The sequence below is a fragment of the Opisthocomus hoazin genome, chromosome 5, assembly GCF_030867145.1.
Source record: "Opisthocomus hoazin isolate bOpiHoa1 chromosome 5, bOpiHoa1.hap1, whole genome shotgun sequence".
NCBI classification, from domain to species: domain Eukaryota; kingdom Metazoa; phylum Chordata; class Aves; order Opisthocomiformes; family Opisthocomidae; genus Opisthocomus; species Opisthocomus hoazin.
This window is the reverse complement of record NC_134418.1, coordinates 83,398,843-83,937,131: the sequence shown is the minus strand read 5'-3', so window position 1 is coordinate 83,937,131 and position 538,289 is coordinate 83,398,843. Positions and strand designations below refer to the sequence as shown.

General features: G+C 42.8%; 11 protein-coding genes across 42 annotated transcripts; 7 read left to right on the top strand and 4 right to left on the bottom strand.

Moving 5' to 3' along the window:
• Positions 1-1,992: 1,992 nt before the first annotated feature.
• NMU (neuromedin U) lies at positions 1,993-22,208 on the bottom strand. Of its 3 annotated transcripts, XM_075421973.1 has the most exons (10): positions 22,037-22,208; positions 17,772-17,830; positions 13,250-13,297; positions 13,092-13,151; positions 12,526-12,555; positions 12,369-12,419; positions 9,984-10,058; positions 4,297-4,350; positions 2,885-2,924; positions 1,993-2,311 (listed from the first exon to the last, which is right to left on the bottom strand). In XM_075421973.1, exons 1-9 carry the CDS (start codon positions 22,188-22,190, stop codon positions 2,889-2,891), a joined length of 567 nt encoding a protein of 188 aa, XP_075278088.1. In that variant the 5' UTR covers positions 22,191-22,208; the 3' UTR covers positions 1,993-2,311; positions 2,885-2,888. The 3 variants fall into 3 exon arrangements, with proteins under 3 accessions (XP_075278088.1, XP_075278087.1, XP_075278085.1); XM_075421972.1 differs by lacking the exon at positions 9,984-10,058; XM_075421970.1 differs by lacking the exon at positions 12,369-12,419.
• A 66,950-nt stretch (positions 22,209-89,158) lies between these two features.
• On the top strand, positions 89,159-97,945 carry EXOC1L (exocyst complex component 1 like). The gene is made up of 3 exons (XM_075421968.1): positions 89,159-89,374; positions 93,386-93,516; positions 95,362-97,945. The coding sequence occupies exons 1-3, from the start codon at positions 89,254-89,256 to the stop codon at positions 95,623-95,625; spliced, it is 516 nt and encodes a 171-aa protein (XP_075278083.1). The 5' UTR covers positions 89,159-89,253; the 3' UTR covers positions 95,626-97,945.
• A 4,476-nt stretch (positions 97,946-102,421) lies between these two features.
• Positions 102,422-134,500, top strand: EXOC1 (exocyst complex component 1). Of its 9 annotated transcripts, none has more exons than XM_075421958.1 (21): positions 102,422-102,478; positions 106,750-106,883; positions 107,720-107,850; positions 109,837-109,996; positions 110,866-110,886; positions 111,659-111,846; positions 112,803-113,030; positions 113,442-113,574; positions 113,781-113,890; positions 114,436-114,480; positions 117,473-117,622; positions 119,075-119,180; positions 122,911-122,955; positions 124,130-124,293; positions 126,008-126,118; positions 126,593-126,669; positions 127,219-127,447; positions 128,582-128,765; positions 130,959-131,158; positions 132,830-133,024; positions 133,818-134,500. In XM_075421958.1, exons 2-21 carry the CDS (start codon positions 106,760-106,762, stop codon positions 133,968-133,970), a joined length of 2,754 nt encoding a protein of 917 aa, XP_075278073.1. In that variant the 5' UTR covers positions 102,422-102,478; positions 106,750-106,759; the 3' UTR covers positions 133,971-134,500. The 9 variants fall into 9 exon arrangements, with proteins under 9 accessions (XP_075278073.1, XP_075278076.1, XP_075278078.1 ...); XM_075421959.1 differs by having other exon boundaries at positions 102,450-102,488; XM_075421960.1 differs by lacking the exon at positions 102,422-102,478 and adding an exon at positions 102,584-102,787.
• Positions 134,501-135,551: 1,051 nt separating this feature from the next.
• On the top strand, positions 135,552-175,498 carry CEP135 (centrosomal protein 135). 3 transcript variants are annotated; one of them, XM_075421955.1, is made up of 26 exons: positions 135,552-135,749; positions 140,143-140,306; positions 141,076-141,266; positions 141,766-141,933; positions 143,355-143,496; positions 145,200-145,284; positions 146,258-146,386; positions 148,023-148,238; positions 148,813-148,878; positions 149,850-150,000; positions 150,986-151,179; positions 151,665-151,808; positions 152,384-152,521; positions 153,998-154,075; positions 154,237-154,388; positions 156,556-156,671; positions 156,751-156,905; positions 157,405-157,460; positions 158,505-158,673; positions 161,826-161,936; positions 163,778-163,963; positions 164,917-165,126; positions 165,826-166,028; positions 171,942-172,046; positions 172,474-172,620; positions 174,872-175,498. In XM_075421955.1, the coding sequence occupies exons 2-26, from the start codon at positions 140,194-140,196 to the stop codon at positions 174,891-174,893; spliced, it is 3,447 nt and encodes a 1,148-aa protein (XP_075278070.1). In that variant the 5' UTR covers positions 135,552-135,749; positions 140,143-140,193; the 3' UTR covers positions 174,894-175,498. The 3 variants fall into 3 exon arrangements, with proteins under 3 accessions (XP_075278070.1, XP_075278069.1, XP_075278072.1); XM_075421954.1 differs by having other exon boundaries at positions 152,378-152,521; XM_075421957.1 differs by lacking the exon at positions 148,023-148,238 and having other exon boundaries at positions 152,378-152,521.
• Positions 175,499-180,095: 4,597 nt separating this feature from the next.
• CRACD (capping protein inhibiting regulator of actin dynamics) lies at positions 180,096-315,223 on the top strand. Of its 7 annotated transcripts, none has more exons than XM_075421948.1 (13): positions 180,096-180,185; positions 203,253-203,347; positions 240,646-240,785; positions 252,255-252,326; positions 269,657-269,825; positions 285,725-285,860; positions 295,815-295,979; positions 298,767-298,835; positions 300,141-300,323; positions 301,998-305,208; positions 307,148-307,338; positions 308,249-308,411; positions 311,994-315,223. In XM_075421948.1, exons 4-13 carry the CDS (start codon positions 252,302-252,304, stop codon positions 312,152-312,154), a joined length of 4,473 nt encoding a protein of 1,490 aa, XP_075278063.1. In that variant the 5' UTR covers positions 180,096-180,185; positions 203,253-203,347; positions 240,646-240,785; positions 252,255-252,301; the 3' UTR covers positions 312,155-315,223. The 7 variants fall into 7 exon arrangements, with proteins under 7 accessions (XP_075278063.1, XP_075278060.1, XP_075278062.1 ...); XM_075421945.1 differs by having other exon boundaries at positions 240,642-240,785; XM_075421947.1 differs by lacking the exon at positions 203,253-203,347 and having other exon boundaries at positions 180,100-180,185.
• A 2-nt stretch (positions 315,224-315,225) lies between these two features.
• AASDH (aminoadipate-semialdehyde dehydrogenase) lies at positions 315,226-335,609 on the bottom strand. 5 transcript variants are annotated; one of them, XM_075421949.1, is made up of 15 exons: positions 335,257-335,609; positions 334,121-334,374; positions 331,867-331,987; positions 330,848-331,173; positions 329,593-329,785; positions 326,932-327,173; positions 325,072-325,178; positions 324,446-324,618; positions 323,714-323,906; positions 323,079-323,197; positions 320,939-321,773; positions 319,663-319,826; positions 318,918-319,043; positions 317,434-317,565; positions 315,231-316,563 (listed from the first exon to the last, which is right to left on the bottom strand). In XM_075421949.1, exons 1-15 carry the CDS (start codon positions 335,407-335,409, stop codon positions 316,162-316,164), a joined length of 3,540 nt encoding a protein of 1,179 aa, XP_075278064.1. In that variant the 5' UTR covers positions 335,410-335,609; the 3' UTR covers positions 315,231-316,161. The 5 variants fall into 5 exon arrangements, with proteins under 5 accessions (XP_075278067.1, XP_075278068.1, XP_075278064.1 ...); XM_075421950.1 differs by lacking the exon at positions 335,257-335,609 and adding an exon at positions 335,030-335,250; XM_075421952.1 differs by lacking the exon at positions 335,257-335,609 and having other exon boundaries at positions 315,226-316,563; positions 331,867-331,977; positions 334,121-334,141.
• A 716-nt stretch (positions 335,610-336,325) lies between these two features.
• On the bottom strand, positions 336,326-386,109 carry PPAT (phosphoribosyl pyrophosphate amidotransferase). The gene is made up of 11 exons (XM_075421930.1): positions 385,906-386,109; positions 352,681-352,747; positions 348,713-348,919; positions 347,246-347,358; positions 346,981-347,126; positions 345,868-345,940; positions 343,885-344,036; positions 342,224-342,351; positions 341,710-341,931; positions 340,827-340,947; positions 336,326-338,976 (listed from the first exon to the last, which is right to left on the bottom strand). The coding sequence occupies exons 1-11, from the start codon at positions 386,031-386,033 to the stop codon at positions 338,801-338,803; spliced, it is 1,533 nt and encodes a 510-aa protein (XP_075278045.1). The 5' UTR covers positions 386,034-386,109; the 3' UTR covers positions 336,326-338,800.
• LOC104334930 (uncharacterized) lies at positions 355,260-379,863 on the top strand. Of its 2 annotated transcripts, none has more exons than XM_075421928.1 (10): positions 355,260-355,719; positions 359,947-360,033; positions 363,696-364,127; positions 365,161-365,250; positions 370,082-370,168; positions 372,962-373,033; positions 373,751-374,152; positions 376,216-376,275; positions 377,370-377,560; positions 379,352-379,863. In XM_075421928.1, the coding sequence occupies exons 1-10, from the start codon at positions 355,332-355,334 to the stop codon at positions 379,424-379,426; spliced, it is 1,884 nt and encodes a 627-aa protein (XP_075278043.1). In that variant the 5' UTR covers positions 355,260-355,331; the 3' UTR covers positions 379,427-379,863. The 2 variants fall into 2 exon arrangements, with proteins under 2 accessions (XP_075278043.1, XP_075278044.1); XM_075421929.1 differs by having other exon boundaries at positions 376,192-376,275.
• Positions 386,110-386,244: 135 nt separating the features above from the next.
• Positions 386,245-407,595, top strand: LOC104334899 (multifunctional protein ADE2). Of its 4 annotated transcripts, none has more exons than XM_075421934.1 (10): positions 386,245-386,349; positions 386,836-387,033; positions 390,028-390,206; positions 390,899-391,078; positions 391,165-391,278; positions 392,568-392,651; positions 392,755-392,935; positions 394,510-394,668; positions 395,359-395,521; positions 407,577-407,595. In XM_075421934.1, exons 1-10 carry the CDS (start codon positions 386,331-386,333, stop codon positions 407,578-407,580), a joined length of 1,281 nt encoding a protein of 426 aa, XP_075278049.1. In that variant the 5' UTR covers positions 386,245-386,330; the 3' UTR covers positions 407,581-407,595. The 4 variants fall into 4 exon arrangements, with proteins under 4 accessions (XP_075278049.1, XP_075278046.1, XP_075278048.1 ...); XM_075421931.1 differs by lacking the exon at positions 407,577-407,595 and adding an exon at positions 399,283-399,397; XM_075421933.1 differs by lacking the exon at positions 407,577-407,595 and adding an exon at positions 396,168-396,524.
• LONRF1 (LON peptidase N-terminal domain and ring finger 1) lies at positions 402,725-419,331 on the bottom strand. Its single transcript, XM_075421926.1, has 12 exons — positions 418,661-419,331; positions 413,263-413,381; positions 410,851-410,973; positions 410,113-410,259; positions 409,424-409,661; positions 409,248-409,338; positions 408,299-408,413; positions 407,597-407,718; positions 406,267-406,425; positions 405,988-406,150; positions 405,445-405,594; positions 402,725-403,999 (listed from the first exon to the last, which is right to left on the bottom strand). The coding sequence occupies exons 1-12, from the start codon at positions 419,262-419,264 to the stop codon at positions 403,841-403,843; spliced, it is 2,190 nt and encodes a 729-aa protein (XP_075278041.1). The 5' UTR covers positions 419,265-419,331; the 3' UTR covers positions 402,725-403,840.
• Positions 419,332-419,784: 453 nt separating this feature from the next.
• TRMT9B (tRNA methyltransferase 9B (putative)) lies at positions 419,785-538,077 on the top strand. 6 transcript variants are annotated; one of them, XM_075421935.1, is made up of 10 exons: positions 419,977-420,044; positions 420,926-421,005; positions 424,365-424,453; positions 425,330-425,380; positions 506,906-507,041; positions 510,059-510,219; positions 512,838-513,035; positions 529,408-529,562; positions 532,528-532,701; positions 535,263-538,077. In XM_075421935.1, exons 8-10 carry the CDS (start codon positions 529,409-529,411, stop codon positions 536,303-536,305), a joined length of 1,371 nt encoding a protein of 456 aa, XP_075278050.1. In that variant the 5' UTR covers positions 419,977-420,044; positions 420,926-421,005; positions 424,365-424,453; positions 425,330-425,380; positions 506,906-507,041; positions 510,059-510,219; positions 512,838-513,035; position 529,408; the 3' UTR covers positions 536,306-538,077. The 6 variants fall into 6 exon arrangements, with proteins under 6 accessions (XP_075278051.1, XP_075278050.1, XP_075278052.1 ...); XM_075421936.1 differs by lacking the exons at positions 419,977-420,044; positions 420,926-421,005 and adding an exon at positions 419,785-419,844; XM_075421937.1 differs by lacking the exon at positions 506,906-507,041.
• The last annotated feature ends 212 nt before the right edge of the window (positions 538,078-538,289 follow it).

Sequence of the window (538,289 nt, the reverse complement as noted above, 5' to 3'; positions counted from 1 at the left end):
GAAAAGACCTCGAAGACCATCAAGTCCAACCATCAACCCACCACCACCATGCCTGCTAAACCATGTCCTGGAGTGCAACATCCACACATTTTTTGAGACATAGTTGGTCCAATTAATGGAAGATCTAATAATACAGATCTACGAGTGTAATGTTAGAAACCTTGTCCCTCAGCCGCGGACTGCTCGTCCCACTGCCTGCTCGGGGGAAGCCGTCAGCCGTGTGGTGTGGGAAAAACTTAAAGAACCTAATTTAGTACGATACAATCTAATAAGCATTTTGTGGCAGGCCACACATTAGTTCTGGCCAGGGGTCATATGTACTGAGATCCTCAGTTCACAAATAATTACACCGGTTTGACTGGAGACACAGCAAACTGCAGAGTGAAAATGAGTGAGGAAGAGAAAAAGGACTTCTTAAGCTGGTTTCCACCTCCAAGGCCATCCGTTTTCCTAGCTACCTCCTGAAGTTCAGCTGCTCATCCAGGCTTGCAGAAGCAGAGGCAGTCATGCTGAGGTCAGTTCAAACTGTAACTAGCCAACACGGTGCTAAAAACAATAATCTTCTTCTGCACCGAATGGTAAGTTACTTTCAACACAATTACAACCTCAACATCATGTTTTAACATAACCATGGTGTGAAAATGAACTCAGAGTGAGAAGCAAGGGAGATTGTGAGGTTAACTTGTGATTCTGAGTAGAGTTGCTTTAAGTCTACGTCAAAACCTGTTGAGTTTTCAAGTGAATCCTAATTCTGGAAGAACATAAGTAATACATTTAAGTCTTCTTCTGCATGAGTACCATACTTCATCTGTGTTCTTAATAACTAAAAAAAAATTATGCCATTATTTCAGTTCAATTGAAGTCAAGATGTTTCTTCGAAATTTGCAACTTGGAGGCGTGAGACCAGTGGAGACCAGTGAACATGGAGAGCAGTGAGGAGTGGCTTTCCCAGGGGTTGGTACTGGGACTGGCACTGTTTAACGTCTTTGTTGGCGACGTGGACAGTGAGATCTGGTGCACCGTCAGCAAGTTTGCTGATGACACCACACTGTGTGGTGCGGTCGACATGTTGGAGGAAAGGGATGTCGTCCAGAGGGACCTGGACAGACTTGAGAGGTGGGCCCGTATGAAGTCCAGCTCTGGAGCCCTCAGCACAGGACAGACATGGAGGTGTTGGAGAGGGGCCAGAGGAGACCACAGCAAGGATCCAAGGGCTGTAACCCCTCTGCTGTGAGGAAAGGCTGGGAGAGCTGGGGCTGTTCAGCCTGGAGAAGAGAAGGCTGAGGGGATACCTTAGAGCAGCCTTCCAGTATCCGAAGGGGCTTAAAAGAAAGCTGGAGAGGGACTTTTTTAAAGGGCATGGAGTGATAGGACAAGGAATAATGGCTGAAAACTGAAAGAGGGGAGATAAAGGTTAGATTAGAAGAAAGAAATTCTTTACTCTGAGGGTAGTGAGGCCCTGGCCCAGGTTGCCCAGAGACTCTGTGGCTGCCCCCTCCTTGGAAGTGTTCAAGGCCAGGTTGGATGGAGCTCTGAGCAACCTGGTCTGGTGGAAGGTGTCCCTGCCCATCGCAGGGGGGTTGGAACAGGATGGGCTGTAAGGTCCCTTCCAACCCAAACCAGTCTATGATTCTATGAACTTGTACAATTTCCTTTTGTTAAGGGAATAGAGATTCTCATTTTGTTTCAGCCAATGAAGTGCTGTTAACCTTTAGGCTTTTTGAAGACTGCCAAACTCCATTCTCATCAACACAGTTCTGTAGATCACCTGCAGAGCACTTATCTTGACCTTGCAGACTACCAGAAGTCCACAGGCTACAGCGAAGGAAGTCCAGAGGTAGAGACAACCATCTTGAAAATCAAACCCCGCGTTCTGTTTGACTTGCTTGATAAGCTGTGATTCTAAAGACTGAACAAATCACAGTATGTTCTGAAAAAAATCCAGCAGTCTACCTTACAAACATTAAAACAACTTTGTAACTGAATGCCTTTATTTATAAGGGAGAATAAATGTACGTAACAATGCTGTTGGAGGCAACATCCGTTGCATGCACACGCTTACTCTTTTACGGTTGCGTTACACACAGTCGTAAACATCGTCACACTAGGAAAGAGATAATTTTAAGATGCTTTTAATATAATCAAGAAAGTAAAGAGACTTTGGAATCCATAACAGAATCCAGTTTAAGAGCATTTACATTCTAGTGATTTTTTATTGTACATTAGTAACGAATAATTTTTGTAAGGAAAACAGTATATCCATGTGCTCCACATTCCTGCAGCGTTAATTCTAGGTCAGGAATCTAAAATCCTGAAAAATAAGGAAAAGCATTAGCTGTTGGTATGATAGACTGAATACTTAAAATATGCTAGAAGTATAAAATAGATTAGAAACCAGAACATTACAATATTGGCACACTTTCTTTATATCTCTCTGAATAGTTGAATGCTTTAAAATTAAATCCCGAAGTCCGTACTTAGTTTCAGTGTGAGGGTTTTTTTCTGCTTAAGATCAGGGGATGACCCCTAAGATGTCAGTTTACTTCTCAGTGTGTATTTGGCAGGTGGCTGGATCAGTTCTTCCTGATGTATACTTATCCTAACTGTTGGCTTTCCAAACTGTTTACAAATCTGGGATATTGTCCATTTCTTGCTGCTCAAAACACCTCTATGTTCTCTGTTCTAGGAGCTGAACATGTTCAGCTTCTGTTCATCTGAAGACACGTGAATTTAATGCATCAGGGGGAAGTTTCTGTGGAAATCTAAGCTGACTACACAGTTAAAGGCTTTCTGAGACTACTTCTCAACATAAATATTATGGCCTATTTGTATAAAAATAATCTAATTTTAATGCAGATCATGATTAAAAGCGTTAAATAAATACCTCCTCAGCGAAAATCCACTGATCTCCTTCCATTGCGTGGCTGAAAGACAAATATTCCATAAGCACTCTGTAAAACTGCCTGGGTTCAGTAACAAAGCCCCACACAACTTGGTATGTCTAGAAATCAGTCAGCTTCTCAGATCTGTCAATGTCATCATCACTAAAGATAAACCTGAGACCAGTTATTGTTTAATGTATATCCACCCCTGGAGGAGAATTGTAGAGTAAAACCTGCTGCATCAAGATTGAAGAAGGAATTATGCCCATCTTGTATGGTTTTATAAGGGGAAGAAAGCCATGAGAAGTCACTCTAAGAGACCATTATCCATCAGGCTTTTTGCATTTTCTTAAAACATGCTTTCAGGTTGTCGTTATTCTTGCATTATAAGTGTTTGTTGCAACGAACAAACACACATATCTCACTCTCGATTTTATTTTTAGATTGTGTTCTGTAAGACAGGTGAAGTGTTTCTCCCTTTTCGCCATGGTCATCTTCAGAAATATTTTGCACTGCTGAGGGACTTGACACAATTTCTACTACAGCTGATAAAAAAGATAAATTTCTTACTGAGCTTAATAAGAATTTGCCTTTTACTCTGGCATTGTGAATGCATTGGTGTTAATATTACCCATAACTTTGGCCTGGCGTAAGAACTCTAAAGATCTAAGCCTGATCCATAAGAAATGTAACCACACAAACTTGGGATCTTTTCATTAGAATCATAGAATCGTTTAGGCTGGAAAAGATCTTTAAGTTTATTGAGTCCAGCCGTAGCCACTTTCTTATTTAAAGCCATTAGCCACTTTCTTATATAAGTAGAAAAAAATAATAACCAAAATCAAGAGAGTTATGATGAAGTCTGAGTCGCCATCTTTAACTTGCTCAATTTTGCTAGAACAGAGTGAAAAGGCTCTGTCACATAAAAGATGAACAGGGAAGTTTCAGTCTCATGAGAATTTCTGTGTCTAGTTTCTAACCTCACTGCTCAAAATACAAGGAAAATGGGAAGGTGAGGCCCGGTAGCTGTTTGGATACAGTGTGTAAGCACGGCACTGGATTTATATCACACGCAAACATACCATGTTGGGCAATGCTTTAGAGGGATTGTCCAAGATGCCGCATTTTCTAGAACTTTCTCTGAGAATTATATACAGAATAACCAATGACTTCTTAAGGCGTAGCATGGTATTCTGTACACACAAACATTAAGATACGTACAAAAAATTCCTGCTATGCCTTTATTTTAATCCAAGAAAATGTCTGGAGCAGATCTGGAGTAGTACTATGCAGTAGGGTGCTCATACTGAAAAAAGTTTCCTCAGTCACAGTAATTCTTACTCACTGGTCTCTCTGCTTTTGTTTTGGAACACTCATCATGAAATGAAAAGAAAAAAGGTCAAACAAACCATACCCTGTAGAAGAAGTAGCCTCTGCTTTGAATCGCTCCAGGTCCTGGAAGTTCTTCCTGAAAAAAGTATTTTGAATCATATCTAGTCTTGTAAATGAATATATATATAGAGTTTGCTTTTGTACATATTAAAAGTATTTCTTTGGTACTAGTATACAGTCTTGCCCCTGAAGACATGCTTTATCTATATTTCTCCATGTCAGTAACAAAAAGTTCATGTTGTCATGTAGAAATAGCAGAAAACATATGAATAAAGGCCAAATTCCACCTCAAGTTTTGGCTGGGTTCAGACTCCTTGAGACTGGTGCTAGCCATGATGATGAGCCCTTGCCTTCGGCTTTCCAGGTTTCATTGCCCAGACACAACCAGGGTGTCTTCATGGCAGCAGAGTCTCTACGGACAAAGTCAGGTTGGTCTATGTGCCTCACAGAAGCACAAACAATGCAAAGCTGAAATATCAGAAATGCTTAGGCTTCTCGCAGGAATGAGATCCCAGGCTGTTCCCAGAGGTGTACCATCAGCACCGCTCTTAGATGAAGTCCCAAAGACAAGACAGGTTCTTATGCTATTCTATCCTGTCCATGCTGCACAGATTGAGAAACAACTGTCTGCTCATTGTACAGCAAGGCGGGGGGAATGAATGATGAAGAAAATAAATAGAAATTAGATTTAAATGTAACAAATATAAAGCATGAAGTATCCAGTTGCCTTAATGAGACCTTCATGGTTAGAGAACACATAAGCTTAATCACAGTATTTTCATTGCTTGTGTTAATATCAGATCTATGAGCCAGGCATCTGTCCTGCAGCTGGGGACCCAGGCTGATGGAGAAACAAAATAATTCAAATCTTGTGCTTGCCAGAACATAAAATTTAGATGGAATTTATTTAGCAATGATGGCAGTTGTCAATTGAAAACTGGGGCCATGTCACCTCTTGGGTAATGATCATAACCTGACTCGTCAAAGAAAGACATCACTTCATGCTCTGGTCTAATGCTGTTTGAACTGTGTAAAGCAAGGTGGCTCCCACCATTTCCAAACCCAGGACTAACTTCAAGGCTGGGAAGCTTTCAAAGGAAGCAAGGTTTAAACTGCATATCATTTTTGAGTCTTGCTTTTAATTTGGACTCCAGTTCATCAGGTGTACCATGATATCCAGTTTCTTTGCTGTACGTAAAACATCTGGATTAATTTTATTTATATTGTTCACCTCATTCTAGCATTACCTGGGTTTGAAATACCCGTATTAGGTCTATAATCCATTCAATACTACAATGTTTATATTTAAAAAGGCTGAAAATTTGTCTGTTGATGGAGTCTTGTACATTGCCATTTGAGTGTCCTATGATACTTATATTTCCTTATTTTTCTACTTTTTCTATTTAATATGTCAACAAAAATAAAAACAGAAACAAATGAGGCAGTTGTTGCAAGTTAGGGAAATTTATCTAGAACACAAAAGGAATCAAGAGCACAATTATTAATGTGGTGATAGTAATAATAGTGTAATAATAATTCAGCCTTTCAGTACCTGAAGGGGGCCTATAGGAAAGATGGGGAAAGTGTTTTCAGCAGGGCTTGTTGGGATAGGACAAGGAGTAGCGGCTTTAAACTAAGGGAAGGTAGATTTAGACTAGATATAACGAAGAAATTTTTTACCATGAGGATGGTGAAACCCTGGCACAGGTTGCCCAGAGAGGTGGTCGATGCCCCATCCCTGAAAACATTCAAGGCCAGGTTGGATGGAGCTCTGAGCAACCTGGTCTGGGTGGAGATGTCCCTGCTCACTGCAGGGGACCTGGGCTAGAGGACCTCTGAGGGTCCCTTTCAGCCCAAAGAATTCGATGGTTCTATGATAATATGGAATTGTGATTTATGTTAATATGTCATTCTCTGTTTACAGCCAGACACCTCTTAACGATTACGTAGTTTTCTTGTTTGATTTCGTGTCAGAAGGTTGACATTGGAAAACAACTGAAGCTGAAGTCTGTCTTCATCGTAACACCTACCTTCTAAACTTCCAGGGGTTGGGAGACATTGACAAATGATTAATACATGCTGTAATGTATGTGCACATATGTTCACAAACCTGCATGTATATGTGTATATAGAAACATATGTATTCATGAAGATGTATGGTTATCTAGAGGGTTTCTTTAATGCCTGCCCTCTAGAAGTTATCTTGTTCAGTCTTAGACTGGCTTGCCAACAAAGCGCTCTTGCGTCGTCTTTCTTGGATCATATTATACCAGCCAAGATGTAGCTCAAGAGGAACGAAATACATGACAAAATCTGGTGTCAGTCCAAACTGGGAAGAAAGAATAAATTGAATCGAGCATGTTTCCTCCTTCACCCATCCACCTTTTCAACTCCTTATCTGGTTGGGGAGAGGGGTGCCTGTGTTTATGTACAGCAGATTCTGGTTTCCTTCCCAGTGCAAGGGAAAAAAAACCCAGCTGCAAGCTAACCCTTCCTGAAGCCCATTCCGTGACACCAGAGTCAGATAGTCCAGCTGAAGGTGGGCAGCCCGCAGGGACACGGGGGCTTCCTGCTCCATGGGGGCTCGGAGTTCCTCTGCACAGCTGGGGCACCCACCGGCTTCAGGGCTTATCCATGCCGTTTCCCTGTCAGCCCTCCTGGCAGAGTCTCTCGGAAGGATAGGTTTACAACTTTCTCACATCCAGGGAATATTCGCACTACTTTTATTATTGGTGGCAGATTATTTCAGTGTTTTCTTAATTTTTTTATAAACTGTTACGGCCCTGAGGAATAACATTTAGAGAGGATTTTAAATTCATATCCTAAAATATGCTGAAATCTGCCCTATAAACCAACATGAGAAGTACATTATGGATGAATTTCAGAGACTTATTATGACATTAAAATAAATAAGGTGCGTGCAAAAATACCCAGACCAAAAGAGTCTACACAAGAAATCGATTCCAGAAGGTGCGAGCGCTTTGTGAACGCCTGGTGTTTATGCGCTGTGCAGGAGTAAAGAACACCTCTAGCAAGGTGACTGGTGTTCACAGCAGGAACTGAGAACAGGGAATCAAAAAAGTTGCTTTCTAGAAAATGCAATTCAATTTAGAGCCGATTTCGTTGCTTCCTTAGGTTTATATGACTATTTTAACATGGCTATATTCTGTAAGCGTTGGCCATGTCATTACCTCGTAATGCATAACATCACGATAGCAAATTAAAGACTCCTACCTATCACACTGCAGAATGGTTGGAATTCTGTTTCCTTGTGCCGCTAGTTAAGAGTACAGTAATACAAATTACAGGAGACAGATCTTTTAAAAATTAGCCACTTGAAAAGACAGCTAAGGAAACACATAATACTTATCATCATTCGTTCATTTCTACTTTAATTATCCAATGAAAATAAGGTGCCTTGCAAAAAGAAGCTGGATAAAATGTTTGCCTTTTGCCACAAAGTTATATCTGCCTGCTCTGGGCTCACTCCCAAACACTATAGCAATTTTTGTCTGTTTTTTTTAATTTCCCTCGGAAGAAATATTCCCGAGCACTACCCTAAAAAAAGGACTTTTTATATCAGTGAATGTTTACACTTTATATCTGACAGCTAGTATACTTTTTAATTTTTTTCTAAGGATTTGCAGAGTATGATGTAAAAAAACGTCTAAATTGTATGTCACATGATGGCTTGACAGCTCGTAAACAGAAGCAATTTATTAAATTTCATTTATGAATTGTTATACATATTGTGACTCACTAAATATATATAAAGACACACGATCTGACTGATATATTCTGTAATGTTTGATATCATTATTACTTGGGAAAATATCCTTATAGTTTCTTTTTTGAGCCCACTAAAAACAAAGCTGCCATGAAGAGACTGAGATATGCTGGAATATGCCAAATATGTTATGCATTTTAGGTTATTGTCTGTTAATTAATGTGTTCTCTTTCCATTAATTATGCCATCAACCTCAATGGAAGTAAATTCAGGATGTTAAAGTACTCTAGCGAAGGACTTCACTGGGTTTAAAAGGCAGTTTGTTTTTACCTATGGCAATTTTGTGTTCTTGCATTTATGCTCTTCTTCCCATTCTTTGTCTGCTTTGACACGTATGTTCAGTTAAAAGCACAAAGAGCAATTCCAAGGCTATTCTTTGCCAGAATATAGGTCCAATGGCATAAATACACTTCACGCCAATGTCATCACAGTAGGTAAATTTTACCCTGTATTTTCCTTTCAGATATGTAACGGATTAAAATTTTCACAACGATTTTAGTCCATGAGTAGAAGTACCAACTCTTTCAGTTCTTATCTGTGGCCAGGTTCTGTCACTGGATAAGAAAAAAGTGCCATTGGTTTTTATGCAGTTCCTCCACATTTACAATGCGGTGGAAGTGTAGGAAGAGTAGTACACAGTTAAAAACAGTCTCCTCATTGCTCGGGAAGCAAACGTTCCCTTTTTCCCTTAGCCATGCAGCTCACGGCTGTGTAGGCTTCTGCGATATCCTTCTCTTAGTTGGTACCTCTGCCTAGACTTTAATACGTGTGTAGAATATTGAGATGGGACTGAAATAGTGACGCGATCGTGTTTTGTGCTGTGCTGACCATCCTGTTCCTGGCGATTCGGGGCGTACAGCTGGGGGTATGCAGCAATCCGAAGATAGGGGTAGGCAGTATTGCCAGCCCCAGCCCCAACTAGATGAAAGCTGGCGTACGGAATCAGAGGATGAAGAGTTCATCAGAAATGTGGGAGTTAAAAACGCAGCCTTTGTCTGGATTAATAAAGGAAAAGTCCTGCTTACAGGGATGCCACTATCTGAGTTCTAAATACTGTCTTTGTACACCTAATTTAACTCATGTATCAGTGAATATAAGGACTCATATCAATTAATCTAAGGAATAACCAAGCTGAAGTCATTGTAAAACAGGAAGAAGCTGGGTCTTAGGTTTTGCTATACTTCATTATACAGAAAGCTTCAGTATTCTGACAGAGAAAGATTCTTATGTATCAGCCTGCATTTTTGTCTCCTCTTCACAGCTCCATTAAAGAGATGGACATTAATATCCATCTGCTTTTTGATATGAACTTGCATTTGCAGCAAGCATACCAAAATTCTATGATATTTTGGAAACAAGGGGGCTAGTTCTCTCTATGTGAAATTTTTGTTCCGAAACACACGAAGTTTCTATGGAAAATTGAATTCCACAGAAAACTTTCTTGTCTGCATCTTAAGTTAAACCGTAAAATTGCCTATAAATTCCTTGGAAATTCTTAGTGCTAGAAGTCATAAATAATATATGTTTAAGGAATTGATATGGTTTGAATTCCAAATGGGGAAAAAAAAGGACCCCCTAGAAAATATATCTCAACTGCAATATAATGGTACAGATACATTTGAAAGTATTTTTCTTTTTATAAAAGAACTAACAGATCCATTTTGATACACAGGCTCTGTGCTCTACCACTCTCCTTTGTTAAGATTATTACTTAAGGGTTTTTTGGTTTTAAGTGTTAAATATCAGCAGGATTACTGTAAGTATACAATCCCTCTCACATTTCTAGTGAAAATACACTAGTGTGATATCAAATTCTGAAAATAAAAAAGTTACGAGCAGAAAGGTCTACGCGGACATTTTCAGAAGCGCGAATGAATCACAAAGCGTGAGAATGCAAGCATGCAGAGCTGAGGGTTACATACATCCACCTTGTATCTCTTCGGTCTTCTCTCGTTAAGCTGGGGAACGAGTTGCAGCAAAGGATGCAGGACAGACGACTGAGAGGACACGAATACAGACACATGAGCAACAGTGAAATCCGGACCTCATGACGCAAAAAAAGTCTCTCCCCACGGTACTGGCTTATGGACCGAACATGCACCGAAAAAGGACCGAAGATGTTAGTTGAGACACTTCTTTTTGGAGCATCCTGACAACAAACAGGTACCAACGTTTATATTCGCACTACGTATGTGACTGGGACAGCGATGCGGGGGAAAGCTGTGCGTCCTCACCTTTGCTCATTGAAAGTTCAGAGCCGTTCACAGACTCCGTGCCCAGGCAATTGCGATTCCTCAGACTTTGATCAGCCTCTGTGAGCAGTGCAGAGCATGTTTCCATACACTTTTCCTACTAACATTTCGATGTTTATCTGCTATGGAAGTTGGCAGCTGCAATCTCCGTTACACTGAAAGTTCATTTTACTTAAAAATAACTTAAATTGCAGCAAGAAAAAATCTTTCTTTTTACTGGAAAACAGTGTGCAGGAGGGATCCATTCTCAAGCAAAATTTGTAACCGTGGCACTGGTCACTTTGCCTAAAAAACAAGCTGCAGTCATGAAATTCCTTGTGTTCAACAAGACTTTGTGCGTGCAGAGAGCCTGGCTCAGCGCAGCGGCATTGTGTGCAGTTTAAATCCCCCCCTGGCAAAACCCAGCCATGTGGGCTTGCGGAGAGAGGTCCACAGGGAGCAGCAAAGCAGAAAAACCTGTGCTCCATCAGCTGATTTAAACCTTCAACTCACATAAGCGTAATTTAAAAAATGATGCATTTTTGCTACAATGCTTCTGGAAAATTAATACAAATAAAGATAATTGTAGTATATGGAATAACTAAAGTTCTGAAAGTGTTAATGTACTTAGTAGGTGAAATGAACTTGCCTACTTGGAACCAATTATGCACTGTCTGCCTAAGTTAGGCAATGTGTCATCGTAATAGCAGAAAAAACTAGAAGCCTGATGTGGAAGAGGTAAAGGGCATCCCGGCTGTTCCTTTGGATTCTATCTTGCAGTTAATAAAGCCAAGGAATGATGGATCTCACCTAAGTTAGTATCTTGGAGAACTGGGCTAGACAATAGTCAACCGAACAGCTAAACCAGGAGAAGTGAGCAAGCAGTGACCTCGGGGGGCAGGCAGGGGCAAAGGACACCAGCAATACCACTTTCTAGAAAATATACCACATATTTCTGAAGAAATGTGAAGAACAAGGCAAAACTGGACATTAACATATAAGAATGCTCGTTAAGAAACAAGAAAACACGGATATGTTTCACTTTCTCAAAATCCTGTGGTGCACGGAAAAACCACATACATGCACAGAAGTAACAGATGATGTTTGCACTCCAAAAGCAAGAGTGGATCACACACAATTTAATTGCTGGTTTATGAGAATACATTTATAGCAACAATACTAGGCTATTTTTTAAAACATCTTTTTCCTTTAAAATACAATCCAAAGTCTCAGACTTAAATACTGTTTTGCCTGATACGTAGTAATGACATGCACAAATAAATAAAAAAAAATTTAATTACTAATTTTTAAAAATTCATTAAGAATTCCTAATATTTATGGTCATGTTCTCAGCTTCTATAAATCCGCATTATTTCACTGCATATGTTGTGTTCCAGTACCAGAAAAAAGCATTTAATCTTATTCCTGAACTTTGAAACGACAAGATTAGCTGGGCTTGTTCAGCCTGAAGAAGAGAAGGCTGCGAGGGGACCTAATATGTACTTACAAATATCTGCAGGGTGGGTGTCAGGAGGATGGGGCCAAGCTCTTTTCAGTGGTGCCCAGCGACAGGACAAGGGGCAATGGGCACAAACTGAGGCACAGGAAGTTCCAGCTGAACCTGAGGAAGAACTTCTTCCCTCTGAGGGTGACGGAGCCCTGGCCCAGGCTGCCCAGGGAGGTTGTGGAGTCTCCTTCTCTGGAGATATTCAAGACCCGCCTGGACAAGATCCTGTGCAGCCTGCTGTAGGTGACCCTGCTTTGGCAGAGGGGTTGGACTAGATGACCCACAGAGGTCCCTTCCAACCCCGACCATTCTGTGATTCTGTGATTCTGTGATTCTGTGATTAAGATGCGGTTGGGATTCCGTGAAAGTTCGGCTGGGTCTTTTTCACATCTGTGCGGTACTGATGATCCTCTCCCATGTTATTAAAACACATCCTATATCTTAAACATGAATCTCCCTGTTCTGAGTTCGCTACACAGTTGGAGAGACGACTTTGTGCAGAAAGGAACATTACCTTGCTTTTCAGTACAAACACACGTGTACTCACAAGGAGGTGCTACGCCACTTACCACGATGGCTGAGTTGCCTGAGTCATGAGCCTTAGAATAATGAAATAAGAACTGTTCAAAAAAATTAAAAGTGGGGTTTTACTACAAAACAGGGCAAAGGTGTTACGACTTTCTTGACAATTTTAGTGCGATCGTAAAATATACATGGAAATCTTACCCTTTTGCTGTTGTCTTTTTCACTTAAACCCTGTGGGAATAATAATTGGTAGAGAGGCTTTTATTTGTTAAAGAAAAAGAGCAACGGACAATTTTGATTACATTGTAAACTTTTCAGAACTGGCTTGGAATATCATCCTTCCTTGGCAGATATATTACTTGTCTTTGCTCATCAGTGTAACTACTCTCTTCAAACTCAGGAGAGAGCATTGGTTACTCTTCACTAGGAGAGTAGATGGGTTTAGTGGATGCTCCTTTGTATAATTCTAGAGTCTCCTAAGTAGAATCCTTTCTCCATTGAAAGCTCATCATTTTTCTAGGCTGGAGCAACAAAAACACCTAAAACCTTGCATCCAACTTGGAGATTAATTTCCAAACATTGGAGTCTCTCTGTTATGTTTAATAGGTGTTGGATTAGGACACACAACACTTCAGAGTAAGAACCGATAGTACTACTTCCAGCACTGAGGGACACTTCAGATACTGGGTCTTCAGAATTCTTTGGAGAGACTGGGACTCTAACAGGTCAGGCTTCAGAAAGGCTAAGTGGTCTTTCCCGTGTGTTACCTGTGGCTTCTGGAGAAATCCCATGACCAAAAAACAAAGTTCTTCCAGCCCACTGGATGCCTAATGTGAAGAAGATATGAACACAGGTATTACACTTCCAATCCTATTGCATATAACCAATAATATCAAAATAATTAAGTAACCTCTGTCTGACTCACCTGAGGCTGAGAATCTGTGGACAGGTAGGCAGAACATGCGTCAGCTATCTGTAAAAGTTCACACAGTCCTTTTTTAAGAAGTCAGATTAATAAGAGCAAGTGAAATATGTATATTTTCAGAAACAGTTCAGTGCAGCTAAAGGCATGGCAGTCTTGTCCACCATAAGGAATCCTTATAGGTACATTCATGAAATATTTTGCATTCAAGGAGAAAAAAAGCCCTTAACCATATAAAAAATGTATACTTGCTTGATCTGAATAAAGACCTGCACATCTGTGTACTTTCTTCTCTTACCTGCCTCACTGCCCTCTTATTTGTAACCTCTCAGACTGAGTTCTATATTAAATTATGATTTTAAGCATCTGCAGTATGGACTATGAACTTCAATCGCTTCTGTGATATCTGTGGATTATACAAAGCTGTGAAGAATATGACAAAACTAAAGCAAGTGATTCAGCGAGCAGTCCTCAAACACGACTCTTCCAGCTGGATTCCAGCGTCCCTGCAGGTGTATGACACACGCGTCCCTGGAGTGATTATGATATGTGCCAGCACATCTTATGCATGCCAGTCAATTTGGGTGAGTCACCAGGCAGCCAATATCCGAGGTTTGCACTGATTTCTTCAGCAAATGAGAAGCCTTACAAGATTTTGTTCAAAGGAGGTGGTTTCCAAATCACAGTGCTAGTAAGATATACATTCAATATATTTTAAGGGATCTAAACTTGAAGATCACTGTGGAAGAAGTCATTGCTGATGAACTTAGACACGTCAGCACAGAATGGAATGTGACACACAGAGACACAAAACCAAAACAAATGAATCCACAAACCAAACCAAGTCTCAATTCCCATTTCACCTGGATCAAAACAAATGTCCGTTCAGCCCTACATCTTATTTCCCAAAATGGCCAAATGCCGACATCCAGGGAAGAGCCTAAGACAAGACCAGTGGCTGAGTAAAACCCATACTCTCCAACCACCAGCAATCTGTAGTGCAAGCGCTTCGAGTTGGAAGTAGGTCCTTTGTCATAAAACTCAGTGGATTTCTGTGCTGGGAATTTGACCCATCTCTCTCTGAACCACTGTAAACTTTCAGCATTCACAACGTCCTGTGGCAAGGGTTTCCTAAACACTGCGTGAAATACCATTTCTGTTTGTCTTGATCAGTCTTTTCAAAGCTATCTTCCTTCAGTGCTATCGTGATCTTGTCCTGGAACAAGTAATGAGTAAGGGATTCCTGTCCACCCTCTCCCTGCTGTTCATGACCTTGTGTAGACAATTGGTCACATCCTCTTTCTGTTGTCTCTTTTCCAGGGTGAAAGAATCCCATACTACCAAATCATTTTTAGCAGAGTTATTCATCATGGAGGAAGAAGAAATAGAACAAAGGACATTTGAATTCATGGAAATATTACCAGTGCTGAAAGCTCAAAGTATTCTGTAAGGAAAAGAAGAAATCTCCAGTCCTCCAACTGAAGCTGCACAGTTCAATAACAATGAAAAGAAGAGGCTTACCTTTTCCTTATATAGCTTTGAAATTGTATCAATAGCAACCTGCATTCATATGCACCATTTCTTCCACTGAATATTTAATGCTGTTTATCTAGATGCCAAAAAGCTTTGCCAAACATCTAGTTCATAGACTGCATTAAAAATGTTGTTTTTTTTTAAATAAAGAGCAGGCAATATAATGGGTCTTATGATTTTGTTATAGGTAAAAAGCCCTAGACAGCACTCTTTAGCAACGAAAACATTAAATGAAAAAAGCAGTAAACAAATAATGCATATCTGAGTACTTTGAGACAAGACATGATTCATTTCTCTAGAGACAATCTATGAGAAAGCATTAGCAGACATAGTGGGAACGCTAATAACTCACAGAATTCCCCTTTCAAAGAGTTTTTGTTGGTAACACATCCTCCCTGTTCTTTTTTGCCTTCATCTTGTATTTATTTGTCTCTGGATGTATTAGTTCAGCTTCACTACTTTCAGAGTAAGGCAACGTAGAGGGAGAAATCAGCAGGGAAGGAGTTAAACTAAGCTGAAGGTGTTTTGGAAGCCCACGTTAAAAATCTGCTGTTTCTTCTTGTTGAGGGATTTTTTTTGATGGTTTTTATTGGTTTATTTGCTTGTTTCGTAGCTGGAGGTGACTGTTAGACAACTACTGTAGCTCAGTAGCAGGACACGCCAGAGACTGCTTTGTGCTGGACACAGTGCAAGGCAAGGTACCTCTCAGCTAAAACCTCCACGGAAAAAGCAAGGGCTGAGGAAAAGCCACAGTTTCTGTTAATTCCTTTTTAAAAAATACAAATAAAAATTAAAAAGTTAATAGTTTCAATCATCCCATATGCTTCTTCTCAGTAATTTTCTCTCCTATCTCAGCAATGTGGCCTGAGGGTGGCAGCTTGCGTGTTGTTTGGGGTTGGTTAAAGAACGTAAAGAAACAAAAGAATGCGAGGGACAAGTAAAGGAAAGCAATGCTTAGTTACAAAGTTCCCTCATTTATAAGCTCAGAGTCATTCCTGGAAAATGCTAGGATGATTTCGAGTCAGGGCTTCTCCTGAACGATCTACTAGTCAAGTAACAAGCAGGGAAGAACTGATTCTTTTCACTCCAAGAAACTCTGGTGAACTGTTCTGATTCTGTCACCAGGCTGACGGAGGGAGCACACCTATGCATCGATTCTCTTTCCTTAGACCCTCTCCGGTCCTGCATTAGTCTTGTCATAACAGTCAGTTTTGTATCGCTTATGTTACATAATTTTGCATGCAGTTTAGTATCTTATTCATATGTTTTTGTTCACTGACATGAGTGGAAACTTTGCTTTTGCCTACAGTTGCCATAGGGACAAATCCTGTGCTACAACTAGCAAATTTTCAGAATAAATGCAGAAATGTATCAAATCGCATTTTTGACCCAGAATTTTCATGATCTCCTTCAAGCTGTCAGGACCTCACTTCCTAAAAGGCCACTTTTCCCAGGAGATAAATATCACCAGGACTGGTTCAAGTGCCCTCTAGAAATATGTTAGTGACTGAGCCAACGCTTCCGAACCGAGCCAGCGGGAGCTGCCAGTAAGGGAAGTATCTCCTCTACTGGCCTCAATAGCAAGAAATTTACTCTCTGCATCTGCACACCTTGTGAGTGACTTGCTTTCTAAGGTTGTCAGAAGCTATGAAATTAAATGTCAACAGAGTACTTGAAGGTTGCAGCAACGCCAGAGCATGCCCTGCCGCTCCATCTGCTCCAAAAGGGCAGGGAAGAGCCTGGGTTACCACGTGTCACATCCTGGAGTCAAAACAAATGTTCATTTCAAAGAGGAGAGTAGAAATTATGATAGCAATCAGCAGCACAACATTAGAGGGGCTGATTGATGCAGTACAGCCGGCTGAACATGAGCCAGCAGTGTGGCTGGGTGGCCAAGCAGGCCAACAGCATCCTGGCTTGTCTCAGGAATGGTGTGGCCAGCAGGAGCAGGGAGGGGATCGTGCCCCTGTATTGGCACTGGTGAGGCCACACCTCCAGTGCTGTGTTCAGTTTTGGGCCCCTCACTACAAGAAGGACATTGAGGGGCTGGAGCGTGTCCAGAGAAGGGCAGCGAGGCTGGGGAGGGGTCTGGAGAACAAGTCTGATGTGGAGCGGCTGAGGGAGCTGGGGCTGTTCAGTCTGGAGAAGAGGGGCTGAGGGGGGACCTTCTCACTCTCTACAACTACCTGACAGGAGGGTGTAGTGAGGTGGGTGTTGCTCTCTTCTCCCAATAAACTAGTGATAAGACAAGAGGCAATGGCCTCAAGTTGCATCCGGGGAGGTTTAGATTGGATATTAGGAAAAATTTCTTTCCTGAAAGAGTGGTCAGGCACTGGACCAGGCTGCCCAGGGAGGTGGTGGAGTCCCCATCCCTGGAGGGGTTCAAAAACCGTGTGGATGTGGCACATCAGGACATGGTTTAGCAGGCATGGGGGTGTTGGGTTGATGGTTGGACTTGATGATCTTAGAGGTCTTTTCCAACCTTAATGATTCTGTGATTCTATGATTCTATGATAAATTGAGAGGCTAGGGTAAGATTAAATGCACACATCCCTGTGTGCAGAGTGGAAGGAGCAAGAGGCAAGATTGGATGAATTGAGACTATTCCTGCGTATCTTGTACAGACTATAAAAATATCAGACAGGACACTGTGTTTCTTCCAGGGACAGTGACTGCCTGGTCATCGACAGGTAAATGACAACTGTTATCAAACATAGTTCTCCATTGAGCCAAGACAGTTTTTTTACCCGAACGACATCTCAACACCCAGCCTCATCATCCTCTTGGAGCAACTGTTCAGAAAATCTGGAAAATAAGATGTTTCACCTCTCCACTGATGTCAGGATAGGAGACATACGGTACAAGCAGGACTGGAAGGAGAAGCACCTGAACTCCATCCAAAAGACATGCTGGAGAGTGAGATGTGACCGAGAGAGAGATGGGCACAGAAGAACTGGAGTACACCATGCGGCAGCATGCGGGTGGTGCTTACCTCCTTCCACAGCCGCAAATCTTGATGTGCCTCGAGCGCTTGGGATGGCATCGGTGCACCTGGAAGCACAAACCATGCTTAGCAACGCTGTACAGCAAAGGTCGTTGTCCTAAGTAACCCAGGTGAGTGATTTAAATAGAATCTCTGAACACATTGTGACACCTGGCACACTTCTTGTTGTCCCGTAGTTTCTGCCTGCTATGTGTCAGCAACACAGTGGGAAGCTGAGGCTTATGGCCTCGGGTTGCATCAGGGGACGTTTAGATTGGATGTTAGGAAAAATTTCTTTACTGAAAGAGTGGTCAGGCATTGGACCAGGCTTCCCAGGGCAGTGGTGGTGTCCCCATCCCTGGAGGGATTCAAAAAACGGGTAGATCTGGCACTTTGGGACATGGCTTAACAGGCATGGGGGTGTTGGGGTGACGGTTGGACTTCATGATCTTAGACATCCTTTCCAACCTTCATGATTCTATTATTCAAAAGTTCACAGCAGATATGGAACCTCACATCTCTTAGCAATAAGCAGAAAGTTTCTCAGCTTTCACCAAGGGTCAGACCAGCATTACTGCATTGTCAGCAAGAAATAGCAGGCAAGAAAATTTGTGGGGCAGCTCTCGAATGTTCAGCCTGCTCAGGAGAACACATTCCAGCGCCTACAACCTTGAGCTTTCTGAGAACTCTGCTCGCCTCCAGCGCCCACACTGCGAGCTGAGAACCTGGATCCTACCTCTTGCTTTGCTGGATTGTACAGTTAAATAATTAAACATGTGCTGTGTGACGTACGATGGCGCGTGGGTAATACCTGCGATATGAACATGGCATTTTTGAGGAGATAGAATCATAGAATCATAGACTGGTTGGGGTTGGAAGGGACCTTAAAGACCATCTGGTTCCAACCCCCCTGCCATGAGCAGGGACATCTTCCACCAGCCCAGGGTGCTCAGAGCTCCATCCAACCTGGCCTTGAGCCCTGCCAGGGAGGGGGCAGCCACAACTTCTCTGGGCAACCTGGGCCAGGGTTTCACCACCCTCATGGGGAAGAATTTCTTCCTAATATCTAACCTAAATCTGCCCTCTTTTAGTTTAGAGCCGTTCCCCCTTGTCCTATCACTGCACACCCTTGTGAAAAGCCCCTCTCCATCCTTCCTGTAGGCCCCTTCAGGTACAGGAATGACAGGCAGTACATGTATAACTGGCTTTGTTTCCTCTGCCTGGCTTATGTGACGTGGAAAAGCTCGGTCCCTTAGACAACTGAATGTGTCATTAATCGCACACTGCTGCAGCGATGCCGTGCTTGGCTTGGGGGCAGCTCCTTTCTCCATCTCTGCCCACGCAGGCTGCAGACCTGGGAGTCGCTGTCTCTGTGCCCCTCCCAACCCAGCACCCGGAATATCCCCCTTTCCACATTGGTTTTTTTTGCCTGGCAGTACATTTCTAGTAATAATGTATTATCAGAGTCCTTGTGGATAATGGAAACGAGCATCACGGAATTGTGAGCACAGGAGACACCACGCAGGCACATCGATGTGGGGACGCTTTGTAGCTCACCTGGGAGGGAGCTTGGTGCTGGAGAGGGTGGTGCTCTGCCTGTGCAGTCCTGGGGCTGCAGGAAACCCAGGAGTCATCGAATTTATCCCCCTGCCCAAAGCTGCTGCCTGTGAGCCACGACTCACTAGTTCATACACTGTTCTTAAAGACCTCAGGTTAACTGAGATTTTACAGCCACCCAGACAGTCTATAATTACCTGTGGTCCCATTTTTTTCAAAGAATTGAACCAAATTAAACAAAGAAAAGAGGTGAAGATAGTCTTAGGTAGAATGGCCAGGTAGGCAGGGTATGAATGCCCGTCGTCTCCCCTTGTTTTACAAGTGCCACTAATAAGAATAATTACAACAGGAGTTAGCTCCAGGTGTTAAGGGGTGGATTTCAAAACAAAATTTTGGCACTGATAGGGACCTAAGGTGATGAATTATTCTGGATTCTGGTTTTCCCTCAAAAAGAATTAAAGGGGCTCATAATTTCACCCTATGTAGAAGTGGAATATTTTTGAAAACTGAGATGTTCACATAACAAAAAAACCCCTGCTTTCCAATGAAAAGTTTGCCTTTCTGGATGTTTGTTTTAGTTCAAGGAAAAAACTCCACATAAGTTAAAAGTGCAAATAAATGAAAAGTATAAGAAAAACATTCTCTTACTTTGGTTTCTATTGTTAAATCAGTATATTCAAATAGGAGTATTGCCTGGGACTGGTATCCTGGTTGCGAAGGGTGGAACTGGGCAACACTTCGAATCAACACACTTTCCCCATTGAATCTTTGCCTGCCGGTCTCTGAACACCGCTTCTGCCATCGCCTGCTTCGTGAGGCTTTCCGGGAGGACCAGAAGAAATCCAACAACCTGCAAAGCTTAGAGCAGCAGGCAGGAAAGCCTGAATATTATAGCGTTGTTTGTTTTTTTTTTTTAATTTCTTTGCCTGGAGCATAATCTTTTGGACAGAGGAGATGCAATTATTCCACCGGCTCATAAGCTTCCTCAACCCTTCTCCACTTCTTCCCAAAGCACTTATTTCACTTATGGCCCCGTCTGTTTTGTGCTCATGCGTTCACACACAACGGCACACAGAGGGAAATGGTAAAGTGCCTTATAACGGACACAAAATACCCACAGCGGGGAAAAAAGAGGGCTACTGAGGAAAGCAATCCGATTCACAAGGAACACATAGGAGAAAATCCTCCTACAAAATTGACACTGCCCATGATACGTTTGTCCTCTTATCCTTCAATTTTGCCAGCTTCTAAAATCTCAGCTTATTCCAAGGCAGCAGCACGCCAGGTGCACGATCTCAGTCACTTTTCAACCCGGGATTCACTCCTCGTCTTCTCTTCCCTCCCTCTGCGAGCTCCTGGCAGTCATTTCTGTCAGAACCACGATGAAATGCTGTGTGCCGTCGCCCTTCCTCGCCCCCCTTTCCTTCCCTCCCCACTTCCACATCTCCAGAATTCGTTTCTAACAGAATATTCCGTATACTGCACTTAGATTTCTTTGATTCTTGATACTAAAAATTCACAACAAATCAGAACAAAAATCCTGATGAAAGCAACTCACACAATCACACACATATAATACAAACAAAACATTCTTTGCCCAGCAGATTATTTTATAAAGTTATTTCACAAGGTATAACTAGTTAATCCATCTGGAGTGGGAAAATAGACTAGAAAACAGAGTACGCTTTGTAAAAAAGCCCTTTAGCTGTGCTTGCTTCCCAAGCACGCCTTGCTATGAAAGTAGCAGCTTTCAGGTGTAAGACAACATTTCAATTTAAATCAAGATAATCTACGCCTAAAGCGACTCAGCAGCCCTATCCTCCCCCACTTCACCATGTCCTCAGGAATTCCTCATGCAAGAAATATTGCTTCAGGTTGGACTGAGTGAGATCCAGAGGGTCCTAAATATTCCTACAGTTCTGTGATACACCTTATTTCCCTTTTCTAAGCTTTGAAACCAGAGGAAATTGTATTTAAAATGAAATCGCTTTTAACAAAAGCCACTTTTCCAAGTCGCTGGAATGTTGTTTTGCCAGGTTGGGATGATCCTGCCGGGATACACGAGGAAGCCCCCTCAAAACCACCCCCCAAAACCCTGGCCAGCAGCTGCAGCCTTCCGCGCATCTCTCCCTGTCCCGCATCTCTCCAGCCCCGCATCTCTCCCTGTCCCACATCTCTCCCCATCCCACATCTCTCCCACCCCTGCATCTCTCCAGCCCCGCATCTCTCCAGCCCTGCATCTCTCCAGCACCGCATCTTTCTCCATCCTGCATCTCTCCAGCCCCACATCTCTCCCTGTCCCGCATCTCTCCAGCCCTGCACCTCTCCCCATCCCACATTTCTCCCCATCCCACGTCTCTCCCCGTCCTGCATCTCTCCAGCCCCGCATCTCTCCCCGTCCCGCACCTCTCCCCATCCCACATCTTTCCAGCCCCGCATCTTTCTCCATCCCGCATTTCTCCAGCCCCACATCTCTCCCTGTCCTGTACCTCTCCCCATCCCGCACCTCTCCAGCCCCGCATCTCTCCCCATCCTGCATCTCTCCCCACCCTACATCTCTCCAGCCCCGCATCTCTCCCAGCCCCGCATCTCTCCCGCCCCGCATCTCTCCCAGCCCAGCTCTGCGGTGCCAGCTCGCTTTGCAGCGAGTCACCCCCCCCCCCCCCGCAAAAGAAAACACCGCAAGGATGGCAGCGCGGGGAAGGGATGCTCCTCACCTTCGCAAGCGGCCCTCGAGGAGGCGAGGAAGAGGAGGAGGAGGAGGAGCAGCGGGTTCCCCGGCACCGCCGCGCCGTCCCCCGCCTTCCCCGGGCTGCGCTGGGGTGGGGGGACCGCGCCGGGGGGGGGCTGCTGGTGGCAGAGGGTCCCCATGCCCGCCGTCGTCCCCTGCCCGCCTCTCCTCTGCCCATGCCCTCGCTCCCTCCCCAAACTTTTTAATATCTCTCGCTGAGGCGTGGACGAGCATCAGCCCGGCTCGGGGAGGGGTCGTCGGCCGCCCTGCCCACCCCCACCGCCCGCTCCCCTCGGAGGGGAGAAGAGGGGGGATTTTATATGGGATTTATATGGGATTTATCCCCACCGAGCCAGATCTGGGGGTTCACGGAGCTCGCATGTGGGAGAGGCCATCGGTGGCTGGGATGAGGGGCTCTGGGGGACATGGGGCTCGGAGGACGTGTACCCCTCTGCCCCGAGACCCCGAGGTCTCGGGGCAGAGGGGTACACGTCCTCCGAGCCCCACGTCCCTGCTGATTACTGGAGTGTCTGGAGTTGCAGGGGTGCAACTGATTCCTGACTGTCCCCATGCCTTAAATGCACACGGAATGCCGCGCCGTGGAAGAGGACTCGGTCACACGGTGATGCTTGGGGGTTAAAATCCAGTGTGAAGAGCTACTGGAGGGAGTCCATCGGAGGGCTACAAGGATGGTGAGGGGACTGGAGCATCTCTCCTACGAGGAGAGGCTGAGGGAGCTGGGCTTGTTCAGCCTGGAGAAGAGAAGGCTGAGAGGGGACCTTATCAATGCCTCTAAATATCTGCAGGGTGGGTGTCAGGAGGACGGGGCCAGACTCTTTCCAGTGGTGCCCAGCGACAGGACAAGGGGCAACGGGCACAAACTGAAGCAGAGGAAGTTCCAGCTGAACACGAGGAAGAACTTCTTCCCTCTGAGGGTGACGGAGCCCTGGCCCAGGCTGCCCAGGGAGGCTGTGGAGTCTCCTTCTCTGGAGATATTCAAGACCTGCCTGGACGCGGTGCTGTGCAGCCTGCTCTGGGTGACCCTGCTTCGGCAGGGGGTTGGGCTGGGTGACCCACAGAGGTCCCTTCCAACCCCGACCATTCTGTGATTCTGTGATTCTGCTTGCCCAAGGCTGCTGGTGCCCAAGCCACCCGGTCCTTCCCGCTCCCAGCACGGTGCTGGGGCTGGTGCTGAGCCGCACACCCTCACACCCAGCCCAGCAGCAGGGTCTGGCTGTCTCCGAGGCTGCCTGCCCGTCTCCAACCCCTCACCGCGTCCTGCGGGAAGATCCCACCCAGCCAAGGTGCTGCTCCAACACCGAGATGCCGTGGAGAGCGTTTCAGGGCAGCAGCTCCCAGTTTACTGTCTATCTTGATGATTTATTTCTCCTTCTTTTTCCATTCACTCCTGTTTTTGGAGCTTGGTTGCTTTTTTCTGCCTTTCAGAGGGAATATTAACATCACAGCCCAGCAGTGAGACAGGGGCACAATATTAGACATCATTCTTTTCCAAACCAGCGTGCAGTTCTTTCTTTTGGACCGTTTCAGTGCGTTTTTGGCTGGGGGGTGAGTGGCGGGTGGTGGAGTAAAGCTGACCCGAGCGGTGGCTGTTGCTGTGAAACAGGAGATAATTCTGATTTATAACCCGAGCGTTGCCTCCTGCTCTTCACCCTTTTAACCTTATCGGTCGCGTGTGCTACGCATTGTGCGCTGCCACCGTGAACACTTTGGCAGGCCAGCAAAATTTGGAAAGCTCTGCCGAGCAGCGTGCTAAGATGGTATAAAATTCTCGTTGTAACAGAGCTATCTATCTCCTCCACCAGATTCAGTAGAAGAACTTCCCTTCGTATGGCAGAGTTAATCCCTGTGTCAATGGGAGGCCAGTTATCAGACCAGTACATAAATTAAAGAAGCCTGTATTTTGCATGTATTATCATATTTATATCTACCTAATTAAAAGGGGTTTTTTAAAAACAGTCCAAATTGAGGAATGGCCTTCGGTTCTGGTTTCTGTTAATAAAGCAGAAGATATTTATTGAGAAGATATTATCATAAATGGGGAGCCGTCAGCGCTGAAAGGTATCAGCTCCCTAATCTGCCTTGATTCAGATACCTCAGTCAGCGTCCTGAGCCTTGGCCTGAGGAGGGATTTAATCTGTCATGCATTTTAATTAATACCTTCTTCTTAAATATTTAACAGATTGTTAAATAAAACGCAGTCTTTTAGAAGTAAGAGTTAAACACCTGTAGGCATTGTGCAGAGTGTTTCAGGAACGGTGAAAAAAAGTGTACACCCTGAAATCAACTTTATTGTCAGTTGAAAGAGCTCTGATTAGTGCAGACACTGCATTTTTGTGATGTCTGTTTTAAGGCTGCAGACTGAAAAATTTTGCCGAGTCCACTTGCACAAAAACATATTACAAGAAATTTTGAAGGTGTTGAAAAAAATTTCCAGGTAGAAAAATTCGGGTCATCCATTTACCAGGAAAAGAAAACATTTAATACTTCTCCCTACGCTTGGATTTGTATTGCTCCGTAGTCTTTCATCCGAATCCTGAATTTTGTTTTCAGTAGATTCCTGTGAACGATCCAAAGCAGTGACCGCGCTACACACGCAGTCTTCTTGGTGCCCGGAGTGACTTTATCTGCCTCGCAGTAAGCTACAGTCTTCCAGTACCTCCAACCCAGTATGGACTGCGTTTCGTTTCAGACTGTGCCTTTTTACTAAGAGCATCAGTGCAGTTTTTTATTTCCTGATATATCACAGAATCACAGCATGGTCGGGGTTGGAAGGGCCCTCTGTGGGTCACCCAGCCCAACCCCCTGCTGAAGCAGGGTCACCTACAGCAGGCTGCACAGGACCTTGTCCAGGCGGGTCTTGAATATCTCCAGAGAAGGAGTCTCCACAGCCTCCCTGGGCAGCCTGGGCCAGGGCTCCGTCACCCTCAGAGGGAAGAAGTTCTTCCTCATGTTCAGCTGGAGCTTCCTCTGCTTCAGTTTGTGCCCGTTGCCCCTTGTCCTGTCGCTGGGCACCACTGGAAAGAGTCTGGCCCCATCCTCCTGACACCCACCCTGCAGATATTTATAAGCATTGATAAGGTCCCCTCGCAGCCTTCTCTTCTCCAGGCTGAACAAGCCCAGCTCCCTCAGCCTCTCCTCATAGGAGAGATGCTCCAGTCCCCTCACCATCCTCGTAGCCCTCCGCTGGACTGTCCCCAGTAGCTCCAGTCGCTTAGCATGTGGGTAAGGTAAACTGATTTGGGTGTGACTGTAAGCCTCCTAAGCATGTGCTAGAAATAACAATATAACTTTTAACAAAAATGTGTGTTTGCATTAAGCCTCAAGCCTGTACCAAGAAAATATTTTGGCTGAAATCTGTGCAAATTTTGACAGAGCAAGTTATCCGAGCGTGAATCGCGGTTTGTGGGAGGTTTACGTAGCTGATGATGGCCACCTTCACGCAAGGGACTCACTGAAATGAGAGCAAGCATCCTTGTAAACAGGAGAAAAAAAAAGCATCTTTCTCTGTTGCGTCTGGTTTTGTTTTGGTTAATTGCTTGATGAAATTAATGTTACGCTACTGCAGGAACAAAGCACATCCTCATTAAACGAATAGCTTGGAGGATGTTTTGGATGCTGTAATTAGCTGCTTTGAAATATTTATGTTCTTCATACTGTTGCTTGAGTAAATGTTAATAATGGCTAGTGGAAAGGAAATCAAGCAGCTGAGTACGTGAAGCCGTCATCTTCTCCGTCTACAGCGAAGGCGAGGGCGGGAGGTAAGTCACCGAACCCACCCACTCGCTGCGTACACGCACGCACAGCCTGAGAAGACGTCAACGCATGCTGCTTTTCCCATGGCTTTCATTTGATAAAAACATTGAGAAATGATTCCACCTACATCTGAACTTCAGCACTAAGAGAGTTTTTATCTGTACCGCACTTTCTTCACCAAAATCTTCCAAACATGCTGGAGAGTGCTTGGGATGGGTCAGTGTGCGCAAGCGTGCTGGCGTCTCTCACAGCTTTGGATGGGTCCATCAGTAACTTTCCTCCCTCTGGGCAATGAATAAGTTGCACACATGGATTTTCTTCTTACTGGTTTGTGCTCGAGAGAACTAACCTTTGGGAAGGCAAGTCTCACTAACCAATTAACGCCTGCTCAGATACTGCCCTCCTTCAAGGTATTCCCTCCATGTATTACTGACTATAAATGCATAGAAAGCTCGTATCAGAGCAGAAAAAGATCCTTGAAGAACAGCCACTGGAAACTCAATTCAAGAATCAGCATCTCTGAATGGGCTTTTATTACAGTGTTAACCCAAAAAGACACTCGCTTAGCAGAAGTCTTTGGGGATATCTCCCTACAAATAGGAAATCAACAACGATGGCAAAACCCAAGCCATGCAAGCCATGATAGGCCCTGTATTTTCCCAGAATATTCTATTCTTATTTTATCTAAGATAATGCCTCAGCTCTTCCTTTATGAATAAGTAAAAGTTAAATGACCTGAGGAGCCTCTAACGAACTAGAGAGGGGAATGCGTCTGGACTACTGGAAATGAGCATGGAAACCCCAGCTCCTGGGCTGAGAGGGGACTGTGCTAGGGAACCGCAATGGGACTGACTGCAGCAAACGCTCAGGGCTCGCCTCCGAAGTCCCAGAACATTTTGTTTAACAAGTCATTGCATACAAGAGAGATGGTTGAGCCCTTTAATGGCTAAAGAAAATTCTCTCAGCAGACAACAGTGACTAAATTCAGCAAAAACATAATAATCTCTCCAAAATGGTGGGTGACTGTTTAAATTAGGGATGAATTTGGCTCACTGCTTAACAGCGAGACTGAAGCCTCCTGTTCACAGACACACAGCATGGGCACAAACCATGTAATTCTTCATTCCTCTACTTTGGAAGGAATCCTTAGAAGTAGAGTAAATGATCTCTGCATTTCACCTCTGCATTATCTGTAGTCTCAATGATGATGATGTACAAAAAAATGTAAATTTCTGTTCAAAGAAAAGCAATAGTCATCTACTGTCATTACTATGTAAGAGGTAAGGTCACATAAATTGTTTGAAAAAAGGCTAATTTTCAAGACACTTCCATCTCACTTTAACTCTCTTAACACACACCAAAACACAGTGATGGCTGTGATGATTAGATTTATGTGGGGCAAGAAGATTTTGAGCATCCCGTCAATTATTCACACATAATTAACAAAACAATAAATCCTCAATATCGCTTTCAGAATCTACAGGTTTTATAACTACGAAGACCTTAAGCAAGAAAGAAAAGAAGTGAAGGTGGATGACTACTGACACCTGGAAAATGTCATCCCGTCTTCTATATGGCTGTGAGCTGTGTTGGTTTGATAATGGGATCATTTCTCTTTTCAAGAGAGGGAAACTAATGGTGAGACCTAGCAGTGGTTTAGTCTAATTTATTCACAACACGGACCTAAATCCAGTGGGAAGGAAGGCATGCTGGAACTCCAATACATTTTAGCAAAAGTTGTGAACTCCCATTGGCTTCAGAAAAAAATTACAATCCAAGGCTGGATTTGATCTACTCTAATATTTCTTCGAAAAAAAATAGACGATGAGGGGATGTAAACACTTTTGAACATTTCCCTTTATATTTTAACCTTAGCTGAGAACATTCTGAAAATCGCCGTAGGTTTCCTCCCAGCTTGCTAGTGAGGTACAGCTAATGCTGACCACCGGAGATTTCTTTGCGTGGATGCAACGTGTAAACATTCGGTTGGTTGCCTGAAGGGACAGGCCGTAAGGAAATAATTTGGAAAAATGGACTGAAACCCCCTGAGTCTCTTGCAGCCTGAATCGTTCAGAGATTCTCTGTCTGAAGTGTTAAGCGGTGGGATCCCAGCGGTCTGCTGCTTGGCCGGTTTGTCTGTTCGCTGCCCTCCCAAGAGCAGAGCACTCAGTGCACGTCAATTTTACTCAGAAATCGTATTTATTAATAAAGAAGGCAACGGATGAATAATTAACAGATTTTGTCTTGTCAAAAGAATGGCAAACAAAAATCAATTCTAGCAATCCCTTCATTTTTCTCCCAATGCCACAAAGATGCTCTTACTGCGGGTTAATCAGCGAGGCAGCTTACGGGAGAGGGTCTTACTCCTGGATGCAGCCTACTACTATTTTTTTATTATACCAACCACCAAATGCAGGAGAATGTCAAACCCCATCAGTAGGGTCTTTAGTCCTGCCCTCCAAATCTCAAAACTCAAGAAATTTCTCTTTGCTTCGTTTTAAGTTTTTGGAGTCTATGAGATTCCTAGCGCTAACTCTGAAGTTTATTGGGTAACGCATTTTTCTGTGCGAAGTTGGACTTTGGAAACCAAATCCTTCTGTTCGCTTCTCTTCAGATCAACTGCACTCCAGTCATAAGCCTACATGGCGATATCTTGATAATTAAGTATCATATGGAGTGTTCTGTAATGTGTCTTACCTACTCAGTCCCAGACATCATCATCAGCCGCATGAACTTTTCAATGGCTTTACAGCAATAACCTGCAACTTCGAAATGACAATAACCTTTATACACACCTTATTTTTTGCTTAAAAACGGAGTAGTTTTCTGTACAGACTTCTCGAATACATCACTGATGATCAGCTCAGCATCCCTTGCTCACCCCTTTCCAGATTTTGACCTTCAGGTTGTCACCAACTTCAGATCCACTTAAATTCTGCTAAATCCTGCATGTTCGTGATCGCCTGTAAGTTGAACATGCTGGTCCCCGCAATTCCTTCCAGCCCCCTCTGCTTCTGGCATCCACCCACCAGGAACACACGCTTGTTTTTAAAGACTCAAGACTCGTGAACCTAATCCCGTGTCAAATGCCTTGTGAGCTTCGTGCTTAGACCCCAGCGTTATCCAGAGCTGTGGTGCACTGGGGAGCCATGAATAGACAAGGAGACCAAAATTCACAAATATATGAATAGAAAGAGAAACTACATGGAGTAAAGCAAGACTGGCTCGGGAGAGTTTGAGGCAGCCCTCTGAGCTGATCTGTTCACTAACAGTGTGCCCTGGACTTGGTATTTGAGGTAAAACTACTTTATTTGAGTACAAAACTGCTTTAATGTGTGAGAAGATTCTTGGGTCAGGTACCATTCTTTCATTATATGTATATTTATGTCTGTCAAGTACAACATAGCAGCAACCTCATTCTTAGTTGTTGCTTTCTTTGCTGTACGACACTATTAATTTTTAATATTTCTTTAGGTTATATATTACACGTGGCACAGATTGGGAAGACGTAATAAACTTTGAATCAATTCATTCTTCTTCCATTCAGCAGAACAAAACCCCAACCAACTCAAGAGAGCTGGAACTTGTTGACGTGGAGAAGCTGTAGCCACTTTTCTAGCCCAACTCGATGGCACCTGCCCACTGCGACCGGCTGGACTATCAGAGCTGTGAGATCAACTCCTTACGGGAGTCCTCTCATTTTGGAAGATACCAGCAACACTTTCTCTGTATAATTACCTGACCTTTCGGCATCTACATGAATATGCACACGGGCAGATACGTAATTACTCACAGTGTGTCAGTAGTGAGAATGACTCTGCAGAGCGAATGTCCCAATGGAAGCTACATGAACCGCGTGTTAGAAATCCTCTCGTTAAACACCCACAGAATGTTCACAGAATGTTAGGGGTTGGAAGGGACCTCTGTGGGTCATCCAGTCCAACCCCCCTGACGAAGCAGGGTCACCCACAGCAGGCTGCACAGGACCGCGTCCAGGCGGGTCTGGAATATCTCCAGAGAAGGAGACTCCACAGCCTCCCTGAGCAGCCTGTGCCAGGGCTCCGTCACCCTCAGAGGGAAGAAGTTCTTCCTCATGTTCAGCTGGAGCTTCCTCTGCTTCAGTTTGTGCCCGTTGCCCCTTGTCCTGTCACTGGGCACCACTGAAAAGAGCTTGGCCCCATCCTCCTGACACCCACCCTTCAGATATTTATAAGCATTTATAAGGTCCCCTCGCAACCTTCTCTTCTTCAGGCTGAACAAGCCCAGCTCCCTCAGCCTCTCCTCGTAGGGGAGATGTTCCAGTCCCCTCATCATCCTCGTAGCCCTCTGCTGGACTCTCTCCAATATCTCCTCATCCGTCTGCTCATAGCGTGTGGTGGGTCACGCGGGTTCCTCCTAGAAAACCAGAAGGTGACCTTCCATATGAAAACCGCTGCATAGTGGGAAGAAACATTTACAAATGCTGAATAATACAGGCTATTACTACAACTACAAGTGACAGTTCTCCCCGTAATAGCAAATAAAACCAAACTGCACCACTGTTGCACTCTGCATCTCAAGTGACAGCCCTGGACTATTATTTGTTATTCTTATTACGGAATTGAGCCCGTAAGGGCTCTAAAAGGACACAAACTTAAAGGTATCAGTTTTCATACAAGTACTCAGTTTAAAAAAATTAGTTCTCACCTAGGAGATTTTACAAGTAATTTGAGTTAGAAGCACAGAACAGAACTATGTTTTTGCAGGAATGTGTAGTCGGATGACTAGTGTTCTTTTAAATAAAGAGCTTTATTGAGATCATTACTTTCAGTAAGTGATGTGTTAGTGGAACATGCTTGCACTGAAGGCTGTTGGCTGGATTTGGAATAATAGTTGAAACTTTCTATTCTTAAAGCTATGGCAAAATCGATTATTCTGGTACAGAAACAAATCTATTTTGACACGAGTGCTAACAAAAATCAAAGAGAAGCAGGTATTGTTAGCTTCATACCTTGACAAAAAAAAAGAAAACAAAACCAATAACAAACAGAAGAAAAAAAGACAAAATTGTTTGGAGAGAATTTTTATTTTCAGACTTGTAGAGACATTTTAAATAACGAGTAAAAGTACAAAAAAAGTCTTACTGGTTTGTTTTATGTGAATAGAATACAGCTGCATGTATGTGTATATAATAAACAGACACACACAGAGAGAAAGGAATCCTGTAGTAGACTTTTCATAGTCATATCTTCCACTATTTTCTTCTAATTTAAGAAGGTTAGCAGAAGCCTACCCAGTTTAAATACATTCGATAAACACAGTAGAAAAAATTTATAATTATTTCATCGTTTCCTTGTCAGAACATGAAGTAAAATGAGAGTTGTGTGTGCGTTTCTGGTAGCAAACGTCCGCGTGCTCTAGGAGAGGAACAGCCTCGGCCACGCACCATCCAGCTCGCATTTGTGCAGGTGGGTCACGGTGAAACAACTGCCATCCGAAAGCGTATGTCCAGGAGAGTGAGAGCGATGTAACGCGTCGGGTTCCAGCTTTCCCAGTCCCCTCTGCCAGTCTGCCAGGCCAAGATGCTGCCTGCCGCCGGCTTCACCTCGCCGACGCGGAGCCAGCTCACGAAAACCGCATCCGTCTGCGCCCCGCTGAGGGATGCTGCCCGTGTTCCGTGCTGAAGTCACCCACGTCGCTACGTCAGTAAGTGGCAGAAGGTGCTGCTGGTTGGTTTATTGATGGTGGAAGCAGCAGGAGCGACTCGTGGCGGGTTAATCGGGGCTGCGGGCGGTGGTCTTCCAGCTGCAAGCTCTGCCCAAGCACAGGACGGGATCTGAGGTTTTCACCATGCTGTCGCCTGAAAATCAAGACCTGCTCTCTGGCACAGATAAGGAATGAAGCAGAATAAAGCAGATATACATATTTTAATAGGCTAAAAATCACAAAAATGACAGCCAGGAGAAAGGCATGATTTTTTGTGTTTTCTTTAGAAATCTTAGCAATTTAGGACAAAAAGGTTTTATCTGTCAGGAAGAGCATGACGGTGTCATATCTTTCAGGGAGGAAATCAATCCAATCTACATTAATGAGATTTTTCTTCCTAAGTTCTTTGACTTTAGATTTTATATTGCTGTCTTCTCACGCAAAAGAACTCCTCGAATACACAGACAATCTATGTAAAAAAAAAGCAGTTTTACTGATGACATGAGATTTGTAAAAAGTTACTTGTTTGTGTTGGTGAATGTCAGAAATGAAGACAGCAGAAAGCAAGGATGTCTCCCATCAAGCTATGATATTGGGAGCTCCAAGACATAACAGCAAATTAATTCAAGCAGTACAGGCTTAAAAATGTGTTATGGGTTTGCGTGGCAAGGTTTTGGTAGCGGGGGGCTGTAGGGTTGGCTTCTGTGAGAAGCTGCGAGAAGCTTCCCCCAGGTCTGGTAAAGCCAGTGCCAGCCGGCTCTGAGATGGACCCGCCGCTGGTCAAGGCCAAGACAATCAGCGACGGTGGTAGCACCTCCGGGATAACGTATTTAAGAAAGGGAAGAAAAAACTGCAGTGATACAGCAGGGAGGAGAGAGGAGTGAGACCATGTGAGAGAAACAAGTCTGGAGACCCCAAGGTCAGTGAAGAAGGAGGGGGAGGAGGTGCTCGAGATGCCGGAGCAGAGAGTCTTCCCTTGCAGCTCATCATGAAGACCATGGTGAGGCAGGTTGTCCCCCTGCAGTCCATGGAGGTCCATGGTGGAGCAAATCTCCACCTGCAGCCCGTGGAAGGGACCCCACACAGGAGCAGGGGGATGCCTGAAGGAAGCTGTGACCCTGTGGGGAGCCCCGCGTTGGAGCAGGCTCCTGCCAGGACCTGCGGACCCATGGAGAGAGGAGCCCACGCTGGAGCAGGTTTGCTGGCAGGGCTTGTGACCCCGTGGGGACCCACTCTGGAGCAGCCTGTTCCTGAAGGACTGCACCCCATGGGAAGGACACGCGCTGGGGCAGTTCGTGAAGAGCTGCAGCCCGTGGGAAGGACTCACGTTGGAGAAGTTCGTGGAGAACGGTCTGCCATGAGAGGGACCTCACATTGGAGCAGGGGCAGAGTGTGAGGAGTCCTCCCCTGAGGAGGAAGGAGCAGCAGAGACAATGTGTGATGAACTGACCACAGCCCCCATTCCCTGTCCCCCTGCGCTGCCTTGGGGGGGAGGAGGGAGAGAAACGGGAGTGAAGCTGAGCCCGGGAGGAAGGGAGGGGTGGGGGGAAGGTGTTTTAAGATCTGGTTTTATTTCTCACTATCCTACTCTGATGTGATCGGTGATAAATTAAACTTTCCTTTTCTCCCCCAGTTCAGTCTGTTTTGCCTGTGACAGTAACTGGTGAGTGATCTCTCCCTGCCCTTGTCTCGACCCTGGAGCCTTTCACCATATCTCCTCTCCCCTGCCCAGCTGAGGAGGGGCAGTGCCAGAGCGGTTTTGGTGGGCACCTGGCATTAATCCAGGCCAAACCAAACCAAAATACGAACATTTATTTTTAAATGGGCTGCAAACTGACAAGAATTTATCAAAAGAAAGACTAACAGGCTAAAGTGCAGCAGAAAAAAGGGAAGCAGGCTACAATACCTTATAAAATACTATATAATAGGCTATAATATATATTAGGTCAAATTGTGTCTTCTCTCGAGAGGACACAATGAAATTCTCAGCAAGGATTGTTTAACTAAAATTACCAGATAGTGAGCTGTGCGGGGGTTAGAGGGCTAGAGCTCACTTCTCTCTCCAGGAGATGGTTTACCACTTCTGCGTGCATTGGCACAAAGAGGGGACGTAAAGGTTGGTTTCAAACTTGAAACTTGCCCCGGGCTGGGCACAGTTCTGCAGAATAACCTGATGCAGCCTTTCCCAGGTAAAAAGCGAATGCAAAGCACTGCTAAAGTAAAAGTGGAAGCTCTGTAATTCTTTTTCAGTAAGACAACTGGGACAGAAAACAACTGACTTTTTGAATCAGGCTCAAATCTACTTTAAAATTGCTGTGCTGTGGTTTTTGCATTCTGCAGATACCAGCATTAAAAAGTATCTACCTTTGAGATGAAAGTCCTCAGTGTTGCTCTCCTGAGCAAGAACCACCCATAAAAAGGCCTAAAGATTTCACTCAGGAAAGTTCAACCTAAGATAGCAGTCTGAAATCTATTTACACTCGCTCAGGAACCGAAGAGCTCTTTACAACAACTTTGATGCAACGTTTCTCAAGATTAGAACAAAGCAAAGCTTGTCGGAGTTTCAATCTCTATGTGAGTTAACAGGATGCTTGACAACAGAGGTTGAAGTAATAACGGCACTCTGTGACGTATAATAATCATGTTTCTTTTGTCCTTTCTGGGCGGTCTTGGAAGAACATGAAGAACGTGGGCAGCCATCAGCCCCAGCAGGAGTGACCACGAGTCGATGCTTCCAAGCTTTGTGTTTGCGGCGCTTGTTTTCACTCCTGGCAGGTTTTTACCGACAGATCAGCTGAATCTCATTGCTTCGAGGAGTCATGCTTTGGGAAGTGAGCACCTCGAAATGTCATGACCTTTCCACGACAAGACAAAATGTCACCAGAGAAAAGGGAACAGCAGTGAAAGAGAGGGACTGAGGGCGGCAATTAATGAAAATATGTTTATTTCACTATAATACTGTAGCAGGCTTATTAATGGAAATGTGATTTCCACCTGAATACTTACATTTCCAAGAAGACAGACATAGAATAGGTGCACCAGTTTATCAGTCGGTCAGTCCCTGGTGAAAGAGCATCAGCCGCTGTTACTCTGGTTTGACGCGCGTGAAGCAACGAAATAACAGAGCTACACTAACTTTAAACTGATAGAACAGATGAGGAGGCCCAATCAGGCGTGAACATATTCTGTTCTGGAAATTTTTATTTTAAAGCTAGGGCTTCAGTGCATGTTGAGGTCGGAGAGCTAACACTTCACTAGACATTTCATTAGACGTAGGTGACCTGACAGCTCCTGACGTTAGTGCCTTGACGCTCCGAATCTAGAGAAGGCTTCTGACTTTTGAAAATGTTTAAATGAGAAAAATTGTTCAGGTGCTCTGTTGGCATAAACCACATGGCTACGCTGAAGAGAGATGTCAGTGCAATTGACCTGAATTTATACCAGAAGTTTTGCTCCTGACAATCTTCATGCCCAGCGGCTCAGGGCTGAGCTCTACAAACAATAACCTATGTAGAGATTTTCTCTATATGCATAATCAATATTAGAGTTTTTCTCTATATGTATATACAATATTTTATGCTGCATATAGAGGTTTTGTACAAATCTTTTTGTACATTAGAGGTTTTGTAGAATTTTGTACACAGAGTATTCCACGTACAATATTCTATGCTGCGTATAGAGTTTTTCTCCATCTTCCTCCCAAATAGCTGCAGAAATCTTTGAGGTTAATCCCCTTTTGCTCTGATTACCAAACAGAACCATTATAGTGGTTTCCATGCTCAGTACCATGCCCTGCTTGTCTTTTAAAGCTTTACGCTCCGCGACAGGGATGGCTCAGGTTCTCAAGGACTGGTGGGTTGGGCAGCTGGGTACAGCCCGGTGCCGCAAAGCAAAGGAGCACCAACGCTGACTTTCCTGAGTGGCCAGCACCAGCTCTAACCTCTCAGGCTAGAATTTGCAGCAGGTGACTCAAAGCTGACCAAGACGTTGGGCAGATAGTCGGGGGCGAGGACAGCTGCCCTGTGCTATGAAACCAGCCTGTAGTTACGCAAGCATCACCCTGTGAGGAATGATGTAACATGATAATAACCCAAACTTGTGAAGATGGAATTAAAATTGTTATTTTTCACCTGCAAAAGAATCAGTGAGATGCGACAGAAGCTGTATGGAAATATTCCCTAGCCTAATGGCCGAGACAACTATCTGTTGTCATTAAATTCTTGTGTGTTTGTAAATCTAATCTTTTAATTCAAAGATTACAAATATAGTTAAGACTCAAATAATACTAACGAGCTGGCTGAGGCAGCTCCAGGGATAGGCTGGTGTTCAGGCCCCAAAGGAGGGCACACAGCAGAAAGCCCACCGGTCTCCCATCTCCTGCGTGCTCATCCCATCGCTGGTGCCGTACGCCGCAAACATTTGCAAGCTTCCACCCACTCATCCGTAACGCAGTGGCAAGGCTCTGCTTTTGCTCCACCTGAGCAGTCCTTGCAGGAAGTTCCAGGTTAATTCCTTCTCTCTTTCCGACAGAGACGTAATTCCTTAAACTCCACCTGAAATGGAAAGGAGTTGGGATCAGCCTACAAAGAGCAGCCAAGCGCGGGAAACAGGCTTTGGGTGAAGATGATGATGGTGTGCATATGAGGGAAGACCAAGAGCAGCCCTTCATGAAGGAATCATGGTTACGCATTTGGTGGGTGTAGAAGCTTTATTAGCATTACATTATTTAAATAGCAGTGCTGTTTTAACCCATTCACACTCAAGGAAAGAGTAAGGACACACTGCCATGCCCTGCTTCCTTTCCTGGATTATGGTTTTCTGAAACTTTGTGTGTGTTTTCCAGTCCTATAGACAAACACATTTGTACAGAATAGTACATTTACAGCAACAGATACTCAAAAACTTGATTATTGCTAACCTTCCCCGAGAGGGAAGGTAAACAGAGTGCATATTACCTATTTTTCTCAAATACGGCAATGAAAACTAGAAAGTATTCATCAAAGGCCAACAAGAACACCCATGTCAGGTTTTAATTCCTTGGCTCTTGTCTCAAAACGTGCAAGCATATACCCGTTCCCCAGCTGAACACAAGAGAAGACACAAAGCACAACACACACACAAAGTTGGTTAGCTACACCTAACAGGCAGGCGAAAAAGAGACAAGGGATCATAGAATCATAGAATCATTAAGGTTGGAAAAGACCTCAAAGATCATCAAGTCCAACTGTCAACCCAACACCCCCATGCCTGCTAAACCATGTCCCGAAGTGCCATATCCACATGTTTTTTGAACCCCTCCAGGGATGGGGACTCCACCACTGCCCTGGGCAGCCTTTTCCAGTGCCTGACCACTCTTTCAGTAAAGAAATTTTTCCTAATATCCGATCTAAACCTCCACTGACGCAACAACTTGAGGCCATTATGCAACATGAAGCCATTATACAACTTGAGACCATTAATGAAAAGCTCCTTCCTTCCCCCGGGACAAGGCTCCGTACGCGGTCAGGAGGCTGCTACATGGGAAAGCAGAGTGGACCTTTCTCTTTGTTGCTTCCAAGAGGGTTTGAAGGGCAGGCAGCACTCCTGGTAACACCAAGGCATTAACATGCCCTGGTTGCTTTTGCAGAACGACTGATCACTGTCGTTTGCAATTTTCCCCTTTTGAAGGGCAGGATTTCATGATTGCCAGCCTTAATCTGTTGGTCTGTTTTGGGACTGAAGTGCTACTTTTCCTGCATTTTTAAAGGTTGATTCAGAAGTGGTGGTTGGGAGATTATCTTCTGCAAAAACTGACACACTCCAGTCATTTTGAATTGATTTATATCACATTGCACATTTCCAGATTAAAGTTCTGAAGGATTCTAAGTGCTTCTGTACATTAGACAGACTTACAACCATTCCTAGCTGACAGACACTTAGAAAGTCTTAATGCTCAAACGGGCTTAATTCCATATACTGTGGATGACTCAAACTCTTTTTTCTTTTTTAAAATCTATGTATTAATGACTATCATAAAGCAGCTGCAATATTTGTGTTATACCTGTGCTGCAGGTAGAGTACCTACAACTAGGAATATGATTTTACATGACATTCATTCTTTGAGAGTAAAGGTTATTTTCTTAGGGGTTTTTTTATTTATTCCCCCCCTTTTCCTCTGTTTTGATAGCATCACTTCTGCAGTCCCAGGCATATGAGCCTTCTCTTTGGGATTCCTTGATATGTCCCCAGCTACAGTCTTCTGTAGCTGCAAACCATTTCCCATACATTATAGGCAGTAGTTTTAAGAGATTTGTGCAGCCTCTTTATCTGTTGCTGTTTACTAATTCATTCCAAATTGTAATACATCCCACACTAGGCATTGCGTAAAGATTTTCACTATCTGAAGGCAAGTTTTGTTTAGAAAAACAACAGTCTTAGAAATAATTGTATCCAGGAATCTGAAAAATTAGGTCAGGTTTTCTAACAAGTCCATTGTTTTCTCACCATTTCTAATCACTCGTGAGCATTTTTTGATCTTGGTTCAAAAGCACGTCTTTGCTGTTTGGGCACTGCAAATGTGTGGGGCCATCAGGTTACTTGCGCATCATCTCCATCCCACCACAAAAAAAGAAAGCTTTTTGAAAAAAATGCCCATGAATTCAGCTGATCCTAAAAGTCAAGCATGAGTTGCTGTCACTTCTCTGGGCAGATCTAAGCCTTTGAAATGCCTTTTAGAAGGGCGACAGCCTCTGGCACTGAGGCTCTCCTTTCTGAACGCAGGACTCTGCTTGATGTTCCCTGTGTGACCAGGGAGACAGTGGGATGTAAACGGTCCAAACCCAAGCAAGCCGAGCATAACGTTGTGTTAAAGCATTTAAAAAGCGAGGTCCATAGGCTTGTAGGACTCTAAATTGAGCCTTTCCACTTCAGTTGTATTTTCAGATACATGAGTAATACTTGTGGGGAGAAAAAGTTGCAGATTTGCGTTATGATGATGCGCACCGATACTTCTTGTTAAAGAAGTGTGATCTCTTTATTTCAGTCTAGACAATCACCCCACATGCTTATTACAAACACAAAGCTGTTTTCTTTCATATTCTCAGTATAGTCCTAAGGAAACAGTTCAATGAGCTTTCAAAAAATAACGTGCCTGGTGAGTTCTTTTATTGCTAGTATCTTAAAACCAAGATTTTGTTTGGTTTTTTTGCCTAAAAAGAAAATTAATTTTAAGAAATGTGAATCACTTTTGGGGAGGAAGAACATGAGGGAAAACATTCTCGTCTTTTGCAAATATTTGCGCACTTGAAGTAGTTTTTCAGGCTTCCCTGCTGCTCCCTCCAAAATCAGGTGGATGTTGGAAAACTTCAGCACTTTGCCCATGTTTACTGAAGTACAGATGTCAAAATAACTGATAGATGCTGAAGACATCAAGAAAATATGTTCTTAGGTAACAATGTTTACAACAGAAGAGTGTGAAATCTCTGACTTCAAGGAAGCTGCATTATTATTATTATCGAAAAGAAAAATATTATTGAAAAGAAAAAGATTATCATAGGAAAAACTTGAGCCATTGGTCTAAATTTATGCATGGACTAAGTGCGGATACCCCAATATTTGGTTTTGCACCTTTATACCAGATCCGAATGTAGTTTATTGTCAAAGCAAAAACTTTTTCGTTAATACTGTCCCGTCATCTTGCACTTTTGCAGCAGATTTTTTCCAAGGACACCAGCCGGTGTGATGCCAGCGACAGGGACCAGTGCTCTGGACTGCAGAAGGTCAAATAAAACAAACTGGACTGGCACAGGTACACGATATCTGTTTTTTTATGCTGGCAGTAGAAATTAGACGTAGTGAGAGATGCAGCATCTCTGCAATTAGAGGAGTAAATCTGTTGTTAAATAACCATGTGAGTTCAAAATCATGCATTTGGGAGCTGCTGTTGGACTAACGAAATATGAGGTTGCAAGGTGAGCCCCTCTCCCTCTCTCTGCTAAGAAATGAGATGCTTGTACTGGTCACCAGTACGAGACCAGCACGCACCAGCTCTGACTGTGCAGCAGAGACTAGACTACCGCACTGTTTTGCCGGTACCTTGGCACTGCAGTAGGTACTACACGTTGATGTAAACGGAGGACATGAAAGAGGATCAACCTACACCACTTACCTTGTGCTGACCAAAGACACTTTAGAGGTGAGTACCTCCGTGTGGCTAGGACAGCATTCCTTGGTCTCCAGCAGACCTCGCTTTCCCTCTCTTTTCTAACCCTGTGTCACAAAACGCTAAGCTGCAAGCAAGAATTATCAGTTGCAAGGCCTGGTGCTGGGTTGTGGTTCACTTCCTAGGCAAGAGAAGGTGCACGTGCCTTACCTTGCTTAGCGAGGAGATGTACAAAGCGAGTACGGTAGCACAAACACCGAAGTGACCGCCACTACGGCTGTTCGTAGGATTTAGTAGTACTAATAATGGATCTAAATAGAAGCAATAACCATTTTCAGCCTGCTTTGAACTCCTTTTCCTTTATCAACAACACGTTTGAATTTTAACAATATCCCATTTACATTTTTAACAATTTAAGTTATTGGAGCTGGAACCACAGGACGCTAAAGAACGGCTCAAAACTATGGTTATGCTTCCCTAGACTGATGTCCTCCCCATTTACGACACCTAACCAAACTGCTAAATATTTAACGGCGTAATGACTAGGAGTATAGAATGGGTCGGTTTAATTTCTCTTTGCTTAGCTAAGATGGCTTTTTTCTGCCCTGTGTATGTGGTGATAGCAGCTGCGTATCGTTAATGAGAACAGCAGCTAACGATTTTATCTGCGCGTTAACTCCTACAGCTGGTTTTCATACAGCTCTACAGGCCAAGTTTCTTTCAGGCAGTTTTCTCAAATGGAGGGCAGCAGACATCAGGTTGGCTGAAGAACTGTGATTTTCCACGTTTTCGCTGTGGTGGGTTGTTTTCCAGCCAGTGAAGCACATTCTGACTTCAAAGATAACCAGACCATTGTAAAACCCCTTCCAGAAATTCACTGTGCCGCGAGTATCTCACACCCAGGCTTTTAAGATTAGCCAATACTTCAGCTCTTTTCCTCTTAAACTGACTGGTGCAAGTGATTGAGTTTAATAATAAATAACTTCAAGCAGTGCAATTACACATACGAAGTAGTGACATTACAAGTGATGCCTAACACCTTAAATATCCTCCAAATCCTTCTAGAAAAAGTAGCCTTTTTGGTCCAACTCTGACGTATCACAGAATCACAGAATCACAGAATGGTAGGGGTTGGAAGGGACCTCTGTGGGTCACCCAGCCCAACCCCCTGCCCAAGCAGGGTCACCTACAGCAGGCTGCACAGCACCGCGTCCAGGCAGGTCTGGAATATCTCCAGAGAAGGAGACTCCACAGCTTCCCTGGGCAGCCTGTGCCAGGGCTCCGTCACCCTCAGAGGGAAGAAGTTCTTCCTCGTGTTCAGCTGGAACTTCCTCTGCTTCCGTTTGTGCCTGTTGCCCCTTGTCCTGTCGCTGGGCACCACTGGAAAGAGTCTGGCCCCGTCCTCCTGACACCCACCCTGCAGATATTTATAAGCATTGATAAGGTCCCCTCTCAGCCTTCTCTTCTTCAGGCTGAACAAGCCCAGCTTCCTCAGCCTTTCCTCATAGGAGAGATGTTCCAGTCACCTCATCATCCTTGTAGCCCTCCGCTGGACTCTCTCCAGTAGCTCTTCATCTTTCTTGAACTGGGGAGCCCAGAACTGGACACAGGACTCCAGATGGGGCCTCACCAGGGCAGTGTAGAGGGGCAGGAGAACCTCCCTCATCCTGCTGGCCACACTCTTCTTGATGCACCCCAGGATTCCATTGGCCTTCTTGGCAGCCAGGGCACACTGCTGGCTCATGGTCACCCTGTCGTCCACCAGGACACCCAGGTCCCTCTTCACAGAGCTGCTCTCCAGCAGGTCCACCCCAAGCCTGTACTGATGCATGGGGTTGTTCCTCCCCAGGTACAGGACCCTGCATTTGCCTTTGCTGAACCTCATCAGGTTCCTCTCTGCCCAACTCTCCAGCCTATCCAGGTCACGCTGAATGGCAGCACATCATCTAGCTCATCATCTAGCATGTATAATTTGACCTTGTACTCCAAGAAGACATTAAATGCACCCACCTACAAATCACACACGGTGACTGTAGGCTCAGTATGGGAAGGAAAAGGACAGCTCTGCAGAGTGGTGCATAAACTCCTTGGTCAGCTGTCATACCTTTCAGTGTGAATTTCCTGGTGCTTAATACAACCAAGGTGCACAAACAAAATGAATCAAAGCGTATTTCCACCTAGAGCAAGAAAAGTCAGTGTCTCTATGCGAGGAAAAAAGATAGCTAGAGCACGCACCTCAAAGGCCAGCTCTCCACTGGGTCTGGCAACCATTTACTACAAGACCTGAACATGTCCCACTTGGTCTCTCCACGACGGCCCAGTGTGCAGACACCAGTGGCTACGCTCCTGTTCTGGCTTTGCTCCCAGGCTCGAGCGCAGAAAGATTTGGATCATCTATTGCAAGGTCTCCCGCAGGATGCAGGATGGCTTGGTGGAGCTCATCGACTCTCAAAATGTTTCCTCACAGATGGCCACCTTCGTGTGCATTTTGTTACGATCACCATTTTCATTGTAGTATTATTGGGACTGCTAGTATTAGTAACATCAAACCCCTAGCCTCTTCAGTTTTCTTGGTGTTCTCCCAGAAAACCACACAAGTCTTTTTTTTTTAGAAATATTTACATTAGAAGAAATTGCTTCTGTTTCCAGTTACTGATATTTCATGAGCATTTTTACTGTAGCACAGATATTCTAGGACAAAATCCACTATCTCACCTGTAGTTCATGCATACACATCACCAGTTTACAACTTCTGTGCTTCCATGGGTTCACAGAATCACAGAATCACAGAATGTTCAGGGTTGGAAGGGACCTCTGTGGATCACCCAGTCCAACCCCCTGCCGAAGCAGGGTCACCCAGAGCAGGCTGCACAGCACCGCGTCCAGGCGGGGCTGGAATATCTCCAGAGAAGGAGACTCCACAGCCTCCCTGGGCAGCCTGGGCCAGTGCTCCGTCACCCTCAGAGGGAAGAAGTTCTTCCTCATGTTCAGCTGGAGCTTCCTCTGCTTCAGTTTGTGCCCGTTGCCCCTTGTCCTGTCGCTGGGCACCACTGGAAAGAGTCTGGCCCCGTCCTCCTGACACCCACCCTGCAGATATTTGTAGGCATTGATAAGGTCCCCTCTCAGCCTTCTCTTCTTCAGGCTGAACAACACCAGTTCATTTACAGTAACTTCAGCAAACTACTTGTAGTCAGATTCCGATCCACCTCAGACGTTGCTGACCTCAGCAAGTCAGATTCACCCCGATTTCGGTGACACTTTGCTCTGGCAGCACAGCCGAGCCGTCGCCTGAAGCAGACTCCCACAGCACTGCTCTCAAAGAAGCCAGAACAGACAGAGTCCGAACCTCACGCTGCAGCCCGAGGATGCCAGAGTCAGTGAACACAGAGGCTACAACACACATAAATGATGTTTTATGTCTGATAATATAAAATAGTAAGCAGAATATAACTGCAAAATAATTTTTACCTGCCAACTAGCAAATAATTCAGAAATCCCGTACACAGCATTGCAGAAGTCTCAAGCTGCACGTGGAACATCTGAGATGTTAAAGCAGCACAGCAAGGTGCCTTAAGCAAGCGTTGTGGTTCGGAAGGCGTTACGGCTCCCTGCAGGGGTAGGCTAAGCTAATGCTAGATGGAGCTGAAACAAAGAAAGTGGCTTTTTTGAAGCAGGGTGGTTCCTAATTTCCCTTCCCACATGAACTGGAAGAGCAGTTATTTATCCACAGTGCAGAGGAGGAAAAAGGAGCCTCGAAGGTAGGTGAAGATGTGTAGGCTGGTACAGCAGGAGTCCAGAAGTCACGATTCACCCCTGCTGTGCGGCTGCTGGGCTGTGCAAGCCCCCAGACAGACTCACTTGGACACTATGGGAGCAAGAGGTCGGGCTAACCAGCCAGCAACCTCTCAGTCCACTCTGCAACCTCTTTCAGCTGCCAGGGTGAGAGGGTTAAAACCGTGGTATCGTGCTGGGAATCGCTGCTTTCAGACATCAGCTCCCTACTTGTCCTTCCTCTTGTTCCAGCTGCGGAACCTAGGAACCACCGGCACACGCCGACCCGCTGCGTCTCGGAGAATGACAGCCGCCAGATCGTTGACTCCTTTGCCCTCTGCTCTTCAGTCTGCATCTGACGCTACATTAATTAGTTACATTCCATATAATAACTATGCAGATGTCACCACTGCTCACCATACGCATCACATTTCACAACTTCCCTGGAGGGCACAAGCACAGGGGCCTGAACTCATAGGTGAGCTGGACAACCTTCCAACCCAGGTCAACTGCTGAGGCGAGTACATGGAATCATTCTTCATGGGAAAAAAGAACTGCAGTGACTTTTCAAGAAAAAGAAACGTGCTATTCAAGTTGTACCTTACACTTCTGCCATCCTGCAAGTTCAGAGAAATGGAGGATCTGACACATAGAAACGCGGAATCATTTAGGTTGGAAAAGACCTTCAACATCACAGAATCACAGAATCACAGAATCACAGAATAGTAGGGGTTGGAAGGGACCTCTGTGGGTCATCTAGTCCAACCTAATCCAACCATCCAATCCAACCATAAACCTAACACTGCCAAGTCCCACTGAACACATTTTTTGAACACCTCCAGGGATGGGGACTCTACAACTGCCCTGGGCAGCCTGGTCCAGTGCTTGACAACCCTTTCAGTGAAGAAATTTTTCCCAATATCCAATCTAAACCTCCCCTTATGCAACTTGAGGCCATTGCTTCTCATCCTATCGCTGGTTACTTGGGAGAAGAGACCAACACCTGCATCACCACAACCTCCCTTCAGGCAGTTGTAGAGAGCGATAAGGTCCCCCCTCAGCCTTCTCTTCTCCAGACTGAACAGCCCCAGCTCCCTCAGTTGCTCCTCACAGGACTTGTTCTGGTCTGCTCTTGCCTTGTCACGTGTATGCACAGCTACCAGCTGTCACCAGTAAGAAGCACTTTTATGGCCGATTGTCTTTCTCCTTTGTTTTATTGCCCATAAAGCCTTTATAATATTAACATGAAGTAATTCAGTAATAATTTCATTTATAAATAATTTTTATTAACAGCTAACTCTCTAGAAAAATATCTCCATTTAAACTTCTATTAAACTTGTGTTTTAAAATTGTCACATGCAAATTTGCTAATGCCTACCTTGTTTTGAATTGTGGGAATGCTGAAAATATTGCAACTATTGTATTTTCCAGGAAGTTATACTGCTCGCACTTGTTAGCTAGAATCGCAAACAAAAGACATGAAGTTTTTGTTAGATTGAGCACTTGAATTGTTTGCAAAACTTGTTTTTGGTAATTTCATACAAGTTGTTATAGTGATACGTTGACCTGAGACATGTAGCAGTGCAAGTCTGATGTCGGTCAGTAAGAATCAGACTCACAAAAGTATTATTCAGCAGAGTCAATAAATGTATAGAAAATGTGTAAAGCAGATAAATCACTTTTAAAGGTACATGAACAGTTGGGAGCATTTCCCCAAGAGGCATTTCTGAGCACCATACCTTCTTCACTTTGCTGGTGCTCTGCTAGGATGAATGAAGTTAAAACAACTTTGATTTTAGAAATAACAAATATTACACACAAAAAAATTAAGATGAAGAATGTAAGCCCTTATAAAATCATCTGTGGGATTTCAGCATTAAATCTAGTAACAGTAGCAAGCACTAATTCAGATTTATTTGGTCTTACCTGAGCAGGCAGGCTCTGATGTTGGAAGGTCAGCCGTCTGTAACTGCCCCACGGTATGTGGTGGAGTGGGACCATAATCTGCAGAACCAGCTGCCTTCACGTGCTCGTCGTACATCTCCATGGTCCTGTACATCTACAAGTAAACGACTTCCCATGAGCGTGCACCAGAGCATCATCACCCCTTCACCCACTGGAAGTGAAAACATCTGTTTGCCAAGTAAGTAATCACCATCCAGGGCTTCGAAAGAGAAAATTGAGGTGGAAAAGGCCTCTTTCTAGCTGTTCAGTGATGAGTTTGGTCTTTAAGGTGCTGCCAGCCTTCAGACTAGCATGACTATTCACTAATCATCGTCTCTGTTGGGTGGCTGTTTACCACGGCAAGAGCCACTCGTCTGGGTTGGATGGTGCTTTTCTAGGGATTCTGTTTTTAAGAAGAAAAGTGCACTCAGCTGCCTCACTAATGTGTGGAAGACTTAGAAATTAAAAACAAAACAAAACAAAACAAAACAAGAGAAGTTTCTAAGCAATACAAAAATCTTTTCCTAGATGTTCCCATGCACTATCGATGTCAAACACTGCTGAAATTTGCATGTGTGCTTACCACCACGTGATCTGTATTTACCACAAATATCAGTTCCAGAATTATAACTAAATCAAATCAGAGAATTGACAAGGTGCAAGAACTAATAATTTTGCATTACATATCTATAGACAAGAGCTAATAAAGGCGAAGGACACTGTCATTCAGAATAATATTTTCTTCTGTCTGGATTCATTTCGACGTTAATGCAATCTGCAAGGAACAGGTATGCATTTAGAGACAGGTTAAAGTAAAATCAAATGAGATTATCATCCATATTCTGCACAGACTTTTTGCTGACGTGGTTAGGGCAATTGCTGCGGTTTGAAATGATAGAAAAATTAAATATGTTTTCCTGAGCTGTCAGATTTTAGGCCACATCAATTTTGCTAGCTAAACTTACACAGGGTTTAAAAACAAGCTTCTGTAGCTTCAGCCACACAGAAACGCTGCGCTTGGGAGGAGTAAGCGCAGTGCCTGTGGAAGGGTGCCAGTGCTCGCTGCACTGCTGGCTACCGCATGGTTATCCTCACATTTCAAATTTTAGGAGCATGGCTTTGTAGGGTAGAAGCATAGGGAAATCTCCTCTTTAAGGGAGACAAAAAGGCTAGCATTGCTGAATTTTGTGTGGCCCCAAGCAAGCTGCCTGTGGGGTTTGCCAGCCCAGGGCCAGAGACTGTGACTACTCTACTCCCATCATGGACATCACAGCACAAAGCATCAGCTACTGATGAAAAAGTCGTGGTGGATACCTGAAGGAGCTCCACAGCCTTCCCAGGAGGACCTAGGAAAGCGTCTCCATGCGCTGTTTTTATTTTCAAGCCTGCAGCCATTTTTGTTGGTGAAGGATCAATTGTCCAAGACCTGGTACAAGCATCAAACAGGCAAGGTCCGTAGTTGAAATATTTATAATCAGAAATCAAAAATATTTATTTTGGTTGGAAAGTTATGGTTCGTTGCAAGGGAAATGCATCTACTTTGAAAGTGAAAAATCGCAAAAAGCAATCCAAAAAGAGATGCAGGGAGAACAAGAAATCTAAGGTGTACTGGTCGACATGGCAATCATAAGAATGTAAGCCTGGCACCAAGTTGTTTACTAGACTTCTATTCATGCAGTTAATCATTTAATGAATATTTATTTGCTTACAATTTTTGCTCTAGTTAAAGTGGTTGTTCTCCACTATCTTCTTAAAAGAAGGAATATAATATCAGCTTTTATTTCACTCTTTTTGAAGTGAATTTTTTTGAGCATATTTGGGTGTGTGTGCTTATGTGCGTGTACAAAAGCTACGAAGAGCCCACAGGTTTTCACTAGCAAATAGTAAGAGTAAGAGCCCAGTTTCTTTTCTTTGCCCTCCCACAGAAGTATTAGTCTCTGAAGCAGGACGAAGTGGCCAGTCTCAGCTACACCAAGCAGCCAGATTTCCATTTAAAGCCACCGGGGACTGCACATAGACAACATCTCTAAAAATCCTATCCACCAAGCCTGCATTTGTTTGCGTGAAAGCAGCCATGATGACATGAAAACAAAACATTCCCTAGATTAATGAAAAGCTGGGCACTTAAAAACAATGTTTTCCATTCCATTAATGAGCAAAGAAGTTTCCAAACTCGCTTGCCTAAATGCATGTTTACAAGCTTCATAGGGAAAAAGCATTTTATTATTTTACTCCTCAGCAAAACAAAATTGTTTTCAACCTAAAAATCCCCAAAATTCTGGCTTACGGCAATCTTGATAACATTCTAGAGGCTTATAAAATGCTGCACAGTGGAATATAGAAAGTTAGTGGGGTCGAAACCACTGCTTTTAGAAACCAATGGCTAAGTGCAGAGACAGCCTGTGATCTGCTTTGAAGTTCAACCTGCAGCAGCAGCAGACCTCGAAGGCTCCTACAGTTCCAGCCCTAATTCTGCAAGGCAAAGCATGAGCTGTCTCTGCCTCCACGAGTGGGCAAAGCGATGGGAGGCTCTCTGGAGAGCACAGAACGAGTGTGATCACTCTCTGATCAAAGTCTGGCGGAGCATTACTCTTGGCTTTTCAGCCATTATCTTGACTCCTCCATTTCGAGCACAAGGAGACCAGCTACATCTCTGACTGTCACTTCTAGGTTTATCTGGTGAGATACGTCAAAAAGGGTGAAGCTACTTTAATTTGCCAGGCATTTCTATGCCCCGGTCCTATGGCACAACCAACCAAGTAGCTTCAGATCCCATTCACTATTGCCTTTTATTGACGTCATGAGGATATTCTCCATGTTGTACCATTCACCTTCTTCCTCCAAGATTTTCTTTCTAAGGAAATGGCCAAATTTTCTGGTTTTCTTTGTGTAACAGATGTACTAATTCATTATTATTGTCTTGATAATCAACAGCCTATACTGCTCTTGTTTCGTATTAGGTTGTTCTTTTAAACCTCTTCTTCTCAATACATTCAAACATATGCACAAAATTTTCTGGTGAGATCTCTACCAGCTAAAAAGCATTACAGCCAGTGTCGATGAAGACATTTGGACTAAAAGCCTGAAGATGTCAGTAACCTGGAAGGCATATGGTACAGTGGTAATCTCTCAGCTGTTCTAGGTATGTAAAATAGTGTGAAGAACATCTACAATTTGACCATCAAGCTCAAAATAATATCCAATCTTTTACAAAATGATTCAGGAATCAAGAGGTAATACTTGCAAGAGTGAGGAGAGAGGGGTTACATGACTATTTTTTTTCAATTTTGGGGATAAAGAGTAAGGAAAGAAGGATAAGAATAGTGGATCATAGAAGTGTGATAAAAGAGAAGTCTGTTTGCTTTAATAGTTGCGTTATTTCTACATTACGGCTACACTACAAAATTGGACATGTGATCTTGTTAGTCACATACATTTTTGCTTTTAAAAAAGTTTAAAATCTTGTGACAATAACCACATAGAGAGATTGTTGGAGTAAAATCTCCACCTACAATGCTGACAAAACACCCCAGAAGAGACTGGACCCTTTGACAGGAGACAAGCCTGCTTCCCATGTGAAAACATGCCTGTCGGAAGTGTTCCTGGCAACAGAGCAAATCCTCTACCAACAACATTTTACATGGGTGAGCTGGGAGACAAGACTTTCACCATTTCCATCGTTTCATAATTGCATTTAAGTCCACAGACTTATTACTAGTATCCGGCTTCAGCCACGTGTGGGTAATGAGGAAGATCTACCCTCGCTCAGAAGCTCTGCCTTCGCCCTCCGGCTTTCTGGCAGAGCTGTGGATTCCAAGGAGGGCTGCCCACCATGAGACTTGCCGCCGTGCCACATCACCATTCCGCGCCGGGTCACCGAAGGCTCCTCTGGCCAGCTGAGAATGACACCACGCTGCCGCTGTCTGTTAAACCAATTGAGGAAGATGTTAAAGGAACAAAGTGCGTAAAATATTCATTAGGTCTTAGAAGCACATATATCTTCTCAATTAGCTTTGTCACTGGATCAAATTAACAAGAGTTTAATGACAGTTAGTAAGTGATACATTAATTAATTTAGGAAATGATTCATTTTCTCTGACTTTTTAAATTCCCTTCTAATAAAATAAATTCTGGCATGAGTTTTTCAATTAGGCATGATGTCCTTATTACACATGGTGGAATATTGCAGCTTGAACACCAGGATAGGAAGAGTACATTCAAACAAAATAATTAGCATGATTAATTCCAAAGAATGGTGTGACTTCTGAAGTCAAGTTTTTCTTTGCCAAAAATCTCTGTTTGTTCAATTTTGGCTAAAGATTTATTAGCAACTTCAGCATACTTTCAATTCTTCTATAAAAACTAAAATATGCTTCAGTACCCTTTCATCAGTATTATTTGTTAGACTTTTCCACTATCTGGCTCTATATACACAACATCAGTTCTGCATGAATAAAGAAACAAATAAAAAGCAATCATCATAATAAAGAGCCATTATTTCAGTAATGCCTGACTGGACCAGCTTCCTGTCCAAATCAATCAAACCGCTCATATTGGTACCAAGCTCAGTAAAACATGTTTATTATAATAATGCATTTTATCAGTATTTATGCAGCAACATGCAAGAAGATCAAGCTAGCACTCTACCAGCAATTTTAAAATCACGGAATTTTCTGATTTGTGTTTGAGTTTCCAGCCTAAAAATCTCATGAGACAGTCTGCTCTGTGAGGTGTAGGAATTCACCTGATAATTGCAGGTGTCCATACAGCTCTGCTTTAAGGAATATAGATTTTTTTTTCAACCAGTTAAATGAAGAAGAAAATAAAGGTACAGTATTAGCTATATTATTAGCGTGCAAATACCAGCAATACAGTCTGAGGTTGCTCTGATTACCCAGAACATTTATATTTGCAGAAGATGCTCTCCCTTTCATGTCCTTTTGGGCTCTTTAATCAGCCTTTAATCAAAATGTGAAATCTTAGCCATGAATCTTGGCTCTAGGAATCTATAGCGCTTCCCAGATGGCTCTTGAGGTAACATCAATCATCTTTCCATCCCTGAAGGACTCTTCATAGTTAACAAACCTCTGATGACTGATTACTGAGATGTTAAGTCTACTTCCATTGTTCAGTGAGTGCTTCAAGTCCAAGTAGCAAGATGTAGCCTCGTGCTGACACTTCTCCTAAGTACCTGTGGTTCTGCTTTTGGACAGAGGAGTAAAAACTCGCATCCTGGCTGCGCAGAGTTATGCCGAGGCTGCTTTATGTGCAGGCACTAACATGGAAATGGGGGAGATCCTTTCAGCCTAAGATGCTTCAAACCTGTATCGCCTACTGCCTAGGACAGCATCCACATCACAGTTCGTAGGGCAGTCTACGCCATATGGCTGGAGGACTCATCTAGATTTTGGTTCCCCACAATAACAACAACGCAACAGTTAATTGTGCAGGGGAGGAAGAAGAGACAGAGGGAAGGGGAATACCCCATCACCGTGGATACATGCACCATGGACCATAAATATCGCTCATACATGCAGGAGCTTTAGGTCTATTGTAAAATAAAAACCATAACTTAAGAAGTTCACCCAGGAACAGAACAGGCAAGCATAGGATGTTCTCAGTCTGTGGTGCCTTAAAATAGTGGGCAATTCATCATCAGGCCTGATAGGTGAGTAGCGAACTCACCACACTGGTCCTCTCCCCATTCACTCCTGCCCAGTTCTCAGTCCGGAGCCCTCGAGTCATGTTTAGGTACTTAAGTCACGTGGTGGTTTCTGGAAGGGGTTAGGATCCTACCTTGGGGCTGCGCTTGGCAGAAGGCACCAAAGCGTTAAGTAAGCGGGTGCTTAGCGTCACTCTGATACCGAGATAAAAGGTCCTGAAAATCCTCACCTCGTATTCAGAACACGAAAAGCTCCAACTCGCAGCCCCAGTTCCGAGCCCAGACTCCAGAACCCAAGCTTTCCGGGATAATTCTCACTCCTGTCCTGAAGAAAGCAGGAAAAGCACAAATGCTTGGAAGCAAAGCAACCTCCAAAATTTCTTAGGACATTCTCGTGCCATAGAAGTGGAAGAAATTTGTGCTTTGCAAACTGCAAGAAGCTGGCTTGGAAACAATATTTTTTTATGCATTTTTTAGTTCGTGGAGAAATCCGCAGCCTTGTGAGTAGAAAGACACCGTTGCTCGCTTGAGCAGCAGCGTTAGAAGCCGTGAGTAACAGGTTTTGGTTACAGGTGGAGTTTTTAAGAGTCTGTTCTCCAGTCGCTCGGAGCGATGTACATCAGGAGCAGCTTCACGGCACTGGCAAAGCCAGGACTTGCGGTATAAAGCCAGGAAAATGCTGGCAACATATTAGTGGCATCTCAAGGCAGATAAATATAGCAATAATGCTAAAAGCAATGATTTTCTGAGCTATTAGAGCGGGCTACTTTTGCACCTAGTTATTAACAAATTCTCCCTACTGTTTCAAGAAGAAGTGTTCTTTTTTAATATTTGGTTGTGTTACATTTTGCTAGCAAGGGTCTGTAATGTCTCCAGAGGGAGCAGTGAGGGAGAAAGCCTCTTTTTTTCCGAAAAGGGCACAGCAAATCTCCCCTTGAAAAACAAAATGGGGCTTTATGCTTGTTAATAAACCTCCTACTCTGTTCTGAAGGATCAGGATGAAATTGTATTTTTACTGAAATAGGAGTGAATTACTCTTCTTAATTTGGATCTTTAGGTCTTTCCATAATACGTAAAGCAAGTAACAATGAAAACCGAGGTTGAAATTCTGAGGCATTACCATGCTTCCCGCCACACCTCCGCTTAGCTTTTACTCAGAGACGGGAGAGGCGTTTGCACAGACCTCCAGACCCTCCCGGCTTTGTCCGGGCTTGTCTCGGCCCGCCTGGGGCTCTGTTTTAACTTGTCCAGCTGCAGCGGCAATTATCTAATGACCAGGTAAACATAATCTGCTTTGTTTTAGCTTTTATAGAATCACAGAATCATAGAATGGTTTGGGTTGGAAGGGACCGTAAAGACCATCTGGTTCCAACCCCCTGCCATGAGCAGGGACCCCTTCCACCAGCCCAGGGTGCTCAGAGCTCCATCCAACCTGGCCTTGAACACTGCCAGGGAGGGGGCAGCCACAGCTTCTCTGGGCAACCTGGGCCAGTGCTTCACCACCCTCATGGGGAAGATTTTCTTCCTAATATCTCATCTAAATCTGCCCTCTTTTAGTTTAGAGCAGTTCCCCCTTGTCCTATCACTTCACACCCTTGTGAAAAGCCCCTCTCCATCCTTCCTGTCAGCCCCTTCGGGCACTGGCAGCTGCTCTAAGGTCCCCCCGGAGCCTTCTCTTCTCCAGGCTGAACAGCCCCAACTCCCTCAGCCTGTCCTCGTAGAGGTGCTCCAGCCCTCGGATCATCTTCGTGGCCCTCCTCTGGCCCCGCTCCAGCACACCCATGTCCTTCTTATGCTTTGTCCTAGCGTGTGGTTCAACGCATCCATATTTCTGCAACTAACAGCAACAGCAAGAGGTTGCTCTGTGCAGTGACTGCAGAACAAAAATGCAGCCAGGAGGAGCTCAGCCACAGGAGTTCAAGCATCCAACACATAAGACACATGTATATATATCTGTATATAGCTCATATATATATGTATATAGCTCATTCAGATGCAAACTGGACTGGTGACTCAATGAAGAAAGAGCAAGGTGTACAGCACGTACAGAAACGATGCCAAGCAGATCCTAAAGTGAGAAGGAAGAAACCCCCACCGACGTGGTCCCCGGGATGCTGATGTCTCCCTGCAGCCGCCCCAGCTCCTGAAATCAGCCACGTCGGGATGAAGGGGGGCCGTGGGATGACGAGGCCGAGAAAGGGGGAGATAGCACAAAATTTGTGTGCGTGACATAATACATTCCACTGCCTGCATGTGCTAAACCTGTGCATCCTAATGTAACTAACATTTTATGATGGTGTCACAATAATATTCTCTATGTTAAGAACTATATCTGTATCAGTTTTCCGTGTGATCTCCTCTTTTCCAACCAAGCAGCAGTATCTGGAAATTATACTGTCATATGGCAAATTTCAGGAGATCTGCAGAGGAAGGACCAATGTACTCATCAGGTGCCTGATTCAATTTTTTTTCATATCCAGAAGCCCTAAAAAATTTAATTTTGGGGGGCTTCTGTCCTGCAAAATCCAGACGATTTTTTGTTCTAAATTAAATTGGACCCAAGGAAAGGAAGAAAATCTCCCTGTAAAGATTAGACAAATATGGAATAACATTAGAAATGACCTGCTAAATGCTTTATGAAGTCTAATTTCATGATACATCTACGGCTTAACTAAACAAAACTATATTACACTGCAGAGATGACAACTCCATCTGATCATTTCCCTGGTGTCATTCCTCACAAGCGACCTCATCCTCGTGGCAGTATGCAAGGGGGTAACAGTGGCAACTGGAGGGAAAGAGGAGTGAGCCTGTGACTTTTTTAAAGGTGTCACTATCAGAAGCTCGGAAATACTGGGTAGGAAAAGCTCCCATCCCTTCCAGCCAATCCATTTTCTTCCAAAAGCAAGACAAAATAGAGAGGAGAGTGGAAAAGGGCAGCAGGGAAGCTTCTTGCTTTGGCATGAAGAATGGAGAATGATCTTCCCATAGCATGCAGGGAGCGGGGGATGCACGGCACCCTTCATAGGCTGTGGAAATGGGATGCAGAGCCAGCCCTGGAGGAGGCCATTATGTCTGCAAGATTTCTGAATTGAAGTAATTTCGTGTATTTCGTGTTTTGACTTTCATGGCCAGTTTGGTAGTAAGTGGACCAGGGGAATTTGAAGTTCCTGCTGTGAAAGAATAGCTTGAGGCATACCTTTGCTGCAAAATTCATTTTCTTTCTGGCACACATACGCACACACACACCCTCAGTTTATTCTGTAATAAAGAAACAAAATTACATCCATTTTATTTGATTAGGTGCATAACTACATTTATTTGGAGGTTTGCACATCCTTGATAAGCTGATGCGAGGTTCCCCTGAAAGAGCTTCCTAACTTCCAGTAAGACAACGACATCCTGGCTTGGATCAGGAAAGGTGTGGCCAGCAGGAGGAGGGAGGGGATCGTGCCCCTGTACTGGGCACTGGTGAGGGCGCACCTCGAGTGCTGGGCTCATTGTTGGGCCCCTCACTCCAAGAAGGACATTGAGGGGCTGGAGCGTGTCCAGAGAAGGGCAGCGAGGCTGGGGAGGGGTCTGGAGAACAAGTCTGATGGGGAGCGGCTGAGGGAGCTGGGGCTGTTTAGTCAGGAGAAGAGGAGGCTGAGGGGAGACCTTCTCACTCTCTACAACTGCCTGACAGGAGGGTGTAGTGAGGTGGGTGTTGGTCTCTTCTCTCAAGTAACTAGCGATAGGACGAGAGACAATGACCTCAAGTTGCATCAGGGAAGGTTTAGATTGGATATTAGGAAAAATTTCTTTCCTGAAAGGGTTGTCAGGCATTGGACCAGGCTGCCCAGGGCAGTGGTGGAGTCCCCATCCCTGGAGGGGTTCAAAAACCGTGTAGATGTGGCACTTCAGGACATGGTTTAGCAGGCATGGTGGTGATGGGCTGACGGTTGGACTTGATGATCTTAGAGGTCTTTTCTAACTTTAATAATTCTACAATTTCTGTTCAAAGCTGTCTTTGATCATGCAGCAAGGAGTCAGTGACATACATTGGTGCCATCCAATATACCAAGGCTTTCTTCTCACTCTTTTTGAACCCACTGACTTTGGCTAAGTCATAGGAACAAATTTTGTAAGACAAAAGACAGGGGATGTCTTCCATCGCCAAGATCAGGAAGCGATCTCGTATAATTCCAACCATCAGCACAACAAGTTTCATATGAATCAGAGCAAAGTCACATGTTTGGCGAGACTTGGCTGTACCTGCTGCTGGAAGGAAGGCTGTGCTGGTGCCTCTCTTCTCAGCACCACAGGGCAGATCTATCCAGATGGATGCAACCGTGTGTTTGCTCTGCCCACGCTTCGAGCCAGTTGCGTCCAGACTGCGGTCCAGAAGCCACCGTAACCTCATTAGCTCCGACTGCGCCTGCAAGGGAGATGTGCACCCAAGGCCAGGGCTGTGCTATCGCAGACAGCTACCATCCTTCAGAGGAAAAACACGTTAGAGCAACGCGGAGGGTCTGTTGGGTTGAAAGCACATGTTCCTACGTCGGTTCCTCTAGACAAGCTCATTATTCACTAGGGCTAAGTGTGCCACAGGTCATAATTTTGTCATAAATGTGGTTATCATGAATACTTCAAAGTGATCCGCAGTGCATTCAAGCACTGAGATTCTTTCCAGACAGAATTTACGCGATTGCTGCATCCTTAGTAGGGAATCATGCTTGGTCTTGGCCAGTTTTAATGCACAGGTAGACTTCTGCCTATGCATACTGTCAATGATATTAAGCATTTCTACACTTTAAGTTATCCCATCTCTTTAAATGATAAATTGTCTTGTCCAAATTGCTAAAAATCAATTGACGTGATGGAATATAGCAATCATATGAGCGACTTGTTCCTTAGCAAAATATCTCCTAAAGTTGTTAAGTATGCCATTACATGAAGCCTCACACTTTAATATATATAAATAATGCAGAGAAATGAATATAAAAATCTTTGCATGAACACAGTAGAATAAATTTAATGATAAACAGATATTATGTTGAGAATATAACTGATTTATGTACTATTTTTTTATACCTAGTGAAACAATAATCATACCAAATTTTTGAAAGCTAAGCCTTTTTAGTTTAGAAATTAATTACAGAGCAAATATTTTAAAATTTTAAACAGTTGCCTAAAGTGTTTATATTGCTTTTCAAAATGAGCAAAAGCTGCAATAGAAAACCACCCCCACAGAGAAACCAGGAGACACTAATTCCTGCCTCAGTTCATGCTTATCTTTAAGAAGAGAAAAAAAAGTCTACCTCTGCTACAGATATTTCACTGACAGAGAAGCAAGGTCAGGGAGGTAGTTTCAACAGCTAGTAGCACTCAGTTTTCAGAAACACACTGTATTTTTACTTGAATTTGTCCAGTTTCGGTGTGGGGTCACTGGGATATTTCATGAGGCAACTGCTGGTCACTGGTTTGCTGAGGATGAGCCGTGCCATGGATGCTGAGGGACCAAACCCAGCTCTGCAGGAAGCCATCCAGAGCCAGAGTGCTGGCTCCGGCCACTGCTTCGAGGGCTCACCTCATTTCTCCACATCTCTGGGGAATCCTGCTCTGCCGTTATTTCAGACAACAGCAGGCAGACTCGATTTTCCTATTCATTAACCATTTCCGAAGCTTTTCTTTCAATCACCTTCACAAATTCACAATGCTATTCTTTAGTTCAGGTCTTACTTGATATTCCTCTTTTTTATATCTTCACAGATGAATATTAGCCCTTGTGGCTACCTGCCCAGTAGGTTGCACTGGCATCTCATGGTCAGTTGGCCATCCACCACAAAGCTGCGGCACTTCCAGGTTTGCTACATCCTGGGATGCTATGCAATGACCTCTGAAACTGCCCTGCCTGCTCTCCACAGCTGTACATGTTCTAGAACAAAATTACAGAGAATAGTATCCAAATGACAAAGTAATTCAGCCACTGCCTGCTTTCTCCCAACATCTTCAGACTTGGTTGGTACCGTAGCATTTGCTCAGTCAACATCAGTTTTAAAATTCCTCCTAATCACTCCGTGAATGAAAAATATTTCTGTGTCATCACAGAAGTTCTGATCTCTGCTGGCTGAACTCTTCCACAAAAGAAGACAGAAATATATAATAAATAATTCTGTCATTTCCAAACTAAAATTAAGTATTCAACCAATTACACCTGAAGTGGTCCAGTACCACTGTAAAACAGTTCAGATAACGAGAACTCCTTCTGGCCTTTCCAAATTTGGTCCCTTTGCCTTCTGCCTTTCTGGAAATTTTTCCGATTTTTTTCAGATTGTTTTTAATTCTTACTTTATTATCTTCCACTATACTCCCAGAAAAACTTTTTTTTTTCTTTTTTTTCGTCACTGGATTGCAGGTTTGGCATCTTGTAAAATGTACTTGAATGGCTCCTAATTATTATTTTTCTGGTTTTGTTCAAATCACCTCTTCATCTTAATTTGCTTATATTTGAATTTTGAGCTTTTGGAAACTGTTCCTTGTAAACTACCAAGTACGACTGTTCTTTGGCGTGTTCATCACACAGACCATGTGGATATAATACCCAGTTGTAGCAGACACCAGCTAATTATGCATTTTGAATTTTCTTTAAAACTTTGCTCTGAGAGTCTCATTTGCTACAGAAAAGCAGACTGAAGCCTTAGACTCCACTAGTGAACGATTTCCTTACTGGGGCTGAAGTTAATCAGCCACATTTCTTAGCCAGGAAATATTCTAAGAATAGTAAGAGCAATGCTGATGCCAAGTGGCAGAGAAGGAAATAGTCACAGAACGACGAAAAGGAAGGTAAAGAGGTGTTGTGAATAAGAAAGTGGAGGGAATGTAAGAGCACTAAAAGCAGAAAGCTACAGCTAACACTGTCAATAATTATGTTTCTGTGGTGACTGGCCAAGCAGGACAACATCTCCAAGAAACAAACTGTAACTAAACTGAATCTTTGATTTCAACTTACTTAAAGCCAACAGATGTCCTTCAAAAAGAAATTTGGCTCTGGGAGATTTTCTCCTTAATTCTTTATTTTACAATGTTTTAAAAACGAACAACTTCACAAAATTTCAGAGTTGGGCTGGAGAAAGGACAGATACAGTGATATGTCTCAGGATATAAATGAAACAAATGCTTAATTTATTACAGTCTTTTCTGACATTGATTATTAAGTGAAGATCAAGTTTTGAACAAGAGAAAATTAAGCCTCAGGAGGCAGCAGTGCTCTAATACAGATATACTAGATGAAGGGTAAACTTGGAAGCCTTTTTGTTCGGTAGGGTAGGAAAGAGGTGACTGGTGAATTAATCAGGACAAAGGCTCTTACTGTCAAAATCTTCTAGTGTGTGTGTTGAAAAAAAATGGAAAATCTCAATTTTATTGGTGAAAGTAGACAAGGATACAAAGAAAGTCTGATTGTGTAGCAATAGGACTTGAGAAAAGGCCAAAGAGTGTCACCAGGCAATGAAAATGTCTCTCCTCATGAGAAAAATTAGTGACAAGCAGATGAAAAATCAATGACAAACAGACATGCAAATATATATGATTTTCAGCAAGAGAAACTATTTGGGAATCAAAAAAAAAAAAAAAAGAGTTCATCACGGAATGGGGGATTTCTACTGGAAAAAGGAGGAAATTTTGCATAATCAATTTTAAAATGTTCAGGTCTAAGATGCACAAGGTTACTCCCACCTTCTTAGGAATAACAACAAAAAAGTATCCATGAGCCTACAAATTCCTAGCCTTGTTACTGCCAAGAGATTGAAAAACCTTCAAGGTCTGACTATCACTTCATGAGATCTTTATGTACAAAGAATGAAACGGTGAACAATTCAATGACTTACTTTAAGTGGGATGTATAAGGCTACCTAAGCCTGATTTTCCAAATTGAAGCTTTCCAAAATCATTAAATCACTGTCTATTGGAAGCACCAGGACATGGATAAGTGTGAACGGAAATCTGAAAGGGACAAATGTATAGAAAAATCCCTTCAGATGACTTTCTTCTTACTTCCTTCAGGAAAAAAATGACCATATTTTTAACCAGAGGCTTTCCAAAGTTTATGATAAAACATTAAATAGGATTCCTCAGAGACAGGTCACCCTGGGAAGGGGCTTCCTGCCCCCTCCAGCACTGCCATGGGCGAAGCCTGGGTGGCAGCTGCCCTCCAAAGGGCTCTCACCTCTTGGGCAGGTGAAACAGCACTGGATGAACTGGAAGAGGCCTTGGTCTCCCACAGGGTGGTAAGAGTGCCTCAGCTAAAGTCCTTCAAAATCCACAACAAAATCTGCCCAACAGAAGGAAGCTTGGTGAACTAGGAAGTACAATCAGAAGATCACATTGGACATGTGTCTTAACGAGCTTTTGAGGTTATCTGCATTTAACACTCTGGAGACAGGTTGTATTTACAGCTGTTGACTTACCACCGAGTGGTTTCTTCCCAATAACAGCCTGGACAGCATCCTTGCATTTTCATCAAGCTACAAAGCCACAAGCTTTTCTTTCTTGATTCATATCCTCTCAAGATCATTGTCGCACATGCCACATGAGCCAGCATCGCTCGTCTATCAAGAGCCCAGGCAAGTGCAAAATGCCCGTTTCATTCACGGTTCGTGCCGAGATTGTACATTACACCAGCTTTCTTTTGGCAACAATAGTGGTTTCTGCTATTGAGATAAATCTATATATATTAATAAAAAATCATTAGGATTTAACAAGTCCAAATTATCACGCTGAAATGGCTGAATCACGTGAGAAATTTATACAAAAGTGTGTGAATCACATTTTTTGGAAAGGAACTGACTCCTGCTGAAGCATGAGTACATAATTACAGTTGTTAGGTGTGAGATGTAATCATGAATATACACAGAATCACAGAATGGTTGGGGTTGGAAGGGTCCTCTGTGGGTCACCCAGTCCAACCCCCTGTCGAAGCAGGGTCACCTACAGCAGGCTGCACAGGACCGCGTCCAGGCGGGTCTGGAATATCTCCAGAGAAGGAGACTCCACAGCCTCCCTGGGCAGCCTGGGCCAGGGCTCCGTCACCCTCAGAGGGAAGAAGTTCTTCCTCATGTTCAGCTGGAGCTTCCTCTGCTTCCGTTTGTGCCCGTTGCCCCTTGTCCTGTCGCTGGGCACCACTGGAAAGAGTCTGACCCCGTCCTCCTGACACCCACCCTGCAGATATCTATAGGCATTGATGAGATCCCCTAGCAGCCTTCTCTTCTCCAGGCTGAACAAGCCCAGCTCCCTCAGCCTCTCCTCGTAGGAGAGATGCTCCAGTCCCCTCACCATCCTCGTAGCCTTCCGCTGAACTCTCTCCAGTAGCTCCTCATCTTTCTGGAACTGGGGTACCCAGAACTGGAGAGAGGACTCCAGATGGGGCCTCACCAGGGCAGATTAGAGGGAAGGAGAACCTCCCTTGACCTGCTGGCCACACTCCTCTTGATACACCCCAGGATCCCATTGGTCTTCTTGGCAGCCAGGGCACACTGCTGGCTCACGGTCAACTTGTCATCCACCAGGACACCCAGATTTTTGTGTGCTTATATAATGTGCAAATGGCTTTAAAATACATTATTGAATAGAGTTGCCATTTTTTGTTTACATTCGCTTTCACTAGACTTCTGACAACAGAAAGAAAACACAGAAGATGGAATTATTTGCTTATGAAATACCATACCAATTCTAAGGAAAAAGTTATCATTGCAGCAATTTTTTCTGTTCCTGCTTCAATTACATGACAATTTTCTTAGCAGTAATCCTTTCAAGAGGAACTCAGAAATTCAAAGCATGTTTATTCTGATTCCCTGCCGGGGCCTGGGTCCATTCGCTATCACGCTGCACCATCTGGTGGACATTTTCCTGTCTATGGTACTGGATCGCCCTTTTTTATTCTGAATATAATTTGACTACCAGGTGAAGGCAGAGCAGAATTTCCTGAGGTCTGTGTGAGATCAAGGTTCTCACGGGCTCTCATCTGGGCCGATACTAGTTTCCCAATATATATCTTGGATAGTTACTTAATGTCTTCTCCTCAATTTACGTGTTTAAGATTCATTAAGGAAAAACTAATTTTTCTTAGTTTTCGCAGTGTTATTTCAAAATAATTGAGTTGACTTCAAATAACAGAATTTACCCTGATTTCTACAAAGAGGTACAAGCACGCAGAGTGGCATTTAAATATTTATTACTATTACAAAGTTAAAAAATAGAATATATCCTTTTACAGTTTAGAAGGCATCCCCAAGTTAGCCACATATACAAGGCAAATAAAAAATTAGCAGAGAATTTCCCAGCGGGGCCTGCACACGTTCTGTAACACATAAGCGTAATCCCGGTCGCGAGACTTTTCCCGCCATCTCCTCGTTACGAAACGGGCACCAGCTTCCATCTGCCGCGGGAAAGCCTTCCTGTAATCTTGGCACCAGATGTCACCAGCTGCCCAGTTAAAAACTGCAACTTTGCAGAAAGAAATCGCTCCGCTGTTGGGACCCTCACGCACGTCCAGACACAGTAAAGATCCTGACTCCCCCCCCCCCGCTAAATATTGCTTTGCTACTCACAAAGAAATATATTCAGTATGTGCCAAATCCCTTTGCAATCCCTTTAACCTTTCAACAGTACTAAGGAGAGTAAACCTGTTGTAGTCTGGAAGGGAATAGGATGGGAGACTTGGCAACACGTTGGAAAAGTCGTTAGAAACAGTAAACCAACAACAGGTATAATCTATTTGCACTAATAAGAAAGAACTAAAAGTGTCGGGATTCTCGTGTTATGCACATCAACAAGGAAGGTTTCTTCCCCAAACCCGCATTTCTAGGGGCTTGATTGCTCACCAGAGTTTTACCATAAGATCAAATAAACGAAGTCACATCAGAAGTTCTTTCACCTCCCTCTGCTGCTGCTTGTTCCTGCATCCCCATCAGCCTCTCCTGCTGGCAAAAGCAATTCCGAGGCCAAACCAGTCCGGGGAGCTTCTCGCTTGCTGCTGCTGTTGGATCCGGTTCAACTTGGATGAAGTCCCCAGTTCAGTTTCCTTGCACAGCCAACGTGAACTCGTGCTGGCACAAGGGAGACTGCAGAGACAGGACAAGCAATTCCCTGCACGTGGCTGACATGCTGGTGACACCCAAGTCAGCACGAGAAATTTGGACAGGATGACACGGAGCAGTACCAGCAGCAACCTGCGCACCTGAGCATCTCTCTCTGGTCTCTCCCACTCTCCTTCATCAAATGGTTCTTGAACCATTTACTTTGGTTCAAGTAAATCAAACTTACTCCAAGAGTGAAAAGTTGAAGCTTCAAAATTTTGCTTTGAAGACAAAATGTACATTTTTATTATATTTATGCATGAAATAAAACTATTGTTTAATCAAATCTTTTGCCCTCAAAAAATTGCATAAATTAGTTCAGTCACAAATTGCTGCCAAAAATGCCTGACACATTCCAATCTTCTTAAGACAAAGGGAACTATTTTAGAAAAAAAAATTACAATAGAAAAATTCTAAAGATAGGTTTCAACACATCACATTTCTAAAAACAATGCCAGCAACCGATCCTTTTCCCTCAGCCAAGGCTGACTGAGCTGCTGTACAAAGTAAGGCCACATCGTGCTGGGGCTCTAACTACGAGTCCACCTTGCGATAATGTGCTTCCATCTAAAAGCAAACCTAACCAGCAGATGTGATAATGGAACACTAAGCGTTATGGATGGACAAGATTTATGCACCTCAGCAACCATGTTTCGATCTGAGGTTGCCAAAAGAAAGTCCAAAACGCATTTTGGAGTTCAAGAAGACTGAAAGAAGATCAGTTGTATCAAAAAGGGAAGGCAGATTCAGCAAAAGAAAAAATGTTAGGAATCAGTTCTCGAACAATGTTCTGAATGGTCTCACCCCTTCAGAGAATATGCAACTCTGATTCATAGCATATGCTATAGGATATCGAAGCGTCGTGAGAACTTGCTGGTGCAGTTCCCTCAGTGGAAGGAGCTGATTGGGCACCAAACGGGACCAGCAGCTACCTTCAAGAGCTGAAGGACCGAGCAAGCAGTTGGGCCATGGAGGTTATTCAGGAAACACCTTCCTCTCAGCTTTGTTACCTTGGTACCTTGTTGCTGGTCTGAATCACAGAATCACAGAATGTTAGGGGTTGGAAGGGACCTCTATGGGTCACCCAGTCCAACCCCCTGCTGAAGCAGGGTCACCCAGAGCAGGCTGCACAGGGCCTTGTCCAGGCGGGTCTGGAATATCTCCAGAGAAGGAGACTCCACAGCCTCCCTGGGCAGCCTGGGCCAGGGCTCCGTCACCCTCAGAAGGAAGAAGTTCTTCCTCGTGTTCAGCTGGAACTTCCTCTGCTTCAATTTGTGCCCATTGTCCCTTGTCCTGTCGCTGGGCACCACTGAAGAGAGTCAGGCAAAAAGATCTGGCTTTAGAGATCTCACCATCAGACTCACAGTTCAAGTCCCTCACAACGGGGAAAAACCCTGGCTTGGGACCAGACCCTTAGCCACCTATGGCAGCTGCTACACAAATGATATAGAATAAGAAAATTGAAGAGCATGTAATGAAATACACGAGCAAATAGAAAGAATCATTATTAACCCTAGGGTAGCCATGAACTTTTTAGAGATGCACTGCTTTTTCTGTATAGATTTGGAGTCCATGTATTTCTTGTAGTTTAAAACCCATGCTCCTTAGTACCAGGTTTCTGTGGGCACCTCTGGCCAATGGCACCAGCCTTCATGGGGTGCACCCAGGGACAGGAAGAGTGGGAGGTCTCAAGTACTGCTCCGCTTATGGTGTCAGGACTTGGTTGAGATGTTATGGCAAAAAAGACCACACAGACCCCGTTAGAGGAACAGGGGAGTGTGGTGGACTCTATCCAGATAACAGGAAAAACGTCTTCTTTTCACAATATTATTTAAAAAATAGGAAGTGCTGTTACTCGTCGAGAATCCCTCCCACAGCCAACAAAGGAAAGCAGAGACTTCAGTGATGGCAGAAGTCAGAAATCAGGAACTGACAGGCTTAATATCAGTACAGCCAGTTCTGAAAACATCTGAATGCAGATCAGTGCAGAACAGACTGCTTTCTTAGACACACTTTGTGCTCGAAGGAAAACTAAAATTGGGACTTTTGTCTGATAAAAAATATGATAAGTGTGATCCTGAAAACCTTAATTTGGTTTAAAACTTGGCATCTCTTCTTTTGGTAACTTCAGAGGCGTAAGAACATTTTAAAGCCAATAGAAGTTTCTCTTCCAACAGTTTGTACCAGTTGAATCAAAGTGTAATTAAACCAAATGTTAATTCAGTGCAATGTGACTGATATTTGTAAGCTGGGCCTGACCTATCCATTTTCATCTGTTTGCAAGCAGCTGGCAGTGCAGTTTAAATCACTGATGAACATGCCCCTGTGTCATGCATTAAGCCTCCGATCACGGCTGTTGTGTGCCTTCATTTGTATCTGAAAGGCAACTATCATGATATTGGCACAAAGAACTCTTTAAAAGAAAAGTGTAAATGTAAAAAATGTGATTGTGACAAGACACAGGTATGATAGATAAGCATAACAGAAAATTAAGATACTTTAAGATCTCTACTGTTTTCCCTATTATACTTCTCCCTTTTGTTTCTATTATTATATTCATCATTCAATTGATGCAGGCCTCACTACCTTGCCTTTTATCTCCATTTTCCAAATCAGACATAGTTCTCACGAAATCAATACTGGTTTTAATGCCACAAGTGAATTTGTTCACAGCATCTCTATGGTAGGGACACAGCTAAATTAGAGATCAATTTGGGTCACTATACAAGAATATTTATCATCACTCTGCAGTTGTCTGGTCATTATGACCTGATGCAAAAGCCAACTGAAGGACTCCAGTTAATATCAGTAAGGTTTAGACCTGACCATCAATGGATAAGAAAAAAAAAGCTAAATAAAATCCGAAGAAAATGAATAAAGACAGATAGATCAACTTATCTATAATACCTGGCAGTATTATAGCCAGGACTGATTGTCTGATTTGAAATAGACATTTAAAGAAAATTTTACCTTAGAAAGTTGCATATTGCGCAGTATTTTTCATTAAGCAAATCTGCAAAAATATTATTAAAATCCTGCAAGAAAAAAATTAAAGCTATAGCTCTGGGGAAAAGTGTACAGCAAGAAACAAAATAACGGTAAATCTGATGATAGCAAAGTTGGTGTCAGGACTCTGGGATGTGTTAATTAGTGCAAATGTTGGTCGTTCATAGACAATGATACTGTAATATCATAAGGGCAGTTCTTTGACAGTATTTAGGTACCTGAAGATGTAAATCATTACTCAGCAGAGTTTTCAAAATGCATATTTAAACCCCAAGCACTTTCACAAACTTTACTTCTAGGTCTGAGTGTCAAAACCCTTTGGAAAGCCACGATCATCTTTCTCCATGTGCCTACTGACCCCTTCAAGGAAACGCAAGAATTCCGTGGGGCAGGACTTAACTTTAGAAAAGCCACACACTGATTCTTCTCCACTGTATCATATCCACCCATGAATCTATCCATTATCGTTATAGTATCATCAAAAGAGTGCAATCTTAGGATTTCTACATTGTCTACGTGTACAGACGGACTTCTGTAATGTCTTATTCACTTTATATTAAAAGCTAATTTAGACTGTAAGTTCACCAGGTCAGTATCTGTTTCTTATACAACACGGCTTAACAAGTGAGAAATCCAAATAATAATACAGAATGAGAAATCACTGCATATCTCCTTTAAGTGAATTTTCTCTCTCTTAACTACTAGCGGATTAAAAAACATCCAGAAAGACTCACATGCTTTTGATGACATAAGAAAAAATGTAACACCGTTGTTATACAAAGCAACTACAATCGTGTATGGCCAATATCCCTGCTGGAATGAGCAGGGTGAGAAAGGTGGGCAACACGCCGTGCACCGGCCCGTGCCATAAACAGAGCCCCTCCAGTTCCCGCTTCTCCGGACACACCGGTGAGGACACAGCGGCAGCTCTTCCCAGTGCGCTCGGGGTGACAGGATATCATGGAGACCAAGCACTGGGTAGCCACCACCAGCAGACTGGACATACCTGGGAAGGGATTGTAAGCAATCAACAGTTTTCAGAAGGAAGAACCATCATTACTTCATTTTAAGAAAGTGAAACAAATGTACAATATGAAAAGGCTTGGAGGAATAGGAGGACCTATTCTGGGCAAGAGGGTGTACCCATCCACACCAGGAGACCGCTCTACGTGGAGGAGTTAGTGGTCCACACAATGGCAAACCTAGCAGGTGGGTAACCTGCTGCATGTCCAGCGTGGACATGGGACAACGGCAGCCACCTCATTGCCACACTGCAGGCAGCTCCCACTCGGTACCAGCAATCACACCACCCGCACAGCCTTGTCTTTATTGAAAAGTGCAGGAAGAACTTCTCACGTGAACAATCTTTGTGAACAGAGTTGATTTCTTGCATGAAAAGTATATAATATCTCAAAAGTCTAGAAAGAAGGAACCTCTCTCCGTGGAGGGGATCTCCACGGCATGCCATAGGAAAATCCATCCAGGGTCTGTCTGATGCTGCACAAATGTAGGGTGTCCAGCATCTAAAGCGGGTCTATATAACCATCTATATTCCTGCTTTTATCACACCTTATTAAGGAGCTGTTTTATTAAGTCATTTGTCATCAGGCATTTCTTGTTGAGATGCAGAAAGAACGCTGCGCTCGTTCTCCCCTCCCCACCTCTGCTGCTGGTGAAGAACAGAGGATTCTTAGATGAGCTTGCACTGATTTAAGTAAAATTATAAATTAAGATATAACTTTGGTTTCACCTTGTGCCAGGAATTCTTTAACTCAAAATTTACCTCTAAATCTGATATCCTAGTCACTGCACCTTTCACTGCCCTTTTCTTCCACCTACCTGCCTAAAAATACACTGTTTAACAAATGTTGAAATACATAGTGAAGATGCGAGGTACTATGAAGCACGGAACACTGTCACTGAAAATTCTTGGGGCACATTTGTCAGTCTGGAAACTGCTGCTCAACGGTCTCATGAAACCATAAACAGAGTATCATGCTGCCTTCTGAAGTGACTTCACGGCTTTTGAAAGACCCTTCCAACCCTTCACACTTGGTTTGCTTCTCCAGTTATGGCATCCTTCAAAGAAAACCTAGCCTAGAGGTGAAAACACGGCACCGAGTAATTAAAGAACAAAAACTGAGAAGTGAAGCCTTAATTTAAAGAGCAGGTGGAAGCTCCAGATTCACCTCTGCCAGGGCCAGCCAGCGTGCCCGGCAGCAGGGCATGCCTTTAGTAAGACAGAACCTTTACTTTAAAAACGTGCCATCAGGTCTATTAGGGAAAGCATCAATAATTAAAGTTAATGCCTGGAAACTGGCATCAGCTACGGGCACGATGACTCAACCTCTTGGAGATCCATTCATTACATTCAACTACAAAAGCTAGAGGCCATAAAAAATGCATGAATAAATTCTTTAAGTATTAACACGCTACTTCTTTAAATGTTTGTTCTGACCCAGGTGGCGCTGCTCTGACTTTCTCGGCATCTTCTTTTCACTCAAATGACCTTAGATTATTGTAGCTGTCTCTCAGGATTAAACAAATTACTCTCTTAAAAATGTATTATTGAAAGTTCCTACTTTGTAAGGGAGAATATGCTCTCTGGCGTCCTCTCCCCAAGCTCGTTACAAAATGTTAGGTTTCACAGCAAGGATTGTAATCTGAAATCTAAGTATTTTGAGCTACGTATGCCATTTGCTAAACTCGTGCCTGCACTGGCCAAAATTAAAAAAAATCATCCTAAGAAGTACAGCAGAGACCCCTATTTTGCGTCTCCAAACCTCACCAAGGTAAAACAGGTAGACACATTTCCACCACAGAGCTTTCGGCCAGATGTGGTAGCACTCAAGTATCTTCCACATCCAATCAACAGCTGTAACAAATAAAAACGACTTTGTGGAGATTTGGCCATTTGTCATACGGCAGAATGAAAACTCTTTTTGTCCTGCGATTTTGGGGTTGAAGTTTCTAGACTGCATTCGTTTCCTATTTTCCTGAAGTTTGTTTTCCAGGGTGACATGCTTCAAGATTCCTCATTGAGCAGTTTTTTTTGGTGGGTTTTGTCCTCTCTGGTAGGGTTTGGCTGTAGTTTCCAAACAGAAGACTCACAGATTATGAGGGAAAATTCTCCACTTCCTTCTGCACTGGAACTTTTCTTTCCAGAGCAAGAGGAGTCAGTAGCATTTTGGAGACGAAAGAAGAGCCAGATGTTTCAAAGAAAGAGAGCTCGAACCTTGCCGCTTCTGGCTCTGCAGTTCAGAAACTGCAAGCTACCCATCGTTTTTTCTCAAAAAGGTAATTTTTTAAAAAATACAGATTACTTAGTATCTGGGTAAAAAGTAACTGAAGTAGTTAGAGCTGTATTATATTACTTAATCCAAGCTAGAAAGAGAAGTCTGGACATCAAGGGAAATAAAGGTTTTGATTTCAAAGGCATACAGTAAAAATTTCCCTTATGAAAATCATCACCACATTTAAATACCGCTACCAGTTTCAAAAAGATCCAGTTCTTCATCTCACATGCCACCGCTGCTGTCCTGGGCTTTATATGGACCACCCCTATCTCCACAAAACAAGCAACCAAGAATATAACCACGAGGCTTCCTATCGGGACTCCACAATTCACTTCTCCTGGTAACAGCAGCCAGAACCTCTCATCGGAGTGAATTTTGACAGAGGGAAATGTAGCCATGATGTGCAGTCTAACCCAGAGCCCCCTGAAGCAAGCGCATGGCCGCAGCTCTTCCAGCAAGTGGGGAACTGCGTGAAGTGCGGTTACGGGCAGGAAAGTGGCTGTGTAGGAATGGCACCTTCGTACCACAAAATACTGATCTTACGCGCTGGTGTAAGCTGCTCCATCGCATTTGTTTACCTTCTCAATAAAAATGCAAAAGCACCATGTTTTGACTGTTTTTAGTACCACGGAGTGAATCCAGTTACAGAAGGATATAAAAGATTCTTTTTCGAGTCAACCCGTTCATATTTCAAAATAAATTCCAAGCACGTTTTTTACCATGAGGTGTGTATGTCTGTAAGATACATAGCTAGATTTTGATCATACTTATAACTGACATTACTTCCTTGGGGACAGTTTCAGCAACAAAAAAGAGTAATTTCACATGCAGGTTTCCATGAGATCTTTCAAGACTAACAGTAAAAAATAATACTTTTTCATTCAGAAACTAAGCCAAGCGAAGATGATCCGAGGGCTGGAGCACCTCTCCTGCAAGGACAGGCTGAGGGAGTTGGGGCTGTTCAGCCTGGAGAAGAGAAGGCTCCAGGGGGACCTTAGAGCAGCTGCCAGTGCCTGAAGGGGCCTACAGGAAGGATGGAGAGGGGTTTTTCACAAGGGTGTGCAGTGATAGGACAAGGGGGAACGGCTCTAAGCTAAAAGAGGGCAGATTTAGATGAGATATTAGGAAGAAATTCTTCCCCATGAGGGCGGTGAGGCCCTGGACCAGGTTGTTCAGAGAAGCTGTGGCTGCCGCCTCCATGGCAGTGTTCAAGGCCAGGTTGGATGGAGCTCTGAGCACCCTGGTCTGGTGGAAGATGTCCCTGCTCATGGCAGGGGGTTGGAACCAGATGATCTTTAAGGTCCCTTCCAACCCAATCCATTCTATGATTCTATGATTCTAAATTGTGATGTTTCTTATCAACGCCCAAACTGAACAGCTAGAGTTCCTTGCGTAGTCTGTTCTGTAGGTACTAACCTAGTCAGTCATTCCCTGTAAGTAAAGGTGACAGTGTGGCCCAGAAAAGCCTTTATGAAGGAGATTAAAAGCACAAGAATTATAAATTCCGTGTTTGTAATCTGTATTTGAAACAGAACTGCATTTTAAGCACAATATTCATACATACATACATATTCAGCACGACAGAGTTTTATCTTAATGCATCTCCTATGAAATTTATGATCTATTTTCATCGGATTCCTGAAGAATTCACCTCAGCAATTACACAGCTGATTAATAAACTCTTACAGCACTTACTGCAGTAACTCACTGTCACTTCAATCTCATTATACTCTATACCTTACTACCTTTAAAAGCAGTAAGAACAACAAGCCAATTAAAGCTACAAAAGATTTATAATTAGCACTAGAGACAGACCTTCAAGTGACTAGCTGTAGGAGAACGCAGAGCCCAAGCTAGGCACAATTTCTTTAGAGAACATTTGGTGTTGAAATAGGGTTAAGAAATATCCTGTTTTTCACCCCAAAGGGATTTCGCATGTGGTTTGAAATCCCTTTAGGGGCTATCCCAAACCCTGGGTGACCGCCTTGGCCAGAAGTAAAAGCTCTGCCTTTGGGGCTGGGGGGTCTGAAGGGGTTTAGGGGTCGGTACCTTCGTACCCAGAATGACAGAAGATACAGCACTTCTGGGTGTTGGCCCAGAGGGCAGAAGATTGTCACACTGTCACAGTGTGGTCAGTACCACAACTTCGACACCAAATCAGTTGCTCATCCTGACAGATTTGCCTTATCCCTTATGAAAAAAGTCCAGTGAGAGCGGTTCTAAAATCCTTCCCAGGATCAAGTTCTTGTGCTTCCCTACCTTTATAATTAGTTTTTCAGATCTAATGAAAATTTTCTTGCTGCACATTTTGTTCTGTCCGTTGTAGGTATGACATGAAGAACAATGTCATCACCTTCCTCTTCACATAAAGCTTTTATACACTGGAAGACAGTCTTATTCAGTCTACAGAGGAAAAACAAGGAGAGACTCAAGGAAACTGTCTCCTCAACAGTCTGATTTTCTAAATCTCTGATGACGGTGTTGTTGACCCGTGGGATTCCTCCTTCCTAGACTTCAGACATGGATCCCGAACTAGATGGTGTACTCCACCATCTCCACCTGTAATCTCCAGGAACGCCCTCAGGGATGTGTACCACAGTTGAGGAAAGGATGTTCTTGCAGTGCCTAAGGTTGAACATGAGCCAGCAATGTGCCCTTGCCGCTAAGCAGGTGAATGGTATTCTGGGCTGTGCTAGCGAAAGTATTGCCTGCAGGTCAAAGGAGGTGACCCTTTCCCTCTGCTCAGCACCAGTGAGGCCACATCTGGAATCCTGCATCCAGTTCTGGACTCACCAGTACAGAAGAGACACGGACATACTGGAGAGAGTTCAACGAAAGGCCATTAAGATGATCAAGAGACTGGAGCATCTCTCCCTTGAGGAAAGGCTGAGAGAGATGAGACTGTTTAGTCTTGAGAAGAAAAGGCTCAGGGGAATCTCACCAACATGTATAAATACATGAAGGGAGCATGCACAGAGGATAGAGCCAGGCTCTCTTCAGTGGTACCCAGTGACAGGACGAGAGGCAATGAGCACAAACTGAAACACAGGAGGTTCCCTCTGAACACCAGGAAACCCTTTTTGACTGTGAGGGTGATCGAGCACCGGCACAGGTTTCCCAGAGAGGTTGTGGAGCGTCCATCCTTGGAGATATTCAAAATCCATCTGGACACAGTCCTGGGCATCTACTTGTTTCTTTCTTTCCCACACATATTCACACACACACACAAACTAACAGCACTGAAAAATATGAATTCTACTGCCACGTAAGAGTGAAAACAGAAAAAATATTGATACATTGAGAGGCTGTATGAACTGTTGCTCACTAGGAATACTATGAAGTCTCCAAATTTAAAAAAAATATATCCTTTATATGGGATACTGACTCTTTGTGCCTACAAAGCCCCATTCAAACTCAGTGAAAAATCTTTTGATAAGGCCAAATTATAACACTGTAGGATATCACACACACAGAGTCATCATCGGAACCATTTAATTAATTGTCTCCATTAGTAGTTGATTGTTCTTCTTAGTGAAGAAAAGTCAGTGGGTTATTCGTGCTCCCTCTCTCCATTCCCCTATACAACATTTACACATGGAGCAACACCTCTTACACATAAATTCTTTAATGGGGTATTCTGCAGCACAGGAGATTGTTATATCACTTTTACTACTTTCACAGTTTTTGGAAGAATAAAAAATTAGATTTTGATGTTTTAGCTAAGTTCTTTTTTAAAAAAAATCCACAAAACCACGGCCATCACGAACCAATACACTTTGCTAAAACCTACAGAATGTTTCCTTTGACATTTTCAAATTGAGCTGCATTATTGTAACGTAGCTTGGCCATTATTCAGAGCTTGATTTACCTTTACGAAAATTAAATATTGACTTTTATTTGCTTAGTATCGACAAAAGAGTCTGATTAAAAATACTTAACCTTTTATACCCATCTAGAACCATTATTTGATTCCATTAAATAACTCTGTGAAGTCACTCCTTGCTTTCTTGTGTATGTCATTAAACACCCCAATAACCAAAAGCACTTCTGGGCTATCACCGAAGACCACAAAGCATCCTACAGATACACTGCAATGTTCTAATAGGGTCAGTAAGTTCCCTCGCTTCTCCGTTCTCAACGGAGACGAATCAAGTTTCTTACTTCAAAGTTCCCTACAGAGAACATAATCAATTAACTCCGGTACCTGGCACATCATGGTATAAAAACGACTGCTTTCATTAGGACAGGAATACACTGGGTAAACAGCATTTGAAAACTACTTAGAGAGACTTCTAGCCTCAGGGACTCATCCTCTGAACGAAGACTAGGTCACTTAAAAACACCGTCAGTAAATAATTCAGAAATATAAAAAGAATCCTAGAATCGGCAATAAAAATTGTTCCTTATTTGTACACTTAAAAAAACAAAAAATCTTCAGCTTTATCTCTGAAGAGACTTCTACATCAAAGTGTAGTGCAGTACGCATACAAATTCCGTCTTGTCTGCTATAACAGCATTTATTTATGTACCACCACACCCTGTCATGGGAAAAACTCCAAACTTTTTCTCCATGCACCGAGTCTACCCCAGCTTGCCATTTCCTCCTGTACAGACGTTCTTTCTGCAGGTCTAGAACAGATGTTGCTGTCCCAGGGGCAGTAATGGCATCTCCAGGAGTTTTCCCATTTAGCAGTATAATATCAGCCATGCACACCAAAACCATTAGACACCACTCATTGCCCTTTATCAATATATACTCGTGCACAAAAGCGTAGATTTCACTATTCACAGAATCACAGAATAGTAGGGGTTGGAAGGGACCTCTGTGGGTCATCTAGTCCAACCCCCCCCTGCCGAAGCAGGGTCACCTACAGCAGGCTGCACAGGACCTTGTCCAGGCGGGTCTTGAATATCTCCAGAGAAGGAGACTCCACAACCTCCCTGGGCAGCCTGTTCCAGTGCTCTGTCACCCTCAGAGGGAAGAAGTTCCTCCTCATGTTCAGACGGAATGTTTATTTCACAGAATCTGACACTATAAATATTATTCAAGTCTTAATAAAAAGGATAGCAAATGTTTGTCAAAGCACTGACCTTCCATCTTTGCCTTTGAAAATACAGCCTTAAATATTTTAAAGTCTTTTTAATTGTATTTTTTAATTTGAATGTACACACCTAGCGCTATGAAGTCTCCTTCTTCAGCTTCGCATAGTATTTCGGAGGTGAAAGTCTGAGCTTTGAAATTTTCACTGTCTCTGAATTTTCCAAACAGTATTAAATAGCATTCTACTGGTGCATGTCCTTGCCTTAGAATAACGGTTCCAACTTCACACCTAAAAGACGCATATGTAAAAGCCAAAATCTAAACATGATGCGATGTCATCGGTGAATAACCATAAGCCTCTAACAAGGCAACGCCCTGGAAGTTAGACAAAGTTTTGGAGGGAAGTGGGAGACAGCAGGATAACCTACTTGAGGCTGGGAAATGTCTTGAGCAGTTTGAGGAATTTAAAATTTAAATAATTGTCTTTAGCATTTGCTGTGGTTTAACCCGGCAGCCAGCAGCTAAGCACTAGACAGCCACTCGCTCACCCCTCCCCTTTCCACCCAGTGGGATGTGGAGAAGAAATGTACGAAAGGGGAAACTTGTGGGTTGCGATAAAGACAGTTTAACAGGGCAACAAAGGAAATACTCATACTAATAATACCACTAACAATAGTAATGATAATAACAATGATAATAACGAATATGCAAAACAAAATACATGCAACACAATTTTTCTCACCACCTGATGATGGATTCACAGCCCTGCAAAAAAAGTTTGAACTCCTGGACCAGAAAGGATTTAAAACTCCTGGAAACTGTGAAGAGCCGATAACTTCCTGCCCCCCAGCCAGCCCCCATTCCTAACCTGAGCATGATATGGATGGTATGGAAAATTTCTGTTGGCCAGCCGGGCTGTCTGTCTGGCCGTGCTCCCTCCCAGCTCCCACACACCTGCTCGTTACCCGAAAGTGAGAAACTGGAAAAAAGTCCTTGATTTCATAGCAACAACTGAAAACATCAGTGTTACGTAAGGATATTAGAATTTAAAGTGCAGAAAAACATCTTGTCCCTCTGTGTTCTTCTTGTCCTGCTCAACTGTGAGAAGAAACTCAATAACCCTATCAACATTGTTTTTGAACTCATTTGGAAGTCTAAAAACCCCTCAACTATTCAGAGCTGGGCTTGTTCAGCCTGAAGAAGAGAAGGCTGCGAGGGGACCTTATCAATGCTTATAAATATCTGAAGGGTGGGTGTCAGGAGGATGGGGCCAAGCTCTTTTCAGTGGAGCCCAGCAACAGGACAAGCGGCAACGGGCACAAACTGAAGCAGAGGAAGTTCCAGCTGAACACGAGGAAGAACTTCTTCCCTCTGAGGGTGACGGAGCCCTGGCCCAGGCTGCCCAGGGAGGCTGTGGAGTCTCCTTCTCTGGAGATATTCAAGACCCGCCTGGACGCGGTGCTGTGCAGCCTGCTCTGGGTGACCCTGCTTCGGCAGGAGGGTTGGACTAGATGACCCACAGAGGTCCCTTCCAACCCCTAACATTCTGTGATTCTGTGATTCTGTGAAATAAACATTCCGTCTTGAATATTCATTGCCATGGTATCAAAGAACTGTTTTCATGCATCCTTAATTGTCTCATTTCACCCTTGTTCCTTCTCTTTCCCTTCTGTAGAATGTTTTCCCCAGTAAAATAACAGCAAAACTCAACCCAAATTGCTGCTTCGATATGAGAAATAGTTTATAGTTCTCTCAATCTACCAGTGTATTTTAGCACTGTAGTATTTATGACTAATAATATCTACTGAAGGGCCAGGTTTCCCCAGAGTCTACACCCTGCCAGTGTTCGATACCGTCATCTGCTCTTCTTTCACACCACAGCAACGACTGCCAAGTGCAGGTCCCTCAAGATCAGGAAACTGATACCCGCTAGATTAGCACTCTCATACTCCAGGCAGGAACGACAGCTTCAAGTGAAATAGCCTAAAATGTCAGAACCATCAATAATGTTGCACACTCCAAGCAAATGCTCTTTCTCCTTCTAAAAGATATTTGCATAAATGCAATGGTTATGTATACGGAGCACCAATATTGCTGGATTAATTATTTATCAGCAGAAATCTATTTTGCTTACCTGCCTGCAGTCTTGCTGACTTCTTTGCTCGGAGCAAGTATTCAGTAAATACCTCAGCTTTTCAAAATCTGTGTTCTGAAATAAACGGAGTATGCAAATATTGGTCTCTGCAATTATATGGATTGTATCCCACCTTTCCCTATGGATGCTTAACGTCTTTTGATCATAAAAGTTTCTACAGTAGCCACAGGGAAACATCTGAGATATGAATTTGTTTTTCTTCAGAAAAAGTATGGAAGTAGAGCTTAATCTATACAACAGATTCTTTATAAAATACAATAATGTACAGATCATGAAACACTTAACAGAAAATAGTTTTATTTGAATGCCTTCTACTACACAGATAAAAACTCAGCCAACAGCTACAGCCTTCTATTTTGAGTTTCAGCTTCGTACAGCAGCTAGTTTTCTACCTGCTTGGTCCACTGCAGGGTCCAGGTCTGAAAGGTGTTGAGATTTCTGGTCAGATTTATTTTCTTACCGCTGCTTCAGGAATATAGGAAAGGGTAGAAAGAAGGTGCTGTGATCAGTCCAGGCAGATCATTACCTCTGGTGAGATACCCTGCGAGTGGAGCATGCTGTGCACAGATGTAGGGTCAACACACACAGGCAGCCTGCAACAAAGCTGAGGACTGGATGGGTAAAATGAAGAATAAGTCTCCTCGAGCAGACAACGTCCTGACAACATTTTGTGTCTGACATCACTGTATACTATGGGAATTGGTAGGAATTGTCATATTTAACAGGATAAGAAGTAACACAGGTGAAAAAAACCTATTAGGGAAGATATGCTTTGCAGAGATAAGTCGTGGTTGTACATATATTAAAGTGTTCAAAAGAGTCATCAATCATATTGACACGTTGTCTGGCTGATGGAGTGTGCAAACATTCCCAAGGGATTTCTGCAAGCCCTCACCAAAGTCTCTGAAGGGAACCAGAAACAGAAAAACTGACCTAGCTAAGGCTGACATGGGGTAAAAAAGGAGATTCCTCCCATGGACCCACGAGCAGGGAAAAGAAAGGAAACAAAAGTCAGAAACAAATCATTAGTTTTCAGAATGAAAAAAGCTACTTCAGGTCCTTCAGGGATCCACACTGGGACCTGAACTGTCTGATACAAGGACAAGCGAACTGGAGAAAAAGGATCAAACAATTAAGGTAAGGAAATTTTTCAGAATACAAAAAATTTTCAGGTGGCTCAAATGTAGAGTTGACAGTGAGTGACACACAGGTGGCTTTTTGATGGGCTGCTCCATTCAGCGGAGAGATCCTCCTCAACAGCATATGGTAGAGCAAGACAATAAACGAGGCGAATGCAGGGAGACTGATCATAGATATAACGAGAGAGTACACGGGTTAGGGTCTTACAGTCTACAAATGAAATGATTAAGGGAGAAGATATGACAAAAGCCTACAAAATTTCACAGTTTGGAAAACAGAAAATAACTATTCACTATCTCTTACAACACAAGGACTAGGAGATGTCCAAAATATTATCAGATAGAAGGTCTAAAACGGACCAAAGGGAAGACTTTTTTATCCAACATATTAACTGAATTATGGGACTCACTGCCACAGAATGCTAAGGAGGGTGAAAGTATAAATCATCTAGGAATGAAGTCAGATAATTTCGTAGTAGATAGGTCTACTGATGGCTACTAATCATAATGGACTGAACACAACGTCAGGCTTAGAAAGTCCCTAAGACATCGATTGCCAGAAGCCAGCTGAGTTTAGGAAAGACCAGCCTACATGGGCCCAGCTTAGATTCTTTCTGCACTGATACTGCACTTCAGAGTCAAGGCAGGGTACTGAGAAGCAGGGGAAATCTCCATTTGAATATGTTTTAAATATGAGAACAGTTAATCCAATTAGATTATTTACATGCTTCAAGGATAAGCAGCTGGAGGGGAGCAAAGCAAAGCAATAAAAAATAGTACAGAGCAAGGAAAGGGTGGCACACGTATTGCTATGTGCACATTATTTAAAATGTACATTTATAATTTAAGAGAGAACGCATGCAGGCCAGCAAGCGCTTCAGTTGGAGTCCACACTCTACCAGTACACCTGCTCCAAAAATAAATGAGACTGAGGTGATGTGAATTCTCTGGTGTCTGGTAAGACGTTAATTATGATCAAAACTTCTCCTGTGGCTCAGATGTTCACAGCGGTTCCCACCAGCCTGGTCGGACGTCAAAGCAGGGAACAGCTCCCACACAGCCGTAGCACAACTCTGCTACAAAACCAACCAGCCACCAGGCAGAAACTCTTTGGAAACCAAGTTTAATTATTTTAATTAATTATTTGATTAGTTCAACAGAACAGCTGGATTCTGAAATGTTTTTCTGTTTGGCAGACACAACGAAACTTGGCTATCCTGTTGCAATATGCTTGAATCATTTTGTGTGTGGCAGGGATATATATTTGTTATTTTTATTTTATTTATTTTATTTCAGTATAGTTTCCAGACTATTGGAAAAACATACCAAAAACTTTAAAAAAAATTGTCAGTCTCTAGCTTGGACTGACTAAATAGTGACATTGAATGAACCTTCTCATCAAAATGACAAATTTGTGGCTATTTAATACTTTAGGACCAATGTAAGCGACGCTTTTTTCCATAAAGACCAGTTCTGTCTGTTCGAGACTGCAAAAACCGTAAATCATAGCATCATAGACTCATAGAATGGTTTGGGTTGGAAGGGACCTTAAAGCTCGTCTGGTTCCAACCCCCCTGCCATGAGCAGGGACATCTTCCCCCAGCCCAGGTTGCTCAGAGCTCCATCCAACCTGGCCTTGAGCACTGCCAGGGAGGGGGCATAAAGTACTGTGCTGGAATGAAAGATGCTGTTTGCTCATTTTATTCAGTTATCCTTCAGTGAAAACATTTTTAAAGGTGACAAATTCGAACAGTTTTGAGTCCCAAGAGGCAAAGTAGCAGAAAAATTGTATTGATATACTTCATGCATTGTGGATACGACTTTTGCCAGGCTTCTCTACCGCTCACTCACACGGTCATGGTGTGCAGACTTCACACTATTGCCTCACGATTCAATAATTGCTTCTTATACAATAAAATATTAGGCATTTATTTGCAATTGTCATTTAATATTTTGTGGTGTCACTTTTGAACAGCACATTTTTAACTTCAAAGACCCATAGTAATTTTCTCCAAAATGTTGTGCAGATAACTAATTCAAAATGTCCACGTAAACTAGTGTTTGGTAAAGATTTCATCATAAATCCCACAACCTGGCTTTCACCATACACTGCTTGTGGTAGAAGCAGAGGTGTCATTGCCTCGTAGCAGCACGGCACCTGCTGCCAGTGCAATTAAAATAAGCCCATGTTTATTCCAGGATTTAGTGTATAAATGAGTGAGTGGAAAAGCACAGAACCTTTTCAAACTTTCATTCTGCAGCAGCTGAACGGGGAGCTCTGGAGTTGACCACACATTAAAAGTCTGCAAAACAAAAGAGATTTTGCAGGTGTTACTCTCCACAATCGGCTTTAGAAAAGAAACCAGAGGGGCATCAGCAACAATGCTAAAGATCTGAAGTTGAATAAGTTAACATATGGCATCAAATAAGACTTGTGCATGCTAGGGAAAACAAATGGAAAACCTGACCCCAGTTGTTCAAACTAGGAAGGCCAACAGGTCAGCATCCACCTGTAACAACTTGAATATACTTGAAATAAAGACTAGAGAACTGAGTTAATTACTTAAAGACCAAATTGGAATTTCCAGCTTCTTACAGAAAAGAACGCTTTGTCTGTGAGTATTTTCCAATTTTAATTAATATAGATGTACTTGTTTCAATGGAAGCAAAGTAATTACAGAATAATTAACAACTTCATCAATGCTAGAGAAAACTAGCTAGATGGGGGGTTTTTCCAGACATCTCTCAGCAAAAAAAGGATTCAAAGGTCTTTGCCAAAGACTTCAGAGTTGGAGCTGTAGCTCTTCTGTGCGGCTCCTGAAGGGCAGACCTCTCTGAAGTTCTGTATCTCTTCGATTGCCACAACTTTCCCAACAGTATAAAATGTGTTTGGAGAAAATAATTTCCTCCTGAATAACCATTTTACAGATCTGCCACCTACTTCATGCAGTAAATGCTGCAGGTAGAACAGACCTTCCAGTGGACAGGACTCGTGATTTTCTGATTATGCAGTCCCAGGTCATCAGTGCCTTGGTGACTGATGTGGTTCAGTGCCATCACGGGTCAAGATCAGCCGTCCCAACCAGGGGCAAGGGCCTGGTCCACACTTCCACGGGGCAAGGATCTTTCCTTGCCTTCACCCAGATATTCATAAGATGCTAATGGGAAGCAAAACATTAAAGTATTATATGTCTGTCTAGAGAAGGGAGACTACAAAACGCAATTATAGGCGAATGTTAATCATACGTGGAACATTAGCCAGCTGAAAAGCATTGCTCACTCAAGACCTTTCACTACCACGAGAAAGCAATGGAGAACAGATGATGCAAGTGTAATCCAGGCTACGAACTGAGGTCTGGCAGAGACAAAAATAGGTTGACTCACACTTTTCCTGTCTTTGTGCAATACTCTTTAGTTCTAACTCAAAACTGAGACAAGAAAAGAGATGAAGCACCCTGTAATTTTGTTTTATTGAACTTACACTAACACATAATTATTATTTATTTTCAGTTACGGGGTGAAACAGAAGAATCGAACAAAGACCAAGAAAAAAACATAATGGATCCCAGTTTTCATCACCAAATGTTGGGGAGTTCCCAAGTCAAAAAAAGCAGAAGTTTTCCCTGGACACCTACTCTTTTTTCCAAATACCCTGCATCAAATCATGCTCGGTTTATGCACCCTAAAGATGTCAGGTGGGTAAGGCAAACAGGGGGGTATTAGAGTTCTTTAAGTGCTGCAGTTTGGTATGCAAGACCTGAGACTTCATGACCACTCTAGAACTTGGGGTTCTGATTAGGAGCAGACCAGACAAATGACAAAGACTGGGTTGATCCCGCCTTGAGAAAGGCAAATGACCTACCAGTCTTGTCAGTAGCTTCAGCTCCGAGGCGTTTCTTCCACGTCCAGGAGTCCAACTAAACAGAATCACAGAATCACAGAATGGTAGGGGTTGGAAGGGACCTCTGTGGGTCATCTAGTCCAACCCCCCTGCTGAAGCAGGGTCACCTACAGTAGGCTGTAGAGGACCTTGTCCAGGCAGGTCTTGAATATCTCCAGAGAAGGAGACTCCACAGCCTCACTGGGCAGCCTGTTCCAGTGCATCACCGGACGATGCCATTTGCCTTCATTCCAACAAATCCTTCCAGCTCCATGAAGGGGAAGATAGAAACTAGTTTAAGACCAGATCACATACTCTGCAAGTGCTGGGTCATTACCTTTCAGTTAATTATCCTTTTACTGAACCCTGTACTTTGTAAGCAACTGAAGTTACACTTTGAGAGTGACAGCCACCTCTGAATGCATTTGGAGATGTGTCCACCATTACCTTGCTAGCTTTCTGCCATGATGAATTAAATTCACTCTCCACATTTTTCTATTTTATTTCTTCTCTAAATGTATTTGACGTTAACCTTTTTGAGTAACTGACAGAATGAGAACCTGTAAAGATCTATATAGAATAAAATGTATTTTAAACCCCACAACTGTCAACTACGTGCTCATCCCCTAAATACAAGATCCACACAAATTACGCATTTGTATAGATTCCCGACTCTTTATGAATTTTTAAAAAATGGATTAGATATCCAGTCGAAGTTTATAGTGTTTTAAGAGTGCTTTGCATCACGTTGATGTATTGATTTTAAATATAAATCCACATTAATCTGAAGTAATTGACTATCCACATTAATAATAATGTTCAATTTTCATGAGGGAAGAGAATGGTTCTTGTGCCAAGACAAATGAAATTTATTACTAGAGACTACAGAGGTGGAGATGAAAATCATTATTAAAAAGTATGAAGAGGTTTTTGACAGAATATCTGTTAAAGTTGCTCTGGCTAACTCTTGAAGAAAAACTGGGTGTATTCAGAAAATTTACAAGCAAGCAAGAACATAAGAGGGCAGTTCGACCAGCATCGCAACCGAATTTACTTCAAATGTAGTTATCAAGATCCCTCATGACTCCTTGGTCAGTGTAGCTCTCTACTGTGCTTTCTCCTCTGCATTTTTATAAAACATGCTGCCAAGAGTTACTGTTTGAAGCACAGCTGTCAATAATCCTGAGCTACGCTTTCAAAAGCTACCAGCTGTCAGAAGATTAACAGTCACCTGTGTGCCCAGAAACTTGCAGGATATTAAAAACCTTTGTTTCACTTTTTTTTTTTTTCACTTCACTGCTGTCTTTAGGGTTTTACCTCCACAAAGAAAACTGTAGAACATTGAGTGGGTTACATTGGAATAACAAAATGCTGAATCCATCACGCCAGGATTTTATGCTGTTAATTAAATTTGGCTCCAATTCACCAACGCGTTATTCTGTGCTTTGCTGAACAGGAACCTAAACTCTTCCTACACAAATTAACTTACTTACGGCCCTAATTTTTAGCTCATACATGTGCAAAATTCAACACGTGTGAATCCTTCGGAGAAGAACTGGATTATTTCCTACTTAAGTGTTGGGTTTCAAAATACGCTTCTAAATTTCATCCATGAATCAGCACCTAGTTATTACTCTATGAGGAACAAGGATGCATTTTCTGTTGAAAAGAAAGCTTGGGATTGGATGTTGGCGCGGTGTGGCATCGTTTATCCAAGTGACGGTCATGATTACATTTTGAGGATGACAAACCAGGATAAACTCAATACAAACTTGGCAAATCCAAGCTTCAGTTAAGTAAAATCTCAGATAAACTCTTTAATCTCCTTTCTTCCAAGAAAAGAGAACAGTACTACTTTTATAAACCGGGTAATTACATCATACCGTTAGCGAAACCAATCATATTTGGGTTTTAGTGTTCTTTACCAGAACTGATAAGCTCTTGAGTCATCCTCTGTCTGAGCATCCGTATATCCTGAGGTCGGCACGGGACTCTTTTAATGGGATCCCAAATGGAACTCAGGAGAAAAGTAGTTCTACAAAAACATTTTAACCAACTGATGTCTTCTCCACCACTTATTTCTGTCCTCCTACTTTAAAACTGAGTAAGTGGCTCAAGCCATACCCCATGGAACGGCACTTCTGCACGAAACACTGTTGTCTCTGCTGCTCCAAACAGTTTTCAGTACAACCTCGCTAGCTTTATGCCTCAATACGCAGGGACCTAATTTTATTGGCAGAGCTATCAAAACATGTGAATAACTAGACGTAACTAGGAGCCAGCTCATCTATAAATGTCAGCGGGAAAAGAGATCTGAGAAACTAATTCGTTAGTAACAGGAGGGAGAAAAACAGGCAACGATCATTCAGAATTAGTTTCCTGAGGTCAGCTTTGGAAACCTCTCCATACAGCCAGCTGACTGTAGAGTATTTTTCATGATTTCTAGTTTATACTCTACAATTTCATCTCTGATGTTAAAAAAGTGGCCTGGAGCCCTAAAGCTGTGAAGAATGCTTACAGACAATAACCTAAGTGTTAACAGAGCAAGCCATGCCTACCTGAAACCTCAGGCAGAAACAACAGCTAGAGCAAAGTAAAGCCCAATCTAAATAAGATGGCAAATTCTGTTTTTCAGCCTGCAAGGATCCTTTGCAGTTCTGAGAGATTATTCTGAATGTTGTATTTTCCTTCCTTCTTTGTATTTCGTAACATTGTCAACCAAGGAGCAATGGGACAGATGCTTCCAGCAAATGCTGCTTTGTAAGGGTGTGCCTCGTGCCGGGAATTGGAGGGAAGGATCAAATGTACATCCTCTGGAGGCCTTCAACACGCAGAGGACAGCAAAGTCCCACCTAAACACGGCGACTGCTCCGCTCTTCCAGTAATGACTGCTCTGAAGCCTACCAAAATTAAAGGAAAACTTGTTACTGACTTAATGGGTTTTGGATCAAGCCCCAAGTAATCAGTTACATGTGTATACTAATGCACAAAGGAGTACAGGGACCCATCATAAATATTGTTTCTAAAGCCGGTGAATTGATTTTTACCAGAACAGTGTGACTAAGAAACAATAAAGATTAGAGAGATTTATACTTTTAGTACCTGCTACTACATCTATTAAAGTCAATGTCCTGGGTACAGTAAGGCAAACTGTATTTAGACATAGGAAAAGTTTGTACGGAAAAGACAGGGCACAAAAAGAAAGAGAAGTAATTAATATTTTGCAGAAAGGTCTAAGACATTCCCCTGGTGACTACTCCATGTCGTAAAGGGTTCTTTTGTAGACCACTGTGAGCCTGGGGTAGAGGGTATGCAGCTCTCACAAACACCAAGTTCATCGATCTGGACAGTTATGGGTAAATCCAAGTTAAATCTGGAGGTAGATTTGTTTGCGGCACCAGTAAGCAGGAGTTTCCTTCGTTCTGGTTTACGTCTGCACGTCACACGTTGACGGGCGGGTTTAGCTGAGGTAGGGATGGCTGGGTGGAGTGCTGGATGCCAGAACGGGGAGATGATCCCGGTCCATGGTCAGCGTGTCCTTGCTGGCTGGGTAAGCCACTGCCCAGCCCTTGGCTTCCAGTCATGATCCGTCAGGATTTGGGCTTGCCATATTCCAGCTCAGGTGGATCCGGAATCTCATCGCTCAAAGCATCCACTCAGCTTCTTCCATTCAGCAATAACAACACCAGCAAGAAGAAATGTTAAAGGGGAAGCTCGTAACGATGGGTTTTGAGCGAGATTAAGTCCACGTGACCTGGAGAGCTTCAAACTGCAAACCACCAGGATTTCTTACCACAGCCTTGAATCGTGTCTGCTGCTTTTCCAGCCAAAGCGTGCTTACACACGTGTAGCGGAGCCTACCTGCTCTCCACTAAACTCTAGCTTTGTACGTGAAATATGAGTCACCTAACAAGAGCCTCTAAGTCCAGAAGAGGTATATGTTGCAGAAGAAAAGAGAAAAAAGCAAGAAGAGGTATCACACTGGAAGAAAAGCAATGGGGAGAACAGCAACCGAGCAAGGAAACAGCTGACAGAAGAACTTGTAAGTAGGCAAGAAGCTCTGGGCAGGCAATGCCGATGCTCTTTACCTACTGTAAGAATCATCCTTCAAAATACTGACAACCAGGCAAGGAGACACACAAATTAGCTTTGTGCGTGCTGCAGAGGAAGGAGATTCTAAAGCCTACCAAGCCTTCTTTCCAGGCCACCCAAGTTAGCAAAGTAGCAGAGATATAGAGAGGAATAAAACGATTTTGTGAGTCACCTCCCAGACAGGATAGTTGTTTCTCCCCACTGAATCCTAAGAATGGAGAAAAGACTATAAAGTTTAGGATACATATGAAAACAAAAAAAATAGATATATATATTTATGGGCACTATTCAAAACACTCCAGCCAATGCTGATACCAGCGGCACCAAAACTGTCCTGCTACCTTCTAACAGAGGATGGGTGGCTAAAGAATCCAAAGAATGAAGAGCAACAGTAAATTATGAATTTTTCTGTTTCTTATTAAAACTTTCAACCTTAAAATCAGCATTGTTCCTTTCTACATAGATATTCAGAGTGGTTGCTTAATATAGCATCTGAGAATGCATTAAAGGACATTGCAGAAGTAATTTAATCTCTGTAATACTTTTTGAAATATAATTTGATTTACGAGGAGGTATGAAGTAAATAGTTACACCACAGGATAGGATCTTCTGAGCGCTACCTGCATACACGACAGCTCAGAAATAAATCCAGGGGAATCTCTTACCAAAATCTATACAGCAGTCCATACGGGCTCAGCTTCACTCCCATTTCTCTCCCTCCTCCCCCCGAGTGGTGCAGGGGGACGGGGAATGGGGGCTGTGGTCAGTTCATCACACGTTGGCTCTGCTGCTCCTTCCTCCTCACACTCTGCCGCTGCTCCAATGTGAGGTCCCTCTCATGGCAGACCGTTCTCCACAAACTTCTCCAACGTGAGTCCTTCCCACGGGCTGCAGCTCTTCATGAACTGCCCCAGCGTGGGTCCTTCCCATGGGGTGCAGTCCTTCAGGAACAGGCTGCTCCAGCGTGGGTCCCCACGGGGTCACAAGGCCTGCCATAAAACCTGCTCCGGTGTGGGCTCCTCTCCGCACAGGTCCACAGGTCCTGGCCCCTGCTCCAACGTGGGGCTCCCCACAGGGTCACAGCTTCCTTCAGGCATCCCCCTGCTCCGGTGTGGGGTCCGTTCTGTGGGCTACATGTGGAGATTTGCTCCACCAAGGACCTCCATGGACTGCAGGGGCACAGGCTGCCCCACCATGGTCTTCATCATGAGCTGCAAGGGAAGACTCTCTGCTCCGGCATCTCGAGCACCTCCTCCCCCTCCTTCTCCACCTACCTTGGGGTCTCCAGACTTGTTTCTCTCACATGGTCTCACTCCTCTCTCCTCCCTGCTGTATCACTGCAGAGTTTTTTCTTCCCTTTCTTAAATACGTTATCCCGGAGGTGCTACCACCGTCGCTGATTGGCTTGGCCTTGGCCAGCAGCGGGTCCATCTCAGAGCCGGCTGGCACTGGCTTTACCAGACCTGGGGGAAGTTTCTTGTAGCTTCTCACAGAAGCCACTCCTACAGCCCCCCGCTACCAAAACCTTGCCACGCAAACCCATCTGAGGCAGAATGACACACAGTTTGATCAAACTGTGAAAAATCAAAATCTAACTCAAGGAAGATCAGAGCTTCAGCCTCAGCTCCATCACTTCCCAGATGCCAGCGATGCTTCACCCACCAGCTGGCCAGTTTCTCCAGCACCAGACGAATTTTCACAAGGGAAAAAACCATGGAAAATTCTTCCAGAGAATCACAGAATCACTAAGGTTGGAAAAGACCTCTAAGACCATCAAGTCCAACCTTCAACCCAACACCACCAAGACTGCTAAACCATGTCCCAAACTGCAGTATCTACATGTTTTATGAACACTAGAGTGAAAGGTACTTCTCTGAGGGTATTTTTGTCTGTGCATTTGTTGCTCCAAAACTGCACGAACATATTGAAGCACCCGAGACACAACAAGAGCTACGGACTGGCTGAGTCAGAACCAGGTTCCTGCCGAGGACGCTGGCTCTGGGTGCGAGCACTGAAACCTCCAGCCATGACACGATTAACACTGGTGGTGACGAACCGGAGTCTGGGGCACGAGGAGCCTCAGCATGGCCTTGACATTGCTGCCAACAGCTGACAGAAAAAGAGGAGGGACCGTGAACTGCGAGCCAGTTTGGAACCAAACACATAGACCCAAAAGGAGGCAGAATAAATCAAAATCTTCTACTTTTTTTCTTTTCAATCCCTTTCCTACTCACCCAGCCAACACACTGGCTATCTATAGTGGAGGACAATTCACCCTAATTCTACATCAACACCATTTTACCTGATTCCATTTTGCTTTACATGAGCAAAGCACCATGTAGACCTATGGCACTAAATTATCCTAATAACACTGCCAAAAAAACTTGGCTTTTTTAAAAAATCCTCCGATTTTTTACCTCACTTTCTAAATCTTTACTTTAGCACTCAGTTTCATTCTAAGGTTAGATTTTGCTCTAAGTTAGGTTGAGACCGTAAGAAGGAAAACCTAATAAGGTATTTGGACATTATAAGCTTGAGCATAAGAATTCAAGGAGCACATCCAGGTTCCACAAGCAGCCACGAATGAGTCCAAAGGGAAAACTCCAGCACCAGCTCCTGCAGGTACTGAAATTCGAAGAGTCCTTGCCCTGGGAGCGTCACCCACACAGCCGCGGAGTGGCAGGAACAACCAGAATTTCCACCAACACCCGCGTCTGATTGTCGCGAATGAGCGGTCAGGTCGCTTACATGATCAAGAAAAGATTTTACCGAAAATTTAGAAAACGTGATCTGGCAAAGTTCGTTGGCAAGGTTCACTCTACTAATTATTAAATGAATGGAATACTAACCCAAAAGGGGTTTGGAACAGAAAATGATTTATACAGGGTAAAAGAAAGTGTGAGAGGTGAGGGAGACCCTCCCGTTGAGCCCCCAGGTTTGGACTGGACTCCCTTGCTCTCTCAACTCCTTCTCAGGGAGGAGCCTGAGTGCAGCTGGATCCAGAACCAGCCTTAGACCACAACGGTTTATGTATAAAGGACATGTTCAGCAGCAATTCACGGTGTGTTCACAGTTTAGAGAGAGAGAAATGCAGAAATTTAGTTGCCATCAATCACTGGTTAACTTTGCATTTACAGGGTGATTAGAAAGAATTTACTGTTACAATCGCAGTAATGGGATCTTATGCTTTGAATCGATTCACACTTGTACACAATCGTAAAATATCCCCTCGAGCTCAGTGAAACACTCACTTCAAATCAAATGATTTCTCAGTTGGTGAATCATAGCATCATAGAATCAATAAGGTTGGAAAAGACCTCTAAGATCATCTAGTCCAACTGTCACCCCAACACCACCATGCCTGCTAAACCATGTCCTGAAGGGAAACCAGCCCAGGGAGTTTGCGAGTGATTCTGAGCAGCGTCCCATTCTGAGGGAGTTACTGGGTGCAGCCCGCTGAGGACCAGAAGAGCTCAGAGGACCTTCCTTGGTACCGCTGCTTATAGGGTCTCAAGATGACTGACTTTAGGCATCAGTGATTTTCATCCTGGTCACGATCCACGTGATGTGCGTCCAGAGAAGGACAAAGAGGTTGGTGGGTGGTCTGGAGAAGAAGTCTTACGAGGAGCGGCTGAGGGAGCTGGGGCTGTTCAGTCTGGAGAAGAGGAGGCTGAGGGGGGACCTTATCGCTCTCTACATCTGCCTGAAAGGAGGTTATAGTGAGGTGGGTGTTGGTCTCTTCTCTCAAGTAACTAGCGATAGGACAAGAGGAAACGGCCTTAAGTTGCATCAGGGGAGGTTTAGATTGGATATTAGGAAAAATTTCTTTACTGAAAGAGTGGTCAGGCATTGGACCAGGCTGCCCAGGGCAGTGGTGGAGTCCCCATCCCTGGAGGGGTTCAAAAACCGTGTGGATGTGGCACTTCAGGGCATGGGGGTGTTGGCTTGGCGGTTGGACTTGATGATCTCAGAGGTCTTTTCCAACTTTAATGATTCTGCGATTCTATAATAAATCTTTCAGTGTAGTAACAGCCATAAGGCTACGCAGTTCCTTTTACAAGGGGTTACCGATTACTACTACCTCTTACCTACCGATAGAAACAACTGCGCTGACCGACAGCGGCGGTCCCTGCGCCCCTCCGCGCCTCTCCTCCTCCCGAGGGTGGGCCCCGACGGGGCGGCAGAGCCAGCCCTGTCCCCTGTGGCTGGAGCGTCCCTTGGAGGGGGAGAACCACAGAACCATTCAGGTTGGAAAAGACCTCGAAGATCCCCAAGTCCATCCCCCGGCGCGGGGCGGGCCGGCGCGGGGCGGGCAGACCGGCGGCCCGGCCTCTCCCCGCGCCTTAACGGCGGCCGGGGGGGTGCTGGGGGGGTGGGGGGGTGGTGGTGGGACCCCTGCGGGGCCCTGGGCGAGCGATGCCTCCCCCGCGGCCGTGGGGCAGCGTCCGCCGCGGTCCCCCCCGCGGGTCGGGCGGCTGCGGGGGGCTGGGGGGGGGGGGGGGCCATGTCCTCGCTGGTGAAGGAGGAGCTGGCGAAGAGGCTGTTCGGGCCGCGGCGGCGGCGGCTGCAGGAGTTCATCGAGGTGGAGGGCTCGGGAGCCGGGCGCTGCTACCTGTGCGCGGCAGGTACCAGGGCTGGGGGGGGGGGGTGGGGGTGGTGCGGGGGGACGCGGGGAGCGGCCGCAGCTCCCGGCACCGTAACGGGCACGGCACCGCACCCGGCACCCAGCTCCCCGTCCCCGCAGCCTCCCGCAACGGCGTTTTCTCCCTGTTTGTGATTTTTAGAGCTTTTTCCGCCCCCCCCCCCCCCGGTTGCCGCGGTGTGACGGCCCGCACCCTGCCCCGGTGTCCCGGGCGCTGCGGGGACAGCAAACCGGGCGGGGGGGGGGGGAAGGAAATAACGCGTTGGAGTTAGGGATTAGCGAGGGCTGCGAGGAAAAGATCGCTGCGAGTGATGAACTTCATTATCTGAGCGATAATCTGCATTATCTGAGCGATAAACTTCATTATCTGAGCGATAAACTGCATTATCTGAGTGATAAACTTCGTTATCTGAATGATAAACTGCATTATCTGAGTGATAAACTGCATTATCTGAGTGATAAACTTCGTTATCTGAGTACTAGATGAGCCACAGAGGTCCCTTCCAACCCTGAACATTCTATGATTCTGTGATTCTGTGATTATATGGCTCTTTACTAAATCTGATTTCACCTGTATCGGTCTCATAACGTCTTTAGAACAAGGTTTCAGAAAAGCTTCTTTGTTTCGGGGCTTTATTTTTTATTTCACAGCACTGGAAGATAGCGAAGAAGAGCAATGCATTGCTAGCTCAGGTTGACGTGACCGCCTTTTCCAGTCCCTTCCCTCTCCAGGGTCACAACACGCGTAACAGGTAGAAATAATCGATGTACCTGAGCCGCAGGTGGAGGTAGCATCCGCTGTGGGACGATGTCAGCCGCGGTCTCCGGGCGATATCGCTGTAAGCATCGGAAGCCTTCGGAGTCTGGAAGCTGTTTGACACGGGAAATGCCGAGCAAGCTGCGTTCCCTGCGCTCGCGTAATTTTAGTACGAGAGGTTTTGTATGTTCAAACTGTAAAAATAGTTCCGAGAAATGGATTCCTGAATGTAGTAGTACAGAAATACCAACCCGAGCCACAGTTCCTAAAGCTATCTGGCAGAAGCATGCTTAGTTCCGTGTGGTGGTTCGTCGTTCACAGCTACGAAACATCCAAAGAGGAGAAATAACAATACGCAGCTTTAAAATCTTTATTAAAAAAATCTCTTTTTGAGGTAGAGGAGAACAAGCTGTTAAAGAAAAATTAATAGATTGAAAATCTCTGAAGACATAGAGGAAAATTTATGTAGAGTACTAAGAGTGGTATCTTTCGAGTAGACAGCATTAAACTCTCGTAATATATTCAGGCACGGTGAAGTAAGTGGTGAGCAGAGTGGAAATCTGAGTCTGAAGGATGGGTTGCACCCGGCTGCCAGCAGCTGCCGGAATCGGCTCTGATTCTGCGGGAGCAAAACACATTATCTGAAAATCTCATCCCTGCAACGCAGCCTCAGTACGCTCCCGTTGATCTCCTATTGCCGTGACAGAACAGAAAATCAGTCAGACTGTGTGCAGGCAAAACTTCACCTTCTGAAATCTGTGTTACACACAATCTTGGTGTGAATAACTGAACAACCTCGTTCTTCTGCCGTATGCCCAACGTTGTTTCCCTCCCTATTGACAACAGCAAGTCCCCGTGCCGGCGTGAAGGCAGTCGTATCCTTCCACTGAGCGCTTCCGAAAGCCGGGAAGAACATAAAGCTGAAATGCGGCCACGTTCAGGGGCTGTCACAGCCCGCTGCTGGCACGCCGGAGAAGAACGGTGGGAATAACACCGTATTATCCAGCAGAGACTCTGGCAAAGGCGTGCAGTCCGTGGAAGCCCTTCAGAAATAGTTCGTGCTCTGTGAAGGCATTGCCGTAGCTGTGCCCTCCCCAAGAGAAGCTTTTCGAGTTCCATAGAATGACACGGTAGATGTGAGCTCGGGTTCTAGATAAAAAATTAAATTTTTTTTAACTCTGCCAACTGAGTGCAAGAACAAGCAATGTCTAAAATGCAGGAAAAGTAAAGAATTTTTTATTTTTTTAGTTGAAAATAGTCCTCCCAAGTTTCACCACTGGGCAGGGCATCCTCCTGCTTTCGTTACTCCTCCTCCGTCCGTGCTCTGTCCTTACGCCGTACGATTTCTGTTCCTGCGTGAGGGGTGGAGAAGCAGCAGTGTGGGGGGCCTGGGGGTCCCCAGGACACCCCTTCGTATTTTGGACGGGACTGCGGGCCTCAGGGCTTGGGCTTGTTTGCTTTTTGTTTGAACTCCTGAGGCAGACAACATATTCCCTCCCAAGCAAGCGAGCAAGTGAACAAAATGGGAAAAAAAAAGGGTGAAGAGAACTTTCTAAGATTAGCCTCCTAGATCTGCTCGCAGATGACAACCGTTGTAACTTCTCCATAGAAGATGATACAGGGGTGGTCCTGTGGTTAAAAACCATTGAGCAACTAGGACTAGAAAAAAAAGCAACGGTGATTTGTATTTCCCAGGCAGGGAAGCTATAGGCAGAGAGAAATTATAATAAATTTATGTATTTTCCACTGGGTTTTTTTGATAGGACAAGAGGAAACGGCTTCAAGTTGTGTCAGGGGAGGTTAGATTGGACATTAGGAAAAATTTCTTTACTGAAAGAGTGGTCAGGCATTGGAAGAGGCGGCCCAGGGCAATGGTGGAGTCCCCGTCCCTGGAGGTGTTCAAAAACCGTGTGGATATGGCACTTCGGGACATGGTTTAGCAGGCATGGGGGTGTTGGGTGGACGGTTGGACTTGATGATCTAAGAAGTCTTTTCCAACTTTAATGATTCAGTGATCCTGTGATTCTTTGCAGTGGAAAGAAGACATATCTCCAACATATGGCCTTTCTTTGTCTTTATTTAATAACTATTTTCTTATAAACAGTTGAGAAGTAAGAGATGTCTTAAGACAAATAAGATAAAATCGGTCAAGTTTCAGAATGGGTTTTCAGAAATGCAGGCAGTGTTTAGAAATAAATTATTTTATTTATTTATTGAATAAATGAATGGATTTAGAAACAAACAAATTTTGCCGCCGCATCTGTAGCTTGGTGCTACGACATCGAGCTGACGGCTCGCCGTGTCTCGGGGAATTGCCCGGCTGGATGTGTGGGAGATCGTTCAGGCTCCGGTGCCTTTCACACTCATTATTGTGCGTGTTACAGAAATCCAACCTCCTACGCAGCACTTAATGTAATCAATTAATCATGGTAGTTACTGCAAACTGTGTCTTTGTGCTCTTTTTACTCTTGTTTCCTGCCTAAGTCGGAAAATAGGAATTTCTACCAAGATAGCACTGGGCAACTTGAAGCTTTAAGAAATGTTTTCGATGTTATTTTTGTTAAGTGGCCTACTTACATATTTTATAGGGAAATAAGAATCACAGAATCACAGAATCACAGAATAGTAGGGGTTGGAAAGGACCTCTGTGGGTCATCTAGTCCAACCCTCCTGCCGAAGCAGGGTCACCCAGAGCAGGCTGCACAGGACCGCGTCCAGGCGGGTCTTGAATATCTCCAGAGAAGGAGACTCCAAAAGAGTTTTGCTTTAAAAAAGCAGCAGCTTCGTAAGGGCACTTCACCCACAGAATGGAAAGCATAGCACAAGTCGTGTAAATACAGAGCCTTGGAAGCGGTTTTGCAGTTCTCTGACTCCAGCACCCCAAAGGTTCCCCCTCGAAATAAGCCGGGTGAGGGGATTATCCACACAGAGCAGGCTTTCACTGCGCTGCTAGTGGATTCGGATGGGAGGCTTCTGCACAGAGAGCCGTCTCTTTTCGCAGGACGAGGAAGGCAAATCCTAAATCTACTAAAAGCTGACAGGTTTCGTGGATGGCAAGTGTTGTGCTACTCCTACTACCTGGGCAGAATACAACTATTCAGTCTGCTATAGCCCTATACAGCCCTGCTTCTCCTCATTTAAGTTATTATCTAAAATGTAGCCTGATGAAGTCTTTTATTGCTGGAACTTTTGGGAAGTGCTTGCTTGCATATCTATAAACTATTTTCTTTCTTGCAGTGACTAAAAGTGAAGAAGTGGAAATATGTATGGTTAAACACTGGCGAGTGGATCAAGAGGAGAAATATGAAATAGTTGAAAAGTGGTTTTTGAAAGATCTGGAGATGATTGACGGAAAAGAAGCGGATACTGTAAGTGCTATGTACTATTAAATACATATATTAGAGTGTGCTTTTCCTGTGTTTCAATCTGGGACACAAGTATTAAAATGCAATTAAAATGCATTACCTGAAAAAGAAAGTTATGTAAAAAACACAGTAAATTAGACCTCCAAGGAATTTTGGTTTTATTGCACGTGAGAGGCTCCACGCGGCATTTGCACTGTTGCAGGGGAGGAGGATCTTGTTTGTTGTAATCTTCTTCATCTCTCCGGCTGAGGTCTGAGGATGTTTTCTAATCTGATCATCATAACTGGGAATAAAAGTTCCCCACCTGCAGCTCGCAGTGTAAATTGGAGTTAATCCCGTCGATTTTCATGTGTATTTGAGGACAAAATGTCGTTAAATATCGTGATGGAGACTGTGACCCTGTCATTTGAAGGCACGAGCCTGTTCTCTGTGTGACAAAGTCAATGTGTAAAATCTCATGCAAGTGCGTGGTCTGGTGTACCAGCTCATGACATTTTGCCTCTTTCACGTATCTTAATCTCACGTTACTTGGATCAATTAAATATTTGTGCATTTGTGTGTGTAGATAGGAAACGGCTTTGGCTGGATCTGGCTGGCCTTACTGCTAAAAAAGTCCTAATCGCTCAGCTACAGCTTCAGAAGGGTCAAATGAGGCTGCAGTAGCACAACACAGAACAACACCAAGAGTAGAATTAAATCCTATTTTACAAAAGCTGGAAGAATATGCCGAGGAGAGCATCCTACTGCAGATACGAGAAGACGTTTCAACAGTTGTCTGTACATAACAAATATAGTGCAGGAAAAAAGGACTTTTTTTCCTTTGAAAGTGTTTTCAAGTGAACATAAAATAGAATTCAGATTACGTCGTCCTAGTGAAAGAGAAACCAAGAGCCCACAAGAAAGGTTTTGGAGCCTTGTTTGAAGGAAAGTGACAAAGTGTGGGTGTTCTCCTTCTGTCCTGTGCCTATCGCCCTCCAGCCTAAAGCTGGGAACGTGGGAGGTGGCGGAGGTGAGCTCAGCTTCAGAGCATCCCTGCACCCTGTCAGCTCTTTGCAGCTTCGACCAGAGGGGGGGAAAAGCCAAAACTAATAACCCTTCACATCCCTTCTCCAAGTTGTCTTGCTTCTGGAGATGTTCCTGTCCCTTTGTCAGTCAAGGCAGCAGATTTCCTTACCGCTTGCCCGCATGAATTTACTTTAGTTTTTTTCTCAAGTGTTGTGCTAAAATACCCTTCAGAGGTGAGTCAGCCTTCCACAACTGGGATGAGCAAAACCTGTCTCATGTTTGGTTAAAGAAAAGCCTAAATGAACCTCAAACTTATAATTATAGGGTGATTAACACTGCTATAAATATTCATAGTGGTTATTCATATCCATAGGATTTAACACAGCTTAGCTGCTGCTAGGATTAATTGTGCCAAAGAGCCAGAAAGCACAGAGAATTACAATTTAGGCAGGGAGGGCAATCAATATTCTTCTTCTGACAGGCATAGTTATAGTCCAAGGCAAGTGCTTTTCATATAGTGTGTTTTAGGCAACATGACAAATTGGTTCATTTCAAAATGAGATTGTGTAATACCAATAAAGTGCAGCCTACCCCTTGGCCAAACTCTGAAAGTTTTACTCAGGCAAAACTCCTAATGGCCAAGAATTGCAGCTAATTATAAACTGCTACTTTGTAAAATTTTAAAAGGCGCTTTAGTATGAACAGCAGAAATAGGTGAAGTCCTTCAGAGTCCATCAAAGTGGGGAAAAGCCCTGAAGGTGGCTGGGCAGAGAACAACAGATTGCCGCTCTAACACCTGTGATGCGTGTGCTAAGTTCATTCTCTCTCCATTTTTCATTTTAGGATAATCCATATTTTGATATGCACTTCCACAAAGTCTACAACCTGGAGGCATACAGTTGTGCATCTAAATACACCTTCGCTCGGACGCTGAGCAAACTGAATGAAATGTACCTGAAGAAGGACCTGAAGATTGTCAACTTCGACGACACCTACCTAAACGATGATTCCATCTGGTCGTCCAACAACAGGGATTGCTTGGTACTTATGAGGATATGCTTCTATGCTTCCAACCTTTTGTGTCTCTCCCTGTGCCCTTTGTCCTAGAGATGCATTTTCTACCATTAAGGTGACTGGTTGACTTTCACTGACCAGCATTTCATAAATCATCTGATCAAAACGATAGTAAGTGCTGTGCAGTATCTGCTGTTTAATTTTGCGTACCAGTAAAAAATGGAATATACTTTTTATGTAAACAATTGAGCGTTCATTTATATATATTAGGAGGGCCTCACTCTGGCAAATACGTACAAATACATGAGACTTCCAACATGTGGTGATTGCTTGTGTAAGTAGAGTTCAGCATTTGCTCGTGCGTTCACAGAAGTATAAATTATCTTTCATTAACAGCTGGAAATATTTTTAAAGCATTAAGAGCATGAACAGTTAATTTATATCCTGGAAGCAGAAAAAAGAAAGCAACCAAATGAGTTCTGTATGAGAATGGTGCACATTTCTGTTTTCAAACGCGTCGAAATACAGAACTCCATTAAAGAGATCCCACCGATGTCAATACAAGAACCAAACCCTCATCCTGATGAATCCCAGTTCTGCATTCAGGTACCACGGGACCAACTTCTCACCTACGCAGTTGTATTATTTTTCCCTCAGAACATCTAGTAGTCCCTTTGGCCTTTCCATTATTTGTGGTACTGTCTTAGAAAATGAATGTTCTTAAGAAGAATTGCTTTATTTATCAGAACTTTCAGAACTTTTTTCTTTTATATCATTAACATCTTCTTTCTTGCACTTTATGTATATGAAGGGGCACAGTTAGGGAACAGAAATTGTGTATGTCTCTACTTCTGGACCAAGAGTTAACAAAATGCTGTGTAAACAGTAGTGGTTGGCTTCAGCAATTGCTTTGTAGGCAAGTGGTAGACTTTTCAAAATTCATAGAATTATGAGAGTAATTTTCACCGGTTCCTAGCTACGTGTTTAGCATATTCAGGGCACTACTTCAGCACGTGTTAGTACTGAGAGTTACGTTTAACATGAGGTGGAGTCTACCGAGTGGTTCGGAAGATCTCACCCGTAACAAAACCCAACGGCTGGACTTGTGACAGTATGATATTACAGTAGGAACAGAGGGTGAATTAAAGGTGTATTGAGCAAGAGCTGAGGAGGAACGGTGTTGACAGTAAGCAGCACAGCGACGTGGCCCGGTGTCAGTCAGCTAAGCCAGTTGGCTGCTGTTTGTGTAGTCAATAAAGAAATGCCAACCTGCAAGGTCATCCAGAGAAGCTTCTGGTGAGAAGGTCCTGCTGGAGAACGTTTGTTTTCTCCTCTGGCAGCCAGGGGAGTGCAGTGGGACTAGCTGTGGTCTGAACCAGCTCCGCAGCTAAAGCCGACGGATGTAAATAGCTCCTGGGAAGTCACGAGCTGGTTAACGTCCTCTCTCGGTACCTGCCGTCTGGAAAACGGGGGAGTCACGCGAGGGTGCTGCGACTCGCTGTCGTCTTTCACATGAACTCCCACCTTTGAAAACATTTGTGTAAACGGACTTTGGATTCAAAATGGAAACAACGTCAAATAAGGGAGAATATATGTGAAGAACTGTATAAAAATGTACAGCTTTCTACTTTACTTTTTAAATGTTATCCTATGGCTCGTATATAGGAAAGGCCATACCTTTGATTAGCTGATCTTCAGAAGCTATATATTTATTCTAGGCACATCTTATAAATTACATTCATTCCAACCCAAGTCTTAGTAATTATGTATATCTTGACAGTTGTGAAGGCAGTTTATGTGAGCAACACAAATATTGTGGAGTCTGTAAGGACTTAAGTCTTACATTTCCCACCCAAATACAGCCAGAGAGAAGGGCTGTATTTATAGTAATTGTTCATGAAAGGCAGTTGCTCTTTTCAGAATGTCTGGGATAATCCAGTCCAAGTGTGTATCTCGTAACATGTGATCCATAGCTACAAGAAGTATTTGCCCAACATCCAGGTTCTGTCTTCAGCAGTAGTATAATTCAGACTGCTCTTACCTATGATATGTTGTCTTGCGTGGACTGTGTATTAATCGTAGAGGTCACAGTGTTTTCTGTAATGTTTAAAAATTCTTTGCTTAATAGGCACAAGGAGATATTTTCCGGGTGGAGAAGCTCCCGTCCTTCATCTTGTAATTGTAATAAAAACATACAAGCTCTAATAAGAAGCACCACAGAGCATTCTTTTGAAATAATTCTTTTGAAATAAAGTACAGGTGTAGTGAATTCCTGACCAATGATTGTCTGTATTGTGTTAGCTAAAAAAGACTGTAATGTTCAACCGTATTTAATGGACTTGCATCAGTCATTTATATCTTTCTATTCTTGTACTGTATAAACATTAAACTCACTATATTCAAAGACAAAAAAGCCTGCATTTTATGTGGAATAATGGGCAATTAAAATCTGTTTGGCATTTCTTCTCTCTGATAACACAGCATTTCAGACATTCTTCACTAAGCAATCAGACTGAACAGAAGGAAAAGGGGAAAGGGGACATTGTCCATGTAAATTATTTCAGTTACTATCAAAACGGAAACTAAAAGATCTTTGCGGATCTAATCTTGGGGCTCTTTATGTTTACACAGTTCTTTGTAAGACGCCAAATACCAAGCCGCTGCGTCACTGTGAGACTGACCCGATCACACGGTGGAAAGTCTTTGTCCTGAGGTGCGGGGGACTGTCACTTCGCGGTTAGTGCAGTGCGCACAGAGCATATCCGGAATTATACATGGAAAAGACCTGACGGGCTGAACAGCCCGCCCGTCAGTTAAGGCAGAATGGTTTCCTACTTCACACTTCCTCACACTGGATATACGGATTGGAGTCTGAAATACAGGATCTGGGGATTCGTCTGCTTCTCCTGGAAGATTTCTCCAAAATTGAGTAGGAGGAAGCTTAGGAATAAAGGGTTATCACAGATGCATTCGTAGCGCTCTTATAAAAGGTTTCAACTAAGTGATGGAGGAGTACTGTGTCAGTTCTGGGCTCCCCGGTTCAAGAAAGATGAGGAGCTACTGGAGAGAGTCCAGCGGAGGGCTACGAGGATGATGAGGGGACTGGAGCATCTCTCCTACGAGGAAAGGCTGAGGGAGCTGGGCTTGTTCAGCCTGGAGAAGAGAAGGCTGAGAGGGGACCTTATCAATGCTTACAAGTATCTGCAGGGTGGGTGTCAGGAGGACAGGGCCAGACTCTTTCCAGTGGTGCCCAGCAACAGGACAAGGGGCAACAGGCACAAACTGAAGCAGAGGAAGCTCCAGCTGAACATGAGGAAGAACTTCTTCCCTCTGAGGGTGACGGAGCCCTGGCCCAGGCTGCCCAGGGAGGCTGTGGAGTCTCCTTCTCTGGAGATATTCCAGCCCCGCCTGGACGCGGTGCTGTGCAGCCTGCTCTGGGTGACCCTGCTTGGGCAGGGGGTTGGGCTGGGTGACCCACAGAAGGCCCTTCCGACCCCGACCATTCTGTGATTCTGTGATTCTGTGATATGATGGGGATTTTCTGTAGAACGCAGAAATTGTTCTCAGCCGAATCTGTTCCAGAGAAAAGAAAAACATACGGCAGCCTGAAAATGAAGAAGAGTGATAACGAGGAACCAGAACTTCACACTCACTTGTTGAAGAGGCAGAGGGAGAACAGAAGCTGTCATAAAAGACAGTTGATGTTTTTTTTCCTAAGTGTGTTTTTTTTTAAACTCTTTAACCAGCATCAGCACTAAGAATATGGGAAACCTACGACAAAAGAATTTGAGAGTATTTTATACGTAGCATTTATCGCTACCATATCTGTCTGATTCTGTACTTCAAAAAATACATCAGCTTCCTGCAGCCCCATGCTAGGAGAAGCATTTAACATCATCGTTCCCATAAGATAGTTCCACATCAACAAAAAATACACTGGGGAGGTGCCACTGGAGTTCATGGATTTAAGGTAACTTTCACCATCTAAGACCTATAACCTTATATTTAAAACAGAAGTACTCTTTTCCTGTGTGTTTATCTTTCGTGGGTAACTGATCTTTTTCCGCATCTTAAATTAAGCAAATACAAATCAATGCAGATTATTTAAAATAATTTTGGAAGTGAAACAGAGCAGGGAGCCTTCTCTGGACTGTGCCTTCTGGGCTATTTCGCATTCTTCTTCGTATGTTGGAGCCATACGTACCGCAACCCACCTCTTCCCAGCGAAAGCCTAGACTACTTCTCCACCTATTCCCCAAAACCTTCTGCCACTTTCAGAATATAAATCTACCTTCTCACAGTAAAACGAGGGATTGTGTTCCATAATTTGTAATACGTGATTTAAGAATATTTTGTCGCGAGTTGAAGTCAGTATTGGAGGATCAAAGCCCCTTTCCAAAGAGCAGCTGTGGGAAGCTGGAGAGGACAGAATGGCACTGCACGTTCTGGAAGATGATTTTGTGTCAGTTTTAACATGCATAACTGCATTTTAGCATTAACAAACCGTGGGGTTTTTTGCCCTGGAGCAGAACTATCGGCTAAAGACAGGAAACGAAGGGTTTTGACCACCACCACCAAAAGCCTTCTGAAACCCAGTCCAATCTTTTATGGCCGCCTTGTCCAGTCTTTATAGATCTAGCCAGAGACAGCTACATTTTGTGGCTGAATTGAGAAATTACCAAACTGTACTTTCTCTTTTAACCTTGGCCCTCATGAATGATGTATTCTAGGAGTATACAGCATGTTGTTCTGTAAGTCAGAAAACAGAAGTACATTCAGCAAGACTGTATTGGCCAGTAATGTTTAATGCTTTCAGTCAAGCAGAAAAATGATACAGGAATGATGAAATCAGTTTTACATGTTAAAAGGCCACGTTTTGGCAATTTATGACAGTAACTTGAAAAAGATGCTTTCTGTTGTTCTTTATTGGTCATGGCCCGGCTAATAAATTTTATCAACCATACCTTAAAGGCATACCGATGTATTAATGTGAAAAAATCCCACAGTTCAAGTAATCTGCAATGGTTTCAGCCTTCCCTTAGCCCTGCATGCAGGTCTTGAAGAAATACTATATTAATTTACATGAATAATGACAAAAATGAGTGAAGTGTATCAATTATGTAGAGCAAGTTTGAACTGGAAGGTAGTTCCAGTTCTCACTGAATTCAGCAGTGGCTATAAGATTTGGACATCATTTCTCATGGTTAGATTCCAAATCCTAAGTGTCACGATCAACATTTCCCTCCGAGTTACCACCGGCATCACAGACTGTCAGCTATTAAGGGTGCTTTCACTCAGGGATAAAGCCAAAGTCTGAAGGCTTTTCACTGAAGTTATATTCAGCCTCAAGCTGTGGCTAAATTGTGTTCCAGCTGTTCTCCTGCAGCTGTGGTTGGCAACAGACTCGTCACTTGAAATCCTCAGATAATGTCATACTGTAATGTGCTGTGTGTATCTTTCAGCCCTGGGTATACCTGCATTCCTTGTCTGAACACCCTTGTCTCCTGACAGACAGAACACTTCTTAATAGTTCTGCCTTGAGGTCAGTTTAGGACATAGGCAACAGAAGCAAGTCGGTGTGACATCGGTTTGGGCTTTTGGTGCGACCTGTGTTATTTCTCCCAGGGCATTTCGCTACGGTGGCAAGAGTTCTCTCATCACACTGGCCTGTAAAACACTTCTTGCAGGTTGTAATAGAGAAAGATTGTTATTTTTGTTGCTGGTTTATGCCTTGTAATTACACAGCAGGGTTTTACCAAACAGCTGAACTGACCTAATAGTTCACAGCTACTGGGAGGGAGCTTCTTTCCCCCAGCTCTTTGGAGCTCGGCGAGGTTTTTCAGGCCCTTCTCTTTTTTCCTGTTTTTTTCCCCCTATCTGAATCAACCCACCTTAGTTGGGAAGGAGCCGCCTCAGGAAGGCGCACCCGAACACAGTGAAAGAAGCGGGACCACCCATCACCATGGCATTGCCAGACAACCCCTGGGGTCCCTTCGCCAATCATAGCATGCTTTGGGCTGGAAGGGGCCTTCAGAGGTCCTCTAGCCCAGCTCCTGCAGTGAGCAGGGACATCTCCACCCAGACCAGGTTGCTCAGAGCCCCGTTCAACCTGGCCTGGAATGTTTCCAGGGATGGGGCCTCCACTGCCTCTCTGGGAAACCTGTGCCAGGGTTTCACCACCCTCATGGTAAAAAATTTCTTCATTTTATCTAGTCTAAATCTACCCTCCCTTAGTTTAAAGCCATTGCTCCTTGTCCTATTGCAACAAGCCCTCCTGAAAACATTTTCCCCATCCTTCCTGTCAGCCCCTTCAGGCACTGGCAGCTGCTCTAAGGTCTCCCCACAGCCTTCTCTTCCCCAGGCTGAGCAGCCCCAGCTCTCCCAGCCTTTCCTCCCAGCAGAGGGGTTCCAGCCCTCGGATCATTGCTGGGGCCTCCTCTGGCCCCGTTCCCACAGCTCCAGGTCTGTCCTGTGCTGAGGGCTCCAGAGCTGGATGCAGGACTCCCGGTGGGGCCGGGCCGCAAAGCCTGCCCTGAGGGAGAGGAGACCGCACCTTCCCGGTATCGGCTGCGCCCTGCCGCCTTCCGCCATCTTCCCTCCGCCCTCACACCCCGGGGCCCCGCCCCGCCCCGCGCGCCCCCGCCCCGCGCGCCCCCGCCCCGCGCGCCCCCGCCCCGCGCGCCCCCGCCCCGCGCGCCCCCGCCCCGCGCGCCCCCGCCCCGCGCGCCCCCGCCCCGCGCTCCCATTGGCTCGATCCACCCCTCCCTCTCTGTCCCCACCCCTCTCCGCGGGCGGGCGTTGCGGCCGCTGCAGGCGTTACGCACACCTCCTCCGCGAGGGGGCGCTACGCGGACCGTGCAGCCTTGCTAGCCTGCGGTCTCGCTGCTGGCGTCACGTGAGCGGAAGCGGCAGCGGCGGGCGGCGGCGGGGGTGCCCGGGCTCCGCGGTGAGAGCGGGTCGGCACTGACGTTCTCTGTCCCTTCCCCCGGCCCGTCCCTTCCCCCGGCCGCGGTCCGGGACCCACCGGTCTCCCCGTGCCTGCTGCGCCGGGCTCGGCGCGGAACCGCGGCCTGCCTCCCGCTGGCTGTCTGCGGGGCGGTGTCTGCAGGCCCGGCAGGCGCCGGGCGGGCCCTGAGGCAGCCGCAGCTCTTCCGAGGCTTCCCGTGAGGCGATGGCTCCTGTGGTCAGCTTGGGGCCGTGAGCGGCGTTCCCCGGGCTGTCACGGCTAGGCCGCGCTCCCGAGTTGCGTTTGAAGGTGATGGGATGCGGGAGCAGCGCTCTCTAAGCGGCGTTACCGAGCTGCTCTGCGAGCCCTTCCCCTGTGCTGCCTGGCTAGGCTGTGCCTGCGCCGTGATGGCTTTGGTGGCTTTCATGTAGCCCAGGCTTCGTCTGCAACGCTACTGGGGGGAGAAAAAAAAATGCAGCAATGTCTAAAGGGATTTGTTAGAGACTGGCATGGTCTCCGCTGTCTTGAAGTGTGTTTCTGAGGAAGCCACTTTATGTCCAGCTCCTCGCGTTGAGTACTGTGTTCCTTTGGGGCAGCGGGAGTCGTGGGGAAAGGCCTTGGCCCTGTGCGTGGTCCTGGCGTGGGGTGAAGGTTTCGGTGGCTGTAATTAGGGGACTGAGTTTGTGACAGGAGTTGGGCTGTATGTCAGAGCAAGCCTTTGATCTTGGGTTTAACGTGTTCTGTTTTCTGGGGGAGGTGTGTTCTGCGCAACCTGGATTCCAGACCCGCCTGGATAAGGTCCTGTGCAGCCTGCTGTAGGTGACCCTGCTTCAGCAGGAGGGTTGGACTGGGTGACCCACAGAGGGCCCTTCCAACCCCTACCATTCTGTGATTCTGTGATCACTTGTGTTAGCACTGAAACGGGAGGGTTAGCGACTTGCAGCAGTCTGTGGTTTAGAGGCACGAGTAAAATCCTGAATCGGGAAGGAAAGGGGATATTTCTGCAGCACAGCAGGTTGTTGGCACTTTGTGTGTTGGTTTTATGCACCTGTTGAACAGTAACAGGAGTGACAGCCTGATGCAATTTGGGAAACAGAAGCCGGGCCCAGCGTTTGATGAAAGGGGAGGAAAATTGTTCAACAGCGGCTATGGAGTGTTGCATTGCAATAGGGGTGTCATATAAACCCATTTCTCTGGATTCCCTGAGCTCTGCACGCTTGGCAATGCTGATTCCAACTTGCTGTATTGGCCCTTGTTTTCCCAAAGCCCGTGGGTTACTAATCTTTCAAACCACTGGTTTCCCTGAGGTGGGGGAGGTGGTGGTGGCCAGCTGAGCTGAGGCATAGTGGGACATAAAGGACTGAATGAAAAGTTGGTGCCTTTTCTGCGTGAAGTGCCAAGAGAACCTTTTTGTCCTCACTGTGTGTTTGTCAGAGAAAGCAACCCAGGCATCTCCAAGAGAAAAATCCAACCTAAAATTTAGCTCCACGTGTTGTCTCAGCATCAGGCAGTGTAGCTTGTGGTGTATATTGATCATGTTTTTAACACGCCGTAGAATTTTAAGGCACAAGTTCAGAGTAATATTGGAGCTTCTGTAGTTAAATAAAAACATTGCAATTGATGTCTAAGTGTTGATCTTTTTAGTCTACCTGGAATCTCACTGTAGTGTGAGGAACTGTTCTGAATCCGGTGAATGTTGCCAATTCCGTAATTTCCCGGAGCTTGGTGGGAGTTTTGGTTTTGTTTTGGTTTTTTCTTACTCAGTTGATCTCTGCAGGCTTGAGTATTGCGTGGTGCCATTGCATCCTCCCCCTGCCCAGACTTCTAGAATCTGGTGGGGACTGGACCATGATTTGCTGGGGAACCAGGTGATTGTGTGGAAGTCTGCCTCAGAAGTCTCTTTCAGAATTTTGCAACTTCTTTGGGATTTTATTATTGTTTTGGGCATGGTTAAATTAACGATGGTCTTATTTTACCTCTGCAAATCCTTCATCATAAACGAACACATTAGGGGTACAGATGCTTTCTGCTGAGCGTGTTGCATGCTCACTTGAAGGTACTGCCCGAGAAGATCGGGACTGTCAGTGAACGTTTTTAAACAAACCAGTTGTTAATGCATCCCACGAATCTGAACAGCCAAATCACCTGAAAATCCTCTTCTTAGTGAGGAGAAAAACTAAAAAACAAACTTTTGGGTGGTGTTAGGAAAGTACGTGTGCTCCATATGGTGGATGCACCTCATGCAACCTCATGGTCTGATTTGGTGTGCAGCTACGTCATTGACATTAAACTGTGTCTGCTGATGTACCAGAAGGTGTGAAGGGCAGTCCGTGAGGGCCTTGTACGATCTGCTGTGTTTGCTGTTACAGGCTGTAGGAGTGAAGAAGCAGTGTCTGTTTGCCAGCTTTCAGCAGAAGTCCATCTTTTTTAGCATTCGGTTAGAGGTCCGCACTTGGTTCCTGGAGGAAATCTCTTGAATCTATTACTAAGCGTACATGCTTACTTTCTTCCTCTTTTTGAAATATCCTGTTACTGCCTTGCTAGATAAGAAACTCTGTAATTAAAAAAAGTGTTCTATTTCTGAGCTCCAGTCCATGCAGCCAAGAAAAGGCAGCAAACTAGTCAAATCTGTTGGACTTATCTTTGCAAAACTGTGTTGTGGCCTTTTCAGATCTAGATGGCCTTCAAGTCAAACTTTCTACCCGCTCAAAGATGCATTGCTTTGTTTTACATTACTGTAACTATTGCCAGACCCTCATCTGAGGATAAAGAGGAGGAAGAACAGCCTGTTACACTGAAGAGCATGTGGTAGCTGGCAAGAGCAGGGAAACAGGTCTTTGCAAAACAAAAAAAACCCCACAAAACAAAGAAACCCAGTGCTGCATTTCTAGAGGCTCAGAGTCTTGTTGCCTTAGGTGTGTATCTGTCCTCATAGTTTGTGTCTTCTGGGAGCTCTTCTGTTATAAGGAAGCTTTCATGAAAGAGACATCAATATCCAGAAGACAAATGTGACTTAAGACTTCAGAAAAATATATTAAATTCTGTTATATGGGCCCACTGCAATGTCTTGCTTTTTTATTAATTAAAAAAAAAAAAAAAAGGGAATGCCTGTTTGCTGGGTAAAGTTAAGTTACAAACATGGTGCCACTCATACGGTAATAATAAATTTCTAAGTAACTCTCCAGGAATTGACAGTGATGAATTAGATAACAGGTAACCACCACAAATGTTCTTTACAGAGGTATCAACCTGGGAAAACTCTTGTACAGACTGTTTGGGGTTTTTTTTCTTTTTGCCCCCAGCAAACATAGTGTCACTTACTCTGCTTTGAGAAAGCTGTCTGAGCTGTTTGATACTTGAGAATGCTCTCATAATGTGGGATCAAGTACTAATTTAGAATTTCTCTTGCGATACCAAGGCAGGAGGGAGTGAGGAAGCATGCAGGGACGTTGATGCTGAATCAGAATGATTTTTTTTTTTCCTTCAACCAGAAGAGAGTTAGGATATATATGTGGTACACCAAGACTCAGAAGTAATAATTTGTTAGACTTGAAATTGTGGCATCCGAGTGGTGGATCGATACAGTATGCCGTAACAGTCATTCCAGGATGTATTCCAGAAATCTTCCCACGAAGCAGGGAGCCAGAGAAAACTTTTTCTCCCTCTAAATGGAATGTTATTTTCAGTTTGGTCTGCCAAACATATAACCTTGATTTGGTGAAAGAGTTCTGAGAATTTAATTGAAGGCTTTAGGTGTATTTGAAGGATTCTGGACTTTAAGGTCATCACTGTAGTGGCTTTAGTTTCACATTCTCCATCCTGTCAAATTTTGTGGGCTTTTGTGTTCACTTGTCTTCATACAGGTTTTTACCCGATCCACAGCGTTCATACCCATTCTGAAATTCCACTGCTTAGTGAGGGAGTCTTTTTCTTTCTTTTTATTCCCATTTCAGCTTTTTTTATTAATGCCTCACATTTCCCTTTACTACGAAGCTTTTTGTTCTCCATTAAATTAGGCAGAAGGTTCATCATAGTGTTGATAAATTACAGCTGTCTAACTGAAGTAAGATAGTAAACTTTGTCTTGGACTTTTTCCTAAAGTGGGCTGGTCTTCTACCTATCTGTCATGCTTGTCTAGATTATAATTCATTAAGTTACCTGTAAAATTTAATTTAAAAAAACCTGTAGTTGCTGTAAGTAAATGACTGGTTCTTTTTGTGTGTGTGTGTTAAATGTGCCTGAATGTATTATGACTTCTTAAAATCTTTCAGCTGAGCGAAAATGACTGCAATCAAGCATGCTTTACAGAGGGATATTTTCACTCCCAATGATGAGCGCTTGTTGAGCATTGTGAACGTGTGCAAAGCAGGCAAAAAGAAGAGAAACTGCTTTTTGTGTGCCACAGGTACGTAGTAATGCCACACCGTATTTCTTGTCGTCGCTCTTGTTATTCATTCGGTTGCATTAATCTTGGCTTTGTTTACAGTATGTATTCGTGTCCCATGTGAAACAGGTGCTTTCCATTTCTAATGGAGAAAATCAAGTGTAGCTTTGCTTCTATTGAAAAAAGAAACAAAACCCTGTGGTTTTATTCCCAGATCTCACTGTAATTTGAAATGAAAGAATCAAAATTATTTGTGTGGGACTGGTGGGCTTTGGAAGCAGGCTTTATATAGTGCTTAAAAGGGGATTTTGTAGTCATTTAGGCTGATCACCCTAAATAAAATGCAAAGAAGAGTACTGGCTAGAGTCCAAGGCAGAGGGGTCTGCAAAGGCACAGTAACTGAACTGAGTTCTAATGTTCCTTTGAGTGTATGTGTATTATATGATGTCTCTTCAAATAATTAGGTGCTTTGGGTCGATCTGTCAACAAATTAGCTTGCTAAATTTTTATTTTTGACTGAGGAATCTCAGAAAATGCTTTTGTTCTGACTATAATCTCCAGTTACCTCTGTGCTTTCTCAGTTACGTGGCCATGGTCTGAGGTCTGCTGTATCAAAGAAGTATCTGTAAATTGGGTTCATTACTTCACAAGCTGTGTAGAGATGTGTGTCTGGTTGACTGAGCCTTAAACTGAGCTGTGGATATTGTGGATGAAATTGTTTCAAAGGGTATCTTTTCATCATATAAATATTATCGAGTCTCCCCAGCCAGATAATTCATTTTCGAAGTTGAAGTACAGCAGAAAGAGGTGTTAGTAATTTGTGCAGTTTGAAATTACTCTTTTACTTCATTTAACAGTGACAACGGAACGACCAGTGCAAGTAAACGTGGTGAAAGTGAAAAAATCTGACAAGGGAGATTTCTACAAAAGGCAGACGGCCTGGGCACTCCGAGATCTTGCTGTTGTTGATGCCAAAGATGCTGTTAAAGTATGTGTAACTTTTTTTGGTTTAGTGCTCTGCTCAGAACATCCATTTGGTTTCAAGTTAGAGCTAACTTCCTTGATATTGGCTGTTGTAAAGCTTAGATTTGTAACACAATAATTAGGAATTAGTATGATACATTCCTTTGCTGCTTGTACCTGAATTTTCTGCCAGCCTTTCCAAGGATATAATCCCGGTAAACCGAGTAAGAGTAGTCTAGATATGGTTGAATAGCAATATTCTGAGTATGTGCCCTCTTTGTTGTAATGGCCTCTCACTGACTGCACAGTGCTTGTGCTAAGGACTAGTACTTTTTGTTTGTTTCATGTTTTATGTAAATTCTTACTCCAGGCTTATCTTGAAAAGTTTTGTGACCATCTTACCAATGCCATTGAGCCACATGTAATGCTTGCTGCTACAACACTTAAAACATTCTTAGTGAGCCGTATATAAGCTTTTGAAGGTGAGCTCTTACATCTGTTCTCTAAATCATGACATCGGCCCGTTTGTTGGAAGGCATACAGTCCTGAGGCAGCATTCTTTTCTGTAGAAGAGAGTAACCGATTTTTGATGATTTAAATGAATCTGTTGTCATAAGCTAAGATGTACAAACAGTCAGAGGTGAAAATTCTTCGTCCTGTGATGTCTGGTTTCATGTTCTGTTCACTGGTGATTTGGAAGAACAGTGCAGAAAACTATGACGTTGAAAATTCTTTGTTTTCCCCCCTCCCCAAGTGTAGGTTAAATATGTTTTGTTGTTTGTTATCCACATACGTGTTGACTGGATTTTCCTTGCCATTCCTAAATACTCTGTTGGAGAATTGCTTCTTTGAGGTCAAGGTTCCGTTTAAAATTATACCATCTTTCAGGACTACTTCTTGCAAAACAGAATTCGGTTAACTGTTTTCAGAAATGTGGTGTGACATATAAACCACTCTAAAGAGCGATTTTGAAATTTTCTTTCAAAAAACAAATGCTGAAGGCCATTAGAAGCCGTCAGAAGTGAGGCTGCTAGTGCATCACGTTTTGCTTTCCAGATGTGATCCTGTGCAACTCTTGACACTGGCCTGCCCTGCACCAGTTGTCAGACAGCTCAAATTTTATGCAGTTACACTCTTTATTTAGAAACATGTGGTAGTTATGTTTATCAATATAAGTTACAGAAAAATGCAGAACTACTTTTATTGCACTGTACAGGAAATACCATTTCCCACCACGTGCGGTTTCATGCGCAGCCTTCTTCTGCGGATAGTAATAAGCAGCAGCAGTACTAGTTTTTACAAACAGCGTACAAGTAAGAATTTAACAGGTATCTGAGGCAATAACATTTTTCATCAGAGGGAGCTGGACCTTGTAAAATGCTTGAAATATGACCTTTAAAACAGACTGTTACCAGTTACCGTCCGTAGGGAGTTCATAAGCGGCTGTAGAAAGGACTCTATTCAGTTGTTATCAAAGCAATGTTCTTGTTGGGCAATAAATCTAGCTGAAAATGCTTCTGTAGTAGCTTTTTACCACTAAAATACCAAATGGTCTTTTCTGTCCTGTTCAGTGCTGTTAAATACTGCCATATCTATGAAATATATAAAGGACTCATGATTTTTTTCCCCCTTGCCTATTCCCCGAAGTCTCCTTGAATTACGTTGATATGTTGTCAGTAATTCCAGCTACACAAGGCGTTAGTCATTCTGCGGACAGTGTTTCAGGGCAGATAGCGCTGTCAAACATTTCTTGAAACTTTACAGATCTCTGCATTGTGTGTTATTGTTGCCTTACCTGGCTCGACAAAATACCGTCTTCATAGGGTGGATTCTGGTTTTTCACTTTCGGTGTTTTCCACCAACGCTGGCATGAAGGTGCTATCAGCTGAAGGTTGGCAGCTGCATAATTTTATTTTTATCCTGTCATCTCAGTACTTCAATGAGTAAACAATCTGTGCTGCACGGAGAATCGTTTGACTGTTGAGCCCGTAACCTGTCTCATCTTTCGCAGGAGAATCCGGAATTTGACTTGCATTTTGACAAAGTGTACAAATGGGTTGCAAGCAGCGCGGTGGAAAAGAACACCTTCATTTCGTGTATCTGGAAACTCAATCAGAGATATCTTAGGAAGAAGATTGACTTTATTAACGTTAGTTCACAGCTTTTGGAAGGTAAATTTCTGTAACTGTATGTAAAGCATAAAGTTTAGTAATTATTGATGTAACATAGGTATACTAAAAAAAAAAAAATCTTAATCCTGATGGTTTTTTCCTGTTCAATTTTGTTCTTTTGCATTTTCTAAGTCTTCAGATAAACACAGTAACTAGATAACAGATTTTCTGTTAGAGAACTGAGACAAAATACTTCATTAATGGAGTTCTAAATCTTGATAAGCTGATTGTATTTCTAAGACATACTGTTTCTTAAACAAAATCTACCTGCAAGATCTGGTAGGTCTAAATGTGTAATCAATCTGCTTTTGTTCCCATTTGAATTTCCCCTGAATTAGAAAAATGCTTTAAAAAGTGGCACTTTAGTAGCATGCTAAACGTTATATGAGGTTTTATATGAGATTTCTAGTTTATAAACTGTGAAGCATGTGTGAAATTCTACTGGATCCTACTACAGTTTGTGACTGATTAGTTGCTAAGAAGGTGTTGTATCTTGTTTGCTCATGCTGTGTTACGTATTTTTACTGCCACGTTATCTTTAAATAGTTACATTTTTTTTTTTAGTAAAGCCTAGTAGGTAAGCATATCTCGTGTTGAGTCTCTCAGAAGTGGCTGAACTTGATATTAGATACTAGACTGGCTTGTGAGGAAGAATGTGAAATAGAAATATAAAACAGGCAGGATGGCGTTTCTGTAATGTGGTGTTGACTGAAATTTGCTTTTAACCAACTTCTTAACTTTTCAAGTTCGTGCAATAATAAAAGATTCAAACTTACTGCCACTGAAAAGCATACGCACTGTTCATGCTTTGTCTAGCTAACATTCTCTGCTTCCTTTCCTCTGCTTTTCCATACCTTTTAATTCTTCAGAACTGCCTAAAGTTGCAGAAGGTGCGTAACACCTTTTTCCTTTATTCTGCTTTGTAAGCAATTTTTCTTAAATAATATGCTTTTTTTTTAAAAAAAAAAAAAGAGTGCTTTGGATAGCTTAGGAAGTTGCTAGAGATAAGAGATGTTTCACATGTCCTACGTGTTTTCTGGCTGGACTGCGTTAATGTTCAGTAAATCGTTTGTCAGCCTGTGAATGGCTTGTTGAATTCAGTAAGCACTGCCATGAGAAATCATAGCTCATGAAAACGTTGTTACATAATTTTCACTTATCTCAGTACCGATTGTCCTGCTGTGAAACTTACCTTGAGCATCAAGATATTTTTTTTTATTTATTCAGTGATCTATTTCTTAATGAACTTTAGTATGTTTCCCTTATGCTCTCTCTACCAAATGAAAGAGTCTAACTTCTACTGAACTTCTGCTAGTGTAATACACTGATATATTCTGATCTTGATTACCAGCGTGACAGGTGAATAAAGGGAGACAGTATGTCCCTTTGTACATGCAGTAGAGGAAGGTGGCTCCTTGTATTTTGTTTATGTTGTGTAATTTGGGAAGCATCACTGTTGGGAACCAGTTCTGGGAGTCTTTATAATAAAGCCCATGGAAGACTGAGACTTGAAAAAAAGTGTATGTAGGTAGCAGGTGTTTGCTGTGAAAGTTGTTTAATGGATTAGTTTACTTAAAGATAGTGGAACATACTTAAGTACTCTTAAAATGCTTGTGACTTTCTGCACTTGATAATGTGTTTTATTTCCCTTCCCTACATAAGAATCCGTTCCAAGTGGAGAGAATCAAAGTGTAGCAGGAGGTGATGAAGAAGCTGTCGATGAATACCAGGAGTTAAATGCAAGAGAGGAACAGGATATTGAAATAATGATGGAAGGGTGTGAATACGCTATTTCTAATGCCGAAGCCTTTGCAGAGAAGTTGTCGAGAGAGCTACAAGTGCTAGACGGGGTAAACATTTCTTCTAACGTACAGCATGTTGACACGTTGAACTGTTTTCATTGACACTGACTACGTAGTGTACTTTGAAAAGGTAGCTAACATATTCTGCCACATATTTAAATATAAACATATATCTGCTCCTAAGCAGAGCTACATCCTCTCTATTATCAGATTTTAAAGATCTTCAGCTTTGCTCTTTACCTTCCAGACCTTCTGGGTTGAGTCGCAAGCTTTCAAATGAGGCATTGAGAAGAAAAAATGGAGGCGTTCTGCACATACCTTTCTTGAAGGCAGGGGTGCAGGGAGAGAGAGAATAGATGTTCATGTCCATGGATGTGAACCGTTACACCTGAAATACTACTCTGTGTAACTGGGAAACTGGCTTAGTCTAATGGTGTGGCAATATTTGGCTGTCAGAAACAGTACCATATTGTTTGCTATTTTGCTTTTTAAACAACCCAACATTCTAGAGGTCACTTGAAAAAAGAGATTGTCAAGTTCGATGTTTCTCTTATATTTTGAAAACGGCTGTTACTATAGAGATCATAGGATCATTAAGGTTGGAGAAGACCTCGAAGATCATCAAGTCCAACTGTCGAAATCTTGCAACAGAAAATGTGATCTCATTATCTAAGCTGTTTTTCTGGAACTAAAAATGTTCCAGTATAGAAGGGATTATTGTTTGGGTTTTGGCTTTGTGCAGATCAATACTGCAATTCTAAGAATTTCAGCAAAGCTTTGGTTTTGTATCTTTTCTTTATGAAATAAAGAAGTGTCAGACTGAAGGACTGCTGTGTTCAATAACATTTTGAATGAGAAGTACTACAAGCTTACATGGTTTTATCTCTTTCTTCAGGCATTTTGGAAAGTGTTTATCAGACAGTAATGGAGACAGAAGAGATAGCAGAATGCTTTTGAGATACAAAAATGTCTCTTAAAATGTTCTGGCTTAATTTTCTGTACAGGCAAATATCCAGTCGATTATGGCCTCGGAGAAGCAGGTGAATATCTTGATGAAGTTGCTGGACGAAGCTCTAAAGGAAGTTGACCAAATTGAGCTAAAGTTGAGCAGTTATGAAGAAATGCTTCAGAGCGTGAAAGAGCAAATGGATCAAATTTCAGAGAGCAACCACCTAATCCATCTCAGCAACACAAATAATGTGAAGCTGCTGTCAGAGATAGAGTTCTTGGTGGTAGGCATTTTTATTGTGTTTTTTTATGGTTGTTTGTCAGGTATAAAATTCTTTTAGGGTGCTACCCTCTTTAGCAACCGTATATGAGGTTAATTTAAAATAATAAGTTTATTTTTCTGTTTTATTATTGCACTAATTTCAGTAAGTTTTTATAGTGATGGAGTTATATTTATCATTCTTGGTTCAGCAGCATAGCAGACTAACCTGCTTATGGATAAGCACTGGAACAGACTGCCCAGGGAAGTGGTGGAGGTATTTAAAAGACATGTAGACGTGGCACTTGGGGACATGGTTTAGTGGTGGACTTGGCAGTGTTAGGTTGGCGGTTGAACTGGATGATCTTAAGGGTCTTTACACATCTAAATGATTCTGTGTTTCTATTCTATGAAAATACTTTCTGTTATTTTGTAGAATCACATGGATTTGGCTAAAGGTCATATAAAGGCCCTTCAGGAGGGAGATCTGACGTCTTCTCGAGGCATTGAGGCCTGCACTAATGCAGCAGATGCCCTTCTGCAGTGTATGAACGTAGCTCTTCGTCCAGGTAATGTTTTTGTTAGACTACAGTCTAACAAGATTTATTATAGTAGTGCCTCTACTGTATGTGCCCTTCCAATTAGTCTCAGATTTTGGTTCTGTAGATTGAGGGAATTGTGACCTCTGATCCTTTTGGTTCCCACGTACGATATATTACTATATATTTTTACTATATATTTTGTACTCTGTGAAGTCTTTTTTTTTTTTTTTTAGGACATGATATGCTTCATGCAGTGAAACAGCAGCAGCAGCGGTTTAGTGACTTGCGTGAGCAATTTGCACGGAGGCTTGCCAGTCATTTGAACAGCGTATTTGTTCAGCAGGTATTATTTCTTACTATTTTACATGAAATTTTCAGTCACAAACTTCTCCTGAGAAGAAAACCAATCCACCTAAAATTGGACAAGTTCTGTGATGTAATCAGTAAATGAATGGACTGCTAGAGACATTTCAGCCAGAGATACTACTGAGCGTACCAAACTCCACTTGCCTACAGACGTCTCTTACGTTCAAAGAACCCCACCTCTCTTTAGTGGGTTTGCTATCTGAATTAAACGCATTGTGTGATATCTAAGGATTTATTTTAATTGTAAGGCTTGATTAATTGAGGAAAAAAAGCAGTGCTTTGTTTTTTTTTTTTTAAGGGTGTCAGAGGCTGAGAACAGTGGAGTTCTTGCTGTCTGAACTTCAAGGGCCATAAAAAACCCCAAAACATACAAAGTGAACTGTCTAAACCTTACTTTTGAGAACTAACTTGAAATATTCAGAAATCATAGTCCTGAGACGGTTTCCTAAAGTCTGGATGTCTTTTTTAGCATAATTTTTTTTAATTTCTGTATTTTTTTATCTCCAATCTTGGTTTACTCAGACCCTCCTTCAACTCTGTAACAGGTCCTGCTATCTTTCAGTTCCAGTGAGTACATCAGGTTTGATACAGGCTTTTCTAACTGATTTTTCTGAGCTTGACTTACCTAACTAGCAGCTGCATTTTTGGCTTTACAAAAAGGAATTTATCCTTACCAGTTGCAGAGCATTAGACTTAACGCCCCTTCTCAGTTCCGTTCTTTTTATCAGCGCTCAAGCTTTGTTTATCTGTTTATGAGCTAACATTCCTCTGATGTGAGCTCCAGAAATTGCTAAGAGACAGATCGAGATGGAGGGAGGAAAAATATTTTCAGGAAATTGTAATATGTGTACTGTACAGATACAGCAATTGTGTGAAATTGTAATATTTGTAAATAAAAAATAATTCGGTTTTTATACATCTTAGTGCAATCAAAGCTTTAGAAGTTTTTGTTTTTATGTATTAGACTGTGTGCAGAAAATGGAATAGAGTTTTGCTGGATAATTGTGTAGAAAATTGCATTTGAGAGTACAAGCCTGGCTTTCTATGGCAAAGATAAGTGCTTCCTACGTTTTCTTCACTTCATGGAAGAATTCCAGTTCTGCAGCATTTTAAACTTTTTGCCTTTAGTTTCTGTTTTTAAGAGGGTAATGTTTCTCCTGTTACTTTTTGTATTTTGAAATACTGAGCGCAGACAATGTGTCCGGCCTCTAAATGAGCAAGTAGAAGCTACATTGTGTAAGCCCTCTGTAAATGCATTCACAAAGTGGGAATGAAAGTGGTTGTTTAACAGAACGCCTTTTCTGAGGATTTTATTTTTTGAAATGGTAAGAGATTATGATTACTCTGTAATACTACGTGTAGGAGATTCAGTACTTCTACAGAGACTTTTCAGTGCTATTGAGAATGCTGTTACCAATTTGCAATTTTTGTTTTTATTTTCTTTTTAAATGCTGGTAGTAATAGTGGCCTCACATTATATTTCATATAAACTTGCCCTCTGAAAAGTTTTGGCTTGCTGTTAGCTGCGAGGTATGAATCAGCAGATAAAAGATATGACCTTGCTGCAAGGTTAAGCAGGAAGAATTCGTTAACTGCAAGAGGTGAACCTCTGCAAAGCCTTTTTGCTTGTTATGAAAGAAAAAAAGAAGTTTGTATACTTCATTTTGAGGTACAGATCGAAGTGTTGGAGATAAAACAGACTTTTGTATTATCTTACTAAAATGACCGTGTTTTATTAGTCTGATGAATAGAATACAGCAATTTCTCAGTCCCATGTTTTTTTGAAAAGTCTAACTGGAATACTTTGTTACCTGTAACATCTGAAAAGTTGCATTATTTGTTTAGAATGTTTCTTTAAAAAACAATCAAAGCACTTCAGAAAACACTAAGGCAGAAAAAGATTTCTAAATTAAAATGGCAACTGAAAACAGGGTGATGTCTAGGCAGCTGCTAATACAAGCAAGACATGTACTGATTTGGAACTCATTAGATGGAAAACCAAAACTGCGTTGACATTTCAGCCAAAATATTATTGTCTTAGAAGTATGAAATTGTGTTTTCTTTTAAAAGGAAACAAACCCAATGCTGTGATGCAAACTACTATTGTAAGTTAATAAGGTGCTTCATCTCCTTTACATTAAAATAAGTCTTAAAAATTTTAAACAGAAATGCAACTTTGGATTGCTGTTCACTGCAGTGTGAAAAAACTGTTTGTAGTAACCGTTACTAACAGTTGGTGTAGTTGTCTTTATTGTGTCCTAATAATTGATTAACCATACTGTGTGTCTATAACTTTTTTTTTTTTAGCAATCACATTCATCATTTAATTAAAAGGCAACTCTGGGCTTTCTGCCTTTGAAATATGAAATAGTTCGAAGCTTTGAAACTACGAAAAAGTTGAATAACAAGCTTGCAGTACCATGTGGTAACGGTTAGCATAAAGGTGTATGTAGAGGAAGCCTGTTAATTAGGTGGATGCCTAGAAGCTCCATAATCTTTTGGAGCAGACTTGAGCAGGACATAATTTAGGACAACCAGGATGATTAGTTGTGTGGAAAAGTTGGTTTGGAGAGAGAAATTTTATCTTGGGAGGGGATTTGTCATCTAGCTTTATGAAGAATGCGAATACTAAACAAAAATAAAAGTTGTGTGTAATACAGGGACATGAATAAAATTGCTAGATGAAAGAAGCAATAAATAGCTGATAGCTGAGTATTTCCTAGCAGTAATATGAACTGGCTTTTGGACTGGCTTAGTTGAAGACAGCTGTGAAAGTCACCAGGTAAATTACCTTAAATTATAATGAGCCTGAACATTAAAATGCATGCTGTAGGAATGCTGCACACCAGGGGATAGGAGAGAGAACCATAAATGGTTTTCCATATCTAGTTTTTATAAAATATTTGCTGAAAATATTTGCTGTATGCCTGCCCAGAAGCACACACAGTACCGAGCATGACCTCAGAAATCACAGCAGCTGCACTGTGGCTGATGCTTGGTGGGATTCCAGTGCCAAATTACGTGTTGCAATAAATACACTTTACGAAGTTAGGTTTTTGTTGGAATCAGATGACAAGATTGCTTTTACAAGGGAGATTAACAGTGTGACCCTTTCCCATTGTCTGTGAGAATAAATGAGTGAAGTTGTCTAGGACTCGTTTCTTTGGGTCCATTTGTGTCTCCGCTTGTGTAGTTAAGAGAACAGGACTTAAAGTAAGTGCGTGTTCATGCTGGATACAAAAAAGAATTCCAGCTTTATTCAGAAGCTGGCATGTTTGCATTGTGTTAGTTAGTAATGGCTAGTCTTTTACAAATAATACCAAGACTGGTATTGTCATTTTTTTTGAAACAAAGTCTGTGAATGTTTGGTGGAAGCTTTTAGGGCTTGACTGAAACTGATTAGTGCCCAATACAATAGAGAAGGATGAGCCAAAGTTGCTTTAGTTTTGACTGTGTGATCCAAACTGGCTTCTGTTCCAACCTGAAGACTTGCAGAAGCAGTTTTTAAACTGTATAGCCTATTTTCTCTTTTTTCACTTGAATACTTTCTCTTACCGAGGGTCACGATCAGAGCTCTACTCTCGCCCAGCACTCTGCTGAATTGACGTTGCCCAATCACCATCCATTTCACAGAGATTTACTTCGATACGCTAAGCTGATGGAGTGGCTCAAGAACACAGATTATGGAAAATACGAAGGGCTAACAAAGGTCTGTGAAGTGCTCAAATGATGCTAGAGAATGTATATCATACACTATTTTTGAGAGTCAGAAGAATTACCTCTGTGTGTGTCTATGTGCATGTCCTTTCAATATTCCTTTTCTATTAAGTTTAATTCACTGCTCCTCTGTTCTTGTTCCTCTTTGGAACAGGAAACTTCAATTTTTGGCATCTGTTGTATCCTGTGTTTGTTTTTTTTTTCTCCAAGATTATATGTCTCTCTTCTGAAGTATCATAAGATAATAATATCTATGTGAAGCAGGTTTGCCGTTTTACAGTCTAGTAAGAATAATAATTAAGCTATTTTCATGTTGATGTGCTTATTGCTTATGTGATAGCTTCATTGCAAGAGGCCTTCATTTCACTTGGGAATATCAAAAACTTCAGAGGTCTCTTGTAAAGCAGATATATATAAAGCCAAAATGTTTTTATTTTATATGTAACTTTTAACTACCTTGTTTAAAACTGACATGGAGTGAAAAAATTACTACATAAGTGTAGAAAATGTTTAGACAGAAATCAAGGGAAAGTTAGCCTGTACAGAGCAAGTCGTCTTTAATGAAAGTACTGTTGTTCTTAAAAACTCAACCATGGAGGATTTAAATTACTCTTAAAATGGCTTTGAAATAGTTGTTCTTTTGCCTTCAGTGTAAGGCAAATAGTCAATGAATGGTTGACATTTTTGTGATCTTTTAATTAAAAAATTGGGATACTTATGTGTAATAAGCAACAATTTTGAAGAACGTAGGAAAAAATTCTTGGGTGATCTTTGTAACCTTTGTACTAAAAATCTAAGCAAAGCAGATAATCTTCAAACTTAATTTCAGTTGTCGTGCCTCATGTCTTTTTAAAACTTGAGCTTGTTTTTGGCACCGTTGCAAACAAATGATTTTGGGACTGACTGAAGCTTGTAGTAAGTTGGCACAGAGTTTGTGCACCCCAAAGTTTTCTGGTCTTTTGTTTCCCTTGTAAAAATAGCAGTACGGGAGGTCACGTACTCAGGAAGATGTGAAGATGTGTAGGAATGGCATCCTGTTTGCTTTTTCTGGGCATAGTAAGAGTCTGGTAAAAGAGGCTGTAGAGAAGGGTGCTGAATTCTGTCCGTTCTACCCTTGAACTGAATTCTGTGATGCTCTGCCACTAGCAAGCCTATTTGTATGCACTACATTGCGTATCTTTCATTATGGAGGAGGAGTAGCAGTTTCTGATCGATCCTCAATGAACTCACTAGGAAAATTAGTGTGACCAGCTTAAATACCATGAATATATTTTTGTGCATGCTACGTAAATATATAAATACAGATACAGTCCAAAACAGTTTGTAATTTAGTGGAACTTACGTAGTTGCTGCTTTTGTTGGTTTTTAATATCTATTGAACTGTAATAGAACAAAGTGAATATGTATACCTGTTAACTAACTTTACTTTTTTTTGTTTTTTAAGAATTATATGGATTATTTATCACGACTATATGAAAGGGAAATAAAAGATTTCTTTGAAGTTGCCAAGATCAAGATGACGGGCACAACTAGAGAAGGAAAAAAGTTTGGTAAGCTTCCAGGAGGCATATATCTTGCTTGGAGTCTTACCATTTGCTTATAAAGACTCATTACAACACCTTGGGCAAATTTTAAAATGGTGTCACATTCTTTATTTTTGGCAAGATGGAAGAAGTTGGATGAAAAATACAGTTGGCAAAACTTCTGAATTTCACAAGGCCAAAATAGCACAATGGAAATCTTGTGAAATCGGTCAAGATACAAGGATAAAATATTATATTTTTCAGATTTTCAAATCTGCACTCAGTTTTTAATGAACTACCAACTATATTTTATTACTTGACATATTCTGCTTTATTGCTGGAACAAATCTGAAAAATAAGCTCTTGTAATTAAAGGAAGATTGGGCAGCACATATGTGTATTCCTTCTGCTACTACTTCTGCCTTTAATAAGTTTTGGGTGGATTTTGGAGAAGCTAATTCTGCCTGAGGAAACTTGTGTATTTCATTGTTTTCAGTGGGATTTACCTGCGTAGTCTGAGACTAGAAATCATACTTTGTTGTAGGCCTTTCTGTTTAAGGGGGCATGTATTCCTGCTGGGGTTAAATAGTCTAATGTCAGTATGGAAGTGAAGCTTTGTTAAAAAAATAATCTGAATACTTGGAAAGCAACAGTGATATAGGTGTATTTGTATATTGGCTATTCTGTATTTTAAAGTGCGCTGTTTCAAAACTTGTTTAAAATATAAATATTTGCCACATTTCACCAGTTTCCAGGTTATAAATTCAGAAACGATGTGCAGCTTTAACTAGTACATTCTGTTATGCCTATTTTGGGTCCTGAACTTCGGCTTTGAAGTAGAGAACAGAAAAAAGTAATGACAGGAAGAAAGGAGGAGAGTGGTGAGTGTGACTGAGGGAGGGGGAAGCTGGAAAGAGAAGTCTTGGCAAGCGTGGACATGGAGAGCAAGTGGTGCCATAATGTGTCAGAACAATTAAATTCATAAGTATTGAAAAAGAGTTGGGGCTGTTCAGCCTGGAGAAGAGAAGGCTCCAGAGTGACCTTAGAGCAGCTGCCAGTGCCTGAAGGGGCCTACAGGAAGGATGGAGAGGGGCTTTTCACAAGGGTGTGCAGTGATAGGACAAGGGGGAACGGCTCTAAACTAAAAGAGGGCAGATTTAGATCAGATATTAGGAAGAAATTCTTCCCCATGAGGGTGGTGAAACCCCGGCCCGGGTTGCCCAGAGAAGCTGTGGCTGCCCCCTCCCTGGCAGTGTTCAAGGCCAGGTTGGATGGAGCTCCGAGCAACCTGGTCTGGTGGAAGATGTCCCTGCTCATGGCGGGGGGGTTGGAACCAGATGGTCTTTAAGGTCCCTTCCAACCCAAACCATTCTATGATTCTATAAAATATTTTTTTCAAGAACAAAATGCTTTATTCTCATATAAACTGATTTCTATAACATTCTAAACACTTTATCCTGGCACTTCCTTTGTGATTTGCATGTGTGAGGAGGCAGCTTTTGTAGCGATTTCCTAACTTCTGTAAATGTTACGGAGTGATCAGGCATTTTGGAGAAAGAGGTCCTTTGGTTCATAAGCCTGAGAGCTGCACCTTGAGAAGGCTTCTGTTGTGTATTTGTGCAAACCTCAAGCATGTTTGAACCTTGCACAGAATAGTAAAGGAGGAGAGTAGCAAAAGTCTTTTTTAGCCAGTTCTGTTTGTTTGATTTCTTCGGTAATATTACATTTTCACAATCATACAAAGAGTATGTTTATGATTAAGTCTTGCTGGTGAGTGACTGACATGCAAAACTTGACCCAAATGCCCAGTCCTCTGAAAACTGGTAGGAAGTAGGCACAAAAACAAAACTGGAAGCTGTATCCAATGGAGGCTCTCCTACTATTATGAATGTTTATGAATGGTAATTAAACTGTTAAGTAATGGTTATCAGTGGCCACATATGTGAGGCCACAGGCAAATCTGACAATGAATCGGGTCACAAAAACTTCAGTCCTCAGTACTAATCTTATAAAGAAGGAAAGCAAATGATGTATGTTTAAAAAGCTGTTCCTTGTATAAATATGGTTTCATTTCACCATATAAATATCAAGTTATGTATTTGTTTTATAACAGCTTATAATGGTGTGTAATTTGAAAGGCTTCTGTGTTGAAGATAGTGGTTGTACCGTTACTAGTTCCACATTAATGCAAAACACATCACTTCTTAATAATAAACTTATTTAAGGAATAGTATAGGTGCATAATGCTCCTGTTGTACTCAGACACTAAAGGTGACCTGTTTCCAAGCTGTGCTGGTGTGTGTTCTTGCCTTTTTTTTGTGCTTTGGGAATAGCACTGCTGTTTGAACGCCTCAAACGCAGAGGGGATGCTGGGAGGATTCTGGCATTCTGTGCTAGTGCAAGGTTCTCTGTCTGCATTTTTATGGCAAAAAAATCTGGGTCGTGAGCATTCACACTTGTCTTAAGCAGTCTTTTGTTTCTTTTTTTTCTTTTTTTCCGATGAAGCCAATACTTTGATACTTAAATACCATAAAATCAATGTGGGAAAGAGTGCTACTGCTGTCATATGTGTATATGATGTGGCTTCTCAGAAGCCACTGTGGCTCCTCTGGTTGTCCAGGGCCCGATCTTTGCCTGTAGTTCTTCTCATTCGGTGATACAGTCCTGGGCGTTTGGAAATTGAGGACAATAAAGAAGTCAGACCGATGCATGTGGCAAATATACCAGGCCTAAACTTTTTAATTCAAAAACTGCCAAAACCCCTAAGATCTGAAAACTAGGCTGGATTTGAATTCGCATTTGATGTTATAATTGTCAGTAGTGTTGCCTACTTGAGAATGTCTGGTATTTAAGACATGTTTGTGGCATTTAGAAGTATTTACTCATTCTATTACAGTAGGTTCTGCTTGCCTGCTCCATTTTGGGGGGCTTGTAGCATCCATCCTCATCAAGACCTTCTTAATACCACATACTGCTTTTAGTGTATGTATGCAAATGCCTTTTACTGGTTAGGGATTCTCTTATTTATTACAAATGCCCGTTTACTCTAAATTTCATATTGAAGTCCACTTGAGGAAACTGTTTTATTCTACAGAAAAGCAGCAAAAAATAAAAAAACTCCTTGTAAATTTTTTTTACTATGTATTTATTGTTTCCATCCTCTCTGAATTTGCAGTCATCAATTTTTGGTGCAGCATGAATACAAAAGATGTATTCTCTATGTAACCATCCTGATTTGCAAACGACAGAAAAGGTTAGCCAGTCTTACTGCCGATATGAATGATTTTGCAGTATTGGTGTGTTTTTTAAATTGCAGAGGTGGACAATTTCTCTGACTCAGTACAAAACGACGTAAATACATTTTAATTTCTTCATGCCTGTTATCGATGTGATGATTGATCTTGGAAACTGAGTCTTTTGCAATATTAACTCTGACAAATAAAACCCCAATTTAATGGACTTCTCCATTTGGGACAGCTTAAATACATGTTATCAGAAATGTTCTTTGAACACACTGTATAAGAAAAAGTAAAGTTTAATACCTAGAAACTGACTCTGTGTTCCATGTAGCTTAGATACTGGATTTCTGGAATAGCACCTCTCCAACTAAATGTGTTTGCAATGTAGTTACTTGCTGCTTACAGTTCTCTGCATGTTTCTTTCCAGTTAGAGCTTAACTTGCATCTTGTGCATGGTTTGTGCAAACTGCATTTTAACTTGTCTTTGTCTTTGATGCTTGCAACCTAATCCATCCCAGCTACACTGCCTCGAAAAGAAAGTGCTGTCAAACAGGAAACTGAGAGTGAGTATAACTAGTTGCGTTAGTTGGTATTGTCAATGCATGTGTGTCAATGTAAAGATGTGGTGCTGCCTCATGGAGAATCGACCTAACACTGAAGCACTCCGTTCAGAATGAAATGAGCATTAGCAGAATCATTGGTTTTGCCAGGCAAAAATGAAGCGCAGCTAAAGTGGCCCAGCATAGAAGTTGAGAAGGTTCGCAGGTAAAGGCAACGTCTTTTGGTTTACCCGTGCTACTGGTGGATCTAAAAAATATGCTTGTGCCGGAGAGCTTGTCGTAGTTTTCTAACTCTTCCAGTAGTTTGAGGTAATGACTTTTATTAGATCTATAGACTTTGTCTTGTTTGTGTCCCTAGACTAGATACCAGCATAGCAGTTAAAGGAAACTTGCAGGATTGCTTTTAAGTTTCTTTGTGCTTGAGACATGAGAAGTTTACGTGGAGGTCAAATCTTGAAGATTTCTTGGTCTTTTTTTGTTACTGGCTTTCTCCATCCTGTTCCAGCATCTCTCCAAATTTGGGAAACAGTAAAAATACATGCTCCTCACCTAGGAGAAGGCCTCACAATATCAGGAAGAAATGTCTGAATGTTAATTATAGTGAAAAGGAAGGGGCAGCATCAGCAGTAGAGTTACTGTGGGATTGCAGATTCAGCAAAACAGCTGGAGCAAACTGTGTAGACAAAAGGATGTTAACAGCAGAAAGATCAAGTTCAAGATGGAAAAGTGCCTGTGTGTAAATAAAGCTTCCTCCCCCCTTGAGGATTAATTCTTCTGCTTGTGGCAGCCTTTGCCCAAAGTGCATTTACAAAGATCATAACCGGTCTTTGCTTCCATGCTTTCAAGGAGAAAATCCCAGTGTTCCTATATTTCACTATCCCAGTGTTCCTATATTTCACAGTTTTGTTCCTTTTATACTTTTTTCCATACTTTACATTGAGGACCTATATAGCTTCATTGTACTTTGGAACTTGCTGAAGTATTTCAGTTACCATGTAACAAGAACAGAATGTGTTTATAGCAAAAGCATTTGCAACTTAGACAAAAATTGCGTTGTTTGACCTTAGTGTAGGACTACTAGCAATTCTTGATCTCGTACATTCTGTAATGAACCTGTTCTTCTTGAGTATTTTATTCTGCCTTTGCTTCCCTCCTTCATAGTGTCTTTATTTCACAGGTCTTCATGGAAGCTCTGGAAAATTGACTGGGTCCACTTCTAGCCTAAATAAACTCTCTGTTCAGAGTTCGGGAAACCGTAGGTCTCAGTCATCCTCGCTGCTGGATATGGGAAACATGTCTGCCTCCGACCTTGATGTGGCTGACAGAACGAAATTCGATAAGGTAAAGCCAAAATGTTGCATAGGATTTCTGCTTGGTTTTGTATTAGAAGCATCTTGCTTATCCTTCTTACATAGTTTAAAAATCTGTACTGTTTAAATCTCAAAACATCCCAATTTCAAATTCTGTATTCACCACACATCTAATAACGGCAGTTTCTAAGAAATATGTAGATCAGAGTATTATTCTCTGATTGTAAGATTCCATTTAGTTCCTTTATATGCTGTGTGTGATCTGTAAAGAATATCAAGCATAAAAAATAGCCTATTAATTTCAATTCTGATATGCATTTTTAAGCAAATAGGACTTGAACTGATGGATTCTTCAACTGATTTTTTTTTTTCTCAGTACAAATATTCACGTGTTCTGTCGCATTTTGCCAGTATGTAAGCAAAAGTGAAAGATAAATTACAGTTGTCTTCTAGCCAGGACTTGAGCATGGCCTTAAATTCTTACTTGTACTGGTTTCACATCAGAGTTGTTATGAGTTTTCAGCTTTAACCAATGGCACTAAGTAGTTACTGGACTGTCCTCAAGTTCTGTTTAAAAACCTGCTGTCCTTAGCATCTGTGTTGTTTTGGTTTTTTTTTTTCTGAACCTTTAAAAGTGACAGTACTCCTCACTTCCTGTGGAATTAAAGAGCTGTTATCAGAGTGAGATAAAAATAATTTTCTTGTTCTCTGTTGAATTACTTGATGTAAATGAGCATTTTTCTTCTGAATTCTTCAGATCCTTGCTCAGTCTTTTTCTGGGAGGAAATATTATATCCCTGAAATGGTTATTACACACCTGCAGCAGCAACTTGTCTAGCATTAAAAAGATAACTTTTTAAAACAATTTTATACAAGTATACAAGATTGTGCTAATTTTTTCAAGTTCTTCTGACCCTTATGTCACCCTCACTGGGGACATGTGAGTGTGACTAACATATATGGAGTTGTAAGCTATTGAGCTGACTAGTAGGTTTTTTAATTTTTTTTTTCTAGGGGAATTTTCAGTGCTGTGGATTTACGATGTGGCTAGATGAGTTTCATCTGTGTAAATGACTGCATGTCTTACTCCTTAAATACTTGCGGAGAAAATTCTGTGTTGTATAAAGATGACAGATTAGAAGTATGCCTAACACCTGACAATTGTATTAATAAAATCAAGTTGTTTTAATGAATTCTTGCCAGAATAGTGTTTCATTTTAGACTAAATCTAAAAATCATGACGAATACTTCTATTTCAGTACAAATCCTGCTGTTGGTTTCTGTAACAGCTATGTAGAAACATTTTCTACAGAGCAGTTATGTTCTACATGCACACATTGCCTGTTTTTCTTCCATAAGGTTTTTAATTTTATCTTCTTCCTCTCAGCAACCCAGGCAGAAAAGAAGGTGGCAGAACCCATGACTGACTATTAAAATGCGAATGTTTTTATTATAGCACAAAAGTGCTTCCTCAGGCTGTGGCAGAAAAGTTCTAGTTGTGGAAAAACATAATTGTTCTTTTCTTCCCAGTGTTATATGGAGTAGAAGGGACTATGTTGAGGATGCAGATACCACTTTTAAAGATATAAGTACAAGCTGTTTCCATTTCTACTAAGTAGAATAAGCCTTCTAAAGCTTACTGAAGATAGACAAGTATAAAATCCTATGCAACAAATAATTAAAATCAGTATTGCTAACTGTTCATAGTCTTTGGTGTGTTGATAAAATATTTTGTCTTTTTGTAGATTTTTGAGCAGGTATTAAGTGAACTGGAGCCTCTGTGTCTGGCAGAACAGGACTTCATTAGTAAATTTTTCAAGCTACAGCAACATCAGAGCATCTCGGGAACAACAACGGTATGACGCTTAATTTGGTCACTGAAGTAAAAAATACTGAACAGGCCTCGTGAGAGACCTGTTTACAAGATAACTTCTGAATTTATCTAGTAATTGTGTGATCCAGGTGATCAGTAATTTGTTTTTCTACATTAACTGGCAGAATCTTTCTTTTTGGCTGACCAATACAAAATCTATCAGAGGACTGGCATGTTTCTTTTGCCACGGCTTTGTTTCCTCCTAAGATCACAGCAAACACTTCATCACGCTGTATAGGAAGGCAACGGGGAGTCATCGTGGATGGGGTTGCATTCTGGGGAACATGACCAGAAAAATACCAGAACTTTTCAAACCACTGTATTTGCTACTTTAGGGAAAGGAAAAAAGAAAAAAAAGCTGCTAATGATGTTGATTTTGTCAGATACGCTTATCCCTTGCATATAGAATTGGAGACAAGCTTTCAGTTGCGTGTATATATGTTCCTTGTTCTTACAGAATGAAGCTGAGGAAATGGATGGAGGAACTTTATCTCGTTCATATGCTTCTGGTGTTCCACAAACAATATCGTCTGAGTATGTGCTCCTGTTGTTTATTACTGATTCGTAAGCCTGCATGGGAATTTATCTGGCATATAAAACTTTTGTCTCTATAATCAGAAATTGTTCCCTTTTAGTGAAAATGAATGGTGAACTCTTAATTTGTACCTAGCCACTGAATGTGTCAGCAGATACAAAAATTTCTGTATATAGAACAGATATTTCTGTCTATAATAGTATAAAAATAGATGCTTAATTCTCTAATGGTTTGCAGAATGAAACTAGGCACTGTAATACGGAAAATATGCTTTGGATAATATGCTCAGCAAAGTTCTGAATTTGGGTGTGTGGCAGCTTCCACACAGAGAATATTGTTTGGAATATTTTATACCTGTGACTATTGATTTTTTGCTGTGTGGCACTGGCTTTTCTTCCTTTAGCAGCATTCTGAAAATCACGAGACTTGTTGAATGCAAATGAGACTCCTATATTCGATAAATTCATCCTAAAACTGTTATCAAAGAACATGCAAAGTAGCCCAGTAAACTATCAGAGTAATATTTTTGTCTTATGCATTTTTACTAGGAAGGACATGATCCGACAAATGATGACAAAAATATTTCGTTGTATTGAACCTGAGCTGAATAATCTTATAGCGCTGGGGGACAAGATTGATAGCTTTAATTCCCTTTATATGTTAGTTAAGATGAGCCATCATGTATGGACAGCGCAAAATGTGGACCCAGCTTCCTTCCTCAGCACGACACTTGGAAATGTTTTGGTGACTGTCAAAAGGAACTTTGATAAATGCATTGTAAGTTCTTTGGTTATTCTGATTAAGCTAACTAAGATATAAAAAGCCCAGCTTGATTTTGCATTTCTGTATGGTTAAATTTTTGCTTGCAATTTGAAGTGAAAATGAGTAACTTTACTGCTTTTCTACTGTCCAAATAATCAAAAAAGACAAACTAATTGGTGGTTGTGTTTCTCCATTCCAGTGTTCTTCAATAATTATTTGTAACAAATCTGACCACTCATTGACTGCTGTGAGCTAGCTGACATTTTTAGTTGTTTATTAAAACTTATATTCTTTCTGAGATTACTGAAATCAGTCAAGTAAACCATAGCTCTCTGCCCGTTTACTTCTCAAAGCAAAACCTCATGGACTTACGAGGGTTTTGCTTTTCCACTTTGAGCATAATATGCCAAAGAGACATCTCTTCCATGTGTTCAGTTATTTCAATCTTAGATCTAACAAAAATTTGGTTTAGATAAAATGGCAAAACTTTTGGCAGTAGCAGAGGCAACTCCTACTGTCAGCAACTTCCTTTTGCTAATACGATATGACCATCATATGAAATATGGCAAGTTGAGTGAAAATATAGATGCTGGTGTAACTTTTTTTTATTGCTATTAATGTAATTTGACTCTAGGCCAACATAATAAGACTGACCATTCTTGATCAATTTAATGCTTAAAATATTTTGAAGCTATATTTTTTGTGGATTATACTCAGAAATAAAAATTCAGTGGAAAAGTAAAGAAAATTCCTGAAGCAAAAGGAGTTGTTAGCTTGGCTGAATCGGAAAAGTGAAGTTCCGTGTTGCATTATAGAATTAAAATTCTTAATTCTGGTGGATAAGGCTGGTGTTTTTTTTCCTTGGTTTTTTTTTCCTTAATACTAAGTAAGTAAACAAGGGAGAATAAAAGCTGTACGATTCTACTTGCCCATCTTCCTTTTTTCTTTCCAACTGTTTTACTTCTTGACAAATTTTTGAGGGTAAAAAAGGAGGAAGACTAAGTAGATATACTAATTGAAAGATAAAATTATTTCTGTGTTTGGTAAAGGTCAGTTTTTCAGTATGTCTGCATTTTTCTTTTACTAATGTTTACGTGGTCTAGAGCCATATATTAGAGGCTAACATCTGTTCTTGTTTTAAATTTAAAGAGTAATCAGATGAAGCAGATGGATGAAGTAAAAATCTCAAAGAAGAGTAAAGTTGGGATCCTTCCATTTGTTGCTGAATTTGAAGAGTTTGCAGCCCTCGCTGAATCAATTTTCAAAAACGCAGAACGACGAGGAGATCTAGATAAAGCCTACACAAAACTTATTAGAGCTGTTTTTGTCAGTGGTAGGTCTTCTGAGGTTGGCAGAGTTACTAAAACGATTGTTTCCTCCTATTTGTATATAATTTTGTTCCAATGAACAGATGGTTTTTTTAAGACTCTCTGTTGCAAGCCATGTGCTGAAATTCTGGTCGTGATTGATACTGTGCTGAAATTCTGGTTATCTCTGTTATCAGTAGGAGAGCTAGTGTAAACCTTTTGATGGTAACGTGCTTTTTAAGAGCAAATACTAGATATTTCCCTTTGTGCATACCTGTAAAGGAACTTTCAGTTATGACAGAGGGTTAAGTGGCTGTGACTCTGGAGGGAGAGAGGAGATGGCAGCAACGCAGCACGCTCAATCTGAAGTGGTTTCCTGTCTCTTCTCCCCCAGCGTAGCGTAAACGAGGAGATGAATCTGGATGGGATTCCTGGCATTTGGCCCTAAAACCCTTTACCTTCACAGCCCTGTCTAAAATCAGTTCTGGCTATGAATTCAACCCTGTCTTGGCAGATTAGGTCCTTTTGTGTCCTAGCCTGACCCAGCAGAACCGTCTCTCCAGTCCTCCCTATTTTCCCAGCTATAGTCTGGAAAAACAGCAGCAACACATTAAATAAAAAAGGGGTGTGGGGAGTGGGATATGCAAGCCAATGAACTCTGGAAAAATTGTCATTCCCCATTAAAATTAGGTTGGTGGACCTCCCCGTGCTGATTTACCTGCAAATTTTGAAACAGCTCCACGTAAGGTAATTCCCAGCCACTGAGACTTCCCTCCTTTTTAGGGGAAGATTGAGCAAGAGGGGACAGTAGAGGCAATAAAGCTAGTCTGAGGAAATCACAGCACAGTGGTTCTGAACGTATTAGGAAAATGTGAAGAGATGTTACTTCTTAGCACAGTGGACTGGAGTCCATAGGTAGTCAGCACGAGCATCCCGGCTGATAGGACATTAAATATTGAAAATATTTGTTTGATGGCACCCACTTCTTCTGTCCTTAAAAATTTACTGTTCAAGTGATAAAACTGATTAAACACCACTAGACAGGTAAACCTGTACAATGATAAAATAACTAGTGCAGGAAGAATTTAGAAAAGAGTGTTTTGAAAGGAGTTCAAAGTGATGCCAGTCAAACACTGAACAAGAAACAAAATCTCTTTCAGACAAGTACAGAGCAAGCTTAGAGAAGAAAGAATTATGATGGGGGAGGATAAGGGGTGGAAGTCAAGAACGAAGATGAAACAAAATTACGTACAAACTCAGTGCAAGCAGAATGTTTAATGCAGTAGGACATTGAATTTACAAGTCACGTTTGAAACGGGTCAGAAAGATGTAGTACTTCAGGTAGAATCAGGGGAAGCGGTTTGAAAATTACATGGGGAGAACAAAATTGGCAGTAGCAGACTTCCTAGTTCACAATTCAGTGTTCTGACTGAAATGAATTTGTGATCTTTATTGCTACCCTGGTGCCCAGGATCACTGTCACGGAGGGCATCCTGGTAGTCACCAAAACGACTAATGGAGGAACAGGCGTAGAGACTTAATTGCGCTCTTGGTTGAAGCCATCCTCTTTCAGCCTGCTTTTAGGCGCCATAAGGGAGCAATAGGTACAATTTATTTTGCTTGCCCTTTTTTTTTTTGGTGGGGGGAAGAGGGGAGATATGAAAGGAAGAGACCTATGTGCTGGATTATCCATCTTTATTATTAAATTTGTGGATTGACTGTGACTTTGACCGTAAAACTAAGAAGGTAAGCAAAAATTGAGAGACGGGGAAGTGCGTTTTAAAAACTCCACCACTTTATTGAGGATTTTTGTCTAGCAAAGAGGGGAACGAGACTTTTCTTAAATAGTTCTGTCATGTGAAATTTATTAGGCATAATGAAAGCATGCTTATAAGCCCCCACAGAATGTGGGTTGTTTGTCACTTACGTAAATGACCATATGCAGTCACTAATTTTTAATCTTTTTATAAGTGACTTTTTTGGCATACAAATTTCATGGTCTTAGAGCCTGAACATATCTGTTACTACTTTTGAAGGCTCTGAGATACTGATTGATTTAGTGGCAATTATGACACTCACTCATACAAATGGTTATCGTTGACATGAACCCAAACATTCCTCTTCTGACAGTATTATGGTTATTATGGTTATTGGTTGCATTTTGCTGAATTTGGTCATCCTTTTGGTATTTTAAGTATTTTGCTTCCTTTTTCTTTCAGTTGAGAAAGTAGCCAACGAAAGCCAGAAAACACCCAGAGATGTGGTCATGATGGAGAACTTCCATCATATTTTTGCAACGCTTTCTCGCTTGAAAATTTCTTGTCTCGAGGCTGAGAAAAAAGAAGCCAAACTGAAATACACTGATCATCTTCAGTCTTACGTAATCTACTCACTCGGACAGCCTCTGGAGAAATTAAATGTAAGTATATTTGAGTTTATATGCATTTAAGTGGTACAGAGCAGTCTTTCTCAGGTGTTCTAATTTGCACTATCTGATCTCTTTATCACTGCATCTATCATAATCTCTACTTTACTATTTTAGACTCAAACATTCCTGGCAAGAGTACTCATGAGAGTAACAGTCTTGGATGAAAATAACCAAATTTTTCATGGCAATGGATAGGACTGACTAAACATTAGTTGTGTCTTAAGCAAGTGGTTTTGAGGAGGGAAAAAGTGAGGGGAAAAGTAATTGGGAGCTTTGGGATAATTTTCCTCACCTAAGCTGCAGAGAAAATTACTGTAGTTTCTGAACTGTTCAACAGTAAGAAAAGTTTTAGGACAATTCTGTATGTCTGAAGTTGAACTAAGCGTTAAACTGAATGCTGACTTGGGTCCAGACTCAGTTCTGCCCACTGAATGTTTCCCACTGTTCACTGCTTTTTCTATAAGCAGGATTTCAACCATTCATTTTCTGAAAAGTCTATGATATAGTCTCTTTTTGAAAATTAAAATGCTTTATTGTTGCTTCCCAGTTACTGTGGGTTGAGTCTGGCCAGCACCTAAGCTGCCACATAATTTGCTCACTCCCCCCTCCCCAAGCAGGACAGAGCAAAAGTGAGAAAACTTGGGGGTGGAGATGAATACAGTTTAATTAGTGAAGAGGCAGGAGAGAGAGGAAATGGAAAAAAAAGAAAAAAGTGATGCAAATGCAGCCACTCGCTACCTCCCACAAGCCAAGTGGTGACCAGCCAGTTTCTGAGCTGCAGCCACCTTGAAGACAAACACCACCTCCGCTCCTTTCTCTAACCCTGATTTTTATAGCTGAGTTTGATGTTGCGTGCTAAGGAATACCATTTGGCCAGGTTCGACCTGTTCAGCAGTAACCAAAACGTTGCTGTGTTACCAGCCCTGTTTTAGCCACAGATCCAAAACAGAGCACCGTATGGGCTGCTGTGAAGAGAGCTAAGTCCACGTGCGTGTTCAGAGCATACTTCCTTCCATTTTCATTATGTTGAGCCAACTGGTGCAGGGCAGTGAGAAGAGAGGGCAACTACAAACAAATATTGCTCTTGTGTAATTATGGTTTAAGTAGAGAAATACCTATGTGGACGCTTACTCAGTTTGTCCAAAGGATCTAGTATTTTCCCAGGCTATAGCCTCATTAATTGAGGATTTTGAGGCTGATTCAGTACTAGTTACAAGGTTGCAAAGAAAATCACAGAATCACAGAGCTGTAGGGATTGGCAGGGACCTCTGTGGGTCACCCAGTCCAACCCCCTGCCAAAGCAGGGTCACCCAGAGCAGGCTGCACAGCACCACGTCCAGGCGGGTCTGGAATATCTCCAGAGAAGGAGACTCCACAGCCTCCCTGGGCAGCCTGGGCCAGGGCTCCGTCACCCTCAGAGTGAAGAAGTTCTTCGATTGATTCTGGAAATTATTGATTTAGTTTTACGCTAGTACTTACAGAATGCTGTATTGTTGGGCTGTGGTTCAGTATTTATGGCTGAGCACTACCTCACGCCCAACTGAAAAACAAGATGGGGGGGAACACACAACACTTGTCAAGCGGAATCAAGTCTTAACTACACATATGCTTGTCAATTAGTTTAAATTTGTGGTGGTCATTAATGCTGTTATTGTTTGTTAGCATTTTTTTGAAGGTGTCGAAGCTCGTGTGGCTCAAGGTATACGGGAAGAGGAAGTAAGCTATCAGCTGGCTTTTAATAAGCAAGAGCTTCGTAAAGTGATAAAGGAATATCCTGGTAAGGAAGTGAAGAAGGGATTGGATAATCTCTACAAGAAGGTAGATAAACATCTCTGTGAAGAAGAAAACTTACTTCAGGTAAACTAAATCATGGCTTAAAAACCTTGTAATTGTTACACAAAGGCTTTTATTACTGCTTTTGCATATGTGTTCTGTGAGAAGTGCCTAGCTTCAGCATAACTCTGAAAAACCACTGATTTTGAGCAGAGTTTTTTATAATCCTGCTCTGATTCTATTTATTGTAACATTGATTTGAAGTGTGGTGGTAGAGAGAGAGGAAATGTCCTTTATAGATTCCCTAGGTGTCTGTTAATGGGTGATCTCTGTTCTGCAAAATATACCGGAAGCAGAGAGAACTAGATTTAAAAGAACTGTTAACCTGATATGAAATTTAGCTGGCCCACTACAGCAGAATATATGTTCAGTTACATCTTTTCTGATAGTTACATTATTTAAGGTTTTTCTTGTTCTAGAAACTCTCTCACTGGCGTAAATGATCAGTAGATTTAAGAGTTAAGCGTGTATTAACAGCTTTTCAAAGTCTGAAATGTGATTTAGGAGCACTGTTCTGGTTAGGGGTGTGTTCTTTAAAGACAAAAGCAATACATCTTTTTGGGCAACTTCCTCCTCTTTACTACTTTCTGCTTTGCAGATTTGGTAGAAGTCATGTAAACCAAGATCTTAATGGGTAAAAAAAGGTCACTCTTTTTTTTTTTTTTTTAATGCTCTTAAAACTCAGTTTACTGAGCTTTGTTGTTAGGAAGCTTTAGTTTTAAGGTGACCCCTGAACTGAGAATCAGTTAACGAGCCCGTGTTTTGTGGTTCACATACAGTGTCTGTTGTGCCAGCTGACGTTTGCTTTCTTTGGCAGGTTGTGTGGCATTCCATGCAAGACGAGTTCATACGACAATACAAGCACTTTGAAGGGCTGATCGCTCGCTGCTATCCTGGATCAGGAATTACTATGGAATTCACCATACAGGATATTTTAGACTACTGCTCCAGTATTGCACAGTCTCATTAAATCCTAGAAAGGAAAAGAGAAGCTAGCAAACTTCCTGCCTGTATATAAGGGAATCGAACACTATGAATGCTATTTGTTTTTAAAAGGTGCATTTCCATGTGTATGTGTAGTTAACAGCCCACACATGTCAAGTTACACTCCCGCTTCCGATGTCTTTCAGGGCAGAGTGAAACCTTCGGGGGTTTGTTGCTCTTCTGACGGGTTGAAGTACTGTTTGAAAGCATTCATTCTGTGAAACACTTTGGATATAGTTTATCCCTTCCCCCGATGTTCAGATACTTTTATTTATAATCCCTCCTCTTGCTGTAAGCAGTAAGCACTACCTTCACAGGACGCAAAAAGGATACTACTGTTTTCACTACTAGTTTGCATCTTGGAAATTATGTAAGCATTAAAGACTATCAGATCTTTTCCCTTCCTCGTTCTAGAAAGTATGGATGTAGAACTTTATGCAGTGGGAATACGGAATTCACGTTCTGAGATGTAATGTGACTGTGGCTATAATTCTTAATTAAACTGTGTTCATCATACTCGTTATTTCTGTGTTGTTTCAAAAAGGTGAAAGGGCAGAGTTACTTCCATTGTTTTGTCTCTGAGCACCCAAGTAGAATTGCTCTATTTCTCTCAACGGATATTTTTTTTCTTCCTTTTAGTAAGTATGGTGTAGTGTCAGTTTGCTCGCACTTCATGTAACCGCTTCCTCCCGGAGCTTCAGCTGCCTGTGATCCAGGACCCAGTTTTTCTGTAGGGCTTTTGCCAAATGCTTGGATAGAACTGGGGTGTGTGTCGAACAGAAACAGGTACAACAAAGGTAAACAGACAGAGGGAGGACTTTGTATTTTGAGATGCAGATGCAAGAATAAAAACCCCAGAAAACAGTTATATGTTATAAACTCATAAGGAGAAACCTGCTTGCTGGCAACTCAGCAATACTGAGGCTCCTGGATTTAGGTAAGCATGTGACACCTCAGCCTTGCAGGTCATTAAATCATAGAATGGGTTGGAAGGGACCTTCAGAGGCCCTCTAGTACAACCCCCTCCCTGCAGTGAGCAGGGCCATCTCCACCCAGACCAGGCTGCTCAGAGCCCCGTCCAGCCTGGCCTGGACTGTTCCCAGGGATGGGGGCTCCACTGTCTCTCTGGGCAACCCGGGCCAGGGTTTCACCACCCTCATGGTAAAAAATTTCTTCCTCCTATCTAATCTGGATGTCCCCTCCCTTAGGAGCAGTCCGTACCTGTGACAAGGTCGCCAAGGCAACACCCAGGAGAGTTCCGGCAACTCCAGCGCTCCCCTCCGGCTGCCCCGGCCTGCAGCGCATGCGCACTGCGCCGCCCAGCCCCTCGGCGCCAGGGCTGCCGGTCGCGCGGGGAGGGGCGGGGCGGGCGGCGATTGGCTGGGCCGGCGCGGGGGGCGGGGGGAGAGACGCGTGCCCCCGTTGCTGAGGGGACGGGGGCGGAAGCGGCTGCTGCTCCGCGCGCCATTTTCAAACCGGCGGTGGCGCGGCCCGGGCTGCCGCGCCTGCCCCGGGGAGGGCCGAGGAGGCCCGGGGCGGGCCGTCCCGTCCCCCCGGTGCTGCCGGCGGGGCCGCGGCTCCTCGCCGTTGTGGCAGCCCTGAGGGGAGCGCGGTGCCGGGCCGCTTCCGTCCGTTCTGCCCCGGGGCAGCCTCCCCCTGCGCCCCGACCTCTCGGGGTCCCGCGGCCGCGCTTCCCCGCCGACGCCTCGCTGAAACGTCTCGGGTGCTCCTTAACGACCCGCCCTGCGACAGCTTGCTGCTAACGGTACGTCTGCTAAGGCCGGCCCGGAGGGAGGGTGGGAAAAGGGAGAATAAACCCGTTTGCAGAGGGGTTGGCTGCCCCTCCGCAGGTGCAGACCGGGGGTGCTGGAAGGTCCGTGAAGCTTCCAGTCTGGGGAGGTGGGTGACGAGCAGGCTCGTCGTCGACAGGGTGTTCTTGTGCTGTGAGGTAAGCTTACAGGTTTTGGTGACTCTGTAAAGGAGAAATCTGCTTTTCTAGGGCAAGAGTTGTCTTTCTGTTGGTGAAGTGGCGACTCTTCACAGCAGACGCGGTGTAGGAGTGTCCAGTCAGAAGTGAACTCCCAGCAGATCGTCCTGGAAACAGACCTTGCCCGAACAAGTGCAGGCTCATTCAGTGGACCCTGAAAACGCTGTTACAGTAGCGGTGTTTCATGACACAACCTTCAGTGTCTGTGGGCTGTGCAGGGACACGTACTAGAATCGTAGAGTCAGCATGGTTTGGGTTGGAAGGGACCTTAAAGACCGTCTGGTTCCAACCCCCCTGCCATGAGCAGGGACATCTTCCACCAGACCAGGTTGCTCAGAGCTCCATCCAACCTGGCCTTGAACACTGCCAGGGAGGGGGCAGCCACAGCTTCTCTGGGCAACCCGGGCCGGGGTTTCACCACCCTCGTGGGGAAGAATTTCTTCCTAATATCTGATCTAAATCTGCCCTCTTTTAGTTTAGAGCCATTCCCCCTTGTCCTATCCCTACACACCCTTGTGAAAAGCCCCTCTCCATCCTTCCTGTCGGCCCCTCCAGGCACTGGCAGCTGCTCTAAGGTCACCCTGGAGCCTTCTCTTCTCCAGGCTGAACAGCCCCAACTCCCTCAGGCTGTCCTTGTAGGAGAGGTGCTCCAGCCCTCGGATCATCTTCGTGGCCCTCCTCTGGACCCGCTCCAACACATCCATGTTATCCATGTACTAGAGCGTTACTGTAGTCAAATGGTTGGTCAGCTAGGTGCCTTTCTCACCTGAGTGAAAACACAATTAGCTCATTATAGCAGAATGAGCTGTGTGACCAGTAATTGCAGCACAAGAACAGATGTTTTGTAAACATAATTTCACATGCAAAAAAAAAAAAGAAAAGCCTTGAGCGTTTCAGTTCTGACGAATGGAAAATGCATTTTGGTATTTCCCAGAACAGAGGCTGGAAGCTCCAGTTCATAATTATCTTTGGTGTTAATGTTATAGATTCAATGAAGAAATTGATTTTGCAGCATATAAATTTGTCTGTGCTAATTTCTTCGTGTTCCGTTGTCAGCTATGTAGTTTTATCTTTCTTCCACATGGCTCACTGACCATAGTATGGCTTCCATGGCCAAGATACCTCTTTGCTCTCCTTGTTTATCATTACGTTTTCTTATTGATAACACAGGTATTGCATCTTGGAAGGTTCTTAACCTCTACTCACCATGAATTTTGCCGCATTGTTTTCAGATTAAAATGGGGGCTTCTATGTGCTGAAGCTCTTCTGTTTCATATTCCACCCATAATGGTTAGTCGAATACCTGTTAACATTGTTTCTTTCACACCATTTTACACAGATTGATTCTGTACTTATAGCCCAGAGGAACTGGATTTGAAGTTCCATTGTTGCCCATCTTTCATGTTGATGTTCAATTTCAGTCACTGGTGACTTAGAACAATAGGGAACAGTTCGTAGGTGCTAAATATGTCTATTTCGTAAATCCTAGTTCTTCAGAAGACTGCTTACAACCATCCACGCTTGTCACAACACGAAGCACTTGAAAGCTGTCATCTTTAGCAGTCTTTGTGAACAAAGGAGGAACCAAAAATGAGGCTATTGGCTCTGAATATCTCTTCTCTGAGTAGCTGAAAGATGCGCTCGTTTAGACATCTTGATAAATTCTTGTCTGGACATGCCTGATTTAAAGTACCATTTAATTTTCCCTTTTTGTTTGTTTAGCTGATTTTCTGGTTTTCATCTAAAATGGAAATTAGGTTTTCTTCCTAGCGGCACTAAATTACGTGAAATATTTAGATAATGAATGATGTGAACTATTTATGCGGCTAATGTAGCGTATCTCATGGGAAATACCAAAGTAGTTAAGAGTGCTTTCCAGTACTTTGCAAATTTACGGACAGATCTAGTAAATTCAACATACTTTTCATTGAGACTTGAGACTCTGCTGTGATTCACAAGGCTATTGCTTTTCTTTGAAGAAAAGGATATTCTGGATTGAGTTGACTGAGTAAGAATGATGTAGAAAACTTGGATTTCCAAAAAGCTTTTGAGAAGGTTCTTTACCAAAGGCTTTTAAGAAAGCAGGACTCTCTCAGAAATTGAGAAAAGGTCATTTAATAGCTCACTAAGTGGTTAAAAGAAAGAGTAGGAAGTACTGCCTTACAGTGAGTGTGCAGAAGATTTTTTGCTGTTTAGCAGTGGTCAGTGATCTGAAAGAATGTGATGTCTGACACGGCATCAATGGGTTAAGCAACGAGGGATGGAATTTGCTCGTTATATGGACGTGTTACGAGCAATCCAAGGGTTGCAGAAGAGTATTGCTGCACTGAGTAACAAAGTGGAAGTTAAGGAATAGTGTTAATAAAGGCAAAATAATACACATCATGGGCCTTAAAGTGGCAGTTACTGCTCAGAAAAAGAGATGTTAGTGTCACTGGGAATGCATCTAATTGATGCTTTACAGCAATCAGAAAGGCAAATGAGAAGTTAGGAATCATTATGAATAGTGAAGGCTACAGCAAAGAATCTTTGTGGCTGCTGTATCGCTACTCAGAGTGACCGCAGTCTCGGAAGAAACATGGAAAAGGGACAAGCTCTACAAGCTACTACAGGATTTTGGAAATAGCTTTGCTAAAGATGCCATCGTGAACGACTGAAAGCATGAATAAAGAATGATTATGTAGTATGTCTCATAATAAAATGAAAAAAAGGGAGGGGGACATGCACACACCCATGAATTTATGATACACTTCTCCAGATATACGGTTAAAATCAGGAATTCATTGCCACAGGCTGTTTCAATGTAAAAGTGCAAAAGATTCAAGAAAACAATGAGACGTGTCTAAGAAAGGTCTGTTGGGTACTATCGTAATGATTTAAATTCAACATTAGGCCCATCAAGTCCCGGCACTATAGGCTTATAGCAAGAGGCTACTTAGGAGTGAGGTTTGGCTTGTGCTTTTTATGTTTTTATGCTCTTGCTGTCACAACTGTCAGAGACACAGGGTGTTGGGTCAGGCTGATCTTGGATTCAGCTGAATCAGTACAGCAGTTCATATCTTCGTTTTATATTTCCAGAAAACCAAATTTTCCCGATGGAGAAGTTAGTGCTTTTTGATGTCATGAGAAGAATAGTGATAGACTAAGTTTAGGATATGAGATTCGTGCTATGGTTGTCTGTAATGACAGAGGTCTGGAATTACTGACACAGAATTTCTTTCTGACAAAGACTGTACAACGATTGTTGTCTTGGAAGACTTTAATGTCTGTGTTGAGCTCTCTGAAATAACAACTCTGTCCTGGTTTCGGCTGGGCTAGAGTTAATTTTCTTCCTTGTAACTGCTGTGTTTTGGATTTAGTAAGAGAAGAATATTGATAATACGCTGATGTTTTTAGCTGTTGCTAAGAAATCAAGGACCTGTGTTCAGCTTCCCATGTTGGGCTAATGAGCAGGTGTGTGAGCGCTGGGAGCCAGCGTAGGCTGGCAGCTAGCCCAAGCTGGCCAGTGTAAACATTCCATACCATGGCAGTCAGGCTCGGTGTATAAACGGGGGCTGGCTGGGGTGCAGGGATCCGTGAGTTGCACGATCGCTGGTTGGGGACAGGCTGCGCAATCGGTCATGGGGTGGTGAGAAAAATTGTACTGTGTATCCCTTGGTTTTGCATGTTTATTGCTATTATTACTATTATAATTCCTTCCTTTGTTGTCTTATTGAACAGTCTTTATCTCAACCCACAAGTTTTACTTCTTGTCCATTCTCCTCTCCTTCCCACTGGAGAAGTGGGGAGGGAGTGAGCGAGCGGCTGTTCGGTCCTAGTTGCCAGCTACCGGGTTAAACCATGACAGACCCCCAGTTCTGCTTCTTACTTTCATTCCTGGACATCTTTTGGACCTATACTCCAGCTACTCATTTGTCAGACCAATTCTGGATCAGATGTGGCTCTAGAGAATATAAGATAACACTCTTTCTACTTTGATTCCGATGGCAAGAATGTCTTGAATTAAAGATTCCCAGTCTTTATGAAGGAGAGTGATTCAGCCAGAAAGCTGTTGGTACCTCTCAGTAGTAGTATTGAGAGTATGTATTATTATATTATATGTATTATAATTATTACAACAGTATTATTCCTTGTTTAAAGGACAAATGCTGTAACAAGCAATCTTTTGCAGGTGTCCCATTTTTATTGCCTGTGACAGAACTGCTTTGGAGGTGTGTTCACAATGACTACAACTGCAGAGCGAAGGTTCATTAATCTCAGGAAACGTCTAGATCAGCTGGGCTATCGGCAACTGCTGGGATTGGAGAGTTTACCTTTGGTGGAAAAGCTTTTTAGGTATTCAGAAGGAGATTAATTGAAAAACATAGTAATCATATAGCAGGTATTGTTTGATTTTTGACATAGGAGGGAGAATTCTCAGCCTGAAGATTATTTTCATGCAAGTTATTTCAGAGCTAACATTCGTTTCCTGTGTACGATGAAGTCAAATGGGTTTGCTTAAGTGATGAGAACATCAAGATTTCGTTTAATTCAGTAGGATTGTTTCTAAGGATCTATGGTCTAGGAAAATTCAATTTTTCTAACCTCATAAGAGAGCCAAGAATAGTTACTATTGGTGTGCTTAAAGGACACACTCTTATAACTGGTTGTATAAAAAATAATCCCTGTAGTCTGTACTGTGACTTGAAAGAAAACATTCACAGCTCCATTTTTTATCTCATTTGGAGAAGTTTAAATTTGCTATCTCTGCAGTTTTTACAGGACACATAACAGAAGAAAACCAAATTTTCAGGTGACCTTAGTATATCTGCCATTTCATGGCTTTGATGTAATTACCAGATATAAACTCCTGATGTGCTTTCTAAAGAACTTTGTTTTTTATATTTGTCCTGTCCTTTCCTATTTACTTTTTTTCAAGTGAATGATTCCTGTCTTTCAGGTTTTTTTATATGAATATTCTCTTTGCCTTTCTTTGAATGCATTTGTTCTACTGTTAACGTGGTCTCAAGGAAAGGGTTTTGTTTCTCAGGTCATAATAAATATTTGCATCTGCAGTGTAAAGGCTGATAACATTTCTTGTGTGCCTGATGCTCCTTTATTCTAGTGACCTCGTTCATACAACTGAGAGCTTGCGCAGGGCAAAGTTATCTGCTGGAAAAACTGAAAAAGAATGCAGCAATTATGATGCTATTTTGGAACCTTATAAAACAGAGAATGCTAAACTTACCAGGGAAAACAATGAACTACATTTAGAAATATTAAAACTGAAAGAGCAATCTCATCAGCATGTTAAAGGTAAAATCATGATACTTTTTTTGAATCCTTCTGTGCCAACATAAAATTGCAGCCGGATCCTTGATCCGCAGATTCATTTATCTGTACTTACAAGTGAGTGTGAATGGTCGTTGGCTTTGGTGCCTGTAATGAATTAAGGCTCATGCACAGACATTTCTTCTGTAGTTAAAAAGCTTCTGAGGTCCTGCAGATCATTGTTTTAATCAAACATGAAAATGTTAGAACTTTTTAACATATACTTTCATACCTTGAAATGCTACTTTTTAATTTAAATACTGCTGTTAAATGTGCCTTTATTCTACAAAGGGATGTTATTTGTTTAACATCTATAAATATGTATTTTTGAGAGTTTGTGTATATATAAACACATACGTACATGTATTTGAAAATTTCATGTTGTGGAAAAAGAATATAGGATTCTTGTTATGCCTACTTTGGTGCTACTAGGAAAACGAATAATGAAAAAGGAAGATAATATTGTTTTTTCTCTCCCTGGAAGATTTGAAAGCCTCCTTAAGGAGGGTTGAACATGAAACGACTGACTTGAAATTTCTGAATAACCAATATGTACATAAAATTAAAATTCTGGAAAAAGAGAACAAAGCCAAGACTGAAAAAATTCAGCAGCTTCAGGAGAAGAATCTGCAAGCAGTGGTGCAAACACCTGGTAGGTGTAAATAATTACAGACATTTGAACTTTTGGCTGAGCTTTTTTTGGCTCTTCAGAACATAATTTCCACCACCCCCCCCCCCCCCCCCCCCACTCCCCCCCCCGGAAGAGAAGCTATTGCAGTAAAATAACTACCCAATAGAATAACATTACCTTTTGAAAGTTTTGGCTCTGAATTCTGACTTATTTTGTGTATGGAAGAAGTTTCACTAGCACATCACTTGTGTTAGGGACAAAGCTGAATGCAGACTTAGTATAAAGTTAAAATGTGACTGGGAAGCACTGTTAATTGACAGCAATTTTTACTTTTTTAATGCTGCACCTATTTTAGTCAGAGGCAGGTTGTTTGGCATTCGAATCATTTTGACAGCTAATTGATGATGTGTAAGTGACTACTTCAGATTTTTGTAAGCAAGACCTAGAAATAGCAACATGCAAAATATTTCCACAAATAAATATTCTAGCCCTCTGAAAGCTTACAGTTATTTAAAGGGTCCTTTGATAACTTAAAATGTTCTGGACATTGCTTTCAGGTTATTTTCTTTCTCCAGGATTTCCTTTTTCTTCATTTTTTTCAAGCTAGGGGAAATAGTGAGAAGTATTTTGTGAAACTTTGAATTTGTCTTTTCTTTCCAAGTCACTGAATTATCTACGTGTTTTTGGCATCTGAGGGAAATTAATAGGGAGTTAGGTGAAATTAAAAGTCCTCTATTTTTCCATACCTTTCTGCCTTTCATGTCCTTTGCTTCAAAGATGCCATATTACACGTATGTCTGTCTTTCTGCATGCTGGCCCCTTGGTCACCACTCTTCTGGGATTTTTCTATACTACGTCATCAGATATTGTATGTTCTTATTTAATCATATGATGAAGAGTAATTGTTCTCTTTTGGAATAATACTATGTTTTGCTTTGTTTTTCATATAATGTTACCATGCAAGCAAATAACCTACTCTGCTTGATATGCTTGTGATATTCATTCACTGAAATGACAGTAGGACAGAAGGAAAAAAAAAATTACTAAAAAATGCAGAGGCTAGTTCAGTCATAAAATAGTTCTTAAATATGAAAAGAAATGTCTTTTGAGAAGTTTTAATTTAGCTTTTTTAGTAAAGTGAATCACTAACAGTTTCAACAAGTTTGAACTGTAGAATATTTAGTCTTAAATACTGGGGAAAATTACTTATACTGACCTCGTTTCCTTATTATAAAACTGAACTTTGACAAAGCTGATACTAATCTGCAAGGATGGTGGCGTCCAGAATGTACGAATTTTATCAGCTTATTACAGGGGTATTAAAATGGTGAAATGTGCCAGTTCAGAAGCAGTGGAATAAACAGGAAATTTCATTTTGCGTTAAAGATGACGACTCCCTTGCTTTAACCCCAAGTAACAGACGTTTGGGTTTGGGCTTTTAGGTGGCAGAAAAAGAAGCATTGCCTTCAGGCGTCAACGCATGCAGATAGACCAGCCTGTCCCTCCGTCAGGCATTAGTGCCTATCCAGTTCCTCAGCCAGAGGACCCTTACGTCGCAGACCTTCTTCAGGTGGCTGATAATCGGTAATCTAAAGAACTTTTAAATTTTGAAGCTTAGGTGTTAAATATCTACCGCGATTTTCCAACCCCCACCCTCCTTCTGCCTTTCAGATTTGCCTCAGACAAAATGGTATTTCATGATGTTTTAAAAACACCTCAGTTCTTAAATGGAATTTTGCTTGGTCGTAGACAGGGCTGCCTGTGACAAAGTTGCAATGGATATTTTAAAAGCTGCATATTTGCTTAAAAGATTTCTCTTAAGATTTCTATACTGGTTTTACTGTTATACCTAATTTTAGATTGGATATTCTGGAAAAAAAGTAATGTTTTGCATAGGAGAAAACTGATTTTTCCTATTTATTTCGGAAGACTAAAATATTCTTGATATTTGTAATACTATTTTTGGCTTGGGAACCTGTATTATGAAAAGTTCAAGTCAATTCTTTTTTCTTATTTAGAATAGATCTGTAGAGCATTTGCATAGCAAGGTGTTGGCAGTGGGGGGAATGCAGGGGTGGCATGTAGGGCTGGTATGTAGGGGTGGTCTCTCCAACAAGACACCAGCATCTACCCTGTGCTGGACACAGCCAGTTCCACCTGGCTTCAAAACAGACTCGCCACAGGTCACAGCTGAGCCCATCAGCCAAGCCGGTGGCTCTCCTGTGAAAATGCATTTGAGAAAGGGTGAAAAACGATGCTCTGCAGCAGCAGTGAGAGAAGCAACCCTGCGGACACTAAGGTCAGTGCAGAAGGAGGGGAGCAGGTGCTCCAGGCACTGGAGCAGAGATTGTCCTGCAGCTCGTGCAGAAGACCATGGTGATGCAGGTTGCCTTTGCAGCCAGTGGAGAGCATCACATCAGAGCGGATGCCCACACCGCAGCTTGTGGGAGGACCACGTCGGAGCAGATACCCCCACCGCAGCTCACGGGAGGACCCTACGCTGGAGCAAGTGGATGTGCCCTGAAGGAAGCTGCAGCCTGTGGAGCAGGCTGCTGGCAGGAGCTGCAGCTTGTGGAGAGGAGCCCATGCAGGAGGAGGTTTTCTGGCAGGAGCTGTGGCCCGTGAGGGACCCACACTGGAGCAGTGTGTTCCTGAAGGACTGTACCGCATGGAGAATGACCCATGCTGGAGCAGTTCGTGAGGGACTCCACGCTGGAACAGGGGAGCATTGTGAGGAGGATGGAGCAGCAAAGCCCAAGTGTTATGAACTGACTGCAGCTCCCATTCCCCATCCCTGCTGCACCTCTTGGAGTAGGGGGAGGTGTATGGGTCGTAAGTGAAGCAGTGAAGTTGAGCTTGGAAAAAAGCGGAGGATGGGAGGAAGGTGTTTTTAGTTTGTCTATGCTTCTCACAATCCTCTTCTATTTTTAATTGACGATAAATTAAATTAATCTTCCCCAAGTGGAGTCTGTGTTGCTTGTGACAGTAACTGGTAAATGATCTCCCTGTTTTTATCTTCACCCGTGAGGTTTTTCATCTTATTTTCTCCTCCATTCTGTTGAGGAGGGGGAGTGGGAGAGCAGATGGGTGGAGGTCTGGCAACCAGCCAAGGTCAACCCACTACAATAGCTCAAATAAGGGCTTCTGTGTTAGTATTTTGTATGAACAAAACCTTTTTTTTCTGAAATATTTATGTTCAGGAGCAAAGAGAAAATGCTAATACTGAATTGTTGTGTACATACGATTCTTCCGTGAATCCAGATAAACAGTATATTGCTACATTTCAGAATTCATGAGCTTCAGTCAGAAGTAACAGAGCTACAGGAAAAACTGGAGATATCTGAACGTGGAATGAAAAATTATAGCAAACAGGTATGTTTACAGATTATTTTATTATTATTATTATCATTTGGATGTAGAAGCCATTGCAATGGCCTTGATTATAATTTGTGTGTTAACCTCATTGGGAAAGTGTTGCAAGGCTTGTGAAGTACAACTATTCTAACTTGCCTACCTTGAGCTATTTCTCTCCTCTGCTTTTGGAGACAGCAGCAATGATAAGATACTTGCCTGCTGCTTTTGCTGACATATTTTGTGTATTAAAGTTACATCAAGCTAAATTTCATGATCATAAGCAGAATCTGTGTATATCTAGGGTTTTTTTAGTGCAGAAGCATGAAGTGGTCCAAAATAGTAATTTGATCTGTAGATATCTTAGGATAAATTTTTTCACTGTTTGGACTGGTTATATTTTTAAATTTTAAGTTTTGAAAGTTAACTTATGAACAACAGATTTTACAACATTTTAATTGGAGTGGGATGATAAGATACTTACAATCTTTGCGTGAGGGAATTGCATCAATTGTTCATACGTTGTTATAGCTTTCAATATCTGGGAATTAGTGGACACCACCCTCTTTTTTTTTTTTTTTTTGTTTGTTCGCATCTTGGTTTTCCTCTTCCAATATTCCCTGTTTCAGTCACTGAATTAGCTGATCTAAAAACTTTTTCCCTAAATTTAAATGCTAGTCTTGGATAGTTAATTTGCAAAATTCATTCACTTCAAATGAAAATTGGTGGTTTCCCTTCAAGAAAATAATCTAGTAGGAATTGTTTCAGGTTTTGTTTTTTTTACAAGTTCTGTTTGATTAATTTATCTTTCTTTCAAAGAAATCACTTTTTTCAGAAAAACCCAGAATTACACAAACTGGATATTAAAGATAAAAATTGCATCATCAGGTGCATATCTTCTTACTGAATGTTATGTAGATGTTTATTTGAACAAAGGTTTGATTCTATGCTATAGAAGATACCAAACAAATTTTTGATTTTTTTCCCCTCAAAGGTTGAGCTAAGAGACAAAGAAATAGAACGCTTGGTGACAGCATTGGACGGTGGGCGTTCGCATGAGGTTATCTCTCTGGAATCTAGAACTAAAAGTAATGAGAACCTTATTGCCCGTTTGAATTTGCAGGTAATGGATTTATTACTGTTTTTTAGTCAAAACTAAAAGTACTAGCAACGTAAAAAACCTCACAAAACTTGTGGGTCTTTAAAAAAATCACCATTAGATACAAAATCAAACTGTTAAACTCTGCTTTTTAGGTGGCAGCGTTTCTTGTTGAAGGAAATTTCATTTCTTATTTTAAAAGTCTGTTAGAATGGTTTTGGTTAAGAGTTCTGTGAACTCACGTTTATACAGAATATTCAGAAAATTTCTGTATAGATACACTGTTTTCACCAAGTTTGAAAATACTTGCTTTTTTTTTTTTGTACATACCCTTTCGGTTTTAGGACCTAACAATGGTAGATGTACTTATGGTAAGGACTAGTCCTGCAGATAATCAGATAGTGGGGAATCTTCCTCGCTGAATTCAAATAGTCCTCACCTTTACTCCAACATAGGCTTGTAAGGAAAGGATAAGCTTAGGAGAAAGATGTGTGTATTTACTGTGCATATTAGCATGCAATCAATATTTAGGATTTAAAAGAAATAATACAAGACATTCTGGAGTACAGATCAAATAAAGCCCATCTCTGGATTTTTACCACCCCTATTTTTCCAGCTGAGTTAGACATTTTGTGTGCTGATTGTGCACGATGTACAGCAGCACGAGAGCCACATTGCAGAGTTTATTAGCTTAGCTTCAGTGCCACAGAAACAGAGTGAGCTATGACTTGGAAGCGGTACAGCTGTGTTCAGTGATCCTGAATTAGTAAGTCATGCTGAACACAAACTGATTGTACAGAGAGTGAGCCCAGAGCTGCATGAAGCTGGTTTTGGGCCATCAAGACTATTTGCTGAGGCTCAGTGCCAGTATAGCACTGTTATTCTCTGACAGTAAATGGAAGGATATCTCTATATAGTAGTATTCGTGACTAGGAGAGTGCTCAGACTTTCTCTGTGTCTACAGTAATACTTCTTTCTGGAGTTTTGAGGAAAGTTGTGTGGAGATAGAAGCGGAGCACCTCTGTTACCTTGAATCTTTCGAGCCGCTCCAGGCTCCCATTTTCCTGGGTAGTGTAACTTGTGTGTATTTTTTATTCCTACTCTGCATCCTCGCCCTTTACTCTCAGGGAAAGGTATACTGGGAAAAACAGTGTAGAGCAGGTTTTCTAAGGATGTTGTGTTTAAGGTGCTGAGATATGTTGGGGATAAGCTAGGTTTTGGGAATCTGATCTGTAAAGCTTCCCTTTCATGAAGCGGTAACAGTGAGACTAAACCTAGAAAATATACTGCAGAGGTGGAGAGAAGAATGTGTCCTCATATCTTGTGAAATTTAGGGAAATTCTGGGTATAATGGGCTGGTGCCTAAGACAGGTTTCTGTACAGAACTCTGCTTTTCAGGACTCTGTTGTTAGAATAAACCTCAGGTTTTGGAGACTAGGTAAAGGACAGTGTAGTAATGAATTTCTTCACCTTGCACCTTTGTAAAATCATTTTTTCATGATGATAAGCATTAAGTTCTGAAAGTAGAAAATCTTGCCATTTTTAACAGGATAGCCCTTTTTTACTATGGATGTAGAGATACTATATTTCAGAAGATTAGGAGGAAATTTTACCCAGTTTAACAACACACATTCATGTTTTAGTGGAAAATATCTTTCAGGTTGAATATCTTCAGAAAACCAACAAAGAACTTGAAAATCGCATTCAAGACCTCTTGGACACTAAACAAAATGTGACTAGTGAGGTAGTGCATTTAAGCAATAAAAATGAAGAACTGTGTCAAGAACTGAATGAAATAGACCACTTGGCACAGCAGCTGGAAAGACACAAGGAAATTGTGCTCGAGACTGCAGATAAGGAAATAGGAGAGGCAAAGGTAATCACTGACTTGGTACAGTGTGAAGGATCTGTTCAGCTCTTCGAGGGCTTTACATCTTTTAATTGCAGCAAATGACCTGTTGGCTTGTAAAGGAAGATTAAAAAAATAGTTTTTCCAGTTTACTTAACATTATACAGAACTTCTCACTGAAAAATGGTTAATCACAGCAATTTTGTCTCTTTACTGTGTTAGGTGGGATGAGTTTAGTTAAGAGGCAATCTGTCTTCCTTCTTCTGTTAGCTTAGTATGAAATAAAATTCTGAGATACTTAAAACTATCGATAGGTAATAGATATTTGCAACAGTGATGCCTGTGTTTGGAGGGGTTTTTTCTGTGAGTCATGCAACTGTTTATTTAATGGTGCTTCAAAAGGACATAGGTGTATGTGCCACAAATTTTTTGTGCTTTCTGTTCATAGGAGCTTTACTACTTCAAATCTGTCACATTACAAAGAACTAATTATACTTTATTTCGTACAAAAATAGCCTGTTTCCTTTTTTTTTTGTGACAAAGGAATTGTTGTCATTTTGAATATGAAACTGTTAACATATAGATTAATTCTGGTTGATAGAAAGAAATTGAAAGAAAACACAGTGAAATACAGGATCTTGAAGAAACAATAACAAAGCTTAAATCAGTAAGTAAAAATACTTTCAGTTCTTGTTTGTAGCATTTTTATTATACTGTCATCCATGTGATTCTTTCATTTATTACAAAAGTTAACAATTTATCAGTTAACGAGAACTTTCATAGTACCTCAAAACTCTGTTATAATAAATTACTAATCAATAAATGGAGCTAAAGAAGCTACATCATATTGTTGAAAGAAACCTCTGTAGACAGTACGGTTGACTATGACCTTACTGTATATTTCCTTATTTCTGCTATCTGAAGTTGTAATTTCCACAACATAATCATTTTTACCACAAATCCTAGAGGATTTTCTTCATTTAGACACTACTTTGTCTCTTAATCAGCGTGTGAATAATTATGCAATACTTGGCTTACTCAGAAACAAAGCCTAGTAGCCCACGTGAAAAACATCAGCATTATCAATTCCTTAAAGACTGAACTCTTTCCAGCATATAGCAACCGGTGTATTAGTTGAGTACGGTATTTTGTTTTAGTGTTTCTGCTGCACTTGACAATAGAAAAATATTTCATTTTCAGGGCACCAGATTATAGGAAATATGTGCCAAAAAGCATTTGCTTAGCTGCAGGGTTGGGTTGACTGAGATGCCGTATTGTGATGTCCTTCAACACCAACAGTGTTAGTAAATGCCATTATAAGTTGTGTCTTGCTTTAGTTATTACTTTTTTCCATGTTTGTATCCCACTATCCTTTAGGTTGCTTTCTTGAATTAAACAAGGGTTAATCTTAGTTGTTTTGTTACTGATTGTAAACTGTGTGACAAGTAATGCTTACTTTGATGTAATAAAAGGTAATCTAAAAACAATGATAGCCTTTAACAAATGTTAAAGCGTAAAACATCCAGGTTAAACAAAAGTAAAGTGTTGAATATTAAAAATTTAACAAAATGTTAATTAGCTTTTTCAAAATGTCTCTATTGGCACTTCTAATGTTTGTAATAATATTTGCTACTTCAGGAATTGTGCTCGTGTCGTAGGGAGAATGAGAGACTGAGTGAAGAACTCTGTGGAAAAGCAGATGATAAAGAGAACCTTGAACTGTTGTTAAACCAGCTTGACCAAGAGAAAAAATGGCTGACAGAAAAAACAGAGAACTTGGAAATAAAAGGTAAATAGTCAGATGTAGATTCCTGTAAATTATCTTCCAGTCATTTTTAAAATAGAAAACCTTACCTAGTTAAGATACAGTTCGTAATACTAAAAGACTTGACATATGTAAATTAAAAGAAGACTGTAGGTCTTCAGTCAGAATTGAAGTGAAAACTTTTGCCATGGAAACATGTTTCGGTATGTAAGAACTGAAAGTTGAGCTTTTTACTGTGATCCCACCGTATGTCCTAATACAAATACTATAGCAGTTTCATATAAAATAATTTATTTTCTCCAAAACTGTTTTTATTCTGTGTCTTTCTGAGTGAGTGAATTCAGACTCTTTCTCAAGAGCTTTATGGGTTTGAATCTTTAAAACCTCCAGGGATGGAGATTCCGCATCTCTGAGGAACACATTCCAACGTTTGTTTATCCTCAGAGTAGAAACTTTTTTCCCCTGTGTTGCTTGTAATTGCCTGTAGCAATCAATCACCGTTGTTCCTTGTTTACCTGCTGTGCACCTCTGCGCAGAAACTGGGTCTGTGTTTTCTGTAAGCCCCTCTTGGTGGTGTCCACCTGCTCTTGGGTCCCCAGCTCTTCTCCAGGCTGAACAAGCCCAGTTCCCTCAGCCGTTGCCCACGGGGCAAGTATTCTGCTCCCTGACCAGCTCGGAGGGCCTCCCCTGGGCTCACACAAGTTTATCGACATCTTTCTTGTACTAGGAGGGACAAAACTGAACCCAATATTGTAAAGGCTATCTAATGAGTGCTGAGTAAAGGGGACCCGTGTCCCCGCTGATACAGCCCAATACGCGGTGAGGCTGCTATCGGGTCCGAAGCACGCCGCTCACGCGTGTTCAGCACGCTGCCAGCCAGGACTCCCGCATCCTGTCCAGCAGATTTGCTGCCCGGACGGTTGCTGGGAGTTCGTCCATCCCAAACACAAACGTCTTGGTGGAAACTCATGAGCTGCCTATACAGTTGTGTTTATTTCTTTTTCCGCAGAACGAGAACTTGTTCTAGAAAATGAAAGAATGAGATTAGAATATGGTATAGCCCTAGGAGACAAATCTCCATCTCGTCTAGATGCGTTTGTAAAGACTTTAGAAGACGACAGAGATTATTATAAGCGAGAATTAGAATATCTTCAGAAAATGGTAAAACGAAGGCCTAGCCCAAGCCGTAGGACTCCAGAGAAGGTAAAGTTCCTGCTGTCAAGGCAAGCAGAAGAAATAATGGGAATATTTTAGAACCATTTAAGGAGCTGTCAAATATATTTTAAAATTCGGTAGCAGTAAATGACTGTAGTAGTTTTTTAAATTGCATTCTTAACATAAAGAATTGGTAACCGAGAGGAACTCCAGTGAACTTGCATTTTATTTTCCTATTCACGTTTTACAGTAACATGTTGATTAATTATTGGCCAGTTTGAAATAAATAGAACTAGACAATAAACAAAAAAAGGTTGAACTCTTATTGTTAGCTGTTTTGCTTTTTCTCCTTAAGTTAGCTCTGATTGTTTAAATTAATACCACCAATGCCAGGCTTTTTCTTGCAATTAAAATTTATTGCGTATGTATTTTTTGTCTGTTACTAATAGTGTGAGCTCTTTGTTTTTTCATTTTAATTATCCAACTATTTTAATTCGTATACTTTAACATAAGTTTTATAAATCGCTTTGCAGAGTGAAGATCTTAGATTGATCACCAGAGAAAGAAATGAGCTACGGTCAATGTTAGACAGATTTGAAAAACACATGATAGAAATTCAGTCCAATGTCAAATTATTGACTGCAGAAAGAGATAGGTTAAATGTGCTTTATGAGCAGGTAAGAAGAGATTGTTTATAACTGGCGTTGAAATAACCAATTAACGCTTGTTGTACTGTTGCTTATTTAAAATGTAAAAAACTCTGTTATAGAACTTGAGGAGTATCGACCTACTAGAATACAACCAAGAATAATAAAATATATACCTATTTTCATTACTTGTTAATACAATTATGTATTCCGAAGTTAGTGTGTTAACATCAAAGCCATTATAACTTACTGTACTGCCATTCAGAAATGAGAAAAGTAGGAAAAAGAAAAAAATCAATAGAATGCATGAGAGCTGGGTGAGGATACAGACTAGAAAGCAAGGAAGAAGTAGTAAACTGACAAGAAAACAGGGTGAAGCTAGGCTATACTTGGACCAGGCAAAGGATGACGGGTATGTTGGCAGCATAAGTTGTCATGCCACTGAGTGATTTAGGAAATGTATTTTAGTTATCTAGGGGAAAATAAGACTGTAATGGCACTTGCATTGTAATAATAGCGTTGAAATTTTCTTTTTTTGTTAGTGTACACACTGTATTAATTGCAATCTACGTATGCTAACAAGCGATAATCTTTTGAAGTCCCAGGGTGAAGTGAACAAGATGAGAAGAGAAGCAAACCATAGTTTAGTTTCTCAAAGGTACGTGGAAGAAGAAAGAGACATTGCACTGACTGACTCTAGAAGACTAATCGCAGAAACAGAAAGCCTCAGAAAAAAATTAAAGGTGAGCTTTTATAGCTTCGTTGCTTACAGTGAAGTGGTGTATAGGGAAGGCTTATACAGTAATGCCGTGTTTGTGTCTGGCTGGCTGTCAGTTCCCCTTCTCAATAACTTTTGAACTCACCTGATTTCAAACTCAATGGAGAGACCTCAACGAGTTGTCTGAATTATCCTTATAAACTCACTTCCTAGGTGGGGATAGCGGGAGAGGAACATGCTTTAAGTGTCTGAGGGCAAGCATGGCATCACTTTGTGTGAAGATCCTAGATATGAAGCCCCAATCACAGCATATTTTTCTGCGTATGCACTACTTCGAAGATACTTATGTGTCACATCTGGTTCTTATCTCACAAACCAGGGACTCCATGGACTTTTTCATATTAGCTTTTCATTAATTATTGTTACATTTTGTAGCAGAGTATATTTTCAATAGCATATAACTCAACCTTCCAACATAAATTCATAGCAATCCAAGTTTAATTATTTGTAAACTTTAAAAAAATATTTGTTAGTGCAATGATTTTCATGTTACTCTGACCTTTTGATGTCTGGTGTTAACGTGCATTAATGTCTTATTTGGTTGTGGTCAAGAGCATACGATTTCAGGGGCGTTTCCCTGACTACTGGGTCATTAATACAATGTCTATAGGTTTTTGAAGTGTCCTGAGAATTCAGAAATTTAAAATCATATTAATTGACTCATCTAAAGAAAACATATGTCAATCTTGACAATGTGATGAATATTTCCATAGTTCGATTTACTACCACAAAACCAGAGAACTGTAGTGTGTCTGAATGCGGTGGCAGTAACGCTGACCTCTTTGCTTAAAGCATGCGTGTGCAGTGGGAGAGATGTGCTTCCAGCTCCTGCCTTTCTGCTTGTAGGTGACCACCAACAGTTTGTATGTGTGCCACTGAAATAGCTGCATAAAACCACTTATCATTTCTAGGAACTTTGAGAATTTGTTTAATAATTTCACCGCATTTCTGCACAGAAGTCAAAGAAGGGACAAATAATTTAAAAAAAACTTCTTAATAGACTTGTGGAAAGACCAGTTAGCTTTGTAATCTGTCTTAGATTTCATATTAATGATAATGTTATAAATTAATTTCCAACAGCTTAGGACCCTAAGCTATACATGCTTGCAACCTTTCATATTGTCCTGTAGCTCAGTAGTCTTTCTACAACTCCTCACAAATGTTAATTTGGTTGGGACCAAATATAAATACACTTTTTCATTAAAAAAAAAAAAATAATCCCCAAACAAATTCAGTGATGTTATATTAAAATGCAGTGGTTATATTAAAATGCAGTGGTGTATTTTCTGCTAATGCTCTGTAGTTTTATAGACAGAACTTTGTGTTTGGTCATTCACCTGAGAATGTAGAGCAATGTTTTCTTAAACATTAAGCTTAAATTTCTACGGTTAAATCTAAAACTGTGTATCTTATTACATGTAATTCTGTATTTCTATCTTAGATTCAGCAAGAAGCAGCTAATCTTGAAAAATCAAAGATGCAGCATGATATTTCAGAACTGGAGAATAATATTCAAGGAGTAAGTGCATTTTTAGGAACTAAACTTTTATTGCTTCTAAAATAGGATAGACTTTTCAAGCAATTTTGTTAGCTGTGTTCAACTTAAATTCATTTAAAAGGCAGGTTGTGAATAGCTTTCTACAACAATAACATATTTGGCTATTTTTTTTTAAATTGCAGTTTGAGATGGAAAGGTGTGAACTAAAGACTACAGTCTCTGTCCTGAAAGAAAGAATAAACTCTTTGGAAAATGAATTAACGCTGAAGTCCAGTGAACTTGCCCAGACGTCTGATGATTCTTCTCAATTTAAAGCTGAGATTTGCTCACTTCAGTAAGTCTAATACAAAATGTGGTGGTCTTTCACAGATGCTAGCCAAATTTTGTGTGTTCTATGACTGTACAGTTGAGTTGAGTTCCTGGGAAAGACCATAAAATATTTTCAAAATCATTTGGTACTGTTTTTGTCTTAAGGAAAAGTAAATATGAGTAAGGAAAGTGCTGTGGTGGCTTTTCACAGCAAGCTCCTCCTGGACTTACCTGATGACCAGATATACTGATAATTTTTATGGCTAATTTTCTCCTCCTAGGATTGTTTCCTCTAACAACCATGTTCTCTGCTTACGAATGTGGCAGAACAGAAAATTTGTAAAAGGATTTCCAAATGCTGTTTGTTAAAAGGAAGACAAATGCCTTTGCAAACTGCAGCAGTCGGGCCAAACTGGGCCAGTTTCACAGAGTTGTCAATAGTTCTGAAAATTTTATGCTAAGCATTAGGCTCTGATATTCCGCAGTTGGGTGGTTCACGGAGAGTCATTCTGTAATGGCATTTTACTTGACTGGTTTTTCTTGTGCCGCTCTTTCATATGCTAATACTGTCACACATGTACTACAGTTTGGAGAGTTGACATCTTATGATCCATAGACACAGTCTGTGGGGGTTTGACCAACTTGCTCAGAAAGGGAGGATCAAATTATACCCATGTATTTCTAAGGCCTTCTTAAACTTGCAGGACCATTGCTGCACTCTTTAAAAGTTGTTTTAGAAAAAGAGCTCCCATCAGCTGTCTAAACGTGATGGAACAAGAAGAAAGCGTAGAGAAAGTGGCAGTAGAGTATTGAATAAATCTGGGCAGAAATTTGGAAATCTGATGTTTGGTTTAGGTAGAAATGAGAGCCTTTGCTGTAAGAGATCGCTACAGGATAGGTAATGCTGTAGAGGAGATCTTCTGGATGTTTTACAAGGGAAACCAGGGCGTGTAGCTCACACCCCCACCTGAACAGTGCTGTACTGCACCGTATAACAGTACAATAGCAGAGTGGATAAGTATGGAGAACTGAATCAGAGAAGCAGGCCTTGGAGTTCATCTAGTGCTCCCAATTGCACAAAGAAGGCTGTTTAGTAAAACAATTAGTCTATTTGTTGGTAAAATTGTGACGACGTTCATCAAAGTGAAATATCATGTTGGGTTCCTTATAATTTTAATGGAAAGCATTGATATTATACAGAGGAGTAGGGCTACAGTCATTTCAGCGTTTGGTTCTACTTTATGCATGCTGGGCGATTTATTATAGCTGTGTTTGAGGCCCCCCCCCCCTTTCTTTTTCCCCCTCTAAAGTTTCACTCTAAACTGAGTGAGAGCAATCTTAACCTGCAGACGTGCTGTACTCCAGATTGGTGGGGTTTTGTTTCAAATGAAAAGCTTCTCCAGCTTTTGTGTGAGATCCCAATTCAGAGGGATTTTTACTTCCTGACCTGTTTTGTACATAATCCATTTAATTACTTTGGAGTTTTATTTTGCATTTTTTTCCTAGGTTACTCTGATATTTCTTGCTAAGCAAGATAACTATGTAGGTAGATGCTGTCGTATATCTTTCAGGCTCCATATTTCCTAAAAGTAGGATCAGAACCGTAGCTGTCAATTTGGTTGCTGCTTAAAATGTGGTGGGGCTGATAATCACTGCTACGAGCTACATATCAAATTCTTTCATAGAATCATCGAATGGTTTGGGTTGGAAGGGACCTTATAGATCATCTCATTCCAACCCTCCTGCCGTAGGCAAGGACACCTTCCACCAGATCAGGTTGCTCGAAGCCCCATCCAACCTGGCCTTGAGCACTGCCAGGGAGGGGACAAAAATTCGCTTTATAAAGCAAAGACTCAAAAGACCCAAGTTAGTAACGAGAGTAACAGGAATCAGAGGAAGTGAATGGTTCAGATTATCATGGTGGTTCCACCGAGGTTCCACTGCTTCATTTTGGAATGGTGTTGAGGTGGACTTGCTGCAGGGCTCCGGAGCAAGCAAGTGGTGTTGGCCTCAGCAATCGTTAATAGTCCTGTCTCTCCCCCAGAGACTGAGGGAGAGGACTGCTTGGTGTGACACAACCCTGTCCTGAGGTTATGCTGGAACTGTTCCAGCACTTCAAGCAGCTTAAGAGCCATAAGTTGATGACCCTGAACAGGTCTCAGACTTCTTTCAACTGTGTACTGATTTTCCAGGCTCTTAAATGACCAACTCCAGAGGTCTGTTGAAGATTTACAGCACCGACTGTCCCTCAAAAAGGATGAACTGCAGTCAGCTCAAGAAGAAATTGTAAAGCTAGAGGAGAAAATAGGTAATCACTAGTTACCTTTATGCTTATTTCCTGTTTTTTTGTTTTTTTTTTTTAAATGTACTTATTCTTTTATTTATAGATAGGTTAAACCAGAGGAGCACTTCACAGGATGAAGCAGTCAGTGCGCTTAGAAGTACTATTACTGTTTTGGACAAAGAAAAGGACAGTCTTCAAGATACCGTAGATGAAAAAACAGAAAGAATTGCATGCTTAGATGACAACTTAGCTAACAAGGTGTGTGCAGTAAAAGTACGACTTTGCAGTCCATCTGGGGATTTTTAAAGCAGTTACATTTTAGGGAGACGTTCTGCCTTGATGACAAAGCCTGTGCAGAGCGCTAAGCATCACATAACCACTGTGTTTGGACCTAGCCAATGCAAAGAGTCATTTGCCAACTCAGTAGCATTTTAATTATGATTGTTAGTGTATTCCCTAAACACTCGAAGAAAATAAAAAAGTATGTCTTTGCATTTTGTACTTGGAGGTGATTTATTGAGATCTAAGGCTCTAGCCTGAGGTGACCGAATCCGTAGCTGACTTCCATCTGTTTCGGTGACAAGACAATCCTTTCTCAGTAAAGAAAAGAAGCTTGGAAATTTAATGTGCAAAGATGCAATTACTTATTGGTGAAGCGTTAAAATAAAGATTTAAATGTGACATTCTTTGACTTCAGGTATCCTGTCATGTTACAATATAATAATACCTAATACAAGTTTTGCTTTTACTTTCATAGGAAAAAACCATTACTCATTTGCGTCTAACTCTTTCTGAGCTGGAGTCCTCAACAGAGTAAGTAAAGACTTGGATGCCTTCTTCAGTGGTTTTATATTACCTAGTGGTTTTAAAGTGAAAGTAGATGCCTATTTTAGTTATTTTGGTGAAATGGAGTTAATTCCATTTGTCAAGTAAAGGAGAGCACTGTGTTGAGAAAGATGTGCACAACTTTTGAAGAGACTTTGTATTGCAGGTACTAGGATACTGTTAAGACAGCTGTTAACAATTGTCTGTCTATGTTTATTTTCCTAAATTGGTAACATTTCTTAATACTCAGTTAAGAAGTAGCTATTTAGTATTCTAAGTACTCCACTAGATATTATTAGATTGACCCAGGTAAAACTCGGAGCTGAACACTTAATTATTGGCAAGCTAATTCTTCCAGCTTTAGTTACTAGTTCAGTCTTAATTAAAATACATTTATGTAGTTTTTAGCCAGGCTTTATCTGATCTTTCCTTCTTGACTCTTTTTAAGCATGACTTTTAAAATGATAGCTTTTTAAAAGAAAATATTTAAACACCAATATTTAAACATCTGAAGACCAGTGTAACAGAATATTTGGTACATTGATGCATGAAGTATCTGTGGCAAAAAACTAATGCAGAAGTTTACTTAAATTCACACATATTTGTATTTCTATTTTTTTTGTTTAATCTCTCCCTTACTCTTTTGATTGTTGTCTTTCAAGTGTAAGCTATCTGTCATCTTCCTTGATGGTTTATAAAATATGCAATGGCTAACATGCTGTAAGCACTACCAGACACAGATAAACATAAGTATCTGTAACTGCTCTTTATGTAATAAGATACATCTTACTACATACATCTTCAAAGTTGAAGATTAATTCCATTTTGTTTGTGCATATTGATATTTTACATCCTTAGCTTATGTTTATGCTTAGACTCAGTTTGTCAGCCTTCAGAGAGCAAGAATTCTACCCCTGGTTTTAAAAAAAATAAAAAAGCTTTTGTATATCCAAAATCCACATCTTATCATTTTCAGCAGTATGTGGTGTAGTGTAAGAAGGGACAACTTCAATAAGATTTTTCCCTTGATAGCCACATGAGGGACATGCTGAGCAGCAGAGACCGTGAGATATCTAGCTTACATCGCCAGCTTGATACGTCCCACACAGAGCTTGCAGAAACAGGAAGAGTGAAGGAAATGGCTCTGAAAGAAAACAGACGACTGCAAGATGACCTGGCTACAATGGCCAGAGAAAACCAGGTACGAAAGCAGTACGTAACACTGAACTATCGAACCGTTTACTGCTTGCTTACATATAGTGGTACATCAAAACTGCTATATCCTTAATTTTGATTTGGGATGTGTAACTATTGGTATTTCTTGAACACTGGGATAGTAAAAATGACTGGGCAGAAACTGTAAAAGCAATTGCTGTAGATACTTAAGCATAGCTGGGACAGCGGGGGAGAAATACACCACCTTTCAGTTTAGTCATCTTTCCCCAGATTAATAAATCTAAAAAAAATAAATCTAGGACATAATTGTTTGTACTATAATGAAATTAGTTAATTGGTTATATCACTTGGTAGTTGGTATTCCATTGATAAAAGATTGGGTTTTGTTATCTGTGGAACAGGGACTGTTGATAGAGAGCAAGAAACCACAAAAGCGGATATCGGGTTATTAGTCAGGTGAAAGCGAGAGAGAGAGAGGAGATTGAGAAGAGATTGCTAGCACATCTGGAGTCATTCTGGTGCATGGCTTTTCATTAGTTTCACCCAGGTAGTTTCCATGAGGCAATGGATGTATTGCATGAGGTAGGAGGCCATGTTTTGAGATTGGAGTGTTTTGGAATGTAGGTTTTCATGTTTGTGCTCTGTGAGCCTTGGTAGCGGTGGCTATAAAGAGGTATTGACAGGTTTTTAATTTCCAGTGCTGGCAAGGTTAGTTTCCATTTGCTTTCATTGATGAAATGGGAAAGGTTAATGCTGGGGGAGAAAAATATCAGAGGATGTAAAAGCAACAAGACAGAGTGATTGAAGAAAGCTTATTTTTAAGGTATGGTAGTCCTGAATAGTCTGAATTTATTTCCTGATGTCAGGAATGGATAAGGATGCACAGTTGATGGGAACAGGAGGGGTTCCCTTGCCATTGTGTCAAGGTTGTGTCGGGTTTTTAGATGGTGAATTTGAAGGTGCCATCTGTTTTCCTGGAGAAATGTTCTTATGGGATTGCCTTTGCATTGGTAAGGTAGGCGCCATGGTGAGGCGGTATCTTAGGGTTCAGCTGTGTGCTGCAGCTTTTTGTGTGTGGGGGTTTTGTTTTTTGTGGAGGTTTTGTTCAGGTACTTTATTCGACTGCTTGCAGAGTTTTATGTTATATATTTTTATTTGTATTAGTTTTGTGTGATTTTATCTTTCCTTAGCTCTGTAGTAGTTTAGAGTCATAGTGTACCTCCTTCCTAACAGCTAGCCAGTTTGTAGCTTTAGGCCAAAGAGCATCTGGGAAGTGAGTTGTGATTGCCCAGTGGACTCCAGGTTGGTTCCTGTGTATTCATGGTCAGCTTTGCAGGCAGGAGCTATACAGTCCCTTTCAGCTGCTGATGGCTAAATACATTTCCTCGTAAAGTGCGTGCAATCAGTTACAGACTCGAAGTAGAAATAAAATCTTCAATGCCTTGAGGAATTGCCTGTTTCTGTAGAGTATCAATGAGTATTTTATTGAAAGATGAGCTATCTCAAGTTGATGGTGTAGGTGAAATAAAAATTTTGCAAAACAGAAATAGCTGAGCGATTCAGTGAATGAAACTGTTTGATTATCATCATTATTATTCTTGTGGCATCTTCGCCTTGAGGTGTTCTCCAGGGGTCTGCAAGTTAAACCAACCACTGGTGTGTAAGTCTCATTCTTTCAAGAGCATAAGGGGTGTATGTCCATTTGCACTCTTCCCAGTCATCGTTACTCTGTCTCTTCTTCCTTGAATTCTCTGGGTCTGGGATCTATGGCTTGGAGAGCCTGAGGTGCATTCAGTCTTGTTAATCCCTCACACAGATTGAGGAATGATGAGCTGGGTTTGTGCACCAGCTGGTTACTGCTGGCCAGAAGCCTCCCAGCTCTGAGTGTAGGACATGGATGTCCCTGTACAATAGAATGTGCGTATGGACAATATATGACAAAAATGTCCGGTGTTTTATAGGGTAAGTAACATATTTATTGGGTTAAACATTGGAAAGACTACGTAGGGAAAAAGTGATTGTGATTTAAAGACATAGCCCAGAATTTTGTTGCAACTCATTACATTCAGTTTGTGTAGCAAATACAACTATTGCAGCTCATCGTGAGACTCAGATGCCTTGTACAGTTTTGATGCTGACATACAAATGTTTGTTTGAATTCACTGTAAACGCCAGCACTAGAAATAATCAGGGCCTTGTTAGCTAAACCACTTATTTTGGTTCCCCTCAGTCAACCCATCTGAGTCTGAAGCTAGAAAGTAAATATAGCAAGATTTTTTAAGTGATGTACCCTGAATAGTTCTTGCAAAACCTGTGGTACAACCCATAGATATCTGGATGTATTACTGAAATTAGAGATGCCATTCACAGGTATCTAATAAGATGAAATATTAAATATTATCGTAATGTGATGAGTAAAGCTTTCCCAGTGTGCTTGGGAAGGCTACCACAAAGACAAGCAGACTGATTTCAGCCTATGCTAAATAAGGCAGTAAAAAGGCTGCCATTAACAAATATTAGTATACCATAAAAAGAAGAAGGGAAAGAAATAAGGCAATATGCTCTATTTCTCCTGCATTTGATAATTGGGATGGAAGAAGATACTTGCCTTTTTGGATTTCTGGGCTAGAGTACTAAGAGAAAGGTGAGAGCTGAACCTGAGAGGGCAAGAGTTAATAGTTCCAACATCTCAAACAAATTTCGTGATGCATTTTTGATGTCTAAATATGATCTTAATGCATTTAGTCATTTTATCTTGCAATTCTACTTTAAAATAAATGTTCTTTTGTTCTACAGTTGACTTTCTAGTGAAACAAAACTTTCCTTCGCTCAGGGATAATGAATCTTAAGGCTAAAAAAATCCCAGCTCCCAAGCATCTGCATGTTGAATTTTCCAAAGATGAATAGGGTATGTCTTCGGGGAAGCTGCAGATTTTGTGAACTGGTGTGATACTCATTGTTTTCTATGACTATTCTTGCCTGGAAAACTCTTTGGAGTATCGAAGGTAATAGGGGATATTTCTGAACCCTACAAATCCCAAAGGGCTTTGATGAAACCGCTTAAAAGTAGAATATAATAAAATCCAGGGCTTATGCGATTACTTTGATTTAGACTGATACAGTAATATGTAGTGATGAATTTACTCCTGAATTTGTGCCTTTGTGTAATCTCTTTAGGCTATCAGTACTGAGCTTGAAGATGCAATACGTGAAAAAGAAGAAATGAAAACCAGGGTTCATAATTATATAGCTGAAGTTTCCAGATTTGAGACCTTGATGGTTTCAAAGGTAAGAGTATAATCTGTAGGCAGTCCTTACTGTTTTCAATAAATTCATTGGTTTTGGAGATAATACATTCTCATTAGGATACTATAAACAAATTAAGAAATTTGTGGTTTGCATCCCATTGTCGCTGCCTGTCCCATTTCCTCCTGTTATTTTTTTTTTTCCTTCTTTCCTCTGCAGTGTTTCAAGTTACTAGTGGATTCATACTAAACCTTATTAGATCTGAAGCACTAATAAATTCTGGCACATCACAACTTCATTGGTTATGTTTCAGTTGACCATGACACTGGAGAATGACAAACAAATAATTATTGAATGCTGTTTTGCTTTTTGAGTTTTGATAAGGCAACTAGTGAAATATCTGGTACTATTTCATGATTGTAGGCAACAAGCAGCTTATAGGATAGCTTTAAATATTTTACGCTTTTTAAAAAGAGAAATTTCATATGTAGTTCTGCAGGAAAGTGTAAAAATAGCACATTGGAATGCTTTCTCTATGAACGATGAGAGTTCAGAGTTTTTGCTGTACTGACAAAACAGTGCTCTTGTTAAATGTATTTTATCCTGGTACTTGGATTCAAAAATGTGACGTGTGTGAATTAAAACTTATAAATCATTTAAAACAAATAGAATTTATGTCAAGACAACATGAACTGGCAAATTTATTATGCAACTTTGACTAGGAAAGAATGAATTTTGATCTTTGACCTGCATGTCTAGATGAATGCATGTAAATTCAACCACTTTTTACAAGCAGAAACTGAAACATAGAGAAAAAATTAAGGTCAGTAGTATGTTAGCTTAGAACTCTCAATTTAAACCACTTGATGTTTAGTTTTTAAGAATTTTATAATATGTCAGATGTGCAAAGCACTTCAGCTACAGGTGCAGCCACATCTTTGGCAAATGAGAATCCAGTTATTCAAGACAGGTACCAAGAGGCTGTAGAATATACAGCCAGTGACCAGTTATGAAAGGTTGGTTTCAGAGATTTGTCTAGTATTGCATCCGGATGTCGCCTGTGGAGACAAGCTTTTACTGTTCTGCGCGGTGTTCGCTTGCTTAATCAGGAGTTTCTGTTTCCTAATGCCCCGCCTCATTCTGTCTGCACCTTCCAAGCTCTGCAGGAAACACAGAAGGAATTTCAAAAACAGTAGCCTTCCTCATTAGACAAACCTGATTCACACTAGCAACATGCTTATCCTCCTGTGCATTATGTGAACTGGGGAAGAAGGGAGCGGACATAAAGAAGAAAAATTAATCACTGTCTTGTAATATGTGCCTGCAGTTGGGCCAAATTAAAATTCACGGACAACATTTGTTTGGTCACTGCATAACTTGTAAGCACTAAAGCTTCCAGTTTTGTACGTTTATGATGGACTGCTTAGGTCTGTATGCCCGAACAGGTTATCGGTCTTCCAGGCACTGCTGTAACATAAATATTTGTAAGAGCGCAGTAAGTAAAAGAGCTGAAAATGGACTCCTGTTGGAATGCCTTGGAAAGGGCAGCACTAGGACCAGTATGTCTCAGTAATGTGGCCTTTGGCGATGGAGAGATCCAAAATAACCCCTCCCCTGGGAGCCTTGAAACTCATTGACAACTGCGAAATGTAAATACTTCCGTTTAATAAAACTGAATGCCATCACCGTATGTATTTACGATTTGGACTTGCAGAAGGGGTGATGCCCTTTAGTAATTGCCAGATGGTGGGATTAAGAAAATGGTGAATGTTCTACTTTCTTCTGGAAAAAAAAAAAAGCTATTGTAGGGAGTAGGGATGACATAAGATCAAGCAACTCAAATGTGTGTTGATCATTGCAGAGTGACTTACTGTTTCATCTAGGAAAAAGAAAACCAAGAGTTGTTAGAGAAGTTCCAAATGCTCCATACACAAGCTGAGGACTGGGAAATGAAGGCTCATCAAGCTGAAGGAGAAAGCAGCTCAATACGACTTGAACTCCTCTCTGTAGATACAGATCGGAGACATCTTCGAGAGAAAGTAGAATTTCTGGAAAGAGAGATTCAAGAGGTAATAACCTGTGCAATGAAATTCTGTCAAGGAAAGCAGGATACATTCAAGTGTTTTTTAATAAAGTCAACATAGTATTTTTAGTGCATTAATGGAAAATAATTCCTATATGTGAATGTTTCAAATGTGGACACGGGGTTTTTAAAACAGTAACTGAGTTTGGTTAGTCATGCTTTCCTTCTCCCTTCCCTGCTTTCCCAAAATTAGAATCACAGTGCATATTTTAGATCTCTTCTGGATGATCATTGTTATTAAGTTACTGTCTCTGTAAGAACCTTTTGTTTAATTGCTTCAAAATATTTGCATGTGGCTTTATGAGTATTTTGTCAGCTAGCTTTGAGTATTTTGTAAGCTTAGTTCCTACATTTCTTTGAAGATTTAAATGAAGTATTTGAAGCATTGGTGGCTGGAGTAAAGGGAAAAAGCTCGTGGTAATAGTAGTCCAAATCCAGAATCGGGATTCCATAATAGTGAAACATAGACCAATAGCATAGAAACTAATGAGGTTTCTATTTTAGAAACAGTAACTTCGTGGAGATCAAGGAAGTTTTAGAGTATAATAGTTGTGGATTGACCATATTTTGTGTCATGCTTTTAGTTAGCCAGAAGGAGTTAGAGACTTCAGTATTGTAAGCTGAGTAAAAACTGGGGTGTATTTTGGGGGTTTTAAGCTTTTAATTCTCTTCTGAAGCTGGAATCCAGCCTCATTCCACTCTTGCATAGTACTTGTATAATTCTTCAGGATGGTGATTAGAAATTGCAGAGATGGCTTATTAGTTGTTCTTAGCTGTGATTTAGGGAGAGGAGAGGAAAGGAATGTAATATAAAGTTAATTTTATAGGGAAAGTTAATTTTGAAGGGAAAAGAAAGTATTAAAAAAACGTGTTATCCAACAGAGAACTGTTAACTCAACATTTAACGCTGAAGGGGTATCCATATTTGTCTTTGTTTAGCATGTCGTTGCACATCAAGCGTATGAATCCCAGATGTCCTCCATTACAAAAAATATGTCCCAGTTGGAAGAGGATCTTAAACGTGAAAATCAGGAGAAGTCTGCTGTGTTGGCGGACCTGGCTTCTGTGAGGGAACTCTGTGTGAAACTGGAGTCAAACAAAGAACTTTTATCTCGACAGCTGACATCCAAAAGCATGGATTATGAAAGGGTAAGCAGCAAAGGCAAATTCAACTTGTAACAAAACATCTTCCTTTTCTTTTAATGGTTTTTGGAGAAAAGAATAAATTACTTCTGAGAACCAGGGAAGTTAATTTACATCACTAGTTTTGCATTTATATATAAATTATACTTATATATAAATTATAAATGTTATAAATATATAAATAATAAATGTATAAATTATATACAGATCTATATCTGTGGATTTTTGTACAAAAGGAGGGAGTCTGTCATTCATTATCACTACAAAACGTGGCAGCAGTAGTTTTTGTTATACCGCAGAGACAAATTGTATTTATTTGGTTTTTTGATATACTCAAATTTTCAACTTTTATAAAAGGTGAATAGTGCACTTCTTATTTAGATATTAAAGACTTTTCCCTAATGGATTTTTCAATTAAACTGAAATTTAGATTCAGCTGATGTTCGTTAAATATTTTGAAATAGTTTAAACAGTTATAAATATTCCAGCTCTCAGTAAAACATTTGACAGATGTGCAGCTCGAATAGTTTTTAACTAAGTATAGTTTTAAATAATAGTAGGCTTTAATTTGTTTTGCGAGCTCAGTTTGCAACTCGCTTCAATGAAACTTCCAATCCTTTCAGTTTTTATAACAACGCTTCGTCAAACAGAACTCTGTATACTCATAAACCAGAGTATTAGTAATGTGTAAAATTTGTGTCCTAGTTTCTAGGTGAATTAGCAGATGTAAAATCAGAAGCAGAGTTGATGAAAAAGCAGTTATCCAGTGAGAAACTTACAGTTCAGAATCTTGAAACATTGCTGGCTACCAGTAGAGACAAAGAATTTCAGAACCATTTAACAATCTGTGAGAAAGATGCCGAAATTCAGTTGCTGAAAGACAAGCTAACACTCGCCGAGAGCAAACTGTAAGTTTTGACAAGTGTGTGTATGTACTAGGTGGTTTACAAAGAAACTTTCGCTGTGTGACAATGCTTCTTCCCAAAGTCAAATTCTTGATGTTCAGGATGGCTGAGCAGATTTTTGCGGCAATGTCTTTCGGCCTTTCATGGCATTGTTTCCTTAAACTTCCTTCACAGATCTTTCATATCACTTTCGTTAATCCACATTCTGGTGGACATCGGTTTAGTACAAGCAGTGAACATAAAGAGGAGTCCCAGGGCAAACCTACTCTAAAAGGAAGGACCTCCCTGCTGAGTTCTCACAGTCTTGAGAATAAGCACTCAGTTTCTCTCTGCATTTGTCCCCAGTCTGACTCCAGAAAGTTTGCCTTGCTTTCTCTGCTGGTCCTGACTCTTGCTCACATCAGTCAGGCACTGGAGGTGATACCTTTCCCGAAGTTCACTTGTCTGATACCACTCTGCCATATTTTCAGTGCAATCACTAAAATCCTTTCCTTCTGAGCCTCTTAGTGGACATAACTGCCTAATGGCGAGGTACCTGATCTGTTGCAGACATGATTTCCACTGCAGAACCAGCCAGCCCATGACAACTTGTAATTTTTTTTTTTAGTTTTTGAGTAAATCTATAAATGTGTGTATGCATTGCAGTATGATTTGGATATTAACCTTTGCATCAGAATGTATCCGTTCTCAAAATATATAACCACCTCTCTGACAGGTTCTGATTTTCTTCCTAGCTTCGAGAAGCAATCTAGTTCAATTCTGCTTTTTAAGCAAAACATCAAATTTTTATTTGGCTTTGAAGAGTTTAACTGTGAGTTTAATCATTAAGAGAACACAAATGTTCTTAGTCTTGTCCTACGTTTCATGTTCTTATATTGGAGAGTATTCTGAAGTCTTTTCAAACAATGTGGATTCATCAAGCATCTCAAAGCAAATTGACAGTAAAATTTTAACATATTTATACTGCTCACAAAAAAATACCAAGTAGATTAAATCTGGTAAGTGTGAATTGTTTACCAACTGAAGATACCTGTTGTCCTTACTTTGGTTACAGTAATACATAATAAATAATGAAGTCATAGTGCTTTAACAAAGTACTTTTGCTGCTATTAATATTAACTATTAAGGAAAAAGTCCTGTATCGTTTATTGTTCCTTTGAAATATAACCGGAACGGAATCTGACACCTACAGTAAATGTGCCCAGCACTTTCCATTATAGCGAACTGCAGCTTCTTATGCTGTGCGTCTGCCTGGAGTAGAAATAACTTTTTAACACCCTTCTAGAAGAAAGACTAATCTGTTTGGAACAATGAAGTTAATGGGGGGAGGGATATTTTGTTTATATGAAATAATATAAACATGTTTGAGAGAAGTGGGGGATTTAAAAAATATTCTTCATGCTATGGAGCAGGGAATTTGAAGTTTCCATGATATGTGTCGTTGTGACACGATAATTCTTCTGGGGATTCATTAGCCAGTGACTGTAGTGGTGTCTTTGCATTAAATAGCAAGAAGGAGGGGTAGCAGCTGAATGTAAATAGTGGTGAAGAGTAAAGTCAAAGTGGAGTTTCAGAAAAACAGGTACACCCACTTTGGAAATGCTGAGGTAAGGAGAGAAAGAAAATGTATGGAAGATAAAAGGACAGGTCTAGAATCATAGAATTATTAAGGTTGGAAAAGACCTCTAAAGATCATCAACTCTCCTTATGAGATATAGAATATAGCATACCTAAACACTTAAAAGTTATCTGGAACTTGGTGACACAAATGTGCAAGAAAAACGCTTTTGGCTGATCTAGCTAAAGGTTTTGACTTAGCACGGACGATGGTGCACCTCAGGTAGCCGGGATCTCGATGAATCTGTGGGTGACAACACTATTAATTGCCCCTGTGCAACTCATTGCTTCATGTGTTAGTTGCTGAGTTTTGTTTACTTTGGGGAAGAAAAGTTAATTGCATAGAAAGTACATAAACTAATGGAGTGTCCTGACTGTGAAATTAAATGGGAAAGTTACAAAAAAAAAATCAAACCCCAAAACCCACTAGCAAAAAAAAAAAGCAATAAAACTATGTTTAACTTTATAGTAATTTTTTCACAGTTTTTCTTCCGCACACATTGTAGCGTTCCTTTCTTGTTTGCTGTCCGTGTCAGTACTTGCATTGTTAGGATGACGTCTTGCAGGAGGAAGGAATATGTTCTCTTGCAGGAATAGTGGCTCTTCGATTGAATTGTGTTCCTCTGTTTATCTCGAAGGTTCTGCATGTTGCTAGGCAAATGTTCAGGTGTGAGAACTACCTGTGTGTCCCTTATTTTATACGATTTGGTTTGTAGTAGTTGTGGTCTAAAGAACAGGAACTTTAAATGCTCACAGCTCTGATTAATTTTTGTATCTTGCAAGACACAAACATGATTGTCACAAATTTAATTTGACCTGGCAAAATTTCAGGTCTGACAAAAAAATTCTGTCAATAATTTTGAACATTATTTACAGTTTTGGCCTTATTGTGCCTGTGTTCCCACTCTATTTATAAAATGGTTCTGATACAACCTCTGACTTTAGAAGGGTTCTCAAAATTAATTTTAACTTGTGAAGTTCTCCAGTGCTGTAATTTTGAGCTTTGTGAAGAGTGAGTAGTTGTGTTACTCAGAGTGCTATTTGGGTGATGGTATGGTAAGCGAGATCTTGAGGCTCTACAGTGATTAGGTATTAAATAAACAGAGAATATTGAATAGCTGAACTACTTCCTGAGAGATATCTGTATCTGCTGTGAAAGAGCCAGATGTCCTGTGGAAAAAAAAGTATATAATCATGTAATCTTACTATATGATGATTACTATGCATACTGGTTCCCAATTATAGTATTTCTTCGTTTTTGAGTGATTTACTTTATGATCTTAATTTTGTTTAAATGTCATCGACATGGAATAACCTCAGAACTCACGAAACTGTTTGCTTTCTTTCTTTATTTTACAATAACGATGTTGGGCCGTGAATTCTTACCTCCATCCTGAAAGCATATGCCTGTCTCTGAAGGACTTAGAATAAGATATCATCGAGACCTCTTGGATTCGCGTCTGTCCTCAAAATACTGGATCAAGATACCATTCTAGGAACTCTACTGTTGAATAGGGAACACAATAAAATATTCTGCGGTTCTTTTTGGATCGTATCTCTTGAGTAGTTTGCATCTTTCTGGAGTCAGAGACCAGCCGGTGCCAGTGACTGAGCTAGGAGCGGAACTCGTTTTTCAGAATTCAAGTCCAGTGCTTTTAGCAATAAACTAATACATCTTTGCTCCTCCAGAAGTGACTTTTGAGCACTCCACCTCATACTGGCTTTGAAGACTCTATGCAACAACATAGCTGTCTAGATTCTGGTTTAGACAACTTATTTTACACTCAGTGAATTTCTTTTACTTGCTTTATAATGCAATTAGTGATGTTTTGCAACCAAGCATTGAGTCATCCAAGCTGATGATTTGCTAAGAAGTGTATTTAATTATGTTACTTCAGATTTTCAAGGCTGCTTTTCATTTTGATTCTTGCAGTTGAAACGGGCCCAAACACCGAGGGCGTAGCTGACAAGCTTTCAGACTCTGGGTTTTGCTGGTCTGAGCTTGCGTTAACACAGCTTTTACTTAGATTGGATTCAGTGATGTTCATCGCTAGCCAGATACTTCCAGCCTACGTCATATAATTTTTACTGAAGCCATATCTGTTATGTTTCTATTTTTTGTGGATACTTACTGCTTTTTTCTTCTTTTTAAGTGCACCTATAAAGACCATCTTGCGTTGCAACAGAGGATAGTAAATCAATAAATTAATGATTTAATTGTTTTGTCTGTTTTCATAAGACATGTTTGTGTTTACCTTTGTCTGAACAAGAACATGATGTAACATCAGCAAAAAGAAGGCTAGGGACAACGTGGGGCCGCTGCTGAATGAGGCAGGTGTCCTGGTGACGGAGGATGCGGAGAAGGCAGAGCTACTGAATGCCTTCTTTGCTTCAGTCTTCAGTGCTAAGACTGGCCCTCAGGAATCCCAGGCCCCGGAGGTAAGAGAAGAAGCCTACAGAGAGGACGACTTTCCCTTGGTCGAGGAGGACTGTGTGAGGGATCGCTTAAGTGATCTGGATGTCCACAAATCCATGGGCCCCGATGGAATGCACCCACGAGTGTTGAGGGAGCTGGCGGATGTCATTGCTGAGCCACTCTCCATCATCTTTGAGAGGTCCTGGAGGACAGGAGAAGTGCCCGAGGACTGGAGAAAGGCCAGCGTCACCCCAATCTTCAAAAAGGGCAAGAAGGAGGACCCAGGGAACTACAGGCCGGTCAGCCTCACCTCCATCCCGGGAAAGGTGATGGAGCGGCTTATCCTGGAAGCCATCATGAAGCAAGTGGAAGAAAAGAAGGTTATCAGGAGTAGTCAGCATGGATTCACCAAGGGGAAATCATGCCTGACCAGTCTGACAGCTTTCTACAATGACATGACTGGCTGGGTAGACGAAGGGAGAGCCGTGGATGTTATCTACCTTGACTTCAGCAAGGCTTTCGACACAGTCTCCCATGATATCCTCCTAGGGAAGCTGAGGAAGTGTGGGCTGGATGAGTGGTCGGTGAGGTGGATTGAGAACTGGCTGAATGGCAGAACTCAAAGGGTTGTCATCAGCGGCGCTGAGTCTAGTTGGAGGCCGGTAGCTAGTGGTGTCCCCCAGGGGTCAGTACTGGGCCCAGTCTTGTTTAACTTCTTCGTCAACGACCTGGATGAAGAGTTAGAATGTACCCTCAGCAAGTTTGCTGACAACACCAAACTGGGAGGTGTGGTAGATACACCAGAAGGCTGTGCTGCCATTCAGTGTGACCTGGATAGGCTGGAAAGCTGGGCAGAGAGGAACCTGATGAGGTTCAACAAAGCCAAATGCAGGGTGCTGCACCTGGGGAGGAACAACCTCATGCACCAGTACAGGCTTGGGAGGGACCTGCTGGAGAGCAGCTCTGCAGAGAGGGACCTGGGCGTCCTGGTGGACGACAGGTTAACCATGAGCCAGCAGTGTGCCCTGGCTGCCAAGAAAGCCAATGGGATCCTGGGGTGCATCAAGAAGAGTGTGGCCAGCAGGACGAGGGAGGTTCTCCTTCCCCTCTACACCGCCCTAGTGAGGCCTCATCTAGAGTACTATGTGCAGTTCTGGGCTCCCCAGTTCAAGAGAGATGAAGAGCTACTGGAGAGAGTCCAGCGGAGGGCTACAAGGATGATGAGGGGACTGGAACATCTCCCCTACGAGGAGAGGTTGAGGGAACTGGGCTTGTTCAGCCTGAAGAAGAGAAGGCTGCGAGGGGACCTTATAAATGCCTACAAATATCTGAAGGGTGGGTGTCAGGAGGATGGGGCCAAGCTCTTTCCAGTGGTGCCCAGTGACAGGACAAGGGGCAAGGGGCACAAACTGAAGCAGAGGAAGTTCCGTCTGAACAGGAGGAAGAACTTCTTCCCTCTGAGGGTGACGGAGCCCTGGCCCAGGCTGCCCAGGGAGGTTGTGCAGTCTCCTTCTCTGGAGATATTCAAGACCCGCCTGGATGCGGTCCTGTGCAGCCTACTGTAGGTGACCCTGCTTCGGCAGGAGGGTTGGACTAGATGACCCACAGAGGTCCCTTCCAACCCCTACTATTCTGTGATTCTGTATTGTAGTACGGATGCAGTGAGAGGCTTGCCAGCTTCTCACTTCTTTCTCACCTTAGGTTCTTCCAGAAACATTCTGTTGCATTCACTTGGGTCTCACTGCTTCTAATATGTCTTTGATTTGGTCCGTGTGAAACAACATGTTCTGTATCTATTGTTGTTTTCCCTTGCTCCAATTCATCTAAGCTCCTAGATGTCGGAGTTCGAAGAAAACTGTGTTGCTTCTCATGATTTTTTTTAGAAGCAGCTGTAACAGAGAGATTCCCATACTTCGAAGTAAAGTTGCACAGATGCACACCGACTGTGATGTTTTAAAAAGGCAACTGACGACCGAACGATTTGAACGGTAAGACATGGGTTTTTCAGTGAAGTGACTCTTCTTCGTTCTTCTTTGTCACTTTTAAAACTGTTGCTTTTTCAATACTGAGGAACTTTTATGGAAAATGGTGTTCCTATTGTCATGCAAAATCCAATACTCTCATTTTGAAAACTGCTTAAATAAAAAAAAAAAAAAACCACTTGTACAGTTTCTGAATTCCCTCGTAAATTATGTGAGTTTACCATTGCATCTAAAAAGAGGAAAAAAAACCCAAAACAAAACCCTTCCCATGAAAAGAAGAAGAAAGGTGAGTGATGTTATGAGAAAACGAGACTCTTTGCAAAGTATTGTGAAAGTCACCGGGTTAAAATATGGGGAAAAAAGTCACGTTTTCCTCCTTTAACATCCTGCAGTACCAAAGTGTTGTGTAACTGAAATTGCTGTCTGTTGGCAGGGAGCGCGCAATTCAGGAAATGCGTCGACATGGCCTCTCTACGTCATCGTTACGAGCTTCACCTCCTCTCAGCTCAACATTGAGGTCTCCCTCACAGTCTCCAGAGCGTACTATTGGAAAGACAACTGAGCAAGCAGCAGCTGAAAAGTAAGCGATTTCGTTTTAGCAGATTGTTTCTGTTTCAGAGTTAGGTTTAAACGGTTTCTAAATACTACTTTTTTAATTATACAAAATTCTTGCACACTGTAGGTGGTTCTAAGTTCTTCTTTTGTTGACTCTCCTGTGAAATATTGATTGGAAATCATAGATGTAAAGTGCTCTCCAAAGACCATATTGAGCCAGCAGTGTGCCCTGGGTGCACAGAAGGCCGATGGGATCCTGGGGTGCATTAGGAGGAGTGTGGCCAGCAGGTTGAGGGAGGTTCTCCTCCCCCTCTGCTCTGCCCTGGTGAGGGCCCCATCTGGAGTGCTGTGTCCAGTGCTGGGCTCCCCAGTTCAGGAAAGATGAGGAGCTACTGGAGAGAGCCCAGCGGAGGGCTACGAGGATGATGAGGGGACTGGAGCATTTCTCCTATGAGGAAAGGCTGAGGGAGCTGGGCTTGTTCAGCCTGGAGAAGAGAAGGCTGAGAGGGGACCTTAGAAATGCCTCTAAGTATCTGCAGGGTGGGTGTCAGGAGGATGGGACCAGACTCTTTCCAGTGGTGCCCAGTGACAGGACAAGGGGCAACGGGCACAAACTGAAGCAGAGGAAGTTCCAGCTGAACCCGAGGAAGAACTTCTTCCCTCTGAGGGTGACGGAGCCCTGGCCCAGGCTGCCCAGGGAGTTTGTGGAGTCTCCTTCTCTGGAGATATTCCAGACCCGCCTGGACGTGGTCCTGTGCAGCCTGCTCTGGGTGACCCTGCTTGGGCAGGGGGTTGGACTGGGTGACCCACAGAGGTCCCTGCCAACCCCAACCATTCTGTGATTCTGTGACCATATCACATAATGGATTCCTGTTCCTGTTTTTGTTAATGGCCTTGCACCAGCTGACGGCTTCCAAATATATATTGCCAGCTCATTATTGCCATTAATTATACCCAAATATATATTGCCTATTTATTATTGTTAATAGTTATCCCCAAACAATGAATGGTTCATATTAGGAGAAATACCATTAAATTCTCTCAAGTACAGCAATGAAGGAAAGACACTCCGTAGGACAAAACCCAACTAAAATGAATTTGAACCCTACGCAGTAGATGAAACTGTCTCCAAAACAAATACGTAAAAATAATTAATGCATTTTTCATTGCTGGTGATAGAATGCTATGAATGTCTTAAGATTGTGGGCTCTAGAATCCATGGAAAAGAAATCAAAATCAGCCTCTCGCCTGTTCATTTTCACTGACATTTTTCTTCTTTTAGAGGTCATTGTTTTAGATGACGTCAGGTACGTGCTACAGGCCTGGTTACTGGCTTTATACCCTGTCTGTCCCGCACTGCGTGATAAATGGCAGCGAAGAACGGGAGGCCAGGGAGAGATAAACAGTGATTGTTTTAGGAAATATGCATGGTGTAACAGCTACACAGCGTGCTATAACAGCTCATGAATCTAGCTGGCTAACTGCTGATCTGCAAGAAACAGAATTCCAAACTGATAAGACTTTAAACTTTATTTCTGTTGAGAAATACGTGTGGCTTGTTCTTAAGCTTACTTTTGTGAACAAAAACACCGGTTTCCTGAGTACTGAGGTGGTCATGGCATGATCCACATTGTCAGCAATTTTTATCCTGCCATTTGCACACTTAGTTTTAAGTGAAAATATTAATTTTCCGTGAAAAATTGGTGAAAATATTATGATGAATGGAAATATTCTTAGTATTTTCACCAATGTTAATTTTTTAGAGTGACAGCTCTGTACCATATTTTATCAGAAAATACTCAATTTTCATGAAGTACGTATTTTTAAAGAAAGTGGGTTTTAACAACTCAATTCATACGCAGTTTATTTTTTTACTATCTTGCCTTTTAAACCTATCAGTGGATTATTAGAATGATCTCAGTAGTGCTATCACCATCTTTCCCCCTACTTATGTATTCCTTCCTGGGAGCTTACAACACTGAAGTGTGCACTGTAATAACTGTTCTGTAGTGTTACAGCTCTGTTTTTCTCTCACCTGATTTAATCTTCTCCAGAAATTTTCTCTTCCTCCTTGTCTCGCGTTTACTTTGTTACGCATTTGAGCAACGAGTAAATGAGCTGAATGTAGAGTTTTAGGTAATATGCTAATAGCTGATATTCAGGAACAACAGAAGAGAATGAGGAGGCTAAATCTAAGTATTACTTGTTTTATCCTAATATTCATTAGTAAAATATAAATGATAGCTTTATTTTGAAATTTTTTCTTTCTCCACCAGAAACGTGAGCTTCAAGGAATAACCAGAATACTTCCGCAACTGAAGCATTACCTTGTAACAAGGACTTTTTTTTTTAATTATGAAGGCTGACTTGTATTCTACCTCTGTTTTCTTCAATGCGGTGATTACCTTTGAAATTTCTGAGAACCAGTGAAGTCATCAACTTCACAGAATTCTGCTTTCCCAACTGACTGCAGTGACTGCTTTTTGCTGGCTGTTTGATGGGTTTTGCATCAAGGCTGGCTAAGTTTTTTACTGTTTTGCAAACATACTAATTAAAAGAAGGAAACGAGTACTTGACACGACAATCTCTTGCTTTCATGTTACTATTTTATTTCTTTTTGTTATCTCATGTGGTTATAGAATTTTATTCACCTTAGTGTGAGCTAACGTAGAATAACATACACGACACGATTGTCTTAAAAGTGCTGAGCCGGTGTGTATTTTATATGCATGATGATTTCCTATGTTTGGGCTTTTAACAAATGTTTTCTGTTTACAGGTCATTCTTTGTGGTATTTAAAAGTATTGATTATCTATTTTGTGAATGCATTTTGTTTACTATATGTTCTTAATTAAAAAATATATGGTATTCTTTATTAATGTTTTTGTCGTCTAACAACTACTCATCTCCTTTTGTTTAATCTTTTTGTGAAATTGCATTTTAAATATTATCCCAATATTAAATAAAAAGTGAAGAGAAAAATGGTATTTTTAAAGATTTATTGAAATCCTTTAAACATTATAAAATTAATTCCAAAGTATTTTATCTTCAAATTTTTGAATCATATCTGGAGATATTTTTCAGATTTTGGTTTTAAAAGATCAGAACAAAGCCTGGAGTCCTTCACACAGTTAAGCTCAAGCTGTTGGAGAGGTGACACAGGCCTTTACGGTGTGACACACACATTAGGTAGATGCGGTGAGAACTGATCTTTAAAATATCTTGTGTATTTAGCAGAGGAGCATTTCAAATTTGGGCTGCGAAGGAAGATGCAATCAGCCATCACTGTCTTATGATCTGCTCTTAAAGTCCATCTGTGCAGATAATTGTACATCCAGTCATTCTTCTATTCAAGAGCATACAGTTTTCTAATAATTACGCACCGTTCAGGTCGACACGATGTGCATTCACAGGTACCGAGCAGAGGACTAGAAGTGGGCAGGCTGCACAGGACCTTGTCCAGGTGGGTCTTGAATATCTCCAGAGAAGGAGACTCCACAGCCTCCCTGGGCAGCCTGGGCCAGGGCTCCGTCACCCTCAGAGGGAAGAAGTTCTTCCTCGGGTTCAGCTGGAACTTCCTCTGCTTCAGTTTGTGCCCGTTGCCCCTTGTCCTGTCGCTGGGCACCACTGAAAAGAGTCTGGCCCCGTCCTCCTGACACCCACCCTGCAGATATTTATAAGCATTGATAAGGTCCCCTCTCAGCCTTCTCTTCTCCAGGCTGAACAAGCCCAGCTCCCTCAGCCTCTCCTCGTAGGAGAGATGCTCCAGTCCCCTCATCATCATCGTAGCCCTTACGCTGGACTCTTTCCAGTAGCTCCTCATCTTTCCTGAACTGGGGAGCCCAGCACTGGACACAACTGGACTCACAGCTGGGAGTTGTTGATAGGGACACCTGGACAAGGTCCTGTGCAGCCTGCTGTAGGTGACTCTGCTTTGGCAGGGGGGTTGGTCTAGATGATCCTCAGAGGTCCCTTCCAACCCCAAACATTCTGTGATTCTGTGATGTATGTTGTACAGCCTTGTGCTGCCCAACAGGTACTGTTCTGCTTGCCTAGTGTTGAATAAAAACCAGTAATTACCAGCTAACATTACAAGCATCTCTAAGGTGCAAACCACATATTAAAAGGCACTAGAAAAAAATGGGTTGTTTTCTTTCAGATTTTGTCTGTTTTGCACTAAGATTGTTACAGTTAGAAGTTATAAAGAATGTTGTGTTAACTGGAAATACTGTCTCATATATTCATAGATAAATAATTGCTGTTGCTATGTAGATATATTTTTCATATATTGAATTTTGTCAGTTTTGCTATTTAATATATGTCTGTAGGTATTAAATTTTACTAAGAACAGCTTGGAGCACCCATTCAGAGGTACCTGAAAATACTTGTACCACGTTAGCCTGCTGAGCCATTGGAAGGAATTGTTTATTTAAACTGGGTGCATCTCATACTTGCTACTTTTTAGGTCTCTCGTTTGCCAGTTCCAGCAATGAGGAGATCGTCGTCTCTAAATGTTACTTACATATTAATACTGTTTGTAATTAAGTCAGTAGTTTCCACTGATGCTGACTTTAAGTATTCAGGATGAAGTGGTTCAGTAAGAATGAGAAAAGAACTTACGTTCTGCTCTTGATGTCTTCAGTGGTGACTTTTAAATATCTTATTTTGTGTATAAACCCTTTTAAATTGGCATCTGAATTTTAAAAAAGAGCAAGCGTGCCATTTTATTGAAAGTACTGTATTTCATCTTACCAAAAAAATGTATATTTTAACATGACAATTAAAACCATAGCGCTCCAATTAATAGTAAAACTTACATGGATATTAGTTGTGAAGGATCAGTGGGTCTGTTGTCTCACAAGCAGAGTTCGTTTCCCGGTGTGCAACATCCAAAATGCACACAGAGCCCAGATACAAGTGGATCTCGTGTCTGCGCGGAGGTGGGTGCTGGGTGGTAACTCCCCAGAGCTAGCACGCCTGGTTACAATCACACTGCGTGGTTATACGGTGAAAAATCTTCGTTCCACCTCTCCACTGTGCCTTCCTGACTGTGAGTCGTTCTCTTCTTACTTTGGTTTGAAGACACACTGCTCCTAAAATTTACTACGTGTGCTCCATGAGTAAGGGTCTCTGCTCGGGCCGGGGTCTCCCGCTCAAGGGAGGTCATTTTTAGTATCATAATGAGGATGGTTTGTTTAAGGGCACTTTTACCATTCTTCTGCCGTTAGTTCCCACTTGTTCAAAATCATCTTAATTGGCTTATGTATTTTTCCAAGATATGCTTTGTTCCAAAGGACAGTAGTTCGTGATTAGACTCTCCTGTAGCAGCCGCTCTTGTCAACGTCTTGGCCTTCTGTTAACCCTGGAGTACGTCTTCTAGTAAGTAATCAGGTCAGACTGACCCTCTGTGCACGCTTGTGTAATGCTGATTTGGGCCAACTACAGAAGCTTCTGTGCTGTCCTCACCGTCTGGAAGACCAAAAGGTCCTGGAAGCCTCATGACCTGTTTTAGTCCTCAGCTGGGGTGAGTTGACAGCAGAGTGGGGCAGACATTAAATCATGGGAAAGGTCCGAATGCTCAGGTTGCCTGACCTCTGTTGCTCCCTGCAGTTGGGGATGGGGGAAAAATAACGTTAGAAAAATCATAGACTCACAGAATGGTTTGGGTTGGAAGGGACCTTAAAGACCATCTGGTTCCAACCCCCCTGCCATGAACAGGGACATCTTCTACCAGCCCAGGGTGCTCAGAGCTCCATCCAACCTGGCCTTGAAGACTGCCAGGGAGGGAGCAGCCACAGCTTCTCTGGGCAACCTGGGCCAGTGTTTCACCACCCTCGTGGGGAAGAATTTCTTCCTAATATCTGATCTAAATCTGCCCTCTTAGTTTAGAGTCATTCCCCCTTGTCCTATCCCTACCCACCCTTGTGAAAAGCCCCTCTCCATCCTTCCTGTCAGCCCCTTCAGGCACTGGCAGCTGCTCTAAGATCCCCCCGGAGACTTCTCCAGGCTGAACAGCCCCAGCTCCCTCAGCCTGTCCTTGTAGGAGAGGTGCTCCAGCCCTCGGATCATCTTTGTGTCCCTCCTCTGGACCCGCTCCAACACCTCCATGTCCTTCCTATGTTGGGGGCTCCAGAGCTGGACGCAGGACTCCAGGTGGGGTCTGACGAGAGCGGAGTAAAAGGGCAGAATCCCCTCCCTGGCCCTGCTGGCCACGCTGCTCTGGATGCAGCCCAGGACACGGTTGGCTTTCTGGGCTGCCAGCTCACATTGCCGGCTCATGCTGAGCTTCTCATCCACCAGCACCCCCAAGTCCTCCTCAGGGCTGCTCTCGAGCCACTCTCCGCCCAGCCTGTCCTTGTGTTTGGGATTACAAATATGTATAATACAAATATATACATATATACAAATAATACGAATATATATGTGTGTAACTGCTGACGAGACGCTAGCAGTCAATATATTCAACAGCCATCTGAGTACTGGAGCTGGAGCACGAGCTTCACGTCCGAGTGACCTGAGCCCTGCGTACCGTGGCTTTGGTCGTCAGGGGACCGACAAGGGAACGACCACACCTCGCGTGGGTGCAGGACTGGTCAGCTCTGGAAGACTGCAGGTGGAAAAGTGATTTCTAGCGATTAATATTGATTCCAGAATCATATGGCTAGGTTTATTGCACGAATATCACCTCTGACTCAGGGATTCGCTGAGCTGTAAATCATTGAGGAGTGGGAGAGCGTCAGTAGATGCTCACCAAAACTTAGATTCTTCCTTTAAAATATCCAGTATCGGGCAGTCGGAGACAAAAAATGTGTGAGATGGCTCTTTGGTCCGACCCAGCATGGGTGTTATTTTTCTGTTGGACCCGGTTTCTTTCAGGAATCGCAGAAGGATCGCTGCTGACCGGGCCAAAGACGTCGAGGAGCGGGCAGGATCCGAAGCCGTGTGGCCTCTCTGCCCAGGGAGCGAGAGCTGGCTGCCAAAGCACCCTTCGTCTCGCGGCGGTGGAAGGTCATGAGCCGCGTCATCCATTTTTGGTTCGGGAAGAGGCAGATTCTGGACGGAACCGAGCGCAGCCACCGATTTCACTGCCTTCCCCTTGGGCGACGCTGGGAAACTGGTAAAAGTGGAAACTGGAAAAAACTGGAAACTGGTAAAATCTCGGGGTGGATGGCTGAACTAGAGGAGCGAGGCCCTGGGAGGGCTGATAACAGACACGGCTTGAGGACGTGGGGAAGAGCGGAGGCTGGGGGGGGGGACACGGCCCCACGGACACTTTCTGTAGTTACACCCATATATATATATACATATATATATTTTTTTTTTAGTCAATGAAGGGGATAAAGGGCTGGCCAGATGAGAAGAAAGCAGGGTTCGGGGCGGATCCCCCCCCGCTGGGGCAGCGATAAATCCAGGCCCCCTTCCTCCTCCCTCCCCGACCCCGGGGCTCGGTGCGGGGGCGAAGGCGGGGACGCGGGGCCGGGTCGCTGCGGGGCGCCCGCGAGCGGCCGCGCTGCCGTGGGGCGGCGGCACCGGGACCCGGCGGCTGCAGGCACCGGCGCTGCCTTCCGCCGGCACCGACTGGGACAACAGGTAGGACCCCGCTGCCTCCCGCAACCCCCCCCAAACCCCCCCGCGCAATCGCCGTCGCGGAGCTGGCAGCGGGCGGGCGCGGCACCGCAGCCCCCGAGCATCCCCGGAGCATCCCCGCGGCCCCTGAGCAGCTCCGCATCCCCGGAGCATCCTCCCCACGGCCCCGAGCATCCCCGGAGCATCCCCCCGGCCCCTGAGCAGCTCCGCATCCCCGGAGCATCCTCCCACGGCCCCCCGAGCATCCCTGGAGCATCCCCGCAGCCCCGAGCATCCCTGGAGCATCCCTGAGCATCACCGGAGCATCCCCGAGCATCCCTGGAGCATCCCCGCATCCCTGGAGCATCCCCCCGCATCCCGGCCTCGCCGCTTTGCCTCTGCCCACCGCGGCCGCCCGCTATTGTGCTGGAGGCGAGGGTGGGTGTCCGTGTCCGCGTCCGCGCCGCTTCGCGTTGCCCACCCGAGCCGGTTTCCGCCCCGTGCGGGCATTTCGCTCGCGATCGCCAACGGCGAGGGACCGGGGCGGGGTGGAGGTGGGTGCGTGGGGAGTGGGACAGCCAAAAAAAACCCACCCTGTGTGAGTAGCTGCCGGCCTTTGTTCGATGCGGGGCGTGGGGAGGCGTGCGGGGCGATTTTCGGAAGGTGCTTTGCTATCACCGCCGGGGAATCCAACGGCTGGGCTGGTTCTTTGGAATCCCTTCTATTTTTCCCTTTGTTAGCGTTTTCCCAGCGAGTGCCGCGTTCTCCCAGCTTCGCTGAAAAGCAGGAGCTGTCGGGAGAGCTGACTTTGTTTCACGCGGTGCTTCTCCGGAGCAGCGTTGCTTTGTTTAAGCTCCCGTAAGCCATTTATCGCGTAACTGCCGCCGCGTTCCAATGAGCTATGAAATCTGCGGCTTTTCGCGGTCGAAAGGCAGGGTGAGGCGGTTTCTCACCCTTGCCTTAGCATCGGGAGCAGGTAAGCTAGAGGTAGTGTGTTTTTGCATGCCAAATTGTTGTTTTACACAATCTCTTCAGCTAGAAAACGTCTTTTTTTAAGGACAAAAATAGGAGCGACATAAATCTGTATCATTAAGAGGTTTTTAACGAATGGGGGTTTGGGTTTTTAAATTAATTTTGCTAGCGTTAACGCGAGTCAGTTACAAATCTGCTTTTCTGTGGCCGTAGTACGAGAAACGTTCTGATGCCTCCACTCCGTCGTTTGAGCTGTAAAAACGCCCGGTTGAACAGACAGTTCAAGGGGTAAACGGAGACCTGGAAACCACAGCGGCGCGTCCTGAAAATTTAATCCGCCTGGCGATAAAGGCACGGAAAGTGATCTGCTCTTGGGTGGACGGGGGGTGGGGGCACAGAGGAAGGGAGGAGTAATTCACAGCCACAAGTCGAATAACAGATATTCTGTCAATAATAGATATATAGATACTCTTATTCATTGTACTCCCAAGCAGATTTTCTGTGCGTGCCCTAAACGGTGCCTAGCGATCGCACGAGAGAAGCTCTTTTCTTAGGATCCGAGCTATTTCAGCCACCCGACAGCAGTAACCTGTGTCAGCTCCTACATTTTCATGGATTAAAGCTGATAAATTGGAGTCAGAACTGACTTTTATCCGGTATTTAGCAACTCACGCTCAAGAAATTCCCACCAGCAGAATAATTCTAATTGCACCTTGCATAGGTAATGAAGTCTTTTAGCTATAGGAAAACATTAATCAGTGGGTATAAATGTCATTATGAGTTTCTTCAACAAAGCCATTGATATTTCTTTACTATAGGCAGTAATTAGCAGTTCTGCTTGTAACTAGCTTCGCGTGGTTTGAATCCAGGTCAGGAATTCATCAAATTAACAAATCCAACTCTTCCCTGGCTGCTATCAATTGATCGGATTAGAGGCTGTGTTCGGTTCTGAATATTTCATTTCGACAACGAGCTTGAATTTACCACTGCAAAGCGTATCGGAACTTTATATGAAAGTGATTTGTATATTTGTTTATGTCCCAGGTAGATGATGATTACAAGAATTACCCTGAAATCTGTATTAATAAGCATGGCACGTAGCAGAGAGATTGCTGCTGGTTGCTATTGGGTCTTTTTTTCTCCAATAGGAAAATGTATCTCAAGGGATCCTGTTCTGAAATTCAGGCCACTTTCTGAAAATCCATTCGGGCCATCCTGCATTTTAGCCAGAATTGCTTCGCGCTTCCAAGCAGTGGAGGTTTTTTCCCTAAATGCTGTGTAACGGGATTTTTAAAAACGCACCGGTAGCAAAAGCAGTTGGTGTGAAGTGTGGATGTCTCGCTGTGTTCTGTGCTCAGGCACTGACTGTTTTTCTTTTTTTCAGTTTTTTAAAGCTTGTTTCTTATGGGTGGTTTTGGTCTGCTGTCCTGGGAGGCTGTGCAGGTAGTAGCAGTGGTGAATCGTTCATCCATGAGGTGAAATGTTGTGGGTTTTTTTAAGCATCCAGTTCCTGCAAACTTCAGCAAAATAGATTTACTTTTAAAATGGACTCTTCTTTCGGTAATAATGTTACATTTTAACTGCGGATACTAAAAAGCAGCGTTTTTAGTTTGACGCCTCTGATTGCGGCAATAAGAAGTTTTGTGCTTTCTTCTGCTTTGCCTCTTAGCCCTTCCCAACGCTGCTTTCCCGGGTAGCTCGGTCACTGCAAACGGGTCTGTCTGCATGAGTGACGCGGCTCAGGGTTGTTTCAATGTGTTCCTGCGATGGTCGTGTCGGGCGAGCTCTTCTTCAGTCAGAAATAAGTGGCATGATAAACATTGACTGAAATGCGATGATGAGTTTATGAATATATTCAGTTGTTGTTTTATGATGAGGAGTAACATAACCAGAATTTTTATGAAGACAGTGTAAGCTGAAATGATTGTTTTGACTTTTTTTCCCTCATAAGCCAAGAGAAGAAAAAGATTTGTTTTTTCTTGTTCTGAATTATTCATCATTGAAAATCGCTGACTCTGGTTGTTAGAAGGGATTTTTTTTTTTTCCCCTCAACAAGATCAATGCCCAGTCCTGACTCTGTAAAGGCCCAAATAAGAGAGTTTCAGCAAATATGGACAAGCCCACTACTGATACATTAGAAAAGTACGGTCGATTTGCTGAGAGTCAACAGGCTCAGGGCAATGGAGTTGCATCATCGCGTCCGTCAGTGTGGTGTAGAGGTCGGGGTGCTCTGAACACCTCTGTATTGTTGTTGATCCCTTGTATTCTGATAAGATTTAATAGAGTTGTATGAAGTGCACATTAGAATAGAATTTGTTGGTTTTGAAAATGTGATAGAAGGCAACAAAGTTACAGTGTCAACTTTAATTACATCAGTGCTTCCACTGGAGGGGCCAAATTCTATGTTTTTATCTGTTATAATAGAATGGTTTGGGTTGGAAGGGACCTTAAAGATCATCTGGTTCCAACCCCCTGCCATGAGCAGGGACATCTTCCACCAGACCAGGTTGCTCAGAGCTCCATCCAACCTGGCCTTGAACACTGCCAGGGAGGGGGCAGCCACAGCTTCTCTGGGCAACCTGGGCCAGTGTTTCACCACCCACATGGGGAAGAATTTCTTCCTAATATCTGATCTAAATCTGCCCTCTTTTAGTTTAGAGCCATTCCCCCTTGTCCTATCACTGCACCACCTTGTGAAAAGCCCCTCTCCATCCTTCCTGTCAGCCCCTTCAGGCACTGGCAGCTGCTCTAAGGTCCCCCCGGAGACTTCTCCAGGCTGAACAGCCCCAACTCCCTCAGCCTGTCCTCATAGGAGAGGTGCTCCAGCCCTCGGATCATCTTCGTGGCCCTCCTCTGGCCCCGCTCCAACACATCCATGTCCTTCCTATGTTGGGGGCTCCAGAGCTGGACGCTCCAGGTGGGGTCTCGCAAGAGCGGTGTATTTAAAAGAATTAGCGATGGATAAAAAGTGTGTTTGTTTCCACAAAGACTCTGTGAGTTCTGCCTTTTGCAAACAATGAGTTGTTGTGTTGGCCTTGCTCTTCTTGTTTCCCATCGCTTCCTGACAGGACTTTCACTCCTTTTGATTCTCTGCATTGCATATCACGCAATTTCTTTGTTTAAGAACTAAAATGTATTTTGTCAGAAGCATACAGCATCTACATGTACTTTACATTCAGCGTTTATACTTATATTGGTGAAGTCTTACAAGGAAATGAAATTGACTTGTAACAAATAATTATTAATTAATACTCTTCAAGAGCCAGTGTGTCACATGGGCTGAGTCACAGTGATTTGTTAATGAAGTTCTATGGGGAGAAAAATGTAAAGTTCTTGCTACATATTATCCCGGGTAAATGCCTTCTGCTGCAGTTGCGCAACACATGAAGATGATTCAGATGCTACTATAAATGTACTAAGTACATCAAGACATTTTTAAACATAGTTCAGTTTCTCCTTTGTATATGCAAACTGTATACCACATTACAGAAACACAAGTTTCGTGCCTCCAACAAGGCCATTTAAGAAAAAAACCTCCATATTCAGCTTATCTTAATCCATGGGGCAGAGCGGTGTAGCTACGTAGGGGTAGTTCGGGCTTTTCTGTTGACTGCCTTGATCTGTGATAACCAAATCACATCGTCAGATCGGTGTAGTCAAGTAGTTCACATCCCAAAGCGGCTGTGAAATGGTTAAGCTTGTCATTTGGCCAATAACACATGCCCAAGCTTCATTTTCTTCATGTTTATTGCCTTAAGAAAAACTCTACGAAAGTGACCCAAATAAGCGAAAGCTTTCCTCGTGCTTTAGCGTCCGGTGGTGCAAAACGCTGCGCGCGTTGCTGACCTGCTTGAGCATCCTTTTCGTTGCTCGGAGTGTTTTGCAAGTCAGCAGTCAGACCTGGGCGGCTGCGTGAATCAGCTCTGTCTGGTGATTTGCGGTGAGGCTTCTGCGGGCGGATGCCATGTGTCAGAGATTATGTCTAATGCTAAGCTGAAACATGGAGGGAGTACGATGAAAAGAATGAAGGTGAACTGAACCATGCAAGATGCTGACTTTCATGTTGCTCTTCAAAGAAAGTTGATTTTCTTCAAAGTAACCTGCTGTCTTTCTCTGGGACCTTTAATAAAACCACGTTTAAAACTCTTTAGCACAGGGGAAAAAGAAAAAGGTGCAATTACAGTGATCTGTGGAACGCTTTGGCCCAGAAGAGAAGGAAAAATAGCGACTGAAACCCATGTGGATCTGTAGTATCAGTGGGTATCTGTTGGCGCACACATGATGGAGTTGCGTTGAGTGGGACCGTCTGCCAACAAAATTGGACTGACTTCCCCATTGTAAAACCTCTTTTCTGTTGCTGATAACTTTGCCAAGTTTTAACCATGTGGGCTGTGGTTCATCGCATGTCTTTATGACTCAGGTTAATTTTTGTTTTAGTTCAGCCAGATGATTGACTGAGAATTAGACTGATTTTTTTGCCTTGTTAAAAAAAAAAAAAAAAGACCTTTTGGAAACATGGTGTTGCCATGCTGGTTTGCATCTAGGCTCCAGGTCTTGCTACGTCAGTGTCCTGTTATCAAAGAGCTGCGTTTTTACTGTGTTCAGGAAAGCCTGCCCAAATTTTCTGCTTTATTGTAGTTCTCACACATTCACTTGCAAAAACTTGAGAAAATAAAATGAGAGGTTCCACCTTTATTCAACGACCAGTCCTACAGAGTGTTTTCAACAGTGACCTCAGTGGTGCTTGCCACATCTGCAGGTGACTTGTAACTGGAGAGGGACTGCGAATATACTGGAGATGGAATTAGGATGTTCCATAGGGCAAAGATATTGTAGTGCTCAACTGTATAAGGAAGGGATTAGGTGGTAATTCTTCAGAAGAGCTGTGGTTTGTGGTAGGTTACATGAGGAGCTGCTGCAATAAAGACAGATGTTGTATTGGGATATATGGACAGGACATGAGCATGGAAGATGCAGGAAGGGATACTTGCACTCCGTGTGATAGTCCTTCTCAGCTGTAGCACCATATCTAGCTGGGGTGCGCACTTCAAGAAAGAGGTGGATGAGTTGGTGCAAATTCAGAGAAGAAGAATGAAAATAATTAAATATTTAGAAAATATGGCCTATGAAGGAAGGTTGAAAGGTCTGGAGTTGTTTCGGCTCCAATGAAAGAAGAGTGGCAGCGTGGACAAGACATGATAACCTTCAAATGTCACAAAGCTGTTGTGAAGCAATGTTCTCCATGCTTGTGCTCAACCAGATGATATGTAATGGTTTCAGCATTAATTAAACTGAAGCAGTGGAACAGATCATTGAGTTGGGGTTTTCAGGATTTTAGCATCGGTAAAAGTTGTTTGAATATTAGTCAGGAACAACATAAATATAGTTGAATTCTTTCTGGAGCAGTGTGGAGGAACAGATTACTCTTGGCGGTCACTTCTAGCTTTACAAATCCTCAACACCTCTGCTCCCTGGTGTTAACCAGATCGTACCTTGTCCCGCACAAACGCTGTGCCTGGCAGGACAGGTGACATCTCCAAAGCGAGCAGGTGTGTGAGCAGAGAGGCTCAGCCCTTTCTTTCCCTGTAACCTCTCGTGTAGGATCAAATCTGACATCCACTCCTCTTTTCTTTCATAGCGGTTGCTCTGCTGGTGCTTGGACAGAAAATGTGAGGGATCAAAGGGCCAGGTGGCTTGGGGAGGAACCTGAGATCCAGGTCATGTAGGGAAGAGGAGGACTGGAGAGTATGGGTACAGATTTCACAAGAAATTGGGCTGTGTGATGAGTAAGATAGATAGGACCTGAACACGGGACATGCAGACTGCGAAGGCGGGCTAAGACTTCGGGGCAGATGCCTGGAACTTTGTAGGGAGTAGGATATAAAGTAAGGTAGTAGGTGGAAAGTTAGGTTGCTGGCAGACTCCCGATATACCAGAAGCCTTGACGCGTGCAAGCTGGGATTGCACAAGTCAGGAGAACACAACAAAGAACCAAGGGAGACGAAATCACACAACTGGGAAAGTCATGATGGAGTCTATGGGACAGAAATAATTACAGGATGGAGGAAACTGGCAAAGAGTCTTGCTTCTGAAGACTGCACGGTCTTCTAAACCTTAGCTGAGGGCCTATGGTTATGTCTCGGCATTCATGCTTTGGCAGATCCATCATAAATGATTTCTTGGTCTTTTCCCGTGGAGAATGACCACCCGTTACTGCAATCGGCTGTTCTGTTATCTCAGGTCACAGAGGTCAGCACTGTGGATGGAAAGATCGTACTGCACCACACTGCTCCGGGGTGGACGTGCAAAATAAAAGGTGCAAAAGCAGCATTTGCATTTTTCAATCTTGTGTTTTGGTGTTTTTTTTTTCTTTTTGAGAAAGAGAATTGCCTAGTTTGCAAGTGAAAAAAAGGAAGTGCCAGAACTAAAGTTCCGTTGTAAGGACATAGCCCCTTTGTACACTTTTATTTTAATCCAATCTTGAATGATCTTACTGAATTTTCTTCTGCTCACATAACCCAAGCTTTACTGAGTGCATGGAGTGGATCTATCTGCCCTCGGTGTGAGTCATGGCTGTGTACCGAAGGAAGCTGCGGTCTCTGGCGTCTGTCACATTTGTTGCGGAAGCAGGAAGATAGCTGGAGAAATCGAGGCAGAAGGTGGCTTAATTAAAGCAATTTTCACCCACTCAGATGAAAAGCATAGCTAAAGGCACCAAAAACTAATTAAGGCTTGCTATTCTGACTTTTGCAAAAAAAGATTTGGTTTTTCGCTTCAGTGGGTAATCACAGAATCACACAGAATGTTCGGGGTTGGCAGGGACCTCTGTGGGTCACCCAGTCCAACCCCCTGCCCAAGCAGGGTCACCCAGAGCAGGCTGCACAGGACCGCGTCCAGGCGGGTCTGGAATATCTCCAGAGAAGGAGACTCCGCAGCCTCCCTGGGCAGCCTGGGCCAGGGCTCCGTCACCCTCAGAGGGAAGAAGTTCTTCCTCATGTTCAGATGGAACTTCCTCTGCTTCAGTTTGTGCCCGTTGCCCCTTGTCCTGTCGCTGGGCACCACTGAAAAGAGTCTGGGCCCGTCCTCCTGGCACCCACCCTTCAGATATTTATAGGCATTGATAAGGTCCCCTCTCAGCCTTCTCTTCTCCAGGCTGAACAAGCCCAGCGCTCTCAGCCTCTCCTCGTAGGAGAGATGCTCCAGTCCCCTCATCATCCTTGTAGCCCTCCACTGGACTCTCTCCAGTAGCTCCTCATCTTTCTTGACCTGGTGAGCCCAGAACTGGACACAGTGCTCCAGATGGGGCCTCACTAGGGCAGAGTAGAGGGGGAGGACTGTAATGGTGATGTACATAAAAGATCAGGTCCAGATTCCCACCTAGCCCAATGTGAAGCATTAGCACTTCCCAACCCTGCAAATGGCATGGAAAGGAGATCAAAAGGTAAGACCTTTTGCTTCCCAATTCTGCTCCTACTGGCAAATAAAGTGCTTCTTTTTCATAATAAGGCACTTTTTCATACCACTGTTGAGGAGTTATCTCATACTTGGCCTTCACAGAGCTGCTCAGGAAAAAAGATCATAGAATCATGGAATCATAGAAAGTTTTGGGTTGGAAGGGACCCCTAGAGGTCATCTAGTTCAACCCCCCCGCAGCGAGCAGGGGGGTTGATGGATGGGGCTGATTTTTCCTGTTCTTTCAGGATCCTGTTCTAAGCTTGGTAGATATTTTGCCGTAGCCTATGCTGGCCCATCTGGGGCTGTAATTACAAGCGGTGCCATACTGCTTGCATCCCAGAAGCTCTGGCAGTCATTGCTCCATCCTCTGCTTGTGTTTGGAGAAGGACAGTCTCCCTCAGCTTGTACATGCGGGTTTCAATGTTCATCCCAGCCACCCTGTTCCTACATCTCCCGGCTGACAGTGCAAGGGTGGGTTGTACTAAAAAACCCTGCTATATATTTTCTGGCAAATAGATTAAGCTTTGAAGCACCCACACAGCCTGCTGAACGCTGTCACGAGTTACTGGGGTCTGGCATCCCGGTACCGGTGCCTGATATTTGACAAACTTTGTACTTCGGGTGATTGCATTTCCTCGGATAAGGCGGAGAGCCCCCTGACTTCCAGGTTTTTCTTACAAGCCGCTGTGGATGCAGGAGGAGTAACCACTGTTGCAGTGGCCGAAGGGCATCAGCGAGGTGAGATTTGTGGAGTTGACGTAATGGCTTTTGTCATACCTACAAGTGCAGTTTGGAGAGGAAAAAAAAAAAAATAGGTAAGCTATGGAGCACACAAATGTTTCTTCAGATGCTAAGCAAAGGCTCTGCATGGCCTGGGGTTACATCCCCTCAGATGCCTGGGTGCTGCAGCACCCTTTCCAGCAGGTAAAGGATGGATTCCGGCTGCTGCAAAGCTCACCTTCCCCGGCACTCTTGAGGAGCCCTTCCAGCCAGAGGCTGCCTCAGTAAGAGCCAGAAGGGCCACTGACATGATTTTTTTCTCATCCGAGGTGTATTCGTGGAACTATTCTACATTGTCAGAGCAAAAGAGCAGACAAAGACCCATTTCTGACTCTGACAGGATGCTAAATGCTTTTGTTTGTCCAACAGAACAGTGACAGTGGCATTAGCTGCTAGACCTCGCTTTGCTTCGTTTCATCTGCAGAGCGCTGGTTTACAAATTGCCTCTCGACTGGTTTGGGATGTCGCCTTCAACTTGCCATGGCCCGGCTCCAAAACCAGTACAGGGCGGTGCCATTTCAGCTCCAGGTGGCTCTCAGATCCTTTTCCAGCGTATTTGTGACAATGGTCATCCGTTTTCAGGCACATGGGATGGCTCTTCGTCCTTACGGCAGTGACCGATGAGAGAAGGGCCGTTCTCCTGGGCAGGGCTTGAGCTTCTGCAGCTTCTGTAGCTTTGGTTCTGTGGCTATCGCGCTGAGCGTTAGAAACATCTCCTCTAATAGCAAACTGCAAGCTGGGCTTTGCGAGTGCTGTCCTAGGTTTGATGACTGGCAGCTGGCTGGGAGATAGGTCTGCTGAGGACTGGAGGATCTACTCTGCTTACTCTACGCTGCTTACACTTGGCATTTTGTCAGCCCTGGGCAAGACAGGACTCTATGCTTGTGTGAACGTGACCACATACTGAGGTGAGCATTGCAATATACACGAATTTGCAAGCGTTACATTTGCCCTTGTACTTTCCTGACATGGAAAGACCCCTCATGACTGCTTGATTGCAATTTTGTGGTCAGATTTGAATTCTTTTTTGACTATGGCAAGTCCCATCCAACGTTTTGGTGGAAATGCCTCTTTACTCCTCACCCTTATCTCTCCTTAGTAGGCATGGTGGTTGACGGTTGGACTTGATGATCTTAAAGGTCTTTCCCAACCTTAATGATTCTGTGATTCTTTCGTCAAGAAATCGTTGAGATTTGGTATCCATTCATCCAGCACCAGATTGTGGAACGGTAATGTCTGTCTCACAAGCCCTGTGTGGTCCAGCAGATGATCTGAATCGCGTCAAGCCACTGAGGCACGTGTAGGACAGCCTTTTAAGAATTAATTCATTGAACTACGATTTTTAAAGCCAAGGTTGTTTTTCCACAGAGACACAGAGGGATAAGGAGTGTGCTGCCTATGGGGAATGCTGGAGTCAAAGGGCTTTTTTACTGAAGAGTTTGTTTACATAGGTACGCTGAGTATGTGAACATGTGTATAAGACTCTCTATGTTGAAGAAACTCCAGTTGTTGGTAGGTGACTTTTCTTTCCATCTCCACAGATTTTCTGTGTACCTCTACATCACTTAAACTAACCTGTTCACATGGGATCCAAAATTCTATGTTCTTCAGTTTGTAGGTGCCTCTGTTAGGATTCCTAACTGGTTTTGATTAGGTCCAATTCATAGAATTGCTTAACACAACTTTGCAGTTGACAGTTGTGTTTTAAATACGCAAATAATCATATAACGTTAAGTAGTCTCAAAAAAGCAGGCATAGATGTTTTAAATTGGACACCCGATATCAGTGATGGTTTTTTACCATAACTTCTTGTGTGTGTCTACTGCCAAGCAGGACAGGAACATCCTCCTTGTTTCCAGGGTGCTCTGCAGCGTTGGCGCTTCCCGTCCAGGTGTGTTTGTCCCAGTGACCAGTCTGTCTCACTGGCCACTTTTGATCTTTGGGAACCTTTGGCTCTCCGAGATTTACATGGTTTGGTCTTGGTATCGCTACTCACTCCTGGCACAGGGCACAACCGACCTCAGGCCCCTAACCCCACTTCTCCCGCGGGCCAGACGCACGCAGTTTTCCCCAGCTGCACAACTCAGTTGCATGTTGAATTTGTCATGCACATTTCTTTTTGCAGAACTTTATTGCGCCGGGCAAGCGTGACAGTGTCCTATAACGCGGAGTCCGAGTGTCCGGCAGTCAACCCACAAAAACCCAAGCAATGACTCTCTGTTATGTATGTGCAGATTGTATCGTGGACTCTGCTGTTGATTTTGCCCAGGGAGGTTGTGGAGTCTCCTTCTCTGGAGATATTCAAGACCCGCCTGGACACGGTCATGTGCAGCCTGCTCTGGGTGACCCTGCTTCGGCAGGGGTTTGGACTGGGTGACCCACAGAGGTCCCTTCCAACCCCAACCATTCTGTGATTCTGTGATTACGATCTTTAACTGTGTAGCTCTTACAAATTTCAGTTCATTACTTTTGCCATATGCAAACTACTAACGCAAGTTCCCCACGTTGGTAGCATGTCATGTAGCTCTCAGAAGGTGACGGTAAGCCTGCTGCTACGTCAGTTGCACAGCTATAATGATTAACGTAATTTTATATATTTTATATCTAGAGAAAGATATGGTGTATAAATTATAAATATTTATATGCTGCAGGTCTACATGTAGATCTGCACTGCCAGAGCCCACACGCAGGTTGCTGATAACACAGTACCGGCTGCACTAGAAAGGCTTGTGAGGAAACGAACCCTTTGGTCTTCAGAGCAGAGCGTGACGACGGGGTGGCAAATCCAGCCTTTGTTTCTAAACGAGAAAAACGTTCCCTAACTGCCCATGGAGTCAGCTTCAGTTTCTCTGTTCTCTGACCTGTTTGTGCTTGTCTTATGAACGGTAGTGATTTAAAGTAATGTTTTGGGTGCGATATCATCTGTGTTCGTGTATCATTGGGTAAATTTGTGCAGTGTTTTGCTTTTGTTGGTCAGTCTGAGGCTGTCAGGTAGGTGACTCCTGTTCTTTATAGCTGCTGGCTGTAATTGACTTTGCTCTTCCCCTTCTGCATTTTCCTTACTCGGGCCATGAAGGATTCAAGGCTCAGAATGAGGTAGCCGAAACGTGAACATTTTTGAGACACAACTAATGTTCTAAATACTTACACAGTAGTTTAGGATTTTCAGAAAAAACTTCATTTTAAATTAAGAATTTGTAAACATTTTGGTAACCCTGACTGAAGTTGAAGAAAACTGGACTAGTTTACTAAAGAAAAAGCATTTTTTAAAGAAAAAAAAATCTCAACCTTGCTTTCTAACAGGCAAAAAAATAAAAAAAATCAAGAAAACTGTTGACAAAGCTTTTTTAATATTCACTCCAGCTTGGCAGTGCTGTATGATTTAGGATACAATACTGAGTTAATAATTTAAAGCTTTAGAACATTGTAAGTTCAGCACTTTCCAACCATGAAGTTGCTTCGTCCACAGAAGGAAAATGGGGGAAAGAGGGGAAACACCCTGGGAAACTCTTTGTCTTGGCTTTAACTTTTGTCATTTAGTAAATCAGTTTAATTCCCTTCCCTTCTTTCTTCCAAACAAACAAACAAGTCCCCTCTCCAGAGAACCCTGTCTTTTTTGGTTTTATTTACAATGAAGGTGGAAGTACAGAAAGGATTCTAGCACTAACAGTATTTTTCCAAATGTAGAGTCTCCATCTGGCATTCCAATTATTAGGATCTATTAAATTGTATAACAATGTCTTTATTAAAATATTATAACACTAAGGGTTGTGTATATATAAAGACATGTGTATGTACAAATACACAAGCGTATTGTTAAGTATAATATGATAAATAATATAATTAATGGCTATCCCAAATAACATGTTAGGAAAATCACTTCCCGGACCGTGATTTCCCGGACCGGTGCTAGTCTGCCTAATCTTAGCCGTGCAGCCCCTGTGCCTAGATCAGCTTAAAAAGCCACCCCGCTGCACAGCCGTCCCAAACCGCTGGATTTTGACGGGGAGAGATGCCTGCTGGTGTGGGAGCAGAAAGGTTTCGCCCCGCGCTCATCGGTGCTGGCAGAAAGATGCAACAGGAGTAGGTGTTTCTCTTATGCACTTCAAAACACCCTAAACACCATTGAGAGGTGAGTCACCATGAGTTACGCTCCCATCTATGTTTTTATTGCTGTTTCTTGAAGAGCATCAGAGGTCTCTCGCCTGAGAGATCTGGTCCAGCGGGGAAGGCTGCTGGTGCCAGAGTACCAAGGAATCGATAGCTGTACGTTCACAGGGAGACCTGCAAATGGTGGCAAGGCAAGCGCGCCTCGGGACCGGCGCTGGGAAGGTCTCCAGCGGTGTTTAACCACCTCGGCTGTGATCTGGTGACCTTCACGCGTGCCGCTTTGCGCGCGTTTGCGTTCGGTCTCGGTGCCCTGCGGATGGAGCTGGTGCTGAATCCCGCCTCCGCTCGCCGTGCCCGCCGGGACTGCGGGGCCAGCTTTGCTCTTCTCAGCGATCCATTGCACTTACCCGTTCTTCTCTTATCACTTAAATGTTTCAACTCTCTCCTGTGATTTTCAAGGCCAGAAGTTTTTGTTAACCTGTCAGTCTGCAAACAAAGAGGCCGCTTAGATTTCTGTTTTGTGCCCTTTCCTGACTGCAGGTGTGATTTATTTTTTTTAAGCTCAGTTAATTACGTTTGTAGGATTGTGCGTTGCTGGTATCGGTCAGCAGAAAAGAGGCAGCTTGGGCTTTTTTTCCAAACCATCTTTTAAAGTTGCAGAAGAAACTCCTTATTATAATAAATTATCAAATTTCAATAATTAAGCTATCAAATGTCCATATTTATTCTCTGATTTCAATAATTTATAGTATTAGTAATATAATAAGTATTTAGTGGTGCGTGGCAAGTGCTAAGCTGCATTGATGAGTATTATGCAGTGGTTAATGTGTGCTGGGTAAGCAAATAACTGATGCCAGACTTTTCCTAGTAAGGTAAGGACCTGAAGACATTCATTTCTTTGAGAAAGTTATTTAAACATATTTTATTTATAACTCCTCAGTATAAGGGGATGGGAAGCCATCTTCTGTTTCAGTAAAAACGCGAGGATTAAAAAGCTCGGTGGCCATTTTCAGGCTTTTCATTGGGTGATTTAAATCAGAAAAATACAGAATGATTACACCATGCGCTGGGATCTTGTAATCTTCTGGAGCTGGTAACTGAAGCAAATGAGCTCTTTTCTTCTTTGCCTGTTCAAAGGTTGCCCTCCAAAAACATTCCAGCCATGTTTGCCTTTGATATTTCTGTTAAACACTACCAGAGATCCCCTGTGAAGTGGGAAGCAGATACAGACGGCTGCAAACAACCGCAGGTACCTGCTGCTCTGCTCTTGAGATGAGAGGGACTTTTCACAAGGGTGTGTAGTGATAGGACAAGGGGGAACGGCTGCAAACTAAAAGAGGGCAGATTTAGATGAGATATTAGGAAGAAATTCTTCCCCAGGAGGGTGGTGAAACACTGGCCCAGGTTGCCCAGAGAAGCTGTGGCTGCCCCCTCCCTGGCAGTGGTCAAGGCCAGGTTGGGTGGAGCTCTGAGCAACCTGGTCTGGTGGAAGATGTCCCTGCTCATGGCAGGGGGGTTGGAACCAGATGATCTTTAAGGTCCCTTCCAACCCAAACCATTCTATGATTCTATGAATTACCGTTTTTTTAGAGCAGGAAGGGAGTCAGACCAAGATGTTGCAATAGCTACATGGTGAATCCAGAGGTTAAGCAGCTGTGTCTCCTGGCTTTGTGGGTCTGGGGATTTTAGTAGGGAAATTCATGTCTTCAGGCAACTTCGAGCTTTGGGAAAGTGAACAACTACGGTCACGCACCATCAGCGACATTGCCAGCAAGGACGCTCAAGTCGTATGGACTTTGCAGAATCCTGCTAAACTTAGGAATATAAGAGGAACTCAGACCAGCCAGTTCCTTACTTATTTTAACACATTCCAGCTTCCATTTTGACCTTTCATCCTTTTCTAAAGAAGTTCAAATGTTTCATAAGCTGTGCAATGATTATTTTTTTTTTCCCCCTGTATGTACTTCTGCTAGTGTGTTGTTATTTGTTAGTCATTTTTGCATAAATCCCCTGTCAGGGTTGATGCTGGACAGCGTATCCTAGACACGGGTGATGGTGGCAGCGGCTGTGACCTTTAGTTTAGCTCCTTGTTGTGTGCCTCATGAAGCTGGTTAGAGGGCCATTTTGCGCTTGGGAAGAGATATTTTTTGTTAGGCTTTTTTATCCTTCACCAAGAGCTGGAAATCCGCTCCGTCAGCTGTGTCAAAATAGTTAAAAAAGTAAATAAATGAACTTGCAGCTGGTAAATAGGTCTGAAAACCAGGGAGGACGACCTCAGTGCGCAAGGTGATGTACAAGGAGGAGGCTGTAGATTTGGGGTGTTTTCTCTGCTCCTTCATCCCTCCCTTGTAGGAAAAAGCACGTGCGCTTCTCGTGCGGTCGATCGCCGTCCGAGTTTGGTGCGTGTGGTCAGGCTGGGGAGAAAGGAGCAGACAGAGAGAGCGGGCTGCTAGAGCAGCGCTTTGCCACGCTGGGTGATCCTCAGGGTGACCTCTCGGTGTGCAGGGCTGAACTTGGATCACCCTTTATACATATTATGTATTATAATATATATATATTATAAAATAAAAATGTATTTTTACTTTATACATGGGAAAAATGCAGGCAGGTAGCAACAAATGACATGACAGCTTCCTCAAATGGCAAAAATTCTCATCAAGATAAGGTATGGGCTCAATTCCTGTCCTTGTGCTGATCTCCCAGCCCTGGCACGGGCAGCAGCTGTCCCAGTTCCCCAGTAAAGAGGCAGCAAAGCCCTGCCGAGCGTGAGGGAACGCTGCTGCTGGGACTGCTCCGCCGGTCAGCAGGTTTTATCCTCCCTGTCAAACGCTCTGTTAGGTTTATAAAAGATTAAAGGGCGAAGCAGCGCGCTGCTCCACATGTATCCTCTTTCTTGTCAGCCACGTCTGCTGTCTCCGCCTGACTGGCCGCGGTGCTTCTCATTCTTTCTCCCAGTTGCTGCTATTCTTATGACCTGTGCCTACTTTCTTTTTTTTTTTCTTCCTTTTTCTGATGAGGGAATGCCTAAGATTTTGCTAATGTGCAACAAACACTGCCGCATTCTTCCAGTTTCCATGCAATCTAGTCTTATTGGGCGTGGAGTTTTCTTGAAAAATAATCTGTATTCACAAGCTGCACTAATATTTTGCATCTTCCCTGGGATTCCAGTGTCATAATGTTCAACGTTATTAATATTTTTTCATTTAGCAACAGACTAATAACAGTCCCTCATTTGCCTTGCAAAATATTCCTTATTTTCTAAATATTGAAAGGACTAATGTTCATCACCAGTCAGTAATTCTGCCGTACAAACTTGATCGTTGGTATTTTGTATTGTCGATGTGTACATCTGTTCTATGCCTAGGGAGATAGTTTGATTTAAACCCCAATAATTTTTCTAGTGGAGAAAACACTGGGACTAACTCTGTGAAATTCAGGTTCTTTCTGGTGCTCTGGAGTGTAAATAAGCGCTGCGCCTCGCAGCAGGCTTCACCGTAAGGATCAAGGCCAATAAAAATACACATCTGTTTACAAAGTGGATACCTTCTTTTTGCATAAAACACGTCTAAAGGAGGAATGCAAAACCGGTTCCTGGTATGAAATTAAATGTTTTCACTGCATAGGTTATTTGTTCTTCTTATTCATATGGAAACACCTTGGAAGATGGTCTAATCAAGTATAATTAGTGCCTAAGGCAAATCTAACTCTCACTGGTTATCTGTCTAGTACATGTATTTTTGCTCAACTATTATTTAAAACATTCATACTCTACTTAGTACGCTGCTACCATGGTTTTTAGTATTATAACAAGAAATGGTTTGTAGGTTAATACATGCTATGGTGGTTTGATGTTGCTAACTCTAGTACATTACGTCAGATAACAGTTTAGTAGGGAAGACTATTTCGCTTTACGAAAAATAATTTTTCTCCATAAATTCTAATGTCTGCTAGGGGGGCATGAGAACAGAGAAAATTCTATGTGTAGAATATATAGAGAAAATAATATAGAATACAGAGAAAAATATTTCTTCTCTAAATTCAAATGTCTGTTAAGGGGATACTAACTTTATCTTTTAACGTTTCATGAACTGTGACAGATCTACGCATAAAGCCATTCACAACGAGTCTTTGACATAATATTTTCCCATCTGAAGGACACGAAGGGCATTCTCTGGTCAACACAGGTCTGGCTTTAGTAGTCTCAGATCATTGTTAGGATAATGTATAATAGTCCTGTCCACCAAAGGCACTAGTCAGCATTGCCGAGGTTTCCTGACCACCAAACTATTACTGTGTCTTGTGAAATAAACAAATTAAGAGGTAAATATTTGTATGTTTAGTTGCATCTGTTTCTCAAAGCTTTTTTCTGTTGTAATGTATGAAAACCTTTTCTGCCAAGGTTCATAAACTTCATTCCAAAATCAAGTAGACTGCACCTATTCGGATTTTCCCCCCCTTTTCCTGAAAGTAGCGGATGTTTTTTTGCTCTGTGCTTGTTCTTCCTACATCTATGTCTGTTTTTAACTATGAACAGTTGAATGTAGCATTAGTGTCATGCCAGCTACCGTCACCGTGCAAAATAAGAAACAATATAGGAATATTTTCCCCAGCAATATAAACTACATTTTCATTGCTAGCGAAGGGGGGTGATAATTAAACCTTTCAGTTTATTTGCAGTTTCCTGTAGGTAGATGCGACCTCTAGCTTGTCTCCCAAGTTGGCGGGACACCAGAAAAAAAAAGCTATGGTCCAAAGGTTACATGGCTGCCTTTGAGTCTTCCGGAGGGTCTGGGGTCCCCACGCCGGGCTGCAGGTGCCGTGCTGGGGACAGGAATCCCTCGGTTCCCAACTGGCTGGCAGCGTGCCGTCCCCCATCACTGGTGGCTGATCTTCATGGCTAAGTAGACTTTTTTGGGGTAGCGCTCTGATTGTCTGAAGCATTGGAGCTGTTTAAAAATGACAGGGGGAGGTGGAGGAATTCGGACCCGTGTTGTTCACTCTGTCCAGCTAAAACACTTTTGAACCAAGACCGTTGTTCTGCAGAGCAAATACAGCAGATGAAACAGGCTGTCCTGATCTACCCGAAAAAAAGAACCTTTCTCTGCTTATCCGATGGCTGAGGCAGAGCAAGGGATGCCGTGTGCCCCACAGCCAGGTTCTTCAGCCTCCTGGCCCCAATCTTTCTCTCATTTGCGTGTCCTTTCTGAGTTCTTGGAGGTGGCTTTGAGGTTTGCATGCAGGCTGATACCCATTGTAAAATGCCAGGTTTTCCTCTTGGGTGGAAAGAGGCCTCAAGTTGCGTCAGGGGAGATTTATATTGGGTATTAGGAAAAACTTCTTTATTGAAAGAGTGGTCAGGCATTGGACCAGGCTGCCCAGGACAGTGGTGGAGTCCCCATCCCTGGAGAGGTTTGAAAACCGTGTAGGTGTGGCACTTCAGGACATGGTTTAGCAGGCATGGGGGTGTTGGGTTGACGGTTGGACCTGATGATCTTAGAGGTCTTTTCCAACCTTAATGATTCTGTGATTCTGTGAAGGTTTACCCCAGGAACAGCCGTTTACTTTTAGGAGCATAAGCTTGTATGTCCTTTTTGGAAGGAAACTCTTCTGGATTGAAAGCAGCGGGCATTTAATTGGGGGATCTGGTCAGGCCTTGTGCCTGAGCTACGGTGCACATCGTTACCAAAGAGCGTGCACCACTTCTTCAGGTTGCACGTATGGAAGGCGGTACTCTGCTCTCCCTGAACTGACAGGTCTCCCGTCAACAAGGGCTGGTGGTTCAGGTACTGGAGTAAGGAAGAGTAATCGTGGTAGAAGTTGACGTCTGGAGTGAAGGAGAGAGTTTTCCAGTGCATTAGAAAACACAGAATGGTATTGAATTCTTTTATATGCTATCAACAGAACAGATGAAGTCCTCTTGTGATGCTTTGTGTCTGCATAAAGAGCTGTTTTCTAAACATTACCCTTTTTCTTTCTTATTATTAATGTAACCAGGAAGAATGTTCGGGTCTTTAATAGTGAGGTGTAGATCTCCTGACAGCTGTGGGCCTCCTCAAGAAGCTGAATTCTCATTAAGAAAGGGAAGAGTGAAACACTTATCACATGAAATAGGTCTGCTGTCTCAGGCATGAGTTGTATCTTTTTCTGCAGCCACTAATTGCTGCAGCACCCTGAAGAATAATGCTCACCCAGATCTATCTTCTACTTTAGAAAAAGGCTTTCAGACAAGCCAGTGATGGTTTGATCTGAGAAGGTATTTTAAAGCTGATGTAGTTGAAAAGTATCATGAATACTTTTTATTTCTGCTTTAGCTCAGCTTATTGAAGTCGTTTTGTAACTGACCTAGGTTACACCAAAATTAAAGTCCGTAAACTGTTTATTACATTTTTCCTTTTCATGCAGACAAAGCTTGTGTATGTGTAGCTTCAAGAAAACCAACGTGAGTGACTTAATGTCCGGTGGGGGATAACAAATGACTTGGGACATTAAGCTGATAAAAAGAGGAATACCAGGTTGGCTGTGACCAAAGACTGACAAATGCAGAACCGCAGGTTAGCATTAAATGCCTTTGTTATAATTCTGGCTTTCACAGACTTGTGTAACTTCAGACTGAGTAGCTAACCACTGTGTTCTTCTGCTTGATTATCTGTGAAAATATATGTAGCAACATCCGTACTACTTCATCCGGCAACTCAACAGTTTGATTACATTGTTTAAGGCCTTTGTGCTGCTAGACCAAACAAAGCAATACATTGGTGGCGTATAACTGGAGTCTTCAGGAATGAATTTCTCTTGAAGACATACGTAAAAGCAGAGAGGATCCTGAAGGAGTTCTTGCATCTTGGGTTATAAGTTTGTATATGCATGTGTTTAATGTGCATGAAAAATTTGTTCTGGTAATGTCCAAAACTGCCAGCACGGCCACTAATAGCGGTGAGGCTGGAACCGCGTTGCACTAGGGCAGAAGAACACAAGTTTCCCTGGTCAGTGTGGAAGATAACGAGGCTTGGCTGAGATAAGAGTTCTGGGTTTGTAGATGAAGAGTGATCTGATCCTTGCTAGGACTTGCAAGAAGTGATGTCTTAGTTATGACTGTCCAAAACAGATGTTAAATTTAGTGTCTAAAATAAATAAGAGATCACAGTGATATGCTTGGGAGCAAGAAGTCAGTTTTAGTTGTGCTGACTTCCAGCTGACTGTGTCTCCATGAAGAGGAAACAGAAAAAGAGCAAGCTCTGGAGAACTCTCCTCTCGAGCTGCCGAAGGATTCACGAGTTGGGTATACAGACCTAGATTCAGGCAGAAAACTGGGAGCACCAGCTTTGGGCTTTGAACTCAGAAGCGCATCAGAATTTGTGAAAACCAATCCCTAGCAAAAATATTCATTAATTTCTGTGTGGGAACAGGTGTTCTCTCTTCCTATCTCCCTAACGAGGCAGATATCTTTTCCTGCCTATGCAATATTCTGTCGTACTCTAAGGCCCAGTGAGTCTTTGCCTTGGACTCTTGACAGTAATAACGGCAATTTATTTATTTTTCACTCGAGAATTTCCAATCGCTGGAAGATTAATTCAAACATCTGTGTTTTAGCTTAATCTCCACAGACCTGTTTCTGCTCTGAAACGGGTCGCGATGCTCCCCAGGCCTTCAGCGGAGCAATGTTGCTGTCTAGCGTAAAGAGAATCTTTTCACAGGAGCGATGCATCTAGCATTGCTGGATGAGTGATACACTCCTTTTTGCTTTTTAAAGCCCAAGACAACCATCTAAAGTATGTAATGATTAAGATAAAGCTACGAAAAGAAACTGGTGCCAGGTGACAAGCGAGCGGAGCCCCACAAGCTCAGCTGCCCCTTGCAAATGAAGAGCTTTCAAAATGGGGGGGAGAATCAGCAGACTTTGTAACTTGCATCATAGACCCTTACTGGGTTTATATAACATTTTTTGAGCTTAAGTGATCTGCTGTGCACGTTACAGATTAGATGTGACGAACCACAGCCTGGCAGTGTGAGCTGGCTCTCCGAGGTAGGCTTGCAGTCAAGCGGCCCTGGTTTGCTGGCCGTGCTTTCCATCGTTTCACGTCGGCTGTTTGCAAATGGAGCTGACAATATACAATATCAGCAACCAGTTTGGGCGGTGAAAGCAGCTATTGTGCTACGCTAGACAACAGAGTAAGTCAAGTCACTCTGGGGCATGAGACTCTGCACTGTATGACAAGCTGGAATCTAAATAAATGCGTTCTGTCCCCCCAAGGGAAAAGTCACTGTGCCGTTTCTACAGGCTGCAGACTGGAGGAGGATATCAGGACAGGCATCAAAAATGTACGATATGGAAACAATTGTTTTGCTCTTGATGGGCAATTAGGTAGTTCAAACCTTGTATTTGCCTAAGCTTTTCAAAAGGCGATCAGCTTTACTCAACTATTTACCAACATTGCCAGTTTTCCATCCAGCTAAATACGAGATGATTTTCATAAATTCTTTTAAAAATATTATTCAGGTGCAGATTAATAGGCTGAAACAGCTATTCTTCCACAAAAGACATTTTAAAAAAGGAAGCGTGGTGCCTGTTTTGCAGTGGGTGTTGTGTCTCTGAGCTCAGATGAAAATGCATGCTTGTGTGCTAGAGAAAAGGGAAAGTCCTCATGTAAAGGTTGATATTTGCCTAATTTTCACCATGTATGTAACTGAAGTAATTTGTCATGAACCAGTTACTTCAAAGAGAAATGTAACTGGGCTTTTTGCAGCCTTGATTGCAGTATGGTTAGTTTGAGTACTGGTAGTTACATTTTAAGAGTAGGATGAGGACATGAGTAGGGAAACAAAATTGTTTGTATGTCCTTGATTGCCGAGCTATTAACCTTCAGCAGGGACATAGTGAGGCAGCACCTATGCTGCAAATCAAGTATCTGTCAAGTACTATTCTAGCAGTAGCATGTGTCAGTCAGCACATGCAGAAGTTCCTAGCTTTTCAAAAGTTCTTTAGTAGAGCCACATAGCGTTATAGTATGATTTTAGGGCTGATATTAGACTGATTTTAGCCTGAAGAAGAGAAGGCTGAGAGGGGACCTTAGAAATGCTTATAAATATCTGCAGGATGGCTGTCAGGAGGACGGGGCCAGACTATTTTCAGTGGTGCCCAGTGACAGGACAAGGGGCAATGGGCACAAACTGAAGCAGAGGAAGTTCCGTCTGAACATGAGGAAGAACTTCTTCACTCTGAGGGTGACGGAGCCCCGGCCCAGGCTGCCCAGGGAAGTTGTGGAGTCTCCTTCTCTGGAGATATTCAAGACCCGCCTGGACGCGATCCTGTGCAGCCTGCTCTGGGTGACCCTGCTTGGGCAGGGGGTTGGGCTGGGTGACCCACAGAGGTCCCTTCCAACCCTGAACATTCTGTGATTCTGTGTGTGATTCTGATATTGTAATCTGCCTCTTAGTTCCTTCTCTCGTCATACCTGCATCAAAACGGAGTATTACACATGTGATGGAACAGACTAGATCTAGGACGTGTTGCTGTTGGTCAAATTTTAAGACCAGTTTCTAATCCAACCTTCTTAAAACCAAAACATCGATGTTGCACCTTTTACATGCAGTTAAACAGACAGAAAAATGCAAGAAAATAATAAATATTTGTGAAAATAACTTCACTTCTCTTGGGAAAAATTTTTCTAATAAGTCTTCCTGTGTACTTGCATAAGGAGATGGGATAGAAATCTTCAACATGTGCAGAGAAACAAAAATGTAATTAGGTTATTCTGTGCATTTCAAATTTTGTAGTGATTCTTCAGCTCAGGAAGCAGAAGAACAGAACCCAGCCTGTGAATGCACTTCTGGTTAATTCAGGAGCCTATTCACCGACAGTTATTTAGAATGTAAGTTCTAAACTTAAATTTTCAAGATTATTTTTTTTTTCTTTTCTGCATACTATGACTTAAAATCTAATTCTATAATTTAGATTATACATGTCAAACTGTTTGTAGCAACTGCCAGAAGTTACGTGTGGAAGTAAAGAAGGAAATGTAGAGTTACTGGAGAAGATAAAAGAGAGGAAGACTTTGTATGCTAATTTTTAATATTATATACATTTCAGCTCAGTTAATATATGTGACTTTTTGAAAATGTCACCTTAACATGGCACTGCTTTCTTTTAAATATGCATTTTGGACCTGTTTCAGCTGTCCTTAGTCAGCCCTTCTGAAGCTGTACACAGGAGCCCTTTTTCAGCAATTTTTTTAGCCACGAGCCTTGTGTAGCACTCTCGCTCGTGAGTGGAAGATTGCAGATGCAGCTCCAAGGGCTGTGCAGGAAAAAAGGACCTTTCAGCCTGCTGTTTGACTATGGGAACCTGCGGGGTTTGTTCTGGGAGAGGATGCTGGAGCAGGCGAGGCTTGGAGCTACCCTACCAAACCCTGCAACTTCCACAAACCAACGTGTGAGTAGCAATGATGGCCAAGCCCAGCTGGTCATCCGTGGCCACCCATGTAGATTTCCAGCTGGTGGGAGTGTAGGGTTGGAAGGCATTTTCTCTGTTGGTGTAACAGGGTTCTTCCCTCCTGCTTTCAGCGTGGGACTGAGCCTCCTGCTGCTGCCAGGGTAGGGAGCTTGGCTGGGTGCTACCCGCAGGCTCTCTGAGGTTCCCTCATCCATACTGGCCTTTGGTCAGGGTCGGGATGGTGCCAGAAGTTTTGAATGGCTGCTTCTGCTGCCAGGAGCGTGGATAGCACAGGCGTGGGCAGGAGGAATGCTTTCTGTGCCTAGGATGCAGCTGGCGTAGCTCGGTAGTAGAGTGTGGTCCTGCTTTGCACAGGGTGCAGGACACCTGCTCTAACGAGAAGGTGCTTGGAAATGTTTGTTTGCTTTGTAGATTGGGCAGATCTGGAATTTTGGTCATTGCTCTCTAGTCTAGCCGAACACCACGACTGAAAAAAGCTGTCTCAAGGCTCCAGCGATCTGGCTACACCGGTGCTACGGCTGACGCTCCTGTGGCTGGGCATGGGGGGACAGCAACTGCGGATGCTTTTAGGGAGAAAACTAGGTCGTAAAATGATACACAGATCAGATTTCTTAGGATTTTATCTTCTAGAACTTTACATTTTGGGGATTCTTGTACCAGTCTGCTGATACATTTCCCCATTTATGTTGTGAATTGCTTAGTGTTTGTTGTTTTAGACAACTTGTGTAAACAAGAAGTGTTCAGAGCAGTGAGGCAGCTAACGTAACAAAAAGAGGTTGTAAAACAAGGAAAGCTGGATAAAGGGAAAAAAAAAAAATCAGTGGGGGTGTGTAGGGGGGTCCCTTTCGCTGCAAATATATACCAGCTTGCATAATAGAGTTCTCTTCAGATGAAGCACTATTCAAATTATGAATAGCCTTTTCAAGTAAATATGGCTCGCTGGCATGAAGACTGAGAATCGCTGCGGCTGTCAGCATCTGTTCTTTTATGCTCAGAACAATTTTCCCATCAAACATCAGAGGCCAAAAGGATTTTTAGCTGTGGTGTAGCACTACATTGTAATTTTCCTACTACAGTCAGTCTGGCAATGAAATTTTTTTCAAGAAGAAAGTAAAGAAAGTAAGGTTGCTTGTATGAATCCAACGCGACAAAGCTCTTCCTTCACGGCACTGTTAGCACAGAAAGCATTCATTTTGTAGAATGACACACAGATTTTATGTAAATAAGGGGCAGTTCCTTCGGAACAGATGTTTAATACTTAACGAAACTATTTTAATCTATCACCCTGAAAAAATGACATTTTATTCTAAATAATTGCCTTACTGTGATTGCCTTTTAAAATGCAGAAGTCTACGAGCAACGTTCAAAAGAAAAAGCCCTCTTTGTGTGGGCTTTTTAAACAAGCGCGTACATCGTTTGTGCTTTGTTTCCAGCGCGGTGTCTGCCAGCATCTGCGGGAGCTTCGCCAAGGAGGCATCGCGGCGGCGTTTGGAAGCCGATTCTGGGCACCTCTGCTCATTTCTAAAGGCTGATGGGGTCTGGTCGTGCTCCTCACTCTTGGCTGGGGTGGGTGCCCGAATTCAGAGAGGCCCCTTTCCTCCCTCCCGAGTGGTGGGAGGCTCAGATCTGCTCTTGGCGTCCAGCCGGCGAGGCCGGTGAGATGCAAAGGGGCTGAGATGGCAGCAAGCAGATTTGCTCTGTCCCGGGTAGCACTGGAGCCACCGCAAGCGACCTGCGTTGGTGCAAGGGTTGGTACCTTTTGGGCTGGCGTGGATTACACCTGCCTTCTGCTTTGTCTCCAAGTCATAGCTGTTTGTGGTATCTGTCACAGAATCACAGAATGGTTGGGGTTGGAAGGGACCTCAGCAGGCCGCAGAGGACCTTGTCCAGGCGGGTCTTGAATATCTCCAGAGAAGGAGACTCCACAGCCTCCCTGGGCAGCCTGGGCCAGGGCTCCATCACCCTCAGAGGGAAGAAGTTCTTCCTCGTGTTCAGCTGGAACTTCCTCTGCCTCAGTTTGTGCCCATTGCCCCTTGTCCTGTCGCTGGGCACCACTGAAAAGCATCTGGCCCCGTCCTCCTGATGCCCACCTTGCAGATATCTATAGTCACTGATAAGGTCCCCTCTCAGCCTTCTCTTCTCCAGGCTGAACAAGCCCAGCTCCCTCAGCCTCTCCTCGTAGGAGAGATGCTCCAGTCCCCTCATCATCCTTGTAGCCCTCCGCTGGACTCTCTCCAGTAGCTCCTCATCTTTCTTGAACTGGGGAGCCAAGGCATCCTAGCAACTGTGACAAAAATACAGGCGGGTGAACGCAAAACTTTTGCTAGAAAGCAGAAGAGTTCAGAGAAGTTGCAAAGCCTTGTTCATTGTAACGCTCTCTGTCAGCTGAAATTCCTGAAGCTCCCGCGAGAGATGGGCACAGAGCTCCCGGCTGCCCCGGCGGAGAGGAAGGGTGTCGGAATAAACACACCCAGTGTGAGGGGAGAAGTCATTTTATAACATTTTATTAACCAAACTCAATTTCCTCAGCAGAATTAGTGGCATTAGACGCAGTTCAGATAAATGGTTTAAATGTTTCATTGATTTGTTATTATTGTTATTATTGCTATTGTTTAAATGTTTATTTTAGCAGAGCAAGTAGATTTTCAGTCTCCCATGGCAGCTGGCTCGTGCGCTTTCCTGTAGCCCCAGCTTACTCAGTGCTGACCGTGTTACAGTGATTTATAACGGCACTTTAGCCAGAAGAAGCAGGGTTTGGTCCGTCCACCAGTCTGCCTCTAGCTGCTGTTCTACTGCACATACTTTCTGTCTGAAAGAACATTAATCCTTTATATTACACAATCCTCTTTAAAAAAAAAATAATCCTTGTGTTATATAAGTGATAAGTAACGCGTCCTTAGCATATTATCGTGGGTGGGAATATTTCATCACGAATACTTTCATCCACATAGCCATCAGTGGGGGAATGAAAATGAGGGGGGAATAATGTAAAAATATCTCGCCCAGTGTCTTTAGGGAGTCAGTGGTACAATCAGGATGTGAGAGTCCTTTTCCAGACCACAGGCTTCATACATTTTCAGGTCATGTTGCTGCATATTGCTGCGTGTTGCTGGTGCCTCCCTTTCCGTCAGCAGTGAGTTTTTCATCAGAGTTCGCGTGTCTGCTGTGGGAGAGTTTTTAATAAAGCGCTTGGTAAGTTTAATAATTAACGGACAATGTCTGCACTTCGATTATGCCTCGTTCCAAAACTGGAACTGTTCTTGAAACAGCTTCTTGCTTTTTCTTATGCGTGAGGGGTGCTAGGGTGTCCTAACTCCAGGTAACACCACCTGTGCATACAGGAGCCTTTTTGAATGAGTGATAAAACAACTACTACAAATCCTGAAAGGAGTATTTTGTTTCTTTATTTTATTAATTGAAGTATCAGAATGATGCTCTTCCAACATATAAACTATTGAAAAATTGTGAAAGCTTTATAACCTGCTTAAAGTATAGAAATACACAGCAGAAAGAAGTAATTTGTGTCTTGTTCTGTGCTGATCATTCTTCCTGCCTCTCCTTTGCCTTTGATTATTACAGTGCATCCTTGCGCACACAAACAATCCCATGCAGGAAATCCTTTATTTAAACAAGTGCTCTGTTGTATTTCTGTCTTTTGGGTTAGAAAAAGCAAATTATTTTCTATTCACTAGGGAAGTTTGTCTTTGGCAGGTTTATGAAGCTGTCATCACCCTGTCTGAAGTCACACCTGATTTTGTACGCAAATGTGGAATGTATTTATTAGAGTGATGGGTCCTCACCAAGATAGCAGATGTCTACAGGGAGTCGTGTTACCTGGCGGTATCACGCTGGTGGTTTCAGTTCCCTGCCACAGCAGTCATCGTTGATGTCCACACTGCGCTGGATACAGAACAAGTCTGGAAGCTCGTAGGTTAAGCAGTTCAGAGGGGCTGTTAGACTGGATGCAGGGGAATCTGTTCATACTTTGGAATGTTTTAGACTTGCAGTGTTGTTCCGGAGATTGACTCTTACATAAAAGGCTGTGTAGGTTTTGAAGCATACGGCAGCTAAAATGAAAGTGTCCAGAAAGGCTTGAACTGGACATGGCATTGATTTCTGTTCGGGTTGTGCATGAAGGATATTAGCAGCTGAAGTCAATGAAGTTCCACCTCCACTGTGCCAGGTAGAATGGTTAGTGAGATTTTGACTTAAAAACAGCTGTTAGTTTTATCTTTCAGACATAAAGAGCTGTGAAGGTTTTATGGTTTTTGGAAAGAAGTCAGAACCAGGTGAAACGTGGGGGAAAAACTACCTAGTTCCCATTCCCTGAGAGTGCAGCCATGCAGGCAATAGATCTGGCACTGGATACAGCTGGGAGGTGGGAATGAGAGACTGGAGTCAGACACGTTTTAAATTTGTTTTAAATTTACCTCTTTATTACTTGCACAGAACTGACAAAGTTTTGGTCTTGGATTTTCAGCAGGACTGATAAAATTGATGAAAGTTTGGCACAGACAAATGTTACCAACACAAATAGCTAAATAAGATCTTTTAAACTGGGATTAGTAATAAACATAAGAACGCATCTGGCTTCCAGCCAATAGATGTGAAATAATTACTCCATTAAAGATAGAAAGTTTATCTTTTTATGCTGCAGGTCCCTTCTCCAATTACATCTGCTTAACATAATTTAGTAGATTAGAAGTTAGTATTAGTACATGATAAGATGTAGGAGTAATTTATTTAATATTTTTCCTCTCCAGTAAAGGCTTTTCTAAGCTTTTAGGATCTCAGTATGTTTTAATTTAAACTGCTTGTGGAATCTGTCCCACATCTGTTTCTCAGGGTATTTTAAAAACCTTTACAAACTCTACTGGGAACACACGATGTGTCTTTCTAGCAAGTTCTCTCGTTTTGCCCTGGAGGCAGAGGGGAGGACAGTAGTGTTCCCATCAGGCAGAACAGCATCCCGCAGGGTTTGTAAGAATTAGCACACTCCCTTTTTTTCCCGGGAGAAAGGGCAATTTTCCAAACGCCTGTGGGAACCTGGGGAGTGCCAACCCAGCTGGAGCCCGGGAGCTGCTGCCTCTTACAGCTCCCCTTGGTTTATTATCCCAGCAGGTGACACAAGATCCTGTTCTTGGGAAATTTTGACTTCTGCCTTGCTGGGTGATGGGGTTGGCGCCTGCAGAGCTGGGAGCCGGTGGGAACCTCTGTGGTAGAATAAAAATCAAACCAGGTGGCTGCTGGCGGGGAAGGTGGGAGAGGAGCTCTGAGATCAGCAGGGTGTGTAAGACTGCCGCTCAGACACAAGATTTAAATGGTGTGGTAATCCAGGCTACATTTGCTTGGAAATATTTAATGCCAAAATGCTTAAAAATATTTAGTTTGAAAATAGTTACAAATAAATGAGCTGTGTTTCTGCTCGTAAATAGGAATTTTCTTACAATTTTCTGACTTTGACCAGGTCCATTAGTGACCTGAATGGAAACGATATGTGTGTCCCCTTAACCGTTAAAGTTACTGCTCCGTTCAGATGTTGTTGATGCTCGGAATAGTTCTGACTTTCATGGCACCAAACTCCCCGGTAGAGATTTATCATCATGAAGCAGAAACACAGCTCTGGTTTTCTGGTACTCTCCAGTTGTAAAAGCCACCACGTAATGGATGGGGACAGTCTATCGACACTAGAACCTGTGGGGCTTGGGTGATTTTTCCTTTCTGTGCATTTCTCCATTTCAAAATTTTTCCGTTTCCTTAAGAAGTCTCCATTGACTGTGGACAGATGTGCATGAGGGGTTTTGTTGCTTTTTGTTGCCAAGATCTGTTGTGATTCAACGATGTAAAGGCTCACACAAATAACACTGTTTGATTTTGAGGGTTGTCTGGACCCGCCTTGTCACCAAGCAATGCTTGCCCAGTTTCTCATCCTTCAATTGAATTTTAATGTTTCTTTGATGTCAGTTCCTGATTCTTCTAAGAGTTTCTGTTTCAAAACGAAACACCCATAATTCAGAGTACTCTGCCAGTACTTCTAAGAGTAAATCCAGCTATTTTTTTTTAAGTCAGTAAAAATATTTTAGTCTTCTGTCTTTTAAAGCTGTAATTAAATGTTTAACTTAACAGCCATATATTCAAGCTTATTCTAGCTTATTATCTAATGTTCCTGAATGGACATTGCAGCTCTCTTTAGAACAGAGTATGGAGGACAAGAGGCTGATATAAATACTGAATTATTAATTATTAATTAATTATTTCAGGCAGGAAAGTTGGGCAGAGAGGAACCTGATGAGGTTCAACAAAGGCAAATGTAGGGTCCTGCACCTGGGGAGGAACAACCCCACGCACCAGTACAGGCTGGGGTGGATCTGCTGGAGAGCAGCTCTGCGGAGAGGGACCTGGGTGTCCTGGGGGACAACAGGTTAACCATGAGCCAGCAGTCTACCCTGGCTGCCAAGAAGGCCAATGGCATCCTGGGATGCATCAAGAGCAGTGTGGCCAGCAGGTCGAGGGAGGTTCTCCTCCCCTCTACTCTGCCCTGGTGAGGTCCCATCTAGAGTCCTGTGTCCAGTTCTGGGCTCCCCAGTTCAAGAAAGATGAAGAGCTACTGGAGAGAGTCCAGCGGAGGGTTACAAGGATGGTGAGGGGGCTGGAGCAACTCTCCTACGAGGAGAGGCTGAGGGAGCTGGACTTGTTCAGCCTGGAGAAGAGAAGGCTGAGAGGGGACCTAATATATACTTACAAATATCTGCAGGGTGGGTGTCAGGAGGACAGGGCCAAGCTCTTTTCAGTGGTGCCCAGCGACAGGACAAGGGGCAATGGGCACAAATGGAAGCAGAGGAAGTTCCATCTCAACATGAGGAAGAACTTCTTCCCTCTGAGGGTGACGGGGCCCTGGCCCAGGCTGCCCAGGGAGGTTGTGGAGTCTCCTTCTCTGGAGATATTCAAGACCTGCCTGGACAAGGTTCTCTACAGCCTACTGTAGGTGTCCCTGCTTCGGCAGGAGGGTTGGACTAGATGACCCACAGAGGTCCCTTCCAACCCCTACCATTCTGTGATTCTGTGAATAACAATCTCCCAGTTAGAAAAATGAATAATACAGATGATTCTATACACTGGTTCCTCAAAAACATTACTTTTAAAAAGTACAGTTTCATTTATCTTGTTGATATAATGCTTCAAACAGCCCACCAGCTACATGAAAACCTCGAAACAGTACGTGGCATCTCATGGCACAACAGCGCTGATCACTTCCACTTCTGTTTCGGGCTCGTAATGACTCTCAACTAGATTCCCTTTGCTTCAGCTTGGTAAAGAACTAATTGGAACCAAACTAGCTTCAATCTTGTTTTTCTATTTTAATTTGCAAATAAAATGAAGAGTAAGAGAGGAAAATGGGTTTCAGAGCACAGTATTTCAAAATTGCTTAAATCCCTTCCTTAAAGTGCTTCTTGTCTCTTCAGGGTCTGAAGTATTTTGGGTGGGAGGATGATGGGTTATTAACTTTCAACAAACTGTAAATGATTTTGCAAATTACTCCCACAAGTGTGACACATCCCGCCCAAATATTAACTCCTTTGAAATACTAGCACTCTTCAGTCATGAAAAATGGTGGTAGGAGATGGAAGAAAATCTAGAAACTGAAATCTGGAAATTTCCTGAATTCTCAAGAAATTGAGATTCAAGTAAAAACCATAAAATGGACAGAATACTGTGCAGTACTTTAAAAAGGAAAATATATACTCTTTTAGATCAACCTGCAAATCAAACCTAACCTGCGGCTGCAAGCAGTAGTTTAAATACATCTTCATTCTCCTGCTGTTGCATCGTTTCAGGGTAGAGTTATCTGTATCTTTGTCTTAAAGTGGCTGGACCATTACCGAAGGTCTCTGCTATTTTAGCATTCTGGGAGCATAATGTATGTTTAGGGAATAATCACAAAATGTCTGAGCAGCTCCCCCTTTCCTCTCCCCCTCCAATTGCTCGTACGTGATCTAAATGAAATTCAGGTTCCACAAAAGATTTTGGGTTTTTTTTAAGTTTTAAAGAGTGGAAGAGGTGTTCTTTGTGTTTTCCTCTGACAGGGAATATCTAGATATCAAAGAGAGCGGAGCATTTGAGCCTTTTTAAATTATTCAGGACTACCATATATTTTACATGAGAAGATATTCTTGTATATCTTGATTAAGCTTAGGAAACTGGTCTAATATAGTATGCATCAATTTGTTGAACTTCAGATCCTAAAAAAGGAACATGGAGTGTGTATATATGTGATACTACATATATACATATTTATATATGGTATAAATAAGTGTAAAGTTTACTTACATGAAGGTATTTTTGGGGGAGGGGAGGAAGAGTGGAAACCTTTTGTTTCCATAATTACAGCTGAATTTTCTAGTACCACAAACATCACCTAGGCTATGTGACGACAATTACCTGCAGAGAAATATGATGCTGCTAAAATGTAAAACTAGCAGGAAAAATAACTGTTGGCTATTTTAATTAAACATGTTTACGGAAGTATCTCTGTTTAACTGGATTTCAACTTTGCCCTTCAAAGAAAACACTTTGAGCTAGGTCTTAACTGGCTTGTTGAGGAAAGCTCATGTGTTTTTAATCTTTAGCAGTGAAGTAAAAATTACAATAAATGTTTACTCCTAGAGCATAAAAGCCCTACCTAAAAATATTGAAAGTGTGACAACAGAAAATTAATATAATTAACAGCTTTATGTGTTTGTTGATGGCATACAGATGTTCCACATTTTTGTACTTGCTAGGCAACAGTTCAGTGTTTTCAATATTCATTAAGAAACACTCCCTTAATGCCTACAGATCCATGTCACTATGTTAAATGCATATTTGGGATTTTGACCTACAACAGAAATTACTGAATTACTCTGAGGAAAAGTCAGATTACTCACCAAAACTCAGCATAGATTTTTTTTTTCCTTGAGAGAAATTATTATTGAATATATTTTTAATGCACAAAGACCTGATATTTATTTTCCTCTTCTCTGAAAAACTCACTGGTCTGTTCCTTTAGAAACTGGCAATGTCAAAAAGATATACGTGTAAAAATAAGCTTTTTCACGTTATACGTCTGCAGTTGATGTGGAATCCTGTGCCCACAAGTTTTAGTCTCTTCACCTCCCTGAGAGCATAGCTGAAGTATCATTATCTGCTAGGCTTACTAAAATCTGACTGTTGTTGCCACTCATCATGGGTACACTCTAATGTCTATCTTCAGAATAAACCAGAAGAAAATAAGCGGCATCCCACTGCTACGAAAAAGAAGAGGTTTTTTATGAATCATTCTTGAATCACCAAGTTAAACTCGGCATCTTTGCATTTCACCAATGTCAGAAATTTAATCCTGCAGGTAGGGTGGAAAGTAGAATTGATTTGCATCTAAAAATATCAGAGTGACCTTATTTACAAAACAATCATGCTTGTGTAAATGTACTTCTAAATGCATGTGTGCATCCTTATATACATTCAAGCAACTACTGCCTTATTTCTAGTACAAACAGCAAAATAAACAATCTTTAAATAGCCTATATATTTGGCCAATAAGCCACGACTGACAGTGGAAAGCACAGGTTTCTGTCTTCATCTGTTTATTGAGAGACCACAAAGTGAATTTCGTGCCAGCTTGGCTGCCTGACTTTGTCACCTTGCTGTGAAGCACAGGATAAAGTCTCTGGAAATGGTGGCACTGCTGTGAAACCATCACTTGCGTAACCTTCTTGGTAGCCGAGTTAGAGCATTTGCTCTGTAAATAAAGTAAAACCAAGTTAAACGACCTGAAAGAACTGCAAGCATTGTTCTTTAGCAAAGTATTTCTTGCGAAAATGTCACTGTTTTACTCCAGAACATATAATTTGCTTTCATAGACTGTGATCGTTTGGTGATGTGTGGGTGACTGTGTGCACATTTTAAAAGAAATATATTACCAGAAGGGTGGTATACTAGTTATCCAGGTCAGGAAACTAGAAGTCCATGCATTGCTGGCAGTCCTTGAGATATATTATGCCAGGAAAATATTTTTCTCAGTGTTTTGTCAATATTTTGGACTTGACAAAAATAAAAAATGTGCATTCCTTCCCCTCTTCAGGGGAATAATTCTCCATCTCCTGCTATGCAAACACCAGTAAGAAAATGTGCTGCATTCCAAAGTTTGTTTCTGTCCACCTTGAATATTTCTTCAAAAATTGTACTGCTGATTTTATTGTTTCTGTAGAAAGAAAAAAAAGCTCTTACCCGACCAAAGCTATTATAACCAGTAAAAAATCTGTGCACAGTCCAGAAATGCAACATGTGAGGAGCGGCTGAGGGAGCTGGAGCTGTTCAGTCTGGAGAAGAGAAGGTTGAGGGGGGACCCTATTGCTCTCCAGAACTACCTGAAAGGAGGTTGTAGTGACGCAGGTGTTGGTCTCGTCTCCCATGTAACTAGCAATAGGACAAGAGGCAATGGCCTCAAGTTGCATCAGGGCAGGTTTAGATTGGATATTGGGAAAAATTTCGTTACTGAGTGGTCAGGCATTGGAACAGGCTGCCCAGGGAGGTGGTGGAATCACCATCCCTGGAGATGTTCAAAAGACGTGTAGATGTGGCACTTTGGGATATGGTTTAGTAGGTGTGGTGGTGTTGGGTTGATGGTTGGACTTGATGATCTTCGAGGTCTTTTCCAACCTTAGTGATTCTATGATTCTATGTTCTCACTAGGATACGTTGGATAAAATCTTGGCTTCATATAAATTAGTGGGAGTTGTGCCACTTACCAGGATTTTTCTCAGCATGTGCCGTTTAAAGAATACTGAAAAATTTGGAGCAATTTTGGTGGACCAGATGGTTGTGTTTCAACCTCTGATGGTACAAAAGTAATTCATTTAACTTTTTGGCACAAGCCTTGTGTCTTTTCAAACTGGGAAATAATGGAGTTAAAGCTTGAACTGTTAAAATAAAATGGGAAAAGTGGACTAATACAGCACATAATGATGTTAAACTGGAAACTCTTACCCCCTGCAGAATACAATGTCAACTCACAGTGACAGTCAGGTTTTCCTCCCCAGCACCACATTACTTGCAGTTGACAGAAAAATCAAGTCAGAAGATTGTTTTAGGAGTAACTGATTTAGCATTTCCAATGTCTATTTAAAAAAAAAAAAAAAGACATGGATTGCAAAAGAAAGCCAGTTGTTTAACTGCAATCGATTTAAAAAGTAACGTCTGGTACTGAAACAGTACGTGAGGGCTTAAGGTCAGTATTGAGCAATGCTCAGTGCATACCCAAACACGCTTTAATGCAAGCGACAGCGTTTAATTAATTTACCTTTTCAGTGTTTATTTTTAATTTTATTACACTGAGTGTACTAGTATCTAATCTAATAAAATGCATAAGGGTTGCTGATGTTGTGTAATCATCTTGTAAAAACAAGACACGTGCCCAATACTTGTTTCAGATTCCTTGCCAAATGCCAGAAATTTAACCTTAAGAAATGATTGTGGGACTGTCACTGAATCTTTTTTTTCCTCCACAGAAAAAAAAAAAAAAATTAGTTAATGAAATGTAATTAAACTTTATTAAATTTGATATTAAAAAATATTGTGTAGTACTGGAGAACAGAGTGAGTTATAAAGTTGTTTTCCAGATGCTCAGGGAAAGCAGAGCCCCTTCCCACCTCGACAGAGATGCGCTACTGAGAGTGCTGGGATGCCAGAAGTCAGCTTCTCTGCAGCGACTTGCTTCAATAATCATAGAAACATAGGCTGGAAAAGAGTTCTGATCATCAAGTCCAACCATCCACCCAACACCACCATGCCTACTAAATGGTTAAAAGAAAGATTGGGTAGAGGACTACAGTAGAAGTCTTCCTATTTAGGTTAGATTTCATACCTTTGATGTTGTTTTGTTAAAGTTGCTGTAAAAATGTACTTGCTTTGTGCAAGGACCAACCAAACACTGTAAAATGATCCTCGTACTCTGCTCAGTATGTGGAAATCACATAGAAACTGAGCCGATGGTGATGTACATCACTTAATTGGGGCATGCTTAGTAAGAAAATCTGTTTAATTGGGCTGTCTTCCAGAGAAACTGTTTAGGCTGAGACTGAATGGAAGCGACTGCTGCTTAAATGGAACATTATGAACAAAAAAAAATCATCAAAGTGGGGGTGCAGTTGGCTGGGGACATTGTGTGGCAATAATTAACTGGGTTTTTAAATAAATATGAAACCTAGGACTCTTTTTCTTAAATACAGAAGTAGACAAATAAGGATGATGCCTTCCTGTAGCTCTGTCCTTAAAACTGCTGGGCTTATATAAAAGGCATTGTAAACCAGTCGTGGCCAGCAACTCAATGAATTGTAAGCATTCTTCATTTCCCCTCTGCTTTCCTGGCCAGCGTCCATTTGCTCGCGAGGCTACACCCGCAGATGGTTTTAGGCGAGTGACGACTGTTGCATCTCTCAAAATGGGACACTTTGATCCCGGTTACTGTGTCTTAAACTGCCTTCGAGCTTTCCCTCAGTTCCGCTCTGGTGGGAGCTTTGCGATTCACTTCAGTAACAACAAAATACGAAATAATAAATAGGTGAGTGAAGAAGCACCCCTTTACTCTTCTGTTGGGCTTCTGTTCAGATCTGGCACTTTTGATTCAAATCTGACCCTTTCAATCTACATAAATCTGTCCTCTGAGATGCATTTTATAAACGTACGTACCTTGGTGACGGGTTCCTTTCCAGCTTCTCGAGGCAGTTGTCCCAAACTATGCTGTATTCCCTGCGTTGAACTCTCGGCCTCTTTAGTGTATTACGACTTTCCCCAAAGCACTGACCTCTCCGAGCAGCAAAACAGATCTGCATATATTAGTTGGGAATGTAATTCTGCGGGCCTCATCCTCCTGTTAGGACACAGGGTTTTGCTGCCTTTCTTATCCTGAAAGTTCCACTTCGTTCTCATCAAACGTGCTGAGGACTTGCAGGAATTAGAGAAGGGGCTCTCTGTACGTCAGCTGGTGTGAGAGGTTTCTCTAGGCAGGCAAACAAACCGTGATCTGTGCTGTAGCAGACTTGGGAAATGCAGCACAGAGGCTGAGTGGAAGAGAATCTGGGCAGCAAATAGGGGTCTCTGTGTTGGTGTCGCCCAGAACGTTGTCCGGCTCTGCCACGCTGGAGAATGCCGTCTGGATCCATGATGCCCTCTGAGATCCAGCTGCAGTAGTGATGAGATCAAAGGTGAGATGGCTTTCCTTGAAGGAAAGATTGATTCGTTGTATGACATTTGAGCGTGATTTTTGGTGTTAATATTGTCCTTCAAATTACAAAACTAGACTATCTTGATTTATAGAAAGAAAGAATTCTAAAGAATTAGTATTAGAAAGGTTTGGGTGCTACTCCTCGTCCATATAAATCTGACAGCATGTTTTGGGTGCCCACAGTGGTGGCCAGGGAGAGACCTGCAGCTGTTTGCCACTGACCCCACAGAAAGAAAAGAACGGGTGGACTGGGTCTGTGCACACAGCGGAGAGAAGCAGGCTCGAGGACTTCATGCCCTTTTGCTCTTCTGCTGTTCAATAGCCAGATTAGTTTCTCCTTGCACTGCCAGGAACCCGAGGCTCTTGGCGGGAGCGGGAAGCAACGAGGAGGAGGACAGGGACTGCCATGTGTGCCTGCTTCCAGGGCTGTGGCCTTTCCAAGTCCAGCTTTTGGAGCTGGCTCCACTAGATAGCATCGTGTGGGGAAGGGAGGATGGAAAAAACTGTGCAGGATCATGTATTTTCCTCGGGCTGCCTCCAGAACCAGACTTTTACTTACATTTCGATGTGATAAATGTACTGTCCCTTTAAATGCTATTCTTTAAACAGGGTGTCTTCTAAATGTCTCATGGTTCAAAAGGAAACAGCGACTTTCCAGAGGAAAGGAAAATGGTAGCATCTGCTCCTAAGCAGAAGTAAGGGTTGGTCTTTATGAACCAGTGTCTTTCCAAATGGTGGAAAACCGACCAAGGCTGAGAACTTTGAGCAATTCTCTTTGTTGAAAAGCAGAGCTTGGTGTCATTGTGTTTTGCCTAATTTTTAGCGATGAACTTATAGTATTAAAACTCCTTGCGCCTTAGCAGGTAAGATGCTGCTCTGGGTGTTGGCTCCACAGACCCAGGTTTATCCCGTGCGCGAAGGCGCAGTAGTTCAGTGGGCTGCGGAGATTGCAGAAAGTTACGCGGAGTCTGGAGAGAGCGCAGCTCGTTAGAGGGAGCAGGCAGGGCATCTGCTCCTCACTTGCAGCTGTAGTAAACTTACTTACCCGGTAGCTGTTGCAGGGAGGGGGAAGAAATGTAGTTAATCTCAGTGTTAACGAGAACAGAGGTTAATGCCAGGAGTCTCAGAGTTGAATACAATAATATAGAAAGTCTTGTAAGAAATCTAAACTGCAGGTATATTAACAACTCTCTTAAAATTTACGTACCAAACAAGTTGTGCCCCCTTCCAGAAAAATAAGAAAGATGAAGAGGACATGGCGTGATGGTTTAGCTTTGTAACAACAGTCGACGTCATCGTTTATTTGCTGATGTCTTACATGACATTTCTATTTCCAAGCCTTCTTTCCCAACCATGAGAAACGTTGAGAGCTGCTTCAATCAGGATGTAAAAGACTCTGTTATATTCTGCTCCTGGGCAGATCCTTCAGCTCAACTGGAGACGGCAGTCTCCCAAAACAGAGCACAGGCTGTATTCTTCTTGACTGAAGAGCAGGGGCATTGAAGGGCTGAGCTCCGTGAAGGATGGAAGCAAAAACTGGTTTGTGCCCATCAACAGATTTCTATAAAGAAAACTGTTCAGTAAAGGTTCTTGCCTCCAGTACTAGTCAATAACAGAAACTTAGGATCTGGTTTCTTTTGGATGATCTGGAATCTCTAAATATATCTGTTGGGTTTTTATTTTTTAAGAGAGCATAGCTGTCAGAGAGTTGTATTTTCCTTCTCCAAACGGATGTGGGTGTATGTGAATATGTAATGCAATTAATTGCCCATGGTGGATGACATTTCTTTTCTTTACAGTGCTGAAATAGAAGTCAGTTATCACTCTAAAATAGCTTGACTTTCTAGCCTTCAAACAAATAGAGAAGAATATAGAATTTGCATGTGACGACTATACCCTGTGAAATTCTTTCCCCTGCATGCATTTTCTCTCTTTCATGTTATTACAGTAAATAGGAGAATGTTATAGGGAATGACATACCAGCTTGGTGCAGAGCCCCAGGAGATGGGAATAGTCTCGCTTTGCCTGAGTAGGTTCTGAAGAAGGAGCTAAGCTTCATGTTACTTACCCTAGTTGGTAACAGAAGAACAGAAAAACCATCAGAATGAGTTACTTTGAAGCTCACAATAAGTGTCAGACCAAGATGCAGGCATCAGAGCAAGATGAAGCCTTAAACATTCTACAGTGCAGTGAGAACGGACATGCAGAACACGAATTGGTTTAGTGTTAGGCAATTAATGGTCAAAGTATAATGGCAAAGCGGTCAACTGCAGAAGGGTTTGCTTGCTGCTCAGGCAGAGGGTTGGCTGCCACGTACAGAGAAGTTTCAGCCTCTTGCCTTCCTATGGGACTGGCATCATGAGCTACCGCTTTGCCATTCTCAGAGTGTTTGCCAAGAAAATGGCGTGTATTTATTCAATACAGTTGGGAATACCGGCGGTTCCTTTGGGAGGCTGCTCAAATTCCAGCTTTAACTAAAGTATGTCTATACTTCTATGTACTCTTTGGTTTGTTGCGTTTGTTCCTCCAATTTTCTTATGTTTTCAATGCACATCTTAGGTAGCACTATGTAGGAATAACGTGGGTTTCAATATATGTAGCATTTTGCCTTCCTCAGCCTTTGAGTTGCAGTCTACTCCTCTGATGGGCAATTATACCATGCATTGCTTTCATGAACTTCTCACGCTCCATCTTTAAAACTCGTCACAAGTTTTTTCCTTCCTTTTTTTTTTTTTAATATTCCCAGATTCTTACTGTTTTGTAGGTTGGGGAATGGGTGGGGGGAATGGTTTATGGGTTTCTTTTCCGATGGCCAGCAGATACACGTTGGTTCTCATTGAAATTCTGCCTGTTATCTTAAATTAACTTTTCTTGCCTGGCATTTACCTCTCCGAGGTATTTCTAGGGAACACCCCCGCCTCTCCCTTTTTCGCTTTAGTTTTACCAGACTACAGAATCTGAGGTTTCTGTGCTGTTGTCCCACTGTGTGGTGTAGAACAGACACATACACAAAGATTTTGGCTGGTGCGGAGTTGCCCCGCTCCAGAACCCGAAGCAGCAGTTCTGTGCCTCAGCTGACAAGCCTTGTGGAAAGCATATGGCCACGCTAAAGTAGTTCCAGTTCTTTTAGGAAGTGAGATGGTGTCTCCATGCAGGAGACAGAGCAGCAATGTGAGGATGTGTTCTCCTGAAAGTAATTAGGCTGCTAATATGAGGATTAAGTTTGCTTCCTTTCTTGCTGCATCACCGTTTAAATGCTTAGATACATCGTGGTTAGTAATCCTTCCCTGCAATTTAAGGATTAGTGGTGTGGCCAGATTGGAGTTCCATAACTGTCTCTGGACCGCTGCTAACCAGGATGCTGCGCTAAGCAGTGCTTCGAGCTGGGAGCACACGGTAGTTAGAGCTCACGTATAGGCAAGAGGCACCAAAATTTGCAGATCAAATCCTCTGTGTTCTCGCTACTCACGACAACATATATAAGCAGAACATCTTTAGCTACCACAAGATCGCTCTGTTCCCTTGCAAAGCAAAGGCTTGTGCTGCTTGTGTGCTGCCGCCCACACAGCCAGGCATCTGTTCCTCTGGCGTGTGGTTTTTCCTTCTTTCTCTTTTAAAATATAGCGTCTGCCACTTGGGAAGGTGGCCCGCCAGTGGCTGTTTCAACACAGATGAACAAATGAAACTGTCAGCTAGGGGGGCCTGCTTCAGAGAGAGGTGAAGCTTGATCTAAGGCTTTCATTCATCCCCAATTTCTGGACCACAGTCTCTGATTCTTCTAACGAGCACATCCCAAACTCTCAAGCCTCCCCCAGCTTGGGGTGCTCAGCCTCTGCCTGTAATAGATGTAGCTGAATAGCTGCATGTTTCCTGGAGTTCATTCATTTGGACAGTAGAAATACTCAAGATGTTCTAACTTCACGCTATTTAGAATCCCAAGATTTAATGAAAATGCATTATTCTTTTAAAGGTTTGTTTGTTCATTGTACTAGACATGGGTTCAGCGTCATTTGCTCAGAGGCTTTACACATCACAGGAAATGTGCAAAATCTGTTTGCTCAAGAGGGCAAAGGAGAATGGAATTGGATGCATGAAACATCCTGCATAACCATCTCTCTGCTTGAGAAGTGACTTAGGTTTTTGTCTGAATTTTAGTGGAGGGTTCCCCTGTTGCTGTTTGCCCAGCTGTGGTACAGCAAACCCTCAGACCGCGAAAGGCCTGGGTAGCCCAGGAAAGGCTGACTTGTTTTTTTTCTCAACAGCATGCCAGATTGCTTTGTGTAGATAAACACAGATCTGCCGTGTCAGAGTTACGTGCTGCTATGCTTAGAAATACTATTGAAAATTTTTTTTAAGAATTTCAGAAAATGACACAGCTGCTATAGAGTATTTTAAGGTACTGTTAATGAATGTTAAATAATACATCCTTGTGTCCATCAGGCTGTGATGAGGCATGTAATCAGGAGAGTTTGGGGTATTTTGCTTTTCAAATTTCTTGTGCAGGGGAAGACTGGCAATACTGTCAAACAACGGTTGTGTTGATACGTCTGAAGTGCTGACATAGGCATGAAAAATCTCTGCACTTCATTGGCTTGTGAGCAAAGCAGCTCAGGATTGCTAAACATGCTTTACTTTCCTTTACTTACTGTCGACAACTTTCTTTGGCCACCGACACCATCAGAAGGCTATTGCTTAGGGACCATTGTTTGGGAACACTATTCTGTCTTCCAAAAGGAGATAGTAATAAGGTGAAGATATATACGTGAGTGCAGGTATTTGCTAGGTGTTGGTGTAGAAGCAATACAATGTATTAAAAAATTTATGACACCTAAAATATATTATTCATCTCACTGTTAGCAGAAGGTGGTGTGCTAGTTTTCAGATTTAACGAGTCAACTGAGTTAGTGGTTTGCCAAAAAGAAAAAATCCTGGTCATCATTCTAAGATGCAGAGACCTGGGTATGAAGCTTCTTTTGATGTCTTTTGGGTAAATGGCTGAGAACCTGTTCAGTATTCTGAAAAGACCTTCGCATTTGGAAATCTCTTCCTGATCTTCAGATTGCCTTTTTTGTGGTTGCTAGCCACCAGGGTAGTTAAGAGTCCTCTTTGAGAGTAACAGAGATTTTGCATTTATTTTCCTAACATCAAATGATATGTAGGTGGTTGGAAAATACTGGGTGGAACTATTGGGAAATATGTTTTTTCTTTCCGCTACAGAATTAATGCTAATACTACAGCCAGGCAAGGCTTTAGCTGTATGGTTTTACAGCCTGGAGAAGTAAATGTTATTCTTTTTTCTTGCAGCTGGCAAACTTTGTAGCATAGATGTAGTCCAAAATGCAGCACCTAGATGAAAAATGTTATTTTCTATTCTATGCACTGTAATGGAGCCATTAACGGTCTCTGTTCTGATTTTGTTTTTACCATGCTTTGGTAGAAATGCAACTTGCTGACTCATATAAGGGATTTGATTTCACCTAGGAGGAAGTCTTGAATCTGTAGGAATAGTTAATATAGCAGCAGAAAATGCCTGTAGAAATGGTTGATTGCTGAGATGTCTAGGCTTTCTTGCACAAAGTAATTATTAATCTATTTATAGCACTGAAGGCATCTAAGGTGACATTCTAGTACCCTTTTAATATTTAATGTTAAAGGGTCAAAGGTTTGTCGGTCTATTTCTGTCTTGATAACAGATTCTGCAGACACCAGAGGGTGTCTGGAGTATTAAGAGAGGAGAAATAGGAGGCTGAAGTCTATACCCATCAGAGGTCCAGCAACTTCACTACAAAGTAGCTCAGCATCTAGTGGAGGCCAATATCTAGCTTGTAATTATATCTAAGTTGTAATTAGGTTTGATTTAGCTATTTGTGATATTTTAGATATTATTTAGATATTTTAGATGTTTAGAGAATCTCACCTGAGGCAAATTTCCCCAAGTTCTCTGACCTCCTGGAAGTTTTGGGAAAGTGCCTAAGCTCCCATAATGCATAGCTTATATAATATATACATAGTACATAGGAAAAATTTCTTTACTGAAAGAGTGGTCAGGCGTTGGAACAGGCTGCCCAGGGCAGTGGTGGGGTCCGAATCCCTGGGGGTGTTTAAAAAGCCATGTAGATGTAGCACTTCAGGGCATAGTTTTGCAGGCATGGGGGTGTTGGGTTGATGGTTGGACTTGATGATCTTCGAGGTCTCTTCCAGCCCTAATGATTCTGTGGTTCTATAGCTGAGTGTTGGGAACTAGACTTTTATCCCCATGCTTTGTTTTTTGCACTGCCGTGACTGCTGTCCTGCCTTCCTGCCTCCACCACGATACCCTGGTCCCCTCAGGTCCCTGATACCTGCCATTACCACTCTGCACCTCAGACTAGCAGGGTTAGACCGGAGTAACGAGCCACTCAGAGCTGTGTCGGGTTAGTCTCTGCTCACACAGACAACTTTCCAGGTGATCTCCTCACCTTTTAACCAGCCTTTTGCAGCAGTTGCCAGTGTCACAGGTAGGGATTTGGGGACAATTCTTGGCCATGACCCTCTTAGGAACAGCATGCCAGTGCCTTGCAGTGTAACCGAGATTACAGCCCTGTGCTAGGCTCTGTGGAAGCTGAAGACAGCTGGATGCTCCCAACATCTGGCACAGCACACAAGCCAGCTGAGCGCAGAGATGCATCTGTGTCACGTTTCCTGCGGCGTTATCTTGAAGGCAGTGGAATAAAAGCCTCGTTCTTGTCCAAGCTGTGCAAGATCATGTCGATAATGAAGAGAGGAGGACAATTTACTTTAGCTGGAGGAAGAACTGACTTTCTCATCAGAATTAAGCTTTAAAGGAACCTACAGACACTATCCTAACCGTTTACCTGGCATCATTTCCACTTCGGTAATTTCAATTACAGGACAGAGCAACGTGACAAGTATCTGACACACAATTTGCAAGCGGTTTTAAATGTACCAGCCACGAAGGGCTCTCTTTTCTCTGATCTAGCTCCAATCCTTCTGGGGAGCGGTGCAACCCACGCTGCCTGGCGGTGAGAAAGACAGGCTGGAAGCTGTTGTCAAAGCAGATGGTGCGGTGGGCCGCAAATCTGATTTGTAGGCACGCAGCTCATGTGAGCATGAAGTAGTTACTGCACTCTGGAGCTATTCTTGTTTAAATACCCTCATACAGGTATTGTCTTTAAGTGCCGCAGTGCCTATTATGTTTCCAGCAATGAAGATGAATGTGCTTGTGCTAAATCCTTACATTGTGAGCACAACTGGGGATTTCTGCCTGGAGAGCTGTTTCCAGGCACCGCTATCACGATAGCTAAAATTAATTCGAGATGAGGTGGCAGAAGTACGTTGCTACTGGCCTAAACGAGGAACGTCAATAGTATCTCCTGCCCGCCAAGGTGAGCTTGTAACCTCTGGAGCTGAAGGCAGTGGAAGCTCTTGGGAAATGTTTGGTATGAAAAATTTAATTACTCTTACTTAGAACTGCAAAGAAGTCAGACGTAAAGCACTTAGGAAAATAGTTGAATGGTGAGTATTTTAGCAACAGAAAATGTTTTGAAAAAGATTTGGCTCAGAAAGCAGAGAAGTGTTAATCTAATATGGGCAGACACAGAAATTGTTACCTCTAGCGTCCTTTCCCTTCCCCTTGACCTTGCCTCCTCACCAGTCTCCAGGGGTTAGGTAAAATGGAATATAGATCTAAGTTGGAGTTTTTTAAAAAAAATCATACAAAATAAAAACCTACCCTGACATTCTCTCTTTTTAATTTCAAAATGCAGAGAGGTCACTGCAGAATTTAGGTGACAGAACCAAACTGTGTCTGAGCATCAGGTGCAAGTCTCAGACAGGTTTCTTGTCCTGCTGGAAGTCTGGAATGTTCTGGCTGTTTCTGTCCTGACAGGTATGCCGTTAATTTTGCATAAACTGTCGTGACAAGAAAGTTTCGCACAACTTTGCTTGGCCTGGTTCACATTTTCCACCCAACCTGTTCAGTCCTGAGGATAATTTTGAAATGTTTGAAATGTTTCAGAAGAAATTGACTTTTTTGCTTTTGGGGAATTAAATCAGAGAAGGCAGAAAGGAGTTTCTCAATTTTTAAAATGCTTAAAATGCTTCATGCTTTAAGCTGAAAATCTGGAAAGCCTGCATGCTCTTGAGCCAGGATTTCAAATGTGAAATTTCTCCCAGTATTGCTTCATGCTCTGCCCTTCAGGTGCTTCCTACACCTTCCAGACCTTTTTCCCCTCCTTCTCTTTTTCCTACTGTAGTCAATGTACAAAATATTTTTAATGGCATTTTCTTACCAAGGCCATAGTTAAAAAGTTATTCTCATGTTAACTGTTCAAGAATATTTTTTTATTCTTTTTTGTGAGGACAGCACTGCAGGCAAGCAAACACACAGAAGAAATGAATCTGAAAAAATGAATAATTCTCCCCAGAGTGGATTCTGTGTAGTAAGTGATATGGAGTGCCACGCTGAATAATAAGGAAAAGATGAATGCTTCTAAAACAAGCACTCTTGGTGTTGGAGCCCTACTTTAGAGCATTTACGGTGTGATGTAGCTCTGGACGGCGTTGTTCCTCCACAGAGGTTTTGACTGCCTAAATGTAAGGTTCCCTTCTGTCCTTTCCAGACATCAAAGCCACCTCCTCACATTCTTGTCATGTTCCCCAAACCATGTCCATGGAATGGCTCACTTCTTTGCCTCGCTCATCTGCTAAGAAGTAACAAAGCAAATCTCCAATTAAGTAAGGGTTGTTTCATTTGCTTTGTAAGCAATATGGTAACTGGTTTGGAGGCAAGGCAGGAAAGCGTTTTAAAAAATCGAATATTCTTGGTTTTCTCTCTGGGTGCTTTCCTACCCTGTGGCTTGTTGTCATCTCTGTCCTGGAGGTTTTCTACCTGTTTGGTCATACTCCAGCAGAGAGGGACATCAAGTCTGCCAGGGCCGAGATGAGCAGCTGGTGAGGGAGAAGAGAATGGACTCACTGAAGGAAACAAAAGACCATTAAACAATTACCACTTGTCAAAATAGGTAGCAATTAACCTATCTTGGAACAACCTGGGTTTAGGTGTTGCAACTATTTGCTGTTGTTACTACTTGCCTTGTTCAGTTCTTTCATTGCTGTCTGAAAGGCATCTGCAATTTGTATTTTGATAAGAGAAAGCAATTAAAAAAGTCTAACAAGACTAGCCTTAGCAAAGAGAAGCCTTTTCCTTGTAGCTTGCTGACATTTGAGACTTGTTCAGAGTTTCATGGATTTAGAATTCTAAATCCTACTTTTCTGTAGGATCCAAATTTCTAAACCTAGTTGCTTCCGAATTAAAATTCTGTGCGCAGCTACAGTAATTTGGCAAGAAGGGCTCCATCACAGCCTGTTATTGTTGAATAGAGGTGATAACACCTCCTTTGCAGTTTCACACGGTCCCTTTGTGTTTGTGGCGAACTTTCCAAAATTAGGTGGCTAATTCTGACAAGGAGACGAAGCTTTTCTGGCACAAGGAACATGAGCCAAAATAATCTGGCTGCAGCTCAATTCTTCAGAAATATGTGGGTTGCATTTAGAGAGTCCGTGACTGCTTCCTTAATGCATTTGACTGGTGTATTCCCTTGGGACAAGCCTCCAGGGGCGAGGAAGATTTCAAATGCACTTCTTCAAAGTTCTGTCTCCGTTAATAACTTCATGCCAAGAGAAGATATTCCATACAACCAGGAGGGTGCAATTTATAAATTAAAGACACCCAAACGAGTGACTTCTCAGTGAGGTAAAAAGTAGAGCTGTATACCTTGCATATGTGAACACTGTGAAGTCTTTCTCTGAGGCATCTGTCCTGGGTTCAGCTGGGATGGGGTTAATTTTCACAAGAAGCTGGTTGGGCTGACCCAAACCAGCCATTCAAACGGGATATTCTATACCACATGATGTCATGCTCAGTATTTAAGTGGGAAGCTGGCTGAAGAAAGGGGATTTTGCTGCTCAGGAGCAAGCTGAGCATTGGGTGGTGAGAACATTGCAAGCTGTATATTCTTTTTATCCGTATTATTGTTGTTATTTTCTTCTCCCTTTGCTCTTCTGTTAAACTGTTTTTATCCCAACCCATGAGTTTTGCCTTTTCCTTCTGACTCTCCTCCCCATCCCACCGGGAAGGGAGGAGGAGAGAGCAACTGCATGGTTCTGTGTCGCCAACTGAGGCTAAGCCACAACAATATCAATTTCAGAAAGCACGTGAGAGATTTTTTTAGGTTATTTTAGCCAACAGAAGGCTAAAACTGAGCACGCATGCTATTAAGGCACAAACATGCTTTCAGGTATTAGCTTTAGGTTAGACTACTGCAATGGACTTGCTGAACCCAGCTGCTACCTGAACTCTGTGAGTCCTTTAACACCAGTCCACATGTCTTTGCATTTCTTCCTCTTCTCTTTTGATTTAGGTCAAGTTATTAGTGAAAAATCTTTAAGCCTTGTAGCTTGTTTATAGACCCTGCGCATATCAGAGGGGATTTTTTTGTCCCATTACAATTAGCAAACAAAGCTGAAGGTCTAGCTGTCAAATCCCAGCTCTCAGTGCTGGAAAGCAGAGGTCGGGATTTGTCACCCGAGGATGTGTCTGTCCCTAGAACTCATACCATTTCACCGTTTTTCTTCAGATCAGAAGTCTTAACATCCTTCAGGTTCAATGTATGTTTGTTGGGTACCGTTGCAAGCTAGATATCTGTGAGGAAATTTATGCCTTAGTCAAGCACCAAGATTAATATAGAGCAGCGTGGTTATCCAGTGATGACAGGCTTTGACTAAAATGAAATGTTTGACCTCTGTAGGAAGAAACTTCACTCATAAAGTCAGCAGAGAATCTTTCTTACGGATACAAGCGGGAGCCTGGCAAGAAAGTTTTGCCATTGTAATATAATTGAGAAATCTTTTGTTTTCCTGCTAAAAATGTAATTCAGTGAAGTATCCTCCTTTCTAGAAAAAAATCTATGAATTTAATAGCACGAAACAGAGCTCTATAGGAATGTATTATGCTTCTGTACAAGTTATTCTAAGATCTGTTGAATTTAAGAGAGTCTGGCACTCTCTCCAGTTGCTTGTTTCCTAGAAAAGTACCTATTAAAGTGCAAGAGAAAAGCCCAAGAACTCTACAGGGAATACACTGGCACTTACCTGGAAGAGCTGCATCCCAATATTTTGCTACAGTAATATACTCAGACAGTGTGACATGATTTGTTGGTTTTGTTCAGATCATGGAAGACAGGTGCTTGCATATCATTGCTCTACAGTGTGGAGTCAGCACTCCTCGCAAGAGTGTTTAGAAGGAAGGAAGGTTACAGAAGAACTGTGAGATGGATTCCTATAATAAGCAGAGAAGTCCCAGATGGCTTAAGTGTGAGGTGGAGCCTGCCGTCACTACCTGTGTCATGTCCATTTTGTGAGAGAAGGACTTTTAGCCTTCTCGATCTGTCATTTGAATGCCCACTAATCACAAATATAGACATCATTGAACAGTGAGTCCCTAATAATATGTGGAAAAAAATAATATGCCAGGCAAGAAAGGTAAAAAATGAAGCTTAGTACTGTCATGTTGGGTAGAGGGAAGTGTGATGATTTTGGGTAGAGCACAAAGGCAAAGTGTGCCTTTCCTGTCTGTGATAGCACAGAGGAAGTCCACTGGTTCCATTTAAATCAAACTGTTCAGTTGTTATTTCAATTTTACACTCTGTAACATGATTTAATGTGATGTGATTTGACTCCAAAGAAAATCAATGCAGTAGATTAGACTGGATGTAATTCTTTAATTTTAGGCTGTAGCATTTGTCAATAGGAATATAGAGAGATTCTTATGTAAACTAAGAATCTGGCTTTTTTTTCCCTGTTATGTCAAACATTATCTGGTTCAGTGTACAGTAAGTTGTGGAAAAATTTTTAGGCTTTTGCTTCTAAGTGGAAACCAGCCAAACTGATGGCTGGGGAAGGCCATACTTTTTTCATTTATCAGAATATCTTTTCTTTAAACTATCTGTGTTGCTGTTGAAACGTAGGAGTTCTCAGGGGTTTTTTTTTGTTTCAAACAAATGAACTTTGCTCTCTCTCAGGCTGTCTTTTGGTAACATTTTGAGTATTTTCCAACATTCATCCTTTTCAGTGGAGGGAATAATATTTTTTAATATCAAGGGCAAATGGACTTATCAAAGATCTGAAGTTGCATTTGTCTTAGGCATGCATGCCAGACCGGTTATTTAGGCTCATTGAACCTGAAACAAAGACAGAACAAGCTGGAAACGTACACTCAACGCTTTCTTGTAAAATTTTCAGGAATTCTATCCTGAGATCTTGGCAGCAATATTCTGGGACCAATAGAGAAATGTTGGATTCTCTGAAATAGAGAATACAAAGATCTTGTGAAAGTTTCTTAGGCATTTTAATTAAAAACAGATGTTGAAAAGAACATTCCCAATTTTAGCCAAATGATTCATCTGCTTGCAGTGGGGTGTCAGTGCCTGTACTCTATTTGCTCACCTGCTTTTGTTTCCGTAGCAGACCCCCCAGGCTTCCTGTTGTTGATATATACACGCAGCTTCTGTAGCTGGTGTTCAGGTTGCCTTAGTTTTGCCTCCCTGCTCATTTGTTTGAACAACTCCTCTAAATTTTTATTTCCTATAGAGTTCTCTTCAATCTAATGGCTTATGTCAGCTCAGTTTCTTAATTTCTGGTAGCATAGTGAGCATTTGGTCATTCCAGCACCACTGAAATTATCTCTTTGCTATTGGGCAATAAACTGAAATACTGAAGGGAGATAATGCAGGAAATTACTGCAAAAAACCTTATTTTTTGGTGTGATGACATACTAGTATCACAAGTACCAGACTGTTGAACTATTTCTAAACATCTGGAAAAATGCTTTGTGTTCTATGATTCTAATCATAGAACGTGGAGAGAGAAAACATGAAGGTTTCTGGGTAAGTGAAAAATACCTGCTGGGGTGAGAACTTCTTCAGTGTATCAAAATGCAAAAAAGCACAGGCCGGCATGTACTGCTGTTGCTATGCTGTAATTTCACAGCGACGCTTCTTTCTCTACATATATTTTCTGTCTGTCACTCTGGAGGTGGTGATGGGTTGCACAACCAGGCATACCTGAAAAGGAGTACCTAAACCGCTTGAAAATGGAACTGGCTTGACAGAATGTCTGATGCTTGCAACGAACTTCATCCAGAGGATTTGTTCTGGTAATTTATGATTGGAAAAAACATCCAGTAAGAATCTATTAAATGATGTGATATAGGTACTATTAATAAATTCCTACTAAAATAAAAAATAGCTCATTTTACAATTAATTACTTGTTAAAAGGGCTTTGTCATCTAATATGTATTTCTTTTTGTAAGAATAGCTTTTGCAAAAGACGCATTTTCCAATTTGAAAAATAAACACAGTAAAGATATTCACCTATTTCTTCACTTTGGGAGATAGATAGAGCTATTTATGTGAAGAAAAAGCATGACGCTGAATAATAAGCAGTGCACATTCATCTTTACTAAGCCCTGGAATTGTAGCCCCTTTTTTTTATTAATTATACAAAATTCAGTGTGCATTTCCTTGAGATGAAAAAAGACCTAGCAGGAAGCCGTTACAGTTTGGGAAAAGAAAAAGGGGGAAAAAAAAGAAAAAGGGGAAAAAAAAAGTGCTTTTTACATAATTTTTTATTCTGTTATTTAATTCAACAAAACCACAAATGCCAAATTGTTATTTTCCAAGAACGTCGCAAGTTATGCCTCCTACTTAGATGAAGGGGAAAAAAGACAGAATTTCTAACAGAGCAGTTATTTCTTTTAAGTCCTCATCTGATATTTGAATATCTATTAATTAGTTTAAGCTATGTAGAGGGCCTTTGACCCTATTAACAGTTGCACTTCATTCTGCTGGCTAATACAGAGGACTTTGTATTTATTTTCAAGTTAGATCAAGTTGTGAAAGGCAAGTAAATGTTCTTTAAATTTTGAAGCTTTCTTTAATGTGTTGTAAAAACCTGAAGACTCTGTGTGTGTATACCTGAGTGGGTGTAGATGTGTATTTTTATGCACATACATATTTTACCTTGGGTGTTACTTATCATCACTGGTAAAAGGCTCAGGAACTTCGCTGCTGACAAGGGGCAGGTCTACCTGTCAAATGGACAGATATTAATGAGTTTCCTGGAAAGGTTATATATGGAAGTGTCATGGAATTGAAAGAAAAATTGTTCTGTGGCACTTGGTGTGGGTCGTTTCACGAGGAGGATAAACTAGAGAGTCATGATACGCATAAATAAGAGCTTTATGCAATTGATGCTCTCTAGTCCTTTTAAGTGACTTTTGTAACTTCCTTAAGCTTTTTGTTTTTATTATAGTTTTGCAGAACTAGATTCATAAACACCAGTAGAATTTCGGTCTTTCGCTAGACGTGGCGCTTCATTAAATGAACACAACTAACACTGAAAGTCATAAGCAAGAAACAATATATCCTTGTATTTGATAGAAGACTGTCAAGTCTTTGTACAGCAAACCGTTTCCTTCCCTCATCCCTTCCTATCTCTTGAGGTTTGCACACCTCATATTTTATATCTGTAGGATAACTAGAAGCAATTAGGGAAACTATTATTCCTCACCACTCCATTTTCTTCCTTTTTTCTTTTTTATGTGAAAGAAAATATAGAAGGTTAAAAACTCATCAGGGATGGAACTATTGATATCTCTAAGTAATATTAACCCTGTCTGGACAACATAGCTTTTTGCATATAGATTTCTTGCAGGGAAGGAGTGCCAAGGCTCTGTGCAATCCCAATTCTTATTTTCCAGATAGCAGCAGTACAAGAGAAGGGAAAAGCACAGACCCTTTTGTGCTGTTTGGTCCCACCTAAGCCATGGTACGTCAGTATGAGAGAGGTAGATGTCAATGGCAAAGTGACAGCAAGCAAAAACACCTACCAGGATAAGGACGCTGGGCTGCCAGCAATCATCAACCGCAGTTTCAGAGTCAAATCGTCATACTAGAAGAGGTTGAAAAACTGTATCTGGAAGAAGCTGGAAAGATTGAGATTGAGATGCTTGTGTAGCTAGTTGGAAAAGAAGTTTTTACACATAGAGCAAAGGTAGCTCAAGCTAGTTGTCAGCCAAAATCATTGCGTGCAGCTGGCACAGCCCCCAGCTGAGTTTCCTCCCCATGGATGAGGATCGCCAGTGAAGTGCTACCTCTGTCACTTCTCCCTGCAGAGAAGAAAAAAATATAGCATGTCAATCACAGAGCTGCTGGCCCCATTGACTTACATCTTTGCCTTTGTTTTCCTTCGATGGCGATGCTTGTGTGTTGAACAACCTCATGGGAAGGTCTTGCAAAGTCACCATCCTGTCTCACTTCCCATTAAAGAATTGCTGCCCTCATGATGCCATGAAGAAATCCGTAATTATCAGTACAGTTTGGAGTAACTGGATTTTTTTGTACTAGGGACTGCAGAAGTCTCTGTCAAATGCCACAACCCTGAACTCACAGGACCTGGATCGGGGTACTTTGGACCTCTGGTCACTCCTTATTTTGTGTAGCAGCAGCTTTACCCCTGTGCAAGAGGTATTTTCCCTGTCTGACCTTGTGCCAGCAGCTGCTCTCTCTCCTGCCTTTACCTGGCAGCCTTTGCCTCCTGTGTCTGCCGACCTACAACCATGCAAATGGGCCAGGGAGGCAGCTGGGCTGGAGCAGCTGCAGCCACAGACTTCGAAAGGCGATGGAGCAGGGCTGAGAAGCAAGAACAGAGTCCCAAAAATCCGAACCACTCCTGTGTTGCATGCAGGGGTAGTTCCCATCACTCTGGGAGGCTGGAGAGTCACTTCAGCAGCATTTCTGTTTGTAGATTTGGTCCCCATCTTCCCCAAGACAAGCTACAGGTTGGACCATGGTGGTCCAGCTTTGCATCATAGAATCGTTAAGGTTGGAAAAGACCTTGAAGATCATCAAGTCCAAGCATCAACCCAACAACACCATGCCTGCTAAACCATGTCCTGAAGTGCCACATCTACACATTTTTTGAACCCCTCCAGGGATGGAGACTCCACCACTGCCCTGGGCAGCCTGGTCAAATGCCTGACCACTCTTTCAGTAAAGAAATTTTTCCTAATATCCAAACTAAACCTCCTCTGATGCAACTTGAGGCCATTGCCTCTCATCCTATTGCTAGTTATTTGGGAGAAGAGACCAACACCCACCTCACTACACCCTCCTTTCAGGTAGTTGTAGCTGAAAGGAGCTACCAGCTTCTCATTTGCCAGCTAGGCGCAATGACTACTTTAGTGCTCTTAAAAGTAGCAACATGTATTTTACTTCTGTCAAATGCTTCCCTTCAGGCAAGCCTTGGATGAAACGAAGACATGAGAGAAGGATCCCCCCCTCTTAATTATTGAACTGTGCACTCGTTTGTCCTCCGAAGCTTCTGCTTTTTGCCACTGATGACCTGTGGTGGTTGAGATAAAAACACAAAGCCTGTCAAGAGGAATCGGCTAACGTGTCGAGAAGAATGCTCCGGTGTTTGCTGCCCACTGGTGCGTGGCACTGTTGCCTAGAAGACTTTCTACCTATATGGCACGTTGGTTTTACGCTTCTCTAGTTACCCAAGGATGAGGTCACTTGGTTCGTTAATGATTTATGTTTATATAGTACCTTTCCTGAGCCAGCTTGCAAGGCAGTGGGCAAATTTATTTCTGCACAAGAAAGTACCTGAAACAAATTGTTAGTGATTTCTCCATGGACTAGGAGATGGCTGCAAGAAACTGTCCTTCCCCTCTGTTCTTGGATATACACTAGGGTTAGGCCTCGTTACTCCACGAGGCTTGTGCCGTCTGGGCTCTTTGTGATGTGACATTCCTCCCGGAGGAGTCTGATGGGCTTTTCTGTTCCTTTTTTCTTTTTCTTTCAAGTTCTTTTGAAAGTTTTTTTACTTTTACTTTCATAGAGCAGGATCCTACTCCACAAACAACTTTACAGCCTCATTTGAATCAGTTTATAGCAGAGAATTCAATTTAGGTCAAACAAAGGGAATGGAATCTGGTCGTATAATGTTGCAAATAACATTTTTTCTAGCTCTGTTGGAAACAGTATTGGTATACACTCAAGAATTATACTTGTAGCCGTAGAGTAGTGCTTTTAATTGCACTTTAAATGGACAGAAAATAACTAGAGGAATTTTACTGTCATAAGAGAATCTTGCAACTGTTGATGACCTGCCTTATTTAAGGTACTGCAAGGAAAGCATAACATATTCTTTTCCAGATATTAGAGGTTATAACTGGCACAACAAACAGAGAAACAAACTGTAGATCTTGGCATCAAAAAGAAGAAATGGTTTTCTCTTTCAGAGTGTATTAGAAGCATTTCTAATTGAAGATGTTTGTGGTCCTTGAGAAAGAACATGATATATTGTTTTAAAAGAAAAAAAAAAAAGCCCCTCTCTCTTCTGAAGGCAGTGTTACATATAAACTGTGTGGAAGGGAAGCCGAAGCCCAGGAACAGGTTGGGTTCTCATTTATTCCTTGCCAGTTTACGGTTAAATTCTACCAGTGTAAGTAATACTATGCACTGCAATTAAGTGTGCTTTGATTCACCGTTGAGCGAGCTCCCCGTGGCCGGGGCAGGTTGAGGTTAGCCAAGTGTGAGTAGTGGAGAGCTCGGCTGGACTGGGTAGTCTGTTAGCGAAGTTCTAACACCCTACAACAGAGGGAATCTATGGTTTTATTTTGATTTAGTTGCTGTTCAGCATCAGTGAAGGTAAAATTACAGCATGCTCTGGCGATGCTACAGCATCGTGATGTGTCTGTGCATCACAAAAATACACCGGAATCCCTCCTGCAACGCCATCAAGCTCCCCTAAACCCAAGCGAGTTTTCCTTTTTCCGCGCCTCATCAGCAGTAATATTGAGCAGGTCAAACGGTCTCATTTACCCCTCTGTATGTCCCCTGGTCTTTTGATGCAGCTTTGCTGCTTGCCTGTGCAAATATAACGAAACCTTGGCTGCCCTTCAGTGTGCTGGAGCGCAGGGAGGGACGCAGCCGCTGTCAGCGTGCAGGGGGTCGGTTGCCCTGAAAAATCTGCGTTGTTCATATTAAGACCTGGCAGGGTTTTCCGAGAAGGCTATTCCTGCTTTTCAGTTTGGGACATCAAAGCTTCCTCCTTTTGCCCTTATTTGAATTTTATCTGCACGACCTTGACTCGAGAGATGACTTTTTAATGGTGTCAGTCTGACCCAGGAAAATTACAATGTCAACAGCAATTGTTCTGCAGGTCTGTCAAGGTTAATCCAATTTTATCCTATTTATTCATGTCATTGTCTGGCTTGTGATAAATAGGGTTGTGCTTTAAAAATTGCAGGAAAGTTTTCCTATTTTTGGAAACATGGAAGTTCCTACACACGGAAATCATTTTCCTGGTTTCTTCTTTTCCATTTTCACAGAATCATAGTGTGCCTGTGGTTGGAAGGCCCCTCTGAAAGTCATCCGGTCCATGCCCCTGCTCAAGCAGGACCACCTAGAGCTGGTTGCCCAGGACTCTGTCCAGTTGGGTTTTGAATATCTCCAAGGATGGAGACTCCACACCCTCCCTGGGCAAGCTGTGCCAGTGCTCAGTCACCCTCACAGCAAAAATAGATTTCCTGATGTTCAGAGGGAACCTCCCGTGCTTCAGTCTGTGCCCACTGACTGTTGTCCTGTCACTTGGTGTCACTAAGAGCCTGGCTCTGTCTTCTTCAAACCCATTACAACTTTCTGGTTTGTTACATGTCCTTGCAGGTATTGTTCAGAAGTCCTCAGATCTTTTTCAGTTTTTTTTGTCTGTTTGTTTTTTTTTTTCCCCTCTTAATTTCCTTTCTTGAATTTGCACCTTGTAAGAGGGTGCCTTGCAAGGCATGGCTGAAGATATCTGTGTAAGGAGACCTGCGAGAAGTCTCCACTCTTTTCTCTACCACTGTTGAAAACTGGGAGATGAAGATTTTTACTGCTTGTTTTTCCCTCAGACAACTAGCAGTTTTATGAATTAAATGGTATTTTGTGATATCCTAGAGTTGCAGGACAAGATAATATCAATGATAATAGATTATGTTACCAAAGCTTCTCTTCTCCCAGGATTCCTGCACTCCTTTTTGAGATCTTATTCACTAACCACTATTTTAATGTTTTTTTGCTATTTGTAGTGATTTTATTTGCGAGTTCTGAGTGTTTAGCTTCTTGCTTTTCTCTCAAGAAAGCATATAAGGAACTTCATTTTGTCTGAGGAGTGAGAACACACTTTGCCCACCATGTTTGGGTACTGTTTGCTGCATCTGGAGCAAGAATGTGATTTGCTCACCATGTGTGGACACATAAGAGAGGTGTACTTCTTAGTGTGGTGGTAGCCCCTTTTGAAATATAATGCTCTCTGATACTTTTCTTACACATTTTGTTAAAAACTGTGTAACCTGCAGAAACCTGGGAAAGGGCAGGTCAGATCATACCTACTAGCATATTATTTTTCTCTTTATGAGTGCTGGTAGCTGCAGGGAGGGGATTCATCCCCTATGACCAGTCCAAACCTCTCACTTCAAGAAGGAAGCAGCGTTAGATAAATGTCACCAGCCATTCCGTGGCTCTCCTTGTGTATGTATATACACATAAGAATGCACCTTTGGGGACTGTGCTCCCAGCCCTGAAGGGGCCAGGGAGTCAAGCTCCAGTATGGCACCATGATAAAATGCTGATATGATCTAACATGATCTCCAAACATCATTTATTTTCTTAGCTTTGAGCAGCTGTGAGCACTACGTGACGTGTTGTCAGAGAGGATAATCCCAAATAATGGAGTTGTGTGATGTACAACACACAACCATCTTGGTATCTGGGACAGAGAAATTAATGTATCAGTGGCCACCAAAGAAATCCCTGAGGGTTCTTTTGGTTATGCTTTTAACTTAATCTAAATCTTTTTAACTTAATCTAAGCCTTGGAATCAAAATATACTCTGACTTGTTAGAAAAACAGCTTGAATGACAGCACTAACTTGTTTCCCAAGCCTGACAATGCCAAAAGTGCTTTTCTGAATTGTACTGCTTTTCATGGCTAATAATTTGTTGCAAGCTTTTTTCAGCTAAGAAGTCTGTAAAAAAATAATCTTGTTATTGACATTCTGTCTGTTTTTATATGTGTACCAATTACTTTAAATTATGGGTGTTATTAAAATTAATTTGAGAATCACCTTTATTAAATGTGCTAACACTGTTTCTAGTGCAGAATGATCTAGCTTATTCTAAGGAAACCATGCCATTCATAGAAGGATCATGTTCTTGCTCGTGATGCAAAACACTGAGTCACAGCTTTCAGTATTTTAGCTGAAAGGTGTCTCTACACTCTATTGCTTGTTTCAGGAGCTGGTGATACTGGCTTTATCTGTCTGATGAGAAACACTTTTTTCTTTAAATCAGAAGATTTCTTAGGATATGAAAAAAAGTATTCTGTGAGCCATGTTGATTATATTTACCTGTGGGATACTGAACATCACATTCTGCTTTTGGAGTGTTACTCAGCTGTCCTGGGAAGTTGAAACATGGTCTTAGAAAAACAGGTACTTAATAGACAGGAGGAAAAGGTACAGCAGGGTCCTTCAGTGGACAAATATTTGATGGTTTGCCATGCTTAATTGCCTACTTGTCTTGTCTTGTGTGGCAAAATAACAACCATGTGGACTATGTACAAGAACAGCTATTGTCTAAGGAGCTGAAAATAGACCAGTTCATCAGTTTGCCACTTGTAACTCTAGCATTAGAGCAGTTATTTTCAGGGACCTGTTATTACAATGGCCTTTTTCTGTTCTAAAGTTTTGTACTATTATTATGTCTTGAAGTGTAGAATGTGAAAAGGTAAAATGCAGAGTACGGAGCGCTTTGTCCTCCAGCAAAATCTTGAGAAACCGAAGTAAGTTTTTATTTCCTGATTTCCATTCTGGTCAGGTTTTCATGGGCTCTGCGACTGGCTTCATTGCGTTTGTCTGTTACTTATTACCGTGGGATACAGCAATTTTTCTGAAGTGTATGCAGAGTATGCGTCTGCTTAGCTTTCTATGCTGGAAATACATCTTTATAATACTGTGTTGGAAAAGGACGTTATAGAATAGCTTCCTGAAATAATCTTTTGAGGTCCAAATCTTCCATGCTGGCCTGTCTGCAGGAATTTCCTTTTCATTGAAATGTTTCCGTATCCACCTGTCTCCACTTCTTCGCCTGAGAAGAAAAAGAATGTTATTAAATAGAAGGGAGAACTTTTCTGTTTGCGTATTACTGCCAGGGCATCTCCTTGTATGCTTCTTGAGCTTAGTAGATAACATCGACTGTGCTTTATATTTCTTTTTCTTGCACCTTGAACAATGGAAGTCTTTATTATACCCAGGAGTTCAAAGTCCTTTAGATTCTGATTTTCAAGAACAATAAACTAATTCAGGTGGGTCTATGGCTCACAGGCTTCAAAACCTTAACCAGCAGAATGAAAATTGACTCTCCATAACGGCAGCCACCGGCAGATTTACTGCTCCCCTTGGCATGCACGCAAGGTGATAGACGTGAAGTCTCTCGGTCACCGCAGGCTCTTTCTTTGCAGGTGCTTTGAACTCCCAGCATCTGCTGTGCCGCAGCCACTGGTGTCAGTCAGCCAGATGCGGGAAGGGCAGGGAAACCGGTGAAATCAGCAGACGTGTCCCATGGGGAGATGTTCTCCGCTCTGCCAGTTAACAGCACAGTGTCTGCAGGGTTGGGGATGTCGGAGAGGCTGTGCTGGACATATCAGGGTTTACAGCTGTGCACTAACAGAGATATTTGTGCTGACATTTGATTAATGGGGGAGCTTTCTGGTGAAAAAGCAAATACATTCCTGTGTGTTTTTCTAAAACAACATTGACCAGATCACCTGTTGCAAGTCACAAACTTTTGACGCTCAAACCATTACATATGCTTTTTTCAGCACTGCATCTTGTGCCCATCAGCAAGAGGATGGTGCTGACTCTAGGTGTAAAAATTAGATTTGAGGCTGATCTGCATATAAGAGATTTTCAGCATCTGGAGATCCCAGTTACACATAAGTACCAGTAGTTCGAGACCGTCACAGTTTGTCATAGGCATTAGGAGTATCTTTCTTTTCTTCTTTTACATTTGGCCTGACACGCGCTGGATGTTTTCACATTGCTTTCTCATATTTCTTTCACGCCTTGAAGACATCCTGACTGTGACGGGTGGTGCAGAGTCAACCGAGCGCTAATTTGTCATTTCTCAGCTTATACGGGCTTTGCCGTCTTCCAGATGTGTTTGCTAGGTTCAGCGCTGATCTGGATTATCTGTTGTGGCAGCCTGCGAGCGCCCACCAACACTGAGCCCATGAACTTCGGCGCTCGCTGAATATCGGGGCAATAACCCCGCCATTTAATGCCTGCAGACTGTTCTGTTTGATGGCCAACGGTCAAACAACGCAATTATCCTTGTCCTGTCAAATGGAGCATGATTTTCCCAATACCCTAATTACATCGTTCTGACAAAATACTCGTATTTGTAGCCACCTGAGGGCGTAAGGATGAATGAATATAGCAAATAGAGTGTATCTCTGTCTGACAGTTAGTTTTAGTTATATGCAAAATGAAGCACAGCAATCCCTATTATGAGTCAAAAACGTCTGAGGAAACTTTTACATCATGCTTTCGTTCAAAATTGCAAAATTAGTTTCAAATTCTTGGACATAAAACTAACAGCTAATGAAACCAGAAGAAAAAAAACGGTTCAAAAAGTAGTTCTGTTTCTCTGTGCAATTTTACAAGTTGTTTTCACCTGGTTTTGTTTTTCTGTTTTGCAGTGTATTCAAATCAATTAGTATAGTTTAAGTTTTTGTGGTAAGGTAGGTTTTTTTAATTAAAAAAGGCATTTCATGCTTTTTGCCAGAAAAATAGCTAAAATTCATTTTTACACACTCTAGTAGAATGAAAATCAAAGTTATGATAAGCTCTAATTAAAACTTTTAGAATTTGTTAGTTTTTCATTTTGAGAAACTCAAGTCAAATACTGCATTCTTATTTCAGCTAAAAGTACAGTAAAAACAGTGACATGTTTTTCTTGAGGTATAATTCATTTAGAACTGCAGGATGTGACTGTTTGGAAGGAAAAATAAGAAAGTGTTGCTATTTCACTAGTTAGAGTAAAGAAAGACCATTTTGTGTGAAAGTCTCAGAGGGAAATCCAAAGCTAATGAAAATTCCATAGGTTGCAATATCGTTTTTTCTTTTTTTTTTTTTGAGACTGCAAGCATCTCAAACCATTCACAGGAGATGTGGCAGACAGAAGTTGTTCAGCTTACAAGCACCCCTCAAAAGACAGAAAACAGGAAAAAAAATGCTCTTAGGCTAGCCTAGAAAAGGCCAACTAAAATTCTTTCTTTTCCCCTTATTGCCTAGGCAGTCTGGGAGCAGAATGTTAACCAGCCGTCCCTAGCAGTGTATCCTGACCTCTGATCGCCTGTGTTAAAGAAAAATACCTGTTTCAGAGAGAGTGCAAGACTGTGTGAGAGTAGAGAATACCACACCCCATCTTAAAAAAAGGTAAGGAAATGTTTTTCTGCTGATCCCTTAACACTGTAAGCGATGTCTTCGTTTAAAAGTTCATTGAGCTGCAGGCGAAAGTGGAAATTGAGATAATAACTGAATAGTAAAGTACTTATTTTAACCTGCATGTTCTAACTCACAAACAGGAAAACAGAGCTTTTTCGTATTAAAGAAGGAATGTAATGCATGTGTCACTGTACTTAAAACTATGTTCTGTGCAGCTTTTGTGCATTTTTCGGAAGAAAAGAAAGCAAGTACTGCGCACAAGAGCAAATATTTTCTTTCATTTCAACCACCGAGGTTATTCTTAGCCCTGCAAAGATTTATGTCGTCTCTGGTCTACCGAGCAGCTCTTGTTTTGCCAAGACAGATAGACAGCGTGTTTGTAGAACGCTGCCGCTGGGAATTAGTGCTAAATAATAGTCCACCATTTAGGCTTCTATCAGAACAGATCTGCGCTGTTTTCCTTTCTGCCAGGTTTTGGATTGATTGGTTGTTTGTAAAATATTTACAGCTCTACTTCCTTAGACTCTTGAATTCTAAAAAGTGTTGGAAGAAGCTGAAAATAGTTAAAACTTACTGTGCCGTGCATGTTTCCTCTGGGAGTGGAACGGCACCAGCAGAGGATTATTTTTTCTATTCAGATTTCTTTTTTCCTTTTTTATTTTCTTTTTATTTGGCCTGGGAAGAACATCGGAATTGTGAATGCTAGGTAATAATTCCTTTCTAGAGCAGCCATTCTGGAATGTGGTCCCAGGGAAAACGAGATCATCAATGACTTCTGCCGTGGATGCCCTACTCCACACTGCATTTCTATAAAACCGGGCTCAGTGTCTTATCTATTGTAGAAATGCTGTCTTTGCTTTTGCACAAAACAATATGCTTCTGTTATTCAAAGTTATTTATGTGGTGTAGAGATCTGTCCTGTCTAACGGATGATAAGCAGGTATCATTGACAGCTCTTCTGAAATGGTCACCTGGAATACGTTGGCTTGGTGTCAAGAAAAAAAGGTTCTGTTTTCTTGAGACAGTCATATTATGTCATATTATTACACTTTTCTACTGTATAAGCTTACCACACCTCAGCTGAAGGTGCACAGGTGTTTTTAAAATACCAGTTTGTGAGATGTCTCCTCCATGATTGAAGAAGAACAACCAAGAACATGACCTGAGAGTCACAGCAATCTGAAATGATGGTTCACAGTTCCGTGGAAAGTGTTTTCTGGTATGCAATGAACTAATTAGTTCAGAATATCACACTGTCTGCAGAACTGCACAGAATTTTTCAGCAGGAGTTGAAAACTCAGGTGGGTAAACCCATCTGCTGATCGTCATAGCACAATGATTACAGGACTTCCGCAGTAAAAATTCTGAAGATCTTGATGGTTTGAAAACTATGCTGTAAATATCAAATACTTGCTTCATATATCGTTTGGGAATCTCCTGGCTGTGTGTATTTCTCTCTGTGACCAACATATAGGGAACTGGAGGCTACCAGCTTCTGAGTCTAGGTATTTAGTCCTTCCCTTTCTAAGAGTTGTGAGATCCATGCCTAATATTTACCAGGCTGGCAACCTGTAAGCTGTTGGAAGTTGAAAGGGTTGGGTTTTTAAATTGTGACTGGCAGGGAAGTGGGAGGGCAGCAGGTAAATCTGTGACAGTGTGGAAGCTACACTCAACAATTCTGAGATCTCCAAGAGAGCCTGGAGAGGGTTAACACATGGCACAAGCTCCTGTACAGAAATTCCCTCTGAAAGGTAACACTGTCAAGCTGAAGAACAGAGTTATTCTTGATCAGCTTGCTTTGAAATAATGGTAAGACAACTATAAATGAATAAAACAACTCGCCAGGTCACATTTTTCATGTTTCTTAAGCCTCTCCATATATAATTTAACTAGCTAACTTTTCCATCTGCTGTTTCCCCAGGAAACTATCCAGTATGCAAAACTTTGTCTTGATAATTTTGCAAGAGTAGTTTTTTCTGCTTTTAGTTCCCTCAGATAATCTGGATGGTATGTCAATGCTAAAATCAGAGCAGTATTTATATTCAGCCTCTAGATGCCTATATGTTTTTGAATCTTTGTGCTAAATACAGAGTAAGAGTTTTAGAAAAATGAATACAATAGCTTCTAAGGCAGAGCTCATTTTTGTGAAATTCTTTGGTTGCACTAGTGTTGCTTGGTTCTAATTAAATCTTTTTTTTCATTTTAATTACCAAGTTCTAATCGGAATCGAGGTTTTTGTTCCTAGTTAATTCAGTAGTTCAAGGAAGATTTCCATGCTCACCAGAAGTATTTTGGAGCAGCTTATATCTCAAGATGGGGCCCAAACTGTGAAGCTTGACTGGTTCTTGAGTTTTTTCAAAGTGTCCAGAATTTCTTATGCCAAGTCAATTTTTCACAAGGCTGGGAGTCATGTTCACAAAATTCAGATCAGTTTCTGTCTAGATTTTTATTTTCGTGGTCCTGCTGATGACAGGAGCTTATGCAATTAATCCAGGTTTAGGTAATCTGTGGGTTACATTCTTTTGATTTCTTCTATGCTGAATTCTGAGAGAATATCAATGAAGAGACTGTAAGTAAAATTATCTGAGGGCAACAGGTGATTTATGGTTCCTCTAGTACTTCCGAACTGGGCCAACGAAAGGATTCTCTATAGTAATTTTTTGTACTGCTGCCCCTACATTAGTCTTAAAGTTCAAACTTGGATCTTAAAAAGTACTCAGGATTGGGATTTGTAGGTTTGGGACAAGCAAAAACTGACACAAATCCTGATTTGACTTTGCTAAAGTTGTATTTGTGTTTGTGATGTCCTGCCTTAAGCTTCCAGCACTGGTTAAATCATCTTGGAAGCCCTAATTCAGGAAAATAGAATCATGTGCTTAATCTGAATATGATTTAGATTCATATCTGCTGGAAGCTCGCTATAGCCTTGGGCTTTGGTGGCTGACTAGGTTGGAGAGAGGTAAAGCTCTTTGGGAGATTCTAAAAGGAAAAGACACCCATGTAGGTACCAGAGCTAATTATGGTATGGCATGTTAAATTCAGTACTGGCAGTGGACTGACTCTGTATTTGGAGATTTAATATTCCCTGTGGCCTTCCGCCCCTTCTTCTGAATGAATCTTTCAGCTGAAATGCAGCTCAAAGACTCACAGCTTTCAAAAAGCTGCCCGTGCATACTTTGCTATTTTTGCTTCATGTTTTGCTGCACTCCCTGAACTTCTTGAAGGTCTGCAGTGTCCTGAACAGGCAGTAGGCGGAGATACCTTCAAGAAAAGGTCTTCAGCTCCATCATCTTGATCACAAAGTAGAAAGGGGAGAGCTGAACTCTCCTGTTGCGGTTGGATAATGTTTTCCACTGCAGGGCCCTGGTGTAGTTGCCAATTTTTGTTGATATAACTCAGGATAAAACAATGTCACACAGTGTTGTTTTGTGTCTTACTCTTTTTCCGTATTGTGTATATTATTGTCTAAAAGTAAGGCTTCTTCCCCAGAAAAAAATGGTTCTGGAGCTGGAGAAATGTATGAAAAATATTTAACCCATAGGCGAGTTTCACTAAAAAAATCTCTTCAAGGCCTTTTAAGCTGTTATTTTAATCTGCCTGTATTTTTTACAGAAGGACAAATGCTGTAATTGTTAATGGCTATCTTGTTAGATCTGGAAGATACAGAGTGCCATTATAATACTTTTACTGCCTATATTACATCGGAATGTCTTTCATTGAGCCCGTTAATGTAGTTGTTTATTACTTGGTGAAACTTAAAATATGGAAAATAGGCAACTAGCGAAGGTAATTTGAAGAAAATCCTTTGCTATAAAAGGTTTCTTTGTCCTTCTGCAGCATTCACGTAGCCAATATAGTGCTTTATACTATAATACTCTTTATTATACTGTGCGTGTATGGCACTATTTGTTTATTGTGTTAAATAGAGATACTGCAAATATTATTTAAAATATTCATTCTATAATTATATAATACTATTAGTTCTTTCCATTTGTAATCAGGGGAAGGGATACAGACAGTAAGACTGAAAACATGTTCTACAAAATGTGACTTTCTTATTACAGGACTGGTTGCTTGGAGGTTTGACTTACTGGTGCTGCTGTGTTTTGTTATGAAGCACAGCTATAATTTCATATATTAAACATTTCATAGTGTAACGACTCTTGTACCCTCATCCTCACAATTCTGCTACTGCATAGGTCTAAAGAAGCCCGAAACGTAAGAAATTTTACTGCAAGAACAGCAATTTAAAAATAAGTAATCTTAAGCTTGTGTTTGATATCAAAATCTCGGCGGTTATATAAATGTGTTGTGCTGTACTTCTTGTTTCAGTAACATTTGAAAAAAAACCCCAAAAAATCCCACAAAAAAACATGGCTGCAGCTGAAAGCGATACTAACCAAAATGTTCACTCTGAGGTACTGGGTACTGATGATTCAGGTACTGTAAAAATAAACTGGGTTTTTTGGTTGTAAATTAAAGAGACAGAACACATTTTCATTTTACGTACAGAGGAAGCCTCTTCCTTCCTCAAAAATTACTGCAGGGAAACTGCTTATGCCCATGTCTGAAAATCGCGGAGTTGACCAGGCTGGTCTTGCAGTTCCTTCTTACTACAGACAGCCTCCCCGTGTCTTTCTCACATGGTCGGAGCATATTTGATCTCTTGGGGTAGTAATTTCCACATATCTGTATAGAAAGGGTAAGTGACAGTTTTTTTACAGCAGGTTTGATTCAGTGTTTTTTCTCTTGCATCCCTTCCTTTTTTCTGTTTCCCGCTATTTCAAGCTGTAGCAATGTTTGGCTTAATTTTAGTATTTGGCCTAATTTGCTTTATATTTGGCTTAATTTTAGTATTCTGTGAATGAAAGAGTCCTACAAACTGGCTCTAAGAAGCAATACTGTATTCGGTTAATTTTGTCTTTCCTCTTTTAAATGTAGGACTGTTCATTTCGTTTTATTTCTGAGTACTTTGCCAAGGTGAATGTTCTTGCACTTCATGTCTGTGTCCACTGTTTAATACACTTCATTGAGAAACTTTTCCTGATACTGAATCTAAAGTTTCTCTGGAAACATTTTGTCCCAGAAAACACTTTGAACCTCCTAAACAACCCTACTCCTTTCATTGTTCTCTGGTCTCGCAGAAAAAGTCAACATGGTTTAGTACTGAAAGACAAGACTATCTTTAAGGATTCAAAATATAATCTTTTCTGTTCCCAAACATACAAGATTTCCTCTGTTAAGCTATAAAAAGAAAGGAGGAAATCTCTAGTGGTGGAAACATAGGAAGGAATTATGGAAAACTAGATCATAAAGAAAGTAATTCTTTTAGGTTCTAGTTCAGGAATTTGCTTACGGATAAATTAAACTGAATCCTGCAGCTGGGTTTTTGGTGTCTTAGCTGCATACATCATTAGTGAAAACAGTACCATCTTTATATTTTAATTCTGCTGAAGTGTTATTAAATAGGCTGAAGATATCTTCTTTCCCCTAGTCATATAACCAGCTGGCCTCATGGAAACTAGCACCTTTCCAAGGAAACAGGCCCAGGAATTTTAGAATTAACAGAAGAGATAATACATCTTAAAAAAATGTCACATGAAAATGAAAGGCACTCATCATCACCTATACTTAATAACTTGTAATTCATATTAAGTACATAAGGGAATTTTATATAACCTTTGTGATATCTATATAAAGTTGTAAATGGACACGCCTACAATTCAGTCGGTTGAAAGAGAATATGAATATGTATTAATGAAAAGATACTGAACTTTCATATTGAAATCTTCATTCTAAAAAGCATAAAACATTTCCTAAGAAGACTGAAATGCTGCTTAATCTGCAAAGAAATCTAATTTATGTTGAGCACTAGTTAAAGAAGCAGAAGTAAACAGTACTTTCTCTGGCTTTAAAGATTTGTAATCTATATCAACTACTTAAAAGTTAGGAGAGCAAGATCATCCAATATCAGTCCACCAATGGTGTTTATTGTATCAGCGCAACAGACCAGACCCAGGCTATTGACCATTCTTCTGAGTGCTTGACTCTGTTGGTGGCAGCAAGGTGTATAAGGAGTAGAAAGACATTTGGGGAAAGACTTTGTTGTTTGTATTCAAATAGGTGGTTGAACTAATTACGGAATAGGAGTGAGGATTTTCAGATGCCTGCACTAAATGCCAATTCTCCTTATAGGTTCAAGAAGCTTGGAAGAACAGTGCAGTGGTAGCTCTTCAGAGTTAAAATACTGCTGAAAGTTGTCCCCAGAAAAGTTGTCATACAAGTTCATGAGCTGCCAGTTTTCTGCTAATTTCATGACCTTGACTTCAGAAATCCCAGAATCCACAAGGCAGTGATTTTAATCTTTATTTAGGATTCACATGTAGCTAATCTTGTCTAAATCCCCTCTGCCTCCTTATTTTCTTCCTCGCCCTTCTCCTTCTGTCAGCCCTTCATCCTTCATCAGTTTGCCTTCAAGGCTCAGGGTGGATGAGTCAGTGATTCCAATCTGTATCTGCTTAGATACCAATCCCCTTTTAGGGATAACAATATCATGCTTTAGCTCAGTAGGCAGCTATGCTTTTTGAGCAATTTTGACATCTAGAACTTTCTTTTATTAGATATTGACTGCTGCACTCCTCTGTTTCAGAAAAGCATGGTCTCTGGGGTCTTTTTAAGAGCAAATGAAACAAACCCAGCTCTTGACTGCACAGGTATTACCAGTCCAATGAAGATTCAGCCTGGTTCAATCTTGTGTTGATCCCTCATTTTTCTTTCTTGTCCGCTTGTCAGTTGTTCATTCACCTTCAGCCATCTGAACATCTCCTTTCCTTCCTGCCTCCCACTAGTCCTCTCCTCCTCCGCACTCCCTGGGAACCCCTAACACTGGCACTGCCAGACCTTGTGGCACTGAATTTTGCTTTTGGGTGACTTGAAATTTTGGTGGGAAGCTAAAATCGTATCTCTCCCTTGCTAGATAAAGAAGAGACTGTAGGTATCTGAAATAAGAAAGGCTGAAAAGCTGAAATACCTGGCGAGCAGGAGATCTTCCGTGCTGTCTCCACAGCAGCACCCGAGTGCTTCTGCGGGCACAAGATGCTCCTGAAGCACCACAAATGCTACATTTCCTCCATGCTCTGGAGCTGCAACCACACACTCAGATTAGGTGTTTCTCACTTGGATGGGGTGAGAAGGGAGGGAACACTTTTATCCCTTCTTAAGCCTCTCAATCTATAAAGCAAGGAGAAAGCTGGAAGACTAACACATGATGGTGTTGTTCTGTGTTCTTTTTTCTAATCGGCCAAAGTATTGAAAATGCTTCTGTCTCTTTAAAATGGTGTGGTGTTTTGTGCTGTGACTACTACTGGACGTGAAGTTATTTGAGTGAACAGAATAACTTCGTGTGTGCCGAGGTGTGAGGTGACCTCATTATTCCTAAATCTGTTCCTGTTTTGTAGCACTTCTTACTCAGCTCAACTCTTTCAGCTGCTTGAGTGTTTTCATTTCTGCTCCGGTTGTGTAACAGAATTTTTTTGAAACGTCAAAATCACATGAATAGGAGTTGGTTAGGTGAGCCAGCCTGATAGAAATTTAGATGCTAATAGGTAGGTCAATAATAGAATAAGATTAAAGAGGGTTTGTGGCTTAATAAGATAAGGAGCGACACTCGCCAGGTTTTACTTTGATGCGAGGATGTTGATTAATACAAGAGATGCCTCTTCCCAGCCAAGAGTTCTGACAAAGGCATTCAAAAATCCCTACTTTTGTCTTTGCTTGCCCAAAGTCAGGACTTCAGAGAGGTGCTGTGTTGAAAACTCCAATAAATTGCCATTCCTTGTTTGCCTTCAGAAGAGCACATGGAGGGGAGCGCTGGTGGGCACCCTGCAGTCAGTGCTCGCTCTGGGGAAGAGAGGGGGGCACACCCCCAGGAAGATGCTGATCCCTTCAACCCATCGTGTTTTTGCTGCTGCTGAGGACTTTGCTGCTGGGACTGTTTATATGGAAATGGGGCACCTGCCCACTAGCAGGGAAATGGAAAAATCATTTCTCAAAGTTCACTCAGTGGGCACCAGGCAGCCTTGCTGGTCCTTTCAAAACAGAGTTTGTTGGAAGAAGCTGACTAGAGGTGGATGACTGTATATGCCATTGCAAATACCATATACTGTCAAATTTCTTATGCTAACTTGATTATTCTTCTGTTTGGACCTCCAGCATTTAAGGGACAAATGAGAGACAAGACTCTAACTATGCTGTTTGAGAGCTCTCTTTATTGCCTCAGAGTAGTTCCCGCGGGACACGTTTTGTCTAGCTAATGCATCTCATCTTTTGTATCACTACCACCCTTCAGAAACTCCCCGGTTTCCAGTGAAGTGGTTTTTGCCCTGTTTGTTGTCTGCCACTCTCTTTTATTTGATTTCTCTTGCTAGCTTCAGTACGCTCCACTGACTGCGAGTAGCTTGGAGCACTTGAGTTGGTAATCTGTGGGGTTTTTAACCAGCAGGAAAGGCCTGTGTTTCCTCAGTTAAAGGTCTAGTGCCCATGCCAAATCTATCACTGCATTAATAACCTTCAATGTCTACAATAACATATGACAAGGCTTTTGCAATCCCACCACCTTGATGTGCTGTTGCACCCAAAATAGGTCAGGATGAAATATGAAGTCAGCTAAGCCAGCGAGAGGGGGCAAACATTTTTGTTTGGCATCAGTGGATGGCATTGCTGCCAATTCAGTGATGTGAATTATTTAGTTCTTCTCTGCAGAAAAAAATGTAAAACCAAAACACTGCATGTGCCCAAATTTTTGTTGGATTTGACATGAATTGGAGTCATTTGGGGAATAACCAGGACCTTCTGACTGTCTACTGCACTACACTCTTCAACCATTGAAACCTACTTTCATGTAAGTCATTTGGAAAAAAAAAAAAAAGGTTTTATTTTTCTCTTTATACTTTGACTGCACAGAGTTTAATTTTGTCACTTCATCTTTTAATCCTTTTCACTTAATGTTTTCATGTGTAATGAAAGCTTGTGTTTCAATTTTCATCCCTGCTTAACGGAGAAAGGCTATGAGACTGCTGGGAGGCTGTTTGGGTGTGACTGAGATAATGCTGATATTGCGAAGTTATGGGGAGAGCGGCTTCAACCTCTTCATCGTAGGGTTGTCTATCACTTCTCTTCATGCTTGATGTCTAAATGATGATGTTCCTCAGCTACCATTACAAAAAGTCCTTTGATAACCTTGTGTGATGATTAAACACTACTCACTGTCCTCAGCTAGGACATGGATGAATGACCATGAAACAATCTCCAACTTTGATGGTAGATTAGGTAGTCCCTCTAAGAGGTACCTGTTGACACCTCTTCTTTTCAATATTGTAATGTTCATCTGTTGGTCTCCTAGCTGGATCTCAGTCACGGGGTTTGAAATGATAAAACTGCAAAGGACTTCAACAGCTGCAGCATGCGCCCAGGGGAGCGACCACAGCTGCGATGCACAGAGTGTTTCTCATGGTCCTCAGCCCTATTGTAAGCTCCCACAGCCTGAATTAATCCTGGCTTGCTGGCTGTCAGGAGGGATGCTAGATGTAGCATAGTGCTGTGGGTGGAAGGCTGGAGGGGGCCGGGCGAAGGGATGTATTTGCTGCAGGGAATCTTGGTCGGCCAGCTGCTGGAGTGCAGGAAGCAGCCCTTTGGCTTGGGTGAAAAAGACATGCAGTTTGTCAGACCTGAGTACTTTCACATTTCTATTATTTTTTTTTTTAGTTCTTTTTAATTAAAAATGAAATTGGGTGAAAGATATTCTCTTAGCTCCTGAGAATGTTTCATTAATGAAATAAACTCTGTCCCTAAAGAAAGAAGTCACTGAAGTCATTATCACACATAAGTCTTGATATATCTGCCAAAAAAAAAAAGATCATTGGGAGATGCCTCAGAGGATAGGGAGTAGGAAGGATATTGCTCTCAACTTTTTTATTTTATATATTCTCATTCTCAGCTCGATCCCATTTGCCTGTGTTTTGGGGAAATGATTCTGTGTGTCTGTATTTCCAGTGCTTAGCAAATCGTGACTGCTAAGCAGCTTGGGATTCTTAAATGTTTCTTCAAATAAACTAATAATGTGTGTTTAACTGAGAAGAAGATTTAACAAATTAGATATTATTGCATGCAGCATGTACAATAGATCAATTAAAGTTTTCCTCTGTTAAATGGTTTACCTTACTGACCTCTAAAGTCTCTGTGACTGGGCTGCACATGCTAAGGACCTCTGTTTAAACCCAAAGATAACCATAAACTTCTTTGGTTTTACATTAAGAAAGTACAATCGTTGTCTAGATCCTGAGTTTTATGAGAAGCACTTTATGGTCTAAACATGTTTGGGATGCGAAGGCCTAAGCTTAGACACTTCTTGTTGCTGGTCTTTGGGTAAAACTTGTAAGACATGATTTTGAAGAAACACAGTGCAAGAACTGAAAACGTGAAATTATAACATGATTTTCCTGTAGTGGATTTTACTGTACTATAAGCTACTTGGTTCCCGAGAGATCTGAAAATTAGACCACTCATTTGTATGCCAAACTATGGACCTGGGAGCCTGCCTTCACAGGGTGTATTTTCCCTTAAATCCTGTTTGCAAATATCTATTTGTGGAAGACTGGCACCTCTGCGAAAGTTGCTACTGGAGCCATGGGAAGTTACGCCCAGAGCCCAGAGAAGTACTGTAGCAGGCTTTGGCTCAGCCTGTGTTGACTGAGAACTGCATAACGAAGTCTTTTTTTAGGTTTTATACTCAGAAGTTTATTGCTTTGTGAGAGAGATCTCCATCATTGCTGCTTCTTTTGTGACAAGAATATCGACTGCTTAATGCTTGTCTCCATTTCACGGTGCTGTAGGATGCTTCAGAAGATACTAGTAGCTGGTACAATTTTTAGGGGAAAATGCAGCCTCCAGGTACGGTGGTTATTGACATTAAACTCTTCTTGTAAAGTTTAAAACATGGATGATAACACAATGACGGGATTTTTCTGACTTCTTCAAAACTGCTGCCGTTATTCATAGCACCTGTAAAGAGTTGCCTAGAATTCCAGGCATACCTTCTTGCCCTTGGGGAAAAGGTAAGCTATATTTGGCTTTGTAGCTGGGGAAGACCGAGCAAAAAAGCAGTTATATAAACTAATGTACCAAATGAATATTGCATCGAAGCTCAGTTGGGGGGTCTTAGCTATCAAGCTGAAACCACCTTGGCTGTTGCTAGTTAAAACCTCCCATGGCATTTCCCACTGGGAGAGTGCTAAATAAAAACAAGAGTGTTGAAAGAAGTGCTCAGCTTGATCTGTGAGGCTGTTCCTACATGCTTCCTACCGTGTAACAATATGCCCGTCAGAGTTCTCTTTAAAAAACAGTAAGAAAAATCTGAACAAGCCCTTCTCTTTGGTGATTTCATGGCTTTTGTTTCTTCCTCAGAGAAGATCAAGTCTGGAGTTTCTCTGACTTCATCTGAGATTGTAGGCATGATCAATTTGTTTAAGAAACCTTGTAAGTACTTGACTGATTCTGTAGATTATGGAGCACATGGTGTCCTGTCCTTCGAAAGCTCACTGTGAAGTTTTTGTGGCTTAGCCTGGAGTACTTTGAGCGGGGGGAGCTGGCTGAGGGGAGAATGTGCTGTGCTTCTTGTTTTCAAGCAGGAGCTGCTGCTAATGTCTGTGCTGCTTTTGTCCGTTTTTATGGCGGTGGTCATAAACAGCCCGTGTGCCGAGCGGAGTCAGTCCAAACCAAGGAGGTTATTCCGGTTTATGTTCTTGCAGGTAGCTCCCTGTGGCATCACTGGGAGCTATCTGCACCGCTGTGGGAAACCTGACTCCCAGTTCATGTCATGTCAGATGCTGTGCTTTACAATACCTTTTGAAATGGTCTTGTTAATTGATGAAAGTTTGGAATTTATGGATTTAAATTTTGAAGTAAATAGAAAAGTGTGTGCTCTTTTAGGATGATGGGGCTTACTTTTCAAAGTCATCAAACAGTTTGCTGCTTCTAAAGCTTACTGCTGTAGTTCTAATTTCAATCAGTTTTCCTGTGTTAGATGTCAAATATTATCTTTCAGTTGCACCGATACTAACTTACATTATTTCATTTTTATTTCTTGCATTGCATTTGCGGAAATTATTTGACAAATGCAGAATTTATTGGAGTTCAATGGTGCGAATGGACTGAAGCAGTATGAAGTTTGTACTGATGCGTAAACACCAAACGTGCTGTCAAGCAGTGCTGCTGGGTTAACGTGGTGTCTTTCTGTTCACCTCTTTGTTGGTGTGGTTTGGGTGTTGGGGAGGGGGGAAGGGGGAGGAGGGTTTGGCCAAAGTGTTTATAATGAACAGGATTTGCTTACAACATGAGACGACGGTAAACATCTTCATGTGACAAATTCTTTAGTCTGCTTTCAGGTTTCCTGATTCTGTCGGTTCTGCAGTAAGTAATATCGTAATATCTCTGTTTTTGCTGGATGCTATGACGTTCCACCTGAGCTTGCGCTACTGAAAAGGTATTGAGAGGAACAGACTCTTGCTCGATTCACTGACTGCCCTTCAGAACAAGGCGTGAAGCCCCCCTGCCACTGGCGGTCAGGTCAAACGCTCTGCCAGGGACAGCAAGGAGAGAGGAAGGAATGTAAAGAAGCCTGTGCTTCTCAACACGTGATTTAATCGGCTCTAATTTAAAGGATGGAAGAAGTAAGAGGACTTACTTTGCATGCACTATTGAGGAATTCATGTAGGAAGCAGAGATACGAGTGTCTGAAATACCTAGCTAGCGCTCTGTTGTCATCTGTTAATAATTCACACGGTCCTTTCATTTGTATTTTGTTGGGAAAAACAGAGTAGGCTTTGAAATATAAAGAAGCTCTTAACGTCCTTTGTGAAGGAGTGGGAGTACAGCGTGTCCATTCGGTACAAAGAAAAGGATTGTGCGAAGTTTTCAGATGTTTTTAGTATTCTTCTTGTAGGCAACTTCACCAGTGGCACTGTGGGAAGGAAACTCTGTTCCTCGTGGCTTTTACACTTGCGTTAGTTATTGTTAGTTAAGTCATAGCTGAGGTGCAAATTCCAGACCCAGACTTTCCCAGAATTTGGTGCCTGCTTTTGTAGGAAACCATTTGCTATACAATTACCACCAAGTAAAATGGTGCATCGCTGTCTGGTCTTATACCGGGGTTTGTGGCCGATTGCTGTATAGTCCTACTGCTAGGGCTTAAAAGTCCCTGGCAGCCAGCAGTGGGGGACAAGTCTGAGTCAACGTCACGTGAGTCTTCTCTGAAAGCTGCTGCTCTAGGAAACCTGTGTCCACGGCTGCTGTCTCCTTTAATGGAAAAAGGACTGGCTAAAATATCTTTGGTTTCTCTGAGGGTACCTGTGTTTCATGGATAGGATTAGAAAGGTGGAGAACGTCTGCAGTTTGCCAGCCTTCTAGCTGAGGTGAGTGATGGCCACTTTGCATGCCTTGGTGGTCTTGTTGACAGAACATGCTTCTGTGCTGGGGCTTTATCTTGCCTTTATTTTCAGTTCCTTTTATGTCCTAGTATGTGCAATGGTTTACGAACTCTCTCACACACAATAAACTTCCTGTCCCAAAGTGGGTAAAGAGGAAATTTTGAAAAAGATATTCTACTAAAATCTTGTTGGTAATATCTTTCTTGGGATTATTTTTTTTTTCTGATTCCTTAGGAAGCGTACAATTTACATAAGACACAAGCATTACTTACTTATCTTCTTATAAGTATTAGCAGAATTCTAAGAAATGATCGTGTGAACACAGGTGATGTATGCATCCACAAGTACTCTAGATAGGATAGCAATGCTTTGTATACATGGAACATGAAATTCTCTTAGCTCATGGGTGGAGTCACCCACTAATTGGCTAACCCTGTCATTAGTAGCGAAAACATTCATTATCTTTGTTGCATAAGATTTCTTTCAGAAGAGTTGGAATGCGTGGTCTGCCTGCCTGTCTCCATGGGTCAGGACTGGGTTTCAAATGCCTCCTCTGCTGCTTGAGCAGACTGGCTGCTATTGGAGATGCGACACTCACCTAGGTGGAATTCTTGTCTGCGCCGACATTGCCATGTCTGCAGTCATTTTTCCTAATTACAAAACAACTTACACTTAATGAGCTGCAATTAATCAGTACCTTTCACTTTGCTACACATATACAATTATACTTTCAGTAAAATGCTTCATGAACTAATTAGAGATCTTGGCCCAGTGTAGTTGGGAGACTTCTGTTCTCTGCTTTACTGGTTTCTTATTAAATAGTGAGATTAAAATCTTGTCTCCTCACTCCGGAGACGCAATCTCTTCATGCTTTTCTTCTCCCATGGCAGACTACATTTAATTCTTATTCTGGAATGCTGTTTGCCTAAATGACGCGTCCTCTTTAGCCTACGGAGCCCTTGTCCCATTTTGCAATAGAGCCTAAAGCGGGGGTGACCAGCTGCTCTGCGGCTATGCTTGCCCCAGCTGAAGGCTCTGGTGCTGGAGGATAATGAGAGGCTGACTCCGCAGCAAGGGCTTGGGGTATCCTGAAGAGCAGGAACGAACCAGACTTACCAGTCTGATGGCATGGTCCAGGAGGGCAGGGCAGAGGAGCACAGCTGTTCACGGCGAGGTCAGGTCCTCAGAACCCCACTCCAGTGGAGGAGAGCAGCGTCCTGCAAGGCTGCCTTGGTGGCTGTGCCCTTGCCCATCAGCAGCTTGAGGGGCTTGTAGCTGCTTGGCTTTTACCCACGGTGGGTCTTGGAACAAAAACTAAGCTGTTTCCAGTAAAAAACAAAGCAAAACAAGCCCCCTCCCCCTTCAGTTTGGGCTTGTTCTGCTACATGCCCAGTAATGCTGGTGATGACTCTTCACAAATTACCCAGGACCGAGGTCTCTGGAGCTGCTGCTTGGGTTGCTGTCATGCTGTGAGTAAGCACTGAGTTTCCATCACGGCTTCAAAGGGTGACAGTCTTTGGGAGAGTTTTTCTTCCACTGGGGCTTCTGAGGACCTTTCTACAGGCAGTTTTTGTGGCAGACTGTCTAAGTAAACATACATTTGATGTTACAAGGAGGCAACGCAGATTGCTGCCTGCTTGTCCTTCTCTAAGAGGTAAGGTCTCACATGAGTTCTCCCAGCTGTCCTTTCTGCCGTCTTCCTCCGTCCTGGTTAAATTTCAGATCCTTTGGTCAAGAGGCTTTTGGCCTCTTTTACGGTGAGGTGCAGCGCATGTAGTGTCCAGATGTTCTACCCGGTGTGCCCCTCCACTTTGCTCTGAATGTTTTATTTAAAGATAATTGGAGAAAGCACTTCCCTGTGCTTTTGGAAGAACTTAGCAAAACTATTGTTGTATTTTTAAAAGCGGTTTAAATAATTTTTGCTACAAAGTAGTGAAATCTCACCGCTCTCATATTCCATTGTTTGACCGAGTGGTTCTCCAGGTGCTATCTGCGTTACCTTACCGTTCCTGGAGCTTTAGGATATAATGTGGGTAATGCCCTTATAGGAGTCTCTTTACCAAAACCAAGTACATGTATTTGAACGCTTTTCAGTCGCATGTTCTGACGGTGGTTTCCAAACTGGCACCTTCTATTTTGTCCTTTGGAGGTAGAAGTAAGTAGTAGCCGCCCTTTTAATGAATATGGATATATAATGCCAGGTAGCTGTATGTATTCTTTCCCTTTTTTTTTTTCTGGATTTGTCAGTGATCTGCAATAAGTAAGTACATGATAAATTTCATGGGCAGAAACATAAGTGTCTGTGCTTATCTTCATTTAGCATTTGCTGGAACGTTAATAAACCAGTGAATTCTCAGGCGGTACAGCAGATTATCTGTCACTAGTTAATTCTCAGTTTACAGTCAGAAATACTTAAACTCAAACCTGTTCGTGCGAGTCAGTTAGCCAGAGAGCAGATATATGTAGTGTTAACTGTGACTAAAGCAGACAGAATTGCATTTGGTCAGAGTAATGTCTTCTGCAACCAAATTATGAACAGCCCATATCTTGGCATATATGTCATCTCTCTGCCATCAGGTAGAGATATACCCGGTAAATCCAGCCAGACTGAAAACTGGAAGATTTGGAGAGTCTCCTGTTGTGTTCTGATGCGGTGCAGTTGTGCGTTGTATGGTTTGGCTCCAAAGAGTTTACAGCAGAAAAGCAGGAAAAGGAGGGAGTGGTGTTCCTCTTGCGATTGAGGCATACCCTTTGGTGGAAAAACCTGGGAGAAAATGTTGTTCTGCATTGACATTGCAATGTGTTCCTGCCCTGGAACTGGCATTTTTCTTTCTTTGGTACAATACGTAAGACTTAGCCTTAAAAGTGAAAAAGAGGGGATGAGAAGATGGGAGAAGCCCAAGCTTAACTTGCATGTTGTGCAGAGTTACCTTCGTATAACTGACAGTGCTGTCGTTTCATATACCTAAATTCAATGGTTCTTTCCTCTGACTGTCCTGGGTGGCTGTTACTGGCTTTTGGGTTTTAGCCCTGCTGTTTAAAGAAATATTAACATTAGCACAGTCATTTAGAGGATCAGGATTTTTCTGAAAATGCGGTAGAAAACCTGGTATGGGCATCTGCGGATCTGACAGAGGCCCACCACAGAGCTCCGGAATGACTATTCTCTTCACCGAGGGCTTCTGGCTATAAATGTTAATTTTCCCTTTCTGTATGCCATGATTAAAAAGACTGCCCACAACACAAAGCAACTTCTACTGTTGTTTCCATACTCACATTTGACAGATCTTTCAGAAATGATCAAGGGAGGAACTCTTCTAGAAGTGCAACCTGGGTTTGCTTTGAGATGTTTTGCAGTATCTCGGCTTCAAAGTCGCTTGAGGAGAGAGATGTGTGCACCTCTCGAGGCTAGTCCGTCACATAATGGAAGCGGATTATTTTTATAAACTTTTCTTTTGGCTTGTTTATTATTTTTGTACTGTTACAATGCTTTTGAACTTGCATGTGCTGTGGTAACCATGGGTGGTGTTTTACAGAGATGGAAAAAAACCTTTTCAGCTACTGAACGCTTGTAGTCTAGATTAAAGTTAAGAACAGCTACAAGGCAAGTAAAAAGGTTAAAACCAGATGAGTACTCACCTCTCTCCTCTGCCTCCACCCCCTTCCCACATTTGCTCTCTGCAATTTCTTTTACAGTGATTGCTCTTGAACCTGGAGTTTGACAAGCGGAGCAGAGGCATTGGGTGAAGGAGTGTTTAACGCAGGGTGGCAGGAAGCTTACGATGTCAAAGAAGCCCTTCGGGAAGGGAGCTAAACACACTTTGTTCAGCATGGGTTTCCCCTGCATCTCATTTTAAACTTCCCATAGCCGGACAGGCAGAGTAACCATTCCTGCACCAAAATGCTTGCAGGGATCCAAAATGTGCTTTGGCATCTGGGAAATGCGTGTCAAGAGCTGCTGAAATGGGCTCCCCCATCCGTCCGGTTGGACTTGATGATCGTAGAGGTCTTTTCCAACCTTAATGGTTCTACGATTCTGTGATCCATGACTGACAGTCAGACCCTGGCATTAATCGGCACCGGGAGCAGAATTTCTGTGTCTTGCTCTTGTTGCCATACTGGAACAGCTGGAGGGTACCTGGTCTGGCAGAAAGCACCCTGTACGAGTGATGTTTTCTGCAGTGATACTGCATCAGAAGATGCTGCACTTGGCCGGTCCCCTGGGCTTTTATGGCTGCTGGACTCCTTCAGAGTATGACAGACACAGCCTGTGCTCCCAATGTCCTTGCAGGGCTTAGAAACTGCATACTTGAATATTTTTCATTCTAGGGTCCGTGTTGATGTCATATCCTAGAATGCCGTAATTTCCCTTGGCGGTAGTTATGCTTAACCATCCTCACCAGCACAGGAAGCCTCGTGCTTTGCCTGGCCGTCTGGGTCACCGCTATTCTGTTTCATTCTGGGACATAGCAAACGGTAAATAAATTCCAGTGTGGGCAGGCGACGTTGGAGGGAAAGTGTCATCTCCTTTCTTGGTGAAGTTCAATCACGTCCAACCTGCATGGCTAAATCTGACGTACTTCAGCAGTTTGTTGGAGATAACACTTTGTAATCGCAGCGCAGCAGGATGGTGTGTGATTAGCGTGATCAGTCACATTCCGGCCAGGCAAATCCCTGCCTGGAACTGAACCAGCATGAAAATCGGAAATAGGGTTTTTTTTCTCTTTGTTCCCACTGCCTAAAGCAAAGATGTTTTAAAGGGAAATGTCTGTTTGTCCTAGTTCAGGGATCGAAATAATTGTTCATTTGTACAAAGACCTTTTCGTGTTTGAATTATTTTTGGTATTTTCAAAATGTTTATATATCATCTCTTTATGGCTACTTCTCTTCTCTTTAATTGCCTCTCCATGAGTAATTGATTCTCTTCTATCATCAGAAAATAGAATGAATAGGGAGAGATTTCACTTAGAATCACGGTAGTAGCTTGGTTTTTTTCCATTTTGACGGTACAGATCTTATAAAGAACGCTTTCTTGTTATTTCTACTTGTAGCGTTCATACAGATATCTTACCTGGATGGCATTTAAAATAACACTGCTTCTACTTATAGTGGATAATGTCAATAAATATACTCAGTGTTAGCCAAATAAATTTGATGAAAAGATGTGTTCAATGTGTGCAGTGAAAGCTGCTCAGACAGTGCAAAAAACAGGTCTTGGATACATAGGAAAACTCACCAACTGCAGAGCTCCAGCAGACAAGGTGGCTCCTTGCATGAGCATGGCATTTCTAGGCTTCAGAGGGGAACACCGAGTAGGGTCTTTATCCCCTGTGTCACTGGCCAACATTCTTTCCCATCGTGTTTTGGTGATGTGTCAGTCTAGGGAATGAGTGCCATGATTGTGAGGCAGATGCTGGTCTCTTCTCCCCAGTAACTAGTGATAGGATGAGAGGCAATGGCCTCACGTTGTGTCAGGGGAGGTTTAGATTGGATAGTAGGAAAAATGTCTTTACTGAGAGAGTGGTCAGGCGTTGGAACAGGCTGCCCAGCGAGGTGGTGGAGTCCCCATCCCTGGAGGGGTTCAAAAACCGTGTAGGTGTGGCACTTCAGGACATGATTTAGCAGACATGGGGGTGTTGGGTTGGCGGTTGGACTTGATGATCTTCGAGGTCCTTTCCAACCTTAATGATTCTATGATTCCTTCCGAGTACCTTGCCCGACAGAATAAGGTGGCTGAGGTTTGGCTTTCTTCAGGAAAAAAAACCCTGAACAAAACAAAAACCTTCCCAACTCCCTACTTCTCTTCAATGTGGTTATCACCAAGCAAGCACTCACTTTGGTCTTTTGGCTTTTCTTACCAAAATTGTCCAGAAGGTTTCTGAATGCCATGGTTCATGCAGCTCTTTTCTCAATAAATTGTTCATTTTCTTTACTTTGCTACCCATATGTAAACCACAACAGCACAATTTTAATTTTGTGAAATCAGAGATAGTCGCAAGTGTTCCAGTCCTTTTAGACATATTAAGCCAGTGTTTACATTTGAATTTTGACTTCCAGGTCACTCAAATATATTTTTTTTTTTGACTCACTGCAAAATGTAGAGGTGGTTCTGAGATTCCAAACCCCTAAATTTGGGGAGGGGAGATGGATTTACTGCCTCCTGTTCAGCTTTACTTTTATAAAATTTAATGAGGAAATTACTGAAATAAGGTTTCCACTGTGGTGATTGGTAATTTGCTTTGAATGAGATCCCTTTTAGTCTTGGCTGTTCTGTATCACTTGATACCTCTCAGAACTTTCAAAGACAATACACAGGCATAACGTAATCACTTTATTCTTTTTTTTTTTTTTTAATCCCTGGCTAGATTTGCATGTAGAACTACGCCTGAACATTTTTTAGTGTATTTTTACTTGATAGTACGTACATGGTAATTTTTCTTGTGACCCATGGAGCTGCTATAATTCAAAAGGAACATTGGCAGTTTCAAAAAAAATTCCCATCAAACCCCAATAATCAGATATTCCTTATGACTGGGTACTAACTAAATTCATAAAATTAAAATGTGACTCCTTTAATCTCATCTGACCTACTTAAAATACTTTGTCAGTTCATCTAAATTGCAAGGGTAAAATTCATAGATATGTTTGTCGTTGTAAAAGTACATTAAACTGAAACTGTGCAAAAAATGAAAAAAATTAAGCCTTTATTTTACATTTGTCACTCACAATGAATAAAAACCCACATTTTTATCTGCTGTTTCTCTTCTTTAATTGGTTATTATTGTTCTGAGTAGTGACACTCCTTTGAAAATGCTCCATAAATTGCTAGTTTTAGTGCTTGCCTCTGCTGTGTGTCACAGTCTGTCTTTACTGGTTTCTGTCTGTGTCAGGCAGCAACAGCAGAAATGCAGTATCTGATTTTGCACCATGACAAGAAATTTTTATCCAATAAGACTGTCCTGATGTGACATTCAAGAAAGAATTTGTTCAGTGTCAAAATGCCTCAGCAATGTATTTATTTGTTCTTTCCGTTATAAAAGGAGGAAAAAATTCTGCATCCCAATCCAAAACATATTGGCTGTGCCCGCATGCTTTCAGCCTTGCCTTATTAGCACCTAATGATTTATTAGCCAGCTGGCCCCCCGCCACTTGCTCAGGCAGTAACCGCTATCAGTTCCAGGGACCCTTCCCATAGGACGACATTTAATTTTTTTGTAGTTGCTCCACAGTGCTGGCTTATAACTATCCTGAGATCAGCGGGTGTGGCCAGGTCTGCCTTCTCGCCTTTTCTAGCCGACCAGAGACAAATTATTAAAAGAATGTCTCAGCAATACGCCCTAACCAAATGAGTTCGTACACAATAGTTCAACACTGCCTCTCCTTCCCGTTATCCAAGTCGTCCAGCCCCCCAGTCATTCCAGCATGGCACGCTGGCTCTCAGTTCAGGATCCCTCTCAGCTTTGTCTTACTGATGTCAGTGGCATGCTGTTAGCGCTGATGCCTCATCACGAGGTTTAGTCCATGAGTTTCACGCTCCCTTTGTGAAAATTAACATTTTTCTATGATAAGCTGGTAGTTTGTGCTGACTGGTGCAATACAGGACTTGTTCTAGGGGCTGGAGGGGCAGAAAAAGCAGTTCATGTAATACAATCCCCTGCAAGGATGATCTTGGTAATCACAGAATCATAGAATGGTTTGGGTTGGAAGGGACCTTAAAGATCATCTGGTTCCAACCCCCTTGCCATGAGCAGGGACATCTTCCACCAGACCAGGTTGCTCAGAGCTCCATCCAACCTGGCCTTGAACCCTGCCAGGGAGGGGGCAGCCACAGCTTCTCTGGGCAACCTGGGCCAGTGTTTCACCACCCTCATGGGGAAGAATTTCTTCCTAATATCTCATCTCAATCTGCCCTCTTTCAGTTTAGAGCCGTTCCCCCTTGTCCTATCACTGCACACCCTTGTGAAAAGCCCCTCTCCATCCTTCCTGTAGGCCCCTTCAGGTTCTTGCAGGCTGCTAGAACAGTGATGTAAGTGTAGGATCCTCTCCCATCAGCAGCTTGTTCTGGCCTTGAGGAGGTACAAATGACCACCAGCAGCTGGGGAGGGGCAGCGGGGAGGTGTTTTGCTGGTTTGAGTTGTATTCCTCGGACTTTGGACTGCTCTGCGGCAGAGCCTCAGGCAAGTCACTTCGCCCTTGGGAGGCTTATCCTTCCATTTGCAGCTTCGCCAGTACGTCAGGTTTTAAACGTCTCAGGCAGGAATTGTCTTCTGTAAGGAATTAACCTGCCGGGGAAATCCCATGCTTTACCATTTCTTTTTACTCTGAGGAGGAAATAATGATCCAACATCTCTTTTACTGTGTTGACCTCAAGTGTTTATTGCAGATCTGGAAGCCTCGGATAAAACCCAGCGTTCCAAAAGGACCTTCCATTAATAACTTCAGTTAATAAGTCTTGCACTAGTAAAATAAAGCTTTCTGCCTTCTGTTACATAATGGATAAATGTTTTGTTGGTGAATCAGAAACCATTGCGGTCTCTTCCTTTCTAAAAGTCTTGCACGCATCACTGAGCCCAGAGCTATTATGAGCAGGTTTTATCTTCTCCCATCTGTTCTGCAGTGCAGCCCAGCACCTCAGTAGCATCTGTCGCAGCTCCCTAACCCTCTCGCAAACGTCCTGATACCTATGAGCTCCTCTAGCTGCTGTCGCTGTGCTCGGGATGCGTATCCCAAGTTGTTTTAAACCCCCTGATCACTTGTTGTGTAACCTGCACCTGGGGCTCCCCCTCTGGAAAATGGGAAAGAAGGAAACTCCCTGACCCCAGGAACTTTTGCTGCTGACGTTCGTACAGACTTTCTCATACTGTCTTCCTTGAGGGGGATCCCCACTGTCCCCTGCCTACCCCACGCATTCCCAAAGTGCCCTGCCTGCTCTGGGTCTGGCTGTGTTTTTGAGAGCAGACTCTTCCCCGTCCCAGAGGCGCTGCCCAAGGCTGACAGCGGGGGGGATGAGGGAAGCGGGATGTCGGTGTTGAGACGGAGGGCTGGGTGAAGACCATGAGGTGTTCTGACCTCTAGGACCTCCCATTGCGATAATAAAAATAATGGGCACAGAAATATAAAGAGTGGCTGGGAAGGCTTCAATTTATAGATGGGGAAAAGAGAAAAACAGGAGCTCAAAAAGGAAGAGAGGTGAGACTCTTTGCCAGAGTAAACGGCAAGAGTGAAGTGGATAGGGACAGTATTTACTCAGCTCTGGTTCTTCTGTTTAATGCCACCTAAACATTTTAAAACTTCCCTTTCCTCCTCCTCTCCATTAATATCTCTTGCTTGCCACTAAAGACCACCATGCCAGTCCTCGCGCAGCAAAGGTTAAGTCCTTTCACCTCGAAGTGAGTACAATAAGGTTTTACTTTCCCTATTACTTCCTTGTTGTGTCAAAAGAAGCGTTGAAATAGCTCTTTCCTTGCTGTGGATGATAAAGTGTGTTATATGGTGTTTGAACATTAATAGACTCTATTCTGCTGATTCACAGGCGCTTCCTAACAGCTGACTATCTCAGCTATGTATGGTTTCTTTGGAAGATACAGCCTTTGGGAGGAATAAAAAGCACAAAATCAGCTGTTGTTTACGGAAATGCTTTTGCTTCTGCAGGTGGGAAGGGAAAATAGAAGTTGCTGGAAAGTAAGATTGGTTCTTGCTGTGTTACGGATACTTTAGGTAGTGTTACTGGTTTATATCAGGTAATCCAAGAATACCTCATCTTCTCTGTGGGACAAGGCTTGAAAGAAATAGTATCTCTTGTAAGGTCACTTGATACTCTTGGAGAAGCAGGCAAGCATTGGCACGCTATGTTTCCTTCGCTTTGCCTAGGTGTTTCACGAGACTGCTATCGCTGCACCAATTTGCTGCCTTTGATCCCTCTCAATCTTATTTTCGTTTAATGTTTCTCAAGTATTGATTTCATTTCTGGTCATATTATCTCATCTTATCTCTGTCAGTGTGGGACTATCGCATACCGTCCACTTTACGAGCGTTATGTGCTATCGCTCAGTGTCTCACGCGGTTCATCTCGTTGCCGGGAAGTTACGTTATTGAATCCGAGCATCAGTCGTTTTTGATGTCAGTCTTTATTCCTTTTGTGTTATCTTAAATGCTTCCTTGGACTCTTGAGTGTTTGCGTCTGCTTTGTATATCTGGGCTGTGTCCATGTATCAGCCTCAGCGGGTTTTTTTTAGCTGTCTATGGAAGAGAAGGCAGTGGACCGAGGGCAGGACATGGAGGCAGAAAACAGCCAGCCACCAAAGTTCCCCGTGAAATCTGATGAACCCCAATAGGTACAGGAGCTCACGCCTGTTTTGAAACGTGGGAGCATGGTTAGGCAAAGCAGAATCTGCCCTCCTCCTCCTCCTTCCCTAACGATTTGTTTCCCTTTCCCGGAGGCGTGGAGACACCTCTCTGGGGAGCGCGGCTCCCAGCTCCAAGCACAAACGTATCGGCAATAACGAGCAGCTCTGGGGACTCACAGAAATGGATGTACTGAGGCGTGGAGTGGGTGGGAAAGCTGGAGGCAAGCACTGATCCCCGTTTGCACGGGGAAGCTTTGTGCCCTGCGAGAACAGACTGGGGGGGAAGGGAGGGTGGCTTTTTCGGTGGGGACCTGAAAAGCAGAGAAGTTAGTGCAGATGCGTGGCCAACCCAGGGCTCAGCAGGGCAGCGCTTACGGTAGTGGATACCCGGAGTGGTTTTTAAAAAGAGCATGAATAAGCATACCATTAGCATAGAATCAAGGTGGGGGGTTTTATTACTGACACTGGCAAAGTACATCATAAGAGCCTTTTTCTGCTGTAGAGATGTGATTAGGGGTGTCAGTCGATTTACCCTCTTAACAGTATTTTTTAGTTCCATTTTTTGCCTCAGCTGCTGTATTGTGCCCACAGACCAGTAACCCACCCGCCCTCTCCCTGCCATGCCCTTCTTCATGCTACGTGCATGCGGATTTCCATTCTCTAAACTCTTTATTGAAATTCCTATTCAATTTAATAATTCATATCCTCGTTAATCTAGCCTATTACACCACATTTTACAGCCGTTAAACACACTGACAAGGAACACGTTATTTTGGAGACAGGTCCTCTACAGTATCTCGTACTACTGGCAGGTATTACAGGCAGGTGCTGCATTTCACGTCGGGAACAAATGTCTGTGAAATCTCCTCAGAACTGATTCTATGATTGATTCACAACTGAGGTTTGAAAAATCTTGGCCACATTAACTTCAGTTTTAAAAATTCACCGTAAATCCTGCTCTTCTTTATTTTTCCCCTCAGCTACCATTTTTCTGCCTACCAGCTGATGCTTTTGCTCGGTCAGCTCTGCTCTTAGAGGTCTCTCCCCGCAGGCTTTCTCACCCATCCCACTCTGAGTGCCCCCAGCATCGCAGCAAGGAGGAAAAGCGGCGAGAAACCAACACCTTGCTGCATCTGGAGGTGTCTCTTCTACGATTGTGTGAGGCTTTGTTTCTCTTGTGAGGCTTTTTTCACTTGAAAATTGTTTTTCAGATGTTTCCAGCGGCATTGACATCTCCTCTGTCCCATCCAGGGGTGCAGCCTCACCCCAGCTATCCCGGCTTGGGGTGCATTTCTCGCTCTCTTTCTAATCTTTTTTATCTCCTCCCTCTGTACGAGCAGCAGTTAAATCTGTATTTGACCTGTGCTTACTTTGAGGGCTCTGAGCAGTTTTTTGGAGGCATCGCAGCCCAGGGATCCCAACGGATCTGGGTGACATTTGAGTCGTTTAACTGCAAGCTGTCTTATGGGGATTTGTCAGCCGGCACATTGCTAAGGCTTTGCCAGCTGGAGTCCAAAGGCTGTGCCTGATTTTCTGGCAATAAAGCCCATTGCACCAGGCTTCATCTTTCTTGGAAAGCGCCTTAGAGTGCAAGAGAGAGGGCGAGAGGAGTAGCTGCTGCTATTGCTCTCCGCTCTGTCGTGAGGGGTGGAGGGACCACGCGCTGCCTTCCTGATGCCGATGCTCTCCGCTTTAACTGGCTCTGTGTTCAGCACCGCCTGTCTTTCTGCAGATGACAAATTATATCACAGGTTAAAGATTACTCTAGTCTGCTCTGCTACTCTTCTGGAATAAGCTGAGGAGGGAGCGTTTACCATATGTGCTGTGTTATTCTAGCTAGCGTCTCCAACCTTGTTTATCTGTCGCCTTCACACCTCATGTTTTTCTGTGATTCAAAACTGATTTACTGTTAACTGTTTGCGGTGATTTGAACACAAGAGGCTTGTCAAGCAGACAGGAGAAAGGTTTAATTGCTGATTTCCCATGTTTTCATGGGGTTGGATCTGCAGGATTCCCATTCGAGTCATTAGGAGAGAAGCAAATGGCCCGTGTAAAGCAGTTGCCCTTGATACGAGTCAGCAGCATTGGGAATCCCAGCCTCCAGCTTTCCCTATCCCGTGTTTTTCTTTCTGCAGTATAGACAGGAGGGATGAGTTGTGTTTCAGCTCTAGCATTAGAGATCGGAAAGACTTCTGCGCAGGGCGCTGTCTGTTGCACTGCCAGGGTTTGGTTTCCTTTTTGTACTTGTTTCACTGTTATAGGAAGCATTTTTACCTTGTAGGGTGATACCATCCCGCATCTTCCTCTGTAAGATCTGGTGGAAAATTTTGCGTAAATAGACTTCGCCTTAGCAGTCAGGCATTGCCTCCTTAGAGACCTGGAGGGACTTGGTGGCTCCTTCCCTCTGCGCTGGCAGGATGGGGAATAGCCGGTGCAGGGAAGGGCGTTCGGTGGTTTTGCAATGAGTCAAGAAGCCTAATTTAAAAAATTCACGCTTAGTAATGGGAGAACAGTGATGATGGGGTATGGAGCGGGGAAACAGCTAAGGGACATGTTAAATCACATGGAGAAAAGCAGATCTTGGCTGGAGATAACCATGTTGTCTTTCTCCCATCTTGATGATGAAATGAAAGCTGTGTTGACCTGCTTTACTTGTTCAACACCTCAATTCACAGTTGGTGAATCAGTACAGTAGGCTTGGAGCTGGTGAGGTAATTCACAGTTACAGCTGAAGACCTCCAAAAGAGGGAGGGGACAAGGGTAGTGTGGATGAATGACGTGGTGAGAACCTTTTTTAAAAAAACACTGTAGTTGAACTGATTTATGCAGAAGTGGCATCATGCAGCCCTCCCTTTAAAGAAGGCTGAGGAAGCTGGCAAGGTGGGAACTGTGGAAAAACAGCTCTCTCACCCAGTCTTGTGTCTGTTCTTTCTCTCCTGTATGCTCTACCAATTGATTTATGAGTTTTTGCAGGCAGTCTCTGAAGTGTGTGAAGGGTTGGGGCAGCTTTAGCCTAGGGCAATTAATTTCTCTCGTTCTCTGCATGACTGCCTGCCTGTCTGTTAGGGGTTTTGTATAAGAATATATTTCTCTAAAGTCAGAATTTAGCAGCAAGAAATTGGGCTGGCTGGAGAGGTGAGTTGGTCAGCTCATGGAAAGCAGAGCCAGGGGACAGGGAGAGTAAACTTCTGTGCCCCTTTTTCTTCTGCGCTGGTAAAACTGCTCCTTCGGTGGTTGTTGTATTCCTCATCTGCTCATGGGGGGTGAGTGATTCTGGATTGGAAAAATCTAATGCTGGGCCTGATTTTAAGGTTCATGATTCAGCTTTTTATCATGATGCTGCTACTGGGATGCCTTATTGTCTTAATGACTTTGCATAAATGCTGTGTATTGACTGCCCAATGAGAAGAATGATACCTGTGTAAACTCCTTAGGGATCTGTAAAAGAAATGCAGAATTACTATTTGTTGCATCTTTTACTTTATAATTTCAATCTAGGTTTCCTGCTTCGTCCATAATCAGGTACAGCTATAATCAGATTCACAAGGAGTAGCTTTCTTGCTCTTTGTGCAAGTTTGATCCCATCCCTGGGTTCAACGCGTGCTCGCTGGCACCGTGCGAGTTTGGAAAGGACTCGTCACTGGAAGCAGCCAAATCGCAATGTGCTTGGGAACATTTTCTGTCTCTAAATGCCCTGTAGTTATGCCTCCAGCAACTGCAAACGGGTGTTGCCCAGATAGTGGCAGAGTGGAGGGTAACACCTGATGCAGGACTGAAGAGTACTATTGCACTACAGAAGATTCTTCGTGTTTCCTGGCCAGATGTTCCCACAGGGACCTTCTATGTACTTTGCAACCAAGCTTTCTGCTGAGCAGCAGCTCATAGGAAGAGTCGAGTGTGCTGAGGCAGGGCGTACGCACGCAGCCTGAGAGAAAAGAATATATAGGGATTTTAATAACTTACAAAAATATTTATCACCAGTACAACATGTTGCTTCTCTGACTGGCTTATGGTAGGAGACTAAAATTTCTTTTTTTTAAAAAAATAGCTTCTTTTAAGTAGATTCAATGCAAAATTAAGTAGAAGCAGAAAAGAATTTAAGCTCTTTGACAGTCATGATGGTTTAGAGGTTCTTTGGTGCATCCCAAGCCAGAGAAATTAACCTCTTCTTGGCAATGGTTAACAAGAAACTCTTCATACTTCTTTTTGCTAGATGTGGGGAAAGTAGTTTGAAGCTGAATTTATTTTCTTGAGTCTTTGGTGGAAAAAAAGTTGATTTATTTTCTGATTAACTTTTTAATTTGTTGTTCTTGTCTTCATGTCTCTTTCGTCTTCTTGCCGTGCTTTTTTTGGTGAAGCTTTTAAAATTTACGTGTCTCAAGGAAGAAATGCTTGGTCAAATTCTGTCCTCATTTACTTGGGGAAAAAAAGATCAGAGAAATGTATTGACTTTGCTGACATAAAGCTGGATGCTTGTCGAAGTAACTCACCAGCAAACCAACATAACTTTATCCTGTTCTCTGTGTTCATTTGCAAATTGGATTTGCCTAATTATGAGGCTATGTAGTAAACCAGAGCAGGTTATTTTCAATTGCTTTTAATTCAAGGCAGAGGATCCAGCACCTGCCTAAGTGGGGTGACCAAAGCAGTGCTTGTCTTTTGGTGAAAAGGTCAAAACAAAAGTGTGGTGTAAAGCCTAAAAATGAGCCTCAAATAATAAAATATAAACAAATTCTGGCCTTACAAAGTTATTCTTTCTCTTAATCCAAATGCTCGGCTGCACTGATACCTCCAAGCAGATCCCTAAGCCCAAGAGCAGATGTTTTAATGCTCTTATGTTTTGATTTGTCAATACGACGTGTCAACAACGAGTTGCAGCCCTGCATTTGCATTGCAAGGGCCGGGCTGCTTCGGGCTGGTGATTTGCTCTTTGACCTCATCCTTCCTTTGAACCCGCTGCTGCGGTGCGCGCTCGTGAGCCGCGCTGGGGCACCGCGTCCCTCAGCCCTGCGCCTGTCTGTCTTGTCATCCGCAGACAAGAAAAAAGCAGGCAAATTCCAGCCTTTCAAGAAGCTCTTCGGCAAGAGGAAGAAAAGAGAGCCCGCATCAGACTGCGAGGAAGCCAAACTGAAGCCCAGCCACTCCTTCGGCAACGTCTGCAACGGCACCTTCTCCTCCGATGAAGAGCCGAACGGTGGTTTGAGGTAAGTGCATGCGAGTCTTGTTCTCCCTGCTTCTCGTGGAATGAAACTCAAATTCTCCCTCTGCCGAGGGGTAGCGAGTTGTATGCTGCTTTTTGCGAAGCGTGTGCATGCCTGTCCCTCCTCCGAACGTGACACCCGCTGCTGTAGACCCCGAGGTCTCGGTTCTTTCACGCGTTACTTACCGGGGTCTTGCTGGTCTGCAAAAAAGAAATCCCAGGGTGAAGCAGAAATGAATCTGAATCCGGCTCCGTGATTTAACAGAGCTCCGTGGTGAACACCTGAGCAGAGGTATTAATGGCATCTGTGTTTTTAAAACTGGAAGAAGGGAAACTTGAAGTGGCTGCTGCAAATACCTTATTGCGTACTTTTCCTTGCAAGGTGCGATCTCTGGGTCAGGATGGAGACGTCCTCCTTCAGTCTATCCCGCGCATTTTTGCATTGTGATTGGGGTCAATAAGCAGGCTGCTTTTATTCTGATCCGAATTGAATGCAGAGTAGAAGAAGAGAGAGAGAGGAGAGAGGCACCTGGAAATTAGATCGTATTCCAGTGACCAGAGAGGACAGGAGGACAGTGTGAGAATTTGCTGCAGAAATGATGGAAGAAAAGAACTGCGCAGCATTAACTAATCAGCCATCTCTAACTAGGAACAGAACAGGAAAAAAAAAAACCACCACCAAAACAAAACAAAAAACCCATCCCAACAACAACAAAAAATCAAGACCAGATGCACTAAATAATTGGGTCAGAAGTACTTCTTTCACTTTCCAGCAGAAAGGCTCAGAGAGGTTAGCTGACTCCTGGCCAAAGCCTGCTTCTTTGGAAAGAAAAGGAGCTGTTTGCACTGGGGAGTGTGACAGTAACAAAAAACCTGAGAGGATCAATAAACAGTACCAAATTCCTCTTCTCAGGAAAGAAATGTGTATCAGAAACACCCCCCTGCACAGCATTTTCAATGGTGCAAAATGATAGCTGTGAAAATGTGGGTTTTGTCTTTTTTTTTTTTTTTTTTTAAGCTTCTGGATTTTTTTGTTCCAGTCTGTGACATTCTGTAAGTCCCAGGTTTCCCCTTTGGTTCCTGCAGTGCAGTCTCGTACACCTCTCTCGCCTGTCCCAGCTTTTCGGAAAATCAAGGCTGAGCACAGCCCCACTGCAGACGGAGATGCGACTGCCTGCTGCCGCGCTGCGTGGTCTGCGTGCACGATGCCGAGCGGCTGTAGGGAGTTGCAGCACCTTTTGCCTCCAGAGCAAACTAGTGACCAAGAGCAAACCAAAGGGCATCGTCTCTCGATATCAGGGATTTCCCATTCAGTGCAACTGAAAACTCAGTGCTGCGCCCAGAAACAAACAGGGATATGGGAACTTGTCCTGTTCCTCAACAGTGACGTGAAGGTGTGGCAGAATCTTGTGAGACTGTTAAATGCTTGCATTTTTAAACGTATTAATTTTTCTAATTAATGGTGGCATTAAATATAAGCCTTTGGTGTGACAGATCAGACGGCACAATTTAAATCACAGGGGGTTAGCAAATGCGAAGGGTTGCACGTCTGAAGTGGAAGATTTCTTTCTGCACCTGTGATTCATGAGGGTTTCCTCTGTTTTAGCCTCCTAGAAATACTCGGTCAAAACTCTGTTTCCCCTGCCAAGGCTTCATGATGCAAATGTGGTTGGGATTTGATAATAACTTTCAGTTTGCTGGTAGTGTTTGCCTCGTTGCTCACCTTATAGCAAGCATGGATGTTCCGTGCGGTGCATTAGATCGCTTTGGGGAGCTTGGTTTTGCCACCCCATGCTGTTTTCTGCAGCATGGCTTCCATCCATTGTGTTTTATTGCCTTTAGTACAATTTCAAATGTTTATGGATTGAATGCTGCAGAGATAGGCTATCTAAGTAAAATAACACAGGCAGTTGTTTACAAGTTGTCTAGCAGCTAATACATTGCCATACCTTCCATTATTCACGGAGAAATACAGCAGAGCAAATATAAATAGCTAGCAGTATATTTACATAACCAAAATCCAGAGCAGATTTATAAAACCATTTGCTTAATCTCTTTAAGAACGTACAACAACCGTATATTTACAAAAGCTTAATAAAAGTTCATATTTTGCAACAAAAGTTCAGGGATGCTCCCGTTCCCTTAATAGCGCTATATTTCTTCATCATCTTCTTCATCTACAGTACACGAATTTATTATCTGCAGATGTTTCACGCGGACTTGTCTTGTTTCGGGGAGAGGAGGTTGTTATTTTGAAAAGATATTAAGGGAGGAAGCTGATTCAGGAAGGTAGAGACAAGCAAATAAATGAGTATAGGCTGATTAAGACATCTGTATTGCTTCCGAGACCTAAGGTAGTGTTTCACCGCGTGCTGTATTGGCTTACAAGTCTGCTCAGAGCCAACGCCTGAATCCCTAATGGAGACCGCGCCGACTGGGTGATGCAGACGTACTGGGAGCAATTTAGGTAATCTGCATACGGTGTAGATTGACTAGCTGAGTTGGAAGCAGCCTGAGTGATCTGCCTGTCCATCCTTTCTTGCAGATGCTTCCTGGACTCATCAGATGCAAATAACTTGCTTTGCATCCTGATGTATGCACACTTCAACCTATTTATTCACCCACGTTGTTTTGCAGTTCCCACGTGGGAGGTTTGCTGTTGCAATTTGCCTTGCCCTGCCTTGTGAAGGACTGGAACTCCTTTTCCCACTTTTATACTGCCTTTCTTGAGTTTACAAAGTTAAAACTGTATTCATTAACTTTCTGTCCTAACCAGATGAGCCGGGAGATAGAGTGCTGATTACAAGACAAGTTACATTGCGTTTGTGGAGCTTCACTAAAGCCTCCAGAAGCTTCTGTTCTGAGGCTATGATCTGACCCTCTACAAGATGTTTTTTAATTTGTCTTATTTGTCACAGTTGACACTAAGAAAGCATTGTGAGGACGTGCCTGAAAGGGAACCTGTGCAGTGCCCTACAAAAACTTTGTCGGTCTGGGTTGGTGTGCAGAGGCAGCCGGGAAGTACGTTTTTCTTATACAGGGTACAGTAGAGTGCCTTTACTTGGGCTGAATGTGATATTTCAAAGGGCCTGAAAGCAGACCCGTCAGGTCTTTAAGACTCAAGTGTGACAACACTGATCTTACTCCAGGGAGAAGTCTCTCGGCAAACCTCAGTCTCTTGAACATGCCTGACCATGAAATGCGACCCCTTTATTTGTAAATCCTCATCAAGCTCTGCGTAATCCCAGTTTTGCACTGTTCTCGGATCACAGAATCACAGACTGGTCGGGGTTGGAAGGGACCTCTGTGGGTCACCCAGTCCAACCCCCTGCTGAAGCAGGGTCACCCAGAGCAGGCTGCACAGGACCTTGTCCAGGTGGGTCTTGACTATCTCCAGAGAAGGAGACTTCACAAGCTCCCTGGGCAGCCTGTGCCAGTGCTCCGTCACCCTCAGAGTGAAGAAGTTCTTCCTCGTGTTCAGCTGGAACTTCCTCTGCTTCAGTTTGTGCCCATTGCCCCTTATCCTGTCGCTGGGCACCACTGGAAAGAGTCTGGTCCCGTCCTCCTGACCCCCACCCTGCAGATATTTATAGGCATTGATAAGGTCCCCTCTCAGCCTTCTCTTCTTCAGGCAAAACAAGCCCAGCTCCCTCAGCCTCTCCTCACAGGAGAGATGCTCCAGTCCCCTCACCATCCTTGTAGCCCTCCGCTGGACTCTCTCCAGTAGCTCCTCATCTTTCTTGAACTGGGAAGCCCAGAACTGGACACAGGACTCCAGATGGGGCCTCACTAGTCATCGTCATTACAAAGAAATTGCCTAAAGTTCTTAGTTCTCTACATAAGCTGGGGAAGACTGCCTGTGAAGAAGAAAGTACGAGAGATTTCCCATCTGGTAAACAACTTTGCCCAGTATTTTCTGAACCTTTGTCAGCATGAATTGGGACTGGACCGCAAATCACCCTAGTATTTGCCCAGTAGAGCTGTGCTAAGCCGTACAGCGGTCACTACTCAGCTGATGAATATTCAGCTGCTTTTCTTCTTGGGATCACGCACATCAGCAGCGTCATTTCTCCACATATATTAGTTTTTCGAAAATGCCTCATTCTGGCAAGCCAAGCTGCTATTTGCATTTAAGCGGTATCCTTGTTGCACTTGATCAGGTAGTTCAGACAGATCATATAATGGCACTGATTTCTTCTGCAATGAGTGTAGAAGACAAAAGCAATCCCTTACAAATGTAAAGTTTGGTTTCTGACAGTTCTGCCAGAAGAGCTTGAAAATTCTCTTTCCTTGACAACTGTCCTGATGTCTTGCCAGGAAACCTCAATTCTAGAAATGTAAACTGGGCATACGCAGAGCTGAAGGAAAATCTTTCAGTACTTTTCACAATATTTGCCCAGTGCCTGCACTCAGACAGGCTTCGCGTGGATTTAGGGCAAGTATTCTGCACAGTTCTCATCACTAGGCTATATAGATAAGCAAACTAAGCAATAAACTCTTTATGGACCAAAGCTGGGGCAAGGAGCATGCCGTGTTCCCAAGCTGCATCAGGAGTTTTATTGCTTGTGACGGGAAGTTCCCGGGGGGGGGAGAAGGCCCTGGGGTGGCAAACCGGGACGCGGTGCCAAAGATGCAGCGCAAGTCAGGTCACCCATCTGTACGGAGCCGCAAGTTGTGTGAGCCGCTGTCTCCTCGTTGGGACTGAAGTCTCCCAAATTTCTCCGGGCAGTCCGCCTGCCGATGCCAGGGGTGAATCTTTCCATCTGAAAAGAGCAATGGAAGGACTGGGGAGAGGAGAAAAAAAAGCGTTCCATTGTCATCTTAAATTGCTAAAGGTAATTTTTGTCAGAGGCTGGGTGGGTTGGGCTGTTTCACTGGTGGTTTACACCTGAGACCAAATTCCACAGACACGGACGTGAAAGGGAGACGGTGATTTTGTTCCAGCCATCAGCGTTTATAACACAAATTTGGCTTCTCTCTGCTTAAGAGAGGCGAACGGCAGTGGTGGAAGGAATGTCAGTGACACGTGGACAGGGCTTCCATGGGATGGGGCACCTGCATAGCGCATTTCTTGGAGGATACTTGGCCACTACTGGCTTTCCTCAAAGTATTTTTTGGAGGGAAAATAACGTGACCAAGATTTGATCAGTCAGTTGAGTTGTGGTTTTGGCAATAAGTTCCAGACAGCTGTTATTGTTTATCTAAGAGGTATTTGACCTGTAAAGTATAACTTTTGATTTTACATAATTTTGAATTCTGTGCCTGAGTGGCTACAAAGGGCACTAGCACAAATTTTCGGGCAGAGAAAAGATGGGAGGTATAGCTATCAACACGGCTAAATCATGATCTCTTCAATGCGTTGAGATTTAAGAAAGAAGCCTACAGAAAGTGGAAAAAAATGATGAATTGCAGAGAGATGTAAAGGGTAAGGAGAAGTCATGAATTCTTTATTGATAGGAGGAGGACTAAGCAAAGAGTTGATCCTCTCTAAGCAAGGATAGAAAGGTAGCAACCAGCGAAAAAACAGCAGCACTAGCTGTGCTTTCAACATCATGGCTGGTTGTAGCCTGAGTGAACTTTGTTACTATGAGTGCAGGTTATGCTGCGTTCATGCACACATGGATAGCAGGAGTATTGCAGCTTTGGGAGAATACATACAACAAATAAAACGCTGGTTCTTCTGGCGGGTGCAGACTGGGACCAGTATTCTTGTGGTCGTTTGCTCAGAAGTTAGAGACAAGGGAGGCCTGTACGGTGCTCAGCCACCCTTTCTGTAATTGTTCCCAGCTGAGCATTTACCTTGGAAAACAAAATTATTCATCTGATTTTTCTAAACAGTGCACTCAGCTTGGGAATTTCTGCAGGTATTTCTGGTCTTCTAGTCCTCCAATAACAGCATATTATATTATATAAGTCAGCTCTAGGAGGTGATATGGTTTGTTCACTATTACTCATCTCTTGTATCTCCATTTTAGTTTCTGAATATTTAATTATCATTTTACATTTCATATGAATGAGAACAACTCATCTGCGTCAAATGTGGCCTTGGTTACTAACTGCTGATCAATGGCATTCACTCTCGTCGTCATAGAGACTGGCCTGAAAAACGAATGTAATTATATTTTCCTCATCTCTCAAGGGACTCTTTTATTATCGCTCAGGTAATTGCCTGACATGTAACTTAAAAGAATATGTGGTGATAGATTAAGTAAGGCCAGAACAAAAAGAAAATCAGGAGAAACTGCTTGGTCTCTTTCTTTCTGAACTTTACATTGCCTGTTCAGCAATCCCAGCCCCTGCTCCGATGGCACGTTCACCTTGCAGCTCAGATTTCCACGTCATCTCCACAGGCTATGCGCTTCGTGTGAAGAGTGTCTCCCGTGTCACTTTGGTGGGGGACAGTGAAAAGAGTAGGACGGGTGTTCTGGTCTTCTTTCCTTAGCGTTGTCCTATACTAACTGTAAACATCAAATTTGGTGCAGGTGACAATCAGCAGCAGGACACGAAGACTCACGTTCCTGCTCCAGACCACCTCAGGGATTTCACTAAAGGCTTGATCCCAAGGCAGGGTTTGTTTTGAGCATCTTGTTTTGATGGACTCTTATAAAGCAGACATGCCAAAGTAGCTGTTGGCATACAATTTGTCCCAAAATTTCCAAAAGCAGCTCATGATATTTTAAAATCTTGTAAAGTGTTTTATTTACCTCCAACTCAAATTTTAAGCCTCATGTATAGGCTTTTAATGTCTGTGTACTGTTTTTTCTGCATGCTATTAGAGCATTTGCTCTCATGAAAATGATTCATCAGCAGTTCAGCTGTTCAGTTTCTAAATTGGAGAGTGGGGAGGAGGGAAACCCAACAACCTATAATGACAACTTACAGCAATCTGCTTATTGAAAATAGGAAGAATAAGAAAACTTTATTTTATGTATTGGTTTGTTAGCTGGTAGTATGCTTATACATTCATAAAACCCTACGAATTGAAGGTGCTGGCTAAACTTGAAACGAGCCAGATGCACAGAATCACAGGCTTTTGTGTTTTGGGTCCAGGGGAACGTCCCGATCCCTTGTTGGACAATTTCAGCCACTACTTTGACACATTTCCATGAGGATGCAGCGTTGGACAGTTCTGTATGAAGCAATCTAGACCAAAAAAAAACGTGATCTATCTACCTGCTTGCAGCTTCAAAGAGCTCCCAAGATATCTTCCCTCTGTCACATCGAATTTTCATACACTAGGCAATTTCGGGTTTTTTTTCCTTTTCCTTATTACCCTGATTTCTGCAATTGGCTTTTGCCAGTCTCCAAATTTCCCTTATAAGTGTCTCATTTCAAGTGCCTCCCTGATCCCCATGGAAGTGCTTTGGCGCGGTGGTGCTTGGTGCCCACCTTCTCCTGGAGACTTCATCTTAGCAGCACTCTGATTTCAGTAAGTGTCTCTTGAAGCCCAAGCAGAGCAGAGCAACATATGGATATTGTACGGCTTTTAGAAACAAGCTGTGCTTGGATTTTCCTCACTTGTGTCATCTGACATGGATCCATGTTGAATGAGTTTCTTATTTCTGGGTTACAAGATGTATTGCGGGAACGAAGGGGTGTTCCAGGACAGAAAAGACTGTGGCAAAGAGCAGCTTTGCTCTCTCCAGTTCTTCCTTTGCGTGAATCCTTTTATAGAATTCATTGCAGGTGTTGGTGAAATGAGAGTTTTTTCACCTGGTCTGTAATTTATATGGCAGCCAACGAGCACAAGAACAGGAGCCACAGCTACTGTATGAGTGGCCGTTTCTAAATGTATAGAGTGGCTTGTGGTCAGGGAAAGCCGTCAGTGGGAAAAGCCGTCCTGAAACAGTCCTGGGTGTCTTGATAGGACACTGGACTAACATCATGCTCAGCAGTTTTGTTGATCCTGCCCTTTCTTGACACCTTAACTCTTGTCTTCCTCCTTTCTATTACCAACTTGATTAAGCCTTTGTTCTCCAGAAGCTTCGTTCTCAGATATGTGAGCTAGGACTTTTTACCACTTGTTGCAATTTTAACACTTACTAGAAATTTGTTCTAAAAGCCATCAACATACCATTTATTTTTCCAGCTGCTCCTTGAGTGCAAAGATGCCTCGTTACGCACGCTATAGTTTGTAGATGATTCTGAGACCCCTTCAGAAGGGTTTCTCTCTGCAACAGGTGTTAACATTTCATACCAGGTCCCACTCTGTGTCTGTCTCCTTTTTTCCTTGCGCTTCGTCCTCAACTCTGATCATGACTAGCTTCATTTTCACCTGAATTATTTTTTTTAACTCTGATCTTCTCCCACCACAAACGCTGTCTTGATCAAGTCTCCCTGAAAGGTCAGGTTGCTGTGCTGTCCTCTTGTCCTCCTCTCCCTTGCTTCCCTTTCAGATGTCTTCATTGCATTACCCCTCCTAACCATCATACACTTTATTTCCTTGCAAGTTCTGCATGGTAACTGCCTTTCCCGCAGTGGGTAAGCTCTAGGCCTGGGCTCCTGAACCAAGCAGAGTTATCACCTGTCGTATAACTCGCTGTCTTATTTCTTCTTCCTTTCCTTCCTTATGAGCTAAATGCAATCACTATATAGCACTTATTCCTGCCAAGCCTAACTTAGACTTTTTACTTCCTTTTTTCTACATTTTGCTGTGTTTTAGAGCAAATTTTGCATAAACATATGTTGCTGTTTGATAGAATAGTGTCACACGCGGTGGATTGCCAGGTCATGTGTGAAAGTTGGACCGTGCAGAGCTCTCTTCCTTCCACGAGTATGCATCTTTCTGTAACAGCTGATGACTTGTCCACAATCCTCGAGCTCTGTCAGGGATTCACTTGCAGAATTACTGGAAAAGAGAGCGGTACCTTTCTTTGCTGTGCATACAGAGACTTTCTGAGGTTGGAGGAGTTGGTGAATAATTACATAAAATTCATGTGTGGAGAACTATCTAGTCCCACCCCCTCATCTTCTTGTCAGAAAGCAGCACGGGCAAGGCTGCTCTCTCAGGGAAGGTGAGAGCGGCAGCAGCGGGCATCCCACAGCAGGGTAGGGGCCAGTCCCACAGTATCAAAACAAGGCAAGCTGCACCGATCCAGGGATGGTGGCCAGGTCCAACCAGGCGTACAGATAAGGCAACGGCTGGGTGACAAGGCAGGTCGGAAGCTGAGCCAAGAAGTCAGTCTGTAGGTCAGGGTCAGCTCCATTAATCTCCCCACCGGTCCACAGCTAGAAGGCAGGGCCAAGGGAAGCTGGGAAATCCATCTGTAGATTGAAGTCTGGATTCCTGGCCAGGCACAGTTGTGGCTGAGTTGGAGACCAGCACACGTCCAGCATAGCTCAGGCAGGGACCAAAGCCTCAACTGTGGTCTTAAATGGAGCTCCGGGACCCATGTGTGTTGGTGGAAGTAACAGGGCAGGCTGGTCAGGGACATTAAAGCTTATCAGTGCACGCAGGGCCCTGACACGTCCCATGATTACTTTTTATGCCCTTAACGATCATGATTTTAGTTTGATTATTAGCATGTATTAAAGATGCATCAGCTACTTAAAGCCAGGCTTTTGAAAAAAAATTAATTTATGGTAAGTTCATAGGCTACAGATATGCTGATGGCACCAAACCGGATCTTTGTATAAGATGACGTTGCATGATGTCTTTTTAAACGAGCGGGACTACTAACACAGAGGCTGCAAAACAGGTCACTGGCATCAGCGAGACGCTGGTGGGTCATAGCAACGGGACTGTGCAGTTTTCCCAGGGGTAGTGCCCTGAGGTTCGGCAGTACCTGAAGGTGATATGGATATGTCATTAGATTGAACACAGAAACGATCCCTAAGTTTACTTCATGAAAAAGAATCCTTCAACTACCCTGTTAAAAAAAATCTCCCTTTTGCCTATTCAGCCTGTAAGGACTGTTTTTATGGGTTTGTTAATACAATGATGCAACACGCTCTCTGAGCACAGTCGTAGCTCAGAGTTATTGTGCAGCATGGACAATATTCCCCATCCAGGCATGAGGTATAACCAAAACTCACATTCCAGCATGACAGATGAAAGAGAGGGCACTGAAAATATAGCTCAGAATTACAATCCATTTTCCTCTATTACAGTACTAATGCGTCTCTGGAATGACTAGAAAATGCAATTTATGTTTTTCATCTCTAGCTGGCCTGGGGACATTGATGGGAGATGCAAAGAGTTGGAATCGGATTTCTTTTTTAAAAAAAATACATTCAGCAAAGGCATCCTATTGCTGCACTTGTCATTTCCCTGGGGCACTATTCTGGGAGGTGACTCTCAGACATCTTTGAAGGGATAATACTACGGGTCAATACCTGGCTAAAACAAATTCTTTCCTGCTTTGCATGCATTGTGAATTTTTTAATGTTAAAAATGGCTGTATGTTTAAAAGTTGGCTCTCTTCTCTAATGATTACAGAATTGGGTTTTAGTGGAAATCTAGAAGAGTGAAAGTCATGAGATTGGGTGTTTTTTTTACTTGGTCTCTACAAACATGCAAGAACAGAACAACTCATTCTTTCCCTTTATTTTCCAGTTGCTATTTCTAACTCTTTAATATCAGAGTGGGAGGAACATTTATGACACACCGAAGAGGCAATTGGTGGTGCGAGCTTTCTGTAGTACAGTAATGCACTGATAGGGGATTATGCAAGAGCTGAGACCTCAGTGTTCCCTGCTGGCAAAACGTCCCCTCTCTAAGGACCCCAAAGTTGTCTTGGAGGGGAAAAGAAGCTCTGGAGGAAAATGGGGTCTAAAACGTAACAGCCACCAGTACCGAGGTAAACCTAGCCTTGTATTCTGTGCAGTATTTCTCCTGCACACATTCTGATGTGATTAAGGGTGCAGCTGGCATGGATGCTCAGCCAAACGAGGAAGTTGTGTGGGGTTTGGGGGCTTGGGGTTGAGTTTGTGGGGCTTTTTGGAGTTAGTTATTCAGCCAGAACAGCTCTCCGGATTCTCTCATGTGAACCGTGAGCACTAAGTAGGCGCAAAAGAGGTGATGGGAATACGTGGGGAGGAGGATAAAGGGAGAAAGGGTGATACATCACTTGGTCCTGACTTGGAGTAGCTGGCCCTGACAGAAGAAGATTGCATCCTAATCAAGTACGGGTATATAGCAATGGATGGCTGATGGGCATCCAGAGCAAAATCTCTCTGTTTGATGGTCTTCGTGGGAGAGGAGTAAGACTTTTCTTACCCCACAAACATTCCCAAAAATGTAGCAGTTCTTGAGAATTTCATCCTAGTAACAAAAGGTGAAAAGTATGTTCTTAGTTTTGCTGAGAAACCAAGTACTCCTACCTATCTTGGGGAATATGAAGAGGGACATAGGTGTGGCAAAAAAAGCTCTGAGAATGGATGGGATTTAACTTTGCTTTGACTATGAGAAAATTCATTTTGCAAATCTGTGTATTGGAACTGAGATTGGAACATGATATTTGGGCTGCAGCACATCTTCAGAGAGAACTTCTTTAAGGATTTGCTAAAAGTGCTTTGTCTTTTGGTGTAGCGCATTCATAATTTATTTAATTCAGTCAGGTTTCTGCAAGCGAGTCAGATGATGATGCAATTATCTTCGGCACAAACAGCCTCTGAAGTGTCGTCGTCGGTATGATCAACACAAGCGCTCATAAACCGATGCCACTTTTTTCCCCAGATCTGTCGGAAGTGATATGGCAGTCTGAAGCTGTGTAATACCTTCAACCATAGCTACAGCCATAGCCCGGGTCTCTGTCCTACCACGCATCTATTGCACGTCATTCCTGGCGTCCGCGTGCCTTTTAAGCGAGGGGAGGGCTTTTTCTGAAGCACAGCCTGTAGACGTGGATTGTGAGGATGTCATTGCACAAAGGTTTCTGAGAATATCTTCAGAGGTGGGAATGGTGGTAGCCGTGAAGGAAACTCCGTTGTTCATACTGTATTATGACTTAAAAGGAATTCAGTCTTTCTGAAAGCAGAACATGAGGGGAGTGAAAAAAGGGGTGGAAAAAGGACCTTTATGATATAATCTGTCAAATTTACAGCTGGGAAGATTTGGAAGGATTGTGGGATCCAAGTGAGTAACATAAGAGACCTTTCAGAAAGTTCAAGTAGCCTGGAAATGACCTTAAACACTATTTAAACTCACCTGTAAAAGAAACTAGGTTACTACAATGTGTAAATGTTTTTTCCAGTGTAGCCTACATAGACATTTAAGAAAAATTCTTCAAACTCTTTTACCGCTTATTGGACATGTGGCTAGCAACATTGCTCAGTCACCCAGTTCTGAAATACCCAGTACATCTGCAAAGCATTTTGAGGGGATAGAGTAGACAGAGATCTGGGGTTAACTCACTGTGGAGTTTCGTGTAAATGTTCCATGTGTTCTGGCAGTTTGGAGAATGTTTGTTTCGGTGGCAAGTTAGTAAGAAAAGAAAAACAGACAAAAGCTTTGAAATATGTTTGGCCTCAGCTCTATGAAACCAAAAATCGTGATGCCATATTCATTCGTCTGCGCCTTGTAGTGAGGAAGTGCCTAACCTGAGAGCAGTTGGCGTATGGGAGAACGTCAGAGAGAGATGCTGTACGTGCTTGGCATGGTCCTAACCTGCCGTCGGTACCACTGTGGACCCATGTCAGAGACAGGGTTGGACTTCCAGTGGTGATGTTCTTATGACTGCAGGTCCCACAAAGCTCCCAAGCTGTTTGGCATCACCTGGTGTCCCAAAGGAAGCTTTAAGTGATGGTTCAGCAAGTCCGATCACGCTAGCCGTAAGCCCAGATCTGCACATAGCCAAAAGCCGGTGCACTGTGGATCTCAAACAGCCAGGAGATCCATTGGATTAGCTCACAGGCAGGAGGTGAGCCGAGATCACTAAAGGTCACTCAGCTCTGTAGCAAGGCGAGGAAGATCTTCGTCTGCAGCCCCATTCTAGGCAGTCCACCAGCACTGAGCTCAGCAGTCTTTCTTTTCCCCCATTTTAGGGACTCAGACTGTTGGGCAGTTCCTACTGCCAGAGCATCCCTGCTGCTGGTCAGCTGAAGTTCTGAGGTTTAAGCTGCTAGCAAACCCTGTCCGGTTCAAAAGCTGCAGGTTGGTTGTTCCTTACTTCAATATTCACAGACTCATTAGTAAGGTTAAGAACGACTTGCAAACAAGTCACTGAACTCTGTGGTGCCTGAATTGCAACCCTCACCTACTAATTAGTTGTAACAATAGGGATAAACATGAGCTGTGTAATTTGAAGTGCGAGGACGCCAGCCCACTGGACAGTAAAAAGGGCAGAAATGTGTCGTAAGCTCGGTGAACAGCCGTGAGACAAAGCCATATGCATCGGAGACACAGTCTTGCTGGAAGAATCTTCGAGAGAGGATCCTCTCTGGAGCACAGTATGACCCAGATTATGCATCCTCAGCAGATCTCTCAGCTCAAAGGTAAATAGGAAAAACGACAAATCCCCACCGGCCTTTCCTTCTGCGCCGGCAGCGGTTTTGCATATTGAACCATGGGTTGGCATGGGCTGGTTTGTCAGATTTTCTCTGTTCCTTCCAGTTTTGGTTGTGAATACAGACTTCCCCCCTTCCCCGCTCCGCGTTGAATGCAGTGTTGGAGCTTTCAGTTCAGACAGACCTACGTGGTTATATGAAAAAAGCCAGCTTTCACTCAGCTTCACGTCAATCCACTCCTTGTGCAAGCCAGGCCTGCTAGGAATTTGTCTCTGCTTAAGGGGCATTTTTCAGACTACGGTTCATGGGCTGATTCCCTGATGGCTGGGGAAGGCAGATGTATTCCAACGTCACGCAATCTTACCGCAGTTCTGTGTACAGGCTGAGTCATGAGGATTCGGTATAGAAACCTTTTTAGACAAGTGTTTAAAAATATGCTTTTATGGTTTCTCTAATAAAAGGTTTCTAAAAGAAGGTGTATTACCTTTAGCAGCCCATGGCGATCAAGCTGTGGTTTTTATTTAAAAAAAATCTAAAATAGAATATAGGATCAGTTAAATGTTCCCCCTCTTTGACGGCTTAAAATGCTATGAAATATGGACCAGCTCTTTGCTTGATTGTGTGCTTGTTTCTTTCAAATGAAGCATGTTGTTCAAATATTAATTTTGGGTAAAAAATAGTTTTTCAGTTAGTCTGTCCTTGCATGGAGGACAAAAGAATATAGGGAGCTGTGCGTGTCCTCCCCAAAAGCTTGGATGATTTATTTCGTGAGTGTGAATATCTTTTAAATACAAACTAGAGACAGTAAGAGGCTGTGGGTGGCTTTTTCCTATCATTTTCAGGTTACCTGTAAGAAATTTTGTTACAAATGTCAAGAATAGCTTATCATTTAACTAGTTATAAAAGATTAATGGAACGCTATGTAACCTTCTTTCTTGGTAAGAAAAGATTATAAATTTTACTTAAAAAATTATATCCATACCCCAAGGAAAAAAAAAAAACAACCACGAGCTTAAAATGTAATAAATGCTTTCCAAACCTTTTTTTCAAAGTATGAATAAAAATATTTTGAGCAATTTATAAACAATTAGCACATTTTAGAAGGGAGAAAAATGATAATATACTGATTTTCTTAAATATGTGGGGCTTTAATTGCTCTTGTTGTTTTATTTACCCTCCTCTCTGGAAGTATCATCTTCCCTGGATTTGCTGAAGTATTTGTTTATACTGTTTTTATCACACATAGAAGGTTGTGTTAGTTAGACTGGTATAAAAAGTATTTTTTTTCTCCAGTTTGTTTGATACTGAAGCTGTAAATGGGTTCCACAGAGTTGCCAATGGGTTGTTAAAAGGAGACCTCTCTGTTCAATTTTCTTCTACTGTGGGTTTTGTTATGTTTATATTTTGCTGGCTTTCTACTCACCATAAATTTTTAATAAAAGTGGATATGGCACTTCAGGACATGGTTTACTAGACATGGTGGTGTTGCGTTGACAGTTGGACTTGGTGATCTTGGAGGTCTTTTCCAACCTTCGTGATTCTATGACTCTACGATAAAATACTCCAGGCGAGACAAAACATAACTTTCTAACTCAAACATTTTCCCTTAAAATGCCCCCCAAACCCCAAAGTAACAACCTGCAAACTCTTTTTTTTAACTCTCATGTTTCTTGATGAGCCTTTAAAATCTCTGGTAAATGAAACCACTTTTTGTTCAATCCCTTTGCCCGCGGATTTAGAGCAGCCGTATAACCAGGTCATTGGTGATGCACCCTCCGCCTTGGCATTGGTATCCAGTTTAGCAGTGGCACAGGGGCACCTCTCGCTGTTTGTTGCTAATCAAACCCACACAGGATGGTGTAATAAGCTTCATATCAACTCAGGGGGTTGATGATAACATTTTATTGTCAGTGTGATGGTACTCATGGTGATAGGAACAGCTAAGTAATGAGCTAAAGGAGGTAGCTCTTCAGAAGTAGGTTAGTAGAGTGCAGTGCCCCTTCTTGTGTGCAGAGCTACCTTCGCTTGGGACCTGCTGTCTTTGGGTAAGAATGACGGCACGTCCCAAGCATTGGGACTAGGCACGAATGCAGGCTTTCTGCAAGATGCAGTGTGGTAATGTATGCATCATCATCATCTACTCTGTATCCCAAAAGTATGATTTAAGTTTGATACTTCTAAGGAAAATTGACTAACCTTCTCAACATGCCTGTTAAAAACACCCCAATCCATGTCCTTCCAAGGAGGAAAGCTGTATCTGAAGGACTCATGTATCTCCGTTAAACTTTTGACAACAGAAAATGTTTGGATACCTCTCTCATGAGAATGCTCAAAGCTTTTATTGAGAAGGCAAGGGGGAGGGAAAATCTATACAGCAGGGCAGTGAGGATATGAAGGGTCACTCTCAAAAATTAATTGCTGTGCTTATTTACTTTTTAACTGTTTTTTTTTTTCCAGGTCCTCCCATTATTCTATGGGCAGTCGAGCTTTTTCCCATGACAGTATTTTTATACCTGATGGGAGAGCAGAGAGTGAACAGGCCATCCAAGCAATGTCACAGGAGAATACTCTAGGAAAAGTCAAAACTCTTCAGGTAAGAAATTGAAAGTGGGAAAAATATTTAAAGTGTGGTGGAAAATGGTCTCCAGAATGTGTTAAAAGTGGATAAAGGTGAGTTGCTTTTTCAGTAGCCTTGGGGCAGTTTCTCAGCCATGCAAGCTGTCTGGCCAAAAGCCATATAAATGATTCAGATAATCTGCAGAAGATCTAGGTTTTGGTTTTGAAAGGTATGGCAGTGATGCTGCAAGCAAATCTGCAGAAATGTCTGCATCTTATGGAACTCATTTGAGTTGAACTCATGGTTTTGGCATGTCCTGGTCTGTATGCCTGAGATTACAGATGTAGTATTGAGTGAAAAAATGAGGGGGGTGGTGGTGGCAGGGAATGGCATGCAGAGAGTGAGACTTCTTTGCAAAGCTGATTTAATTATCCGTTTGTACGTATTACATTTTTTCCTTCTTTTTCTCCCTGTCCTTTCAACGGTTCCTATGAAAGGTGGATATGTTTGTCTCTCCAAAGCACACAGCACACAAGTAACTACATATCTGGGTATTTGTTTCTAAAGAGCTTTACTTGACCTGCTTGCTCTTCTTTTCAGAACTCTGTCCCGTTAATGCCCTCACTAATGTTTTGCTTTACTTCTTGTACATCCATAAGATTCCCAGCTCGATTCTTACCCAGACCTTGAAAGAGCTGTCTTTCAGAAGCACATTTCAGTTCATTGCTCAGGATGCTGAGGTGTCCTGTCAAGATGCTGATCATTTTTTAACGCTGTGTAGGTGCCGTTACCCTGTAGCTGACTAGTAAAATGCCATTGATTTCTTTTACCTCTGAAGTCTACCCGCGGTCCGTCTTTTCTGGAGAGTGAGAGCTCACACACAGTAGACAGATCAGACCTTCACGATGAATTGCTCCTTCTTCCTGGCCGATGCCAGCAGACAGAGCACCTGAACGGCATTGGCTCTGCTGACTGTGGGTGAACTTTGAAGCGGAAACCACAGCTCCAATTTCTCTGTGCTGTTTTTTCAGCTTAAATTTCCCTGGGTCAGGTAGATTCAATGCATGCTGCTTTCCAGGCTACAAACTATTACATTTGAAATGACTGCTGACTCTGAGCAAAGACGTGAAGTAGCTGGACCTCTCTTGAAGAATACTTCAGTGTCCTTTGGATATGAAGCTCACTGACTTCTGCAGGGAGCTCTGCCCTCCCTGTCTGTTGGTTCTCTTGTCTTGGCTTCAGTACACCAGCTTTTCTCCAAATACCTTTTCACTTTGTAGGAGTGTATTCTCCTATTTCCAAACCCACCTTAAAAATTCCGGTGGAAATTATTGCCTTCACTAAACTCAGAGACTCAGATAAAAGTAGTACAGTTGCTGCAGCTGCTAAAAACCACCATAAGAAAATGGTAACTCAAGAAAATTAAAGCAAAAATAGCCACTCTTGGAAGTCACAAAATAAAAGCAAGTGATATGCTCTTGCTCATGTGAACTTTGCACAAGCTTTTTTTTTTGGTATGGTTACTTGCAGATATTTTAAAAGGCAGTGTTGTTTCAGCCTCTTGATATCAAAAGTGTCCTTACCTTTTTATTTAAAATTGGAGAGTAGTTAATTTTTATCATTTCAATATAGCTCCAACCCAGCCTGTAGCAACATCCCCGATTCAGCTTTTCCCACTCTACTGATGATGGTGATACCCGGAGCAACCCATTCAATCAGAAAGGAAATGCCTAATAGATTGTAAATGACACTTCTAACTATGTACATGTTTACACAGAAGTTATCTATTCAGCTAAATGTCCATGGATCTTTTTTGTAACCCCATGGAAAGGCTCCTTATAACAACCAAAACCTGCTGAGAGTCTGAAACCTCAGCACATGACTGTCCCGGTTTCCCTAGCCACGATTTCCGCAAATGTTCTCTGAGGTTTAGGACAAGATCATGCCAAAATCCCATTGCACATTTTTAGGTTGGCCTTGGAGTCAAGTCACAGGTCTGACCCGTTATTTGGACTCTCATTCCTGTCTGAAGCTTCCATGCACGCATCACTTCATACCCCAGGGTTTTTTTCCTGCTATAGTATTCTGAAAGGAGTCTGTGTTTGCGATGTGATTTTGCAGTCACACAAAGCACTGATACCTGGTCACCAGTATCAGAAGCTTGCATCAGCTTTGAAGTCCCCTTCTGCAAGTTCACTTCCACCGGGAACATCTGTATTTCTTCAAGTGGTGGAACAAGCAGAGACAGTCACCTCTTCTGAAGTGTGTTCCGCTCCTTAAAACCAATTCTGTGGCTGGCTCCCAGTAAAGCCATTGCTATGCCACCATTGCTGTGGTTTTGCCCAGGCTTGTACGTCACGGTGGAAGCATGTCACTTCCAGTTTCCCTTTGCCTGGCAAGATGCTCCTTGGTAAAGTAATGTTGCCAGAATTCAGTGTGCTGTGCTGGCCGGGAACTCTCTGTATTTAAAAAGGAGATCAAAAGCTTTGCAGATTTCAACCTTTTTCAGGATTTTTTGGGGGGTGATACAGTGAACATTCCTGGAAAACTTAAATCTTCACTGGAAGAGGCTCCATGCCTACAAGCCCAACTGATAGCATGGTGAAAAGGGTTTTGAAATCACAATAGAAATGCAAGCCATTTAATACTGATGGTGCTGAATCTCGTTCTGCTGACCACCAAAGTGTCTCCCCCTTCTCCCCTTGCATTTCTGCTGACTTTGGAGTGTTGATGAACCCACAGAAAATGTTGTGTAACGGTGCAAAACTCCGTAGCAGTCTGGGCAGCTGGGCAGCTTATGCACTGGTTCAGCTTCTGTTGTAGGAATTCTCTCTTTCTGATTATGTGTGCAAGGTAAATTAGTTCTTTCTGGACTAGCTCTCATTTCTTTTTATTGATTTTTAGATTGGCAGCATTCATCTTATCAGGCTTTCTGTAAATGGCTTTGGTATGTTCAAAGGTTTTAACACGTGCTAGAAGTCAGGCTGAGAAAAGCCTCCAATAGCCTCTGTGTATCCTGAAGTTATTTTGTGTTGGCTGAAGTCAGTCTTTTCCTTGCCCTTTGGATCTGCTGAGATTTATCATTACCTAGTTTTTAAGATCCAGTGTAGAAATCCAGCCTGAACCTGCTTCCATGAAGAGGTGGTACCCAGGCACTGGTACTCTTAATGCTGGACTCAGTTTCTCAGGATCTGGTGCTTTACTTCTCATAGAGGACTGTGAACGAGGCACAAGGAATGTTTAAAATCTAAATCTAGCAGTGTGTCAGAACAAACCTAAAAAAACCCCTCTAGGAGCTTGTTTTTACATCCTTCCCTTTCATAATTGCATCAAAGTTTGTTAGATCCACTTCCTGGCATTTTGCAGCTGTGACTCTTCTTCCTATGGCTGATCATCACCAGAAATGGTCAGCAAATGAACAGAAGATAGCTTTTGTTTCAGACCCATTGCCTCAAGTTGCGTAAGGGGAGGTTTAGATTAAATATTGGGAAAAATTTCCTTACTGAAAGAGTGGTCAGGCATTGGAACAGGCTGCCCAGGGCAGTGGTGGAGTCCCCATCCTGGAGGTGTCCAAAAACCATGTAGATGTGGCATGTCAGGACATGGTTTAACAGGCATGGGGGTGTTGGGTTGATGGTTGGACGCGATGATCTTTTCCAGCCTTACTGATTCTACGATTCTGTCATTAAAGGTTGACTGTGGCATAAGGCTTCTTGCATTTGGGAACTATTGGGCGACATCTTTTCGGTTTAATGAGGCCACGTGGTTGAAGACAAACAAAGCCTCTGGTCTTTAAATTTGTAAAACACCCATTTATTACACAGATATTAATTACAATAAAACATGTCTAGGAGTCCAGACTTCTTGGTCAAATTCTAACCAACTACTTTTTAAATTCACATTTCCCTTGCTTTGTAATGATGAATGTCCCCAATCATTTTCTTCCTGTCAGACCTAATGACTGTTCAGTGTTGGATCCCAGTTCTTATAGTCATTAATTTAGCTGATGATCAAGCCAGTATTTCCCCTACTGCGCATTGCACATCTGTATTCCACCAGCCGTTCCCACTATTGTTCCTGTTTGATATTTCACACATCCCAACAAGGCTATGAAGTTGTTTGCTAAACCTCAAAGCTATTATCTTTTAACCTGATGCTCTCTATTTTGTAGAATTAGGAGTGATTTTTCACTCCATGATTGCCCAGCTTTGTATTTCTTAGAATTCATCTCTTTGCTGTCAATATTTTCCAGTGCCACTGCAGCCTAATTGTTTTCTTCATATTTGACTATTATTTTCACTTTATAAACTGAAGTTTTCGTTTTTTCTTAGTCATTCTAGCACTTCTGGGGCAGACCCCCTTTTCCCTATGATCATATTAAGCCCCAGAAATGAGCTTCCATTGTCCTCGCTCACATCTGCTTTGCTCTTGGTACTCAGCAAGGAGAGGTTCAGGTGACAAATGCCACAGATCCTGTAGGTATCTTCAGGCTTCTCCAGAAAGTCTTGCTCTTAACATGTGAGCATCTTTAAGTGGTCCTATGCCACTGGGTACCAAAATCTTCCTTTGCATCTAGATTTGCTGCAAATACATATCTCTAGAGATCCATATAGAGTTTGGTTCTTCACCTTGCTTCTATTTTGGACTCTCCCAAAATCTTTCTTGAAGTGTAACACCCCGACCAACATGCTGCTTGAGCAATGGAGAGTGGAATAGTTCCCTCACTGCATCTTCTATCCAAAACACCTGTGGTAATACTTACTTTCCTCATTTTCCGTAGGTTTATGTGTTCATTTTACATCTAGTTTACTTTATAAAGCCTCCAGCTATACCAGTATAACTTCTTGCACAATGCTTTCCAGTTTATTCTCTCCCTTTCATAAAAAACCCCAAAAAACTTATGTGGGTGTTTTGCTTGTTTCGATATGCTGCAGATTTTCCTGTTTAGATAAAGTGGACTCACTCCCATAGAAAGAACGATTAGATAAACTGTCTTTTCAGCCTAGAAAAGAAATGATAAGAGAGCAAATATGATAGAGATGCATGAAATCATGAGTGGAATAGAGAAAATGAATACAGGAGAATTATTCAGTCTTTCACAGCAAGAGAACACGTGAGCATCAGCTGAAATTAGTAACACTTTCAAACCAAAACAAGTATTTCTTTATGCAGAGTTGGACTGTAGGACTCCTTGTCATCCAGCACTGTTATTCATGAAATATTTATGAAAGTTCAAAGAGCAATGAAACAAATTAATGAAAGAAAAGTTCCCAGCTGGCTATTGCTCCAAAAGTCCTCAGATGTCACAAATCACAGGAACATTTACCAGGAAAATATCAGTACGGGCTCGCCCTGTTCATATATATTCCCAAGGCATTTGATTTTTGGGCCATTGTGGGAGACTGTACAGGACCAAGTGGAATTTCAACAGTATGGCTCTTCTAAGGATGAGTATTATTGATTAAGTCATTATTTCATAATTATCTATAATTAGACAACATAATTCCATTCATTTATATATCTGGGCATTGCAAACAGACATAAAAAATAGGTATTTGAGTTGTGGGCAAAGTATGACCAGCATTTCTTGTAAGGGTGGTTTGAATGGAATCAGCTGCGATTGTGCACCCTGTTTTAACGATTTCTAACTGAACAGAGTAAGCAGCTCAGCGGATCCGGTGTTGGGCTCGCCCCAGGCACGGAGCTGTAAGAACGATGTGGTTTCAGGGGGCTGAATCCAACACGCGTGTAAGCAGGCATCTACGCAGCAGCGGAGCCAAACTGGAGTGAAAGAGGAGACGTACAGCCCGATCCGGGCTCTCCGCCGGTTAATACGGAGAGTTCGTTCTGTGGCATTTCCTATGCAAACACAAAGAACGCTTTGAAAGTCTCAGCTTTATAATTTGCTGCAGGTGCCAACCGGCGCAGAGCCATTTAACTTAGGAGTTTTATTTCCGAGGTTATTAGTGGTAAGCTGATGTAAAGACGTCAGCTAAACAGTATCACATTTCAGCAAATTATTTTGCAGTTACCAAAGATGCTTTTAAAAATTGGATGAGGGCAAAATTTTAATTTTTTTTCTAAATTCCCAGTATTTCTCTGCGTTTATTAGATGTGCAGCCCTGCCCCTCACCTCACGCCGAACAGCACTGCACTGAGAGCCACCCGGGTTGGGTGCAAATAGCCAAACTCTCCTGCACCTCTTGAATATCACAGGAAAAAAAAAACCTGGGGGGATGAAGTAAACCTGGTCTGGAGCACAGCTTGATGATCCCGTTCAGAAGCTGCCCTGTGCCTGTGGTCCCTCCAGCCGCTGCTTCATGGTATAATTGTCATTTGGGGTAGCTGTGCTGTTTTGGTGCCGAGAGCTGTGAGTCCTGTGGAAATACCTGTCTGCTGGCTGCAAACTGAGGGACTGGGAAAGCCCATTGGCATTGCCAAGGCTGGAAGTGGAGGGTGCAAGTGAGAGACGCTCATCTCTTTCCTTCCGCTTCTAGCTGACAGCTAGATTTTGGAGCAGGGCAGTGATTTCTTCTCCCAAGTAACTAGAGATACGACGAGAGGCAATGGCCTCAAGTTGCATCAGGGGAGGTTTAGACTGGATATTAGGAAAAATTTCTTTACTAGAAGAGTGGTCAGGCATTGGAACAGGCTGCCCAGGGCAGTGGTGGAGTCCCCATCCCTGGGGGTGTTCAAAAACTGTGTAGATGTGGCCCTTTAGGACATGGTTTAGCAGGCATGGGGGTGTTGGGTTGATGGTTGGACTTCATGATCTTAGATTCTATGATTCTGGCTGTTAAATCCCAAGCCTTCTTGCACAAACTAAAGGAGACCAGGTTCATTTACCTGAGAGCAGTATGCATCCACGGAGATTTCCAAAAGGGTATTTAAACACCCTGCGCATGACTCTGCAATGGTAGACGAACAAAATGTCATGCCTGCAACTTCTAATGACCGGCGTCGCAAATAATCCTCGTTAGACAACCATCATCCACACGCTGTCAGAACAGGGACTTCTCAAGTACAGAGTATATGCAAGCTTTGTGTTCAGAAATATGTGTCTAACTGAAACTTTGGAGAAATTTAAAGCACATGCTCCTTCTCAGGGAATATGACCTCTTCTCAGTGGCCTTGCAGTTTAAACTGATGTATCTCTCCATCTCTGGGTTGGCCTGAGTGCATTCTTCCAAACAAAAGTTGTGGGTTTTTTTCTTTTCTTTCAGGGATGATGCATTTTTACCATTTTTGACTGACCAGGTAGAGAATGTGTCCATATGAGAGAGGATAATTGCACTGTAGTTACAGTATAAGCACATTTTAAAAAAGAACAAGGAGCAGGTTTTACATTGCTGTTTGAAAGTAATAAGAATAAATTTGCCCAGTGGTAACAATAAGCTATTGGAGATTTTTACATTTGGTATTTTGACTTTGGTATTCAGCATCAGCTTTGGAGATCAGAATGCACTGAAAGAAGCTGGCCAACAGAAAACTATTAGTGGCATTCATTTAAGCTAAATTTGTTTAAAAAAAAAAAAAAAATATATAGAAAAGAACCTTCTGTCCTGGAAGGAATGTAAGGGCTACTAGAGTTTCTTCTTCAATATTCAAAGTACTTTATGCAAGACTGAGCAAATAAACTTTTAAAACTTTGAGGCAATTTTACCCCCCCCCCCCCCCCCCCCCCCCCATGTAGAGTCCATAAATGTTGAGGGAACTCTATTTCCTGGAAATATCAGGAAAATAACATTTTAAACTTTCATGTACACAAATACACATTTTTACAGCAGATCTGTCAAGAATCCTTGACAACAATTAAGAAGGCCGTTGTTTTTAAAGCACAAACCATTCTCCACAACAGCTCCATCACCACACAACCCCCACCCTGCTTTGCACACACAGTAGATCGAGAACTTGATCAGAAGATCAAGAGAACAGCACACCATCCCTTCCTCCAAAACACATTGCAAGCAATACATGGATGGAACAGACACACAAATCCTTCGTTTCTTGGGTAGTTGCTCAGGCCAGGCTGACAGTTCCAATTATCTGCCTGGGATAACTATTTGCCTAAGAATATGGCTTTTATGAGAAGAAAGGAGCAGCCTCAGCTCACAAAACACATTATCAAGTCAAGAAGCTGTTCTGAAGTAATTTTCTACTAGCATTGCAGGACCTGCAGGGACAGAGCAGAATCACAGCCTTCACGCTCTCTAATACAGACCTGTTTGCTCTCTCCAACTCCCATTTACGCAGTGGAAATATAGAAGATTTCAAATCAGAAAGCTGAACTGCTAACACGAAAGCTTGGGAGGACTTGGTGAAACCCTTCTCTTTAGACTGCAGGTGCACTACCAGTAATCTAGGTGGGAACAAAACTGTGCCATTCAAAACTGCCCAAAATGATGTTTGAGATGAATTTCATTACTTTCTCCCAAAATCCAGATGGGCGCAAATGATGTGTAACTCAGCGAGGAGACTGAGAAAAACTATTCTAATTTAATAACCTGATTATGAGGAGTCTCTGCATGTAGTTTTTGTCTCAATAGTTCAATATGGAAATCCGGTAATATTTTGGGGTAATATGGATAAGCTTTACGTAAGAGTTCCGTCCACCAGGCAACGATGGCAAGCAAGACTGACCTGGCCTGAATCCTTTTAGAGGTCCACCTGCTGCTACTAAAGCATATCTCCCCTTGCCAGCTGCTCACCTAAGCCATGCTACTGATTCTGTGCTATAGGGAAAAAGCCCACACCTTTGTTTTACACGGTATCTACTCCAATCTCAGCAGCAAACTCATGTCAGGAGTCCATCTATGCACCCGACACTCCCACCGAAGAGAAGCTGCACAGCTGAACGGAGTATTGCTGAGCTGTAGATGTTCACAGTAACTCAGGACAGAAATGGGAGATCTCCTGTGGAGAATTCTCTGTGCTTGAAAGAGGGTAAAGCAGGAGAATAACTCCACGGTTCCTTCCTCCCTAACTGAGAATTGATTCCACGAAATATTTCAGGAGGAAAAATCTATCAATAAATGTTCTTTTCTCCATTTGCTCCTTCTGGAGAATTTCTTCTAACTCTTCTGCAAAAGGTTCGCTTTCAAAGACTGTATGGCCTGTGTCTCTGCAGTAGCCAGGGCTATAATTTGTCCAATACACCCTACCAGAGGACAGATATTATATGCTACTTATTTTACTCATCTTACACTTGATGTAATTCAAGAGTACTTTCTGGTAACCCTTGAGAGAAGATTACTTCCACAAGGAAAATAAACTGTGGGAAAGCTCTTTTGCCCATTCATCTGCTGCATGTTCCCTCCGTAAATGCCTTTGTGCCAAAGCGTCGATGTGGCAGTGCCCATGAGCATGAGCAGACAGGAGCCTGGGCACTGTTTCTATGAGATCAAGCATCCAAAGGAAGCTGGGTTTCCTCTCCTTTGAGAATTTGCCTCCTCTAAGGCAGTATTATGCCAAACCCTTAATATTTAAAACTTACGACTTACAATAAGTAGTTCTTTAAGAACTACAGATGGAAGAGATGCAGGGTTTGGGGGCTGGAGAAGAGAGAGGTTGCCTTTTGGGGCTGTTTTAGCCTCTCAGTGTACACTTGGTTCATGATCTTGTTTCTTTGCAATAGTATGGCTTCATAATTAGCTTATATAAGCAAAGTTTTAATCTGGGACATAGATTAAAAATGAGAAGGAATGTTTCAAAATTCACAATAAGTTTTCAGAAGTTGGCCACACTGATGAGAACTCAGGCTGATCATCCAAACCCAGAAGTCCTGCAGTAAATTCCTGACCTTGGTCACTTTGGAGAGGGGGTGGCCACTGTGTTGCAGCAACGTGAGCCTGGAGTTGATTATTTTGTCCACAGTCAGAAGTTGCCCTGAGTATTTCTGTGAAGCTTTCACACGGGGAAGGGGTGCATGCTAGGCTTGGCTCGTTTTACTTGTAATATAAATACCCTTTTTTTTAATTTTCTTTTTTTCAGCAACAGTTGGCCAAGAACATAAAATTTGGGCAGCCTCCACAAATGACAGTTTCTGTGAGGACAATGGGGGAGGCAAACGCTAGCGCAGAAGAGGACGTGTTGCTCAGCAGCCCCATGGAGATTGAGACTCAGCAGGACACAGTGATCTCAGACAGCGGTAATAAAGTAAGCGCTTTAAATCGATGTGTTCACGGCATTACAGCGTTATTAGAACAATAAAGTTCACTGGGGTGTAGCAGATGTCTCCAGCGAGGTGCAGCTGAGCTCGGCGGGCTGTTTTACGTGGGTGGGATTTCTCGGCTCGTGCTCCTCAGACTGGTGAGAAGCGTGTGCTCTTGGTTATCCCGAGCTGGGTCCCATAGAATTACTGGTCTGAGCACCTGCTCCAAACTTCCAGCAATGCAGACACCACTCGCAGCATGGCTAGAAGACAGGAAATTTTTCTGAGATGGAATATATCTTGAAATATGGACTTCCCAGCACAGGAAATGTGCAGAGCATCACAGAATCACACAGAATGTTCGGGGTTGGAAGGGACCTCTGTGGGTCACCCAGCCCAACCCCCTGCCCAAGCAGGGTCACCCAGAGCAGGCTGCACAGCACCGCGGCCAGGCGGGTCTGGAATATCTCCAGAGAAGGAGACTCCACAGCCTCCCTGGGCAGCCTGGGCCAGGGCTCCGTCACCCTCAGAGGGAAGAAGTTCTTCCTCATGTTCAGCTGGAACTTCCTCTGCTTCAGTTTGTGCCCGTTGCCCCTTGTCCTGTCACTGGGCACCACTGAAAAGAGTCTGGCCCCATCCTCCTGACACCCACCCTGCAGATATTTATAAGCATTGATAAGGTCCCCTCTCAGCCTTCTCTTCTCCAGGCTGAACAAGCCCAGCTCCCTCAGCCTTTCCTCGTAGGAGAGATGCTCCAGTCCCCTCACCATCCTCGTAGCCCTCTGCTGGACTCTCCCCAGTAGCTCCTCATCTTTCTTGAACTGGAGAGCCCAGAACTGGACAGAGTACTCCAGATGAAAAATAATCCCAAAATAAGAGGGGTCTGGAGCCTAAATCCGTAAAATCCTGCATCTTGGAGTAAATATCCGTATTTCTCATGGTAGGCAAAGAAAGGGGAGAAACATTTTGAGAATGCTCCCTAAATCCAAATGTCCAGTATAATTCAAGTAATTATTCAAATTATGCAAGAAGATTTTGGTACTGGAAATTGTGTCCAGAAAGGGCTTGCTCAGGCAGTGAAGAAGCACAGCGAGTGATGGAAGCTCTCTGGAAATCCACTAAGGCAAGACTGGTCCTGTGAGGCGTATTTCTTCCGCTTCACAGACACTCTCTTTTGAAGCAATCAGTTAAGAGCATCTCATGTGCACAAGAGGTGCAGTGGGGCTGTGGACGGGTTTTGGCTGTGTACCCCGGTACAAGGCGAGACCCTGTGTTGGATAACAACACACGTTCTCTGCAGAGACCTTCTTGCTGGGTCCTGCAGGATACCCAAATGTCACCTAGTGACGTCCACCTCGAAGGAGAAAATAATTCAAGCACTAAAAACCACGGGAGTATTGTTGTGTGATAGGGAGGGAGAGATTCAGTCCTTACCACCTCTACTCTTTAAAATATTATATTTTGAAAGCAAAATTTATGCCCCTTTGCACAGTTCTTTTTTTTTAAATGTTGCAGGAGCAAACAGCCCTACACAGTGGAGATGGCAGACGCTAACAAACCAACGCTACGTGCAAAGGGCCAGCCAAAGCACGTGGCACTTTCCTTTTCTCTCTCTGTGTGCAGTAATAAAGCATTAGCTGCTTTCTCAGAGGTTTCTGGCACGCAGCAGCTCGCCTGGTCCCTGCTCTGGTCTCTGCCATCGGCCTTGCCACTCCTCTGTGTGTTTATCTGACGGGGTGGCTTCTGTCAGGGGTTGGTGACCGGGACCATGCAGCACTGCTCCACTTCCAACTGCTTCCCCATGCTGCGTTGCGACTTTTGATTTTCATGACTGAGTAGCTTGGATCGATGGCAAGAGTTCTGGGCTTCATTTAACCTCTGTTTGCAAAGCTGATTTTTTAGGCTTTACACTAACAATCATGTGCACCTGGTGTAGTGGGATCCCAACATTAGGATCACAGAATCCTGAAGGTTGGAAAAGACCTCTGAGATCATCAAGTCCAACCACCAACCCAACACCCCCATGCCTGTTAAACCATGTCCTGAAGTGCCACATCCACACGGTTTTTTAACACCTCCAGGGATGGGGACTCCACCACTGCCCTGGGCAGCCTGGTCCAGTGCCTGACCATTCATCAGGTTATGAGGTAATACCGTGATATAACGATTAAAACCAATGTTTCTGGGTGTGATGAATGCTGCTTCAACCCCTACGCCTTAAAAATCCCCTCCTGTGAGATGGCTTGGAGAAGGACGGTAGCGAAGGAGCCTGAGTGACTGACGGGCTCCAATTGCTTGGAGGGAGCTGGTTTGCTTCATGAGAAGCAAATGGATTTGATGATCTTAGAGGTCTTTTCCAACCTTAATGATTCTGTGAAGAGGAGTTGAAACTCTTGGCAGCAGAGGTAATGCCTGGTCAGTGTCCTACATTATTTCCGTAGGTGTAGGTCAGGAGACAATAAAGTTATTGCCAGCAGATTGAAATCCTACAAAGCCGTGGTTTTTCTTTTGATTTGGAACCTGGTTATCTTGTTCAGGAAGCACAAGTGTTTTGCCTTTTGTAGTGTCTTGTAGCAGCAACTACTTCTGTATAGACAGCAGTGACTCAAGGAGAAGCAAAGGGAAACTCGTAGCGTTTAGGAACAAGAATTGTTTACCCATCAGTCCTGCAGTCACAGGAAACAGGGTAAAAATCCTACCCTAATGTGCATGATTTCACAAGTCCTTTGAACCGTATTAATTAGATCCTTTACATTTTAGTCTCTAGCTGTGGTGATCTTCTTGTTTTCTAGTCCACTGACTCTCCAGATTTGTTGAGAACAATGAATTTTCCTGGAACAGGACGTGAAATGGAAGGAAAGGTAACAAAACTTTTACACTTGGTTTGCACCGGGTTGATTTCCCATTTTAGTTATTCGAAGCCTGACAGTCAGTTTTTGCTTTAGGGCACATCTCACTGTTTCGTGATCATCCCAGGTGGTGTGCGCGTCACGCAGCGTCGGGGCTAGCAAATAAGCAATAACCGGGATTGAGAGGTCTGTAAGGGCTGATTGGAGGCCACAGCAGAACGCGGTCTCTGCCGGTCTTGCAGCATTCCTGCATTTGATGTACTAATCATAAAGCCATAATTTTCATAAGTACGTCTACTACTTTGTTATGCTCACATGTAATTCAATAAGCGTATGCAAAATGCATATGACTTATAAGTAATTGCTTCCCTAGCTAGCATATGTTTAATCAGAAGATTACAGAGCTGTCCTGAACACAGTGTATGGGATTTTCTTTCCCTACAGAAGATGTTTTCTCCCTTCTTTTGTTTCTGTCTCCTTTTTCCACTCGGACTGTGCCAAACACCAGGCTGGAGATGACAGCTCAGTGACTGCTGGGAGAGGCTGATTACAGGCTCACTCTGACGCGTCTAGACATACAGTGCCACCATATTTATTCACGAGAGGAGTCTCACTAAATCGCTTTGTATTTGCACTTTCTGTACCCAAATATTTGAAGGGCAAGAGAAAAAAAAGCACCAGTCAAAGCCAGTATTGTCTTCTTTTCTTTTTTTGCTGTTCTTTGGTGCTAGCTTGGACAACTCCACGTGCCTGTGGAGGGAAGGGTTTCTGCAGGCACCGTGCCAGCCTCAGATCCAATAACGTCGTCCTCTCCCAGGCAGATAGCACAGCTCTGTAGTTGTTCTACTATAATGCTTAGACAAGTCAATTTGATTTGCTCTTGCCTAAAGCGTATAATCTAAATTATTTAAACATGTAGATATTTTTTCCATGGTAAGCAAACTTTAAAATGTCCCAGGGTTTGATGTTACTAAAAACTCTGCCTCTGCCCTTTCCATTTCCAACAACTTGCGAGTGGAGCTAAACTGTGAAACAACTTCAGTTAGAATGGTCTAAGTAATTTTTAAGTGAAAAGTATAAAACCGTGTAGCACTGGAAACAGGAAAATATTGCAGCTGTAACTTTCATGTCCAAAGTTCATGATTTGTATAATGGAAAAACAGAGTGGGAAATATTTTCTGCTCATAACTCCTTTGAATTCAAAACTGCAAAGACTTTTTTTTTTGTGTGTACATGTGTATTATTAATTAATTTACTTGTTTATTTAAATGGAACAGATAGCTTAATAACAGCTACTTGTGTTTGTGATACAAACAGGTCACTCCAGCCAAATTGCCTCGGCCAAAAAGACAATTTTCCTGCTCTGGCACTATTGAAACAATCAATTTGGATGCAGTTCCCCAGGCTGTTGCTCGTCTAGACAACAGTGCAGCTAAACACAAGCTGTCAGTGAAGCCAAAAAAGCAGAGGATGTCGAGAAAGCACAAGAGGTTAACAAAGGTATTGGATCACTGGTCAAAAAACATGAGGAGGGAGGTTGCTTTTGAAGCTGGGTACAAAACAGCCGCAACTGAGTGTGCCAGGAGTAGCTATGGACAGAGGACTGTCTTAGGGTGTGATTGACACTGTTAGAGAGAGCTATTGAAAGCTTCTTTGACAAATGTTGTGACTTCAGGGCAAAACAAAATGCACACTTCTCTCATTTTGTCTTGAAATCAAGATCAAGACCTTAAGATTAAACCCTAGCTGGAGAGAAGATGCCAAGAAGTTTTAATGTAGCTAGTTGAGACAAACAGCACTTACACCTGAGGTACTTCCGCTAGGATTTTTACACTGGGAGAGCTTTCTGATTCTAGTTTTGCTAGTAAAAGATTTAGGTCATAAAGATCTGAAGGATATCGGCCACTGTTAATGTTGCTCTGGTACAGGCAATCAGATAGTGTGAAATTTGGTTGGGGAAAAAAAGTAGATTCTCTAAAACTGGCATGGGTTCTGACAGTGATAATATCATTGTCGTATAAGAAAGAATAAGACTTCAGTAACACAGCTCTTGCCACAGCTAGAGTGAATTATCAGACACTCGCTTTGCACACTTACTGCGTGGCTATTTCGGTTTTTATCCTGACAACTTAGAAGTGCTTGTAAATGGGACAAGACTATTCAACTAAAACAAGGCTCAGGAGAGGCCACAGTCCTTGCTGCCACACCATCGTACTTGCATTTATCACTCTAGCAATGAAGAAATTAAATTTAAGCCTCCCGTTTATATGGAATCTTTAACTGGAGCCAAGTGACGGCGCAAGAAATGATAGCTAGACAGGGCATTAGCCGAGCCGTTCTCCTCACTCTTCAGGTGCAGCTCACCCTCAGAACATGTCGCTACAGCAACAAGGAGTAAGAAAATCTGCGTTCAGTTCATCGCAGGCATCGCACCCACCTGCCAGGGCTGTGGGGCAAGCACTGAGAAGCCGCCAGCAGTTAGCACATGCCTCCATGCACTGCAGCATTGCTGGGGAGCTCTAGGTTCCATGCGTGGTCCCACGGTGCCTGGTCTCAGCACAGTTAATGAGGAAGATACTCTGGCTTGGGATCTGTGAAAAGCAACCAAATTGTGTTTCCCTGAGCAGTGTTCTTTCCTGGCTAACACTGCGGAGCTCTTTTCTGCAGGCAACAGCTTCTGTCTCTGCAAGTAATCGCTACATTTGCCATGGAAGAACTGGCAAAACAATGCCCTTAAGCAGGTGCTAATTATTTCAGCCTTAAAGGACGGAGTCCTAAGTAGTAGAACAGGCATATGAAATTTGTGTTCTGTTCCTTGGGCTTCTGTAAATTTGAAATGGCAGGTCTCATCTGGATTAGATCATGTTCACCAAATGGTGGTTCAATATTTAGGATTATACTGTTATTATTGGGAAGTTTTCTTATAGGTGAGTATATGTATATCCTTACAGGTGAATAGGTGAGAGGCATGGGATCTATGATGATGTGATCCATAACTGGGGTGGTGTTGTGGCTTTGTATCTAAATCATTGTGTAAAAAAAAAAAAAGGAAAACATAAAAAAGAGTTGTTTTGCATTTGCAACTGGTTGGTTGTTCATTGTGTTTGTTGTCTGTAAAGAATAACAAGCTAATGGGCAATATTCAGTAACTCCAAACTTGTCTCCTGATTTTAGGGATCACAAAGTTTAACTATAACAGAATTTGAGCCAGAGGACCTAGAAACTGAGCTGTATGGAGACAGATATCCAGGTTATAATGGACACATCATAGCAGACAAACTAATCCACGACAGAGATGAGCAGAAACGGCTTCAGCTGGCAGAGGAGAAAAGAATTGAAGATCACTGGGGGATCTTTGAGGCTGAAAGGATAAGGCAGATTGTAGAAATGGAAGAACAAAGAGAAATGGAAGAACAAAGGTGTCAAGAACGTGAACAGATGCAGAAAGAGCAGGAGAGAAGTCGTCGTGAAGAAGACAGGAGGCAGCGTCTTCTTGAAGGAGAGACATCTTTGGAAACAGAAGAGCAAACATGCCATAAAGAGGAGAGAAGACTGCTGGAGGCTGAAAAGAGGCAAGAGCTGGAGGAGCAGAGGTGCCAGGAACTGGAGAAACAGAGGCAGAAGGAGTTGGAGGAGAAACAGGGACAAGAGCTAGAGGAGCAGAAGCACCAGGAACAGGAAGAACAACAGAGACGAGAGCTGGAGGAGCAGAAGTGCCGGGAACAGGAGGAGCAACAGAGACGAGAGCTGGAGGAGCAGAAGCGCCGGGAACAGGAGGAGCAACAGAGACAAGAGCTGGAGGAGCAGAAGCGCCGGGAACAGGAGGAGCAACAGAGACAAGAGCTGGAGGAGCAGAAGCACCAGGAATGGGAGGAGCAACAGAGACGAGAGCTGGAGGAGCAGAAGCGCCAGGAACGGGAAGAGCAACAGAAACAAGAGTTGGAGGAGCAGAAGCGCCAGGAAGGGGAGGAGCAACAGAGACGTCAGGAGTTGGAGAAGCAGAAACATCAGGAATGGGAGGAGCAGAGGTGCAAGGAGCTGGAGGAGCAGCAGAGACGAGAGCTGGAAGACCAGAAGGAACTAGAGCTGGAAGAATTAAGGCAACATGAGATTGAAAAACAGTGTCAAGAGGAAGAAGAAAGAAATTGGCTGGAGGAACAAGAAGAACTCAAAGAACAAAATAAAGAAGAAAAACAGAGACAAGAGCTAGAAGAGAAAGAGCCTCAAGAAACTGCAATAAAACTGAAGCAGGAGAAAGAAGCTGACACCCTCAAACTACAGAAAAACCAGGAGGAACAAAGACAGCATTTGAAGGAGAAAGGAGGAATGACAGAGAAGGAACAACCCCAGCAAGTAATGGATAAGAAAAAGAAAAAGGAAGATCAGAGAAGACACAAGCTCACAAAACAAATGCACATGGAAAGTGCAGAAGGTGTGCAACAAGATGAACTGAAGCAGCAAAAGGAACAAAATGAACAAGAACGGAACAAGCTGGAAGAGCAGAAGGTAGACACAGAAGGACAAAATCTTCAGCAAAGCCAACAAGAAAAATCCTTGGAACTGCAACAGGACATGGATCAGTTGTGTTCTGGAGGGGCTGATAAGCATCCGGTGGAGGAGAGTCTCCAAGAAGGATCAAGATCCCAAAAACTCAAACAGCCAGAAAAAGGGAATAAAACAGCAGAAGAAGTCCTAGCCCAGAAACTGAAGAGAGAGGTTGAGGCTCAGGAGCAAAAGCGAATAGGGGAAGAACTGAGGTGGCAAGAGGTAGACGAAAGGCAGACTGCGTCCAGACCCTTCACATTCCAAGTGTCTTCTGGAGATAAACAGATCATATTTCAGAAAGTAAACCTGAGTCCCGTCATGCCTGTCAAAGGAGCGGAAGTCTCTTCTCCGTCCGTCAGAGACTTCAGGACGCACGGTTCCAGCAAGGGGTCTCACACGCTCCCGTCCTCTGTGTGCGTGCCCCACACAGCGATTCTGGTTACCGGGGCACAGCTGTGTGGCACGGCAGTTAACCTCAACCAGATCAAGGACACGGCTTGTAAATCATTACTCGGCTTAACGGAAGAGAGAAAAAACGTGGACATTCCATCACCGGAGAAGGCCCAGAAAAAAACTCAGGATCCCAAACCCAGCAGCAGTAAAATGAAATACGCGCAAGAGACACTGAACAACCAGGCCGTGCTAGCTGAGTGGGCCTCTATCCGCTCCAGAATCCTCAAGAACGCAGAAAACAGCAAATACAACGAGAGGGACCGAGTGAGCGCCTGCAGGCACAGCGACGACTGGACACCCCGAGGGCGAGGTGCTCCCCACGGCAACCTGAGGAAAACCCTATCCGCAAATGCAAAGTTCTCGATAACGCCAGCGTGGCAGAAGTTTTCAGAAGCTTCAAAGACCAGTTCAGACGCTGAGAACGTCATCGTGGCAAGAGGCAATGAAACTGTGGCTGCGGGAAGAATCGCTGGCTCATCTGCTGATCTGAAGGAGGATGTGGATTCCACTTTTAAGGACAACCTCGCTGAAAAGGCTAAGGAGAAAATGGAAACCCGTAGTGAAACGACAGACAACACAGAAGGCTGCAAATTTGCAAAAGATCTTCCATCTTTCCTTGTTCCAAGTTTTCCTCATCCTCCGGGTAAAGAATTACCCCAGGCAGAACTTGCCGGTGCTCTGGAAAATCAACAGAACAACAGCACAAAAAAAGAAGATAAACCGGCACCAAACGGAGAAGAAAACGTTTCTCCTTTCGGGATAAAGTTACGAAGGACAAACTACTCTTTACGCTTCCATTACGATCAACAGGCAGAGCAAAGGAAAAAGAAAAGATACAGTGCAGGAGATAGTTTTGATGGTGTGCCTGACCCACTCGTTACAGCAGAAGGTGAGAAAGAATCCACTGGTTTTGCTCCACAAGAGAGTACATCCCCCGGCACGGGGAGAGTGAATGTCCCCGGTCATTTAAAAAACGCAAAAGACTCTTCAATTACGGTGGTGGAGATTTCACAACCAGCAGGCACACCAGTGGTGCTGCCAGCCACCGGCCACAGTGCTTTACACCCTCCTGAGAAACCAGCAGGCAAGTCACTGGTCCCACAGAAACCAGCTTTAGCTCCAAAGCCCACCAGCCAGACACCACCAGCGTCTCCTCTCTCCAAGATGAACAGGTCAAACCTAGCTGACACCCTAGGGCAAAGGCTGGTCAAAGCTGAATCGGACGGTGGCTGGAGAAAAGAGGACAGAGCAAATGCAGTGCGCCCCGCGCCATCCAACGAGTACAGAAACGAAGAGGAGGAAATCAGAGAAAAGAAGTCATTTTTCCCATCTATAAGTATTCCATGGAGAGAAAAAAATGACAAAAAGCCTGAGCCGTTGAAGAAAGGTAGGTACTTTTCAAAGGTCATTTAACGATGAGATACTGGAGGTCCAGAGGAAAGCGCTTGGTCTTCAGCTGTAACTTCTACCGGGCACGTTTTCTGTGCAGTACCACCACTTTGCTTAGGTTGTCTGAACGAATGGGACTCCCCATCCCCACAACTTAGCTCAGAAACACACAAACTCAGTGTGACCGGTGCGATCTACTTAAGAACGTTGATTTTAAGGAGGTAACTGAAGTGTGCGTGTGTGTGTTTTCCTTGGTAGAGTTGTCCCCTAGCTAGTCAGATGATGGACTCCCTGCTCCGTGTGTAACGGTGTCATCAGAGCAGGAGTAATCTTATAATTTATATTATATTGCTTCTATTTTTTTAGGGGAATATTATCTAGCTTAAGAAATATTAAGGTCTAGGTCCCCTGATAGCGTCTGTCCTGGGCAAATTCTCTGTCTAACTCAACAGACAGGAGGCACCCTTCAGTTGATAGAAACACTTACAGTAGCCGTGGCGGCTCGTCAGAGGAAGCCTGAGAGCCCCTGTGTCCTGAAATAGTCCTCTGTACAAGAGTCAAAATTCCCCTTTCAGCGTAAGGGCGCTCCAAAGAGCAAGGCGGGAACTCAGCGTTTAATTGGGAAATCCCAATTTTTTCCATTCTTGAATTTTGCAAGCATCGAGACACTTTTAAAACCATATCTCAGTGGAAATGCTGCTTATGTTTTACAATTTTTTACATTTTTTTCCTTTTACTCCCATTTTTAATGGAGAATTTATGGAAGCTAGTTGGAGGCCCAGCTGCCGGCCTGGGAGAGCCATCTGAGGGTCCCTGTGCTCTCTGAGCTCTGCGGGAGCAGCTTCGCAGCCCAGTGCTGTTCCCTGCCGCTCACGGCTCCGTACTGGGTGCTGACCCCAATTTCACGCTGGTACAGACAGTCAAATGCTCAAGTGACTTTTAAAAAAAAAATCCCATTTTTTAAGAGGGGCTGCATTTATAGGACTATTTAATGTCAGTGCCCTTTATTTGGCTGAAGCTTGGACTTCTTCCCTTATATACGGCTGGAAATCAGGGAACTGCAGGGCACAGTGGCTGGATCCATTTCAGCAGAGGCGTAAATAATCAATGCCTATGTACCACTTTCACTTAAGCACCTCATGTAGTGGGACTACATGTAGTAAGTCAGCCTATAGCTCTAAGAGTCTGGGGCAGGCTTTTTCACAAAAAAAAAAAGGATATATTTGGACAGCTGTATGATCACAGAATCATAGAATCATGAAGGTTGGAAAAGACCTCCAAGATCATCAAGTCCAACCGTCAACCCAGCACCACCACGCCTGCTGAACCATGTCCTGAAGTGCCACATCTACACGGTTTTTGAACCTCTCCAGGGATGGGGACTCCACCACTGCCCTGGGCAGCCTGGTCCAATGCCTGACCACTCTTTCAGGAAAGAAATTTTTCCGAATATTCAGTCTAAACCTCCCCTGATGCAACTTGAGGCTGTTTCCTCTTGTCCTATCACTTCTTGCTTGGGAGAAGAGACCAAAACCCACCTCACTACACCCTCCTCTCAGCTAGTTGTAGAGAGAAATAAGGTCTCCCCTCAGCCTCCTCTTCTCCAGTCTGAACAGCCCCAGCTCCCTCAGCCGCTCCTCATCAGACTTGTTCTCCAGACCCCCCACCAGCCTCGTTGCACTTCTCTGGACACGCTCCAGCCCCTCAAAGTCCTTCTTGTAGTGAGGGGCCCAACATTGAACACACTATTAGATTTTGTTCTTGAGACATAAAAACTATTTCTGGATTTGACACCCAGTCCACGAAGGTCTGTGGACGGTGTGGCACTCGATGGGCATGGCTCCAGAGTTTTCACAAGGTGGAGAAGCTGGACCTTTGGTTTGCTTGAGACAAGAGACGTGCATTACTTAACCAATTCTTTTCATGTTTTCTTTCAGAAAAACCAGTCCTCCAGAGCAGGCACTCTTTAGATGGCTCCAAACTGATGGAAAAAGTTGAAACTTCACAACCGCTTTGGATCACATTAGCACTGCAAAAGCAAAAGGGGTTTCGTGAGCAGCAAGCTACGAGGGAAGAGAGGCGACAAGCCAGAGAGGCGAAGCAAGCAGAGAAGCTGGCTAAAGAAAATGTAAGCTTTAGAAACCTGCCCATTAGAAAGACGGATACCGTAACTGTCAGCTAGTTTCATGATATGAAAGGGATTTGGTTTTGTTTGCTTTGTAAGATTTCATAAAAGCCAAAATGACGGGGAGTGAAAAGGAGTCTGAAAGTCTGGAGTTCCCTTTGGCAAAACTGAGACCTCCAGGAGAAAATACCAGGCAGCAGGATGACAACTCGAGCGTAAACTCTGCTCCTTTAACATCAGGTGGTAGCTCCTGGCAGTCACAGGCACGATCACTGCGCAGGGGAGGGAACAGCAAAACTGTGTGCAGCATGGTTCTTTCAGAGCTTGAGTAGGCAAGATATTAAGCCTTAATGCTTGGGGAATGACAGCTGGCATACTCGTTTGTAGGTCAATATTAGTAAGCTGGAATTTATTTTTATGGTAACGTGCATTATTTGGATAAAATGCAGACGAGTGAAAGAAAAGCACCGTCACGTGAAACACCCAAATGCCTGAAGTGGGCACTGAATTCAAGTAGCTTGTTCTCTAAATAGTTATTGACCATCCGTAGTTTTCTATTAGCAAGAAAAACACTCCTACTTCCAGTACAGAAGTGATGCTACACAAACACTGATGCTGTATATAGATACCACAGGTGGTAAAAAGAGAGATCATGTGGATAACTCGGTATATTTTTTTGACTGAAATGACAACAGGACAAATTTAACTTTGCGGGGTTTTTGTGTTTTTGGTTTTTGTTTTTTACGGTCTCTGATTTGGTTTTCGAAATATCAGAGTGTTTTGAGTCTTTGCCGAAGAGGAAGGTTAAGGAAAGGAGAGGTGACGAATGAAAGCGCCCAGCGTGACACCTCTTACTCATAGCCGCTGCGTGACAGACGGTTGCTCGTTTAGCCATTTTCCTTCTCTGTTCTAGGCTGCTACGAGTCATCAGCCAGACAATAAAAGCAGCAGCAGAACAAACACGCTGACGAAATCCACAACTCAAGAAGGGGAGAAGAAAATCGAGACTGCTGTGTCGAGGCTAGAAAGAAGGGAGCAGCTAAAAAAGTCCAACACCCTTCCAACTTCTGTGACAGGTACAGTGAGAGATTCACGTTTACTCTAGGAATAACGTACTCCAGAAATGGTATAGTATGTTTTTGAGGGAGAGAATGAACAATTTTTTTTCCCCCCTCATATATTATGCCTAGAATTACAAACGCATTTGCTTTCAACACGCCACACCACAACTTGTCCCAGTCTCACGTGCCGGTCGTTACGCTGGAAGTACATCGCTTTAACAGGGTTTTACCAGGTTCCCCAGGTTATTAAGGCTGCACTGCTGCATTTGCTTAGAATTGCCCCAGTTCAAGTTAAAAAAATTAGGCTGTCTCCCCAAGCCATTTCCAACGGTATTTTTGGCAGGTGACTAATGCACCTTAGAGGGATTTGATTTACTGTAAATTGCAATTCCAGTACTGTTTTGCCTTTAGGCTGGGGGTTAGCACAGAGGGGGAATGATACTTCACTTCTACAAAGAGTATTTGTGCAGAAATGAAGCCTGTCGTGTTCCCACGCCTCCCAGTTTGCCAAGGTGAAATACTCACCCCAGAATATTTGGAACGAGTAGTCTCGTGTCATTCAAAAACACCCCAGAATATTTGGAACGAGTAGTCTCGTTTCATTCAAAAAGGCAAAAACGGATCCCCTCAGTTGAAGGTGGCCTGTCACTTTGCATTTCGGACTTCACCCTCTCGATCTGTCGCTTCAGTTACGCTGAAACAATTGCATGTGCAAAAGGCAGAGGCATTAAATAAATACATTTTAAATTAAATAAATCCTTCGCCAAAGGGCATAATAGTTAGCATCAGGTGATTGTTGGAATAGAGACTTGCCCAGTATCTCTCTAGCCAACATTAGTCCTAGGCAAAGAGCTTTGTGGAAGACTACAGATAGGTGTCAAAGAAACCTTTTCACAAGTTCCACAGTAAATAGTGTGGGCTTCTTTGAAAGCAAACCCACGTATCAGCTGAACCTACCCAGTACTTCTCCACACCAAGAACTCGGAATGCAACTATTGAAAGCAATGAGGGAATTCATTTATCTAAAGGCTAAAGCCGTGCCGCTCCTGCCTTGCGCTGTTCCAAGTGGAACAACCCCTACCCCTGCCTATGTTGCATTGGTTCAGCAGCAGCGAGCCGCATGTTGGCACAGATACCCTCAAGAACTTCACTTGTAACACTCTGGGTTGGATGGGATGAGCTTTAAGGGTCCCTTCCAACCCAAACCGTGCTAAGATCTCACGTGGATGGCCCAAAACTTTCCTGCTCCCCGGCAGGTTGCTTCCCATGTCCAGGCTGGCTCTGGAGGTAGTGGCTGGAGAGGTGTCACAGTGTCCAGGGCTTGGCTGCAGCCCGACCGGCAAAGAGTCAGCGGCGCGATGTTAAGCTGTACGTGGTCAGTTCCAGCAGAATTTGTCAAATTAGATCAAAGAAGGGGCAAACTCCAGTTACCCTTGGTCGGTTGGTCTGCAGTAGAATGAGAGTTCCAGGAGGAATTACCAATTTTGAGGTACCTGAAGTGAAAGCATGGAACTGCGTTGGCCCTAAGGGCAATGGCGACCGGATTTCCATGTGATTACTGGCTACATTTGGAGCCCCGCAGCCATCACCAACTATACAAATACACAAGTATTTGTTTACTATGGGTGATGACACTGGTTTGGGTTTCCCACAATCAAGAGAGCATTTAAGGCAGAAGGCCAGGCTAGAACATGTTTAAAAAAAAAAGTTTGCCGAGCCTTCCTGTAAGGACATTAAAGAAACACCCCAACCTTGAAGAAGCTGGTGTATTTCAGACTTGCACTTGAGTCTATTATACCAGGAGCTGACAAGATATAGCATAAATTACCATAAACTTTACAATAATTAGCTTTTCAAATTGTCTGTCTACAGTAATAGCTGCTATTACTGTTCATTTACTTATAGCTAAAAATACATTACTAAAGGTGTACTAAAAAGAAAAATAAACAGTTTTTGCCATCCATGCATTTGTAAAGCTTTTTAAAACATTCAAAACCCAAAAATGAAAAGCAAACATAAGTCATTTGGACCAAATATGAACATTTAACAAAAAAAAAAAGGTTTTTGGCTTGTAAAAAACAAAACATGTAAAGGGGGATCAGTGAGGAGTTATTCCGTAACTCAGATTTTTAGAGTTACTCCACAGGTTTCAGACAGAACTCCTTTCGATCCCGGCTGCCTTCAAGGGCATTCACTGCCGCAGAATTAAACAATCTTCCCACCCGACCTCTACAACCTACTTCCACAGCTCCGCTCAGTGAGGCTGCTTGTTAGAAAGCAGTTGCTGATTCAACACGTTTTCCTGCCGAGACAGCTGTTTGTCTTAAATACCCTATTTTAAAGAAAATGTGACAAACAGCTGTTGGGGGAGGCGGGTTCATTTCTTCCTCAGGAGAGTCTCAGGGAGTGGTTAACCGAGGCAGAAAACTCTCGGACCGCTTTCTTCTCTGTGCTTATTTTTAACTCCAATCTGAACACAGCTGGGTTACGCGTGTTCACCAGTTGCATTACCAAAGACAAAAAAAAAATAATCCAGCTTTATTTCCCATTGTTTGCTACTTCGCAGATGTAATTAAGATGATTTATGTAAATTGGAAATGTTTTCTCTGGATCTGACAGAGACTGAAAATTTTGTCCCTGTTTTTGTGGGTTACATTATTTGGTGTCACTTCTGGAAAAGGAAGCTCAGCTCCTCCTAGCTTGAGTATTTTGCAAATACAGTAAAAAGTAAGCGTTAACTGAAAGGGTTGGAAATAAGTATGAAGTGTTAGATGAGGAGGTCTTCACAGAAAAGCAGGCTTGGGGTGGACCTGCTGGAGAGCAGCTCTGCGGAGAGGGACCTGGGCATCCTGGTGAATGACAGGTTAACCATGAGCCAGCAGTGTGCCCTGGCTGCCAAGAAAGCCAATGGGATCCTGGGGTGCATCAAGAAGAGTGTGGCCAGCAGAATGAGGGAGGTTCTCCTTCCCCTTTACACTGCCCTAGTGAGGCCTCATCTGGAGTACTGTGTCCAGTTCTGGGCTCCCCAGTTCAAGAAAGATGAGGAGCTACTGGAGAGAGTCCAGCGGAGGGCTACGAGGCTGGTGAGGGGACTGGAGCATCTCTCCTACGAGGAGAGGCTGAGAGAACTGGGCTTGTTCAGCCTGAAGAAGAGAAGGCTGCGAGGGGACCTTATAAATGCTTATAAATATCTGAAGGGTGGGTGTCAGGAGGATGGGGCCAAGCTCTTTTCAGTGGTGCCCAGCGACAGGACAAGGGGCAATGGGCACAAACTGAAGCAGAGGAAGTTCCAGCTGAACATGAGGAAGAACTTCTTCCCTCTGAGGGTGATGGAGCCCTGGCCCAGGCTGCCCAGGGAGGCTGTGGAGCCTCCTTCTCTGGAGATATTCCAGACCCGCCTGGACATGGTCCTGTGCAGCCTGCTGTAGGTGACCCTGCTTCGGCAGGAGGGTTGGACTAGATGACCCACAGAGGTCCCTTCCAACCGCTACTATTCTGTGATTCTGTGATTCTGTGAAATCTCTAGAATCTTGGAAAAAAGTACAGGGTTCAACTAATGTTTTTTTTCTCTTCCCTTCCCCACCCCATCAAAACCAGTGGAAATTTCAGATTCTGTTCCGTCAACCCCCCTGGCAAAGGAGGTGGCCAAGAGGTTCTCCACGCCTGATGCTAACCCCGTGTCCACAGAGCCAGCCTGGCTTGCCTTAGCCAAGAGGAAAGCAAAAGCCTGGAGTGACTGTCCACAGATCATAAAGTAAACTGTAAAATTATTCTCTCTACTGCTATTAATTGCTTTCTTTTTATTTATTCAGCTTTTTACACATGACAAAACTGAGAATGCATGTATTGAAGGACTGAAAACTGAACTGATCACCATTTTGCTCTAGCTCACTGTATAACGCTACTCAAGTCATCTATTCCATTGCTTTGACAAACAGCTAAAGGAGTTCACGGCAAAAATTTCAGAGCCAGACTCTCTCAAAAATTGAAGAATGCTCAGATGATGGATGTAAATTTTAGTGAGCATCATACTAAGGGCCAGAACTTCAGCTCAGAAGCTCTTTAAACTCTGTGGGTATTCGGTTCTGGAATTTTGGATCTCTGCACTTCAGTGGAGATCTCAGAATTTTTTTTTTCAATGCTCCATTGTTGAAAATTAAGGCAAGATGCATGTTCCCTTCTCTTGCTCCGAAATTTAAGTGTTAAACTGTATGAACTGTCAGTTCTACCTGCTGTTTGAAAGCTTCTTCCCTGACAGAGAACTTCGGGAGACACCATTCTACCTGCAAATGATAAGTAGAAAGACGGCACCATCCAAATGCTGATGCAATTCCTTTCATCACAGGATGCAAACACTGCGTCTAATTCCCTCACTTCTAGGAAGAAAACAATTCCTCCTGCTTAACAAAAACCCCACTATATAAACAAAAATCAGGAAGTTTTCAGAAAGAAGTCAGGGAGTCAGCGCTTCTTCTCGCCATTTAAGCGCATCACTGTCCGTGCTTGGCCACATTTAAGATGCATGGAGACAGTGACTGCAGGTAACAACTTTAAATCAATTGACTGGAATTAAAAGAAGTCAACCGACTCCCATGCTCACGTAGCTGCAGGATTTGTCTCAGTAAGGAGTAAGACTTGCAGAGCTGAAGTTAACTGAGACCTGGAAGCTGCGTCAGTGACAGTCTCGGGAGTTTTAGCTCTGCGTTCTTCCCGCTTTTACTCCACGTGCGCCTTCAGGCAGTCCAGATAACCGCCCGCACTTTGACCAACGCAGCCAGAACGCTTCTGGAAGAAGTTTACTTACCCCATCTCAGGTATCTGCTGTGGCAATTGAACACTTTATTACTTCTTGTAATTAAAATGCAAATGTTCGCCCCCTCCCTCTTACAAAGGAGGACAAAGTCCATCATGTAATAAAAATTTTACTATCCTCAACATCCCACAAAAATAGCTAGGCCTACGCTTGAGAAAGTCACCCTAGTAAATAAATCTATAACACACCCGAGTTTATGTTACAAGGAAGTCTTTAACAAACTCCTCCTTCTAACCATAAGGCTCCAAGGAACCTTTAAGCCTACAACATCCTAAAGCGAGACATTTCCATGAGAAGAAACGGCATCATTATAGGATGATACCACGTGTGTTTCATGGAAGTACTTTAGCCAAACTGCTGTGCGCAGCATGAGTAGCAGCGCTTTAAATTATGCAGAAAACGGAACAAAACCTGCCGTATCCTCCCGTTCCAAGAACCAAAAAGGGCTTGGCAGCAAAAGTCATCACTGGACACGCCGTTTCCCACCAAACAGAAAACCACGGTTCAGCATCGTGGTTACAAGAGCACAAACGCAATGGACGGGTTGGATTGAGCAGGTGTGCAGCAGCAAGGTGGGGTTTCTTGGGTCTCTTCAGCCACCAGTTTTGCTCAGTTTCATGTTTAAAGCCAGTAACTTTTTACCACCAATAGAAGTATTTGAAATGTTTTATACAGAGATGGGGGGGGGCAATGCTGCACTCACATGCTTGGGAAAAAAAACAGACTTCACGCCTTCAAAGTCAAATCTCCACAAGCTTACCTGCAGAAAGAATCAGGCTCATAATTATTTTTGCTCTGCTAGCACCACGAATTAGTGCATCTTAAGTTAAATTTACACTTTTTATGAGTTTATAAGCCTGCAGTATATATTTGTAACTACAAGGACTAAGCTGCCTGAAATACAACTTTATGACTGTTTCTGGGGAGAAGGAGCCAGGCAGAAAAACGGAGAAGGTGACGTAAATCAGGATTAAAGTATTCAAGATAGTGGTATTCTGAAAAGCATAGCAAAATCAGGTGCTATTGTGCATGACACAAGGATGCAATTTTCCAATACAACACACTTCTAGCACATCAAACAGAGCTTTCATTAAGGACGGTCTTGATCTAAAGCTTCGGAGCAGAGGTTTTTTCCAACCATAAAGGTATCTAGTGTAATAATGGAAACTGTATTATGTACAGTACTTGATGGAAACATTTCTAAAGTGTACATGTTTGACAGTGACATTTCATGTGACATTAACAGAAATTTGCACTAAATACCAATGAAGTGAAGTGTTACTTTGCTTTAGCTTTGTTGCAACCATTTCTGATAAAGTGTTGGAAATCTGTAAAAATAAAACCAAAACATTACTACCGAGTTTAAAACAGCAAAAACCTTTTAAGAACCGAACAAACCACTATGTAGTATATTGTCTCAATTTTTTGTAACTTCTACACACAAAAGACCATTTCTTCTGACCAGGTTATATATGATTAACCTCTATGTTCATATAGTAATGTATAAAAACTGTAAGATGTATAATTGTGGGGTATTTGTTGTGTACTTTTTTAATTTTTTCAAATGTTTTAAAGTGCAATTGTTTATTATACTAATGTCATTTTAATTCTTATTAAACTATAATCCAGTCAAAATTATCTAGTCAATGATGTACGTATTCTGTGTCTCCTTTTGCTAATCGTGTAGTTCAGGTTTGCTGGTTAAATAGAACCTTTTCCAGTGCTACAAGTGTCTTGCCTGTGCATTTCTGCTAAGGATAAAATGGGGGAACCAGACATGATGAAGCAACACAGCCAGTGCAACTTCTACTTTACTTTTTAACTCAAGATGGTAGAATTCAAAGCAGATGGCTCACCAGAGAGAGTGAGATAATAGTTTCTGCTATAGTTCTTTTTGAATACTCAGAATCAGGAAGATGCTCTCAGGTACTTCTGTCACTGCAAATACCTGACTCGCGTTAGTAAGACCACTGGTAATTCCTTTGAAGGCGTTAAAGACAACCAAAACCAATTTACACAACCCTTTATTAATAGTAAAGACACTGCAGAGAGCATTCATTCACATCTCTTAAAAAAATGATTTGACAATGGTTGATTTGAGCAGCACACACTTCATCTTGGAGCTCACACCGTACCTGTCATTGAAATTTAATAAATATCCACACGTAAGTGTACTCTCCACTTTAGGACACAAGAAGTAACTTCCACTGACTTCAACAGAGCTTAAGTACATGCTTGACTGAACTGAAGCCAAGGAGGGCCTAGGCTCCCAAAATATGAACTATGCAGTTTATAGAAACTATAGTAAACAGGTCACCACTACCAGGTATATGCAACGTGGACTACGTCTTCAGATATCAAGGTGAAAGTCAGATTCAAAAACGGCCTTGGGTTACCTTGCCACGGCACAGGAAGCTCGTCGGACTGGACAAACACCAGTCTGCTGCCTGGAGACCCAGGCACAGGCAGGGACAGAACCTCGGGGGCACAGGCTCGGCTGGACTCAGCGAGGGGACCACATTCCTCCCTCAAGGAGACACACATGCCATCCTAAGCTGCGGAGTAAGGCACCTTACCACAGTTTCTCCCAACCCTGCAAGTGTTTGAAGCCGAACTACTGACTCATTTTCTTGCTACGCAGGTCAAGGCCCAACATTCCAGCCCAAACCACCTGAAACGCGTTCTTTCATGCATTCCAGCTGGGAAATGAGGGAGGGACAGTGGAACTTCTGGCTGGGTGCTGAGGAGCCATCCCCCTTCAACCAGTACTGCAGGTCAACAAGCATCACTTTACCGACTCTGGACACTTTTTTTTGCTTGGTGCAAAATGCTACCCAAGAAGTCTGCAAAGAGCACGTCTTGCCTACAATAAAATAGGCAGAGAGGTAGAGAGCACCCATGAGTTCTTAATTAATTTAAAAATGTAAACAATAAAAAGGAAGCAGCCTAACATCACAGCTGTTCTTTTTTTCCTGTTATATACAAATCTAGGCAATAAACATAATCATTTCTACAGCCAACAACAAGCTTTGTTCCACATACTACGGGGGAAGAGAAGACCTCTCCTGGAAGCTTGTCTACTCCTTCTGCTGTTCCACTCTTGGCATTCAGGATCCACACTTTGCCATCTGTAGATACTGCCGCCAAAAGAATTTTGCTCTTTAAGTCGTCGCTTTGGAAAACGAATGGTGTCCCATACACACTTGAAGTAGCTTCAAATTTCCACAGTAAATTACCCTCCATGTTACAACAGTAGATAAAGCAATCATGGGAGCCAAAAAATATTTCTTGCTTCGTTAAACTTGAGATGCACGGAGATGAAAACACCGGTCCACCAGTGGAAAACTGCCAAACCTGCAGAAAGAACATAACCACCCATTATTAAAGGTTGTTCACATTATCACTTTGACAGCAACCGTAATTTTCTAATAGACTAGTCGTTGGCAGGAGAGAATTTTATTTCAAGAGCATACTAGATTTCAGTGAGGGCTGGTAAATACTTGTCAAATTACAAGTTAAGTTTTACACACAGAGTAAGTGACAAAAGACTCATAAATAGATGTGCAAGAGTTACTACTTTCTGTGAGGCCCATGTAGAGATGGCCAACTTGGGAAAAGAATATTCTTGGGCTGTTGTACCACAATTAGTAACGAAATTTGAGAATTCTGTTAACATGCTGTTCTTCTCCAAAAAGGTAAATGTTCCTTTTGTAATATAGATTTCCTCTGCTCATGCTAATGAGGTGCAGATCCTTCCTCAAGAGAGTATCAGTTCTGCAACACCACTGCAAGCAGACAGAGAGCAGGGTACGGGCTAACGTGTATTTTATAATCAGAAAATGCCTAGGAATTGCCATGTATACTGCATCTCAGGCAAACAAAAGGAACAGCGTCCGTTGTTTTCACATCAGGAATAGCCACACCATTTCTTTGCTTGCAGTAGTCTTGACCATTTACTTTGGGTGTACGCTCTGAACTAGAAATTCTGTTACTATATCAAGCAGAGTTTACAGTTTATTTGTGGTTTTGCCATGAATTGCATGGACTATCCCAGACACACAGTTTTTCTACTTTCTCCTTTCTCCTCTCGGTAACAATAAATAGACACTTCTCTTTGGTTCGCAAAACAGTACATGTTAATCATTAAACCTCAGAAAACAGTATTAATAAAGCATCTTATTATTACTGTGATGAACATAAAAAGCCCAACCCCACCACTTTTACCTTTTCTCCAGAATGAGTGTAACAATACAAGTTTCCATTCACACACCCAACGCAAACGTACTTCTCATTGCAGTGAGGAGAGGAGAAGAGTGGTTTTCCCAGGAAGCTTTTCCAAATCTTACTCCCCGTCATCTGTAAATGGCAGCGTGGAATATCTGATGCTTAACACAACTGTAAAAAGCTGCACAAAACAACCCTTCCTTCATAGCTTGACCCAGCCCTTAAGAAGTGGAAAAAAAATAAAAACAAACACACCACCCCCCTCCAACAAAACCCAAAAAGCAAGAAAAGCAGGCTTCTCCATCCCAGAACACATACCAAAGGTAAAACTACTCTTCAAACCTTATTCCAACAAAATGCATAGCGTTTTCCCTGGGATACTCAGTACCCCTGTTTCCTCCCCTAGGCAAAATAATAATGATACTAGTGTAGCAGCAGTAGTAGTAGTTTTAATAAATGAGAGATTCATTTTTTATTCTGTTCCCAGCTCCTCAGCATGTGATGAAGACCAGCGAAGGAGAGGATATCTTGAAAGCAAGTCATACCGATTTTGTCATAAACTACAAATACTGCAACCCACAATCTATGATTGTCACAATAAGCTCCTAACTTAGCCTGCACATTCCTATTTTTATAGATAATTACTTGGGAGTTACAGCTGGGTTTTTCAACTACCTGTTTCTTGGGATTATGGGAAAAAAGAAACCCATACATGTTTTTTTCTTAACCACAGCCCACTAGAGCTGCAAAACCATATAATGGTCTTCTAACACTAGGCTGGTATTCCTGAGGAAATTTGTAGTGGGTGGGAGGTAAAGATGGTTAGGACTGATGCCGTGGGTTGTATGAGTGGAAAAACATGAACAGCTGCTCCAAGTGACTGTTCCTTCCATCAGGCAGGACCAGCTGTAAGCCAACAATGCCTCAGAAAACCATGAAATTGCTGCACATCTATCAAGAATGCCATTTCGCCAGTGCAGAGAACAGAACAGCAGTCCAAGATTAAGGGGAACAGCTCTTTAAATGACTACGGGGAGGAAACAGTATGAGGAATGAAAGGGCTTCTTTCTCTATTCTGTTCTGATTTCAGTAAGTTCTGTACATTTTTTTGCCAAATCCTTCTGTCAAAGGGAGGGAGGAGGGGGGAAAAAAAAATCTACACATATGCTCTCATTCACTAGTTAAACTGATAAGGCAGTATATGGGAAGGAGAAGACATCAATTCCAGCTTTGCCCTACAGTCAGCATATAAATTCACGCAGGTCACTTCAGTTCTCTTTATCACCCAATAGCTTTCTGAAATACAGGAATTATTATGGTAACCTTTGTATAATAATAAGGCCCTCAGGTGAAAAATATCTTATGGTAACACATGATCATCTAGTTCCTTTCATCAGGAAAGTGATCTTAACTTCAGAAATTACTTCTTGGTTTCATTCAGATTTAAGATTGGGATCAAAAGACAAGTAAGCAAAGGTACATACTGGGTTTACAGCCAATAACAGTCCTCCTAGGGTAGCAACATAAAGGTGATGTGGAAAAGAACTTAGACAAGGAGATGAAAACACAGCTCCACCTTCACAATGTAACCTCCATACACATTCCTTTTTCTGCAATCACAAGAAAAAAGACAAATAAAAAAATTTATTTTTTATTTTATTAACATGATGAGTTAAAGCTCATCATGTTTATAAAGACCTTCAAATATCAAAGCTTATCAAACAGTGCATTTACTCAGCAAACACTAGTTAAGAAGTGAAGATAAAATCTACATAATATTCTAGCAACACATACGCCTTTGGCCACTTTCTCTTCCTGCAAATAAAAGAAATTCAGCTAATGATGAGGCAGTATCTGCCCCTCTTGCCTTCAATCTCCCTTCATCTACTCTTTTAGAATGTAAGATTCTCTCTCCACCACTAAGCCATAGTTTTATTTCTAGCTGGGCATCCTATTCAGAAACACAGCCACAGAGAATTTAATGACTAAGAAACTTAAGGTCTGGTTTCAACCAGGACTATTAGCACGAGAACCACAGCTGAGAACACTGCTGAAACTACTTACTACCACATATTCCTAACCCCCACTTCAAGCAGGTCTAACTGTTTCAAAAGTGTAACTGTGGTCTCCTGAGAACGCTACCACCAGCGGAGCTTCATCTGGTGTATTAAATAGGGTCTAAGTTGGATATTTATTCTTCTATACATAGAAGTTGGTCAGTGTTCTTACATAAATATCCAAAGCATACACATGTTGGTCATGAGATCCTACGTAGACAAGTCCACTGGAAGGGTCTACAACTGCAGAGCTTTTCACAGTATCCTCCGTGACAAAAGTCCAGTGTGTTTCTCCATCACTGCTTTGAAGCACGTACACTAAGCCATCATAACAACCTGTGTGAAATAAAACAAAAGCGGGGAAAAAAGGATAATGAGTATTTGTATTTACAGTGTGATTTATGCTGCTAGCTGCGTCACTGCTGGAAAGAAATAAGATGACTCACGAGGTAGAGTTTCAAAACATTTTCCGAAGCTCCTACTCTTCTTTTAGCTCAAAGTCTTTGCTGATCATTCATACATGGGAAGTTGATTGTTCTGTCTGTTCTTTCCAGGTTACATTTAAAATATACTTATTTCACTGCCCTTCTATCAAATTTTACAATAATAATACTAGAAGACACGGAGAGTTGCTGAAAAGGGAGAATAAGAACATTTTTTGATTACCTCTTTCCCTAATTTTCCTTTCTGAAAAGAAAGATGCTGAAAGAATAAAGTCTGTATGTTTTCTAATGAAAACTGAACCGTAGTTCTAGAAAAACCTTCAGTTTTAATGAAACATTCAATTTTGTCATCAGAGTAAATAGCAATCAAGATACTAACAAACCGATGGTAACATTAGCTTTGCATAAAAATTCTCGCCACCTGGACACCCGTGCTAGCCAGTGATATATACATATTAGCTAAACTATAACACTAGGATGAATAATGCCAACTCCATTGACAACAGATAAGACAAAACAAAAAAACTATCCAAACATGTCCTTTACATTTCCAAAGAAGAGTCAAAGGAGATAATTAAACGCTGTGAAAAATAATCTGAGGCATCATGTACTAATTTCTACCTCTATCAATCTTTAAAGACATTTTAAGACTGTATCACCTTACCATACTTCAAAAAAAAAAAGTTTAAAGGTCACACCTTAATCAACCACTCTAAAGAAACCATACCCATTGACTATTCCTTAATAAGGACTTCTTAACAAATCGGCATATAACAACTCACAAGTGTTAATGTTAGATAAGCTACAGCACTGGTTATCATGAAATTTAACTTACTTCTTCTTTCTGTCTCTATTTTACAATAATTTAGTTCTGAAGCAGATATGGAAGGTTCTGGAGAAGTGTAGATGGAGGCCATTCAGAGGTAAGAAATCAGATTCTTTGTGATTCATCTTGTATTCAACAGAAAAAATAATTTAAAATGAAGGCTAAAACAAAAGACGTACCAACAACAATGAAATTCCCACACTTGGATACGCAGGCAGAAGATTCAATACGATCTCCAAGGTTCTTCTCCCATTTTATTTCTCCCAAATCGAGATCAATCGCCTGCATTGCGTGAGAGTGAGAGCCGATATATACAGATGCAGATACTTCTTCTTTCGATGGTACTACAACCAGTGGTGAGGCGTCAACACATTTTCTTGTATTTGACATCCATCTTACGCATAATGCCAATTCTGCCGTTGTTAGGTCACTGCCTTCTGCAGGGGTTTGCTGTGCAGAGCTGTCGGCTTTATCTGCCTTGTTCGCAGCTGTTAGAATTCTGTTCTCCATTTCATACCCTTGCACGTGGCTTTGCACTATACTCGGAGTCATTAAATGCAGAAAGGACGGTTGCTGTAGCAGTTCCACTGCTGCCTGTACTGTATCAGTGCGTTGCATAAAAGACTCGGTGAAATTCGTAGAAAAAACATGATTTCCCCTGCTTAGTGCCATAAATGAAATCAACCCTGCTGCAGCCTCAAGACCTGTTTCAGGTTTCAGCTTAATGTATTTTCCATGCAATTCCTCTCCATTGTTTCCACTTAATTTTCTTTTCACAACATTGTCATAATTCATTAATTGGTCGTCATCTGGAAACAGAATTTTAAGAATATGCCTATAAACCTCCTCAATCGAGCGGCTGAGAATAACTTCCAGGAGTCCAGGCACAGCTTTGCCTACGAGCATCTCAATTTCATCATAAAATCGCAGAGCCTTTAAGGAGTCTCCACCGCTGTACAGAAATACCGCATCTTTAGAAATCCTGGTGGAATCACCTCGGAGACCCAGAACAGACTAGAGAAAAGAAGAAGGAAAGAGGTAACAGTCCATGGGTGTTACACAAAAACTCGTCAGGTTAAATACACCTGAATACCCAGAAATCCCACTTAAAAACAACTACTGAGGAAACTCACTACTCTGCAAAATACCCCACAAAACATATTAGTGCCATCAGAGGCAGTGATGGAACAAGAGCTGGGGATGAACCGGGAAACAGGGAGATATTAATTCTGTACTACAAAATGTTTTGCTCAATTCCACTCCTGCAGTTTAAGGAATGAAAGCAACCCATGCTGCATTTTCCTTGGCCGTTTTCAATCTCGATAACCATTTATCAATGACAGCTTCGCAGATAAAACACCGAATCCTTTTGATAAAACTGGTTCAGGTGCTTTACTCTATTAATAAAACTTACATAACCTGCTATCTTTTTCTTCTGAATTATTTACGTAACCTACTTCTCTACCTACTTTTGAAGCTATAACTCCTTCCAATTCATGCAGGATTTTGGATTCGGCAATGTTACTACAGCAAGCAGCAATTACTATGTCTCTTCTCACTGCACTCCCTGCTTGTTAAGTCCGGGTGTGAAGTCCAGATCCTCAGGTTTTGGAAGGCTTCTGTCCATAATGGGTCTAGGGCACATCCCACCCCTTTGAGTTATCATTTCTGTAGCCACTAATATGGTAAATATCAGCACAGGCAAACTGGGTTACTAATTTCACTACATTTACTTGTTCAAGTCCTAGCCACAACAAATTCCACTTTCAGGTGAAACTTGTCAAGTCTGTCTTTGAAAAAAGACGTCACATTTCAGTGCCTTGAAAAACAAGTCTTTAGCACAGAAATTTAGAAACAAGACAAACAGAGAGTCCAAAAGACAATTACGCAACTGTGCCATCTATTTTAAAAAAGACTCTTCACTTCATAATTATCTTATGAAATAAGAAACTTTACTAACACAGTAGCTATTTTGTACAAAATTTCCACGTCTCAGTTTCTTGTCTCCCTTAGGGATACCTCCTTTGGCATGTGAAGCAGTATTCAAAAAGCTGCTGACAGGTTCCCTCCTTCCTATGCTAACTGCTTGTACCTCATAGCCTGCAGTTTTATCCGGCAGAGAAATACAAACGACTCCCTCTTGGCCACTGCAGAGCAACTACATTTAAGTATTAACTGAGCAGAAAGAGCTGTACTGCTTAAATCTATAGGCAGCTAGAACGTTCTGGTTGCATTAGTCATACTTCTTAAAACTGTTTAATTCCTGACACATGTATAATGATCCACTTGCAAAGATAAAAAGGCAGCCGAAAATACTACCTTCCATAAATACTGCAATCTTTCCCACAATTCCTCTGCGCCACTCAGCTTACTGTCACGCCTTCTGGAGTTTAGATGGTTCTGGTAAATCTTGTTCAGTTCAGATATATCAACTTTGCCTTTGTAGAAAACAAAGTACGATTTTTTTTATCGCTCTTTTAGCATTTACACTTCCAAAAACTGCACTGCCCAAATAGTCACTCTATTTTTGCACACACTTCCTTATTCATACTCAACTGCACCTGTATTTTTTTTTACCCAGTCAATCAACTACACTTTGGAGAACCCAATACGGTTTTTGAAAATCTACCCTAGCCTCCCACACAATCCCACCTCCAGGGCCTGACCTTTCCCCAGCTGGAGTCAGGGTTCTGTTGCAGACTGCAACAGGAATGACTGAGAAAATAAATGTGCAGTGTTAATACCAAATTGATTATACTAAATTGATTTGACTCTTGAATGAAACATTGTCAAGAAAACACAGTACGTGGTCATCATTGCCTACTAGGAGTAAGCTATCTAATCTATGTATTTAAAAAGTACGAATCGGGTAACAGATTTTGGTCAATTAAGATTAAAAAAAGTAATAGAGACCATCAAAATAAGTGACAAGGGTACTTAATATATTCATTTACCGTGTGATGTTAAAGGCAAAGCTTTAATCAGCACAAGCTCATCAGGAACTGCATGAGCTGGTAGACGTTTCTGGAGTTCTTCAAGAGTTTCTCTCTTTTCTAAAGCATCTTTGGGTACAACAAAGAGGATAAGTTTCTCCTGCTGATACCATGTCACTGCACAAGCTTCTACCTGACAAAGATCTTCAGCAGCCTGTAATTAAAAAATATTAGTCTTGCTTTGAAATGCAGTTCATCAATAAGAATTAAAAAGGAGTAAAACCAGTAATTTTGAAAAGTACACATTTAACATTTGTTTGTCTCACATTCCTACATAACATCCTATGAAATACCTTCTCTTGTAGCTAAAGTTTGTACTTCTTCACGTAAAAATGAACTCAGAAATATAGGTATTATTTGCCCAAATGCCATGAATGAGAGATAATCCATGAGTCTGACATTCGGTCTTGTAGAACAATCACTACACAAGCATTGCAGTGCAGCACTCAGTATTTTTCAGGTGTTTATACAGCCCTCAATTCTGATGGAAGAAACCATACAATAAAACAGATTTCCAAGAACTCAGAACCCAACTCCTCCCTAAATTATGTGGCCAGATTTTTGACAATACATGCTCTCAGTTTCCTTATGACTCCTAAAAGTCACTTGAAGATGAGTCAACACCCATTTCTGATGACAATGATATATGTTCCTTATCCCTGCTCTTTTATATAACGTGTAACTATATATTACCTGCTGCAAACATTCAATATTAAAACGTTTGCCGTGACGTTTAATCTGATTGTCTTTCCGACCCAAGAAGAACAATTTTGCATTCTGCACTCTTACAAAATCCCCTGTTGCTCTCATTGTGCCCAGGGGTACCGTTATTTCATCATCAAGAAAGCAGATTCGCTCATCACCACCTACAGAAGAAAAGATTGTGGTCACACATATCAAACTGCTAACTGCAAATGAAAATTATGAAGAGTATTTGATTAAATTCTGCTAAACTCTAACAAGCATTATAAAGAAGTACTAAAGATTATTATCATTGTCTAAACTTCTACAATGTACAAACTGGGCTATGCAGTTAATTCAGTTAATACACAGAAATTATGTCAACTGAGACTATCAAAATATAAGCAGGGAAAAAAGTCAATATAATGAAAGCACAGTCCACAGATAAAATTATGGTAATTTTCTGTTCATCCTTCCAACAACCTAAAATACCGTCAGAAAGGTCCCAGCCCAAAGGGAACTTAAAATATGTATTAGCCTGTATACGAGAGGCAGACACCAAGTAAAAGAATCAATGTATTATTAAAGCTCAATCAATTAAGAAAAGTATCTTAGAAGAATAAGAAATATAAACCAACCTACAAATATCTGTCCCTCGCCTTCTAGAACTGCAGAACCATTGGTATCTCTGACCTCAACTCTTGTTCCAAGGAGCGGCGATCCCAAAGGAATAGGGAAATCAGTTCTAAACATATCAAAGAGAGAACAAGTAGAAATCTTTCCCTTCTGAACACAAAACAACTGTTCCAGAAATGAGTTCGCATACAGTCCTTCAAAGGGTTGGTATTAGAGGAAAAGTAGATGCTTGGGGCTTCTTCCTACAAATGTTTCTTCTTTAAAAACATCTCAATTTGTTCAAAATCAAAAACTTCATAAGCGTGCGTGGGTTTCATTATTATATACCAAAAACCACAGAACGATAGAAAATAAGGCTTGAACAGACCCTGAAATACCCTGAGACTACGCCAAGAGTTTCAGCCGTTTTTAAATCCCTCAGGTTGAAGCTTCCATCAAGTCAACCTATTTGAACACATGCAACTGCTTTCTAATTAATTCTTGCCCTGTTCTAACTAGTTCAAGCTTGACAACAGGCAGAGATTATAAAAACTTCCATCACGCTAACCGCGCATCAGTTAGGACTGCAGAACAACATATTAGCTCTGGAGCACAGAAACTGAGTAGAAAAAAAAGTTTCACCGAGGAGAAGGTAATGTTTGAACTCAGAGAAACCTGAATGAAAACGAGTTTTGCATGACAATTTAATAACACTTTATGACCATCCACCATTTTCAGCCCTTAAGGGTTTAACTACCAGGTTAACGTATCTCATCATTTGTCCAAAACATCCCATATCACGCCTAACTCAAGTCACATGTACAATTATCACACCAGGTAATAATTACACCAGAGAAAATGAAACACTGAGCTAACTGGAACTACCTTTCATGACCTCGACACTCCTGCAACTCTCTTTATAAAATATAATAAACACAAAAAGTCAGTAACTGAGTGAAAATGGCAGTGTTAAATGATGAGAAGAAAGTACTTCTGGAAGGTCAGGTAAAATCAGTGTGAGACCTTGGGTGAGGCACTTTGGACAAATTTCTGTCATCCATTACTGGTCAAGCAGTATCAGTGGGATCATACACTGAATAGTAGATTATCCAATATTAGAAAAAAACCAGTACTTTATGGATTATTTGTGGAGTTTTAAAAACTGTAGGCAAAAGCATGGTAGCAGTAACAAACACACGTCTGTCTACTGATTACATTTGAAAGTAATTGAGCATTTTTGCTCAAAATCAGTAAATCTCAGAAGTAGCATTCTGAATTTGATAGAGCTAAGCTATGTCTTCGCTCCGAGGGTATGATTAAGAGTTAGAGCCCCATTTCTCTACTCTCACTGAGAGCTGTGTTAGGTTTCTCCACTTTGAACACGCAAGCTCTCCCTGGAAAAGCCTCATGATCAGCAAGGCTGTGGCTAACTGAAGTTATTAGCAAATCGAGCCATTTGCCTGCACAAGCTCAGCACTGATTCAACATTGCCACACGTTCAGAGACAGCACGCCCTGGACTAGGCCAGCCCAGGTTCAGCACGTGGAATCATGGGCTGCAACGAGGAAGAGGTCTAGAGACAGAGATGAATAAAACAGAGACCATCACGACACATTACGTGGAACTTCACAGGTCTACAAGTACACAGAATTTTAGACTGCAGTTCTGTCATTCCAGAATCACTCGTCAACAACTTTTACTTGAGGGGGCTGCAGAGCAACAGAGAATGGGTTAGTCTATTTCTACATAAAAACGAAATGTAACTTCTACCAGCATAAACACTCACAAGGACTCAGTAGCCCTGGAAACAGGAGACTGAAGTTCTATTTCCAGTGATTTTCATCATTCACATGCCAAGCCACAAAAACAGTGAATTTTCCTACCTAAAGTCAGCGCTAAAAACCTCTTCAGGAATCTTGTAGCAAGTAGCCCAGCTTGACACTTCAGTAATACCATACAGATTAAAAATATTCGTTTTGTTCTCCTCGTGCTTCCAACTTTTCAAGAGATTCAGTACGGGAAACGCTTCACCACCGAGGGCTAAGACACGAAGTGAAGTGTTTGCAGACAACACAGCTGATTTAATAATGTGAACTCCAAACCTCCTGAGAAGTGTTGGTGTTGCCTGAATGATACATATGTAAAAAAAAAAAAGAGAGAAAGCCTTGTTATATTTTTTCCAGTGTATCTGTACACCTCTTCCTGCCTTATATCCACTGCACAACTGTATGTGGATGTAGTTAACAATCATCTACGTATAGGAGATGGCATCAACCACCAGATCCAAGTATAGATCATGTTGGTGTTTTGAGAGATTTTGTTTCTTACATGAAGCCTTTAATGAGTACTATCACCACCAACTTATGCTCTTCTGCAGAGTTTCCTCTTTACTTAGATGTGTTATGGGTTCCATGCTGTATCTCAGCTATCATCTAAAGTGTGTGCACACTAGTTCTATGTTAATTACTTCGAAACACAAAGCAGCAAACACAGTATTCTCTTGATGTTACTATTCGAGGTTTTCTTCCCTTCATTCCAGCAGGTTACAGCTAAAATACAACCTATACATCTGGTTAATCTGCATATAGAACATTTAAAGATCTTTCTTTCCATAACACTAAAAACTCCTAGGATGCCAGATTCTGGGTTGTTCCTGATTTCCGTAAATATAACAGTTTACAAAGATTAGTTTTTCTGCAAGCTTTCACATCATGCTCTAAAATGAGCACAGGAAAAAGAACAGGGATAAAAAAGAAAGGAATAAAACAGCTTCCTGAAATAGAACTTCTTCTGTAAAACTATTGGTGATGTAGAGCCCTTTCACTGAAGGGAAAAACAGCAAATCATTTTAACAGACACACTTCACTCTCATTCTTGTCTACTTTTTTCTAGTAAGAGGACTTGAAAATTAATGGAATTATTTCTTAGCAGGTTACTTTCTTCTAGTAATAGAGGACAACCATCACTTTTCAATGGATCATTTTAACTTCAGTGAATTATAGTGAAGAAAAAAGGGGCGGAAAAATACTCATCCCTTCCCTTATAATAATTTTTCAGATTTCTCAAGTCTGCTTCAGCGAGTGAAGAGGGGAAGGTAATATCTTGCTATAATTTAAGAAACAGAATAAAACCATTCATCATCAGTTAAGCTATAAGGAGAAATTTTGTCTTTAATTCAGCTAATAAGTCCTTCCTTCACTGATTAAGACAATGATCAAAAAAATCACAAAATCAAACTTTTCTTAGAGACATCTCAAATACCTTCATTTACCATATTTCGCCTTTCTCTATTAGCACTTAACATGCTTTAAAAAAATCTTTAAAAGTCTTAAAAAAACATACTTAAAAAATCTTACTAATAGAGATAAGTATCTCAGAATTTTTCTCTAAAAAGCAAGTGAACTAAACTGATCAAGAAACTGGAATATGATGGGAAAACCTACACCATTGAGATCTATGGCAATCATAATAAATAAAAATAAGAGCAGAGAATAAAGTTACAAAATATTTGTAATTAGTGCATTTTTCTGCTGTGGAATCTTCAGCTAACTACTCACTAATCTTAAATTTTTACCCTACAATCTCAACTTCCGTCATTCCTCCAAAAGAAAAGAAAACTTCAGCATTTCTATGAGCACAAATAATTCAGAATTACATTAATGACAAAGCAAGGCTTGGGAGTTGATTTATCACAATTAATAGACTAATCAGACCATACCCATTTTGTTCAAAGTCAGTTACAAGTGAGATCCATTTCTAATGACTCTTTGCCCCACACCCCGATTTAAGTTTCTACTCTCAATCAATAGTTTTACAAAATACCTCATTACAGTACAAGGCAAGGGCTAGGCTTATGCAGCCATGCTGGATGCTCATAACTTTAAGTAAAATTTCCAAAAATGAACTTTAAGATGCTCATAACTTTAAGTAAAATGTCCAAAAATGAACTTTAAAACTATTAAAATTGAGATCATATAGGAGATGATCTATTGAAAGAAACAAGGGGCACACAAAGCCTCATATACGCAGCTGGCCTGAAAACAGAAGTGTTGCTGTGGAATCAATTCTTCTTTTGGTCTCACTACTGTAAAAACGACAAACATCTTATCACCCTGTAAATGGCACTGGTTTAGTTGTTGTGTTCTTAGCACAGAGATTACCATTAAAACTTAAACGCTGTTTATGAGGAAAGGCTCTAAGATCAAGCCTATTAAAATGTGCTAAAAAGGCCTATAACAGGTTACTTCACTACCAGATTCTTGAGAACTGCTTGATCAACAGAATAATTTTAATTAATTCCTAAGAACTCATGGTTTCTTAATATGAATGTTGGTTCATTGTTTTCTGTCACAAAATGCTTAAGGCTTCGACCAAATGGTAATTTTCTAAACAGCTAACAGTCTACAGCGAAAAAGGACCGCATGGTTTCGAGGAAGAACGCTCCGGCTCTATTATCATTAGCGTCCAGACTGATGGAAAAGCAGTGAACATTAGCAAAGGTGAGAAGCAAGACACCGAAGACACTTCTCTTAGGTGCTGCCTACCTGCAACACTGTCACGTGGTGACGGCGAAACAGAGCAGCAGAGAGCTCCACGGGCATCATTTTAACAGCGTTTGGTACTACAAGAATAGCGGCGCCGCTTGTCAGGGCGATGAACAACTCAACCGCAGACGGGTCAAATGTTAGAGGAGAAGCCAGGAATAGCACATCGTCCGGTGTGATCTCAAAGATGGATCTAAAATAAGAAAGCTAGGCATTACAAATCTGATGCACGTTGTTAAAAAAAATTTCCAAGCTGGAAGAACAGCATGAAAGAAATGTGTTTTAGCAAAGCAAAGGTCTTAAGGGCTGCTCTGGACATATAAGCATACGCAGGCCAGACAACAGGAGCAAGAGCTTCTGCATCAAGACTGTGACTATTCATTAAACTAATGAGGAAGGTCCTTTACAAAGATATCCACCAAATTACACACCAGTACAGGACGTTGAAGGGCATATTTCAACTACCAGAGGAAAAGGAAAAAAGAAAAAAAGAGAGAAGAAGAAAAAAAAAAGAAAGAAGAAGAAAAAGAAGAGAGAAGAAAAAAGAGAGAAGAAAGAAAAGAGAGAAGAAAAAGAGAGAAGAAAAAAGAGAAGAAAAAAGAGAGAAGAAGAAAAAAGAGAGAAGAAAAAAAGAGAGAAGAAAAAAAGAGAGAAGAAAAAAGAGAAGAAGAAAAAAGAGAAGAAGAAAAAAGAGAAGAAAAAAAGAGAGAAGAAAAAAAGAGAGAAGAAAAAAAGAAGAAAAAAGAAGAAAAAGAGAGAAGAAGAAAAAAAAGAGAACAAAAAAGAGAGAAGACAAGAAGACGAGAGAAAAGGTGGTATTTTCTGTAACAGGTTTTTTTTAGAAAGTATTAAATAGAGGAGAAAGAAACCCAGCTGGCCTAAAAACGAATTAGGACTTAAAAACTACAGAACACACTAAATACAACTGTGAATGAATAATTAACTCTGTTATCTATTTCTTCTAAGCCACAAGGCAGAATACAATATTTACATATTATTTGAAATACACCCCTCAAAAAATCAGGTAAAGTATCATTTAAACATTAAAAAAAAACATTTAAAGAAACAAAATTTTATATGATACTATTTAGAAACAATAGAAACAAACAGAAAGAAATCTGAAAAAGCAGGGGAGCAGGAGGAAGTGAAGCAGTGTTGGCAAAAACCCAATGTACGCTCCTCTGAAGTGTTTAGAGAGTCCCTAAATGTCAAATTTGTAAAAGCATTTAAAAGGAAAACTGGAAACCACACTTACTTAAGATGCTGAATATTTGGCACTATACATTTATGAGGCACTCTGACTATTTTGGGGATCCCTGTAGTTCCTGATGTGTGCAAGACGTACGCTAAGGAGTATTTCTGGCCCATGTCCATGAATCCTCCTTCCGATGTTTTTACTTCGGTTTGATCTGGGCAAACTGAGTTACCCATAGCTTTGCAGGGTTCATATTTACTTTTCACACCATCTACTTGTGAGTTTAAATCAGCATTGCTTGAGCTTGTTTGGAAGAGAGTTAAACCAATGTGTTCTATTGTGGCAGAACTGTGATGAAACCAACCAACATGGGACATCTGGAATTTCTGCAAGAGAAGATAAACAATTTAAACAGCAGAACTCTGAAAGCACTGCTATTGTTCTACTGTATGCAATGAAATGTGAAACAGCTTCTCATACAAATAAGCTGTGATTTTTAATCCTTCTGTTTTTGAGAGCACACACCAGACAGCTTTCAGCTCATGTATTTTTATATATTGACTGATTGTAGACTTTACATATGAGAAACAAACGATTCTCTGAGCAAATAATGAAAGGAAAAATATCCAAATGAACTCTGCAGAAGACAGAGAACTCTGAATTATAACTAGACAGTCCAATCTTGTCTATTCCCTTTGCAGTGAGTGAGGATACAAGATTTGGGAGGGGCTGGGCAAAGGGAAACCAAAGAACTAAATCCAGGATTTATTCTCAACTATTGCAAAGGCTTCCAACTCGCAACCCTGACATATGAAGAAACAAGTCTGGAAAAGCCTTCCAATGCCCAACAAGCTTGCCCAGACAACACTCTAAGAGGTAAGTAGGCAATTTTTTCCAACAGGAGAAGCACATTGTACTTATAATTTTAAAGCTAGTCTGCTCTGAATGAGAAATACAAGCTCTTGACATGAAGAAACAAAACCAACCCCATCCAAGCTTATTAACACAGCATACAATCTGAATAGCTACATATTTCTAAATTGCCCTTTAATGCCTCCTGTAGAAGCCTGAACACTTACATTTATTTTGTCATTCTCAACAAGAATATACTGCAGATTGCTTTTCTTCATGAAATAAGTGGATAACACTGGTGGTGCATCTGGATCAATAGGAGAATAGGCAGCTGGAACCTGAAGGATTCTAACAAGACAAAAATGTTTTAAACATATATATATAAAAAAAAGGAAATCCTCTTAAATTTCACTGTTTGTTTTATATTGCAGTTAGCTCCCAGAGCCAGTAAGTGTAGTCATAATGTGATTTTTAAAGATTTTGATAGAAGTAAAGTAGGAGTTTTGGTATTTTACTGCAAGGAAAAAGATTAAAGCATTCAAAATTCTTCCTGGTGAAGCAGGACGGTGACGACCAGTGATGTATAACTGACAACAACAGCACCACATTTTAAAAGCTTCTGCTATTGACTGTGAACAGAAATGTAGGCTTTTCATTTATACATATACAACATGTATGAACATTTGATCTAACACAACACCGAAAGTCTGCACACTGAGAACACCTCCTGTTCTCACTAGCCTGAAGCACCCAGTGTGTGAAAACAGGAGCATGAAATTTGTTGCAAACAAACAAACAGAAGTGCCATCCCGCTCCCCGTTGCTCACACTTTGCAGCGCAGGGCTTCCCCACCCCTCGCTCGCTCCAATCCTCCCCTCTAGTGGCTCCGTTGGATAAAGACAAGCACTTCAGTTTATTAACGCCACAAAAACCCAAGATGAGCAAGAGGCGACTAAAACATGGACGGTTCCCACATATCTTCACATTCCTTCTAAGGCTGGGATCCCACGCACAATTAGTTAAGAGTTCCTCTTTGCACAAGTGATTTATCACTGCGGTAACGACGAGATCCAGAACGAAGACGTGGACACCGCAGCGTCCTGCGTACTTGAACAGCCACCGGAACCAGTGAGCACTACGCCTGCCCTGCACCATGCAGAGCAGTTAACTGCTCAGCAACGACAGCTGTAAGGATCCAAACGCCCCGGCAGTTTCCAGTCACACAGCAAAAGAAAACTGTGTTGCTGCTCAGATGTAAGACGGCTCGGGCTGGAAGGGACCTCAGGATGTGTAGTCCGACCTCCTGCTCAAGCAGGGCCGCACCAGACCAGGCTGCGCAGGACTTTCTCCAGCCAGCTCTTGAAAACCCCCAGCGACAGTGGGGGGCACCTCCGCTGCCAGACTGTGAGAAAAGGGTTTCCTGACCAGCGAGACAGTTCCTCAGCGCTCCTGGGAGGTCTGTGGTTACAGCGCTCGCTCACCCGCTTCACTGAAATCTTTACAGACAGCTGTGGTACCTCCTCTTGCGCTATCCTGTAGTTTAGGTGCAGTGGGACAACAGGAAAACACTGACACAGATCATCCCCTCAGCTGTACACATCAGCTGAAGAGAACAAGCTTGCGATGCTGGGATTCTGATATAAGAGATACATATATAAAGGATACCAACATTAGAACTCACCAGCAGGAGGAGGATTTTTCTAAATCGCTGAATTAACACCAGAGTTGAGATCACAAACATTTCAATTTCCTAGCCATTAAATAAGCAACGTCACTTCAGTGCTGCATTGCTCATTACTTCATTTTCTATAATATTTGTAGTGGAACTGTATCACAGAATCACAGAGTCACAGAGTGGCAGGGGTTGGAAGGGACCTCTGTGGGTCACCCAGTCCAACCCCCTGCCGAAGCAGGGTCACCCAGAGCAGGCTGCACAGCACCGCGTCCAGGTGGGTCTGGAATATCTCCAGAGAAGGAGGCTCCACAACCTCTCTGGGCAACCTGTTCCAGTGCTCTGTAACTGTACACTCAATTAGCTTCAAGCATGAAATTTGTTTTCAACGCATTTTTTTTTTCTCGCAAGACAAGAATACATTAAAAAACCTGCATGCTCCTTTTTTTGCATTTACACACTTACTCTGTTAATCACCTCCATTTGTAAACAAGCACAACAAAAATACTAGTAATTATTTATATTTCTATAAATATGTTTAATCACTTTCAAAAAAAGGGATATAGTTACATACACTTTAGATCAATGAACTGAAGACTGAATAAACCTTTAGCAATGGTTTTTCCAAACATAATATTGCCATCTTGTTTCTTAAAGAACGCAAGGCTCCAGTGTCAATCTTGACTGTATTAATATGGTATTACTGCATTTCTTGCTGTTCTTAAACATCTAAACAAACTGAAAATTTGTTTTAATAGAGAGGACCCTTAAAAAAAAATGACACAGATTGCAAGCATTCAAAGCATTACCCTAAGATCCAAGACGGTAAGTTTATTCCTGGATAGCAGTAAAGGCCTATTTCACATTTTCCTTGCTGATCACAGTGCTTTTGAAGGAAAGCTGTTAATTCCGTGGCAAGCTTAACCACCGCCGCGTACGTGTAGAAAGCTGGGGGTTTGCCATTGCACTCGTCGAACCAAACTGCCTTCCTGTCAGAGTAGAGCCTGGCTGCCCGATGCACCAGCTCCTGGAGAGTCATCGCAGCTGCAGATCTGCCGTCCCCCTGAAAGAGCAACAAACCAGACCGCGCTGTCACCTCCTAACTTTCAATATTCTAGTCAAACTTCGTAAACAGAACACTACCGAGCAGAAAAAAAAGATACCTGGCAGAAAACGTGCTGCTTTACCGCACCTTCAACTGCAAAAGTGCAAAGCTTAATGCTTGCATCTTTTACCATGGGTCTCGCCCTATAGCCACGGTAGTTCACCAGGATTTCACAGACTGGTCGGGGTTGGAAGGGGCCTCTGTGGGTCACCCAGTCCAACCCCCTGCCCAAGCAGGGTCACCCAGAGCAGGCTGCACAGGACCGCGTCCAGGTGGGTCTTGAATATCTCCAGAGAAGGAGACTCCACAGCCTCCCTGGGCAGCCTGCGCCAGGGCTCCGTCACCCTCAGAGGGAAGAAGTTCTTCCTCATGTTCAGCTGGAGCTTCCTCTGCTTCAGTTTGTGCCCGTTGCCCCTTGTCCTGTCGCTGGGCACCACTGAAAGAGTCTGGCCCTGTCCTCCTGACACCCACCCTGCAGATATTTAGAGGCATTTCTAAGGTCCCCTCTCAGCCTTCTCTTCTCCAGGCTGAACAAGCCCAGCTCCCTCAGCCTCTCCTCGCAGGAGAGATGCTCCAGACCCTCACCACGCTCGCAGCACTGCACACAGCTCACCCGTTCCTTCGCGATCGGAACACCCAGCGCGTCCCCTGCCAAGGCTCTGAGGGCACTGCCCGTGCTGTCGGCTGAGGCCCCCCCCGCTCCGCCGGGCCCGGGGACAGGCGGCTCCTCGCACCCCGCCGCGCTCGAAGCCCCCCGTTCGCGGGCAGGGCCCGGCCACCCCTTCAGCGCGGCCCCGCCGCCCGGTGAGCGGGGCCAGGCCCGCGGCGCGGGGTCCTCACCTCCGGCAGCACCTCCACGCGCCCTCCTCTGCCCCGCCGCCGCCTAGCGACGCAAGGTCGGCGCTGCTGATTGGCGGGGCAGTGGTAGTCCTGCCGGGCCCCGCAGTAGCGTCGCTCTCTCATTGGTCGGTGGCCGTCGCGCCGTTTGGACATCTCGAAGCTGCGCCCGGTCCGGCGCCATTTTTTCCTGAGGGTGAGGGGAGCGGTGAGAGCGCTGGAGTTCTCTCAGCTTTGCGCGGCTCTTCCAGCTCTGCTTCAGGCATGAGAAAGAGGGGATAGCGAACGCGAAGGGCGGGGTTCTCCCGCCGTACTCTTCTCTGTCCCCGCCCGTCCCCGGAGTGGCACGGGCCTTGCTGGCGCTGCCAGGGCCGCTGGGACGGGACCGGGTAGCCGCTGCGGCGGGGGGAGGGGTGTGGGTGTGATAACGCTTCGGTCCTCGGGCCCGGAGAGTGACGGGAGGGGGCACCGGGAGTCACAGACTGGTTTGGGTTGGGAGGGACCACCTAGTCCAACCCCCTGCCCTGGGCAGGGACCCCTTCCACCAGCCCAGGGTGCTCCAAGACCGATCCAGCCTGGCCTTGAGCACTGCCAGGGAGGGGGCAGCCACAGCTTCTCTGGGTAACCTGGGCCAGTGTTTCACCACCCTCATGGGGAAGAATTTCTTCCTAATATCTAATCTAACTCTCCCCTCTTTCAGCTTGAAGCCATCACCCCTTGTCCCTTCACTCCAGGCCCTTGTAAAAAGTCCCTCTCCAGCTTTCTTTTAGGCCCCTCCAGGCACTGGCAGCTGCTCTAAGGTCTCCCTGCAGCCTTCTCCAGGCTGAACAGCCCCAGCTCTCCCAGCCTTTCCTCACAGCAGAGGGGTTCCAGCCCTCTGACCGGATCTGTAGCCCTCCTCCAGCCCCGCTCTGACAGGTCATGCAGTAGTGGCTGCATGTGGGGTAGGATGATTTAACAGGACACAAAATCATTTGGTCCAGCTTCGCGGGCGCTTCTAGGTGACTTTATATTAAAGAAGCCTTCGATGCGTACTGCTGCTGAGTGCAGCGCAGAGAGAGGGAACGAGAAGACCAGTTCATAACCATTTTTAATATTACGCATGGGAGAAGTTAGACATTAGCTTTCTACTGTTTTGTCACAGTCTGTAAATGATAATTTGGCACAGTTGCAAATTGGTAATACAGCAGAAACAGTTTCACAGTAAAACATTAAAATAATACAAATAACGACACCTAAAACCAGAGGAGTTCTCTCCCTCGACATACTCATTGCATGTGCGTGTCCTCTGTATGTGATAAAAAAAGACCTGGTAACGTGAAGCGTAAATCCAGCTGTCATAGAGAATAAAGTGACACTTGAAAAGTATCTTCCCTTTAAGTTTTCAAAAATATGTACTAAAGATTAGGCATGTAGTGTATCTAAAAATTACAGTGCTCACAGTAGCAGACCTTGTAATTTCGCAGGCATAACATGGAGGGGGAAAAAGGCATCAGGACTCACTGAAATCAGAATTATGCCACCTAATGCTCAAATCACATTTAAGCAATTATTACCAGACTTCAAAAATACCGATTTTGTTGAAAACAGGTTAAAAGAGTATTTGCAAAGTTTCATTTACAGTCTGTTCTCTAGACAATTTCAGGTAAATCAGTAGACTTCTGCTTGCAACCTTGTTAAACCGTATACCTACGTTTTTATCTCAAGTAGAAAGGGCTCCTCACACGTAACTCTAACCTAAGAGCTCAACTTACCCTTTCTTTTAAAAATGATTGCCTTTTTGAGGGCAGGAAGGAAGAAAGGTGAAAAATTTTAATTACAGTTTTTTCTGTTTTCTTACACTCCTCGCTGGTTAATCTGGAACCTGCGTTTTTTTTGCTGAATTTACTGTCCAGATGAACTGTTAATGGTTCTGTTAAAAAACAGACAGATTTGCTAATTAGAGAGAGGAGATCCACATACATCCCCCCGATACACAGATCTGGGCTTTGGTGAAGAACACACCGTGAGAGCCCGATGCTCACGAAAATCGAGATTCTCCCATAGGCTTGACTGCAAGTAGGTTCTGATTCCACTGCGCGAGGCACAGGCTTGACTTCATTAAATGTATTTACATGCTTTCTTGAATTGGGACTTCTGTTTTGTGATTGTCTGTCAGGCATAATTGTTACAAATCCCACGTAAGAAAAATCCCTTTTGAATTTAATCACCAATGCTGTAATTCTCAACTATGTGGAAGATGATGGGGAAGGAAGAAACTCTTAAAACTTTGCTTTTTTTTTTTTAACAGTGTCACAAACAATTATAAGGCCAAAATACACAATATTAAATAGAAAATCTAAAATTAAAGTTGCTGGTATTCAGTGAAAAAACAGAGGTATACAAAATATTTTTACAATCGTGCGTAAATGGGCAATAGTTTTCAAAAGGTGCTTCTCCATTTTCAGCTAGTGGTTCATTGTCCAAGTGATCTTCATGTATACATGTGTATATACATGTGTACACATGTAACTGTAATTGTGACCCATTAAAAAATGCAATGCATTCAATAGCTAGTGGTTCTTCAGAACTTGTTTTCTTTTTTGAACATTACATTTATTGTAACGGCAGTAATGTAGCAAAATAAGACTGTACCCAAAACAACTCATCATCTTCAGCTGATAAATCATTTTCACTGTTATAAATGAAAAGTGACTATTTTTCAGTTTACTTTGGATGCTGGCATATGAAAAGCACACTGTGCATTAGCTCAGACTTCAGAAATTTCAGGACTTCTCCTGGAGAAAACAAGATGCAAAACAGAAAAAAAATGGCAGCGCCAAGCATTTTTTCTCCTTCCACATCCTACTGGCAACTGATAAAAGCACACGAGGATAATGTAATTACACTGGACTTCACAAAAAGAACTTTAAAGTTACAAAACTAGAGAGGTTTTGGCTGAGCATTTCCCTGAGTCTTATCATATGCTAGACGTTATGTTCATAGAATCTGTTACAAAAGGCTTGATTAATAAAGGCTGTTGAGCTATATATGCAAAAGTTATGTACTTCTATTCCTAAAAAGCCTAAGCAAGAACTGCCGAGGAAGCAATCTGATTCTTCAGAATCTGGTATTTTTCCTAAGGAGAAAAGCAAACTTTACATACTTTTGAATTAAGATTTTTCATAATTTGAAATTACACCACCAGATTCACGCTTTGTGAACAAGTCTAATGGGGATATCTTTTGGGGCAAGACCGAAACAAAAAACTCTGGCACTGCTACAGCATTAAAAAAACTTTGGCTTTTATAATATTTTATGAGAAAACAGAAAGCACAACTGTGCATCAAAACTATATGATTTTGTATTTTCATCTGCTTACATTGTTTTCATCAGCACATCGGACTTTCTGTAAGTCTTTACTGTAAAGGTGTATTTTAGTAACAGTAATTAGTTAGCTGTAATGAGCTTTCCATATTCCTTAAATGTGAGAAGGCTATTAGCAAGGAGGCATCTTTGAAAAAGGTACATTCAACACCAGAGGAACTGATGTCCGTCCACTAAAAATTCACCATTCCAGCTCTACGGGGTACTCTCCAGTCAGACACGCCGTGCAGTGACCGATCTTTCCAGCACGCGACTTCTGGGTTTTAAGGCTGTTCTCATTCTCCTGCCTTGCTTTGATGCTTTCTTGCACGGACGATACCAGCCCTTCCACAGAAAGATAGACAACACTGTCTGCTCCTAGAAGAAATAAAGAATTCGTCAGTTAAAGCTGCAATATTGTACCAAATGCAGTGCTCTTTGGAAATGCAGTGGCATTATTGTGTGCATTATGGTGCCGCGTGGATCACCTTACCAAAAGAGAATGGATATGAAAAATTACCAGACCATAATAAGCCTTGCCTTTTGCAAATTCTTTGTGCCGGGAGAAGGCTCACTGAAACCCAGGCAGAAGGTTCTGAGCTGGGAACAAGTATGTCACACGTACTGCAAAACCAGAAAGTCCAGAGTGTGTGTTACGCGTCCCTAAACTCGCTGGAGTTACCCCGTACTTGAGGCCTGGAAGCAGATGTGTGCGTGGCTGGTGCTTCCAAACTGCGCGCCTGGGACCACAAACCCTGCTGAGACTTCACAGGATCACAGAATCATTAAGGTTGGAAAAGACCTCTGAGGTCATCAGGTCCAACCCTCAACCCACCACCACCACCACCCTGGAGGAGGAGAAGACCATCGTGGTAAAAAAAATTCAGTATGCAGCTCACGCAAATGTTCCAGCAGTAGGAAAGTTTGACAGCCTTTTCCCATCGTTAGTTTTCTGTCGTTTGCACTCATCATTTTGTGGGCAATACTTAAAAATGAGATGCTACAAACTTGAAATAGTTCGACGTGCCTTCACAATAATTTTAGGTAAAAGAATTCATTGCAATTTTAGTAAGTACTTAACACAGTAAATCCACGTTTACAGTTTTGTAACTGTAACCACAGCTTGTTAAATTTATTATATTATTACATATAATTTATTAAATAATTTTTATTTACTATATTAATATATAATAAAATATAAAATATAAATATATAAAATAGTTATATATTAATATAAATAAAATCAATCATTTTTTAAAACACTTTGCAGCACAATAGGCCATGTATCTCCTCACTCACAAGCCTTCGCATGACTTCTGTTGCTGATAGCCTTATGAAGAGCTCGTTATTTACCACATCACAAGCAACATAAGCTGTTGGTTCTTTTGTTCTGCTGCAAACATGACTCAGAGATTTGAGAATGTATTTAACATTCTTTGATTAGTTTCAAATGTCATTTCTTTCAAAGTGAAATATATAATGCAGTTAAAATTATTTACATAAATTGAGATTTGTAGAAAAATCAGTGGGTGCTTAAAAATGCCGAACATATTTTTATTAATATCTCATGAAAGTGAAATTACATTAGCTTTTCATTACAGGACAGATTTTCACCACATATTTTCTTCCTGGTATTTTGCCTACAGTGGCTCCTTCTTACAAAGAGTTTCCCAGAAGGAGCTCTAACTACTGGGAAGCTGTGTTGTCACACCTTATTTGTAACATGAGTATCACAGAATCACAGATGTTTGGGGTTGGAAAGGACCTCTGTGGGTCACCCAGCCCAACCCCCTGCCCAAGCAGGGTCACCCAGAGCAGGCTGCACAGGACCTTGGCCAGACGGGGCCTGAGTATCTCCAGAGAAGGAGACTCCACAGCCCCTCTGGGCAGCCTGGGCCAGGGCTCCGTCACCCTCAGAGTGAAGAAGTTCTTCCTCATGTTCAGATATTATGTGATTATTCTAATGCTTTCTATTGTTTGGAGAAATACAATTCACTAACTGTATTAACAAAGTGTGTAACTAAATTGGTTCGATCCGTATGGTACTCCCGATGCAGAAATTTAGTGTATCAGCCTTACGATTTTTTTGTCAGTTTTTCCACTGTTGCCTTGATGTGTTGTCCTTTATTTTCATGTAGACAATAAAATACCTACCTACAGGTCAAATCTCTCTCAATAAAAGAAAACAAAGAGAAAGAAAACAAAAGGAAAAAAGAAAAAGCATTTACCTATGTAGTTTGCAAGGTCGTGAAATTCAGGTCTGTTGGCAATGAGTTCTTCTTTAGTTGGAATGTTTATTCCCATGTAACAAGGAAATCTGATGGGAGGTGAAGCCACGCGGATATGCACCTGAATAAAAATACAGTTTCAAACCAGACAGCTGTGAGGTGAAGGCCAGCAGCTCCTAACACAACCGCAAAGACCCGGTTCTGCAAAATAATCCTGAAGAACAGAACCCAGCTCTACACAGAAGTCGTAAAGGTTAAAAGTAAGATAAAGTTTTTTCAGATGCCAACATAGCAGGAGAGAGAAAGACAGTTTTAGAATCTATTTTTACAGTATTTCCTGATGTTATTAAAAGTTCTATCCTGATTTTGCTTTTCTTCTGCGGTGCTCAATCCTTGACGAAGATGTTTCAGTTTACAAAGTCAAACATTCTGCAGAACATTTCTGCTCCAGTGACAGACTTGCACACTCTGTTTCAATTTAAAAAAATCTTAATCAGTTAAAAAATTCGTGCTCTGGCGACTTACGGCACGTGCCCGTTTACTGCAGCGTGTGGTTGTACTTAATGCAGTACCACAAGTCACACGTACGTCAGGAATACACCACCAGTGCTGGATTTTCTGATCTTTTCTAATCTGTTCTCCATTCTTTATTTGCCAGATAGTGCTTTATAAATGGAGACCTGTTCCTCTCCCCTGAATCTCCCGAAAATTACAGCCCCGCAAAAGACACTTCTCAACCTGTCTTCACAACAGACACATTGTTTTTTTGCACATTTTCTCTTTCAAATGAGGAAAGAATGCATAGTACAAATGAGGAGCGTGCTTTACCCTTCCACCAGTCTCTTACTTACATCTGTATTCTGCTGACTGGAAAGTAACTCACCTCTTTGGCTCCCGATTCTCTCAGCAGTTTTATTATGGGTGAAATGGTATTGCCCCTCACAATGGAATCGTCAATGATAACAACGCGCTTGCCTTTAAAATTATCAGACAGAACGCCAAACTTCTTCGCAACACCAAGTTGCCGTAACCTCATATTTGGCTGGATAAACGTTCTTCCTACGTATCGATTTTTACAGAGGACTTCAATGTATGGCAGTCCGCACTGTAAGAGGAGACAATTACAATGAATTAGTATCTATAAAACTGGTTATTCTCACTGTTTTTTAAAGCAACTTTAGTAGGACTTCACAGTAACCAAAGAACTTTGAAATACCTTAATATAGTGGAAGAACGACAGAAAAAATAAGTGCAGATGACTCAATAGGAGTGCTCATTGTACTCAAGATATAAAGCTTGACCAATGCGATCCTGTAACGGCCCGTACCGTAATTCCCCATTATAAGAAGAACTAATATGCTTGGAGAAATAAAAAAAAAAGGCAAGTTAACATCTACCTTTTGAGCGTAACCGAGAGCTGCTGGGGTTGCAGACTCCGGGACAGTGCTGACCAGGTCTGCTTCCACGGGTGCTTCAATAGCAAGCTGCTGCCCGCATCGTCTCCTGACGGAATACACCATCTGACCTACGAGCAGCAAAAAGCGTTTTTTCTGGCGTGCATAACTCAGATTTCCTCTCAGTTCGCTGTACGAGTTTCTGTGGTAAGTTGCAGGCACAGGAGTCACTGAGAAAAGCTCCAGAACTGATCAGCAGTCACTCTCAGAAGGTCATTTTTTATTTCCTTCCATAATGTCGTATTCTTACATTCCCACTCGCATCACTACAGAGAATGAAAATCCAGTTTGCCCTGGTCGGGTAACTAAAGGTCCTGTGGGTGTCACAAAACCTATTTACAGGAGGAAAGGAGCAGAACTTACGCCTGCCTGCTCACAGCGTGCATATTCTACCTGTGGGCTGGTTTCTCCAGCAGACAAAGTTTGTGCAATCCTGCTGCCTGCCTCTGCCCACTAATTAACAATTGAATCAGTTGGCAAAATTCACCCCAAATTTAGAAAGGGGATAAGAGGCCTCAGAAGCTTTTATGGTTCTAAAAAATCTGCAACATGGGAGGGCACTGGAGGTGTTGTGGTGAGATGAGGCACAGCAAAGGGTACAGCGGCAGCACGAAGGAACGCAGGAAGTGAGGGTGTTGGAAGGGTAAGAGGATCATGAAAAAAAAAAGGATGCGGGGTGAAACTGGCTTTAGAAGGGTGGGGAACTGTAGAGGATCAACAAATGGCACGGCCACAGACAGCGAAGAAGAGCGTGTTTGTTAGGTGTGAGAGTCCTGGCTAATATCGTGTCACTGAGACAGTTTTTGAGGGCTTTCACTGAAATAACAATAAAAGCATTAGACAGACAACCCCAAGATTTTAGCAGGCCTGTTGTGACAGGACAAGGAGCAATGGCTTTAAACTAAGGGAGGGGAGATTTAGCCTGGATATAAGGAAGAAATTTTTTACCATGAGGGTGGTGAAACCCTGGCACGGGTTTCCCAGAGAGGTGGGAGATGTCCCATCCCTGGAAACATTCCAGGCCAGGTTGGACAGGGCTCTGAGCAACCTGGTCTGGGTGGACATGGCCCTGCTCACTGCAGCGGGCTGGGCTAGAGGACCTCTGAAGGTCCCTTCCAACCCAAAGCATTCTATGATTCCATGACTCTATGAAGATAATGCATAGAGTTACAAGTTATGTTAAAAGTGTCTTCCTGAAAAACCTTTTCTTGCAAAGAAAACATCAAGATAAAGTTGTTTTGCAGAACCTGTTTCGTAAGTCTAATTTTTAAGAAGTTTTTCAAGAAAGTAAAGTTCCTTTCTTAAGTATTTCACTTTTAAGTATTTCCTCTACCTTCATCACGTTTGTGGCTCTTTTCATCCCTTCCATAGGACAACGCAGGCAGCCAGAATGAGGCTGTATGCTCGGCCAGGAACAAGAAGGTGATGTTAGATGCTCCTCCTGGCGACTTTTATCTCCTGAAGAACTGTGCCACCCCCTTCTGTCCCAGCCCTGCTCTGCAAGCGCACATTGATTGAGTCCCAGCTCCTTTCCAGAGCCATTCCTCTCCGGGATAACATCTCCTGCTATTTTGGGAGGAGCTTTGTACGTTACATCTTCTTACCTTCAAAAATACTGTCTGGTCTTGCAAAATAAACATATTCAAAGATGCAGAATGCTGACGGATCTCCTTCAGGTCTTGGTACAACATCCAGCGTCTGGACATCGTATCTGGATATTTTCACAATCTCTCCAGGAAGGACCTCACGGTAGTACCTCGAAAGAGAAGTACACAGCATTTAGAAATGTCCTGAACCTGGATGGTAGTTCTGAAATATAAAAAAGGTTCAACGGACAGGAAAAAATGCTTTTGAACATCCTAACAGGACAATGTGCTTCTATCTTAGGATTTGACCTGGAGTGTTTTAAGACCAACACGCTAAGACAGGTGACCCCTAGCAAAACAGTCTCAATTAATACCCCAAAGCAGTAAATTAATACTTAGTACCAGAGAATCATGATTTCTGCCTGTATGTGAGACGTAGAGTACTCTGTCTAGTACAGGCTTAATTGAGATTAAATATATTGTAATAATTTAGTCCTGGATCAATACTAGAGGACTTTTCTATGAAAGCTAATAACTATTATAAGGCAATATAAAAAACATAATCAAGAATAAAGATGGTAGCCAAAAAAATCCTACCCCACAAGCCAGTATCTAGAGAAATATGTGTCTAGTGGTGACAGGCAGCTACCCCCGAATGCCATAAAGCTGACTGGAAATGATCAAAAGAAATACGGAGTAGTTTAGGTTTATTATGTTACAGTGTTTAACGTTATTAAACATTTTTCTGGATCCTTTAGCGAGTCCTCGGGTGGCTATTCTAACAACTCCCATCTAAATCTGTCCCAAAATATCGAAATATTCTGGAGACACAAATCAGAGGTGAGCAGACCAGTGATTGCTCGCTGGTCAGACACCAGCATTAGCAGGCAGCAGCAATGGCTACAGCACAAGTTTAGACAAAATTGCTTTTTTAAAAGCCCGCAAACTTCAGCTGATAGTCCTACATGATAAGCACTTCTCTTAACAGAGATTCTGAAGAAGCTGCAGAAAATGGTTGTTCTCATCCGTATGTAGAATAAATTGTCTCAAGAAAGCCCCTGTTACCAACAGCTTATAGTTCCTACAGAGACAGGGTAGAAGTTACAGCAAAAGAACACAGAACACCACACCTGCAGTAAACCACTGCAGAACGGAGTAACAGACCTCTGAAGCGCAGTCACCTTGCTGCCTGATTTTACATTATGTTTCTTTTTATTTGGTAGTTGTGTTCTTAATGCAATTTTTCAGTTTTTTATTTGAAGAGGATCCAACTTTACTTATTAGCCTAGTCCCCAGACACACATTTTTGTAATGTCCAATTAGGAAATTAAATATGCTTCCTCATAATCTTTCTTACTTTAATTATGTTTTAGTTCACAATCGCCTTCCAGTCCAGACTTCTAAAGATCAATCTGCGGTCTCCTGAACAGCCTCTTACCCTTCTCATTTCGTCCAGTACCACACCTTTCTTTTCAGAGTATCTCAGCTGGAGGGGTAACGCGAATGTCACCTCACGTTTTGGCTCTGATGGCTGTTGGCCAGCGTGGAAATAGTTTCATTTTTTTCAAACAAGGAGACTGGCTCGTCAGCGAGCGTACGCTACAGCTCAGGTTAGTCCAGCCTGGGAGCTACCAAGGTAACCTTTCTGGAGTTGAAGAGTTAGTTTGTAACACACCGATTCTGCTGCAAATGAGGCTAAATTCCAAAGTTATATGGATTAACCAGGTTTAATGCAACAAGTAAGAGGCATTTGCTTTACAACAGTAAAGTCGTTTTTAGTGTTACTTTCTGAACATGTAATTCTTCTTTTACATTTATCTGTTCAAGAAAATAAACTGGCAAGAAACAGGACTGGCAAAAAACCCCCTCCAAACAGTCCAACAAACTAATCCTTGATGTCTTTCGCGTTACTATAGATTATGACATTTGGCAATTTGAGGTTTAATGTTTAATCGCTGCCTGAGGAGAGCTTTGAGATAAAGTGAGAATCGAGGCACTTACTCTGCACCGATAGACAAAAAGCTACAGGATTCAGAAGAGACTACCCATCCTTCTGTTTCACTGTTATCTTTTCCTGAAATGAAAGATTTCAGTTAGACTCCACAATTCTCGTTACCATTACACCCCCAAATCCTACTTCTACTGCAGTATCTGGCTGCTATGGTTGAGGTTGCCAAGCACACAATTTAAGACTGTTGCAATTTCCAATGAAAAGGTATAGCATTCCAGAGTTTCTGTGGTATTATTTAAAAAAACCCCCACAATGTAAACATCATAAACCTGTTCTAGGCAGCAGTGGGAGTAACAGCATCATATTCACAGCTGATGAAGCGCGACCTTTGTTATCTCTGCAAACTTTTCCAATTCTAGTTCAGCGACTTCAGATGTACACAATTACTTTTGTTCACTCGAGGAGCTCCTTACTTTTCCTATGCTAAATGTGTTGATAGATAGATCCTTTTGCTTACAACATGTGCTGGACTGAACTCCAATAAGGAGAGTTTTCAGACAGGCACAGGAAAGATCGAATTGTGTAACATAGGGTAGGAATGTCTGTATGCTTTAAAAAGTCTTGCTGATTTTTCTTGTGGTTAGAATTACCAAGTTTTGTGAAGATACAGAAGCATTTACTACTTTTCCCTTGAATTATTTTATTTTTATACAAATGAACAGGTTTTAATCTCACTTCATGGAACATGTTGATTTGCAGGTTACACAGGAACACAAAGAATTTTTCCCATAAACTGACTGTGTAGTGTTCCATTACCATACTACGTGTGACTGGGAGTGCTTTCCTGTTCAGGTGATGAGATGTTCGTTACATTTTCACCCATACTCTGTTGCAGCTGGGCTGCCTGATTCTGACACTGTCATCGGGTGACCAGGATTCCCTTTTGCTGGGAACAGAAAACATGTTTGCAGACTTCCTACAAATTATTTTTTCCTTGCCAACTTTTTTTTGTTTTGAATTTTCAACACTGACTTTTGCATCACATATTCCTACTTAAACCTCAGTAAGTGCAGTTTTAATTACTTATATCAGTGATTTCAGGCACAAACTATATATACATATATATACATGTATATGTATATGAATATATATGTATGGTTTACCTTTTCCATTCATGTCCCCTACTGGAATAAGGCGACCAATGCAGAGTGGGCGATTCCCATACGGATCACGTACTGCATAGATTATGTCTTTATGCATAATTAGCAATGAATATGAAGTTGGAGTTTCATTCATTAAATTTTTTATTCTGAAATGAGACATAGGTGAACATAATTGTGTGTCACACAAGCAGCTGCGCGCATTTACAGCTGCGTATCACGCTGAGATTAGATTGCCGGTCGTGATTCCGAAACCCATCCTCCTCACCTTGCTACCCAGTCGGCTGTATCGTCATTTTCTAGAGGAGGTGTGAAAGCCAGCAGCTGGGTGATCAGTTCACTGTCAGAACTGGTCGACAGTCCCACACCGTGCCGCATGAGCTTTCAAGACGCAGAACAAAAAGTGTTACCAACATCATCTAAAAAAAGTCCCACATAACACCGCTCAGATTTTAATCTGACACCACCTTCGTGCAATGAACAAATGTTTTACAACACGTCAGTGCTTCAGGTGATCAGATCATAACGATGTCAAATTTCTTCCAACAAACCAAATATGTAAAAAGAGCTGGTACGATCATCTATGCCTGGCACTACATTTCTCCCTTTGCATCTCATTCCTTTGCTCCACCAAAATTAATACCACCAATATTCAGGGCATAAATTCATGTTTGGGCCACTTAATCAGCTTGCTCTGGGAAGAGCGGTAAAATATACAAGGGAGAATATGAAATTACCTATCGCAGACATAGAAAAAGATGTCAGGGCAGGATGGTGGTTTGGGCACAGAGCAACAACATCAAAAAGAGGTGTGAAGGGAAGAAGAGTGGGATTAAAAAACTGAAATCCCCCAACTTCAAGTTTGCCAGACCTGGCCAGTCAAATTGCTCCGTCTTGGTGCATTTGTGCTTCTCGGGGAGAAGCGAATCTGCAGCGTATCTAGCCAACTACTACAATCCATTCAGTGCTGTGTGCATTATGGTTCCCAGTTTTTATCTTTAGAAATCATTTTACATCTCGTGTAACTCTGATTCTCCACTCTCCGTCTACATTTCCTCCCCACTGTTTTTTTCTCCATCCGTTCATACGCTCGTGGCTCTGATTAAAGACGGGCCGGGTTCCTTTGCGCACGCCATGCACTTGTCTTGCTTCAATGCTAGAGCATGTCCTCTCACTTTTGGATGGAATATATCAGAGGACAGATTTCACAATGAAACATCTGTTAAATTTTAATTGGGTTCTTTAACACATACCCGTCTAGCCAAACAGCATAAAATTGGGCATTTGTTGGTTTATGTCCTGACAGTGCTCGCTATTAATTTTGCAAGCCAGAAATACAAATAAAGACAATATTCCAAACCAGACATTTCATATGACAATCACCTCACCTTACTATGCCTCTCCTAACTCTAAGCGTACGATTTGCTGCTTCTATCAGCCACCACAAAGGAGCAGAGCTTCCAGCCAAGCCACCTTTTGTAACGGCTGAGTTAGTTTTCTCACTTGATCAACTGGAATGTGACCATCAGTCTGGAGGATTGGCACGTTATCCCCTGTGACAGTTACAAACGCCTCCCCTACCCAGGGTTTTTTTCCCCCAAAATTATCTATTTTGATTATGGAGCTCTTTCATGACCCCAAGCAGTTTGGTATGAAGGAAAAGTCATAGCAAACTCATTGCTCATTGCTGCCTCAGAAAGAAACGGTGCCGGAGCCTCCCGAAGGAGATGCTGACCTTCCTCCTGAGCCGCACAGCGTTCGTTAGCTCCCCGTTGTGTGCCACGGCGATCTTCCCGTGCAGAGTCTCCACCACAAAAGGCTGGCAGTTCTGCAGCTCAGAAATCCCCGAGGTGGAGTACCTCGTGTGCCCAATGCCGAGGTTTGAAACGTACAGCTTCTTCAGGCTGTCTGCGTTGAAGACGTGATTTATAAGACCCATTCCCTTTGGGAGAAAAAGAGAAAAAAAAGTTCTGTTTGGTTTTCTTCTCCTGGCAAATTCCTCATTTCTCCTTGTGTTTATTTTTGGTACAGCATTAATATAAGCAACTTTAAAAGAAAGGCGAATAACCTGAAAGAGATGGGCAAGAACGAAGCTGAGTCGGGGTCACAGTGATATGTAAGATTCCATTAGTTCCGATTTTAAATAAAGCAATATCCATTTTTGTGCTGAGGATTTTCATGCAACAGCCTATTCCCTGACTAAAAATACATCTTCTGAAAACCACTACCAAACTGTTGCGTGGTTTAAAAACACCAGAAAAAAGGACTGCCAGAAGACAGGCAAAGAAAAAAGAAGTTGCAAGAAGGAAATTCTATGTAGAGAATACCTTTTACAGGTTAGCAGTATATTGGATTTGCTTTTATACTGGGTCCGTGATAATGTTTATCAGATTCCTTTGTCATTCTTGCCAACGCCAGAGGGAAAGGTTTTTACAAGAAGTTTTACTGTTTACTTAAAACAAACTTTTCATATAGCCAGGTTGCCTTCTATCTAAAGCAGAAATGCATCAAAACTTTTAGTCAGCTTTCAGGAGCTTCTTTTGGCTCCAAGCACTGTGTGGAGAGAATTCAGAAGTGAGAACAGTCTGAAAAAACTGCACAGAGAGTAGAAGTTGAGACTGGATTCCGGGCCCTCCTACAAACTTCTGCTTCTTCTGCTGCCTGTGGAAAATATTTACATCCTTCTAAGCCTACTGCGCATGGGAATTGTGATGTACGTGACATCCCATGTGCTACTGCTCCTCTAGGATCTCCGAAGATACACGGCAGAGGTCTGAAGCTGTGAGTGGTTCCTAACTGATGCTGTACGTACAACAAGAGGCAAGGAGGAAGGGAGGAAAGTGGTTGAACGGTTTCCAGAGCTCAACCAAAAAAGCTTAAAGAAAGCTCAGCATTCGGGTATTTTCTGCTGTGACTGCTATAGAGTCGGAATACCAAGAGGCTGTGATTGGGCACATGGTTTTAGCATACTTACTATCCCATTAAAAAGTTACTGCCTCAAATGGTCAAACCGGTATAGGTTTGCTTTAATGGCTCAGCAAACTTTCCGCCACATCAGTTACCATCTGTTGTCTCACAGATGACACAAAGGTGGTCCAAAGTCTGTGTCGCGTGCTCTTATACGCACAGAAATGCAACCCCGCACTCCTGTGTCACTGAGGCCAACATCAGCCCGACAGGAGATGTGGCAGTTCACAGGTCCAGTGCTAACGGATGTGGCCGAGCTGAGCTCTGCAATAGCTTCAACAAGCAATGTTGTTTTAAACCAGATTCGGTTACACAAGCAGAGTCTTTTAATTGCAGCTTGAAATATTCCTCTGATTTAGATGGCGCTGGCGTGGGATGGCAAATGTGGATTACACTAGTATAAAAAATTCCCAGTGAAGACAGTCTGTGTCGGTGTCATACAAGGCCTTATACACACCGGAACACGATAACGGTCTGATAAATAGCTACTTTAATATATTATTCTGCATATCCAAGTGTGAAACAATCAGACAAAGTCTTTCTCCTACTGGCATCTCTATGCCTGTACAAGAGATTGAAGTGTTTCCACATCCTGAGCTAACAGAGCTAGACACTAACGTTTTGTTATACAAATCTAGCTGAAAGGCTCCAGCAGACAAATCTGGACAAGTCCTTCTGGGTGATTTTAAAGCAAAGGATTAACAGCTTTTGTCAAGGGGTATTAATCCGTGGTCAGAGGTTGGCAGCAAGCAGAAGGGAACACATCCCCAGGCCTCAGGTGTTCCAGTTCACACTCCAGCGGACGTATTGCCTTAAACTGTTGGCAAAGGTGAGCACATCGATGGCAGCGAGAAGCAGGCACCTTTTCCATTTGGTTGTCTCTGTTAGGAAGAGGAGTCAGCCGGGGTTCGGAGGACAAACAGGTACAGTAGCACCTTAACTGCTGACATTTTTATGGACTGGTTGACAAGTCAGAGTCCTAAACGTACTTTTACCAGCGTAACAAACCCGAATGTTTGTTACATTAGCACCACTTCCAGGATTAAACCTGTCATACAAATTCTGTATTACACTGTGCTTGTGACAGTTCTTAAAAGTGTTGTAGCTGGAAAACGTATTTCAAGGATAAAAGAAACCATCACATGCTCTGTGACTCTTAAAATATCAAAGCTGGTATGATCAGACAGTCGATTAAACTCTTAGCATGACAGGTAAGCACTGCGGCTCAGTAACACAGAGGAAGTTCGCTCTGAGAAGCACTTTTTTACTGAGGATTTATAGAGCAGCCCACTTCAAATGAAGCTGGACTTCCTGTAAACCTAAAGGAAAGCTGAAGCCCAAGCAGGAGCGGGAATGAAGACCAGATAACACGGTGCAGAAATTGAGAGAAGCTGCATTTCAAAGCGTGCGTATGTGTGAATCGGGCTGTAAGTAACAGACGGGAGAGGGGGGAAATGCCTGAAGAGGCGACAAACACGCTGCCTGAAGAGACAACGTTCTGCATGAGGCACTGAGCAGTCAGGCATAGATGCACACGCCGCTGCAGCAAAGCGGTGCTTATTCCTGGACTGATTTGAGCAGCCTAATTAATCTTCCTCAGAGACCTCTGAACATGTAGACAAACTGCTTTCTGATTGCAGTCAGAGAACATATTCGCATCAAGCACTGCCCCGTGGTTATTTTGCTGATGTAGTTTTATTTCCAATCCTCTCCTCTTCCATCATGGAACAGGCCAATGATTATTTTTTTCCTGATCTCTGTTCAATACAGCATAATACTTCCAAGGCTACGGCCATTTAAGGTCTTTTAACATCCCCTGGGATCCTCTCAGCTCGAGAAAGACTGTGTGACCTTCTTAGGCCTCCATTCAGTCTTTTACTCTGTTTATTTTTACCTACGAGTGAAGTAAAGTAGCTGCCGCTTCCCTGAGTCTCACTAAGAATCAGTCACCCGTTTGCTTGTGCGTAGCCTGTAACCGTATTTCTTTTCTCTTGATCTCAGGTTGCGCCGGTGCTCTCCCAGACCTCCAGAGTTAACAGCTCAGCTTCGCAGGGCGACTTTGTAAGTAGCCTGCTCTGGATACCTCTGTGGGTCTGCACGGATACACCCAGCAGGGTAACGTTGGTATATTTGATTTAAACATGCACTTAAGACAGAAATTGCACAGGTACCAGAATTAGATACTACTATCTCTCCTACGAGGGGAGGCTGAGGGAGCTGGGCTTGTTCAACCTAAAGAAGAGAAGGCTGAGAGGGGACCTAATATATGCTTACAAGTATCTGCAGGGTGGGTGTCAGGAGGATGGGGCCAGACTCTTTTCAGTGGTGCCCAGCGACAGGACGAGGGGCAATGGGCACAAACTGAAGCAGAGGAAGTTCCATCTGAACGTGAGGAAGAACTTCTTCCCTCTGAGGGTGACGGAGCCCTGGCACAGGCTGCCCAGGGAGGTTGTGGAGTCTCCTTCTCTGGAGATATTCAAGACCCGCCTGGACAAGGTCCTCTACAGCCTGCTGTAGGTGACCCTGCTTCGGCAGGGGGGTTGGACTGGGTGACCCACAGAGGTCCCTTCCAACCCCGAACATTCTGTGATTCATTCTGTGATTCTGTGATCACTGACAAAACCAAAACAGTCCATCAAAACATGTTACTGTCCCTCTAATTATTCTGTTTCCTAGCTGAAACAAACTCCCGTGCATCTCAGTTAGGCATCTCCAAAACATTCCTTTACGTTTTACCTTGTGCACTTTGAATGCCTGGGATGACTCTCCATCGCTTGTCACAATTCCAGCACTCTCCTGGCCCCTATGGACAAAATATAATTAACATGGAACACTGAAACACTTAGAATATGAAATGCTTTAACATACAATGCATTGCTGGTTTTTCATCTATTCTTTACAACATGAAACGTTAATGTAGGTTTATTTGTTGGTTTATTTTACAGGCTTGTAATTACAGCTGGTTTCTTGCCCGTGTTCTGCTTTATTTCCCAACAGTCACATAAGGTTCGTGCCTAAGCCCGCTGAATTCCGTGGGAATCTGTCCACTAATAAGCGCTGGCTCAGGCTCTTACTGCAGGCCTGCTTCAGCGTGGGCACAGAATCACAGCAGATGCTTAATCCGAAAAGCCACTTTGCAGCGATACTAGCCTAGGCTGTAGTAGTAGGCTCTACACTGCTACTCCGGCGCTGCTCTGGGGGGGAGCATTAACAAACTGATGGGCTTGTCTCTTCCACCTATGCAGAAGCTTTTGCGTTCTTGCACTTAATAAGCAGACAAACTAGCAGTTACACCTTTAAAAAAGCTATAGGGACCCTCTGATAAGGGCACATCAAGCTCTCCCAGCCCCGACGCCCCGCTCGCAGCCCCGCTCAGCCCTCGGCCACCGAGCCGGTACGTCGTGCAGGCTGGATTTTCTGTGGGCAGCTCTGCTGGCTGCTCCACCTTCCTCTCAAAGGCCTCCTGCGGTACGGCCGAGCGTTCCCTCGAACCCAACTGCTGCTGTGTACCCGCCACGGCTGCAACACGCACAGGGACTTCGGTAAGCTCCCAGGCCATGCTCATACGTAATAGTGACTGGAAAGCAAAGCTGTTTTTCTTCAAAAAGGAAACTCTTAGAATGTTTTTAGAATATTAGATGAAAATGCTATTTGCACATGAGACTGGTCTAACTCAGCTGAAGTCACTGGAATTATTTAGTCTGAGGCACAATAAAATTGGGCACCAAAAATCTACAGAATGGATGCTAACGTACAACCGACCATGCGCATTACAGATTTTCTCCAGTTCCTAAAATGCCTTTACTGGTCACTAGACCCAGTCGAATGCAAAGCAAAATTTTGAAGAACATTTGCTTACAGAAAGTAAACCAAAACAAACTTCACACATATCTGAAAGAATTTACCCTGTTATTGACGTGATCTTCAAAAGAAATACAATCAGAGTAGAGGACATTATTAAACACATTTCTTTTAACTTGGGAAGATGTCCCATCTCTAAACACAAAGGCTTGTAGCAAAACTTAAGAGTGATGTACTGCATTCAGCAACTTGTAATTCCAGTAACAGGAATCACAGACTGGTTTGGGTTGGAAGGGACCTTAAAGGTCATCTGGTTCCAGCCCCCCTGCCATGAGCAGGGACATCTTCCACCACACCAGGGTGCTCAGAGCTCCATGCAGCCTGGCCTTGAACACTGCCAGGGAGGGGGCTGCCACAGCTTCTCTGGGCAACCTCTGCCAGGGCCTCACTGCCCTCAGAATAAAGAATTTCCTCCTTATATCTAATCTATAATCTATAATTCCCTCTTTCAGCTTGAAGTCATAACCCCTTGTCCTGTCACTCCATGCCCTTGTCAAAAGTCATAGAATTATACAATGATAGAATCATTAAGGTTGGAAAGGACCTCGAAGATCATCAAGTCCAACCGTCACCCCAACACCACCATGTCTGCTAAACCATGTGCCAAAGTGCCACATCCACACAGTTCTTGAACACTTCCAGGGATGGGGACTCCATCACTGTCCTGGGCAGCCTGTTCCAGTGCCTGACCACTCTTTCAGTAAAGAAATTTTTCCTAATATCCAAGCTAATTAAAGGAGGGAAAGTCCCTCTCCCTCTGTTAATATTACAGGCAGTTTCCATTTAAATACTGGCGCTGTCCCTTTAAACATCAACACGATCGATGCCGAGGAGGGGAGCGAACACCCTGAAGGCAAGGCCCTTGCCAAGTGTCGGGATGACGTCTTCCAGGTAGCACTAAGGAAGGAAAAGGAAGCTCAATGTCACTGCCACAACGCTGACGCAGTTTTACCGATTTAGTCGGATTTTCAAGCGTGCAAGCTTTTTCTTAAAACACCACCAATAACCAATGAATATTAAGAGTTAAAAATGTGGATAGATGACCACCAATTCAAGAACAGATGCTCCCAGAGAAGCGAACGTAAAGCGGGATGATGCCACCCGCATTGAGTGGCGCTGGCCAGGGGAAGTGCCCACCAGCAAAGGGCCGGCGAGAACGGCCTTGGGGGGGGTGGGTTCTGTTGGTTTTATATTTTTTGAAGGAACAAGACAGTGCGACTCTCTCTGTTTTCTCTCTCCTGACAGGGCAGGGATGGTAGCAAAGCCCCTTTTCCCTGAGAAGGGTTAAAGCAGCAGAGTGGGCCCCCACCCCCCCCCCCAGCAGCCCCCAGCCCCACTCCCCCTGGGCAGGGCACCCATTGACACCCAGCCCACCCAGCCCGCTTCTCCAGCAGCTTCTCCAGTCGCTCCCCGCGGGCAGCTTGAGCCAGTAAAACCAGACCCTTTCATCTCGGCGGAGCCGGCTGGTTTCCAAGGAAACGGAATCTTGGCTCGAAATAGTGAATCATTTCCAGGTCGCCTTCAACATGGAGAGCGGAGCGGGGAAGCACTGGACTGAGGAGGAGGTTAAAGCCTTGCTGAGCGTCTGGTCAGAAAAAACCATCAGAAAGCAGCTCCACGGCACCCTGAGGAATAAAGGGATATTTATCTACATCGCTAAAAGGTTGCAGGAGTTAGGAGTTTGCAGGGATTGGAAGCAGTGCCGTGCAAAGTACAAAAACCTGAAGTATGAATACAGAACGGTTAAATACGCCCGCAACTCCGGGGATGTCACTAAAACCATGAAGTTTTTCCACGACCTGGATGCCATATTGCGATGCGAACCTGTCACACAGTTAGCGGCAGAGGAGAACGGCCGGTGTTCTGCGACCGAGACGCAGCTGAACGCAAGCCCCGCCACAGACGGCACGCAAGGTAAAAAAAAAAAAACAAACCCCAAACCTCTCTTTGCTTCTATTTTTTTCTCTCTTTGCTTAAAAACCGAAGGGAACCAACGCTGAGCTTGCTGGAGCCGGAGCGGAGGTCGCGCAGCCCCAACGGCGCGGTTAGAACTGACTCGATGCACTCCTCGCGCCGGGGAATAAAATGTTAGCACCCACCAGTGTCGAAGTCGGTAAATACAGCGTAATCCGAGCAAAAATTATGCTGACTGCTTGCCTTGCAGCCTCGGTGAGCGCTCGCCGGCTGTCGAGGCTCCTGCGCCGGGGCGAAACGTGGAATTGAGAAAAGCGGTTTTCTTTCCCTTTGACATTCGCCTGCGGTACTTTGGGAGCAGGTTTTGTACAGCTCCAATTCAGATGTAAACTTAAAGAGAGATAAACGTAAGGGTTGAAACTGTCAGGATTTTTTGGAATCGTGATTTGTGATAGAAGTGTACTTTACCATTTTTATGCTTGTTTCCCTCCAACTGAAAATTTAAGTGTGATGACTAAATTAAATTATTTTGTAAGCAATTAAACTCAAATATTTGAGAAACAGAGGGATGTTTACTAACTTCTCGTTAAAAATTAGTAATGTAGTGAAGAAAGTAAAAATCATGTTTATCAGATTATTTTGAAGCAAAACAAATGAATACAACCGCTTTTATTCTGAAGGGGTTTTTACTGAATTATTTGCATCTCTTGTTTTATTCAGCCCTCTCTACATATGTATTTAAGCTGTGCTTAACATTAGGGTCAATCTGCTATTTGACATCACTCAAATCTCCTTGTCACATCCTAAATGTCACTGAAGCGTAAGCCCCAGTAAGAGTTGTAAGTACCAAAATAAGACGGCTAAAAAGAGAAATGCAAAGCTTAGCCGTTTGTTCCCACAGTATGTGGCAATTTACCTGGACTAAGATTGTGGATCTTTTTTAAGAAAACAAAAACCACTACATGTGTATCAGGGGAGATTGCCAAAGGCACAGAAAGGAGCTGGACATCTCGTTTGCCCTTGTACCCTTCCACGGCTCCCTCTACAATTCTCTTTTACAAGCCTGAGGAAAAGAAATTGGCATTTTTCTTGCCAATGTTTACGGAAACCTTGGCCTTAAATTTGTCATGCTTAGCAGAAAGCCTCTGATCTGTCCAAGTCACTGGAAAATAAACTGGCCATTTTATTGTATTTTAACATGTGCTCTCTGTGCTGTGTATTGCCATCCTTTTTTATTTTCACACTTGCAGAACAGAGGGCCAGATCTGTGGCTAACGCCAGCTGTTACACCCCTGAGGACTCCATGAAACTAAGACAGTGTCCTTCAACTGAGGATCTGCCCTTAGATTGCCCTCTGGGTTTCCACGTAGTTTGCACCAACGGTTCATCCTAACTCTCATCTGCCTTAGACCTCTAGCAAGCTTAAGTCAGAAAAAGTTGATTTCAGTTGTGAATCCCAAAATAGAATATATTTTTTAAAAATTAGCCCTGGGTGAGACACACCTCATTTTGAAGCAGTAGGGCAGTCTGGTTTTAAAGGTGATATAATTAAATACATCTCTTAAATGCACAAGCATTTCTGTTACTCCTTTGGAAAAAAAACCAAACAACCCAAGCAAGTTTTATGGAGAAACAAAAATTAAATGCAAATAACTGTAAGAATGCAACACTAGTGGTAAGAATTTAAACGCAAAGATTCCCACAACAACCGTAATTCAGCCGCAGAGAAAACCACCGAGGTATAAACGTGTCCTGCAGCTACGCAGAACACACATCCACCACACGAGGCCGAGCGCACAGCCGTGAGATGTTCTCACATCTGCTTTCTTCATTTAAGACTACAAGGCAGGCAAGCGAGCAGCACAGCCACACTAGAGGCCCGGTCCTTCTCCGACTGCGCTCAGAGTTGCCCAGCTCGGCACTTTGGAGGGCCACGCCGTTGTAAGGCTAGAACGGCATCAGTGGCTCTGCAGAGGAATTGTTTACCATGGTGGAGTCCTCATCCCTGGTGGTGTTCAAAAACCGTGTAGATGTGGCACTTCAGGACATGGTTTAGCAGGCATGGGGGTGTTGGGTTGACGGTTGGACTTGATGATCTTAGAGGTCTTTTCCAACCTTAATGATTCTATGATGGTGAAATGCTGGCACAGGTTGCCCAGAGAGGAGATAGATGCCCCACCCCTGGAAACATTTAAGGCCAGGTAGGACAGAGCTCTGAGCAACCTGGTCGAGTGGTGGATGTCCCTGCTCACTAGAGGGGTTTGGACCAGATGGCCTTTAAAGGTCCCTTCCAGCCCAAACCAGTCTGTGACACTATGGTTCTACATTTGCGTCCCTGCAGGTCCCCTCCTGGGCTTCTCCCTTCCGACCACAGTGTCACAGAAGAGAGGGGGAAGCAGTCCCCCCGGTCTGTAACGAGAGCCCCAGAGCCTCCTTCCCTTGGAGCTGGAGGAACCAAAGATGTCTAGGCTTGCAACTTGGGTAGCAAGAACAAAATGCTGTCAACAGACCCAAAACCTGTGCCAAAGAACATTGTCCACCATGCACGTCTGTCTTTATTTTGAGAACCTAGTAGCTATACTAATTTGTTTTGTTTAAAAAGCATGACAAGGTACAGGGCGTGCTCCCAAAGAAATGACTGTATATTTAACATTCTGCTTAACCTCAGTCTAAATCCTCATACCCATCCTTAATGTAAAGCTGCAAAGCATGTCTTTGCGTTTGGTCGGCTCGGTTATCTCAGCTACTGGGAGACTGCTGGGGAGAGGGAGGAAGGGAAAGGAAGAAAAAAAGAGACTGGAAAAAAGAGACGGGTTAGTATTTCTATAGTGTTTCCTTGAGGTTTTTCCCCTATCTTGTAAAATCAGTTTTCTTTTGAAAGCGTAGTTAAAGAAATGAATACTGAAAATCACAACCAAATCAAAGAGGGAGGTGCCTGCGGACATACTTGGTAGCAGCGCACACACCAGTTCCCAGCTCGCCCCTGGAAAGGTGACAACTTTTGCACAAGCACCTACAGCAGTGCAAGCCAGCAATGTGCGTGTTGTCCTCCCAAAACACACGGTTCCAGAGGCAAACACACAGCCCTAGCATAAATAATCATTAAAAAAGATACAACTCCACATGTTCACTTCTCTTAAAATTTAGTTTGTGTATTATCCCAGTCATCAACAACCAAGAAAATCCAGGCAGCGATGGATGGCACGTGATGAAAAATGGTATCATGCATTACAGGTCAAATAAATGGCCGTCCCATTTTGTTAACTGGTTTTGATCGTTTCAAGTTAGACCAAGTACTAACAAAGTGAGTACCTGATTTACAAAAGTGAAGCTCACCTAGTAATTCACGTTCAGTTACTTACAGCTCTTCTGTATTTAGATATTAACACGCTGCCCGCTTTCCTTGCCCTTCGCTTTACCACAGGAAATGCAGAAAAAATATCAAGTCTGAGCAAAAATGCATCAGCAATGATAATATTAGCATAGGTACTAAACTCAGACAGCGACTAGAAATGCAAAAAGAGCCTTCAGAAGTGCCAGCTTGAAAATGCCACTCATACATAGTTTTCCATGTCTGGACTTTAACATTAAACATGTCATTGACGAGTATTTTACATATTTTTTTAATAAGTATGCAATACTCTTATTGAGCAACTTTTTTGCTCATCGGATGTTTTTTCCCCCCATCAAATATTCTAACATCTTATCATGTTAGCTGTTCTTATTTACTTAAAATAATAAATTGTTTCTTTCCAATATTACAATCTAATTAAACGTGCTCATCCTAGTCCCCGTGGCATGCTCGGCAGCCTTCCAGGCGACCGCCGACTGCCCCTCGCCGTGGCTCGTCGTGCCGCTCTCGGCAGCTGAACGCCGGCCCGGGGCAGAGTATGTCTCTTACTTTTCATTATCTACTTTCAGTGTGCTGCCCACCCCAAACACTGAGTCAGAAAACCATACAAGTCACTAGAATCAAGTCAGATTCTGCAAGAATTTTAAAATATATTTCAAACGTGCGAGATATAAAATAATTTAATTTACCTCCTATAACTCATGTCCCCTTATGGGGACAGGCCAAATTAATTTTAAATTTAATCTAAATACAAATTAAGTGTGGAGATTACAAAGTTAAGAATCTTCTCACTGTGTATGGACATTTTTACTTAACCTATTTTCAGCTAATTTAGTCCATACCTGTATTTCATCTAAAACCTCTTTCCTTCCCAGGTGAACTATCAGTTTCTTTAGAAGATGATGAGGATGCTCCAGGAGATCCACTGCTTTTTATGTCCCATGTCAGACCAGTTCAACTAGGTACGGTATGATGGCGCAGAGAGATCGAAAATTAAACAGCAGCGTGGCTGCCAGAGCACTTGCTGATAGCGTGAACACACCGTCATCGTTTCTGATCAACAGCTTTGAAACAGCCCCATTTTCACCCCATCTCCTTCCCAGGTTTAGCGCTCGGCAGCCTCGTGCATCCCCAGATACCGGCATGGCCCGCATGACCACCAGTCCCATTCACAACACATCCCATGCTGTAGCTTAATCGTATTAATCACTTTAATTTTGTTAAATGCTGGCGGAAGGTATGCCAAAGTATACCCAGGCCAACGTGCGGATTTTCTCTAACTCGTGTAATTTCTGCTTAAAGCTGCACGAGCGAATGGCCTGAGCCAGGAGAGCCAGGCCAAGGTCAGACTTGTCCCACCAAGCAATCCAGATGTGCAGTGGTCTCCAAAGCAGCTGTATCCTCTCTCTGAGCAAGGGGTGGTGAGCAATGCTGTAGGCCAACTCGCCATACGGCAGCTCACCCGGAGACCGTCCCGCTGTAGTAGTTTTGCTCAGGAAAAGTCATCACAGAGCAAAGGCACACACCGGGCAAGCGAGGAATCATAGAATCATAGAAAGTTTTGGGTCGGAAGGTACCCCTAGAGGTCATCTAGTCCAACCCCCCCGCAGCGAGCAGGGACACCACTAACTAGATCAGGTTGCTCAGAGCCCTGTCCAACCCGGTCTTGAATGTTTCCAGGGATGGGGCCTCCACTACCTCTCTGGGCAACCCATTCCAGTGTTTCACCACCCTCATTGTAAAGAATTTCTTCCTTATATCCAGCCTAAACCTACCCTGTTTTAGTTTAAAACCACTACCCCTCGTCCTGTCACTGCTGTCTCTACTAAAAAGATTGTCCCCATCTTTCCTATCAGCTCCCTTTAAGTACTGAAAGGCTGCAATCAGGTCTCCCCGCAGCCTTCTCTCCTCCAGGCTGAACAAGCCCAACTCTCTCAGCCTGTCCTCACAGGAGAGGTGCTCCAGCCCTCGGATCATTTTTGTAGCCCTCCTTTGGACCCGCTCCAACAGTTCCATGTCCTTCTTGTGCTGAGGGCTCCAGAGCTGAACGCAGTACTCCAGGTGAGGAAGATCCCAGGTGTGAGCCCCTTCAAGGGGCGGCTAAAGGCAACGGGGAAACCTGGACGCATTTTAGGCAGGATTAGGCAACCGATGAGCTGATTACTTGCCTGGATGAAGAGCAGCACTGTTCTGAATTTCCTACACTCTCTTTCCATTTTTGCCACACCCTCAATGCCCTATCGCAACTTTTGCTGCAGAATCTCCACGGTGCTGTATTCAGGGAGAAAACAAGGCCCCAGCTATACCTATGGCTTTTACAGTACACGCTCCTCCCCTCTTACCCACCGTAACAAGAAATTAAGGAAGAGACAAAAATCTCTCACATGGAATTATTTACACATCTATACAAACAAAACTTCTCTTGCAGTAAGTGCCTGAACCAAAGTAGACAGGAATGTGTCCGTGTTACTCGGTGCTCTTGCAGCATTTTGCCAAGCAGATTCATTTGGCCTGCTAAAAAAATCTTTTAATTCTGAGAAAGCTGCTTTCTCCAAAGCCAGCAAAATAACTTCAATTGCATGGGCTCTGAAGTATGTACTGATACTAAAATGTCTTCCCTAGTGCCTCTCTCAGTCTTTAGATTTCAGGCACTGCGTCAGACATCACGGAAAGAAAAATGTTGAGCCCTTTGTATCTATATTGCTTAATATTTTGGTTTTATTTCAGCAGATTTCTCATTTTGAGGAAGCTTAGGAAAAAATCAAATACAGTACAAACACATAATTCTGATTAAAAAAATGGATACCCTGTCAGCAATTTTGTTAAACAAATTGGGTAAAATCCTTTTGAGACATAAAGAGAATTTTTCACAGTGGCCATAGCGCTTTGTTTCAAAGTGGTGCACGTGGGTAAGAGATTTTGAATCACAACGTTTTTCCAAGGGCACGAGGAGCAAGCCAAGCCACCATTTGCAGCTCTGCCTGTAGCAGAATGAATGAGCAATCCGCCGAGTCCCTGGAACTCATTCAGACTCACGTCCACAACTGCAAATGAACTTCTTAGTGAGAAACACTGGTCTATGGGAGAACGAAAGAAACCTCACCCTTCCCATATTGCTCTTTGCGCTGTGGCTTTGACTAAATACTCCCGGTAAACACCGAGCAGAGACTGCATCGAGCCTGTCTGATGCTGGCAGTTGTCAACTGCGGCAATTCCTACGGTTGCATTCACCTGTAAACAAGAAGCTTCCTTTGCTCCCTTAGGAAGAAATGAAGAAAGCATAATTGATATGTCACCCTCCTCAGCGTAGCAGGGAGTTGGCTGCTGCAGAGCTCCAATGAACCCAGGGGAAGAAATTGTTATCTGCAAGTACAGCTTTTTCACAACTAGAATGAGCTGCAGAGACTAGCGCAGAATGCCTCTATCTAGGGCAGATTTGTCCCCAGACAGGTTATTATACACAAGTACACTCCACTGAAGCTGTGCGTGCAAGCAGAGGTCAGATATTTTTGCCATCACACCAAACTCAGTGACTATAAAGTATCCAACCCCTTGCCCTCTTAGATTGAGACACTGGCAAAGGCGTTCATCACTTCAGTGCAACCGCAGAAAACTGTGTCAGTTCCTGAGCACTTTCATGTTTGCTCTCTTTGATGAAGCACTGGAATGGTGTTGCTTTTTTAAAAATAGTTCTTTTTGCAAAGATTTAGAAAATGCATGGGAAAGCACTCTCCAAACTAATCTGATGATCAAAATGAAGTCTTCAAGCAAATTTCTAATTAGAAACAAGGAAATGTTAAAAAACTGCAAAAGATCAGAGTTCAGAATTTTAAATAATTGCATGACATCTTTTACCTCCTAATATTAAAACATAAAGCTGAAGACTGGAGAGAATAAAAAAAAAATTAGTTCTGCAGAGTAAGATAACTTCAACTTTAGTTTCTACTAAAAGAACACCAATATTTTTGATTGACCTGCACTGAGAAAGGGGGAGGTTCTGTGCTATGAGAGCTGGGTTTGTGATCGCACACATGCTCTTGGGTGGCTTGAGGCAACAGCCCCCGCAAAAGGGGGGCTCTGCTAAGGGTTAAGGATTGGGTTTTTCAGATCCCCGCCCAGTTTAAAGCTCCCCGGTCGTGTAAAACCACGGGTATGACGTGCATGCAGAAAGTCAAGTCTTGATGCTCGCATCAGTGACTCAGGGCCTGATTTGTTATTGTGCTGACACAGCACTTTGTAGCTTCCAAACAGCGCTCTTCTCCTATTTTAATGTCTGCATGACAAAACGGCTCATCGGTTATTCTCTAAGGTCTTACAAGTAAAAGTTCTATATATTAGGGAACAGAAGAAGGCAATGTTCTTCTCAGATAATTTAAACCTACATACGTTTTCTTTATACCAGTTTTCAAGGGAAGGCAAAAATGATGTCAGAGTTCACAAAAATGCTGACAAATCAGTAATCAATAGCTTGATGTTCATGTCAGCCCTGCTCACCTTTGTGTCTGGAGAGACAAGCTATGAGCAGAGAGCGCGCCTCATCCCCACTCCGTCTGTCCCCTCCCCACCCGAGCGCCCAGCGCAGGTAACCCGTGTCTGTGTCTCTCCCCCACCCCACGCCATGCAGGTGGTCCCACGCCCGCAGCAGAGGCTCCCAAAACGCCGGCTCTCATTCCGACCGTGGCAAACGAAGGAGGGAAACACTGGACTGTCAATGAAGTCAGAGCTCTGATACGCGTCTGGTCAGACAAAAACATCCAGCGACAACTGGAGGGGACAGTGCGAAATAAAAGAATATTTGAGCAGGTTGCTGCTAAGCTTCAAAAGTTCGGCATTGACAGGGACTGGAAGCAGTGCAGGACAAAATATAAAAATCTGAAACATGAGTACAAGAGCGTAAAAAGTGCCCAAGACTCAGGGAGCACAAGTAAAAGCATGAAATTTTTTAACGAACTGGATGCTATTCTGGGGCACAGCACCATGGAACACGCAAGTAAATCTGATAATGACGAAAGTGAGAGGCCTCCAGAATGGACAAAATCAGAAAAGGACTCCATAGGTAAGTACTTCATACCTATATAAAATTTAGAATTTTTAGTTTTCCAGAACTAGAGATACCTTAAAAGAACAACAATAAAAAAAAGCAACCAGCTAGGTGAACCAGTTTGCTGGGGGGAATCACCGAATGGAAAGTTTGTCCCATTTTGTCCAGTTGTTCACTTGACATTATAAGGTAATCTTTCAGATTGATTCCATTTTTTTTAATAGAATTGAGAAAGCAAAAGAGGAAAAAAAGATGAAGATAAGGTAAAGTGACAGGCAGAGACCATTCCAGTCAAGATCATGGCAGAAGAGATTGCTTCCAGGTTAGATAAAAAAACGGATGAGAGAGGTAGTCAGACTGTGCTGCTGGAAAAATGAAGACATTGAGCAAAACCAGTCCATAGTGACAGACAATGGTTAAAAAATTAACATTTAAACTGCCTTTCTTTTATGGTGCCTAGCAGCCCAGCTTTCCTGACCTTTGGAGCAAGACTCTCAAACTAGTGAGACAGTTAGTGTGAAAAGAGCAAAAGGAATAGCAGCCAGAATGCTGGCAGAGCTTGCCTTTATTTTCGTGTGGTTATTGACAAATAGCTTGGTAACGGATGGATTAAGGCAGAACTAGAGTAGACTGATGAACCCGCACTACCCAGGAGTTAAAACCTTATTTGTTGGTGTGTATGACCAGAAACAGGCCTGTGGTTTAAGAACACAAACAAACATACAACTCTTTATTACGCAGTAAGAATCCTGCACAGGGGATGATATTACAGTGGCCAAATAGAAGACCGGAAGTTCATAAAGTAACGGGAGAAGTCAAGAAAAATAAACCACAAAGTCGGTCTGTGGCTGAAAACTGCGAGAGCATTTTGGGGGAAGATCTGCTCTTCCATTGCTGTTTCTAGGCTCTTTGCTAATGCATCTGCTGGTGCCCGCGGGCAGAAAGAGCATCCGAGGTTGGAGGGGTCTTTTGATTTGACAGAGCACAGCTGTATTCTTAGGCAATACGCCTCTGCGGTGCCCTAATTAACGGAGCATTATTTACACAGAAATGCCTGGAGACACAGGTGAAGAGGACTCTGTTAGTAATACGTCGGAGGAGCTACGGGTTACAGATATAAAGAAAGTTTCCGACTCAGGTAAATGGAAAAGTCTTCTATTTTATATAAATCCGTAGTAATTTAAGATGGATTTCTAAAATAAGCCCACATCGTAATGACGGTTAGAAAATGCAGAGGCTTGTGATAACCAGACTTTCAATAAATACAGACATATGTGCACAGTTGCAGTGCTCTGCTAAATTTGGTAAGAACAGTCTAGTGAGCAATCTTTTCAGAGATTCACAACCCAAGATGTAAAGCAGAAGAAACCATTGGCTGAAGTGAGCTGAGTGCAATGTATTACTGCATTTACTTCTACTTAAACTACGCCTTCCCAAGGATTAGAATTGTTCAGTCTCCTGTGCATGAACTAATAGGGCATTCTCTTTTTTACAATATAATGTGACCGGTATTTAATATACTTGTGTAAATGCTCATGTCATGGGATGAAAACTTCATCTCAGAGCATCACTGCTGGCACTGAGTATGAAGATCATACGCTCTTCACAAAGAAACATTATGGTTTACATCTGAAAGCGTGACTTTCAGGGGCGGCGGGAGCTTAACGCTCAGCTAGGGACACGCAGGAAAGCCTCGGCGGCTGGCAGGCTTGACTCTCCGCAACAGAGGACCTCGCGATCCCCTGCAGTAGCATAAGGCAGAATATGGTCTAAATTAGGCGTTAAGGAGTAGTCTTACGGAACTTAAAATGGTCTAAAGTGAACTTGAAAGATTTTAATGTCAAATTAAAAATCTCCTGACAGATGATGTTACTGTAAATACTACTCCCGAGAGTCTGGCAGCTCTGCATGTAACGAAAGAAACAGCTGTGACAAGTAAGTAAAGACACGGTTGATCGTGAGAGGTACTTTGGGGTATACTGGCCAGTAGTATTCTCGTTTTACCATTCGAGAGCAATTACATTTATTTATTTAAATTTATTAACAAAGCCACATTTAACTGGCCTTTTACCAGATCACCATGGGCCCTTGAGGCATTCACTGGAGAAAAATAGGTTGTCATGAAAAGCGCGTTCCCTATGGAGATCTCATTTTGAGAGAGACAAAAATATGTAAGAAATCATAAAGAGTACTTTGTGGGATCCAGTTAAGACCACTTGTAAAATGCATCAAATTCCATTTTCTCCCCTCAACAAGTAAAATTTCTACATATATATGAACGCTAGTAAGACACTGTAAATAATACATAGATTCAGCAGTGTCACTAATCTGTCATCTGATGTAGTTTTCAACTGCCTGCAGCTACGTAATGTTGTAACTTTCTGGACTGCAATCTTCCAAACCGGTTATTTAACATACAGTTAACTGAATACTTCCAGTAAAGTTCTGAAAACTCATTTTTGACACTTTAACTTTCCTTTAGGATATGTGTCGGTGCTAGACATTATCTATAGCTTGCCTTGGTTACCATTTCTTTCTCAAATACATGTATTTTACTTGCGTATTTTGTTTCTGGGCAATTGTAATTACAATCTGATTTGGCTGGCAAAAGTTAAAATAGCAAATGTTTCAGAAGTGTCTGTGGTTCAGCCTATCCACTCTGAAGAATACTGATCAAAATTGGCTAAGAAAATGGTAAAACCACAGCACTCCATCTTGACGAGATGTGTTTCAGTTTCCAAAATTCCTCCCCTCACTTCCAAATGAAGAATACAGACTTGAGTAATTTTATCACAGGTAGTAAAAAACAGTTAGACTTTAATGTTATTTATGGTAACACAATTAGGTATTCTATAAAACAGCGAAAAGATGCGTGCTTTTTACATTACAGTATCTTGGAGACCCTTTATTCTTTCACTGTGGTACATGCCTTTCCTAGACCGTTCAAATAAATGTAAAGTGAGAAACATGTTAAGTAAAGAGATTGTATGTGTCCCTGTATTTATAAATTTACTTGCTGATAAATAATGAAACAGGCAGTGATATCGTATCACATGGTTCTTTGGTATCAGTAGACATCTGACAATCGATAGTCTTTGGGATGTGACTTCTTAACGACTACTCCATCTCCATATTCAACAGAACTGCCATAGAAAACTATCTCCACCAGCGTGTAATTATAGTTTATCTATACTCACGTGCCTTTATAAAAAAGCATTAATAATCTGACGTAAGTAAGAATTTAGAAATTCAGTTATTCTTGTATCAGGGCATCTTCCCAATGAGCACAAGGAGTTAAGGTACTTTGCGGTCAGGGTTACAGATACACCTGTCCAGGTATCTGTCAGCCAGCCTCGGCGCACATCTGCTTTCTGGCAACCGCAGCTGCCTAAACGCACCGAGATGCACGAGCTGCCTCGGAGCTGCGCGTGCTTCTCACGGTCTCACGCGCGGACCGGAGTTATTAACCACAGCAACACTGTATGAACAGTCTAAGCAAGTTTGCCATATTCTAGTAAGGAAAAAAATTATGATGGTATTAGTCAAATGACAAATGTTCCGGTTTCAGGAAAATACCTAGTTATTTGATGTTTCCTTCTCTTGTTTTTCTCCTCTGCCCAAAGGAATCTGCTGCTCAGAGAGAGCAGCAGATGCCCACCCGAGAAGGAACACACAGGTAGATAAATGCTTACGCGTTCTCCTGCGGAGTGGACTGGTTTTCTGGCCATTTCTCCGGCAGGCTGCCCGGCAGAGGGAGCGGGAGCATCGCAGCCATCCCAAACCCGCTTCGTTTTTGGCAAAAGCAGCCTAGCAAAGGCTAGGGCCACTGTAAATTTTTCTCCTTTGTGATAAAAGATACCCATGTTAAAACAATCTGGCACTAAAACCATATTTAGCAATTCTGACTGATGTTTTCCATTTCCTGGGATCACTTTTAAGGGCAGTTAATTCCTGAAATCTGTCCCGAAGTCTGCGCAGGCAGCAGTCAGTCAGCTCAAACTCCACATACCCGTGCGTTCCACATGCATCAGACTTTGCGGTACGGCCACAGACCGTGTATAGGTGTTCAATTAAATGTGAAGGGCCACGGGAACCAGCAGTGGAGATGAAAACAAGAGGATTCTAAGGAATGCCAGCAGCCTGATGTTCTTAAAACTACAGCGAGTATTTTTCTTCAAACAAAAGAGTTTTCTTGCCATTATTAGGATTTTTGGTGCCTTGTGTACTTCACTGTATGTCCCTCATGACAAATTTGGAGTGACACTGCCAAGATACAATCCTAAGCAACAAGGGCTTTTTGAAAATTGGTTGTTTAAAGTCAAGATCTTAAGTCGGTACATACTGGGCACTTATGTTTGGTTTCTTTTGAATGTTCACAGCCGTGTGCTTGGGCTTTTACACTGTACAGACACGAATTCAAAAGATCATGTTTTAATACATCCGCCCCAGGCTGGTGTGAAGTAGGGTCTTTCAGAGAAGCACAAAAATTCTTGATTATTGCCTGGCTCAGCCCTCAGGCTGCAGACACAAACTCCCAACTGTGCACCCAAGCCGTCCGCATCCCGTCACACAGATCCGCACCGAAAATGTCCCCCAGCTTTGCCATTCCCCGCTCCCCTTTCCCACTATACAAGACGCACATGAGTACGGATCAGGAGACGAATTACTAATCTTGCCTCACGAGCCAGAAAGCAGGATAAATAGTGACAGAGCACCAAAAGAGAACAGAGCTTGTGTGAGTCTGAGCGGGTGAAAGGAAAGGCTGCGAGGGCGCTGCTCCGGCGGCCTTGCGAGCAGTGATTCCAGCACAAAGCAGAGATTAAGCGCATTTGCTGGCAGCTGTCTATAGCTTCACTACACGATGCGGAGCCACTGTGTTTTATCCGTGCCAGAAACTGTCGATGGTTCGTTCTGTTTGGCTCGGGTCTTGCTCTCCTCGTGCCCTCCCTCCAAAAACTCTGAACAGTGCCTCGAAAAAAAAAAAAAAAAGCCAGGCTCCCTACCCACATTCTTGGCTCGCTAAGGAAAAAAAAAACACAGAAAGGCGCATGATGCTGGTCACATCGTAAAGAACGTCTGATGCAAACCAGGCCGTATTGATTTGGGAGGTAATTTTTAATAAAATGGCTCTAGATTATGCTTTATTGCTCAATGTTTAGGGGCAATATTCTTGAATGGCCTGAGAACAGGCTGGGAGCCAGAAACCGCTGCCATCGATCCGCAGCGTGGCCTTCAGTGTTTAATCTCTGGGCAGCAGTGTCCTCACCTGGAAACGAGAGTCGGAAAGACCACTTGCATCATCCGTCTGTCCGTCCCAGGGCGGAGGGGTGGAGTTCTCCCTTGGACACCAAGGCCCAATGGCAGAGGAGCGGAGATCCCCTCCCCGCGGAGGGGAGCCTGGGGACGCCGCTGTCACCCTGCCCGGGGCCGGGACCCCTCGCAAGCTGCAGCGGGCGGGATGCTCCAGGGACAGGCAGTGAGTGCTTTATCACGCAGATCAATCGTCCAGGCACAGCACCCTGATGCAATGGCGGGACCTTTGCCCCTTTCGGGGCGAATTCAGTGACTCTTGGCATCAGCCACTTGGGATTCTTTCAATAATTTCAGTATGTACTGAAGGACCCTTTGAAAGTCATCGTCTTGCCCCTTCTGCTGCATAGAGGTTCACCACAACCAGTGAACCATTCTACAAATTCTGATCGAGGTTTAAATATCTTAAGACCTGGCACATTTAATCCATAAACTTATATTACATAGCTGTTAATGTGGTGTTCTGGATTTATTTTAATATCTAAGTGTGTACACTCTGCTCTTAAAGCCACTGCTGCAGAGAAGCAGCAGCTTTGATGTACGAAGAGATGAATCTTTAACAACAGCTATCCTGAATGGCATGATGAAGTTAGCAATCCTCAAACGTAACTCAAGACCTGTTTAGTTAGTAAGAACTCTAATTTTTTTCCTTTTTACAGAAATCCTTGAAGATGAGGGGGACTTTGCCAACTCCACCCCAGCAGCTCTGGCAGATACCCAAATAAAGAAGGAGACGATCGACTTAGGTAGGTCAAGGCTGTGTCATGATGGGGATAACAGCACATTCTACTTTACTAGGCACTGCAGGTTTCTAAGGTTCATATGTGATTCCTGCCCATTATACTCGGTCTACTTCTAGGTTATGATAAGACCTGTTTTTTGTTTGATTTCATAGTGCAAAAATACATAAATGCCTATTTCTCCTTTCCACAATTAATATTAAGATCTTATTTTCCCAGACAGCATACTCCTTATTATGCCAGATGTGACAAGCCTGCATCTGATTGTGACACAAACATTGTTATTTTTTCATACATAGCTGCTAGAGAGGATAAAATGGAGAGCTAAGCAGCTGTCTCAGAAACACTGAACACAATTTTATGCCTTGTCTTTTCAAATTGCTTCATGACAGTGCATTTAATTTCAGATTATTCACTATCAGACAATTACCATAAATATTCTGAATTATTTTACAAGTAAAAGTGAAATCAGAGCCTCAGCAATATGTAAAAGTCATCAATTCAGTGACAAGTATTCAAGTATTCAATGACAATTCTTCAAGAAGATTTGTTTTATTTAAAATGTTAAACATTAGAATACAATAGAGATATTAATCTTCTGGAATAAATGAGCATAGAAACCATGGAAGGTCATGAAAAACAGGCATCAGGGGAAATAGCAATGACATCGAAATCTATTGACCTGACATCTTGGATCAAAATATACTTTACGGTAGTTCTGTTTACACACAGACATTAATGGAAAGAAGAAAAAAATCTATTATAATGATTCCGTGAACAGCAATTCTTTGCCCTTTTACACTGAAAGTTTCTACCATAAGAATAATTGTATTCAGTATTTCTGTGATCCAAGCAAGAGCTTCCTTCTCAGCAGTTCTGCTACCTGGAGTTTGGGTGTTGAGACACCCCTTCCAACGCAGCTTTTACAACTGTTTGCACAGGCTGATCTTGATTATGAAAGACAACTGTCAGGAGTGCGACACTGAGGACAACATCAGAGCCATCACAGCACCGACACATGAAAACGTGGTTACATTGAAGAAAACGTAAAGCTGTGTCCCTGAGAGCTGAGAGACATAGCGAGGCCACACTAATGCAAAGAGAAGAGTTCATACACAATGACACAGAATAAAATGTCAGGCAAATCCACTGACTGCCTCAGACACACAAATTCCCCATTCCTGTCATGTAATATCCAACCAAGGACAGTAATCGCACAAGTCAGCAGTACACAAGTGTCACTGCCAAAAGGCAGAAAGAGATTAGAGAGCCAGCATGGTTGAAAGAACAAGCATATAAATTAAAGGTTTTTGTAACAGTTAAAAAAAAAAAAATCACTCAAGAGCTCTATTTTGGTCCCAGATTGTATTTCCAATAGGTGCAGGTGTTAAAGGAAGATGCAAGAATTTTCTTAAGAGTTGTGGGCTGCTCTATTTATAAAAAAACACTTTTTTCCTAGTACCCTGAGTAAACCACACACGCATACTTACGAGAGTACAATTTCTGATTCTAAGTCTTCCATAGGTATAAAATCTATTCCTGCACATGAAAACCAGTGTTTGTCAAAGAGAAAAAGAGAAAAACAAGTTATAAAACAAATATTAATTCCAAGTACTACTCTGTGCATATGTTAGCAAGTACTATTACAGAAAGCACACCAAATGAACCACTGTTTATTACCAACAGCTTCTCATTTCTAACAGAGTCTAAACCATGCACACGGTTTTTCAAAACATATAAGCAATATTTACTTCTACCCTTTACTGAAAACTGTATTGAAGATTATCGGTCTATGACATCCCCTGCAAAAACAATGAGAACTAATCTTTCTCTCCCTCCCAACCCAAAAAGGAATTCCACCCAACAGTGAACTTCCAGCCTTAGAGAAGTCCAAGGACGAAGAAATGAGCCCAGAGTCAGCCGAGCTGGGTTTGGACGTCCATAAATGATTTCAGGAATTTGGAGGGCTCCCGAGTTTTACTTCTGAAGGGAACCGTTCTTACGCTGCGACAGAGCGCAAAGCTATTATTGCCTCAGCTCTGCAGAGGAACTAAATGTAGACATGCAGAAAAAATAATTTAACAATGTTTCTATCCTGTTAGTGATGGAATTTGAAGAGAACTCTGATGCTGGTAGAATTAAAAATAGTTCTTCCATCTTACCTTATGCCTTAAATACCATTTAAGCCACATAGAATAGTTTCTGGTAGAGCCATCCCTACATATAGAAAGTGCAATTTAAGCTAAGGCTGAAGATTTCCACAAAAGCATTACTGATTTGTTTGTTTTCCAATTTTTCTTCTGCTAACGTCCTCTCCATCACAAAAGCTCTGTGTCAGAGTAGCCTTGCACCCAAAAAGGGTGATTTCCTCCTTCACCAAGGGCACCGAAGCCTTGCCAAGCCTGCCCTGCCGCCATCGCCTAGGGACAGAAGCGGAAGGCACGCCTGGGCTGAGCGAGGTGTGCAGACCTGCCGCGCAAATCGACTGCTGTGTGAGATACAAACCACCCGTGTACGCCTTAAGTGCTTAATCAAGTATTTTAAACTTCTGTTGCATCCACAGCTCCCTTTTGGGGAACGCAGGGGCAGAAAGAAAGATCGGGCTTACAAGAAATGCCAAGAAATAATTTGATTTAGGGAGGCATGTGGCAGAAAACTTGTTGTAGTTAACGGGCTAGACTGCTGGGTATGACATTTTTTAATTGAAGACAGGTGTTACCTGCAGAGGATGGCAATAATATTAGCAATTTATTTGTCTAAGTCCAAGTCTATTTTACTTAAAACTGTGTGTTTCTACAGATGATGACTCGATAAGCACTACCTCAGAAGACAGATCTTGTACGCCAGTAGCAAAGCGGGTAGTCGGGCCAGGTGAGTATTAATTTCTATGCATTTATTCTGACACAAGTTCGCATTGTAATTTCAGTACCAAAGCTGGAGCAACCCAATCCCTACTGTAAACACAGCACTACTTTTCTGCTTCTGACCCCAGTCTGGCTTTATCACTAAACTGAAAAATTAGTTTCATAGCTCTACTCCCTGCCGTGAGCAAAACTTGCATTAATACTGTAAATCGACTTTGCATTCTGTACGTATCTGACGAGCAGCATCCGCCTACTTCTGAATATGTGGGTAAGATTTTTTTCTTCTACTGAATCCCCAGGAGCATTTTCATTTGTATAATATTTTGCCTTGCCATTCTATTTTGAAACCATACTGGAAAGCCATTTTCTTATCACTGCTGATATATTGTTCCCTTTAAAGCTCAAGGCCTATTGCTTTCCTGCAAGTAGCGCTCGGATACATCTGTCTTTAATTTGACAACAGCAACAAAATTACACTGACAAAATGTGGAATTTTAGATGCCTTGGAGAAACTAAAGATTTCACTTGCTACATATTTTGCATACTTCAGAGAAATGTAATCATGTAGGGATATTACCATTGCAAAGTTTAAAGATTTTCATAACAAGAGATTATTATAAATGTTAGTTAATCCTTCAGCTCGTTACCGAGTCATTAGCTACAATTACACTTTAATGTATGTATATTCAGCAATGCTCAGTTGTGGTTTCATTTGTATTTTCAGACACTCACATTCCCTTGGAAGAAACGCAAAATCACTTTAAAGTTATTACAGTTAATGATACTGGAGCGGGAAAACACTGGAGTGATAACGAAGTCAGAGCTCTGATAAACATATGGTCAGACAAAAAGATACAGCAAATGCTTGAAGGGGCCACCAGAAATAAAGAAATATTTGAGGAAATTGCCAGAAGGTTAATGAAACGTGGTATAGACAGAGACTGGAAACAATGTCGCACCAAGTACAAGAACCTAAAATACGAATACCGCGCGCTGCAGAAGGAAAATGAGCATCTTGGTAATCCCAGGAGGAAAATGAGGTTTTACGACGAGGTCGACTGTATCTTGAGAAGACAGCCTCTGGGTCCCTCGAGCTGGGGATGTGAAAGCTCAAGTCTCCTATCAGGTACTAAAAAATGAAGTGATGAGGTAGAGCGCTTCAAATGAAATTTCAAGTTTCCAGTTGAGCCATGCTGTGGGGGTGAAACATGTGGCCAGAACGGGGACGGAAAGTAATTGCAGAACCTGTATCTGCATGGGCAAGCAGGCGATACTCAGTGAACAGAAAGGGTCTCTGGAGGCATTTAGAGGTGGCAACATTAACAAAAAATTAAAAAAAACTGAAGCATTCAATGTTATTGGAGCATCTTTGTGCTTTTGGAAGCTTAAGTGAGATACAGTAAAATGGTGATAAAAAAACCTCACAGGTTTTAGCAGTGATCGAGCAGGCACGTAAATGCTTACAGACAGAGAGCTGCAAGCCCACACCAGTTAGAACTGCGGGAATCTCTTCATGATCAAGCCAAGTGCAAGGACTCCAAAGACCAAAACTTCATTAACTCAATTCACACCACAATTAAGAGAGAGAAAAATCCAGGGCAGTGACATTTAGTTGAGCACTTATGATTATTATATTAATTTTGCTAAACCAGAACCAGATTTCTAAGTAGTGTTTGCTTCTATTTAGTATCAAAAGACCTCTCTGAGCTAGGAGGGGCACTGCTAACCTTGTGTCTGTGGTAAGGGTTCTCATCACTGGCCGACTGCTCCAGCTCCAGGCAGAGCAGATGCTCTTGGAGAAGCAACTTAATCACTGCAGCTTAGAGCTCAGTGAGTTACGCTCAACCAGAACTAATTCTGTTTTTTCTCAACACATGAGATAATAATTTACAGCGTCACAAACGTTAGTTGAGGACTTGAACCATTTATCATAGAATCATAGAATGGTTTGGGCTGGAAGGGACCTTAAAGATCATCTGGTTCCAACCCCCTGCCATGAGCAGGGACATCTTCCACCAGCCCAGGGTGCTCAGAGCTCCATCCAACCTGGCCTTGAACACTGCCAGGGAGGGGGCAGCCACAGCTTCTCTGGGCAACCTGGGCCAGTGTTTCACCACCCTCATGGGGAAGAATTTCTTCCTAATACCTGATCTAAATCTGCCCTCTTTTAGTTTAGAGTTACTCCCCCTTGTCCTGTCACTAGACATCCTTGTGAAAAGCCCCTCTCCATCCTCCCTGTCGGCCCCTCCAGGCACTGGCAGCTGCTCTAAGGTCACCCTGGAGCCTTCTCTTCTCCAGGCTGAACAGCCCCAACTCCCTCAGCCTGTCCTCGTAGGAGAGGTGCTCCAGCCCTCGGATCATCTTTGTGACCCTCCTCTGGACCCGCTCCAACACCTCCATGTCCTTGCTATGTTGGGGGCTCCAGAGCTGGATGCAGGACTCCAGGTGGGGTCTCACAAGAGCAGAGTAAAGGGGCAGAATCATGTCCCTCAAACTGTTGGCCACGCTTCTCCTGATGCAGCCCAGGGTACAGTTGGCTTTCTGGGCTGCAAGCGCACATTGCCGGCTCATGTTGAGCTCCTGCAGCAGGGGCCGGGTGGACAGCTTGTGTAGGAACCACTGGAGCCATCCTTACGCCAGGTGTCCTCAGCCATGAATCAGAGCCCAAACATGGTGTCCAAAGGGACCGCACAGTGGTGCCATCAGTTAAGTCTGGAATGACATCCACAGCCCCCGGGATGGCACCGCTGCTTCTCCGCAGCCTCAATCTTGTGCTCCATCACATTCTTAAGACAGACATCTTCTTCCAAATCCAGAAACTGAAGATATTACTGCTGATTTCTGCTCCCCATGAATGGGATTTGTCAGCACTAAGAATATCTGGTTTACATTTTAGCATGCTGGAAGAGGACTGTGTAATCTGTGCTGCGAGTGCTGACGCAGGAGACAGTAAAACAATAACCGCTTAGAAAAGAAGCTCTAGTTATTAAACTGCTGGAGGCATCCGCCAAATAAACGTGTCTTCACCCTGATTTTGTGTGCAGCGCCTAACTTTTCGAGAAGATTCTCAGTGCTCCACGGCACTTGTCCCAGTGCGTTTGCTTTTGTGGTATAAAGCTTTTTGGTGTGTGACGGTGCTTTGAGAAACTCTGCAAAATACTAAAGTCATCTTTCTCTTCTATGTTTCAGTGGGAGATGTTACAGCAAACACAGGAGCCTTGGGTATCAAGAGAAAAACATGGAGTGATGGTAAGAGCCCCTGACTTTTTAATTCATCTATACACTGCTGTTGAATGGGATGCCAGATTCTAGTTTCCAGTACTCAAACAGTTAAATTAACGCCCAGCTCCAAACCAACACCCTTCTCTCACCCTCAAAAATCTGCAAAGGAAGAGTCCTGATAAATATCTGGGCCTAAGGAAAACTGCAATTTCTTTATTTCAGTCCTCATCCCTGGTATAAATGAGGTAAACGTCTTTGATTTATAATAATCAAGTGCAAGGAAAAGATAAAAAGATTTCAAAAAGAAGAAGAGGAGAAGATAAAAATATTTTTAAAAGAAGAAGATGTCTTAATTACCTGTGTTGCTCAGAGGAAAATAGGGACAATACCACAACCATGGTTGTGGTTTCCTCTTATTATAGTATGTGTCAGTAAATGAGGGGAGAAATCACATGCTCGGATATCTAATGTCTAACGTATTGTCTAACACATTGTATGAGAGAAAACAGGTTAAGACAGCTATTCCAAAGAGAAGGTATGGTATAGAATCACTAAGAGAGAAGAATGGAGGGGTGGATAGAAATCTGCAGCACGCAGTCTGATATCGGAAAAGTCAAGAGTTTATTTTAATTCCTGGCAGAATTGCCAGGCCCGAAATAATCAAAAAGTCCAACAATGAGGGATGACAAACTTAGTTTTAAGGAGGCTCCCCCCTATTTTCAATGCTAAAATGATGTCTGGTCTACAGACAGACGAACACAAACAGATCCAAACACCACGTTTGTGAATTCAGCCTGCACCGTACGCCATCACAGACTGTAACCACCAGATCTAACTCTGTGTGATTAAATATACTTTCATTTATTGCCTGTTAGATAAGCATGCCTTGGAGAAGGCGGTAGCTAGGCAAAGCTGAAAGTTTCAAACGTGAGTGATTTTCACAAGGTCTGCTTCGTTCCCTCTCGCCGTTATACAATGACCCCTTACACAACACCGGGCATCGCCTGCCAAAAGGGTGGAACGGGAGGACAGCGGTAGGAAAATCTGGCATGGGCTAAACTTCAGCGGCAGCCGCTCTCTGCCTCGGGCACTCTAACCGCATACTTTGCTTTTGTCCACAGAGGTGTCACCTGTCCCGCTTAAGAAAAGCGCTTCTGAAAACACCATACTCCACTTCCAAAAACTGTTAACGGAGAGAGTGCACACAGTAACAGAAGGCAAAAAGCTGCTGTTAGAAAGGCTTTGTAAGCAGGAAGAAATGCAAGACCTCCGCAGAACACAGCTGTACGCTGACCCGTCAGCCATACAACAGGTTGGTTTCATGAACTTTCTACAAAATTAGCATGCAAAGAAATTCTCTCAGTAAGAAATTAAGTAGACTTCTTTATGAGTGTAGATCACCCACACGAGTACACAATTGCTCCCCTTTAATATACTCGCCACCTTCAGGCATTTAAACTAAAACAAGGTATGAGTTCCCATCCTAATCCTTAACAATGAGCTTTTAGCAGTGACGTCAGTTAGCCTAACAAAAGATACAACCTCTGCCTACATGCCTTGGCTCACCTACACGCCACAATTAACAGGCTTAATTAAAAGAAAATAACACTTTGATCAAAGAGAAGACATACAGTGAAAATTTCATCCCATCATTTCCAGTTACCGTCTCTGTGACCTTCCCAGCAAGTTAGTCCTCTGCAATTAACCAAACAGCTGAAGCCACAAGAGAACTTCTTTTTGGTTAGGCAAGGCTGGTGGGGAAACACAAGGCTTAATTCCGTTATCAGCGTTGACCCTGTGCCTGTGCTGGGCTGGTGGACCATGCCCATCTGCCTGCGGAAGGCACGGTGCTGTGCAGCAATAAACCGGAGAGAGAATTCAGTGAGGAGGAAAGTACACGGAGCTGATGCCCACCTAGAAGGGACCTGCATGGGTTCTGGTCCCTGTTCAGTACCAGGCAAGGGGTCTGCCTTGTCCAGTACCCAAATGAAGTGCAGAAAGCAGTGCAGGCAACAGTAACACGGCAAGTGACAAAAGCCATGCCATAACTAATCGTTACTCTGCAATCTCCTGCAAGCCACTGCTTCGTTTTGTGATTGTGCAGGTGCTCTACAGCCTGTACTGCCTGCAAGGCCTGCATTCCTAGGGTCCTCCTCTTGGTGTCTTCAAGCAGAACAACTCATTTCTGGTTCTCAGTCAGGTTTGGGCACAGACCTGCACAGCCCTGCCAAACGTAAGTCACAGCTCAAGTCAAACACTCAAGTCCTTACTGCAGCAGCAACAGCCACCAGGGTTTTTTTATAAACGGAGGCCTAAATTCCACCCAAGTCCCTGTTCACAAAATCTTATACAAAAATATTCCTGGATATAGTGCTTTGTTTCCTGCTCTATGGTCAATTATTTCCCTGTTAATTCTTTTATGAGAGACATTACAAAGGTAAATAATTTTCACCAAGGTAGATTTTATCTGCCATTTGACTAGCATTTTTAAAACAATTCTGAGGAGTCAAAGAAAGATCCCTAGCAAATCATAGGGTTTTGATCATATTCATTTATACATCGACACGGACATACAGACAGTTGTTCCAGTGTATGCTTATCTATCACTTTTCACATTTTACATTGGTTTCTCAGTATATTTGGTTTGTAATATGAGCATCATCATTGGTTTAAAAATCTCTCTTCTCTCTCTGCAATGAGTTGGCTCAAAGAACTTGCATCTGTTCTCCTACTTGCATACAGAACTGCTGTAGGAGAATAAGGGGTCTGTCCCTGCCATCATGGCACAGACAGGTATCCTAGAACACGCTGAGCCAGCTGAAGACCTCACCGGTCCTAGCAGCACTAATATCACAGGTTACTCCTTCCACACAGGAGCCAGAAAGATGTCTGATCCAACCCAGATTCACTCTAGTACATTTAAACAGTTTAGTGCAATTTAGATTTAAATTAAGTTTTTACAGTAACTCTACCGGAAACACTATGGACCACTTGCACGTTCTGCTGTACCTGCTCTGTTCCACGAGTGCAAGGCTGAAGTTGCATGAAGCAGCTGAAGCTGACTTGATGACTCGTTGCAACAAGAAGATCCCCTTCTCTCCAGGTGTGCTCTGAGCAATCTGACCCTTGCTGGATCTCCTATAAACCAGTTCAGCTCACTGACCTGACACAAGACTAACCCAGCTGGGAAAAAAAAAACAACCGGTTTTCTGTGTAGTGAGTAAGTTGAAGCAGCCCAGCAAGTTCTCAGCTGTGCTAGCCCTGGCTCTGAGCAGTTCAAAGGTTGGTTTTCGGCACAGCGTGACTGCCCTGGCAGAAGGAAGGCTCACCTGAGGGAGGCAGCTCACACTGCAAAGGCGACAACCTTCACTTAGAATTCTGAGTGATGCACAAGGATCCCAATCTTTCCAAAACTTTGCTGTCACTCATTGCAATGTCCCCCCACTAACTTTCTCTTCTTCCAGACGTAGAAAATAAAGACTTACTTCATTCATTAAAATAAGCAGTTCTTTCAAGAAAGATGTATCTGGTTTTAAATGCTGTTGTTCAGATGAGAACTGCAGAAAAACACTGAGGCAAAAGACTGTCTAAATTCTTAGTAGGTCAGAGCAGACAATTGCAGAGCACACTTGCATTCTCTACTTAGAAACTGTTCATATCAATACTAGAAGTAGACATGAAGCAAGAACTGTCAGAAAAAAAACTCACAAGTGTCTTTCCAAGTAAAAGGTTTTTTGCTCAGAAATGTGTCTGCACTTTCCAGAGAGCAGGATTTACCTGACCAACAAATGTGCAAAGAAAGTGGACTACCCTTTGTGCGGGATCCCACCTCTGTTCTGCTTTGTGGCTGCAAAGCATTGCTTTCTGACAAAACAATTACAAAGCAAGCTATCTCCTTCTTTCCCGCTGTTCACATTTATTTTCGGTCAAAGCTGGTAAGAGATGTCAAGCGCATGGAGCACTTGGCATCATCTAATATTTATGTGCTACTCCCATTTATACAGATAACAATTAATTTACCTGAATATGTAGGATGCTCAGACAGATAAATCAAACTGCCATCAAGACAACCTTTCTTCGCTGCAGCTGTAGTTACGATTCCACATCATTTTTTGCTTAGAGACAAAATAGCATGCATGTTGCACATTTAGAGTGCTGGTTGTCTAGAGCTATGGTCTGTCTCCTGTTGGCAGCATCTCCTGGCGTAGTGACAACAGGCTAAATAGAACGTCGCTACAGTGAAGGATTTCTAAAAAAAAAAGTCCCTTCAAAAATAGCATTAGTTGATCCAACTCATCCTTCCAGTGTATTTTTATATCCACCTGAGCTTGTGCTGTGGCTCTGCTCTGATCACAGCTTTACATTTATTACAGTCACACAATATTTAGTCTAGGCACGCTTATGGGCAAGTTAAATGGAACTTGGGACACCATCCGACACGCTAAAGTTACGTGTGGGAGCACTGCCGTAGGACTGAAAGGGTTTGGGAGGAGAGGCTGCCTTAGACATAGATCCACATTAGCAGAAAGGCCAGACCAAGTTGTTTCCATGTAACTGCTCCTGGGAATCTTAATATAAATTACATCATGAAAATGATCCAGTTAACAAATCAAAACCAACACCAAGTAATGATCGCAAGAGCAGCAATCCCATAAAAAACAGAGATCTTTGCTCTTCCTCCTCATCTATCTGCACCAGGGGGCCATTCAGATTATTGTGAGGGCAAATCTGTCACCTCCCCAGTTTGCAAATGGCAGTACTGGAATTTTTGAGGTGTGGCAGATCAATGGAGCCATTACTACTGGGACCTTAAAAAGTTCCATTCTTCTGTAAAGCACACTCATTCACCGAGATGAATGGGTCACTTTACACATCTTTGATAGGGCCGTTACCCTGAAACATCCTCTGAGTGCCCCATTTAGGATGTTTCCTGGTAGACCAAACTGAATCTGGGCCAAATGCATGGAGAATGAGCTCCAGGGAGCAGAAATGTTTGCATTGTTGGTGGAGCCACAAGCGCATCCCTGCCTCCCTCCAGACTCTCCCTCTTAGTTGCTGCAGCAAGGTCTCCTCTGTGTCGGTGCAAGCACTTCTGTGGCCAAGTGGTCAACCAACTGACAGAACGGATTTAAATTAAAAATAACCTAATAAAAAGCCCCTCCAAACAACCCTGCTTTTTGAAGTTTATGGAAGGTAGCCTAAGACACAGCAGAGAGCACAGCCAGGACCCTTTATTTGAACAGAACTCCCCGGTGTGGACCTCCCATGCTGTGTTACAGCCCCCTCCACACTCAGATTAGGCTCAGATTTGCGGTCTGGGCAGACAAACCGCCAGAGCAGCCCTGTGACAATCATGGAGAGCTGTACCATGCCTACATGGATGGCTTAGTTACAGTCAATGTGAAGCAAAACAGAGCAGTCTCACCCTAACCCTATGGCTAGGCTGACATAACGGAACATCCGTTGGCCATAACAAACATAACGGCTGCCTCTAAAACATCTTCCTGCATATAGATTTCGGCACTACTTTCCTCCCAGTTTTTCCCCTCCTTATGTTATTCCAGTCGGTTACTCCAGAGATAAGAGCTGAGACCGAACTGCGTTTTGTGACACATGCATCTAAGAGATTTGAACTCGGTTAGATGGGAAATCTGGCTTATCTTCACTTTCGGAAAGCGAGCGTGCCGGAACCTGAGCCCTGCAGGAAGCGACGTAAAGCAACCGAGCGGATCTAACAGCTGGCCCCAGCGAAAAGGCCTCGCTCCTCCTCCCTTCCTGCAGGAGCGAGCTGGGGGGCATGGCACGAAACAGCCCCCAGCCGCACAGAATGGCCTAAAAACATACACCGAGGGAGAACTGAAAGATGAAGTGTTACTATACCCACTCAGTAAGCGTCTCTGAAAGTACTCGGGAATGCTCTACCAGCACATTCCAGCTGGAGGCTGGTAAACCAGCATACAGGCTCAGTCACTGGCTAGACAAACATCTTCGCATCTAGACAATTCAAACATTTAACACCACAGTTCTTGCACCAGGGGGTGGGGGATCTGCTGAACCCGTAAGGGGTTCTTGAGATGAAACAAAGAGGGAAATACGTTACATACCAAATTATCAGGATTACTACCTGTAGCATATCCATGTTCCTCAGAAAATTCCTACCTGAATACTAGTCCAATTTCCAGGTTTTTGCGTAAAAGATTCACAGTGTGAGATAGGATACCAACAGCTTGCTAAAGAGCTTTTTAAAAAAATCTACCTTGTAGTGAAGATTTTTTGACAGTTGGATTTGATGATCTTAGAGTTCTTTTCCAAGCTATGATTCTATGACGAGATTGCACATAAAATGTAGGTAAACACTTTCACGATGCTATATTGAGTGTAGATATTTGCAAGGATGGCTAATGGGAAGCAACCAGTAACTTTACTAGATCAAAAGAAAAGTAAAAATTCTTAACTTTGGTGATTATTTGAGTTCTGTCATGTGGGTTTTAATAGTGGACAGTAACAGGGAAGGTGTCAAAAAAGCATGCTGGCCAAGCCTCCCCTTCCCCATTTACTTCGATTCTCATTACAAATCCCAGATGTAGACTGAGCTGAGCTGGGACAAGTATTCCCTGGCTTCACAGGACTTCCACCTGCACAGAACAGGACTTTTCTAAAAATCAGTACAAAGCTGGATACACTCAGGTTTCAGTACACAGTATTACTGCCAAAAATATTTTCCGGGGAATTCTGCAAAAAGTTAACACAAGTCACACTTGTTACAAGATCAACTTTGCAAATCTGTCCTGGTCAAGGACTCAAATGACGTTTAATAGATTTGTAACTCAAAGTACTCCTCCTCCGCCCCTCACCGCCCCCAAGAAAGCCCTCTCCTTACCAATATCCTCTGACGTTATTTTGGCACGCTGTCAGTGGATTTCACAGTGACTTTGTTCCCTGGCTTACAAACTGTAAAGATGATTTAGAACATCCACTTTTAAAACTTGTCAATGCTGAAGCCAGAGCAGCGGGCATTAGCTTTAGCAGCTTTACAGTTTCAAACATAACGAGAACTCACTGCTAACAAAGCTGTAAAATGTGCTACACCCAGCTGAAAAGCACTTTTAAATGGTCTCCAGTTAAGCGGGCACAATGTTCTTAGTGTGCAGAAGGCCTTGATTAGCCTATGAGTACGAACATACTGGTTTTCATTTTAATTCACAGTTCACTGGTACAAAGTAAAAGCCAATAAAAAGCCATGTTCCAACTTCTGCTACAAAGGAGTGTGAATTTAAGCCTGGACAATCTAGCAGCTGCTTTTGAATTGAAAAAAAAACAACAACCCAAACCTTTTAGAGTTGTTGCTTATGTCAAGATAGTGACATTCCAAGTCTTTTATCTTTCACGATGTGCCTACCTGTGGGCTCCAGAACCTTGCTTACAAGCACACAGTGGCGATTTTTCATGCCGAACAGTTGCAGTGAACCGAGGAGCACCACTCAGGCACAGGCCGCTGGATAGAGGCTGAAATATTTCGGGTGGCTCGATCCAGTGCACGAAGTTGCAAGTTTTCAGTTACAAACATCCTCACTGAAGTAAATCTCTTCAGTGCTGTAGTATCTTTTTAATGCTGTGGTACAAACTACCAACTCATTTTAGGCCGTTTAACCAGAAACACCAAAGTCCTTTGCATCGCTGCAGCCAGCTCTATCAGAGCATCAAGCACAAAGAATTTTTATGCTGCCTGTTTCTGTGGCATGTAACAAGTACTCTGGATCTTTATGTATCCAGATAACATTTCAAAGACTAGAAATAATAACATGTTGCCAACAGCTGCCCCTTCTTTGTGGATCAGTCATCTCAAAGATGCAGTCTGATACAACGCCATGCTTGAATATTCTGATTTTTGAAATTGAAGATGAATTAAGAGCCAAATTCTGCAATTTGATTTATTGCACAGGACTAATTTGCATATAAAAGAACATGCCTATGAGTATCTAAGGCCAGTAGTCACTACTTAAACATCCTTACTAATTTGAAGGGGAGGTCTAAGGACTGTATTTTCTAGTGGCCCGTCAAATTTCTGTTAGTCACTTAGGCCTGATTGTGGCTGCCCATTAATATTTACCATACCTCTTTCATATTTACTTATTTATAAAGGAATATAGTTAAAAGACACTACGTCTTTAAATTTAAAAGAACGGGCTAAACGAAATTTACTGATACAGTTAATACTAAGTTTTAATGCTGGTTCTCAAAGAGACATTCCAAAAAGAAGGAAGAAAAATAGCTGTTATCCAGTTACTTCCCAATAGGAATGCCACCTCCTCTGCACCTGACAGCAGGAAAAATGCAAAGGGGTTCCAGAGGAACATTAAAGAAGGAAATGGGAACATTAATGTCTCAGCTATTTAATAGAATTTTATTGAGTGCTCGCAGAGGTACGCCTAATTGAGCAAACTGTTACACTTTACAGATGCAATAATGTTTACGCCTCTACGAAAGCACCCCTTAAAAATCTTGACAACTATCCTTAGAAGATCAGAATCCAAATAGCGCATGTGTGCCTTTAGGTGTTTATCTTCCGGTAGAACTTGTAAATTCAATCAGTTCAAAACAGTTTCAATCACAGCATTAGTATTACTGTCTACAGTCGTGTCCTCCATAGGGGATATTTGATATTAGAGAGTTCATGGAAATTAAATATACTTGTCAAGTGCCCATCAGAAAAAAAAAAAGAAAAAAGAAAAAAAAGTATATTGAAAAATCATGAAGTAAGGTTGCGGTGAAAATCGAGATAGTAAGCTGCAAAGTGATGAAAATACATCAATCGTTTTATATCCAACTAAGGAACTCCATGTCCACCAGTGTACCTGTGTGAGCACAAACGAGGTAAGATTTTTTTCCCCAGCCTCTTTACAGAGAAATGGCTCAGCCTAAAGTCAGACTGCTGGTGACATGGCTTTGTTCCTTGGACTCTGCAGCTCCATCGCTCCCAGTAAAAGCGTTTTTGATGGACACTGGCAGATATATACAGCTTAGGAACGATACACCTGCAACCCAAAGCAAAGGGTTAGCCTGTGACAGCCGTCTAGGGACGCAGCTTTTTCCCGGCAGAAGTAGAGGGAACTCGGCTGTAACAAACAGAAGAGCTCAATGTGAACCGTTTTGCGCGGTGGGTTCAAACCAATTTCGGAGCAACCTTTCCGAGACCCCAAAGACCAGATCGTTTTCTCCGGTCGGGGCATGCGGGCGCAGAGCAGCCCACCCCCCAGGCTGCATTTAACCCGCTTTTTGTTTTTTTTTTTTCCTTGGCCGCCGGGGAGTGAAGCCGAGCCGTGGGTGCTCGCCCGGCGTGTGCGGGGCTGGGCCCTGCCCTTAGGGCACCGCTGGACGAGCGCTCGGCAGCGCCTTCGTAACTCGGGGCGATGCCCCAGGGGAGCGGCCCCCCCAGCTTCGTGCCCAGCGAGCCGGGGCCGCTCCTCCCGGTAGAGAAGAAGTTTTCTTGCAGTGCGGGGATGAGCAGGAGCCCCCCAAACCCCTCAGAACCGCGGCCATTTCGGGGGGGGGGGGGGGGGCACCCCTCCGCGGGCCGCTCCCCCCGGCGGGGCGTTCCTCACGCCTCGCCGCCGGGATGCTGCCGGGTCCCGTCCCCCCCCGCCACGTCTCCCTTACCTGTGCTGGAGCCCCACCAGCCCCAGCGTGATGACATGGGGCACGTCCAGCTCCGTGGGCCAGACGCCCGAGGCGATGCAGCCGAACACGCCGCACTCCTCACGGACGCCCAGCTCCTCCAGCTCCATGGCGCGGCGCGGCCCGGCACGTGGCTCCGGCGGCTCCCGCGCGCTCCCTCACGGCCTCCCTCATTTACATGGCGGGGGGGGGGGTGGGGGGGAGACGCCGCCGGCCCCCCCCCCGCTTGCAGCCGAGCCCCGGGGCCGTCCCCGCCGCTTCGGGCGGCGATTGGCGAGCGGCTCCGCTGCCCCCCGCCCCGCCTCAGCCCGCCCGCCCCTTCCGCCGGTCCCTTCTTACCCCGGCGGCGCGTCCTCAGCCTCCCCTCTCTGCCCTAGGTGGCCGCTCCCGTTCCCGCCGCTGCAGCCATGGCCCCCGCCGCCTCAGGTAACGGCCGGCACCCCATGAGGGGGCGGCCCGCGCGCCGCGGCCGTTAGAGCCGATAACGGGAGGGGGGGGGGGACCGGGGGGGGGGTCGGTGCTGGTGCCCGCTCCGCCGCGAGAAAAAGAATGAAGAGAACTTTTTCTTTTTTTCCACGCGAAGTTTTAATTTTTGGGTTTCTTTTGGCGGGAGGGGGGTGTGAGGGCTTCGGGCCGCTCCGGGCGGGGGGTGCGCGTTGGAGGCCGCCGCCGCCCTTCGGCTTCCCCAGCTCCGCGCTCGGCCCCAAAACTTTAAAAAAAAAAAAAAAAAAAAAAAAAAAAAAAAAGGAAAAATGAGGGAAAAAAAAAAAAAATATGAGGGAAATCAGCCCGCGGCCCTGCTGGGCCTCGCAAAGCGTGCCGGCTTGGTGGGCTGAGAGGTAAAAAACTTGTTGTTTTTTTTATTTTTTCCCCTCATTTTCTCAAAAAACTTGTTTCCCCCCCTTTCTCTAGACATGAAACTGGGTAAAAAGGTCAGCGAAGGTAAGACGAAGGAGGTGTACGAGCTGCCTGACGTCCCCGGGTGCGTCCTGATGCAGTCGAAGGACCAGATCACGGCGGGCAATGCCGCCAGGAAGGACCGCATGGAAGGCAAGGCCGCCATCTCCAACGCGACGACCAGCTGCGTCTTCCAGCTGCTTCAGGAGGCCGGTGGGTATTTCCAGGGTGGGAGACCTGCCCTGTGTGTGTCGGGAGGACGGGGCCAGACTCTTTCCAGTGGTGCCCAGCAACAGGACAAGGGGCAATGGGCACAAACTGAAGCAGAGGAAGTTCCAGCTGAACACGAGGAAGAACTTCTTCCCTCTGAGGGTGACGGAGCCCTGGCCCAGGCTGCCCAGGGAGGCTGTGGAGTCTCCTTCTCTGGAGATATTCAAGACCCGCCTGGATGCGGTGCTGTGCAGCCTGCTCTGGGTGACCCTGCTTCGGCAGGGGGCTGGACTGGGTGACCCACGGAGGACCCTTCCAACTCTGTTACGAAGGTACACAACACAGATTGTTACAAACTGGTGTTGTTGCCTCCGTGCGTTGGTCTGTCCTGCCTTGAGGCTCTGCTGGGGTTTTTTTGGCTGTCTTTTCTGTGAAGTTTTCAGGTTCGTTTTCCCCTCTGGTGCCGCAGAGCTGGGTGAGCGGCTCGCTCATTTGGAGCGCGAGGCTGTCTGGAGGGAGCTGAGCACGGAGAATGCTGCCGTCGTTTCTCCTGCTCGGTGGGACGCAGACCTGATCCTCCCCTCTGCTTTTGTCCGTCCTTCCCTACCCCCAGCTCCCTTGCCTGAATACCCGACTGGGTGCATCTCGCCTTTCTCACTGCATCTGCCTGCATACGAGTCACTGCTAGCTAGTGGCATTACCAGACTATGCCTAAACTGTGTGAAATTCGTGTGTGAATGTTAAAAGATAAAGAGTATCTCTATCTTTTTTTTCCCCTTCCCCCCTCAGTTGCACATGTCAAATCAATGTAAAGTTTCTGAACTCTTTGTACTTAAACACTTCTGAGGACTGTATTGCAAATGCGTATTTTGGTGTATATCGAATCTATCAGGAACTTCATGTTTGCTTTAAAAGATTCAAGATATTCCTGATGCTAGAAGCAAGCTTTCACAGAGCACGTAACTACCTTGAGTCACTCAAGTAAGTTTTGCACCACACTTCCTAAAATGGAGCCAGTATGTTTGCTCTGAGAAAGCATTTTGAAGTGTTTTTGACTGAGGAGTTTGCAAGTTGCAAGGAGGAATTTGCGCTGGTGGGTTTCTAGCTTGAGTCTGCAAACAGTAGTATAATACGGGCACCGGCAGGCTTGGTGAAGACTGCTTGTAGCTGCGTGCTCAGAGCACGTTGAAGCATTTGCACAAAGAGTGCTTCAAGTACCAGCTAAGTTACTCGAAAAGTTGTATCCTCTATTATAAGGTGTAGTAATAGTCTTCAGGCAGTCAAACTGCAGCGAAGTCAGCGTGTTTTCTATCTGGGGAAGAGAAAGATGGCTTCTGTAGAGTTGTATCTACCTGGTTTCTGTGCAAGTAGCTCTTAAAATAGGGGCCGAGGCAAAGGTATTTTGCAAATGGATGGGTGGGGAAAGTGTGATCAAGTAATTCAGTACAATCATCAGTCACTGGCTTTCTTGGGAAGCCTATTGTGCCTCCAGTACAAAGAAGCCTCCGAGGTCTTTCTGATTATATTTGCAGTGGATTACAACTACCAGTTTCCATTTGGGAACAAATAATGAGATGTTTTGCCTAATTCTTAAATGGGCAATAGCTAAGATAACAACCAAAATATTTAATATCCTACAGATACGAACTTTAAATGTGAAGAAGCCATGCTGTAGACGTCTGGAAGATCCTTAAATGGCTTGTACTCAGTAACTTTAGGTGCTGTGGAAAAATGCACGGAGTAAACTGCAGCTGCGTTTTAAAACAACAAAAGAACTTTCAGGATTCTTCTCCAGTTTGCTTGTTTGACTGCCCTAAATTGCAGATAACGTGAATGCCTTACTGCAGAAATAGTCTGTTTGCTTTGCGCAACTCTTCTTAACCTACTCTTCCAAAGGTGATCATTTACAAAGGTCTGTTAAAGTTTCTCTCCCCTCTGTAAGAGAGCCAATGTTAGCCTTTCAAAAGCATGCATCTGCACTGATGAGAAAAGTAGTAGTAAAGCGTGTGGGGGCCTTAATGCCTGGATTTAGAAGGAACTTCATACACAGTTGATGATTTAAATCATTCTGCCCTTGAGGGTAATGCAACAAAACCTGAGGAGTTGACATGAATACTGTATTTTTTTTAGACTTTAATTCTTCCTTTATGGCTCTGGAAGTGGAATGATGTAGAGCTACTTCTTGGTTTGACTGGATGCAGCTCTTTTGTCTTCTGTTTCTGGCAGATGCCAGTTGGGCTTGGCAGTTGTCTTGCCCTGGGGGGAGAAAGGTGGGACTTTGTCCAGGAGTGATGTCAGACATTTAGAGTGGCACTGTGTGTGTTGGCTGTCCCTGTTTAATATGGGCTCAGCTTAAAATTCTGTAAGAAGGCTGACTTGCTGCAGCAGCTTTGTGTGTGTGCATGCAATTCTGTGTTGTAGTGTCTCTAGCCTGATAAAAATACTAAGATCCTGTGCTCTGAATAAGTGTTAGTTTGTAATGAAAGAGAGGACCAAGTCATTCTCATCCCCACCCTATCCTCCTTTATTAAACAAAGTAGTAAAGACTGCCGTGCTTTTGTATTTTGCTGCCTTTCCCTAACTCCTCTGAAAGCCTCTAATTGCTGTTCCATGTATGATGGATCTTCCACCATGGTTGGGTCTTGGGTTGCTGCTAACTTTTGTTTAAAACCAAACTGTTGTGAGGGATGGATTTTTAAAAAGGTCTGTGAACAGAATTATTCACAAGAACAGGATTTCTGACCAGAGCGTAAGGTTCTGAGCTACAAGAGAGCATTGTATGGTAAAATTGGCAACACCAGTGACTTGTGGAAGATAACGCGCGCTTGATCGCCTTTTGCAAGGCCGGAGTGGTCTTAAAATACCCTGAAGAGATTCAGTGTGCCCCTTAAGTCCAGAGGAGAACCAGATTCAGTTGTACTTAAAGGTGTTTGTGACTCCTGTTTCAGCTGTGGGGAGTGCCTTGTAATGGAACTAACCTGTCACCTTTATATTTAGGAATCAAAACAGCCTTTGTGAGGAAACAGAGTGACACGGCATTCATAGCAGCTCACTGTGAAATGATCCCAATCGAATGGGTGTGCAGAAGAATTGCTACTGGCTCCTTCCTCAAAAGAAACCCTGGTGTCAAAGAAGGATATAAGTTCTACCCGCCCAAAATTGAGATGTTTTACAAGGTAAGTTTCCTTTCCTGTGATGTTAATCAAACTTAGAGCTGAATTCTGTATTATCTCCTTAAAAATGTTGACAAATAAAGCAAGTTGTGCTAGTGGCTGACCAGTCCTCTTAGTATTGGTAGTTTTGCCGTCCTGATGTTTTCTTGCATTCTTGTTTTGTCTAAAGTGCATGTAATGTAATACTGGCTTACAGGGCCATCAAAGAATAACAAGCCAAATGGTAATAAAATAGAAAAAAAAAAAATTTTATAAAGTATAAGGTCTTTTTAGGCGCAAGCTTAACGCATCGTTTGAACAGGATGTGTTGATATATTTGAAGAAATGAAAATAAACCATGCTTGCATGGTGAAGGTAAGTAGCTAGCTAGACATTTGGGACTCTGAACTTCTCTGGGAACGTGTGCTGCAAGCAGCGTCTTGTGAGCGATGAGCTGGAGTGTTGTCTGTAGCCTGCCCTGTCGCTCTGGGGGCACTGCCCGAACCTGAAGTGCTTCTCAAGACGCTCAGGTGTTACAGCAAGTATTTTCAATGTTGCTGTCACTTTTTTAGCACTTATCATAAAATACTAGTTTGATGCCTGTATTTGGTTTTTGAAAAACAAACAAACAAAACCTAGTAATGTCTTTTAATGGTTATTTTCCTCTTGTAGCAGGCTCAAATTGCATGATGTGTATGTTTTGGTTCTCTTAACAGGATGATGCTAATAATGATCCCCAGTGGTCTGAGGAGCAGCTAATTGAAGCCAAGTTCTGTTTTGCTGAACTTACTATTGGCCAGACTGAAGTGGATATTATGGCTCGTTCTACTCAAGCCATTTTTGAGATCCTGGAAAAATCATGGCAGCCCCAAAACTGCACTCTGGTAGACCTGAAGGTATAAGAATCTGGTTTCTCATGATCCTGGTTCTGACAGGAAACATATCACTGTGTAGTTCCTAAAATAGGTATCTGTCTTTTTAGATTGAATTCGGTGTTAATATTCTGACGAAAGAAATTGTTCTTGCTGATGTTATTGACAACGATTCATGGAGACTGTGGCCGTCGGGAGACAGAAGCCAGCAGAAGGACAAACAGGTAGTGTTTTAGTCTTTACCTTCTAAGTCAGTTGGGAAGGAGAATGAAAAAAGTAAACGCTACAGTTAAACATCTGCTTTCGGAGTAGCTTTTTGTAGCTACTGTTATCTTGTTACAGAGTAGCTTGTAGGGTACCTAATGTCCAATCCTGTTCTCATTAAATGGTTGATTATCTGGTTTATGGTAGGAAAAAATCCCCGGCCTGTATCTCTTCAGTAGGAATGCCCAACAGCACTGGTGACTGGAGCTGTTGTAATGAGCTTCCGGGGTCAACAAGAATTTCTGACTTGGTGTGCAGATAATAAAATAGTTGGACAACAAATCGCTAGGATGAATAGAAGTTTTGTTTCCCAGGCCTGCCGCCAAGTTTCTCTGCTTAGTCAGGGTGGTATCCCTACTAGTAGAGATCTGGTGATACATACACTCTTCATTATTTATTTTGGTTAAGCTTGAATTCAATATTCGGTTGTCTCTAAGTGTTACCAACAGGCTGTGTCCACATATGAGGGCTGCAGACGTAAGTCTGAAATAAAGCTGGTCCTATATTTAAACTTGTAGCAATTACACTAGTCGATTATCTCTGAATTACCAGATAAGTAGTTGTTGAAGAACCGGTTTGGGAATGCTGCTGCCCTGAGGCTGCTGTGTCAGTCATGGGAACTAGTAACAACAGAGTTGCGTTTCCCTCTGGGAGAGAAAGTGGCTGTAAGCCAGAGGGGAAGACTTCACAGTGTGTGTGGGAGGAGGAGTGTTGCTCTTACATGAGGAAGCAGAACTGCTCTATTGTTTGCTTTACCCGGATTATGTAGGAGCATGCTTGAGTGAATTGCTCTCACGCTGCTTTTGCTCATCTCGCTAAGATGTGGTGCACGATAACGTCATCTTAGAACCTAGGCTGGCTAGCGCAGTGCTGCTGCAGGCAATCGTGGTGTTATACAGCCAGTTTTAAATAAGTTGTATCTCTTTCCTTAAATTTACTTTCAGGGAAGCTTCCAAAACCTTGATCCCTTATGGCTAAAAGCCTTTCATATTGCAAATGGGCATGACTTGTAACGTAGAAGGTTGTTTACACCTACAGGATGGTTCTGCATGAAATAGCTCTTCCTTGCTCCCATACCCACGCTCTCTTGTATCTGTACCAGTCTCTGTTCTCCTTCCTGTGGAATTGCTAGAAACAGCGTGAATATTTTGGTTGGGGTATTCTTATCAATTACAGTAGCAAAATGAGTGCTTTGTGTACCCAAAAACATGTAATCGACTTCAGTTATGGGTTTTATTTCTCTTTTCAGTCCTACCGGGACCTGAAAGAAGTGACTCCTGAAGCACTGCAGATGGTTAAGAGAAACTTCGAATGGGTCGCAGAAAGAGTGGAGGTACCTGTTTTTATGAACAACGCATCTAGACTTCGGTAACTGCATCTCTTCAGTCCCGTTCACTGTTTGTCTTTCCCCTGCCCCTCTTCACTCTTTTCCCTAGTTGCTCCTGAAAACGAAGAGCCAAGGCAGAGTCGTGGTGTTGATGGGATCCTCTTCTGACCTCAGTCACTGTGAGAAAATAAAAAAGGCATGCGCAACCTTTGGAATCCCTTGTGAGTTGAGAGTGACCTCTGCTCACAAAGGGCCCGATGAAACCCTGAGGATCAAAGCAGAGTATGAAGGTAAATGCTGAAGAACCACTGCTTGGGACTGAGACGGTAGCGTGGTCAAGAATGACTTGGCAACATCAGGATTTGCGCGGGGTTTTTCCAGTTTTTGCTAAACACGCCACCAAGCTGTTACAATGCTGTTCTACAGTTGCTAATTACAGAATGACAGGTTATAGGCTGCTCTGAGCAATTAGTGTAATGCATGGTCCTGCTGCCCGGCCATAGCTCCCACCGCTCAAAGCCCAACCTCTGCTTTTAGCCCAGTGCCAGAACTGCTTTGCCCAAGCCTGGATCGTGTTGATACGCTGACTGTAGCATCCTGCTGGTAACGCTGGCCCTTTGTTAGCAAGGAGGGCTGACAGTTTCTGTGGCTGATTCTGAATGTTCTTATGTGGTCTTTGAGGGAGATGTTTCTCCCGTCATGTTTTCCTGCCTGATTCAAGAAAATATTCTTGCTCGTTAGTTTAGATGCCATAAGAAAAAGATACTTGATTTAAATTCTTATCTTTACCAAGAAAACTTTATGTCCCTTCCAAAGTGTTTATAGCCTAGCAGAGGAGAGAGAAGAACTATTTATTTTTGCAGGAGTATACTTTCTACAGGGGAAAAACTGGCAGATGGGGCACGTTAAAAGCTCAGTGAAACTGCACACATGGTAACCATAGTTGAGAAACATCTGTTTTGAGGTGAAAGATTTAGGGAGAGGAACACTTAACAATGCCAGAGGTTTAATGGCTGTTCCCTACAAAGCTAAGCAGCACCTGTTCCTCTGACCCTGAGACTTCCCCTCGGAGCAGAGCAAGACATGCTCACCGCAGCTGAGGTACACAGTAGCTGGGATCTAAGTCAGCAAGAGTTAGAAGTTACTTCTCTACAGGGGTGTCCTGGTTTCAGCTGAGATAGAGTTAATTTTCCTTTCAGTAGCCGCTGTGTTTTGGATTTAGTACAAGAAGAATGTTGATAATACACTGATGGTTTTAGTTGTCACTATGAATTCAAGGACTTTTTCCAGTTTCTCACATTCAGCTAATGAGCAGGTGTGCGGTAGCTGGGTGGGAGCATGACCAGACAGACAGCCGGGCTGGCCAATGGAAATATTCCATACCGTGGATGTCATGTTCAGTATATAAGCGGGGGTTGGCAGGGGGGCAGGAACCCTTTTCCGTGAGTTTGGGCTTTTTTCTGTGACTTTGGCGAAATCCACGATTGTTGCTTGGGGACTGACTGCGCAATCAGTCATCCGGTGGTGAGAAAAATTGTGTTGTTTATTATTTGTTTTGCATATTCATTATTACATTTGTCTTATTAAACTGTCTTTATCTCAATGCACAAGTTTTTGTCCATCCTCCTCCCCATCCCACTGCGGGGCAGGGAGGAGTGAGCGAGCAGCTGCGTGGTCCCAGTTGCCGGCCGTTGGGTTAAACTGCGACAGGAGGGGGACGCTGGACACAGAATTGTAGTGCTGTGTACCAGAATTGGCAAAATGGCTGCAGGCAGAACTGAGACTTGGGTAAAGTCCCCACAAAAGCAACTGGGAGAGAAGCAGAAGGTGGATTGCTGATTTCTGCGTGCCTTCCTTCCCCCAGGAGACGGAATCCCGACAGTGTTTGTTGCGGTAGCTGGCAGAAGCAACGGCTTGGGGCCAGTGATGTCTGGTAACACTGCCTACCCGGTGGTCAACTGTCCTCCGCTCTCGGCTGACTGGGGCACGCAGGATGTGTGGTCCTCACTCAGACTGCCCAGCGGTAAGATGATCTGCAGCTTACGCTCTTGTACTCGCCTCGCTCTGTTTTGTTGTTGTTGTTCCAGTGTACGTACGTGTACAAACACACCCAGCAAAACACTGGAAAAGTAGCTGGATCCGTACTGAGCAAAGGCTTTGGAAATATCTTGCATACAGTCTTTGATGGCAAAAAGCCCAATAAACGGAGCAAAGATGACACAGGAATAGTCCTTAGAAAGATACGAACCTTGGCTGATCCTCGCTGAACGTTCCAGTTTGAAACTGGAATTAGTATTAATGGGGATTTAAATAATTGACTCTTGTTCAGTTACAGCCCTGCATTCTACTTCAGATCAAAGATCAAAAAATACCTTTACCACAGTCAGCGTAAGTAAGAACTTTACTCTGTTATGCAGTGCGTTGCTACCCAAGTGGTTTTAAGTTTTATGAGTGACGTGAACGGGTGCGCGGCACCTGGGGGGCCCAGAAGCCTGCTGCCTCTGTCGGGAGAGCCACCTGGTACGCGGGCGTTGGGCTGGAAATGCCTCCACGCAGTCACATCAGAGGTGGAACATGTGATGCTTAGTGGCTTTAAAATAAGATCACCTGGTTGCCGAGGCTGAAACCAACGCTGTCGTAGACTGTTCTTCAGAGGCAGGGCTGCGCGTGGCTGTAAGACACGCTGGGGTAAGCGGCGCTCTCTTCTCCGCAGGTCTCGGCTGTCCCACTACCCTGTCACCGGAAGGCGCTGCCCAGTTTGCTGCCCAGATATTCGGGTTAAACAACCACTTGGTGTGGGCCAAACTGCGAGCAAACATGCTGAACACCTGGGTCTCCCTGAAGCTGGCTGACAAAAAGCTGCGAGAGTGCACCTTGTAAGTCATGCTAACAAGTAACTACTGTTAGTTGCGCAAAGATAACGGTGTGCGTATTCATTTGCATTTGGATGAGCTCAGAAGTCCTGTATCTTCCTCACAGAAGAAAGCATTGTTAGAGCAGCAGATGACGTCTGTTGTGTCCTCATCCTTCCCTTGTGTATTTTTTTTTTTTTAATACAACAATTTAGTAAAAGATGGGGCAGTAGGATTTTGGGTGTGTCTCTCTGTTGCTCCAGAATGGTGCTGCTCCGCTCTCTAGTGCGTACCGTTAACCCCAGACTATGCCGAGAGAGTGATCTGGTGCGATCCCACTAGCCTTCAGCTAGCCTGGGGTCTCTCTGTGCCAGTAATGTTCTTCCACACTAATAACGTACATCCTGACCCTGACTGACGCAGCTGGGCCGCTGACTGCAGCCAGCGCTGACACTCTTCTGCTTGCAGTGGTGGCATGCTTTCTTTAGCAATAAAATGGCAACACTTGCTGTATTAATAGGAAAGGGGGCTGGGAAAAGGTTTTCTGAGCCTGAAATAAATACCTGCCTTATTTAAAAATGTATATACATACATGTATTATTTTTTTTTTTTTTTTCAATGTGTGTGTATACATAACCCCACTGATACCTTCTGGAATGATGTGCTAAAGCTGACATCAGTTCTGTTGATAACAAGCTGTGAATGCAGGCGGAGTGAGGTGCGAGGATGCTTGTTGCCTGTGCGCCGTAGCTCTGGCGCTGTCGGGCTGTCCCCACCCGCTGCAGCGGCCCCAGCTGTTCCGCATCTGTGTGGCCGCCCTCTCTTTCTGTGGAGATCTTGCTGAACGGAAGGGGGAAATAAATAGCAAAGCCACAAATGACTGGGGGGAAATCGAATCCAAGCATGACTGCCCTGTCTTCGCGCGCACCAGTCTTCTGAGTAGGTACGACCCTAACAAATATGCAATTACTCAATGTACGTAACACTTCTGCTTTTACAGTTATAAATAAACTTGAATTCAAAGCTGCTTCGTGGAGAGTTATTGAATAAGGACACCCAGACTAGCTGCTGGCTGCGGTGCGTACCTGCAGGGCCTTGTCAGGCGGTCCCCGTGGAGAAAGCCTCACGCGCTCAAACCTGCAGGGAGTGTGTTGGGTGCCCGTCTGCCGGAAGATGTGCTGCTACCTGGTGAAGGGGCTGGCTGCTCCAGGGAGCTGTGCTGCTTTGTTCCCAACGCACTGCAGTAGGATTGTGTGGCAGCGTGAGTGATGGGATAGATGCTGCTGCTGGCCTCAGCAGAGCTGTCGGCATCGCTCTCGTCTGAGTTGAGGGTAAGGGTTTCTCAGCTGGCCAAAGCTCACGCTAACGCAAAATAACTAGAAGTCTCTTGTTAAGGGCGACTGCTTTTCTAATGAATTTCTAAACGAAATATTGACAGGAGTGAGGGCTAGCGGTGATAAAAGAGGCTGACATTCCTTGGTGGCATACCGTCACCTAGCAGAAAAACCAAGGGGTGAACAGGGTTTGCTTGGGTGAGCAACTGCTGTAGGTGACCCTGCTTCGGCAGGGGGTTGGACTGGGTGACCCACAGAGGTCCCTTCCAACCCCGACCATTCTGTGATTGTTTCTGTAGCAACGCAACTTACACAGTGTTGGGAGTCTTGAGCCGTGTGTTTTTAAGATAAAACCAGAGGTGCCTGGATGACAGGCAGCAGGCACGTCGCACACGTTTTCAGAGCATGCTGCCCTGTTCCACACGTCCAAAAGTTCACACGTGAGAACGCTCAGTCTCTGGGTGCAGACAAAAATGAGGTGTAGAGGTGGTTTGAACAATTCAGACTTGTTTCAAGGCATGTACGAGAGGAGAAGTTTGGAGTTTCACAGACAGTTGATTTAAAAAAAACAATGAACCAACCAAACCACAAACCCTGAACTTCCTGGAGAGCCGCAGCACCTCTCAAACGGGGTTGCAGCCCCAGTTCCCACAGCCCTGCTCCATTGCAGATCTAGGTCTGTGCATTCAAACCTCAGATCCTCAGAGCTGTGGTGCAACGGTGACTGGATCGAGGGACGTAAAGCCACCGAGTAGCTGCAGGAAGGGAAGTTCAACTTAATCTCCCCTTCCCCCCCCGCCCTGCACTGCTTCCATTTGTTAAGGAAATAACTGCAGCAGGGGTTCGGCACAGCAACGCTGCAGCAGCCTCCAGAGCTTTGGGCTTCTGCCTCAGCAGTCTGGTAGCAGGTAACCGTGTAACAGTGTCCACAGCTTATCTCTGGTATGGAAATGATGAGGAACTACCAGTTCAGCCAGACTGGGAACTTTCTGAAGGACTGACTTCCTGAAGAGTATGCCCTGAGTGTAAAGAAGATCTTCGACTCAGAGAAGACAAAAGATCATAGAATCAGATCATAGAATCACAGAATCATGAAGGTTGGAAAAGACCTCGAAGATCACCAAGTCCAACCATCAACCCAACAGCCCCATGCCTGCTAAACCATGTCCTGAAGTGCCACATCCACACGGTTTTTGAACACCTCCAGGGATGGGGACCCCACCACTGTCCTGGGCAGCCTGGTCCAATGCCTGACCACTCTTTCAGTAAAGAAATTTTTCCTAATGTCCAATGTAAACCTCCCGTGACGCAGCTTGAAGCCATTGCCTCTCATCCTATCGCTGGTTACCTGGGAGAAGAGACCAACCCCCGCCTCACTACACCTTCCTGTCAGGTAGTTGTGGAGAGCGATAAGGTCCCCCCTCAGCCTCCTCTTCTCCAGACAGAACAGCCCCAGCTCCTTCAGCCGCTCCCCATCAGACTTGTTCTCCAGACCCCTCACCAGCCCCGTTGCCCTTCTCTGAACACACAAAGATCTGTTGTTCCCCATAGAAGGTAAAATTCACAGCTTCTTGCAGAAGGAATTAAGATGCATTTGTGTGGAACTTGGTCTAAGAATGAACCATAACAGCTTTTCCCTCTCTCTCCCCTCGTGATGACAAATGTCATCATCAGTAAGAGGATATCTTGATCGAAAAATAGTGCAGCAAACAAGGTGCTAAGAACAGATGCTTGAGAAATAAAGCGTCAAGTTCAAGTCTTTTCAAGGACAGAGCTTTTCACAGAAAAGAACGGGCCGCCCTGCGGGAACTTGGCGCTTCCAAGACAGCGGGATGTCATCCGGCAGTAGGCTGCAGGGGCCGACAAACAGACCCGATAAACCGGCACAGGAAAGGGGCTGGGCTGCGGTGCCCCAGCGAGCGGCCCTCAGAACGGAGTACGGTTTGATGCAAGAGGGGAATCAAAAAAAAGGAAGAAAAGGAACAAAAGAGCACGCCAAAACAACCAGCACCATGTCACAGCAGCGCCGGGGCGAAGCTAGCCCACTTTGCCAAGCACCTTGTACAGCTCTGCATGCCGAGAAAAGCATTCCTAGCCGACAGAGCAGAAACGGTCTGGACACGGAACCAGCACTCACGCAAACAGATGCTGTAATTCAGTAGTTGAAGCTGCCAAGCTCCAGAGAAATTCTATTTGGATTGGAAAGTGCCCGGATTTGTCTTAATACAGCAGAGCTCCCTGTCCCCAGTTTCCCACTACATCGTTTCCCTTTTCTCACACGCTTAAACGCCCAGAACATGGCCCGCTCGTAGTCAGTCGGCTTCAAAAGTCATTTCCAGAGTGGGACATTCTCCCATCTCACTCACCGAACGAAACAAACCCCCTCAGCCAGAAGTACAAAGACCTCTGTACCAATTTCTTTCTAACATTCACAACGTTTTGTCCTCCCAGGCGCTCCTGGCTGCGTGGAAGCTCCATCACTTGTGCTACCACTGGTGCGATCACGTTTTTAAAGCCGCGGTGGAATCCTGCTCTTGGCCTTTGCTTGTAAAAGCAGTCGCAGTCATGAGCGTCCAGAGAAGTATAACTTCACCAAAGTCAAGGCTGAAGACTCGGTGGACTCCGTTTTGTTTTGTTTTGGTGAAGACTTTAGAATACCTTACAGCCTAGCATTAAACGTTTTACAGCTTTATTTTTTTAATTGTAGAAAAGCACATAAATGAGAGGGTAACGGGCAGATTTCAGCGTGACACCACGTGGCACGGATACAATAATTCTTCAACAGGTGCCTCATCTCCACTCGCTGACTGGATACACCCTCCTTCCCCTTGGAAGTCCAGCTGTAGGTAGCCAGGTTTCCACAAAGACTGTACCGAAAGAGGAACATCTCGGGCTCGGTCAGGTACAGGCCAGGCAGCTGTGGTTTCTCTGCTGCTCCTCAAGACCTCCTCAAAGCCAAAGTGCCAACCGTTCTCTTGGGGAAGCGTCCCTGCCCCGGCCGACCATGCCAAGCAGGCGGTGCCACGCGCTCTCAGCCTCCCTCGCGCTGCTCTGCAGAAGACTCCGTTGTGTAGATCAACTCCACCCGGTCTCACTTGTAACCAACGCCCATGACGCTGTAGTAAAATATCAGCAATCACCAGATATTTACCCCACACACCGGGACAGAGCTCAAAGGAATGCCTTAGATGGCTTCTAAAACCCCAAGGACGAGCGTACTGTCCTTCCAACCTTGCAAAGCCTCAGGCAACGGTTGAAGATGGCCGTGTCTTCCTTCCATGGGGCTCAGAGCAAGCGCCTCTCCCCGCTAACGGTCTGGCATCACTTCAAGTTTCAGAGCCACCCCTACCAACGTATCTTCCAGCCACCCTGGCGTATCGTCCTTGAAGAAACTCAGGACCAGTAGAAAGCCCACAGAGAAATGATCTGCTAGGAAGAATGCGATGGATGAAATTTGTACAACTTCGATGGAGAAACACAAAGTCGCCATTTCACCCCAAGAAAATGGAAGGTTCTGAACCTGAAGTTCATCGGTTCTTACCCAGGGCACCATGTTGTTACAACAAATGACATTTGGAAAGAGTAATTTAAGGTAAAGAGACTACAGGTGAATATTAATCCTGAATTAAGAATTTCAGTGAGGTCTCTGGCTGCAATTTAGTGAAACAGGGAAGTGGTCCTTGCCAGAAAGATTTAAAAAATACTCGTCAGTTCTGGGCAGGGACTTCTCCGTGCAGTGACTCCAGTCCCTCATGCTGAAGTTTATGAGCTTTCTCATATTAACAGATATGCACATCCGATTTATTGCATGGCTATTTACACCACCAGTCTTTCAAGACCCATCTAGTTTTGTTCTCACACTCACATAAAGAACTGGTCTGCATCAACCAGTCACTCATACGGCCGAAGGGGGAAGGCGCAATCCCAGAAATGAGGCACCCCAGCATGAACACCATGTGGCTCTCGCTGGCTGGTCTGGGGCCGCTGCCCAGCGAAGGAGACGTCCTTTTGCGGTGGCAGGGAAGGGGAGAGGCTGACAATTTCCCTGACTGTTGGCTCACCATCGGATAAGACTAACCACTGGCAGTGCTGTACCTCGCCGACACCGTTCAGCCTGGAGAAGAGAAGGCTCCGGGGTGACCTTAGAGCAGCTGCCAGTGCCTGGAGGGGCCGACAGGAAGGATGGAGAGGGGCTTTTCACAAGAGTGTGTAGTGATAGGACAAGGGGGAGTAACTCTGAACTAAAAGAGGGCAGATTTAGATTAGAGATTAGGAAGAAATTCTTCCCCATGAGGGTGGTGAAACACTGGCCCAGGTTGCCCAGAGCAGCTGTGGCTGCCCCCTCCCTGGCAGTGTCCAAGGCCAGGTTGGATGGAGCTCTGAGCAACCTGGGCTGGTGGAAGATGTCCCTGCTGATGGCAGGGGGGTTGGAACCAGATGGTCTTTAAGGTCCCTTCCAACCCAAACCATTCTGTGATTCTATGACACAGCCCTTCTCCCTTTCCCTCATGCCTAGATTGCTTGCATTCCGCTCAGGCTTAATTACACCGATCGTCTACTTTATTATAATAATGTAAGTTGATCAGACTTGGTTCTTAGTCTGCTGCTGTTTTATCATTTGATAGCTAAAGAACCTTTGCTGTGTGACACTGGGGGGAAAAAAAATTAAAAAATAATCTGAAGAATACCGAAGTACACCTCAAATTCAAAACAGTACGTCCAAAGGACAGCCTGGTGTCTGTCTCTCTCCAAGATATTTACTGAAAGGTCTGTGCCAACATTCAGCTGACCTTGGTGTTCTGCCCCATTCTAACCGCACAAAACGACAAAATCTGGTCCACAAAACAATCACTTGAAAAAACTCCAACTTAAAAATGCTCTCACAAATCTTTCCTCTTCATTCGTATCATTCCCGACAGCACCTACAGTGATCATGTGTGTGGAGTACTTACTGAAGAGCAGGACTTCTGATCAGTCTTCATACAGCACGTGTTAATCACAGCAACTTTGTTTTTTGTGTTGTTGCTGTTTCTTTTTCATAAAGTTTTCTCTTACATGGTTGACAGTTCCAGAATCGGAACTCACATCTGCACAGGACAGTGCAAGCCAGCTGACACTTCATCTGAATTCCTATTTTATTAAAAAGTCATGGGAATGTATAAAACCACCTAGAAAGTCACACCTTCCGGCAGACTCGGGGAATACTCGGTTTCAAAAGTGCTCTTGGCAAAGAAAAAAAAAAATAAATTTACCACTAGATTATTTGGGTATTTCAAGCCTGGCTACAGGAACTTTTCACTGTCAAGAAAAAAAAAAATCTGCCACCTGCATTCTTCAGAAGATCATGCTGAGACAAAGATTAAGTTTCTACGGTTATAACATCCTGAAGTGGAGAAATAGAAGATCCCCTTTCTGTTATTACGCAAATAAAGCTTTCCAAATAGTAATCCAGGACTTTACTCCTACAGTCAAGGGGAAGTTTACCCTAGACAGAAGCCCACATTAAAAATGATCCAGCAGATTCTGGTTTGCCTGCACTAGCTCCAGCCTTTAGCCCCAGAAGAGAACAAGGCCGGAGCGCCCGACCAGCAAACCTGCAAGCTACCCAACTGCTCTGCAGGAACAGCTTCCCACAGCTTTCGTGAAATGCAAACTTCGTACCTGAAGCCACCTCAATTTAAACAAAGTAGATACCAAAGCAGGACACCAGCAAAAAGCCTGACCAATGATCAGTCTGAGGCAGGTGCCAGTACCAGAAACGGGTTAGGTACGCACCAGCTATGCCACGAGGCGCCCACAACCTTGCTGTAGGTTAAACAGCTGCTGCTGGATTTACTTCAGATCCCAGCATAGAAGCATATGGAAAACGAAAGTGATTTTTAGTTTCTGGTAAAGTTAAAAATAATACAAACTTTTAGCTTTTATTGAAAATTAAATAGATTAGCAAAAGCAAGATTTAAGAAATATTTTACAAATGATTTACATACAAGAAAGCCAGTATCAGACATATTCACAAATACGCAAACCTTTAATTACAAAAAGTACCTATTGGCAGCATGACGCTAACCTTGCCACTGCAGTGTGCTCTACTATTGATATGAGTAAGGCATAGAACTCACATTTGCACCAACTCAAAAAGTTCAAATAAAACTTTTAAGCTTTTAAATCCTGGATGCACAATCCCCAACACGCACGCGCACGCACGCTCGAAGATTTCTTCCCCTAAACCCTACGGACTAAGTGTGTGCTCTGGAAGAACGGCCAGCCTGAAAAGCCCAGTAGAAATGTAACTGGTATGAGCATTTAGTTCTCAGTTTCCTCTTTAACATGTACAGGCTTAGGTATGTAAACCATATTCACAGTTTAAGTATTTTTAGACAGAAGTACCTTTTTGTTTTTTTTGCATTTGTTCCTTAAAATTGGCTCTCGGTTCAGCATACAGTTCATCACATCACCTGTTTGCGATGCATACGTTCACAAGAGAACTTAAAAATCCGTCCCGTATTCATGGTCAAGATAATTCGAGAAGAGTAGTAATATCCAACAGTGACATTCAATACTACATTTCAAATATTTGTGCAAACAGCAAAAGAACAGTTGTATGAGGCAAACATTTGCAAAACCTTTAATACCTCCTCAGTGTTGTAAACTTGGACTGTCAGCCTTTAAGTCCTGCGCTTCCCACAGCTTTAAAAAGTCAGTGGCTAAAGTTATCAAGTCTCAAAAAGGTTCTCTTCTACATAGTGCAAATTGTCATGTAGACAACGTGAAAAACAGATCTAGCTGGATCGACTCTGTGCAATCGTCAGTGGTCTTCTCTCACAGCTGAAGAAAGTGTGCATTCAAAGAACCACCTGGTTCAGGGCGTCGGGCGGGCGGGGAGGAGAGAGGAAAAAAAGCAGTTCCATTCTGCTTCTCAAACCAGCGCTAGATGTGCAAAGGCAGCAAACATTCCAGCTGCTACCACAACCAGAACAGAGTAACGTTTCGGGAAGACCCAGGCGGTCAGTCACTTGGACTGGTCTCTAGAAAAATACGTGAGTATATGTTGGATTTTTATCAGACGGTCTTTTAAAGACATCATGGAGAGAACTGACAGCTGATATCTGGGGTCTACTGGGAGAACAGCTAGAAGCCACCAACACCAAGCAGGACCATTGGGCATTGCCTAAAAAGAAAAGATAAGCTGGTTACCCATAACCAACATAGTGTAGTTGACTAAAACAAAGGCATCAAAAGACATAGTCATCAATGACAAAGACATGTTGAAAGTTTGACACTAACTAGAGAAATCAGAAGTGTTCCGAAGCAATGATTCTTCAGACAACGGGAGCTCGTAGCTTCCTCAAGGAAAGATGGCTAAGCACAGGACAGTCACCTGATAACAAACCTCCCCGACAGAAACTAAATCCATTACCTGTCACGCTATTCTTGAGGCTCAAATATTCTTGAAGCCTCACATATTCATTACAGGTGTCTTTGTTGTATTTGAAGGACTCCTCTGTCACCTGCCACTTCCACTCATGTCTCATTGCCTCCTAGGCAGAGCAGGACTACTTAATCCATTTCTCCTACATTGGTAAAACATACTATAACTTTTTCCTGTAGTTCATTCAATTCTCTACACCAAGCCTCAGCTGTCATGCCCAGAACTGGATACACCACTCCTCAGCAGAGGTCCTGTTGCCACAGAGATTAATTACCTCAAGTGACTTGCAAAAATATTACTGGCAGCGGTACACGCCGAGACGCCATTTCCTCCCTTGCATCTGTATCACACCGCTGACACATTTGTGCTCTATTATACATCTCAGATATGTGCCCACAGTATTGCTGTCCTGCTACTTATCCTGGTTTTGCACACTTACTCCTCTTTCCCAGTATGTTGTTTTAGATCTGGGGTTTTTATTAAGTTGTTCTAAAATCGCTTCTGAATTCATGCACCGGCCTCCACAGCGTCCTCCCAGAGCAGCTGATAGAGTCTCACAAAGGTACGGAGCAGATGGGTGAGGGACAGGCTCTCAGAAGAACCCACTTCATATAGAATTCCACTTTAAAATTTAAAAATACATAAGATTCGGCTTTCACTTTTCTGCAGCCTCCACTCTCTCAGCATCTCACCAACCTTCTTTAATTGTTTATAATAACCACGAAAATAGATTGCAGCAGCTAGTTTCTTCAGAAACCTTTGTCAAATCCCTGCAGCTGCAGCGGTTCGTGGCGCTAGCTCCAAAAGGAGGGAAGTGTTACTTGTGAAGAGCTCTTTGCCAAAGATCGCTACCTGTACGTGTCGCAGGGAAGAAAACACATTTACTCCCTTTTGAATTCTAACAGCTTTATGCAAACCAACAGTTTAGAATGCTGCTGGAACTTAAAGTGTTCTCAGTTCACTAGTTTTATCTCCACAGCAGCGTATCATCCTTTCCTGCAAAAACTGTTTAGAGTGTGACAGAACTGCCTTTTGTTGCTCACCACAAGAGAAACATTTGCAAGCCTCAGCCTTCAAAGTTGGGAAAAAGTCTTCTTTTCTCATCTTTTAATGTTTATCAGTTGTTAACAGGTTTTTGTTTTTAGAAATAAGCACCTAATAATTGATATCAAATGATGTCTCACCTGTATATTCTCCTCCCTGTCAGGCATCGGCCCGAAGTGCTGAAGAATTTGAGTGCGAAATTTGTTTCTTAAGTTTTGGAACCAACTGCAGGCCTGACTGTAAACAAAATTGTGAAGTTCTCTCAGTTTCTTTAGTTCTTCATCAGCAACCTATAGGAGGAGGAATGTTATGAAAATACCTTTAGAAATAAAGACACAATTAAGGCTTTTAAGCTAAAATCAAAAAACACCCAATTTCAACTATATTTAGATACATTTCTCGCATTCTCCTAAATCTTGGTTGCTAATGACCAAATAGTAATGAATTCCCATGATATTTTAAAAAGTTACAGTTTCAAACTATTGTTCAAACAAAACCCACAGTGTTTCTTTGTTGCTTTAGAATCATAAGAAATGAAGGCAGCTTCCATTTCTTCCACATGCTGGCGCTGAATCTTCCAGTGGTCTGGGGACCTAAAAATTTGAACCAGAGCTCTCAAACAAACCAAGCAAAATTCTTGAGATATTAATACTAGTGAAGTATTTATACAGCATTCTGGTTACCTTAACATCTTCCAAATATTCGATGTCTGCAGTGCAATAACCATCTTTCATCCCTCTCCGTAAAACTCTAAATCTCTTTCCACCAACGGTATCGACAACAGACCGCCCATCAGGCAGAAAATGAACGTTCCTAATTTGCAGCATGCATCCATAATCTGCAAAACTAGAAAAGAGACCTTGTCAGTAACGCAATTGCACGCTTCTGAAATGAGACTTTTTATAATTAGAAAAGAGAAAGACAGAAGAGACGAGAAGCGTAGAATGAGGATGTAAACCTACCCATTCTGAGAATCGCTTACGCACATCCCGAACTGCTTCGTCCCAGTCTCCATACTTCGGCGGATCATTAGTCGGTATCTTGGCTCAAACACGTGTAGGGGGCAAGGCACAGTAGGATATGCCATAGTGCAAACAAACATTGGAACATTCTTGGTCAAGCTACAAGAGAACATCAAGGGAAATATGCGGCTTAAAAATCTAATCGCTGACCTACGCCATGACAATACTTTTTTCCAGTATGTTTGCTATATTTGAGGTCATCAAAGTTTAATGATAAGCGCATTGTAACAACTTTCACACGCAATAAAAACCCACATGAGTAACCATGGCTGAATACCTATGTACCGAGTTGACTACGTACTGGACAGTAAACCTCAGAGTTATCTGTTAGCGAGTATCTAGTCAGTGAACGAAGGGCTTCGTTCTGGGGACATGGGTGCTAGTTATTTTTTCCTTTGTGTTTTAGTTTGAGCCGTACAAGCCATTACGCCCTCAGAGTCACAGTTTTCCTGCAACCAGAAAAACGTGGCAGGAACTACATAGCAGCTAGGTCACCATTTACGTTACTTTCAGCGATAGGCTCCAGATGACAAGATGTGACTCAGGGCATAATTTTTACCTTGCAATATGCCTCAGCAGGCCTAACTGAACAACAGTATTTTTTTTTCATGCTCTTTTATCAAGTATATACAGTTGATAATTGATACAAACAAGTTAGCATTACAACACTACCAGGTGTTTCCTTTTAATACCCTTCAGACTATAAAACAGAATTCTAATGTATGGATTCTGTTACGTAAGCTGCACGAGCTATAGTTTTAAATAGTTTTCCAACATCCATATCTACAATACGTGACGCTTTGTGTATCTGCAGAACTCTACTAGAGACAAACACCAAGATTATAAAAAAATCCCAACGATTTCTTTTCATCACCTCTATCTTTATACAGTGAATGCCTATCACGAACTGCTTTGAAGGAAATTCAAATATCTGAGGCTGCAGCCAACTCAGAAGGACAATTCCATTAACCGCAGAAAGCTAAAACTCCATGACAGTGCACACAGAGAAGCAGAAGGGGAAACAAATTTTGTAGAGGACTTCAGAGCTTCACAATGCTACTATCAAAGTGTGATTTTTTTTATTTCTACAGCAGTTAAAATACTGCTAATTTTCTGAAATACACCTTTAAGACAACAAATTAACATCTTTATACTCCTCCTTGCATCCATAATGTGCCATTATTAATAATCACAAAAATGTTAAAACATTTCTAAAAAGGATTTCTGTATTAATCTCTCAAATTTTCTAGATAAAAGACAGCAAGCTTACTTTGAGTGCTCAGCGGTTTCTTCAGCATGAATTCTTCTTCTCTCAGATAATTCATCAGACAAGTATTTCATTATTAATTCCTCCAGCAGTTCTGTGATGCTGTATTTTCTGCTTGCAAGGTACTGTAAACAATTAAAAAAATGCATTAATACTTCTTTTCATAGATACTAACAAAAGACTTGAGAAAATGCAGCTTTTATTTAAAACCATGATATATGAAATGTCATAAATTACATTTAAACCCATGAAAACTTACAGCTCTGAAGTTCTTATGCTTCATTACTTAATGAATGTTACTAACATTACTCTAATATTTGAAAATGAGATTCTCTATTTGAGTTCTCAGTGTCTAAGTCCGTTTGTATTTCTATGCTTACCAGAGGCAGAATCGATTTCCCAGGTTACACAGCCATACAAATAAGGAAAGTGTACAGAAATCACAGACAGGTTTTACTGAGTGGTTACCAAAGCTTACAAACACTCGGGATTTAACTACAACAATAAAGTAGACGGTCACAGAAACATAAAGCCTCCAGGAAAGTGAGGCAAACCCAATGAATTTGTATTGACAAAGTCTGTCTCAAGTTCTTCCTTCCTAGCGGCAATCCATAAACTCAGTAACACGGATTCAGTTGGGTTAAGTGAAACAGCCTTTAAAATGACACAGTATGTGTATCTGTGAGCTCTGTGCAGAAATAGTACCTCTTTCAAACTCTCCTTACAGAGCGGACACTGAGGAGCGTGGTCTAAACACCGTTCCAAGCAACCTTTGCAGAAAGTGTGTCCACAAGGGGTTGTCACCGGCTCAAAGAATAGCCTGAAACAAAATAATTAACAGTTAGGTACCACAGCAAGCGTGTGCTTTGCTAAAAAAGTCAGGGATTGACCCCTTTAATTTTTAAGACTGGTTCTACCACAGCAAAGCAGAGAACACTAATCCCACGTCTCCCTGTTCTACTTTTCCCCCTGTACCGCAGTTTGTTTCCATTCGCCACGGCATCACTCATTTTTTGTGCTTTCTGATGATTCTGGACACATTTCAACACACTAAATAGCTAAACATTTATCCCAATGTACAAAGATTTTGGTCTCACTACATAGAGATTCAGAATATGCAAAACTAAGTGATTCTTTGAGGAGTTAAGTTGTTTTAACAGCAGTAATACACACTAGTAACATAACTATGGACAGTTTAGTATACACTGTATTTTTTAAAGCATTTATTCTGAAAACCAAGACAACTCAATAAGAGCTTTCAAGTACGTCAGCTACATTTAAGTAGACTAACACAAGCATGAGGTTCACAGGCAATAGTTCTTAAAATTAGCCTTCCCAAAATAGTAAGTTAAATAGTTTTATTGACTGGAAAAAAACCCCTATCTATCAACCACAAATGATCCTGTCCTTTTTAGGTTACCAGTTAACAACGCCAAGTTTAATTTAAAAGGCAGCTTGATCAAAATACTATATTATACAGCATTATAGCAAGTGACACATTTAAATAAGCGTTTAACTGCAGGTACAGAGGAAGGCTGAAAATTATTGACTGATATCAGAACTCATCACAACCTAAAAGTACCTCAGTTTATATGTGTAACAGGTATGTGGCCAAGTATCTAACGGAAATACTGACTCCAGGAGGAAATCTTACCTCATACATAGAGAGCACTCAAAATCTGACACATCAATCAAATCCTCTGGGATTGTTCCAAAAGCCAGTGTCATGTCCCTTTTTGTACTTTCTGAGGAAAAACAAGACAAAATACTCCTTCAAAGAAAGGAACAAAACAGTAAATATTTTAAACTGCCAATTGAGTGACTGTTTACCTCCTTGCTTTTTGTGTTTGTTTCTTCCATCTTCGCATACAACTGTATCCTGTTCTGAAAAGGAAAGCTTTCTTTTCAACAAAGCACTTTTTTCTTGGCCAGAGAGCAGGGGTTCAGAAGACACTCTCTTTAAGCCATCTTCCTTGGCAAGGTCTTTTGTCGAGTTAAGAGCATGGGCAGACTGTGCACGACTTAAGCTCCCACTGACAGGCTCCAGTACCTCCGATCCTCCTAAGCTCTGTAATAGTGAGATGAACTGAATTATACTTCAAGGGTAATACAAATTTAAGTAGTTAAGATGTGAACATGCAAAGATATATAAGCCAAACTGATACCCACAGTTAGTTAATTACCTACAGGAATTTGGTAAGTCAAGAAAGTATTCAAATTTGCTTAGCATTAACAATTTAAAAATCTGGGTCTTCTTCAAAGGAAGAAAAACTGTATTTCTCCATTTTGAAGATGCTAATATCAAATCTTAGTACCTTCTAATAAGTACTTCACTGGAATGAGGAGTCTAGCACTCCAAATCAAAGTGCATTACTCAGAAATCACTGTTCTGTTCTTCTTGTTTAGCCAATTACAGAAAGTCAGCATTTACGCTGGAAAGTGAAGTATGACAGAGATATCGGAATGTCTGATGTTTGCGCATCAGCCAAAGACAGAAGTTATCCTATAGCTTTTCTCACCTGCTCAGGACAAAGCTGGAAGTTGCAGTAAGACTCAGTCACCTCAGAACCAAGTATAAAAGGTTTATTTCGAATATGTGGTGAATTCCAAGCAGATTCCTTCAGGCTCTCTCCTAACTTCTCTGGTGACAGCACATCACACAATATCTAGAAAACAAACAGCTAAACGTTCGTAACAATAATAAATCTACATCTAGATCCTTTTTCATAAAACTACAAAAATAAGAATTCAATCTATATGAAGTTATCCTCATAAACAGAGCGCTATTTAAGCGGTAACTGAGAACAAGCAGAAACCTACATACCTGTACTACTAAAAAGAAACTTCTCTAGAAACCTTTGCTACTACAAGCGAGTGAGCTCTTTGAACAGTCAGACATTATCAATTCATTATCACGCCGCTTTTTCAATGTAAATTTTCATTATCAAAGAAAAACTGTTGTGCTCTGCCCACGAAATAGTTCAACTTAGAATATTTAACTTGCTGCCTGCCTCCCAGGTTTCTAGATTTTCATTTGGTAGCTTCAACGGCATATGTACTTTGAAACGTGTACTTAAAACTTGTACATCAGCACTACCTCTTCAACATAGCACGATATATCTTCACAGGAACTAATCTGCCACCTGAACCTTCTCTGTATGTATTGAAGATTTTTAGGTGCTCAAAGTCTACCATAATAGGGGCTTTATAAAGGAACCAAGTCAGAGAGAGAAATCCAGTTTCATAAATAAAATTACCTTTTCTACTTCTAGCTTGGCTGGAAGAAAGTCCTCGTCGAGGGCTAAGCACTGTAGAAACAGTTGTAAGGCATCACCTACAAAGCCAGAGTCTTGCAGCACTTTTCCTTTCCGGAAGTAGACCTGAAAAACAGATACCATGAAGACATCTCTAGGGAGTGTGTAGAACTGCAGCGTTCATCTCGCAGGCATCACAGAGTTAGAACCAGAACCCTCCGTGACAAAAAGAACGTAGCTCTTCAACAAACAAGTTGGTTTGGCTTACATGAAGGGTTAAAAACCTGACCAGTGCTGAATTCACAAAAGGCCTTAATTTCCCCTTTCTGTCACCCTTTGGAGGGGAAGAAGGGGGACATGCAACGCAAATTGCTACATAACCTCACACAACAGCTTACAGGATACCCTTTTTGCCCACTGTTTTATTAAAAGCCTTATGGTTCCAGCCTGCAGGAGAAGGGTAACTACAAGGAAAACAATCCACACAACCATGCATCCCTTATGTACATACTAATCTATATTCTTAACACAAAAGAATGCATTTTTGGAATAGCTTCCTCCAACTATATTTTATTCTTGAACACTAGACAGCAGCTAGGAGAAAAAAAAAATCTGTTTACTATAAAAAAGGGGAGAAAGGACTACTGAATTTTGCTGAACCTGTATGACATTGAAGCTAAGAAGTCCCTGTTCCAACTTCTCTCAACTTTAAAAAGTTGCATTTGCAGTACTATAAATACCAGTTACATAAAAACAGTTATCTAACAAAAGTTAGATAAAACAAGAACATCTAGTTGTATGGGAGATTTTGGATAATGGGCCAGAAAAGGGAGCGTAAAAAACAAAAAAAATCAGACAAACCAAAAAACCCCAGCGTGCAGCTTCTACGGAAGAACTGCCAATATTAACAGCAGAGTCTGTTAAGCAAGGCTGTCAGATGAGGGCATGCATCATCTTTGATGGACTGGGGCAATTTCATTAAGATTTATCCTGAAGAAGGAAAAGATGCTAATCCTCCTCTTACGGACAGTTTATTTTCCTACATAGATAAGAATTGTTGGAGGAGTCCATCAAACCAAGCTCAGTTAACTGAAGCGAGGTTTCTCTCCAAACACACAGGAAAAAGTAGACAATACTACCAATGCTGAGAGGCGAAAAGTAGGATGCTCTCTGCATCTGCAGTAGCCATGGAACTGCTGAACGCAAGAGAGACCAAGACAGCAGCAGTTCCCTCCCCTCCTGTGGCAAGATCTTGCTGCTCCTGCTGTGCTCAGAGTTTAGGCAGTATCTCACAGCTCTGAAGGCCAGTGACTGCCCAGCTGCCTGCGCTGTTTCCAAAGCTCAGTTCCCACTGAGTTTCTTTGGGCTTTACAAAGAAAAGCTTTCCAAGCCAGAACAGCAAAGCATCCTGCTCTTCATAAAAATTAAGAAATCAACAAACCCCAAACCCCAGCTGTTACAGGTTACATCACCATAAACTATCCCAACTCCAAGTACTGGAGCCACTAAAAAAGGCCCCAAACACATGCTTACATTTTTTGGGCCATACTATTGCAAAATAATTTATTGCTTGTGCTAAATATTTTTTGACTCTTTGGTAGCACTTGGAAAAGAAAACTGTGTTGTCCTATTTACACAGCAAACTGTTTTCCCAATAAAACTCAAAAAGTATGAGAGAAATGTTGACTTAACACAGAGCCAAGCATTCTAGTCCTGACCGGCAGCAGCGCTCACCCATCTCATGTGATATTCTCAAGGAACAGATAATGCTTAAAACGCTCTGACTTTGGGAAATACAACCAAAGCATAAACACTCCAGGGAAGTGCAGAGCTTTCAAAGGACTAACTCGTACACAGCATAAGAAACTTTAAAACCCAATCACCAACCAAATGTACAGGCCTCAGAAGTTCTGCTCTCAAGCAATTCAAGCTGGCTGCACAATTTCAGCCAACCATCCAGTAAATAACATTAAGCTGAAGTTTGTAAACATTTAGTTCTTAAGAGAACACATAAAAGTGTTCTTATAAAGAAATAAAATAGTAACAAGTAACTACAGACAGCACAAAAGTACTTCATAACACTTCCCAAGAGGTCAGTTCTTCTGCACTTCACCCTTCGTCCAAAGACACCATCTCATGCTGTGACGTAAAATAAAAACACCTGAAGTTTTTGATGAAGGTTACATTAACAGTTCCAAGTAGGTTTGTCAATCAGCTCTAACCTGCCACACTCAGTAGTAGCCTGTCTCACACAAATAACTATTTTATGATACCTTTCAGCATTTGGCTTGTCTTGCAAGGTAACGTTTCAGGTAGCAGACCCAGGTTCTCAGCTTGACGCAAGCATAATTTAGAATTCATTGATTTTATAGATAAACGCAGATTTTGAAAAACGAAGTGTTTGTATCAACTTACCTCTGGCCAATTTGGCATTTTAGAAATGACAAAATTTAGATCGTCTATGGCTGTTTTATATTCTTGGAGGCCAGCATACGACTCGGCTCTGTAAATTCTTAGCATCAAGTCACTGGAATCTGAAGACAAAAATTAAGCAACATGTTTAATAATTCAGAATTTTGTACTTTTTAATTAGATATGCTTTCATAGTGGTATGTTAGAACCGCACTTCTTTGTACCATACTTTCAAAATTACTGGAGTATGTCCTCGCCCAGTGTTTGGGTAATAAAAGTGGCAGTAATTCCAGGCTCACGTCTTTCCAGCTAAAGATCAGATTTTGCATCCTCTAAAGTATCTTGCGGCAACAATAAAATATATTTTAAAAGGCGTAACACTGAGGCTGAAAGAGTAAAGCATTGCTCAGTACTGCTGTGACAACAAAAACTGAGGCCCGGGTAGACTCTGGCTTTACAGTACACCCATTCAAAAACACAGAGATCCGGGAATCCGCTGCATTTGTATTAAAAAGTCCAATTACCACAAAGTTTGCTTTCAGACTTTTTTGGGGACCTAATAAACGCCTATAAATATCTCAAGGGTGGTGTCAGGAGGATGGGACCAGACTCTGTTCAGTGGTGCCCAGTGACAGGACAAGGGGCAATGGGCACAAACTGAAGCAGAGGAAGTTCCAGCTGAACACGAGGAAGAACTTCTTCCCTCTGAGGGTGATGGAGCCCTGGCCCAGGCTGCCCAGGGAGGCTGTGGAGTCTCCTTCTCTGGAGATATTCCAGACCCGCCTGGACAAAGTCCTGTGCAGCCTGCTCTGGGTGACCCTGCTTCGGCAGGGGGTTGGGCTGGGTGACCCAGAGGTCCCTGCCAACCCCGACCAGTCTGTGATTCTGTGAAACTCTCCAGTTTGTCTTTAGACTGTCATTTGTTTTGATAAGGTCCAATGCCTTCCAGCTATGGCGGCAGATACAGATGCCGCTATCAGAACGGTATCCATCTGGTAAGGACCAGCAGTAGGCTTTATCGCTACAGGGTCTGCAAAGAGACAGCCAACACCAGAAAGCCTTGGACACCAGCTGGCAGCCCTGCTGTAAGGAGTTGCACTTAGGGGAACTTCTGCAACGGGAAAACATTTGTACTTGTTCAGTAAAGACAAGTTTCCATACCCAGCACACAGCCTTTTGCACTTTTAGTAAAGCAGTCTCTGAATGGGAAGCACACCCACTCCCCATGCCACTGAAACGATGATTTTCAGGACACAACCAACTTGTAGCTGTTGCCTGGCAAAAATGCCAGCACACTGCTTTGTTCCTGATTTGTTTTAAAAATGCACTTATGTTTTTCACCAAATGAGTTAAAAACAACTCAAATGCTGGTCTACCGTAAATGCTGCTAAAATTCAATAGTTCTTTATTTCAACAAGATTTTCTTGTGAGGGGATCATTTCAATTTGATATTCTACCTAAGCCTATTCGAAATGTCCGGTTGAAATTTTCATACTTTCCAACATTAGCTTGTTTTACATTTAAAAGCTGGACTGTCCAATGTTCTCGTGTATTCCAACACATTGCTTTGCATTTACATCTGCAATGCTACATGTAAAATGACCTTAATCGAAAAGAAAGGGTGAAGAAAATCAAAACAGAAAGTTTTACAGCTGAAACTAAAGCCTTGTCTTTGAGTTGACAGTTTCCCTTCAAATACAAATATTCCCAAACCTAGTTTGTTCGGTTTTCATTTGATTTTAGACGAAATAAAATGTTTGTATTAACAGAAGTCCGGGCAATTGTCTTTGTCTGAGATAAACAGGTAATTCCACAAGCACGACGACTCCGAAGCCGGCTTTCCCGTGGCCCTGTGCTTTGTGGCTGCTACAGCCTCGTCAGGAGGGAGCTCAGATCAAACTCTTCAGATCGCTTTTTCTGTTGTATTTGTCCCTCTGGTGCCCAGCAGAGTCAGTAACAACCCAAATTCTGTTCCTCAGAGGAAGCCGTAAGTGCAGGTCTTTGTGTGAAAATAGGGAGAGCTTATCAGAGAACAATCAGAGGGAGCTCATCTTTTTCAGACTTTCAGGTGTAGAAGATGACCTGAGCAACTCTGGCACCTTCCTCTCCAGGGGAAGAGCGACAGGTAGTTTGAAGATAAAAACGTGAGCTGAAGTCTACAGCAGGTGGACATTTTGACCACTTCTTTTTCAAAGAGAAAAGCGTGGTTCCAGCTGAGCTGCCACAAACCAAAGGGCTAAACCAAGGCACTGGGGCCCCACCTCTGCTGCTGAACACACACAAACACTGCCAATGAACGATCAATACACAAAGCAAATTGGGTCTAAACATTCGCAAGACCGGAAGATCTGTATCTATATGTATGATTTTGGAACCGTAATTTAATTTCTAGGTTTTATAATTGTGAGAACACCGTTTGACAATGTTTCAGCATGTATGTTAATGTTTACCATGCAAAGGGAGGATGCAAAACTCTTCTAACACCTTAAACCAAAGACTAAACAGAGCAGAGACCCAACTCGTGCTTGAATTCTCAATTTCAGTAAAGTGATATACTGTAAATACAGAAATCACTCACCTCTAGCATACCCAAAGACAAATCATTTTAGTAAAACAGACACGGAGTACTTTCAGCGCAGAACTGTGCGTACCAGTTACCATTACACTAACAGGAAAGTATACAAAGGTGTACACACAAAAACCCACTCATTACGAGTTTTTTTACACTTGTTCCAAAGCATCTGCTCCTGGCTACTGTCAGCATAAATGGGTATAACCCATAAATGAGCCACCTTGGGTCTGATCCTCCATGCTTTTCATATGGTTCTTAAAAATGTACCAAATTCTTCAAAATAAAAGACAGGCACGCCGCAACCGCTATGCAGAAACCTTCAGGGCGCAGTATTTATTAACACAGCACTACAAGGTCACCCCAGTGATCAGGGGCTGGAACACAAAACCCACGAGAAGAGGCTGAGAGAACTGGGCTTCTTTAGTGGAAAACAATTCCCAAAGGCCTTGGGAGAACCCAACAGCCTTCCAGAATCCAAGAGGAGTCTACCTAGAAGACTCTTTAAAGTGCATGGGGGGAAAAAAACCAAGAGACAATGATTATAAACTGAAACAAGGGCAGCTCTGACTTGAAATACGGAGAAAATTTTTCACTATGAGGATAATTAACCTTTGAGCAGGTTGCCCAGAGAGGCCGTGGAATCTTCACCCTTATAGGTTTTCATGATCCAGCTGGACAAAACCTTAAGCAAACTGCTCTGAGCTCAGTGTTTGTTCTGCTTTGAAGAGGAGACTGATCAGTCAGCAGAGCTCCCGAGGCCCACGCCAGCAGGAAGGAGTCTGTGATTCAGACCCAGCTCAGGCCATTAGCTGTGTGTTTCAGGATGCTTGATTAAAGACAAGCTGCACTTGCATTTTAACCCAACAGACTTCCTTTAACTGAACTACTTCATTTCAGCCCCTGCAAGGAATACATTAACCGTATGAACATTCGCATTCCTCACGTTTTTCAGAAGTCACTTTTGCACCATGGCAAATTTTCCCTTTCAGATGCTTTAAGAAACATGAGAAAGTTATGAAAAGATGCCATTTGAGTACAGGTTTAGTGCCACTGCCTTATTCAGGACATCAGATTTACGTGTATCACAATTTTTTAACTCTCTAGCTGCACTAAAAAGAAACTGAGATGAACTAGCAGTGAGGAAACACTGAAACAGAACATGACTGATTTTAAACAGGAACGTATTTCTGATGCTACATCTTTTCCACTTCTAAAGTGTTTTCAAGAATTCATGCTCTGGAAGAAGATAGAAAGTGTACTAGCAGCTATTAATTAGTTCTTTTCTGGCCTGAAATCACCTTCAATTGGCAGTTCTGAGCCCACAGCTCTACAGTGACATTTAATGTACATCTGCATTCTGGCTCATGAAGTTCTTCAGCATCTTCACCAGAACACTTGGAACATTGACAGTTCTCAGGACTGCAGACACGGGCAATCGTTGTGCAAAGGATCTTAAACTGAGCTTCTAGCACATGGACTGAAACTGAATAATAAAATCGTGGATAAGCATCACAGCTGATAAATTTTGGCTTTAAAATTTGAGAATTTTAAAGATGTAGCTTCACAAAAAAACCAATCAAAATTCTTTCTCCGCAGATATCTAAATGGTATTGCTCAATCCATAAAAGAAAGATTAACTGGAGTCTGCAGAAATAATTTTCTCTTTTCTTGTTTCAAAACAACCTTGAGAGATGAAACAGGACCCCTTTAAACATTTGTGATCAGTAACGGATTCACCAGTCTGTACCCTGAAGGCCACTGAGTTTCCACTCTGTTACTTTGTGACTCGTATGAGTCTACTCTGTTGCTTAGATCAAAGAAAAAGCCTGCTTCTTATAGTTCCGAGATTTAAAATAGATCAGCTACTTTCTCAGGTCACATCTATCCCGTATCCTACTGTTCGGAAACTCCCTGGCAAATCACGTAGAGTTGAAGGCCACAACTGAACCTCTTTAAATGAAGCTTGCCAAAAGGCACATAATCTGAGATTTAATCCCGCCAACACCGAAAAGAGTTTATTCTGGAACTAGACCTAACGTTATCTCCCCAGAACAGATTGGAAGGATTAGACTTATGCAAGCTTTCGGTTTTTTCCTCCGCCGCGGACAACTGCGCAAACGTAACAGGCTTAATCTGTAAAAACATTAATTCCTGGAACCCCAGCAGTTTCCGCTGTCCACAGCCGGGTGAAAACAACGAAGGAATCCGTCACCGGGTCCATGCAGGTGTATCGACCGCACAAACCCATCTCCGGGCTCCAAACTCCGAAAAGCCGACCGCATCTCCAGCGCTGGTGGCGGCAAGCGAGCGATAATGGTTCAGCCCCCCAGCAGCGTGCCTCTACCCCCCGGCCCTCGCACCCTGCCCCGCCAGAACGTTATAAAACCCCAACCGCACCCGCGCGTGATGTCAGCGCCGTTACACAACCTGTCCCCCTCCGTGCCCGCCCGCTTATGCAACGGGGCCCGGCCGGCCGGGAGACACCCGGGGCTGCGAAGGGAGGTCTCGGGGCTGCGGAAAGAGGTCTCCTTAGGAGACAGGAGTTTAAACGCAGCGGCAGAGCTGAACACGGGGCAAAAACACAGCCCGCGAACTCCAAAGGAGCCGAAGTAAACAAGCATGGGGGGGGGGGGAACACGGTGAAGAAAGACGCGGAGCAGCCCGGGCTGGAGGCTGCTGCCCGCTGCCAGGCTCGACCTCGAACGCTCAAGGAAACTTTGGGGGTTCTTTACCGGTCCCGTCCCGAGTCCCCGAATGGGGCGGGGGGGCTCGCCCCGCTTCCAGCCCCCCCCCCCCCCGGGACGCGGGTCCGCTCCCCGCCAGCCTCACCTGCTCGCAGGGCCTGGCCGGCGGCGCCCAGCGCCTCTCGGAAGCGGCCCTGGGCCAGCAGCTCCTCCAGCCGCCTCCCCGTCCGGGCCCGCTCGCACTCGCCCGGGAACCACTTCTCGGCCAGCTGGCTGAGGACGACGCTGGTTCGCAGAGGGGCTGGGGCCGGGCCGGCGCCCGCCGCCGGAGGCAGCCGGTCCCGGCAGCGGCGGCAGCGGGCCCGCAGCTCCCTCCGCAGGCAGCGGCGGCAGTAGGTGTGCCCGCACGGGACGGTGACCGGCTCGCCCAGGAACCGGCCGCAACCGCAGCAGCGCAGCGGCCCCTCCGCGGCCCCCCGGCTCCGGCCGGGCCCCCGCCGCAGGCGGTAGCTCAGCGCCAGGCACTCCACCAGCGTCCCGAGGCGCTGAGGGCCGGCGAGCGGGCCGAGGCACAGCGACGCCAACGACGCTCCCGCCGCTTCCTTCAGGCGGCCGCCGGGCACCGGCCGCTCGCCCAACCGCCGAGGCGGCGGCGGCTCCCGCTCTCCGCCCGCTTCCTCGCCGCGGCTCCCGCTGCCGCCCGGCTCCGGCGAGACCCCCGAGCCCACGGCCGCGGGCGAGAACGCCATCGGCTGGGCGGGCCGTGAGGGGGTGGAGGGGGGGGGCGCGGCGCTCCCGCTCCGGCCCGGGCTGCGCTCGGCTCGGCGCTGAGGCACTGGCGGCGCGGGGCGGGGCGGGGCGCGGAGGCGCCTTCGTAGGGCGGGGCCCTGCGCGCGCGCGAGCAGCGCGGGGGCCACGCCCCCTCCTCCAGCGCTTCGCCACGCCCCTTTTCGAACCTCTCCGCCGCCGGCTTACATAAAGCGCGGCGTCAGCTGACCCGCCGCTCCGGCCGGCGATTGGCGGGGGTGCGGTGCCACGGAGGGGCGGGGCTGGAGGAGGGCGGGGTAAGGCGGAAGGAGGGTTACAAAAGAGCGCTCCATGCGCGCGCCGCGATGGGGCGGGTGCTGGGCAGTGAGTGACAGGGGGGCGGGGCTGCGCGTGTTCCCTCAGTGCCCCTCACGGCCCGCCCTCCCCGCCCGGCTCCGCGGCCCCGGGGCTGTGAGGGAGCACCTTGGCGGGGCCGGGGGGTGGGAGGAGGAGGAGGAGGAGGAGGAGGAGGAGGGTTGTTTGCCGGGGAAGAGGGACAGGCCTGCGGGGTTGGCCGCTGTGGTGAGGGCGGCCGCGAGGGTCCGGGCTGGGAGGCGGGGGAGGCAGCCCAAGGCGGCGGGACGGGGAGAGGGGCCTCGGGTGGGACGGGGGTCGGTGGGTGCCGCGGCCCCGGAGGCGCTGATGCTCACGGTCGTCGCCGGCAGCTCGGGCCGGCCCCTGTTCCTTCTGTGTTTTAACGGAGGGCACGGCGGAGTTAGAAGGTGAAGAAAAAGCTCCGTGTCCTGGGGGTTTATGCGTTCGCCCCTCTTCTCCCGGGCGTGTGGCCACGGCCGTGGGGTGGGGCCCGGTGCGCTGGGTGTCCGGACCTGCTGTGCCTGTGCTCTGCCCTGGCAGCCGGTCGGTGCAGTAAACTTCGTTTTCCACCAGTGTGAGGTAGTAAGTCGAGGGCTTTTTGGGGGAGGAGCTAATCTGTTTGACCTAAACCATGCGTTTTTGTGGGGAGATGCTTAGGGCTTCAAGACGTGTGTCAGCCTCTAACGAAAGCTGAGCGTCTGTTGCATGCGATGTGTATTTACAGTTGCTACGATGCCTCTTTTTTTTCCTCCCAGTTAGAAGGCTGGCATAAATCCAGAAGTCTCAGATAAATACAACAGTTCCCCTAAAACCCTCCAGGCAAGACATACACATCAGGAAAATTAATTTATGGCCTGACGAAAGGAACAAAGCTATATTTGTCTTCAGCTGTATTTCACGTATGGCAGCCTGGAGTGTGATACTGAAGGTTGTTAAGAGGGCTACAGGCAAAGATGCCATGACTGGAAATAACCAGACACATCTGGGTTTATATCCAGGTGTTTTGTCTGAACTCATACTCTCTAAAAGGCATTCTTTGCCGTTACAGTGTCTTTCAAGTTCCTGGAGTCAAAGAAAAAAAAGATGCTGTGGTAACTGAAATATGGAGGGGAACATGGGTGTATTTCAAACATGAAGAGGTAGGAAAGATAGTCTCTTAGAGTAATTCATTAAAAGATGGCGTGAGTTAGGAAGTGACAGTCTGAGGAAAGATTGAAGTAATAGAGATGCCTGTAGTGGTGGCAGGATGAGGTAGAGTGCTTTGAATGGCTTATGGCTTCTGTTTTAGACATGTCAAGCGTGAGCTGACCCTTCACAAAGTATCGGGGAGATGAGCAGAGAGTTTGAACAGAAGTAAAACTCTGAAAGGTGAGCCATCGTTAAAGAGAACAGTAGTTTATTTTGCATTTGAGATTAGATTACCCATGGAAATGCAGAAGAAAAATAAAACAGGAGAAGGTTCAGGGGGTTGTGGAACTTCCTTAAAAAGCTGGAGTTAGGACAGTGAGGTTGTCCTCCGCAGGAACAATTAAAAACAAGTAGAAAGAAAACCTGTCTCTTTCCACCATTGCCATTTCTAATGACTCTTGTCAAAGTTTGTATGTTAGCATTCATACTGATAAGCAGTATTGTCAGCTACGATTAGCTTTTTTTCATAATTCCTGGGGTCTTGGAGCAGAAGAGTTGAGGTTTTTGCCGTCATCCTTCACTTCAAAATGGTTAAAAACAGTGAAGAAGGGAGTTGGGCTAGGATGGATGCGTAGATGGGTTAGGGAGCCTGCATTTTACACTGCTTCCACCAGTTTTAGAAATCTGTTTAGTTAGTACTTTTCTTCAGAGCTTGCTCCTTCTGCTAGCAGTGCTGCTGTGACTGACCCCTTACGGGCTGCTAATGTTTGTGATGCTTGCTGTTCTGTACATACACAGCTGCCCTTATTTTCTTAGGTTTCTCTTGGGAACTCAGGACTTCCATGCTATCTAGGTTCGGATAGACAAAAGATGGTTTTTTGCTGGTTTGTTCTGTGCGGTTGTAGAAAGTTGAAGCGGTTCCTTAGCGGGTTTGTTCGTAAATACGTGCCAGCAGTATGCTGCAAGAATATAGTGAATCCTCTGGATATCAAGTGATTTTGGAGCCTGGCATACTATGGCTGGGTTCAAGAAGAGTTTAGAGAAGTTCATAGAAAAGAATCCTTTACATAAAAATAACCACGTTTCTATCAGGAAATCCCTGACACGCAGATCTCCAGGATCTGGGAACTGTTCGGAGAGAAATCTGACTGTATATTCACCTCATCCTTGTTCTCTAGTAGACGTTCATTTTTGATCCCTGTTGGAAGTGGGTTACTGGGCCCAGCTGGGCCGCCTTGTTATGACCCAGTGTGTTTGTTCTTGTATCTCCGAGCTACAGCTGATTCTTCAAGTTTGGCTTTTGGTGCATTATTTCACCTTTGGCATATGTAACTAAGCAAGGAATAACTCCAGTTTTCTAATCTTTCACTGTGTTACCATCAGGGTGTGATAGTTACGTAAGAGAGGGGAAAAAAAAGACATGCAGCTCCTCACTAGATTAGATAACACACACAGCTCCACCACCACTCCCTTAAAAATAGCACGCACAGAAACCTGGGGGTTTTTCCTCTTGTGGGGGGTCAGATAAATGATACTTTTAAAAAAAACCAAAACCAAGCCAGGGCGTTGCACAGTTCACGTGGGCCATTCAAAGAAAGACTCCAGGAACTGTCCTTCCCCTTCCTACCCTAGAGCAGTATTTTACAGCTGCTTATGTAAGTCTTGGTTGTCCTCGTTCAGAAAGGTGCCGACAAAGTACTGTCCCTTCAGTACAGTGAGGGACAAGTACATTCCTTGCTTATGCTTTTTAAGCTGTTGATGGGATGTTTCTATAAGCAATTCCTTGTACAAGTAGTGTGTGCAACCCAATTAAACATGAGATGACAATAAAATAGTGTTTTTAATTGTATTTGACCCCTCTTTAGGTAAATTATATGCAACTGTTCTGATATAAGATCTCCAGAAATCGACAGCAGTATAAACAAAATGAAGCAAAATCGACCCAGGCTAAGGGGACAGGCAGTGCCAGGCAGCAGGCCTAAAAATTAATACCTGTGTACTGGAAATCTGGAGCCGAGCCCCATTTTTACAGTCTCTCTCTTGGCATGTGTCCCAAGAAAAAGTAGTTAACCTAAAGAAAGTAGTTACATTCGAAGAGAAATGTGGTAATGGCTTTCTGGCTGTTTTCCCTCTTTTTCTTGAAAGGTAGCTAGCTGGCTATCCAGCTGTTGTAACTTTTTGCCAAGATATGTGTAGCGAAGGCAAAATAATTGGAGAAAGCTTTGGCAAGTAAGAGTCATGCTCTTTAAAAAAAAAAAATGTTCCTGAGAACTAATTGTTCTAATGGGAAACTACTAACACCTTTTCTTCTAGGAAAAATAAAAAAAAAAGTAAAAATGGAAGTCTCAAACCATATTAAAAAAAGTAATTCTTGAACGGTGTCGCTTTTGAAGGCACTTCAGGCCTGGCTAAGAAATAATGAGTCCTCAGAACCAACTTGGTTTTGTTTTGTTTCCGTTTGTTCTTTGTTGCTTAGTAGGCTTTTGGGGCTTTAGTGAGATAGTTCCGGCAGGCAGACTTTTCAATGGAGAAATGCTCAGCATCGCTGCAGTAAAACAAATGCTAACCTTTGTTTGTGCAACGGAGTGTTGGGCAGAAGTTGGCTTTGAGTAAATTTTTTGAGGTGTGAGAGTCCACAAAGCTGCGTTTGTGGCTCGGTCTTGAGCTGAGCAGGGCTAGGCTGCTGCCAGTATCTCTGGCATTTCTACAGAGTGTGGGTTTTCCACGGGATCTGAATTCCCTGTGAGAAAATTGGACATGTGGGTTCTCAGTACTTCTGAAATAAGGCCCTTAGTAAATTATTCAGTTACACTGGGTGTAATTAGGTGTGCACTAGTGAGTATAAAAAAACAACTACACATAGGATAAACAGTTAACTACATCTTAAAAAGATAAGGATCTCATTAAAAATAAAGAGGGAGGTAAAGCATAATAGGATCTAAAATGCTTAACCAGGTAGATTAAAGACAGAGAGAGTTTATTGGCTAGATCCAATGAAGGACTTAAGCACCTAAAGCAGGATTTAGGAAGAATTCAGATGCCTAAGTCCAAAAATGCGATCCAAGAAACCTCACACAGCTGCTGCCTAACCCGGGAGATGCCTGAAATCAGAAGGCTCTTCCTTGATTTTCATTTATATCTGTAGAGCGTCTAGGATTTTATTTCTGTGCACACCCAGTGTGCAGCAGCTGGAGCAGTTTAGCACCTGTTTCTCATTCAGCCAGTTACAGTCCTCAGTGTTGGTGTCCAAGGGGCTCTGTTTTGTCAGTAAACTGAGGCCATCACCAAGCACACACTCATCTGCAGAGCTGATTAGTTTGGTGTAGCAGCTTGCTTTTAACGTGAAGGATGGGGAGATTGGGTAGCCTTTCATTTAATAACCAATCTGTTAGATTACTGGTGCAAGAGTTGGAAGATTCAATTTGGTTCTGTCTGAGAATGTTCAAACCCATCTCCTCCCTCCAAGTAATCTGTTTTAAGGAGTGACTGCATGAATTTAAATTGTCTTGGGAGCATGACTTAGAGATCAGGATGTGTCGCTCCCTGCTAAATGCCCTGTTCCTTGGGGTAAAGCTCACGCATCGTTTCTGTTCCTGCAGACTCCAGAATGCTTTGCTTCCCAGTGGCACAGCTTTGACAGGAACGGAGCAGAGTCATCTGTGTTTTCGATAGCCATGCCGCTTGCTGGGTAGGCATCACTTTTCTGCCATATGTTAACTTGAATCTTTTTTGTTTGATGGGGATACACAGCAACAATGGGTTGCTGTCTGGGAGGCGTTTTTCTCACTTCCTTCTGTTATCCTGGCTGTGATTTACCAGCATACAGCAAGCCCTGCTCCATTTTTTTTCACAGAATGGTAATTGTATCCTACAGTTGAGAGGACTCTAGGCTGTAAATTGCAAGCACGCTGAGGTGTTGGTGTCTTGGCCAGAATTAAGTTTCGAAGGAGCTGCGATAACACTGCTGCAGTTCTTGCAGACTAGCATTAGACAGCTGTGATGCCTCAGGACGGTGCCAAACTTCATCACACATGCTGTGTAGCATACGGGTATTTCATGTGGAGTTCTAGATTCTTTGTTGCAAAAGGAAAAACAGAAAACTGAAAAACAGTTTGCAATCGTAGAATTTTAAGTGTCCAGTTAACTCGTTCCATTGCTTGTACCAGGACTGAACGTATCCCCTTCTAAAATGCTATGCCATTGTCACACTTAATTTTGGCATGTTTGGATATATTTGGATGTTTGTATGGATATTAATATCACCTGCCATTGATGAGTGGGGTTTGGTAATTCTGACAATTATATTTTGAAATTGTGGGAATACATTGACTCTTCTGCAAACACCAACGAGCGGAGTCACTCGTTTCCCTGTTTTCATGTTCGTTGTATTTTTTCTTTTCCCGTATATGATGATATGTCCATTCCAAAAGATAGCTGAATGTTTCTACATATGCAGAGCAACAAACTTAGAAATGTCATCGAGAAGGTTTTATTTTCAGTTTCTCCAGTTTACAAAAGTAATTTAGCTCCAGATATGACATGAGTCATTTTGTCTTTTCTTTAGGAAGAGAATCCTTGGACTGATTGGACTCCTTCGTTCTGCCATTGTTGCCTGGTAGGAGAGCTGCATATAATCAGCAGATTTCTAAAATAGCTAAATATGTAGTGGAATATTTGTTCCTATTAATATATGTTGTAACTATTCAAATATTAATGGACTTACAGTGTGAAATACTAAATTTAAAGAGATACAGAGCTCTGAATAATCATTTATTCTGGAAGGTAAAGCTCTTAGTGCGGGACTGTAACTGAATATTGAACAGAAAGCAGAGTAATAACTAAGGAAGTACTAAGAACACTTCTATTAAAGAGGGATTGTTTTTTTTAGTAAAAATTGCTCAGTAAGAAGGTGTGCAAAAAGCAAATAAGTCAGCATTTTTTCAGTTTATCAGGATGTTTTCCTGCAGCTGAAAATTGCTGGGTAACAGTTGTGTTGCATTTATTATGTTGTGTTTTTTTTTTTTTCCTAGATGTTAATGTTTTCACATTAAAGAAAAAGTACAAGCTGGTTATTTTTAAAATAATGTATAGCGAAAGTAAAAGATAATGACTTGTATAAGTGTTCTAGGTTATAATTTGATATTTAAAGAACAATCTATTTTGGTATCGGTTTATCTGTTCATTAATATTTTCTAATATGTTCCCCGATGTATATTTTTTTTTCTTTAATATATCCCTTGTTATCACATTCGATGTTTTGCATCTATTTACACTCATCCTCTGAGACGGATTATATTGAGATATATTTAATTTTGCATATATTTTGCTAAATAGGAGAGTTCTCGTTTAATTGGTAATAATTATTGCTATTCATTCTGATACAATTAAAAAAAGGGGGGGGAATTACAGTCACTACATTATATTTGCATTATAAGTATGCCTGTATTGTAAAACCCAGTCTTAAACCAAGGGAGAAGGAAGGGAAAAAGCTTATTATGCTCACTATCTAGCCTCTTGAAAAAACCCTTTCTTTTCTGGAGAGTTAATAATAAATGTGGAATTAAATACAGAGTTTCAGTCATTTAAAATACATCTGACTTCAGCAAGGCTTTCGACACAGTCTCCCATAATATGCTCCTAGGGAAGCTCAGGAAGTGAGGGCTGGATGAGTGGTCGGTGAGGTGGATTGAGAACTGGCTGAATGGCAGAACTCAGAGGGTTGTCATCAGCGGCGCTGAGTCTAGTTGGAGGCTGGTAACAAGTGGTGTCCCCCAGGGGTCAGTACTGGGCCCAGTCTTGTTTAACTTCTTCATCAACGACCTGGATGAAGAGTTAGAATGTACCCTCAGCAAGTTTGCTGATGACACCAAACTGGGAGGTGTGGTGGATACACCAGAAGGCTGTGCTGCCATTCAGCGTGACCTGGACAGGCTGGAGAGTTGGGCAGAGAGGAACCTGATGAGGTTCTACAAGGGCAAGTGCAGGGTCCTGCACCTGGGTAGGAACAACCTCATGCACCAGTACAGGCTTGGGGTGGACCTGCTGGAGAGCAGCTCTGTGGAGAGGGACCTGGGTGTCCTGGTGGACGACAGGTTGACCATGAGCCAGCAGTGTGCCCTGGGTGCCAAGAAGGCCAGTGGGATCCTGGGGTTCATCAAGAGGAGTGTGGGCAGCAGATCGAGGGAGGTTCTCCTTCCCCTCTGCTCTGCCCTGGTGAGGCCCCATCTGGAGTGCTGTGTCCAGTTCTGGGCTCCCCAGTTCAAGAAAGATGAGGAGCTACTGGAGAGAGTCCAGCGGAGGGCTACGAGGATGGTGAGGGGACTGGAGCATCTCTTCTACGAGGGAAGGCTGAGGGAGCTGGGCTTGTTCAGCCTGGAGAAGAGAAGGCTCAGAGGGGACCTTATAAATGCTTATAAATATCTGCAGGGTGGGTGTCAGGAGGATGGGACCAGACTCTTTCCAGTGGTGCCCAGCGACAGGACAAGGGGCAACAGGCACAAACTGAAGCAGAGGAAGTTCCAGCTGAACATGAGGAAGAACTTCAGTCTGAGAGTGACGGAGCCCTGGCCCAGGCTGCCCAGGGAGGCTGTGGAGTCTCCTTCTCTGGAGATATTCCAGACCCGCCTGGACGTGGTGCTGTGCAGCCTGCTCTGGGTGACCCTGCTTCGGCAGGGGGTTGGGCTGGGTGACCCACAGAGGCCCCTTCCAACCCTGAACGTTCTATGATTTTAAGAAACCACTATAGAAAGCAGAGAATATTTCACAGCCTACTTACAGTGGTGAGGGGAAACAAATTACTTGTTACTACTGGACTGGACTTCAGGCTGCAATGGGGTGCAATACTATTGACCGTGACTGTCAGGTACCTTTGCCTACAAGCAGTGTACATCAGTGCTGCTAGTACTAGATAAATCACTGAGTTTCTAGATAATTAAAGTTACTAGCCTTTAAAAATTAAAAAGCAGTTGATGTAGTTAAAAAATACAGATTTACTTTATTCTTCTAAGATTAACTCTTTAGGATCAGAGGAGCAACTGCTGCTGGTCTTAAATATTTCTCATTAATAGAGTTCCATAGAGTTTGCACGTGTATCGGCTTTTTCCTTATCTAATGAGCGTCTTTCCTGCAGAGGTTTTAGAGCGCTGGGCAACTGTTTCCCATCAGTGAGAACAGACAATACATGAATTTTCTTCAAAGCCTGTGAATAGTATTCTTTACTAAATATTGTGTTAGGTGAAGAAAATCTGAGCTGGTCAAAAAGTGATTCCTTTAAACTTAATCAAGGTGGCAGAAAACTGTATTTAATGAAATGGTCTAATTGGCAATAATTTACCTCTTAGCAACAAGATGAATGCTACAGTTGATTCTGACTATTAAATATCCCCTTTCTACTTGGGTTTGTGCCTATTTACTGTTACTTATGTCCTATTTGCTTCTTGAACGTTAGTAGCATCGCACTGCACGGTGCGCTTCTTAGGCTGGGATATCACGACCGCACCTTTTCAACCTTTGCTACAAGCATAGTGCAGGAGATGTACACCTTTGTATCACTTCTGCCAAAGGCAGCAGATGACAGGAGTGAATTCAGAGACCAGTAGTTTTTTCAACAGAGCACGGGGTCATACAGGAGAGAAGTGAGCACTCTCAAATGCTTCGTTTCAGCATGACTGTGTGAAGAACACTTAGTGTTTCAGTCTTTCTCCTTCACCATATTTATACAATAAGATAAATGAGTATTTGGTCTGGTCTTTGGCTGTTGTCCACAACTGATCTATGTAGGGACAAAAGAACATGTAATTTGATTTCATTTCCATTCCTGAAAAAACAGAATAAACAAATTTTTTTTTTCCTTCACCATATATCGGACATAATTTGTCCATGCAGTGGTACAAAGTTTCAGTCATGTTAGTCTAGGCTGATCACACTTTCTCGCATGCGGCTCTGTGGTAAGTAGCCCATCCTGAATGGATTCTCTTTTACGTGCTCTGTCCTTGTCATACTATATGTAAGCATTCCATTTTAGGGATGTTTTTTAACGATTTGTGTCCCTCAACTCCTAATTATCCAGGAAGGGTTTCACAAGAGCTGAAAGACTGATAAGCCCATGCATGAGAGTATTTTTAAAATCACATAATATATTCTATTTATCTTCATGTTTCTACTTCTAATCAAAAAAATCACAGTGCTTTAAGTGAACAGCTTATCCTGCTGTTTTTCAGGGGTGTGTTGGCATGCAGGGTCTGTTTCACGTTTGCATTTTGCTGGGCCGGTGTTGGTAGATCACCTGAGAGCCCCACCCTACACCCACTTCATGCCTGTCCTGCACTGAAGAGCTGAAAACTTGACAAGCTGTTGTTGTTGTTTTCCTCTGTGACACGTGGCAGAGCCTTCTTGTTGCAGAGTACTTGGTTTGTGTCCTGGGGCTCTCGGCTGCCGAGATTTGATGTATGGCTCGCTGTTTCAAGTTTCATCACTGTTGTAATATTTCATCCTCCCACGGGGACTGCTTTAACACCCCGATTCCTGGCCCTAAGTCTAAGCCACAAGTTAACTACGTAGGCTAGATGTAAATGTATGTTATTAATTGTAGAAATAGAAGGTGCAGCATGTTTTTATTATGTTTAAACATTTATTTATTTAGAAAAGATTTACTTTCTGAGTTGCTTTTTTTGGTACCTGGATTACCTTGATAGGAATGGCGAGTGGAATACTCCGATGTTTACAGCACTAGCTCCTGGGGGCTAACAGACTCTCAGAATTCTTGAGTTCTGCGACATCATTAATGAAATTAATAGTCAGGCCAGTAATTGATTCCAGGCTTAGAAGCAGGTTATACTGATTGTAGGGCTGATTCGTATCTTGGGCAGAGCAGCCGAGTTAAGTAAACTGTTACGGTTAAGTAAGCAATAATACACCAGAATGAAAGGTTTCCAAATAGCTATGTGCTGATGGATTGCAGCGTATCGGAGTCCACATGTCAAGAACGGCGAAATGTGAGCAAAGAAGGCAGCAGCCTGTAGTCTAATTTATCCAGATGGCTTTCCCATTGAAAAAGGCTTACATTGTAAGAGAAGTACCAGGTATGTGAGAGGAACACTTAGGTAGAATAAATAATTACTGGGAAGGAGGTGGAAGCAAAAGGGGAGGTAGTTCATTTTACGTTTTCCAAAGACATACTGCAAATCTCTTTGATTATATTTACGCTAGCAGGACTGAGCTGTGCCTCTCCTCACTGAGATCACCTCTTTGCAGAGGGTATAAAGCTGGCAAGTCATGGATGTGGCTGCTTTCCTGCTTTCTCGTCTCGCCTAAAGCAAAATATAGGTTGTGTTCCGACTGTACCATAGCCTGGATTTTGCTTTGTCCACAGTGTTTTGGGAGCACGCTGATACCTGGAAGGAACCTCTGATCCTTCCTTTCCTGCCCCAGACTGAAGTGTGTGAATGATAACATGCGCCAGTAAATCCGAAACAGGTCTTCAGTCTTGATGCAGCTTCATTTGGAGGCAATGACTACCTTTCTGTAGATCTCAACAGAAAGCCATAATGCTTTTAACAATTCTAACTGCAAATAACAGTTTCTCCTCAGAACGGCTGTTTTAAGAAATCTTGAGTTAAAAATAATCGTTTTAAGGCGATTTATGTAAGAAATAACAATGCCTGTGGAATGATTGATCGTTGTTTTGAAATAAGCACTTGTATAATGTCACTGTCTTAGACATTCTAGTAAGTTGATTTTTTTGAACATTTGGTTTTCAGAATATTAGGTTTTACCTTAGATTCCACTATTGTTTCCACTGCGTACTTCATTCCTACAATTCTTATGTCATTATCCTATTAAGATTTATATACATGAAAATATAGGTATGTACCTGTGAGCAAAGTATTTACAACCTTTTCAAAAAGAGTTTGCATTAGCTTCTGTAAGGCTCGGTGTTTCCTGAAACAAAAATGAAGTAGTTCTATATGAAGAGAGTAGTAAGTGCTATTAAATGTGAAAAAAACCAAACAAAACCTACTTTTGTCCTTGTTTGTACTTCTGTCTGTAAAGGTGATATGGTGTGCTTCTCTGCATTCCAAAAATGTCAGTAGTTTGTCTCCCCTGCATGCAGTGTGCCGTGCGGGTCCTGTCTTAGAACAGCTTGCCCCCTTTTGGCTGTTGGAGCAGAGGCTTTGCTCACAAGTGAGCAGCTCGATTCATCATTTCCACTGGTGGACAGAAAGGATGTTCATGGGAGAAGTTGTAGGTAAAGGGAAGGACGCGCGGGCGTGGAATCACTGGTGCCAGCTGGGAGCTGCCGGTTGCGGTGAGCCGGTGAGGTTTATCCTGCGGGCAGGGAAATTGCGCCGCACGACGCAGGGCTGAAGGCCAAACTGGGTGTTCCTCTGCGCGTTAACTGCTGCACCGACCAGTGGCCCCTTGATGTGCAGTGGTCTGGGCAGGATCACTACAGAGTGCAGGTTAAGGGAGAGAAAAGGGTCTTTCGAACTTTTTGTAATGTGTATGAGCTTCCCTCCAAAGAAACCAGCTTTAGTTTCATTAGGAAGCCTAGTGCATGCCTGTATTCCTGCTGTAGCCCATATTAGAAACTGCCAGCACCACCCTGTCCAAATGTACGTATTGCTCTGAGAAACCACTGCTGTTTCTCCTGCGGTAGAGATGCCATCTTGTAGTTCCACTGCTTGACTCTTGGGCTTAGGAGCAGGCCCTACGAAAAAAGCCGCTGAAGATGCTGTAGAGCAATTAAAAATTAATTGTGAAACAAATTCTTGATACTTGTCAAAAATTCCATTGTTATTCATGGAAGCTGTTAGGCAGTGCTGAGTGAAATTAGGAAGTATTTTTTTTCAAAGCAAAGTCCATTTTTTTTTCTCTCATTCCAGATAGAACAAAAGTATTTTTTTATTTGTCCATTCAGTCAAGCAGACACACATCCCTAAAACTGGATTTTTATTTATTTATTTATTAACAACTGACCTAATGTGCTTTATTTCATGTAAATTCAACTCTCAGCATTTTCCATTTTAGGTCAGTATCATGTGGGAAGTTTACAGGGGCTTGCTGTGCCTGTTCTGCTGTACAAGCTAGATTCTCTGGCCAGAATGTGCTTCTCAGGATGCGGAAGAAAATTCACAGATCTCCAGGCAGATGGTTGTTTTCCTGCAGGCTTGGCCCTTAGAAGGAATGGAAGTTTGAATTCCTGCTTAGCTTGGTAAATATGCTGAGCTGGAGATATCTTCAGTGTTTAATAAACTACTTGGAAACAATCTTTTAGATGAGATGGAGAAAACAAAATGTCACAGTTTGAAATTATGTTTAGTTTTCCCACTAGAAAATTGGCAGTTAACAACTACATTATTTGTCAAAAAGTCTTTCAAGCGAGAAACTGAAGTCAGCTCTATTTGTGTGAAACTGATGGTCTAAGATTTTAAGCAATCTTCTAATTACTTCCCGTCATACATAATGCATCCCAGAAGCAAGACGTGTTGGGATGTAAAAGAACTGCACGTTTAGGAAAGTGAAGATAAAGACAAAAATGGAGATTGTTGCCAACCTTTCAAATAATTATTTAGTATGACGTGTTTGGTAGTGAAGTTTTAAAAGCTGCATTTTTTTTTTATTGTGGAGATTCAGTTTTCAGTGGACTAGTATAGTTATTGAAAACAACAAAATGAATTGTTTTTTAGTAACAGACAACAGCAGATTGATTTTTTTTTTTTAACTGTTCTCGTTCTATTACGCATAAAGGTTTCAATTAGGCAGGAATTTTAATAAATAACCGTTCAGTGCCTTCAGTCCTCTTGCTGTTTTGCTGACATCAAGGGAGGAAAGTGTTGGAAAGCACAGAACAGTAGTTGCTGCGGAGTCGTCAGTGGCTCTTCCCAGCCATTGATTTCATGCTCTCCTCCCTTTTCCTCCTACTTTATGGATCATGCTGCTACAGAAGTAAAACTTGTTTGCAGAGAACTTGCTCTGACTTTCTAAGCTCAGCTCTTTTCCTCACCCACCCTCCACCCCTTTTGTATGACGAGCCCCTTCTGGTTTCTGGAACCTCAACCACTATAGAAGTGTTATGAGATAGATCTGTTTTTTAGGGGAAAACTGCTTGCAGGAGTAATAGTAGGAAGTGCTTATGTAGGAGTGTGGTGGGAATTTAAATTTGGTTTGACACACCAGTGATTGACAGTGAATGATGTTTTGAGTGATCTTTTGTACAGCTAAAGTGGAGTTTCGCTGGTGGTTTTGCAACAGCAGAGATTTCCAAATATTCCTCCCATATACATACAACTACAAGGTGACCCCACTGCGAAGAAGTGACAGAACAAGAGGCACAAACTGAAATACTTAAAATAAGAAAAATATTTTTTACTGTGAGGGTGGTCAAACTCTGGAGCAGGTTGCTCAGAGAACTTGTGGAGCCTTCGTCCTTGGAAGGATTAAAAACCTGAGTGGTTACAGCCTGGACAACCTGCTCTACTTCACCCTTCTTTGAGCAGAGGGTGGCCCAAAGACCTCCAGCGGTCCCTTCCAGTCTGAACCGATCTGCTACTCTGTTGTTGTAAGAAAAGCAAGCAATAATTGTTTTTAAAGAGAAGTGGTAATTCCCCAGAGTATTGTTCTGGCTTCCCACAATTTGTGGTTCAGAGACTTCTTAATACATTCTGTTGTCACTTTAATGACCTTTAATTATTACAAAGGATGCAAGTGTAAATTACACATGCAAAGAAACAGACACCAAAAGAATTGTTAATGAATAGCTCCAGTTGTATAGTCACTAGTATGAAACATTTTGAGTAATAGTGAGGCAGATTTTGGTTTCTCTGAAGTTAAAACTTCCATTGACTTTATGGGTCTAGGGATTTGACCCGTTACATTTTCAATCTGACATAAAATATGAACTGAAGCAAAGTGAATAGGTTAGTTATATAAACATCCAATAAAACCAAGACTTACGATAACAGGAAGTTCAAGTGCTGCCCCCAGCCATCGAGCAGCTATCTCTGGACCGCTCTTAGTCTGGCAATTGCTGCGCACCGGCTATGTGCCTTGCTTGCCAGCATGGTGATCGGTCCGTTTGGCGGGACAGAAGAGCTGGGAAGCTTCGTTATTCTGTAGAAAGGCTTTAAAATGTGTAGGAACAACCTGGGAGTGCACAGTTAAGGAATGGGCCCTTTCATATAGCAAGCCACACTTTGTACTGTGCTGTGCAGAGAAATGTCTTGATTTCTGATGTCTGACAGCGGAAAATATTACTCTCCTGTCTGATAAATGAAACTGTTTGCCTCCAAAGCAAGCATATAAGTAATAGAATAAACATGTTTTCTCACTAAGGGATAGCTTCGGGAAAAGAGGATTAAAATTCTTGGAAAATCAGCGAGGCAGCTACAAGTGTCAGGTGATTATATGGCCTTATGTAAGTGCCGCGTTTGGTGCCTAGCCAAGTATTTCTAAAACTTATAGGGCAGCTTCTGTTTGCATTTAGGCCCGCATAAACCTGAAGGCACTTCAAAAAAATCAGAGCGCGGTGTTTGCTCCTATGTTAAAGCTGGTTTTGAAAAGAAAAAAAAGTCTGTATCAATGAAAAATTTCTTTACTACAGGGAGTTCCTAAAGGGGGTGACGTAGTTAAGAGGGCCTTGCAAGAATTGAATTTTATTCCTGCATTTCTTGTAGGTCTCCTGTACTGTATGGGGCAGGGTTTTTTTGTGGCTCAATTTCTGTCTTAACCATAGCAAATGTGTTTGTGTATAGATCATATTCAAACAATATAGTGGGTATGTGTGTGGGGGTGTGGTTGTAGGTGCATTATCTGTTTGTCGTATGGCAGGGTATTAAAATAATTTTATTCTCTACTGTTTTGGTTTAGTGGAGAAAAATTATAGTTGGAAGTAACTGGGAGAAAATAAGGTGTTTTTTTTTTTTAATTTTACTCCCATTTAGTGTAGTAGTGCAGGTGGTAATATACTGCTTCTGAAGTGAACCCGTTTTAAATAAGTCATTTATTTGTACTGTTTGGTAGATTTTTTTAATGTGCAGTAATCTTTCAAAGACTGTCTTTTTCCAGGATAGCATCCAGAATGCAAATTGTGTTCCATGATGTTATTTTCTTGCACATCCACTCTCTTTTAGCTCATGCTTGGTTTTTGCACAGTTTATATCACATTAGTTTTCCACTTCAGGTTTGAAATATCTTTAGACTTGACGAGAGACATAATGCCATTGAATAACTCTCTTTGACTCATGCAAATCTTCAGGTATTTAGAATTAGGAAAGCAAGATCTTACATTGGTGGAACATTGCTTGAAGTGCTGAAGGTGACTGGCTAAACCTGGTGAGTACTAATTAGGTAGAACTTGTCAGTCTGTCAGTCAGTCTTACAGATTTTCCTGATCACGTACTGAACGTACACAAAGCAAGAGAGCAGATATAGTGAGTTCAAGAATTGTCTTCAGAATGGTGGTTCTTTCAAAAGAGATTTATGAACTGATGTTCAAACAGAACCAGAAAATGTTTCCGGATGACAACAGAATGAAAGATGTCACAGACATCTCAGGAAAGGAAGTCAGAATGGGCAAGGACGTATTTGGAAATGTGTTAGCTTTTACTGAAAGTGCAAATTTGGTCATAAGGGAAGCGCTGGAATGCGTGCCAGGCTGTATTCTCTGTCCCTACTCGGCTTTTAGCACTGTACTTGCCTACAGGCAGCGTCAGATGAATCCTCATGAAAACCAAACAGGACAACTTTCCTTGAGAGCGAGAACACAGAATATGAACCCTTGCTGAGACAACCCAACTGTCATCTGTAGTTTTTTCTGATGAGTGGCATTATCATATCTTTTTGTGCCAAATGAGTAAACTATTTTCACCACACAAATGCTGTCTACTCCAGCACATGCTACGTGCACTACCAGGCACAAATTTCAGCGTGGTCTTTGCAACGTGAGTTCACTCTGCCAGTTGGAAACCTATCCAATGAGTTCTGGTTAGAAAACTAATGCCAAAAGAAGCGTAGGCCTGTGATGAATGGTTGGGTTATCAAAACCCCACTGCTTTCCAGGAGCTTCTAAAATGCAACTGTGCCCATCACTGCCAAGTTAGTGAGTAAGTACGTGTTAGCAACCAGTTGACTCAGTTACAAAGAGATGTACGAGCTGAATATGTATGACAAAGAAAAGAATGATGGCAAATAGGAGTATGATAGGCAAGAGCATTTCGGTGAAGGATTGGAAGAGAATGAAGAGAAGAATGAAGGTGTTGAGGTATTTTCTAGTGCTTTACAGGAATCTTACAGTACGTCTAACCAGGTTTCATTAAGGAAAAATAACATTATCGTCTACAGTCTATTTAAGTAATACGAATATGTATTCTACACTTGTAGCAAGAACTCTGTTTAATCAATACCTAATCACTATAAAATAAACATATTTTTTCATAATAAAATAGTTATCGTAGCTAAGCTATCCCGAACTCTTTTTAATCAATACCTAATTGTTATGAAATAAACATAATTTTTCATAATAAAATAGTTATCGTAGCTAAGCTATCCCTTAAAGAAGGTTTTCATATTAGCAAAGCCTAGAGATCGGTATTCTCAAAAAGCATTCACTGGCTCAGATGTAGCAACTTCTAAGACCTTGAATGTTGGCTCATTGAGCAGTGTTTCTCTGTGCAGTCTGTCTTCCCATACAATAAAGCCTACTCACAGATTTCCCAAAGCCTCTGTGCAAATCCACGCTTTCTGACAGCTCGTGTTTATGCCATGATGATGTGGTTTCAGTGGAATAGCGTTAGTGACGGAGCAACGGCTGCCTGAGTGAAGCTCTGTGGAAGGAGAAAAGTCACAGAAAAACTTCAGCTTTTCGTATCAATTAGAGGAAACTAATTTACAGCAACAGAATATATTAAATACGGACAGAGTTCACATTATAAGATGAATATATAAGGGAAACAATACAACACGCTTGACAGGTGTCCTTCTGGTGCTGGTTGGTGTTTGTTCTGTCTTACACAGCACAGTTTAGTACGAAATGCTTTCAGAAACGGAGGGTATCAAATGGTGTGAGCACATTCCCTCTTCATAACACTGGTAAGTGCAGCATTGAAAAATGCTGCCGTTACAGATTTAGCATGAAGAATACCTCCATTATACAGCTTTCAGCAGCAGTGCAAAAGGACTTTCTGGAATTGTGTTGGTATGACCTCAGTCTTTGAAGACACAGCCAGGATTTTGGTTATGCTTGTGACAGTACATACAGCAAACAGTTGACAACAAGTTACACTACTTTTTATTATTCCTACATTTAAGATGTGCATTTATCTTTCATTCTGTACATACCTTTCATCTCAAGATATGTTTAGTAAATCATTTATGAAGCACTGGAGAGTTTTTGCCCCTACTTTTGGGTGAAAGAAATTGCTCTATGTCAGCAATATGACTTGTTAGGACAAGAAGTAAAGCACAATGTCTAGCTGATACTGCAGTGCAAAGATTTGAGAGACAAGAAGTACGCCTTTACATGAGATTCACCTCTTAACATTGGAATGGACATCTCTACTCTCCCAAAAACTCATTAAAAAGTTGTTGGGACAAGAATCTTGATCTCACCTTGGGAGAATGCTGGTTTCTGAAATAGTGTTTTCGTAGAAATAACACGCTCTGCCAGTGGTTAAGTAGGGGATCAGAGGAATTACTTATGTCACTTCTAGCCGCACCTTATATTTACATGCCAGCTCCTTTAGTTGGGTATGTGATCAACTGTTTAACTCTGGCAAAAATAAATTGGAAAACAAGAAGATTACAAGATGTAAGTTTGAAATGTACAAGTTTGAACAGCTTGAAGTTCAATTAAATTTGGAATATTGAACCTTGATAACAAACAAAGCTGGCACAAGGAATTTTGTACTATCTCACACTCATAATGCAGTGATTTTTGTCCTGGGGGAGGGGAGAGACTTTTTTTTGAGCATTTCCTGACATTTTCTGCCAAACACTGTTAAATTGTTTACTGAGTGTTTTCAGGGTTCAGTTGTTGAACAGTTCTTCAGTGTTAATTTATTACCCTTTGAACTGTAATGGAGTTACCAAAAAAATTATTTCTCTTGATATTTTCTTGGAATCAGTAATCATTTTTTGTGTCTCATGATGTCTGAATTCCATGAGGGCTATTTAAATGTGTTTAATTTTTTTGAAGATGTTTAATCATTTCCACATCATTTCTTTGTTTGTCTTTCACGAGAACCTCTAATGTAACCAGTAGCAGTACTGTTCTCGGTGTCATTCTTTCTTGTATTAATTGCCTCATTGGCTCTCCCTTGCCACGGGGGAATGACATTTTTCTTTCAAATTGTCCAATTTTTAAAAATAAGCAAAATAAACTGGGATCAATTTGTTCAAACCTTGATTTATCTTTTCAATCCTGAATAAATAATTGCGTGCCCTGAGCTTGTCTGTTTTCCCAGCCACATCAGGTGATCTTGCAGAAGATACTACGTGTCCCACAGACCTGACCTTACGTTACTGTCAAGCGATCTGCATTCACCAGGGCTACGGTATGACTAAAATATGGCTGAAGGAGGAACGTGTCTAAAAGAACAAGTGATTCTGTAACGATTGATTCTGATTCCTCGTTGAGCCTGGGAGACGAGCGGGAGCTCACATCCGGTGATGCTGTGCTGTACAGTCAGGGAAGACAGAAGGGGTCTTCTTTGGGCCCCGCAGTCCCTGTCTCTGCCGCGCAAGGCTGTGCTCTACATTGAGTTGGAATTCAGCGTTTGAGCTTCAAATGTCCCAGGATGAGAGTTGCAATCAGTTTCCTTTAGTACCACCCCTTAGCAGAAGTCCAAACCTGTAAGAAACTTTTTCCTGCTTTTTAGACTAAGAATTATCTACCTTATTTTTATTCTTCTAGTTATTTTCCTGCCTACAATTCTTGCTCTACAAGCACGTATGACCCTGCAAGTTGTTGCTTAGCCAGTTGCTTTCTGACAGCATATTTGATACCCAAAAAAGTGAAAGAAAAAAGAATATTGCTTTAGTTATTCCGTTTTTGCAAGTCACTTTCTGACATAATTTTAGGGAAAAATTTTTCGAAACAGAAACTTTTTGTGAGGCATAAAAGACAGCAATAAGAATTCGTATTTTTAGTTTGTTGTAACTTCTCCAAAATGTCTACCGCGTTGTTGACTCAGAGTAGCTTTCTGAGTAGGAGAACTGGATCTCAGCCATCTTACTTACATAAGAAAATTTTTTTAAAAAATAAGCAATTTGTTGATTTTCACTCCTCTGACTGCCTAGATTATCCTCATGATAACCTTTGTAACCTTTGATTAAAAAGTGCTACACAGAAGAAAGTCTACCTGTTGAGGAAGCTTAGTTTACTTGTGCTGGAAATTAAAACCGTGGCTGACTACTTTTCAAACCAGCAAAGTGAATTGTGTTACAGCACTGAGAAGGTTGCTACACAAAAGTAAACCAAAGCAGAACAAGTAAATAAATAAGAAATCTTGAAACTCAGATAAAGTTGCGATACATGGTTGCTTTGTTAATTCATCAGAAAAGAGTATTACTCTTTTTTAACTTAATGAGCACGAGTCTGTTTATCACATGCCTCTATAAATAAGTGTTTTGCAGATGTTTCCTCTTTGTTGAAAATAGTTTTTCTCCCCTCAGGGCCCACTACACTATTAAATTATACTATGAATTTCCTTGCATATTACAGAAGACGCTTAGAACACTGTGGCAGGCATAGCACTGGCATAACTTTTTAATATCAAATTTAAGAACTATTTACAGATTATTTCAGTAGTACTGATGTATTTTATCTGGTTAAACTTTTGAATATAAATTTTAAGAACCATTTACACATTATTTCAGTAGTTCATTGATGCTATGTCTGGCTAATCAAAAATGATCGGCTAATTTCATTGATGGCGATATCCCTGTCAATACAGTAAGTACCATGGATTTCACTGATAATTAAATGGTCTGCGCCACTTAGGGTAATTTAATTATCCTAATCAGTTATTAATTATTTGTCCACCATATCCATACTTCCTATATCTGCAACCCCCATTCCTTTCATAGGATGGTTCAGATTTACAATTATTGTCTAATTTCAAATATCATGTTGCCAGTGTTACCTCAACAAACCCATCTGTTAATGGCTGGACAGTTTCTTCAACAGACAGAATAAACATGGTCACGAAACTATTTCTGAAGAGGCCTTATAAGACTCTAAGTAGGGAAAGATGAATGAAAAATCAGGAGTTACTGTGTAGTTTAGGGAAAAAAAAAATCTAAATTACAATATACTCTGATTACTCCTATTTATTTTATATTTCAGCCTGAGAGAATTCATTATTCCTGTCTTTTACAGTGAAATACTGAGATCACTTAGAAACTTAAACAGTTAGTAAACAGTAATAATAGCTTTCATGTGCACGCCCTGTTTAAATGTGGTACCTGATGACTGCTCAGCAGTGAAATTTTGCTTTATATTTGAAGTTAAAAATGTTCAAATCTGGGTCTGCTGACTAAGCTTATACCTTGAGAATTAAATACTACATATCTAAAATGTCTTTGTTTTCCAGTCAAGATTGGCCTGTAATGATTCTTGCAAGGTTAAGCAGTGGTCACATTCTTTAATCTTGCCTGGGTGTAGGAAATATTCAGCGCAGTTTGTATACAGTGTAAATTACTTTGGGCTCCTTCTGAACAAAAGTTCCCTGGCACAGTTTCCAAGACACACGTTTCCCTCATTAGAAGAACAGTGTAGGGATATCAGGCACAAAACCACGAGAGGTGATAAAGAGCAGTAAAATTAGCTTTATATTTTGTGCTGTCAGATCCTTTCTGGGGTGAGACAGAGTGGACATGATGTCACAACACACTGTAAAGAAGCTGAGGCTGTACGGGACCGTCACAGAAGTCCTGACAGGGCAGCGTTCCAGCCCTCCTTTACGTAGTGGTCACGCATATAGGTGCCTTTTGCAAAGAAATGACCCAAGGTAGTGCTGTGTCATCATGTGACATTCGGTTCCCGTAGACGGCCTTAGCTTGAACCAGTCTCCACCAGAAGGAAAGGAAGGAATGATGGGTATGTGTTTAGTTGTGACAAGTTATTAGTGTTCATGCAACACTCACATCCCTCAGACGCTCTGAAGGAGTGGAATGCAGTGGCTCTGCCGTGAGGATATGCTTACGCTGGATTAGCCGGTGCTGATGCTGAGGGTGGTTTTCACCAGTTCAATCGTGCCGCTGTAGTACCTCGTGTAGGTGAGCCACGTCACAGCCTTGCTGCAGTGGGCTGTGGCTTGAGCACTTTTCACATGTGGAAAAATGTTTGCTTTCTGTATCTATAGTAACTAACTGCTGACATTTTCATTAAGTGCTGTGCATAGGCTGAGGGTGTATGGCTGTTATTATTATCTGCTTTATAACTTATGCCAGAAGGCAATGTAGTATTTAGTACCTAAATTAGCTTGAAATAAAACAATTCGTGATCTGAAGTGCTCCAGCTGTGGCAGCAAAGATGCTCGTGAAGTTTAATTGACCCTGCCAGAAATAAACTTCAGCATGTATAGAGAGGCCCTTGGGTATTATAACTTAACTTTCTTGATCTGAGTACAGATAAACTACGGTGGCTGCGTGGGCTATAACGCCCCCAGCTCCTATCACTTCCCTGCATGCTAGACAGGCCTTTTACTTGGTGATACAGTAATGGGCAGGTGAATTTGTGTTTTCTTCAAAACATTGCTTCTAATTAAATGTCTCATCTTCACTGGTGTCTAGCTCTGCTGAACTGTTTCTGTTCAACTCATAAACATTCCTTTACACATTACATATGTAGCACTAGTGTGGTGGCAGTTACACCTGGTGGAGGATTATTCAATGACAGTGTCTTAATCTTACCTATGTGTGGAAGGCCAGAGGTTTTATGATTGTGAAATTCCATGTTGAACTGAGTTTCTTAGTGATGAACCTAAAGAAATCAGTTTGAAAGCAAAGCTAAGAGTAAAGAAATCATCAGAAAGCAAAATAATGACATCGTATTTCCAAATAGGCTATTTTAAAACTTGTTGAGCTGCCACTGTCTGGGTCGTGCTGCTGTGCCGCTTCCCCAGCACCCAGCCGTGGAGGCTTAGGGGCTGTTGATTTCCTCCTCCTGTTTTTTTCACTACTGTCTCCTTTGGGTTGTGGGGTTAAAACATGAGTAGACTTCGGGCAATTACTGATACTGTAATCAATATTGCTTTGTTAATATCTTTGCACCTTTTCAAGTGAAGGTAATAATGTAGAAAATCTCCCTCACGCCATGTTTCTTCTCTCTGTCACCGTTTTACAACATCTATTTTGCCGTTATAGCCTGTTTCTTAGCAGGTAACGTGAGCGTGGAGTACCATGTTGCAGGGTACTCAGTGCATATGTTAAATTCCATACTGTTTCTCCTAGCATGTGTTGTGTATGTAGACAACTGTCATGACCTAAAATATTTTGTTGACTTAAAAGCAAACAGTATAAGAAGACTTCTTGTATATTGTGAATCTGAAGTCAAAGTGGCATTCGTGTTACATCACTTTGTAGGTGCTGTGGGTTTAAAACTGTGGTTGACAGCTTATTCTGATATTGGCATTCCAGAATAAAGTTAAATGAGTGTTTGAGAACAGGGCAGTATGTTCTCTGCCATGCTGAAAGAGAAAAATGCAGCTTCAGATACTGGAAGTTCCTGCCAGATGACACAGTTTGTATTAAGTTATCCAACCCTTGTGTTGATACTTTGCTGCAGTGGTCCTTTGCTCTGCTCTGCCCTGTGTGGAGATGGTTAACAGAGATTTGTCCTTGCAAGAGAAGGTAATTAGGCTAAATGCAGTCATCCTGAATTATTTCTGTAACATCAAGGCACTGTAAAATCTGCAAGCAAAGCAGATGGGAGAGGAATCTACAGCTTTCCTAATCCACTTACATAAGCTTCAGCGTTTCGGCTCCATTTTTATGTAGGAAGAGAGCACCTCATCACTTGTACATACAGCCTCTTACCTTTCCCGTGCAAGTCATTTTAGAATTTTTGAAGTGTCAAGATTCCTTCACGCCTCTAAATATATACATTTTGAAATGCCTTTTGACTGATGAAATGAACCTCCTCCTAAACATCCGCAAGTAATGATGGTTGTTGGCTAATGTTTTGATCATTGTTGATAAAACAGCAGATGATGAATGATCGGACAAGCATTGCAATATTCTGTCAGTGGTTATTTGTTTACTTAAATTAGAAGTGGTAATCTAAGGTACAGGCTTATCGTACATTAGCTGCTCTGCTGTGAAGCCCGCCTGTACGGGTGAGTCTCGGTTTGTAGCTCCTTACTGGGTGCAGAATTCCTGAAATTGTATTAAATATGTGGTAAGAGTTGCATAACATGTAACAGCTGGCCTTTTATAAATTCATACTCTAGATTACGCAGAGATAACAGTTTGGAGTTAAAATATCAAGCATTTGTCTGTTTTTCAGTCTTGCCAAAACCCACAGTATCAAAGTCAATTCTCAAAGGCTTAGAAAAGAAGTTGGGTATGCTTTTAAACGCTGCTGCCTTGCTGACAAGGTGTAAGCATAGAGCAGAGAGACAAGGTAACACCAATCAGCAAATTAGCAGCTTCTGGCTACTCTCAAGTTTCCCCTGTGTTCCTACCAGACCTGTGAAGCAAGCTGTAAGAATTATCTTCCTCTAGGCGCTGGGCAGCATTTTCCAAGTCAGCTTGCTCCACAATGCCTGCAGAAACTTGGTGGAATCGGCAGATTTTATCTTGCCTGTGGATTGTAGCTGCCTAAAAAGACAGTGGTGACAGTCTGTTCCCTATTAAAAATGCAGTAGTACAGGATACAACTTACATAATCATCCACTATGAGGACTGTGATGGAACTCTCCAAAGCATGTCCTTAGCAATCTCCTTTTCATGTAAGCGACTTTACGTATTCATTCACGCCCATATGTCAAATATGTGGGTTGAAAAGTCTCTATTCTGGTAGCTGATCCTCTTGTCCTAGGGACTGCATTGCCTTGCACTTGCAAAAAACTGGTTTTAGTCCTATCGGATATCAAGAGAACCACAGAATCATTTAGTTTAGAAGGGAACTCTAGAGATCATGTAGACCAACCCCCATGCTCAAGCAGGGTTGGCTAGAACCAGTTGCCCAGGACCATGGCCATCAGATTTTGAGTATCTCCACAGATGGAGACTCCACAGACTCTCTGGGCAACCTGTGCCAGTGTCTGACCACCCTCACAGTAAAAAAGTGTCATCTTGTGTTCAGATGGGCTCTCCTATGTCTTAATTTTTGCCAATTGCTTTTGACCTGTTGCTGGGCACTACTGGGAAGTCTGGCTCCCTCATCCTTGTTTGCTCCCATCACGTATTTATACCCATTGATGAGATCCCCTCTGAGCCTTCTGTTCTCCAGGCTGAAGAGTCCCAGCTCTCTCAGCCTCTCATCATATGAAAGATGCTCCAGTCCCTTAATCATCTGTGTGCTGGACATAACTCCATTAAGACCATGTCCCTTTCTTGTACTGTGGAGTCCAGACCTGGTCATGCAGTGCTCCAGGAGTGGCTTCACCAGTGCTGAGTATAGGGGAATCACAGAATCACAGAATAGTAGGGACTGGAAAGGACCTCTGTGGGTCATCTAGTCCAACCCTCCTGCTGAAGCAGGGTCACCTACAGCAGGCTGCACAGGACCTTGTCCAGGTGGGTCTTGAATATCTCCAGAGAAGGGGACTCCACAACCTCCCTGGGCAGCCTGGGCCAGTGCTCCGTCACCCTCAGAGGGAAGAAGTTCTTCCTCATGTTCAGATGGAACTTCCTGTGCCTCAGTTTGTGCCCATTGCCCCTTGTCCTGTCACTGGGCACCACTGAAAAGAGTCTGGCCCTGTCCTCCTGACACCCACCCTGCAGATATTTATAAGCAGGAAGGATCACCTCCTTTGATCTGTGGGCATTGCTCTCCATAATACAGCCCAGGTGCTGGCCTTCTTTGCTGTGACGGTGCATTGCTGGTTCATGGTCAGCTGCTTGTCCACCAGGACCCCAAGGGCCTTCTCTGCAGCTCTGCTTACCAGCAGGTTGGCCCCCAGTCTATATGGTGCTTGAGCTTATTCCCCTCCAAAGTCCTCTTCAGGACTTTGCATTTCCCCTTATTAAACTTCATGAAGTTCCTCTTGAGCCAGTTCTCCAGCTTGTCAAGGTCCCACTGAGTGGTAGAACAACCATGTGGTGTTTCAGCCACTCCTCCCAGTTTAGTGTCATCTGCGAACTTGCTGAGGTGCGCTCTGTCACAATATCCAGGTCATTAATGAAGCTGTTGAACAGTATTAGCCACAGTAATGACCCTTGAGTTACACCACTAGTGACTTGCCTCCAACTGGACTTTGTGCTGCTGATCACCACCCTCCAAGCCGGACCATTCAGTCAATTTTCAATCTGTCTTGCTGTGTAATTATCTAGCCTGTAATTTGTCAGCTTGACTGTGAGGATGTTATAGGGTCAGCCTGACTAAAGCTGAGGTAAACAGCATCAGCTGCTCTCCCTTCGTGGGACAGGCTAGTCACCTCGTTGGAGAAGGTTATCAGATGGGTAAAGCATGATCTCCCTCCTGCAAACCCGTGCTCGTTGCTCCCAGTCACCTTCTTTCCCGGTCAGCTTTTCCCTAACATTCACATTTAACGCCTGTATGGATTTTTTTAGTGAAGGTGTAACAAAGCCCTAAAGAGTGACACAAAACCAGTGGCCTTACAAAGGTTTGGATAGATTGCATAAAACTGTCCTTCAAAATTATTTACTTCTCTTTTGACTTTTGAAGATCGTGGGTAGCCCGACGGGAATGTGTGAGGCCAGTTCCCTTCAGCTGGGTATCGCCTTGCCAGGAGTGGAGCTGGAGGACATACTGGTGGTTTTGTGTGGGCAGGTGGGATGTTGCCTACCAAGCTAATCATGACAGAGAGAGAGAGAAATTGGAAATCTCTCTGAAGATGCCTCAAAGCAACTCACATTCTGACAGCTAATTTTCATTTGCTTGCTAACCGAGAGGAGGACAAAGTCATTCCCGCTGCTCAGACACTGTTGTTTTTTTCTTCAGTCTTTCCCTCAAACGTCAATCTTCCTTCTCTTTTTAGATGTGGGGAAATCAGACAAATCAGGCAAAATGAAAATATGAGGCTTTATAAATACTCCTGTTTTGTTTTATTGTTTTTATCTGCTGAATATACTCAGAGAAGTTATGTGATTGGATGTGGCATATGTAAAATCAAAAGTCTAAGAGAAAAAATTAAGACTGTCAAAAGTCGTTTGCTCTTGCGATCAAAGACTAGAAAAAAATGAGTTTCATTATCAGCACCTCATTATCAACAGCGTTGAACAGCTTGATTACTGCAGCAATTAATAAAAATATTATGAAAATTAGCTGTGCGAGCCAGATGATAGACAGAAAATAAATTTTTATTTCTTACCTTGGTGTGTCTGAGAGAATGCTGGTAAGGATTCATTACACTGACTCTCATGAGAACAAAGCCATCAAACTTCCTAATTCTTTCATACTTTTTTAAAGTATTTAGGTCCTTTCTAGCAGTTTAGAATTTGATCAGTGAACTGGCCCGTGTGTTTTTAGACCTGATCCTGAAATTTCTTTATCCTATTCTGATCATTATCTTCGTCTTGCATTTTTTGCAGTAGTTTATGACTTGGCTCTCTGTATTCCATCTGCTCTTGCTTTTTAATTATTTTTTGTAAGCATCTGCCTGTAGTATAATACAAGTAATTAATTTATTATGTCTATCATGTCTTTTCTATTTCACCTCTTGCAAAGTGTCTGCAGTCACAGAGGTGCAGAGTTCATCAGCCATGATGAGGTTCTTTTGAGACAAATAAACAACTGAGAGCTGAAAGCTCATCTGTTATGAAAATGGTTTATTTCTCGTTATGAGTCACCTAGGATTCTGAACAGGGAGGAGTGACTGCTAGTTCAAGGTCAATCCCTATATGAAATTCAGGGCCTACCAGAGAATGCCTGAAACACGTGAGTCTGATTGAACTGCTTTTTCTGTTTGTGCTCAGTGCTGCTCTGTTTTGAAGTGTCGTTACAGCGTGTGCTGCTAGACACTCTCCAGCTAGAAAATATACAAAGTTTGTAGTGTGAGGAAGCAGCTGAAATTACACTGGAGGATTTTTTTTTCTTTTAAGTAAGTTCAGAACTGGCATAATGTGCAGGCATTGCTTGGTGTTTCTGAAAGCCTGGCTGTCTGATTCAGTACGGTCCTGAATCCTACCATTTGTTGTCGTGACTGCTACCATGCTTGCATATCCCTAATTTAATTGACCTCTTAAGAAACTTAGTATGTCTGTTTCACGTGGCTGGTTTCTGATTTCATTCTAGCAGTAGAAGAAGGAAAAGAAAGAATCATTGTTCTGTGATGACAAGACAAAAGATGTAGCTTTAATTCCTCCTCCGTTGTCCGCAGACCTAAGAGTAATTTTGGAAATCTCCTGCCAGTTTAAGAGTTACTCCACTGATTCTCTCCTTGTAACAGCGTTTAGTATTTTGATTGTTCAGCACCCACGTAAGCACAGTAAATATGGATCTCTTGGGATATAATGTTCTCTTCTAACTGTAGAACATCTAGATTTGTAATTTCAGACTTAATGGGTACGGTTGGCAATTTGATTATCTGCTTTGGCTTGGAAGAATAGGTGCTTTTATTTTCCTGTGGAAAGATTCTGATCTCACGGTTCTACAGTCAATTTTTTTTTGGCATCTAGTTCATATTTTCCCGAGAGGCATAGTTCTTGCTGATCACCCCTCATGGCTGAAGGAAAATGCAATGTACATTTTGAGACTTGTTCCTGAAAAGCAGCTTCTGTGGGGTGCTTACGTGAGCAGACTGCGGTGTACCCTTTTTTTAAAAGGCATTTCTGCTGCGGCATGTCATTTGCTGGACAAAACCGTTAGCTGTCACTATTTGTAATACTACTGGGATTATTTTGTGCTTTTATTTCTTTTCTTCATTACATGTTGCAGTCTCCTTTCTGGATCTCTCTGTGTCTGTACTGGTTTAGGGAGATACTGTTTCTAGACATTCTGGAATATTTTTCCTCTTGTCTCTGGGCATCCTCAGAAGATGGTGTTTCTTTCTATAGTGACTTTGGAGCACCATGTTCCTGACTATATCTGGCATACTAGATCGTTTGGGACTTTTTCTAATATTTGCTTATATCTCAGCTTCTTATGCTGTTTTGTTTCTGTGAATACTTTTTTTCATCTTCCCATAATCACAGTGCAGGATTAGACTGTACTCAGGAATTATTTGCTGATTCACCGTGATTTTGCTGTTCGAATGAGATTGTGCCTTCTCAAAAATCCCTCTGTGGTGTGGCATGAAATTTCCTTACTCTTTTATTGAATCGTTTTGTGTAAGCAGCTGTAAGCCTTCTGGAATGGATTATGTCCTCTCATGCACACCCCGTTAGATACACCAGAGTGTTCCTTTGTCTCTTGTTGTTGATCTAAACCAGATGTAATCCCTCGGATCTGCTTATCCAGCGTGGTCATCACTCGAGAGGTTAGCTAACGTGGCCATTTCTGGTTTTGCTGCCTTTGGCCAAAGTGGTGACACTCTTTAGGCAATGGGACTGATGCTTTCTGCTGAGTCTGGCCTTAGTAACCTGCCTGTGCTCACTGCTTGTTGCATGCTTGACTCACTACTGTGGGTCCAGATGCTTTTCAGTGGTGCTCAGTAACAGGACAAGGGGCAGCGGGCACAAAGTGAAGCAGAGGAAGTTCCAGCTGAACACGAGGAAGAACTTCTTCCCTCTGAGGGTGATGGAGCACTGGCACAGGCTGCCCAGGGAGGCTGTGGATTCTTCTTCACTGGAGATATTCGAGATCCACCTGGACACGGTCCTGTGCAGCCTGCTGACCCTTCTTCAGCAGGGGGTTGGACTAGATGACCCACAGAGGTCCCTTCCAACCCTGACCATTTTGTGATTTTGTGATTCTGTGATTCTGTGGATCTTAAACCCTTATCTGATCTGATTTCCAACACCAAGTGAAGATTAGAGACTCAATTTACTGGAGTTAGAATGAATGCAAGAGCATTTTCCCCTCATTAACACGCTCTCATGTTCACCCTGGATAGTGCACTCTTCACAAGTTAGGGATTTAATTTTTTTTCAGAAGTCTGACTGGTAATCAACTGGGATTAAAACCACATATAACAGAAAGGAAGAAAGGCATAAGTAGAGTCCAGTTACCACTCCTGCTGCCGTCCTATATTTTTCATGGAGTCATAGAATCATTAAGGCTGGAAAAGACCTATAAGTTCATCAGGTCCAACCTTCAACCCAACACCCCCATGCCTGCTAAACCATGTCCGAAAGTGCCCCTTCTACTGTTTTTTGAACCCCTCCAGGGATGGGGACTCCACCACCTCCCTGGGCAGCCTGTTCCAATGCCTGACCACTCTTTCAGTGAAGAAATTTTTCCTAATATCCAATCTGAACCTCCCCTTAAGCAACTGGAGGTGATTGCCTCTCATCCTATCGCTAGTTACCTGGGAGAAGAGACCAACACCCACCTCACTACAACCTCCTTTCAGGTAGTTGTGGAGAGCATGAAGATCTCCCCTCAGCCTCCTCTTCTCCGGTTCCCTCAGCCTCTCCTCATAAGACTTATTCTCTAGACCCTTCACTAGCCTCGCTGCTCTGCTTTTCATCTCTCTTCAAGCATGACCACACAACTTATTCAGTAGAACTCCAAAGGATCTGGGACCTTTCAAAGCCAACGTGCAGATGGTGGAAATTTTGTCTATTCCATTGATATCGCACCAATGTTCAGAGTCTGCTTCCTCTCCTCTCTCCTTTTAATCTGCCTTTGAATCTGCCTGTCTGCCGTGGCCACTGCTATTGTTGTTTGTCAAGGGAGCCCTGCCTTTGACATTGACAGAGCTACAATTTTGTCTCACAGATTTCAGAAAAACGTGCCCAACATGTACAGTTTGCCTTACTGTTCGATTATTTCATTGAAATAGTTTCATTTTAAGTGGAAAAACAGATGCACAATTTTTCCAGCCACTCAACCTTGTCATCGGGGCCATGCTCCCAGGATAAGCAGGATTTAGCAGAGGTTAAGGGGGACCATTTGTACGAGAGCTACTTGTTAACATATTAGTGACGTATCACAGGAAGATTCGCTTCGGGCAGGAGCTAAGTGTGGGCTTGATACATCAGCTCATCTCTGACAATAAGCTCCAGTCTGAACTAGATCAACTCGGATCTTTCAAGGTTCATCAATTTCTGGAACAGTATTTATTACTTTTGAAATGTTTGAGTAAATACTTACACTGATAAAGATTTAATGGAGGAAGTCCAGTATTCATCGTCATCTTTTGACCTCAGGCAAAGTGTAGTTGAACTACAATGTTAGCTTTTAGTACCTTGACAGCTTCCTCAGAAATATGCTTTCTTTGGCATCAGCACTTAACACATAACCTGTGTCAGTTATGTCTTGCATATTAACTGCTGACATGGGATGTGATATAATGAAACCCAGAGCATATCTGAATTAAATTTGGCATTGCTGCAGGAAAGAGCCAGTTAATGTCCTTGCGTAATGCTTATGCAATAGATTTGATTCTCTGCCTGACTATTCTAGTTGTCTCTGGTGGTATATAAAAAGCTTGCCACCTTGCTAGTACTCAATTAGCTCATTCACCGCGGGTAAACTAGTTTTCTAGCTTATAGGAGGAAAGCGCTTCCAATCCTCTAATTGGTTTATGCATATAATCTTCTCCACACACCAACAAGTGCAAAAGTTGACCAGCTAATAGAAGCAGAGAATAAAGTGAGAGGGGAAAAAAGATAAAGAAAGATCTAAACTCAAGCTATACAGACAACTTGTAGAGTAATAGCACTATTTGTTATCCCCTCAGTTCTTTTTGGTTACTTGAGACAATCGGTAAATCCTGCTATAGACGGAAAGGGATCATAGTCACCTAATGGATAAAAATGTTTGGGTTTTTTATATACAGTTGCCGTCAAACTCTCAGGCCAGCTTTGTGGTGTGTATATTCTGCATATATGGTGTATATGTCCTATGTATTTTCTTTATAAAGTTTTTAAAGGATGCAAATAGGCTTTCGTTATTACTTGTTATCAGTTTTTAATAGGAAGTTGTACATTTTATAAAACTTTGATTATCAATATGGTAAAAGAGGAATTTTTTGTCTTCAGAAAGCACATTTGAAGATACGGTAACAATGTTCTGTTCAAGGTCATTGAGAAATTATGCTGTGTAGCCTCTTTTATGGTATGGAAGCTGACCTTTTAGGGTTTTTGTCTGAAACAGATAATAATCTCGAGTTGATATTTTTAGTGGATGTACTGAGCGGGGGTGCTTGAAACAGACTTCCTTCAAGCCTTTAACTGTGGTCATTGCCAGAACCAAGACAGTGCTGGGCCTTTGTTAGTTGTCTGGTCCCTCACAGGGCGGGAGCTGAGAATGTCAGAGCCAGAAGCACTGTGTCTGAGAAGAAATGCCGTCCTGAGATTGGACATACACCATTCAGGCCTCAGCTGCTTCTCCAGCCTTTCTTGCTAGGCTTTGTGACTGCGAAAAATGCAGCAATGCCTCTTCTAGGTTTAACCAGGACTATGGTGATGCTCCGCTTTAAATTTTGTGATTCAACCCCTTGCCTGACTTCCCACCCATTAAGAGACCCACCATGAGTAAACTTTGGAAATTCTTGCTCGAAAGTATTAACCCTTCAATGCTAAGGAAAACTTGTATGTATTGGAAAGCTTTCAGTACCGTCTACTTCATATTTTGCTTTATTTATTTTAAAAGGTTCTTAAATCTTAAATCTTTTGAGATGTTGAGGTGTTATATAAATATTTTGCATCTAAATGTACATCTTCTAACCTGCTAATCTCAGGTTCAGAAATCTGTTTTACATATAAGCATAGCAATAGTTTAAGAAAGAACCTGTTTGAGAGTAAATATTAACTGAAGGCTTAATTCTCCTACCAAACTGTAAGTAGCTCCTTGCCACATGCAGAAGAGCAAATAATTTCCCTGAAGGCCTTTGATGGTCTTTCTTCTTTAATAATCATTAAAATTTGAAAAATTGCACCAAGGTGCAATTGAAAAGCTTTATGTAGGAAATCAGGGACATGGTTTCACTTTGACCTACAACTTAGCTCCTATTAAACTTCAAGAGAATAACTCATAAGATAGGTTGAATGACTAAAAAAATGTCCGGATTGAAGAAAAGATGTGGTTTCCTGTTGCAGCATGATTGCGTACGTTCGCGTTTTGCCAAAAGCTTTGCTCTGTGCTAGTGAACTTCTGTGCGATGGACAATGTCTTTCCCACATAGGCAATTCATATACCTGCTTCCCAAAACAGCCAGTGTAACTTTGTGAAAGAACGGCACCTTCTGGGTATTTTCAGGCTGGCCACCTGATTCTGACTGCTGCTTGGTAAGAATGAAATGTCTTATTGTTTCCCTGTTCCTCTGAACCTCTTTGGTCTCATATAACCCAAGAAACATTCATCGAAGAAGCTAGATGTGTTGCTTCTCCCCAGGCACACTGAGTCTCTGGGGCAGAAAAGAATGGCACCTTGTAGGGTCTCCTTCTGGTACGGACTCAGTCAGAACAAATACATCTCGGAGAGCTTCCATTCTCTCTCAAAGTGCAGCTGTAGATGCTTCATTTTCCCCAGAATGAGATGGCGACTGAAAATGGTCATGACCTTAATAGCAGTCCTCTGACTATGCTCTATTGCTGAGGCTCTTCCCCTGTCCCTTGACTCAGGGGGAGGTATTCCTCAGATGGGAGCAGCGAGCCCGGTGTGTGTAAGCATGGGCAAGGGGAGTGGGGCGGACCTGCAGTATGCCAAAGACTTGAGACATTTGCAGTCTTCAAAAAAACCCCTCTGAAATGGCTGGCCAAAGTGGGCTTTCTAGGTATGGACAGGATTTGAAGGTTGTTGTGGTTTAACTCCAGCCGGCAGCTGAGCACCAGACAGCCGCTCGCTCACTCCCTTCCCCCAGCGGGATGGGGGAGAGAATCAGAAGGGTAAAAGTTGGAAAAGTCGTGGGTTGAGATAAAGACTGTTTAACAGGTAAAGCAAAAGCTGCGCATGCAAGCGAAGCAAACCAAGGAATCCATTCACTGCTTCCCATCACAGGCAGGTGTTCAGCCATCTCCAGGAAAGCAGGGCTCCATCACCCATAACGGTTACCTGGGAAGACAAATGCCGTCACTCCAAATGTCCCCCCCTCTTGCTTCTTCCCCCCACTTTATATGCTGAGCGTGATGTCACATGGTGTGGAATATCCCTTTGGTCAGCTGGGGTCAGCTGTCCCCCCCGCGTCCCCTCCCAGCTTCTTGTGCCCCCCCAGCCCACTTGCTGGTGGGGTGGGAAGCAGAAAAGGCCTTGATGCTGTGTAAGCACTGCTCAGCAGTAACTAAAACTGTGTTGCTGACACTGTTTTCAGCACAAACCCCAAACATAGCCCCATACTAGCTACTATGAAAAAAATTAACTCTATCCCAGCCAAAACCAGCACAAGGTTGGTTGGAAAAAGCAGTCTGGATTCATGGTGGGCTACTGTTGTAATTTTTCTTCAGCATGGTGCCACAGCCTCAGAAGAGCACTCATCTGTGAAGCTGGAAATATGTTCCAAGTTACAAAATGCTAAATCACTGCTTTTGCACAAATATCTTACCAATATTTATTTGCAGTTCAAATCTCAAATAAGTTGCCCATTGGGTTTCACTTCAGTCAAGAAGCCACACATCCTTTTTTCATATTTTGTTGTGCTGTATAAGACCAACTTGGACATTTTACGTGTCATCCACCCACCTACAAACCCAAGTCGCATAGCTGAACCTAGGTCTTTCTAGAAAGCTGGCATCCTGCAGAACCTGGCGATTAGTTTGCCGTAGGGTCTCAGCGACAAACGCAGAGCAGCTGCTCCGCAATGGAGATGAGCCAGAAGCCGAGCGTGCTTAGAGGGAAATGCCTCGCTAGCCAGGGTGCAGGGCTGCAGTGCTGGTCAAGGCGAGCAGGGCAGGGCTGCTCGGGGTAAGGCAACCTCCAGGCACGTCCATAGCTGACGAGGCCAGGCCAAAAAGTCGTCCTGCGTGTCGAGGTCCGGGTGTCAGCAGGGCGGGTGGCCGTGCGCAGCCACGGCTGCAAGGCAGCGGGATTCATGGCTCGTCTGGGAGACCAGCGGTAGCGGCTCAGCTTAGAAGCAGTTTGTGTGGGAAGGCAGAGTCGGTGCTGGCAGAGGCCTCCCCGCGACGCTGCCAGGAGGGCTCTGCCCGTGGTTGGCAGCTGGAGGGGGACCTCCTTCAGCTGCATTATCTCTGAGCTGGCCCCAAGCCCTGCAGCCAAACCTCAGGGAAGGACACGCTCTCTGGACCCATGCAGAGCGATGTAGACATGTCGCTAGCAGCACATTTCCAGTAATGGGTGTGCCTTTCTGTGCAGTGTCCAAATCTCGTCCCTGTTTAGCATTTTCCAGCGCTGATTCCGTGCTCGGTTCCTAAGTCTGCCAAAGGTTCAGGTAGCTTTCGGGATGCGACAGAGTATCGCTGTCACTGTGGCAGAATGCTTAGGAGAAAACTAAACTCTTGGGTGATGAAGAGTTCGTTTCTGCTGATGGAGATGGAAGAAGCTATTTGATAGACAGATTCAGTTTTCTGCAAACTGCTAGTCCAAAGCTGTCTGCAGAATCTTCAGTTTTATGTATTAGCAACTGAAGTGCTTGCTAGAAATGATCCACCGTTATGCAGTCATCCATATCCAATAGTATGGAAAGGTTAAATGTTCTCCTACGGTGCAAAAGTGAATCATGAGGTTTGCTTTAAGGTCATGCATTGCCTTATCTGATAATACTGCACAAAATCTTGTGAACAGGATTGGTCCTAACACACATTCATCTTTTGTAATGCTTGTCATAAGGAAGAGGTCAGATGGGATTTTACAAGCCTGTACTCTGCCAAGCATTGTGAAGATCCCTCAAAAACCGACAGAAACTATTTTGGACTGCCAAATCTTTTTGGAAGGTTCCACATCCTCTCATGTTGTCATAGTTATTCTCTATCATAGTTTAGCAGATATTCTTTCAAGAGTGCATGGTGTAGTATTTAACAAGAAAAAAAGAGTTAAAATACATTAAATTCTATTTCAATATTGCATTTAAACAATGACTAGCAAAAACTCAAAATAAGTTTGCTAGTTTATGATGCACAGACTTTTGTGATGCTTTCATGTGGTGTAGGAAAGGATGACAAGAGCTTTCTGTTTTGTGATGCTACATTATCATACCACTGTCATTTACAGACATTTGTTTAGGTGGAAGTCAGAATAAAAAGACTCTCCTTTGTTTCATGTCTGTGCTCTGAAGAAAAGCGCTGCATCCATGAAATTTTTCAGAGACTCCTGAGGAGGAAAGCCTTTTATGAAGACAAGACAGAAACGCTAACTGTGGGAATAAGAGTATTTATTGTTTGTGACAGAGAGTTGCTGGAGATTCTTTGTTGAATCCCAATGAAGAACTTCAAGCAAAATCCTACATACCACAAATACAAAGCAACAAAAATTTAAGGCGTGTTAGATGTTATGAAAAGGCGGTCTTATTAAAAAGTACATATTTTAAAATTAAAACGCTTACTTACTGTTAATCAGGTAAAAATATTTTCTTTGAGTGAAGGTTTCCCAGTAGCTATAACAAGCTGCCGTCAAACTTGGCAAAGAAACCCATGAAATCTTTGCTTGATACTCAGGTCTTGACATTGCCCCACGATGAAAGGAGGCTTCCCAGTTAATGATTTCTCTCTGCTCTAGCACTTCCTCCATATCCTCCAGTCCCTCTCTTATCATGTGCAAATACTGTGGCTCAAAACCACTGGATGAGTGTGTGAAATCAGCAGCAACCCAGTTTCCTGGAGGTTTCAAACCCTAGTTTGCCATCATTAGGTTTGTGGCAAGTGAGATAGAAAAGGCCAAGGGTGAGGATTTTCTGTGTATCCTTAAATATAATATAGTTATACAGCTGTGTCTTTTTTTCCCACTTTGTTGATAATTCCTTCTTGAGAAGATAATGCATCTGCCAGTACCAGCATGTACAGGGGTTTGTGGATTAACGATTTTGTAGTCATGTTTTTGTCTTTAGAAGCCAGAACTGTAAGAATTGGAAATTACTATTCAAAAATACTCCTTACCAACAGTCTGCTGCAGTTCATCCACACTGGAGTCGTTTTCACTCCTTTTGATTAAACTGAGTTTGAACTTCAGTGATATGTTTTGCATAGATTGTCACATCTCTCAAGCATTTGTGGGAGAACAGTAAAAAAGCAGAATATTTGGACCAGGAGTGTCCATTCCATTGCACACACATTTTCATTTCTTCGTGTGTCAAAAACTTGAGGGTGGAAGATGTGATCAGCTTCCAGCCAAACCCTTTTCAACACGCCTATTTAAGAGGAACTCATTCCTATCAGTCATGAATTTCTTGTTCCTCCCCCCCTCCTCTTTTGGTTGTTAGTGTTAAATTAGTTTACTATCTGTTTAATTAAATAGTTGTAGACCTGTAGGGCCCTGTGCAGACTTGGTGTACTGCAGCTAAAGGCTCAAATCAAGTGGATTACTTTTCTAATGTAAATAGTTGAATCAATTTTCAGTTTAACGCATGTATATGGTTTATCTTAGTTAAGAGAAAATCTGTAGTTACCAGCAGATCATAACTATGGCAACAAGTACGGAGAAGATGGAACAATTTATTTTCGAGTTGTAATAGGCAAATGAGTCTCAGGGTATTTTTCCACTACTGATGCTCTGTTCAGAAGTCAGAACTATTAACATGTGATATCTGGAACATTTGGCAGTTTCATTACTTTAAAATGAATGCAATGGGGAGTCAGAAAATGATTAATGGGGATGCTAAACAAGTTTGTGATTTGGAGAAATTGTCTACAAAATATTTGGTGAAATTGGTGTAATCACAGAGGACGGGTCCTTGTTATGTATGTGGTTGGAAAACAATGAAGACTAAATCAGTGCCAGATTAAGTTTTTACAGCATGGAAGTAATTATATTTTTCATAGCAATTCCAAGTTATTTTAATGATAATTGTAACAATGTGTATACACTTTCCACTGCATACAACGGAAAGATCCATCTTCAGAAATCAGTTTCTCATTGAATTGATGTAGTGTGGCTGATGAAACTTTAAGCCCTTTATTTCTTCTCAAAATTAAAAGCTGTGTCTGTGATTGTCATTATGTATCACGGTTCTGACCTCCTCTTTTAGAGATGTTTTTCCTCCATTGAAATACATGTTCAGTATGACCTGGGTCTCTCTCCCTCCATGCCCTCTGCCACTGGATAGGTGCTCTGGAAGCTCTGGATCAGTTCTCCACCCGCAGAACGTGGTTGCAAGGGTTTGTTGGCAGCCCAGCGATGCCAGGTTCGAAGGTGGCTGTTCAGTGAATTAGCATGGAGGAGAAGGAACCTGCAGCTCTGTTTGCTGGTCATGAACACTGGAAATCCTTTGGCCCTTCATTGGATTCCGGTCCAGGTCAGTGGATGGAATACATCCTCCCACTGGAGGAGAGAAAACCTGATGCCTCAAGTGGGGACGTACCACTATCTTGTAACTGCTACCTCTGAGCACTCACTGCACAGTCAGCTCTTGCCAGCTTAGAGCATGAGCCTGAGGTTACCCAGATCTTAGGGAAAAGTAGGACCACCGAAAACTTATCAGTCATAGCTGCTGATGTGGTGGAATGGCTCCTTCCCTCCAGGAACTTCTCCCAGCCAGCTAGCATTGCCACCAGGGCTGAGGGAGACAGCTTTACTGCACGAAGTAGAGAAGGGCTGACTACCCCTACAAACAATGAGCATTTGGTTACTCTGCTGAACAGTACCAAGGGTCAACAATATGTTTGTGATGAGTTATCCTCACTCAGCTGAAGAGAATCATGGTAATCCTATGGGAAACAAACCTTTCTGAAGACAGCAAATAAGCTCTTTTTAGCAGCTGAGCTTCTGTTCAGAGTGTCCATGGTGTTGGAGGCTAAGCCAGTCATCAGGCTCGTGGGCACCAGGCAGTGGGACAGAAGGACATTATCATCTAAGTAGTTTGGTGGAGTAGAAATGGAGGAGGCAAGGGGAGGCCTGCAGACAGGTTTAGAGGCAGAAACTAATTTAACATCCCTATGGAACCAGTAGTTGAGAAGAAGGTGGGGCTTGCAGGTCTCCCTCAGGAGATCCCAGAGTCACAAGCAGTAGCGTTTCTCATGCTGCAAGTCTCTAGTCTCTGCAGCCTCCAATGTTAGGGTTCCTGGGATGAAAGTGCAATCCCAGTTGGGCATCCTGAGGAACTGAACCTGTTTTCTTCAGGACTGTACTGGGTTCACCTGGGATGGGGTTAATTTTCACAAGAAGCTGATTGGGCTGACCCAAATCAGCTGATCAGGTCAGTATTTAAGTGGGGAGCTGGCTGAAGGAAGGGGATTTTGCTACTCAGGAACAAGCTGAGGATCAGGTGGTGAGAACATTGCATGCTGCATATTCTTTTTATCAGTATTATTGTTGTTATTCTTTTCTCCCTTTCCCATTCTGTTAAACTGTTTTTATCCCAACCCATGAGTTTTGCCTTTTGCTTCTGGTTCTGCTCCCCATCCCACCGGGAAGAGGGGAGGAGTGAGAGAGCAGTTGCGTGGTTCTGTGTTGCCAGCTGAGGCTGAACCGCTACAAGGACACATACAGTAGTCAGGTGGAGGGGTGAGCATTTCTTCACTTGTCTCCCAATACCAAGCAGCCAAAGGGTAGCCAAAGCAGGTAGTCCTTGCTTTCTTTTCAGGCTGTTCCTCCAAATGATGAGTGCTATAAGGCCCAGAAGCATGCTGGGCTCAACTTTTCTATCCTCCTTCTTTATGTTGTGTCTCACTGCATTCACCTAGATCTGCTCTCAAATTCTGCTAACCCTGCCATATCTAGGCAAGTCTTCATGTTCCTCTCGATAGTCACATTGTGTGTCACTACTGGAATTTAGGATCTTATCTGTGTTTAAAGTCAAAGGCCTGTCCCTAGCTAATTGTTTTGCCTGCCTGTTAGCCCTGTGGCCAGGGTAAGCCTGTCGAGGACTGCGGCTTTTGTACTTGTGGGTGAGCCCCATTTCTCCTTTGAGGACTGTGATTAAGATGTGCTTTCTGGAGTACCTGTAGCCTCTTTTGGCTGGGAAGGCTTGGTTAGGAATTAGGGAAGTGAGTCAAAATCGTGTTTGAGAAGAGGATCGATAGCTAAGACAGAGTGGGGGGATAAATGTACCATGTGTGAGTGAGGGAGCTTGGCCTTCCGGCTGGTTTTGTTTTTCTGAACTTGTCACTAGGGGTCTTGGCTGTGACTTCAGCATGCGTTCAAATAAGTGACTTACAGTTCAAGTTTTTTATATAATTGCTCATTTTTTTAGTCTGTTGCAACAAATTTGTACTGCATATATAACAAAACAGCCTTAATCACGCATTGAAAATAAATCAGTTTTAGATTCACCAAATCAGATATTTATAGAAGGGCCAGGACAGGTTTGCAGTGCAGAAGAAAAGTTCCTCTTAAGGTGGTTTAGCTTGATAGTGATTAAAAGATTACAAATGCGTAGAAATGTGTATGAATGGCAAGAGTTTTCCTGTCTTTCAAAATTATTCTAAATTAAAAATGCTTATATAAATGTATGTAGGGGCTTCCTGAAATTTGAGCAATTAAGTGTTTCATTTTGTGCTTTTTGTGTATCTATACTGAAGCAAGATATGCTATGTATTTAATTAATACTATTAAATTTAAATTAATGGCTACTGAGTCTGCTGACCCTCCTGGGAAATCTGTATGTTGCTCCAGCTTCCCTGGAGCCTGCCCCCTCACTGAATCGAGCTCCGTTACTTGTGGAGAAGTCCCAACTTGTGTATTCTGTTTGCAGCGTGAATAGCGACGTGACAGCTTTCATGAAATTAGAAGACATTTTGTGGAGCCGTGTCCTTTTTCTCAGAAGATGTTGCCTTGTAATTGAAAACGTGACTTTGGCAGCGGTACCCGGAGTTCTGGCGCTCGATGGTCGTGCCTGATCATTGCAAGGTTAGCTTTCTCAGTCCAGCAAAACAATCATCGAAGCTTTCCAGTGAGTCAATCTGCACACACATGCAGGTTATTCATTTCCCATTGGAACTGCAGAAAGGGGATCCAATCAAAGGGAAGGAGGGGGACTTACAGTGACCCTTAGCGTGTGTTAATTACGGCAGCTACTCAAGCGGGAGCAAGGCCGGCCGTGCCGCGTCCCCACCGGCCAGGAAGGTGCTGCCGCTTGATGCCCCCGCACAGCTCCTCGGGACGGAGCGACGGGTTCAGCTCCTGTTTTGGGGTAAGGGGGGGTGCGGGGGTTGATAAGCATTTTCAAGACTTGAGGCAAAAATAAGTGCTAGAGATGCAAGGGGTGTTTTCTGGAGTGGTGCAGGAAATAGGTGCGGTTTGTCTGAAGAACACTGGGACCGTTTAACATCTGTGGTCTTGTCTGACAACTGCCACATTAGTATAGCTCTAAGAAGTGTTTAGATAGGTATTTTCTGTTTGGGTTTTTTTACAGTTTTGTTCCTTTCGTTGTTGCAATGACTGCGTTTTTGAGAGTGGTATGTATTAGGGCTAGTTTCATTTGCAAAAGTCCGCTTATTGAAATCTGTCCATTTTAGTTACGTATAAATATAAAACACCGCTTGTCTGTATAAAAAGACTGACAGTTAATATCTGTTTAGACAATAGCAAGAAGTCCACCCCAGAGCAAAAGAATACCAGTCAGACCTGAGAAGGTTATTTCAGCTGTTACAGAGACCTTCTTCTCCCATCCAGTTTACCCAGATGCCTCAATCTGTCTAAACCCCAGAGCAAACAGAGGAGCTTGAAAGCGGGTTCTGAAGGTCGGGTTTTGAACCTCTGCGGTGAAAGTATTGCAAAATAAAGGCACATCGGTCCTGAGCATTCTGCCAGGATCTCCTGTTAGTTGTAGACCGAGTAAGATTTGGCTGGGCACCGGCCTCATCGCAGCACAGCGTCATTTAGAAACGTTTTAGGCCTTAATTGCTCTCTAGAATGTTCTATTAGGATGTCTGTGGTTTGATACAAGGATGCACATCTATTTAACCCCAGCACGTAAACGAGCTTTGCGGCTCTTTGCTGATTATTATGCAGCTCTTTACTGATTATTATCTAACCCGTTTTAAGGTATTGCTTTTTAGAAAAAAAAGGTTGCTAAGCTAGGATACACTAAGCTACACAAATATGAAGTATTAGATATCGTAGCTATTAACAGCCAGGTTTTGGCTGGCAACGTGAAGCTATCTTCTGCTTTATTGCGTTAAATATTTCAGCTGTCTCAGGTTTCTCAGTCTCCGTGTCTGTCTCAAATTTCACAGTCATCTCCTCTACCCGGTCCAGGACTTTCTCTTGTTGTGTGAGTTGTTATGGGAGGAGACAGGTATGAAGATGGACAGCAGATTTTTCTGGAAACCAGGAAGGAGTATTTCCATACAAGTAAAGACTGGGAAATCTGATTACTTGCAGAGTGACTCTGTTTTCTGTGAAGCTTTGATCTAATAAAGAGACATATTAATGACAACAGAATCCAACACAGATCTCTCTGTGAGTGAGTCTGTTTTTCTTTAAGGAGCTCACTGTAAGTTGGAGGTTGCTCTCCTTTATTTTGGAATATTCCTATTTCTGGAAGCTAGCTAAAGCCGAGGGCAGTGAACAAATTATTGAATTTTTCATTTAATGGCAATATCGTTTTCCGTTTCTACTGAAATGATCTTTTTGGTGTCATTTCAGTGCATCATAGACAGGGAGTGTCGAAAGTTTTCGCAGGGTAGGCTTAGGAGAGTTTGAGGTGGAGCTAGGGTGGGAGTTACTGCTCTCCAAAATAATTCAGTCAGGTTCTGGCTGTGGTACCCTGTTACATCTCGGTGTAAAAGATCTCATCTTTTATACCCACACCGAGTGCCACTGACATCAGCAGGACTTCTCACGCCGTTTTGCAGCCTGTCCTGGGGCTGACTGGTGTGGGGAGGCGACGGGAGGGCTTTGCAGCCTCCCAGTCCTCACGTTAGCGCACTGGGAGTGCGTGCCAGAGCAGGCTGTGCCAGTGGAGGGGAAAACGGCGGTCAAGGTGCCCCCCGTTTGTTTGGGGATGTTTCTGGGGATGGCGGGTCCTCCAAACGCCGTGGTGTGGAGAACAGATGCTGTGGTTGGAAGGTGGAGATTGGTAAGAGGGTATTTTGAAGCAATGTATTTTGAAGCGGTATAGTCTCTTGTGTTTAAAAAGCAGTGAAAGAAGCCACTCACAAGGTAATAAGAAAAAAAGAGACGTAAACGAGTGAAAGAATGACAAGCTGAGAGTTGGATCCTTGAGTTCTCTGGTGGAAAGGTGCAATGTTGCCTTTCTCCCACGGCGTGGTGCTGAGCGAAGCTGCGAATCGGCGAGGCCCGGGGATGGAAGTCTCTGAGGCTGCCAGGAGCAGGGGCATCATCTCCCGCGGACCAGGAGCCGTTTGATGGGTATTGCTGGGATGTGCTGGGAGAGGGAGGGAGGGAAGGGGCCTCGCAGCTGCTTGCTTTCTCTCTTTTTTAGCCTGTTCATAGGCTGTGTTATCAGACATCGAGGAAATGGTTTGCTATAAATAGGATGAATGGATTAACTCTTCGGTTATTCTCTCACTTGAGCTTTTCCTTCTCGGTAGTAGATTATTCCATTGCATTACACATCCTCGAGAAAAGGACACTGGCAGCAAACAGGGCAAGACACTGGAGTGTTGGGTTTTTGTTGCTAGTAATATACTTCAGCGTCAGCAGTAAATCAGTAAATCTGGCCTCACAAGAGTGACTTTTAAAAGTTGTGGGGTACTGGCTCAAGTCTTTCTTTTTTTGTCACTTTATGATCTTGTTTTTCTGTTTTTGTTTTCTCTTCCTTTCAGCGACTGGTCTTTGTTGTTTGTTTACTGGTTTGGTGTCTGTCAGTCCAAGACTGTGGCTTTACAACTGATTTTACTCGTGGCTGATCCAGATACCAACCCTGGGCCCCTCCCAACGGTGCGTTATCACCTCCTTGCTGGCATTTACCACCCCAGCTCTTTATTCTGCTACAACAGCAGTTTACTTGATTGCTCTGTCTGCTGAAGGTTTCTAATTAAAAAATCCATTTTATGGTGGGGATTTTACCCTAGATACCTTATGCTACTCCGCTGTTCTTAAATTTAGGATAACATTATAGGCCTGTTCAAAGGAGTGAAAAAGTAAATATTAGTATTGAGCAAAGCTGAGATAAATGTAACTTCAGCAAAGGGTTAATTAAGTGATAATTGATAATAGGAGACAAATGGACATTTCTGTTCCCTATATATGACCTGATAGATTTCCCACATGTTCCCTGCAGGTGAAAGTGTTTGTGACCAATAACAATATTATGTTCTAGTTCCAGGCCAAATTTCGGCAAAGGAACCTTACAGCTCTTTCCAGGAGTCTGCTCACTGTCGTAGACGATGTTTGTTCACTGTCAGAAGCTGCCATCCACACGGGACGCTCCGTGATGTTGTCCCCAGCTTATATTGCTCACAGGCTGGCTATTTGAATCATTTCTGTGTCTGCAGACAGGAGACAGCCTTTCTAAGCACACTGCGATGCTGATACGCTGGTATTGTCTTTCAGGAACCAAGAGGTGTGATTAGAGCTTCCACTGATTAAAACTCTGTGTTAAAGATCACTATAAAATCAGATTTTTGACAAATATATACATGTTGTGTCAGGATTAAGTGTTTACCCTGAGCAGTGAATAACAAGGTACTCCTCTGCAGTTTAGAACTGAGTAACATTGACTGTGCTTAGTATAAAGTATGGTTGAGCCAAGATTTCAAATTATCCCTTTTCCAGATATCTAAATTGTCACTTTTTAGTATGGAGGTACACCTGTGACACTTCTAGATGAGAGCTGTTGAGTCGTTGCTAATTAATTTTTCATAAAACTAGGGGTTTTTTTCAGCTCCGAATGGAGAAGACCGTGCAATGATTCCTAAGTCAAACATATGAATAGAGATTATGTATATTTTCTCTGAACTGCTGATTATAGCAATCAGTTATCTAATTTATTTTGTGTTGGCTTTCATAAATAAGAAAGACATTTCTGAAATATGAAACATGATGGATTTTTCCTTCTTTCAGTCCCAGTGTACCCAAAACGGATTTGCTGCTCTCCTAAATAATTTTTTTAGCACGAGCAAGCTGCATTGTAGATAGAGGAAAACACGGAGAGTCATTTCTATCCAATATTTTCCCAAAGCTTTCCTTTCTTCTCGAAGCACGTAAGCTTTGAAGTTCATGTAGTGAAATCTTTGGGGGCTTTTTGATTGTTTGGTGGTATACTAGTGTTGTTTTGTTGACAGAACTGAGCAAGATGGAAGTTGTCCTGGTATTTTAAAAATAAAAGAATTTGTATTCTAAACAGAAAGAATTAGTAAGAATGTGTATGAATTTATATTGGTTAATTAATATGCCATACAAAAACGGTGAAGCTAACACATCTTTATGTTAAAAGTAGGGCACTGTGGGTTTCTATTTGTTAAATCCTTTTATAAGAAGAGCTGAAATGAACTTGAAGCTGAGATTTCAGATACATGTCATGATTGCTGAAATATCAATCTTAAGACAAGCTTCGCGTTTCCCTGAATGTATCAAATATAATGATAATACCTGATACCTGATATCCTTTATCCAACCTCCTAAATTTTCTTGGACATAGTAGTAGCAGTACTAGTCCACATAACAATTTAGAACTTGTTTGTAGTCCTTCGTACCCAGATCTTGACTGATGGGTAACTGAGATGTTTGTCTCACTTCACATTGAATTCTCAGGGCATTCCACCAGTATTCTGAACAGACTCTAGAAACCTCTGTACGTACCCAGATTAGTTTTTTCATTTGAGAGCGTCCTTATTGTAGGTTTGGAATGTTGCTTCTGGGAATCCAGAAGAGTATTACTGAGAAACTTAATTTAGAGTATGATTACTGGATCCTGTAAAACAGAAGTGCCTTTCTGGTAAAACTTCAGCTGATTTATGAGGTATATCTCATTGATTATCTTTCAGCCCGTAGACATTTCAATTTTATTGGTAGCATTACAATGTAGTCTAACTACATGGTAAATTAGAAGTGTAGTTCATCCACAGTTATTTGTCTGCAGCTATTCAGGAACTTTGCCTAAGACAGAAAGATTACCAGGTTACCTGTTTTCCAAGGATTTTCTTTTTTTGTGTGTGTGTATTTGTGGGACTTGCTTTCTGATTGATTTATGCTGTTTTTTCAGCTATGAAAACGTGAAGGTCTTTAAGATGGCCTGAAAATGCCGACTCTTCTCCATCCATCACTGACAAGTGTATTACTGCCCAGAATAGCATGCACTTGTAGCTCCATCTGGTAATCAGCATAAACTTCAGAAGAACTCAACTATCAGAATAGTTGCCAATTTTTATTGCTTTGTACTCTTTTTCTTAAATCTCCTTTAAATGTTTGTTTTGCACTCTCTGTTGTTCCAGAGCTCAGTAAAGTTGCTGTAACGGCAAAGAGTTAACTCCTGGTCTGGTTGCCACTGCAATATTTGGAAGTGGCTTGACCACTAAAGCAATTTCAGAATTTTCAGGTTTCTTTGATGGTCACAGAGAACAATATTTTGCTTTGTGCTTTGCCATTCTTCAGCTTTTTCATGTGAGATCCAAAATGGATCTGAACTGCTATGGGCTTTTGTCATTTTTGGTTTGTTTTTTAAGTAAGTGAGTATTTTAGTAAATTAGATATGCAGCCAATTAGGTCACATAGTACATCGGATCTGTGCTTTTAGTTGTATTATCAGGGGAGGCAGAGTTGCTGTTGATCATAACGTAGAAATTCTGTAAATGCCTTGTGAGTTTAATAATAATATGAAAGTAATTCCACTTGGTCTTTTGGCACTTCAGTTGCTTTGGAATCCAGCCAGTATTTCAGACCTTCAGTGACTATGAGCAATTCAGTGCTGCAGGCCATTTTTGGGTTTTAATAATTACTGTGGGTGGCTCATCTTTTTGTGCATATAGATGGGATATACCACGTCTCAAATGTTTTGCTTGAGAATCATAAAAACTAGAAACATGAACAGCAACCTTTTAACATTTATTAAAATTCATGTGAATGGTCAGAGCAAAAGAAGGTTTTCTCTGCTAGATTAGAACCACTATCAAAACATTCCTGGGGCAGTCTGTCTTTCTGCAGATCTGTTTCCCATTAACGATGATATTTCGTCAGTAATTACTTTAATTTGTTTGCCCACTGCTTGTGTTGTCCCCAAACTAGTCTGGCACTAGGTAGCTCTCCATCTTGAAGGCTATTTGGAAGTACATGTTGGATCAGGGCACGGTTAGTTTAAGCCAATCAACTAATCAAATATATCTAATGGGAAATAGTATGTGATAAAGCAAGCTCATTTGTTTATTGTAGATTGTGTTGGTCCTCCACCGAAATACAAAAATTCTTGGAATAGGAACACTGATGCTTTTTGCACATGATTATTTCCTGTTTCGGTTAAAAACAATTTCTAGTAATGGCAGGAATAATCCCTCTCTTATTTGAACATCTTTCTCGATATACCTTACTATTCATTTCCATTCAGTGTTTTCTAGGATATTTATACAAAGGCCTATTAATGCTAGCATTGTTGGGAATAACATTACTATTATATTTACCCAGTCTTTTCAGGCATCTGTGCCAAGGGGCACTAGAAAAGGGAGGAACCTTTTGGATTTCATTTGCCTTCTCCTGGCTAGGAGTGAATATTCAGTCACGGCGAATGAATATGCTGTGGCTGTGAATTATGGCTGGGTTGCTCTTAGAACAGAGTCATATAATTTTTCCAGTTCTGGAATTGCAAATAGAGCTTCAGTTCAGATGTCTGCACTGTGCTTTTATTTTTGGCATGGTTACATAGAACTGAACCAACTCAGGAGCATGTATACATGTAATATGGGCATACCTAGAAAAAGTAGAGCTGCTCATCTTATTCTCTTTGAAATTATCCATAGAAGAAGGTTTTGTATTTGTCTTTTTATATGTAGCTTTACTGATGATGCTCTACGTGGAGTTGTTTTACAGAATATACTGAAAATTGTAATCAACAAAGCTATTCATTAAAGATGATGCAGAACTGCTTTTGCACTAATGAAATGTTGAAGATCATCTCTTATAGCTAAAGTGCATTTAGGTATAGGTTGCAATTCGTAAAACACACTACACTGTGAAGCAAATAAGGTTCCTTTGTGTATTATATACAGATGTGCAAAAGCAAGAAAATAATAAGTTTATGCATCAAACAGTATCAGCGGTTGAAAAAAATTCAGGTCTGTACAGGTTGTCTCTGTCAGGAAAAGCATGAAATCGTGTATCCTAAGGGCAATCTCCCCATTTATTGACAAAGAAATAAAAATACTCAAAAAAACAAAACACAACTGTTCCCTTACTCACAAGAAGGTAAATTAATTTTCTAGGATTTCAAGAATTCTGGTCAGCCCTTAAACCAAATAAAAGTAGTTCCTTACGGTAATCCTGTGAGATCACACAGTTTTACAGGATCACTGTTTGGTGGGAAAGCCCTTCCAAAGGTTCTTGCCCTTCTGTAAAATTGCCCGCCCTCTCAGTGTGGTGTTGAAGCCATGCTGTGTACATAGCGGAGATGGAGATAGGAATGAGCAGCTGGGGGCAGCAGAAACAAGGCAGGAATGCTTTTAGCATGGAATTGCAGCCTGCGTGCTTTTATAACTGCATCTTGATGTTACCTTTCCTTTATACTTCTAGAATTTTGTTCTTATTTTTCTACCTCCCTCCCATTGAAACGATATCCAGAAAAGCTGCCCTTATTTGAGTGATATTTAGCATAATCTACCTGTACTTTAGTGATATTTAACATAATCTACCTGTACTCTTCTATACAAGGCCTGCTCTTCTCTGTTAATGCTAGAATTGCCACCGCCTTTCACAGAAAATGCTCTGTTTCCCAGCAGGACTGCAGCCTTCCAGTAACTACTGTTCAAACCCTTTGATCTGACAGAACAGAGCATCTCTCCATTTCCAACTGTACCTGCAAAATCCAACTCTTTGTATCAGAGGAGGAAAATTGAGGTTTCGAATAGGTAACTTGATGACAGAGAAGTAAAGGTTAATAAATACCTCTGGGAGAAACCCCTTGTCCTCCAAGCTGAAAATAGTGAAGTATATTGTTAGTGGTTGTTTCCATTAGACAGGACTATCTACATCCACGTGGAAGAACATTCACCCAGATCTCACTGGCCACATCTGGTGTCCCTCTGGGGACATAAATTTTCAGCTTGTGCTTTTCCCTGCTGAAAACGTCTGCAGCCACGTAAGGGTTGTGTTGGGGCTGTTAGAGCGACGTTTTTAAAAGATAATAGCAGGGTTATGTACCGCATGCTTGGAGCCTGGTACGTGAGGGTGGGGGAGACATGTTGAGAGTAGTGGTCTGCTGAGGGTGAGTCTATTGAAATAGTGCTGGGGGACTATGTAAGGAGGACAGAGCCAGCCCTGGTGTCATCTTGTCCATACTGCATTTAGGCTGACGTCCTCGGAAAAAAATACCTCTGGACTGCACCGAAGCTATGTCTTAGAGGAACTAGACAGTCTGCTCCAAAGGAGAGCCTAAGCAGAACTCTGATGCATGCAGAAAGATTAATCCAGGGGATCTTGGGAAGAGCTGAGAGCTTGCATCATTTGGTGATAGATATTAACTCCATGCACACTTCTGATTATCAATTATGCATACATATAATCTGTGAGAAATATCTGTTATTTGTGGGTGCAAGGACTGATTCATAAAGAACATCAGACAAACAGATAATTTTATGAAGAGTAGGATATTCAAAGAAAAGTGTGTCTAGGGAATATTCAGAAAGATCAAAAGCTTCTTTTCTTCATAATGCTATTAGGCACTGAAAATAAAATAATAAATTTTGCATCAAAGTACCACACTGTCTCACTGCAGCATGAATAAAAACTGATCTGATTTAAAGCAAGGTTACTGAACTGCTGGCCTGTGAACTGTCTGGCCTGAAGGAGTTGTTTGTCCAGGCCTGTATAATTTTGATATAGTTATGCTGAGCATCTAGTTCTGCAAACTAGTGCTGAGCCTATCCATCTCCAGGAAATGATAAATTTGATTTTTAGGAGTCCCAAAACTCGTACCAAGCCACAGGTCTTAAAATGCTAGGCAGCCCTGATTTAGAAAATAAGCTATTTTGTTATAAACAGTGTAGCAACTGCTTTTGCTTTTAAATGGAAATAATATAATGTAAAAACAGAATATTGGGCTGTTTGGTATGTCATGATGTAATATGACAGCTTGATGTAAAATAAATCGTATTATGCATTGACAACATCCAATAACATATGTACTGTGTACATGTGATAGGATGAGATAAAAATAATAAATATAAGCATGAAAAAATTAGTTTTAACACAGAATTTAAATTCTATTTCATAGGAAATATTGAGAGTACTCAGATTTGTTCTGCAGTGGAAGGAGGTCAGATTTTGAAATTCCTTTGTTTCCTGTGAGGTGGAAATTTGAAGTGCTGATCAGCTCTATTTTTAGGGGAACTGCAACTGATTAGATCTCAGACTAATTAGTAGATCCTGTTTTCAGAAATGCAGGAAAGGAAACTGTCACTTTGAGTTCCTGAAATTAGTTTCTGTATGCATGATGCAGTTTGTGCATCTTTGTAGTCAATCTACTCGTAAGTCAATCATCTGTATGCATATGTAAATTTGTCTTGGTTGATTACCTTTTTTCCCCAGTGATAAAGTAAGAGATATATAAAACATTGCTTTCTTCATTGCTTTTGCTCCTACAATAATCTGTACAGGAGAAATCGTGCTAAAACTGAAGTTTTTAGAGAAGTCAGAATCCCAAACTATTAGGCTGTAATTACTTTGGATGTCCGCGTATTGTACAAGAGTATACATAATTAACTGAAAATTATTCCACTACAACCTTGTGTTCTGACTGATTCACCTGATTGCCCCGCACACGATTTTCAAGGTTTGACCTGTCAGCTTCAGCTTAGATAATTACATTGACAAAGATTGTTAAAGCTGCTACTGTGCAGTTTCCTCATTATAGACAATGTCAGCAGGAGTTAAGAGATTTGTGTTTGCATGCTTTCAAATTCTGATTAGATGACATGTGAATCTCAAAACTTCCAAATAGTATTTCAGGTTATAATTTATCTTTGCCTGTAGCATGAAAAGAGAAGAGCACGTCAGTCTAGTAAAGTACAGGCATGTCTGGTGGGCATTTTTGCGTTGGTTGGTCGGCACGCCTCCGCTGATCTTTTTGTTGCTATTACACCGAAAGAGCAACAACAGCCCCCGGAGAGGCTCTGCGTGAATTATAGCCGATGGAACTGGAACTTGGAAATACTTGCACAGCAGTTTATTAAAAATGCCAGTGTGCTGAGGATTCATTAACTCTCATATGTTGCCAGTCGCAGAATCCCACCTTTTTCTCTCATCTAAGCCGCACAGGCCAACCTGGTGCCTTCATCTGATGTGCTCAGGCTCTGAAATAACCTACGGCAACAAAGGCAGCCTAGTGAAAAGTTCTGCTACGTTTTCAATCTCAGTATCCACACTCTATCTTTGTCCTTTGAAATCTTTTAGAGAAATGTAAGGAGCATGTCAGTCAGTTAACGATTTGGAAGTGCATCAAGTACATCCATTTTTCATACAGAGTAAACTCTTGCCAGGAAAATTTAATAAAGTAATTTGCTGAAGCAGAAGAATGTTGATAATGTTGGATGCGTTCAGCACATCCAGCCAGCATACAATACTGGCAGCTAGTTCTTTTTCTAGATAAACAGAGGATCTTGAATCTAAATGTTTAAGTGATTCATATGTGCCTACTTTAAAAAAAGCCAGCATGTGGGATATCATCGCTTGGCGATTAAAAAGACACCGATCCCCGTGGTACCTTACAAGGCATCTTAGAAGATTTTCTGTTAGCATTCCCATCATTCCAGATTTTCATCCGCAATGGCAAAACTGTGTTATAGGAAATTTCTGTCAAGTATTGAGTTCTGTGGTAAGTGCTTTATCGTCAGATGATGCTCATCCATAAGAACCAGAGGCTTTTTCTGAAAGAGGGTGGTTCTGCTGAGTGTTTTAGCGAGTTGTTTAATTTTCAGTTTCTACTTATTGCTGTTTTGAAAAGTGTTTTTTGTTTTAATTGGAGTGAAAAATAGTTGAGACTCAGAAGACCTGATGAAATTTGTGGTTTAAAATTTTGGTTGAACCAATCCAACTGCCTGTTTTGGATACCTGGTAAAAGAGGAAACAAGGATGGATTTCTAAGTTGATTTTTTTTCCTTATTTTTAGATTTTTCATCCCAATGTAGTTTGAGGGTTCATTTTGGCATCGAAAATAGCTTCAGGACTGCCTTGAGGTTTCCAAATGATCTGACAGATGTGGCTTTCTGGCCACTGAAACTGTCAGTGAAACTACTGACTTTTTTCTGTTGTGGGCATTATTCTTGCATCTCTGCAGTGGTGATCTGATTGAGGAATGGCATATGTAAATGTTTTGCATGAAATGTTGTTGCACTGGTCCAGCAGAATCATGGCAGGTAGGACATGTAAGGGCCAGGAACAAGGAATGCTCACAGCTGGTGTAAGGGGCAGATCTTCAGACAATATTAATGAGCAGCTGTGTTGACTTACCTGGAACGATACTGGCACTGCATGAAGATCTCAGAGGATAATGGTATTTTAGAACTCTGTCACTGTTGTGAGAAATAACTCATCATCAGCTTTTTCTGATCTAGAGATAATTTAGTAAGGAAGCTGCATCAAAATTGAGATCAGGATTTCAAATAATATTGGAATATGTCAGTATACTTATGTGGGTAGAATGGGAAATCTGGATTAAGAAATTGTATAGCTATACATGCATGGTGATTACAAAACAGGAATGTGAAAAGTAGAAGGATATGAGGGTTTTCAAGTCTTTGTTTTTCTGCCATATGTCTATGGTAGAAACCTAAGCCAAAGGAAGCACAAAAGGTGATTTTGTGTTTTCCCTCGTGCAGGGATGCATAAAGCCCAAACTAGAAGTCAATTGTTGTGAATCAGACTTAGCTGATGTGATAAATGGCAAATGAATGTGCTGTATCCAGAATTTACTAACATGTCGTAATCTATGTATTCCTAATGACTATGTTCACATAGCTATTTGTTTTAAAAAGCTATGGCAAGCAAACTATTTTCTTACCAGCTTAACCCGTGGTCTTTCAGGTAATTTGATGCATTTTTATGGTCCTCTTTTTTTTTCCTGTAGGTGGTTCTCTATCAAATGAGGTTTGATATTATTACTGGAATTTCTAATCCATCCAAGTACATTTAATTTTTATTGTATAATTTATCTGTATAATCATGAGTTGCTTTAGACTGTAATCCTTTACATGCTGGGACAGCAGGCCAACAAGTATTAATCTTTTCTAAGGCAGGAAGGTGAGAAAGATACCCAATCAAGCAAAACGTCGAGAAATGGCCTTAGAGGAAACACCTTGATAGAAGCTGCTAAGCCTCTGCTTTGTTAGATTTTGTTCTCTTCTATTTTATTGGACTATATCTACAGTAGACTTACATGTATATGCATAATTAAATTGTGTCAGACTAATTATCATAAAAGCCTTATTTTAGCATTTTACAGCTGTAATCTTCAGTTGTTTTAGTCTGGATGATAACTTGGGGAAATGCCTAGTAATGAGGCAGATTAGTGGTCTAAGTTCTAACTTGGTAATATCCAGCCTATTAGAATATTTTCTTTTCAGTGATCAAATAACCTTGATAGATTTAAATAACCTTTAAGTAGTTTATCAAGCTGGCAACTTTAATTGCTCAGCGAGTAGTTAGATTGATACGGAGGCACACTGTGCAAGTTTTCAGCAAAGGCTGATTTCATGGACATAATTTCTCACTCCTTCAGTTGCTGAGAGATGGTGAGGGCAGTGAGGTGAGCGCTTGTTTGAGCAGCTGCTGCCAATAATGTGCTTGTCTGGACGCTGTGCTAGCTGCTGGAAGTGCCGTAATCGTATTACCACCGTACGCGCTTTTCTTTGGCGCGGAGGGAGCTGCAAAACCTTAAACCTTGGATCAGCTAGTATACTGTTTGCTGTTGCAAACAGACTTTGGGCAGGCTAAACTCGTTGTAGGAGTTGTTTAGCAAGCAAAACATGGCGTGATATTTTCACTGCAGCCTTTCAGATCTGAAAAAGGTTCAGAAATGGGTCTGAGTTGTGCAGGCGTTGTCTGTACAAGAGAAATTCAGAGTTGCCTGTTCACGTCACTCAGACTGTGAGTGACTCTAATCCGCTACAAGGTGTCAAAATCTGGCTATTGCCTACTTCACTGTTCTGACTGGGACCTTTTGTCTAATACTCTTCTTTGGGAGACAAACTGTAACCAACTCCATGTGCAAGGTCCTCTGGAACAGGGTTTGAGTCCTTCCCGGCCTCAGGAGTCCCTGTCTCATTTATGCTCTTTCAGAGTTCTTGTTCAATCCTCAGAAAGAGGATTGTAGCAGTAAATAAAATAACTTCTCATATACAACTGCTTTCCTCTCTAAGGACTAGAAAATCTCAAAGGAAGAAGATTTTCCAGTCTGATAACAGTCCTTTTGGATCTGTCTGCAGATTTTTCATAGTCAGGATGATGGCAATTACATAAAGCTTAGTTGGCTTTGTTCGGTGGAAAAAACGCACCATAGATACATATTCTCCCTCTTCTTACAGAAACAGTGGTAGTTTTTGACAGCAAACAGTTAGTCCAGGTACAATGTTAGGATAAAGTGCCTTATTCTGCATTGAAGCCAGCTGGGTGTCTCTGCTCCAGTGCTGCGCATGCACATCCTGGAGTGAATATGGGAAAGCAAAGGCCTGGGCGGGTTGGTTGCAAGCTGTGATACATCCAGAGTAAGAAAAAGAATTGCTGTTTCAGATTTCTTACTCGCACGGTCCTGTTGTTTCATAGGCTTGAAAGAGGAGAGGAGATGGCTGAACTGCTTGCATTTGGTGTTAAAAGTTATTTTGTAGTTGTGCCAGTAAACTCTAACTGGAAACAAGAGCTGTACTGTCACAGGTGCTGTAGTAGCTCACCTCTACCTCCAAGCGGTCTTAACATCCAGATAAGAAAACCTAACAGCATTAGGAAGAAGCAGATTTAGAGGTGAAATTACTTTCCTGAATTTGTAGATCCAGATTGTCCCACTGAATGAAGCTCTGCTTTCAAGACAGTAGCAGTGTCTGTCCTCTTTATTTTTTCCAGCCATGTGTTCCTTGGGTAATTAAGCCTAAGTGAAGTTTAGGGATGAAGTTTTCAGGTATCTTTGGGAAAGCTATTGTTATAACGGCCTGATTATGCAAAACAGAAAAGAAGATTTTCCACTTTGCAAATGCCAATTAACTTTTCCAGTGGCTCAGTGTAGGAGTTCAGCATGATTTCTGTATTTTGAATATAAGGATTGCTGAGAGATTAGAGCCAACATGGATTACAAAAACCTAGGTATCATTCATCTGATTCCATCTTATTATTGTCCTCTCTTCACAGTTGTGAGTTATCCGAGCATAGCAGAGATGGTGTTATATGAGTGTTTCATTAAAGGAAACAGAATTGCAAATGCAACCTTCTGTTTTTTCGCTTGGAAAACTTGCTCATTTTTCAGTTTTGTTTTGATTTAAATATTTTTCTTCAGGAGCATGTCAGATGGAATTAAATTAGTCATCAGTGCTGTACATGTCACTTCATTTCATGTCCACCACATCTCGAGTTAAACACACCTAGCATTTTTTATTATTCGTTCGCAAAAAACTGCTACATTCATAATTTGTGTTTCCCAAAGTGTAGCCAGTGAAAGGAAGTCCTGCAGCGTGAAATGCTTCTGCACTGATGTGAAAACATGAAATGAACTCGGAGTTTCTGGCATAGATGGAGTTTAAATATAACTCAGCATGATTGAAAATCTACTCAGTGTCCTACATTCCCACTTTAGGTTTCAATTTATACTAGGCGTGAGTAAGTGTTCTTAGCTGCATGAATAATGCATCGTTTTCTTCAGCTCAGCTCCTTCCCTTCACATGTTTATTCATTTATGCTGTTTAAATGAGCAGAAATGCTCATAACAGTATTCACGGGTGTTCTGACAAGCTGTGGGACAGATCAGTTTCCTCAGGCTTTAAAAAAGCACAGAGCTACTTACCCGGAGACCACCTTTTCAAATGCTCATTTATATTTAGTTGCTTACCCAGAGACCGTATTTTCAAATGCTCATTTATATTTAGTTGTCATGTGCATTCAGTGACAGAAGCCCCCTTTCATACTTCTGTATCATTATCTTGAATAAAATTCTTGTAAATTTATATATATTTTTGTACAATATTTCTGGTGTCAGGAGTACTGACTGAAGTGAAGTAGCTTTACAACAGAACCCAAGTACACCCAGGGTTTGAGACCTGAGGGTGTTTTTTTCCCTGTAGACACATAATACCGCAATCAATCCACACCTTGTCAGAGCTCAGGGAGCCCAGAAACGAGGGATTGGATCAACAGGAGGAGGAAATAGGGCTGCACTTGTCATGGCTAATTGTTAGACGAGCTGTACAGGTCTGTTCATGCTCACAAAAATGAAGCTGGGCAGAAAAGCAGCTCCGTCAGTAAGCACGAAGAGACGACTTTTGTCACTTCCTTGGCAATTTATATTTTATCATTCTGCAGTTGAAATGTCACAAGCTTGGTTTGTATATAATATCAGTCATTCAAACGTGCATAGGATACATAGTTTGCTACTGTCTGTATGAAGATTATTAGTATATTTCTTTTATATAATAAGGTTTAGCAATATTTGTTAAGGTAGCACATTTTTATTGTGCTCAAAGCATAAATTTCATCTGCAAAAGGAGCTTTTGAAATATATTAGTGATAAGTGTGTGCCACACAGCCATCAGCTTCTGTGTGGCTTTTTCCTCAGTTTCCCAGTCATTAATATATTTTCCTCATCCCAGTGCTTGTGTTGTTTGTTATACATAAAGCACTGAGAAATGCAAAGAACTTGCACACAGTCACACAAGAAAATCTGTGATAGAAAGGGAACTTCATTCGTACTACCTGAAGCCAGGTTATTGCCTGGATACTACAGTACCACCCATCACTTTTATACCGTAGTTGTGTCTTTGAAAATAATCTCTAAATTAGGATTTACTAGCTATTGGAGTTACTCAAATGAAAAATGTCAGAAGAATCTGTGTCTTACTTAATCTCATCCTCAATTCCCACGTTCTGTAACTGGTGTCCTGCAGATACCTCTCTGCTCAAGACTCTTGTTTCTTTAAAAAAAAAAACCCAAACCCTAAAAAAACCCCAAGAATTCAGAAAAGTTGTTTTTATGTTTGTTAGAAGTTAGGTTTTCTGTATTATGGCAAATGTAGCCGTTTTGAAAAATTTTGCCGTTGTGAAGTGGGACAAAACTAGAAAGTTTTATAATTTAACCCGGAATGAAAACATGAATAATTCTTTCAGTTTCTGAAGCAGAATGTCTTTGGAATACACAACTAATTTTTGATAATATGGGGCAATTTTTCCAAAGGAAAAGTCCTGATTAGCTGTATGTAGTCTCTCTCCATCTTCCTGAAACCCATGTTTTTAATCAGTTATAGAAACAAACAGCTAGTCTGTATTTATGAAATAGTAAGGCTATATGAAATAGCAATGAGAGCCTTGAGCTGTGAGCTGTTGGGAACTGTTACTGTCTGTCAATTTAATAAGACTTTCTCAGAAATGAAGAGATTTTCTGCCAGTGCAGAATATGGATTTTCCGTCAGCCAAGCACAAATAGAAGTACCGTGGATTTTCAGAGAGAAATGTATTTAACATGCAGAATGAAATAACACAGTGGTTATTAAGGCTCATGTACAATTCAGTGAAATGACCTTGAAGAATGATAGATCCAGGAGCTAGAACCCCATAAAAATTTTCCCATTTTTCGTGCCTTAGCTCTCTTGTGTCCATCATCTTAGACTTTAGAACATATTTCTGATGGTTTTCCCAGTTCTTCTCCGAGATGACTGAGAAGGGGCCAGTTAGACTAGCGTGGCCGCATCCTGCGCGAGCTGAATCCCTGCTCTCCAGAAATAACCCGCCGGGACTCAACGCCTTGCCGTGTCTGGCTTACGGGAGAGCCACTGGGTAACAGTAATTTCTTGTTGCTCTTCGCCAGGGTTGGATCCAAACCAAGACGTTTTTAGAAAAGTCTGCTTCGCTAAGCTGCCTGCATAAACTGCGCTGTTTGTTAGTCTCCTTAGCAGCCTCAGACGTCAGAAGTATTCCATATCCCATCGCTCCTTCCTCCACGCACGTGCTGCCTTTTCCGATGAGAAGGCTTTGGCACAAGCTGCATGGAGCGTAGGGAAAAGCAGCTGTCTGAGATAACTGGCAGTGTAATGAATGGGAATTAACTACACTATAAGAGGAGTGCTGGACAAGCAAATCCATGAAAAGAAGGGAAGACCAGCCTTCGTGAAATAGCAACAATAAGAAAACACAGTTTCTTTTTAGTAAAATTGTTCTCAAGACTATTTGCTCTGATGGAACCTTACTGGAATGGCCTTTATTTCTGGGAAATGAGGTGTGCAGCTACCCTATTCTGTAGGGGTATAGCCTTGTCAGTGCTTTTAAGGCCAAGTTCCCCAGCTCTCCAAATGTATTAGTCACATGAACATCTTTAAGACCATTCACCAGATGTTCCTTAAAGTGTCTCTAGTCCTTAATGTGCCTTCCAGGGCCCATATACATGTGGTACTGATGATCGGCTTTCGTAAAGGCCTCCACCTAGAGTGCCCAGTCTTCTAGCACGTACCTCAATGGTCCACATGGCGCAGCTGAAACCATCATTAGATGCACCAGTGCCCATGCTCTCTCACCCACTGGGTGCTTTTTTGTTACTGGGGACGAACAGGAGCATGCAGCGGTGATATCCAGCAAGTAGAGAGACTGTGACAATGTGCTATATATACACGATATTTTTAACAGCTTATGTAGATTGTAACGTGTAAGTATGAGAACTCAAGCATGGCAGTAGCAGATGCAATTATGTCTTAGCAATATTTAACTATGCGATACTTAAGGGAGAACAAATGAGATAACTGTGAGATAACTGTGGTAGTGACATTGGATAATTGTAACTATTTATGAAACAGCTATGAAAATGGCAGTGGATAGCTGTGACAAAAGTTAGCAGCGTTAGTCTTTGAGCCATGAGCTGCACAGCGTTACCATTATGGAAGCAAATCCCTGAGCTGCTGCAGTCCACGAAGGTCCTCAATAGCCCTTTCTTGGCCATCAGAGCCCACACTCCTGGCACACAAGTCCCCGGAATGTCCCACCCAGTATCCTGAGAGGGTCTAGGTGGCTGTTCTTCACTGTCTCCATAGATTCTTAGTTACTAGGATCTTCAACACTGATCCTCCTCTGCAGATCCTGTCTTGGTAGTCTTTACATTGTCTTTTTATACCCTCGAGGTGCTGTGGCCTATGACCTTCTGTACTTCTCAGTGTGTACTTCTGTACATCCGCAGAGAGGTTATTCATTACTTCTGCTGAGTCAGTTTCATCTGAAGACAACTGGCCCCTGTGTCCTCTGGTCACCGTGTCCTCATCCCGCAGCTGTTTCTCTGCAGTGCCAATTCCATGAAGCCATCCCCCTGCCCTTGTTCCGCAGCTGTCGTAGCTGCATCGTTACTGCAATATTTTCCTGTATTTTATTAATGGCCTACAATCAGCAATTTGTTAAATTGATTCATTTTAGTTCAGCATCTTCTCTGTGGTTTTGTAGATATACAAAGGTCTCACACTTGTCACCACCCCCAAGGGGAAGAGGGGAGAAAACAGAAAGAATAGGGGCGAGAAGACTTGTGGCCTGCATTGGGTCTGGTGTGGAGCTAGCTGTGCCCGGCACAGGGCAGCGACTGACCTTTTCCCACAGAGGCCACCCCAAGAGCCCCCCATCCCACTGCAGGGAGCCCTACAGCTCTGTCAAGGACAACAGCTCCCATTTGTGGTGGAAGCTTCTCCAGCTGCAGATACGCACTGCTCATGGCTATACCTGCCAGGGCATGGATCCTTTCTTAGCAAGCTTCTGATCCAAAGGAAAGGGTGAGGGAAACTCGCTGTATATGGACACTTGGCTGTGAACCTGTGCTTCCAGTAGATGAACCCTTAGACTGACGACACCAGCTCTCAACTAGGTGCCTATCTCCTGAGCACACTTTTGACTTCTTCCCACTTCTAAATTGCCATGGGACATCAGACCAAGTCTTGAGGATCATCGTTTGGGATGATTAGCCTCAGGAGTTAATCCCACATCATGCCAGTGATAGCCTTTTCCTACCATCTTCCTGGTACCTGATGGGCAAGAGGCAGAGCACAACTGCAAAAGGAAGGATCTGCAAGTGCTTCATTGCCCTCGTCACGCCTTATTTTTCCCATGTATCTCACCACGATTTTCCTTGCTGCCACTTGTGCCTACTGCCTTTGGTCCTTTTGCTGTGCTGGGAAAATTCTGTCTCTGTCTTCTCTAAAACCCCCATTATGTGGCTGAGCATGGCAATGAGATTTCCCCTTGGCTGCCTCTTCTTGAAGCTGAACAAACATTGCTCTCTGTGTCTCTCCCTGGGTGTTAGGTACTGCAGCCCTGTTACTATTTTTGCTGGGCCCGTTGCTGGGCTTACTCCAGGTTGTCAGCGTCTTTGCTGTACCAGGAATCCCAGATTGGGTGAATTACTTCTGATGCAATATCACAAGTGACAAACAGCAGAGAGTAGTTACTTCCCTTTAACTTGCTGGCCGCACGGTTAAAGCACAGTTATGTTATCAGCATTCCTTGCTGCAAGGGCACGCTGCTCATTTCTATCCAACACCTTGTCCACCAGGATCTTTTTCTGCAAAGCTGCTGTCTAGCCAGCTGGCCCCTGGGCTGTGCTGCTGCATGAGGTCTGCTTCTCCAGGTGAGGAACTTTCCATTTGTCTTTGCTGAACTCCATAAACCCTGCCAGACCCTTTTCTCCAGCCTGCCAAGATCCCTCTGAAAAGCAGCCATGACTTCCAGCATATTGCCTGCTCTCCTCAAGTTCTCCTTCCAAAATGCTGCTTTGTTTTTTTTTCCCCTTTGTCCGTTTTCTACAGTTTTGGAGGGTGTGAGACATTAGTAATAGGGGCCAGCTGGCCTTTCCGTCAGGGAACAGTAAAGGGGGCTTTTAATCTACTGGTGTGGTCATACCCCCCAGTTCTGGGGTGACAGAGCAGCAGACCTAGCTGGTGCTCAGAGCTGCAGTGCTAGGCTGTGATGTGGGCACGGGAGAAGGGCGTGCGTGGGGTGCTGCATGTCCCCTTCCACCCTCAGAGCTGCGCTGCCGAGGCTGTGCTCCGGCTTTGGGTGCTGTGCGTCCCAGGAAGGTGGCTTCAGGAGCACTTGGGCAAGGGGCCCCGTGCTGGGCTTGCAGTGGTCAGTGAGGCATGCTTATAAATATCTGAAGGGTGCGTGTCAGGAGGATGGGGCCAAGCTCTTTTCAGTGGTGCCCAGTGACAGGACAAGGGGCAATGGGCACAAACTGAAGCAGAGGAAGTTCCAGCTGAACACGAGGAAGAACTTCTTCCCTCTGAGGGTGACGGAGCCCTGGCCCAGGCTGCCCAGGGAGGCTGTGGAGTCTCCTTCTCTGGAGATATTCAAGACCCGCCTGGACAAGGTCCTGTGCAGCCTGCTGTAGGTGACCCTGCTTCAGCAGGAGGGTTGGACTGGGTGACCCACAGAGGTCCCTTCCAACCCCTACTATTCTGTGATTCTGTGATTTACTGACACAAAGCTGTTTGTGCCATCGATTCGAATGAGTGGTGTAAGAAGATTTCCCGGCATCGCACTGTCCCGCTTCTGGGAGAGGGTGGACATGTAATAATGAGCATCTGCAAGCTTAAGAACCGCCATGCAGTGGTGCATTCAGATGTTAATGGGCTAACAGTGGTTATTCCTCAGCTGGCGGATGATGATGCCCTCCCACACCGGTGAGTGCTGGTGATGTGGCACCCGAACCGCTGTGCCGTGGCTTTGGGAGAGGCTGGGCTGCGCGTGGCTGGAGCTAGAACCGGCCGTGATGGACAGGACAATGCAGCTGCCAGAGCATCCTCCAGAGTCCTGCATGGACAGCTGCTCAGTACCACCAGTCAGACCACCACCATCCCACGCCATAGAATCACAGAATGGTCTGGGTTGGAATGGACCTTACGGATCATCTCGTTCCAACCCCTCTGCCCTGGGCAGGGACCCCTTCCACCAGACCAGGTTGCTCAGAGCTCCATCCAACCTGGCCTTGAACACTGCCAAGGAGGGGGCAGCCACAGCTTCTCTGGGCAACCTGGGCCAGGGCCTCACCACCTTCATAGTAAAAAATTTCTTTCTTAGATCTAATCTAAATCTACCCTCTTTCAGTTTAAAGTCATTACTTGTTGTCCTGTCACTCCTTGCCCTTGTAAAAAGTCCCTCTCCATATCAAGGAGCCTCATTTTTTCACTCCCAGAAAATTAATGTTGTAGTAAGTTCACCACATATTATTATTTTATTAATTAATATAAAGTTATTAATTATAAAATATTAATATTGTGTGGATTATTATTACATCGTACAAGTCCACATACACAGTATATTAATTATTTTAAGATTATGAAATCTTGAAAATCTTATTATTTTTAAATAATTACAGGTTTGCTAATCAAGGAAAAATGCACGTTTCTGGCTTACTCCAGTGAGGAGAACTAGTTTAAAAAATAGTTTAGAAACCACACTACCCTTCATAGAAAACATGCTTATTCATCAGCCATTAAGAGCTGCATTTTGCCTTCTGAGTGCCTAAAAAAATTGAAAGTGGTGTTTAAATAATGTAGAAACTTGAAGTTTATTATGGAAGTAAATTCTTAATCTTGCAGCCACCAAAAGTCATTACTGAGGAAGTGTTTAGGCATTGTATTGGTATATTGTGTATAATACGGATTCACAGATCTGTTGAGGAATGTAATTCATCATAACACTTACTTTACACGAAACAAGTGAGCTGACCAAAGTGAAAAATAATCCTACAAATAATAATACCCCCCCTTCAAACCTGGATTAGTTCATCGATCTGATTTGTCACCTCAGCCCACAAGCAATTGTTTTGGTGTAGTAATTTAGGCAGTGCGGGGTCACTTCAAGTTTGCACTGATGGAAGGAGAAGGGGGTGTGGGACTAACTGGCATTTATGGATTAATTTGTTAATTTATCGGGATAAGGTGATTAGGTCCTGATTCAGCAAAACACTTGAAACATGTTTTACTGCTCACCAATGTCACACGGTAGTCACTTTGGGTTCACTGCACTTTTATGTATATAAATATCTTCACAGTGTGCTCTTTATGTTTTGATGATAATATCTGAAATAAACTCATTTTTCTGCTGTTGTGCTTTAGACAGAATAGCATTGTGCCGATGCAAAAATGAGGTTAGACTCTTTATCTTTTTTTGATCAAATTGAAGAAAAACGAACCAATATTACATAGGACAAAAAACAAATCCAGTTTTCAGAAGTTTCTGTTTTACGAATGTTGACAGCTGAAGGAGCAGGTTATGAATATTTTGCAATCTTTTAATGTACCAGTAATAATTTGTAAACATTGGGTTATACCTTTCGTTTGTCAACACTCATCAAGCTTCTCTCATTTTTTCGCTTATTCATGCTTCGGAACAGGATGTGTTTGCTCTGTGCCTGGCACAAAAGGGCTCTTGGTCTGAAATGGGCCCTTTGGCTTCTCTGGTAATCGAATCTATGAGGGAACAATAGCCTGCGAGACTGGCAGGAGTATAAGCAAGGACATTTTAAAATGTCATTATTGTTAGTTAATGTTCATGTGTCATATGAAAGGCCATTATTACTATGAAGTTAAAAAACAGTAGTAGCAAGATGTTATTAAGCTTATAAAATTTACTTTGCTTTTGTGGGCTAGGGTTTTGATAACAGCAAGTTACTAGTTTACAGTCTGGACTCTTCTGCGAGTCACAGAACCACAGAATGGTCTGGGTTGGAGGGGACCTGACAGATCATCTCGTCCCAACCCCCCTGCCACGGGCAGGGACCCCTTCCACCAGACCAGGGTGCTCAAATGTCACTCGCTCAAATAATGGATTGGACAGTAAGTTGGCAGAAGTGTCTGGGAGCATAACGTCACTTCTATTTATCCTTTCCATCGCCAGTGACCTGCAAACTCCAAGCATATAATCCTTTAGGGGATTCACGTTTCAGAATGAAATAATTCTTGATATATGGAATCACAATGATGCTTTCGTAGACATTTCAGCATTCTTTTGCTGTGATAGTGGTAAAATTGCTGATGGGGTTGAGAATGGTGATAGTCTGCCTGGTTCTTATTATAAAGAACAGGAAGTCAGCAAAATTTGGTTTCCTTAACAAGAACCAAATAAGAATTATTTTTTCTTACTACCTCCTTTTCCAGTTCAGAGATTGAATGTGGCTTTACATAAGAATGAGTCTCATCAACAAGTATGTAATCACAGTTCTTCTAGGAAGAATCACAAGCTCAGAATGGCCACAGTGATAAATGTAGCAGGATACTGAACAGAATCACAGAATAGTAGGGGTTGGAAGGGACCTCTGTGGGTCACCCAGTCCAACCCCCCTGCCGAAGCAGGGTCACCCAGAGCAGGCTGCACAGGACCGCGTCCAGGCGGGTCTTGAATATCTCCAGAGAAGGAGACTCCACAACCTCCCTGGGCAGCCTGTTCCAGTGCTCCGTCACCCTCAGAGGGAAGAAGTTCTTCCTCATGTTCAGACGGAACTTCCTATGCCTCAATGAAATTCCTTATGTTTTTTAAGCATCTTTTCCACCACATACTTCATATTTTACATCCAGAGCAGAGTGGGAGGAAGGAGGTTTTATATTTGTGCGACTGTCAGATTGTGTACCGAGACTGACGGACATCGATTCTGCAAGGTCAGCATGAAGGCCCATCGTAAGGACGGAGTCAGCCCGCCTGGGGAGGCTTGGTAGCAGGTAGGGTCGGAGTTGTCATCCGCCCTCTGCACCCTCAGGCTGTCGCTAGTTGTTTTAGGAGCTGTCATTTTCATTCAGAGAAAGGCAAACCGTTGTCCTTCCGCTGAAATGAGCAGCCAAGCGCAGTGCTGGTGGGATCTCATCCTGTGTCCTCCGTTTCTTCTTTAGTTACAGGAAATCGCTGGGAGGGCAGGCACTGTGATGGAAAATTCAATTTGAGATGGGCAGCACAGCATTTGTAAAGATCAGAAAAAGGAAGCAAATGCATATTAATTAGAAGCTAATGATAATAAATAAGCAATAATGGTAAAAAGATTGTCTGTAAATAACAGTTAATCTAATATTGTTGTATATGCATATGTCTTTCTGTGTCCTTACAGTCACAAGCTGTTGATTCTATGACTCTGTCTCTTTTTTAACATCTACATTAAAACACTCTCAGTATTGTTTAAAAGACTGCAGCTGGGCTATACGAAGCAGTGTGTCAGCTCAGGCTAAAGCACGCTCACCTTACCTAACAATCTGCAAATCTTCCAACAACCATCTTGTCGTTTTTCCAGATGGGTAAAAAAGTTCTCACATCGCTGACTTCGTTTCCCAGGTCAGACACCTGAGCGCGGTGGTGCAAAAGACCCCGGGATGTCCTCATAGCGCAGAAACAGTGAGGTTGCAATTATTTATGCAGGGACTTAACGGGAGGAATCTGCTACCAGGTGAGGCAGACGCTGGGACTTGGATGGAGGTGTGCGCTGCAGTGTAGGCATCATCCCCGCTCTGATCAGGGCAGTCGCGCGGGGCTGGATTTCCTCGTAGCTGGAGGACTGATTCCACCTCGTTTTTCAGTGATCGTGGTTTTGTATCCCCTGCTATGCTATCTTTAATCCTCAGAAGAGCTTTCCTCCAACCTCCTTTCCAAGTTTTACTTGCATCTCTGCTCTCAAATCCCCCTTGAAGCACCACTTGGTCAAGGATCATGTCTTCTTGCGAGAACTCACTTTGAGCTCTCTTTTTTGGCAGCTAATATTCTGTTTCTTTTTTCAAGCATTCCCTTTTTTCCCTGACGTTTGGGTATTCTCTTTTGTAAGGAGAATATAGCAATGTAAACATGTGGTACTATAGACAGGTCTGGATTTATGAGAAAGATCAGCTACTTGTCTGCCCTTCTAGGCGACGTGACACCACATGGTTGTGCAGCCCTCGTTTCCTCCCCTGTGCTCCCTGTTTTGCTTTCAGTAGTAGGTGACTGTGCCCCATAACAGCCTTTCCATGACAGGTTCAGTGACAACAAGCTAACACAACAAAAGACCAGAGATGGCTGGGCACCTACTTTCCAGTTTTAGGGGGCACTGTCTTGCGCAATGCAGCTCGTCTCAGGACTGGATTTATTTCACCTAGCTTAATGAGGAATGGCTTGTGAAGAAGAATACCGTACTTCTTGGCCTTGTTTAGTTAAATGCCTCACCCAGAGGCATGTTCAGAAGTCATGTAAATTTGATGATAAGGAATTGGCTTCTTTTTCCTTCTCAGTGCTCCAGATAAAACAGCTGTGAGCATAGGGAAGCTATTTCTTATGCGGGAAATGAAGAAAAATTTTGTCTTTATGATAAGCTGGCATAAAAGGATTGAAATATTATTTAACTAGAGGTTTGGGCAGAACTCATAACTGCAGTATCTGAATATCTGCTTAACAATGAAGGCTGTCTTGGAAATGGGAGAACCTTTTGCAGTGATTTACAAGGTAGTAAATGAGTTGTTTCGTGCTAAAATCAGAGCGATAGATACGTTACAAGCCTGCACACACCTCAGCACAGCAGGCTGGCTTGGATGTTGCAGTGCTGCTGTATTCACAGGTTGTGTTCCTGTTGGAACAGTAGTAACTCTGAGAGTAAATAAGTGGAAGTGTTAACTCTGAGAATAAATTACTACAAATGCCATTGCATGAGGTCGTTAACTCTGTTTAGTGTACTCCAAGGTAGTCTACGTGGAAGAGTTACAACAGGGTGGTGAGCTAGGATATGAAGGGTGGCTTCCCAAGCAGACTGACCCTTAGGACACCCAAAACGTTCCCCATCCTTTCTACTGCAGTCTGAAATGAATGCAGTGAATGTTCTGATCTAATCAGCTTCCTCAAGATTTGTTCTTTAACATCAAATTTAAAGAAATGGACCATTAATTACCTAACTCCTAGAAATAGCTCTAACCATTAGAAGTATGGATGTCATAACCTCATATTTCATTTGTAAGAACCTGGCGTGATTTTCAGAAAGTTGTATGTCACTAAGATTTACTCAACATTGTTTACAAACAAGAGGTTTATATACTGAGAGATAAGCATCATCCTGTCATGTTGATGTCGCAGACATCACGTTGATAGGATTAATAATAAAAGGGATTAATTAATTTTATGCATATTAGGGACATTGTAATCGTTGCCTTCTTTTACATAAATTAACGTCAACATGATGGTTGTGCAGCCTGAGTAGTAGGAAAGAGAAATGAGCTTTGTGCAATCTGTTAGAGCTCATCTGAGCAACTGGATTTAAAAAAAAACAAAAGGTATTCTGCAGGTTCAGCTTTTGTTTTCATTCGTAAGGAGAAGGAAAACAGAAGGAGCTTTCAGAGCACTGTTTCATATCTTGGGGGTAGGAGTGGCAGCCCAGCTTTCGCTGTGATTCTCTGGGGAGGTTACACGAGCTATTTCCAAGCGTGTGGTGGAAGGCCTTACACTGGAGACCCGCCGTTAGTCAGAGAATTTTGGGCTCTGAAACAGAGAGCCAGAAACTGCCAGGCGAGTGCAGTATTTCAGCTTACACGGGATGGTCCTAGCGCGGAATGACAACAAGACTAAATGCCAGAATCTCCTGAACACGAGCTTTCTCAGCTGGGGGTTGGAAGGAGCAATTACTGCATGATACTTGCCTAGAAAAGGATAAAATGTCGTATATGTCAAGTGTGATAGTTCCCACGGCTGGAATTGTCTTGTCAAAAACACTCCTTTCAGGCCTTTTGCTTTGGCTTACAGAAGGTAGTGGATTTCTCCTCCCTCTGTTCTCAGAAAAAATGATGGTGTTCCTTTACTGTGGGACTGACGTTGGATGAGAGGGTCTATAGATCAAGTCCAGTGAGTTCTTTTGAGGCAGTGTAACAAGCAAGGTCACGGGCGTGCTGGATTGCAGCATTGATTGGCACTGACAACTTTTAAGGCACAAAATGACAGTGCTGTTCGAGACTAATAGAGGATCCTTACAGGAGAGAAATAAAATCAAGAGGAGAAAAATAGTATATTTTCAGATGCCTGTAACAAATGCACTGAAGTCCCTAGAGACTCCTTTTTTTTGTCAGCGGAGTTCACACCAACTGCCAATATGTCTGATGAATGATCTGCTGTTATTCACACCAAAGTCTGTGAACCAGAGGTGTCCGTTTAATATTTACAGAGAAATGAGTTCATTGTTTCCAAGGCAATTTCCTCTAAATCTCTGTTCAGACTTCAGGGCTATGCCCTGTAGGACGCTTGGAAAATCCTGAGTGCAAGTCTAGTTTCTTAGTGCCAGAAATTCTTTCTTGGAGAAAATCTGTCCCGCCTTAAGAAAAGATCTGATGCCCTCATGTAGGGGTATGCAATGTAAAAAAAAAAAAAAAAAAAACAAAACGAAACAAAAAAGACAGATGTTTTGGGAATACGGGAGTTCATTGAAATTTCCCAAGATTTTTCAAGAGAGAAACAATGTATTTTCAGAGAACTGAATCAGAGAGGTGGTATATTTCTCTTGGAAGACAAATGAACCACTGTGGATGAGGAAATTGAGAGGTGAATAGCCAATAGTTATATGCCCGCTGAAGGATAAATAAATAAATAATTTATAAACATACAATTAAAAAAATCCCTCCTGATTTGGGGCTAGTACTATATTGCTCTTGAAAAGACAATAGAATAAGTATCCTGGGATGAGCACCAAGCAAGAAAGGACTGGCAAGTAGCCAGCTGACTGACACATGTAATGTTTGTAGTGTTTGTGATGAAAGCCAAACTACCTTTTGGGTATTAATCCTAAAGCAGCTGTTACCTTGACAACTGCAGGTAATGGATGGTTGTAGTGTTCACCTCTCCAGATTCGCTTTTAACTACTAATGAAAAATTAGAACAGCTTGTCTTTGAAATGGCTTTGTGTGGCTTTCCAAAGGTTTGGTGCTCAAGTGATGAATCTGTTTCTGTGAGTGGCAATTTTGCAAATGGAAGTGAATTTGGGGAACCCGACACATAGCAAAGACAAACAGTTGTATGTGAGGTCATCCAGCTTTGTGGCCACCTTAGTGGGATGATGTTCATGCTAGGGAAATAAAGCACAGTCCATTTCTATACTGTATTTTAAATGTGGGTCCTGAGCCTGTGTCTGAGCCCGGACTCACCTGAGGTCGTATTATCTGAACGCAGGCAGACCATGGATGGGCTCATACGCTTCTCTCCATGCTACGCCTGCCTGGTCAGGTGCTCCCTTGCATCCCCCGTGCTGCACATGGTGACGTGACACGGCCTTGCTGGCTTGGGTCCCTGCTCGAGAAAGCAACCTCAGGCAGCAGGGCAGCAGAGGATGTACCTTGCAGCAGCCGTGTGAACAGCGCACCAAGAAGTATGTCGTATTTTCAGTTGTACTTAGAAATGGTGCTCTGAACAACCTTCTTTTACTGGCTGTTCTAGGTCTGGCTGGTGAACTGCTGCCTTTCCCTCAGAGGAGACTGGGAATGGACATTTGGGTGTTTCATGCTGCCCTAACGACTGGCTGCTTCCCCCTGTTCCCGCTGGTAGCCCAGCAGGAGAACACAAGCCTGTGCACGGGTCTGAGCCCAGGGGGTGGATGTACAGCCTCGCCCAGACCTGGGGAACGCCTTTGTGCACTGAGAAGGGGGTCTCTAAGCTGGGATTTGGGCCATCCAGATGTCATATGCTGATCAAGTAGCCATGGCTGTACCTTAGAAATGTTCTCGATTGTCCTTAGTGATGATACTGTTAAAGCAAATAGAATATTAATGCTTCAAACTTTCTGTGTGAAAACCGATCCTTGAAGCTGTCCTCAGTGCTCCAAACTGGATTCCAGGGGAATTCATCGTGATTAGCAAGACTACAATTTCCTTTCACGTTGCAAACATAATATTTTCAGATATGCTGAGGTTTATAGTCAATATGTAGGCCCCTAAAAGAACTGGTCTTTCAAAGTTCCTCAGGATTTGCATGTGTTTCGTCCATTCCTTTGTTGACTGCGAAAGCGAAGCAATAGAGATTGGGTTTTGATAATGAACTCGGGACAGCAAGCTATGCACTATCCTTCTGGGCCTTTTAGTAGATTTTTCTCTGTGAAAAATATTTGTAAAATTATATGCTTAGTGCTGTCACACTCTGCTATGTGTTCTGTTGTTTGTCTTCTCCGGCACAGAGGTGTTGTGGTTTCAGCTGATGTACATCCAGTTACTTAGCAATAGAATTTAATGTCTTCTATATTGATAGCATTGTTGGAAAGTGCGAGCAGTCCTGTGACAGAGCTATTAAGTCAGCCCTGGGAGCTACTGCTATTTTTATCCATGAGAGATAAACAGAGAAAAGTTTAATATTGAGAATTTTATTCTGATCTGTCGCGCCTTATCTCTGGCTGCTGTGATAGATGGCGTAGCCTCAGGGTCTGCAGAGCTGTTTGCAGAAAATTGTGTAACTGCTTGCTCAATTCCGGTAATTCTGGCTTTTGTCCAGGAAATATTAGCTTCTTGGATTTTTCTGCATTTTGTGCGTGTATGTATGTGTATGTGTGTGCATGCTTTACATTTTTGTTGCAGGAAAACTCATGCAAATCCTCTCTTTTTACCAACACAAGAAAAATATTCAAGGTGCAGGCCCGTGAGGTTATGAAAAAAGCACAAGTCTTTTTCCTGGAAATGAGACAAAATTATGTAACTAAACACTACTGACGTATTCATCAGTTTCATTTGTTCTCCAAGACTTTGCACAGCAGCAGAAAGGCTTCAATATCCTTTGCCTATTTAATACTGCAGCTGCTCCTGCTTAGGAGAACACAACGCAGAGGCTTAGACAAAATGACCAACCAAAAATCCAGCAAGGTTTCCAAAGCACCCTCAAGAGAATCATCAAGGAAGCTGCTTCTCTCTTTCTGCCCTTGTCTTTCTCCTGGGATCATCTGCCTGCTATCATCACCAACTTTATCTGGCCTTCCAGGTCTGCTAGACAGCTGGTGTGCCTTCTTATCAATAGGCTGGAGATCCTGATCAGCTGGGTGATGTCAACATCTGTGGGTACTGAATAAAGAAAACCTGGATATATGCTGAATGCCAGTTTGGAGGCAAGTGGGACAGAAAACAGCAAAGCTTGTCCCGTGTCGTAGCAGGTGTTGATAAGCTTAATACAGTTAGAAATATATACAGTTAGAGATACTACATCACGTCATGTAATACAGAGCCAGAGGAGGAAGAAATCTTCCTCTGTGTTGCGATACAGCAGCAACTGTGTGACACTTTTAGCAATTTCTTCTGCAAGAAAAAAAAAATAGGGAAGTAGTTACAGTCTTTCCACTGGCCTTAATTCAAGATGGAAATAAAGAGAATTAGCATCACCTGCTCTGGCGGGTCATTGCAGAAGGCTCTTTGGCACTCTAGCGAGAGCAGTTTGGTTGCCAGGAGACGATAAGTTAATTTTGGAAGGTAATGCCCTCCGAGCAAGTAATGCCATCGTTCTAGATCAGAGTAAAATCTAATGCTCCATAGTGACAAGGTTGCCTTTTAAAAGGATTTACCTCTCTGCCTTATGGAGAATAAACAAAGTGTGCTGCTGCATTGTCTGCTGCTGGCAGAGTAAAACCCTGAACAGTAAAATCTTAGGGTGCTGTTAAATACTCAGCGTAAAAGTAATGCTCCAGCAGGCTCATCTAGCTTAGGCCATCTGCTAACGGTGCTGGTACACATGTCAAATGACAGATTGCCAAAACTATTTTTCATGACCTTAAAATAAGAGGGAAACCAATGAAATGTTACAAAGACAAATTCAAGACAAGTCTTCATCTACGTGGCATGGATTTCACAATATGGGACATGGTAGCTGACGGCTTTTGGGCCACTAAGCGTTTACTGATGCTGTTAACATCTGTAAACAAAACTGGGCAGGCACCTCAGGATGCAAAAGGCAGCAGAGCAATGTCAAAGTGAGGAACACGAGAAGCTGCGTCTCTGACACCACGCCGACTAGTGCAACGCGGAAAGCGTTTCTCTTCAGGCTAGCCGCAAAGCTGAGTCCTTGTACGCTCAAATTCAAAGCTGTCGGAGTTGTGGAGAATACGCAGAAGACAAGGGTCTGGGACAGGAATTACCCATGAAATCATCTGAGCTTTGCTGAGTGGAGATGGGACACGTAATCGTAGGGGTTGGGCTGAAGTGAAAATCTGTCGATCTTTGAAGAATTTGGGGAAATGGGTAAACAGGCACACGGACTGCAGTGGTCAGCACATGGTCAGCTCTGACACGGAGTGATTTTGACGTATTCTGCTTAAAAAAAACCTGCAAAGAAAGTATCTTGTAGAATGTATGCACCTCTTAATCTATTTCTAGAGCAATTCTATACCTTCTTGTCTGTCTCTAAGGATAAGTGGGAAACTATTTTATGGTGGTCCTGAAAATGAACAAAATTGTTTGCTTGTGTGTGCGTGTGTTTCTTTTCTTTAAGCTACTCTTGTTTCATTCTGGACTGGCATGCAAATTGGTGGTAGTGGAAAGGAGCTCTAGAGAAGATATAAACCACTACCTTTTTTATAAATGTGGGGCTTTTCATCTGAATGTTCACCAAGACAGGAAATACTTCCATGCAGTTTGTGCAGATGGGGAAACTGAGACACAGACCAGTTGCTGTGAGTTGGCAAGCTACCTAGCACCCAAGTGGCTGAGTAATGCAGCTCCCCTGCCAGACTATCAGTCCAGTGCCCCTACTGGTATTTTCCCCAGATGTAGAAGGATTTCTGAAGAAAAAAATGTCCCCAGCCCAAAGAAAACCTCCGAGTGTGGCACACAAGCAAGGAGTCTGGACCAGTTTGCGCTAAAGCAGCAGAGAATCATACAGCTTCCATTCAGCATTTGGGATAACTTTGAAGAACTTTTTGCTCTGCTAAACCCCAGCTCTAAGCAAGCAAAGACAATTACAAGAGCTTCAGAAAACGATGTTTGAAGAGACTGTTGGGAAAGGCAAAAGCAGGCTATCATCAGTCACTTGGCTGATGGGTGTCAGTGATTGCTTTTTACCATTTTTCCAGTTGTCTTGCCGTGTATTGCATGACACTTCCTGGAATCAAGTCTTGCCACCATCGTGAGGTGTATGGGAGGGGAAGGTCCCTGCTCGCCTACATTTAGCTAGGCAGTCTAGGAGAAGGAGATGGAAGAAGGAAAGAATGTGAGAATAATGGGAGAAAAAGGCAGTGGCAGGAAAAAAAGCAAGAGAGTGCTAAATAGAAACTGGAGAAGGGCTTCAAAGGTAGAAAGTAAGAGGCAAAGAATGTGGAGAGTAGTGGAACAGGGGAAAAGTGTCTTTTGAAAGAGAAATATAAGTCCAAAACTATTACTTTCCTTGATTACCTACAAGCATTGTAGGAGAACAGAGACTAACGTCTCCTCCTGCTTATCTGCACTCTGTATTTTCCATTTTATATATTAATGCTCTTAGCAAAAAACATAATTCAGCCTTACTCCTCTTTCTTGAAGCTTGCTAAAAGCCTGTGGCAACGAAATCTAAACTGTAGTCCGCCTTTTGTGCCGTTCCTGGTTCTCTACAATGTGATAAAGCTGTATATTTTAAAAAATACCTCTCAGAATATGTCCATTCAAAGCTATTTTGCCCAATCTTATTAATCCATCCTGATATATTTTTGCTGAAAAGAAAAGTTTTTTGGAATTCATTGCCAGCATATAATTTCATACTGTCATTTTAGCCTGATAATGTGGGGCAGAAATGCATCCATTGTGCCTTGTAATTCAAAATATTATCAGCTGTGACAAGTTCACAAGTCCATAAGTCAGTAGAATAGATTGAAATAAAGTCTCATTCGTCTGAAAAACATCTTTTTTATTTTCAATTCCAGCCATTGCTGTGTTCTCCTTATGGGAAATTTTGTAGAGTTTCTGGCAAAAGCCAAAAAGGAGTAGGACCAATCTGACAGAAAACCGGTGACCTTGGAGGTCATTGGACTAAAAAGGAGTAAACTGGAAAAGCATCTTCATGACATAAAATTCAATATGTGGTGATCACTGTGGTAGCTGTCATTTACAGATAGGAGTTTTTAGGATGTCTGACTGAAGGCTAATCATGTTAAGCAGAAAAACCCAGTAAGGAGGGGAGAAACGATGATGGGTGGGGGAACCCTGCTGCACCGATCAGTGGAAACAGGGCATCCTGCATCAGCTAATTCCTGCAGACCATCAAAGGAGAGTGATTTCCCATTGAGCCTGGCCTGAAGCCCGTGCAGAGGAATCAATCAAAAACTCTCTTCCTAGAAAGCCATGCAAACTGAACAGAGCAATTGCCTAAAAGGGTGTGGGAATTGCTGTGGGAAGTTGGGGGAGAGAATTTAGGGATGAAGTAAAATGTATGTGTACACACAATTGTATGAGCAGGCATACATGCTCAGCCTGCCCAGCCACTGGACTTTGGGATATGGAACTCCCACAGCATCCTCACATCTGTTGGGCTGGGGTAGGAGAAATCCCCTGCATCATGAAGCTCGCTGGAGTCAGCTACCTTCCGCAGCAATCATTACTGAATGGTTCTTTTCCTGTTGTGTTTCCTTAGGGGTAGGTAATAGATTATTCAACATTATCATCAATGATCCAGAAATTAGTGCTGATGAAACTAGCAGATATTACAATAAATAAAATAAACCAGTCTGAATTATTTTCTCTAGAGGGCTATTCAGGAAAGTAAATGTTTAATACAAAAAAATGCAAGATCTTCTATTGAGGTACAGATAGTACAGGCCTTCTCTAGAGCATGGCAGTGTGAAAAGTAGTAACACTTAAAAAGATGTAGTAGATGAGCAATACAATGAACGCTCCAATTCTGATGCTGTGAAAAAGACTAGTGAAAGTTTTGAAGTAGTAAACTGGTAAGCTGGAGTAGAAAGGTGATATGACTTCTCTACATGGCATTTATTACTTCCCACAAAAGAAAGAGGGACTTGAATTTTGTATCATGAGTCCTAGTCATGAATGCTTCTTCCTGAAGAGCACTCGTACTGAAGCGCCTGTATCTAGCCTGTCTTCTGCCTGCTTAATGTTGCTGACTTCTGTGTGCTCTTTATATCCCTTTGCACTTGAGCAACTGCACATACATTGTTTTGTTCCTCTGCCACAAATTTTTGCTCTTTCAGATTAGTTCAGGACAGTTTCGCAGTCAGGGACTCGTGCAGCACCTGAGAAAGTTCAAGGGAATAAAGTCAACGAGTCTACCTGACTGGTAAAACGATTGTAAACTGATAAGGGAATTTCAGTGTTTACACAGAAAAAATTAATGAGGCCCCTGAGAATAACTGCAACAATTATTTGAAAATGAGAGAAAACATAAGGGTGTAATTAAAGAGTATAAGATAACTGAAAGGTGACTTGCTTATGGCACAGAAGTTCCAGGAAAATATCATCAGGCAGTGATATGCTCATTCACTCTGAAAAAACAGCACCACGAAACCCAATATCTCGGAATGGAAACCAAGCAACCCTGTCATCAGATGTAAAATCAGATTTTTTACCAATGTGGATGTTAAACTATTGCAACAAACTGGATGCTTTATGAAATATGAGATTTGGTGAAACACTAGTAATAGGGCTTGGAGGGAAGAAGATAGAATTATTTAGCCTGTGATGTCCAGACGGGTGTGATCAGATTACTACTGGTGGTCTCTGAACACTATGTCACAGAAGATTTTTAAAGGTGTTTGTACTTCCATTGAAAAATTATAACGGTCCACACATCCAGAAAGGATGAAAACTATCTGATGGGATGCTAAAGAAAGCCAAGTTCGTAGTAAGGTAGTATCTTTTATTAAAAATGGGAAAATACAATCGTGTCTATATATCATTTTAATGTATAGTCTCAAATATCCATTTTAACTTCAAAATCTTGAAGTCTGAATCTAGTAACTACATCTTCCCTCTTAAAAAGTGATTAAAAAAAAGTGTGTTAAAGCCAATTACCAAAGTGGATGGCAGCTTACAGAGAATTTAACGTGATGGTTATCCAGTGTTTCTTTATGGTGTGAAGAATCTGAGCGTAGCCACTTCTGGGCCGAGACAGACATGCTATTTTACCTCAGCCGTCCAGCCAGGGCGTTGCAGTATTGGATGTCACAGGGCTGACCAACACGCATTGCGTGGATGCTCTGATTTCATCCTGAATCACAGAATCACAGAATAGTAGGGGTTGGAAGGGACCTCTGTGGGTCATCTAGTCCAACCCTCCTGCCCAAGCAGGGTCACCTACAGCAGGCTGCACAGGACCTTGTCCAGGCAGGGTCTTGAATATCTCCAGAGAAGGAGACTCCACAACCCCTCTGGGCAGCCTGTGCCAGGGCTCTGTCACCCTCAGAGGGAAGAAGTTCTTCCTCGTGTTCAAGCTGGAACTTCCTGTGCTTCAGTTTGTGCCCGTTGCCTCTTGTCCTGTCGCTGGGCACCACTGAAAAGAGCTTGGCCCCATCCTCCTGACACCCACCCTGCAGATATTTATAAGCATTTATTAGGTCCCCTCACAGCCTTCTCTTCTTCGGGCTGAACAAGCCCAGCTCCCTCAGCCTCTCCTCGTAGGAGAGATGCTCCAGTCCCCTCATCATCCTTGTAGCCCTCTGCTGGACTCTCTCCAGTAGCTCTTCATCTTTCTTGAACTGGGGAGCCCAGAACTGGACACAGGACTCCAGATGGGGCCTCACCAGGGCAGTGTAGAGGGGAAGGAGAACCTCCCTCGTCCTGCTGGCCACACACCTCTTGATGCACCCCAGGATCCCATTGGCTTTCTTGGCAGCCAGGGCACACTGCTGGCTCATGGTTAACCTGTCGTCCACCAGGACACCCAGGTCCCTCTCCACAGAGCTGCACTGCAGCAGGTCCACCCCAAGCCTGTACTGGTGCATGAGGTTGTTCCTCCCCAGGTGCAGGACCCTGCATTTGCCTTTGAATGTACCTTTTGTGTGACCACTTACACAGGAGTTGGAAGCCCAGGAGGTGTTTAGAAGATGTGAGGAGTCTAATACCCATTACATTCCCAACCAAACTAAAACCAGTTTCCCTAACTTCAGCTGCAGAAGTTGAAGAACTCCCTACTGTGAATCTTACGGGCGAATCGTCATGGAGTATAAAGCATCTGCTGTCCTTGTTCATCCAGGAGAGAGAGAACCTGGGAGAGCTGATAGAAGGAGCGAAGCTTACATGAAGCTCTTATGTTAGAACAAGAGCTGATGGTGGACCTAAAGGCAGCTTGCAAAGGATTTTGTTTTGAAATTGAGCTTGTCCCTATTTGGACAGGGGGCTTTTAAGTTGAGAAAAGGAAATCACACAGTAAACGGTGCTAAAAATTGTGTTCTTTCTGAAACGATCGAACCCGAGGTTGCTGGTACAGGCTCTTGGCTAGCTCAGCCATCATCAAGTGTCACACTTGAACAGAAGCCCAGGACTTGCGATGTTATAACAAAATACCCGTGATGTTCTGAGGTGAAATGGATATTAGCTAAACCTCCCCCACTCACTGTTTCAGCTCTTCCTTTTCTGCTCTTCTTATTTTTCTAGCTGTTATGGTCCTTACAGGCTGAACTTGTTTTGTAGCTGTGATGCCAAAAGCAAATCTCCCTCTGTGTTTTAGTACATTTTAGACCATTTTCATAATGTTACATAAGCCTAATAAGGCATAATTCCCTCTTCAATTTGAAGTCACTTTAAGGCATCAAGGTGTTAGATTTATTTGTTCTTCTCTTCCCTTGTGGGTGTTACATCCATCGCCGTTTTGAGCCTGTTCTCTCCCTTTTTCTCACTCCTTACAAGCTGCTGCAGAACCAAAAAAACTGGAAGATTCAGAACTAGTATTATTTATTGTCTTTGATTATTTTAAATGAGAAATACATATTAGTGAGACCAAATGGGCTTTAAGAGTAAGTGTTCTCTAATTATTATTGGCAACTATATTTCTGTGCTCAAATTACACTGGAGAGGAATTATTTGCCACGTCCTCTATGTTGGGCTAAAATTTGTCTCCTTTAAAGTCAAAAGAAGTTTACATTTTACTTCAGTGCAGGCAGGATCTCATTCATTAATTACTGAAAATTAAACATTTAAAAGTGAGCTTTTCCCTAGGCTTCTAGGACCCCTAAAAAACCTGCAATGGGAAGCATATGACAGAAAGGGCTCAGAAATTAAAACAAGTTGTGGATACTAGGATTCAGAAGCGCAGGCTTCTCTCTAACACTGCATACTGCATGATAATCTAAGATAAAATAAGAAATTGGACTCTTCCTGTTAGCATGTGGATTTCTAATAAAAAGCTATGTGAAATAATTAGCAAATATATGGAATCTTGAAAATCTGAAGCAACTTTCTTTATCAGCAGTATCTGAGTCACTGCAACATATTACGGGGCATAAGAATAGTTTTGCAATGGGAATGGATAGTTTCAGGTATTTTTGATCGTCAGAGTTTCCAGTGGAACAGTAATGAATACTTGTAGAAGGGATTGTTTGATTATGATCTGCTAGATTTTAATTCTTTGACTTGTCTGGGTTTAAATTTCCACTGGACGGTAATATTGTTCAAGTGTTATCCAACATATTTAAGTTAATGTAAAGAATTAGTTGAATCTCAGCCTGTCAGAAGAAAATAAATATCACTAGCTATGTTTTAAATGGTGAACCAAATCTTCCTCAGCTGGAATGAAATAATGTTAGATTGTCATTGCTTCTTAATTTCTTTACACCCACATGACATAAAAATTGCATATTAAACAAGATGGTGATAGATAATGTGCAATGACCTGTTAGCATTACATAGTATGTCTACTATGGCTGACATTTTAAGTAGCAATAATAAAATTAATGAGCAATTTTTTCTCATATTAATGTATTAAAACCATTTCTCCTGCTGATCTTCCATCACAGTTTATCCAAGTAAAAGAATTTAGTCTTTGCAAAGTACAGGTAGAAAATTTAGGAGACAAATGTCTTTGGCTTCCAGAGAAAGCTGCTTGCTGTACCTCATGCACAGTGCTGGATACGTGCACTGAAAACATAGTTTGCTTTTCATAGATAATGCCAAGCTTCCAGGCTAAAATAATTTACAAAGCTTGTTTATATTTGATACAATTTCCAGTGCAGTTATTCAAAACACATTTAGAAATATTGTTGACCCTCGTGTAAGATTTGTGCAATCTGAGAGTAATTTAACCCAAATGTAAGCTGATGTTGAGAAATTTTGCAAGCCTGACAAGCACTGGGAGAGTCCCGATCCCCAGATTCCAGCCTGGTCATGGAACCACTGGTTTTATGCCAGCCAAGGAGCTGCAATAGGAATGAGTGATCCCTCGATTTAAACTGGCATTTATTGTCAAAGGTTGCAGCCTTTGGGAGTATTCTGTTCATTAAATTTCTGTGAGGTCTCCTTTGAAGTCTATTGAAAATGAACTCATTCTTTAACCTGCTTGCAAAAATTATGCTTTACTCTGGGTTCTATTTGATGATTTCTGTGTTTATGGATGTCATAAATATTTTCAAGTGTGAAAAATAAAAATAGAGAAGCCTTGAGGGTTTCAAGGATTTATGATGATTATTGAATATTCCCTATGGACATCAATGAGAATAACTGAGTAATTTTGCCAGTAGAGGAACTGGAGACAATTAATGTGCTGTCAGCTGCAGAGTATAGAAACTGATGTGCAGTGGATAACTCCCTGGACATTTTTTTGTCATGGAACTCTGGGTCTTTTAAAGTGGCAGCAGGTCAGCAACAGCAACATTTATTCATCTACGGGTCAAAATATGTATTTGTGTAAACTGCATTAGGTATTATGACCAGATCAGATATACAGTCTTCTTTATCAGAAGGTGAATTCTTAATTAAGCTCACAGATGGAACAGAAGCAGCGGAAGGTCACATTCTAGCCCCACTGTTCCCAGTGCAGTTCTCTCCGGTGTGCAGCGGGATCGGCAGGGATACAGGTGCTGTATGCGCAGGCTCAGCTCCCAGGAATATCAGACATCAGACCTTATTTCTTCTCAGTATTTGGGGGCCTAAGGGAACCATGCTGGTATAATGAGAACAGAGATCCTGGGTAATTTGGAGGTGCTTGAACACCTCCATGCCAGAAGATTTATTTGTTTTTATTGAAGTAAATACAATATGCAATTTAGTTGATAATAGCAGCGTTGAGTCCTGAAATTAAGCAGCAGCTTAGGAGGGCTATGAGGCGAAACACTTTTCACGTCTGTAAGCACAAACTTCAAAAACCCCCTCTTCCCTTGAAACCTCTTAAAGATTGCCATCCAAAGTGAATTTTATATAACTGAGCGGAATACTGCGTATTTTCAAAACTCGTGTGGGAGAACCACAGTAAAGTAAGAACCAGCAGCTTTAAGATTCTTGTAGTTTTAATTATTCTGCAAGAATCACCTTTTTCCCCAGGAAGACAGCAATAACCGTGATGCACCCCCAGCAGTGCATCCATATGTTTCTCAGTGCACATCACCTGCAACTCTGGGTCTAGTGACTCATTTTCACAATGTTTTTGCTGTCTTCTTGTAATAGCATTTCTGTTTTGCAGAACACTGAGGAGGACTCATGGAGGAATTGTCCTCCAATCATGCCAACAGCCATTTGCACAGCTGCTTAAAGGGATTGTAACAGGAGAGGCTTATTCACTAGAATGTCTTGCTGAATATATTGTGGTTCTGCAAAATGTACACGCATGAAAATCTTCGTGCACGTGAGCTGCTTCCCTTGAACAGCGACTGTCATCATGACTGGGAAGCATTTCAGTCCCTGAAAGCTGGTAGTTATTTCTCCAGTGTTGGTAGTTATGACTTCGGGGGGTTTGAAGAGGAACGGAGAGTAACTCTAAACTTTCAAAGTTTAATTCCACGGCTGCCTTAATGCTTTCAAATACAAAAACCAGCAAAATATTTGCTGCTGCGTTTTGACTTTGGAATACAGTGTTTTCCTCGGATCACTGAACGTAGCCGTGTGTCCATACCATAGGACTGCAGGGCATTTATCAGGAGTGGGGATCCTACTTCTGGTCTCGGGGAAGCAGCGGGAAGGAATCTGCTGCCTTCTGCCCACTTCTTCAGCGAAGGCGTTTTGAAGCCCGCTACGGTATTTCATTTCAATTTGTGAGTTCCCGCGCTTTGACTGGGAGGTTTTTCTTGGATCCGTGGGAGCAAACAGACATTTTGTGACATACACGTTTCTGAGAGAGGCCCCAATTTGTGTGTAGTGAGTCTAGAAGCAGCCTGAAATGGGACCTGAATCCCCTAAGGTAGCTCGAGGCCAATTTTTTTAGAGGATGTGTATGTCAGAAACGTGTGACAGCGGGGAACTGGGATGAAACGATGCGTTAGGGTTGCCTCTGTTATTCACTGGCGGGTTGGCTTGCAGTGTGTGCGTGCAAACGCTGTAGCTGAGATGCCTGTCACAGGAGTACAGCTGTTCTGCTTTGAGGAACAGCTCGTCTGGAGCAGAGCAGATGCTCTGAGCTGGAGCAGAGCCTGAGCCGCGAGGCCCAGCTGGATGCTAGCTGGCTCCTTGCTGGTGAAGCATCTTCTCAAAGCCAGGCAGAGACACACAGTTGTCTTTGAATGAGCTCAAGCTGGCTCCAACCTGGAGTGTTAGCCGGAGTTCAGGGCTGGCCCTTGCAGACCTGCCAACAGAGTGTTCAACAGTGACAGCCCTGAAGCTCACAGAGGGACAAGAACAAAGTGACGGTGGGCCCTGTACGCTTGGAGGGAAAGGAGGTGACAATCTATTTTTTGGTATACTTTCCTTTTTAGCTTAGACAGGGATGTGTTAGCACACAGAACAGGCTTGAAGCAGCGCTATGCCCCCAGTCAGCGTGCTGGGAAATATAAAGCAGTGATGCCCAAGTGACTCTGCAGCACTGGCTTTGTGTGTTACCCATGCACATCTCTCCTACGTCCTGAGCTCCTGAAGCCACCCAGGCAACTTCCCATGGAGGTGAGAAGTAACAGATTATTAAGGAGGCAATAATTCTACAGCAACTGAGGTAAAGCGTTTTCTGGTTATATTGATTGTGGATCAGGATAGAAGATAAAGGTTTTTATGACTAAAATATTTCAGAATAAATGTGTTTGTTCTTTGTAAGCACAATGTATTAAGTCTGAGAAAGCAAGGCTGGTTTCTGTGTAGAGGTTCTGTGGGAGACCTTTTCTTTTCATGGGTTTAGCCACTGATATCTAGTGCATTAGATACTGTTGAGACACAGTTGTCATTGGGTTTGCTTACGTTTGCACTGAGGCTCTGTAATATGTAACTGTTCTGTATTTACCTTGCTGCTTAGCTTGAGCACTGCCAAAGTTTCTTTCAGGACTTTCAATAAATCCCTACCATATGTTATACAAAACTTTGGTAAGAACCCGTTAGTAATTCCCAGCCAAAGTCCAATCAGAGAGAACCATAGCATTTCTTAAAGTAGTGCACTGAGAATAGGATCAAATATTGTAAAAAGCATTTGGAATACTATCAAGAACTTTATGACACAGAACACAGCCGAACCAATATCTTTCTTTCTCACTATGACATATTTTCATGTAAGAATTGAATATAATGTATAAATTTGGTCCTTCTATTGTATGTTTAAAAGAGCCTTTGTAGTCTCCACCACGAGCAGAATTCCAGCAGATCCTCAGCTGCTAGGAAGCAGAAACATATAGCTCATAACCTGAGGTATGGTATAGATATTGAGACCTAGCTCCCTGTAAAGTTCAGTATTCCACCAGTTAGCTACATCATCCTCATTACCTCCTGTATTTATAACTTTCTCTACCTCTTTGCTCTCTGTCTGTCTCAATTCCAGAGGATTTTTGGGATATGGCCTGTTGAAACCCTTTCCTCAGTTTCAGAAACAGTGCTGCCTGTATCTAGTAATCATCGCAGTTCTTATCAAGAAGTTTCTGGGCAGCTAAAAAAAGGCTGCCCTGCTCATTGCTTACATATAAAACCATAGCATATTGCAATTAAATCTTCTTTGCTGCTTCTCTCCCATGAAAAATGCTGTGTCTGCAGCAGGTAGGCTACCAGGGAAAATTAGTCAGATTAGGAATTCTGTCTGCATTGGTTGAGACTGGGCAAAGAAGATACTGGCTTGGATGGCAGGTGATGTATAAGATATGTTTTCTTCTTTTGTTTATGGAAAAATAAATACCGTTAGTCCATCAGTTGCAGGCTAGTTTATAAAAAGGTTTAAGGACTTTCATTTTTTCTGCAGTGAATTATATTTATGTTCAAATCTATTGGATGTTAAGACAAAAAAAAAAAGCAAAATGGTTTGTCGGGAACATCAGTTTCGGTTCAAGAGAGCTTGTCACAGTCGTTACAACTCTATTACTCCCCTGCATGCCAAATCAATCAGAAAAGCTTAAAAAAATAATCAAACACACATTTTTAAGAGATTATTCTGTGTTTGAATTAGCCTCCAAGATTCTTTAAATAGCAAAGCCCACATTAGGGCTTTTCTGAACTTCTGTTCATGCAGCCCAATTATGTCAGATTTAAATAGGCTACATACAGTAGCTTTTTATTTTTGTAAAGTACTATCAGACCAGTCAGAGCCAGACAATTTAATTAGCATTTCTTCTTCCCTGGACAGTCCCAGTAAGGCTGTTACTAACTTCAGTAACATCATGGAGAGTGACTCAGATACACTGGTAGATAATTTTCCATTGTAATTAGGTGCATAATTTCTAGCATAAAATAAGGCAGATAATTAACACCTCGTATTTTATCTAAAATATTTAAATCTTATTAACTCTTCCAGATCCTGTCACAGAAATGATAAAATGAAACTGAATTGTAGCACTCTTAATTGCTGGATATCAGTTATACAAAGATGCCTCTTCCGCTAAGATGCTAAAGTGAGCTTTAAGAAGAAGCTTACGTCATGGGGCAAGACAGGGAATTTAGACTAATACTGTGGCAGAGAACAGTGTGAAATCAAGACAGAAGGCAATCTCCCTTAATAAAGGGACTTTGGCTAAGAAAACAGAGGGGTTGCTTCCTTGGGGCAGATGTGGGTGCCGTAGTGCTCATCGTTGAAAGCTCTGCTCTTTCGGACATTGACCTGTTTCCTGGCACCAACAGATTCGCATGTGCCAAAGCTCATCGGTATGGTGAGATTTAAGCACATAAGGATGGCATGCGTAGAAGATAGCACGTGAATCTTGTCCTCAGCTAGCTTCTGGAAGATGCGAATGATGGGTTGTGTGGTTTTAGAAAAAACTCTACCTTTTCCTAGGAGTTAGATTTTCAAATCTGAACTATTTGACTCTTTATCCACAGACAATTTCCTGGAAAAGCCTAATCCCTTTATTTCAAAAATATGGCCTTGTATTCTGGGATTCAGTAAAGCTGATTTTCAGTGCTCTCCCCTGACACAAAGAGCTGAAAAGGAAGCTTTGTGCCCATGTCTATAGTGTCCTCTGAGGTTCAGTGCAAAGTTACCTCGACTAGGATTGAAGTGAGCTAGCTCAAGTGTTCAGTGCGGTCTGCCTATGAGCATGGATCTCCTTGGTAAGTAAATTAAACTCCGTGTGTTGAAATTCTGCTCAAGATGGTGAACAGAAACGTTAGATACTGATGTCAGACTTGTAAATAAATCGACAGGCAGAGACGGCAAAACCAAATGACTCGGGTCCCAAGAGCAGTGGCCATTCCTGAAAACACAACCTTGCACATTTGTGGTAGGAAACAAAGGTTGAAGAAAGCAGCCTGAGACTGCAGGACAAGAGGTTGTCTCTCAGAAACCACCAGAGCGAGTCGAAGTTACAACAGAACTGTTCTGTCAGACCCGAAAAACAGGCACTTTTATCTGCAGCGACAACTGAAGTTGCTGCTCTTTCCAGAAATGTTGCTGCAAACTTCTAGAGAAATGTGGGAACTTCCCAGAAGATGAGAAAACTCACACACTGTTTCTGTTTCTTTGTCATTGATGCCTTTGTGCTTAGCGAACATAGAACATGAAATTACTCCTGCGTCTGCAGATAGCTTTGTAGGTGACATCTTTCTGATTAAACTGCTTTGAACAATAACGACCAAGCAATGTGAGATTTCCCCGTGTTTCTGTTCTTCACAAACAGAAAAATGCGTTGGTCACGTTTTTTTCCTTTCCAATGAGAGAACAGACTAAACTTGCCACATCAACATTAGTGAAGGCAAAGACTGTTCCTTAGGTCAGGCAGCAGCATCCTTCTTACGGTCGAGGAAAATAACCTCCTCTGCCTAGCCTTTGTGGCCGGTATGTTGTCTTGTTTGAGATGGTCCTTCCTAAGAAGTATATATGTGCCGCTTCCCCTTCTTTCGTGGCTGGAAGCCTATGTACGTGTTTCTTACAGAGCAGAGCTGGCTCTTCTGGATCCCGACAGAGGCATATTTTACAAAGACGTATATTTTAGCTTATCTCAAAGTTCTGAAGGGCTTTTTGTCGATCCAAGGGACAAATCAGTCAGAGATGGCAAAGAGTGCCTTCTCGCATTATTGTAAATGATTTATGAACCTCAGGTTTTCATAGCATGTTAAAAATGGATATGAACATTTAAAATGTAAGTATCTGAACTAGCTGAAGCACTTCTCCAGGCTTGTAATCAGGCAGATACATAGCACCATACACAGCAAGGGAGACTTGGGACTCGTGTCCAGATCATCAGCTGTAATATGTAGCCAACTCTCATTCACAAAGAGTCTGAATTTGGTTCTTGGATAAACACCTTGGTCTCTCCCTTTAATCATCCAAAGACAGGACATGTCAGTAATATATGTTCACTTTCAAACAGCCTGATTTTGCTTAATGTAATCTATATTTGTTTAGGCAAGTTTGGATTGGTAGTCAGTAACAACTTACTCAACTAGAAAGCTCTACTGAGTGTGAGTGGTGGTAGTGAAATCATAGAATCATAGGATGCTTTGGGTTGGAAGGGACCTTCAGAGGTCATCTAGCCCAAGCGCCCTGCAATGAGCAGGGACATCTTTAACTAGATCAGGTCAGCTCTGACCCTGCGTTTGCTCTTTGCTGTCTTTCTGGGTTTGGAAGAAGGATAAAACAGTAGTCTTGCCCTTGACTGCCTTCTTTTAGTCAAATCCCATAGCTTTGTTGGGGCTATATTCCTCTTGCTTGACCATAGTCATCTGAACATAAAGCGCATGCTCCCATTTAGTCTGTTGAATTAGCCTTTTAGCAGACAGTATGAGGCACCTCTGGAAGGCAAGTCATCCCACCTTTTTCTGAGCGGGACAGACTGCCTTGTGGAGCTGTCTGTCTGTCTCTCTCTGCTATCCATATGGGAGTCTGGTCAGACAGTTAGCTTTAGGTACCGAGTGACCAGAGATGAATCCGTCAGAGATATGCTTTTTTTTTCATTGAGAAATAAAATAGGAATCTATAAAGTCTTCCTTTTGTATAATAACAAAATTTTGGCAAATAAACTGCTAAGAAAAGAGTCTGCTAGTATTCTCTTAAATTCTTAACAATTTAAAATTATTGACAATGGAAGTAAAGAGAGTGCTCCATTCATCGTTTAAAACTTTTATCAAGATGGCAAATCAAATATCTTTTGATATGTACTTATGGGATTTAATTTGCTAAAACCACTTCTCTGAAATTCCTGGAATGAGAAGGCTAATAAACTGAAATGCTTCAATGCTGCCAGAAGGAACAGCTCTTTAAACATTAGCCTTGAGACTTTGTGTGGGCTGGATGAAAACTCAAAGGGTTACATTGTCTTCATTGTATTTAAATTTGAAATTCTAGGGAGAGAGTCTTCTAATATAGAGGTGTTATAGTTTTGAAAGAACTGAGATAAAGGAAAATGAAAATATTTACTAATAAAGCCTACCTACATAAGAGACAGAGAGCAATAACTGCTACAAGTGTAATGTGAATGTTTATATTTCAAATGTTCTCTGCCAGACTGTACAAAATATGAAATATTCAAAGGTATTTAAACTAATTGTTTACCTGACTCCAGATGGTAAAGAGTTGCTCCTTGTTGTAAAAGTGTGCATAATCGTTACAAGTATGTGCGTAAGTGGAAAGGAATGCACCCAGTTCTGTAATATAATTTTATAGCTCGCGGCTCGTCCTTGGCTCCATGCTGATTTGAGGCATCTCCTGCTAAGAAGGGGCTGCTTGTGTAAGAAGAAGCTGCAGGTAGATGGGGGTATCAGATGTCTCACCTCAGTTCTGAGAGGAGGTGCTCTGGTTGTCACAGGAATGGCAGTTCTCCTCCTCTTGGCCGATGATCTTGCGGTTTTTTGATGTTGTCTTCCTCTCCATGAAGCCTTGTCATCTCTGACATGAAGTTCATCTAGATACGAGCACATGTGCTTACATTTTCTTTGTGGAAGCAAGGGTAATTAGTGAAGCAGCACAACAGTGGGATACCACTGACTAAACTGAGACCAGGTGGATAAAACTTCCCAGCAGACAGAATCGAAATTTGCTTGCTATGGCTTCCTTTATGAAGAAGTTATAAAGGCTGCATTGTTGATTAGAAGGGCCACTTCATGGGTGAAAACGTTGTCCCCGTCTCTCTTTATCTTTCAGCATCGTTACAGCAGTGGCAGCCTTGGCCTGAGAATGTAGTCTGCTGTCTGGGGACCAGGGATCTCCTATCAGGATAATGGTCACTAAGAGTGGAGAGTGTTGCATGAAGAACACGCCCGCCACCGTCCAACAAGTGGTTTGTGTTTCAGACCCATAATCTTTTCTCTGAGCAAAGCAAATTCTTTCAAAACTTGCTGTCTCTCCTACTCAGAATAGGCAAATAGATAACTGTTGTTGAAATATCATTTTTTCTGCAGAGCTCTGAAAATCCTCAGAGGTAAAACAGAAATAAAATCATAATCCTGAGGCTTGGAAGTGTAATGCAGGAACCCGTTTCCATTTTCCTGTGTGCAGTCACCTCACCAGCCACTCAGTGGTTTTTGATGTAGGTCTGTACATAGCAGAATGTACAATTTGCATCCACCTTAGGGTGATCCTGTGGCCTCGACAACTGTATGTCCTGAACACACAACAGCACGAGTTCTGGAAGAGTTTGTTCTCACGTTCTTCTTCTGCAAGGGGACTGCTTTCTTGCAAGACTCCTGAATAAGGTCACCCGTGCTCATGGAAAGGTTTTAGAAACTCCAGAGTGTGCTTAAATGGTGTAGTACGCCATACCTTCCTGCCACGCTGAATACAGCTGCTACGTCCTGGAGCAGTGGGCCTCTGAGGCTGGAATGTCCACTGAACTCATCTTCAGTGTCAGGTATGAGGTTGGGGTGCAAGAGCAGAGCAAACAGAGAAGGCAGAGTCATGGGACTGCTGGCTGATATTACACTGCTCATGTGCTTGAAAAGTGATTCAGATGCTTAGATGACGAGTACAAGTTGAGAGTCTGTTTAGAACAGAAAAATGCAGTGAAATGAACAAGTGTGACACATATACAAAGCAAAAACATTTGATTTGTAACAATACCAAACAGAAACTAGGCAAAATATCATGACTCTTGGAGAAGAGCACTGAAAATTTCTGATGAATATTTGTTTCTATTATTATAAATGAACAAATGATGCAGAATCATAGAATCACAGAATCATAGAATGGTTTGAGTTGGAAGGGACCTGAAAGATCATCTGGTTCCAGCCCCCCTGCCATGAGCAGGGACATCTTCCACCAGCCCAGGGTGCTCAGAGCTCCACCCAGCCTGGCCTTGAACACTGCCAGGGAGGGGGCAGACACAGCTTCTCTGGACAACCTGGGCCAGGGCCTCACCACCCTCATGGGGGAGAATTTCTTCCTAATATCTGATCTGAATCTGCCCTCTTTCAGTTTTCAGCCATTCCCCCTTGTCCCATCACTGCACACCCTTGTGAAAAGCCCCTCTCCATCCTTCTGTAGGCCCCTTCAGGTACTGGAAGGCTGCTAGAAGGTCACCAAATATATATATAAAGCAAACCACAGTAATACAAGTGAACTACTAATGCCGCAGTATAGGTGGCTAAAATTGTATTAAACCCCAACAAATTACATGCTTCCACAAATACGTAAAGCTAATCTGTATGTAGTACACGGAGAAAAGAAAATCAAATTTGTAAGCGTTTCTGAAAGCATCTCAATGGTCCCCTCACATTAGCAGCATGTGCAAATTTGAGGACCGAGTCTGGTCTTGTGAGTCTTACTCTGAATCAGACAAAAAGGACATTTTTTTGTTAAAGGATAGGAGTCATAAATCCATGCATCCCTATATTTTGCCATCTCCTCTTCTCTCTGAACTCCAGCTAAACAGGTCTGAGTAGATCTCATGTTGACTAAAGGGATCTTAGATGTTCGCTCAAGTGAAGATCCTGGGGCTCAGTTCGATGTTACAGTACTGACTTCAATGCCGTTTTTGGTGGCCTAGGGGATCCTGCCCGGCCTCCACAAACTGCTCCAGAAGGGCCTGGGTCTCGTACAGTTCCTGCATTGTAGTTTCCAGTCTTGTGGGGATATTTCAGGTCCACAGGCTCCTCTCTGTAGCCTTTGAAACTGAGATATCATCGTCTGCGAGGAAATACTTGTAGCTCGGGTTATGTAACTAAACATATCTTCAAACAGATGGCTCAACAGCATCCCTTTTCCTGATTTAGGGGGAACTGTATACGCTGTCCAAGTGTAAGTGCAGGGACGTGCTTATCAAGCTCTAAAAACCTGCACCGTGGATGCAGAACTAGAGTGCAGCTATGTGACAAGTGTGACTGGCAGTGATTAAATGGTAGAAACAGAGCAGCTTACTACGTAGGCACATCCAGAGAAGGTAGAGGCTGCATTGCAATACGAAGATGGTCGTGAGATAGCTGTGAGGGTTGTGAATGGTACGTGATCGCAATGCTATGCAAGCAGGAGCACATTTTCTATCTGTGGAAAACAGGGAAGTAGAGCTGGAATGTTCTTCTTGCCACAGTGTTCTTTTAAAGCAATGGCTTTAATCCACCTCCATTTCCTCCTCCCGGTTTTCAATTAACTCAGTTCTTTCCAAGAGTCAGCAGCTTTCAGAGCTTGTCATCTCTCGTTAAGGCCATTAACAATTGCCTCAGTGGCATCCGTGCGGTCTGGAAAGAAAAATCTGTTTTATGTCAGGTCTTACATGGCTTTTGTTTGGCATGCCTGAACTGAAGCGGTGTCAGAGAAGCCACTGCCCATGATAGCAGGGCACAGGATTCTTTTCAGGTGAACAGGACCTAGGTCTACGTCTGTACTGGCAAGGGTAAAAAAAATTAGGGGCTTAGGCTCAACCGCTGCGCTCCGATTGTCCGAACTGTTTAGCTGTTAGCATGCTGCCTGCTGTATTTTGGCAGACGCCAGTTAGGATTTCCCTGGACAATTCCTGAGCTCCGCTCGGAGGACAGCACAGGCTGGGGATTTTCCCTAAAATGCAGTTCCCTGCTCCCCATCCCGTGCAAGAACACTCAGTGTCACGGGCAGGGCACAGGGGTGCCGTGGCCCGTTGGATTCACCAGTTTGGATGTAGCATAGTGTACCTCACTCCTTTAACTTCTCTCCCTCCCTGGTACGGATCTGACATTTCCCTTCAGATCTTTGTTGCAATTCCTGTCAAACGTGGAGATGCTAACCTAAAGTCCACCAGTGCTCAAGAAGAACATTTTACACATCTTTTTGATGTAAAGATTTTGGAGGGACTACATTTTAACCACGTCTTTCTGCCTCTCGCGTCAGGTGTTTTTCCTGCTGGTGGTCACTCTCTCAAGGCCTAAAAGCTCCAAGTGAGATCAACAGAGAAACGCGTTAACGTCTCCTCCCCGCCGGTGGCATTGAGTGTAACAACAGTTTACTTCCAAAGGAGAAATCAGAAATTCCTCAGAAAGTGAGCTGTATGGGTGAGTCTGAAAATGGTTAACCATTTCAAGGCCTGTTAAAGTTCTGTTACACATTTTGGGTGATCGTGCCGGTATTCGGATCTCACTTCAGAGACACCAGAAAAGTGAACCTATGGCTTTAGTAAAACTAAAGAAGGTACATTTTCAAGATGAGAGGTGAAATTCAGGAAGATGATTTGTTCTAAAAAGAGAAAACAAGTGTTGTCAACAAGTAAGTGGAAAACTCTGGTAAAGACCCAGCTGAAAATTACAGGCAACTCCCTTAAAATCCAGGTAGTTCCATAATCCCCTTTCCCAGTACTAAAACCACTGCCCGAGAAAGCTGTAGCCAGCAGGACAGCAACTCAGTGCTTGCTACCCCTGCGACTGCAGTGAGTGCCCCGTTCGGAATGGGTCTTTGCAGGAGGGAAGGCTGTGAGGAGCTGTCACCTGGAATGAAGAAGAGAAATTTCTGAGCGAGGCTGCGATCTTTTCTGCCTAAACCTCAAGTAGCCTGAAACTGCAAGGGGCTGGAATAGCAGGTCAGCATCTTGTCAGAATTTTCCCCGAGATTCTTCTCCTTCATGGACAGTATATTGAGCAGTTTCAGATATGGAAAGAGAGTAAGATTCCCAGGACCTAATAATTGACTGAATTCCTATCCAGAGCACAGCCTAGGGGTGCTTTCATATACCTGCAGTTCTGTGGGCTGGGGAGAAGGCACAGGGTAGGAGGGGCAGGGATTTAGGAGAGTAGATTTGGGTAGAACATGATATACAGTCTGTTCTTATACCCTCCATAGCCAAATTTTGAAGGCTTTCTGATCCCTTAATCAGACATCTATCACAGGATTAGCTGGAGACTCTCTTTTGTGAGCAACATATGATTTGAAGTTAGAGATGGCCTTTGAGGAAGATCTTGTAGGTGTGCTCTCCAGAACATCACACCATTGTTCTTCAACACTCACTTCCGTTTCCACTTGCATTGCTGGATCTGAGTTTCCTCCTGCTCGTAGGAGGGTGCAGAAAGGTAGATTCTGGAATGAAGCGGTCCAGGGAGAAGTTTTTGGTGTGAAGGTGATGTACATGGATAGAGATTTGCCCATCCCATCCACCTGACCCATAACAATAGTAGCAGTTTTTCCCAGGTCTGAAGAAGCTCCTACTTAATATTAGGTTAATAGTTATGGGGGTGAGAAAAAGGCACGTTTTTGACAAAGTCTCTTGTTGCAGCCTGAGAGGACTCTGCAACTCTTCAACTCGGGCTCTTTGCTTGCAGTTATTTTTAGTAAGGTCCTCTTCATTTTTTTGTTCATTTTTTTCTCCAAATATATTTTCATAAAATGAAATTAAACTTGCAAAGAAGGGAGAGAAAATCAGTTTGGTATTTGCAATGAAGCATAAGACATTTCACTCTGTTACTTTAACTTAAAAATGGGCAAAGGTAAAGTAACAGGGAAAAGGTCCTGGAATACAATGAATCTATGAGTCACCTCTAAGAAATACTTCCAGAAATACTCCCATATTAATCCCTTTTTAAATACAAAGGAGCAGAAGAAACGCTTTCAGCATTTCACTGGATTGAGCGTGCAGGAGGAGTACCGTGGAAAGAAATTTAGAAATATTAAAAACTCAAATTCAGACTCCTTGACATTAACAGCTTTTCTTGCCAAAGAAAAAAACTTTGCTTTTTCTTTACGTGGGATAGAAATCTGCGCTATACCTATACGCACCCGACACGAGACTCTTCTCCTAGCTCCCATGCAGTTTGGACAGGAGGGTCTAACTGGAGAGCACTGCATATATTTTCTGCTCCTTGGTGATCAGAAGGGATTAAATTAGACTTATCTCCCTGCCACTCCCCCCAACCCCTCTTTGAAATGGGATGATGGATGAGAAACCAGAGCCCAATATGTTGGGTCGAGATGAGCGCTCGGGTTTCTTCGGTCCCGATAGCTGTAGGATGTGGGTATGTACGAGAGGAACAGGAGCCCCAGGGACTAAGGAGAAAAGACGAGAGGACTCTACAGCCCCAGGACAATGGTTTCTGCTGGGAGCTCGGGGCACCAGAAGTCTGACAAATTCGCAGTACTTCTGGTAGATAGTTCAGCAGAGAGAAGCATCATATTCTGAGCTCATCTGCCTTCTGAAGGAAGAAAAAGATGATGTTTTTACAGTGGTTGGGTCTTCCTCAATGTACAAAAATCACATGAAAACTGAACCACGCGCAGCTGTTTCCAAACCATGTGTGTTGTGGTCTGCATGGTACATGAAATGGGTAGCAGTCATTGTATCTTTCAAGCTCAGGAACCCAGGCGTCAGAAGACCCAGCTGTATTTTTTTCAAATTCTAACTAGGTTTGCAGTGTGCCTGGTAAATATCTGCCCTTTCAGAAACACACCTTCCCTTCTGCCAAAATGCGCATTACGAATACTAATGCAGGTCAGGTAGTTTACTGCTGATATGAGCAACAGCAGAAGTCACCCCTAATTTGAGTCTAAAATGAATAATGAGTAGCTGCCATTGTATGATCTAAGACTCTCGAAATAAAACAGAAGGCAGTAAGGAAACCCAAGAAACAGAGTTCCTGAAAAGACAAAAGAAAAGAACGTTACAACTGAGTTGCTTTTCTTGCTTTAGCTGTGACACCGAGGTGGGAGAGCAACTGCGGAGGTGAGTGGAGCCTCAGATAAAGGACTGGAAAACCTATAAAACCCGACGAGAACAAAGAAGCCCTGAATCTCTGCACGAACACGTTGGAGCTTAAGGAGCTGAGTCTGAATGAAGTATACTACCTCCAGTTTCCCACGTCTCCTGGGGTAGCTGGGCAGAAGACTGGTAAGACCCTGTTAACAGAGTGCATAAAGTCAAATTTGCCGCCATATGTAGACAAAGCTTTTCTCTGAGCAACGTGCACCGCGCCGTTCTGGTCTGGTTTGGGCTGTTTCTGAGCTGACTGGGTGAAGCAGTCGGGGACGGGGATCAGTGTCTGGAAGGCTAAGTTGAGCTCTGGCTTTTCTGCAGACTTTACATGTGTTTTGGGACAAATAATTTGATCTCCTGTGACACAATGGTTGTTGCTAACTGAACAGGGGAAGTGAAGTTTGTAGAAGTAGGGGCATTAGCAGCTTCCTTGACCCAGGAAAGGACGAGGGTCTGTGTTTGTTGTACAAGTGCACTATTCGCTCTCTGTTTGCCCTCTCTTACCTTTGCTTGTCTCTAAAGCTGCATTTCGGTTCATACTGGAGACATTCAGTGAAGTGCGTTTTTTGTTGCATGCTTCAATTCAGATCAAAATGTCAAAACACCATAGGGAAGAAGTCTTTATTCTCAGCCACAGAGAGGGAACGCATGTAGTTGAAAAGCTTCTTCTGGTGAAAAATCTGCAGCACATTTTTGGAGGCAAGACATTTAAGTACTGAGTCCTTTGATATTGAAGTACCATCTGAGTGCTTTGTCCTGCAAAGAGACTGCCGTTGAATAATAATTAGTCCTTGTAAGGTAAATAAATTCAACTCTCCTTCCCAGCAGGCCAAAGAGGGTCTCGCAGCTTCAGGATGCTGGGATGCAGCTCCGGGTCCGACAATCCACCACTCTGACACCTATAGTGTGTGGATGGCAGCAGTCCTGGAACACTTGAGTTCCTCCGTCTCCAACACAGTTAGGCACAAAATTATATCACATCGTTTCTGTTGGGCATTGTTATTTTATTAACAAATGCTCTGTCCCTTCGCTACCACAAAAAATGCCAAAGAACTACTGAAAACTGACGTTAAAAAACAAGGGAGAGGAAGGTTGATACCAAAACAAAACTCAGCAAGGAAACTGTGTCAGAAAAAGGTGTTCTCAATCGGATTGATAAAGACAGCAGTCTTGCTGCGTTCATCTTTCTTCCAAAATATAGACTTAAGTAATTTTTAATTGACTTAAATCAAAGCTAAAATTTGTGTGAAGTACAACTTACCAGTGTACAGATTTTTCTGTCTGAACATGAGGAAGAACTTCTTCCCTCTGAGGGTGACGGAGCCCTGGCACAGGCTGCCCAGGGAGGCTGTGGAGTCTCCTTCTCTGGAGATATTCCAGACCCGCCTGGACAAGGTCCTGTGCAGCCTGCTCTGGGTGACCCTGCTTGGGCAGGGGGTTGGCCTGGGTGACCCACAGAGGTCCCTGCCAACCCCGCCCATGCTGGGATTCTGGGATTCCCATCCTTACTGTCACTTGGCAACATTTTCAGCTGATGGCATTGATGAATTTGGTCCATCTATGGATTTGGGGTTTGGAGTTGGACTTCCTGGCGGATAGTCAGTGGGAATACTTGGGTAAGATGGGACATAGATGAAGGAAGGATGGCAGAACCGGCACCTTAAGAAGCCCTGCGTTTTTATGTGGTTTTCTTGGATCTACTATTGCATTTCATAGTAATTCTTTTTCAATTAAATTTTCTGCACCACCATTACAGTTTTATCTCACTTTAGTCTCTGACAGTGAAACAAGAAAGGAATTTCACTCTCTCATGGTCAGCTCTGCTTGCTTTACCTCTTGCAACAACCATATTGAAATCACAAAGACTCGTACTAGTGAGTTGAACATGCGCTGGCTCGTAAAGCCTGGTTATAATACTGAAGTATTAAATAATAGTGCTTAGCACTTATGCAACTTAATGCCTGATAATCTTCAAAGCACTTTACAGATCTTAACTAGTTAATCCCCACAGCAGCTCTGCGTGGCAGGTTATGAAGGCCGCACATTAAAAATCTCCCACAATATGAGCTGGCCTGCATACTAAGCCTATGTGAAAAAATATCTGCACAGTTACGTCCCCGAAGTCAGGAGTGTTTAATTTTACTGGACTGTGACATGCCTTACTTTCAGTAAGTTAGTTCTACTTTCTTATCCCATTTGAGGTGAATCCATTATACCCTGCAGCGTGGCTCAGCACACAGTATTATCACAGTTTTGAGGATTTTTATTTTTTTTTAAACTCCTGGAAGCAAATAAGAAGCAGAGAATCTGAATTTTATTAAAGAAATCATGTTTCTAGTTCCAGTGATTGCAAAGACAGTGTATGGGAAAGGGTCAGAAAGTCTCTAAAGAGTGAAGCACTCAGGAGAGTAACTAGCATTTTTACCCACTTCTTTTGCAAATGTGAGTTTTGTGATATTGAGAGTGACTGGCAAACAAAATATGCTTATACTCAGTTTCACTGGGGAACTTAAGCCTTCAGAGACCCCACTTCATTTAGGAAAGAGTATGTTTTTCTAGTTCAATTTTTTTTTTTTCAATTTTCATGTTCCAGAAAAAAAAAGGAATATTGAATAGTTATTGCTTTAGCCTGTTTCAGGAGGTTGTGGAGTCTCCTTGTCTGGAGATATTCAAGACCCGCCTGGACAAGGTCCTGTGCAGCCTGCTCTGGGTGACCCTGCTTGGGCAGGGGGGTTGGACTGGGTGACCCACAGAGGTCCCTGCCAACCCCTGCCATTCTGTGATGCTGTGATTTCCCATGAAGTGGAGATACTGCTTTTAGTCTGCTAATAGTGCTAACTTACTGATAAGGTCACAAGCACCACTGGTTCCAGTTTTTGTTAGTTCTGCTTGAAAACTTTTTAAAACAACATTGCAGTTTGAAGGTAACATCATAATTCTATGTGAAAACCAAGTTCACCAACCAAAGATGTAAGTTATTAGCTCGTGATTACATCTCAAGCACCTCCGTAGAAAATAAGCCTCTGAAAAGTGTTTATTCTGTGTATAACCTAGCGCAGAGAGGGAACAATGGCTTTGACTGGTGAGGCCTTCTGCCCAGAGAAGCAGACAGAAAGCAGAAATTTTGTCACAAATTTAAAAAAAAATACAAATCATGAATTTTCATTAATTTATACGTTCTGGATGTGGATTCCAGAACGACTCTGTTCTGGATTCAGTCAGTCAATATAGTTTATAAGTACAGGATGATCCTTCCCCTCCAAGACATCAGGCAACTTAATGCCTTCCTTCAGCTTTCCTTGACAGCTGTCTCTCTGCAGAGCTTGTCGTTTGAGAGCTGATCCTCTGTAGGGCGGAAGCTCTGTGAGATCTTGGAGGCTGACCTCTACTCTTTACTCCCTTCTGCTTCTAACCTGGAACTCTCTTTCCTCCTGTCTTTGTTTTCCTTTCTTTTCATTTTTTCTTACCTTTGGAGAAAAATCACAAATAACCTTTGAAGGAATAATTAGCGACCCGATGGTAAAAACCTTTACCCGATTCACTGCTGAAGTGCTGATCTGAGGGTAAGATTTTCAGACAGACCAGGGAAAGAGAAATTTCCCCATGAGAGATGACAAGGGATGAGCAGAAGAGAGACCCTAGAAAGTAAAGGAATAAATGGGTGGGAATGCAGGAGGAGACATAATCAGCCAGTTTCACATACTTGCCACTACATGATTTCAGATGTTGCAGATGGAGCCTGGTGTCTGCAGACAAGCTCATAATTAAGTACAGGGTTGCAATGCATGTACACAACAGGCCTGAATGAAGGTTTCATGGGTAACCTTCTGGCTTTCCCAACCTTTGGTCGCTTAATTGAGTGCCCTAAATCCTTTTTGATATAGCAAAATTTCATTTTGATGAGATCTTTTAATTGTTCAGGGAGGAGGGGCTGCTCAGGACTGACGTTTATTGTGTAATTGTAGATGTGTAGTACTTCAGTGGAAAAACTAAATTTGTATACCGTGCTGAGACCTTAATACCTGTGGGGTTTTTTCCTCAAGTGCATTAAGCTACGTGACTCACATCTATTTCAAACACACCAGAAGCAGGAAATCTGCCAGGAAATCTGTAGGACCGGTAGGTAATCATGGTTTTAAACAGCGTCGAGAAAAGATTAGGCTGTGAGGAGAAAGGCTGTGGGAATTCACCACGTGGGAATTTTAAGAGAGTCGACATCAGAATCCTTCTCTAAGATGGTTACATTTGAAGCAGTTGTTTCAAACTGAAGAGGTTTTAAAACAAAATAGTAATTGTGTCGATAAGTAACATGGACCAGATGGTATTCACACCTGAGGATATTTTAGGAAACTCGGGTCCAAAGTTACTGTGGGTGCTAACTGACCCGTTACGTGTAGCCTTTTGCTGAAATCAGCTCGGTACCTGAAGGCAGAACGAGGCAAAACAGATGTTGGAGGGAACCTGGGAATGGCCATCTCGAGTTTGTCTGCACAGAATCACAGAATGGTCGGGGTTGGCAGGGACCTCTGTGGGTCACCCAGCCCAACCCCCTGCCCAAGCAGGGTCACCCAGAGCAGGCTGCACAGCACCGCGTCCAGGCGGGTCTGGAATATCTCCAGAGAAGGAGACTCCACAGCCTCCCTGGGCAGCCTGGGCCAGGGCTCCGTCACCCTCAGAGGGAAGAAGTTCTTCCTCGTGTTCAGCTGGAACTTCCTCTGCTTCAGTTTGTGCCCATTGCCCTTTGTCCTGTCACTGGGCACCACTGAAAAGAGTCTGGCCCCATCCTCCTGACCCCCACCCTGCAGATATTTACAGGCATTGATAAGGGCCCCTCTCAGCCTTCTCTTCTCCAGGCTGAACAAGCCCAGCTCCCTCAGCCTCTCCTCGTAGGGGAGATGTTCCAGTCCCCGCACCATCCTCGTAGCCCTCCGCTGGACTCTCTCCAGTAGCTCCTCATCTTTCTTGAACTGGGGAGCCCAGAACTGGACACAGGACTCCAGATGGGGCCTCAGTAGGGCAGAGTAGAGGGGAAGGAGAACCTCCCTCGACCTGCTGCCCACACTCCTCTTGATGCACCCCAGGATCCCACTGGCCTTCTTGGCAGCCAGGGCACACTGACAGTCACGTCTCACAGATCAGTCAAAGCGCTTTGAAGGAGCTAAGAAGGTGAATTATGATTTAGCCAACAGCCTCGGCTGTTGAGTACCTGGATAATAAAGACCAAGAGCCTCATAGTCACTCCATGACTTTGATATATTTAATAGCATAGCAGGTTCATATATCTTCAGTGTGGTTTTTGCTCAGCTCATTCTTCCAATCTTCCTGTGTTGGGTTGTTTTTTGAGTTCGGGTGGGACTGTGAAAGGAACAACGTGAAAGGAATGCGAGTTCCTGAGTCATTCTGGCAGTTTTGAAAACCCCATCAATACACCGTCGTGCTTCCACTCTTTCCCCGTAATCCAGTCTCCGGGTACCTTCAGAGGTGATTTCAGAAAAAGCCAAATAAAACAGCCAATGGTTCAGTACCTTCCGTACTTTGTGCGATGCTCCTGCCTCTCACGCTGGCTCGTGTTGTTTCATCGCATCCTTCTCTGTCCGTAATCTCTTATACATAATTTATAAGGGCTCGGGACAGGAGCATCTCTTTAGCTCGTGTTTATAGCTCTAATAGTATCGGGGTCGTGGCGCCTGGCTGGGGCTCTGCGCGCTTGTCGAATAAACACCTATAAATATATGAAAGTATAGAAATAATCTGCCATTTTTAGACTGGCTGGGGCGGGGGGGGGGCGGAATTACTCGCTCTCAACACTCTCAGGCTGGGCAGCACCTAGCCACAAAGGTTAGCATTGAGCTTAACCTTTAAATAAACCGGGGCTAATCCTCCTCGGAGACAGCACGGCTCCCATCAACCCCGCTCCAAGGAGCTCGGGGACCCTGCTGCTCCCCCCCCCCCTCCCCGGAGCATCCCCCCCCCCCGCCGTCTCCATCAGCATCACCCTCCTCCTCTCCCGGCAGCGGATGGAGTAAAGGGGAGGGGGGGGTGGGATTGATAACCCGGCGCTTTTTCCCCCGCTGTCCCCGGGGAAGGGGCGGATCGGGGACCGAGGAGCGGGGGGGGCCCTCGGCGGGGAACCGACCCCCACCGGGGTGTCCCCCCCCCCAGTTCCCCCCCCCCCCCGCCGCCCTGCCCGGCCAAGCGCCGCCTCCGCCGGGGGAACGCAGCCGCCTCCGCCGGTGCAGGTAAGGAGCGGGGCTGGGGATGGGGACGGTGGAGGGAGGGGAGGGGGGCTACGGGGGGGCGCAGCTGGCCTTGGGAAGGCGAAAAAAAAATAAAAAATATATATATTAAAAAAAAACCCAAACCATCCAAAAAAAAAAACCCCACCGCTGGGGGCTGGCGGCGTCGGCGGATTTTGGCAAATTTGAGATGATGCTCTGAAAAACGCCGCACGCCGACACGGTAGCGCTGACCCACCCCGGGATGGAAGGATATCGAGATTTAACTTAATTTTTTACCCCAACCCCCCCCCCCCCCTCGGATCTTTATTTTAATTGACCGGAGCCGCGGCTCGCAGAGCCGGGAGCCAGCAGGGATGCTGGCGCTGGGCTTGGCGTAGCAGTTGGGAAAGGGTAGTTCTGAAGAGACGTGGGAGGAATTTGCAACAGAAATAATAAGTTTCTCCGCGGTCGCCTGATTAATTAAAAATGAAGCACACGCTGTGCATTGGCACACGCTCCTAAGCAATGATCTGGAGCGATCCGAAGCCGTAATAGTTAATAATTTGATTTTTTTCCTTTCCTTTCCTAGAAAATTCTAAACGCCTAGGTGTTGCCTTTGTAAATCCTCACAGAGCCCTCAGCGTTGCAGCGCGTTCGCTGCTTAATGAACGCTCGCAAAGGGATTTTCGTTCCCGCTGAATGTCAGTGGGAGCAGCCGGAGCTCGGGGAGTCAGGTCACCCGCTCCTCGCCTTGTGCAAAGAAAGAAGGAGCAGAATTACTTCGGCAGCGCTGCTGGCTCGGTGTGGTGCACAGGGTGGCAGTCCCTGCCGATGGAGCTGCTCCGGCGAAGCGCGCTGCTGGAGTTGACGATTTGGGGCATGAAACTCAAGAAACAGATAAGAAAAAAACATGCAGCGGTCTCTCCGTGAGCAATAGAAATGGCCCTAGCGGGACTTTTTAATGCCCCATAATGGGTTTCATTTTTGCAATTTGTTTTCAGTCTAGTATATCAATGCGTTTATTTCAGTTAGATATGGTATTTATAGAGCGCGTCTTTGAACCAGGGCGTTTTCATTAACTGATTCCCTTCTCACCCTGTGTGTTGGCAATGGGTCGCACGCCGGGATGTTTCGGTGGTGCTGCTGTTGTTTGACCTGTGGAGATGGGCATTTGGGGCGAAGTAGGTACCTGTAGGTAACTGGGGCTGTGCATTTTGATAGCCCCTCAACGGCAGAAAATATTTTCAGACATGTATCTAATGCTAAACTGACCTTGGTGGGAAGAGAGAATACAAGGAACTCTTCATCATTTTCTGCATTTCCTGAGGTAAAACAATCATAAATCCACAACTGAAGTTATAATTCAAAGTTTTATATAATTCAATTTTTATAATTCAAAGTTTTATGTAATTCCATATGATTCAAATTCAGAGTCTGAAATCAGCCCTGCATCAAGGGGTAAACACTACCCGTGCAAACACTGAGATTTACAGGTATCCTGCCATCCATTCTGGATGGAGGAATCGGAATATGGGATGGTACAAGAAGCATAAGGCTCTGTCCTGAAAAAAATTATGTGCAGATTCTTGCCTGGAGTTATTATTAGTAGGCTACCTGAGGTCAGGAGGATGATTCACAGTGCATAAAGTTAAGCATTGTCCAAGTCTTTGCAGTACCAGGATCAACATGGGCAAGTTTATAGGTAATAACAGATACAGAATAATCTGCACGTCTCATTTATAAAGATTAAAGAGATTGAAACGATATTTCAGACTTTTATATGCTTATGAAGTAATTCTAAAATAATTTTAAAATTTAAAACAAAGTTCTTTTGTTTAAAAGTGCCTAACAATAAAGACCCTGCTTCTTCCAAAGTTATGTAGGTACTTTCATAAATGGAGACAGAAATGTCGACTGCATTACTGGGAGAAAAAAGTCTTAACTATTGAAAAATAAAATAATATTAGTGTCACAGCCAGGCTTTATGTAAGTGACTAAAACTCATGTGACACAGAGTCCTGCCTGACTGTTTTTTTTTTCCTCGGAGAAGTTTAAACATAACACAGTTGGACCAAAGGCACTGTATATTTTGGTTTGTGATTTGCTGTTGAAAAATACTCCATTTTGAAGAAAACTTTACAATCAGATCTACATGTAAGCATTTCAGAAAAAAGAATTACTTGTGGACCAAAGTTCTTCTAAGAAAGTATTTCTATTGATGCACCAGACACTGATTTTTGTAGGTACCAACTCTTGTTCCCCATCATACAATAATTTCCTGGAAAATACTGTTTTTAAGAAAAAAACCCACCATCTAAAAAGGCCATGGCATTAAACTGTTTTCCAAATAGAGAACTTCAGTGGTGTTTATATGAAATTTCAGCTCCCTCTGGGAGCTTTTCCTTTCCATGCTGAATAGGAAAAATTGCTTTGTGTAAAGACCTTTCTTTGCCTTAAAATAGAGGGCTTAGATATAAAGGTATCACTCCTGCTATAAAGCATTTAAAATGAAGCAGTCTTTCAGTGAAACTCTGGCGCTTTATGGACGTGAAGGATTTTGACTGCAGGGACGCTCGGCCTTCACGCTGCTCAGGCTGCTACAGCTACGACACTGGAAGGACCTGCGCCTGTGGCAGTGGCCAGATGCTTCGTGGAGGGTCACGCCTCCACCTTTTAGTGACAACAGAATGCACTTTTTCAGTGTCTTAAGTCTGACTCTGAATCCTGATGGGATTACTGTTGTGCCTTCAGATGCCTTTGTCAGCTGCGGAAGCACCCAATTAGTGTTGGAGGTACCTCAGATAACCTTTTGTCCCTGAGCACTAGCCTCAAAGACCTATCAGGCACCTTTTCTTTCTCAGGAAAGCAAATAGAAATACATAGCTTCCTATGACTAATAATTATGAAAAAATAAAAGCTAACCAGTCAGATTTTGAGGTTTTGTAGGATAATAAAAATATAATACTGTCTTTGCTCTAATTCTGATGGTCATATATTGAAGTTAACTTAATACCTAATACTGTCTGCCACGAAATCTGTTCTTTTGAAACTGTGTTCGGCGAGTATAATGAACACTGAGTATGTTTAGGTACTGAAAACAAATATGAATATTCTAAAATATCAAAGTATATGTTCAGTTATAATAAACATGTGATAGTCAAGAGTAATGCGTAAACGATATCAAGAGAATCCACTTAGTAGCCCTGTAATTACTGTAATTGATTGTGCAATATTTTATATGTAATCTTGGGATCTAAGGTAACCATTGACAGCCTTAATTGGGGATCCTATTTGCTAATGTGCCGCTTATCTTTCTGTCGCCAAGATATGAAGTTTCAGCAGACAATCTATTTTCAAGTAATTGAATGTCTTACTTAAGTCAGTGTGTAAATTGTTTTGATTGGAGAGGCTTTGTATGTAGCACCGAGTACAACGCAAGCACCAGCAGTGATGAGCTCTAGGGGCAGGAAATAAAAAGGAGACTAATATTGCAGAAATTAAAACTAATCCGTCTGGAAATAGTGCTCTAAATGTAAACGCAGAGCGTGAGGAAACAGAAGGAATTTAGAGAGCTCTAATTCCAGAGTTGTAGGATGACGTTAAGAAATCAAATATGCCTGTGAATATAGTTTGGCATGAAGAATGCAGACATATGGAGAGGATACAGAGAATGACAACAATACTTGTCAAAGACCACCTAGATTGATTCATCAGGGAGGATGAAGAGTACTAAATATTTGATGCCTGGTTAAACTGCTGGTAAATAAGGAGAGAAAACAAGATCACTGTTTGCAAGTGCTTGAGAGATACGGCGATTGAGGAGGGAAGACAGCTACATTTAAAGCTTATGAGCAGCGTAGCATAGCCAGGGGCTTAGAGATACTGGTGAAGGGCTCTTAGGAGACAAACCAACCTGCTGAAACTTGGGGGGAAATTAGTTTAATATCTGTGCTAATTTAGCTGTAGAAACAACCGCTGTGTGAAAGAGCAAGGAACACCGTGAAGCAGCCCCTTGGCCTTTCGCTTTTGTTTTTCTGCAGCAGGTCACTGAAATCTTGCTTATAACTTGAAAAATTGAAGTTTTATTCTTCATAGACACACCGAGTCGCAAGGCTAGATGCTGGGGCATCGTCTCGCTCCCCCGAAGCTGCATCAGTTACATCAGTGTGTTTCCCCACAGGTGCTTAACTAACTTCTGTTTTTAAGACCCTATTGACCGAGGCTCCGTGACCCACCCGCTGCAAAATTGTTCCCAGTGCTTTTCTGCCCTTGTTTTTAAAATGCCTCACCTGTATCTTCCTTGCTGTAGTTTAAGCCCACTTTTTTTTTTTGTCTGCGCTTCGTTTTGGAAAACAGATTATTCCCTCCCTCTTTGCAACAGCCCTTCTCGTGTGAGAAGATGGTCCTCTCTTGTCCGGAGGGGACAAGATCCATCCAAGAACCTGCCGTCTTTCCCAGAGGTTTACTTGATTTCTGATCCCTTAGAGATTCCTCTGATCATTGTTGTTCTCTTCTGTAATATTTCCAGTGGGTTTGCATGGTTCTTGCTTGAAATTAGACAAAATACTCAACTTCATATATCAGCAGTGCTGAATGTAGTAGAAGGACAGTTTTATGTAACTTCCAAGTATCTTCTCCAGCTCTGTGCGCTGGTATTCGTTTTTGTGACAGTATGTTGCAAAAAACATGTAATGTAAGGTTTTACACCTGTGAAATATTATAGCTCCTGGATCCACTCTGTAGAACTGCTGCCAGTCAGCCCGTCCTACCTCTCTCGGCCTTTATTTCTGCAGTTGGGTTTGCTTATCTAAATGAAATGCTCTGCTTTTGTCCTTTTCAATCTGTCAAAAGACTTGAAGTTGAACACCATCACCCAGTGTGTTTGAACCCTTGTCAGCCTGGTCCGTCTGCAGACATGTGGAGCAATCACTGAGGAGTATCCAGAACAGAGTCCCAAACAGATTTTCTCTGGCTGTCCTTCCAGTGTGATAGTGAATTGTTGGTAACTGCACTCTAAATATTCTCTTCCCAACGGTACCAGCTTCTGCTGCAGTTTTGTCTAAGCCAGCTGTCCCTAATTTGTTGATGAGAACAGCGTGAGATTGGGCACTGTGCCTGTTGCCCACTGTTTCTCAAATTTTGTTTCGCTTTAGTTTCTCTTTAATTTCCGATGGCTTTTCTGAAACTGGCTGATCTGAGGCTGGCACTCTTAAGTATCGTTTATTAGTCTAGTTGTTTTGAAAACCCTGAACTTACTTAAAAAGCACCAACCTACTCTTTCCCATTCCATCCTGAATTCTTTTCTCTTTGTCACTGGTGTATTGGCTGCCTGGTGACAATGAACATGAAAAGTGAAGAAAAAAGAAAACTAGATGTTTTGGTCTTCTCAGAACCGCTTATTATTTGACTTTTCTTTCTGCTTTGTAGACCAGATTTTTCCTGGTTCCCCTTTCTCTTCTAACGTCTGTGCAGAGCGTTTCTGGGCAGGATCTGAAGACGCCCCTCAGTGCACATCTAGCACCAGGGCTTTATGACTGTGTGAGACCCTGGTGGGAAGGGAACCGCTTTGCTGGGAGCTGATCTATGAGTTTTGATGTGATAGCAAAGGTGAACAGACACTGAAAGGGACTGTGCAGCTTTGTCACAAGTATGCTCCTTTCAGTGTTCTTTAATGGCAAAGGGTTCGTGTTTGTGGGTTGTCATCTTAGCACAGCGTTACCTATCTACAAAATGAAGTTTATGGACTTAGTGAAATAAATCTGTTTACATTGCAACCTTTTAGCTATGTAGACCAGGACCCTAAATGCAAAATAGCAAGGGGAACATTAAATGATTAACTGGTCCAAGAATGTGCTGTGGTGAGTAGTACCAGGTTTTGTTTGGACTGGAAAATAAAGCTGACAAGATGAATGTGACAGTGAATGGTTGGCATTTTGACGAACTAGAGCTCGAACCATAAACTCATTTAGTTCAAGATCTTTAAAGAACAGCGTGAGGGCTTTCAATCTTTCATTAGGGCAAGGTTATCTCTATTTTTCAGTAAGAAAAAGTACAATAATAGTGACTTTATTTCAGTCAATGAAGTTACTTTAAATTGCTAGGTTCACAGTGAGAGTTTCAAATAACAGTGTTTCTTGTCAAATGTGTCTCAGCTCTTTGTTTTCCCCTTCAGAATTTCCCAGATTTTACTGGAGGAAGGGTCCTGAATCAGGACTTCAGCTCAGTAAGGTTGTAGATGTACTGCACGGAGTTCCCCTTGCTCTGATTTCAGGCTGTGCATTTTCATGGGATTATAACAGTTCATGCGTGGGTGAGATTAATTACCAGAGTTGTTAGCCTTGTGTAAGCGAATCATCTCCTACTGTATCCTCTTGCTAAACCTTCGTTGCAGCAACCATTCGTGGCAGGAGTCCTATTATTTTGTTTCATTATCCTTTATTTACTAATAAAGCTGTTTTACGTAATGATTCATATCTGGAAGCAATTTAGTATGTCATCATACTCCTAATTTGTTACCTTCATTATTGAAATGAGAGAGCTCTGTCAGTCAGAGTGGAGGTTGTTACTATGATTTATAAATTCAGTCCTAAGGGCAAGCAAAGTTCTGATCAAGAAATCTTAGGTCTGTTTTTGAGAAGGGCTGCAGGGAGGTTTCGCAGTTGGAGATGAGCTGGATATTTGTATTTGCTTGGCAGAAAAGACTCCGGTTTATAGGTGACCGTTAGGGCTGTGCACTCGGCTTTCCATGGCTACTTCGATTCGAGTGAAAAGACTGGTGAGTCTGAAGCAAGCTGGAAAGTAACCTGAAAGCGTTGCTCACTGTGTAAATAGTTCTCCCTGTTCTGTAGGTGAAGGGGGAGAATGCAGATTGGACTGCCTCGCGTTTTACCTGGCTGTTGGCATCAGCTACAGCTGCCCGTGTTACTGCTGGAGAGCAGGGTATGGTGAGACACGGGCCTGGCCCTTGTGGTCTATACTCTGATTTAAGGCCCGTGGTTAATTAGGTTATTGCATCCATGGCTGGAGCTGCACATGTGACCAAGTTCTGTGTTGCTGTAGCAACATGCACAGACACAACTGTGCTGAATTTCATGGATCTCTGAAGTCAGAGTTCTCCTAATCTGAAATGGGATTGAGAATTCCCTTCAGTGCATGAAGAGTGTAACTGAGAGGCCCTCATTAATAGACTGAAATCTTGAGCATCTGTCTCTCAAACTGAGCTAATTCCTCCTGCTCATCAAAGGAAATGAGCAGTTGCAAGAGAGAAGACAAAAGGAAAGCCTGTGGCTCAAATTTATCAAGAGGAATTGATATGAAGACAAATAGGAGCGAGGCAGGATTTGATGACTACCGTGAAAATCACCAGGTGCTTCCAAGAGGCCACTGACAAAAAGTTTGGAACATGTTTCAGGTATTGTGACTGGCCTGGAAATAGAATCATAGAATCATTAAGATTGGAAAAGACCTCTAAGATCATCAAGTCCAACCATCAACCCATCACCCCCATGCCTGCTAAACCACGTCGTGAAGTGCCATGTCTACACGTTTCTTGAACCCCTCTTGCCTGACCACTCTTTCAGTGAAGAAATTTTTACTAATATCCATTGTGTGACTTAATTATCTACAAAATTTAAACAATCAGCAGGAATGGAAATTTTAAATAATTTGAATTTTAATAGGCTACTGTTATTCTAGGATTATAACCAAATTAATACCTTGACAGTGTTTATAAGTGTATCTAAAAATAATAACCTCTAACGCAGTGTTGTAATACATGGAAGTCTCTAGCATGTTCCATATAGCAGAAGACTTGGTACCAGTCCCAGTGAATGAGAAAGGTTAAGGAAAAACTTCATGGTCTTGTTATTCAGTAGGAGATGAAGCCAAATTTCAGCCTACAATGGAATGCAGTAAAGACATTTTAGGAAAGTGTAACATAATACTGCATCAATGGGCAAATTCTTACCGTCTTCGAAGTCAAGTCCAGGTTGGCTTTTGTGTTTATTCAAAATGTCTAAATTAACCTTCAGTTCAGACTGCTACTGCTGTAGATGGCATAGACTGAAATTTCTGTAGCATTTGGAATTCACTATGAATGATTGGCAACTTTTTTGGTTTTTTAAAGAACTGCGAAGATTGAACAAAGAGCTTCAAGTAGAAAGATGAAAGCACTTGGAAACACATAGTAACCAAACATGACATATAAACTAGAGCACGGAGCATATCAGATGACAAAAGAAAATAAATGATTGTTAGTCTTTGGAGTTTCTACTTATAAATAGAGGATTTCTAGGCAGTTGAACAACAAAACAGAGTGTGTTTTGAGGCAGAGAAGAAAGATAGCTGGAGACATGAAACACCCAATTTGTTTTATTTAAGGGTCAAATAAGAAAAAAAGAATGGGCTTTTGACTCTTAAGGGGTAATCGTTTGAAATTACTGCAACTAACTCATCCTGTATGACAACAGCACTTCAAATGGCGTTCTGAGAAAAGTTCTGATTGAGTAACTTCGGGCACATGTAATATCATTTCAAGTCTATGTTTCAGTACTGTCTACTTCTGTTGTTCCGTCTGTTAGAGTTTTCCACTCCTCCAGATGACACTGAGTATGTGCTTATTATACTGTTACTGATTTTTATTTTTATATATGTATGCACGTGTGTATATATACATATTCACATAGCAAAATCTGAGCTAAAGCATCATAAAAGAAAATTGTGGATGATGCCAGAAGAGAAGAAAGTAAGGATTGTGAAGACATTGAACATGAATGTTTTGAAGAGAAATATTCATAGGTACAACGGTCAGAACAGACTGTGACAACTGTGACAACTGGGCCTGACCTTTTATGTAGCAGAGTGCATCAAACCAGTGAAATGGATCAAGGCTTACATACTGTTCTTGTAGGCACTCACACACATTTAACTTCCAGCACATTGATATTTTCTTTGCAGGCGCTGGGATTAACTCCCGTTTTATAAATTAAAAAGATTGTGTTTGTAGGACAGGTGTTTTGAAAGGCTCACGTTAGTTGTTATTATACATAACATTTTAATTTAAATATTTTCTCGTAATAACTTATTTCAACAGTAAGAGTGACAGAAGGAAATATTTTTTTCATTATGAGTCCAAAATGTGTATTTTTTGAAAATCAAGGAAAGCCAAAGAAGAACTTAAGTGTTTAAAGTCTTTGCTGCTGACATTTTCAAATGCACCCAAAGAAGCGCCTTTACAATTTCACCTTGATAATGTATTGCTTAGTTTCTTGGGAGAAGTTTGGAAACAGGTTTTAATCTCTGCCGAGTACTTGGGCAACTAAAGAAATTCTGTTTTAATAATGGGAAGGAGTATTTCCCGAATAATCAGGCAGCTTGAATTAGTTTGAAGGATGTGTGAAGAAACGCTGAAATGTAATCTCACCATATACGGTGCTTCAGGACACAGTTTAGCAGGCATGGTCGTGGTGGGTTGACGGTTGGACTTGATGATCTTAGAGGTCTTTTCCAACCTTAATGATTCTCTGATCAGCCTCCATCAGATATTGAAGCCTGGCCTGGTTGGTGCTTGGATGAGGGGAAAGCTTAAGGACAAGGTAAGATTTTCAATAAAGGGACTCAGTGTCTGCGTCCGTTTGGTGTTTTACATGAGCTTAGGAGTAATATTAAAAGTCTAGGAAGATGCCGCTTTTCAAATGATCATTGAACTAAAATAACTTTGCTAAGAAATGAAGATAGTGGAGCAGGGGTAGGGAAATCATGGTTTTGTTGCTAAAAATTTTCAACCAACTCATCACTTCTGGAGGGCAGATAAACCACAAATGATTTATGCATGACTTAGGGGCTTTGTTTTCAGGGTCCAGGCTGTATTTCAGATAACATACTCATAGTTTGCCTACCTACTCACCTTGGCTACAGCTGGAAAGTCTCTTCTTAACTTCCCGTTCTTGATCATTCTGCGCTGCTGCTGAATGCAGTCTCCGTTTGGCACCAGATAAGCTTTTGCTACATTAATGAACTTATTTAGGAACGTGCCTATTATTGAATAGGCACGTGCAGTTATATAATGCTCCTCGGGCAAGATGACACATTCAAAATTTTCTTGATTTTCATGAAATAAAATCAGATCCTTTGAGTAAGTTGCATTTTATAAACGTGATGGCTCTTGCATGGGTGTAATGAATTTATGAATGTAGACTTACGAGGTCCTGAATTATGCACGTCTGCAAAATGGAAAGTCTACGCTACAACAGTTTGTCTTTTGTTGTACAAAATCTTCATTATGTTTTCAGGATGGAACATGAGGCTGCCCAGCTAGAAAAGCAACATGTGCATAGCGTCTATGAAAATACGGCTGCCTACTTTAACGATCTGCAGAGCAAAGCATGGCCTCGTGTTCGGAACTTTCTGCTGGAGCAAAAACCTGGCAGTCTCGTTGCTGACATAGGTAAGCCAGTCCCTGAGGTGGCGTGAAAGATTGTCTGTAAGCTTTAGTAGTTTAATGGTATGCATATATAGATCCTTCTGAGCAACTCTTTTAAAAACTTGTTTAAATTTGTTTTGAACACTGTTTTTAAATTGTTTTTAAACCCATATTAGATGCTGTATACCAGTAGCTGGTAAATAAATTTTTTGCCTTATTTTTACTGAGCTGAGCCTTAATCTATCAGTTTCCCCACAGGCATAGTGGTCTGTCATTCCCCTGGAGCCCTTTTCAAAAAATGCTGTTAATAGCTCACTTATTTAATATTTCAATTTCTTTAGATCTCTTGGTTTATGTACTGCTGGTTTGCAATTTATTGCTTTTCGTCTGTTCTAAAACTCCTCCTATCAAGGCTTTAAGTTAAAAGAAATCTTCTGATGTGACTACTATTAAAAAAAAAAGAAGTTATGACCTGAGAATCTCCCAAAGATCCTGAATATGGACACCAAAACCTCATTTTCCTGCTAGGGCGTTTTTTTTCCTACATGTTCAGTTTCTGCCTGGGTTTGCTGTTGCACCTACAGACTTTTTAGGGGTTTCCAGGTTCTGGTGTGTTTGCTTTGTTTGTGGTGTGACTTCAGTCCTCTACAGCACATCATGGCAAACCAGAGGCTCCTCCGCACCATTGGATTTTCCTCATTCTTTAGACTAATAAAATACTTTTACACAGCAAAGTGTAATGAATGTACACAATAAATTATGCATCTGCCTTATACTATAAGAGAAAAACATTATTTGAAGGTGTTGTAGGCCATAATCAAAAGATAATGTATAGTTCTGCTGCTCTTGATCCATCTGCAAAAATACTTGATTGCTGTTATTTTAAATATATATCTTCTTTTATATATCTGTGCCATTTTGACCATTTATCCTATGGCATACACTCCTTCAACAGTCAGCCTGACATGATATTTCTCAGATGAAATTTTCTGTCATCTCAACAGAAGTCATCTGAAGCTGAACTATGAAGTTATTTGAGGCTTTGTCAGCAGCCATCACAGTGGTTGCTGAGAGCTTAAGATCACCCTGTTACCGTGTCAGCTGAAATAATTTCAGTGCATGTGGTACATCTGGAGAGAAGGTAGACGCTTACAGTTGCCAATAACAGTATTCCCATCAAGGCACGCGAGGTACCTCCTTTTATGAGGTTTGATAAGTTCTACAGGAATCTGACTGAGTTTATTTTTAGTACACAATTTGCAAGGAGGGTTGCCTAGTGGCATCAAAATTTTCAAAATGAGGTGTTGAAAATTTCCATTTAATACAGCCTTTTGTTAAAATATTTTTGTTTTCTAGCTTTACATGAAGCATGGTAATGGTAGCAGAACAAAATACTATTTTGTCTAATTGCCTTGTTATTGTCCATTCATCAAAATAAATGACAATAGCATGGCCATTGTTAACAGCTTCATGAAGGAATCCAGCTCCTGATGACTCATTTAAAAATTAATCTCCTGCAAATCTAGATTTTTAGATTACCCGGAGTGTCGTCACTATTTAGCTTCATGCCAGAAAGGACCCTTTACTTCCAAAACCTCACCGTGATTAAAAAGCACTCTGCCATGTATTAAGCAGCTGAGCCTTCTAAATTAATGTACGTTTGACTAAATATGTTCCTTCTGCAAACACAGTAGCCAATAATACTTTATACTAATTTTAAAACTTGGGCTTTCTAACTCGCATACAGAGCTTCGTGTTTTATCGCTTATGTTCCTTGAACTGCATTAACAACGTTAATCTTTTCCATTTCTCTCAAGTATCTACTTCAAAGAAGGGTGCTTTCTTTTTGCTTTGGAAATATGCTCTTTTTTGGCCGCTGAAGTGGTGTGCTGGTCTCCAGCAGTTCTGCGCTGTCTCTCTAGATAATGGCGCACATTAGCATCAACGAGAGCAGCAGCGCTGCAAGAAGCCGTGATGTTTCTAAAGATAACTCCAGGCCTTTAAATTGAATTACCAGCACTGAGATGGCTCTCTTTGCCGAGCTGCTACCCTGTCGCTTCGCTGTCAACTTCCAGAAATTATTCCTCACTGCTGACCCATAACTGCAGCGAATGTTTCCTAATCTAATTTTGAAAAGTGCCTGTTCTGCATACGGTGTTGAAGAACAGTCTGAAAGATTTCAGTTTAGTACAGCGCAGTCTTTGAGGAGACATACTTTCAGGTGGAAGACATTCTGGAACAGTTTGTTACATTTCCATGCGTTGCAGTGCATCGGCACGAAGACAGAAAGAGGACGTGTCGGCGCCGTGGCAGGAATTTTTATGATTCACGGTTATTTTCAAGTCTGTAACTGCAGTTAAGGTTTTCCTCTCTGACTTGGGGCGGTGACAGCTGTGCGTTAGGACTTCTCGGAGAGAAATGGAGTGCACTGGAGAGGTGCTGCGTGGGGTTTAGCAAAGACAAGACACACTGGCTTCAGGAAGTCCCCTGGAAGGAAGGTGCTTGGAAGCTGGAAGGATGTTGAGGAGAAGGCTCGTAACGCTTACCCTGTTCTTACTCTTCCCTGGACACCCATCTGTTGTTGGATACAGGATACCAGGCTGTAGAAAGGCTCAGTATGAAGCGCCATGGTTGGGTTTTTTCTGTAAGACAGGCAACAGTGGCTGCAGAGGACCGCTCCTTCCTCCTCCCACCTGCACTTACCCTGGTTCCCCAAAGACGTACATGTAACCTGCTGTTGCACAGGGCTGCGTCAGGAGTATTTCTGTTGGTGATGTTGGTACTGTTACACTCCTAACGGTGTGAACATACAATTTCAAACCGTCCAAACCCTGCAGCAGTTCGGCTAGTAGGAGCAAGCCCTCTTTTTTTTTTTTTCTTTTCCAGGAAACCTTAGAAGTAGGAAAGCCCTCCTCTTGTTTTCTCTGCTTTGGGAAGGATAGCAACTGTTTGGAACATACGACTTCTAATCCAATGTTCTTTTCTTTAGGTTGTGGAACTGGAAAGTATCTCAGTGTCAACAGCCAGGTCTATACTCTCGGCTGTGATTACTGCGAACCGTTAGTAGAGATTGCAAGGAAGAAAGGTGATGAAGTGCTGGTATGTGACAACCTTAACCTTCCCTTTAGGGACCAGTGCTTCAACGCAGTCATCTCCATTGGAGGTAAGACAACTTACCTGCATTCTGGCCCACAGCAAATGAGAATTTTTTGGGGATCCTTTTCTTTCCACGTGTCTTTGTTCCACTTTAATTTGTTTGGAAACATTTCCCTTAGAATCACAGCAGATATTACTGAAACGAATGTAGTAAATGTGGAAAAAAAAAGTTAGTTCCACTGCACAGAGGCTCTGTCGATGAGGGAAGTATCTGGATCATTTGTTTGTTTATGTGTGGTCTTGTTCACCCTGTGGAGAAAAGATTTCCTTCCAGCGTGCATTTTAAACAAGAAAAAACTAATATACACATGGCTGCTTGCAGTTTAAACAGATTAGGTGGTCAAGATAAACTCTTGTTTCCTCCTTAGGATCTGTTTTGACCAGCAGATGCATTGAAATGGAAACTTGCTTTCTCTATAGCAGAACTTGAAACTCATGTTGACTATTATGTGTTGTGAATTCAAATTTCTCTTAGAATAGCCATGAAATAAGAACTTAGAGCCATACAAGTGCTTGTTGTCTAAAATGAGTGAAGCAACTCAGCATCTGCATCTTAATTCCTCTGACGTCTCTTTTTGAAAATATTACTCATAATCTGAGAAGTATAAACTGAAAAAGGGTAGATGAGGAGTAGTTAGGGTACCCAGTTACTGTCTGCATTTTTAGCTCTACCCTTGCTTGAACTCCTTTCAGGCTGCTTCACTGTATCAGCAAAAATATAAAGCATGATAATTATTATTGGTAGCAATTGACAAACTACTCAAAGTATGATAGAAATGTATTTTAAAATGTATTTTTTCACATTTGCAGGGTGAAAGAAAGGGTGATTAATACGCAAGCAGCATCTGTGTTACTTTGCTTTCCTGCTGGCTAGTTAGCCAGTGAGCCCTATCCATGTTTCACATCTTGTAGAATAATTTCAGTGCTATCAGATCAGTTGAGTTTGAAGGATAGCCTAACTGTCTAATGTTTATACCAGTTGTAGGCCTGACAAGCTTAAAAGTTCATGTGATATTTGTGAGCCTTTGACGGTAATGGATTTTAATCCCTCTTGAATAGGGATATGGTATGCCTGTGTCCATCTAATTCTAAATAATCATACAATCATAGAATCATAGAATCATGGAATCATAGAATGCTTTGGGCTGGAAGGGACCTTTAGAGGTCCTGTAGCCCAACTCTCCTGCAGTGGGCAGGGACATCTTCAACCAGACCAGGTTGCTCAGAGCCCCGTCCAACCTGGCCTTGAATGTTTCCAGGAATGGGGCCTCCACTGCCTCTCTGGGCAACCTGTGCCAGGGTTTCACCACCCTCATGGTAAAAAATTTCTTCCTTCTGTCCAGGCTAAATCTCCCCTCCCTTAGTCTAAAGCCGTTACACCTTGTCCTGTCACAACAAGCCTTGCTAAAAATATTTTCCCCATCTTTCCTATAGGCCCCTTTAAGTACTAAAACGCTGCAACAAGGTCTTCCTGGAGCCTTCTCTTCTCCAGGCTGAATGGCCCCAGCTCTCCCAGCCTTTCCTCACAGCAGAGGGGTTCTAGTAGTCCTCTGATCATTTTTGTGGCCTCCTCTGGCCCTGCTCCAACAGGTCCATGTCCTGGTGTATGTGTTACACAGTGAAAAGATTTTCTATTTCCAGTAAGATAAATGTCAAATGTGTCCCAAAAACTAAAGTCAAACTTAATCCTACCTAACTGACCTAAAGGCCAGGCATCTAAATGAAAGCTAGCCATGGTACAATCTTTTATGGATGTTGTAGAGAAACAGAAATCTCCAGTTTATATGCCTGGCTTATTTTGAATCCCTATTTTGAAATTAGATTAATTTCCTTCTTTAGGATTTTTGTATTTTTGTCCATTGAACGTAAATGTAAAAGAGCATTCTGGGGTAAACTTGCACTGTGGTACCAATAAATTCAGCGCTGTTGCTGCCTTGCAGTGAGTGATTAAACATGTAGGGATTAAACATGGTGAGGCCCCATCTGGAGTACTGTGTCCAGTTCTGGGCTCCCCAGTTCAAGAAAGATGAAGAGCTACTGGAGAGAGTCCAGCGGAGGGCTACGAGGATGGTGAGGGGACTGGAGCATCTCCCCTACGAGGAGAGGCTGAGGGAACTGGGCTTGTTCAGCCCGAAGAAGAGAAGGCTGCGAGGGGACCTAATAAATGCTTATAAATATCTGCAGGGTGGGTGTCAGGAGGACGGGGCCAAGCTCTTTTCAGTGGTGCCCAGCGACAGGACAAGGGGCAATGGGCACAAACTGAGGCACAGGAAGTTCCATCTGAACATGAGGAAGAACTTCTTCCCTCTGAGGGTGACGGAGCACTGGAACAGGCTGCCCAGGTAGGTTGTGGAGTCTCCTTCTCTGGAGATATTCCAGCCCCACCTGGACAAGGTCCTGTGCAACCTGCTGTAGGTGACCCTGCTTCAGCAGGAGGGTTGGACTAGATGACCCACGGAGGTCCCTTCCAACCCCTACTATTCTGTGATTCTGTGATTCTGTAGGTTGAAGACGAAAATGCTATGTCCTTACTAATATTCAATACACCATGCCTTTCCTTTTTCTCAGTGATCCACCATTTCTCAACTAAGCAAAGAAGAATCAGAGCAATCAAGGAAATGGCAAGGGTGTTGATACCCGGAGGCCAGATGATGATCTATGTTTGGGCCATGGAACAAAAGAACCGTCGCTTTGAGAAGCAAGACGTGTTTGTGCCTTGGAACAAGGCCTTGTGCTCACGGCACTTTTCAGAGTCGAATCAATCCGGAGATAAGGGTGAGTTTGTGCACGCTGTGAGAAGCCAGGACCTGCACCCTGTGCAGCTCGTCATCGCTGACTGCAGGTACCAGACCGATCTGCAGCCGGACGCCGATTCCAAACATTCCCACGGTACGGACCATTGCTTATCCCGAGCCTGCTGCATGAGAATTTCTGATGAAGAAAACAGGTTTTACAGTGCTCTAGGAAGATCTTTCCGCTCATGGTTTTTCTCCAGATCCCTTGACGAATCAGCCCTGAGAAAGCAAACTGACAAAACGAAGCCTCCGAAGACCGAGGGAGAATGGGCAAACAGTACGGTACCCGTGCAGCATTCGCGACATTGCAGCTTGGATTTAGGTCACCGCAGGGCGCTGGTGAAAGAACAGAGTTCAGACGATGATGATGTGTTCATAGAAAGTCTGCCTCTCAAAAAACCCCAGTGGTCACCAGCCACAGGTGCACTGGAGGACTTAAGTTTAAATGGAGGACCCCAAAGTGTAGCTCAGAGCAAGAGCGAAGAAGCTTCATTTCTAAACGGCCCAGCGGAAGACGGGGACTGCGGCTGCGGTTGTAATAAAGACGGTGCTGGTAAGTCCAACGCCGTCAAGTTTTTCAAAAGAACTTCAACAACTGACTCCACTGACTCTGCTTTGGATTCAGCAGTGTCTGTTGGGGACCAAACTGATGCCACGTTGGATACAAAAGCCTTCATGCGTTATTACCATGTTTTTCGGGAAGGGGAGCTGTGCTCCCTGGTAGAAGAGAACGTGCCTGAGCTTCAGATACTTTCTTCATGCTATGACCATGGAAACTGGTCCATTATTGCAGAGAAAAGAGGAACGCAGCTGTAAAGAGAACAAAGCAGGCTTCGGTGACTGGGGATTTTCAGCTGCTCCGTGTGTTCCTGTGATTGTGCCGTGTGACCTGGAATTTGAATCTCCCGTAGTCGTGTGCCGTTCATTTCTGTGTTGTTATCTCTCTGCCTATTTAACTATCCAATGCAAGGTCTGTATGTAGGAATGAAAGTGGTAAACAATATTTGTCTTTTGTTAAACTTTTATGAAGTTAAAACCGGAGAGTTTTATATTGCTTTTAGCAAATAATTGTGTTTTTAAATATACTTTTCTATTGAAAAATAAAACCTTTTTATAAGACGAGGATCAGGGCATCATTTATGAGAAACATCCTCAGCAGAAAGTTCAGGCTTTGTTCTTCAAACGCTGAAAATGTGTCACGTTACTCCCTGTTCTTGAAGTCCTGTAAATGGAGACGTAGGCACGTTTAAAAACGTACTTGACTGCGTCCTGCTAGAGCGCATGCTGCAGAACTGGGAGCAAGCACGGTCCCAGTGCTACTCAGCGTGGAGTAGAGTTGTTACGGGGCAAAAGCCGTGTACAAAACAAGCTCTGCACGTTCTGTCATTTGAGATTTGTATTTGGGAACAAATGACAGAACAAATTTTGAATAGCATTTTGGACTTCTGTTTTAAAAGGAATCTAGCTTGTGCCTCAGGTGCAGGTTAAGTTTTGTGTGTTAGCTCTAACAAATACTTTATCTTCATTTCCTTCGCTGTAGTTTTTCCTTGGTGATGTGTACACAGAAGTCGCAGGGATTTGTGAGAGTATCGGTATTGTGTAAAGGTTACAAAATGTCAAATACTGAGATACATATATCTTTTTGATAAGCCTGGGAAGCGAAGATAAAATTAATAAAATTCCAGCACGTATCTGGTCAGCTGTCATATTTGCTCTCCTTATTCACTGATATGAGAATATATATTAAGAAGTGTGTCAATACATATAGGAAGAGGACACAAGCCCAGTTTGTATATAAAATACAAATTCTTGTCTTCTGCAGTTTAAGTGAGTCTTTTGAGACTTAAATGACAATGGATTGCTTAAACAACTTTCCCATTCCCCGCAAGACATAAATTTTGCTGAACTCAGTGCCCCATCGTCATGCAGTTGTACTAGATGGTAGCAGTTGCCCTCATATGATTCTTTACACCCAAATAATCTCACCCCTTTCAGTGGGAGGCTGATGGTCTGACGTTATATGAGCTGTAGATAAAATCCACCTGGCTTCTGAGGATCGGTGGTGAAACTGTAAATGTTACCAGCTGAAGCAGGGCTGGACTAATTGCCTCGTTAGCATGAAATTAACTCCATTTTTAGGCTTTGCTTACAGTCAGTGGTTTTAGTGTGAGGCACATCTTCAGCTGGTGTGATTCCATGAGCTTTAACGGAGCTGCACAGATTGACCCCTGAGATCAACCCTTTGGACACAGCCCTTCTGGAGACCAACATCACTCAGCTGTCTGCCCTCTGGGTGCCCAAGTAACTCTGAATACAAAGCAACAGGAGTAAAATACCAAACTTTTCCAGTCTATGCTGTGTAAGTAGATGCGTTTTTGGTTGTTTGGTAGAAAGCCCTGACGGTGCTGAGTATTTTCAGATGTAGTTGCCCAGGAGTAATTACCGGATAGTAATGTGTTATAGATGTATCCGTTGGAGCGATGCCTGTAGAGCAATCATCTCTGTCTTCCTCACAGTTTGGGGTCCTTGTACTTTATCCTTCCTGGGTCCATGCCACTTGCACTCCTCGCTGCCTTGTGAAAATAAAAGTGTGGTCGAAGAACCGTGCATCTGAGACTTTGGAAATATTATTCCGCCCCACATATTACTCTCAATGCAGCCTGGCGCTGTGGTTCTCGGGCACCGTGTCCGAGCCGTGCTCCGGCAAACCGGCAACGTTCCCTGCGTCGCTGGGTCCAGCTGCTCCTGGCTGAGGGGCTGCTCCGGCCGCATCCTCGAGCTCCGGGTTTGGAAGCACAGT

Coding starts and splice junctions, on each gene's coding strand:
- EXOC1L (XM_075421968.1), top strand. CDS start 89,254: ATGTCCTCGCTGGTGAAGGAGGAGCTGGCGAAGAGGCTGTTCGGGCCG. Junction 89,375..93,385: donor CTGCTACCTGTGCGCGGCAG/GTACCAGGGCTG, acceptor TCTTTCTTGCAG/TGACTAAAAGTGAAGAAGTG. Junction 93,517..95,361: donor ACGGAAAAGAAGCGGATACT/GTAAGTGCTATG, acceptor TTTTCATTTTAG/GATAATCCATATTTTGATAT.
- LONRF1 (XM_075421926.1), bottom strand. CDS start 419,264: ATGGCGTTCTCGCCCGCGGCCGTGGGCTCGGGGGTCTCGCCGGAGCCG. Junction 408,414..409,247: donor GAGTGCTCTCTATGTATGAG/GTAAGATTTCCT, acceptor ATTTTGTTTCAG/GCTATTCTTTGAGCCGGTGA. Junction 406,151..406,266: donor GTAAGCGATTCTCAGAATGG/GTAGGTTTACAT, acceptor TCTCTTTTCTAG/TTTTGCAGATTATGGATGCA.
- TRMT9B (XM_075421936.1), top strand. CDS start 529,409: ATGGAACATGAGGCTGCCCAGCTAGAAAAGCAACATGTGCATAGCGTC. Junction 529,563..532,527: donor CAGTCTCGTTGCTGACATAG/GTAAGCCAGTCC, acceptor TCTTTTCTTTAG/GTTGTGGAACTGGAAAGTAT. Junction 532,702..535,262: donor CGCAGTCATCTCCATTGGAG/GTAAGACAACTT, acceptor CCTTTTTCTCAG/TGATCCACCATTTCTCAACT.
- AASDH (XM_075421949.1), bottom strand. CDS start 335,409: ATGTCCAAACGGCGCGACGGCCACCGACCAATGAGAGAGCGACGCTAC. Junction 334,375..335,256: donor GCGTGGAGGTGCTGCCGGAG/GTGAGGACCCCG, acceptor TTGCTCTTTCAG/GGGGACGGCAGATCTGCAGC. Junction 321,774..323,078: donor GATTGCAGTATTTATGGAAG/GTAGTATTTTCG, acceptor TCTTTTCTCTAG/TCTGTTCTGGGTCTCCGAGG.
- CEP135 (XM_075421954.1), top strand. CDS start 140,194: ATGACTACAACTGCAGAGCGAAGGTTCATTAATCTCAGGAAACGTCTA. Junction 151,180..151,664: donor GCCGTAGGACTCCAGAGAAG/GTAAAGTTCCTG, acceptor ATCGCTTTGCAG/AGTGAAGATCTTAGATTGAT. Junction 172,621..174,871: donor GAGCAAGCAGCAGCTGAAAA/GTAAGCGATTTC, acceptor TTTCTCCACCAG/AAACGTGAGCTTCAAGGAAT.
- LOC104334930 (XM_075421929.1), top strand. CDS start 355,332: ATGGAGAGCGGAGCGGGGAAGCACTGGACTGAGGAGGAGGTTAAAGCC. Junction 364,128..365,160: donor ATCAGAAAAGGACTCCATAG/GTAAGTACTTCA, acceptor TTATTTACACAG/AAATGCCTGGAGACACAGGT. Junction 370,169..372,961: donor GAAGGAGACGATCGACTTAG/GTAGGTCAAGGC, acceptor GTGTTTCTACAG/ATGATGACTCGATAAGCACT.
- NMU (XM_075421973.1), bottom strand. CDS start 22,190: ATGGGGACCCTCTGCCACCAGCAGCCCCCCCCCGGCGCGGTCCCCCCA. Junction 10,059..12,368: donor CAGGCAACTCAGCCATCGTG/GTAAGTGGCGTA, acceptor GTGTCCTCTCAG/TCGTCTGTCCTGCATCCTTT. Junction 2,925..4,296: donor GAGGCTACTTCTTCTACAGG/GTATGGTTTGTT, acceptor TTTGTCTTTCAG/CCACGCAATGGAAGGAGATC.
- CRACD (XM_075421948.1), top strand. CDS start 252,302: ATGATCAATTTGTTTAAGAAACCTT. Junction 307,339..308,248: donor AGAAGCTGGCTAAAGAAAAT/GTAAGCTTTAGA, acceptor TCTCTGTTCTAG/GCTGCTACGAGTCATCAGCC. Junction 308,412..311,993: donor CCTTCCAACTTCTGTGACAG/GTACAGTGAGAG, acceptor CATCAAAACCAG/TGGAAATTTCAGATTCTGTT.
- EXOC1 (XM_075421958.1), top strand. CDS start 106,760: ATGACTGCAATCAAGCATGCTTTACAGAGGGATATTTTCACTCCCAAT. Junction 126,119..126,592: donor GCATCTCGGGAACAACAACG/GTATGACGCTTA, acceptor TTGTTCTTACAG/AATGAAGCTGAGGAAATGGA. Junction 126,670..127,218: donor CCACAAACAATATCGTCTGA/GTATGTGCTCCT, acceptor CATTTTTACTAG/GAAGGACATGATCCGACAAA.
- LOC104334899 (XM_075421931.1), top strand. Junction 392,652..392,754: donor GGGTCGCAGAAAGAGTGGAG/GTACCTGTTTTT, acceptor TCTTTTCCCTAG/TTGCTCCTGAAAACGAAGAG. Junction 394,669..395,358: donor CTCACTCAGACTGCCCAGCG/GTAAGATGATCT, acceptor TCTTCTCCGCAG/GTCTCGGCTGTCCCACTACC.
- PPAT (XM_075421930.1), bottom strand. CDS start 386,033: ATGGAGCTGGAGGAGCTGGGCGTCCGTGAGGAGTGCGGCGTGTTCGGC. Junction 344,037..345,867: donor TTTTTGTCTATCGGTGCAGA/GTAAGTGCCTCG, acceptor TTCTCTTTCGAG/GTACTACCGTGAGGTCCTTC. Junction 338,977..340,826: donor CGACCTTGCAAACTACATAG/GTAAATGCTTTT, acceptor TATTTCTTCTAG/GAGCAGACAGTGTTGTCTAT.